This window comes from Vicugna pacos, chromosome 1 (genome assembly GCF_048564905.1).
Source record: "Vicugna pacos chromosome 1, VicPac4, whole genome shotgun sequence".
Lineage (NCBI taxonomy): Eukaryota > Metazoa > Chordata > Mammalia > Artiodactyla > Camelidae > Vicugna > Vicugna pacos.
Window position 1 is genome coordinate 61,461,117 of NC_132987.1, and position 475,354 is coordinate 61,936,470.

The 475,354-nt window shown below is 40.5% G+C and overlaps 5 protein-coding genes, 2 long non-coding RNA genes and 2 pseudogenes across 16 annotated transcripts; 3 read left to right on the forward strand and 6 right to left on the reverse strand.

Annotated features, from left to right (window-relative positions):
* Positions 1 to 4,290: 4,290 nt before the first annotated feature.
* On the reverse strand, positions 4,291 to 141,588 carry ACAP2 (ArfGAP with coiled-coil, ankyrin repeat and PH domains 2). 4 transcript variants are annotated; one of them, XM_072963392.1, is made up of 24 exons: positions 141,276 to 141,588; positions 96,014 to 96,071; positions 87,375 to 87,494; positions 86,531 to 86,584; positions 66,609 to 66,667; positions 64,835 to 65,018; positions 61,283 to 61,327; positions 58,133 to 58,228; positions 52,285 to 52,359; positions 46,995 to 47,107; positions 42,926 to 42,946; positions 39,709 to 39,760; positions 38,326 to 38,426; positions 37,627 to 37,732; positions 31,898 to 32,106; positions 31,485 to 31,554; positions 29,858 to 29,949; positions 28,293 to 28,477; positions 27,077 to 27,169; positions 25,820 to 26,004; positions 25,294 to 25,403; positions 23,873 to 23,983; positions 14,354 to 14,415; positions 4,291 to 8,757 (listed from the first exon to the last, which is right to left on the reverse strand). In XM_072963392.1, the coding sequence occupies exons 1-24, from the start codon at positions 141,326 to 141,328 to the stop codon at positions 8,657 to 8,659; spliced, it is 2,355 nt and encodes a 784-aa protein (XP_072819493.1). In that variant the 5' UTR covers positions 141,329 to 141,588; the 3' UTR covers positions 4,291 to 8,656. The 4 variants fall into 4 exon arrangements, with proteins under 4 accessions (XP_072819493.1, XP_072819506.1, XP_072819497.1 ...); XM_072963405.1 differs by lacking the exon at positions 141,276 to 141,588 and adding an exon at positions 113,062 to 113,082; XM_072963396.1 differs by lacking the exon at positions 42,926 to 42,946.
* LOC140696973 (uncharacterized) lies at positions 20,443 to 298,000 on the forward strand. Its single transcript, XM_072963428.1, has 2 exons — positions 20,443 to 21,784; positions 297,578 to 298,000. The coding sequence occupies exon 1, from the start codon at positions 20,581 to 20,583 to the stop codon at positions 21,538 to 21,540; it is 960 nt and encodes a 319-aa protein (XP_072819529.1). The 5' UTR covers positions 20,443 to 20,580; the 3' UTR covers positions 21,541 to 21,784; positions 297,578 to 298,000.
* On the reverse strand, positions 51,343 to 51,491 carry LOC116282888 (U1 spliceosomal RNA; annotated as a pseudogene).
* PPP1R2 (protein phosphatase 1 regulatory inhibitor subunit 2) lies at positions 166,920 to 187,339 on the reverse strand. The gene is made up of 6 exons (XM_006200942.4): positions 186,909 to 187,339; positions 177,180 to 177,287; positions 175,485 to 175,562; positions 174,682 to 174,779; positions 169,588 to 169,755; positions 166,920 to 167,602 (listed from the first exon to the last, which is right to left on the reverse strand). The coding sequence occupies exons 1-6, from the start codon at positions 187,028 to 187,030 to the stop codon at positions 167,556 to 167,558; spliced, it is 621 nt and encodes a 206-aa protein (XP_006201004.1). The 5' UTR covers positions 187,031 to 187,339; the 3' UTR covers positions 166,920 to 167,555.
* LOC116282913 (U6atac minor spliceosomal RNA) lies at positions 174,082 to 174,195 on the reverse strand (annotated as a pseudogene).
* Positions 187,411 to 207,352, forward strand: LOC140696930 (uncharacterized). Of its 5 annotated transcripts, none has more exons than XR_012073620.1 (5): positions 187,411 to 187,692; positions 190,628 to 190,766; positions 191,147 to 191,237; positions 194,711 to 195,467; positions 207,105 to 207,352. It is a non-coding gene; the product is annotated as an uncharacterized lncRNA (long non-coding RNA). The 5 variants fall into 5 exon arrangements; XR_012073623.1 differs by lacking the exon at positions 207,105 to 207,352 and adding an exon at positions 190,332 to 190,541 and having other exon boundaries at positions 187,415 to 187,692; positions 194,711 to 195,728; XR_012073618.1 differs by lacking the exon at positions 207,105 to 207,352 and having other exon boundaries at positions 187,438 to 187,692; positions 194,711 to 195,728.
* APOD (apolipoprotein D) lies at positions 204,812 to 219,981 on the reverse strand. The gene is made up of 5 exons (XM_072963065.1): positions 219,781 to 219,981; positions 216,355 to 216,505; positions 210,596 to 210,717; positions 207,205 to 207,293; positions 204,812 to 205,294 (listed from the first exon to the last, which is right to left on the reverse strand). The coding sequence occupies exons 2-5, from the start codon at positions 216,475 to 216,477 to the stop codon at positions 205,059 to 205,061; spliced, it is 570 nt and encodes a 189-aa protein (XP_072819166.1). The 5' UTR covers positions 216,478 to 216,505; positions 219,781 to 219,981; the 3' UTR covers positions 204,812 to 205,058.
* On the reverse strand, positions 254,600 to 267,022 carry LOC140697702 (uncharacterized). 2 transcript variants are annotated; one of them, XR_012074973.1, is made up of 4 exons: positions 266,903 to 267,022; positions 264,822 to 264,911; positions 255,035 to 255,137; positions 254,600 to 254,707 (listed from the first exon to the last, which is right to left on the reverse strand). It is a non-coding gene; the product is annotated as an uncharacterized lncRNA (long non-coding RNA). The 2 variants fall into 2 exon arrangements; XR_012074955.1 differs by having other exon boundaries at positions 255,035 to 255,203.
* Positions 271,695 to 317,779, forward strand: BDH1 (3-hydroxybutyrate dehydrogenase 1). Of its 2 annotated transcripts, XM_031683155.2 has the most exons (8): positions 271,695 to 272,085; positions 272,296 to 272,417; positions 279,967 to 280,093; positions 288,531 to 288,603; positions 289,273 to 289,383; positions 308,693 to 308,834; positions 315,241 to 315,393; positions 316,766 to 317,779. In XM_031683155.2, the coding sequence occupies exons 3-8, from the start codon at positions 280,011 to 280,013 to the stop codon at positions 317,233 to 317,235; spliced, it is 1,032 nt and encodes a 343-aa protein (XP_031539015.1). In that variant the 5' UTR covers positions 271,695 to 272,085; positions 272,296 to 272,417; positions 279,967 to 280,010; the 3' UTR covers positions 317,236 to 317,779. The 2 variants fall into 2 exon arrangements, with proteins under 2 accessions (XP_031539015.1, XP_006201002.1); XM_006200940.4 differs by lacking the exon at positions 272,296 to 272,417 and having other exon boundaries at positions 271,705 to 272,085.
* The last annotated feature ends 157,575 nt before the right edge of the window (positions 317,780 to 475,354 follow it).

A 475,354-nucleotide genomic window follows, 5' to 3' on the forward strand; every position in this document is an offset into this window, starting at 1 on the left:
CTCCTTCCCCATTCACGGTGAAGTAGGAATGACACCCGAGGTGTAAACTGCCTGCTCACCTCAGAGGGCAGCTCTAATGGCCAACAAGAGACTATCTAAGGCAGCCACCACTGGGGGCTGGCTGCCCAAAACTTCTGGCAATGAAGAACTTCCCAGGGTAGTAATGCCAGGGATTGTGATACTCTGATAAACAACAGCAACAAACACTTTAACACTTTTAAAGAGGCTTAATAGGTATCAGGTAGTCCTGCAAATTCTTAACTGCGGCACAACTGAGTTCAATTGCCCCAAGTCACACAGTGGCAGGTTTGAACGCTGCCAACTACATAAAAACTCATTAACTGAAATCTTCTGAGGACTGACGACATACTACAGTCTTAAATAAACATGTAGAAGTGGTCTGCTTGCTTACTAGAGGTGCAGGTGGCAATGCAGAACTAATGTACTCATGAGTTCTCTCTCACCCGCTTACTGTACCATGCCATTATTTGTCAAAGTGTGTTTCCCAAAACCACAATTCATCTCATTTTTAACTCTTGTTCATTTCAACTGGAGTAACACTTCTCTGAAAAATACTGGACCTCTGAAGCAGGCTTGGCAACAAGTTCCATACATACTACTCACTTTGAGAGGGAAAAAAACCAATAGCAGAATTAACTCACTTGAGTAACAGGATCTTACTTTAGTTCATTTAATCCTCACAACTCTGAGGGATAGAAGTATTACTTGCACTGTACAATTGAGGAAATGGAGATTTAGAGAAGTAAGTTGCTCACATCCAGTTGGCTGGTAATAACGGAGTCAGGATCCCAACTCAAATCTTACCCCTTCCAAAGACCAAGCTTTTAGCCAAGGTTAGCACTGAGAGCAGTAACTTAAGCCCTAGGTTGTAGTTTACCACAACCTTCAGCAGATGACTGTGGTTGAGAGCAAGCAGCTCTCCTAAGAGCTTGTTATGAGCAAGAGAGCTGGATTTATGAGGACTGGGGGTGGGGCAAGATCACAGAGTAGGAAAACTCTGAGCTCAGCTTCTCCCAAAGGCACAGGAGAGCTACATTTACAGTGAACTAGGAGTTGTTAGACTTCAAGCAAGTTACTTAATCCCTCTGAGCTACAATTACACCCACATGTAAAATTTTATATTAGTACCTATGCCTAATAAGATGAGAGGCAACAGATATAAAGCAGTTAAAACAGGGTCTGATACTTAGTAAACTATGCTAGAAACACCAAACTCTAGAACAAAGTAAATATCCAAGAAGTACAAAATATAATTTAGCAACCATAGCTTTTCTAGAGTATTTACAAACACTAAACCCCTAATCTTCATTCAGACTTTACTACATGTACCATAGAATCCCCACAGCAGGGTGCAAACACTGTATTATTACATTCTAATTACTGTTCATTAATAAGGCAGAAATAATTCTGGAATTGTTTTTTAGTCCCCCTACCTACACCACCAATAAGGTGGTTTCTCCCCCCTGCCACTTATTACGGAATTTATTCTACAAATATTTTCCTTCTCAGACCTTTGTAAGATCGCTGCTAGAATTTATGGATAACAAAAGAATAACAATTTAAATTTTCCATAGAAAGTCAGTAAACATACAGGAAAATACTCAAGAGACTAGTCTTTTCTCCAAGTTGTAGCTTCCTCATTCTCAATTCTTTGACCAAAAAGAAAAATTAATGCTGTAGCTTGCTGAAATATACTGCTGACAGGAAGCTAAAATAGTGAGTTGAAGGTAGCTAGTCATTTATTCGATAGCTATCAGATATCATATGACTACTACATGCCAAACACAGTAGCACCTGGGGATACAGCCATGAAAAAAAGCCCTGCCCTCATAGAACATACCTTCTAGGGAAAATAGACAAATTTAAAAAAGGTATGTTAAAAAAAAAAAGAAAGAAAAGAAAATGTATGTAGGGTGTCAGATGGAATGTGCTATTTTCTCACCTTAAAATAGATGTATCTGAGTGTATAACAACATGGCTAACTAGACAAAAGAACTTGGTAAGTACAGTAACCCTTCAGTTCTGACTGACTTTGATCAAGTTCTCTGACTTCTGGCCAGATATAAGAGGTAATTGGTTTTTCCTGTTGTACAATTTCTACATCCATAATATAATGCAGAAATCTGATAGTTCATCAAAATTTTTTTGTATTGGCCACTACTCAGTATTGTCAAGGATACAGAAAATGACATTCCTCTACAGCAGATGAGGATGTGTATATTGGTACAGCTTTTCTGGAGGGCACACTGGCAACAATAAAAAATCTTCCTAAGAGAATTTTTAGTTCTCTCTCTTATCCAGATGAATGTTTCTCCCTGAAATAGTGGTTGTCAAATTTTGGGTGGCATTGGAAGCACCCAAAGCTTCCACGGGCTCAGGCCCTATTATCTTCAACAAGCCTGGGCCTTAAAGGTGAATGATTCTTCTACAAGCCAAAGTTTGAAAAGCACTGCCCTAGATCTTCGCCCAGCTAACCTCTTCTGCTTCAGACGTTGGCTTAGATGTCACTGCCTCAAGGAGTGGTCTCTAAACACCAACCCATCCAGTGTACAGACGAGGCGCTATCCTCAAGGTTCTGGTGAGGGTCGCCTATGAACAGCCCAGTCCCATCTTTCTCTGTTGCAAGAAGGCAAGACTCCAAGAGAACAGGTAGTGTCTTTTTTTTTTTTTAACCATAATATCCCCAGTACCTAATAAAGTGCCTGACTCACTAAATCTCAAAAATACACCCACCCATTGTGAACCAGCATTTTCACTTCTAGGAATTCATCTTAAGGAAATAGGAATGTACTCAAATAATTAGCCACAGGGTTTCTGCAGAGCTAGGTTTGTGATGGCAAGATATGGAAATCACATGATCATCAATCAAGTGGTTAAACTAAAATAAAGATGCTGTCATTAAAAGTGATGTATTCAACAAACAAGTGGAAAATTTAAGTGATAAATGGTGGAAGAATCTATAGATCTAGAAACTCAAGAGAAATTAGCCAACTGCAATGAATGGAACTTACATGAATTTTGGTTTGAAGAATCTCCTTTTAAAGAACACATTTAGGACACTGGGAAAATCTGAATACTGACTATATAGTTTCATAGTTTGAGTGATAATGACTTAATTTTAAGAGTCCTTCTTTTAGAGATACACAATGATTTATTGAAATATCTGGCATTTGGTTTTTAAAAAACTGGGGAAGAGAAAAAAATAGGTGGGAGTATTGAAATTTTCAATAATAAAAATATTTTTTAAAATACTCCCAAAAGTGATGCAGCATTCATAAGGACTTAGAAACTTGCTCATTTATTAAGTGAAAAAACAAAACAGTGTGATCCCATTGTATACAAATATAAATACACACACCCAAAGGTCTAGAAGGGTAGATACCAAGGAAGCAAAAGCTTCCCCCTCTGTACTATCCAACACCCCTTCCTAGGATGATGAGGATGTTCTATAATCTGCCCTATTCAAAACAGTAGTCACTAGGTGCATGGCTAGTGAGCTCTTAAAAATGTGGTAGTTCAACAGGTGAACCGAACTCTTAATTTTGTCTAATTTTAATTAAATTTCAATAGCCACATGGCTGGTAGATACCATACTGAACAGCACAAGCAGACGATGGAATTATGATGGAATTCTTTACTTATTACTATTTAAACACTTTTCTAAAATGAAAAAGCACTGTTTTATAAGGAAAAGTAGGCTGTTTGTTTTCCTTTAAAACATTTACTATTGGTTTGGGTTCTCTTCGTCAAAGAACTATTCTGAAAATGAAATGAAGTGGAATAAAGCAAATTATACAGAAAAGTCTGAGGTGTCTGCTTTCAATTAATTTTTAAAGGAAAGGCAAAAACAGGCAATTCACTTCCAGGTCTGTTCATTCAACTCTCTATTCCTTCAGTCTCAATTCACAGAAAAACATTTTTCTGTCTGTTTACTAAAAGGATTCAGTGTGAATGTGTTGCCTAGATTAGAAACTTCAACAGATGTCTCAATCATAATGGGAAAAAAATTAGAGTAGGGCCAAAAAAAAATTTAAAAAGCCTTTTGTGGTTTTTAGCTAATGAATTAGGAGACATACAGCTCTGTGATCAGACAGAAGAAAATATTTAAAAGATCAAAATGGATTTCATGATTGAAGCAATCAGCAAATAGGATCAATCCGGACCAATTTGGCAGGAGTGGAAAGGAATATTGGACCTTAAACATGACAACTGTTAACAGGTATGTCTGCAATTTCAGTTCACAATAAAGTAGAAATCTAAGCATAAAAGAACTATGCCAGCAGTGAGATTTTTATTGACTTAACATAATTTCTCAGCATACAAAGTATTTAATCAGGTATAATATTTACAATTCTTACATAATGTACATTTAGAATAACTATAAAGATAACGTACTTTGCTCCATTTACAATGACATCCTACAGTGAAACTACATTCATGAATTAGATACAAATAAATTCTCTACATACTATTAAAAAGTAAATGGATGGTTGGTTATACATTCTTTAAAATATACTTTTTCACAGGTAGCAAGAAATATTACATGTAATAAGTCTTTACGACTGGAATGATCCAGAAATATCACAAAGCACAAGTAAACACATAAAGAAAAGTAGCTCGTCATTTCCAAAAGTTAACCGTTAGCCTTTGTGTAAAATAATTGGTGCCAACATTCTTCATAATGTAGCGAGCTTTCCCTGTTTAAAATTAACATCCAAAAGGTGGGGAGGTGTGTTGAGGAAAAATAAGAAAATCTAGTACATAAGATAGTGAAAAGACCAATGGAGAGAAAAGTTTATTTAATCAAACCTTGCTTCCCTCCCGTTATCTCATTTTAGTAGATAAATATATGTAAACAGAAAAGGATGTTCACAAATCATGTTTATAGATGTCAAGATTTAGCCAAACTGAATCCATGCCTCTTTTAGTTGTCTTCCTTTAGAAGCATCAAGAAACTGATAAGCATATGGTGAATTAAAATTACCTTTATAATGTTTTCTTTTTATTAATGTTTGTTACTGTAAAAACATAAAATTTCCTACAATTTAATGTCTTCAAATCCTAGTCTATTCCTTCAAAGTAATTTTATACCCAAGTTCTCCAGAATATTTGGAGTCTTTGTTATCAAAACACAAGGAAAGCTGGCAGTCATTATCAGATTCTGTTGCTTTACAATGATTTCAAATCATTTCATGATAGGAGTAAAATGCCTCTGACTAGCAGTCACTCACGGTGTCATGACATAACTGGTGTTAGCTGTGCTACCAATCCGCAAACCAGTGACCTGCTCTGTAAAACAAGAGCAGCAGCCCAGGATCAAAGAGACAATGTTGGTGCTCCTAGATTAACGTCTCAGAAGTCCTGCTGTGAGAATCCTTCAAGGTAATATCAAAGTACACTGTGAGCAGCAGCACAGTATACGAAGGGATGTTGTTATAGTTTCACCTTGTTTCATCCCATTCATTTTATTTGTGAGGAGCTCTGAATCCAAAAAGAGCAGTAAGTACTAGTCAGTGCTCTTTCCACTGTATCATGCAGGTCTAAAGTTATCCTGGACAGACAATTCTATGAAAATATATCATTTTTCCAGCTCATATCCATGGTTAAAAGTGCTACCAAACCGAAAACTTAATTTGACAATATAAGAGCAATATGGGAATGTCTTATTATTCAAAATGGATAGTAAATTTAGTCCTAAATATAATTTGGTTTATTGTAACCACACTTTACTTGTATAAAACTGTATTTTTAAAATACTACTTAACATATCACAAAGTTAAGTTGTCCAGATTGTGAAAGTATAAATTTTTTCCAAATGCACTCTTTAAGAACCAAAGTACATATTCCAAATTAATCTATATGTTTTAGAAAGTAAACATCAAAGTACATTAACATCTATAGTGAAGATCAGTATAAATTAGACAAACACTGTAATGTAGTGAATCCCTGGAAACTTCTGAATTTCTAAGGATTGTACTAAAGTTTTAAAACTTTAGAAATCTTAAACATGTAACTGTTACAATGAAAAACTGCACAGAACTATTCAGTTACCTTTAGTCTGGTTCTAACATGAAACCGCATTTTATGAACTCCTCATACTTAGTACTGCTATTCTTATTTTGAGATTAATCTAACTTTCAAGTTAATGAGCTAATGATAATGAGCTAATGGAATAATGATAAGGAATCAGAAACTAATATCAGCAGATCAGTTAGGAAAAGAAGACAAAGGACAATTAAATTGACTTATAAATTCCAAGAGTATGATTAACATTGTTTATACTATAATTTATCATCTTGTAGTGAATAATTCACAACATAAGGAAACAGATCTGTTACATACTATAGAAAAGCTATTAGTTGACACATCTAAATTCACCTTGTTAAGAGCTACTCTGTAACTGCATGTAACCGTTAAAGTCTTGCTCTCAGTACTGCATCATTTTTACCAAATTTAATCCAAATTGAGTCTTAGCCTATTCAAGAAATCAAGCTACGTAAGTGTACTTTTGTATATACAGGCTCCCTGTACTGTTAAAAGATTTCACCTTCTCTGAAGATATTCAGAACCATAATCATCTTTAGTGCACTTGAAATATATCTCTAACGTCTAGTACATTAAATTTAAGTAGACACTAATTACTGCCACATTATCAACTCAACACTGAAGCCACAGGAGTTAAGAATGTCATAAAGAATTGCTTTCACAACCAGAGATCCCAGAAATGATCTGACGACCAAAGACTGGATCCAAAAGGAAAACTGGCCTAGGCTTCCTCAGATGAAGTCCTAGGACGAAAAAAGGAATAGGCACTGCAAAGGAAAAGTGAGGCTCTCTTTCCTTTCTTACTTTCTTTCTTTTCTTTTTTCAACATATTTCCTTAATCTTGAGCTTTTCAGACTACTAGTTTCAAAGTACATTAATAAAAATGCTACAAATCAGACTTCTGCAAAGCCAGGTGATCTGAGGTGGAACAGGAAAGATTCAATATTCTTGTTATTTTAATTAAAATACTAGGCTTTGGAAGTCAGTGTTTCTTTAGAAATAATTCATAAATATATTTTTATCCTTATCTCATGCACAGTGATTATTACTAAATAAGTATTATATGCACGCAATCTGGCCAAATATAGAACCTTTTCTGTGACATTAATTTATTTCAGTATAGTTCCTGTTTAGACAGATTCTGATTTGATGTTCAGTCAACTTCGAAAACTCTCCTTACTGGTGGGAAAATGTTAGAAAATTTATCCTCTACTCAGTGAATTTCTCTACTTATTTGATAACTCAAGTTTAAAAACCTTACTTAGAAACTGAGTATCAATAATATTATTTACATGTAACTTGGAAAAGAAACTGAAAATTAATTGTTGATAATACTAGAAAGAAATCATAAGGCAAATTACTCAATTGTATTATACTCCTAACGTGATACATCAAAGAATCAAACTAATTTGTAGCATAATATCCATAATATTTTGGAATTCAAGGGTCTGTTATTCATGTAACCAAACACGAAAGCTATATAGATGCTACAACTTAAAAGAATGTACAATGTGTACAAGTACACATAATAGATGTTAGAAAAATTAAAAAGCAATTTATTGCTATATATTTTAGTATAGACTAAAAAAACTTGAGTATTTTTTCTCCTTTTACAGAGATTTTTTCCTTTTACTAGGAGCAATAGCAAAAAATGTATCTTGAAAAGGACAAATTGCAACTATAAAAATGTTCTGTATTTTATAAATCAACTTTTCCTTTGATAGTTACAATCTGATGAAAGCATAATTTTGCAACATTCAAGTAACCTTTGAAACAGTTTTATTACATCAATAAATTTGTCAAGGTTTTAGGAAATCAACGCAATAATGAAGAACTACAACTTCTATAACTGAGATTCTTTGGGTAATTAAAAAAATTTTTTTTTTGTTAAGGGCTTCTTTTTGCTTCAAAAAATGGAATAAACCTAAAAGACTAAGTTATATCTATCTGTATAGCCATTATATGGATGTTAAAGTCCTGGACAACAGCTGAGGAATATAACTGCATTTATGGGCAAACAGGGGAAACATATTCTCTAGTTCTAAAAGCTAAATCGCATATTGTGTACATGATAGGTAGGCTACCAAAAAACAAAAAAAAAAAACTATTTCTGAATCACCAGCATCAGGGAAGCTAAAGCAAAGACATACTCTTGACTCAGGCAGGACATCAGACTCCCACTTGCTGCAGACGTGCTTGACTGAATGGTTCTGGGTACGATGCACAGAATAAAAAAAAAAAAAATCAATGCTACCACCCATTGGCAAAAAAAGAGATTTTTGTCTAAACTCTTAGCATCTTATAACATAGAGATGGCTGAAGTCTAGATTCAATTTTTAGCTATAAAAAGCAGCCCTTTAAACAGGCTTTTATTTTTAAAATAAAAGAGGTCTTAAAGTAGGTTCCTCTTCCAACTACTAGAGATTTATGTTTTGATTTATAAAAATATCAATGAATGAGTACCTTTTTTCCAAGTCACTCAATATCTACTAAAATTAAGTAAGAATTAAAGCAGTAAAAATTTGTGAGTTTTCAGATGTATACATTAGGGAGTCACCAGATTTAATATTTTCCCCCTTCTTGAGAAAATTCAAAATTTCTGTGAATCTTGCTGGAAACGATTTAGTTTCTCTGGATTATTGGATGCCATTTGGGAGAAATCACGAAAAATGTCCTGGTAAGTTTCATCACCTGCATGAAAGTAAAATAAAGACACTTTTAAAATCTACCCAAAGAAAGTACTAATAAGCAACATTTATTTTTATGATTAGTGACTATTTTATAATTCATTATATTAAAATGAGCATTTTTGAAAGAAAAAAGACCAACTAATTAGGTGCTGGAAAGTTATACAGTGAAAGAGAAAAAAACTATACCTGAACAAAGCACCTCAGAGGCAGCCACAGAAGAAAGCTCAGAGTTAGAAAAGAGCAAAGATGCCAGTATTTTAAAGCAATGTAAAGAAATACATTTATTAACACATGAGAAATAAAAGTCATTCTAAATGAGGTATAATAAACAAGGCATTCTTTAAACAAATATTTCCCTTGATCAAGGCCAAAAGAAAAGACCAAAGACAAATACTAATGTTTCTGATGGATGCAAGTTATTAGCAAGACAAAACTGATATCCAGGTGGGGGAAAAGCCTCCTATTTTAATATTGTCTTTTAATTAAAGGCATTTTAAATTAAATAGCATGTGAAAAGTAAATCTTTGTTCAAACTTTAATACTTAAGTAAAACTAATGCATCTAATCCACTGTTTACTAAGCTTATAAAATAATAAAGCCCAGAAAATGACTTTAAAATCAGTTTCACATTTAGTCAAGAAGGTTTTTTTTTTTTGTTTACTGTAGGTTATATGAGCAAGGACACTATAACAAAGGGGCAATAAATACCAAAGACATCTGTTAAATTAGAGTAATACATATGTATACACATAAAAATTGCTTGTACAGAAGTAAATTATAGACACTGATATAGCAGATTGAATACCTTTTTCTTGCCATGAAAAACTATAAATAAATATATACACACATCAGTAACTCCTCAGGCAAAAGATTTGTATAAAATAAAATCTTATTTTCAAGATGAATCATTCATCATGAATGCTTCCTGTTAAACATATCAGTCTTATACAGAAGCTTGGCATAGTTCTGTTTTCAAGATTTAGATTGTCAAATACTGTTTTAGACGACTATTGTTTCAATATGGTTTTATAATTTTTCCCCATGAGATACCTTGCATCCATCTTATTACAAACTCATTGCTACAGTTGCTGTTAAATAGTGCAGTAAGTTTTGTCAGCTTGTAAAAAGCGAGATTTTTTGAGGCAATAGATGTCATACCAAACACTAAGAGAATTAGAAAAAAATTGGGGGAAAGAGGTAAAGATCTAGTAAAAAGGTCTAAAAGCATAACCCAAGATTTTCAATAAAAATTTTTAATGCTTTTAATATTTACTCAGTGTAAAAAGCAAGTTATTAAAATATCTATATAGTTTTCATTTAGCCCTGGAAATTTTCTCATGACCTGAATCAACCACTCTACTTAAAAAAGAAAAAAACAAAAATCAGTAAGAGAATCTTAATAGGTTGGCTAAGAGTAAAATCTAACTCATATTATTGTTACTAAAACAATAAAAATAAAGGTTGATATGCTGGAACAACTGGTAAAGACAATCCAATTACACCCATGATTTGATGAAAGCTTACTCCCACATTAAAAGACAAACTACAATCTATTCCCATTTTTAGCCATTCTAAAAGATATAAAATAAACTGAGAAGAGACCAACATTAAATATCAATTCACAAACCATACAAAATATTTAAAGTTTTTCTTATTCTTAGATGTTGAATTAAAATATTGAAAATATTTATTGTAAACATTATAAACATTTAAAAAATACTATGAACTGGAGAGTCTGGAATTTACTTTCCAAGAAAGTGTAAAGTGCAGATTATAATACAAAAATACCACACTGATTTTTACTATTCAACACCAAAAGTAACTTAAAAGGCACACATTATACATTCAAGAAGAAATAGGAAGGATCTAGCAGACGCTAATGCCAAATAGTTTACAGATAGCACCAGATGAGCATTCTTAAGTATTACAACAGTACAATGGCAATATATGGCTTCTACTATTAGCAATGCATATTTTGTATAACAAGCTGTGGGATTTTTTTTTTCTTTTTGTAGTTTTCCGGTTTTTGTTTGTAAATCATCTAATACCTATTACACAAGTACATTCTAGTAGAACCATTGTACCATGCAAAACAAATTATAAGATTTTTTATTCACTGAATTAAATGCGTCCTTGAAGGAAAGTGTTGGTGCTATACTAATCATTGGTTTCACTTACTGAATACATTTTAAAAGAGTTAACACAAAAGGAAGTCTCACCTTCAAATGCTCACACAAAACTTTTTGTTAACATCCAGTTTCTAACCAAACATTAATTAATGGACTATCAATATAATACCTTTCTTAGGCCTCAAAATGTGTTGTCAAAAAGCAAACATTACAATTACAATACTAAGATATTTAATACAGTTAACACAAACTGAACTTCAATGTGATTCTTTAAATACAATTTTAATCATTTAGAATGTTTCCCAAGGCAAATATAACTTGTCTACACTAGAATACATAAACAATAACCCAGAATGTGTTGCCCTGGAAAGTTCATATAAGTACATTTAACACTTTATTATAAACAGTAAACAACTAACCACTCAATATTTGTAGTACTAAGTTATATTCTTTAAATTACTTAATCACATTCTATTTCTCTTCAGGAAGTTAACCTTTCTATGTGCCTGGACAGTTCTGAGTCTTTAAAATTGGACTGCTTTATTTCCACTGACAGTTTAAGACAGTTTTTGATTTTTGGTATTCAGAATAATCACTACAACCGCAGTTATGATCCAAATTTGCTGATTTTACTCTTGAAATGTACTCCTCTCAAAGACAGCAGCATATGAGACCCCACCCCCAGGTGATCAGTGTATGATCCTGCCCCTTCTGGGTTAATTGCAGCTTCCTTTTTATAACCAATTAGATCATTAATAAGTCTTCACTGGCCACATACTCTAGTAGCCAGTGGTGGTTCACTAAAGTGGTGATTTTCTACTGGCTGAGAAACTGCCACAATCAAGAGGAGTCCCAGAGCCAGAGACTGCGGGAATCACCAAATTGGTTTCCAACAATCGAGAGCAGGGCGTGATATTGCACTCACCCACCCAGTCCTCCTAAGAGCTGTGGGAACCGATAAAGAGGGATACATCTTCCCCTCAGGAAATGTGTGCTCTTACATCATCTTGCAAAAAGATAGGGAGCCTCAGGTCCTTAGGGTTGTAGGCCAGAAGTTCTAAAGCGAGGGTTCCTAGAAATAGGTCCATAGTTTCCAAAATTGTATCTGAATCTTTAAAATGATAGGGCTCTTTACAATGAAAAGATTGAAAACACCTGTATTTTAAAATTACCCAGAATTCTGAGGCTTTCTTTCTATTGCTAGGCATCAAAAAATGAGAGAAAAATTTACAGTGATAAGCAGAGAGCAGAAAAAGGCCTGCTGCCTGAGCAAAAACATCCACTCTCCAAAGACTCACAAAGGAAAAGTAGCCAGAGCAATTACTGAGCCATTTCACCACGTCACCTGTATAAGTATAAAGTTGTTCTGCTTTAAATATGAGACTCTCTAAATGAATTTAAAATCTAATTATGATCAAATCAGAATCTCATTTTATTCTGCTGATACACCATTTCCAGAATTCTGATGTATTTTTAATCTTTTCTACACTAAAATTTGAGAGTGGTAGTAGAAACGCTCGTTGTTTTTTTTTAAATAAAGCTTTTTCTTTCAAATTTTTACTCAAATAAATTAGAAAAATCTGTTTTTGTACCGATGACTGGAAGGTATATACTCATCAACTTACACATAAAACGACAGTGAAAGACACATGTGAATGCTCCTACACAGTGGCAGAAGCCCAGGCAGCCTGGGTGGAACTAGAAGTTGCAAGAACACAGAGGACCTGTCCTTCCAAGCTTCCCAGCTCCAGAGAAAAAGTCAACCACTGACCTTCTGACTAATCTGCTGGGTGTAATTTCACCAGCAAACACCTTAAGGAAAGAGCAGCTGACCAGACATTTATGTTTAAAATTTCAGGGAAAAAAAATTGTTTAACTTAAAACCTGAAGTTCACTCTTATCTCCCATATCAGATCATATTCTTTGAATAATGTTCATTTTAAAGTGCTTAAACACAAAGGCCTCAAAAATGGCCTAGTAATACTATCTTTTAAGTATATCTGTTACAAAATTATAACCTATTTAAAATCTAACATTCAAGTTTAAAACAAATAGGTGAAATTCAGAATTAATACTGACACTTCACCTTTAATCAGCACTCTTACATCGTGGTACATCATGAATCAGTAGTATTGTTTGATCCATAGGATTAAAGTGGGACACCCTAGATTAGAAGTACCTAGCTGAAGTGCCTCTATTCTCAGAGTTCTTACTTGCTCCCTATTAAATTAGACCAAAAATAAGTAGTAAATACAGTCCTCTAAGAATGGTCCCATATTTATATCAATTATATGTTAATCTGGTTAAAATAAAAGTAAATGGCTAAAGCTAGCATGAAGTGCAGAAATTTCAAAACATACTTAAACAGGAAAAATAGATGATATTACAAGCTACTTTTAAAATAATATATTAATATTCATTGAAAAAATCAAATATACTCACTGAAAACTGAACACTCTCAATTATTTTGGTCATGAATTCCTGAAATTTTTAACCAACATGCATATGAATTTAAAACAGATAAATCAGTCATTCATATACTGAAATTCATGAAACTGGAGATCTAATTATTATTCTCTTCTTTGTGAAGAATGTCTAATTAGGATGTGTTCATCAAGAAAGAAATCTTATCAGCAACATTTCTTGCTTTTCTTGACATCTCAACTCAAAGATAAAAACTACTCAAAATGAGGCTTGAGCTGATCCTGAGTTGAGATTTCTCTAATAAAAATAAGTTTATGTTGCCATCAAGTTCACAAAATACTGTTCTAAATACTTCTATTTATCCAACAGACAGTGTACAATTGCTTGGGGCAAAGCTACAAGATAAAATGAGACCTTTTCCCTGTATGTTTTAAACTAACTCCATTCTGATCATGGGCTTCTTAACCTACTGGTAAATTTTATTTTTAAACCTTCAATTCATTTTTAGATCAAATACAGAACTCTTAATCCAATAAGCTTTTTCTAGGTATTTTCCATACTGACATTTATATGCCAACACAAAGTGATTTGGTTTTTTCCCTGAACACAATTTATAGAAATTCCCTGAATAACAAAAAGAAAATAATTTTGTTATATTCACTTGACAGCCAAAAAGAAAATGACTGTTGTGCTGCTGTAAGGATATAAAGATGCGTTGCCATTCCGTTCACTTCACTGGAATGTATATGGAAGACATCTGTACAGCAGATAAAGAAGTCAGCAGCCAGAGTTAAATACAGCAAGTAAATGTGTACTGTAATAGGAATAGTTATGGATTTTTAAAGGCTCGGGAGTGAGCCACTCCCAAGAATTCAGGAAGTACAGTACATACGTAACAACTCACAATTTACAAGTAATTTATAAAAACTCTATAGTATTAAGTTAGTTTGCTAAAGAACTATGAATCTTCCAACTGTAAACTGATAAATTCCTGGATGCATTTCTTATACTGCATTTCAGTATGGTTATTGGTAGAATATTGACCTGGCTGTCCATAAAGTCCTTCTGATTCCCGCATCTCTTCATTCATTCTTGCTAAACGTAACCTAAAATTAAATAAAAGGATTTTTTAAATGAAGTTGTACAATATAAAGATTCATAAACTAAAGAATTATATAAGGAGCTAAGACATGTACTAACACAATTTTTTCTTTTACTGCTGAAACAAAAGGGTTTTTAGTTTATCAGACCTAGCAATCTGAGATATAAAAATAACCATATTTTAGTTTATACAATTCTCATGAAAGAAGACAATAAAAGATTTTTTTCAACATTTTTATTGATTCATAATCATTTTACAGTGTTGTGTCAAATTCCAGTGTTCAGCCCAATTTTTCAGTCATACATGGACCTATACACACTCATTGTCACATTTTTTTCTCTGTGATTTATCATAACACTTTGTGTATATTTCCCTGTGCTATACAGTTTAATCTTGTTTATCTATTCTACAATTTTGAAATCCCAGTCTATTCCTTCCCACCCTCTACGCCCCCCCCCCCGGTAACCACAAGTCTGTATTCTCTGTCCATGAGTCTATTTCTGTCCTGTATTTATGCTTTGTTTTTGTTTGTTTGTTTGTTTTTGGTTTTTAGATTCCACATATGAGCGATCTCATATGGTATTTTTCTTTCTCTTTCTGGCTTACTTCACTTAGAATGACATTCTCTAGGAGCATCCATGTTGCTGCAAATGGCATTATGTTGTCGGTTTTTATGGCTGAGTAGTATTCCATTGTATAAATATACCACATCTTCTTTATCCAGTCACCTGTTGATGGACATTTAGGTTGTTTCCATGTTTTGGCTATTGTAAATAGTGCTGCTATGAACATTGGGGTGCAGGTGTCATCCTGAAGTAGATTTCCTTCTGGATACAAGCCCAGGAGTGGGATTCCTGGGTCATATGGTAAGTCTATTCCTAGTCTTTTGAGGAATCTCCACGCTGTTTTCCATAGTGGCTGCACCAAACTGCATTCCCACCAGCAGTGTAGGAGGGTTCCCCTTTCTCCACAGCCTCTCCAGCATTTGTCATTTTTGGATTTTTGAATGACGGCCATTCTGACTGGTGTGAGGTGATACCTCATTGTAGTTTTGATTTGCATTTCTCTGATAATTAGTGATATTGAACATTTTTTCATGTGTTTTTTGATCATTTGTATGTCTTCCTTGGAGAATTGCTTGTTTAGGTCTTCTGCCCATTTTTGTATAGGGTTGTTTATTTTTTTCTTATTGAGTCGAATGAGCTGCTTATATATTTTGGAGATCAAGCCTTTGTCGGTTTCACTTGCAAAAATTTTCTCCCATTCTGTAGGTTTTCTTCTTGTTTTATTTCTGGTTTCCTTTGCTCTGCAGAAGCTTGTAAGTTTCATTAGGTCCCATTTGTTTATTCTTGCTTTTATTTCTTCTAGGAGAAAATTTTTGAAATGTATGTCAGATAATGTTTTGCCTATGTTTTCCTCTAGGAGGTTTATTGTATCTTGTCTTATGTTTAAGTCTTTAATCCATTTTGAGTTGATTTTTGTATATGGTGTAAGGGTGTGTTCTAGCTTCATTGTTTTACATGCTGCTGTCCAGTTTTCCCAACACCATTTGCTGAAGAGACTGTCTTTATTCCATTGTATATTCTTGCCTCCTTTGTCGAAGATGAGTTGACCAAAAATTTGTGGGTTCATTTCTGGGCTCTCTATTCTGTTCCATTGGTCTATATGTCTGTTTTGGTACCAATACCATGCTGTCTTGATGACTGTAGCTCTATAGTATTGTCTGAAGTCTGGGAGAGTTATTCCTCCAGCCTCCTTCTTTCTCTTCAGTAATGCTTTAGCAATTCTAGGTCTTTGATGGTTCCATATAAATTTTATTATGATTTGTTCTAGTTCTGTGAAATATGTCCTGGGTAATTGGATAGGGATTGCATTAAATCTGTAGATTGCCTTGGGCAGTGTGACCATTTTAACAATATTGATTCTTCCAATCCAAGAGCATGGAATATCTTTCCATTTTTTAAAGTCTTCTTTAATTTCCTTCATCAATGGTTTATAGTTTTCTGTGTATAATTCTTTCGCCTCCTTGGTTAGATTTATTCCCAGATATTTTATTACTTTGGGCGCTATTTTAAAGGGGATTGTTTCTTTACTTTCTTTCTCTGTTGATGTATCGTTAGTGTAAAGAAAGGCAACTGATTTTTGAACATTAATTTTGTAACCTGCTACCTTGCTGAATTCTTCGATCAGCTCTAGTAGCTTTTTTGTGGACCTTTTAGGGTTTTCTATATATAGTAACATGTCATCAGCATATAATGACACTTTTACCTCTTCTTTTCCAATTTGGATCCCTTTTATTTCTTTCTCTTGCCTGATTGCTGTGGCTAGGACTTCCAGGACTATATTGAATAGGAGTGGTGATAGTGGGCATCCTTGTCTTGTTCCAGATTTTAGTGGGAAGCTTTTGAGTTTTTCACCGTTGAGAACTATGCTGGCTGTAGGTTTGTCATATATAGCTTTTATTATGTTGAGATATGTTCCCTCTATACCCACTTTGGCGAGAGTCTTTATCATAAATGGGTGTTGAATTTTATCAAATGCTTTTTCTGCATCAATTGAGATGATCATGTGGTTTTTGTCCTTTCTCTTGTTGATGTGATGTATTACATTGATTGATTTGCGTATGTTGAACCAGCCTTGTGTCCCTGGGATGAACCCCACTTGGTCATGATGTATAATCTTTTTTATGTGTTGTTGGATTCTATTTGCTAAAATTTTGGTGAGGATTTTGGCGTCTATGTTCATCAGTGATATTGGCCTATAATTCTCTTTTTTTGTAGTGTCTTTGCCTGGTTTTGGTATCAGGGTGATGGTGGCTTCATAGAATGAGTTTGGGAGTATTCCCTCCTTTTCAATCGTCTGGAAGAGTTTGAGAAGGACTGGTATGAGTTCTTCTTTGTATGTTTGGTAGAATTCCCCGGTGAAGCTGTCCGGTCCTGGACTTTTATTTGTAGGGAGGTTTTTAATTGCTATTTCTATTTCCTTTCTAGTGATCGGATTGTTCAAGTGTTCAGTTTCTTCTTGATTCAGTTTTGGTGGACAGTATGTTTCCAGAAACTTGTCCATCTCCTCTAGGTTATCCAGTTTGGTTCCATATAGTGTTTCATAATATTCTCGTATGATATTCTGTATTTCTATTTTGTTTGTTGTAATTTCTCCATTTTCCTTTCTTATTTTGCTAATTTGTGCTCTCTCTTTTTTCTTCTTTGTGAGTTTGGCCAGAGGTTTGTCGATTTTATTTACTTTTTCAAAAAACCAGCGTTTGGTTTGGTTGATTTTTTCTATGGTCTTGTTAATCTCTATTGTATTTAATTCCTCTCTGATCTTTATTATTTCCTTCCTTCTGCTGCTTTTTGGGGCTTTTTGTTCTTCTTTTTCTAATTGATTTAGGTGGTGGGTTAACTTGTTTATTTGAGATTGTTCTTCTTTTTTGAGAAAGGCCTGTATCGCTATAAACTTCCCTCTTAGCACTGCCTTTGCTGTGTCCCATAGGTTTTGAGTGGTTGTGCTTTCATTATCATTTGTCTCAAGGTATTTTTTAATTTCAGCTTTGATTTCCTCATTGATCCATTGTTTTTTCAATAACATATTGTTTAATCTCCATGCTTTTCTTTATTTCTCCTTTGTTTCTCTGTTGTTGATTTCCAGTTTCATGGCATTGTGGTCAGTAAAGATGCTTGAGATAATTTCTATCTTCTTAAATTTGTTGAGGTTGCTTTTGTGTCCAAGTACATGATCGATCCTGGAAAATGTTCCATGTGCACTTGAAAAGAATGTATATTCTATTTTTGGGGGGTGTAAAGCTCTGAAAATATCCACCAAATCTAGTTTTTCTATTGTAGTATTTAATTTCTCTGTTGCCTTGTTTATTTTCTGTCTGGAAGATCTGTCTAGTGATGTTAATGCAGTGTTAAAATCTCCAACTATGATTGTATTCCCATCAATATCCCCCTTTATCTCTGTTAGTAATTCTTGTATGTACTTAGGTGCTCCTATATTGGGTGCATATATATTAACGATTGTAATATCTTCATCTTGTATCACTCCTTTAATCATTATAAAATGTCCTTCTTTATCTTTCTTTATGGCCTTTGTCTTAAAGTCTATTTTGTCTGAAATCAGTACTGCAACACCTGCTTTTTTGGCTTTTCCATTTGCATGGAATATCCTTTTCCATCCTTTCACTCTCAATCTATATGTGTCCTTCTCCCTAAAGTGGGTGTCTTGTATGCAGCATATTGAAGGTTCTTGCTTTATTATCCAGTCTGCCACTCTATGTCTTTTGACTGGAGCATTTAGTCCATTAACATTTACAGTAATTAATGATAGATGTGTGTTTATTGCCATTTTGAACTTATCTTTGCAGTTGAATTGGTATATCCTCTTTGTTCCTTTCTTCTTCCTTTTGTGGTTTGGTAATTTTCCTTTGTATTATCATGGATTTTATTTAATTTTTGTGACTCCCTCGTAAATTTTTGACTTGTGGTTACCCTTTTTTGTAAATCTATTAACCTATACCCGTTTTTAATAAACTGATAATAACATGATCTCAAACCCATCCTACTGTTAAAAAAATTTAAAAAAGAAAGAAAAAAAATTCTATATTTCCCTGCCTCCCTCTCCCACTCTCAGTGATTTGTATGTCTTCTTTTATAATTTCGTGTTTTCTTTATTTGTAATTCATGAGTTATCACCTTTCCAGTTGTACGTTTCTCATTTCTGTAGCATCCTGCTGCTTTTCTGTTTATAATAGCCCTTTCAATATTTCTTTTAGCATGGGTTTAGTGTTGCTAAACTCCTGCAGCTTTTTTTTGTCTGTGAAACTCTTTATTTCTCCTTCTATCCTAAAGGATAGCCTTGCTGGATAAAGTATCCTAGGCTGCATCTTTTTTTCATTCAGGGCTTTGAATATATCTTGCCACTCCCTTCTGGCCTGTAGTGTTTGTGTAGAGAAATCAGCTGAGAGCCTTATGGGGGTTCCCTTGTAGTTCACTCTTTGCTTTTCTCTTGCTGCCTTTAGAATCATTTCTTTATCCTTGACTCTGGCCATCTTGATTATGATATGTCTTGGTGTGGGTCTATTTGGGTTCTTCCTGTTTGGGACCCTCTGAGCTTCCTGTACTTGGATATCTGATTCCTTCTTTAAGTTTGGGAAGTTTTCAGTCATGATTTCTTCAAAAACCTTTTCAATTCCCTTTGATCCTTCTTCCCCTCCTGGGACCCCTATTATGCGAAGATTGGGACGCTTTATATTATCCCATAGGTCCCTTATGCTATTATCATTATTTTTTATTTCCTTATCTTGTAGTTCTTCTGAATGGGTGCTTTCTGTTGCCCTGTCTTCTAGATCACTAATTCGTTCCTCTGCATTAACTAGTCGGCTTTGCACAGCTGTTAGATCATTCCTCATCTCTGTCATTGAGTTTTCCCATTTTGCTTGGCTCTTCTTTATAGCTTCAATTTCATTTTTGACATATTTTATTTCTCTAAGCATTATCTCTTTTAATTCCTTCAGCAATTTGATCACTCCTTTTTTGAAATCTTGATCTAGTAGGCTATCGATGTCTATTTCATTGAGCTTTCTTTCAGGGGATTCCTCTTGTTCTTTTAATTGGGAAAGGTTTCTCTGCTTCTTCATCTTGCTCATACCTCTCTGGCACTGTGGTTTATGGAGTATCAGTTGTCTATTTTGGATCTTAAGGATTTTATCTATCTAATGCCTATTTAGGAATAGAACTTAGGGAAAAAAAAGAAAAAAGAAAAAAGAAAAAAAGAGAAAAGAATAAGAGAGAGAGAGAAAGATTTTTAAAAGAAGGGAGAAAGAGGGTTTGAAAACAATGTATAATGAATAATAGAAGAGCGGGTTGAAGCAGAGTATTAATCGGGTGGAGACGTCCTTTTAAAACCTTTAAAAAAATAAAAAAAGGGGTGGGGAGATGAATATATGTGTTTGAAGCCTATGTCTAATCAATAACAGGACATCAAAACCCAAGAGAAATAGAAATGAATTAAGAAGTAAAAATTGAAAGAGTAATTGAAAATAGAACAGGTAAAAACAGATTAAAACAAAAACAAAAACAGAAAACAAAAAAACAAAACAAAGCAAAACAAAAAAAAAAAAAAAAAGGGGTTGTCGGTGTTCTCCTGGAGTGTGTGTGCTTTTAATGTGATGTCCTTCTGTCTTCGTCCTGTTTTGGAAGCTCAGCTTGTTTTCATAGGCCCTCCGTTGGCGCCCTCTTCTGTGCTGCTCCCAGCACCTGTCGGCAAGCAGATCGTGCCTCCTCCTAACACGGGGTCAGATGCAGCTCTCCTCTGCTGCGGGCGGGCGGGTCACTGCCCCTCCGGATGCCGCAGTCAGATGTTGCAGACTGGCCAGGCAGGAGGGCGGGTCGTGCCCCTTCCCAGCACCTTGGTCAGGGGTTGTGTTCCTGCCCGACAGGCGGGGGGCCGCTCTCCCCCTGCCTGCGCCGCCGGTAGCTCCCCTGCTCTGTGCGGCTGCACGCTCTGCGCCAGCGCTCTGCCCTGGCCGGCACTCCGCCCTGGTCGCGCTCCGCCCTGTTCAGCGCTCCGCCCTGGTCGCGCTCCGCCCTATTCACGCTCTGCAGGTGGGCTCGGGGAAGACCGAGGGGCAGCCTCGTCCCTGCTCCGAGCCAAGACCCAGCTGCTTGTTTGTCTTTGTGGAGCAAGTTCTCTGGGGGACCAGAATGGAAGGATCCTATCTGCCCAGGGCTGTAGGCCCGTCTCAGTCTGGCCCTCGAGGCTGCTAAGCCCTTCGGTGCGGACGCAGGTTTCGCCTCTGCCCCCGCCTGGGTGCTCAGCACAGGAGAATATGGCGGCTCTACCTGGGCCCCGCCCCTCTTCCCCTGAGAAGTTTCCGTGGGTTTTCATTGATGGGGGTATGCACCCTTCCCCCGAGAGCACATCAACCTTGCTGTTTTATGGAGGGCCCAGGTTGTTCCGTCCTGTACACCCACAGCCCCAGCGCCCAGCCCCTTGCAGTCCCCTGGAGCTGCCTCCGTGCAGCCGCCCCCGTCCTCCGCCCGGCTTGTGCAGCCTGGCCCTGCCCGCCGCTGCTGGCCCGCGTCTCAGGCTGGGTGTCGGGGGGACCCCCTGTGCCCGTTTAACTTAGTTCTGTCAGTCAAGGGCTGCTCTGTACAGATCCGAGCCTTGGAGGCTCCCCCTCCGTCCCGCTGGCCTCTCAATTGGAGAGGGGAGACCCAGCGAGCAAGCGCCAGTCCTCCTTTGCCGCTCCCTCCCCGCGGGACCCGTCCCGCGCTGCTTTGCCTTTTGTTCTTTCTTTTTTCCTTTTCTCCTACCAGATTTTTGGCGTCTTTATCTTTTGAAGAGGGCGATGATCTGTTGGAGCTCCGCAGGTGCTCTGGTTGGCTGAGTGGGTCTGTAGATGTGGGTCTTGGTGTATTTGTGGGAGAGGGTGACTTACAAGCGTCCTTCTACTCCGCCATCTTGCCCGGAAGTGGCAATAAAAGATTTCTAACAAGAGCATTTCAGCTCTGTTTAAGCAGGTTCCTTGCAGCACCTCCAGGAGCTTACTTCTTCCAGACTCCAGAGAATTCCTGGCTTCTAAAGCAACCTGTCAAACTTTAACTGCCAACTGCTAAAATAATTGCTTCTGTAGTATGGAAGCAATAGCCTGTCATAAGTTCATTCTGGTTCACTCTGAGGTATAGCAGTTTCAGACGTATAAATAGTATGTATTCTCTATATATACTGGGAATATATTTGACACACAGACATTAAAACAAATGGCCATTAAGTTACTAAGATTTTCCCATGGTTACCATGTTGATTGTACATTCTTTTCAGGATTATTTATCCTGGCAGCAGGAAGACATGTAGCACTGGATTAAGAAAACAAGAGTTTCCTCTCAAATGTTGCTTTTGGTGACCCTCTCCTACTCTGTACTTCTTACCTGTCCTCAGGCCACCAAATACTCACTGCCTTCCCAGACTTCTATCACCCTCTTCCAAGATGCTCTCTCTGGCTATTACAGCGTCTGATAGAGGTTTTTCCTATCTTCAAAGTACCACAATTCGCTTCCATTTCCTTTCTCAACCACTGTGTGAATTAATAATAGCAAAAGAAGTCTCCCTTTGGTATTTGGACTTTTCAGAGAGGATGGGTATTTCAAAACTTTTTTTTCAAAAAAAACTTTTAAGTGAAACTTAAGTCCTCATACAAAACAAAATGAGAAAATTAAGATAATGTGGGACCAGGTATTTCTAAGGAAGAGAGGCCATTACTGTAAGAATTGCTTGGGAAGCTGCAGCCAGGGTTCATTTCTCTATACCATTCCTAACTTTTCTTTAACAACTTATTTTTTCTAGTTGTAAATCTATAATGATTTAACAGTTCTAAGGTTTTCTACAATAGCCTCCACAATAACAAAAACCCCTCCAGCGAGGAAAAGAAGCTGAGTACAGAGAAAATATGTTTTGCTGTTTTGTTTTGCTTTGTTTTGTTTTTAAGTTTTCAGGGGTCAGAGAGGGGTGACATGTGTCAAATGAAGAATTCTCAGTGGGAGCTCAGGAGTTCAAGACAGTCAAGGGAGTTTCTCTTTGTAAATGACTGACATTCAGTAGTGCGGATGGAACTGTCTCTATTCGTACAACAGAGGATCAACAACCCTGGGCTTCACTCAGCCCAGAACAGAATGAATAAGTGATCCATACAACATATGTTTGAGATTTCCTACATAACAATGAAGTGTAGGCAACAATCACATTCCTAGGTCCAAGTATAACAAACAACTTTGATCTAAGATGAAAATCAAATTAAGACCTCAAGATTCTTTCTTTAATAGATCATATTAAATTATATCCAAACATCCAAAAACAAGTATTTTTATCTCAAAATAGAGTACTCATGTGACTAATTCTTTGGGAAAAAAAAAAAAAACACAAACAGGTCCCTAAATACCACTGCCCAAGGCAATGCAACTGCAAAAGTTACTAACATCAACGCAGTTGGCTTCCCTGTTTACAATCCTCTAATTCTTGAGGTAGTAGTATAATTGCCTGTTACTGTACCAACCCAACCCAACTTCCACCCCAGTACTGTACTAAGAGTTAAAGATTCCATTTTAGAAAAGTCATTGGTTTTCTGTTCCTACTGGTCAGGCAGTATAACAGAAGCACATGGGTTACTGAGCCAGAATTCTTGGGTTCAAATCCCAGCTCCACCACTTACTAGTTTCTCAAATTACCTGTAGTTGGCTTCCTTGTTGAGGCCAATAATAATAAACCTTTATAGAGCTGAGGTGAGAACCAAATAAGTTCATGTATGTAAAGTGCTTAATATATTTAATGTAGTTAGAGAAGCACACAGCCCATAGTAAATAACCAAGTTTAAATTTCAGGCCTACACATGAAACTCTATGTTAAAACCATATACAAGTAATATATTTTATGAGAAATAATCAGATGGAAAAAAATACACTTACAGAGTCACTATATCAGCATTGGCTGCTTCCACAGCTATACTCAAAGGGTCTTTCCCTTCTTCATCAGTGGCATGTTGATTGGCACCTCGTTTTAGGAATAAACACACCTGCCTGTTAAGGAAACAGCATTTTTGAGATTTTGTCAATAAGGAAAAAAAAAGCTGGTATTCACCTTAAAAAAAAAACTACTTAAGTAATATTTTCATTAGGAAGTTCTTGACTCATTTGACAAAGATTTACTGAATATTGACTCTAATAATAAAAATTTATCATGATCAGCATTTTATAAATCTCAATGTATTTTCATATTTAACCTGGTAATATATAACACAGTGGGATGTATAAATTATGGTCTCTATCATCAAAGAATATCATAAAAAGATGTACAGAGATAGGTATAAGCTTAAATAAAACAAAAATCACTCAAGGCCATTATCTGGGAAAGAAGGAAGCCAAGGCAATGTTATCATAATATGTTAATGATAATTACAATAGCAATAGAGTGGGCAATAATCTTGCCACTGTATTCCACAAATATTAATAACGAAGAAATTGACAAAAATGAAAAAATGAAGGCATAAATTAATAGAGGCTGTGAAGTAAAATGGGGAATAACTATGATTGTTTAAGAAGAAAATACAAAGGATGAATTAAATAGAACCACTTTTAAGGTAAAGTTATTGAGCTGAATCTCTTTGCTAATAAAGCAAAAGAAAACAGCCTATGATAAAAATAGAAGATACTATAAATAAACTGAAAAAAGGACAGCTTCTTGCTTGTCCAGGTAATAAGGCTTGGAGATTCTGAGATGTTTTATAGATAAACAATCATCTATGACACAAACTTTTCACATAAGGCCAACATTTTTACTTTATTTGTATTCTCTAGAAGAAAGCCTATTTTTATTGTTTTATTTTTCTGTGAATCTAAATATTGCTTCAGAAGCCACAGCATCAATAGCACAGAATAAGAATTTACTTTAGAATCTGACTTTAACTACCCTGTGGAAAAACTAAAATTTACAAAGTTACAAAATTCTCCCAAAATGTGTGTGCTATGTACATAATGCATATGTATATATCCATAAATGCATGCGGGCATGCACACACACACACACAGACTTACGTTGTCTCATAAAATCGCCACAATTTCAGTAACAGTTTTAAATGCTGAAACAGATCTATATAAATATTAGTAAAATTGAAAGTAAGTTTTGTAATTTTCTTGTCTGAAAAGTAACAGTATCTTTTTCATGAATGAAATTTTTAAAATTTCAAGTTCCTTCATGACAATATAAGTCAGAGGAAAGTATCACTTTACAAACTCTACCTAAAATTCTTAACCTGAGAAAAAGCAAAACATTATTTTAAAATAGATTTTTTCAAACAAAATACACTCAAATATGTAGCACTATAGTTTACCCCGTGTGCCCTAAGACGGTGGCATGGTGCAGTGGTCCCCGCCCTTGCACATCTCTTTGATTCACGTTAGCACCATTCTGAAGGAGAAACTCGCATGTCACCAAAGAGCCCTTAGAGGAAAAAAGAAAATAAAATGTACAAAAAGCAAACAACAATATATTTCTATTAAAAATAGAGTATTTACTTTACTCAAAAGCCTTTTTATTACATTCTCCTCAAAAGAAAAAATTTCCCCTAGCAAAAGCAAAGAAATGATAAATTATGTTATTTTCTTCCCAAGAACTACTTCTAACTGGGGTTCAATGTGTACTCTGTGACCTAGCAAAACACACTACTTTCATTACTAGAATTCTCTTCCGTTAAGAAAAAAATTGAGCTTACACAAAGCAATATTCAGAAACCACTACTAGCTGCTGCTTCTATTTTCCAACCCATCTCTTAAAGTAAAAGATAATGCTAAAGCTATGTTTAGAAAAAATTTTATTTTTTTATGTTTTACTGAAAACCTCAATTTACAAATTCATACCCCTAATACAGCCTGGATAAGCGGTGTTGCTTTATTTTCCTCGGAATTTGCCCAGTTTACATCTGCACCATGAGCCAAAGCCTCAGCCATTTTAGGAAGATTCTTCTCATAGGAAGCCCTGTAAAGCTGGAGTCCTGGATTGAGATGTTTAGAGTCGAGAAACATAGAAGAATCTTGCCTTTCTCCTGAAAAGCAAACACAAATATGTCAATAAAAACGAGCTCTTGGCAGGGATGGAAAAAAATGAGAAGTTACTGTTTCACGGGTACAGAATTTCAGTTTTGAAAGATGAAGAATTCTGGGGATGGACGATGGTGATGGCAGTGCAACAGTGTAAACAGACTTAAGGTAACTGAACTGTACACCTGAAAATGGTTAAGATGATAAATTTTATGTTATGTGTATCTTACCACAACTTTTAAAAACATAAACTCTGACTTGTATTACAATGTGAAAGTTGTGACATAAGAAACCACTAATTTAATAAATTAGCTAATGGGAGATATTCACAAAGGTATCTTATTTCCGATAGACTAGTCACTCTCCAAACAGTTAACCTTCTTCTCTTATAAAGACTGATTGGTATACCAGGCCTTTGTGGTCTTGCCAGTATAGAATGAGTAGGTAAATTACTCTGTATTAGATTAAAATTAGGTATGTTCCTAAAAGCCTTAAAGTCTTAAAGACTCAAAAGAGGCAGTAAGAATCACTAAAGAATTTTACTATTAGACCAAACCTTACTTTATTCCTAGGATGGCCCGATACCATCACAATTTGCAGCACAAGCAGTTCAAATCATTTAAAGAATGCTTACTACCCTGAGTATTTGCAAGACCAAAACCACTGAAATCATAAAGGAGAGAATATAGGAGGAAAGCACAGGTCAGAAGGAAAACCTAATGGTGGGGCAGGGGCTGGGGTGTGGGTGGGATTTGCTGATCTCCTTGTCCTGAAAGACAGCCACACAAACAAGATAACGGCAATAAGATCTACAGTTCATGTGGATTAAAAATTATCCTAACTATTGACAAGTTACTTGTAGCACGTATTATGAGGCTTAGAAGAATGTACAGCTAGGAGAGAACTTCCAAGTAAGAAAAGAAATAGCTGCTTTCTCACTTGGCAGTATTAATTGGCCCTTAGGACCTTCTAAAAGACTAACCATTTCCTTAGATACTATGTAATCAAACCTGGCATTTACCACACACATTTTTCAGCAAACAGTACCAATTAATACTGGATTTCACCAAAACTCACCAGGCTCATATAAACTATTGGCTGACACTGTGGAGGGTAAAGATTCTCTTCCATCATCAGAGCTCTGCTGGATTCCACTGTCATTACTTCTGACTGTTTTAAAGAAAAATTAGCTAGTGATTGAAGTTCACACCATTGAGAAAACAGTCTCCCACAAACAATGAGGTTTTAAAATGAGCTCTGATACAGCTACATAAACTCAGCCACCACCAGTGAATAAATTTAGCACAACTGTAATCCTTTGGAACATTTTGCTTATTGAAATATGAATCAATCACAAAGCCTGAAAATAAACTTATTTTCAGAGTTGTAACATATCTCATTACCCCATGAGTGTCAGGGACAGTAAAGAGCTGAATTTACTATATGACTGTTAGTAATGTGTAATTCTGAGACAATGGGTAACATCTAGAGAAATGGCCACACCGCACAATGACCACCGGCACAGACTTGGGATGCTCCACAAGAGTAGTACTTACTACTACGTAGTTTTGAAGAAGTATCAAAGTAGGAGAAGAGTGAATCTAGCTCATCAGGACAGAAGAGAGACTCCCGCCTGGCCTCGTCGCTATTTACAGCAACCACTGAGGACATGCAAGTTAGCAAAGCACAAAGCAGGCCGTAAGAAGGGAAAAGGGCAGGAAAAACATTACTGGGAAAAATTTAGGAGGAAAAAATAGGAAGGATATTAGGTGGTTAATCAGATATTTAGGGCTTTTTGCATGAAAGATTTGTAATTCCCATCTCCCCTTGCATTCTGAGCAGTTCTGTTCCTTAGAATATACACACTACAGTTGACCCTTGAACAACACAAGTTTAAACTAGGTAGGTCCACCTATAGTCGGATTTTTTCAGTAGTAAATATTACAAAACCACATGATCCAGGGTTGGCGTAATCCATGGATGCAGAACTGAGGATACAGAGAAACTGCCGAGCAGATGTGGAGAACTGACTACAAATTATATGTGGAGTTTTGACTGAGCAGAGAGTTGGTGCCCTAATCCCCGAGTTGTTCAAGGGTCAACTGTATCTAGAAATATGAATTACCAAGACATTATTTAAATTTAACTGCTTTAAAGATATCTGTTTCCTTAGGGTATATAGAAGGAAATAGGTTCTTAACATTTAAAAAATCTGTAACAGCTACTAATTCAGAGATTAAGAAAGTGACTTCAGCTCAAGAACATATTTATATAGACAAATCAACTGTAATACCTGAACTTTGGGGAAATGCTCTGACTTGTTCACTTGGTCCAAGTTTAGAAATGCTCAATCTCTTTTCTTCATAACTTTTGGAGTCAATCTTTTTTCCCTGCTCAGGAGGTGATGATGATATAGAATATTTATCCACAAATTTCCTCTCCACATATTTTGCTCTGATATACGCCTCTTTCTCCTGTCTGATTGGTATACATAAAAATGTCATGATGTTCTTCTGTTTAATCTCTTAGCATGGCTAATACTAAAAAGAAGCCATTACATATTGAATATTGCAAAGGAAGTCACTAAATGTAATACTAGTTAAAGCTAAATTTGTAACATTATGCAACATGTTTTCCTTCCAAATATTTAATGAACTATGATTTCATGTTTAAGTGAAATACAAATAAACTAACTGAAGAATCCTAAGTATTAACATGGCACTCTCATATTCTCTTAGTTTCTATGCTCATTCATTTCTATTCATATTCCCTTGTGCTTTTCACAGAATGAAAAACATTACAAAGAAACTACTTAAGTTCATAGAAATTAACTTTAATTCCATTTTTACTCCAATAAATGTCACATACTGAACTATCACTATTCATAACCATAATTTTTTGTAAGACAATATTTTAAAACAGCATAGCATTTCTAACTTAAGGGGGACCAAAAAAGGTATCACATTTTAAACTTCTGTTTTATGATACAATCATAAAATCCCAAGTTTGTTCTGTACCTTTTCTTACTTACATTCTTTTAAAAAAGCTTAGGTCTTTGGCTAACAAAGGATAACTCAAGGTCTAAGATAACTCAAACAGCCACGCTTTAGCCAAAAAAATAAGAATCTGATTTAAGTGGTGTTGGTTTAGAGAGCAATGACTTTTAAAAAGTATTAATTATACATAAAGATATAGTCAAACATAGGATTACAGCAGGTAAAATTTTAATACCTAATATAAAAAAGTATAAATTCTAAAAACAACAATAAAAACTAATTGTCTACCTTTGAAGACACTCTTAGCCACTTCGTTCAATGAGTCTCCATACACAGAATTGAAAGTAAAATTTCAAACAGAGCAATTAAGTGTTAAGTGCTCTCTCCTACCAGAAGCTACCCTTTTCACCTTTAACTCTTCAATGTAATAATGCCATGTATGAAACATGTGATTAACAAATATTTGCAGAACTAAGTCAAACAATGTGAAATTATTCACTGTAAGTAGTAAAAACTTGATCCTTAGAAACATTAATAAGCAGATTATCTCTCTTTAAGGGCCTGCCAATAACAGAACTTTGTTCTACTTCAACTGCTAAGAGTTTTTACATCCCTATATAGAGCTTTAATTTTTAAGACTCTCTCTTATCTGAAAACTATAACTAAGTTTATGATTAATAAAAAAATGATTATCTAATTAATATACCCAAGAAAGAGACAGCCACATTTTAACAGGTAGTAATGATTTCTTGTGAACAGTCTGTCTCAATATTACATACCAATTATAGTGAAATAAAATCACAGCTATATTCCTGACTGGGGGAGAGGGGAAGGTAACACATTAACACAACTGAAATAGTACCTTTGTCCTGGTTGTGGCTTCTTTATTCCCATTTTTTCCACATTAGCTTCATAAACTCTATTTATAACATCATTCCCCAACTCACACATAAGCTATTTGGCAGAAAAACAGAAAATAAGTTATAAATTCCTAAAAGTAATATAATAAATCCTTAAGCAAGCACAGCTACTTAATTCTTTTTGCATGTTCTGCAAATGCTCATTCCACAAAGATGTTTAAAGTTAAAACAAAATGAGACAAAAATTGCAAGCAATATCACGATTTTGCCATTCTACCAGAGTATCTCCCTAGAAGATTATCACTCCTCAAGAAAGGGTTTCTCAGGGGGACGGCATAGCTCAAGTGGCACAGTACATGCTTAGCATGCATGAGGTCCTAGGTTCAATCCCTAGTACCTCTTTGAAAAATAAAAATAAATAAATAAACCTAATTACCTCCCCCACTAAAAAAATTTTAAAAACAAACAAAAAAATTTTTAAATGGTTTCTCCTCACCCATCTTTTACCAGATTTCTATCTCTCCACTATAGCTGGCACAAGGCTACATATTATTCGCAACGTCTGCTAAAAAAGAAGGCTAAGTCCAGACAGGTTCAGTTTTAAACAACTGAGAACTGAAATAAACTATTTTCTCCTACTACTTTATTTACAAGTATTTCAAAATTTTTTTTAAGTTTCGATTTTTTTAATGTATCACTTGTATTTCAACTATTTTTCTAAATTGAATCCACTGAGTTCATATCTACACAAAGCTGGTGCAGAAATTAAATTTCTATCCCTCAACCTCCACTTTCTTCTCCTTTGAATTCATAACAATTTATAGAACTTATCTAAGTAGGGGTCTACCACAGGACGCAATTTATCACCTTCATTTAGATATTTATACAAAAATGCCCAAAATCAAAAGTTTTTATTTTACATAATTGACAGGATTATCAGTTTATCTATGGATTGGAATAAAAATACAAGCACATTACAAACACAATTTTCAGACAGAAATAAATGCAGAGTATAGCACAACATTCAAACTAATATTTTTTTTGCAATATGGTAAACTAAATGGTGGGAATTTAAAGGAGTATACTGTTAACCATTATGAATTTCATAAATCTTATTAAAAAATCTCTGTGATCTAAAATTATGTATGACATTTTCATAGATACGAATCCTTACACAGGGGAAAAGGATGTCTTGGTCTGATGACTACTATCCCTGACAAATGTAAAGTTGCAAGTGGGCCTATGCTGAAAAAATGCAATCATAACAATATGCTATACCAACCCACTGTGGAGCTCACTATAGCAGTATCTCATATTTTAACAAGAATTTATATAATCATAAAAGATTAAAATTAAGGCAAAAATCTAAGATACTTTTTGAGAAAACACAAAAATATAAGTACGCTGGTTTCCTTAAAAAGTGAACTGACATGGACTAAGCTCCATAAGCTTAGCAATCTAAAAAAGACCAATATGAAAACACCAGATTTGCCAAAATAGTGTCAGATATATTCCAACACAATTTGATTCATTATTAACACTGAGAAACTCATACATTTGTAAACCAAGATTCTAAAATCTTGATTTTTATGAGAAAACAAAATATTTTAAAGCAAATATTTATTTTACCTTTAAAAGTTCAGGCTCCCAGGTATCTAAAGTTAAAGAGCGTACTTTTGAAAAATGAACTCCAAGACTCCTAAGTGGGAAAAAAAAGACTGTATTAATATATAAAACTATCAAGTCTCTGCTCTATTTGCATATTATGCAAATTATTTTCCTCTTTTAATGTGACACAGCCTCTAATGTAGCCCTCAACACGTTAATAATAGGGACAGATCTTCCAGTTAATAATGAATGATGAATCAAAGTACTCAAAAGCACTTCATAAACCAGAATTTTATCCACTTTACAAAGGTACAAAGACACAAACTAGCAGTCAAATTAGGCAAGTGGGAAAGGTCCTCTAACCAGTGGGACACAATAATTTACAATGTGTGTTTATCCAAAAGAAGTCTCTCACCCTGGGCAGGCCTACCCACCGGTGAATCCCAGAGCACTCGATACACAGGGTGATTCCCAGGTTGATGCTGGCCCACCGAGGGTCTGCCAGACCACAGTCACAGCAGCTGGCATTGCCAGGGATACACTGGACTCGCTGCAATGCACTTTCTCCTTTCAATAATTTATCCTTTGACTCATTTCCAGAATCCAGGCTTCCTGTGGATGGAGATGATTTCTTATCCAGCTTCTAAAAGAATTAAGAATTTTTTTTTAAAAGATTGCAATATACTAGTAATTCTATGTTGCACACTACATGCTCCAAACAAAAACTTCCAATCCATACATTGAAGGCCTACTTTGAGCCTAAACCAGGCTGTTCCACGCATAATTACATAATTACAGAGTGAATCAACAATAAAATGCACAAAGTCTAAAATCTTATGGGCTATTAGGATGCCAGAAGAAAAGCAAAACGTGGTAGATAAGCCAAAAGCTAATTTTTTTAAGTGCACAGCAATGTCTATATCAATAATGACCAAACACAAAGATGTAGCTTGGGGATCCTAGGCAATTAAAGATATGGCCTAAAAAACCTTCTGGTTTAAAAATATTTCAACCTTAACAAGCCAGTATTTTAGCACAGAATAAACAGAAATACAATCTGGTGCTTGTCTGGCCCTTCCCGAAAACTCAATCTAATAGCTGTAAGGTGGGGCTCAGCAAAGAAAGTGTGGGGATTTGGTATTCCAGAGAGGGCTGAGCTGGGTAAGGAGCATATCCTCAAATGAGAGCAACCTCGTGGAGGTTGTTGCATCCCAAGCAGGGTAAGGAGGGTATCTGCACAAGAAGACAGCCCAGTAAGAGAAGTGAGACCCTGAGGATGCAAACGAAGGTATCAGGTGGGAGTGCCACCTAGTGTGAGGTGTCAGAGCCTGGGAGTGGAAAATGGCAACAGAGAAAGGATGTTGGTCACATACAGGGGACTGGACATATAAGTAAACCCACTAAAAATAAATGGGAGCCAGATTTCTCACTGCAGAGAAAGGAGTTACTTAAATGGAAAAGGAGAGAATTAGAACAAACCTCAATTGTATTAGACTGGGACTGGAGATACAAAGAGGCACAATAATGGTTTCAATAAAAATAGATATATTAAGAAATACGGATGTAAATGTGTATATACACATGCATATTCCCTTATTTTGGTTCCTAAAAATTGTTCTCCACCAAAAACAACAAGGGCTCACTGAAGAAACTACTGATTTCAAGGGTGGTGCAGAGAAAGTACAAGAAGATGAACTCAGAACATCTCGCCATACTAGAAAGTAAGGAATAACTCAATTTGTTGAGAACATATCAAAAGGATACAGGAGCTGGGGCTCCTCTGGCCAAACTTGGACAATTTGAGCAACAAATAATGATAGTAATGAATTCTAATAAAATGAATAAAATAGAGGCCTATACTGATACAATTAAAACTTTAAAATTTAAAGCTTGATCAGGAACAGAATATTTACACAGTCTCAAAGTACCTCCAAGCATACATAAAACACTATTTCAAAGATAACTTTACAGTAGAGAAGTCCAGCAGACACCACCTTATCAAGTGATCAAAGTGAAGATCACCAATAATGGGACAAATCAAAGTCATGTGCCACCTGAGAAGATGCAGTAAGAACACCACATCATTTATATAATACTCCTGCCAAAGACACATAACGTTGTGAGAAAACATCAAACAAACCCAGAATGAGGGACATTCTACAAAAGTTTGTAACCTTTAAAGCAATCAAGGTCAAGAAGGTCAAAGTAAGACTGAGGGACTATTCCTGACCGAAGGAAACTGAAGAGTCATGACAACTAAAAGTGTGCTCCTTTTTTTTTTGGCTTGGGGGAGGTAGTTAAGTTTATTTATTTTTATTTATTTAAATGAAGTCACTGGGGATTGAACCCAGGACCTTGCACATGCTAAGCATGCACTCTACCACTGAGCTAATAAACACTCTCCCCTGAACTAGATCTTTTTGCTGTAAAGAACATTACTGGGATGACTGTCAAAACAAGGATATTTGAGAATTAAATGGTGTGATTTATCAATGCTTGTTTCTTTATTTTGATGACTATACTATGATTAAACAGCAGAATGTTCCAGTTGTGGGAAGCACTCACTAAATAATGGTGATGGAGCAGACATTAGCAACTTACTCTGAAACGGTTCAAGGAAAAAATTATTTGTACTACACTTAAAACTTTTCTGTAAGTTTGAGATTATTTTAAAAATTTTAAAAAAGAAATACAATCTGCTTTACTAGAATATGTTTGATAATGTAAATTACCTCATAGGCAATTATTATATAGGGAAAGGATATTAATACAATACAGAAAACATGTTGGTTCATTCCCGGTTTTTCCTCTGTAAGCTAATGTTTCTGCACCAAAGCTGAAAGCAAAGCAAACTAACACAGCAGAACTTGGCTGGCCCCCTCAAGGAACACCGGACTGAACATGATACCTATCCATCCCCTCATTCTTCTTGGCTCATTTTGGCAATGTGCTCTCACTTGAAAGTGTTTCTTGTACTATACTCTCTGATCTTTATGTATTTTGACTTTGTCACCAAAGCATCAACCCTTCTGTACCCTTCCATTAAGCTAGTGTCACCAGTTTTGTCTGCACCAATTTTTAAAGTTAAGTTCTATTTATACTATAGTATTTATTTATTAGGAATGTAACTATGCTACTATTTTATTGAGTATCTAAAGTATTAGGAAAAACTTACATGGGTTTTAGGTTGGCCCTATCCCTATTTTTCCTATAATCTCTACTATTTCCAGTGTATGATTTTGCATAACACAGGTATTTCAACACCACCACTAGCTTCTTCATCAAGATGATTTGAATACACACCTAAATTTGTTCCCTCTCAAAACTCCACTAAAAACTAGACAATTTTTTAAAGGAATTACCTACAGCCCTTATAAGGAAATCTGTGATAATTTGAACGTGAAAAAAGAGTAATTACTGCAATTGTGACCCATTGTATTTACAAAAATCCTTAAGTTTATGATGATAGCCCCCCCAAAATTTCTGTCCCCACATAAGGTAGCTAATAAGTTAACCAAATATGGTAATTAAAAGCAAAAACTTAAGCATTTTATTACAGAAACTAAATAGCTCTAGTTGATGAAGAAAAGCTGTATTTTACATAAGAATCCAAGTTAATAAATGCGGACAGGATGACAAAATTAGAAAACCATCATTCTGCAATTCCTAAAGAAATTGCAAATTCAATTGTAAAACCATTAGATGAATGGCTGATGGGGGCATAGATCTTACAGGGTCAAAGTAACACAAAGTAGGTTAGATTTGTTACACAAAGTAACCAAGTAGACTGGGAACAAGAAAGGAAATGTAACATGACAATGGAGGGATCATACTGCCATCTCCCTAATCCAACGTGTCCACTTCATTTTTAAACAGAAGCCTGATCTTATCGTTAGCAATGGTTAGATAACCAAATATTGGGTGTCTCCTGTTACAACATGCAGTATACACATCATCTCTGTTGTAATCGTATGAGAAGGAATTCTATAGGAACAGCTAGCCTAATCTTTTCAGCTAGTCATTGTCAAGAAAAAGAGGGACTATTTTACGTTGAAAGAAAAGGGACATAAGACCAGATGCAATGCCTAGTCATAGATAAGATCTTACTTTGTACAATAAGCTGTAAACATTTTTAGGACAAGCAGGGACATGTGAATATAGACCAGGTAAAAGATGCTTAAGAAATTACCAATAAGTGTGAAATGACATGATGATATCTGTGAGTTACTTTAGAAAACTTAAGCTTTTTTAATTAAAAAAATAAAGACATTTATCCACAAGAATAGGGAGAACAGGAAAGAAAATAAGAGCAACAAAATCTGGGGAGCTAAAAAATGGCTGGATGAATGGTAACCAAGTAGACCAAGGTGATATCTAAGGATAATAAGAAAAATCTAAGAGTTCATCAACTTCATCACACAATATTCAAAGGGCTGAAGGACTTAACACTGGTTAATCCTGGAAGGGAGGATAAAAGTGGGAAGAATGATTGTTTAAGAAGCAGTTAGATCCAAGGTCTCCTCCCCAACTCTATGCCATTAGGGTACTGCTCTCTACAAAGACACAAATGACTAGAGGTATAGTCTCTGGGAAAGTAAAACAGAAAGTGACTAGATGGGGTTTATCTGAAAGGTGGAAGGCAGAGGATTAAATGAACATATACACTCTGAATGCTGAGATTCCCAGCAATTAGCTTCCAGCAAGCCTCTCATCCCTATGCAGGAGACTGATCAATCTTCTCTGGGGAATCTTAACAGCTGAAAAGACTCCAAAAGACCCTAACTCTGGTTGTTCCTCAACAAATGGACCAGACTTCAGTGAAGCTCACAGTCAACAAAGTCCTAACTATGTTCTCAGAGCTTCCAAAGAAGTTAACCCTTCACTTGCAACCATGAGCAAATTAACAGCCAAGGAAAGCTTCTAATAAAATGGTTCTCACATTGCCTGTACACAGGTATCACCTAAAAAGCTTTTAAAAATATTGATGCCATGGTTCCTAACTCCATTCAGTTGTTCTAGGGTGGGACCTAAGCACTGAGATGTTTTAAAGCTCCCTGTGTTATCCATAATGTGCAGTCAAGATTAAGAACCACAGTGAGTGGGGCATATAACTCAGTAGTAGAGTGTGTGCTTAGCATGCACAGGGTCCTAGGTTCAATTCCCAGTATCTCCATTAAAATATATAAGTAAATAAACCTAATTATCCCCCGCAAAAGGGAAAAAAAATTAAGAACTACAACTCTAACATTATATGCATGAAAAAAGAATAGATTTATGTGTATAAACATTCAGCAAACAAAAAGGAACTCTTGTAAATTAAATATATGCTAGCAGAACTGAAACATTCAATAGAAGATTTGGAAAAGTAACTGATAAATTCTCCCTGAATGCAGAGCAAAAAACACACAAAAGTAAGAAAATCCTAAGACCAGTCCAGAAATTCCAGAAAAAGAAAACAAAGAAATTGGAGAGGAGGAGTACAAAAGATCAGTAATAAGAAAGACTCCAACAGCAACTCCAGAAACTATAAAAACAATGCTGTTAAGAATTGTTATTCTTAAGAATAATTATTCCCAATCTAAAAATTCCACACTCAACCAAATTATCAAACAAATATGAGCACAGAATAAAGACATTTTCAGACATGCACAGACTCACAAATGCCTCATTTTCAGGAAGCTAGTGGAGGAAGTGGTGAATTTCTTATCTCAAGACTCACTCACAGCCTCACTCAGTCTGCAAACTCACTGGGGAGCTGAACCCAGACTATGACCCAAGAGCATATTCAGCTTACCTTCCACAGTGAGATTTCAACTAGAAGACAGTAAGAGCTTTCCTTTTTTGCTTTTTATCCAGTTTTAATTTTAAATAACTTTCACATTCACTATTTTATTAGAATAATAAATATTTGGGGGAAATACTTACATCAAAACACCTTATGTCAATCTGAGACATATATTTAAATACTGTATTAAACATAAATTGACATATTGAAATAAAATGATGAGTGCAGTCAAGAGAATTTGAATCTATAATTTAAAAATAAAACATATTTCCATTACAAAAAAAAAATCCTCCATAAAAAAGTGTAATAATCATGCAATGTTGCAACTAAAATTTAAAACTTTTGGCAATACTTGGTATTGAAGTATTGTTTACTAACCTCTGATTCATCACCCTTCTCTCTATAAGCAGTAGCTATACTGGTCTGAACAGCCTTAATCCATGCCTGGCGCAGCTTTTCAGAATCTGCTTGAAGCATACAACTTCTAAAAAGAAATAACATGGTTTTCTCAGACACTAAATTAACCCCCAAAATAAGACGGTTTACTTTTTTGTCCACTTTGTTATTTAATAATCTTCTAACAAAAAAACTGATTTCTGTTGAAAGGTTTTATTTATCTATCTTTGGGACAGAGTATGTTCATAAAGAAATCAAGGAACCAATGAAATCAATTACCTACTGAAAATGAATCACCTATTCGTGTGTATAAAAAAATTTTTTATTTACCATATAAACATAACACTAACTTTTTCCATTGAGTAGAAATATGAAATGGTAGTTATCAAAGAAATTGATTTGATATATGACTTCAGTTCATTACCATGACAGCTAAAATGTTTTCATAAGGCCACATCAATAATCTTTATAGAATTCAAATATGATACTGAGTAGAAGCTACTTTAATATCTGACTATAATATGGTATAATCACTAATTATTAAAATTTACTTTGAGAATATTTTTTCCTCTTTAGCTCAGATAATCACAAGTGAAAGAAATCCTTCTCTATTCTGCAAAGTTCTTTAAGACAAACTATAGAAACATAAAAGCAGCTCTCAAATTCTTGAGAATCACTCACTTTGTTGGGGAAACCACCTCAAAGCAGAAGCGGCGTTCTATGTCTTCACAATGTTTCACAGTGCAGAGCCTTAGATCCTCCACCACCACAGTGGGATTATCCTACAGTAAGGAGACAAAACTCCAGTATTTATCAACCTACATTTTAAATACCACTACCAATACAAACATACTGAAAAACAGTACTTGGAATAAATGGTCTAATTTTAAAGGTTTATATTTTATCTTATTTTAGATTAGAAATAGGAGTTATCAACATAGATATACCTAATAAAGGTAATTCTGTCCTGTTAATTAGTTTATCTGCCTTTAAAACTGCTGTAAAAGGATTAAATGAAGTAGTTTCTATAAAGAGCTTCATCCAACACTTGGTAGTTAATTAGCAAGTGCTCAGTAAGTGTTAGCTTCCCGTTAATTTTTTTCCACTTTTTTTCATATCCATTTCTTTTCTGGTCCCTACTCACATATAATAAAAGCCACTTTCCTCAAAAAAAAAAACAAAAAACTAATAAGTCAAGTTTTACATAACTGAAAGAAAAATAAGAAGCCTATACATGCTTCTTAAAATATTTAAGAAAATGAGAAATTTTTTATCATTTTCTAGCACTTAATAAAAATATAAACTCAAAATCAAGTTTATCAGAGTAGGAAAAAAACCACAAACTATAAGAACTTGTGTGGAATAAACCTGCTACCATAGAACCTAGCAAGTAAAATTTCACACTGTATCATCTCAAGAGTAATAAATATTTGAAACTTACAGTTGAATATATAATTCATAAAGGCTAACCTGGTAAAAATCAAGTCATCAATTAACTAATAGTTCTTTTTTTCTAATTATCTTTAAGATTCTCAAGTCACATGCTATCTCAATATATCTTTCCATTAAATAAAAATACCTCCCCCTTAAAATAAGGTTCAAGAAAACAAATACATAAAAACAATTTAAACAAATTTTGAGGTTTCTATTTAAATTACTTCAAGCTTACATTTATGTTATTTTTAACTTTTCCATATTATCACTTTTGGCCCTAAGGTAATATTCTTAAAAAGCATCCTTTCTTTCAGCCTCAAAACAGTACTAGGGAATGGTAGTGTTATTCCTGTCACATAGTTGGACAAAGAAACATCTGGAGGAGAAAAAGTAATAATCTTGGGACACAGAAAAATCCACCTTAAGGCTAGAAATTAAGAATTCAGGAATCAATGTTTATACTTACTACTTATGAGTCCTCTTATACTTATTCAAACATAAAACTAATAAATGATAATTTTGCATTCATGAGTATTTATGGATTTCAGTGCTTTACCAAGAGGAACAAATAAAAAAACTTAAACTGGAGATTCAATGGATTTCCACTTAATTACTTCACAAAACACCTACCTTAAACTTTTTCTGGTAAACCAACTGATTGTTCTGTATTGAAAACCAGCGTCTAAATAAATACAAAATAGATTAAGTTCTCACAAACATAATTTATTTCAGTTGTCAGAAATGAAGAATTTGGGAAAGCACTAGAAAATCAGTTTATGGTAGTTACTTTTTGAGAAGTGCATTGTTTTGTTTTGCTTCATATAAACTGACATCAATAAGATAACTACTGAAAGTAAAAATAAATTTAAACAATTTTAAAACCACAAATTAGGAAAATAAAATTACTACATTTTGATTCATTCTTATGTCAGAAATTTATATCCTAAGAAAAGCTGTTATGCCTTATGTTATTATCAAATAATAATTATTTTAAAATAAAAATTTACCTTTTTGAGCTGCCTCAAAAATTACTAAGTTGTTCCTACAAAATAACTGTTTTTGTTATAAAGTAGAAATAAATTTATATTATAAATAAAACTATCCATTGTATACAATGAAAGACTGAAATAAATGGTGCTTTGTTTTCAACCTTTCTGCAGCTAATTCAACAAACATTCAATTTGTTAAGCAAAACAGAAAATTTCATCATCCTTTAGAACTGGTATCAAACAGGAAATAGTTGCCAACTCACTTGGCCTTACTTTCATGTAAAAAACTTCTAAGCAGAATAATAAAAATCATTAGTAAAATGATTCACCCAAATATTTATATTGTCCCACTCATTACTGTAAATTAATTGGCAAACACTTGCAATCTTCTTTAGAAGAAAAAAACTAAGCTACTAATTTATCAAAACAGCAGAAGGACCTAAAGACTTACAAAAAAAAAAAAATCACAGCCAAAGCCATCACAAAAGAAAGCAAAAATTCTCATCAAGCATGAAAGGTAAAACAATATTTGAGTCATTATTTTAAAATTAGTTTTATGTGAGATGATTTCTATTGTAAACATTAGTTATTAATCTATTAGTAGAGAGAGATTCTACCTTTTCATTGATACTAATACAAAGCACTAAAAGTTGTATTTAGATATATTTAGAATTTCTATTTTTAAAAAATAAGGTTAATTCTCGAAGCTGAGAAAATGATTAGATGCTTTTCTATTTTTAAGCTAGATAGATTGTTAGGTTTTCTTGCTATTTAAAAAGGTATCATCTTTACTATTAAAATAGAAATTTGTTAATTAAGGATCTAGATAAAACCAAGTGGTTGCCTCCAAATGTAAATCATCAAGAGGCAGGCTAGAAAAGGAAGAACTTCTGGGTTTCCTTGCTTTGGGACACATGGTTGGTTAGAAATGTTAATGGAAATACCTACAAACAAACAAAATGGTGCAGCCCTGCCACATGGGATGACATGCAATGGAAAAAATCTCTGATATTGATTTAAGAGTTTTTTAAAAAAATCATTTGAAGTAGGGTGAACTATATTAATAAAATTTTTGTTTTATATAATTATAATATATAATTTGATGAAAAACTACAAAGAATTTTATTGTACAATGGAAAAACACCCATGTAAACTTTTCATGCTTTGAGGTCTTCAAAAAATAAATTTCCTTTGACCTGCTGAATCTTAAAATAATAGCCTCTAAACATAGTAACAAAATACTAGATTAAAAACTTTTGTTAGAGACTATTTCCTCTGGTTATTAACTTTATAGATCATTTATATTTATGAAGCCCAGTACTCCTGCTGTCTGCTTCTGGGTGACTTTCTCACATCATCGATTTCTGTACACTTAAGAAAGATACTATAAATTCATCTTAATTTGATGTCTCCTAAGGAAAAACGCCGCAATGTATCCTAGGTAGAAAAAAATTTTTAATTACTAAGATTTATATGTCTTATGACACTATCTCCCCTCCTCTGCCATTAAAAAAAGAAAAAGGAGCTAACTATACTCATTTAGATTGATCAAGACTTCAATCAGAAAAGTAAAATGAAATACAATTTTTAATTGCTCCTATAGAATAATTCTAGTTATTATTAACATTTCTTTTTTTGGGGGGTGAGGTTGTTTAGGTTTATTTATTTATTTTTTTTTAACAGAGGTACTAGATATTGAACCCAGGACCTCATGCATGCTAAGCACACGGTCTACCTCTAAGCTATACTCTCCCTCTCTTAACATTTCTGATAAAAGAGAAAATGAGACAATTCACAGTCTATGGAATATAGAAAATACACTTAATATGTCAAGCTCATGCTATCTGCAATTTGAAGGTACATTAAAAGGTAATTAAATAATAAAAAAACAAATGTTGGAAAGACCTGTGCTGACAATTACACTATAGTCTACAAAATTCAGAAACTGACCACAAAGTCAAAATATGAAACACTTTTTAAAAAGGAAAATGTCTTGGTTTTAAGATTAAGCCATCACTTTATATCTATCTCAAATTGAAATAATCCAATAAACTTATTCATAAACAATTAAATATTAATTTTTAAATACCAATGAGAGATTCCAGATGACAAAATTGGGGGGTTGAGGGGAGGTACATTAAAAAATAAATCAAGTATCTTTTACAATTTTGATCACTAGTCCCAGAACTCACTTGAAATCAAGAACTTGGGTAAAAGTCAACTTCAAAATCAGTAGAAACTTTATCACTAAAACTATACAGATGATGGATTCATGAATACATTTATATAGGTGCCAAATAGGTGAGCATTTAACAAAATTAAAAGTTTAAACATGTATATGCTACTTTATTTCAAATTCAATTTAATTTTTCCCAGGGAAAAAGACCAAAATGGTATAATAAACAAACAAAAAAAATCTAGAAACTGACAATGCTTTCTTTAAACATAATTAATACAGTTATAACCAAAAGGATTATTTCCTAAGTAACTATCTAAAAATTTTACCAAGCATTTACTAGCTATTTCTCTTAAATATATATATATATATATATATATATATACACACATACATACACACATATAAAGTTATTCATATTACTCAATCTGTATCTTCTTTGAATAACTATAAATATATCAAATGTTCTTTTCCAGATTAAAACAAATTGGGGAGATAAGCAATGAAAAGGTATAATTCCATTCCTCAGATAAGATGTTTGTATTTTCTTCCCAATTTAAAACATAAGAGACTTTATATCCATTGCAAGTAATCCAACTGAAATGCAGGTTAATTATGAGCTTTCTCGTGCCAAAGAGGAAATTGGAGAGGTAGGAGTGAGGGGAAGGAAGCCATTTGGTACCTGATATGATCGGGCTTTTTCCTGTCATGTGAAAAAATGGGGCAGGATTAAAACATAAAGGAAAGGTGGTAAAAGAATGAAAACGCAAATGTGCAAAATAAGCAAAGGACTAGCATGATATGAAAATAAAGCAAGAATTAAAGGAACCGGCTTAAGCTCATAACCTAACAAAATAGTCAAAAATATCTTGCATTTTGCTCACATATTATACATACTTGCATTTATACATTTAATTCCAACTCTTAGGAATCTGAAACAATAATATTTCAGAAATATTCAAAATTTTTCTACAAGTATTATGGTATAGAAGGTTCTGGCAGGACTAAGCACACTCCACTATTATTTTCTGCCTTTACGGTCATAGCTATAAAATACAGATAGTACCTTTCCTCATCCTAATGAAGGAAATAATCACTACAGATGTATCTGTATAAACCTGAAACAAATGAAAACTTCCCATAAGGCAAAGTTCCCACCACCTGCTCACCCCCTTTTCATCAAATGATAGCAGAGGCTCTAAAGCCACACATAAGTAGAGTTTACTTTTAATCTATGTATATACTTCTTACTTTAAAATAAAAAGCCAGTAAAAACTAAAATTTATACCTGCACCAGCAGCACATAGAATACTTAGCTTTAAGATGCTATATAAAACATTTATGCTTTTGGCTATATTTTCTAGTTCAACAAAGACTGAGCATAGCATGTAATTATTCAGCTTCTTTATTAGTTTTAACAGCTCATTACTAAATAAACTATGTTAATACTTAATTATTTTTCTTGTTCCTTCATCTTTTCTAAATTTATCATGAAAAGCAAAGGAGAAATATAGATATTAGTAATCCATCTAGCACTGACTTTAGCCTGAAGTGAAGCTGCCACACTGAGAAGATGGTCTAATACAGAAAGATTATTTTAGTAGATATCACATCTTCAAAACATATATATTACAGACATATAAAAATCTTGAGACACCACAAGTTAGAAATCTGAAACCAATTAGAAACAAGCTCAACAATTCACCTACGACATAAAACATTTCACTCCTTATGCTATTTCAATCATATCATACAGTCTCTTCAGTTAAATTTCAGATTATAGAATAATGCTTTCAAGAGATACTTAGATTTTATGAAGTACAGGGTGAGGTTTTAAAACTATCTGGGAATTCCAAGTCAAATTCACATTTCCCTCAGGAAGATCTCTTTAAAAAGCTGATTTTGAAAATACATGCCACTATTCCATAAAACTATATATAGACAATGGCAAATTTATCATTATATGATTGGTACCTTATGGTGACTATAAGAAAATGTGTTCCCTACAACTAATCCACAATCTTTAAAAGTACTTAAACAATGGGCAGAAAAAAATCTTTATGTTTGAATAGCTGAATTCCTGGATTTTTAAAGTAAAGGCACAGATACCACAAAAACACAAGTCTTCTATTCAGAGGCTAGTAGAAGATACTAAATCAAGCTGGACAGAGAACTAGAGAAGTAGAGCAGACTCTTAAGTCTTACATAGATAAAGGAAAATTATTTGCAAGTATTTCCTAAGATTAGATTTTAGATAAATTTCATATTAAAACACTGAGATATAGTCCAAATTTTTAAAATTGAAAAGCAAAAGAGAATTCTAAGTAACATTTAATAGACTACTCTGTTTCCTCTCTTTTATACTTATTGACCTTTAACTAGAAAACATTTAAGATTTTTGTTACAAGGTTTTGACTTTTGTTTTAGTTTGTGAGGAGTTTTATATAATACTTATATGCTATATTCCTTACAAGTCTGCTTTTTACTAGTGTTTTCATCAAAGTGTTCTTTAAAGGCGTATGAAAATGAAATTAATTTGCGTTCTATAATTTATTCCTAGTCATGTAAGTGGATTAGGAAGGGTTTTTTTTTAATAGTTTTAAGCTATTTTTTAATAGTTGATGCTATATTTTATGTTATCAAAATACAGACTGTTTAGAATTTCCACAGCAAGTTAAAAAAAATGCCAGGTTTTGGGCCTCACATACACCTCCATTTCTTTACTAAAAATCAGGGAATTGAACTACAATCTATGGTTCTAGTCAATAACTGTCATCCCACTACATAGAGATGGCATCTCTGTCAAAAAGTAGCCTTGTTTCCAAAGTTATTTTTTCTTATCTTTGCAAATGGTAGGTAATATATCTACAATTGAGAATTTAATAGTTATTCCCTATTTAAGTCACATTTTAATGTCTATACCAATTAATAAAATCCATGAAATAAATTTTAAAAATGAAAAAGTTCACCCTTAAATCAGAATCAATTTCCTTTTATTGTCCTAAAAGGGAATGCAATTTTCTACTAACACTTACTGTGCTTCATTTTGAAGTCTGAGAGCATATCTGAGTGGAGTAGTCCATGGAAGTTCATTTCATTTCTTCTTAACACAATGGTACAGTTTCTATGGATCTATTGCATTTTCACTGTGTTAAACTTTAAGTAGGTTGTTTTGAAGTCTGAAGGTTAAAATTCAATTCTAATATTACCTCATGAAACCATATTGGTTGAGAAATCTTTATTTACTATAAAAATTTGACATTCACACTATTTTTTATTTTAATTTTCTACTCTGGCTATGGAAATTTGCCAGGAAAGCTTAAAAGATTATTGACCTAATTTTTACAGCTTAGAAAACAGAATTTTAATTTTTCATTTTCACTTTACAATAGTTAAAACACTATTTCTTAACCAGACTATCTTATTTGATCCTTTGATGTTCATATATTACTTTAAAAGTTCTACATAACTCAAAAAGAGTTAATATCAAATATAATCATTATTCTTCCCAGTTTATATTTATTCTTAGGTAAAGAAAAATTACTTCAAATAAAACACATCATGTACCATTTAAACATTTGACAGTATCAAATGCTAGGAAAATACATAATAAATCACTGATGTTTGAAAATATCAGTGAATGTTTATTCTATATAACCTCATCACCAGGAAATCAAAATAAGTGCACTAGGAACCCATATCAATATATTAAATAGTCAATTAGAATTGTTTCCATTTAAATTAACAAAAATGTATACTAAATTAAACTTACCAAGAAAATTCTATTTATTTTGCTAATGTCCATTTTTTTAAAGAAAACAATCTTCTCTATCATTAAGTGAATTCATATCCTGTTCAAGTGGCAAATAAAATATATACGTTCAACCAATAATACAACAGTAAATCAGTTAACCAGAACCCAAAACTCTTCTCAATTATTACAAAATTGTTCAGACTACCCTTTATTTTTTTTTTTCGCAAGAAGGGAGGCATCTTTGAATAAAAGATTTATCATTGCTGCTCAGAAGGATGATCTTGAGACAAGCCAATCTTTTTTATTTTTTCCTTAATATCTGAAATTATTTCACTTCATTATATTAATACATGAGAAGATACAATAAAATGTTTTACACATTCATTCAAAAGATATTTACTGAATTAATATTTTATAATATTTTTGGTAGCCATCAAGTTTAGAATAAAGGAGCATCATCTGCCATGCGCACTTCATATATAGAAACAATCCCATTTCCTAAAACTCCTGGTTAAAGTTACTGCAAAAATCAAAAATCAGGATCACTTCACTTAAAGATTCAGAAGCAAACATTAAGTAAAAATGTACATAAATACCATATGGGGTGGAACCTAAAGGAAAAAGCAGCTCACTTTTCCTATTTATCCCAATATATTCAATATGAAATTTGCAATCAGATCTACTTCATAACAAATACGGGAGGTAGTTCACATTCAAATTTTACTTATTGTGATGATCTATTTACTAAAGACCAAGCATAAAAATTCTCCTTGCTTCCTAGTTTACACTTGCTTAAATTTTAGAATTAGAATTGCTATTCTTCACTTGCTTCTTAAGGCCCCTTCCCTCAAAGGCCATCTTACTTATCTTCAGTGCACTGGGTTCAGGAAAGTTACTATGGACTGTGAGTTTAGAGAATTATGAAGAAAAGAGTTGCCAAACCACAGGGAAAGTCAGAAAACTGGAAAGAACAAGACTGGTATTTGAAATATATTACCTGTTCCAAGTTTTGAAAGCATTGCTGGCTCGTTTGAACAGATATCCTTCCATAACAATGCCATTTGCAGCATCTACATTATATTCTAACTTAGAATCATCACTGGAGAAATCCTAGACAAAATAACACATTAAAAAGTTCATACGATTTTTACTAAGTTCCTTAGACAACAAATCTATCCTAGAGAAACAGCTCAAACAGGAGAAAAGCTTTGTATTAAGACAGTTATACCAACAATATTCATAAGAAAAGGGAATAATGTTCAATAATAGAAGAATGCTTCAACATATTAAAGTATGTATTTCAATTTAGGACTATTTTCAATAATTATTATCATAATATAAAAATGCAGATTATCGTACAGAATATACATTAAAAGAGAAAACAATATAAATCATGTAAGTTGTATAAAAATAATATATACACTGTGATTAAAAGTATAAAATAATATGTATACAAACAAAGGGAATAACTTAATTTTATAGAAGTGTTGTTTAAAATGCTTTCATTTAATCCCAATATTTTATGGTATTGTTTATGCTAACAATTTTTCAAAAAGGAATATGGTTATGTTTAATTGAGATTACTTATACCTATCACTATATTTAAATATATTACTATTATGGTAGTTTTAAAAAATCTGATATAGGAATAATAACTCCACTATTTGAGAGTTCAAAAAGGATAAAGGCTTTTTTTCCTAAAATAAAATTAAGTTTTGCAAAGGAGAACCACTACAGTGTGAAGTGGGCATTCTGAGCTTACTTTTTTATGAGGACTATGGAGTCATTCAGTCATCTTCTGTCATTCTAATCATTCTACCCTTCACTGACTGTAATTCAAATTTTTAATTTTTCCTCCAAGGATTCATTAAGTTTTGAAATCAGAAATCCTATATTTAAAATATTTCCTGATAACCATCTAAAGTAATTTCAACAAAACTGCTATAATCCCAAAATTTAAAACTCTAAAAATCAGTCTTGAAACTTCCAAAATTACTTTTGGACCAATGATCAGAACTGGAATGCTATCCTATGAGAGAGTAGTAACGTTCGGTCTTGAGAAAGATTTTGGTAGAGGCTAGATGACCACCTGCCAAGAATGCTCGGATGTGGGGATCCTGCACTGGAGGGGAAGCAGAGTGAGAATCACCTAAAGGCCTTCCAAATCTAAGGGTCTATGATGATGGGAAAAGGAAAGAGACTAACTCCAGAATTAACAAGCACTGCCAACATCTCTCAAAATTTAACCATAACGACATAATAATCTAAAACAATCAATGAAACAAAATCTATAAATGATTTGCTATTTTTCTTCTTACTTTTTCTTTGGGGAAAAAAATCAGGGAAACTTTAATTCCCTCATTTATTTGAGGCTATAATTTATTTAATTATGCAGACAGATTTGTCAGCAACTGACATAATTGAGTTTGGCAATATTGTAAAGATTTCATTTGTAACACTGGTAGTTGTTAACAATCCTAAAGCTATTTAAAACATAAAATAAGACTTCCTTGAAAGTGCAATGCATTATAAGTATTTTTCTAACTTTCAACTATATTTCTTGAGATAAATTAAGTCTTCAATATAATTACTATTAATATCAATTAATATTTTATAGTACTTAAAATGTGACAGATATGATTTCATAATGAAAGCAATTAATAATGTTAATAAAATATATAATATTAGAATTTAAATATATTGATGAGCTGACAAATTAGGACAGAATACTCAAGAGGCGAAAGACTGAGTGAAAATTGGAAGCCACAGAAGTAAGCAGAGCAAGGAAGCCAGCTTTCATCTTAAGGGCATTTCCTCATCAGGAAAACTTGAAGCCTTGGTATGGGGCCCAAGGAACAGATGGCAAGACCAAGGCTGGCCAATGAAGGGACTCCAATAGCTTTTCCTTTTGAAATTGTAAGCAAGATAAGAAGGACTACTATTACCACTTTGATTCAAGATTATTTTGGAAGCCCTAGCCAGCAAGATAACAAACAAAAAGTAAAGGATTGGAAAGGAATAACCGAACTATTACTGTTTATATTATAGCTGATGTGACTTTACACACATAACATCCAAAAGAGTCCAGAGATAAATTAGTATTAAAAAGAGCTTAACAAGACTAATGGTCACATGGTGGGAAGGGAATAGTTCAACTGGTAGAGTGTGCCTGCTTTTCGTGCATGAGGTCCTGGGCTCAATCCCCAGTACCTCCATTAAGTAAGTAAGTTAAGTACATAAATAAATAAACCTAATTACTTCCCCATTCAGAAAAAAAATTTTTTTTAACTTCTTAGGCACAATAGTAAACTAAAAAAAAAAGACTAGTGGTTACAAAATCAATGCAGGAAAATCAAATTTTATTCTAATATACAAGGAAAGTAAACAGAAAAAAATTTTAAGATAACATGATAACATTTGCAATACAAGTATTTAGAAATGAATCTAACAAAAGATGTACAAGAAACTTATCAAGCTTTATGAAGGACATTAAAGAAAACTTAAATAAATGAATAAATATTTCAAACTCACGGATCAGATGGCATTATAAAATAAAGATATCAATTCTTCCCCAAATTGATTCACAGATCCAATGCAATCCCAATGAAAAGCCCAATCAAAAGTTATTTTTATGTAACCTGAAAACCTATCCCTGAAGTTTATACATACGGAAATGCAGAATTTTGGCAATTCACTTTTCAAGAAGAGAAGGTAGAAGGCTTTGTTTTGTCAGATATCAAGATATGCTATAAAGCTAAAATAATTATGATATCATAGTATTGGCATAATTAAAATGACCAATGAAATAGAATAGAGCCTGCAATAGACCTCACATGCATGGAAATGTAACAGTGAGCAACAGGGAAAGAACAAACTTTTTAATAACTGATTCTAGATAATCTAGCTACCAATGTGAAAATAAAAGGAAACCAGATCTCTACCTCATACTATACAAAAAAACAATTACGGATTGATTAAAGATCTAGACATAAAAGGCAAATCTATAAACACTTAGAGGATTATATCTTTGTGATCTTAAGTTAGGAAGGACACAAAAAGTGCCAAAGAGAAAAGACATTTTAAGAACTACATGAAAATTAAAAGCACATATACCCCAAAAGGGAGCTTATATCGGGAAGATCTGAAGATTTGATCAATAGTTAATTAGGCAACTTGATGGGAAAATGGGAGAAAGACTAACAGCTATTTAATAAATAGGATATCCAAATGACCAACAGATATAGGGGAAGGTATTTGAGCTCATTAGTGACTAACACCATAATTAAAACTAGAATGAGAGATCAATATCTACCCACACAAATCAGCAAAAAATTAAAAACTCTCACAGTACAATGAGGTGGCAAGGAGCAATGGGAACTCTCACACAATACTGCTTTCTGGGAATGGTATAACATGTTGAAAAATAATTTAGCATTATCTACTAAAACAAACATGCATACACTCTTTGACCAAGCAATTTTACCAGTATATATAAATCCATGAGAAATGTGTGCACATACCCAAAAGGCATATACATGAATGTGCACAGCATCATTGTTTCTTCAATTGATCAATTTCAATTCTTGAAAAAAAATCTAAATAATTACATTAGACATACATTTTCTTAATTTTTAGTTGACTGCATCTTTTTCTTTTCCTTTTTCTTTCCTTTTTTTTTTTTTTTTTTTACCTGTAATGCAGCCTGTGTCAGCATTTAAGGGCAGAAAAAAGGTAAGTATGAGCAAAAACAGCATTACTCTCTTAAAGGAATTATTTAAAATAAAATAAATTAATCAGATTTAATAATTTCCTACTTTTGAATATTCGGTACAACACTGAGCTGTGTATATAACAGGGAAAGATATTAAAATATGCATAGTATTCATTAAATAATTCAGTTTAAACAAATAGTCACATGCTTCTAATATCATGATCACTCATTTTAATTAGAAATGATTGGTCCCAATTTAAAAAAATATTTTCATGGTAATGTCATTAAAACAAGTTATCCAACCAAAAGTGATTCTAACTTTAAACAAAACATGGAGGTAGTCTTACCTGGCTGACTATATCTAGAAGTAACTAATTAAACACGGACTGACAGAAAAATCTTCCCCTTTTTAAAATGTTTCTCTTTGAGTATTAACAACTCATCACCAATAAAAACTTCCTTACTTTTATTACTGATTTCACTTCCATCTTTTTCCACTGACATCTTCTACGTCAGATCTAGCTTACTGGTATATTAAATTCTAAATAAACCATAATAAAAGTTGATTTGACTGCCCAATACCAAGGAAATAGATTTCTTAGAGCAATGCTAGAAGGCATTTTTTTTTTCTTTTTAGGGGAAAATGTGATCACAGTCCTCCACTATCAAAAAATGTGCAGTCAAGTTTCCCACATTTGGGGAAATTGCAGGAGTGGGATGGATAAGCCTTACCCTGGGAAAACCATCTTCATGATCATGGTATCTCCTCTGTCAGGTTGGTATAGAAGGCACCTTGCTACATACTTGCATTATTACATTCAACCTCCAGTGCTCTCCTTTTCAGATTACCACACAAAAAATGTATCAAAGACTATACAATCTATTACTAGATTGAGTTCCAGGTATACCATATTCAAAGCTTTTAGCACACAGAAATAAAACCTGATATCACATTTAAATTTTTACTTTTAAATACATATTTTCCAAATATTAGTTTAGCTATGCTTAGACAAATTAGCAAGAAATGCAAGTGGAATTTCAGCATCACTTGAGAAAAAAAGCATTGTCCTAGAGTAACTGCAGCTGAAAATTCCTAGTACCAAACACATACATAGATGCTAAGCTGGCTAAGGTGTTCTCTAACCCCTGCCCACCTCCATGCCCCATCCCCACATTCTCTCTCTCTCCACCCCACATCTCTCTCTCTTTCTCTCTCTCTCACACACACACACACGCACAGTTTTACAGGCGTTGGCGATATCCTAAATGAAACTAAGTGTTTTAAATTCTAAGGCTCCTTTTCAATCAGTTTAGGCCCTACGAGACTGACGTTTTTATAAACTGGTTCAAAACTGTGGCTTTCAAATATTTTGATGTAAAAGAATAACAAAATACATACCTGAACATCTGAAAAATATTTTACTTTTCACCAAAAAAAGAGGAATTTATTTACACAATTTAATTATTAAAGTAACTCAAAGGATGTGTTCTGACACAACAGCATCTTGCTGAAACCAATAATCAAATAATTGTGTAAAATGGGGATTAATTTTCTTTAACTTTTCTCCTCCAGTACCTTTTGTTGAATGGTGGAATGCTTTTGCTCCATCTCTCTTTTCTCCTTTGCTGCATCCACAACCAGTCGATCCAACTTTAGGAGAAAAGGAGAAAATTAGCTTAACAGTTCAAGAAAGATTTTTTTTTATATCATATTCCCAATAAGTCAGTCAATTTAAGTTAACTTCAAAAGGCATTTTGGCTACAACTTTAAAGTGGAATTTTTTTCTAGTATCATATCTTCTTTGAGAAGGTCTTTAACTCCTCTAGGGAAAAAGTTTCTAAGAACAGCTATGGTGATAAGCAAATTTATCAAGGACCCAACAGCAATAACATGTTCACTCCAGGAATAAAGAGAGTGACTCTAGCTTAAGTTGCCTGCTGACCCACTCAGCAATTCTGGTAGACACAATCAAGGGCAAAAAGAAGATACACTGGTGATTTTTTTTCCCAAACAGAAAAAGTAGCAGCCAAGCTAGTGTGTGCCAGCTCTCACAAGTTCAACTTAACATACACGTCCAATCACTCAAGATGCTTTATGTTTTCAAGTTGACTTGCTAATGTTATAATCAAATCTCAAAGGTAGAAAAAATTATTCAACAGATAATAGAGAAAGCTAAATAAATCAGTAATAACAATTCAATAGTAATCATTCATTAGATCAGGGTATAAAATCACACATTTTTAAGGTTCTTTTTAAAAAATTTAAAAACTTATAAAATCCATTTCTTTTTCGTTCCTTTCCATCAGAAGATAATTATTTGATTTCCAGTATTATGACAAAAGCACTGGCTTCTTGAATTCCTCTTTGCTGAAATAACAGAGAATTGGGTTACAAAACACTCCATTACGTGGGTCTACTCTTCTAGACTGTGATGTACTGTCATCTCATCTTTGAACACGCATCATCTCTAACTGAACAATGAGTAAATAAAAATGTAAATGTCAACAGAATATGGAGAAAGACAAAGTATTACTGTCCAAATGTTTCATTTGATCTCCTTTAAAAACTAAATTGAAAAAAGCCTTCTTAAAATAATATGTAAGTTTGGGATTAATAGATACACATTACTACATATAAAACAGATAAACAGCAAGGACCTCTTGAATAGCATAAATAATTATATTCAATTTCTTGTAATAAGCTGTAATGAAAAAGAATCTGAAAAAAGATATATGTAAAACTGAGTCGTTTTGCTGTACACATGAGAATAACACTGTAAATCAACTAGACTTCAATAAAAAATAAGACGATATGATCCTTTATTCACTACCACAAATTTTGTTTTTTTCTACAGGAGACTAATTCTGGCCACAGAATCTTAATATCACTGAACAGTAACAAAGAACCAAAAAAAAAATAAAACCACACACTGAAACAGAACTATCACTATTATAAAATATTTGATTTAGATAGCGGCTATACTACTCCACTTCAGGATTTAATGCATACATACCTGAGTGGACATGTCACATTGATTTAAAGGGTAATGCTGCACTAGGAAAATGTTAGTCCTCCAACAGTTTCTTATACCGAATGAGTGGAATAAGCATTATACCATGGTTTACAGCCTTTAATTGAATGGCATATAAGTATTATTCATTCATTCAGACTGAAGTGTAGTAGAAGGCAGCTCCCAAGATTCTAATTAATGTTTGTAAGTTTGCATGCATGTCCCTTCCATACCAGTACTACAATGCAAATGATGGTTTCTGCTTGTCAAATTGGTAGTGAATTTCTCTGCTGCATCCCACCCTACTGCTTTGCAGCAGAAAGGGGAAAAATGCCTCTCCCTGCTGGAGAAGTATAAAGAAAAATACCTCTTTCAACATGGTGGAGTGTTGGAGGGCATACAAGCTGGGGAGATACAAAGGCTGTGTCCCAAGTTTCTATCAGTGCTGGACATCATGAGTTTAATAGGCTCCTATAACCAGCCAGGTGCCCCAATCCTCTGCCTGTGTTCTGAACCTCTTCCACTTCTGCCATCTCAGGTATCACCATCTCTCCTCTGCTCTTTAACTTCTCCCATTCCCATCTGCTTATATATTTGTGCAAATTTAATAAATTAGCCTTAAATAAAACCTTCCTCCAACCCATACTCCTCTCTAGCTATCTACCTTCTCCTTTTCCTTCACAACACAACTTCTTAAAAAATTTTCCCTGATCTCCACTTGCCCATTTCATATTCATCTACCCACTGTAATTTAACTTTAACCTCATGGACCCTCAACTCTCACAGAGGTAACAAATAACCTTCTTGCTGCTAAACACAAGAGGCAGTTCTCAGTGCTAGGTTTATTTGACCTTCTTCTCCAGCATTTGTACAGACAACTACCCCCATCTTTTTGAGACAATCTTTCCGTGCCCTGTGCTGTCACAGCATCTAGGTTTTCCAAATCCTCTCTTATCTATGTTCTCATGGAGCCCCTCTTACCTAGCCATCTCTTAAAAGTAAGTCATTCTCAGGGCTCTGTCCCAAGCCAGATTCTCTTCTTACTCCATGCTAGCGGAACTTGATCTTAACTTACAAAATCAAAATTACTAGGCATGGTGTTTGGACATTTATTTTTTTTTTAAATAGCTCCATAGATTTTGAGATACCTATTAACTCTCCTTGGGTCGGTAAACCCACTCTTATAGCTGCAATTAGCAATTATATGCTATTGACTCCTTTAGTCTTTCTCTTGAGCTCTAGATGTATCCACTTAGATATCCTAGCCTCAAAAATCAACACATTTAAACCTGAACTCATCATGTCCCTCCACCCTCTAATAGGCTATATATTAAATATTCTTCAAGTCTTTCTATTTATCTCCACCCCTACCGTCATGACAATAGTTCCAGATGCCATTATCTCATAACTGAATTACTGAAAGAATATCCTAACTGGCCACTTCCAACCAGGCCATATTACCCCCAAGGGACTATAGGCATTGGGGTTTAGGTGCTGATTTTCAAAGACCTGCAGAATTACTTGAGACCTGGGAGGGTAAAAGGTACAAAACTGGTATTAACAAATGTCAGCTGCTATGATAACTTGTGTGTGATACAGTTATTTGTAAACTCTGGTATTTTACTTTTTACTGATAATAAGTTAGTCTATATTGGTCACACATACACACAACACAAAAATTCTCAAAACATACAATTATTGAAACTAGTCAGTTACAAACCAATGCATTTTTTGATAAATTATATTTAATGTAAGATAAGGGTATGACCTAAAGTTTGATAAAATGTAAGGAGTGCCTAGAGCCAAGAAAGGTCTTCCCTTCTTCCCAAGTCTGGGTTAGATGTCCTGTCTATATGTTCCAATAACACTCTGACCCTCCAATATGCGGTAGAGACAGTTAGCTGTCCCCCAATATCCATTCTCTCCTTCTTTCTTAACAACAGAACCCCCAAATTCTAGTAGGTAACATGGTTACCTGATTTAAGACTATATTTCTCAGCTTCCCTTGCAATCAGTGTGACATTGAGACATACACAGAAGTGGCATACACAATTTCCAGGAAATATCCTTAAAAAGAGGGAATGAATCTTTCCCCTTTCCTCCTTCCTGTTGGCTGGAATTTGGGTATGATGGCTAAAGTGTGATAAGCCACTTTGAACCATCAGGTAGAATCAAAAGCTATAATAAGCCTTGGTCCTTTCAGATTAAGTGACCATCATACCAGGCCTATGATTTTACAAAGAAGAAATAAATTTCTATCTTGTTGAAGCTCCTACTATTTCTGGTTTTCTATCACATGCAAATAAATCTAATCTCAATTTATACACCCAGAAAGGATATTTAGCACAGAGATTAATTAATACTTGTTGTTTTCTTCCAATAGATAAAGTTCAGTAGAGGCAGGGAAGAGCATCCCTGTAATTCACGGCATAACATCCCTCTCCCACACCATCCCAACACACACACACACTCACACACACACACACACACACACGTACCATATTTATTTTTGGTCAATAAATGCAACTCATTCTATTCTTATCTTTTTCCCATTTACCTAAACTTTATTTTTCATCCTTAATTCCCTCTCCTCAAAATGTAACCTGAAACAATTTGGGAAAGAAAATCACCTAAAAATTGATATTATTAAATCCAGAAAGCTCATCATCAACCAAAAAAGAATATTGGAGAACAGATTGAATACAAAGTTCTGCTTACTTAGATTTCAAAAATAATCTGAACATGATAAAATTTCAATATGATTCTTATACGTAATTCATGCGTGTGCGTGTATAAAATGAAAAAGTTCCCAAGAGTTCTACAATCTTAAGATTCTAAAATTTTTTATTCAAAATAGCAAAATGCAAGTTTTTAAAAAATTTAAAAAAAGCTTTAACTCAAATGAAAAACCAATTAGGACAGAAACTCAGTTATCCAAATATAAAAAACAAAAAAATAAATCCAGCTATGTATACTGTAAAACAAACACTTTGCTTTTAAATTCTTCTTTTCAGTATCCTCCTATACTAACTATAACTTATCCTTTAAGCCTCATATACTATCTATAACTTTTCTTTAATCTTTGTTACACATTTAACCTATACATAAATCTTCTGTAGCACCAGACTCCTTCATTAAATATATGAAATGTCAAATTTCCCAATATGCTAAATTTCTTTAGAAATACAGACACTGGAACAAAGGCAACAAAAGCAAAAATAAACAAGTCAGACTACATCAAACTGAAAAGCTTCTGTATAGCAAAGAAAATTATCAACAAAAAGAAAGGACAACCTGCCAAATGGCAGAAAATATTTTCAAATCATGTATTTGATTAAGGGGTTAATATCCAAAATACATAAAGAATTCAAGACACCTCAGTAGCACCGCCCCCCCACCAAAAAAAAAATCCAATTAAACAATGGGCTGAGAATCTGAAGAGATTTTTCTACAGAAGACACAGATGGCCAATAGGTGGTCAAAGGTACTCAGTGTTACTAATCATGAGGGAAATGTAAATCAAAACCACAATGAGCTATCTGTTGCCTCACACCTATTAGAATCGCTGTCATCAAAAAGACAAGAAATGAGTGTTGAGGATGCGGAAAAAAGGGAACTCTTGCACACTGCTGGTGAGAATGAAATATGTGCAGCCACTATGAAAACAGTATGGAGGTTCTTCAAAAAATCCAAAATAGAACTGCCATATCCAACAATACCACTTCTAGGTATTTATTGGAAGGAATTAAAGACACTAACTTGAAAAGATATCTGCACCCCCATGTTCACTGCGGCATTATTTAGCCAAGATATGAAAATAACCTAAGCGTCCATCAATAGATAAACGGATTAAAAACACACACACACACACACACACACACACACACACACACACACACTAAAATATTATTCAGCCATTTTAAAAAGGAAATCCTGCCTTTTGCAACAACATAGGTGGACCCTGAGGGCACTAAACTAAGCAATATAAGTCAGACAGAGAAAGACAACTATTGTATGATCTCAATGATACGTGGAATCTGAAAAAAAAACAGAACTCACAGAACAGACTGGAGGTTGCCAGTGGTGGGGGCTGGGGAGTGGGTAACTTCCAGTCATAAAATAAACAAGTCCTGGGGGTGTGTAACATGGTGCCTAGAGTTAATAATACTGTATTGTATATTTGAAAATTGTTTAAAGAGTAGATCTTGAAAGTTCTCATTAGAAGAAAAAAATTTATAACTGTGGAATGATGAATGTTAACTGGACTACTGTGGTGATCATTTTGCAATATATATATATGTTGAATCATTATGTTGTGCACCTGAAACCAATGTTATACGTCAGGCAAATCTCAACTTAAAAAAAATTCAGATATTGGTATATAACACAAAATCACGAAGTACAGTACATTACCTGGGCACCAAGATCCTTCATGTAGGGCCCAAGTTCACTAAACAGATCATATCCTTGATGAAAGAAGGCCAAATGGGCATACATAAAGGATAACATCTAACATGAGGGGGGAAAAAAAGTTAGCATTTTAAAATCATTCATTAGATAAACATTCTGAAATTTAAAAAAAATTCTTATCTTAACTATAGTTTAAAAATTACTCCATAAGAGTCCAAAATATCAAACCTATTTAAAATTACACTGCATTATTTTTCTTAAAAGAGTATTTCAGAAATATCTGCAAATATGAGAAATATTAATTAAAAGAAGTTTCCAATTGATTTAAAATTAAATGTCTCAAATTTTAGTTGTTTACAGTGTAGCCAGATGATCAAAATTTGTATTTTAATAATTCAAAGAAGCAAGTTTTCAATAGGTTCACCACCTTCCTAAGGACATTATAAAATATCTGTCTTTCAACCAAACTCACTGGCAAAACCTTAAATTACAAATAAAACATTAAAAGATCAGAAGGGGAAATATAAAGCTCTCAAAACAAAACAATCACAAACACTTCACAACCTGCTAGATCACTATGCACAACCCAAAGTAGAGGCAATGCTCATTCTTATTCCAAGATACCAAAATAAAATGAGGCAACAGATTTTGCCAATATAGAGGGTTTGTTATATTCCTTCCAAAAATGTCATGAATAGGTGAAGATTTTTTTCAAGTTTTCCTGTATTTCACTTATTCATGAGAGAAAAATCATTCATTTTTTAGCTAAGTTTTTACATGAGAAGGAATTAAATAATCCAATCGCTATACTGAATCTACTAAACATCTAAGTTATTTTTAGCAAGAAGAGACATCTGTTTAATTCTCTGAAATCTAAAATAGGTCATAGGTCCTTAATTCTTAAGAATAGTTCAAAAGAAAAAATTTTGGAAGAGAAAAACCAATAAAATAAAACTCTCAGACAAAAGGACAAAGCTCACTAAAAGATTATTCTAGAATTAGATAACAGCAGTTGTACAACTTTGTGAATATGATTTTAAAAACACTAATTATATAAATAAGAGAAGAGATTAATAGCTACAATTATATAAAAATGTAAAAAATGCCAAGGCATTATAAGCATATTAAAAGATTAATGATAAACTAGAAAAAAAAAACACATGACAAAGAGCTAATAGTCTTAATATACAAGAGATGTTATAAATCAATATGAAAAACATGAAGATTCCAACAGAAAAAGAGACAAAGAACATAGAGAACACAACCAGCCAAGGAAAAGAAAAGGGGAAAAAAATGTTCATACTCACCTGTATTACAGAAATCTAAAACTAAACAGTAATATGGCATTTTCTATCTACCAAATTGTGGGTAGAGTAGGGAAAATTAATACCCAGGGTTGGTACAATGTGGGAAAAATGTTCATTCTTACACATTATTTGTGGAAATTTTGTGTAACACTTGAAATTTGACAGTATTTTTTAGAAATCTTAATAAATGCTTAAACCTTTTGACTAATCTCTTGTCTTACCTATCCTAGGGAAATAACCATATTATTCATTAGAATGATCACTATAATACTATTTTTTTAACTTTTTTTATTGATTTATAATCATTTTACAATGTTGTGTCAAATTCCAGCATAGAGCACAGTTTTTCAGTTATACATGAGCATATATATATTCATTGTCACATTTTTTCTCTGTATACTACTATTTTTTATGCCAAAAACAGGAAAATTACTTAAAAACCCATTAATGAGTGAAGTTGATTTATGATATACTTAAGGTGAACAAACTGTGATCTGGAAACTATATTCAGCCCCACCACCTGTTTTCAGACGGCCTATGAGCTAATAATAGTTTCTGTATTTTTAAATGGTTGAAAGAAAATGAAAAGACATGAAATTCGTGGCACGTGAAAATTATATAATAAAATTCAAATTTCCATGTTCATAAAAAAGTTTTATTGGAACACAGTCCTGCCATTCTTTTACATATCTGTGGCTGCTTTCTCATTACAACAGCACAGCTGAGTAGTTGCAACACAGACCATATGGCCCACAAAACCTAATATATTTACTACCTGGCCCTTCAAAAAAGAGTCTGCCCTTCCCCTAGTATATTCACATGGTAGAATTCTACCCGGCCACAAAAGCCATTGGTAAATAAAAAATATTTAATGACATATGATGATATTAGAGTGTATTAGTGAAAAAAAGTTATAAGACAGTATATGGGAATGATTCTTATTTTGTTTGTTTTTAAAAAATTAAATATAATTTTAAAAGGTGTACATACATGTTCACGTATACACACAAACAGGCACACATACACACACAGAAAAAAAAGACAAAGATTACGCCAAGGTATTAACCATAGTTCTCTCTTGGTAGTAGAATTTATAAGTATTTTTATTCTGTCTTCATACATTTTATTTTCCAATTTTCTACAACTAACACACATTACTCTCAATATGGAAAAGTAGATGTAGGTAAACAGGAGGTACAATGTATTTATCTGGTAAGAAATAACAAAATTAACATAGAATTTAGGACAAAGCTAGATGGGGACAAGGATCAAAAAGCAGTCTCATTAAGGCCCTCTGAGAAACAAACAAACTTCAATGGTCTTAGTCAGAGGGAACAAATCGTTTCTAAGGTTCTCAAAATATGAAAGAGTGTAATGCCTATACCACTACCATCCTCTGCCCACCTTGTTAACTTTAGGACAAAAAAATGGGCAAATAAAAAAATCATTGTTGCTATGGTTGTGTAAACGCTCAGGGAAAAAACAGTGATCCTCAAATTTCATCTCCAAAAGGGCTGATACATCATCATCAACCACCCGAAGGGAAAGAATTCTGTAAATGATACCCTCAGTCTTGAATATTTAAATGTCCACTCAAGTAGCTCACAGTGTATTAATGGATGAGACATACCTAAATAACTACATGAAGGAGACAAAAAATGGCTAAGTAACATATAAGCAGTACAAAAAGATTAGTAAGATTAATTATGAACCTGGAGTAAATAAGTAAGTCAATAAATAATTACACATATACACATACACATATGATGATGCTTCAAACACTCAAAATACATATATTTAGTTTCATATTAAAATATTTGGAACATCAGTTCAATATATAGCTTACTGATTTCAGGATTTCTGATCTCCTTTTTGATTGAAGGACATTAATCTGAGGGAAAATACATTTGGTTAATCACCCATGCATTATTTTAAAAACTAATCTAGAATGCAGTGTTGTAAAATTTGCTTATTCTAATGGTTTAATACTTTCCCAGAAAAGTAAATAAAAACACAGTTCAAATTTTTCACCTTTAGACTTGCTTTTTGCAAAAACAGCGAGACAAACACACCAATGAAACTCATCCATTTTCAACTCAAAGAAAAAATGCCCATATTTAAATTATAATATTATAGTGATACAGTTATCATTTGATAAACATTTGAGTTTCTTAGAATTCCATCTTTTCTCCACCCTTATCTAATTGCTCTCATTAAAATCCTTCAACATCAATCGTTACTACAAACTCTCATCGCTTTCACCACTGCCACGAACCACCATAGTATCTTTTCCTGACAGCCACAGCTGTCTCTAAACTAGTCTCTAAACTAGTCTGTTTCCACTCCTGACTCCTTACCATTCATTCTCCACAGAGCAACCAGAGTGATCTTTTTAAATAATAACTAAGACCATGTTACATCTATCTTACAACCTTTGAACTCCCTACCATAGCCCTCAAGGCCTACCTCTCCAAGACAGTTCTCTACTTTCCCCCTTTCTGTGCTCCAACCATAGCCCAAGACCATTCCCACCTCAAGGCCTTCATCTATTTGTTCTGTCTCCATGTCGTGATTTTTCTGCCCAGATGGACACAAGGCTCTTATCAGGTCCCACCTTAAACACTATCTCCTACAAAGGTCAAAAGTAGGCTCTTTAGCACTCTTTAGTACATAAATTCTATTTCCTTCATAGTATTTACATGACTACCTTACATTTTCTTATTTATTTATTTATTTATTTCCCCCAGCTAAAATGTAAGCTCCATAAGATCAAGGTCTTGCCTTATTCACAAAAGTATTCTCCAAGTTGTATACATTAAACACTCAATAAATATAAATAAATTAAATAAATTAATGGACCTTAAATAAATATTTTAATAAGACTAAACTATTGCAAGATCAGTAAATTATGAAAACTGTCTTTGGTGATATCTATCCCATCTCTAGAAATTCCTAACAAGCATTTTATTTTTGTCTGTTATTATACATCAGCTTAATGAAATAAAGTGTTTACACAAGAAAACAATCACTCTTTGCTAACTTGTCAAAAAATTATAGAATATCTGCCTTTTTAATATGTACTTTCCACTGAATATTCTGCCTATTGTTTTATAAGATAATTTTAAAGCACTGATCAGAAAACAAGAACAGACCCAGGAAAATCCAAATAACTTTGCTTATTTAAACACTAGTTTCTTCTGCATGTCCGTTTCAAGGCCTATTCAGATTTGAAAACTAAAATACTAACTTTCAAATGCTCAAAGTAAAAGTTTAGAAAATATTTCAAGTGCTTCTGTTTCATATCTTTTTTTTCTGTTTTGGCAATTTAAAAACAGCATATATGAGAAAAGCAAAAGTATATTCAAATATTTAGAAAAGCTAAAGCATGACAAACTTTATAAATCTGAATATTTATAACCTACTGCCCTCTAAAACAGACACGTTGGTCGTATAATAAAATAACACAAAGGTTCTTGTCAGAAAAACCAAATTGGCTAATAGTTACAAAAGAGGCAGGGTCCTAATTTAAAACTACTGGATGGACACCAAAGGAAATGGATAATTTATAATATGTAAGGTTGAAGATAATGAATATTTTAGCTGAATTTCCCCACCCCAAATAAAATTTTAAATTAAGCCATTCACTCCTCCAAATAAACATTAACTATGTACTTTCTAACCACTGGACCAGAGGGAAGAGATACAATCTAGGAGTAGGAAAGACACATAAATAAATAATCACGATAAATGGGATAAGTGCTCTAACTGCAACGTGCATGACAGTATAATGGCAGCACAGAGGAAGCAGACGCACGAATGATTCATTTCACTTGGAGAATATGAGTAACTCTGACCACAGAACAGAGAATGAATTGCTAATGGGCAGGTAAAAGCAATGCAAGAAAGACCAATTTGTGTAAGAACATCTTGATACTCTAGATAAGAAACAGTAAGAATTGGTGTTGGACATGCAGCAGAGTGAGAAAGAACAGATTTAAGAGTTACATAGAACTTCTCAAGGCAGTTTTCATTGTTAGATATAGGAGCTGGAAATGAAGAGTATATCTGATGTGATTCTCCAATTTTGAATTTCTATGATTAAGAAGCTGATACCACTCAGCTAGGTAAGGGCAATAAGAAGTCATTTGGGAAGAAGAGAGACTTCAGTTTTGGACACAAAAGAATGAGATACTTCTCAGAAAAGGCCATTTTGTCATCTATTTATAGTGGTATTCAAGCAAAGGACATGATGAAACTGTAAGGGACAACAATAAGACCACAGATGAAACCCTAAAAGGGAGACTGTAAAGGTGGACAAAGGACAGAAACCCAAGGTGGAAATTGAAAAGTAAGAGGGAAATCTAAAAGTGGTTTAAGATACATCAAGACAAAAGTATGTTTCAAGAAAGAGAGTACAGTCAACCATTTCAGTGAAATGCAATAGTCATGTTGGTTAAAAACTGAAATGTATCTGATGAATAAGACCTTAACACAGCCATTTCAGTAGTGGGTAGCCAAATTCAGTACTACTGCAGGGAGTGGTGTGAATGTGAAGTAGGTAAGAGGAAGACAGGAAATAGAGACTACTCCATTTTAGCAGCCTTTCAATAATAAATAGAGTGTACCTAATTTTTTAAAATTTAACTTCTCACTTACTGAATATGAACTTAGTAGAAACAAATCTTAAAGTCGTTTTCTACCATTTTGCACAAATTATCTAAGTAGTTTGTAATCACTATTTTGCATATGGTTACTTAAGTATATATTTTTAAGGAATATTCTGTGATCACTGTTAAGTCAACCATCTATGAGAACTCCACTGTCCCAAATCATCACAATTTACCAACTATCAATCTCTACTTTTAAAGAACAGCACCTAATGTAAATATGAAAACATTATTTCTAGAAGTTTTTGTTTGGCACAATGTGAGCTTTCATACCTCTAAGAACCTACTCTAAAGAGGTAATTAGAAATGTGGCAAAAGATTGGAATACAAAGATGTTGCATCACTTACAATTAGTAAAAATTATATTTTCATTATTGTCAGTAAAAACTGGCAATACTATGTCAGATAACTGGATGTTAATTAAATGGACACAGCATCTCCATAGAATTAAATTCAGCAACTAATCATGCTTTTCACAACATTCAGAAAAGGAGGAAATATAATGTTAAGTGAACAGGAAAGAAATCAAAACCAAAGGTACACATATCCATACACATATATGTACATAAACAGGTAGACAAGACGCATGGAAAATTTTCCCAAAAGGCCATGGCTTAATGACCATGGTTTTAAACTCAAAGAAATAGTATTACTTATTCTTTTCAGGACAGTTACTCAAAAGTAATGACATGTTCAGTAAGCATTTTTTTGAAAACATATAATAAATGTACCTGAAGTACGTAATCAAGGGCTATGTGTCGAAAACATTTTCTTGTTGCTGTCAGAATATTTGTGGCTTCTTCAACTTCATGCTGTTTATTTCTTTGTACTTGAGCATTTTTTACTAATGCATTTTCTTTTTCTTCACTGACTTTTTCAAACTGCTTCTTGGCATCTTTGAATTTTCTAAGATCTCTAAAAAAATTAAAATAGTGAAACTCTTATAAAACTTTTTCTAAACAAAAACCTTAGCAAAATTACATTTAGAATTTAATTCTTATGTTTCTCTGTTTATTTGATTCACTGTGCAGTAACACTCAACAGCTCTTCCAACTAAAATATACATTGTTTTTTGAGTCCATATTATTCCTGATATAGTCAGCTAACACTTCCTTACTTAAGTTTATATAATTACAGGTAGAAATAAATTATCATTCTGAAATTAACATTACAGAAACATAAAAGGCAAAGTTAATTTTTTTTTTTTACTAAAGACAAATTCAGAGACATGTACCAATATTTAACCAAATGACTTTTAAACAGTAGTATACACCATAGGGAACTTGTTAAAAATGCAAATTCCAAGGGTGTCTTTGTGATAATTCAATTCTTTATGTCTTTGGCATAGATCCTAGAAATCTGAGGGTTTTTTTTAAAAAATACCCCCGTGAATTTAGGATTATGGGTGGTCTAGAGACCATAGTTTATGAAACAACATTCATTTCTTGTTTAAGAGAGTTACGGGCCAAAGGGCATGAATATATTCTTAAAATGCACATACATAATGGTTTCTAAAAGCATTATGTATCAATAAAGGGTAACAATATCCATTTCAACAGTCTGAAAATCTGAAATCTTGATTCATTAATGATCTTAGGTAAATATATAGCAACCCTTTGCATTTACTTTTTCTACCAAGGAACTAGGCAAAATGCCTTGAAGACAAATGATTTTAAAATAATAATAATAAAGTATACCTAACAAAGACTTTAAACTCTTTGTAAGAAGGCATAAATTTTCATGTATACACTTATAAAGACATTCTGAATGTTAGTCTATTATGAAGTAATTATAAACATCACCTTCAGAACAACGAATTTTAACGTACTGAAACAGCAGTGCATTATGTTCATGAGGTCTGCCTCTATTTATAGCTTGTAACATTTGAAAGCTATATCATAATCAACTTGACTGTAATTTTATATATCCTCAGTCAGAAATTAAAAGAGAAAAACTGAATTACTAACATGAAAAAGAAAACTTTCCTACCTGGAAAGTTCAGATATTTTTTATTTCTAGTTCCATTTCATTTTACATAAAACATGGTGACTATGACACAAAAAGTTTGCTTTTATTATTTATTATGCACCTCCATTATTCATTTGCATATATTCTATTATCTTATCTTCAAAGAAAATACCATATTGAAATAACTACAAAGGATAGTATTTCAACCACTTTTGGGATTTGCTTTGATTCTGAAAGTTTATTAGATTATTTATTTACATTAAATTTTTAAAAAATCTATAACAATTCAAGTTATGTATCCTGAACACAAATTTCACAATATAAATGATTCACTGAAAGGCATGAAGTCTGACTCCTTTCAGAGTAATTCAGGAAGAAATGCAATATACATTTCACAAAGAAAAAAACCAAACAAACAAAAATTCTAATATTTTCAGTAAGTCATGGTCTATAACTTCTCTCAAAAGATACCAACTCCCACATGTGATCATTAGCTGGTTGCTTTTCTTACGACTCTCTTCACTGCAATTGACTTACTCTTTAACAAAGTTCTGAAGCTGTGCCTTAATTGATCTCTGAGTTTGGTCAAATAGGATCTAAAAGAAAAGAGGGAACATTAAACAATTATAAAGTAAACTAAGAAAATTATTTTCATTAGTTCTGTAACCATTACATCCGTCCATTAATATTCCAATTCTATGACACTTGCAGCAACATAGATGGACCTCGAGATCATCATTCTAAGTGAAGTAAGCCAGAAAGAGAAAGAAAAATACCATATGATATCACTCATATGTGGAATTAAAAAAAAAGGCACCAATGAACTTACTTACAAAACAGAAACAGACTCATGGACATAGAAAACAAATTTATGGTTACCAGCAGGTAAAGGAGATGGGAAGGGATTAAACTGGGAGTTTGAGATTTGCAGACACTAACTACTATATATAAATAACAAGTTTCTTCTGTATAGTACAGGGAACTATAGTCAATATCTTGTAGTAACCTATATTGAAAAAAGAATATGAAAATGAGTATAATATGTATGTATATATATGACTGAAATATTATGCTGTACACCAGAAATTGACACAACATTGTAAACTGACTATACTTCAATAAAAAATTCCAATTCTAATAAAATCTATATTTCTTAAAGAAGATGACATAAGAAATAAGCATTAAGAAAAATGATTTTCAAGCCAATTTCATCTGTTTAAAAAATAAAATTATTTCTCTTTACAGAGGAAACCAAATCTGCATTAATATTTAAATAAAATGTTCAATCAGTAGAGCAATTTATTTCCTTGATTTTAATTCAATCTTTGGAAGACAACCTAAAAGAGTAATTCAAATTCTACTCTACCCACCACAAAAATATTACTTTAATATATCAAAACACAGCAAGTGAAAACAACTCCAAAACTCCCTTATACCTTAGTTAGAGGTTTCTCATTTAGGAAGAGCAGGGGATTTAAATGTTTTACATACTGAGTTCAAGTAAATACTATACAGCCCTTCAGGTTAAATGATTGCTAAGATCAGAGTCAAGAATAAAATTTTAGAAAACACAACCACACAAAATCTATGGGATGCAGCAAAAGCAATCCTAAGAGGGAAGTTCATAGTGATACAGGCCTACCTCAAAAAATAAGAACAATTTCAAATAAACAACCTCACCTATCACCCAAAAGAAGCACGTAAAGAAGAACAAATAAAACCTAAAGTCAGTAGAAGGAAAGAAATAATAAATATCTGGGAGGAAATAAACAAAATAAAGATTAAAAAACAATGGAAAAAAATCAATAAAACCAAGAGCTGGTTTTTTGAAAGAGTAAACAAAATTGACAAACTTCTGGCTAGGATCACCAAGAAGAAAACAGCAAGTATCCAAATAAACAAAGTAAGAAATGAAAGAGAAGAAATTACAACCAATACCACAGAAATACAAAAAGCCATAAGAAAATACTCAGAACAATTATATGCCAACAAATTTGGCAACGTAGAAGAAATCCGCAAGTTTCTAGAAATATACAGTCCACGAAAAATGAATCAAGAAGAAATAGATCATTTGAACACATTGATTACTAGGAATCAAATAGAATCTGTAATTTAAAAAAAACAAAAAACAAAAAAACCTCCCTGCAAACAAAAGTCCAGGACCAGATGTCTTCCCTGGGGAATTCTACCAAATATACAAACAAGAACTTATACCAATGCATCTCAAACTCTTTCGAAAGACTGAAGGGAGGGAACACTCCCAAACTCATTCTACGAAGCCACCATTAGCCTGATACCAAAACCAGAAAAAGACACTACCAAAAAAGAAAATTAAGGGCCAGTATCTTTGATGAATACAGATGCAAAAGTTCTCAACAAAATATTAGCAAACTGAATCCAACACCTACATTCAAGATCATAAAAGATCATACATTACATTCAAGTTGGATTCATCCTAGGGACACAAGGATGGTTCAACATACACAAATCAATCAATATGATACACCATGTCAACAAACAAAAGGACAAAAATCACATGATCACCTCAATGCAGAAAAAGCATTTGATAAAATTCAATATCCACTTATGATTAAAAAAAACTCCTACCAAAATAACTATAGAGGAAACATATCTCAACATAATAAAAGCTATTTATGACAAACCCACAGCCAGCATAATACTCAACAGTGAAAAAGTTAAAAGCCTTCCCGCTAAAATCTGAAACAAGACAAGGATGCCCATTCTCACCACTTCTATTCAACATGGTATTGAAAGTCCAATCCATAGCAATCAGGCAAGAAAAAGAAATAAAAAAGATTCAAATTGGAAGGGAAGAGGTAAAACTGTCACTATATGCAGATGACAGGATACTACATAGAGAAAACTCTATAAAGACTCCACACAAAAACTACTAGAGCTAATAAACGAATTTAGCAACATTTCAGGTTACAAGATTTACAGGAATTTGTTGCATTTCTTTATTCTAACAATGAAATATCAGAAAGGGAAAGTAAAAAAGCAATCCCTTTTAAAACTGCACCAAATACAATACAATACAATACAATAAATACAATACAATACAATACTTAGGAATAAACCTGACCAAGGAGGTGAAAGATTTACACACTGAGAACTATAAAACATTGATAAAGGAAAGTAAAGATGATTTTAAGAAATGGAAAGATATCCCATGCTCTTAGACTTCAAGAATTAATATGGTTAAAATGGACATACTACCCAAAGTAGTATACAGGTTTAATGTGATCCCTACCAAATTACCAAGGACATTTTTCATAGAAATAGAATATATCATCCTAAAATTTATGTGGAATCACTAAAGACCCAGAATTGCCAAAGCAATACTTAATAAAAAGAATGAAGCGAGAGGTCTAACCCTCCTAGACTTCAGACAATACTACAAAGCTACAGTAATTAAAACAGCATGGTACTGACACAAAAACAGAAATGTGGATCAATGGAACAGAGCAGAGAGTCCAGAAATAAACACACACACCTACAGTCAATTAATCTTCAATAAAGGAGGTAAGAATATAAAATTGAGAAAAGACAGTCCCTTTAACAAGTGGTGTTGGGAAAGCCATACAGCTGCATGTAAATTAATGAAGTTAGAACATTCCTTGACACCACACACAAAAATAAACTCAAAGTGGCTTAAGACTTAAATATAAGACAGTACACCATAAATCTCCTAGAAGAAAGCATAGGCAAAACATTCCCTTACATAAATTGTAGCAATGTTTTCCTAGGTTAGTCTACCAAGGCAATAGAAATAAAAGCAAAAATAAACAAATGGGACCAAAGTAAACTTATAAGCTTTTGCACAGTAAAGGAAACCATAAATGAAACAAAAATACAACCTACAGACTAGGAGAAAATATTTGCAAACAATGCAACTGACAAGGGTTTAACGTCCAGAATATACAAAGAACTCATACAACTCAATAATAAAAAACAACCCAATCAAAAAATGTGCAGAAGACCTAAACAGACATATCTCCAATGAAGACATAAAGATGGTCAACAGGAACATGAACAGATGCTCAATATCACTAATTATTAGAGAAATGCAAATCTAAACTACAATGAGGGTTCACCTCACACCAGTCAGAATGGCCATCATTAACAAGTCCACAAACGATAAAATGCTGGAGAGAATGTGGAGAAAAGGGAACCCTCCTACATTGGTGGTGGTAATGTAATATGGTGCAGCCATTATGGAAAACAGTATGGAGATTCCTTAAAAAATTAAAAATAGAATTACCATATAGTCCAGCAATCCCACTCCTAGGCATATATTCAGAGAAAACTCTAGTTTGAAAATATACACGCATCCCAGTGCTCATAGCAGCACTATTTACAACAGCCAAGACAAGGAAGCAACCTAAATGTCCACTGACAGATGACTGGATAAAGAAATTGCGGTGTACACACACACACACACACACACACACACACACACACACACACACGGGGATGGAATACTACTAACCTATAAAAAAGGATGAAATAATGCCATTTACAGCAACATGGATGGACCAAGAGATTATCATACTAAGTAAAGTCTGACAGAGAAAGACAAATATCATATGATATCACATATGTGGCATCTAAAAAATGACACAAGTGAACTTATTTCTAAAACAGAAAGACTCACAGACATAAAAAACAAAACTCATGGTTATGAAAGAGGAAAGGGGGAGAAGAGATAAATTAGGAGCTTGGGACTAGCAGGTACAAACTACTACATAAAAAAAGAGATAAATGACAAGGTCCTACTATATAGCACAGGGAACTACATTCAATAACTTCTAATAACATAAGGAAAAAGAATATATATATATATATATATATATGTATAAAACTGAATCACTATGCTGTACAGCAGAAACTAACACATTGCAGATCAACTATACTTTAATTTAAAAAAATAATAAAATTTTATTCCTCACAATACCTTACCACACTTAAATGATGCCACATATTTAACACTATATGTGGTAAAATTTCACAGAGCTTGGATGGAAATCCCAAGTACTTTTCATAATTTACATACATATTTCATTCAGAGTTTGAAACACATGTCAGATGAATAGGCAGGAAAATCAATATTAAAAACAAAAAGAAAATCCTGTGTCCTTCAACTAACTAAAAACAGCACCAAAAATTCAATCTCTATGAAACCTTGCTATTAGCAAAGTCTTACGTTCTTGCCTAAATACCAAACGCAGACACACACACACACACACATACACACAATCTGGATTGAGTACAGGTTTCAAAAATCTGTCAGTTGACTTCCAAAGAGAAAAAAATAATGTTTTTTGTTGGTAGTATGTTAATCCCAAAGTATTAAACTCAAATTAAGCAGAAGAAAGGACATAAGATCAAATTGGAGGTCACCTAAACAGAAAACAGAAAATCAACAGCCAAAAACCAGTGAAACCAAACACTAGTTCTTTCAGGTCTAAAACTGATAAACCCACAGCTAAAGTGATTAGAGAAAAAGAAGACACCAATTTCACAGAAGAAGGAGAGAGATAACTTCACCACAGATTCTACAGATGTTAAAACAGATAATCAGGTGGTTTGGCCGATAAAATAATAAGCTACAAAAATAAAAAAAAATAAAAAAGATAAGACAAACCCTAGAAGGAAATACATATTTGTGAAACATTTATCTGACAAAAGACATATCTGGAATATAGAAAGAACTTTTATAACTAAATAATAAGAGGATAAACATCCAATTTTTAAAATATGGGCTAATGGTCTAACATTTCACCAAAGAAAACACATGAACAGCAAATAAACACAAGAAAAGATTCTCAGCTTCATTAGTTATTAAGGAAATGCAAATTAAAACCATAATAAAATTTTAAAAAGTGATCGTGACAACTGTTGACAATTGTGGTGAACAACTAGAACTCTCATACACTGCTGGTATAAGAGGATACAATCAGATCTGGAAAACAATGGCCGAATTTTTGGAGGCTTTCTTTAATTTCTTTAAAGAAATTAAAAATTTTTAGAAATTTAATATATAAAAGGATTAACATTATTATAAACATTAATAAATAATAAAAGAAATTCTTCTTTCCATAATTTTTCTTAGCAATTTCTTATAGATCTCACTATACAAGCAGCTTTGTAAAAAGTTAAACATAATCCTACCTCACAAACTACTTACTTACATACACAAAAAATAAAAACATATGTCTATATAGATTTCTACATATTTTTTATAAGCAGCTTTATTTGTAACAGCCAAAACCAGGAAACAACTCAAATGTTCATTGTATTGGCTTTAAAATATGTCCACAAATTCTTTGACATTCTTCCCTTCAAAAGAGGAGCCTTAATTCTTTTCCTCTGGAGAGTAGGCTAGTCATAGTGACTAACTTTTAACAAACAGTAATATGGAGGAGTGACAAAAGGTAACTTCTGAGACTGCCAGGAAAACTTAAAAACTTGCATCTTTCTCTTTGCCCTTACACTTGGATCACTTGTTTTGGGAGTAACCAGATTCCATGCAGTAAAAACACTCAAGAAACTGTGCAAAGAGGCTCCCTGGTGAGGAACTGAGGCCTGGAGCCAACAGCCACATACATAGCCCTATCTTGGAACTGGATCTTCCAGTCCCAGGGAAGCTTTCAAATGACTGTCGCTTCAGCCAACATTTTAACAGTGATCTCATTAAAGACTGAGCCAAAGCTACCCATCTAAGTCACTAAAAATTCCAGGCTTAGAAACTGTGCTATAATAAATGTTTGTTGTTTTCTTTTTTTACTTTTTCTTACTGAAGTACAGTTGATTTACAATGTTGTATTAATTTATAGTGTATAGCAGAGTGATTCAGTCTTATATATATGTAACATGTATTCTACATACATACTTTTTCATATTTTTTTTCATTACAGGTTATTATAAGCCATTGAATACAGTTCCCTGTGCTATTCAGTAGGAATGTTGTTTTAAGCCACTATGTTTGGGGGTAATCTGTTATACAGTAACAGATAACTAATACATCCATGAACAGGTGAATGGATAAACAAATTGTGATGTATCTATACAACGCAATACTACTAAGCAGTAAAAAAAAAAAGAAATAAACTATTGCTACAAAGACCATGACTGAGTCTCAAAATAATTACACTAAAAGAAATTAGACCAAATAAAAAATTCCATTTATATGTAAATCTAGAAAATGCAATCTAATCAACAAAGACAGCAGACCAGTGACTGATTAGGAATGAGGAGGCAGCAAATCAGGGAAGGAGAAATTATAAAGTGGCACAAGAAAACTTCTGAGGCATAACTGTTATATTCATTAAATTAACTGAGGCAACAGGTTTATGGAGGTATACATTATGTCAACATTTATCAAACTGAACACTTTAATATGTAGTTTATGTCAATTATTCTCTAGTAAAAAAAATTAATATATTCCAGAGAAAGAATTTTTTGTGTAGTATTATTGTTGTTTTAAAACTATTAAAATATTACTATTTACATTTCCTAAAATATAGCATTACCTAAGCTAAATTTTATATATATTTGGATAGGATGAGAATTCAGGAAATTGGCAATAATCTAGCCTACCTATTTTGAACACTCCATTAAAGTGAAAAGTATGTTGTTTATGCAGAGGTAACTGAATAAAAATTCTGTCTCTAACTTGCCAATTTCAAGCTATCCAGCTACCTAACAGTTAACTCTTTTTCTCCTCTGGTGAACTGTTGTACAGAGCTGCTTCATTCAGTCTCACATCCTAGCTCACTTATCTATACCCCACTAAGAGAGAATTCACAGCATTTCTTTTCATATACTGAAAGTAAAAAGCTATAAAAGACTTTAAAGAATCAGGGACTAAAACAAAAGTAGCCCTGTCAATGTCCCTGGAAGTTAGGTAAGGCAAGAAGTTTGCAAGACTCCTTCCTGAGATTTGACCTTTATCTCTTTCCTCATTTTCTTTGTGTAGAGTTCTACTACCTTGACTACTTGGGAGTTCTGATGCAGATCTGACCCAGAGTGCTCAGCAATCATCCAAAAATCTTATCTGGGCTTTAGACCAAAAATAAAAATTGTTTCATTCTCAGAATTAAGTGCATCTCGGGTCTTCTCTTCCCCGTCTACACCACAAAACCTGGTATAACAGAGCCATAATGACAGATTCTGGAGGAGGAAAACAAGCTACCAACACAAAAACTAAGGTTCAGCTCCATTTCTGGAAATTAACAGCATTATTTCTAGCAACATATATATGACAAATACTCAACAATGTCATTTGACCTATCTGCTAGTTACAAACGGATCTTACTGAAGTGCATAGATAACATATATGGCCATTTAAAACAAAGGGCTTACACTCAGGTTATTGCCCCTTCACGTCCGCACCCAGTTAAAGCAACACTATCTCCACTGCGCTCAGGAAAGAATAAAAGCTACACGACATAGATAGCAGACATTCTACTCTAGGAAGTTTAGCAGAATAGGCTACGCATCTACAGAGAGCATTGAACTATGTCCAGTTCTTATCATTTAGGTCCCTCTGGCTAGGGGTGAAAATTTTGTCATTTAAAGTCTTGTAATCCATTTAAACATTACTGAGCTACAACAGCAACCCCCTCTGATGCTTCTGCATGACATAATCACTCCTGTCCTTTTCAGAATCTACAGAAAGGCACAAGGCTATGGCCGTTGACACTATGGATTCACTGAATCTTTTAGTTTATCTCATTAGGGTTGTAATAAATAGGTCTATAATAAATCAAGAACAAACCAAGAAGACCCTTCTTTGCTTTCTTCAGAAACAAGTCCCAGTGTATAAGTGAATAGTCATCATTTGTTCCTGTTTTTCTACATCCTCTCCCTGTCCTAACCTATTATTCATTTATCTAAACTCTTCTTTCTCCCTTTCTTCATTCCTCTAAGACCATGGTTCTTCACTGGTTTGGTTGTGAATCAAAATCACCTGCAAAACTATCAGAAAATACAAAGGTCCAAGCTTGCTGAAGAAGAATGGAATCCTTCTGTATTTTTCAGTCAGTTCACAAGGTGATTCTGTTACTCAAAGACCGAGACTAACTGCTCTGACCCAGGGGTTCTCAACTGGCTACACAGTATAACCTGGAGAATTTTTAAATACACTGATGATAATCAGAAGAACTAGTGAGATTCAGGTATCAGTATTTTTAAAGTTTCCCAGGTGTGAACAAGCATTAACCACATCACCTGGGTGCCTGTTAGAAATGACTCTCCAGAGCCAAGCCAGACTTAACAGAATCAGAATCTGCATTTACCAAGATTTTCAAGTGGCTTGTTTGGGAGAAGCAAGCATTGTTTCTCAAATTGAGTTGCACATTGGAATGACCTGGGGAGCTTTAAAAATTTCTGATGCCTGGTTCTTACTCCATAGTCTAAATAGGCTAGGTTGCAGCCTTGGTTCATCCACTGCCACTCCACTGAGAAGAATTTATCAAGGCAGCTAAATCACTAAACTACTTTCACTAAAGCAGAAAGGGGCCTCTCTTCAGTGGATGTCCTGACAGATACAGTTCTTGGAAGCAGGCAAAAATAGTCTCGAAAGCAGAAGTCAGCACATTTTTTTCTGTAAAGAGCTATATTGTTATTGTAGGCTTATGGATCACGTGGTCTCTGTTACAACAACTCACCTCTGCCATTGTGCAAAAACAGCCATAGACAATACAGTGTTCCAATAAAAAATTTATATGAAAAAAGGTGGGGTAGGGGGAGAATGCGCTGGGTTTGACCTGCAAGCCATAGTTGTTTAACTCCGCTAGAATACTGGTTCTCAAACTTTAGGGTATATCAGAATCACCCAGAAGGCCTGTTCAAACAGATTACTGGCTTCCAGCTTCACAGTTTGATTCAGTAGATCTGGGTGGTTCTAATAAGTCCCTAGGTGATGCTGAAGCTGTTAGCCTAGCAACCACAATTTAAGAATCACTCACCTAAAGTAGTGGTTGTCAAACTTTACTGCATGCCAGAATCACCTAGGGACATTTTTAAAATTCTAATACCGCACTCCAGATAACATAAATCAAAATCTTTGGGGATGGGGACCAATTTACTACTGCAAAGGTTCTCAATGCTTGGCTCAGGGCACACATTACAGGTGTTTTGAAATACATAGCAGACTGTATATACAGATTGCCACCAACAATTCCTCTCATCCCTCCATATGTTATGTCACTCTCTCACCAAGAGTTTATTTCCCTTGACCTTGAATCCGGGGGTGGCCCTGAGTCTTGCTTTAACCAAAACAATGCAGCAGAAGTGATCCCGTGTGACTTCTAGGCCTAGGCTTTAGGAAGTCTCACACCTACTAATTTCACCCTCTTGAAAGCCAGCTACACATTAAGAAATCTGACTACCCTGGAGAGAGAGAGAGAGAGAGACCACAATGTAAGGGGAAAATCCTAGAGGAAGAGAGACTCTAAAGGGCTCCAGAAACCTAGCCAACCCCAGCTCAGGCACCAGATATGTCAGATCCTCCAGCCACCGACAAGCCATTCAGCTAACACCAGTAGGAGCAGAGACAAGCTGGCCCCTCCAAGCCCTGCCCAGATAAACAATGGTGGTTGTTTTAAGTCACTAAATCTGGGAGTGGAGGTTAAACAGTCAGAGAGAACTGATAAGATGTCAACAGTCACGCACAAGATACTAGAGTTTGTAAGTTTTTAATGACTTTAAAAGTTATAAATTATTAGGTATAGCCATTTAGAAATTAACAACGGCTAAAATTAAATTTCAATACCATTTGCATGAATTGTTCTCCTAAGTATCTAAACGCAATAACTATTACTTTGGCAAGACTATATAATGTTTCCCCTTGCATTACCATTTGAATCATCCAAAACTATTTTAGTCACAATTTGTCATCACTTTTTTGTTTTGTACCCTGTGTCAAATATTGCATCTTCCTTTTCCTTATTTTTCACTATTCTTGGTCCTATTAATTTATTTTTCACATTTTTCTACTAACAAGGTGTGTATGATTATTTCCTTAGCATCATTATCATTTGTTATGAGGTATTATTGGAATATAATTGATTTTGTTATTTTGGGGCCCTTCTTGATATTTATTTATTATTGGCTTTTAATGTTAATTAGCCAAAGTCTGACGGTTGATGCAATTTCATTACATTTTGTTTTAAATTATTAAACAACATTTATTTCTGAAGATGAAATCAAGTGCAAGTAATTAAATCATTTTAAATGGGGCTGTAGGCCTTCGCAGTTTCAAAAAACATTTTGAAATTTTGATTTTCTGATCATACATGAACATAACATTTACTGAATTAACTAAAATGAATTAATACTTCCCCCTTTGTATACTAAATGCCTGATTTTATAATCTGGCAGTATAATTTATTTTAAAACATTTTAAGAATGCAGAAAATTATACATACATGGTCAATTTTTGAACCTTAAAACATATCCTATTTTATTTCACATTTAAATAGATTTGGTTTTTACTGATTGCTGTTTTCCCACTATAACGGACTATTTTTTTCATTAAACAGTGCTGGAAAGTAATTACATTCAGAAGGCAAACACAACAGTCCAAAATTCTCTTCTTCAACCAAAATATATATTTATATGAAAGAGATTTTAAATAAAGCACAAAACTTAAAAGACTTTAACACAATATCCATTTCATACAGAGAAAGATATATACTCAAAACTTCTACAAACACAAAATAAGAAACAAAGTTCTTTTATGAGATTAGTTATAACAGTATCAGAGTAAGAAGCTGGTTAAAAGGTTACCCAATTAAGAGCTAGAGCCAGAATGCCTCATACAGTTACAAAATTGCATATAATACCAGCCTGCAAGGAAAATGTCAGAACTTTGTAATTTCTAAAGAAACAAAGGAAATAGAAAATGTGCCACGTTCAAATAAGATAATCAACAGATCCATCTGATGGCATGCCAGATAAACACAGCAATAATTACTAACCCAGAAGATAACATTATCAAAAAGTTTTCATTGCTGTGTGATGATTCTTCTACATGTTAGTAACTGTGCTCAAATTGACAACAATAGTTTAAATTTCTGAAGATTATCTTGGATGAAATACTCAAATACCAGAAGAAAACTTTAAAACAAACAAAGATAAATTTGGAAACAGCAATTTTGCATGCTGATAGTACAGCCACAATGACAGTAAGATGTAAAAAAAAAAAAATTTACCCTAAGAATTCATTTAGAAAACTCTGAAGACCTAGTAACACATTATTTCACGAAGAACCTCTTATATATAAAAGTTTACATGAAGATATAAATTCCAAATTAAATTTAATCAAAATGATGCATGAATCCAAACAAAATATTTAAAGCATCTAGTTTCATTTGTTTTTCAGCTTTTTGAATAGAAATGATATAAAAATATCACTCTGTTGTTTCATACAAAAGTGTACTGGCTGTCCAAAGAAAGTTTTGCCTTAAGTTTACAAATTAGAAGTAGAATTCAAAAAGTTTAGGAGAAACAGTTTTGAACTTGCAGATGTTTAGTGCTAGTTATTGCCTTTAAAAGACAACCTGGTTTTCCGCAATCTGATGATCTTATTTTAAGCAATCTTTGATATTTTTGACAATTAACATGTATTAACAATCTTTATGGATTCAAAGTGCTGGAAACAAGAGGCTGACAATGAGTCATTAAGGAGCCAGTGCTATAATCTGAATCCACAAAGAGAATTATTAAAAGTGGGTAGAAGGGGTTTAGCAGGCAGAACAACTTGCACGTGTATCTGCAGAAACCTTCATAATTATTTGATTTTAAATCCCTTCAATTTAGCCCAGAAAATTTAAGTATTACACGTGTTGATGAAAGAAAAGGAAGAGCAGTTCCAGCTAATGAATGATTGCTCCTTTAAAGTACAATTTAAAGAGATGGAATTATTTAAATTCTAATTGTAAATGATAAAGAAGCTCCTGTCAATCAGGAGCAAAGGGCAATAAATACTCATCTGCCTTTCACTAATATATCTACCTTTGCAGACAAAGTTCTCATCAATGACAATGGCCAAGAATTTGAAAAGATCATCACTTTTTAAAGCTTAATCAGGAACTGCTTGAAACCACTTCATATGTTAAGATCCACTTTTTTAAAAAATTATATTCACAGAAGCTAGCTTAAGTTCCTCATTAAAATATTTTTTAAATATATGGAAGTGTTACACACATCCACTACATTGTATCTTCCCTAACATGTTTTATTATAACATAATTCTATAAAATGTAAAATATTTATTAATAATTTAACATAATGCCATAATAAGGAAATTTAAACACTTTTCTACCAACACCGATAGGACAAGACACCCTTATATCCCTCTGGAGTTTTCTCCAGTGTCCCACACAAATATGACCATCAGTTTCTACCTGTACCATGAGATGAGAACAGCTGGGAAGCACTGAACTGTTAAATTCTCACTACCTAAAACCATCTGTTGAGCAAATCAATGGATAGCTGTAATACAGAAAACCAAACATAGAAAAAACTAAACAAAAAGGGTGACATTTTCACAGAATTTATGCACCAATTCAACTTTAAAGCTTCATTCAGCAAATAATCAAATACATATACCAAGTTCCTTATACCAATAGCAAATTAGAATCCAAAAGAATCATCAGTGACATTGCAGAAGCAGAGCTCTAAATTCCAGGAAAGTAAGTTAGTATTCAAACAAAGTCTAGTATGTAGTAGAATACAGTATAGATGACCTGCTCTGAAAAAGTCACGAGATGCCATCTTATAAAAACATGAGTTAAAGAGCAACCCCAGGAATTCTCATTCTATAAGGAATATGGAACAGTACTATCCATTTTCCATTTTTACAGAGGAAATAAATTATAAAAGAATCCAAATAATTTATTTTTTAAATGACTAGATAATCTAAACCCAATCTATATTCTATTTTACTTGACTAATAATCCAAGTGGTTCTACTATTTCAAACATTTATTTAACTCACAAAGTTATTCATAAATATCACCTTTTGAACATCCAAACCGTCTTATTCTGATACAAACTAATACTCCAAGACTTAAGTGTTATGAGCTCTGCTATAGAATGTAAAGCAGATTCTAGAGTTTATTACCTTTTAGAAAGCAATCTGTCTTATTCTATAAAGCCTCCTTTATGCTATAATGCTATGTAATTAAAATTTCATTGTACAGAATGCTACCAAAATAAAGCATTTTATATAAGTAGGCTTTTCCCACATTTTAACAAATGGCTCTGAGATCATATTTAAATCTTATAATCTTATAATAATGCTTTATAATATTAGAATTTTTATAATTAAAAGTCATCTAGCAAAGTCCCTTCATTATACAGAGATAAAGCACAAAGCTTAGAAAAATTAAATGACTTCTGCAGGATAAGTACTGCAAGTACTGGTGATATAACAGTAAACAAGATATGTGTCATCCTCATCTTTAATCTAGCTGAAGTGAGGTATACAATGTTACGATGGGGGAAGAAACTTTGCCACACATATAAGAATTCTGACACAGGCCACTCCTATTGGGAAAAATTAAGAGAAAAGTATTCGTTCACAAGAAACAAAAAGGCCAAGTAAAGCAGACAGCCCAGCAACTATAAAAGGAAAGAAAATTAAAACAAAGTAAACCTAGGTCTCACACAATTTCATACTTATACATATTAGTAGGAAAAGTTCTGAGAAGTTGTAAAAAGGAATTTGGGAATAAAATTATAAAGGCACTGAAGATCCAGGTGTGATATCAAAGAGTCCTCTCTCTCCCTCTCCCTCTCTCTCTCTCTCTATATATATGTGAACACACAGAAGCTCACCAACCTATTGCCCTTAGACCTTTAGGCAGACAGGCAGACTGGCAAACAGTGATCTCTTCTTGGTTTGTAAATTATCTTTTTAAAGCAACATAAATTTTACAGTCAAATCAGAAATCCTAAAGTTTTTCAAGAGCACAAAACAGTAAAAGAAAAATTAAAAGACTGTTAAATACTTTTAATTTTCTATTTGTTCACTGAACTATCACTGACTTAACAAAAATGTTTATTCACTTAATGACTATAGAAAAACATACAGGAGTTGTCATAAGTTCATAACCTCAGTCTCCTTAGCCCTGCCATGATTAATTCCTTTCTGCCAAGAACTCTTCTAGGTGATAGTTGCAGAGATGAATATAATAAAGTGCCTGCAGCCATGGGACTTAGAGAAGAAAAGACAATAAAATAAATACATAGAACCAGATGATATACACATACATGATGTGTGTGTTCGTGGGGGTGTATGCACATTTGAAAGGCAAGGCAAACTGACAGTAAGTGGTGGGCAAGGAAGGCTTCTCTGAGAGGTGGTGATCTAAATGAAGTGTGAGAGACCCACAGAAAGAGAAAGAATATTGTAAGGAAATAGTCACACACAGATATGGAGGAAGAACATTCCACACAGAGCAGATAACAAGCACAAAGACCCTAAGACAAGAATTACTTCAGCATGATCAAAGAACAAGAGAAAGCCCAAATAGCTACAACCAGGCAGAGAATAGAGATCAGATCAAGAATTCATCAGCAGGAGCCTAATCATATAGGGCACAGTTAGGACTTTATTCTGAGTGTGACAGGGAGCTACAGCAGGGCAGTACTGTGAATTAATTTATATTTTTAGAAGTTCACTCTGGCTGCTGTATACAGAATTCATTGTAGAAGGGCAAGAAGAAAAGCAGAGACACAAGTTGCATAATCCTAAAATGTGGAAGCAGTTTAGACTTGTAGGTGGCAGAAAAACTATTGACAGTTGGATTTGGGGTATATTTTGCTAATGTCTGAGATATGAAACATGTGGGAAAAAGAAAAGTCATAGAAAAAAGTTCCAATGATAAAAATTGTTAAGACTGCACAATAACTTACTAAAACTGTTTTCAAAATTATAGCCTTTATGATTGATGTGCTGGTTATTTATTGGCCTTCACAATAACATCACCCTTCCATAATCTGCTCCTCTGTACTGCTAGGAGCTAGAAATCTGTGAAGTATATTTCCCAAATTGCCTGCAAGCTAAGAGGTTAGGTTCTGTGAATGGGAGTCAGGAGGCAAAGAGAAGCCACTTTTTTTTTCTGCTTCTGTTCTGATACAGCCATTAGTAAGTAACTGTGAGTTACCCCGACTTTCAGCAGCATCAGTGACCAATCCGGGTGTGTCAATGGGACTGCGGATTCCATGGCTCTTGCAGCAGCTACAAGCAAGCAAAGTCCTGACTTCCCAGCTAGAGAACAATGGCAGTGTTCCCAACAGTGCAGTACTTAGGGCTCTGGTACCACCACTTCTACTCCTGTTCTTGCAGCCCTATGGACAACAGGTCCTTCCCACGTTGATGAACTCTAGGTGGCGTCATTGTGGCTTTTTAAAATTCCTCCAACCCTTCCAACACTTTGTAACCAATTCACTGTATTAAAAAACTTTCTATAAGAAATACTCTGTGTGGTTTCTATTTTCCTGAATGGATACCAACCAATATCGTAAAGGAAGAAATATCACTCTAGAGTCTACTTTCATATATTTCATTTCTCATCACAACACCTTTACACAAAGGCATGGCAAATTCTATTATTTCCTTTTTATAGTACAGTAATTGAAAATGAAAGTGATCAAATAAATTGACCAAAATTATTATTAGCTAGTAATAGTGGAGCCTAAACTCAATCCAAGTTGTCTCTGTCTAAATCCCATGTTCTTTTTACAATGTTAAAATCAAGAAATACTGATTGCTTTCAATTTTAGGAAAGAAAAAAAAAAAACACACTATACAGAGTTAATTCCAGAAACAAGGTGCACATTAACAGCACTAGCACTAAAAAGACCAATCTCCATCCCCTTGAAGCAAACTATCCTTATATACTTGGCTTCAAACAAACCTGATTTTTAAAGACTTAATTTACTTTAAGAGAATGATTTATAAAATACTTTGAAGTAAGATTTCTTGGCAAGATTTCAACATACATTTAAACTATTTAAAAATTTATCCTAACCATAACTTTTCACATATAAATTGATAACAAAAAGCAAGGTATTCTAATATAAATCAATAATATAAGACTGACTGATTTAAAGAAAATATCAGAAAAAGAACTACTACAAAAGATATTACAAAAAAATTACCCTATTATGCTACTATAAAATCAGTAACTTTTAACAAAAATTTAATTCTTACTATACTAATTTTTTTAAGAAGTTTGAATCCAAGAGATAACTTGATTTAAGGAGAAATCACATATACCATATACTGGCATCCAAATTCACTGGAAGGCAAAAAGAGAACTAATAAGTGGTCATTAAAAACAAACTGGTGCAAAATATTAGAGCTAAAATCATAAAACTCTTAGAAGAAAACAAAGGGATAAATCTTCATGATCTGGGATTTAGCGATGGATTCTTAGATATGACTCCAAAAATGGGAGCAACTACAGAAAAGAGACAAATTGGACTTCATTAAAATTAAAACTCTTTGGCATCAAAGGATATTATCAAGAAAGTGAAAAGACAACTAACAGAATGGGAGAAATTATTTACATATCATATATCTGATAAAGGTTTAATATCCAGAATATATAAAGAATTCAGTTTAAAAGAATAGTAGTTTTTAAATGGGCAAAGGACTTTAATGAACAATAATGGAAACAACGGCAGAAAAAAAGTACACAAATGACCAATAAGCAGATGAAAAAATACTCAACCACATTAGTCATCAGGGAAATGCAAATCAAAATCATGAGATACCACTTGAGACCTACTAGGATGGTTATAATTAAAAACAAAAAAGGAAAATAACAAGCATTGACAAGGATGTGAAAAACTGGAACACTCATACACTGCTGGTGGGAATGTAAAATGGTGTAATCTCTGTGGAAAATAGTTTAATAGTTCCTCAAAAAAATAAACATAAAATTACCCTATGACCCAGCAATTCTATATCTAAATATATACCCAAAAGAACTAGAAGCAGAAACTGAAGCAGATACTGTACATGATAATTCTGGTACACCTTTTGAACCACAATTAAAATAATTATTATCACATAACTTCATCCTTAATATGTTGACAAAAAAATTAAAAAAGTCAAATTAACTAAGAGCCAAAAATTAGCAGATTTTATAAAGAATATAAGTGCTTATATTCTTGTTATAGATAGCTGCTAGTAACTTTTAAAGTATGACAGCCATATATGTTAGGCTTTTTAAAAAATTATAAGAAGTATATAGCTTATGAGGTACCACAATTTTAGTAAACTTTTACAAAATTTATAATAGAGTTTCATGACACTGTAAAAGCAGCATATGTCCCTAGTTCTTGAAGATTTGCTCTCAAAAATCCAGAAATATACCCACACACTTACAGTCAATTAATCTTCAACAAAGGAGGTAAGACTATATAATGGAGAAAAGACAGCCTCTTCAGTAAGTGGTGTTGGGAAAGCTGGACAGCTGCATGTAAATCAATGAAGTTATTTAGGACACTCTCTGACACCATACATAAAAATAAATTCAAAATGGCTTAAAGATTTAAACATAAGATAAGACACTAGAAAACCTAGAAGAAATAATTGGCAAAACATTCTCTGACATAAATCTCAGCAATGTTCTCCTAGGGCAGTCTACCAAGGTAATAGAAATAAAGCAAAAATAAACAAGTGGGCACAGGGAACTATATTCAATGAACAGGAAACTATACTCAAGATCTTGTAATAACTTAGGGTGAAAAAGAATATGAAAACAAGTATATGTATGACTGAAGCATTATGCTGTATACCAGAAATTGATACAACATTGTAAACTGACTGTACTTCAATAAAATATATATACACAAAAATAAATAAACAAATGGGACCTAATTAAAGCAAAACATAAACAAAACAAAAAAGACCTATGGAATGGGAGAAAATATTTGCAAACAATGCAACTGATAAGAGCTTAATTTCCAGAATACACAAATAGCTCATACAAGTCAACAACAACAACAAAATCAATCCAAAAATAGGCCAAAGACCTAAACAAACATCTCTCCAATGAAGACATACAAATGGCCAACAGGCACATTAAAAGATGCTCAATATCACTAATTATCAGACAAATGCAAATCAAAACTACAATGAGGTATCACCTCTCACCAGCCAGAATGGCCATCACTAAAAAGTCCACAAACGATAAATGCTGGAGAGAATGTGGAGAAAAGGGAACCCTCCTACACTGCTGGTGGGAATGTAGTTTGGTGCAGCCATTATGGAAAACAGTATGGAGATTCCTCAAAAAACTAAGAACACACTTACCATATAATCCAGCAATTTCATTCTTGGGTATATATCCAGAGGGAACTCTAATTTGAAAAGATACATGCACCCCAATGTTCACAGCAGCATTATTTACAACAGCTTCTATGTCTATCTCAAGACATAGAAGCAACCTAAATGTCCATCAACAAATGACTGGATAAAGAAATTGTGCTACACACACACACACACACACACACACACACACACACACACACACACACTAGAATACTACTCAGCCATGAAAAAGAATGTAATAATGCCATTTACGGCAATATGGATGGACCTGGAGATTGTCATACTAAGTGAAGTATGCCACAAGGAGAAAGAAAAACACCATATGATATCATTTATATGTGGAATCTTTAAAAATGACACAAATGAACAATTTACAAAACAGAAAAGGATTCACAGACATACAGAACAAGCTTATGGTTGGGGGAGGGGTAGAAGGATAAACTGGGTGTTTGGGATTTGCAGATACTAACTACTATATATAAAATAGACAACAAGGTCCTACTGTATATACTGTATAGCATATTCAATACCTTGTAATAGCTTGTAATGAAAAAAATACGTAAAGGAATATATATGTATAACTGAATCACTATGCTGACACCAGAAACTAACACATTGTAATACTTCAATTTTAAAAAAGGCAAAAAAAAAAAAGATTTGCTCTCAAATCTTAAACACACATATAAACAGCTCAAAGAATACAGCAGTCTTTAACAGTGGCAACTGATTAGAGAAAGGGGATATATTTGTATCTTCAAAGAAACAGCCATATATAGAATAATGACTTGTACTTCTTCTTGAAATAATTGCTTAAAACCTTACAAAGGCACAACTTACAGGAAAAAACTAACCTTTATGAGTATATACATCATTGATATTAAAGTTCACTATTATAGCATGGGAAATAACATGTATGTATTTCTCTCTCACACATACACACACATTTTAGATTCACCCAATTAAAAAGTTGATAAATCAAAGTCAGCAAATTCCAGTTTAAGAAATTTTATAAAATATTGTCACTAAAGAAAAGTACTAAAACATGAACATGGTCACAGTAACACCCACTTACTGACACTTACTGTATGAAAATTTATCATTTCTTGAAGACTGTCAGAAAACTTGGTCAAACTTGTCTATGAGAAAGAAACCAAAAGAAAGCCAAGTCATTAAACATACACTAAAATAGGCCACAAAAATGCTATTTCAGCATTTCTGACAGAAAGATCAAGTTACATTGTAAACAATAACATTTATTTCCAAGAACAGCCTCACCACCTCATGGGCACACTCTGCAGAGAGGTCAAGTCTACATGTAGTAACACAAAGCCCTAGAACAAAGAATTAGATGCCCTATCAATACTTCTATACTAACAAACTGAAATGGCATATATAAACCTAAAGGTAAAACTGGGTATATCAAGACTTCCCAGTTAGGCATTTGTAGATCAAATAATCATCAAATTACACCCAGTTCTTTCACCAGTTGTTATTCCTCATTAAAGAAATATAGTACCACGCAAGGGTAGATCTAAGCTAACCCAGCACAGCTAGTTGACCAGACCTTTCCAATGCAGCCACCAATAAGGAGTTAGGTACTATTCTTACATTAATGTTCTCTACTTGCCCCTATAAGCAGCTACTAGTAAGCATGATCCTACTCTCCCTGCTCAGGTCCTCCTGAAGATGTTTCATCTTACGTAGCAGCAAGTACAGTACTCTTGCTTACTTAATATTCACAATGCAAATCAACCATCAACGTCTAACTATTCTAGAAAACAGGATTATATAAGACAGCACCAACTGGTGATAGCTTTTCCACTTAAAATTTTAAGGCCCACTATCACTGTTAATAAGGCAAACGGATGTATAATTCTTTAACATCTTGTTGCAGTTATCATTTAAACCAATTTTAATAATACTAACCTCAACTACAGCATCATTGCTAGAATACTGTGCCAGGTCTCGAATCCCATTCATGAACTGTTTATTTGCAACACAAAAGGCTTTTCCAGTATCAATCATCGCAATACAAAGCTTCACAAGCTGAAAAAGAAAAACATTGTATCACTGAAAATAATTTTACAAATTACTTAGTTGAACAAGTGTTAGCAGTTACCACAAGAGTTAGCCTAGTTAAGATAAATTACGGTCATCAATAAACCCAAAATAGACTAATTGAAAATTGTTCCTTTTTCCCTCTTGGTTAGAAAGTAAATTCATGGGACAGCTGTACCAAAAAAGTTGATCTTCCAGGCAGAGGCTGTCTAGTAACAACAACAACAACAAATCATTTTATCAAGTTAAATTCAATCTCACAAATAAACTCTGCAAAAATGTTTTAAGCACGTCTTACAAGTAAAAAAAAAAAAAAGAATAAAGAAGGAAAAAAGTGAAACTTTAGGCTGAGCAAGAAATATAATTTTTAAAAAACTTTAAAAAAAAAAACTGTGATATGCTGGAGGAAAGGGAAGTAAACTGGTATGGTGGGTTAGTCATGCCGGTCATCAGACTATCAAAGCAAATGTCTGAATTGATTAATCAACCATATTTCTCCAATGTCTACCATTCCAGGCACTGCGCTAAGTCTTACAACTGAGCTTTTCTCTCTCTTTCATCTTTCTTTTCTTCCCCTTTCATTCCTGTTTTCCCTCTCTTTTTTTCTGTTACTTCTTTCTCTCACACAGACACAGAACATTTTCTTTAATCAAACAAAATCTTGGGTGAAAGTCAAACATAAACAAGATAAAAATGGAGGTGTTCCAGATGAAGAAGAGGAGGGTAATGAAGGGGTGGGAAAAGGGACCAGCAAGAAGAGGATAAAGAGCCCAGAAAAACTTAGAAAACACCCAAAGGGTCTTGGGAGTATAATTTAAACTGTTACCCTAGAACCTGGATCAACAAAAGTGAAAACCTTAATAATCTGTTCTAATTCTAATAATTAGACAAGCAGATAAATTCTATATAGCACAACTGCTATGCTCATCAAAACCATGCAAGAGGAAACAGAGGAAGAACATCTAAGCAGGACTGTGGCGATCAAGGAAGGATTCCTGGAAAGATAACACTTAAGAAAAGCCTTGAAGACCAATAGGAATTGGCCAACCAGTTACGGGTAATTAAGAAGACACTACTCCAGGAAAAGCATGTGCTAAGGCCCAGAAGCTTAGAGGGCAGGGCAAACCAGAGGCACTCAGTAGCTTAGTGCAGTGTGAAAATGTATACAAGGGCCAAATCAGGAAAACTCTTGTGCACAATGCTAAGGTGTTCACATTTTACATAAAAGGAATCGGGAAACAACAAAGACATTAAATGAGTGAGCTGACCAGAGTTCCATTTTAGAATAATGATCTAAAAGAAGAAAAAATAAAGACAAGGAAGAATAAAGGAGATTAGACTAAAAACCACATGACCCTGAATTTAAGCAGTAAGCAGGGAGAGAAGAGAGACAACAAATTAAAAAAATTAGTCAAGCACCTGTGTACAGTTATGCAGCGTCCTACCAAAGGGAAAAGTAGGGGCTGAAATCCAGCCTGAGCTCTGCTTGTTGAGGGCTACATATGCCACAAGATGCTAATTTGCACCAAGACACTATACTGTCCAGCAGAGACTTGTTTTGACAACACTGGGCCCGTGAGGTAGACCTGAGTAAGATGGGTCTGTGAAATAAGCCAAGTGGAAAATCTATCAAATCCAAGTGAAAATAAATGTTTAAAACTCAAAAAAGAGAAGAGTGCTGTAGATACAGACACAGGAGTCATCAACAAATAAACATAAGTGTCAGCGCTACAGTGCTATAGCCTAGACAAAAAGCAGAGGTCAGAGTGTGTAGAGTGAGGACCTCACAAAGGCAGCTGAAGAGGAAGAGGGAAAGGTAGGAGGTAAAAGCAAGAGATAACTTCATTAAAGTCAAGAAAGAATAAAGTATCAGAAGATAGATGACTAACAGGTTGAACATCCATAAAGGTCTAGTTTTAAAAACTCTTAAAAAACCGTCTACTGAGTTTGGTGACAAATAATCACAAGCATCCCTGGCAAGAATAATTTTAAGAGAAACTGAGGGGCTGTAGCCAGATTACAGCAAGTTACGAACTGCTAGATGAAGAAGACATAATGATAGCTCAATTACTTCCCAACATACATTCTATGGAATATCCCCTAGGAACATTCTGTACCAAAATAAGAATTCTGTGATCAAATTAAGTCTGGGAAACTCAGATTAAACAGATTTCTTAATTTTCTTTATTTCTTTTAAGAGCTTTTGATATATTAATGTGAATTCTAGGCATAATATGCAGCATTTCTCAAAAACACTTGACATGGAATTCTCTTTAGAGGAAGCATTCTCATAGGACCAATGTTCCTCAAAACCCACTATGAGAAATGCTGGCAGAGACTAGTCTTTCAGTTTGCTATTTGCAAAAAAATAATCAGATATCTTTAAAAATCAGAAAAACTAATTCTAAAACATGCAAGAAAGACAGGAGGAAAAATTGAAAAAGAATAAGAGGTAGGGATATTGGCCTTTTATGTTATTAAAATATACAGGTGTAGTAACTAAAAGTCTGGTAATGGATGTGAATAGACAAATTGGTCAATGGAAGAGAACAGAGTCAAAAACAGATACAAATATGCAATACTTGAGTAAAGTAACACTTCAGCCAGTGTGGGTAAAAAAATATCCAATATATAACACAGGGACCCTGGATAGCCAACTAAAGGGGAAAAAATAAAGAAACTAAATTGTATTCTAAACCTCCAAATTAATTTCAGATGGAATAAATATTTAAACATAAAATATTACATCAAAAACTAAGAGGAAACAGGTTTTATAATCTCAAAGTAGAAAAAGGCTTCCTGAGAAGGATGCAAAACTCAAAAGCCACAGACGAAACTGATGAATTCAAATACATAACAACTAAACATTTATACAAGGGGAAAAAAAATTAAGTCAAAAAACAAATGACAATATGGGTAAACAATATCACCAACAAATTGCAAGAGACTAATTTCCCTGGTGTAAGAAAGGGTATACAGCTCATCATTGAAAATCCAACCAGCCACTAGAAAAAAATGATTGACAGACATATACAGTTAATTCCCAGAAAAGGTAATTCAAATATACCTAATGCCCATGAAAAGAAATTCAATTTCACTCATAATAAAAGAAATGTAAATTACTATTTTTAACAGAACAGCCAGAGTCAAAAAGTACGATTACATGCTGTTTTAGAGAAGGTAGGTATAGGGGAACAGGCACTCTCACCCACTGCTGGTGGGAGTATGAATTGGTACAATTTCTGTGGAAGGCAACTTAGCAAGAGCCATTAAAAATTTTAATATATACCCTCTAACCTAGTGATTTCACTTTTACAAATCATACATATAGAAATCATACAGACATATTCACACATAAGGTACATGACACACATATAAAGCCATTTATTGAAGCTGCAATAAAACACTGGTAGTAATTTAAGTGTCTATCAATAGGCAACTGGATAAATAAATTATGATATATCCATAAAATGAAATATAATCAGCCATTAAAAGGAATAAGGCAGCTCTATAATTAATGACAAGGAATAAAATCTAAACTATATACTTTAAAAAAGCAAAATTAGGATAATGCTAATATTTTTGTTGGGGTGGGGAGATAAGAGTACAAAATACATATAACTTCTTATATGCTAAAAAAACTTCTGGAAGGACAGAGAAGAAACTAGTTCAGTGTTCTCCTCTAGAAGACAGATTAGAAGATGGCTAATTTTTCACTGGGTACACTTTTGCACGTTTGAATTTAGTACAACATGGGTGGTATTTGCTTATTCAACAAATTAAATAATTCAAAAATAATTAAATTGAAAATTTCCAGAAAAACAGAAAAAGAGAGTTTGTTATAGTATAACACCATGGTTAAAAACAGAGGTTTCTAGGCTCAGTTAGCTTAGGTTCAAATCCTTCTGCCATACTTAACACTCTAAAGTGATTCTGAGCGACCTTCACCTCAAGAAGCTTCTTCTATATGATATGACGATGGCCCTAAATGATATAAGGTTACTAGAAAAGATAATGCACATAAAGATCCTAGCACAAACTGTTACTGGCACATGATAATTACTCAGTGGAGATTTGCAATTCCTTGTCAGAAGTGAGATTCTCTTTTGTTTTCATTCAAGAGAAATAAACATTTTTGTCTACTTAAAGAGGTGGTAGAGAAGGGAAAGGAGAGAAATAGCGAAAGCAAAGTTCTAACAAGTTAGAGTTTGGGACTGCATAGGAAAAGGGATATTTCTGTCACTCAAATGGGGGGTCGGGAATTGAATAAGGACAGACTGTTGAGTTTCTAGATTAAAAACAAGAAATAAAAGGGTTTCCACCAAAAGGAAGGAAAAGTCAAGGTCCTCTACTAAGAATGAAGAAAAAGGTGGTAAGTCTTTAGAAAACAGTTACATATAAGGGCTGCTAAAGACAGTAAGATAACCTGATTAAATCTTGCAAAAATTGCTTCACATCAAGAATTCCTGGAATGTGTAGTTCCACCAATTGGTTTCAGCAATTGTGTACCTTCTTCTGCAGGGCTTTACAGCCCAGATATGGGTCAGAGAATACAGATGGTTAGACAAATATTGTCAGAATTCTACAGGTCTTATGGAAGGAAAATGAAGGTCTCCAGAAGAGAAATGATGATGTAATAAAATTAAGAGTAGACTGGAAGGGTTCACAGCAGTATTATTCATAATAGCTGAAAAGAGGAAACAACCCAAATATCCAATGAATGAATGAACAAAATATGGTACATGCATTGATATTATTCAGTCATAAAAAAGGAAATACTGAAAGATGTTACAACATAGTCGGATAAACCTTAAAAATATTATGCTAAGTGAAAGAAGCCAGTCACAAAAAGCCAAATATTGTATGAGTCTATTTCTATGAAATGTCCAGAATTGGCAAATCCAGAGACAGAAAGTAAATTCATAGTTGCCAGAGGATGTAGGGAGAAGGAAATTGGAAGTGACTGCTAACGTGTGCAGAGTTTCTTTTTAGGATAATGGGAATGTTGTGGAAGTAAGCAGTGAGAAGAGTTGCATAACACTGTGAATATACTAAAACCACTGAATTGTACACTTTAAAAATGCTGGGTTTTATGTTAGGTGAATTTTATCTCGATAAAAAAATTCCCAAAAAAGTATACTAAAAAAGAAGTGAATATAAAAGGGATCTGAAATATTGGAAGTGGATAGACTGAAAGATTAGAGATCTACATACGCTTTGAAAAACAGAAACAGGAGGAGTGAAGATGAGAACTGGAAAGACTGGAGACTCACGTCAGAAAGGAAGAGATCATGAGCATTCCAGTTTCAGAGATTACGATTCTGAGTGATGAGGCAGAGCATATGGCCAAGAAAACAGGTATCAGAATTAGAATAGAGGTCACTATCACAGGAGATGGGAAGAAAATGAAACTGTCATATAGCTGAGCCACATATACACTGCAGGTATTCAGGAGGAAGGACTGCCTTGGTGATATATACTTTGCCAGCTATCAAATCCTTATTAGATGACAGTGATGACAGATATAACTGAATGATAACAAGCCTACAAAGAGGGAAGGTTTTTACCTAAGAGTAAAATGAGGGCTTTTCCCCCTTTAAAGACAATCTCTCTTCAAGGATCTCTATTAGTCTGTTGAAGAGATACCATCATCATTAACATTTATTTAGAACTTACCATGTGCCAAAGTACTTAACATAGATTAACACATTTTATTCACATAGATATTCTTATTTTCTCCATTTTGGGGATGAAGAAACTGAGACATGGTCAGGTTTAGGAAATTTGCCCAAGGCCATCCAGCTTAGTAAGTGGTAAAGACCAGGTCAAATACGGACAGCCTTGCTCCAGGCTTTGAGCTCTTAACTACTACACTATGCTACAAAATAAAAAATACAATAATATTATAGTAATTTAAATGGAAGTACAATATTAAAATGTAAGAAATGTAAAAAATGCAAGTAATAATGAAATACATGAAAAAGAATTGAAGTTTGATAGTGTTTGAGTTGATATTTAAAGAATATTTGCTTAACAAACAAGGAGCAAGCATTCCGGTGACAAGATACAGATATTTCATCTTGATGCTCTATGATGCTGCCAATGCCAGAATACCAGGCAGAATGGATAAATAATTGGACCTAGTAAAATAACGCCAATCATGAAGCATTAGTCACCAGAAAAAGTGTATACTGGTAGCATACATTACAAGCAAAATAAATATAAGCTAAGTCATCAAGCTAGTTAAACCTGTTGCTGGCATGATTTGCAATATTACAGGTAAACTTGCCCTGCATGAAGTTATGAAATCAGTATAGTCTTAGGCAACCCCTCCCCTCCAATAGTCCCTCAACACCACCACTTTCAGTAACAAACACTTCTTGCTCCTCTCAGGCTCTCTTCTCTAATTGTAACTCCTCATAATTCTAAAGTAAAAATGATCAACAATAGCTTAAGAATTTGGGAAAGGTACATTATATAAAGGGTCAAGATCTCAAATTAGAGAAATATAAAAGTAACTATGGAAGCTCTATTTGGGTGGAAGATGATATTTTTCAAAGATGTCAAAGTTTCCATAATGACTTTAGTAGCCTTTCGGGTGATACAGACTCTAGAAAGCATTTAGAATTCTTAGTACTGAATGCAAATACTCTGATAACTTGCTTTAGATTTGAATCTTTTGGTTTTATTACCAGTCTCCCAACCACAACCAAATGATATAAAGGAAAACAACTGCTGCTCATAAAAGCAAAATTATTAACAAAAATGCTGTCAGTGGATTCTGTGTAGATATTTTAATTTTTGAGGTCTCCCCAACACAAAGTATTGTTTGGTTTAGACACAGTTCTACCCAAAGAGAATAGATATCCTTACTGTGTCACTCTGTAATTCTTTAAAAGGTCTTATCCTTCTATATACTCTCTTATAAATCTACCAGAAAATCAAAACTACATCTTCTGTTGGCTACCTCAATGGTTTAACTTGTTTAAAAAAATCCTTAAAAATAAATGTTAATACCTTAGGGTAAAATAATAATAACAACAGCAATAACAATAATCCCATACATCTAATTTTCAACAGAATATCAAGTATTTGAAAATAATATTCTTTAAAATACTATCCTCACCAAAAATTTTAACATTAGTTTTAAAACACACTTGCCTGGAAGCTTGCTAGTGTCCCTCAGAAAAATTCCAACTGGCATGTACTCCCCCAGCATGGATCCAGAAGTATAGTGGTGCACAAGTAGAGCACAGAACTAAGAACCAAACACATGGGCTCTAACCTGGTTCTGCCTTTTCTGACTCTGTGATTTGAGGCAAGTCTTCTTTGCTTTCAGGGCTTTGGTATCCTTGTCTATGAAGTGGGAATAGTACCTCTGTCCTACCTACCTCACAGGATTACTGCAAAATTCCAAAAACATACTATATATCAAAGTGCTCTGAAAACTACAGTCACTACACAAAAACAATTTATCACTAAACATTTTCTAAAATTTTGTTTTGTTTTACGTATACAACTAATACTACTCCTTTATATAGCTTCTAAATATTTACATTATGTACAAATATTTCATGATTTCAAAGCATTTGGAAATCATCTATCTAATTAATGTATCTTATATTCTTGCTACTCAAAATGCACTCTATGGAACAACAGCATTGGTTATCATCTAAAATGTGGTTAGAAACACAGAATCTCAGATACTGAGACTTTCCGAATCAGGATCTCTATTTTTCACCAGCTAAGAGCCCCGGATATTCCTAAGCACAGTGAGGTCTGAGAAGCATTGCTTTACATAACAATTCCATTCACAATAATAATCATATAAATAAGAAATTATTTTCAGAAAAGGTATTTCAAATATACAAATCTGATTTATCTCCAGAAATTTTAAGAGCGACACTTCACTGAACAATGGTTACCAGAAGCCATGTCTTACTCATTCTCATATTTCTTCCTGTTACACAGCAGATAACACTTCTTGGGTACAGGCAAAAAAAAAAAAAAATTATCAATAATTAATACAAAAGATAGGAATCAATGTACATCTACCCTTGCATAGAATATGACCATTTAATATCAATTATTAAATATATATTCAACATTTCTGGGATTATCTTTAAAAAATGGAATGAGTATATAAAATTTTATATTTGAACATGGCCACACCCAAATCTATAAATAAAAGTGGTCAGGTTATGTATGAAATCCATTAAGCATCGAAAAAGATAAACTGCAATTTTTTGATGGAGAAGGAAACAAACTTCCAACAATATAAAAGACGTCTAGTCAGACATGGTTTAAATTCCTGTTCTGGCACTTATATTAAATTTTCAACAAATTACTTAATATCTCTAGCCTCAACTTCCTCATATGTAAAATCAGGATAACATTCCCGCATTTACCCTTGTAGAGATAAAAGAAGTCACGTGAACCATCTACGATTATAGGCACAAATCACTACAGAAAACAAGAATTAATGTTCAAGGTGAAGTAAAATTTACCTTATCAAGTTTCAGTTCCAATTCGGCCACATCGCCTTCTACTTCTTCCAAAGCAGCCCTAGGAAAATTAAATATAAAGTTATTTTGTGTTTAAATGTATACTTTACTCTTGAAAAATAACTCCAAGTGAAAAAAATAGATATGAATGCTTAAAAATTACACTTCACATAAAGTAATAACTACCTGAGAATGAAGTATGAATATTTCATAATTATGCAACACAACAAATAATACAGTTATTGTTCAAGGTAACGAGAGAACACATTAGGGTAATTTACTCAAAGCATTCATATTATTCAAATTAATAACTAATTAGAACTATTAAGCATATGTTTTTAAAAACGAGTAAGAAATCTTAAAAATTGAGCCTTACAAAGACTCGGATTTGTACTCAACAAAGTAGATGCAACCAAACAGCAAAGCATCCTTGGAAACCAAAAAGAAAGGCTTTTAGTTTTAGAAATAGTTCAGAAAGATATTATTATCCTTGTGTAACACACCATTTTGTTTCCAATGTATTTTTAAGAAATCAGCAGATGCTCTTTCTTGTCAGAGGAATGATAAAATGATAACACTAAGCAGTACTTGATACGCCTGTAGGGCAACATTCTAAAACTAGAAAGTTGGAACAAAACAGCTGCAACTAAAACTTTTTAAGGATAACAAGATTTTATACCTATGAGTAAAAAATGCTATTCATCTCCTTTATGCCATCCATCTATTCCATTTTCAGACAACTACTTGATAACTAGCAATTTCACAGTAGCTATTTTCTAATCAACCAAAATTTGTTTCAGTTGAATAACATGGGGAACTACCTACCCAAAAAGCTATTTTGAACTCTGGGTAAGAAATTCTCAATTAGTTAAGAAGGGAAAAACAGCTAAGATATAAGCACTATTCCCAAAACTACCCACTTAACCTCTGTGTGTCCTCTTGAATAATCATTTTTATCAGCTTGCAGCTCTACCTCTCTACCCAGTTACATTTATTGAAAAAACTGTTTTTAATCTCCAAAATAAGAAAATTATAAATTATTCTCTAAAGAGATGACTATTCCATAAAATGACTCTAGCATACAGTTCAAGAAAACAAGAGGTGCTATACTTTCACAGCACAGAAATAGAAATCCTTCTCCCCTAACTAAAAGTCTGTCATTTCCTTCAACACTGTTTTCCAAATTACACATTGTTTCCTTAGCCTGGAAAATATTTCCCCTTCACATTAATCCTCATTCTCTTCACCTGTCTATGTGCTACTCATCATTTAAAACTTAATTCACAAAAGAAAACAAACATATTAGTACAAGGATATCCATTGTTAACATTGTTAACAGGTTGGAAACCTATATGCCCGGCAAAAAGAAATAATGTAAATAAATGATGGTATATCCATCCCATTATGTGAGGCAGCAGGTTTCTAAATGAGAGTGATCTATATCTACTGAGATGAAAACATGTACATTATAGACTATCATATGGGGGAAAAAACAAGTTACAAAATTATAGACAGTGTGAGTCCAGTTTGGGGTGGGGGTATATACATAAGAAAAAATCCAGAAGCATATTTACCACCTGCTAATTATAGTAAAGAATGAAGTTATGTTCATGTATAACTGAAAAATTGAGCTCTACACTGGAATTTGACACAACATTGTAAAATGATTGTAAGTCAATAAAAAAAATGTTAAAAAAAAACAATGAAGTCTGGAGAGTATAAAGTAAAAATAGAGACTTATACTTTTTACTACTTATACTTCTAGATTGTTTTAGTATTTTTGTGACTATATGTTTTTAAATAATTTTAAAAGCTAATAAAGGGGGTAAAGAAATAAGTTCAGACATCACCTTCTCAGGAGGTAGGTCCTCTTGGAATCTTTTCCCTACCCACTCAGGCTGGATTACATACAGCACCTCTAGCATATCTCTATTACGGTCCACTTCTCTCACTAGCCTAAGCTCCCACAGCTGTACAGACACTCAAAATGTTTGCTGGGTCAAGAAAGAAACACCACAATTATTTACTCTGTCAGAAACTTTCTTCATTTATACTTTTAACCTTCATTTAATTTAGCTTGACTCAACCTTCAACTTCAAAAAAATTAGTTGAAATGACTAGTTTAAAATTTGATTTATCATTGGTTTCTACTGAATATATTGTTTGACAGAAACTTCATGTACATTCTTCGGTCTTATTTCAATGTCCAGTTCTACTAATTTATGAAACACTTTTAAACACCATTTTTTTAAAGAGAGGTGAGAGTTCATGTACCAAAATAAGAGGGAAAATGTGTTTTGCCTATCATTTTAAGATAAAACACTTTGTAATCACATATTCAAAGAATCTGAAATTTTATCAGGGAGGTTCTTCAATTCAACATCTCACCTTCTTTTAAAAAAAACCAAAAAACAAAAAACAACTCTGTCCTTGACCACCTACAATGTGAGTGAAAATTTGTAGCAATAAGTAAGTTGCTAGTGTCTAAGGCAGCCTGGTTAAGTGCTGAATATTCCTTAGTATAAAAAGAAAAGTATATAGAAAGAGCACGGTCTCGGTTCAAACTCTGCCCTACCACTCACTTACCTAAGCCTAAGGTATTTTATCTAAGTTTCCTCATCTGTAAACTGACTAAAGAAATACCTATTTAAAAGAGTTGTAAAGGTTAAATGAGGGACTGCCCGTATCACTGACTCTGATATATATGCACTATGACACAAGGAACACAATCAACGAGGGCTTTTTTCCGTTCTCTTTCCTGCATTTTGAGGTGGGTTCTGCCTCTCTACCTCTTCTACTCATGAATGCAAGAGAACCATCCTGGAACACATGTTCAATATGTAAATGAATAAGTAAAACAATCCTTCAAATATTGGAAGATGGATATTATTCCTTTCTCAAATATTTATTGAGCATATAATTTTTATGAATGTTCAAGGCATCAAAGAGGACAATATTATAGACTCCTACTCTCCATAGCTTAAAATTTAATAAGAAGTTATTAAATGTTTTAATTATTAAAGTTACACACACATTAACATTGAAAGGAAACACATGATTAAATAGCAAGATAAGAAAAACATAAAATAATGTTAAAAGATGGCAAAATAAAGGGGAAAGAAACAGAAGACAGTCAACAAAGTCCCACAGGATTAGTATGAGCAGGGTTAGTATGAGCAGGAGTCAGCAAATGACAGCCTGTCAGGCAAGTCAGGCCCATAGCCTGTTTTTGCACAGTCCATGAGCTAAAAATGGTTTTTATACTTTTAGATGGTTGAAAGAAATCAAAAGGAGAATAATGTTTGATGATACATGGAAATTACATGAAAATCAAATTCCTGTGTCCATCGATAAAGTTTTATGGAAACACAAGCTCATCCATTTACATTTTGTCTAAGTCAGCTTTCACGCTCTCATGAGTTGAGTAGCTGGAAGAAAGACCATATGGACTACAAAGCTTAAAATATTTACTATTATCTGGCCCTTTATGGGAAAAGTTTACTGGCTTCTTATTATGAATACCAAATATTAACATAGATGAAAATACTTTTTCATATATGAATGACATACAAGAAAATAATCTTTAGGACTCAGCTCTGGTTGGCTATACCCTAAGAAGCGGAGTAAGTCCAGATTTCAGGGAAAGAATCACTTTATTTTTAATAATAACATCTTCATTCTTTTATCTATTTATGCATCACAGTTTTTCATAATCAGCTCTAAAATAGTTAACCAAAAATAAAAACATAAAACTGGAACAGGAAAAAATCTAGCAGCAAGTATTAACACTGAGACACTTCTAATCACATGGTGATCACTTTTGGCTACAAATTAAATGAAGCTCTATGAAAAGCACAAAAATAGAACTCTCCCCATCAGGATAATTGTATACTCCTGGTGAAGAAATAAACTTTTAAACCACTGTCTTTATAAGATTATCCATAAACATGGTAAGCTAAATAATATGTGTAACATGAGCATTACATTTTCTTTATAAAAGAAAAATATTTGAAAGAAACAGGAAATGTGATAAAGAATTATTCTACCATCCACTTGAGATGCTTTAAAAAAAAACTGCTTCTACTTCAACTTTGGCAAAATGCTTAAAATGGAATTGATAATCTAAGACTAGGTCACAGGATGATGCAATCTAAAATGCAACTATAGGATATTCAAGATCACTTATAAGCACATAAACATCCTTAAATCTTTAAAGATGGATGTGAGGCTCTAAGTCATAACTACCTCCTAAAGAATTATGAAAGAGATCAAATAAATACTCAAACTATAATGTACAGATTTTGAAACTAACATCTATGTTCCTTGTTTTATGTAACAGATGCATTCCTTGAAGTCACGTATAAATGGAATAACCATTTAAACACTCAGAGGAGTTGCCTATATGACTATCATGACCTACCATCCCCAACCAACTCTTTCAGCTCAGCAGTTTTATCCACTGTGGGCATTGCTGGGCTATTCTTTATAAAGAAAGGACAATGACAGGATCAGGGATAGCCCACTGACCCAAGAGCAGCCCTATAACTCGACAACTGGCAAAGCTAGATGACCAAAACTCCCATATAATGAGATGCTTCCTCTGGGTTATTGACCAGAGAACACAGAGAGTACACACCCTGGAAACCTGCTTTTGAAAAAGAGAAATCCTTCAACAGATCATTTTTTGTTTTGGTTTGGTTTTGGTTGGGGCAGGGGGTAGTAATTAGGTTTATTTATTTTTTTAAGTGGAGGCACTGGGGACTGAACCCAGAACCTTGTGCATGCTACGTATGCACTCTACCACTGAGCTATACCCTCCCCCATAATTTTGTAATGTGAATAGCCACATCTTACTTTGTTCAGTAAGTTCTGAGACCTTTATAGTTGAGACTCTGTAACATCTTTTTGTATTGAGAGACAATGGAATGGGGTTTTAAAAAAACTTCCTGTTTTGAATCCGTATTTCACTTCTTACTAGCCATGTAATATTGAATAAGTTCTTTGTGTTTCAATTCAGTTTATGAAACACAGATAACAATAACAGTATCTCCTATAGAGATGTATGACATTAAATTTTAAAATACATATAAAAACCTTAGCACAGTGCCTGATAGTAAGTAAGCAATTAATATCAGCTATAATTATCTATAGTTTCAAAATACACAATCTCTTTTCACGTTCATTTTACAGGGCAAAAAGGGAAGAAAACAATAAGATTAAGTTATCACATACTTCCAACAAGAATTTAAAGTAGTTTAAAAGGAAGCAAAAAAAAAGTTACAATCAGCCTATGATCAGAAGATAAAACAGCACATCCAAACTGCTTTAAGAGAAAACACTTCAACACCTTTGTTCTCTTACAAAAATTATATGTCAAATACACACTGGAGTCTTCTAATTTCTTCATAACTTCAATCTAGCCACAGGGCTATATATGATAAAGTATTATTAAAAATCCACTAGGTTTTCCAGGGTTATCAAGGTCGATTCTGTCTGACCCCTTTAAGAGATTACAAACAGAGGAGAACCAACACTGCAACCAGCACCACAGGGAGTGAAGGCTCTGAATGTATATTTATTACACAATAATAAGCCACTTTTAAATTAAAAGGACATTCTCCAAATATTATGTTAGAAATGCTGTAACTGTTCCTATTCGCTCAGATTGGTCTACTAAGCAAATCTGGTAAGATCCAATCCTATCATAGAAAATAAAATAGTGGAAAGACAGACTAGAAATGGAAACCAAAATTTTAGTCTCTCTACCCTGAAAAGATCATTTAATCTCTTCAGACCTCAGTTCTCTCAACCATAAAAAGTGAGGAATGGACTGGACTATCCTTAATATCACTTCCAGACCATCACATTCTATTGTTCTGGAATAAGCATTCAAAGGAAAACTAGAACTTGGATTTGATTATCTTATCTCAAGCAAGATTTCTTTCAGGCCTGCACTTGTGCTTTCAACAGTTAGAGGAAAAAAAAGAGCATATAAGCCCTGAAAAGCCTCATCAAATTTGTATTATTAAGTTTCATTCATTCCTTTCAAAAGTCTCCTCTACATACTTCTTAAAAGACAAGATGATGAACATAGGTGAAAATAGTGAATTTTTTTTAGGTTTTTTTGTTCAGCTTAACATTTCGGGGGAAAAATTACATCTTCTGTACACACATTCTTAGTGAGCTCCATTACATTTCATTTTTAAAGATTATAAACATTATTTTGCCATTTTTCAGAGAAAAAAGTACTTTTTTAAAAGGTTGTTAAAGGAACATGTACCTCCCTCCTCTCCTCTCAAGTTCTCCCCTGTCGATACACAGCATCCCAAGTAAAATCGTTGGGGCCAGAGTGCAATGGAAAAGGCAACCAAACCACACCCCAAGGTCCAGATGCAACCTCTAGGTCCAAGTGAATGAACACCACACTCTCAAGTCATTACTAAGGTGTCAATAACCCTATGAGTCAAAGGTCATCATAAAAAAAGGTAACTGTTAAAATATTATCCAGATCATCTTACATAGAAAATAGGGGGTGGGAGAAGGGGAGATGTACAGGATCTTCCGATGCTAGGGCTCCAGATTCCCTTCTTAACAGAAGTGTGGTTTCAGTAGTCACTCCCAGAATTTGCTCTGCATAAAAGATAGGAACTTTTTATCTTTATAAACTTTTTATCTTTATATCTTTTTATCTTTATAAACTTTATCACACAAAGTTATTTTTTTACCATGTGCAGTGACAAATATTCACTATTTACAGGCAACTAGTCTAAGGAAATACTAGTAATGTTTTATTTTGATCAGATAGGAAATTATTTTATATGTTTCCCTCACAAAAAATCAATACTAGTTTAGAAAGCTGTTATTTCCATTTCACCCTTCTCTAACAGACTGAATTTCTTGTCCAGGTATTTAGCACATTCAAGCAAGTGAAATGGCACTATAATTACAGTAGGAGTTAACAGCTTTCTACTGTGCCACAGAAGAAAGTGGTGGAAGAAGAGATGACCCATCTATTATGTTGGGATCACTAAGTGATACATGACTGGTTAACAGTCTCTTCCAGTTTTCACAATGGAGGATGTAAAGCTAGAATGAAAGCATCTAACGAAGAGTAAAGTCACTTCCATGAGAGCAAAAAAAGAGGATTAAGGGAAAAAAATGCTATAAATTTACAGACTATATAATGTTGCCTTCAACTGGGCCCAGATAAATAAAAGCTTAAGATGAAAAGTATTTCTGTTTTGAAATCACAAAAAACTCAGCCAGGTCTACTTAAAGAAAAATTTTTTTAAGTTGACTTTGTACAAAGTTAATCCAGTCCCAAGAACTTTTATCACTGTAGTAGATTTTGACATAATAGGAAAATAAAGCAGTTACTATTACTGTTTAGAGGACTAAAATCAAATGTTCAATCAAAGCAGTTAAACTGCAATGCTTTCCATAGCAGTGAAATGTCACAGGCAATACCTGTAGGGAGAAGAAGCTCTGTAACCTTCATGGTTCATACTAGAGGGGAAAGATCTCTGTGAGAAAAGAACACTGTGTCTAATAATACTGTCAGGATGACCAAGGATTTCAAATAAGATGAGACTATCAGCAGACTCAAAATGAGAGAAAGAAGCAAGATGCTAGGACATCTAGGATGAGGCCCAGATTGTCAAACATAAGCAGAGACCTGCCATACTCCCCCTTTCATGGCTGTTTCCCAATTACCCTTTTCAGGAACTGGAAGTGGTACTTAAGGAACTGGATATCCTGCAAATCAGAGCAGATATGTAAGGTAACTACATATTGGGCCTTCCTCTCCATGACGCATCAGAGACAGTTGGACAAATCACATCAATTATTTTTCCAGATTTCTCCATTACAAAAAGATTCACTTTAATACATAATGATCATAAATTTTCCTTACATCTTCATTGTGTTTTACAATTAGCATGGCACTTTTGTTACATTAAGACTGTAAAATAGTAATAGGAAATTATAAACAGAAAAAAATATTAAGAGGAAATAAGCAACAACCCTACAATCTTGAATTGGAAGAAACCTTAGCAAGCTGCTGACATGTCAGAACGGTTTAATGAAAGTAGAGCAGCTGTATTTAGAACAGCATTTCTCATAGTATTTTATCTCCACTAAAGCCCTACAATTTTACAAGATCTGTAAATAGGATGCAGAAGAATACAAATTTAAAAGCCTAATAAATAGGCTCAGGGTTAAGATGATGTTCACGCTATAAATAATCTTTGGATAGTAAACTTGTGACACTGAAGCTCCTTCAACTCCTCAGTGGAATAAGCACCTCACCACCACTACATCCTCCACAAAGTACCCTATGCTCACTTCAAACAGAGCACTTGTCACTTAAAATGATAATTTAATTATTGGTCTAGATGCTAAACTCAGAGGCCTTGAGCAGAGACTATGATTCCTTTAGCTATATATCCCTAGTTCCATTAGCTACCAAGTAAAACATCTGTTTACAGGATGGATAGATAGATGTAGCATTTAAAACAATTATGTAATCTGGGCCCAGGGCCACTCATGATGATTATTCCTGCATCTCAGTGTGCATGTTTTTATGTGTAAATTTCCAATTTCAATTCCAATTCCAGACTTTAGTTATTCTAAATTGCCATGACCTCTCCAGTCTAACATAGGTGTTACTTTAAAAGTCTTTAGAGAAAATAAAAGAAAAAAAGAACATAAATAATTGCATACACCTCAAAACTAGATTTACAATAAAACAACAAAAAAGGGTTGTTTCCACATACAAGGATGAGCCTATATGCCTTTATCAAACTCCAATGTACCTATGATTTCTTTTAAGGTTGAGAGAAATAAGATTTTTTAAAAAATAAATAATACTCTAAAATGTAGAGTAATATAGAATCTGGAAGGTGGCTTAAACTAAAGAGGATTTCTTCATGGACAGGATGTGGAGTATGAGCACATGCATGCACGAGTACAGCAGTGAGCAGGCAGATGTGTAATCAAGAATGGATTCAACGTTTTTGGCTACAGCAGCCAAAAGGATAAAGTTACAACCGACTAACTGGAGAAGACTATGGGCAGAACAGGTTTGGATAGAAGCAATCTGAAGTTCAGTTTTAGACTTGACTCTGAAGTATTTATGAAATATACAAGTAGTGACATCAAACAGGTAGATGATTATGAATCTGGATTTTAGAACTCTGAGCTGGGGGTATAAGTTTAGGAATCATGGGCATAGTACATATAGCCATGCCACTGGACATTATTAAATAAAAGTGAAGACAGAAAAGAGAATTAAGGACTGAGCTCTGGGACACTCTGATATTAAAGATCAGGAGAACAAGGGGAAATATCAAAAGAAACTGAAAAGAAGCAACTAAATGAGTTAAGAGGGAAACCAAGAGAGTGTGGTATAGAAGGCAAGTGACAAAATGTATCAAGGAGGAAGGAGTGATCAACTATCTCAAAAGCTTCACAGAGCAAATAAGATAAGGGCTGACAATAAACACCAAATTTAAGACAAGTCAAAATGGTTAGATAATAATTTTTTAAATGTTGCAAAACAATTCTTGCCTGACGTTCTGATGAACCAAGGGTGTGCTCCTACAGAGGGATTAATTTAATATTTTAAAATAGAAGTCTGGAAATTTTCTAGGAATATAAACCATCTGACTTTGAGAAAAAAATTTTTCCAATTAGAAACCCTAAAAATGCATATTAACAATAAACAAGGAAGACAAGCAGCTAGGTTCCCCACTACTCTTCTCCATTCTCAATCCCTTCCTAGAAACTAAAGCTAATTAATTACATGAGAAAGAAATCTTCATATTCTTTCTCAGGAAGTCCAGGGCAAAAGTTCTATTGCCACTCATAACATCAAACACAATCTAACTCCTACAAATACAAGGACTGCTATTCTAACTCTCCTGGCTTTCTTGTCTTCCTATAAAATTAGGCTATATTGCACTCCAACTCTATGGTTCATTTTGATACCCTTTGCTAATAAATTCTCAAAATTAAAAACAACACATATACACAAGACCAATAACTTAAAATTAATTTCATTAACTGCTTAGAGATGGATTAGAATTGTCCCACAAATTTGCTAATCTTGCCTTTCAGCAGTGAATAAAACTGGAAGTCTAGGTTACCTTTGTTTAAATAATCTAGCTACAACCCATTTCTTTTTAACTGAAGTATAGTTGACTTACAATATTGTGTTAATTTCATGCGTACAGCAAAGTGATTCAGTTACACATATTTTTTCAATTCTTTTCTATTCTAGATTACAAGATATTGAACAGTTCCCTGTGCTAATGCAGTAAATTCTTGTTGTTTATCTATTTTATATATAGTGGTATGTAGCTGTCAATCTATTCTCCTCTAATTTATCCCTCACCTTCCCATTTTATAACCATAGTTTGTTTTCTATGTCTGTGAGTCTATTTCTGTTTTATAAATAAGTTAATTTGTATTATTTTTTAGATTCCACACATAAGTGATATATAATATTTCTCTCTGGTTGACTTTACTCAGTATGATAATCTCCAGGTCCATCCATGTTGCTGCAAATGGCAATATTGCATTCTTTTTGATGGCTGAGTAATAGTCCACTGTGTGTATGTATATGTGTGCGTGTGTGTGTATATATATATATATATATTTATTTATTTATCCATTCATCTGTTGATGGATACTTAGGCTGCTTCCATGTCTTGACTACCATAAATACTGATGCTATGAACTCTGGGGTGTACTGTTTTGAATTACAGTGTTTGTCTTTTCTAGATATGTGCCCAGGAGTGGGATTGCTGGATCATATGGTAATTCTATTTTTAGTTTTTTAAGGAACTTCCATGCTGTTCTCCATAGTGGCTGCATCAATTTACATTCCCACCAGCAGTGTAGGAGGGTTCCCTTTTCTCCACACCCTCTCCTAGCTACAGTGATTTTAATGCAATCATATTAACTATATTGCTGAAGAGCCCAGAATCTTTATACCTCCAATTTTATTTTGTATCAGTAAGTCCTCATCCTCCTGTTTAACCATCCTTATACTCTAAAGAAGACCACACAATATAAGAGACTGTACAATTCTGGCAATTTGTGTATTTAAGCTGAGTATTTATTCATATTCCATTGTTCATCATTAGCTCTAATCTGTTGATTTACAATGGCTAGAATACAGTGGATGTTCATTAAACACCTGATTGATCTATTGCATGAGTTACACATTCCTGGTGATACCTAATATTATCAACTAAATTAAAGGAAATGAGTCATTCTAAGACATCAAATGACTTAACTGAGAGAATAAACCAATACATATAATGATACTGTATTTACCTCCATAAAACTGCTAATGTAACACTTTCATGTAAGTACAAACCAAGACACCATATAAATTCAACGTATTTTGTGTTTAACACAATTCAAGGGGAAAGAAACACAAACTACTATTTAAACTTTTACAGACTTATGGCTTGACATAAATCTTACTTGTCTTACGGTGTAATCTATAGCCTATCTAAATCTGTGTTTAACTACTGATTTATAAAGGAATTCTATTTAAGCCTCAAAATAACTGCTGACAAGTCTATTTTTTGTATTCATTTAATGCCATAAGGAATGAAGATACATGTGTATCTAAAATTTAGAATATATAAAGGTGCCAGTAAGAAAGTCTCCTGGAATACTGGTAACCACACTTATCTCTGACCAAATAACAAGCATGTCAAAATACGTACTCCTGGATCCTTATTCCACATTCTGACATAATCTTAATCTGCACAGTTGAAATACGTGTAATCTTTAAAGTTTTTTATTTTTCATTTTTTGATGTTTGATCTAATTATTCATCAATCAGGAACTTGTCCTAAGGAAACAGTAAGGGTAACAAGAAAAAAGTTTATATACAATGATGCTCAGTATTATATTTTTGAATAACAGCAAGAAATAAATAAAACTGGAAACAATCTAAATGACTCTCAACTGAGAAATCTTTAATGAACTGTGGAATAGTCACAATCTGGAACACTGTTTACTAGTTCAGAATAATCAAGAACTCTGTATGTATTAACAAGCATAGATCATTAAAACATATGATAAGTATAGCTGAATCACTCTGCTATACACCTGAAACTAACACAACATTGTAAATCAACTATACTTCAATTCTTTGAAAAGTTAACATTAAAAAAAAAACCCCACATACTGATGAGTAAAAAAGCAAGTTGAAAGATTATACACATATGATATGTATCAAGTAAAAGGTATGTGTAATTTTAATAAGCTCCCAAGCGACTAACACAGTCAGCCAAAGGAAATCACCACCTTCAAGGGCAAAAATAGAAGTACACTGTAACACATAATATTTATATATTTTATATAAAATATATAACACATATATATTTTATAATAAAAAGAAATCATATGTATGTTAATGCATTGGGAACAGAAGTTATCCTTAGTCTCAAAATTCTAGTGACTAACCTAAACTATTATTGTCTCCAACATTGATGAAGAAAAGTAAAAAGCAGTTTCTTAAGGAAACAGCTCAACACTAAATGGTTGTACTTATTGTACAGACATGTGACTGTGTTATATTCTGATGAAGCTATAATATTTAAACCTACAAGAATAAAACCACAGTCTTTTAAGAGACAAGGGCTCTCCCTTCAAGGCAACTGTTAAGGGAGCTCCCATCATCTGGATACACTAGGAGCAAATACTGCAGTGTCCATCAACAAATGGATAAGCAAAATGTGGAATGTACTGACAATGGAATATTATCCAGCTTTAAAAAGGAAAGAAATTATGACCCATGCTACGACATGGATGAAACCTGGGGACATTATGTTAAATGAAATAAGCTAGATACATTAAAAAAAATTATTCTATGATTCCACTTATGTGAGACTCTTGGAGTAGTCAAAACCATAGAGACAGAAAGTAAAATGGTAGTTTCCAGGGACTGAGGGGAGGAGGAAATGGGGAGTTATTATTTAATGGGTACAGCATTTCATTTTTGGAAGATGAAAAGAATTCTGGAGATGGATAGTGATAACAGTTGCACAACAATATAAATGTATTTAATACCACTGACATGAACACTTTAAAATGGTTAAGATAGTACATTTTATGCTGCATGTGTTTTACCACCATAAAAAAATTGGAAGAAAATAAATTAAAAAGAATTTCTTCATATCAAAAGACATACACACTCTATTTAGCTTTTTCCTTGGTAATCTGTAATCTATAATCTGTTGCCTGTGACTGGCATATTCCTAGTAGTAACCAATTCCAAATTTCTAGGCCACATCGTTGAGAAATTTACAAATAATTAATGTAATTATGTTGCATTAAAATTCGTAATGGATGCCAAAATTTGTTTTAAAGCTGAGTCTTGTAAAGGATTACATCACATACCACAGAGACCTGATGACCAACCACTTAAAAATCTATAGTTGACTTAAAAATAAGGACTAGCATACTTAATTAAGGTAGCATAACTTGCTGCTCAGAATATGAAATTTGAAATTGAGTAGTAGTTAGTATTGAGCAGAGATTTAATTAAGCCCTTTTCAGCTATAAGAAGTCACTGTAAAATCAATCTTGCAGATAGCAACAAATTAAGGCCATAAGAACTGTCTTTGAAATCAGCAGTTAACTTTTTTAAGCTTTGTATAGTAAATGTAAGTAATTTTTTATTTATTCAAAAATATTTCTTCAGCATTTATTGGGTGCCAGACACTATACAAGGGACTTACGCTACAGCAGTAAACAAAACAATGCTCTCATGGAATCTAAGTGGGATTAAGACAATAAAGACATTTAAATGGGATGAAGACAATTAGTAAAAATATATATATAAACAAATATGTACACATATTATCAGGCTTTTTTAAAAAAAAGCAGAATAAGAGGATACAGAGTGATGGAAGGAGATTCAATTATAAATATTTAAGAAAAAATATTCAGGGCTGAAATAGGCTGAAATATACTGAGGAATGGAAAGAAACTGCTTCAGCAACATAAACAGTAAAGAAACTGCTGAATAAATATGATTTTTATTATATTCCATAGAGGGGAGTTTTACATATATTTAAATTTAGACCTTAAAGGGCTCAAACTTTGTTCTTTTTGTAGCTAGCTTTGGTTGGAATTTATTGATTTAAACTTTTATTGATTCTGCCTTATTTTATTTGGTGGGCTACACCACAGTCCAGATTTCTTAAGTTAGAACACTAATCAATTAATTAGAAAAATGCCTGCCATTTATTTAAAAGTAAATACTGAAGAGAATAAAAAGAGAAACCATAGGCCAGAAGAAAATATTTGCAACATGCTTATCTGATAAAAGACTATTATTTAAAATATACAGTGAACTCTTAAAACTCAATGAGTTAAACAATAACATACTACTGTATAGCACAAAGAACTATATTTAATAGTTTGTAACAACTTATAATAAAAAAGAGTATATATATATGTATATATAACTGAATCACTATACTGTACACCAGAAACTAACACAACATTGTAAATCAACTATATATCAATAAATAAAATAAAAATAAATAATAGGGGAAACAGCAGAAGAGAATGAAGGCAAGAGGGAGGGGAAGTGTATGAGAACTCTGCTTTCTGCTCAGATTTTCTGTACACCTAAAACTGCTCTAAAAATAAATGTATTAATTCTTTTATTATTTAAAAATAACTCAACAATGAGCAAACAAACAACTTGATTAAAAACTGGGCCTAAGATCTGGACACCTCATTAAAGATGATAAACAGATGGCAAATAAACATATGAAAGATGCTCCGTATCATATATGATCAATAAAATGCAGATTAAAACAACAATGAGGGAGGAGGGACAAGATAGGGGTAAAGTATTAAGAGATACAAACTACTATGTCTAAAACAAATAAGCTACAAGGATATACTGGTACAGTATAAGGAATATAGCCAATATTTTATAATAACTATAAATGGAGTATAATCTTGAAAATTACGAATTTTTATGTTGTACACCTAAAACTTATCTACTATTCTAAATTAACTATACCACAATTAATTAATTAATTTTTAAAAACAACAACGAGATACCACTACACAGTATTAGAATGGCCAAACTCCAGAGTACTGACAGCACTAAATGCTGGTAAGAAGGCAGAACAATAGGAACTCTCATTCTTTGCTCCTGGAAATGCAATCGGCACAACCACTCTGAAAGACAGTTTGAGGGTTTCTTATTAAACTAAACATACTCTTACATACATACCATACAACCCAGCAATTGTGCTCCTTGGTATTTACCTAAATGAGTGGAAAATTTATGTCCACAAAAAACCTGCACAAAGATGTATATAGTAGCTTTATTAATAATTGCCAAAACTTGGAAGCAACCAATATGTCCTTCAGTAGGTGAGTGTATCAATTAACCATGGGACATCCAGATAATGTAATATTATTCAGTGCTAAAAAGGAATGAGCTATCAAGCCATGAAAAGACATGGAAGAAACTTAAGTGCATATTACTAAGTGAAAGATGCCAAACTGAAAATGCAGCTACATGCTGCATGATTTAAACTATATGACATTCTGGAAAAGGCAAAACTATGGTGACATGAAAAAGATCAATGGTTGACAGGCCTTAAGGGGAAGGGAGGGATGAATCAGCAGAGCACAGAGGATATTTAGGGCAGTAAACACTACAACGCATGACAAACATTTGTCAAAACCCATAGAATGTACAACACCAAGAGTGAACCCTAATGTAAACCACAGGTTTGGGGTGATAATGATGTGTCAATGTAGGTTTCTCACTAAGAACAAATGCACCACTCTGTTGCCTGATGTCAATGGGGGGGAGGTCTTAAGTGTAGGGGGGTCAGGGGACATGGGAATTCTCTGTATTTTCTGCTCAAGTTTCCTGTGAACCTAAAACTGCTCTAAAAAATAAAGTCTATTAAAAAATACATCAGCATTTGTAATTTTACAGTATTTTCAAATGTATGATCATTCAATACATTTATTTCATACATTTCTACATATAAAAGATAAACATAACTTTCTTTTAACAATAAGATATGTTCATATATTCAAAATAAAGGTATTTTATGAGGCAATAAATTTAAAGTCTCAAGTCACAGAAGTTAAAGTTTTAGGGTAAGGAAAACAAAAAGTGAAGAGAGGTTGGGAAGGCATAAATTGGGAGTTCAAGATTTGCAAATATTATCTACTATATATAAAATAGATAACAAGTTTCTTCTGTATACCACAGGAAACTGTTCAATATCTTGTAGTAACCTATAATGAAAAAGAATACGAAAACGAATATATGTATGTATATGTATGACTGCAACATTATGCTGTACAACAGAAACTGACACATTGTAAACTGACTATACTTCAATTAAAAAAATAAGTGAAGAGAAACCACAGATTAGGAGGAGAGATTTTCACTAACAGATTAGTACATCTCTTCAAAAATTCCACAAATCTGAAAGAAAAGGACAAACAGGCCAATAGAAAGTAGGGAGAAAGTATGAATTGGTAACTTGCAGAAGAGGAATCATGAGTGGACAGTTAACATGAAAAGATATGCAGTCTCACGAGCAATTAAGAAACAAATTTAAAATCACAAGATACCATTTCAAACCCATCAGATTAGCAAAATTTTTTAAGTCCAACAAAACCTAACATAGGAAAGGATATGAAATATACAGTCCCATAGATAGCTAGTGGGAGTGTATATACTGATATAATTCCTTTATAAAACAATCTGTCAACATCTGGTAAAGTTGAAGATGCATATACCCTTCCACCTGGTTGTTCCACTCCCTAGCTCTCACATATGTACAGAGGCATGCACAGGAATTTCATAGTAACACTAACTACAAACATAGGAGCACTGAGAAAAATAGGAAACAAGTGTCTAGCCACAGAACAGACAAATACAATGAACTTTTTTCTTACAGTGGATTTCAAAACACCATGAAAACTGTGAAAAATAAATTAAGAGAGTAAGTATCAGTTACATTGACTCTCACCAATTATAGTGCAGGAAGTGAAAATATGACCAACAGAACACTTGCAGATAAACTGTTATTTGGCAGGCAATTCCTTGAACATAAACTTGATGCATCTATCTGTCATAAAATATAAAAGGAAATAAATGTTTATGGCAGCATTATTTACAGTAGCCAAGACACTGAAGTAACCTAAATGTTCATTGACAAATAAGTGGATAAAGAAATTGTGGTGTATTCACACTCACACGGCTATTCAACATATTGAGACATTATGTAACACAGAGATATTTGCAATAGACTATTAAGTGAAAAAATCCTCAGGTAAATTTCTAAAAGTGGAATTGCTGAAACAAATTTTTTTTTATGAGTATAAATATTTTAAAAGAACTTTTTGTTACACAGTGATACAAAACCTTCCACAAAGACTGATTGACACTTCCACTAACTATATGAGAGTATATGCATCTTCTTTATACTCTAGGCTGCTAATCACGTCAACTAAACGATTCTAAATAATGGCATCTTAATGTGGATTTATTCCCATTTATTTAATACAAAAGGTGAAGAACTTTTAGGTTTACTAGCCATCCACCTTTTTTCTTTTTCAATTGCCTGTTTATATTAGCATATTTTCTACTGAGGCAGGTTTGCAATTTAAAAAAAAATTTTAACAGTTTTACTGGGCTATAATTCAAATGCCATATTCACTTAAAGTATATAATTCAACCTTTTTTAGCATATTCACAGAGTTGTGCACCCATCACCACAATCGAATTTTAGAATATTTTCATCACCCCAAAAGGAAATCCCATCCCATTAGCAGTCACTTCCCATTCCTGCCTTCCCTGCTTACAGGCCTAGGTAACCACTAATCTACCTTTAGCCTCCATAAAGTGGCCTATTCTGGACACTTTATATAAATGGAACTGCAAAAAATTTTTATCCTAGTACATAACTTTGGATTTATTTAAACGGTCTTTGATGAGAGGATGAGAAGGAATTGTTACATTAGAGTCCATTTTTACCATCTGAGCTAGGTGTTGTTTTGACTTTTAGAATGATACTTACAGCATTTTCCCAACCAAACACATTCTTGAGTCTAGTTACACACATTTGTATCAGCTCTTACCTAAATAGAATACAGATGAGCAAAGGCAGTCCTATGAACCAGTAGAAATATATTCAACTCAGGAACAGCCAGATAGAAGAGATGCACAGAGCAAGGTATGTAGGAAGGGGCACAGAGATTCCATGCTCTCTGAGAATGCTACTCTCCCCCAAATCTCCACATGTTCACCAATCCAGTAACTCCTGTAAGACGTTTCTAAAACTTTCTAAATATACAGGATTTGAAATTTCTTTCACATATTCCAAATATTTTCCTATCTTCTATCAATGGAAGAGAAGTTAATATTTTTATATAACCAAATCTATTTTAAGGCTCTTGTCTTTGGTATCATGCTTAGAAAACTGTCCTGATCCCAAGTTAATATGCATGTCCTGTATATTTCCCATTAGTACATTCACAGCTTCAATTTTAACATCCAAATCATTACTCCACCAAAATTTATTGTGGAGATGTATCACACCTTGTTTTTGCCAAGTAGTGAGCTAATTTCCCTTCCTTATTTCTCAAGTAACTGTCTATTTTCCATTGATCTGAAATATCACCTTAATCACACTCTAAACTCATATACAGTTGAATCTGTCTCAGAACTTTTTAAAATTCTCTTCCTTTCATCTGTCAGTTCTGGGCTCAATATAACACTATTTTAATCTGAGTACTCAAAGAATACATTTTAAAATCTGATGGGGACATTGTTGCTCCTATTTTCCAAAATTTTCTTGGCTAGTCTTACATATTTGTTCTTGCATTTAAATTTATTTAAATTTAGAAAATTATTTTATAAATTAATTTAGGAAAAATTTATACTTTTAAAATGTTGAGTCTCCAAGCAACAAATACGATTTCTTAGTCACCTTTTCCCTTTTTGTCATCAAGCTTTTAGTTGTTGTATAATTATATATAAGTCCCACAAATTTCATGTTAACTTCATTTCCATTCATTTTATATATCTTTTCATTAACTTAATTGAGATTCCCCCAAACATGTTTTTATTTCTATCTGCTTAACTGGTACACAGGGAAGCTACTAACTTTATTTAATGTATAACTATGTTCAAAGTCCTTTTTGAGTTGTTTTATTAATTTTCATTATATCTGCCTCATAATTAATCATATCTAAACACTATAAGCTGAAAAAGGACTACAGGAATACAGTAAGAAAATAGATGAGATTCACAGTAACATTTACATATGATTCCAGAGATTATTTTGTAAAGTTTACTACCCATCCATTCTTTTAAGGGGAGCAGCAGGCATTGTTTTGTAGGTTACTTTTTTCAAGGTGGTATTTTGAGTGTGTTAAAAACAGAATAAATTTATTTTAAATTCAAAAAAAGAAAGAAAATGGATTAGCAGATACAAACTACTACATATAAAATAAACAACAATGTCCGACTATACAGTACAGGAAACTGTATTCAATATCCTGTAATAAACCATAATGGAAAAGAATATGAAAAGAATACACACACACACACACACACACACATAACTGAATCACTTTGCTGTATACTAGAAACTAATGCAACACCGTAAATCGATTATACTTTAATAAAAAAAAATTTTAATGTCTGCAGCACAGTTGCTGCTCCAACATTTGCATTTGAAAGAAAATAATTTATAAACCTGTGTATGAAAGATAATTCCCTCTGACCTGCCTTCTTACTCAGGATCAGTCAATATCCTCTTTGTGTACCCCAAACCTCAAAGGCATAGAGAATTTTAAGAAGTTCTAAGCTGAGCTGTTTTACTCAAGAAGGTTTAATAATCTAGAGGGGCTAATAACATACAAAAAACAAAAATCATAATGAAACAAATCTCTATATAGCTTCTCACTGTAATCTTGTCTTTACATTCTTTGTTTTTTGTGAAACTGCTGAGTGTCGACGACGTATCTTAGAGTAAAGTGAGCAAAGTTACAGTAACTGACTCAAAAGCAAACACTCAAGATGCTGCACTGAAGTGAAAAGGATTCCTAATAAAGGAGTGTAGAACACAGGTCAAGTCCTTGGGATACTACCCATGAAAGAAAGCAGGAATTCTTTCTCTCTCATCCACCTAACTACTATACTTGGAAAAAAAAAAAAAAGGCGGGGTGTGGATAGACTCACCCCTGACTATATTCAACAAGCTAAATTTCTCAAGGAAGACCAAAGACATTTCCAAACAAACAGCAGAAAGAACTAAACAGCCCTGAACTTGGGAAAAGAGGACCACGGATGCAAGTAAAAGTAAAGGAACCCTGTTCTACTCATAATCTACCTGACATAACTTTCAATCAAACTTACAAAATTTCTTGTACCCAGGCAACAGAATGAAGCTAGAATAAACTGTGTTCTAATCCTCACTGTCATTAATTTGCTATGTTATAGTGGCCAATCACTTCAAATCTAATTTATTCATTATCTGTAAAACTCCATACAACATCATTTACCCTACTTCTCCCAAAGAAGATTGAGAATTCTAAAATTTCTGAATCAAGTGATATCAAAGATAACCCATTTTAATTGTTGCATTTCAAAAATAGAAAAAACAAACCAGTTCCACTAAAGTACTTGATAGGAATTAAATACAAAAGGATAAAACACTATGCAAATATAAAGAATAATTATTACAAAGAAATATCTACAAAAATTTAGAGAAGATGAAAATCAGTGAGGGAACGATGAGATGACTGTTTCTGCAAAGAGACCTGGCCAGGTTTTTAAAAAAAAAAAAAAGAGAGAGAGAGAGAGAGAAAGCAGTAAGAGCATGTTTATTTCTTTCCCTGAAGTTTACAAACATTAATAAAAAGAAAAAACAATTACTACAGGAAACTTCATCCATAATGAAACCAGGGAATGGCTACAATTCCATACCACAGATAAAAATAAATGTCCAATACCATGAAATAAGGGCAAAATGAAAAGTGGAGCGCCCACAATTTCACTAATCCTAAGCAAAATACAGGTTTCTTAGTTAAAGCAGAGTAGAAAAGTCCTATTAACAGGATACAACATGATACCCAAATAAACCTCTCAGTCTTAGTTGAGGCTCCGAGGTATTATCTGACAACTACTTCCACTATCCAAAATGAAATGCTAGATAGACCACATGCACAAGATCTGAAAAGGAAGTGGCCAAAAAAAGAAAAAAGAGAAGGCAGTTTTACAATACTTAGCTGATCACCCACCTCCAACTATTTTTATAAAAGGTGGAGGTGGGAGCATCTGGAGAGATTTAAAGAAGAGATGGAAATTGGGGAGAAGAAATTTCTTTAGAGTGAGTTGTCAATAACACTCTAAAATCAAAGAGGAATAGACTGATGCTTTACCCTCACCTCTAGCCTAGTAAGGGGGGCTTCAAGGATATCACATGAAAACTTGGTGTCTGTCTTTGGGAGCTTAGGAACTCTGTGGACTGGTTTTATCTGACTTCTACCTGAGAAATCTAAAGACTAGCATTTGATTAGAGTGATCCATGGCTGCAGAACAGAAGACTACAATTAAAAGTAGCTGCACTGTCACTGATAACAGGCCAAGCTAAGCGTTTCCCATGTAAAAAATGTGAACCACTTGAGAGTTCTCTTGGGCTTCTTTTATATCCTAGAATGAGGAAACTTCTGCAGAGGCTGAACTGTCCATTGGATGCCAATGGAAAGAAGTACTGTAAACATCCAGCCCAATAAGAAACACTGATCTGTGACAACAGAATAGCAGTTAGGGATCCACATTGACAGATTAGGAAGTAATGGTAATAGCATTCTCTAGGGTGTTTTTTTTACCAGATTTATTGAGATATTACTGACAGTGTACATTTTTTAAAGAATTTTTTTACTGAACTACAGTCAGTTACAACATGTCAATTTCTAGTGTACAGCACAATGTCCTAGTCATGCATATATATACATTTTTTTGTTTTCATATTCCTTTTCATTAAAGGTTATTACAAAATATTGTCTATAGTTTCCTGTGCTATATGGAAGAAATTTGTTTTTTTATCTCTTTTCATATGTGTGACTAAATTTGCAAATCTCAAACTGACAGTATACATATTTAAAGTGTCCAATTTGATCAGTGTATACACACACACACACACACACACACACACGTCCATAAAGCCATCACCACAATCAAGATAATAAACTTACCTATCACCGCCAAAATTTCCTCGTGCTTCTTTGTATTTCTGCCTCCTGCCCCTCCCCTCCCCAGGCACTTTCTGTTGCTATAGATTAATTTAAATTTCTAAGAATTTTATATGAATGTATTAACATAATATGGACTCTTTGATCTGGGTTCTTTTACTCAGCCTGTGTATTTTGCGATTCATTCATGTTATAACATGCATCAATAGTTTATTCCTTTTTGCTAGCAGTATTCTGTTTTAAGGATATTCCAGCTTGTTTATCCACTCACATGTTGATGGACAGTTGGCTTGTTTCCAGTTTTCAGCTGTTACAAATAAAGCTGCTATAAATATTAACATACTTTTTAAGAAATTGCCAAACTGTTTTTCAAGGTGGTTTTGCCATTTTACATATCCACTAGTGTAACAGAGAAGAATAAATCTGACTCCATATTGGATCTATTTCTTTAACTTTAATCTCTGTATTCTATTCCTTTTGCTACAAGTTAAGAATGTTGCCTCTAAGCCTGAAATATACAGGTCAGCCCATTCTCAAGCCTCTGATCCTTAAATGTATAACACTTTTTGATTCATATAGAAATAAAAAGTTGCAGACCAGAGAATAATATTGGTCTTGTTGGAGGCTTATAGAAACACTCTAACCAATCTACCTGGACAGCTGCAAGAACAAAGGATTCTGGCACTAAGATGTCTGCAACAACCAACTACATCCCTTCCCCTTTCAGGATAAAAGAAGCCTGAATCCTAACTCGGGTAAGATGGCTTTTCTGGGACACTAGTCCACCATCTTCTTCTTGATCCGCTAGTTTTTTTTAATAAAGCCGCTATTTCTTGACCCAACAAGTCATCTCTCCACTTATTGGCCTGTCATGCGACAAGCGGTATGTGCTTGGATTTGGTGAGTATGAGAATTCTACTTGCCCCACATACCCGCCAGTACATGGTATGACTGGTCAATTTCATTTTAGCCATTATACTAGATGTGTAGTGGTATATCAGTGGGGTATTAATAATCTGCATTTCCCTAATGACTAAAGAAGTTGAGTAACTTTTCATATGCTTATTTGCTACCTTACATCTTTACCTAGTCTTGAGAGTGAAGGAAGGCTTCTGGGAGGCAGTAATGTTGACACTGAGACAGAAAGGATGAACAGGATTAAGCCAGGAAAAGGGACTGGAGAAAGCCTTCCAGGAAAAGAGAACAAACAGCCTGTTCAAAGCCTGAAAGAGGCAGGAGGGTATGACCTGCCTGATGAGCTAAAAGTAAGATCTTCTGAGAAAACCAGAAATCCACTCTATATAAAATCTCCAAATTTTTTAATATTGGCACTTTTAATCAATGTTAATTTTTAACATTATGCAGGCCAACACATTGCATGGCCAGCAAAATATATGTTTATGGGCCAAATAAGACCGTGTTAACAGTTTGTAACCTCTGATAAAGCAGAACTAAGTGAGATTATTAATATAGTAGATCCAACAGACATATAGCTATCAACTAAGATTTATACTCCACAGAGTATAACCTTCTATTTAAACATTCATGGACCACTTTAAAAAACTGATTAAATAAGCCACAAAGAAAATTCACCAGTTTCATAAAGTGGAAATACAACTAATCACATTCATTAACCTCTATGGAATGAAAACTGAAATGGCAAAAGTAAACCAAAAAAATCCCAGTCTTAGGAATTTTTAAATTTTCTCCTAAACAGTGTTGAGTTGAAGAGAAAATCAAAACCATACAGTAACAATATACGATAAATAGTGATAAAAACATTTCACATCAAAATTTGAAAAGCTAAGCTCAAAAAAAAACTTACACTCTTGAAGATTTTATACTGAATATTAGACAAAATACAAATGAATTCAAAAAGTCAGATTTACTTTATTTTCTAAGAAAAGCAGAAAATAGAATTATGAAGACTAAGGTAGATATTAATAAAAAAAAGAACTGATCAACTCAAGAACTAATTTAGGGAGGTAGATAAAAAGTAAATATTATGGGATACCATATTAACAAGGTTAAAAAAGAAAGCATCAATTTAAAAAATTAAGAATGAAAAAGACAAGAAATCCATAATGTTCTGTATGACCCTATGCTAGACAAACCAGAAAGCCTAAGTGGAACACACAGTGTATTAGCTTCCTAGGGTTCCCATAATAAACTACCAAAAAACGGGTAACTTAAACAATAGATTTATTCTCTCACAGCTCTAGAGTCTGAAATAAAGGCACTGACAGGGCCACACTGCCTCCAAACACTTCCTTGACTCTTTCTAGATTCTGGTAGTAGTCATCGATTCTTGGCTTACAGTAGTATCACTCCAATCTCTGCCTCGGTCATTATATGGCTATCTTCTCCCTGTGTGTCTGTCTTCACATTACCTTCTGCCTTCTTATAAAGACAACAGTTATAATGAATTAAGAGTCCACCCTACTCCAGCATGACCTCATCTTAATTACATCTGCTGTGATCCTATTTCCAAATAAAGTCACATTCTGGGATATTGGAGTTAGGACTCAACATATCTTCCAGAGGGACACAATTCAACCCATAACAGATACCTTTGAGTAAGACAAATTGCGAAGGAGTGACAGTCAGAAAGGTTCCATCTAGGTGAATTATATAACAAGTTCAAAATCAAATAATTTGAAGATTGAATTATATCAGAGCATAAAGAAAAAAGTGGGTATTTCTTGGGGGTTTTTTTATTAAAAAAAAAATCAATATAACACTACAGTAATCCCCCTTATCCATGAGTTCACTTTCCAGAGTTTCAGTCACCCACAGTCAACCACAGTCTGAAGATATTAAATGGAAAGTTCCACAGATAAACAATTCATAAATCTTAAACTGCATGCCATTCTGAGTAGCGTGATGAAATCTTGTGCCATCTTGCTCTGACCCGCCCTGAATCTCCAAAGATTGATGTCGTCTTAGCTCGGTGACCCAGGATCACCTGAAACAGATGATCCTCTTCTGGCTTATGATCAGAACACCAACAGTAGCTTAACACTTTGTCACAACACCAACGTCATCCATCTCATGTCATTCTCATCACATAGGCATTTTATAATCTCACATCATCACAAGAAGGGTGAGTACATTACAACTAGGTATTTTGAGAGAGCACATTCACATAACTTTTATTACAGTATATTGTTATAAACTGTTGTTTATCACTTACTGTGCCTAACTTCAAACTTTATCACAGTTATGTATGTATGGGGAAAAATGGAAAATATACCATTTAGTACTATCCTCAGTTTCATGCATCCACAGGGGGTCTTGGAACATATTGCTCACTGATTAGGGGAGACTACTGTATTACCAAAATATTAATCAGAACAACAGCTCATTATAACTTCTGAACATTAATGCAAAATCATAAATAAAATATTAATAAAATCCAGCTGTATTTTTAAAGATTATGACCAAATGAAATTCATAGGACTGTAATAATATTTAAATATTAGGAAATCCATTAATTTAACTTACAATGTTAAAAAGTCAAAGAAGAAAAGCAACATGATTATCTCTACTAAAGACTGAATGTTGGTATTCCCCTAAAATTTATACGTTGAAACACTAATCTCCAAAGTGTTGGTATTTGGAGGAAGGGTCTTTGGGAAGTAATGAGAAGTAGATTACAGTGATGACGGGATTAGTGCCCTTATAAGGAGATGAAGAGACCAGAGCCCTCTCTGCACAGATACCAGGAAGAAGGCCTTCATCAAGAACTCAACCATGCTAAACACTCTGGTCGTGGACTTACAACCTCCAGAACTGTGAGAAATAAATGTTTGATATCCAGAACACCCAGTCTATGGTAATCTGATACGGCAGTACAAACTGACTAAGACAGTCTCAGATGATAAAAAGGCATTTGACAAAATCAAACATCCATTCCTGATTTATAACCCTATTTATTTAAAAATAGTTACTTCTTTAAGATGATACACACACAGAAAAGCACTAATATTTGCTTGGATTTGTCCTCCCTCATTTTTCTTCCTTTATTTGAGCAAAATTTAGCAATAACTTCTAAAATTTTCAGTGTATATCCCCTTTTACACAAATTATTATGATCCTTTTAGGTATTAATGCTACAGATACAATAAGGCAAATATACCAGGAGGATAGACAAAAGCTCATAGAAGAAAGAAACTAAAAACGAAAAACCCGAAAGGGGACTGGTTATTCAAATTACCATTCAATAGTTAGTACACAGCTGCTTAAAGAATATGCCTCCATTTAAAGAATAAGGCAGATCTCTTAAGTCCTGACAAAGAAATATGAATATTAAGTGAAAAAAGCAAAGTGAAGCAGACTGAATATGATCTGATCCCATTCATGCAAGAAAAATGCATGTGTTAGCATAAATAGAGCAAAATGTCTGAAAGCATACACACTATGCTTTGAACTTACTTTAAATATTTGTATTATTTTTCCAATTCATATAAATAGTTTTTTTAACTTGTACAAGAAAAAATAAAGTTTCATATTTTTTAAAGACAGAATAAAGAAAAGGGCACTGCATAAAAAAGTCTAAAGTGGTCAGTCACTATAGCATTGTTTAGGTGTCAACAAAAGAAAAAAATTAGAGTAGAAGACACACACGAGGATGTAAATTAGAAGGCCTTAGCAAAGTTGACCTCAAAGGTAGTGTAAAGACACTGAGCATTTTTGTGTATTAAAGTAAAAACAATGAATTTGGAATCTCAGGAAGACGACTGTTAACACAATACAATAATAATAGGTAGTGTTGGGTTGGGCAGGGAACAGATTATCTAGGGAAGAACTGTTATACAGCCATCTACAGTGGGGAGTTACTGAGATCAGTCTGAGGTGTGACAAAATAACTGTTACTAATGAATAGGATACAAGTGCTGCCACATCACTTTCCTGCTAAAAACCCCTTATTGGCTATCCCTTGCAAACCTGGATGCTTTTCTTGTTCTAGAGAACAAGTAAACAACAGTAAGGAATGGAGTTATATACAGATAACCAGTGGGAAACTGTGCCTTGTCTATAACCATTACGTTGAAAAGACAAGAAGATTGAAAACCACTGTGCTTTATTATCTGTTTACATATATTAAAGAATTCTGACACACTTAGAGTAGTAGTCCTTCAATAAAGTTTCACATCAGAATCACCTAAAAAGCATTTTCAAAGTATATATGCCTATGTCCTATTCTCCCTCAAAGTTCTGATTCAATAGGCCTAAAGCAGAGTCCAAACAAAGGTATTTTGCATAAAGCTCCCCAGGTGATTCTGATATGCACTTCCAGTTAAAAACTGCTTATCTGACTACATGGATGGCTTCTCAAATAACCAAACATAAAATAAAAGGAAAGCTAACACATTGTTAGTATAGAGGACAAAGGTCTTGACACTGTTATCTGTCAACTTTCTTAGAATCAAACTCTACCTTCATAACACTGTCATATTTTTATTTGAATAACTGCAACTAGCACCTGTGGCCAGAATACAGCTGCTGGATCCAACAAAAGAGATGTCGTCATTTTTATCTCTTGGAATCATAGTAAAGCAGTACTGGTAATGCATCAGTGCTGTAATTCATAGGGAAGATTACACAATTTATACAATAGCTGATTGATAAGAAGAAATCTCCACAATAGTGTTCTACAATTGTGAGTGGTGATTTGAATTAAACAGTTTTGTAATTTGTACAGACTTTTTTTTATTGTCATCACTAGCTTTCTGCCATACTTAAAAGATTGCAGTTTTTTAAACATTGTGAGAGCAAAATTATTTCTTATAACTTTAAAAATGTTGGGCTCCTTTCAAGACATTCAGAAACATATAATCAATTATTTTTGCTAAAAATTATTTTTCTAATCAAATGTTTAGAAGTAAGTTTCTTTGGTACATTTATTTGATACTTTATATAAAGAATTTTCTCTGGAAAGTAATAGAAGTTTTAGATATCAGACAACTTTCACATACAAGCTACCTTTCTAGCTCATTTTTCAAGTCAAAAACGAGGTGTCAGTGGTTATGTCTTTTTAATTTTTTACAAAATAAAACATACATAAAAACAGAGAAAAGTGTATGATGCACTCCCACATACCTATCACCTAGTCTCAACAATTATCAAAACTCTGTCATTCTTGTTTCATGTAATTCTTTTTTTTTTTGCTGATGCACTTTAAAGAAAACATCAGATGTTATTTTATTAATCTTTAATAGATAAGAAATTTTTAATAGAATCTCTTTATCATTATCAAACATTAACAACAATAATTCTCTAATAATATCTAATAACCATTAAACATTTGACTTTCCCAGACTACCTCAAAAATATTTTTTACAATTGTGAATATTATATCATTTTGTACCAAACTGTGACACACGAAAATATTCTGCCTCAAAAGTTAATGTTTCATAACTATCCAAATTTGAACATGCCATATCTTTATAAGAACTTCCCACTATGTTTCTATGACAGTCCACCAAAATCGTTAACATGATATACAAAATATTGCACGATTTGGCCGTTACCCAAATCAAGGCCTCAGGTATGACTGAGACCTCTCCTAGTTCCATAATAATCTAATATTTTCTTAATGGTAAGTTGCCCCAGTGAAAGATAATGGACTAAAAGAACTGAGAATGTACAACCAGCTAAAGGTAATGAAAAAGCAATTCACTGCATGAACCTTAATTGGATGCTGAATTAAGGAAAAGAAAACTACTTATAAAAAACTGGCACAACTGGGAAAATCTGAACATGTAATTACTGTTAGCGCTATAAATGTGTTTCTGAAGGAGAATGTCCTTATTTTTAGAAGATGCATACTGAATCTTCAAATAGTTTTTTTTAAAAACATGTACATGCTGAGTGTATATGTATGCGTGTATACGTGTGTGATTGAAAGAGAGAGAGAGAGACAGGGGGAGCAAATGTACCAAAATATTAACAACCAGTGAATCTAGATCAGAGTTAGATAGGTATTCATTGTACAGTCCTTTCAACATTCCAGTAAAAGCCTGGACATTTTTAAAATAAAAAGTTGTGGGGGACAAAAGGGAAAGGGTAAGAATGCATTGTCTCCTTTTCCCCATAATATGTCTATTTCTTAACTAACAGCACTTATTTTTGTAAATAAAACTTCAATAATAATGGCCTCCCATTTCCCTGAGATAAAATAGGTTAATAGTTTATCAGACTTTTTAATATACAGCTTATGACATAGACAGTGTCATGTTACACATTCTAAATTATATTCTACTTTTTCTTTTCACATAATATATCATGGACACTACCCCTACAAATTGAGATCTATATCCTCTGTTATGAAAGGCAGAAGAGAGAAGTTTGGATAGAGTAAGTGTTGGCAAAGTTTCCATAAACAGCCAGATACTAAATATTAAGTTTTGAGGGCCAGACAGTCCCTGTTTCAAGTACTCAATTCTGCTGTTGTAGCAAAAAAAAAAGTCATTGATAATATGTAAATAAATAAACATGGCTGTGTTCCAGTAAAAATTTATGAACACTAAAATTTAAATTTTATATAATTTTCACTGTGTCATGAAATTATCTTTTGGTTTTTTTCAACTTTTAAAAACATAAAAACCTAATTCACAAGTAGAAATGACAACATAATTTGCAGGGACCAATGGGAAAAAATAAATGGGGCCTCTTGTTTAAAAATTAAGAATTTCAAAATAATGACAGCAGAGCATTAAAACAAACACAGGGCCCTTCTAAGAGTGCAGCCTACATGACTACAAAGTTATATAAAGTACAGAGAATGGTCCTAGTATATATAAAGTGCTTTTTAAGAGTTAGCTATCATTATAATTTTAATAGCTAAACAGTATTCTACTTAACCAACACTGTACCTGCACAACTTTTCCTATAAATAATCTGATAACTTTATTGGAAAAATATCCTTGTTCGTATAAGTTTGCACATTTTCCCTATTCCTTAGAAAAAATTCCTAAATGTTAAAGTACTGAATCAAAGCATACATATTTTTTAATTCTGAGATATTTTACTATTTTGTCTTTCACAAAAGCTTTGTCAAACCACCCTCTTTCCAACAGTATGAGGACTGGTGCCCTATACCTTTCCTAGTAATGGGAACTGTCAAAATTGTCACTTCAGCTTTAAATACATAATCTTACTGCATCTTTATAATTTTCCTCAACATCACAGCCAAGGCCCTTCGGGCACAACGTGTAGCAGATTATATTTTCCAAAGATGACCACACATCATCAACTGCAACATGACTTTGCCATTCCCCCATCAAAACACAGTCTATTTCTTCACTCTTTTACTGGGTGACTCCTGTGACTGTCTTAACAGAATACAATGTAAATGATGCTGTACCTGTTCTAGGCTTAGCCCTTAATTGGTCCAGTAGCTTAAATGTCCTCAAGGACGAGATGACATATGGAGAGGACAGAAGGGTCACAGTGCACCAGGGCATCAGAATGTGAATGAAGAAGCCATTCACTGGAAGTGGATCTTTCAGCCTCAGCCGCCCACTTGTCGTAACATGGATCAGAGATGAACCATTCAAACCTTTCCAAACTCCTGACTCAAGAATCATTAGCAAAATAAAATGGTTGTTTTAAGTCACTAAATTTTACTTGGCTTGTTACAGAGCAATAGATAACCAAAATATGATTTGAAGTACAAACTGATAAAAATATTAAGATCATATATTTCCAAATCAACATGTACTTCAAAGGTTATCTTAGAGAAACACACTTATTCCAATGATTGTTTATGAACAATCGTATGAACAATTCTTTTACAATCACTTAAGGAACCTTAGTTACATTTCTTTCAAATTTCTCATTCTGATTCAGGTTGTCCAGGAGCAACAGTTTTAAAAAAAGCTGTTACAGACATTCTAAGTAAACAGTCAACTGAAAAATTAAGAGTTTATCAAGGTGACAGAATATGAGATATTTAAATTTATTCCTATATAACTGCAATAAGCACTAATTCTCTGAATAGTTCAGTTTGTGAATAACTATTTCCTTATAAACCCCACATATATAAATATTTTGGCAGCCTAGAAATAGACTAGGCTCTCAAGAGTTGTAACAACTACCCAAGAGGACCTAAAATTTTTGGTTTGATTTAATTATTATGTTGTGAAAGAAAAGTTAAACAACCCTAGCAGCTGTCGTATATTATTTAGTTTTGCAAATTCATTAATAGTGCAATAACAGAAAGAGTCCCAAAATAAAAATAGTATGTTATGTGAAAATGAAGAATGCATGACTGTTTTGTGAACATAATTTTTGGCAATAGAAGTCTGTAGCCTAACTACTGTGTGCAAGGAATTATGCTGCTAGTGAAAGGAAACAAAGACACTGCTGGTCCCATACCAAAGAGTTTATAACCGAAAATTGAATATGAGATAAGATCATATCAGTTTGTAAAGTAAAATTACAAAAGGCTACACTTCTGGGCCAATTCTACTTGACAGCTCCACAAAAGGAGAACTCAAGATTTTTTGCCAAAATCCTGCTTTTCCATTGCTTCCCCTTATCAGCAAACTATACCTCCATCCACCCAGTTGCTAAAGTCAAAAATGTAATTTTTTATTCTGTTCCTGACAAACAATTCAACAGCAATTCTTTTTCATTCTACTACAAAAATCATCTCCACCATCTCCCAAGTCATCTCTTGCCTCACCTATCCTGATGATCAGTTTCCTGCAATGGCTCCTTAACTGGTCTCTCTACATCCACTCTCACCCCTCTACTACCCATTTTCCAAATAGTAGTCAAAATCTTTTTAAAATATAAGCCTTATCATTTCTCACCACTGCTAAAAGCTTTCTGATGGCTTCTACTGCACTAATCATAAAATCCAAACCTCTTACTATGGATGACTTATAAAGCCTAACAAGATCTGGTCCCTGCTTATCTCTCTTTATCTCCTCTTGCTCACTCTGCTCCAGCCCACATTGGCCTTTTAGTTCCTTGAAGATCTAGCTCCTTCCCATTTCAAGGCTTTTGATTCATAAGCCTCTCCCTCCCCCTGGTTCCCATGTCACAAGTGATCAAACTCTGCATTATCAACAAGAAGACAACCAAACATCATGAGCCTCCTGATATAAATGACACAGTACATCATCACCAATGAATATTCTTGCCAAAAATGTTTAAATTCAATCTATCCAGAGGAAACAACCAGACAACTTTAGAATGTGAGAAATTCTCCAAGATAATTCATCTACACTCTTCAAAAAAGTAAGTTAACATGAGGTTATTAATTATCATACTATCTATAATCCAGAAAAGTAGGGAATCATCACTTCAAAAACAGGGATAGAGAGATTGCCAAGATGGTGGAGTAGAAGGACGAAATCGGGAGTTTAGGATTGCAGATATTAACAACTATACATAAAATAGATAAACAACAAGTTTATACTGCATAGCACAGGGAACTATATTCAATATTTCACAGTAACCTACAATGAAAAAGAATATGAAAAGGAATATATGGACGTATATGTATGACTGAAACATTATGCTGTACACCAGAAATTGGCACAACATTGTAAACTGAATATACTTCAATTAAAAAATATATTTTAAAAAAACACAGAGAAGCAACAAGTGTTTATCCCATAGCATCTTGATAGAACATATGATACAACCATTTTGTTTAAACCACAAAACCTTCTTAGTGATATTGAAAATTTATAACATATTATTAAATAAAAAATAGCAAATACCAAAACTTTTGCACTATGATTTTAAGAAGGTAATAGTAAAATAATAAACATAGATGACATCTTTGGAAAAATTGCAACCCAGCTGAGATGAGCCTTTTTGGGAAGTTGCAATGGGGTGAATAAATTTTGCATGTGAGACAGAAGTGAATCTGTAGGAGCTAGAGGGTGGAATGCGGTAAACAGAATAATAGCCTCCCAAGGATGTGAACATCCTACTCCAGAACCTATGAAGAATATGTTAGGTTACACTGTATAGGTGAATTAAGGCAGCATATAGAATTGTTAATAATCACCTGACCTTCAGATGAAGAAATTATCCTGGAATTATCTGGGAAGCCCAATGTTATCACAGAGTCCTTATAAGTGAAAGAGGGAGAGTATCACAGTCATTGCTGGCCTTGAAGACAGAAAGGAGTCATGAATCAAGAAATATGGAACTGGAAAAGTCAAAAAATAATGATTCTCCTCTAGCCCCTCTAGAAAGGAATGCAGTCCTGCCAACACCTTGGTTTTAGCTGAATGAGAGCTATACTGAAACTCCGGCCCCTAGAACTGTAAGATAATAAATCTGTGTTGTTTTAAGCCACTAGATATGGGATAATTTGTTATAGCAGCAACAGGAAACTAATGAAGCTTACTCATTGACTGGACTAAAATGACCAGCTGGTACTCCTCTGTCTGCCTAACAAAGGAGTGTGTAAACCTTCTCTGGAGAAAGACGATACCATCCAGAGCATCTCCAATTTTTTCATATACAATGTACAGCATTAAATCAAAAACTGGGCCAACCAAAAGAAAGAACTAAACAACAAAAGAATACAAAACAATAGCCCCACAGATGATCTAGATGTTGGTTTTATTAGGTACAGACTTTAAAATAGCAATAATTAATATGTTCATGAAACTAGAGAAAAGCCTTCAAGAACCTGCAAGAAACATATGAAAAGTTAGCAATTTTCACCAAAGAATAAAAATCTATAAAAAATAAATTTCCAAAAGTTAAAAAAAAATACAATTGAACAATTCCACAGATAGGTTTAACAGAAGTTAAATACAGCAGAAGATGAGGGAATACAGGTCAATAAAAATACCCCATTTCTCTACAAAGCAAAACATTTCAGAAAAGAACAAGAGACATGTAAGGACAGAGCAAAAAAATTCTAATACATTCTTGTGGAACTGAGTCCCAAAAGAAGAGAAGTGAAGCAGAGGCAACTTTTAGAGATAATAGCCAGGAATTTTACAAACGGATGAAAGATACTCTACAAACCCTATATACTGAAGAAACCCTACAAGCTCCAAGTAGGATGAATAAAATAGAAACCACACCTACACATATCATGGTAAAACTGCTTGAAAACCACAGCCAAATAAAAACTCTCAAAAGCACCCAGAGGAAAAAAGACATACTATCCTCAAAAGAGTAACAAAGACTAACAAACTTGTAACATAAATGATAAAAAATAAGAAACATAAACAAAAGACAATGAAATAACATTGTGCTTTAAAAAAAAAAAAGCCAACCTTCTATTCTATGCTTTGTGAAAATAGCCTTCAAACATCAAAGGAAAACAAAGGCTTTTTCAGGCAAATGGAAATGGCTCTTAGCCAGTAGATAAAACCTTAAAGAAATGCCAAAGTCATCTTCAAATTAAATAATAAATGTGCTAGGAGTATTTTAATTCATTTTATCCATGAAAAAACTGACCATAATCAATAAAATCTAGTCTTTTTATTTACATTAGTTTAAATACTTTGATTTAAAAATCCAGAGAGATGGATTTTTAATTTATAATAAAGTTTCCCTATGAAGAGAAAACTAAAAAGCAAAGTAAAACAACATATCACCAAATTTAAAACCATTAAAAAAAAGAACAGTAAAAGTTTTGTTTACTTAAAAATGAACACACTTCTAGCTAGAACTAAAAAAATCAAAATGGTTAGTCCCATAAACTTTAATTTTACATGAGTCAATTTAAAAAGTATACACAGATATCTAATTTTGTTAATGACTCTAAAATATATACAAAGTTAAGTGCTTGATATTAACTGTCCTAGTGCCCATTCTCCATTGTCTGCTTTTGGTTAAACTGTTTTACCATGTTTTACACTTCAATACGGAACTGTAACTTTTTGAGCAGTGAAAATTTTTTTCTTTAAATTTGAGTATGTCTGTGGCAACACAGAAAATACAAAAACTTTAAAGGGGAAAACTAACTAGCTTTCAATAAAGAATCCTGACATATTTCAGGTACAACTTAACTACAGAATCATAATGAAGTTAACTCCTTCTATGAGAATTTCTTCATATGTTAATCCACCCAAATCCTTTATAGAGTATTAACTTGCATTGCTTCTCATCTGTCTATTCCCCAAGTCCTTCTAGACACAATTCAATGGAAATAGATTTCATGCAATCTCAAATAAACACTTAATATTTCCTCACAGTAGTTTTTTCCTCTATAATCTCAGTTCACGTATTCTTTGCTCTCTCATGGCAGACTTAAATCCTTAAGGCACTGTGTCCTCAGTTGTTGCTTCCCCTCCTATTCTTCTTTTACTCACGCTACCTTCTTAAACACTCTACACATGAAATCTACATATGGCCCTATTTTAAAGATCTTTACTGCTCTCCTACAAAGTGGAGCATGTCCATCTACTTTTATTGTTTCATCACCTACAACATAGATGATTTTCATATTTACAAGTAACGTACAATCTTATGGTAGCTCACAGAGAAAAAAATGTGACAATGAATATATATACGTTCATGTATAACTGAAAAATTGTGCTCTACACTGGAATTTGACACAACATTGTAAAATGATTATAAATCAATAAAAATTGTTTAAAAAAAAAAGTAACATGCCTAATCCTTTATGCATTCTAGATGCTTCCAACCAATAGTTTATTTCCATATAGATATGCCAGCAACCTTAACTAAATCATCCAAGCATGTCTTCAAGGATACAAGAGGAAGAGGAATTAGCATTATTAAGTGGGTACTCCTCATCAACTTCTGTGAAAGGCATTCTGAATTCTCAGTAGTGAAGTATTATTCTCATTGACCCTGGGAAAAACTAAGAAACCTGCCCAAGGTCTCACAACCAGTAAATGAAAAAGAAGTGAAACAGGTAATCAAACTCCCCACATACTTGGTCCATACTTATCACCCTAAAAGAGTATTCTCCAGTAGAAATTATGCTTTGCCTTGGTTGGTACACCACAGAAACCTCCAGTTAAATATCACAGATCAGGTACACCCATTTATCTCCCTTTTCTTAAAATATCCAATTAAATAAGACAGAAGCAGGGGCGCTAATACACAAAGACAAAGAACAGAAGTGACAACAGTAGCAACACAATTCTGGAAACGGAAAGGCAAATAAAAGAACAGTAATCCAGACCAGAAAAAGCCAAAACCTAAGTCTTCAAAATACACTGATGAAGCCAATTTCAAGCAAAAAGATTTACAATACAGAATCCTAAAATGGTTAAAGGCATGACGATGTCATTATGTCTCAAAATACATGGATGGCAGTGGGACGAGGCAGGAGGGTGAAAATAGGATTAGTTGAAATCTTATATTCATTCATAAGGAGAAATTAGACTCTTCAGATCACCAGTCCACTCCTCCATCCTGACATGACCACCTCTTCCCTGACAAAAGATGGGAGCTTTATTTTCTGTAAAGGATTACATAATCAAGTCAAAACTATTGAGTAAAACAGTGAAAAATTCCCCATGAAAGAAACTGCAGTGAGAAGTCCATATCCCACAGCCCTTCTCCAGCCCCTTCCTTAGCTCAGCTCCCTGAAATCTAGCACTTAGGCTCTATCTACTAGGCAGAAGATGAAAAAGAAAAGACCTAAAGATACTGACATTTCAGAATGGTCCCAATGAAAATACCACCCTGCAGTGAAACCCTCCCAGTCAACAAACCATAACAAAATACACTATACTTCCAATAATTTTTTAAAATATATTTTTATTGAAATATAGTCAGTTTACAATATTGCATCCACTTCTGGTGTACAACACAATAATCATACAGGAACATACATATATTCGTTTTCATATTCTTTTTCACCGTAAGTTACTGTAAGATACTGAATATAGTTCTCTATGCTATTCAGTATAAATAAACTTGTTCATCTATTTTATATATATTAGTTAGTATCTGCAAATCTCGAACTCCCAATTTATTTCTTCCCACCCTCTTGCTCCCCTGGTATCTATAAACCATGAGTTTGTTTTCTACACCTGAGTCTGCTTCTGTTTTATACATAAGTTCAATTTTTTTTTTAAGATTCCACATATAAGTGATATTATATGGCATTTTTCTTTCTCCTTCTGGCTTACTTCACTTTAGAATGACACTCTCCAGGTCCATCCATGTTGCTGCAAATGGCATTATTTTATTATTTTTTAGGGCTGAGTAGTATTCCATTGTATAAATATACCACTTCTTTATCCAGTCATCTGTTGATGGACATTTAGGTTGTTTCCATGTCTTGACTATTGTAAATAGTGCTGCTATGAACACTGGAGTGCATATGTCTTTTTGAATTAAGGTTCCTTCTGGATATATGCCCAAGAGTGGGATTGCTGGATCATATGGTAAATCTATTTTTAGTTTTTTTGAGGAACCTCCACATCGTTTTCCATAATGGCTGCAGCAAACTACGTTCTCACCAACAGTGTAGGAGGGTTCCCTTTTCTCCACATTCTCTGCAGCATTTATTTTTCATGGACTTTTTGAATGATGGCCATTCTGACTGGTGTGAGGTGATACCTCAGTGTAGTTTTGATTTGCATTTCTCTGATAATTAGCGATATTCAGCATTTTTTCATGTGCCTATTGGCCATTTTTGTATCTTCATTGGAGAATTGCTTGTTTAGGTCTTCTGTCCATTTTTGGATTGGGTTGTTTGTTTTTTTCTTATTAAGTTGTATGAGCTGTTTATATATTCTGGAGATTAAGCCCTTGTCAGTCTCATCTTTTACAAATATTTTCTCCCATTCTGGAGGTTGTCTTTTTGTTTTGCTCATGGTTTCCTTTGCTGTGCAAAAACTTCATTAGGTCTCATTTATGTGAACAGAGAGCCAAGGATAAACTGAAACCCTTAAGGAACATTTCTAAAAGAAATCAGAGACCAAAACAAACAAACAACAACACTTGGAGGAAGGAGAGATAATTCAGAGAGAAAAAATTTTAACTATGACTAGTTTCTTCAGATCTATAGGGAAAGCTCTTAAAGAATGGGTTGACATTAGAAAGGAATATTCAGAGAGTAAGAAAGAATATTTGAAAACTAGGATTAGAAAATAAGTCAGATAAATTATCCAGAAAGTAGGACAAAAAGGCAAAGAAATAGAAAAGGGGAGAAAAAAGAAAATTTGAGGATTCATTCAAAATATGAATATAAAAATAACAGATGAAAACAAGATACCACTACACACTATTAGAATGGACAAACTCCAGAGTAGTACTGACAATATCAAATGCTGGTAAGAAGGTATAGCAACAGGAAGTCCCAATCATTTCTCTTGGGAATGCAACTGGCACAGCCACTTTGGAAGATTTTCTTATAAGAAACCCCCAAACTTATATGTTTAGTTACAAAACTAAACATACCCTTACAATACATACCATACAATCCAGCAATTGTGCTCCTTGGTATTTACCTAAATGAGTAGAAAACTTATGTCCACACAAAAACCTGCACACAGATGTATATAACAGCTTTATTCATAATTACCAAAACTTAGAGGTAACCAAGACGTCCTTCTGCAGGTGAATGTATAAACAAACTGCAGTACATCCTGACAATGGTCTTGTATTCTGTGGCCTTGCTGAACTTAGTAGTTCTAATTGATTTCTGTGCATTCCTTAATATTTTCTATATACAAGATAGAGTCAACCCTCCATATCCTTGGATGCAGAATCCACAGATACAAAAGGCTGACTGTACTACACTGATTTACATAGGAACTTGAGCATCCACAGATTTTGATATCTGCAGGGGTCCTGGAACCAATCCTTATGGAGACCTGTATACAATCTAAAAGTAGAGATGGATTTACTACTTCTTTTCTATATGGATGCCTTTTTTTTTTTCCTTTTCTTGCCTAACTGCTCTGGCTACAACCTCCACTACATTGTTCAACAGAAATGGGAAGAAAAGACTTCTGTTTTCTGATCTTACGGGAAAACTTTTAGTCTTTCACCATTCCGTATGATATTAGCTGAGAATGTTTTACAGATGTCCTTTATCAAGTTGAGGAAATTCTCTATTCCTAGTTTATTGACTATTTTCATCATGCAACTGTTGGATTTTGTCTAATGCTTTCTCTGTATCTATCAAGATGACTATGTTTTATACTTTGTTCTATTAATATGGTTTACTACACTGATTTATGCATTCCTGGGATAAATTCCACTTGGTCATGGTGTACAATCCTTTCTCTATGTTGCTATAGTCGGTTAGCTAATATTTTGCTGAGGATTTTTGCACTTACATTCATAAGGGATATTGGCCTGTAGTTTTCTTGTGATATCTTTATCTGATCTTGGTAGCAGGGTAATACTGGTCTCATAGAATCAGCTGGGAAGTGACACTTCCTTTTCCATTTCTTGGCAGCTTTTATGAAGGACTGTTGTTAATTCACCTTTAAATATTTGGTAGAATTCATCTCTGAAGCCATCTTGGCCTGGGCTTTTCCTTTGGGGAAGCTTTTTGATTACTAATTCAATCTCTATTTTTTCTGTCTATTCAGATTTTCTATTTCTTCTTGAGTAATTTTCAGTAGTTTGTGTCTTTCTAACAATATATGCATTTCATCTAGCTTAACTAATTTATTAATTAAGTTAGTCTAAGAATTCTTCATATAACAGTCTCTTATAATCCCTCATTTCTGTAAGACAGATGTCCCCTCTTTCAGTCCTGAATCTAGTAATTTGAATCTTCTTTTTTTCTTGGTCTAGGCTAAAGGCTTGTCAGCTTTGTTGATCTTTATGAATAACCAACTTTTGGTTTCGCTGATTTTTCTCTATTGTTCTTCTATTCTCCATTTTCATTTATTTCTGGTCTAGTCTTTTTTATTTCCTCCCTTTCCCTGCTTTGAGATTAGTTTTTCTTCTTTTTCTAGTTTCTCAAGATGGAAGGTTAGATCACTGATTTTGAGATTTTTTTTCCTTTTTAATATAGGTGTTTCTAGGTGGAAAGTTCCCTCTAAGCACTGCTTTAGCTGCTTCCCATAAGTTTGGTATGTTATATTTTTGTTTTCATTTGTCTGAAAGTATCTCATTTCCCTGTAATTTCTTCTTTGATCCACTGGTTATTTAGGAATGTGCTCCTTAATTTCCACATCTTGTGAATTTTTCAGATTTCTAACTTCATTCCATAATGGTCAAAGAATATATTTTATATGATTTCAGTTCTTTTAAATTTATTTAAGCTCATTTAATACCTTAATATATGGTCTGTGCTAGAAAATGTTCTGTGTGTACTGGAGAAGAATATTAATTCTGCTATTACTGTGTGAAGTGTTCTATAGATATCTACTAAGTCTTGTTTAGTGTATAATGTTGTTCACATCTTCTGTTTCCTTAGTGACCAACTGTCTAGTTGCTTTACGCATAACTGGAAGTATTTGTCTGTGACTATTATTGTTGGATTTTCTATTTCTCCCTTCAGTTCTGTCAGTTTTCCTTCACATATTTTGGGGCTTTGCTAAGTGCATATGTTTAAAGTGTTTCTTCCTAATGGACTGACCCTTTTATCATTATAAAATGTCCTTTATCTTTGGTAATTTTTGTCTTAAAGTCTATTTTATCTGCTATTAGCTTAGCCATTCCAGCTCTTTTGAGTACTGCTTGCACGGCTTATCTTTTTCTATCCTTCTATTTTCAACCTGTGTCTTTGAATCTAAAGTTGTCATTTTGAAAAAAAAGAAAAAAGTATGTCTCTTATAAACAGCATATAGTTAGAGCATCATTGGAATTTTACATAATAAACACTTTAAATAAATAAGACCAAAATTCATAGAATGACACACCTTCTTCTGAAACTGAAGAAGCTACTATAAAGACAAAATATTCAAGAACAGCCATCAAATTTTTGGAAAAAACAATTAACAAGGGAAAACTTTTCCCACCAGATATCATAAGGCTATAAAATATTGCAACTAATATAAGTATTTGCAGGAAAACAAATACATTGGTAGAAAAGGGTAGAATTCAGAAAAAGATACATGTTCATATGTATGCATATTTATGCATGTTATGTGTGTAATTTTAGATCAATGGGGAAACGATAGATTATTCAAAAAAAGGCATTAGGAGAAGGGCTTCCATTAAGAAGAAAATAAAATAGGATTATCTCCCACACTCAAAACTAAATTACAGCTGCATTACATGAAACTAAAAATTGCTACAAATAGAAAAATATCCTATGATAATGGGAATAGAAAAACATTTCTAGGCAATACACAGAAGCCAGTTTTCAAATTTCTGTATGATAAAAGACATCATACACAAACAATGCAAATTTAATTAATGCAATTAAAGCCTGTGGCTTGAGAGAGTAAAAGTAAAAGAGTGAATTCACTTCCAAGTCCGCCATTTGGAAGTCTACTATTAAGAAAATCAAATTAACTTCTCAAAATATCCAGTCTGAGATTTTTTTTTAAACATTTCAAAAATGAAGACAATAATTCCCACATCATAATACATTTTAACATTAAAAGAGATGGGAGCTATAAAAGCATCTAACATGAGGTCTGGCATGTTAAAAAAGCTTGTTCTTTCTTATTTTAACTTAAGTTGATACAACATTAAATGAGGAATGAGAATCTGCAATGAGGAATAACTGGATTCGTGTATTTTGGTTCATGATAAAAGTATAATGCCAATCTACCACTTCTGAGATAAAAATACATTTTGCTTCATCCCTTGCCCACTATACTTTCCATGTATAAAGTACCAGTTGTAGTACAGAGTGTATCTGTTCTAAAGATGGAAGGTAAAGTGGCAACCCAGACAGGATTGGCATCAGCTTAACAGCAAAACATTATATGCATGTGTGTGTGTGAATATGTATACATTTTTCATTCTAATGTCTTTCACCCATTGAAACCTTTCACCCTAAAACATCTTTTTAAGATTTTTATCCTAGTTACTGAACAAGGATCATATCTGAAATAGAATCTACAAACAAGAAATCTTCAGAATGGTGCAAAATAAACATTGTTAAGAATAAAAAATAAATGTATCAGATAAAGACTCAATATTTTTATATTTGAGCAATGAATTAGAGCAAAAATCTACAATTCAAAAAGCACTGATTAATTCAACTTTTTGTTTCAAACAAAATGTTCACTTCCTGAGTGAACCATATGTTTACATAAAGGAAAACCACAATTTTTATTAAAATTGTATAAAATTTCAAAGAGCAACTACACATACAATTTAGGGCCTAAACAAGTTCAAAGTTCTTCATCAAGTGTTGGTCAAAGTGGAAAATTCCCACTTAAAAAAAAGTACACTTAAACACATTTACCTTTCTGTACATTTTAAATGAACAAGATTTTGACCTTTAGACTGGGTTTTTTTAAAAACTAAGGGAACCCAAAATTACACAATGAAATGCGCCTTCCCAACCTAAAAACAAAACAAAATGTTCAGGGAATGTACAAGTAACCACTGACTTTACTCAAATTACTAAAGACAATGTTGCAACTGGGCAACATCCTTCTCTCCCTATTTCAACCAGTCTCCCTCCTGGTTTTCCTCTCAATGTCTCAGGATAATTAATGGTTAAAGCATGAACACTGAGCAAGATCTGCCATTTACATTAATTTTACAGCACCCAAGGCAGTTAAGTCCACAAGACAGACTTAAATGCCACAAGATTCATTTGTGCAGGAAAATAAAAATAGGAACTAGTTCAAAAACAGCACAATAGATCAGGATACTACAAGGAATAAACAGTGCAGCTGCCTTGCTACCAAAAAAACAAACCCAGCTCTCACAAATCTTCTCTTTGATAAAAGATTCCATATATCACTTATAAACATGCAGGACACTCTTAAAAGTTTCTCTTACACATAAAGCATGTGAATAAAAAGGCTTCTAAAATATTCTTTTCAAATGCTACAGAAATGAACACAGTAATGGGATTCTTAAAAAAACTAAAACTTAGTAATGTGAATGACTAGACTTTTATCTCTTGGCATTCTTGTCTCTACTGTAAATCTAATCTAGTCCCCAAAATGTATACAAATATTGGAGTTCTCTGAATCTTGGTTTCTCTTTCCAATATGCAGCCAACAGTAACTGGAATATTGGAAACAACTCTTGAAATTAATATCTTAATTAATATAGAATAGATATTACATTCAAGTTTAACAAAGCTCCTTATAGTATTTCATACAACTTAATCAGTATCTTTTCCTCTTATTTTATATTCAATGATTCCTTTATTTCAAACGCAAAGACAGCACATGGTTTGGGATCAACACCAGTGGTTAGAAACATTCCCAGATCACTTCTCTCAAGTTTTTCTTTTTAAAGAAACTTAAAATCTGAAATAAACTGAGTGCAAAGCAATATTCTCTAGACCAAAAAATAAAGTGATTACATCATTACCCAGTAATAGCTGGGCCACCTTAATAAAATTCCACCAAAAAGCAGAATTTCCTAAGGTACGCTTTAAAAATTACTTCCTTTACCACACAGTCCTGGAATTCAAAGTGCAAAGCTGTACTAGACAATCCATTTGTATATTCTCTGAGTTTATTAAATCATGCACAACATAAAAGTTTAAAAAACTAATACCAATAATAGAAATCAAACCAGGTGCACCTTTTTACAAGCAAAGCCCTAAGCTCCAAATAAAATTCACACACACACCAGGAAAAAAAAATCAAAGTACGTTCTCCTAGAAGTAGGAATTTCTTGGTTTTACAATAGTTTTCTTTGCTTTTCACTGAAAAGAAAATGGCAAATCAAATTAACCAAGATAAGGATGAGGACAGTTAGTCCCCGGGCTGAGAATGCAAGAATTTACAACCCAGGCTTGGCCTAGAGATCAGCGGGCACACACACATCAATACTCAGGGGACGCTTTCAAGACATGTCACTATGCAACGGAAGTTTTACGGTCTTCTTTTTTTAAGGCCTAAGGACAGCCCTATAAATGCACTGTAAAATACAACCTGGCAAAACCTCATTCTCCAAAACAATTCAAGAGTTTCCTACGAAGCCCGAAACCGAAAGAGATGTACTCTGGACACACTCTGAACTGCCGCCTCTCAAGGGAGGGAGGCCAGTCCAAGTGAATCAGAGTGCCTCCACGTCAGTTTATATGACAGATCCACTGGGAGCATCCGACTGTTATCGGGGCCCTCCCGGGCCAACGCTGCTGGAAGAGGAACATAAATGCAATCTTCAGGGCCCTCCTACTTCCGTTCTCAAAACAGAAATGCACTGTTTCTCCTAGCCTTCACCCGTCAGCCCAGTACCTCTCGACAGCGGTGCCTTTCTTCAAAGAGCTTAAGTGCAAAGAAAAGCTGGTAGTCTCTGACCAGGGTTGATAGAATGCGGTTGGTCAAAGCACTCCCAGCCCCGACTCCCCTGCAAATCAACCGCCAGCGCTTCGTAAGAGTCCCCTTTGCAGGGGACACGCAAGCAGCACAAGTCAACGTCCCAGTTCGCCCCCTACTCCTTCCTCCCTGGGGTAAGGGGAGCGGAAAAACGCAAAGAGGAACTAAGTGAACTGCAGGAGGGTGCCCTGCAAGCTCCTTCAAAGAGGAGCTGGGGTGGGGGTGGAAACCAAGAAGGAACGGAAGGAAGGGGAAAGGATGAGCGGCAAGAGGAAGGGGACGAGAGCGCGCGTCCGCAAAGGGCACGAGTCTTCGGGGACGCGACTACAACCCAGGTCCTAGAAGCTGAGGGGGTGCGCCCAGCCTCTCAGCTGCTCCGCCCCGGGCAGAGGAGGACGAAGTGGGATGAGGAGCCTACATCCATCTCCCCCGTCCAACCTCGCCCCTCAGGAAGGGTCGATCGGGGCTGCAGTGCCCTCGCCGGGTCGGGAGAGGCGGCAACGGCCGCCCGCCCCGTCGGAGGGCGCGGACTGCTGGACCCCCAGCGCCTTCTGCGTGCGGGCTTTCATGCCCCCACCCCCGGGGGAGGCAGCTCCAGGTGACGCCGGCTGGCGCTGGGAGGCCGCGCGGGTTACCTGAAGCGGGGCGAGTCCTTCAGACACTCCTCGAAATCCACCGTCATCTTCATCCTGCCTCCGCCTCGCCTCGCAGGCGGCGCTTAAAGAGCCGAGGGAGCCGCGGGAGCGGCCGCGCTGGGGATCCAGACGGCTACAGCGGGCGCACGGCCCCAACTAGAGCTGCGCGGAGCTGCAGAGGGGGCCTCGCCCGCTGGTCATAGTAGCCGCGAAGACGGCGGTAGCAACGACGGCTCGTCAGGCCCCAGTCCGGCCCCTCTTCCTCCCGCCCCCAGCAGAGCGCCGGCCTCAGGGAAACCGCCCGGGAGTGACAGCCTCGGCCAGCCAGCCACGAACCCGGTGGCCAATGGGCGGGGCTTCCGGCAGCACCGCCTGTGGGCGCTCGGGCAACGCGCCTGAGCGACGGTAGCTCAAGCCAATGAGCGGAGCGACCGTGGGAGCCTCCTTGCCACCAGCGTCCCGAAGGCCAACCAGGATAGGTGGGCGTCATTAGGTGGGACGCCCCGGTTGCTGGGAGGCCGGCAGTTTAGGCTCCTTGGGAAGGAAGTCACGTGGCTGCGCGCCGCGCTTCCCCCGAAGCCCCCGCCTCTTCTCCTGCTTCTCCAGCCCCGCCCTGCTGAGCTGCCAACGCGGAGTAGCCGCCGCCTGCAGGTCTAAGGAAGGAGAAATGCTTAAGGCAGCTGTGGCAGAAATCTGAAGATGATAAAAGAGTAGAAATTATAAACGGAAGAGATAGGCTAAGCCATCGAAGCGTTTAGAGAAACTGAGGCCAGGAGACGACCGAGGATAACTTTAGCAGTAACATCCATCTTTCACTTACTGGTTTCATCACTTAATAATTTGGAAATATCTCCTATGCATATATTTTCATATAACTGGAGACTACTTTCTTAAAGAGCTGGCATTTGGGGTAGTATGAAAAGATAAGAAGGATTTAGATAGAATGAGAGGTAGGGCGTTTCAGGTGGAGGGATCGTTCCCAAAACCACAGAAGACATTCCTCCTTACTGACGCCTTTCTGTCAGTAGCCTTCGCCAGTTCTAAGATGATAGGGTTCTGAAAATCAGCCTGATTTACCCCAACTTGCAACACCTGCCCTCTGATCCACGATTTTTCTAGGAGCCACTGTAAGATATTCATCATCTGATCCGCACAGTAACCCCACAATCCCGTATTTCTGATTCTTAGATGCTGTTGATTGTTACGTAAAAAAGTACCATGGATACATTATATTAAATATATATATTTAAACCCAACCTCAAACGTATAGGCATATCCATTAACAATGCACAGGGAAGATGTTCTAACAGCCTAGTGGTTCTGAGTGGAAGTCCGGAGGCAAACCTCCTCAATTTGCCTCTTACCTTTCTCGCTGCAAAGTGAAGATAACACCTCTGATCTGATAGAGTGGTCCTGAGACTGAATAGATAAGAACTCTAAAGACACTTAACACAGTGCCAAATAGTAATCATTCAGTAAATGTTGGCAATTATCATAATTGCACCACTTTCTTCTTCAGTATCGTAATCAAATGTTATGTGTAAGTCTTCTCACTTCCACTGCCTGAAGTCTTATATAAAACCCTTTTGACCATCTGGCTAAGTATGGCTTGATTGCATGCTTTTTTTCATAACCTCTGGTTATCTTGATCTCTTTACCACCTTTAGAAATTAACAGCATAATTTTGACACATTTCAAAGAATATCCAAGTGTTATGTATCGTTTCTTTGGTTATAAACTTGGTTTCTTTTTTTTTTAAATTGAGTTGCATATCCCTAGAATGTACACAGCTTCTCTTCATAACTAGAAACCACTGGCAGATAAATGTTCAGTGTCCTCAGATATTTCAGCTGGTCAAGGCAATCTCTTCTAGATTTGTAGCTTCTATGTCAAATTTAGAAAGTTGGCCATTTCTACATTTAATTGTATTCCTGATGCCTGACAACTAATCTGTATATACAATAACTTACTGTTTCAGTGCTTCAGTACAATATAACATTGTGGAAGACACCTAAAGTGACTTGGAGATTCAAGTTAAAATTCAACTACATGGCACCATCAATGCAAATAACTAAGCTAGTTATCAAATGAACATCTTTCTGTGGATAGTTAAATTTATATATACCCAGTTAGTGATAATAGTCACTACTTTTCTTTTCCCTGAGATAAAGCAAGCATTTTGGGGTGTCAATATTAAGAAATGTCCTAAATTGAGAAATATAAAAAATGAGATAGGCTAGGAATGCTGAGTCTTAGGATAGAAGAAATACAATATTATTATTCTTATAATAACAGAAACCAAGGCCCCAAGATATACAAACAATTTGCTAAGTGATTCAGACCCTATGATACCAGATTTTAACTGCAAACTGCCCATTCTACCTTTAGAATTCAGCCTTGGCAGCTGTGGCTCTGTCTGCCTGAGAAGCATTTCCTATTCATCTCCTCCTTAAAATGTAGCTCAAATGCCACCTCTTTCAGGAAGCCTTCTCTGTTTGCTGAAATACAGGCCTCTCTTTTCAACATATAGTGAAAATTAGTTGCCATATTCAGTCAGTCTACACTCTTAAAGGATATAAATGATCAAAATTTAATCTCTTTCAAATTTCTTCTCCCCACACTTCCTAGTCCCTTCCTCCAAACCTTCTGGAACCCTGCATACCCATAGCCCTTCCCAGAATGCTTCTGATTTCCTCTGAGAATACTTTTGACTATATACCCTCTTGAGTAGAGGTTGTTGAGTCTCCCTTCCCTGATCCTTCTGGGCCAAGATACATAGTCAGCAAGAGTGTTAACTCTTGAGAACTTACAATTTACATTCCACCTTCATACAAGAATATCTTCTTGTTTGAGGTTAGCATCATCTAATTAAACCACTGTCTTTCTTCACTGCTGTTATCCACTAATTTCCTTGTAACACCCTGCCTTAGCTGGGCTAATTGTTTTGCAAATTATCTCAAGAAAAGGGAGTTATGATGAGGGTAACCATAGGCAAGTAAGTATTGGAACTAGCAAGCCCAGGAACCCAGGCATCTCTGGAAACTGGTTTCCCCCTCTTAGCAGCTATATCCTCTCTTTCTTGCCTACTCCCCAACTCCCACCAGTTTCCTCTCTGCTCCCTTAGGAGTTCTGTTCCCCTGTGAACTTGGCTTGCATATAAGCCCTCATTGCTTTTTCCTTCAACAGTTTGGTTGTCAGATGGCTATAGGAGCCAAGCAGATAATGTAGAATGAAGCTGGCCAGGTGTAAGCATATGGAGTAGGGGAGGCCATGGTGAAGGGGGAAGCATGTGCCCTGTGTACTACTCAGCTTTTGCCATATCAGACCTTTAAATTTTACAAGAGACGCCAAAATAGCCAGATTTCAGTGTGAAACCTTCCAATTTTCAAACATTGGCAACCCATTCAAAATATCGGCAAACATTTCGCAGGTCATAAAAATTAGTTTCAGGGCCACTCTGCAACTTCTGCTATATATTTCTTCACAATTCTTGATGTAGCCTTTCAACCTGTGCTCCTGGAGCTTATCACTTTAATCTGTTTCCCAATTCCCAGATCTCAGGAGAAAATCCGATTTACCCAGCTCATCTTTTCATGACAGGTCACACAGGCAAGCTGATAGAAGGGCAGGATCACTCGACTAAATCATTTGTGCAGGAATAGGGGTCAGAATGGGGGATACAGGACAGCTGACGACTAGACAAGGCAACTTCCCTAAAAGAAGGTGTCAATAGCTAAAAAATACAGCTAGTTAATTCTGACGTTTACCTAGGACTTTAGCCTCTGACTCACAGTTCTCCACCCCAACTCTCACCCTCATCTAAGGTGATTTCAACATTCACTCATTTTTTCCATTCAATAAGATCCACTGAGTATGTACTCTGGCCAAACCCTATGGCAGGCTCTGTGGTTTACAGGTAAAATAAATAGGATTTCCCACTTAGAGCTCACACCAGAGAGGGAAACGTGGTAAGTTCTGGGCCAGGAGCATGCACAGGGGCTATTCATACTCTGATGGTCATTTCTTCTAGGGAAAGAAATAAGGCTTCTCATATCTCTACAGATATGAGGAATCTTGAAAATGTAAGAGCCAAGAGAAGGTGAGGAAAGTCTTTCCAAGGACCTTTAATCACAGAGAATTATGTAACTAAAGCACAGAGGTAATAGTGACCAGATACCAAGGACCTTGTCTGCCACACTAAGGAATTTGTATCTTAAGGCAGTGGGATGCTACTGGAAGAATTTAAGCCTAGGAGTAACAAGATCTGATCTGAATTTTTTTAATATGTTTTATTTATTTATTTTGGGGGGAGGAAAGGGAGGTAATCAGGTTTCTTTCTTTCTTTCTTTTTAGAGGAGGTACTGGGAATTGAGCCCAGGACCGTGGGCATGCTAAGCATATGCTCTACTGCTTGAGCTATACCCTCCACCCCTGATTTGAAGTTTAAAGGAGAGTGGGGCAAGGGGATGGGGCTATCAGGACTGAGACCAAGCAATTTCAGGGTTTTCAATCAAGACAACTGCAATCAAGAGATGTTTAGAAAATACAATTAAAAGGATCTGATGGCCGGCTGAATATGAGGGAGGAAATAAAGACTAAACTCCTAGGGTGACATAAGGTTTCAAATTTGGGTGACTGGTGGGAAGTAGTGCCATTCACAGAGAGAGAAGAAAGTTTATCTCTTTGTCTCAAAATCTGTCACTCTGGAAGGTCCTTAACTGTTTCCACATTAAACGTTGTCTCACCAGGAACATTCCATGCACAAGCTCAACCTTCAGTGTTTCCTGCTGTCTCACACACACACACATTCACCTCACTCCCCCAAACCCTCCCCAACCCAGGACTCTATCTTTCAAGCTGCTGGTATCCACCTGTCCTGTCTTCCTCTACCACGTTTTGTTTGTTTGTTTATTTGTTTGTTTTTTACTTTCACCACTTTATTTGAAAATCCCCATCTTTACAACTCCCCTTTACCTCTCCCGAGGTCATTCTTTGGCTATTTTGCACACCCAGCACTGGATCAGTCCAAAGATTTCCTTCGTGATGCTTCCTCCTAATTGTTGAGCCATACTGGAGACAACTGATACCTTAAAGCAATAGGAGCTGTTGGAAAAGTTGAAGGAGGGGAGTGTGATGTGGTCAGATTTGTATTTTAGAGGGGGCTGGGTAGGCAAGAGTTGAAGGCTTTTAAAGCTGAGACTGTCTCACTGCATTCAGCAGTCTAAGACCTGGACACTACCTGCTTAGGATTTGCAACTGTCTTTGTGTATTTCTTTGTTGCCAGATCTCTCCTACACTGACACAATGGCGATTCCTAAACTTTGCCACCCAAGCTGTGGACCACTCTTTCATGATCTGTAGATAATTTTGCCTCTTCACAAAGAAAATAGGAATCACTAGGTAGGAATACTCTCTCCAGCCCTGTTTCGCATACTCATCTACACTCCCATCTTCCTCACTCCTTACCCATCTACCTCAGAGGAAAGTGTATCTCTTCCTTGCACTCCGGAGCTCACCTTTTCCATTCTCCCCTGAGAATGGCTGTACCAATGATTCCCTCTTTCTCTGCATCCTCACTCTTTCTCTCAACTGACTTTTCTTTTCTCCTTGAGGAAAGAGAGAAATAGAAGGATATACCCTCTGTATCAGAAAGAATCATCTTTGTTTTAAGAGAAACTATTCAAGTAAGGCAAAAGGAAAGAGTTGATGATAAAATGGGATGTTTTCACCCAGAATGGGGATGGCAGGCTTTCTTTGGACCTTGAGAAGAATTCAGTGTCAGAGCCTGTAAAGCCTGGATGCTCCCTCCCCCAATCCTTTCCACACATCTGCTTTGTTCTTTTGCACACCTGAAGCTCACTTCATCTGATCGTCCAGGCCCAGCTCCCGAGATTAACCAACCAACAAGGGAGAAAGGGTTTTCTCTCTTGACCCCAATTCAAAATTTCTTAGGGGAAGTATTGGCCCAGCTTGGATGATGGACCCCTTCAAGGGCCAGTTGACCACAGCCAAGGGGACAGCCATGTACAAACAGCTTCCAGAAGCCTGCCCCTATGCCCATGTGGATGGTGGGGTTGGAGGTTAGTTAGCAAAGAAGGGGGACATGTGAGTTGGATAAATCCCCCTTTGGCCAAGTCTCCTTCCATTGCTTTCTAGGATTCTTAAGAGCATAGTCACCACATTTTCTCCTCCTATCCATGCCGCTAGCTACTGCATTCTATTCTCCACTCCCTACTCACCTCCATGAACTATTTTCAGTAAGGTTACTTTCTGATTGCCAAGCCAAAGGATACTTTCCAGTACTTACTTTTCATGACATCTCTTCAGCACTTGACATTGTTGAGAATGCTTTTCACCTTCAACTCATAGCACTCTCCTTCTTAAAACTCTTCAATGGTTTATCAGCACCTAAAGCTATGGTTTTTAAACTTTCCTTAATCATGGGATCCTTTGTTTAAAAGAAAAAAGCCTTTCACCAGTGCCCACTATTAAATGGATAAAAGTAGAGCTGGTGTGGTTGAATCAGGGGTGGGAGACCCAGACCCCTGCTGACCGGGCCTGATTCCTCATTCCCAGATGACCCACTGGTGGACCTCAAGGGGTACTCACAGCTCCACTGAATAAAATTTGAAAACCACAGATCTGTAGAATAAACTTGAAATGTCCTTGATTTCATAAATAAGATCCCTTCAACCTGCCAATCTTGCCTACCTTCTTTGCTGCCAATCTCTCTACTCCAGACAGGCCCAGCCACCCACGAAGGAATTCTTTCAGCTGCCTCAGTGCACTTTTTTCCTTTGGCCCCACCTTGGTACATGATGTTTCCTCTGCCTGAGTGGGCCTCCTCCCTTTGTGTGCCTGGTGAGCTCCAATTCATGATTAAAAGTTGGCTTCAATGGAATCTCCTCAGGGACTTCCCCGTCACATGACAGGTCTTCTCCTTTGTGCTCCAGTTGTTTTGCCACCTCCTGTGCAGGACTCCATTAGAACAGACTTCAGTTCAGTATTATAATTTAAGATTTGTATGCTTATGTTCTCTTCAGACCTGGAGCCTCTAAGTGGTGACATTATGGTCTTTTCATATTTGTAGCTCTAGAACCTAGCCCAGTGCCTGGCACTTACTAAGTGTCTGATAAACGTTGGATAAATGGATGTATTTCTCTCCCAAAATGATCTTTTCCTTATTCACATCCCCATGGTTACTTGTACACATGTATATGTTTCCCCACCAGGTTATGATAGGGTGATTGTGAGAATTAAATAAGGTGTACAGAAAAGTGCCTAACAATGCCTGATTCATTGGTAGTTTTTCACCTTGGCTGTATAACAGAATCCCCTTTAGAGTTATTCTGTGTGTGTGTTTTAATGTAAATTTGTGGGCCCTACCTACTAAATCAAATTTTCCAGAGGTGAGGGCCTGGCCATAAGCCCCACAGGTGATTCTGATATTGAAACTCAATACATGCTACCTAATGTTCACTTTGTAAATCCAGGACCTGACCCCAGTCCTGTTGGGTCTGGACTTCAGGGAGCCCTCCTCTGCTCTTCTTCCTTCCACCCACTTCCCACCTTCCTGCCTTTATTAATGTAGTAAGAAGATTTACTCTCTGCCCAGCACCAGTTCCCGCAGATCCAAAACACCAAAGTGTCTTAGCATTTGCTTCCTAACTTCTTGATTTGGCTATGGTCTACCTCTGAGTGCTTTCCTGGAAGTCTTTCTCTCTTGTAACCACCACTTTTAATTGATCCTCAGATCCTGTTAGCTCTTTCCTGTGTAATAGTTCTTGAATTTGTGCCCACCTTCCAAACCTTCATGCTTGGTTTAGGCCTTCAATATCTCTTGCCAGAATTATTCCAAATAACATCCTAACTGGCCTCCTTGCTTGTGATAAGGCTGAATTGTTTCCTCCCATTTTATATGTTGAAGCCCTAACCCTCAGTACCTCAGAATGTGACTGTATTTGGAGATAGGGCCTTTAAGGAGATAATGAAGGTTAAACGGGGTCAAAAGGGTAGGCCCTCATTGAGTATTACTGATGTCCTTATAGGAAGAGGAAGGGATACCAGGGATGCAGGTGCACAGAGAAAAGGCCACGTGAGGACACAATGAGAAAGCAGCTGCCTAAAGGCAAGGAGAGAGGCCTCAGGAGAAACCTGCCAACACCTTGATTTTGAACTTCCAGTCTCCAGCACTGTGAGAAAATAACTTTCTGTGGTGTAAGGCATCCAGCCTGTGGTGTTTTGTCATGGCAGCCCTAGTGAACTGACACAGTCGTTCTGTCTTCGAAGGCCCTGAATGTCTGGGGAACCCTCCACTTTCCTCAGCGGAGTCAACTTGCCTCTGTCAAAGCTGGAAGGTGGCTGTGCTTTTCCTTCCCAGCCCTCCTCACCCAGAGGGAGAGGGACTGTGACCTAGGCTGGCCAGTGAGAAGCAGTTACCCCAGACCTGGTTTCATGACATAGAAGAGGAGCCAAAAAACACTGTCTCCTTCATCCCCTTTACTTTACAGGTGAAGAAATGGAGATTCAGAGAGTGTAATCTGTGCACCTGTCAGACCTCATGGGGATTGAATGCCAGAGCTGAGGCTCAGCACACTGTTTCCTGCTTTTCCTAAAAGCCCTGGCACCACATCCAGCTCTAACCATGACCATGGTTATCCAGCACCTGAACACATCAGGGTCTGGGCAGCAAGGACAAAGAGGGGCACAGGTGTCTGCCACAATGGCAAAGGACTAATGTGACTAACCCTGACAAATCAAAAAGAAAAAGAAGGAAAAGACCAAGAATGGTCATATTAAAAGGTGGAAGAAATACAAATAGACAAAAATCACTGAATTCAGAAATCAAACACATGTAAATGAGAAAGATATATCTTCTCCTCCCCTCTCAGATAGTAAAAGTGGAAAAGAACGCCTTAGAAAACAACCCATTAGCTTGGAAACTTCCTAAGAGCAGAGACTTCTGTTCTGCTCACCACTAGATCCCTATCACATGGCACAGAGCCTGGCAAAGGGTTGTGGCCACCTGATAGTTCATATCAGTGAGTGACTAGCACACCTGTGAGGTACGGGCTTTCCTTACTGCAGAGCGAGGCGGGCACATCCAAGCCCTACAGCCGTCCCTCTGCCACACACAACACAGAAGAAAATACCCGTTCTTCAGAAGAAGTATGAGTGTCTATGCCACACACTTCTGAAAGCTCTGTGCATGAGAAGATAAGCTATGTCCAAAAAGGAAACAGGAAACATATATAAGGAGGAAAAAGTAAATATTAGTGAGACTATGCCGAGGTTCTCACACTGCGGGAGCACGGAACTTTTCTGAAGGGCCATCTGGCAATACGTATCGAAGTGCTAAGTATGTGTATTTTTTGAATTTATCTTAAGGAAAGGATAGGAGATATATACTTGTGCACGTTTGCTGCAATGTTGTTTCTAGACAAAAAGGGGATATATCTTACAGTTTTTCTAATAGACTGGTTAAATAATTTCAATGTATCTATACAGTAGAACACTATGTAATGCAAGTTATTCTTAGAAAAAAAGAGAAGGAAATAAATCCAATGTGAGTACTGATTACTTGTTTTGCTTTGTTCCTTCATGCTATATCTCCTTTCTTTGTAAACATATATATTACTTTTATAATTGAAAATAAAAAGTGTTCAGACCTGTTATTCCAAGAAAAGTGGACCCTGAAGGGTTCAAATTTTACCTGTCCACTTAATTTTAATCATTTATATCCTGCATCTCTCTTAAATTAAGAAAACATTAGACAATAAGGTAGTTAAAATGAAATTTTTTTTAAATGAAAACTATGGGGAAGAGAATAAAAAGTTATGCTAAGAACCTAGGCTCTTTTTCTTTTTTTGACAAGATTAAAAATGAAATACACTGTATGCTGTTCTGATTAACTGAGGAAAGAACTCACACCAGTTTGTTAGGAAAAACATTTTCCTGAGTTCCAATAGAAATTTATACAAGCTTAATTTCTGTTCCTATTACCTGTTAGCCAACTAATGAACGCTTCCACTGAACCCTCTCTTCACTGCTGAATTCACAGCTTTGAAAGTGCTTACACATGAGGATGCGGTATTATCACAAGGACATTTGGGTACTTTCTTCTAGTAGGCCTCAAAACACATAGCCTGTTTTCTTTACTTTCATTATTTAAAGAAATTTTGGTATTTCCAAATGTGAGAATGAAGGTTTAATCCAAATACTAGGGGACTTTAGTCTTGTTGGTATTGGTTTTAAATGTTTGCCCAGTACGATGGGGTATGCAGTGAAGCTTAGGTCTCCTTCCCATGGCTGTCGATGCCAGGAGCACTCAAGTCGTGGACTTCACTGCTTCTTTCCTTATCTAACAAGGGCCAGCCACAACCTTCAGCAGGAACGTTTACTGTTTTTCCTCTGAATATCTGTCTTTTCTCTTTAGCTGCCTCTTGGCGGAGGTACTAGGGAAGTAGAAGGCGATAGAAATAAATTTGTCTTCTTCCTCCTCTTGTCCTTTCATGTGCTAAAGTTGGTATTGATAGATAAAATTAAGCTACTGACTTCCATGGCTGAAATTTAAAACTGTTTTTTTCAATTTTTATTAACAGTAGGAATAGAGCCAAGTATGTCCCTTACTAGAAAAGTTGAGACGGTATCTACCTCGTTCCTTAATCTCTCTCCTAAAAACTTGTTGTTATTTTTAAAAAGTTGGGGGGAGATGACAAATTTTACCTATTTATTAGTTCCTTTGAACACACTGCCCTATGTCATGGTACAGGTCTACGTTACAATTATGACCTCAAAAAGTCTTTTAAAAAGAGGTTTCACCAGAGGGAAGTATTCTTTTTGAAAACATTGTAATGTTGACATTACTAATAGCCTTTTGCCCCAAAACAAATGCTTGCCCAAATGTTGTAAATCCAAAACTACACATTCAAGCCATGTGTGTGCTCTGGGAATTCAAGAGGAAGGATGATGTTTCAAGTTAGTAAAACATCAAGAACAAAGAATAAACTGTTAGGGAAGTGGCAGAGTCCAGGAGTAGACGGGATTAACTACCCCCATCCCGACGCTGGGGCCTCAGTGCCTCAAGTGTAATGCTGTTCAATGTACTGTGATTTCTACATAATTGGTCACAGCATAGCTAAATTCAAAGAACAGAAAATGTCTAACTCCCCTGGTCCCAGCCACCATGGCTCCAGTTCCTCACAGCTCTGACTCTGGGTTTCTTCTCTCTCTCAGAGAATTAAATTGGTTAGAGCAAAACTAATAGGCAGGCTAGTGTCAGTGGCATGCCACACCTGACAAAAGGGGTGTGGATCCCCACTGGCATTGGTTAAGTTGCTCCATACATATAATTACCCAGAGTCAACCCTCCCCTCCACCCATGAAACAGCTGACCTGCCAGGCAACTTCTGGTAAAGAAGTTCCCAAGAGATGATCATCGGGAATGCAGAGACCACCCCCCCCAATCTTCTGATGGACATACCAGCCCTCACTGTTCCCTTCAGCTGATTCCATAATTTACAGCTGAAAGGGGCCATGGTAGGCAAGGGCACTGCCACAAAGCTGCTGGCAGCTTGTCCACGTGACTCTTGAAGGCAGCCGAGGTGGGTGGCACTATGGAGATAAGCAATTCACACATCCCCATCCTTCCTCCCACTCCCTAACTTGGAAACACAAGGTACTTTGGGATCTGAAATCAGCCTCCCGCAGCTGCTCTGCTATGGCTTGTGCTTTGCCAACTGCTTCCTCATGGCTGTCCCTCAAGGAGTGCTTGGGTTTTGCCTTTTAACTCACTAGAGGTCACAGCAAAACATTTGGCCATACAACCAAACAGGGAGGACCTCCTACATCGAAAGCCATGATCTTACAGAGCCATAAGAACTTTGAAGATCCTGGAAAGGACTCACCCAGGGCGACACAGCTAGCTTACAGGACAAGAATTAGAACAGATCCCCTGAAGCTCTGTTTCTCAAACTTGTGAAACCAGGATCCACGGTCAGAAATACATTTTACCTCGTGACCAAGGAGCGTGAGTGTAATATAGCACGTGTGATTGATACAGAAATGGCATGACATAGTATTACCCTTTCCAAATGCTATGCTATTTTCTTTTCCACTATTATTTTTTAAAGCTGTTTTGAGCCACTAAATTGGTCTATGACCCACTAATGAGTCACAATCTGCAGTTTGAAGAGCCCCATACACATAAGCAAAAACTCTTTGTGCTATTTCATTTTGAATCATTTAACTCATTTTGAACTAGGTACATAGTAAAAATCTCTGAAAATAAGATTGGAGTTCCTCCACATCAGTGGGTTCTGTGTCTGCGGGAGGCCTTCTTTCTCCATCTTTAAAGCCAGTAATGTACATTTCTGTGATGGTTCTTCTGTAGGCATAGCTCCCTCCAACCACAGTCAGGAAAGGTTATCCACTTTTAAGGGTTCATGTGATCTGGTTGGGACCACTTGAATAATCCAGAATAACCTCCGCATCTCAAGGTCCTTAATCACATCTACAAAGTCTCTTGGTCATATAAGGTAGTATATTCATAGGTCCTAGGGATTAGAATATGGCTATCTTTGGAGGGGGCATTATTCTGCCTATAACTAACAACATGATCTGACTTTAGTTTCACCAGAATCAACCTGGATGCTCTGTGGGGAATAGACTGTAGGGGACAAGGGTGGAGGCAGGGAGACCAAGCAGGAAGTCACTAGAGTAATCCAGGTGAGAGGTGATCAAGGCCTGGGGCAGGGTGCCAGCAGTATAGGTGGTGAGATGTGGTCAAATTCCAGGTGTTTTGTGAAGAAAGAGTTGATGTGATTTGCTGATGGGTTAGATGTGTGGTCTGAGAGGAGAGGAGTCAAGGATAACTCCAAGGTTGACACCCTTGAACCCACCTGCTTAGAGTACTTGACAAATGTTGTGTTTATTTGTTTAACTACCTTCCCTATTAGATTGAAAGTTCCAGAGGAGAAGGGCTCAAATCTGGATCGTTCATTGTTGTATTCTCACATCAGTGCGTGCATAGACACAGCAATATAGCTCATAACTGCTATTTATTGAGTCTTACTATGTGTCAGGCACTTCACATAATCTCATTTAATCATCAGAACATCCTATGAGGTAGGTACTATTATTATCTTCATTTACTAAATGAAGAAACTGAAGCCCAGAGAGATTAAACCACTTAGTAAAAACAAGAGTGGAATTCAAATCCATATTGAATAAATGAAATAAGTCATTCAAGTTAAGCAAACATTTGGGTTTAGCTAAATATTTTAACCGTATATGGATTGGGAGATGGAGAAAAGGACACAGATTTACAAATATTTCGAAGTTTTAGCTGTAGAAAACTCATATCAAGAAACAACAAAAGTTAATGTCTCTAAAATAAGAATTCTCAAACTACAGTCCATCTAGCTGTGGTTTGGTTACTGTGATGAGTTATGCAGACAGTAATTTCAGAAATGTTTTGTAACCAATCTAGAGGCAGAGAAGAGAAAAACAGATGACCTCAGGCAGACCGGGGGCACGGTGAAAAATGCCCAGACTTGAGAGTGAGGAGAGAAGGATTTTAGTCTCACTTTAGTCTCATCCACTCATTAGCCAATACATGGGAGGTATTTACTTCATCTTTCTGAGACGATCTCAACTATTAAAAGGATATAATATTTTCTGTCTTATCTACTTCATAGGCTCTTGGGAGAAACTAAATTTATCCATTCAATAAATACAGAGCAACTACTTCATGTGCCTGGCACTACTCTGGACACCAAGAACACATCACGAACAAAACAGACAAGATCCTTGCATTCATAGGGTTTGCATGCTAGTGGAAAGGAGGATTGACAAAACCAAGAACAAATAAGTAAGTAATTTCGAGAGTGATAAATGCTATGAAGAAAAATAAAATAGGACAGAGGTTATAGAGGGATAAGGGAGGAGATAACATCAGACAGAGACTTGAATAAAAAGAAAGAAATCTAGACAGTAATCTGGGGAAAGGGCAGTCCAGGCAGAGGGAACAGAATTCGTTAAGTTCCTGAGGTCAGAATGAACTTGGGGTTCACATCTGAGGAACAGCCAGGAGTGAGCAAGGGGTGGCAGGCAGGGACCAGTTCACCAGGTCATGCATAGCTTTGTAGGCTTTGGCAGAGAGCTGCAATTTTACTATGCATGTGGAATGGAGATAATGAAAGCAAAAATAAGCAAAGAGCAACACAAATAGTAGACAAAAGAGATGTAGCATGGACGAAAGCAGCAATAAACTACACCTGTTAGGAAGGGCATGGGCTCTACAGACTGCCTAGGTTGGAATCTTGGGTGCACCATGGACTGTGTATGGTCCTGGACAGGTTACTTAATTTCTCAGTGTCTCAATTTCCTCATTTAAAAATAGTAGTAGCAATAGTACCTACCATACTTTGAAGATTGAATGAAATATTACATATAGAACCCTGAGTATAATTCTTAGAACTAAGTGCTCAATAAATGTTAGCCATTATTACTATCAGTTATGAAGTTGTACAACCAACTGAGTTCATTAAGGTAGATTTCACTGAGAACCTGTAATTTATTTTTTAAACAGAAAGTTTATACAGAAAAACATCTTTAAACAGAAAAACTAAGTGTATATATTTTTTTCTATAGATAGTGCTGCAGAGGTTAGACAATAAAGGAAATTAGCCACCCCCAATGTTCTGAATGTGCTTAAATATTGAATAAGTACACTGAAGGCTTTATCTGCCTATTATTCCTCACTCTGGGGGCCACCCCTCCCAGTGATTCTTCTTAATCCATGAAGTCCTGGTGAGGAGTGAAGATGAGATCCTGGTTTGACTGGAGTCCTCCATCTGCACTTTGCCATCTCCATTCCAGCCCCCACTCCAATGTACACACGCAGTGATTGTTCTAAGAAGGAGCAGCACAAGAGCCAGACTGGGCCAAATCAGAGTCCTCCTTGGGACTTTCGCCAAACTGTAGGGGAAGGATACTCTCTCTCTGGCATCTCAGGCCTCTAAGAATGATGTGAACCAGGTACCAGCAGCCAGTTCTACCACCAGGTGGAGAGAATGAGGTCAACACAGACAGAAGCAGAGTCAAAAGGTAGAGACAGAACCCTGCCAAGAATTCAGCCACAACTAAAGTCAGATCTACTTATCCCTGGACTTTACAGTTATGTGAACCCTACATTCTTATTTTGCTTAAGAATTTGGTTCTGTCACTTTTACCAAAGACTCTCAATATACATACTTTCTATGAAAGGCATTCTCTGATTTTCTAAGATATCTGTAATCCTTAGTATCTATACAACATTCTTTATATGATGCTTCAAGAACCTGATGAATTAAAAAAAATCAATACAGTTGTTATACAGTGGATAAAGATGAAAGTTAGAACTCAATTGTCAGGTTAGCTGATAAACCAAGGCACAGACTTTGTCAATATTGTTCGTCACTATGTTCAGATCTACAGAGGACCTCATGCTAGATATTGGAGGCATCTTAGGAATGACCTATGTCATATCAAGGTTTCATTGTATTTGTTACTTTTCAGGCTAAGTAGTTTCAATTTCAGTAAAACCTAATACATGTATTAGTATCACAGTGGTGCTATTTTTGCCATTTTTGTGTAATAAAAAGGCATCATCTGTTTTCAACAGTGTAATGGGATTCCATAGCTACAAATTCACTCTAGTTCGTATTTTAATAACTTCTCCCTTACTTTCACGATATTTAGCAAAACCTTATTTTTGTTGTTTGAATGTAAGAAGGAAATTGGAGTAAGGTATAACTCAAGCAAACCAGATTAAGAACAAAGATATTCTAAAACCCAGCTGCCAACCAGCTACTCAATCACCCACCCTACTTAATTTGTTCTCTTGAAATTGAATAGCAGCCAAAACCGAATTCTCTTCAAAACTGGTTTAAGGTACATGTGGATAACAAAATGCTGTTAAACAAGTCTTCTCATATCAGCAAATTACTTGAAAGGAAGGAAGCAGGTGAAAAATCCCTGGGAATTTATGAAAACGTGGCAGAAATGTTTATAATTTGGGTTATGAAGGAAAACATCCTGGTAATAAATAAGCACACTGAAGAAGTCCTTGTGTAAAGCACAGCATCTTTCACCATGATTTGAAAAGTATGTAAAAATGTTTTTGTTTTTATTTTTAACCTTTCTAAATTCAGGCACCCAGTGCCTTCAAGAAGCTATTTTTGGTGATGGTACAGTATTCTGACACCTTCTCCCTGGGTAAAATCAACACATCTGCTGAAATTAACATTTTAATCTCCATAGACCCACGTGTTGCTGAGAAATATAAAATATCATTATGTTTTTCTGCTAACCAGCATTTGGAGCAGACAGCTGTTCAAGCCAAATCTATTCCAGTCCTCTGAGAGAGGGACCGTGTTATCACTAATCCTTATCTCCTTTGAATATTGTAAGGCCTTGTATAGGGTGAATAAACTCAGCTCAAATTGAGCTGAATAGATGTGTCTGTGGTAGTCCAAATCCCATCTGTTGGGATCTGCATACAGATAATACCTTGGTAATCCAGCAAGTTTGCTTGGTACCCAGATCTAGAGTGGAAGGAATAACAGTGCAGCTACAATTTTTTTTTTTGGACATCCAATGGAGAAACAGGTCCAAGGCACTGGAATCTATGCAAACTTTCCTTTTGCTCCCTCCATCCATATCCTCTTGTAAACTGATCAAGGGCTCCATCATTACAGATTGGAATGATATACTAATGCTTCACTAGTCAATATACCTCAAGACTCAAGAATAATTAAACATTGGTCATGCAACTTTTGATGTGTTAGAAAATATAAGAAAGATGTGACTAGTCCAGGGGAAGAGAAGACAAAAACAAATAATTATAACACAAAGCAGAATGTGATAAGGGAGAAATAAACAATGTAATAGGGATTAAAAGGAAAAATCATTTATGAAAAAGCCTAATCAAAGAGGTGAATCTTGACCTAAAAGACAGAAAAGGTCAGATGACAGAGGGTTGATGTCAGTTCAAAGAAAAAGGTGAGAAAGCAAAAGCTATATTATAAAAAAAAAAAGCAGTCCAGCTTCACCCAAACCTAAGGGACATATAGAGGGTGGAAAGAAATATGGTTGGAAGGATGGACCAGGGCCAGAGCATAAAGGACCTAAGGACAAACTGAGATTTGATTTTATCCTGCAGGCTGTAGGAAGCCAGGCCTTTCTGAACCAGGAATATTTCAACATATGATTACATTTGTCTTAAGGAAATTAACATCCAGAAATACGGTGGATGTAGATTAGCAAGGGTGACAAAGGAAGGATCGAAGGAATGAGACTAGTCGGAGGGTAGATAATAAAGGAATAGAGTGACAATAGGTACAGACAAGTTAGAAAAGGACAGATTCAAGTGATATTTTGAAGGCAATATTGACAGAACTTAGTAATTTGTAAGATGTAAGGTTGAGGGCAAGAAGGGCATCAAAGATGGCTTTGCATAGCATGGGTGACAAGAAGATATTACTCCAGAATTATGACATTGTTTAGTAGGGAAATTTTATGAGTTTAGTTTTGTGCACATTGTGATTAAACAAAAGAATATAAACTTAAAATCTGCTTTTTCTCAGATACCCTTTTGAAAAATTTTGCTTTGACTGCTGAGTTCCAAAATTAGCTTCGAGCTGTCTAGCTCTGTGCTCAAGTGTTTTGTTTTGGGGCGTTGGAATATCCCCTTTCTCTAAGACCCGCTGCTTCTATTGTCCAAAATTTCATTTAACAAAAGATAGGGGATGGTAATTTTAAATGTTTTTCTCAGTAGCCTTATTTTTTACCATCAGTAGATATTTTAATTAAAACTAAATTTTGGATACAATAACTTTTGTTAATAAGATGTGTTGGGGGAGGGTATAGCTCAGTGGTAGAGCGTGTGCTTTAGCATGCATGAGGTCCTAGGTTCAATCCCCTAGTACCTCAAATAAATAAAGGGAGAAAACCATTGGGGTTACCTAAAAAAATGTGTGAACAAAGCAGCATAAAGTTTGGGGTTCTAACTTTACACCAAAGCCTCTGACTCTGAAAAAGATTTCTTAGTTATGCCATCTGTTTAGAGACTAATTAATGGCTTAAAAATAGGTGATCTTTTGAAGGCAAATGACATGAAAATAGTGGAAAATATTAATATAGATCTCATAAACCTACACTGTAGAAAATAATGATGTGTTTTAGGCATTAAAAGAGCAGGCTGAGATGATGCTACAATGAGATGCTGAATGAACATTATGTGTACATTATGATATGGACAGATAGAGGTAACTACTTCAAAGAACAGAAAGTAGGGTTATTTATTATGTATTTTCTTAGGTCTCTTTTCAAACTTATTGCTGCTGATTAATTTTTAAACTTTATCTAGTAATATGGGCATTCTTCACTTACATACAAAAGATGCAACTTCTCTTATCTCCTAAATCTATACTAAACATTTTCTAAAATATAATTGTCAACATACAAATCTCTGCTCTACTTTGTCTATTGTTCTATCTCTATCGTCCCTTTCACTAAACGTCTTGAACAAGCTGCCTATACATGCAATATCCTTTCCATACCTCCCACTCATTTCTCAGACCCCTGCAATGTGGCTTCCATCTTCACGAGGCCAATGAAGTCACTTCACACCAAGATCACCATAATCTAGGTGACCCTAAATCTAATGAAGACTTTGTCATGTTAGCCCTCTTGTTTTAGGGATTAAATGGGTTAATTCATGTAATATACTTAGTAGAGAGTGAAATAGTGAAGATATGTTCCAAACTTCTACCTTTTCTTGGTCTATCAACACCTTCTGACTATATTTAAATCCAGCAAATATGTCTTTTCATCATTTAATATAATTGAAAAGTCATCACATTTTTACTCACTTGCATTTAAATAACTAATCCAGAAAAATACCTAGAAGAAGAATAAGGTAAAGTATGCCCCCCATCTTAATTTTTCAGAAGACTCTCATCAACATATGTGATATAATTTTCTAGAATCTGGGCAGAAGAGAAAGCTAAGTATTCAAAGTCTGGTTCTCAAAATTCATAACTTTTAAAATTCATTTTCTGGTTGAACCACAGAACCCAACAACTAATACCTTTCCCAAGGTGTTAAAGACTTTCCTAAGACAGGTAGGGCTGGGAGAAGTTCAAGGAGTATTACATTACAGTAACAATCCATTCACTCCCATGTGAGCTTTTTGGCAACTACAGACAGAAACAAAGACAGGAAGATGGAAATGAAACAAGCCTCTTGGCATCAAGAAAAAGTCCCAAAGGCCACATCCAGAAGCTGGAAACTACCTTCAGAAAAGACCAGCATGTTGAGGCTTGGGAAAAACCCCCTCAATGAGCTCTTGAGGGCAATACTGTATTTCAGACAGTACATTATTCAATGTTGATAGAATGAACTGGAGTCAGTAAGTAAAGATTATCTCTGGGTTCCTTGGGTTGTGAATATTGGAAAATGCACCATTCTTTAGCAAGATTAACTTCCAAAATGCTTATAGGTACAAACTTCTAGCTATAAAGCAAGTAAGTCAAGGGAAAATTTTATATATATATATATATTTGGAATATAGTCAATGGAATATATATATATGGAATATAGTCAATATTACTACAAGTTTGTATGGTGATAGATGGTAACTGGTCCTATTGCAGTGATTATTTCATAATGTATAGAAATACTGAACCACTATGCTGTCCTCCTGAAACTAATATTGTATGTTAATTATAACTAAGAGTTCGGTTACTCAGTTTTGAGAAATTTTACTTTGGTGGAAGAACTCATTTTCAGATGATCCTGAATAATTAGTTAATTCTTAACTCCCTCCACTCTGAAAATACACAGCCAAAGCCAAGACAGGGCCACAGATGGTCAATCCAAGGAGAGATTTATTGTGAAAATAGAAAGCCAGAGAAGCTAGATTCTAGTCTCTCCTCTGCCAAAAACCAGCTAGGTAATCTTGACTTCTCTTTGCCTCAGTTGACTTCTCTGAAAAACAAGGACATTAGCTGATTTCTAAAATCCTTTCCAGTTTTAATATTCAAATCTTAAATATATGAAGATGCTAAAGAGTAATGAGAAGGAAAGGTAAATCACAATATAAACAATTACTTTTTATGTATTCAACAATTGTTTATTAAGGCTTCTATACAGATGACCCATACCAAGCTCTGACAATACTGGATTAAAAGAGTAAAAGAGATCCTGCCTTGAGCTTTCTATTTAGTGAGAAGTCAGGCAACAACCAAGCAAACCAACCAGACAAGGAAATAAGAGTCTGAGAATAATAGGAAAGACATCTTTTTCAGATAGCATGGGCAAGGAATGGCACCTCTAGAGAAGTTATGTCTGAACCTGAATTATTAGAAGAAAAGCTATGTGAAGAATTAGTGAAGAATATTTCAGGCAGAGTTACTTGTTAGTGCCTAAGCCCTAAAAAAAAAGAGGAAAAACTTAGTGAACAGGAGAAACTGAAAAAAAAAAAAAAAAGTCTGACTGTAATAATTAAGCAGGAGAGAGGCACAAGATGTGGAGAGGTAGCCGGGGGTTAGTGCACACCACCTTGGTAAGCCATTCCAAGAAATCTGGACTCATTCTTAAGGATGGTAGTGAAATCACCAAAGAGCTGAGTAGGGCAACACGTGCTGTTCTAGAGAACGGATTGAGAAGAGACAGAGTGGAAGCGGGGAAATCGCTTGGGAAGTTGTGATAGGAGTACTGGCAAAGTATGATGATAGTTTGACTATGACACTTAAGTAGGGATTGGAGAAGGGGAGTTAAGATATGTATCATCAAAGTCAAGTCAAAAAGGTTTACTAATGGATTGTCTTTGTATATTTGAGAGAATGAAAAAAATCAAAGCTGAGAAATAATATGGTGCTAAGTTATTGATTTTAGGAAAATGTTCTGGATGGGGGGAGCAATTAAGAAAAATTGGAGGAAAAATAAGAGCTCAATTTTGGGTGTGGTGTTTGATATATGTGAGACATCTTGTGTAAGCAACAGACATTCTGAACCTTCTGTTCTAACTCTTATATCTTAATTTTGGTCACAGTAATTGCATTTTTTTTCCCTAAGAACCATCTTTTATTTACCCTTTTATGCACAGTGCCCAGCAAATTACTCATCACTCGGTGCTTAATAAATATTCAATAATCTTCTCAAAAATAAACATCTTTCCCCCTCAACTTTACATTTATCAGTGTATCCTCATCCAGACTGAAAAATTTCAATGACTGTAGTCTAGGTCTACAGAACAGTGCTTGAAACTTAGAATAATACAGAATATTATTCTGGGTCCAATTTACTTTGCAATCTGGCCAATTTCCCACCCTCCTCTTTCCCCCAAGGATGCTTTTAAAATTCTTAGATTGAATTCTATACTTTGTGATTTACCATAAAAAATTCAAACTTTGGGAACAATTTGCTTTTCAACATTAGCACTGGACCAGAGCATATTTCCTAATAGTTTTAAACTAGAGTAGGACTCCCATTATTATGGTCTTGACCCAGACCCTCCCACCTCACTCCCTTTCCCCCAATAAACCAATGTAGGGATTACTAAAATGGCAGTAGAAGCTTAATTGGCAACACTCCACAAATTTGTTTCAACTTCCAAAATCCAACATTTTGGATTACGTTAAAAACATTTCTGATTTCTGTGAAATCTATCTTGCTTAGTGACTAAAGAGATCTTACCTTGGTGTTAAGAAAAACTGCATAAAAATCTGCTAAATAACTAAGTCTTCCTGATTATAATTAGCCGACTTCCCTACCAGAAAGAACCCTTGAGAATGGCTAGAAACTTCAGCTGTATATAGCTTACCCCTTCCTTGTTCCCTCAAGCATGCTCCCTGTTCTGTATGTACATGTAACTTATAAAATATTTAAAGGCATGGCAAGAGTCTTATGTCCATATTTCCCAATTAGCTTGGCATGATACCCTACGATAAAGTGCTTATTTTTCACATGGGCATCTTTTATAAAGGAAGATGAAAATATAGTCTTTTAATTGCTTATGTAAGATATTTCAGATACCAGGGAGTGTAACTGAACAAGAATGTAACTAAACTTATTCTTCCTATGCTTGTTAGAGCTGTTACTAGTTAACACTTTTTCAGGTTGAATCATTTTATTAGATCAAGGCATACTATGAAGCTGCTTATAATCCTTTTGCCTAAAAACTGAGGTCAAATGATACTGATCATTCTGCACAGTCCTCTATTTCTAATCAATGCACGGTCATGAATCTGGAAGAATTAAACACAGAACAAAAATTTATAGTTTTTTTCCAATTCCAATAATTCCCATTGGTAATGAACTGAAATGCTAAACACTCATTTGGCAGGCTTACCAAAAAAAAAAAAAATTCAGGTTGGGCAGTGAGATAAAATCATGACTAAACACTTGCCAAATCCACCCTCACTTACCTACTCTCAGCATTACCTCCCCCAAATAATTCCTCAAATAAAAACCTAGATGAGTCAATCCCAAATTTAAAGTGTAAGAGCCAAAAAGATCCCCAACATCCCCCCACCCAAATACTGAGGCAGCTAACCAAGGCTTGGGGGTGTGAGCCACAGACCGGAGACACTTGCTATCTGCTATTTTCCCAGTGAGTAGCAGATGCGCTCTTGTCAACCAGTTATGTGAGCTAATGGGGAAGATAAGGCATTTTGGAAATTTGCTTAGAGTAGCAAATCTTTGAGCCAACAGCCATATCAATACTAAACCACAGCAGCGTGTAACCAGTCACATCAACCACACCCTCATCTATCCTGGATATGTATTTTACAGTAAGAATAAGTTACCAAAAATTAAAGTCTTATGTTTGGCAAATTATATACAATCCATAATGTGCAGTTTGCTATTGTGTCTTCCCTCTTTCAATGGTAAATTGTTCTCTTCCTCTTTCAGGAAGAAGTTCAACTTTCATACATCAAAGACCCAAGCCTATTCCCCTACTCCTATTTAGGATGCAACTTGAAGAAAAGCAGGGGTGGGAATGGTTGTGAAATGTTTGAAAAATGCTAGGTTAAACCAAATTGTAAACAAGTTCTTTACACAGAATGTCTCAGACTCTTTAATATGACGATGGGCATTATTATAAACCTCCAAGGGTCAGGGGAATAAAGCATATAGCATGTGCAAAACTCATTTGCTCATGAAATCCATGGAACATGTTGTGGGACTGAGGGTTTCATGGAACACAGTTTCCTACTGGTTTAGATATACGTTAGTTTTTATAGGCTAGCCTGGTACTTACTTTATAACATAGACTCTATGAAAAATACGTTTTGAGTTGGAAACACCCTGCTTTAGAAACAAACTTGTGGAACGCAACCAAATCATATATTCAGACATCACCAGCCACTGTATAATTGTGCTTTTGCAATTTTTCCTAAATGGTTATAAACCTCAAACAAAATTTCCAATTTTTTTTGAGTAAAATAAAACCTCAAACACCTGAAAAATGTTACTCCTAAAGCACACAAAGTTTACCAATAATCCAAATAAAGTTTGCTTGTAAGGTGCAATTTTGAAAATGAGGGAATTTCTACATCTAAAAAGCATGGATAGAGTATGAAATTTAGTTAGATCTGGATTTGAGTCCTACCATTTGGCATGTATGAGACCTGAGACTGAATAACTTGGCCAAGAGCATTTTCCTCACTTACAAAGTGCTGATAAGGTACCTGTTTTGCGTGGCTGTTTGAGGATTATATATTAGGCACCTAGCACAATGCTGGGCAACTAAACAAACTACTCGGCCACAATACAGTCCAAGATCCCCTCCTGGTATCTAGAACACTTAGCCAATGGACCACGATGCTGAGATAGCTGGGCACAAGAAAATAAAATCCATACACAAGCAATTGCCATACTACTGTATTTTATTATAGTATGTTTATTGTACTAATTTTAAAGGAAAATGTAAACAAAGTGAAAGTCTAGGGAAAAATGGCACTTCGCTTTAATCTTTAAATATTTAACAATCCATTTATACCATTATGCCTCAGGTTTTAAAGAGCATTTCAGACTGAAAACTGAACAAACAGAAAGAAGACACTAAGAGTTAAGCAGAGAATACTGATTAAAAAGTAAAATCTACCTTGGCTAGAACTGAACATTGACAGATAACTTTCTCCAAAGGAAAATCTAACCTGAATCATAAAGGTTCATTTTTCTGTATAATCCAATACCATGTCAATTAGGAACTCATGATGATGAAAACATTTTACTCAGTTATATCTGACTACCTAAAATCCTACTGAGCATGCTATTTGCCGTGTCTTATTCCTTTGACATAACTATCTACTTCCTGAAACCAGAAATGAATTTGCCTGTGATTTAAGTTTCAAGAAACAGCTTGTAGAAAACACAAAGGTCTTGCCATTTCTTCACTGTACAGCAGCTATTTCTACAAATAGAGTATGTGGATACTTTCTAAGAACTCAAAGTGAGGAAACCAAAAACAGAGCTCTGTATGCATGAACATATGTACACACATGTGTTTAAGCTTAAATCCCCCCAATTGGGTTTAAACAGGTAAAAATACCTCAACATTCTAAATTCAGAAAACAGAGATAAACACTGTTTCGTTTATAAATCAGTGGTATTACTAGCTAATATGCTTTACTTAGAATACTGTACCTGCAGTTCAGAAGTACTAACTGGATCCCATTAAAAAAAAGAAAAAAAGACATTCAAAATAATAAAAACATTCTTCTAACAGCAAAGAATTCTTCCACTTTTAATTTATTTTGACATATTGATATTTCCATAAACTTGCAAGTGGAAGATAAGCTGCTCAATAAAAGCCAGTTCATATATATAATACACAGAAATTATTTAGTCTGTTCATATAATGGATTCTTTTGGTACTAACAAAAAAGATAGAAATAACTGACTAGAAACGAAACCATCATTAAACCAGATACACAAGAATTGTATTCATTTCAGGGAAAAAGTCCAAATCTTACTGAGTTAGAAGAATAAAGTACACTTGTCATAGTATACGTTATCATATTCCCTTAGAGCAGGGGCTATTTTTAAATTAAAAAGTGTTCAGGATTACTTCTGTCTATACATTCAGGAACTATCATCATATCACTGGTTACACACAATTCTCTCATCATGCAAAACAAAAAACCCTCAGATGGTTGTTTTCTAAGGTTTAATTAAGTCAGACAATAAACTAATAATAGCACTTTAATTAGCGAGCTGTAAATCAGAGGTGTAGAAATTCTGCAGTTGAATTGTACTTCCTGTCTGTAGCACTGCTGCTATTCAATCTATTTTCTCCAAGTATTAGAACTAATAGGCATTGATAGTCAAAATAAGATTTTCATCGTTGCAGCAGATGACAGAATATGTGAGAGAAAGAAGAGTTCCTAATGTCATGACAATCTTAATACTCCTTTATAAAGGTCAAGGATTGTGTGCGTTATGTGTGGAAAGGAGTAAGAAATAAAGGCAGGAGTTAAGACAGGTATATTAAGGGAATGCTGAGACTATATAAGAATTGTATTTATTTAAAAAACTGATCTGAAGTCTGCCCACTGAGCATACAAAAAAAAAAAAAATCAGAGCAGACATTAGTGCAAGTTTAACCTGGTAATTTATTTGTGGAAAAAGCTAGTTTTGATGAGAAAAAGTTTAATCCTTTCCTTGTAAACATGAAAGAAACACAACAGGAATTTTAAAGGTAGTATGCCAGAAAATGCAACAGTAACTTTTCTAATATAATCTTTTTCAATTAAACAGACAAGCTGAAGACACGTGTTAAAATATTTTTCAGACTGAATATTTATCAGCCTATGTAATCTGTTGTTCCAACTGGATTTTGATCTTTTAAAAAATCCCAACTTTTTATAAGAGCTATCACATCTAGAAGTGAAGAAAATAAATTAGATTCCCCCCCAAAAAAGATACTGTCTAACTTCTAAAGCATAAAAAGCTATATATCTTATACAAATTAACCAGTGTTCTTACAAAAGTAATGCAGTTTTGGACTGATGACATTATGCTGTATTTGTGGTGAAGTACTAGGCACAAGAATATACGTATCAATTAGGCATTTTCAGTCTAATTAGTTTCTAAGTTATTTAATTCTTGGCAATATATAGTAACTGGTATGCATTTTGGTACTTAAGTCATGAATTGTAGAGAACAAGAAGCAGTATATTATAGTAACAGGGTTTGTATCTGACAATTACAGTGTTGGACAAATCTCTTCTATGAACTCTGTGATTTATTTTGCAGTTGGTCACTTGTAGTAGATCCTGCAAAGATAAAAGAAAAAACAGCAACATAATTTGTTTGTTGAGTACAAACTTGGAGCTACTTGAGCTCAAGTTCCCTTCCACTGCCATGGCTGATAAATATGAAAATCTAGAAAACAAGTATGGTATAATTTATGCAGACTGATTAACATGATATGAAAGAATCTGTATACCCTCTAAATATTCTGAGAAGAACAGGAGTGTCTACTTAGTAGTAGGACAAACAGGTTTCAGATTGAACACGTCTGTGAATAAGTCACAGGTGGTTAGCTACGAGTTTTACTACAACCCAAATATCCAGAGCTATACAAAGATTTGCATTTATGACATCAAAATGATAAAATATTTCCTCAGAGTTTAAACATGCCGCTTTTCTTTTTATGAAAATAGAAGAAAAAAAAACTACCAACAGGTGGGGATGGGCAGGAGTGTGGAGGAGACAGAAGAGAAGGACAATGATCATAAAGTAATGGGTTCCATAGAAACTGGAGATTTTAAAAGCTGGTAAAAACATTTTAAGGGCCCAAAAAGGGCAGAGAATAAATAAGGAACTTTCTTCCCTATACCTTACTATGTAGTGTTTTCTATCTTTGTAACTTTATTGAAGCTATGTAAGGAGTACGTTGTCTCCACTGAAGAAAAAACAGGCATTAAGTGAATACAAATTTTAATAATCTATTATACTTTAATGAAAAAATTCATTTATGCACTAAGTATGAGAAATCTAATGTTTTACAAGAAGAGATAGACAAAAGGCCAATTATTTTTCAAAAGCCTTGACTTGAAATCCCTTTAGTCTCTGGCACAGTAGTGCTAATACAAATTCCTAGTGGCAAACGAGGGGTATTCCCATTGCTTTGTTAGAGTCACTACAAATGGACATTGAAAGTCTGAGTAGAAACTGATGAAAAATTATAACCCAAAAAAATTTACTTTTGAATATATCAAAAGAAATCACCAAGATATAGGTAAATGGAAAACAAAGACCAATTAGGAGATAGGTCACCTAAAAATGGACAATACATTTAAAGAGAAGAGAAAGACATACAACAATAAATACTCAAGATAAAGTCTGTTCAAGTTAAATATAAGCTAAACAGACTACGGTGAATAAAATGGAAAGGAAATGCTGTACGAAGCAAACTGAAAGGCCAAAGTGTTACATGGAATAACAAAAAAAATACTGTAATCCTGATATTATAATGAGACATAGTCATCAGGTTCTACTATAGAATCCCTGATATTTCATATATACTCACCAAAACAATAATATAATTATTTATTCTTCTAAGACTTAACTATCCAAGGCACAATATATAACAGTAAGTAACATCTCCACTGAAAAGCATCAGTTTGAATGCACAGAGTAGGTAGATGGGCACAAAATCTGTATTAGTGGTGCAGAAGATTCACTTTTATTGAATGCCAGAACAATCATTTATTAAAAATAAATAAATAAAATCTATTTCCTATGACTGATCAAGAGTTGGTAGGCTGCAGGGGCTGGTTGTCTGAGACTTAAACAAAAATCTGCCAAATAACTTGTCCACCCAACAGTCAAAAGAATCAACACTGGAAAGATATGACATACTTTGTACCTGAAGGAATGTGAAAACATATCTTCCATATTAAAGACCTATTTCTTTAAAAAAGTTTAAACCTTAATTTACATTGTTACAACAGATAAAAACATGATCTGAAATATTAAAACAAAATATAGCTTAATATGAAAACAAACATTATTGCTTAAATCCATGTAAATAAAACAATGTAGATACAAAGTGTAACTTACATCTCTTAAATCAACTCTTGAGCATAAAAACCTTATTACTTTGAAATTGGTCATCAGGGGTTAAGATTTTAGACACTTCTCACATAAAAAGTGAATTTCAGCAAAATTCTCTGAGGTTTCTTCAAGCAAAACAGTGTATTATTTAGGTACAAATGATCATAAGAGTCTAAATGATATTTTTAAAATCTCTAACCTTGATTTGATTCTTCCATGTTCATGCTTTCTCCAGCTGCAGTCTCTGACATTTCTTCATCCTCATCATCATCATGTAGGTCTTTTGAAATTAATTGTCTAGCTAATTTAATATTTAGTCCTTCATTGTAGTGAAGTTTCCTTTTCATTTCAAACTGTCGCTTTTTTTCTATAAAATACAAAAAACAGGTGTAGGAAGTCTTTAACTTGAGGATTGGCAAACTACAGCCTATGTCTATTTGGTAAGTGAAGTATTATGGGAACACAGTCACCTTCATTTGTTTCTGTAATGCTTAAAGTTGCTTTTGTGCTCAATGGCAGAGTTGAGTACTTGCAGTAGAGATCATGTGGCCCACAAACCTAAAATATTTACTATCTGGCCCTTTAAAGAAAAAGTGTACCAATCTTTGCTTTAGATGGTTCAAGTTCATTTTATGAGAGACTAGCAGTAAAAGCCATTAGTAGTTATATATTGGTGAAGAAAACATAAAGATATAGGAAAATTCTCAATAGAGTTGAATGTGAAAAAAAAAACTATAATGCCATATATATACACACACACACACACACACACACACATATACATATATATATAAAATGTACAAAGCCTGCATGCATGCACATATGCACACACAGTAAGCCTCAACAATTAACAGTCATTAGTTCTGGATCAAGGAGCTATGGGGTAATTTTAATATTTTCAAGTTTTCTATTTTTATAATTAAGAAGAAATTCCTTTTAAAAATTCTTATTATCCATTAAGAAGTTGCCATGATTGAAAATGTTGCTGGATAAAAACATAACCTCATTCCTAGAGCAATTTTAAGAAAAACCTGTTATTAGGAACAAGGAAGTGATTCTGGACTATTCTTTCATTTATAGTCTTCATTATAGAAAGATGAAAACTAGCTGCAAATCAACACAACTACTTTATCAATAGACAGCACTTTAAAGATCAACTGTTTATCAAGAAATAATTATAGGATTGTAAAATTTCTTAGACCAGAAAATTAAAGGGGGGGGGGCTGACATAAAATCGCCAACTGTTTTTCTGTCAAACAAGAGCATTAAAACTCATCCACCATAGTTTTATTATAGTATTCATAAAAATATTTTAATGCCAAAAAGACAGAGAAATCTCTCAGATTAAGGCTATTCAAAGTAATTTCTCAATGCCCTCTAATTCCCTCTAAGTTTTTACCATCAACTATACTTATTTATGTTTTAAAATCATGCATTTCCAACTCATGTCCCCACAGATCAATCACTTTTTTGTTTTTGATCAATCACTTTTCAGTCTCTGTTTGGGTTGGTTGAGGGAAAGTTCTGAGATGAACATCCATATCATCCATCATCCCATAAGCATTTGTTTCAAACTACTAAGATCTTGCCAGGTATTCTTCTTCTTCTCTACTAAGAAGTTACTTTTGTGATTTGTTTTACTCTTTGAGAATACTATATTACAAAAGGGGATAAAATTTTTTTAAAAAATCAATAGAAGACCAAATCCTCATGACTAAATTTTTAGTGATGCCTTTCAGATGGTATAAAAGCCAACACTAAAAAACAAAAAAATTATTTTAATTGCCTCCAATACCAGATACATTTACTAAAAAAGTAAGACTAGGGAGGAAAGGGGGGTGAAGAGGGATAAATTGGGAGCTCAGGGTTTGCAGATACCAATTATTATACATAAAATAAACAAGGTCTGCATAGCACAGGGAACTATATTCAATACCTCGAATGGCTTATAATGAAAAATGTGAAAAGGTGTGTGTGTGTGTGTGTATAAATATATCTGTGGATGTATAATTGAATCACTGTGCTATACACCAGAAATCAATACAACACTGTAAATTGACTATACTTCAGTTAAAAAAGACTTTTTCTCATTACAAAGTAACATATGTTCTTTTTAATGTAAAGAAAAGGTTTAAAAAAGATAGAAACTTAAAAAAAAAATCACTCAATTTCCTCACTTGGAAATTATCAGTAACATCTTATGACTAGACTTTTTTCTAAAAATGCATTTTTTACAAAAATGAATCATATATTGTTGTATATGCTATTTTCTTTCTATAGAGTTAGAATGATTATGACTCAGGGAAGTCTCAGTTTATGCCTACTGTATGATGGAACTATAACAGCGACCTTTTCTTTCCCTCTAAAATGATCTAGAGTTTAGACAACAAAGTATATAAAGATTCAGTAAAATTCTGCCACATACATAGCAGATTCATATAATTTTTAAATGGTTACAAAGAAATGAGTTATAATTTCATCCCCTGCATTGGTCAAAGATTTATGATTTCCCCCTCTGTACTTTCACTGTAATATACAATTGACCCTTGAACAACATGGGGGTTACAGGGATGTCCACCCTCCTGGCAGTTGAAACCCACACGTAACTTTACAGTTGCTCCTTCATATCCGCAATTCTGTATCTGTGGGTTCAGCCAATTGCAGATTGTGCAGTGCTTCAGTAGGTATTTAGTAGGAAAAACAATGTGTGTATAAGCAAATCCACGCAGTTCAAATTCATGTTATTCAAGGGTCAATTGTACATACATTTTTGTGCATTTGTTCTATTATCTTCTCAACATTAGCTGCTGTTTTTTGAAACTGTGCCTCATAACCCTTTAGTAAGTCATAATGAGCATTTTAAAGAAATGAAATAAAAGAGAATAATCTGGAAATAACACATATAGTAAAGGTAAGTACTGTGTTGTGGGATTTTTATTTTTGTAATTTCATGTATACATGTATACTGAGTGGGACCTGTTCAAAAATGTCTGAGAAACATTGAGAATAACCCTGGGACACTAAATTGCTAGATCAAAGGGTGTCATTTTCTTTTACTATTTTTGCCTCATATGTTGCCATACTGTCCTTCCAAAAAAGCCAAACCATTTTTCATGCCCACCAATAGTATATGAATAACATTTCTCCATTCACACCAAAAGGGAAATTGTCATTTTTTAAAATCTTTTTAATCTGAAAAGAAAGGCACCATGATGCTGTTTTAATTTGTAGTTTCTTGTTCCTAGGAGTTGATATTACATATTTCTCTTTTGTGAATTATACTTATAGTCTAAGAAAATCATTTCTTTTTAATTCTAAGAGACGTTAAACCTGGTTTTGCTCGTTATATTCTAATTTTGGAATACTCAAAATTTATCGTATAATTTAAAAATATGCAATGTATTCATTTTGTAGAAAGCTGCTAATAGAAGTGGTCTTAACCTACTTTGGATATTTAATTTTATTTATAGTCTCTATATGGTAAAGCAACATAATACAGAGTATAAAAACTTTCAGCTTTCGGGCCCAGCTCTAAAAAAGAATCAAATATCCATGTAAATTTGACAAGTGAATTATCTTTTTTATGCTTTCTTTTACTATTTTACAAAATAATATAATGGTGAATATACCAATTATTTTAAGTTAATATTTATACTGAGTATGTATAATATACCAGAATCAATGTTAAGTGTTTTACATTCTTTATCTCATTGAATACTCAACAATGAGTCTAAATATTTTTATGGCCTCTAATTTAAAAATGAGGCAAATTAAGCAAAGTAGATAAGGACATACCTAGAGTATAAGCTTAGATCTATCTGACTTCATAGCTAGTCTCTTAATCGTTATGCTACTAGTTATAAGATAAAATTTTCTAAGAATTTCTGTGAGTAAACAAGGGTTTTCAGACATGTAATTTGTTTAAAAGCAAAGCAATAAGCAACTCTAAGTATCAGTTAAATTTATTACTGGGAATGGACCTTGTGAAACTGTAACTAGTCAAATAGTTCCCCCTGCTGGCTAACTCCTGGAACTACAATTTGAGGAAAAATTCTTTAATGAAAACTGACAACAGAAGTCAATAAATTTCCTATTCTCAATAGATTATATTTTTAGAGAATAATAAAGAAACAAGTTCTAGAAACAATTACTATCTGAAACTCTCTTCAAGGACCTTCGGTATATATTTTGGGAAAACAAATCATGAAATCACTGAGGGTAGAACATACATAATACAATTTGAGATTACGCTATACATAAAATTTCTCTCTTGTATAGCAATTAGGCTCAGACCATCATAGTTTTGCTCAACAAACTACATTCTAAAGGTAAGAGGAAGGAATAGCAAATTGTACCTTAGCAACTGCCCATGACAAAGATCCAGACAAGTAACTTGCAGATATTCATAATCTTAGTTCTAAAATTTCTAAACTTTATAGTACAGGTAGTTCTCTTATTTCAAGGCTTCAAGTACACTACTTAATCTCTTTCTTTTTTGTAAGGGTGTGTGTTTTTCTTGCATCTTTTATCCTATACATAGGCTTGGTTTTTCCTTTTAAAAATATTTGAAAATAAACTATATGAGCAATTTTTAATTGAAATTATACATTCACATGGTTCAAAATTATAAAAAACAACAAAGTGAAATACCTTCCTTCTTTCCTTACCTCCACAGATAACCACTGTTACTTGTAAAAACAAACCATGAACAGATAGCAATGCCTTCACTGTGTATGTGCTGTACGGGCTAGAAGAATGTCTTCCATCCTTGTTGAGAGGGCTATCTTTATCTCCTCTCCTGTGATACTAGTGTTCTTTTTTTTTTTTCCATTGGGACCTAATAAAAATCTTTACTCCAAGTATGATCATCCTGATTCATTTAGTAAGTTTCATCAGTTCTTAAAACAGAAAAAAAGCACAAGCACTTGGGGAATTAGCTCTTACTGCTATCCACTTTAAGATCATCCACTCAATGACTCTAAAAGCATTAATATAATATTTACCAAGGATCTATCTGCTATAGAGTAGATGCTCAGTAAAAAGAAAGGAACAAAAAGCACAAAGAAAGGAACACTTATAATTAAAGATGGTAATATTTTCTTGAAATCTGTGGAAGGAAAGCTATTATGCAATAAACCCACATAAGTAGAACCTGAATTATAAAAATGTTACTCTCTAATCTTCCACCATCCACTTCCCAAAAAGGAAGACCATTTCACATCTTTCAAATAATGGATTTATTTCAGCAAAATTTATTAGTGTAATGCTAAAAGCAACAAAAGAAATAAACTACCTCGTTCTTCAGGTGAGAGGTCACTATCCTCATCTCCACTGCTTTCTTGTTCACGAACCCGGTATTTTGGCTCCAAGCCTTCAGCAGCAGCAGTTAACCTATACAACAACCATTTATAAAGAAACCAACACTATGAAATTCTTACATTAGTTGAGTCTTACTCAACTTTTGAGTCTCAAAAAAAATCTGAAAATCATTAATATGTTAGCTATAACCAGATGAAGAAAACAAAAAGCAAGAGTGAAAATGGGCACAGAAACCAGTAACAAAAAGTAGAGGGCGACAGATCGATGAACAGCAAATGAATAGAGCTTTTGCTTAGAAATTCAACTTATTTTTGCCTTTCTCACTTTCATAAAATACAGATGAAAGAATATTAAAAACAAACCAACAAACAATCCCCCACAGGCATGTGACACAGGGAATCTGTGTAACAGGCTCTGGTACTCTAATCTTTCTGCCATCCACACACCTTGACTTTAACATAGAAACAAGGCTATAAAAGTTGCTATGAAAAATCCAGATAAAGTTATTTATTTAGCACATACTTTTATATTTTCACTTGTCCAAGTAAAGTAAAATGCCTTTATTTATTTATTTGTTTGTTTGTTTTAGGGGAAGAGGTAACTAGGTTTATTTATTTACTTATTTTTTAAGTAGAGGCACTGGGGATTGAACCCAGGACCTTGGGCATGCTAGGCAGGCACTCTACCACTGAGCTATCTCCTCCCCTGTAAAATGCCTTTAATACTGCACAATTAAAAACAGCATAAAGAAAATGTTTTATAGTCATCAATACTTACTTCTTAGCTAAGACATCTGGGGTTAGGGCTTCAGTGGTTTCTGAATCACTCAATGCATCTTCATCATCACCTACCATACTAGGATGACAAGCACATTATAAATTAATCCGTGAACTATAATTTTTCAAGCAGAAAAACAAAGTAGGGAAACATAACTCTACTGACAAATATTTAAAAGCATAGCACCAATCAAGAAAAGCCTTCAAATGATTAAAAAAAAAAACCGCACTCTTGCAATCCTGAAAATACATACTGAAAAAGGCTGAATCATCGGAGGGGGAAAAACCCCACAACACTTGAATTATTCCATCCGTTGGAAACAATGCCAAAAACCCACCGTGTGGCCTTAGAATATGAATTTGTATATCAACCTGAAAATATCAGACAAACGATCTATGCAGACATAGGTAAAGCAACAAAATTAGATCCTAAGATCTAATTCAGGAGGTCAAAAAGCTAGTTAGCTTTCCCAATTTACCTTCTAATGAAAAATATGCTCCCCACTCAACTGCAAAAATGAGTATTATTTAAATATAAAGTCTAAAAATAATGGCTATTTTTTTGAATTATGTTTGATCTTAATTCTTTTAGGTTAGTTATTGCCAACCAACACAGATAAGGGATGTCTACTATCTTTACTGAGAAGGAAGAAAGCCCTGACTTTGACTTCTGGTATGAAAAAAGTTTTAGCTTATGTTTTAAAATATATACCTACAATTAGAAGAAAAATGAGTATATAAACTTTTCATAAATAATATGCCTATTTCTCCCATTAAGCTTTTTCGAATCGAGTTTTAGCATGTGTACCTCCTATTTGATTATTTCTTTCTCCCCTTATCACAATCTTCATGTTTATGCTTGGTTTTTATTTTTTAATTTTTTGTACGGTTTTTGTTATTATCAAGTTATTTCAACTTATCTTCCAAAGTTTCACCCACTGATTTAAAACAGAATTTCTTAATTCTATTTCAATTGTAGCTTCTGGATTTACACTGTCTTCAATGACAAAATACTTCAGTCCTGAAAATCTTTATTTTTTCAATATAAGCTAGGGCATGATCTTAGTTAGATATTTCTAGTTAGTTAGAATCTCCATCTTCTTATTATGCTTATTGGTGCATTATTTTTGTCTTCACACTAACTACTACCACACATAGTCATTTTATAATTCATTAAAAAAAATTCTGGAAGACTCAAAACTGCCAACAATTACAATTATCTGAACTACAATATTATGTAATTCAAAAATATGGACAAGAAATAGTAATGACCACTTGTCTCTGAATAGGTTAAAAAAAATTTCCATCTTTGAAGTTATCCCTTTCTGCAAAGAGACTGAATAAGCCCCTGATACCTACTTAGGAAGCAAACAAGCCCAATTTTCATTTTCTTTTTTATAAATAAGTCATTCTAAGGAAGGTAAAAATCACCGATCTATGTGTACCATTAGCAGCTAGGGGACCACTGAGGTGCAATGAATAACCATTTACTACTATAACTGTAATGTAAGAAATGGATTCCATAAAGTTCCTTATTACTTATATTATTACACAAAAGCATGCAGTTGGGTTACTAATTAATGTTTCAGTAACAAATATAAAAAAACAAAGATTCAAATTAGCTGTTACCCAGAAGTTCATATCAAATGCAAAATGGAAACAACTCAAAAAAGGAATGATGTCTACAAAACACTACCTGTGGTAAGGAGTGCTAGGTTCATCTATTTTCATTAAACCATAGTCTTTGTCTGCTGGATGGTATGTCGCCAGGATGTTCATTTCATCCCACTTCTGGGATTTTTTACTAAAATCAAAAGAAAAAAATGTCCTCAATGGAGTAAAAAAAAAAAAATGTACACATCTAAAATTCACAAACATCCAAATCCCAAATTTCAATTTCTATTTGACTGCTAACTTCTATTTTCACATCTATTTTCTTAGAATAGAAACTGATGTGGGTAAAAGCTGCAAAAATTACAATAAAATGTCAGTAAATCTTTTATCAAGCCCTTAGTGCCCACATATTAAAAACTTATTACAGTTATCCCTTGGCATTCTCAGGGGATTGGTTCCAGGACCCTTCACGAGGCATTCAAAAAAATATTACATTATGACTTGTTTAATCTTCATCTGGCCTATAGAGTAACAGCAAAACCTGAAATTTACACATTGCCTGATCTCAGTAGTTAAGGATTTTGGATCTACCATGTATTTCTAAACAGTTTAATAAAAGACATACCAGGAATATTCTCCTTTGCCTAATTTTTTTTTAGAGGTATCCGTAACAATCAAAAGAATCAGAACATAAAACTACAGGGAAAACCTCATTAAATTCAGATACCACTAAATAAAGATTTAGGTTGCACATAAAACTATAGCTCAGTTTTTTTTTAAACCTAGAAGAGTAATTGTTTGCTAAGAAATGGTATATTCAGATCACCTGGGATAAATCTACTTAAAAGAAATAGAAATGTTTCATAAGTGCTTTATGAACATCCATTAATAGCCACTCAACAAAATATTTGTACAACTACTAAGGTGCTTGATAATTAAATGGCTTAATTACAAATTTTTATCTACTTTAAAAAGGGTACCAAAGACCTCTCTACCAGCCAACAATATTTTGTCATGTATACAATTTGTGACTTGGTTATATACTTGAAAAATAACTACTTGAAATAGAACCAGTGTAGAGGGGGGAGGGTATAGCTCAAATGGTAGAGCATATGCTTAGCATGCATAAGGTCCTGGGTTCAATCCCCAGTACCCCCATAAAAAAAAAAAAACTAATAAAAAATAAACAAATAGACCTAATGACCTCTCCTCCTCAAAATTTTTAAAAATGAAAAAAAATTTTTTTAAAGAACCAATGCAAATTTTACACAGATTCAAATTATTCTTTCTATATTTGCTCCACATTGGTGAGGTTTTATTGCAGATATTTTCAATTTTCCTAAAATCTATCAATTTTCAGATCTTGAAATGCTCTTGAAGAATGACATACTTAAAATTTTAATATCATATTCTCTTCTCCATGTTCTGAGTCACCTTAAAAATTAAACACGCTAGAGGGGAGGGTATAGTTCAAGCAGTAGAGCACATGCTTAGCATGCATGAGGTCCTGGGTTCAATCCCCAGTACCTTCTTTAAGAAAAAGTAAGTAAACCTAATTACCTCCCCCCACCAAAAAAGTAATAATTAAAAAAAAATTACATGTGCCCACTCACAGCAGTTGAGTCTGACTTTAAGTTCTCTTGCTTTCTGCGTACCCTAAAGGGCCCACGGTGTTCCCATTTCAGACTAAGCACTTTTTTCTTCATATTTTTACTGTGGTAAAATATACGTTTTAATCATTTGTAAGTGTATAGTTCTGCGATATCAAGTACACTCACATTGTTGCGCAACCCTCACCATCATCCACCTTTAGAACTTTTTCATCTTCCTCCACTGAAATTCTGTACCCATTGAACACTAATCTCCCATTCTCTTCTTCCCCCAAACCCTAGCAATCATTCTATTTTTGCCTCCAAGAATTTGACCATTCTCAGTACCTCATGTAAGTGGACTCATACAGTACTTGTCCTTTTGTGAATGGCTTATTTCACTTAATGTCCTCAGGGTTCATCTATGTTGTGGCATGTGTCAAAACTTCCTTCCTTTTTAAGGCTGAATAATAGTCAACTGCAGACCAAGTACTATGAACTACAACTTCCTTTTAAGCCTACTTACCCTTCGTTTTATTAAGAGGCAAAGGTTGGCCTAGACACACTTTACAGGTGGCTGACACTACAACTCCTGTTCTTCTCTGCCCTCATAATAGAAGTTACCGAATGTCACTTCACCATGAAAAAGTCAAACTCTTAAAAGCTTTTAAAAGAAGCTAAAATTAATAGGTCATTAATTTTAAGCACTAAAATATGATTTCTTCTTTAAAGAGCTGCTTTTTCATTCATTCGCCATGGCACTTACCTGAATTTTCAACTAGTCAAATTTGAATGTTGTTAGTATATATATTAAAAAAAAAACACTTGATTGAATTAGACTGGCTATAGAGATCTTGCTTTACAACAGTACTGATTTCTTTAGATGCCTAGTTTCTGTCTTTCAGAGTAATGGTTGGTCTTGTGGCAGACAAAACAACAAACAACTGGGAGATAGATGTTTAAGGTTCAAGTTCCAGTCATCCTTCACCAGTCCTGTTACTATATAGGCAAGTCCAACAAAAACATTCTCTCTTGGGCTATGCTTACTCCACATGGAAATTATAATAAAATGAAAGTATTTATGATTTTTAAATCTAAAGTTTTGTTAAAAGTCCTAAAACCATATCTTACCTAGCACTATAGAGAATAGTTTGAGATAAGGCATTCTGAAAAGATGGTTTAATTGCTTTTGTACTGAATGCCTTCTGTCTTTGCCCTGAAAGATTCAAAATTTAAATGATTTTGAAATATTTATGAGTTACCATAGAATGAGTTTTTCTCAAAAGCAGTTTTCTATTTGACTAAAATTACAGTTTCAGATATTTTATTTTGCTAAATAGTTCTATTACCTGCAAATTCTGTAAATTTAAAAAGCAAATGATTAGGTCTGCTCATGGGCATATTCTATATAAGGTAATTCACAGTGAAAAGGGATACAATTCTAAAGATTCTAGGCAGCAGAAATGATCAGTAAGCTTCTGATTAGAAGTATAAAGACATATAATTTTTAAGAGAAATACATTAATTTTATGTAGAAAGCAATTCAATTAAGAAACAAAGGGAGACCCATGATATGGTAACTGTATGTTCCTTCCTGACAGACAATGCCTCCGAAATGACAAGAGTTAAGTCCGAGTCAGAAACAGAAACACACAGGTCAAAGTTTCATAAAGCCTGTACTAATAGATGGTCCTATTAAGATTCTTTACTAAAGATATTGTAAAAGATAACTAGCACACTTCTATTTACATAAAGGTCAAAAGTAGACAAAATTAAAGTGTGTAGGGATTTATACTTAGAGGATTACCATAAAAGTCAGACCAATGATTATGTTGAGGGGGAGGGGGAGGTTGTTATTGGACAGGGCAGGAGACATTTCTGAGGTGATGGAAACATTTTTCCTTGACCAGGATGAAGTTACAGGGGTGTTTGCTTTATAATTATTCCTTAAGCTTTAAAATTACATTTAATATACTTTTCTGTATGTGTATTACATTAAATATTTAAAAAATAAACACATAAAAAGTGACTTTGTTGGATGCTTCCTAATCTCAAAGTAAAACAACTTACTTCCCAGGTGATGCTAACAATACTGAATTAAAAATGACAACTTATCATCATTACTGCTTAGAATAGAAGAATGAAGATGGCCCTTTGGAATTTAAAAAGTAAGCCCCAAATACCCTGCAAATCTGTTTCATGAGATGGTGACCAAAGAAAAAGAATGGTATGATACAAGTAATAGTGTTTCCTTAAAATTAATGATAAAATTTAATAATCACAATTCTAGCATTCTAACCCATTAACAATTTTGATTTTGGTATATTCTTTCCACTCCGTAAAATACATATGAAAAAACTACACAAGCTATTAGTATATGTAAAAATATATATATACAAACAGAATATATAGTATATACAAAACACATATATTGATAGCTTCTATAGAATTCTATAGAAGTATTCTATGTATATGTAATTCTATATGTATACTATGTATTTTTGATAAACTATCAGTGTATGTATTTTATCATAATAAGTTGTTTGTATTTTTTAGTCTTTTTTAATGTTATGTGTATAATATTCCAAAATAAACTATTCACCTAATGTTAGATATTTAAGTTGAATTCAATTTTTCCTATTGAAAATAAAGCAGAAATCAATATATTTATGCATATTCTATTCAATGATGTTTTTAGGATAATCTGCTAGGACAAGCATATCTGGATTAAATTTATTAAGAGCTCTGTTGTTCACTCTATGTTGCCGTATAGCTGTTTAAAAGAGAGGACTATTTGTAATGTCCCCAAATAATTATCAAAACTTTGCCAAGATTGGATATCTGTGTTTTTTCCACCTGAGCAGGTATAAATTAGTATTTAAATGCTGTTATGTGTTTCTTTGCTCATTATCTAATAAATAACATGAAAAATGCTTGTTATTTTACTTTCCTTGTATGAATTGTTTATATCCTTTGCCTATCTATTGGAAACATTCTCATTAATTTGAGTGACTTCTTTATATTTACATAAGTGTAAAGAACACACTCAAATTTATGAGAAGGTTTAAACCACATTATAGATAACTCAAAGGTATATATAAGGTACAAACCACATTATATATAACCCCAATTTTCCCAGTTTGCTTGCCATTTCTACTATACACAGAATTAAAGTTTTATATATCCAAAGCTTCACCTCACTTTTCTAAGAGAAAAAAAAAATCCTTATAATTGTCGATACCCAAGGAAGACAATATCTTGCAAAACCATGAATTTAAACAAGGGCATAAAACAGACTCCAAAGAATGCTAGGAATCCTTAGGTGGAAAGTAATAAAGTAGAAGACCCAACCCTAACTGTCAGCAGAGGACACTGGGTATGGAAATTAGCATCTCTTAAGTTTCCGTAGAATTAACATTATTTGCGGAGTAACAAAACCCAAGGAATGAATTTGCGTTTAATCGTAATACTATCACAAACTGCTTGTGTGACCTTCTTTGGGTCATTATTTCCATTTACAAAAAATACAGGCACTAACACTTACACTAAAGATCTGCTGCAAGGGTGAAAGCACTTGTTGGCTTCAGCTCCCTCCCGCCCCTGCCCATACACAGGTGATTTGTTTTTCCAGCCTAAATCTGCACCAGAAAATGCCACTGCTTCTCACTTTCACTTTGATAGCTCGTATGATGCCATCTCAAAGATGTACTCACACTTCTCGTTGCTTGTGACTTGCTCTTTTTTAGTTTTAGCCATACTTGTAGTGGGAAAAAGGATTTCGTGTTAAACTTTAACCCCACATTTCAAGAAATGGTTCTTTCTTAAATGAAGATTCAACTTAGGTACGTTGAACAAGACTTTGAAGCTTCACACCATTACTGAACAATTAAAGACTTAACAATAAAAACAATCAGTAAACAAAAGGTCACTTTTGGAAAACTTTACTTAGTGAGCCTTGACTATATTCCACATTCCTTTACAGGCAGAAAAAGACAAAACTGAAGTATGCTTATATAAAATTATACTAAGGGAAATTAATTCAAGCACAATTTTTCCAAGTGGAATTCACCTACAATACCTAAGATTACTACAGAATTTGAATTGAACATAGTGGTCCCAAAGCATACTGTGTACAACAACCTGCTGAGATGGGGGAAAATTAGATTGTATTCCCTTCTTTCTATTAGAATAAAACTTACATTTGAGGGTGAGGTACTGGGTTAAACACTTTACATTTAGTAAATAATTTAATAATTAAACTAGGCAGGGATATAATGAATAACTTGCTATATAAATCACAGAGTTAATATGTAGCAAACAGGATCTGAACCCAGGCAATCTGGCTCCAGATTAATCATTTCTCATAAGATAGGTTTTAGTAACACTTAATATCATATTTTCAACAATTCCAAATGCATGTTTTTCTCATTTTAATATTTCTGAAGACAGAACATATCTTAAAATGGATGGCATCTTCTGGTTGTCCGTTATATATATATATAATTTTTTCCTTTCTTGGTGCTACATAAAATCACAGTACATCTTAGAATCAACAGCATCTTGTTTTTGATGAAATACATATACTTACGAGATCTGTTATGTCCGACCTTCACAGGTTGTTCACTATATTCAAAGTATCCAGAAAGAATGGGAATTCCACAATCATAGGAGATAACGGTGGCGTTACAACTAGTTGAGCAGTATGCTGGAATATACTGAGATTATCTAAGCCTAATTATGTGGATTTATAGATTTTATTCAGTTTTAACTGAACTAACCCTCAAAAAGTGGTACCTGATGAAACCACTCACTGAAGATAACAGTACCCATGCAAGTATTAGGACTCTTTGGGATATGGTATTATATAAACCTCACTTTAAGTGTAGATTGAGCCTTGATATATTATTTAATTATTACTTACTATGTATATAAATCATAAACATTTGAAACATTCCGATTTTTTCCTACTAAAAAAGATGCACAGTCAGAAAGTTAGAGACCAATGGAATAACACAACTCAACTTCTGACCTTAAAAAAAATCCCTTAGCAACATCTATTTATATTAAGATATTGTTACATAATACTCTCACAACTGATGGGGGGTTGGGGCAAAGTGGTGTGTACAGAAAAAGGAAACCACCACTGCCTTTTACATGATAAAGGTACCAATAAAAGGTATGGTTACTCATGGATTCTGTATTTGCAAATTTGCCTAGTTAATAAAATTTTTCTGTAACTCCAAAATCAATACTTGAGGAATCTTTCCAGTCCCTCTCAGACACGCACAGAACGGGAAAATTTTAGTTCCCTGGTGCCCATGTTCCCAGCTGAGGTTAAACAGGGCAATGTTTTACCTTTTAGTTTCAGCTCCCTTAATGTAAATACGTATCCTTTTTGTAGTCTATTTAGTACTACGTTTTTTGGGTTTTTTTTGGTGAATTAGCTGTTCAAAATAGCTCCCAAGCATAGTGCTTAAGTGCTGTCCAGTGTTTCCAAGCCCAAGAAGGCTGTTATGTGCCTTATGGAGAAAATACGTGTTAAATTTCATTCAGGCATTAGTTACAGTGCTGTTGGCCATGTGTTCAATGTTAATGAATCAAAAATATATATTAAAATAGGTGCCTTTAAACAGAAACAAACTTAAAAAGGTTATGTATTGATTGGTTGATGAAAATGTGTGATCAGAGGCTTGCAGGAACCTAAGTCTGTATTTCCCCTAGGAGCAATAGTTCAGTATTCATTAATTCTGTGTTTGTGGTGACTTTATAGAACATAACTACTGAAAATAGTGACCATTACACTATATTTATTAGCTTCTGAATTTTAAGTGCATTGTAATCAAAAAAGCCATTTATTTTCAATTCTTTTTTTACACCAAAGGGAAAATATTGGTTGTAATTAAACATTTCAAAAAGTTTGTTCCAAATGTATTCAACTATACTGTTTCTATTCAAAGCTCTCATAAAGTTGCTAATATTGTTTGCATGAGCTGTAACATAAATAATGTATACCATATTACTAGTAGAATTAGTTTTTTTGCCTTACAGTCACATAACACCATGAAAAAAACCCACCCCCTTTTACTACTTAGAATCAAACATCATCAACTTCAACAAATTAGGGCTTGGTAGCTCCCTTTGAAGTTATGACTATAAACTTCTATTTTGGACAAGTCAATCAGGGTCAAACGCCTTGCAAAAGACCCCTTTTAAGTGAATCTGCCCTGCTAACAGCTCCTACAGAAGGAGCAGTCATACACGGGTGAGTCTGGTACAGTGGCTTTGGAGGCAGAAAGACCTGAAGGGGGAAGGGTATAGTTCAGTGGTAGAGAACTTACCTTAGCATGCACAAGGTCCTGGGTTTAATCCCCAGTACCTCCATTAAGGGGGGAAAAAAGAAGAAGAAAAGAAAAGAAAAAAAGATCTGGAGGGAAGCCTCAGTCAATTATATAAAGAGACACAGGAAATTACAGCAGACCAAAGTTGAGAATAAGTAGAAGATGAGGAAGCAGCAAAAGATTGAAAAAAAAAATACAAGCTACTTGGTAGACAGACAAAAAGGAGCTCACACTGAATAATAGCTAAGTAACTTAAATGCCAGTGAGAATCACATTCCTGCTGCTGAATACTCTGAAGCCCATAAGAGCCTTCTATAGTTGTCGTTTTTTTTATAAAGAGTATCTTGGTCTTCCTGTTGTAATTATATTCTGGTGAGATTCTGTTTTCTTAATACCATGAGCAACACGCCCTCCCTGCCCCAATTCCCATTTGAAGCAGTTTATCCCAAATAGAGGTTGCATGTTGGAGACTGTAAGAGTTAAGCCTTCAAAACAGAGTGGGAGTAGGGGAGCTGCTAGACAAACTAAGGCCTTTTCCAACCCCAAAGACCATGGTTCTAAGCTGTGATCCTACTTAACATTTTCTTCAAGGTTAACACAAATCCCCATACATTTACTATCATCAAGTTGTAGTTCCTTTTATGGCCCTAAAACAATCCTTTAAACAGGTGTCCAAATAATCTGTTTTTATGAACACTCTCATTTTAGCTTTATGACTTCACAGATTTCAACAATAACTTTTCTTAAGCCATATTTCCAGAATGTAGAGTCCTTACATGTTTAGTATCTTAGAACAGCAAAGCCCACTAGCACTTCTAACCCAGTGTTTTATTTTACACTATATACGGTATTGCAACTTTTTTTTTTCATTGAAGACTGCACCTTGGGTATCTTTCTCTGTACATTCACACCTATCTCATTCTTTTTAAAATGCTGGTATGCTGTTCCATTATTAATGTACCATAATAAATATTTCACCAGTCCTTCTTTAATGGACCGTGGGTTGCTCCCAATTATTTACTATTACACACAATGATATGGATCAACATCTTTTTACATATGTATCTGTGAGTATGCAAGAGCAACTAAATTATCACTGGGTCATCTTAAGTTGCGACTTTGTGAACTGTTCTGAGCTCAGATATGTCTTTCACGAATAACAGAATTAAAAGCGCTCAAACTCTTGCAGATGCAAAAATAATTAGCAATAAGTAGCCTTCCATTAAATATAGATCAAAGACTGGGAAGATTTCGGTTTCTTTTAGTGCAGAGATAATGACAAACCAGGACCCAAGAGAGTGAATGTGGCATGATGCTTTTGATAATGTTCACCTAAAAAGGAATGACTGGAAGAAGGGCAATTAGAAAAATGGAGAAATTATCTCTTCTTTTTCTGAGGCGTCTCTTATTAACTTGAGATTAATCTTACAGGGTTCCCAAGCCAGGAAAACACACTTTATTTGAGGAATTTCAGACACTCGGATATGAGGTTAAGAAATACTAAATGCTTAACAGGTGAAGTTTTAAAACTTCGATTTGATTAATATTCCCGATTTCCAAAAGCTCAAATATCATGATATATGTTTAAAAATATTATATACGTGTATATACTTTAAAAAAGAGAGAGAGAAACATGACAAACGTCATAGCTCCTGCCTTAAGATCACCCCCGACCCTCAGCCCGGCGGGCGGAGGGAGACCCAAGCCGCGCCAGGGCCGCATTCCTAGCCGCCCCGCGGGCCGGAACGCGCTGGGGCTTGGGCGGCCGGAGTCAGGCTCGGCGCCGGTAACGGCGGCGAGGGGAGGGCGAGGCCGCCCCGGCCGGGAAGGAGGGGCTTCCTAGGCCGACCGGGGCGACGAGCGGCCCTTCCGCGCGGCTCTCACCTCAGTTCTTCGTCAACACTCCTGCCGGGCTGTTCGGCCGAGGCCACCACAGAGGAAGTCGTAGAGCTCTTGTTCTTCAGGATCCCCTTGATGGGCCGATGCGAGGCCGTCGAGGCCGCCATTGCCCGCCGCTCCGGCGGTCGGCTCAGCGTTGCTGCTTGGCGCCGGGTCCAGGAAGGAAAGGGCTGGGCGCGAGCTGAGACTCGCCAGGCAGCCGCCGAGCCCGCCTGGGGCTGAAGCGGCCGCACCTGCTGTCGCTGAGACCGCCACCAGCGTCGTTGTCACGGCACAACGACCCCGACGCTCTGGCGTCCGGCCGACGCCGCGCGGCTGGCGGCCCTTCGCGCGCCCTAGGCTACCGGCACTTTATCCGCGGCCCGCGGGGAGAAGCCGGCCTAGCTCCCCAGCGCGGGAGCGACGCCGACGCCGAAGCCAAGCGGGCCCGCCCTCTCGCGATATCTAGGGCGGGGCGGGGCGGGGCGAGAACAATGCCAACCTCCTCGCCCCGCCCCCACCCGGCCCTCTCGGTGGGCTCTGCTGCAGCGGCTTGGGTTCAGCTGTTTCAGAGAGCCTTCACAGAGGTTCCTGGCTTGCCTTTGTGCGGTGTGATACATCTCTCCAAGCACCCTCACTCACCACTTCATGAGCTTCATATTGTTATTTATGTATTTTATAAATCTGAAAATCGAGGCTCAAACGTGACATCATTCCCCAAAGATATTAACTGACTTTCAGAGAAATGAAGTATGTCTCTTCTTTCCTTGCATTTAACCAACATGAAAAGGTTAGTTCTCCACTATAAAATCATGAAATATCGCATTGGAATGGTCCTCAGAGACCTATTATGAAATCATAGAATATTGACTTTTATGAAATCATAGACTATCAGTACTGAAATAGTTTTATTTTTACCGCTGGAGAAGCTGAAGGAGAGAAAGAGGAAGTGACACGACCCCCATTGTCACACAGCCCATCCATAGCGTGTGGCCATAGAGCTTCAGACTTCTGCTTCTAGTCTGATGTTTCCCCATTTTTTACTGCATTCTACCTGTGTTGGTAATCCATGGAAGATGTTCTCGGCAGAAGTTCCTAGATTTGTGGTTTATAATCTGTCTCCCCTCAAATCTGGAGCTTCAGACTTCTGCTTCTAGTCTGATGTTTCCCCATTTTTTACTGCATTCTACCTGTGTTGGTAATCCATGGAAGATGTTCTCAGCAGAAGTTCCTAGATTTGTGGTTTATAATCTGTCTCCCCTCAAATCTAGGGAACTCACTTAGGGTAACCAGCCGTCCAACACTGGGTTAAATAGGCCAGAAGCCTTGGGGACTGTCTAGGTCTTTGTAATATAAGTCCCAGAGGAGAAAAACAAAAACCAAAACCCTCCTGTGGATGTTGTGAGAAGTGGATTCTATGAGCACAGGAAAGGGCAGGACTTGGATGCCCTGGGAACAGTCTCAGAACTACGCTGTATCTAAAGTCAAGCTAGGGAGTGGAGTGCTAGCAGAGGGAGTGGTGCCTAGCCAGCCGCCCAGCCTCTCTCCATGCAGCACCATCACTGGAGTTGTACAGATGGGAAAAGTGGAGGTCTCAGAGATCAAGCAAGTTGCCTCCTGTTGTGAGTTGAATTATGTCCTCCTAAAAATGAGATTGCCATCCTAACCCCTAGTACCTCAGAATATAACCTTATTTGGAAATAGAGTCGTTGTAGATCTAATTAGTTAAATTAATATGAGGTCATACTGGAGTAGGCCCCTAATCCAATATGAGTGGTGACCCTATAAGAAGGCTGTGTGAAGACAGGGGATTGGAGTGATGCATCTAAAGCCCAGGACTGCCTAAGGCTACCCAAAGCTGGGAGAGGCATGGAAAAGATTCTTCTTCAGGGCTCTCAGAAGGAACCAACCCTGCTGACACCTTGATTGTGGACTTCAAGTCTCTAGAACTGTGAGACATTAAACTTCTGTTCTTTAAAGCCACCCCATTTATCATGCTTTGTTATGGCAGCTATATACACCTCTCCTGTCCCACTTCCACCCTTAGTCCTCAACTCCCTCATCACCAGGCTCTTTCCCACCACCCTTTCCTGGATCAGACCTCCTCATCCTCATGACAGGCCAGGCAGGGCAGACTAGTCCCTTCAGAATTGCTGCCACCTGTGGGCCAGCCCCCTGTGGATTCACAGACTACTAGGTCTGGAGGGGATCTTGTCAATCCCACCAGATAGCTATCCAGCCAACAACTCCAGTGGCCAGGAGCTCACCAGCCCCACAACACAGCTCATTTTATCTTTGAACAGTTCTAACTCAGAAAGTTCTTCCCCAGACTGAGCTGGTTTCCAGCAACGTCTGGCCACTGGTGTAGAGGGTAGGAGGAGAGAAAGTGGATGTACTTTATCTTACCCTAATGGCAGTGATCTCCCTCAAGTCTCCTATTTCTGGGCCCCAAATCTCCTCCCCCTTAACACAGCCTCTGTGCCTTGAGAAGTAACACTCAGTTCATTGCTTTAGAACTCTGCCCCTCAGGAATGGCTGCAGGACTCCTGAAAACTATTCTGTTTTTATTGCCTGGCCCCGAGCCTGTAGCTGAGTTCCCGGCATGGAGCTGGGCCTCAGTAAAGGAATGATAGCTGACTGGAGACAATGGAGAGGGCAGTGAGCAGGAAGGGCAGGAGGCAACAACATTGCTGGTCAGAGCTGCATGTGTTCCGCAGAGACCTCCCCAGACAGAGACCTCACAGCCACCCTTGGCACCTCTCTCTCCCGGCCCTACCTCTCTGCCTAGCTACAAATCTTCCACTGCCCATTACGTCTGACACAACACCCTGACAGCCCCACCAGGCCTCTGGGTTCTCACTGAGGGGAAAACTGGATGGCCACCTCCCTTCCTGAGTTCTTTCCATCCGAGTGTCCAATACCTGCATTGCCACTTCTACCCTGTCAGCAGGAACCCAGGTCAGTGATGGTAATCCTGTTTTCAAGGGAATACACAAAACTTCCCTTGATGTTCTAAATTATTGGGCAGATTTGCTTCCTTCCTGCTTGGGCCTGGCAGTCATCTCCTGGACCTGACTGTGACTGGGCCCTAAATTAAACACTGCCTTGCTTTAAGACACTCTGATGAAAAGGGCTACTGCAGTATGACATAATGTGTTTTATTACAGTTAATAAAATAAAAAGCACTGGAACAGGAAGTGATAAAGTATTCTCTGAAGAATCTTGAAAAAAAGTTTCCATCATCAAAAGTCAAGCTTTTGCCTCTTGTAATATTTCTTCCACTCCCAAACCCACTAAAAGTGAATAGATGTGAAGAGGACTTTCTCAGTGTGTAAAAAAGTAAAGAAATATTAGTTTGCCTGCAAAATTATGAGTGCTGGTACAGTTTTTTCTTATATTTTAGAATAATTGAACCACTTTTCTCCTTAGTGTGGCCCAAAGAAGATTTCCAAATGCTTCTAAAGAGAGCTCCCCTTCCATGCCTGCGCAGAGATCCTCTCTTATAGGAAGTCATGTGAACCAAACAAAGCAAGCACTGAATTGGGCTGTATTTGTGCTAAATTTCCTGTGTGTCGAGGGTTTTGCTGCCAATAGAGGGACTATTGATGGAAACTTCCATTCTGCTGTCAGTTTCTGGAGGTAGCTGTTGAGCTCAAGACTCATTTATTTAAAAATGTAAACATGTTTAAGAATTATCTGACAATTATTTCTTCTCTCTTTTGAAGACTGGTCGCCTGATTCAATGCTATGTGTAGGGAGAAAGAGGAGACACACTGAATGTACTGTCCAGTTGGCTCTCTGCTCGTTGGAATAGGCTACCAAGGCCAACACCACTTGGTTTCTCACCAAGAACAGAATTCCAAGGTGAGAAATGGCCTCCACAGCTGACCTGTCTAAATCACTGAGCAGTGCTCACTGAGCTGAGAAGTGATAGTGCTCACCCCCAACCTCTGGAAAAATACGCAAAGGTTGGAATTTAGGGACCACTGAGTCAACAACAGCTCTTTGCTTGCCAAGAATAGCCATTGCTTTTTTCCTTTTCAGGTAATCCCTCCATGGGACAAGAAAAATCACAGATTTTATAGTACACGGTATAAATTAATGGTAGCAGGAGCAAGATTATTTTTTAAAAAATACAGAAGTATTAAAAAGAGAGAGAAAGCTAAGAACAAAAATTAATCATTTTCTGCTTGAAAAAAATGGCTTTGATTTGCAACTCATCACCATTTCTCTTCTCTTCAAAGATATCTACCAAAAGAATTCCTTATGCTCACCACAGAACGTTGCCAAAGTACTTTTCTGAGAAAACCCACAGAGTACAGAGACACCTGTCAGGTATACAAAGTCTTCATTTAAAGTTCCTAGACGTTTCCTGACCCTTTAAATAGTTAAATTGAGGAAATCTAGAGAAGTACTTCTTATTTTTTTCAAAACCTTTCAGGTAAAAAATGGAAAGAAAAAAGAAAGCAGGATAAGTAGTGTGAAGAGCTTTGGAATGGTAATAGGTAATGTGAATTATTTTCTTGGCTAAGCTACAAATTTGTCTAGTGCCTGCCAGAAATCTCTTGTTTTTTTTTTTTTTTTGTGACTGTAAACTTTGCGTAAGTGTCAACTGGCCCGGCTTGTGAATTATTACTAGTCAGCAAGCAATGCCATATATGATAGTTTCATTGTGCTAATATTGCCAGATTCTATTGCATTTTGTTATTCTGTGAACTCGTAACAGAATAAAGAGCATAGACTTTGTTCAGAATACGTGTTGTTAGTATAAATACTTCATGAAAAACCCTAAATATATTTTGAAGTCTATAGTCATTATTAACAACAGGAAGACTTCTTACTTTAATAACTGTATTTATGCTTGCATGCATTTATCCTACTTTGAAATTTCTCAATTATATAATATTATTTTTATTTGACTGTTGTAACAGTCTCTAGATTGGTCTAGGGACCAATCTCCATTTTCCTTACTGTCTATTTGTCTTCATGCTACTCTCATACTAAAAAACTAAATTGAGTTATGTAATAAAATAGTTTATAAAATCAACTCTGCTTTGCCAGATGCAGTGTTAGGCACAGGGTGAACAATTCATTAGACCCTTCCTCCCTTTGTCTTTTACTCAAGGAGCTCAGTCTTCAGTGGCTGCTCATTGCATAGGATAAAGTCCAAACTCCTCAGGCCTTCACAATCTGGCCCCATCTCTTTTTCTAGGCTCCCTGTCTTTTCACATCCACTTTCTTTCTCCCTTAAGGTTCTTAAGACCAGTCCCACCATCATTCTCAAGGTGCCAGAGTAAAACTGCAGGCAGTGAGTCAAATCTATTTCACCTGCCTTCACTAATCAAGGTCGTTTTAAGACTCACACGTCCTCCAAGCAGCATGTAGCCTAAACAATAAAATGTTTGCCTGAGTTGTTTTCTAGGAACTTGAAGTCTGCTGTGTCTAGTTTGAGCTGAGCTGGTTGAGACTGGATAAGACCAATGACCCTCCAACTGGGCATCTGAGAATGTCTGCTCTCTGACTTTCTTTTCTTTTTTTAAATTGAAGTATGCTCAGTGACTTTTTGACATCAGATGGCCCAAAACTCCACCCTCAGATTGTGCTAAGTGCATCCGTTTTTGAATGTGCAGATGCCTGTAGCTTAGTTACAGCTGTGCAGAACGGTGATTACCTCACCTTTTCCCAGTCACCTTTCCCCACACCCCCCACGCTTCGGACGGCCCTGCTGCTTTATCCCATAAATACCCTATGCCCTGAGGTTTCAGAAGGTGGATTTGAGACTTATTCTCCTGTCCTCTCTTGGCTGCCTGGCAGATAAACCCTCTGTGCTGCAAAACTTGGCGTCTCAGTGTTTTGGCTTGCTGCGCTTGAGGGAAAACAAACCTGGTTGGGTAACAAGAGCACCCCATGTTCCTTCACTTTTTCATGCTTTGCTAATTTGTGTGAAATGCCGTCCCCCATTCTCGCCCTGGAATTACCCTTGTTCAAAGGTCACCTTCTTCGTACTCCGCTCAGGCAGAGTTAGTCTTTGCTTCCACCAGGGTCCTGGGGAACTGTTTGCATTCCTCTGTCTCCTGGTGTCATAATTCTCCCAGTGTCTGTCTCTCCCACGGTGGCCTCTTTGGGAGCAGGTGCATTTCTCCTCTCATCGCCCCAACCACATAACTTAATGAATGCGATGTCTGTCCCTGAGAAGCCCTTGATAAGTGTTGGTCGAATCAGTGAATAAGTAACAAATGGTTCTGAAATCCCCATACCTCCAATGATAGTTCCCTTAAAGACATCAATTTCTTGGAAAACTATCTGATTATGTATCTTGTTCTACATGGCAGAGTCAGGTATTAACTAGCTATAATGCTGGAAAGGAAATAGTAGAAATAAGAAAGCCTGCTGAATAAAGCCAAGAAGGTATTCATGGGGGAAGCCGTCAACAATGGTCATTGAGAAATCTTCACTGAGGGCTTGTTATGGGCCAGGCCCTTTTCTAGGTACCACCGATTGCTTGGTTTTCATAAATTGAACTACAGCAGCCATTTTCTTTCATCTTAGGTTCAAATCCCTTTCAGAAATAAAATTCTTTGTTCTCTCTCACACATATACCACATCCAGTTTTAATTAGGTGTCTCTGAGTGTTGGGTCTGTTCTGAGAGCAAAGTCGCTGTTTTCACAAAGGTGTGGCTTCCTGTCTGTCATCAGATGTTCTTGCGAAATGGGCCTGTGCTCTGGATGTAGGATCCCTGACCTTCTGCATTCTCCTGGGGCTAAGGCAGTGGGGGGAACCTCATTAGGAATCACAAAGCTCTCACAAGAGCAACTGGTGTCTAGACAGGCAGTCAGGGGAGAGCAGAGTAGGGGAGACTGCAAGAAAAGCTCATGCTTGGGAAACCAGCAGCGGGGGTGGGTGGTTTCAGTGCAAACGTTCTCATTTGTGAAACATAAAACAGGAAATGCTGAAGCTTTCCAATGATCTTTAAAAAAAAAAAAAAAAAAAAAAAAAAAAACTCCTGTCAAGCACTTTCTAGGTTATAAAGGAATTTTTTCCTCACATTTTCTCATATATGGGGTTTTCTCGCCAGCATCTTGAACTGAATTGAACTAAAAATGAAGCCAATGTGAATACTAGCTTTGTCTTCAGAATTTTTTTTAAACTGTGACATCTATACTGTTATGTTGTAGGTAACTAACTAGAATGTCCTTTCTAATTGCCTGTCGTTAATGGTTTACCTCTTGGAAACACAGCTGTGCCCAAGATCGGCCCTTAGACATTAATTTTATCTTAATTTTATGAAGGTCCACTCTACCCCTAATACTCCAACACTCTTCCACTGCTCAGATGTGCTTGTCAGAGAGTCCAGAAGTACATTTGATTCTGTGCTAAGATGGCTGTGGTGCAGGGATTGTGGAACTTTACAGGTGACTATAGCTGAAACTCATTTTGATCTTGATAGCTTATATAGCTTATATTCCTCCATATAGGAATCAATGAATTAAGGCTGCAGGATAAAGTCCCTCCAACTTCTTCAGGGTCAGAGAGAATGCAGAAACATGTCAACTGCTTTTGTTTCAAGTTTCTTCTTCCTCAGTCGAGGAACATAGAAATAAAGAAAATTTATACAGAGTGGGCAGTAGTAAAGTCTTCTGCTTAATCAAGCTAGCATACTTAGTAAATGTAAGATTATACTTTTTTAAGGATTGGAATATAATAAAATTAAGTCAATGCTAAAATAACTCTAAGCAGAATTTAGCACAAATGTCTTTTGCTCCCCTCTTGCCCCATAAGCATTAAACTCCATTTTCAATCTTTTCAGGCTCTGGACCTGACGAAGCCCTTTCTTCCTCGGACCACTGCTTCTAGGAGCCAACTAGGCTAGCCGTGCTTCTCTCCCAGCTCAGGCAGCTTCCAGAGTTCAGATAGCACAAAGGACATGCTCTTTCACACCTAAGGCCAGCTCTGCCCACTAGGTCTCCCAACCCTGTCACCCTCAGCATCCCTGGCCATGCAGCCTCTTTCCCCACTGTCATCTTCAGGCTTCTCAGTGCTCATTCTCCTTCTCGGCACTTTCTGCTGGGCACTCCAGCCTCCATTCCTCACAAACTGCTCAGAATATTCGATAACCAAAATGGTGTGGGCTGGCCCCAGCAAGGCAGAAAGAAGAATGGCCATCATGCAGATGTGGACCCATGTCATTCTTGGAGGTCCCTGCTGTACCAAGTGTTCTTTCTTTAGTTTCTGGGCTCACTGGGGGGACCTAAGGATGGCCAAGCATTGAGGAATGCTCTGGAGGCTCAGAAGAGTGGCTGCTTATTAAGAGGTACCATGGTGATGGCGTACACCTGGGTATCAGCCTGTCTGAGGCCGAGACTCCAAAAGCCTTCCCAGAACGTTGCCTACATTTCTCACCCTAACAGAATTCTGGTTTTTCTCTCCCCTGCAGCTCTTACAAATCACGGCTAGAAGTTCACGCAGGTGCCGTGGAGCTCGGAGCAGGGAGGGGCGGGCTCTCTCCTTGATTCTCATGGCTGCTTCCTTCCTCATCACTGCCCCCACGCTGACCCACCCCCAAGGTAAAAACTCCTTCTGGAAGCTCAGATCCGCTACTCTGTATCCCTGTCTGCCTCTTTCCGTTGCTGCCATCTTCTAAGCTCCTGCCAATCTCCACATTGCACCAAGAACTTTGGCTCATTTTTCTCTCATATAAGAAACATATATTATTAAGCATCCATTCACTGTGCCAGTGTGCTGTATATACAAAAATGTGTAAGACGTGACTCTTGTCCTTAAAGATAAACTGATAGTTTAAACAATAAATACAAAACAAAAACTCACCAGACTAGATGGTAAATGCCTGAATACTTACAGCATTCTTAAGTATGGAACATGGGCACATGGAGATGGTTGGTGTATTAGTTTTCTGTGGCCGCTCTAACAAAGTACTACCAAGCAGATTAGAACAGCAGAAATTTATTCTCTCACAGTTGTAGAGGTTAGTAGCCCAAAATCAAGCTTTCAGCAGGGCCGTGCTCCCTCTGTGACTCTGGGTAGACTCCATCCCTGGCTCCTTTTAGCTTCTGGTGGTGGCTGGCAATCCCTGACCTTCCTTGACGGCTGCTGCATCATTCTAATCTCTGCCTCTTTTGTCACATGTGGTTCTCCCCATGAATTTCTGTCTTCATGTGGCATTTTTCTTCTTATAAGGACAGCAGTCATACTGGATTAGGGTCCACCCTGATAACCTCATCTTAATTTGATTAAATCTGCAAAGACCCTATTTTCAAATACACTTACATTCACAGGTACTAAGAGTTAGGATGTCAACATTATCTTTTTGGGGGACACAATTCAACCCACAACAGTTGGGTAGGAAGGAAAGCAAGGGAAGGGCCAGAGAAGGCTGGCTAGACAGCATTGGTGAGCTGGAAAGTTGGAGTCATCCAGGTAGAGCAGGAGAGGGAGACAGTGTCATGTCATCTGCAGCGATGTGTACAAAGGGCCTGAGGCCTGAGAGGATGGCATCTTTGGGAAACTGCAAGTGGTTCAGTCTGGCAGGTGTAAAAGATCTATGCTCAGTAGTGGCAAGAAAGAATCCTAACGTGTCAGGAAGCAGATCATGAATCTAGTTATCTTCCCGCACAAACATGCCTTCATGTCTTCGTTCTCCCTCTTTGGCTCCTGGTACCCACCTATCTGAGACTCCTACTTCCCACATCCAGTCGGTCCTTAAGTCCACCTGTTTCTGCCTCCTAAGAACCTCTGAAATCTGCCTTCTTCCCATTCCCACTGTGTTTGTTCACGCCCGTCTCATCACACACATTAGTGCAACAGCCGCCTCACAGACACTCCCAGTTTCACTCTCCATCTTTCTTTGCTGCCAGAGACATCACTCAGCTCAGGACAGTGCCCTTCCCAGGGTGGAAGGTGTCTGGGCAGGTGGTAGGTAGATGCCCACTGCATCATGAATGAGGTGGCTTTAACCTGCTGCCTGAATTTCACCAACTACTTCCTCTTCAGACCCTGGCATCCCCTGCAGCCAACTGAAGGCAGAGCACCTGCTTCCCAGAGGACTCCAGCCTCTGATCTGCTCTTTAGGGACTTTTTTCACTGTGAATTAATAAGTTGGTATTCTGATTTTATTTTTAAAATGCAAGTTAAATTAGTTCCTCGATTTAAATCCTTCAATCACTCCCCTTCTTCTTCAGACTGAAATCTGAACTCCTTGTTATGATTTACAAGGTTGGGGAATCTGCCCTCGGCCACTTCCTTAGCTTCATGTTCCACTGCTCCTGCAGACCCTGGACTGAATTCTTTGAGTTCTCTTGTGTGACAGTCTTTCTTCTGCCTGGGAGGCCGCCTCCTCACCCTTCTATTTCTGGCTAACTTCAGCTTGTTCCTCCATCTGCAGATCAGGATTTGCTCCTGAGTGAAACTTTCCCTGACTCTTCAAACCAGGGTCAGGTGACTGTCCTTGGTGCTCTTATACTGCCCAGTTCTAACCTTAATTACAGGTCCTGATCCTACATGGCCTCTGAATCCTACATTACTTTTTTCGCTTGTCTTTCCCTCTAGACTGTGAGCAACTCAAGCAAGTTCCAGGTCAATTCTCCTAAAAGCAGTGTAGCCAAAGCACTGCCCTTTTGGCATCTGTAGAGGTAGCCTGTTTTTTTTTCCCCCTAATTTTTGGCAATTTTGTTTTGCTTTTTCTTAATGGAATTGCTGGATTTCCACAGTCATTAGATGTAGGCACTAACACAGCCCCCTTCAAACAGGTAACGTTGGCAGTTATCCACGATGGAGGTTGAACAGCAAAGCTGGATTGAGGTGAGGATGGAGCAATTTGCAGGCAGCTGGAAGCAGCTATGGATGAGATGTGGAGTTTTATTTTGTTTTTTTTTTAAATGGGGACTGAACCCAGGACTTCATGCATGCTAAGCATGCACTCTACCGTTGAGCTCTACGCTCCCCGCTGAGATGTAGAGATTATACAGACTCTGAAGACTGTTGTCTGTAAGTAGGTCCCAGTTGTAAATACTTGAAATAACTTGCTTCCCGTCGCCCATAATATTTTATACAAGTTAGTTTTTATAATTTGTAGTATTTATAATTAGCACTTCAGAATCCAGAATATGATTTAGCAATTTTAAGATCTTGATTCATGGTAAATAAAAGAGAAAGAACAGCCACAAGGGAACTAACAGCATCCTTCATAAAATGTTGAAAATTTGAAATACTAAGTCTGAGGTGCTTTTGGTCAAAGTACTTTAAAAAGTCCTTCAAATGCCAAAAAGATAGGCATAACGACCAGAATGGATAAAATAAAAAAGGACTTTAAAAGAGATTGACTTTTGAGGCAGGCTCCACACCAATCGTGTGTTAACTTTAGTCCTCTGTACTAGAAGTGGGGGGTGCAAAAATGAAGGGCAGCGTTCCCACCCTAAGGTCCTCATCATCTAGTGCGAAAGATTGTCTGGCCAACCAACAGCTAAGAGTGAAGGAAATAATTTAGAATTGACATATTGGATTTGTCTTTGGAGGCAATAATTCTAAGAACAAGAAGAGCTGCCTTCCTGCCAAAGCTAATATGTGAGCTGTCGGCATTCTTAGGCATAACTGAAATAATGAGTCAAACCAGTTCTCAGAGCAGAGAACTGAAAACATTGCCCAGGTTACTAGTCACTGTCCCTCGGGCAGGAAACTATCATATTGTTTCTTGACTGTATTGAATCTGGTGGCCTAATATAATGTTTTCTGGGATGTTCTGTGGCTTCTGTTTTCACAAAGTGGCTCTACTACCTGAATAGTTTCCTTTCAGGGTTTTTTTTGTTGTTTTTTTTTTGCTTTTTAGTATTTTGAAATAATAATTTTTCTTCATTTTAAATTGCTTTGCTTTGTGATTTTTTTTTTCAGTTTTGCGTTTAACATTTATGATCATCATTGTGTATTGAATTGTCTCTGAAGAAGCCACCATTGGCTGTTCTTTGTGACTTTAAAGGAAGATGCCTTTCTTTAAGATGGTAGCAGAAGTCGTTGCTACAATGCTAGACATAATTAATGAAAGATATCGGTTAATGGTGAGGCTTGTTTGAGAGCTAAGAAAGATTCTCTAAGATAGGCTCTTTGGTAAATCACTCATCATCCTAGAGTCTCCCTTTACAGTGAGTGATTCTTTTTCTGTCGGTTGGCAGTGAACTCACTCATGAGAAGATATGGTACCTCAGGGCTTTTATTTGTTTGTCCTTTCAATGACAGTGATACTTTCCTATTATAATTCAAAACATGTTTCAGAATGGGTGACATTTTCAAAGAGAAAGAAAGAAAGGATGAATGAGCTGGGGTACACTTTCTGTAACATACAAAGGGAAAATGAGAACTGGATACAGAAAGCATTCACACTTAGTATGAAATTAGTAGTTCCTCAATCAATGCATTAAGTACATGCAATCAGCATTTGTCCCTCAAATCAGAAGGAGACAGCAGAGTCTCATGGGAGGGTGGGTATTAGAAGCTCCTGTTCTTCATGCTTCCTGTGCTGCCCTTGTCCAGATGGCTCTAGATGCTGGGAAGTTCTCATGAAGCCAGTCAGTCCCCTGCTCCCTGGTAGAGTTGCCCCTTAGCCATACGAAACCATATTCCTAATGCTAAAAATAACCAGAGTCTGAGTCCAAGACTTCCTTGTTGACATCTCATGTGTCCTGCTCTCACTCATCTCTAATAACATAGAGTGTCACCGGGCTTAGCCAAAACTGCTCCTTGCTAGTTATTCCTTGACTATAACCTCCTACGTAGACGTTATCGACTTGTCAAATGTAACACTGACTTTGTACCACAGATTTTTGTCTCATGGAGACAAACACGTTTTTCTCATAGGAGGTGTCTTGTTGTTTTCTGAGGAAGGAGGAACTGAATGAGGTAAATATCCCAAAATATCCTATGAGTGAATTACTTCTCTGAGAGAAATTAGTGTCCAAGTTCAAGTCATAACTGTAACTGGCCACATAGTTCTGTTCAAGTCATTTCACTTTACTGGGCATCAGTTTCTCCATTTGGAAGATGAATGTGCACATGAGGGGAATGATATTCCTGTGGGAAATTGTGGGAATGGAGCAGAAACAGCAAACTGAGAAGCCATCTTAATAAGTCAAAGCACATAAATATAATATATTTATATTTATTTGGGTTTTGTTTTCACTTTCATGATTGGATCTTTCTGGGTCCTAGGGCATTTTTCAGCCTCCGAATTCATTCATTCATTCAATAAAAATGTATTGAGAGTCTACTGTGTGTCAAGCATTATCTTAAGTTCTGAGGATACAAGAATGTACAAAAAAGCAAGGTTCCTGTTTTCAGAGAGCCTACATTGTAGTGATATGAATAGACAATAAATACATAAGTAAATAAGTAAACAAGATAATTACAGATTCTGAAAAATGATAAGAAAGAAATTTTAAAATGCATAAGGGGATGAATGGTAATTGGGGCAATCACTTTGAGGTAGATGCCTGTAGAGATACCATCTGAGCTGCGAAATGAATGCCAAAATGAAATGCCAACAGCTTTAGTTTCTATGTCTGCCAAGGTAGAGAGGTTATTCATACTAGTAAATCCTAGGTGCAAAAATGACCCATCTAGACTGTTTCCCACGCGCAGATCATGTTGTCGACAAAATGCCCTTAGGCAGAAGGCCAGAGATGGCAGCCTCAATTTCATTGACTTCCATAGCATCCTCCAGTAGGGTTGGTCCTGGTCATTACCAACCACTCCCTCATTTGGGAAGGGTAGACAGGGGGAGGCCTCTGACTCTAGTGCAGGCCCTGACCTCACCCGTCCTGCTCCACCTAGGCTGCAGGCGGAAAATGAACATGTGCTTAGTCACAGCTGAACTGTGCTGACAAAGGAGTACCACCTGCTTTTTCCTGAACTGCCCATTCTGGCCAGGGAGCTCCTGAGCCCATTTGTCACCTCCTGGGGACAGAGCAGGCTCACAGAGCACTGGCAGCTCTTTTGACCTGGGAAGGGTTGGATTAAAAGCAGGTGGAGCTGGTGGCTGCCTATGTCATATGAGTGGAATTTTTCTCCCCTGACCTGTCTCAATGCTTGAAATTCTACTACTAGAAGTTAGCGTCCAATCCACTCAGCTTTATAAACTTTTTTTTCTTTTGGTTTGTTTTTTAGACTTCAGGACTCTGAAGATTAAGTTTTTGGAGGAAGGGGGGTCATTCTTTAAATATTTTTATATCTTAAAAGAGAATCACAAAAATTCTAAAAATGAGAGGAATCCACTTACAGGTGTTATACGCTGGATCTCAGCCAGAATTGCTCCAGCTCTAAAATGACAAATTCATACCCCCTACTCTTAGAGCGTGACTCCTAGTCTTCTAAGCATCCCACTGAGTCATTCCCATTACAATTGCTCTTCAGCCTCCCAGAGAGCTCTCAACGAGAGGTTCACGGTCTGTGTCTGATGAAAGACACATGTGCAGATAACCGTAACTCAAGGTAGAGAGCCATGAGTCTTTGTCTATTTCCCACCATTCAGCTTCAGAAAAAAAAATCATTGTGGCAGCTGAAAATGTGCCCCCTCCCAAAGATATCAGGTCCTAATCCCTGAAACCTGTAAATGTTAAATCTGGAAAAAGGGATCTTTGCTGATGTGATTAAGGGTCTTGAGATGGGGAGGTTAGCCTGGATTATCCAGATGAGCCCTAAATGCCATGGCAAGTGGACTATAAGAGGGAGGCAGAGGAAGATGTCACCCACACACACCCCTGTGCACAAGAAGACAGAGTAGAAAGAGAGTTGAAAATTGGAATGACGTGGCCACAAACCAAGGAATGCTGGCAGCCCCCAGAAGCTGGAAGAGGTGAGGAACAGATTCTCCCCTAGAGCCTGCAGAGGCCATCGTCTCAAATGAAATGGGAGTGTGGTGGGATGGGAGTTCAGTTCAGAAAGGTCTGGAAGCCTGAGGTAACTGTTGTAAGGAGCAGCCTATTTCTTTGGGGCTTGGCACTCGACTTGCCAGAGGGCCAGGCTGAACTAGAAGGAAGTTTTAGGATCTAAAGTTTTAGGGCTTACACTACAAAGCAGAACTAAAAGAGGGAAGAAAAATCACTCTGTAATCCCACCATTCTAACACATTAATTGCTGTCATTTCTCTTTTCACTTTTACTCCTTGATTTTTTATGCCATCATTTTATGTAACTACAAGTACAACTTAGGTACAGTGCTGCCTTCTTTTTTTAACTCAGCATTATATTGTGAACACTTTTGTCTTAGGGCTATTTTAGGTTGCAAGGAACAATCACTAAGTCAAGTTAAATTACCTCAGAATAAAGGATTGTGTGTGTGTGTGTGTGTGTAGGTATGTGTGTAGGGGTGTAGGGGTATGTGTGTGTGTGTGTGTGTGTGTGTATGTAACTAATCTTACAGAAATCCAAGGACAGCCACCTAAGACAGCTAAGCTGCACAGGAATTTGGAGCTAGGACACGGAAAGCCATCAGCTACTGAGGCTGCTGTGTCAGGGGTCTTGGGTAAGGTCTCTGCTTATCTTTGCATTTCTGTTCTGCCCTCTCACAGTTCAGCTGTGCATCGCCAAAAATGGCCAGCCCAAACTAAATGACCTCACAATCATGTAGAGTTTTCAATTATCCTCTCTCCAGACCTCTTACTGTCAAATTCTGATTAGATTGGCCTAATTTATCTTTTCCATTCAGGTGGGCCACAAAAATCAGAGGCTTCTGTTCAGCCTGGGTGGGCTGTCATTAGCTCAAGCGGACAAACCTTGGTCCTATCAGATGTAGCTGGGTAGGCAGAGCATGTGCTCCAGAATCTCTCTGCAGGCAGCGAGGCCATATGCAGGGACCCCTCTTCTTCCTTCATCCCCTTCCCTGGACTAGTGGTGACTATGGGTGGGTAGGCACCAGCTCCTGTGTGGCTTCCTAGTTTTCACAACAATGGGTTTTAATGAGTACACCATATTATGTCAAGTGGCTCTTCCAAAATCTATGATCTCATTCCTCTGCTGTTGGTTTTGATTGAGCTCCTTTCAGTTTGGGGGCTGCTACAAGTAAAAGTATGATGAACATTTTAATACACACATCTCCCCTTTGATCTGGACAATATAAAATAATCTTTAAATTACATAGATTGTATTTTCTGAACACCTTCAGGATATAAAACATAACCTTGCATTTTGTTTGTTAGTTTGTTTAAAAAATGTCTGTACCCGCTAGAGATTTATCCTTAGGTAGTTAATGGGCAAAATAATAGGATGTGATTTTAGGATTTGCTTCAAAACACTCTAAGAAAAAAAACTGGGAGCGGGTGGGAGATAGCCAACGCAAGATTGGTGAACTATTGATGACTGTTGGAGCTGCTGATGGGTACCTGGGGTTCACTTATTTATGGCCACAGGGGGATTGACCACCATCTCTATTTTGCTGTTTACTTCCCACTTCTGTTCTCTTCCTCTCCCTTCTGGACTTTTTTGTTGTTTTCCCACGTATTTCACCTAGACACTTGGTGCCCTCATGCTGCCCTCTGGATTCCCCTCAATTTTTCTCAGATTCAATCACCTCTGACACCTGTTTCATAGTTTCCTTTTCCTTTACCAAAAACCTCAAGTCCATGCATCTATCCACCCATCCAGTAATTCATCCCGCAAGAAATCTGAGACTATGTATTGGGCAAGGCACTGTAAAAGGTGTCAGATATAGTCACATTCATTATTTGAGATGCCATAAATAGCTGTTAAGAGAAACACAGTAATAACTTATTTCGTGCCATGAGACACGAGATAGATAGGCAGCTTAATACTCTTGGGAAGAACTGTATTTAGAAGAGGAGCCAAGTGCCCTCTGGTGGAGGGGACAGCGGCTGAGCTGGGAGGAGAGGGCCTCCTCCAATTCCTACCTCCTCCTCACCGCCTTTTTGTCCAGCCTTTAGGAATTTCGAATTGCAAACTATATTTTGAGGTCATATTTATTTAGTAAAATGAAAATTATACATATTAAGGTTCTTGGAATTTTTGTAACCTTCAATATAAAGCATTGAAGAGTCTCAAATGCTCAAGGGAAATTAATATTTTATATTCATGCTGAAAATGCCCACATCTAATCAAATGCCTTAATTTTCTGTTCATTTCCCAAAACGTTAGTGGGTGATAAATGTTATATGAACTAAGTGCCATTGTAGGGTTTTTCTGATTTTAATAGTCACGATGTATTAAAAACAAAAAACAAAAAACCTCCAGGTGGTTCCTCACCTCCTGATGCTGGAACACCCAGCGGCATGACTGTACAACCTTGTGGGTATCTGGGCCTTGCAGGGGCTAAGGCCTTCTTGGAGCTCCCACAGCTCCCTCCACACGACTCTACCTTTGCACCCCTCAGCTTGGATTATAACTACATCTTTACTTGTGAGTCTCCCTCACGAGTCTGTGAGCTTCTGTGGGAGGACAGGGATTCTGTATTTCCAAGGCCTGGGAGGCAACTGGGTCCCAGTTAATATCAGTTGAATGAAAGACCATCAAAAATTATTTTCTTAAAAAAAATTCCTGTAACTTCTCCCTCATAGATTCTTTTCTTCCTTGCCAGACCCCAAAATGGTCCCATTCTTTAGCCTGACTCTGATGTCCTCCTGAAGAGAAAGTAAATGCTTCCAGGAAATGGCCTGTCAGAGACTCCAAAACTCCAAATAATTCCTCCCTAAGGACTGCCTTCTGCAGGGTCGGGGCGCCTGGATTCAGGTCACCCAGAATACACCTTTGCCATCAGCTTTCCATTTCCAGGAAAAGGATTGTTACCTTTAAACTCAAACTGTTCAGTGCTTAGTTTTTTTCAACATAACTGCTTAAGGATTTCCAAACATAAGCTTATAATTACAAACCCAGAATAATTAGTCCGCTTTGGAATCTACTGTGAGTATAGCAGGTCAGCAACAAGTTTATTATCAGGCTTGCAAGGTAACAAGGTGGTGCATGGCTAAGTGTTTGGGCCCACATGCCTTGAGTTCCTCTTCACTAGCTTTTGTTGTCACATTTCCCTTCTGGTATTTGCGATGGTTTGCCATGATGGGTTGGGTTGTCTTTATGAGGGGTGGTGTAGGCGAAAAGCAAAGCAAAAGAAGGAACATGGAGTGAATGCAGCCTCCCTTTAGAGCCTGGTTACAGGGACTCGGGGCAATTCATCTGATCTGTGATAGTCATTTTCTCAATGTCAATGTTATTAGAGGTCAGGATATCTTTTAGATAGGTCACTGTTTCTGGAGGGAGGTAAGGGTTTCTTCCCAAGATCCAAACATGATCCATGTGAAAAAGCCAGATGATTGTGGTACAGGAGTACACGAGGGCGTAGTTCTCATAGTCGGTGGCCAGGACCCAGTATGGAGCTGACGGCATCACTGAGAAGCAGAGGAGGGCAGTATTAGGAGGGACCAGGGCAAAAGACACCTTCATCTCCAGGACCCTGGAAGCCAGGCTCTGCGGTCTGAGTTCTATATCAGTGGTTCTTAATTCTGGTTTCGTGTAGGAATCATACAGGAACTTTGGAAAATACTAGGTCCAACTCCCCACACCCACCGATTCCCAGATTCTGAACTGGAGATTGCTGGTACTTTTGAAAATTCCTCAGTGATTCTAATGAGGAGCTGGAGTTCAGAGCCATCATTCTGGATCCCCTCCCTGACCGCAGGTTGGCACCTTGAAACCAACAGTACCTGGGGCGTTTGGCTAGACCCCCTGGACGGACAGGCTGCACTTAGCACCAGTGCACATGGAGCCACCACTTAGCTAAGCAGTCAGGAGTGTGAGGTCCAGGACCCTAGGCTTTCTGAGTCTGTACCACTCATCTTCCTCTAGAACCCGCCTTAGGGAGGAGGTAGGAGCTACTGTTGGTTTGTTTGTTTTTCTTCTTGCGTGACCTTCAAAAATCCCTGCATTCTTAAGAATAAGGTATATCAGGTGGTAACAGGTTACAAACTCTTCCTCCCAAAGGGCCTATAAAGATTCACTGATTGACATCTGCATAGTGTTGAAAGCTCAACATTAGAATGGTCCTTAAGAAGAGAGATGGAGGATTTACCTTCTCTACCTGACTCCAGAAGTTTCCTCCGTGAACTTGACCTCCTCAGCCAAGGCCCAAGCCAAGTGTGTGGCTGACCCACATCAGCTCCATCTTAGGCCCGCAGTCCTACCCCCTCCCCTTTGTGTGTCACTGAACTTCAGCCTCCTCACAAGGAATGTGCCCAAGCCAGATAAGCCTCTTATCAACTTTCACTCTTGTCTTCATCTGATTTGAAATCTAGAAGAATGTCTTTGCTGACACAGATGGTTAATGGTCATGAGACCCCTGGGGAGGGGGAGGGGAGGAAAACCCCTCCGTTCCTGTAGGTGTGGACGTGCTTCTCCCTGGTAGTTAGATTCTGTTTTAGCTTTGGCCCCTTTAAGTCCCCCTGTACCCGTTTTGAATGTCTCTGATGGTCGTCCACCTGGTTCTGCTAGTATGTAAGTTACCCACGATAAACTTCATAATTGCACTTTCTGGAGTTGCCTGCTTTGTTTTTCAGTCTCAAAGATTATTTTCATTCAGAAGATATTATTCAATAACATCACCTCTGAACACCAAGGAAAATGCATTGCCCAGCTTGTGTAAGTTGAGAGAAAGATGGACCCAAATGAAACCCCAACAATGTAGCTAGAAAGTGGCAGAGCCAGGACTCAAACTTACCTTCACTTTTTTGTTGGTGGTGGTGGGAAGGCAATTAGGTTTATCTACTTTATTTTTTAATGGTGGTACTGGGGATTGAACCCAGGACCTCATACACACTAAGCACGCGCTCTACCACTGAGCTTTAACCTCCCCCAATTACCTTCGCTTTTATCATCACCAGCTTCCAAGCTTTCGCACATGTTAGTTGTTCTGCTAATAACTACTAATTTCTCAGTTATTCGTTTTCTGTGGGAAACAAGACTGGCTTGGGTCTCCTACTGCTCATGCCCAATGTGCTCCAATTGGTGCTTCCTCTTTTTAAACACCTACTGTGTAGTTTTATAGTAAATCACTTGGGTGCTTGTCAGTATCCACACTGACATGGAAGCTTCCCAGGGACAAGGGCCAGCTCTGTCTTACTCACCTTTGCGTCTCCAGTGCCTAGCCCAGCGCATGGCTGGTAGTAGGTGCTCAGCAAATAATTATGCATTGAATCATTACAGGTGACACTCAGATGTGACAGAAGATCTCGGACCCAGGGCTCTCGCCTGCAGTTGGCATACCTCCTGTCCCTGACACCTCCTGAGAGAAGTGTATACTTACACCAGAAAAACTTAACTCCCAGCTTGGCAGGCTCCGTGATGTTTTCCTGGGTGGCTTCACCTTCAATTTGATTCACAGTTCCATCAGATCTACAATGAGTTAAAAACAAACACCAGAAAAACTGAACTCATTAAAAACCAAAAATGAATGAAAGGCTAGATTTGTGACGTTAACAATCGCGGTGGCCAACGTTGTGATTTCTGGTTAGGGGGGTTTTGAGGGGAGGCTGGGTCCTAAGTCCATTCCCTCCCCTTTGCTTTCTCACTGTCTCTGAGACCAAGCCAAGGAGGACAGCTTGGGGTGATAAGAAATAACAATTGTACTGCCCCAGGGTTGGGTAATATGTGAGGCCCTGGCCCTTCAATACTGTTTTTTGGAGTGTCTGTAGTGACCTGCAAGGCTATTTCTTGCTCCCAGACTCCAAACCAAGAGGGAAGAAAAGAGAAGGGGAAAATAAGCAAACAAAACAATTCAACACAGAAAGAAGATTCACATCTTTAAAAATGAGAAGAGGCCAGAGGAAAAAACTAAAGACTGACTTGATTATAGGAAATAATGCCAAACATGGAGTGTGGAGATCTGTAAAGTTCCCTTCTCTTTGGGCTTCACTGATAGCACGTGGCATCATCTGTCCCATCAAGGGGTCCATGCCTGAGCTCTGAGACCCCATCCAGTTTAGCAAGCTTCTGACTGGGTGTGGACCGGGCCAAAGCAGGCAATGAGGAAACATTTACCTCCCTTCAGGAATTGTCTGGGGCATCCAGATCTCAGGGACTTTACATGTGAAGAAATGTGCATCTTACAATTAATGCCATCTTACACTTACAAATGGCAGTATCATTTCTTTCTCGGTGGTGCATAAAAGGGTAGTGCGTCTTAAAAGTGATGGTCTTTGATTGGATAGATGAAATACTTTTACTCTTTTGAAGGGAGCTGGCCCCATTTCTGGATAACTTTCACTGACTTCATGGATCTGGGGGGAGGGGAAAGGCCTAGGGATTGGGGATTGAGGCCACGAAGTGGGGTGCTCAGGAATCAGGGTGCTCTTTCTAGTAGGCCAACAGAGGAGCTGCCAGTTCACCAGTTCTTAGAGGGGTACACAAACTAAAATGAGAGCTTTAGCATGTGCTAGAAAGTCAGGAAGCTATAGTAGTGGTGGTGGATGTCCTAGAAACCAGACAATAAGCAGCAGGTAAAGGGGGACGTGGGAAATACTCTCTGATGCTGCTGGATTGCATAATCTGTTTATCACTGAGCAAGGCTGGAGAGCGTGCCCTGCTCTCTCACCTGGAACTCAATCTGTAAGACAGGAGATGGTCCGTTTCTATCTACATACAGTTGCTTAGCAACATATCAGTCTCTTCCCAACAGACTTTCCCCCTTTGCACCATCATTTATGTTTTGCTCCAGAACAGTTTTCAAAACACCAGTCTCTGATCATAAACTCACAATTTGTTCATAGGAAAAATGCACTTGTGTTGTCAAGGGTGGCAGCAGATTAACAATAATAGGTAATATTGCTTGATTACTACATGCCAAACACTGTTCTAAGTCCTTTACATGTGCTACCTCATTTAATGCTCACACAGCCTTATGGAGGGAGGTATTACGATTATTGCCATTTTACAGAGGAGGAGACTGAGGCTTAGAAAATTATCATAACTAACCTAAGATTGCATCATTAGGAAGTGGTAGAACCAAGATTTGAAACCAGGCAGCCTAACCCCAAAGCTTGAGCCCTTCAGTCCCAGCCCTGTGCCGGCCGCTTCGGCCCTCACATTCCGACACTGGCTAAGAGTATTTTGCCCAGACTCCCTGCTGTGCCCTCCACGTGCTCTGCAGTACTCCTGGGAGGAGAAACTATACTGTTTTTCCCGAAATAACAAACCTCTGTCCACGTGCCTTTGCTCTCAAGTAGGAGTGAGCCTAGAGGCAGAGTGACCTAATACTCAGGATATAGTTGAGGAGGACTCCTGGCCAACTCAGGAGAGCTAGGGGAATCGCCTGGGTTTTGAGATCTGTATCAGTGTCTGACTCTTGGTTAGAATGGGACAAACTATTTAGAATGAAGTCATTGTCACTTTGGGGCCTTCAGAATCCCTGCGAGAGCTTCTGGGGATCTGCATCTCAATTCCTGCAGCCCTTCCTGGGCTCTGAAATGAGCAGGGTTTTTCTTTAGAGTTCCTCAAGATTCTTACTCTGTTTCTTTGGTTTCTGCAGGGTCAGGGAGTCAGCCTTCTGTTTTGGCTCACAGGAGGCTTAGTGGGTAATAGGGTGGCCACGGCAAGCCTCTCTGAGCCTGAGTAACTTCCAGGATGGATTGTAGTTGTTTTCTTGGAGTTGAAAATAATTCTCAGACTCTGGAGGAAACAGGAAGGACAATCTTTCATTCCCAGCCTCTTTCATTTATCTTCTGGTCTCTGCCTCATTTCAATTCTCCCTGGTTTTGAATCTCAGCTTTGTCACTTATAAGCTGTGTGACCCTTCGCCAAATTACTATACTTCATCCATAAAAATGGGCTTAATAATAGCACCTACCTCGGGGTTGCTATGGGAATTAAATGAACATATACATGTCCATTTACATATACATACATAAATGCATCCATATTATACATATGTATATGTGTGCACATATATAGAACAGTGCCTGGCACACAGGAAATAATTAATACTGGTCACTGTTGTTTATTGTTGCTCTTTGTTGATGGCGGATGGGTAGGAGTTCTTCCTAGGGTTCTTTTTAAGGTTATATTTGCTTTCTAAAGTATGAATTTTTGGATCAAATATCAATCTGTTAGAAGCCCTCAGTAATAGAAAAGTATATTCCTGCAGGCCCTCCTGTTCATTTAGCCTGGAGTGTGACTATGTATGAATTTGACTCTTGTTTAACAAGAAAAGGAGTTTTCTAACAGTTAAAGCTGTCTAGAGATGGGATACGCTGTCACGGAAGGTGATGAGTCCCCAGTTTCTGGAAGGATTCAACCTGAGCTGGATGCTCTCTCTCAGCAAATGATAAAGGGCTTCCCTCTTGGTTTGGAGGTCAGACAAGATGGTCCCTGCAGTCCTGTCCTGCTGGAGGATCTATTTTGCAACAAGAGCAGGAACCTTGCAGTCTGTGTTACCGTTGAGCCCCTAGTACCTCTCCCAGGGCCTGATACACAATAAGGTGCCTAGCAAGTCATCATGGAAATGAATGAGCGACTTCTAGTCCCTACCATCCTGCCTGCCAAAATCTTCCATCTCAGGACCTATTGTGAGCAAGTAATCCAGAACTAGCAAGGTCTGCGTCCTCCCTGAACTGGATGGCAAGGACGCCAGTCATCCCAGGACAGCACTCTGCAGGGCTGCCTCTAGGATGAGCATTGCCTTTGAAACCACAGCCACTCACCTCAACTCCTTGTTTACCACTTTGACTTTTCCGTTTTCCATTAGCGAGTAGTTGGCTTGGATGCAACTTCCCTTCTCAAAGCTCACTGGGATCTTCTCAATCTCATACCATCTTCCAAGATACTGCAGAGACAACAACAAGCAGAGCAAACCCTGTGGCTCTCTGGGGACCTGCAAACTCTTCCCCATTGTCTTTCAGGGCAGAGCCCTTTCCTGGGGAAACCAGGCAAAATGGGCTGCTTTGTTCCCAGCAGCAACTGAAGAAGACAATTGATTCAAATGGGAATAAGTGAATCGGATATGTGGGCATCAGTTGAATGCCACACTCTATTCCTAAATCGCTCTTCATTTAGATACGCTCTCAGTGTCCCTTTCAGTCAAAATCTATGTGAAATTCTAAACTCTGTAAAAGGAAGGGATTGGTTTAAGATGATGTAAGGGGCCATCTCAAATGTTTTATGATTCTACAAGGCATCTTTGAATTATGTGCAAAGTCAGATATGGTCATGTGGGGATCTGGGACACCAGGGTTGGTTGAATTCTCCTCATATGACCCCACACAAGGAGTTGGTCACAAAAGCTTTTGGCAGATGATCAGGATTTAGAAGACCTGTATTATTCTTTCCCTGGGAGCTTGCTCTCTGTTCATAACTTTAGTGCACAGAATCAACTTTTCTTGTTTTAATGGAAGTACTGGGGATTGAACTCAGGACCTCGTGCATGCTAAGCATGTGCTGTACCACTGAGCTATACCCTCCCCTCCAGAGTCAACTTTGAAGGAAGTATGCGTCTGTGTGGGTGAGGGTGAGGAGAGATGGGCAGGCTCATGCTTCCATACATTGCTTTGCATAGAGATGGCTCCAGTTTATAACCTTCATGAGGGCAACTTGGCAATATCTAGCAAAATTAAAACTGTATATACTCTGACCTGGGAAGGTGTACTCCTGAGGATAAGAAGTGATATATGTATAAGGTTATTCACTGAAGTACTATTTGCAATAATAAAAGGCAGGAAACAGCCTGAGTGAGCATGAGTAGGGACTGGGTAAATAAATGATGGCACATCCATACAATGGAATGTTACACACCCTGATTTAAAAGAGCGATATGCAATTATCTCCAAGATAAATTTAATGGAAAAAGAGCCAGGTGCAATATAGTGTGTATATTAAGTTACTGTTTATATAAAAATGGGGGGAAAGGTTATTACATCAGTTTTCTATTGCTGCTATAACAAATTACCACGAGCTTAAAACACCGCAAATTTATGGTCTCACAGTTTCGTGCACGGGAAGTCTGAAGCAGGTCTCACTGGGCTAAAATCAAAGTGTTGGCAGGGCTACCTAAGTTCCCTTCCAGAGGCTCTACAGGAGAATCTGCCATCTTGCCCTTTCCAGGTTCTAGAGGCCATTTGCATTCCTTGGTTTGTGAATTCCTTCCTCCATCTTCAGAGCCAGCAGAAGAGATCAAATCCTTCTCACACTGCATCTCTCTGACCCTTGTTCCATCACCACACCTCTCTGACCTCAGCAGAGAAAGGTTCTCTGCTACTAATGATTAGGTTGGACCCACCTGGATAATCCAGGCTACTCTTGCCATCTCAAGGTCCACAACTTTAATTACATCTTCAAGATCCCTTTTTCCATGTAAAGTAACATATTTGCAGATTCTGGGGAGTAGGGCATGGACATCATTTTGACTATCACAGTTACACATATATTTGTTTCCATACAAATTATGGACATATTATGTCCCAAAAGATACACCATAAGCTGTTTGTACTGGTTGCTACTGGGGAGAGAAACTGAGGCTGGGATATAGAGGTAGGAGGGAAAGTTTTCATTATATGTTTTTTTCTTTTTGTGCATCTTTAGAATTTTGAACCATGTGAATATATTTACCTAGTCAAAATATTAATTACAATTATTTTAGGAATTTAAAAATGTATTACTCAACAAAACAAAATCAAGGAGATTCAGTCGCCTTCAAAATGTCAGACTTTGAAATGACAGCATCCTGCAAACAGGTGGCAGTATTGCTTCAGTCACATGGCTGTCTGCTGAACTATATGCCCATGTTCATGACATAAATTCTCCACTCATTTGTTAAAGCACACCTTTCAATGAAAATCACTGGACTTAGCATTCATTTAAAGCACCAAAGACTAGGATTAAAGGTCAGTTGGTTACATAGGCGTCTTCAGAAACTCCATTTTATACAGTGTATTTTAAATAGTTCTATTATTGTTAAGGTGACATTAGTTCTCCACAGTTAAAACCAAGGAAGCATGATTTTCCAGAAAGGAGGAAACTCAGAGGTGGAAGATTGCTTTTCATGTCATGTTCCCTTATGATCTCATATTATTTTTGTGAAGCTCTTTTCATCTTTTGGAATCTCAGTTTCTCTATTTGTATAAGGAGAATGCAATGTTTAAAAAAATAATTATGGAAAGGAAGAAGTAAACCTATCTTTATTTATAGATACCATAATTTTGTATATAGAAAATCCTAAGGAATACACACACACACTCACACACACAGAGCTATTACAGCTAACAAATGAATTTAGCAAGGTTAAAGGATACAAGATTAATATACAGAAATCAAATGTATTTCTATACTTACAATGACCAATCTGCAAACTAATTTAAGAAAGTTCCATTTACAATAGCATCAAAGGAATCAAATTTTTATGAATAAATTTAACCAAAGAAGCATAAAACATACTCTGAAAACTATAAAAGATTGTTGAAATAAATTAAAGAAGACCTAAGTAAATGGAAAGATATCCTATGTCCATGGATTGGAAGACAAAATTAAGAAGGCAAAACTCTCCAAATTGACCTACAGATTCAATACAATCTCTGTCAAATTTCCAATTAGCTTCTTCACAGAAATAGAAAAACTGATCCTAAACTTTATATGGAAGTACAAAGGACCCAGAGTAGCCAAAAGAACGAAGTTGAAGAACTCATATGTTCTGATTTTAAAAACTTACTACAAAGCTACAATAATTAAGACTGTATAGTGCTGATGTAAGGATAGACATATAGGTCAATAGAAGAGAATTGAGAATCCCAAAATAAACTTACACCTCTGGTCATCTGATTTTCAGTAACGATGTCAAGACCGTTCAATGGGGAAAGAACAGTCTTCCCAACAAATAGTCCTGAACAACTGGATATCCACATGCCAAAGAAAGACATTTGCCTACTGTATCACATTAATACAAAAGTTAACTTAAAATAAATCAAAGACTTAAATGTGAGAACTACAACTACAAATCAGTTGGAAGAAAATATAGGAGTAAATCTTTGCAACCTTAGATTAGGCAATGGTTTTTTAGATATGACACCAAAAGCATAAACAACAAAAGAAAAAGGTTGATAAATTGGACTTCATTAATATTAAAAAGTTTTGTGCTTCAAAGGACACATCAATAAAGTGAAAAGGCAATCTTTAGAATGTAAAAAAATATTTGCAAATCATGTATCTGATAAGGGACTTTTATCTAGAATATATAAAGAACTCTTATCTCAACAATTAAAAGATAAATAACCCAATTAAAAATGGGCAAAGCATTTGAAAAGACATTTCTTCAAAGAAGATAAACAAATGGACAATAAACATAGGAAAAGATGCCCAAGATAATTACCATTAGGGAAATACAAATCAAAGCCACAATGAGATACCCATTAAAAATGGCTATAATAAAAAGAGGATAATAACAAGTATGGGCAAAGACATAGATAAATTGGAATAATACACTGCCAGTGGGAATGTAAAATGGTGCAGCTGTTTTGGAACAGTCTGGCAGTTTCTCAAAAGGTTAAACGTGGAGTTACAATATGACCTAGCAATTCTACTCCTAGGTATATACCCAGGAAACCTGAAAATACATGTCTACAAAAAACCCCGTGAAAACAGACACACAGAAACCCATACATGAATGCTTATAGTAGCATTATTCCTAATAGTCAAAAAGTGGAAATAACCCAAATGATGAACAGATAAGTAAAATGTGACATAATCCACAGAGTAGAATATTATTTGGCAATGAAGAGGAATGAAGTATTGATACATACCACAACATGAATGAACTGGGAAAACATTATGCTGAGTAAAAGGAATTAATCACAAAAGACCACATACTGTTGGATTCCATTTCTATGAATTGTCCAAAATAGGCAAATTTATAGAGACAGAAAGTTGGTTGCCTGGGGCGGGGAAAGCTGGAGGAAAATGAAGATTGGCTGTTAATGGGTATGGGGTTTCTTTCCAAAATGATGTTTAGAAAATACTCTAAAATTGATATTGGTGAGCTTCAGAACACTATGAATATACTAAAAATTTCTGAAAGTGAAAACCACTTTAAACAGGTGAATTACATAGTATATGAATTACATCTTAAATAAACAATTTAAACATTCTGCTTTACTCCTCAAACGACTTTTGTAAAGACGGGTCATTATAATTTCCAAAGTGTCTTGGGATTTTTACCCCCAAGCTGAAATGTAACCCAAATTCCCTGGAGCTTTTCTAGAAAGCCTCCTGTAGACCACCAGGGTTACCCGGATAAAGGGATCAGCCCTTTATAATTAATGGAGTAAGTCAACGTAGACTTGAGGGTACCATATCCCGTGTCAGCTCTCTGTTGGTGGTGCTCCTTCCACACCCCTCTCAGGTTCTGAGCTCTCTTCTCTCTACCTAATCCATCCCCTAAGGGGTCCCAACACTCATTCACACTGAGGTGTGAGTAACTGATAACAACTTCAATGTTACTTATAACAAGTCACTTCTTAAAACAGATCCAAACTTTCTGCGAAAGAGAAGATGTCTTAATGGGGAGATTCTAGGCATGAGTTAGAAGCCATGGGAGCCTCTGAGTCATGTCATCCAATAGCTGCTTCTTTCTGCTGTTCACCGCCCCATCCCATCCCCAGCCATCCATGTGCACAGTAAGGTTGGGCCTGATCTAAGGAAGAAAGCCATATATGGAGGCGCCGATTATGTTGATACCCTTTTAGTGTGGGTAACAAGGAGGTTCCTTGGGGGAGTTCTGTCCTTTCCTAAGCCCTGTTTGAGTAACCTGTGGGTGTCCTGCACTTCTGGGAAGCCTAGGTTTGTTTCGTTTTTAAATTTTTTCTGGGAAGCCTAGTTTTGAATCCTACTCTGCATTTATTGGCCGTGTGACCTGAATAGTTTGCAAGCTCCCTGACATTTGGCTTCTTCCCTGCAGCAGCTGCTGTAATTCGTGCCCCAAGTCTGCCCAGAGGCCCACCTCTGGGCTCATGTCCATCACTGGGGACAATTCCCATACACACTGCCAGCTTCCCACCTGCAGCCCCCATGTGTCCTTCTCTGCCAGAAGCTGGGCCAGTGCCACGGGATCTCCCACGGCCCACTTGCATCCATCCGTCCACGAGACAATCTGAGGCGCATGCTATGCATTTCCTCCGAGCATCCCCAGCAGGACTGACCCCCGTTGTTCAGAGTAACCTGCTCACCCTTTACTGCTCTCCTGCCTTCTTTGTCTTAGTTTCCCCACATGCCTCCTCATGCTTCCTGGGATCATCTTCTAAAACCTCTGTGTTCCCCATTGCTTGTCTCAGAGTCTGCTCTAAGGGAGCCCCCAGTAAGATAAGTAGCTACCCCGAGGCTTGCTGTGGCCATCAAAGCAGAATAATAGAACTGAACCTGGTGGGATGCGCATTCAAACAGGAGACAGCCAAACAAGCGGCAGTTGAGCCTCTGACCGCACCTTATTCACGTCAAAATTCTCCTGCACTGGAGGAGTCGGGCATTTTCCGAGATGGAAGGCTTGTCCCTCAGCCGCTCCGAAGAGGCCAGCCAGGGCCGAAAGCAGCAGCAGCGCCGGCACCATCCTGAGGCTGGGTGGCTGTGGGTGGAACCTGCAGTGGGGAGAACAGAGCAGCTGGAGGCGTTCTGAGCCTCCCGAGGGCACAGAGTCCCGGGAGGAAGACTTCTGGGCTGGCGGGTCCCTCTGTGGGTGGCCTCCCACTCAGCCAGTTGAACCTCTCATCCTACAGGGCCCCCTGAATCACCCGTGTCACTGTGAGGCCCTCCATCCCTGTGAGCCTCTCTAGAACCTTTTCTACCTCCGTTGAGCACACTCTGCCTGCTATTCGAGTTTGTTGGATTTATTTTGCAAGCTCCCCTGCCCCACACACCTCATTATGCAGTTTTCAGGGATGGGCATTGTGTCTGATTCTCCCTGGACTCACCCACAGAACCTCGCGGTGCCAGGCGCAGTCCATACTTGCTGAATGAACAGAAACAATGTGTGTGTGTTGGGGCCCAGGCCAAGAGGGAGATTAAAGCCATCAAGTGAACCATGAGAGAAAAAACAAACTGAAAACAAATCATGCATAAGGTTAGTGTCCTGGGAGGTTCATCAGAGACATGCCTCCCTGACTCCACCTCTCCACCCTACCCCCATCTTGCTGGGCTGTTTTTCAACCCGAGAGCAGGCCTGGAAAGCTTAACAGGGAGCAGGGTGCTGGGGACGCCAGGGTCGCCCTGACCAGGTTTGAAGTCTAGCTCTGCACGTGCTAAGTATAACTGTGTCCAACTGATGCTTAATTTCCTTGTCTATGAATTGGGAATAATAATCATACCAACCTCATGAAGTTTCATGAGGATTAAAGAAATAAAGCAAAGAGAGCATTCTGAGCAGTGTCTGACACAGGGAAAATGCTCAACAAATGCTAGTTATTGCTATTATGAAAAGCAGAAACAAAGGATTGTGTTTCTTTCCTTCCTTCCTTCCTCCCTCCTCTCCCCTCTCCATCTCTTTCTTTCTTCTTCTTCTTTTTTTTTTTAACATTCTGTTGGGGGTATTTTTCATAGATGATGTACGTCTCACCGGAGAAGGACCAGAGAAGGCTGATTTGTAACTGCAGCAAGCATTTGAGCTCAGTGTGCCCTTGGGTGTGGACGCTGCTTCGAGGAGGGGCAGTGGGCAGGGTCGGAGCCCCGGCTACTCCCTGCTTCTTTCACTGACTTGCTCTCACTCTGTTCTCTTCTTGTGACTCCTTGCCTGTAGCTATTTCTAGCTCTTTACCTTTCTCCCTGCCATGAAGAGGGCTGAATCAATGCAAGCAAGATGTTCTCAGATCTGAGCATTTAAAAGGATGTGTCATAACAGGAGTAATTATAACCAGTTTCTTATGAATCTCTAAGCCTCCAAATAACCTTCAATAATCAATAGCCCTTTTTCTGGAGGTTTTGATGCCTGTTTTTCAAAAGAACAGTTACATAATGAGTCAAAGCTGATCCGAGGTGGGGAAGGGAGGGGATGAGGCGTGGCCACTGAGTACTCCCCACCAAGCAAGCTTACTGTGGGGCCACCTTTCTTAGCCTTTGAGGCTCCATTTTTCATCAGCCCCTACCACCAGGTCAACGCCACCTGTCTTTTCATCTTTGAGGGGATGGTGAATTTGCAGAAATCCAGCCAAAATTTGCAACCATTTCTAAGAAGTTCTTAGAACCACTGAAGTTCTACTCTTGGCCCCCTTAGGCTCCAAGTTCAGTTCCTTGGCCAGGAGTTCTAGCCTTAAAGGATGGCCACACATTATGCACAGTCTACAGGGCCCCCCGAACTGGATAGGACTTTAGAGGTAACATATCCAACCCTTTTCCACAGGCACACAGATGGGGAAGCTGAGGCCCAGACGGGACAGAGAGCTGGGACTTGAGGCTCATCTCCACTCTCCATTTTGCAGCACCCCTGAGCCATGCTTTCTTCTGTGCACCACCTTCGGTGGCCTTCAATAAACACCTACCTCTATACCTGATGTCTCGTTTCACCACAAGACAGTTACACCAGAAGTCAGTTCCACCTCTTACTCTGACAAATATCTTGTTACAAAACGTTCTATTGTGGGATGAACCATGTTCTTTAGTTCTGTAGGAGGACTTCAGAGCAAGACAAATTCCCCTTGCTTGCATCTCTTCCAAAGATGCCTCTTTATTATACTAGTTTTAGCTCTAGGATTCAAACTGTTTTTGAGAGAAAGGGTTGATGGCATCCGTAATTTTTTTTCCTCAGTGCCCCTTGCATTCTAATTCACCTAACGCTTGACTGAGCACCTTCTAAGGGTAAATCACATTATTAACATGTATCTATGAACTTGGGTATGCAGGACTTAATTTTGCATCTTCTAATACAAATGGGAAGATTGTCCTCACCAGGAGAGTTTAAGTATTTAAAAAAAATGTAATTTAAATATTATTTAAACTGAATATTAAATAAGTAAAAAATAATTCTACTAAAGTTTCTTTGCATCCACCCTAAGCCAGAACTGACTTGGTGAATCACTGCTCATACTCGCTGAGGTTTTCTGGGGAGAAGTCCTGGCCTCAGCACTGACATGTGCCTTGCGCTGAATCTCCAAACACCCAGTCTGGCAGGGTCCTGCACTGAAGTCCTCTTTGTGCTCCTTGAGGTTCACTTGGCAGGTTTGCTTCCCTGGGAGAGCTCCTGCCAGGCCTCCTAAGGCCCTGTACTCCGCACGCCTGCGTGCTAGTGCAGCTGTTCGCAAGACGCTGCAGAACATGAAGGACTGGCTTTTTCGATCTCACATGATAAAATAAAACACATTTCCACAAGCAAATGGGTCTTGAAAACCCATTTTGCCATTGAATCTAACAAGAAAACATATCTCCTGAAGAAAACTTTTTTGTCACATTGATAAATGCATTTTCTCTTCACATAATGCCTTTCAGTGCACTTTTTGGTCAATTTTACTGTGATGCACACGGGATAACAACCCCTGGAGGATACATCTAGCACAGGCTTGGTGTGTGAAAAAATTCCTCATTGTCTCAGATAGTATAGAGTGGGGTGCACAGTGCGAGCAGAAGACTTTGGGGTGTGCCAGCACTGAGTTGGCACCCCAGCTGTGGCATTTGTTGGTGGTCTTACCTTAGGCCTGTTGCTTAGAATGTCTGAACTTTGGTTTCCTCATTGGAAAAATGACACTAACAATATCTACCTTGTAAAATTTTTTGTGGAAAAACGAGTCCACGTCTCCAAAGCGACTGGCCAAAGGTCCTCAGTCATGTTAGTTATTATTTTTAGCTGAGAAGGGGCAATGAAAAGTCAAGACTGTCTCTATTTTAAGTGTTATTTATCATAAATGAAAATTAAAACTACAGTACATACCTTTTTTATCAAGATGAGAGCTATTTCCACATCCGATTTGAGATGCCTTGTCTTGGTGACTGGCTTTTCCCAAGCTATTTTATAAGCTTCCTCAGGTCACTGATGTTTAATTTTTATGCATGCCACACCCCCTACATTCAGGAAGGCTGGCCTAAAAGCTTAGCTCTGTATGAAACACAAAGATGGGATGTTCTGTTCATCTCCCTCCCCCAGTTTCCTTCCCAGCTGCTCCCTGAAGAAGAAACAAGGAGATACTGTTTCTGTGTGTGTGTGTGAGAGAGAGAGAGAGAGAAAGAAACGTGTATTTCATTCAAAACATCTTTTTTGCTATGTGGATTTTCTAATTTAATTTTCTCAGTCCGAATGCACTTTCAAGTTCCAGTAAGATGAGTTGCAACATGTTTTCAAACATCTGCTACTTATTTTCCATTTTTGTGTAAATAAAAAATCAACAATCCCATTTCCTGAATATGGAGGATGAATTCCACCCATGTGGTCCCTGGCCAGGAATGTGACTCAGGTAACAGAGTGAAGGTTGGGAATTAAAATTAGGAATTGGCTTTCTGTGCGATTCTGGGCAAAACACCCACTACTCTGAGCCTCAGTCTCCCCATTGAGAAAGACAGACTTGTCATTTCTGTCCCCATCAGAGATGAGTGCATAGGGGAGACACCAGTTCTCTAATAGTTGGGGTAAAAGCTAAGAATGCCAAAGAGGTCCTCTGCAGCTCCTCTGTCCGTGCCTTTGATGACCCTCCCAGCTACGTATTCCAGGCAGCCTTTTCTGTTTGGGGCTAGAGTAGGGTGAGTGTGCGTGTGTGTGTGCACGCGCGTGTGCACGCAGATTTAAGCCCAGAGGTACTTTAGATTGGATCTTGTCTCTTTCGGTGAAATGAACAGCTTTGGAATGACTCTAAGGAATTGGATTCTATGCCTTTGTGATAGGCAGGAGGTATTTTTCCTGGCATATAGATAAGACAGTATTTTTGCAGTAGACTTATATTCCTAAATAAAATTCATTCTCAAATTTGTAAGCAATAGAAATTTACAGCACTAGGCCTTCTAAACATTAAAACAACAGCAAGAGTGAAACTTTAATGTGTCAAACTTTGAGAGCTCTTTCTTTGGGGTGTGCTTTACTTTTTTAGGAAAAGAAGGAATCCTTCTTCCTGGTCAGGACACTGACCTTGCTGTAGTCTTGTCACACTTCCCCCTGAGAACCTGGCATGGCTCCCTATCTCCCTCCCTCCCTCCAGGTCCCTGATCTAATGTCACTTCCTTTAAAAGGCCTTCCTGGCCTTTCAAAAACAGGACTCTTGTCATGTCGTTTTACCTGCTTCCTCATATCCTTACTGTAGCTTTACCTGAATGAATCCTTTATTTACGTTTTCTCTTGTTTCTCGTGTCTTCCTCACTGGGCGCTAAGCCCCACAGGTGTGGAGAACTTGTCTCACTGGCTGGCTGCGGTACCCATCCCGGCTAGAGCACATCACAGGTGCTTAGTGACTGCTTGTAAGCTGAATGGAAGGGACCTACCTATTGAAAGAATTTACTGAGTACTCTAAGATTTGCAAAAGGAGCTAGAGGTAATATTCTAGAGGCTTCTATTTGAAGTGTTTTCCGGGGAAAGTACTAGTCTGTAAGTTTCTAAGCCTTATTTACCTGCATCACATTTGTCCCCAAGAATTGCTTGTCACTGAAGAAATACACAATTAGCCTCTCATCAACCTCATGAAAAGAATATTTCCCTCTAAATAGCTACACAGTTTTCCACTAAGCAATGTAGCTAAAGTTTCCAATTGTGTAAGTTGAAGAGTGATGTATCTTATCTTTGAATCCTTAGCATTAAATCAAGAACTGTGGAGCTGAAGATATTAGTCTAGGAGTCACAGAGAACATGAGATTGAACAAATAATAATAATAATAATAAACACACATAATCTTTCTGGGTCTTAGTTTATTTTTTCCTGTAAATGTTGGCAAATGATACAGGAAAAAATCTCCCTTCACATGTTTCTGGAATAGGGCCAAGCACAAGTTTTTAAGCATCATAAAACAAATCAGAACTGTGTTCTAAACAAGCCTTTATTTTTTAATTCAAAATTATTATAAACAATTAAAATGGTACCAAAATGTGGGCCTCAGAAAGTGTAAGGTTCTCATAATCCCACACCTCAGAGATTGTTACGTTTGTATTTATTCTTCTAGGCATTCCTCTACAGAGCCTAACATAATAACAGCAATAGCAATAATATCCAGTGTTCTGAAACTTGTTTTCATGTAATAAGGTATCTCTCTATACCAATTCACATAGTGCTACCTCATTCTTTCACCTGCTGTAAAACCTTGCTTTTACCTGACAGCACATATCTTCAAGGAGATGGCCTGTGGTTTCATAGGGAAGTTGTTCTTTAGTTGGGTGATCGTTCATCATATGGGTAATTGCCTTAGTGGTTTCACTATAAGACCCTCAGGGAAGATGAAATTTTTTTGATGGACTTTTAGTAGCAAGAAATAGAGAACTATTCCATCTTAAAAAGGTTTCCCTGATGGAAATTTCTCTATTTATTAATAACCGGTTCTTTCAACTACCGGAGTCATCCTGTGTGCCCTTCTAAAGTCATCTTTCTTTTGTCAGTTAAAATGAAGGGGAAACACAACTGTACTTTTCATGTGTTTTCCATGACACTTATTCACTCTTTAGGACTCAGTGCAAAATTTCCACTCTTTGGTTGTTTTCCTGAATTCCTGCCCATTTTATGCAGCCTCCAACACTCTCTGCTTTGTGTCTTCACAGCACATGTTACTTTGTTGTCAGGCCCATCACACCATGTTAAGCATCACTGTCTCCTTCTGGAGACTGTCAGATCCTTTGGGGTAGGTTCATCTTTTTGTTCCCGATAAATTGCATAATGCTTGGCACATAACAAGGGTTTACTAAATGTTATTGGATGATCGAATGTTAATTCTCATTATTTGTGGGGACAGCCATGTACTTCACGATTTATTCAGATGCTCTCTTTCCTCTCCTTCCTACTCCCTTGTGGCCACTTCCTTTATCACTTGGAGCAGGAACCACGTGAGAGCTAAATGATGCCAATCATCTGGTGAACATCAAGAAAGCAACCAAACTGGTGAAAACTACAACTTGACACGGCATGGGGGAGGGAACACAGGCCTGGAAAGCAGGAGATCTGGGTTCTGGTCCTAGCTCTGTTACTATGAATATTTATCCATTCATTCACTCTTTTGACTGCATACATCAAGTACTGCCATGTTCAGGCACTGTTCTAGGTCCTGCAGATGTACTGGTGAAGAAGAAAGAGAAGGTCCTCGCTCTTGTGGGATGTACCATCCAGAAAAGAGTCAGACACACAGACAGCCAAACATATACGAGAGAATAGGGTGATGTGACAGGGAGTGATTGGGTAGGCTACTTTAGTCTTGTGGTCAGGAAAGGCCTCTTGGAGTACTGACATTTCAGGTGAGATGTGAATGATAAAAAGGAAAAAGTCATTCAAGGATCATGGGGAATAGCATTCTAGGAAGAACAGCCAGTGCAAAGATCCTGGGGCAGGGACAGATTTCATGTTTTCAAGGGACAGAAAGATCAGTGTGGCTAGAGTGAGGACATTGGGGAGGAAAGTGATTCAAAATGAATTTGAAGAGGTAGGCAGAAGCCATGTTATATTCTGCTTTGAGGATACTGGCTTCTGAAAGGATCAAGGGTTTGGAGTCCACAGGAACAGGGGAGAAGGCAGAGAGTAGGCAATCAGATGCAGAGAGATGTGTAGTTTTGGTGGTAAGAGGATACAGAGGTTTGCTCTTTGTGTGACTGTCGTCAAGTCACTTATCTCACTGAAATTTATTGGAGAAACTAAACAGATCTGCTCTGATTATGGTGAAGAGCTTCTCTGAACAGTCAGTCCACTAGTGACACCTGCTTAGCATCTGCTTCTACTTCATTCCTTAAGGGACATAGTGGGAAAGGTGCAGGGTTCAGCCTAGAATTAATTGTAATAACAGCTCCTGACTACTGAACACAGCAACACCAGGTCCTGTATAGATGCTTTCCATCTATACATTAGACATCTATACATTTCCATTAGCTCTGATTTTTACATACCTGGCAAGGCAGGCATTGGTACTATTCCCATTAAAGAAGTGAAAAAACAGAGGTGAGAAGAGGTGATCATGCAACTTTTCTAAAGTGATGAACTGAGAATTTAAGCCCTAATGTGTGATTCCAAACCCGCACTTTTAATTGTTATATTCTCTTGCCCCAGCAACAGAAAGGGGTGAAAGGGTTCACTAGGAGATTGGTCAGGGGTCTAATCCTTTCCAAACTTCTCAGCAGAGAAATATAATACCAACTGCTTATTAATTCCTGAGAAATGTTGAGGGAAGCAGGAGGGCTGGGTTTTCTGTACTAGCCTCAGCAAATTGTGTTCTCGACTCTTTGACAAAGCAGAGGAATGGAATCCATCCATTCAGTCCATAATCCAACACTGTCATCCAACAAATTCCAGGAGCTGGGACATCTGCTACCAGTTTCCAGTGAACTATATGAATCCTCAGTCAAGTTATTGTGGCCTGAAGCTTTTCCAGGTGTTTGCTGGGAAACGATCTTTGTCTATTTCGCAATCCAGTACAAACTGAGGCCAGTTCTCATGAATATATACGGGCCAGCAGGGCCACCTCCGTGCCTTCTAATGTGGTCAAAATTCAGGATTTTTCAATGTAGAAGCAGTAAGATTCCTGTTTTGTTTTTCTTAATTTTCTGCAATAATAAATAGATGGGTGGACAGAGCTCAGATCCAGGAGTAGGGAAATGGGGTCCTTGCCTTGGCTCTTTCGTTTCTTAGTTGAATGACTTTAGAGAGTTTTCTAAGCCTTTCATTAGGGGTTTGACTATCGGGTATTTACATTATGAAATCCATAGATCTGAACGGGAAGTTAGAATTGTATTTCAATAAAATTGAATTCTTTTGTGGTCCTGACTTTTATGTATGCATTTACGGACATTTTTGTCAAACTGCCAATGAGTCCATGGCACAGAAAGGGAAGGATGTCTGGGGTCCTTGCTTGATTTGATATCATTTCGATTAACATACCCTGTGGGAAAGAAATTTCTTTTAACAAAATCCAATTGAGTGTGGAGGAGTGAAGGGCAGTTTCCCAGTGCTGGTCAGGGAGGTCAGTAAACAGTAGGTAATGGAGCATCGCCTACGGGCTGGGGTCTGGGTGGCAGCAAGAGAGACCCAGGCTCTAGGCTCTTACGTGCTATCATCATCTGGGTACAGCTTCTGATAATAAAGTCACGCTACAATAAATCCTGTTTAAAAGAATTATCACTGACTGATGAACCAGCTCTCAGATACGAGCCACTTGTTATGCTGGGTACTCTGCATACAGCTCCTGTGAGCCCAGAGCACCGGTGAAAGCTGGATATGATCATAGCCATTTCATGGAGTGGAGAACAGGCTCACAGAGGTTAAGTATTCTGCCTAACATGGTGTATCGAGTGGCTGAACTGGGATTCACACCTACTTCTTAATTTGTCTTCTCATGAATGGGGCTGCAGGCCAGTCTCTTGGTCTAAGGTAGTCCCTCTCAGACTGGGACATGCCTCAGTTGGAAGAACAGGATTTCTACACCTTCATCTAAGTCTCTAGGAAAATGGCCAAGTTTGATTTATTGATTTATTATTTACTTTGTCAAAATGGTATTGTTGAACTGTGTCTGAGCTTTGTGTTTGGCCTGGAAGCTTCCTTTTAGGTTTTCTGAAATTAGTATTTGTAAGTAGGTCCTCATTACAGCAATGAGGAGAGTATTACTGAATTTGAGAACCATAGCACATTCAATTAAGAATGTTAGTGGTTTTCCAGGGGTTACATCCTAGAAGGGGCAAGTGGGTGTGCAGAGGAGTAGGTGTAGGGGAGAGGAGGTGACTGAGAACCACAGATTTCACTGGTTTCTGAATTTGGGTGGGAGCTGTATAGTAGATCTGTTACGGACTCAAGAATAGATCAGTACATCCCTTGGTCTTGCATGTTTTGCATAAGGTCTAAGAGCTACTGTTTCAGAATTACTGGTGGAGTGAACTGTTACGGTAATTGTACTTTCATTTTCCAAACATTTTGCGTTAGTGACTTTTCCTTAATAAACGAGGGCATGACAATATCTGGGGAGAAAGAACCCGAGACATTGCAAGCTGTATGCATGGGCCTTCCCAGTTCCCCCAGGCCCTGTAGACACCCCAGGAGAGCTCAGTCTGAGTGTGTTTGGGGAGGTCTAGGGCTGAATGTGAACCTGACATTTGGAAATACACGTGTTCAGTTTTTAAAAAGGTCTCCCGCATGCTGTTATGATGTATATACCAGACCAAGAATTGAAAGCAGCCTCAGGGGCTGAGCCCAGCTGCTCCTGTGTAGCCATCACTCAGCCCATAGTGTCTGCTCGGCTTATCAGTCAAACTGCCTCTTTGTCCCTCACAGAAATGTTGGTTCTGTCTCAGAGGAACAAAGAAAACATTCTGACTGTGAGAGAATGGCTTTCAGGGTTTTCCTCATGCAGCTCTGGAGAGAAGACACTTTTATTCTTATCTGTTCGGTGGAGACCAGTAGAGCCAGGGGTGTGTTCATGGCCTTCAATAGTTAAATTCAGATAAAGACACCATTGGCAGAGCCTTCTTGGGGTGGGCACTCCAAGGTTTCCAGGTGGGATAGTCCTGCCTTTAATACAAATAGAGAGGGATGAGGAGGAGGAAGAAAGCTGTTTATAAGAACCTACCCAATGACACTCAATACTATTCCAGGGACTCTGTGTCCTTACAGCGACCTTGTGAAGTAGATATTGTCTTTATATTACATTCACCTTTGAGTTACTTTTCTTTGACAGCTACATACTTTCAGTCCCAAATTCTCTCCATCCAGCCTCCTAAATTTCTATTCCATCCCTTCTCTCTTTCCCCAGTGACAATGCCTTAGCTCAGGCCACCATCTAATTTGACATGTGAAGTTTCAAGTGTTGCTAAGCTCATACCATACGTCACAACCTTAGTGGGAACTAGGTCTTGGTTTACACAGATTCTCTGTTGAGTCAATGATTGTGAGATTTACCAAGATTCCCTTGAGGTTTCTGACTAATCCCCTTAGATTTCCTCTGTCCCCCCGACCCCCACCCCTAGGCCTAAATCTTTGACCTGGTCTCATAGATCAAACACTCAACAATTTAACAAATGTTTACTGAGCACTTCATAAGGACCAGTCATTTTGCTAGGCACCAGGAAGATGGGCTGTACAAGATCAAATCCTTGCCCTTGCGGAGTTTCCTCTTCTAGCTCCTTTCCCCTGTGAGTTGTTTCTCTGGTTGCTTGTTTCTCAGTCTCTCTCACCAGGAGCAGTGGCCTTTATAGCAGAAGTTGAACATGGTCATTAACCAGACAAACTCCTAAAGACTCAGGAACTCTGCATCCCGCCATGAGGGGCCCTGGGCCGCTCCGTTCTGCCCACCTAGGGGGCTGCAAATGATTTCATCCTCCTCCTCCCCCAGCCACCTCCACTCGAGAGAAGGACAAAGCTTAGGGACACTTAGCATCTCAGGTGCCTAGCTCAGTCTTGCATGTACCACTCTGGGTACCCTGGGACAAAGCCCTGTTGACCTGTCAGTCAGGAATCCTTTAATCTTTGATGTCATGCACTCTCAAGTAAACATGCTTTATATACATTTTGCCCTTAATGATCCAATGTTTGCTTTCCTGGTACATTCTGTTTCTTTGGATTGGGCTACTTTAATGTAGTTAGAATAACAGAAATTTAGGAAAAGTCAACTGTTAAAAGAAAAATATGTGAAAAGAAGATTTGTATCATTAAATCTGCTTCAAATAAGGAAATTTCAATTATGAACAGAAGACCTGTGATTTTATTAAAAGGGTTAAAGAGAGGCTCACCTGAAGAAAGTCTGCTGGGCCTGAAGGAGGGTCCCATTTCATAACCCTAAAGGATGAAAACACACACTTTGCCTTTTTTCTCTACAATTTGGCTGGAGAAGATCTTCATGTTGTCATAATAACTATTCCAGGTTGAGAATTTCACTTCCTTGAGAGTCACCCTAACTCACTCAAAAAAATCTCAAGAGATGGCCTAAAGATTTAGGCATCAACCTAATTCACACCCTTCACTTTTTCTTCCATTAGCCAGGGCCCACGGCTGTGGAATTTTCCAGAGGTGAGTGCCTCCATTGAAGAGGAAGTAACTGGATTTCCCAGGACCCTTCCACTTCAGGAGGGTCATTTGAAAAGATATCCATGGCCTGCTTAGGGAATAATTCTGTGTGGTTTGTGCTTGGGCAGGGATGGCTTCAACTGAGGCCCTGAGGGACTGGATATAAAACTGGGGAGAAGGAAAAATTTAAAAAACAGCAACCCAAAAAACACAAAAAACCAAACAATGGTACAAAGGAAGCACTGTTTCTGTAAGCAGATGGAGTGGAGGGGTCAGCCCAACCCAGGTCGCTGTACCAGGCCTCCCACAGCATCCGTGTTGGGTTGGGAGGAAGCACATCTCTGGTCCAGGGAGAGCATGGGCCAAGGAAATGGCCCAGGGGTAAACGGCTACATTGGGACTTTCTGCAGAGCAGAGGGATACCCAGAGGACTTTAGACTGGAAAATTGGATAAGTGGAGGGGACTCTGCAGCTCTACTATAGGGGTCCTGCAGTGCAGACTGCCAGGTAGAATAATGCAAGTGCCACAGTGAAGGTTCTGGCTTGAAATATACAGCTTGACTGCTACCCATTTAGATGGACTAACCCGATAACCACCACATCTTCAGGCCCCACAGGGGTCTGTGGGTACAGGCATAAGAAGCTGCCTTCAGACCTGCAACTGCTTCTAACATATGTGATCTTCTATGTACCCAGGTGTGTGGTTATTCCATATGCTTTTTAAGGCTTCTTCCTTTCCTGAGCGTCTAGAATTTTATAAAGACTTGTCACTAAACATGTTAGAGATGAGTCATGCTGTGAATGGTAATGGGTGGGACAGCAGAGGGAAGGAAGGATTCGTGTGACTGAATATGTCCTCTGTGTTATTAGACCTTACTCAGATCCCTAAGACACAGCAGTGAGGGAGTTTGTAGTCTCCTCTCAATGCTGCTATAGCCAACCAAGGTTTATCCTATTTTTGTCTTATTTCAGTTTTGGTATCTTGCCAAGCCATTATTATTTATAGCCAAGAATGTGTGAGAAACTCCGTAACAGCTCAGTTAAAGAATCCTCTTCACGTTAGGGCTTCTGGAAAGAACACAGATATGTGAATCAAGACAGGTTTCTAGGCCCAGCTTTGTCATCAATTTGTGGCTGACCTTGGCAAAGCACTTCCTCTGCCCAGATCAAAGTTCATCCTTTCTGGCCAATTAACATTCTATGACTGTGATTTGGTACCTACTACGGGAAGAAGACAGGACCCCAGGTAGGTCCAGGGGTCAGAAACAGAATTAAGGGTAAGGTCATGTTAGCTTAGGCACCATTAAGGTCCTTGGATTCCTACATAACTCTGCTTGCTTCTTTAAGTCCACTGGCTGCACTCTGCCTCCCAAACTGTCCGCTCTCATCAGGTCCCATGGGCCTCCTCAGAAGCACCAAGGCTCACTGAGTTCCCCTTTTTTTTTTTCCATGTATGCACTCACCATGAGGGTGGAGAGCCAGAGAGCCAGGCTATGAGGTGAGGAAGGAAGGCATGTGGAGAGTGCAGCTGAAACCATTTACTGCAGGCCCTGCAGCCTCAGCACCAGGAAAGGACTGTAGTCACGGGGAAATCACATCTGCTATCCTCTTTCAATGCAATTGTTTATCTGAAGCGGGAAATGCAAACACAAGTTTTATTTTTCTGCACTGTGTTACTCTGATGGGGATAATAATAGTTGTGCAACCCAGAGTGTGATTATTAAACCTCCCTTATGGTCACAAAGGAGTTGTGAGAAAGCCAAGACACACAGACTCCCCAAAGCAGGATTTGAGGACTTTTGCAAGTTCCAAACTATTTTCCCAATGAACTGTAGTAACCCACCACGAGACAGAAGAGGTGGAGTCAAACTCCAAGTACATTTTGTCCTCACAGAGTCTGTTTTAACACCAGAAGAATTTCCTCTGTGTGTTGTTCTCATGGTCTTACCCGTATGAACTTGTTTAGCACTCAATCCAGTGGACACTTGGTGAATATAAAGGTCTGTCTCTCTAGCGCAAAAATAACTGGTTGCTAATGGGAACATTCCAGGATTTCATGGGTTAGTTTATTTGCAGGATACAAATGGTATGGTTGGTTCTTCTACCAAATTGCAGGACTAATGGTTTGAGTTGGGAGGGTTTATAGAGATACACAGTTATGTGTGTGGCTGAGAGCTGAGGCCACTGGACTCCGGGAGAAAGGCAGACTTTTTATGATAAACCTGTAGTGGTCAGGTCAGAACCAGCCTTGGGATGTTAGAGAGAGCCCTGAACTGAACTGGAGAGAGAAGAACGAAGTGCCTGGTTGATTTTGCACAGGCTTTCTTTGTGAGGAAAAAGAGGTTCTTGCATCTAGTGCAAAGCAAACTTAGAACACAGACGCGTCCACAATGTTCCCATAATTCTCCCCGCCCTGGAGGGCTGCTCCTTTCCCTTCCACATGCTTCTCAGGGAGCCAGGGTCCCTCTCCTGACATCCCTATGTCTCCATCCTTCACATCCTTCCCAAGGCTGCCCTTGATGCTCATTTCACCCACTCCTGCCCAGGTACAAATAATGGAAGACGGCAGTGAGCTTGGCCGCCCTTCAAGCCTTCACTCCTCAGGTCGGCCCTGGGCCTTGCTTGGTTGAACCATCGAACTTGGAGATAAAATAAGGAAGAGTCCTGAGAGAAGAGGAGAAGCAGAGGAAGACCAGGGCTGTGACGTGGGGACAGAAGGGAGCCTGCCTCTTGTTGACTCACCTCTACCAAGAATTAGGGCAGAAGGAAACATAAAATTTAGCTCTCCAAAGTCTAGAATGGTCTTAATCTTCCATATCCATTTTATTGAGGACATCTCTAGTGCTTTGTTTGGAGATTTGGGTGAAGAAACTTGATACTTACTATTGTCAGTGCATTTTAACCAGCTATGAAAATAGGGATGAATCATAAAGATTGGTCCTCAAATATGCCCTGGTTTTCATTTAAAGCCAAATATTCAATTTACGTTTTTATTTGTTTATTTTTTGGTTTTTTTAACTTAATGCTGCTTATGAGATCCATAACACAGTGGTAACTGCATTTTTCATGTCCAGTGATAACCATTCCTTGACATCTTTTCTTTAATATTTAGGTATGAAATTCTGCAGATACTACCTGTAATAAATGGAAAGTTATCTCCTTCTGGGGGGCAGCACCTAGAGGGAGGCGTGGTCTCCCCCAGTCCTGGCCCCTGTCTGTCTGCCTGTCTGAGGTGGGTTTCTGTCTCCAGGGAGGTGTGTCGGAATCATAAGTCATTCCCCTCCCCTTCCAGGCCTCCTGCTATATTTGGGGGACCCGTCTGGTTTCTGGTTTGGCAGGGGTCCCGTGAGGATATGGGGTCCTTCAATAAAGAGTAGAAAACGGGGGGGGGGGGGAGAAAATGATCTTCTGTTTTATTTTGTTTATTATATTTTCGTAGACAAATAAAGTGTAGAGTCTCTTAGTTTATATCAGGTATAAAGATCAAAAAAGTCTAATTCAAAGTTGAAAACCAGCGACATTTGGCTGATGATAAACTTCCCCTGGGTGCTGCATCTAGAAGAAACAGTACCGAGTACAAGCAGCATAATGCTGATGCATCACAGGTGTCTCACTCACTAATGACATTGTAGCTTAGAAACAGCATCTGTAGTTTAAGTTGCGCATGCTGAGATGTAAGATGCTGCTGGCAATATTTATTTTAAAAACAAACAAATAATAGTTCTCTTTTACATTGCCCCAGCCACCCTTATAGTACTTAGAAGTACTTTTGTAACTGTTTTGTGTGTGTTAATTACCATGTTCAATGCAAAAAAATAAATAAATAAATAAAGGGGGGGAAAGCGGTAAACACAGGAAAGCACAAAGAAAAGCATACAGAAGCAGTAAGTCCATCAGCCGGAGAGAACCAGGTTCATGTTTGGTGTTTCTGGTACACAGAGGTAGAGCTGTAGGAGAGTTACAGAGAGACATTCATCTTTTGAAATGAAAGTCAGATCTTATGGGGGCAGGGAGACAAAAAGCTGAAAGAGATGCTGCAGTGGCACGAGTTCGCACGAGACCTTCTGACCGGGAGGTGGGAGGTTTGAGCAGCTAGTCCCTGAGCCCTCGCAGGACCAGGTTCCAGGAGGCTGCCTTCTAAACCACCTGCGCCTACAGCCTGGTTGCAACTGAACGGCTCTGGCCCGGGGGTATCCAGGCTTCATAGCAGGTCAAAGCCCCTCGAGGATTGACTCTGCTTTGTGGTTTCCCACCTGGACCTTGAGGAAGTTGTGAATAAAATGCTTCCAACTCTCTTTTCCTCTCCCTTCTTTTCCCCTTCACCAGGATTCTTGGTTCTCAGTGGCCACATTTCTCTATAATTGACTTATTATTTATGGTATTTGCTCCACTGTCACTACTGCTGTTTTGTATTTTGCTCTCTGGAGATACGTTGTAACAGAAGGAAGTATGGTTTTTCCCTTGTTTCACTTCGTGCCCGTTTATGCTAACTGTATTAAATGGCTCCTCATACATTTCCCACACCGTGAACCAAAGAAAAATTTTCATTCAGTTGTGTCTCCTAATGACCCCATCCAAGTCCTTTTGACTTTGGGCCAGAACCATTCAATATTCATTCCACAAAATTTTCGTAAGCACTCACATGGGCCAGGCACCGTTCTAGGTGTTGGTGTTACAGCAGTGACTCAAACAGGCCGAAATTCCCTCCCTCACGGAGCGCTCGCTCTGGTGGGACCAGATGATACTTCTGGTTGCCACGCCAGCTTGCTGGCTCATTCAAGCATTCATTCAATAACTAGTGCCTACTAGAGTGGCTTTGTAATGTGTTAACTTGGCTGGGCTGCATTGTATTTTCCTTTCCTGTGCGTTTTTGGATGGGATGGGCCACAAGAGGGATTCTCATGTGAGATCTGGAGGGTGGAGGTGAAGCAGCAGCCATTTTGTAGCTCACACAGATGATGGTTTATATGCTGGCCCACTTCTTTGGTACAAAGCAGTGACCAGGCCCACATCTATCCTTCTGTCCCTTTCCCTGGGTCCTCCCTCCCAGGGGCTTCCCTGACCCCGGGGCAGCTGTGGGCAATTAGTCCCGTGATGACAGCACTTTTGTTTGACTCTCCTGCTCTATTAGCTCCTGTGCACTCTGCTCCACTCTCCAAAAACCCAGTTCTCACATATCTGGTGTTCCTTACCTTCCATTCTGCTTTATCCTACACTTCACTTTTAATCAGCTAAGGCAATTTATTTAGATTTGTTAAATTTATTTAAATGTAATTAGCTAAGTGATATATCACTCATTATGAACAGTCTGCTTTCTTTACCCATTCAACAATTGTTTTAATGAGAGTCTCCTGTATGGCAGACAGTCTGCTATGGGCAGAGGAGACATGGTCTCTGCCCTCATGGAGCTTACAGTCCAACAGGGGAGGACATGCCAAAAGTTCAAGTAAACAAACAAAACTAGATTTTAAAAAATGAGTGGGGCCGTGTAAATAGAGAAAAGTGGGCCAGGGTGAACAGGAGGGTAGGACCTATTGTAGATAAGATGGATGGGAAGGCCTTTATATCCAAATGCATATTTAAATATTAGAAAGTCGAAAGGATATGGATCCAATAAGAAAGTAGTTTTTGTTAGAAGTGTTCGTCCACTTGAAAAATACTCCACAGAGGTTAAATTTCTTAAGAAGTAGAGATGGAAAGCTAGCCATCTGAGAGACCCATGTTCAGGAGGAAAGAGACAGTCAGAGGAGATTCACTGGGAGAGCAGGGGATGGTGAGCCTTATCTTTTTCTTTCCTTTTGATCTGATGTTGAAAGGGGGGAAATACAAGGAAAGCAAGTCTTTCATTGTAACAGAGATGGTTTTACTAAGGATGACTTACTGAGAGTAAGCCCAGGCTGTGCTGTCAAAAGCCTCTCCATTAAGATAGGCGTTCAGGGGAGGGATGAGAAACGGGGTGGACCCAGAGAGAATTGCAGGACATGCTTCGGACAAATGACTGGGGTGTGTGTGGTGTGATGCACTTTCTCCTACATAGAAAACCTGCTAGACTAGCCCATTCTGGGGAAATGAGGGAGGTGATGGCTCTGCATTTTCTTTGATGCTGCCCAGGATCCCAGGGTGAATCCGCTCAGACCGGCTGTGAACACCAAGTATTACCTGATTTGGAAATACTCCCCAGTTAGAGTCAGTTTCCTGGTCAGGTGACCCTGGAATAAGTCACATCTGTCACCAGCTTGTAAAGGCCATGATTTTAATCCTTTTGTGTCCCCTCAGCGTGCTAAGCAATGGGCTAAGCACCAGCAGGAGAGTCGATACTTGCCTTCTTCCCAAAAGCTTCCCATCTGCATCGTCGGGTTTTAAAGCTTTTGAAGGTTGGGGCCTGAAGTGTGGACTCAGGACACAGAGCCCTCACCAGGAAACGAGTAGACTTACGATGGCTCCAGGTGAACTTACTGGTTTTGGATCCAGAAGAAGAATGCTCTGCATATCTGGAATTCTACAGACGAGAGGAAGAACTTAAACAAAAAGGTAGGAAATGAGCCAGTGTGGTGAGGAATAGATTAAAGCCCCTTTCTTGTCAAACGAGGACATTGCTTTCAAAACAAGGATGAACTGTGTTTGGAAATTTCAAGTTCTCCTTACTGTTTTGCTCTCAGGGCAAGTTTTTAGTAAATAAAATCCCATTCATCAGCTTTTCCAGTTTTGCTTTAAGCTCCGTTAGCTGGTTCTGGCAGGCTGATAGGTTATAAACAGGAAGAGAAATCCAGGCTAAAATGTTGCTTTAAAAGTTAGTGCCTTGTCCTGGAATCTGACATTCTCTTCATGGGTCAGAATATTCAGAGTTTCTGTGATTCATCTGTCCCAGAAGACTAAGCACCAAACTGTTCCCAGGTTTCTGTTGTAAAGGTTTTTATAAACATGGATGCTTGCAAGGGCTCAGTTGTCACCTCTAAAGGCAATGGGGTTCCACAGCCTCACAATCAGGCCCTGATTAGCAGCCTCTGATGGGACCTTGTCACAATTCACTCACACTGGCTAGTAATGGCCTTTACCTTACATAAAGCAAATTACCTGTCATGGATCAGGTGAACAAAAGAAATCATAAAGGGGAAAGCAAAAGGGGGAGAAATGTATGCATATATAAAGGTTTAACCCAAGGTCACCCAGTCTAAAGCTCTCAGACAAAAAATATGCCACAGTCTTTCCTCCCAGGATGCATTGCTGGGTAGAAAACACATTAAGCGTCGTCAGTAGAGTCTGCTCAAGGGCGGCCACCTCACTGTTCTACCAGAGGACCGGCAGCCCGAGATCCCGCCTCCAGCACCAGGAGTGCAGGAGCGCCTGTGACCTAGCTTCCATCTTGGACTTGGACACCAAGGCCAGCCTGGATTCGCCACCCCGACTGTCACAGAAGCTCAAGGAGGTTCCTTGCAAAACTCAAGGTTTATTGTATGAAGCACTTTCAAATCCTTTGTTATCAAAAGCCTTTCCCTTGAGCCTTGGAGAGGATTACAAAGTAATGCCTTCTTCCTTTAGCTTATTTCTTAGGAAATTATCTCCAGCCCTGCCAAAGTCCAAAGGGCTGCAGGATTTCACTGCTCTCTTCACACGTGGAACATTTGGACATCCCTCATCATTTTTTCCACTCCTATTTCCTGAGGAGAAAACAGAAGATCTGGGAAAGAGACTGCCTGCCTCTGGTCTCTTGGCTGCCCTGAAAGGAAGATGCCAAATGCAGTTCCAGGAATGAAGCTGGGACTGTGAGCAGATCCGTCTGTTGCTCCTCGTACCTTCTCACTTCACAGTGTGTGGCCCACTGTCAGGTGAGGGCCACACTCCTTCTGTCCAGGTACTTTGCCTTCATCTGACATATTTATCTGTTTTGTTACCACATTTTCCCTTCTTTTCTTCCTTTCTTCCATCCATTTATCCGTTCATTATCCACCCAGCCACCCATCCACCCATCCACCCATCCATCCATCCTTCTACCCATTCATCCTAAACTGATGACTTACTATGTGCCAAGCTCTGTGCTAGCAGCTGATTCTAAAGATGAGTGAGAACAATCCCCACCCCTAGTCTGGTGGGAGAGGCAGATACACATGTAAATAACTCTAATATGGTGCAGAGGTTGAGGTGCAGAAGACCAAGGGACTGCCTGCTTTCAGAGGAGAAGCATCGCCTCCAGCTGTCACCTCCTGAGGTGGACTTTCTTTTAAAATGGTCCCTCTGACCCCACCACCTGGTGTTCATGCCCTTGTTTGAGCCCCATCTGTTGAGTGTGGGTAGAACCTGTGACTCACTTGGTTCTACCATGTGGCAGAGGTGACAGGATGTGGCTGCCTATGTCTGTGTGGTTACATTATTATGTTACATAAAATTGTAGTGTGCATTTGTTGGAGTTTCTATCTCCCTTTCTGTCCCCGTAGTTGGCTGTGAGGAAGCACTGGGCCACGCTGGGGAATTCCACACGCCAAGGAACTGCAGGAGGGCTCTGGGAGCTGAGAACAGCCTCTTGCCAACAGTCAGCAAGGAACTGAAGCTCCGTGTCATGGAGCTGCAGATACCGAGCTCTGCCAACAACCTGAAGGAGCCTGGAGGTAGATCCTGCCCCAGGAGGGCCTCAGGGGAGACCCAGCCCCAGCTGACATCTTGATTACAGCTTTATGAGACTCTACACAGCAGCCCCAGATAAGCTTTATTGGGATTCCTGACCCAGAGAAACTGTGAGATAAAACACATTTGTTGTTTTAAACCCTTCAGTTTGCGGCACTTGATTATGCAACACTGGAAAATTATTATACCTCCCAAGGCGCTGGGGTGAGAAATGTAAACCTCCAGAAGGGGCTGACGGATGGGGGAATGCCTCCAGCTCCCCATTCATTCATTCATTCATTTATTCAGGTATTTACTGAGCACTTACTATGCACGAGGCACTGTTTTAGATACATTAGTAAACAAAAGAAACTTTCTGTTCTCATGAAGGGGAGTCAAGGAATACAAACATTAAGTTAAGAAATGAATTTTATATAGTATGTTATTAGGTGATGAGTACTGAAGAAAGGACAGAGGGGTTGGGAATGCCAGGGAGGTGGGCTGAAATTTTTATAGGGTCATCAGGGTTGGACTCACAGAAAGGGCAATCCTGAGCAAAAACTGGAACGAGGTGAGGAAATATGCAAGAAGCTCCAGACATCGTCTGTGTGTACAAGTTCAAGCACAGATTCAAGGTCTAATCTCTCCCCGGGGATCATGGCGGTCATAATTGCCCTTTTCAACCTCATTTCCCACCTCTACCCCTCCACTGCCCAGGTCCACCCTGCATCCTCACCTCTGACATTCCCTAAACCCATCTGCCAAGAGTCCTCTCTCCTCATTCTGTTCCTCCCCCACACACGTTTCTCCTCCCAGTTCACATCAGTGGTCACCACCCCGTGAAGCTCCCCTGGGGCCACCATCCCCCCAGCAGAAAGTCAGCCCCTCCTCCACATCCCCTCCCGCTTTGTTTAGGACTAACTGTGAGCTTTCCACTTTGCAGCCGGTTACAGCTGGGTTTACAGCTGGCAGCCTTTGTCTCTCAGAGAGATTGCAGGCTCGTGGAATGCATCATCATGATCACTGAATTTCCAGGCTCTGACATACTATGGGTGGTATTTGTTGAAAAAAATTTAGTTGGAGGTCAGTCTTCTGCGGGTTTTTTCCTCTTTTTTTCCTCTCTCTCTTTCCAACGACCTCTCGCCTGACTCCCGCACTATCTGTCTTTCTCTGCACATCTCTTTCTGCCTTTCCAAGTGTCTTTTTCTGTTTCTCATTCTGTCTTGATTTCTCTCTCACTCACATGTAGACACGTGCATATGGATACGCGCACAATTATGATGTAGAACTTTCTTTTCCTTTCTTGTTTTCCCATAGCAACAGGGAGATGGGGGGAAGGAAACGAGGGTGGGACGCGGTAGGATTGGGGTGGAGGAGGAATCTCTACTTCCTTAAAAAAAAAAAAAAACAGAAGCTTACAACTGGCTCCTCTTCAATATTAGGTTAAAATAACCACATTATTACCCACACGTCCACTGATGGAGGAGACTCATTCCTCTTATCTTTGTGTTGCTCGGGGTTTCTCAACAGTGGCACTACTGATTTTTTTGGATCAGATAATTCTAATGCAGGAGAATGTCCTGTGTCTTGTAGGATGTTTAGCAGCTTCTTGGCCTCTAACCACCAGAAGCAGCCCCCTATCATAACAATCAAAAACACCTCTAGACATTGCCAAGTGTCCTCTGGGGGCAAGCTCCCACCCCTCTCTCTATAGAGAACCACTGAGGCAGCCCTTTTTCCCCAGGATCTGTAGGCACTGATGTGCAATCTTTCAGGCAACCTCCGAAGAACACCATTTCTACAGGGTGCAACACAACAGCACCCTCGGCCTGTTCTCGGCCTCCCCGAAGCCCTGGCTCCGGGCCTTTTGGATCCAACACTGACCCTGTGGGGCCTCTCGTAGCTTACAGGGCATCTTTGTGCTGCTCTTTCTGGGAAAAGCCATCTCTAAGTCAGGACACACAGCTTGTATTTCAGTCTGCATTCGCCAGCTCTACTGGACCTTTATGTTCAGTGCACAAACCGCACAACTGTATACTGGCCATGGACACAAACATCCATTCTGCTACTAAACATTGGGGTGGCTGCCAATGAGTTGTTCTTCTGAAACTAGAACAGTCCTTTTCTTCTGGAATGCACCCATAGCTGAGGTGATGTGCATCAATGGAGGTGAGGTATAGAGAGGCACATTTTTTTGCTTTTAAGGCATCAGATGGTCCTTGCTAAATGTAGCACATCCAGTAGCAAAATGTGGCACCTGTGCAGAAGATGAGACCAGACAAGAAGGAGAAGGACACTATATTGTTGTGGAACTCTAGGTAGAACTCAGAAAATACCCAGGATAAAAATGCAGCTGACAGATGACTAGAGAAATTGATGACCCACACTTGCAAAACAGTTTCTGAGATGCTGTGTGACAGGAGTCCAGGGACTGTCAAAGGGAAATTTGACTACACTTTTGACCTTAGAAGAATCCACCCCAAAGGGTTTATGTAGCTTGATCCTTATGCAGCCAGCCCGCAGTGGTATAAGCACTGGCGTTTTAGTATGACACCTAAAACGTTGTCTGGAAATGTTAAAGTACTTAGGGGAAGTTTATATCATGTTTTTATTTGGTTTGTTGCTGAGAGAGTATTTGGACAGAGTATTACTTGTTTTCCAAATTCTACTTTTGAGCCAACTTATTCCACGGCTTTAGCCAGACCCTCCTCACAGAATTGCACACACATTCAAGATACATCCTTGGACTCTAAAACAGATTATTCATGCAGCCATATCTGTCTTTCCCAGAGAGGAGAAAGACAGAATAATGATGACTTTTCAATGTTATTAGTAAGCAGCAAATACCTTTAGAAAGAAATGGTTCCCCTTCTTGAGTACAGAGCTCCCAGATATGGTGACAAAGAAGTCTTGCTATTTCATTACTTGTTGCAATTAAAAAAAATTATAGTAGCAAAAGTCCTGCTGATGGAAACTTCATTTTGAAATTCAGGTACCTGCATGTTCATACTCCCACTCATCACATAAGCCAAAGACTGGAGGAAAGAATTAGTTTGCCTCCGATTACATCTGACTGTTGTCAGTGATGACAATAAACAAAGCAGAAGGACCAAATGATACTTGTGGGAAGCTCTAAAAAGGGTTTGGGAAACACTTTGATATGAGCAGACACGAGAGAAAAAAAGCAACGGGGAATCACATAGATAAAAAGCAAACTGACTTAAATCAGGTATCAGAGCAGTGCAAATTAGAATCACAAAGCAATATCACTTTATACTTAGTCTGGAGGATGTTAGAAAGCTGAACAAGGCCAGGTATTGTGGGGCTGTGGGTTACAGGAAACCCGAACTGCTGGTAGACGGGGGCACTGGTGCGGCCATTCTAGAGAGACTTGGGATTTAGTCAAATCACATTCTGGAAGAATTCCTATGCCAAATTCTTGGAAGAAAACCTAGACCAAAATCTTTGTGAACTTGGGTTATTAAATTTTTTTTTAGGACACAAAAAACATGAACCATAAGAAAGAAATTACCATCAAATTTTTAAAATTTGCCCTTCAGAAGACATCATTCAGAAAATGAAAGTCAAGCCACAGACTGGGAGGTAAATATTGGCAAATATTTCTAATGAAGGTCTTACATGCTAAATATATAAAGAACTTTTATAATTTAATAATAATAGGAAGAAGACAAACAACTCCATTAAAGGAATGGACAAAAGAATGAACGGACACTTCAACAAAAAAGTTACATGAGTGGCTAATAAGCACATGGAAAAAATGTTCAACATCATTAGTCACTAGGAAAATACAAATTAAAAACTGCAATGAGATATCACTTTACAACAACTAGGATGGTTAAAATTGAGAAGACTTAACTATACTAAGTGTTAGTGAGGATGTGGAGTAACAGAATGTCTCAGACACTGCTGGTGGGAATGCAAAATAGTACAGCCACATTGGAAATCAGTTTGACAGTTTCTTACAAACACACACATACCGTATGACCCAGCCATTCTACCCCAGGTATTTACTCAAGAGAACATATGATAAATAAAAATATATGTCCACATAAAGACCTGCTACACAAATGTTCATGGCAGCTTTATTCGTTCTTATTTTATTTATTAATTTATTTATTCGTTCATTCATTCTATTTATTAAGCTATAGTTCATTTACAATATTGTGTTAGTTTCAGGTGTACAGCTTTGGATTCTTTTCCATTATAGGTTATTACAAGATATTGAATATAGTTCCATGTATTACACAATAAATCCTTGTTTATCTATTTTATATATAGTAGTGTATATCTGCTAATCCCACACTCCTAGTTTATCCCTCGCCCCCTTCCCCCTTTGGTAACCGTAAGTTTGTTTTGTATGTCTGTGAGTCTCTTTTTGTTTTGTAAATAAGTTCATTTGTATTAGTTTATTAGATTTCACATACAAGTGATATTTTTGCCTTTCTCTGCCTGAACTTCTTCACTTAGTACAATAATCTCTAGGTCCATTGATGTTGCTGCAAATGGCAATATTTCATTCTTTTTTATCATACACACACACACACACACACACACACACACACACATAAACATATATATACCACACGTTCTTTACCCATTCATTTGTTGATGGACACTTAGGTTACTTCCATGTCTTGACTATTACAAATTATGCTACTGTGAACATTGTTGTGCATATATCTTTATGAATTAGAGTTTTGTCTTTTCTGGATATAAGCCCAGGAGTGGGATTGCTGGCTCATATTGTAACTCTATCTTTAGTTTTTTAAGAGTATAGACTGTTTTCCATAGTGGTTGCACCAATTTACGTTCCCACCAACAGTGTGGAAGGATTCCCATTTCTCCACACCCTCTCCAGCATTTATCATTTATAGACTTTTTGATGATGGCCATTCTGACTGGTGTGAGGTAATACCTCATTATAGTTTTGATTTGCATTTGTCTAATAATTAGCAATGTGGAGCATCTTTTCGTGTGCCTGTTAGCCATCTGTATGTCTTCTTTGTAGAAATGTCTATTTAGATTTTCTGCCCATTTTTTAAATTTTTCTTATATTGAGTTGCATAAGCTACTGTATATTTTGGAAATTAAGCCCTTGTTGGTCACATTGTTTGCAAATATTTTCTGCCAGTACATAGATTGTCTTTTCATTTTGTTCATGCTTTTCTTTGCTGTGCAAGAGCTTATACGTTTGATTAGGTCCCATGTGTTTGTTTTTGCTTTTATTTCTATTGCCTTGGGAGACTGAACTAAGAAAATATTACTGAGATTTATGTCCGAGAATGTTTTGCATATGTTCTGTTCTAGTAGTTTTATGGTGTCATGTCTTTTATTTAAGTTCAAGCCATTCCTGAGTTTATTTTTGTGTATGGTGTGAGGAAGTATTCTAACTTTATTGATTTACATATGGCTGTCCGGCTTCCCCAACATCACTTGGTGAAGAGACAGCCTTTTCTTCATTGTATATTCTTGCCTCCTTTGTCAAAGATTAATTCACTATAGGTGTATGGGTTTATTTCTGGGCTGTCTGTTCTGTTCCATTGATCAATATGTACCTTTAGTCTTATTGACCCAAACTAGAAACAACCCTAATATCCATCAACTGGTGAACAGATAAATATCTATGTGGTGAATACTGCAAATTGTGATAAACCCATACAATGAAATACTACTCAGTAACAAAAAGGAACGAACTATAGATGCATATAAGAACAGATGAATGTCAAAAGCATTATGCCAAGTGAAAGAAGCCAAATACAAAAACTACGTATTATATCTCTCCATTTATGTAACGTTCTAGAAGAGGCAAAATCATAGTGACAGAAAGCAAATCAGTGGTTGCCAGGTGCCAGCAGATGGGGAAGGGGACGGACTGCAAAGGGCAGCAGGGAACATGAAATGCTCTGTCTTGGAGTGGTGGGCACATCTGTCAAAGCTTAAAATGAGTGAATTTTATTGTATATGTGAATTATACCTTAAGAAAACTGATTTAAAAATATATGCATGAGATAAAGCACTGGGAAAAAGATGAGGTAGAAGTTGAATGTTGGTAGGTGAGGAGAGGGAAGCAGAGAGAAAATGAGAGAAAAACAGAGGTTGAGAGAGACAGACAGAACGAGAAAGGAAAGACAAAGACACAAGAGATGTAGAGACAGAAACACAAGGGCAAAACCCACCAGCAGTAGAGACACACTCAGAAAAATGGAAGGAAAGAAAGGACAAAAGAATAGAAACCCCCAGAATACATGACCAACAATGAGAGAATAATACATGTTATTGTTATCTTTCGGGATATCAACACTAAAAAGTAAATGCTGTCTGTTATAGTTTTACAACTATAGGCTTATCCAAATTTGGATTTGGATGGATATCAGCATTAGAAAGGACCTTGTGTGTTACCTAGCCAACCTACAATCCTTCCTGCAGCATCCCCAGAGCTTGGAAGATGGGCTTTTTGTCCTTATTACCGCTGGACAAGGATACTCAGACTTCACTCAGCAGCCGGGGTCCAGGGACTGTGGCTCTGAGGGTGGCTCTGAGGGTGACTTGGAACTGCCCCCTCCCTCCCAGCTTTTATCCCATTGCCTTCTGTGAGATCACATGGGGTGCGGAGTATGCTCCCTGCCCCACCTGAGATATTTGAATGCTGTGGTCCTATGTCCCTTTGAATCCTGTCTCTTTCAAGTTAAAGATTTCCTTTTCCTTTAACTTTCCTCATGTTAGAAGGTTCCTGAGCCCTCCAGCAGTCAACCCAGCCCCCAGCCCATTCCTTCCCCTCTGCTGTTCTGGGCGCTGGTTTGTCTGGTTTGTCTGGGCTCTGGTTTGTCAGGTGTGGTGCCACCTCGTGGCAGAATTGAGAGACTGATCATGTTTCTCCTGCAATACACACTGCTTCAAATAATTCAGCCTAAGATTCATTTAAAGCTCTCCCAACACTTGTTGCCAAAGGGCTTTTCAAATTGTGAAATACATCAGGTATATAAAAAGCATTGAGTGAAATAATCACTTAAGAAGCTACCCCTCTGCTTTGGCAAGGGTAGCTTGCCACATGATGTCACATTTGCTTCAGACTTCTTTTAAAGTCACCTTTAAAGCCACACTTGCTTTAGATATTAGATTAGAGCTACAGCTGAAGCCCCCTAAGCATCTCCTTCACACTCCCTCCCCTCTCTCCCCTGGAGAAACCATTATCATGAGCTTGGTGCTTATCTTTCCCATACAAGCTTTTATATGGTTAAATGTATGAATCAGAAAACAATACATAGTATTGTTTTACTTGTTTTCAACTTCATATAAATTGTAGCACACTACGCATTTTTCTGTAAGTGAAGTTTTTGAGATTTACCTATAGGATTCATTCTAACTGAGATTTTGCAGTCCATTGATTTTTCCCACAATATGTTTTTTCATGCTCCTGTTGACGGACATCTAGATTGTTTCCGATTTTCTATTACGGACAATGTTGCAGTGAGCACTGCTGATCACCATTCCGTGTGCACGTGTGTGTGTGGAAGTCTCCAGGGTAAGCAGCTGTGACTGGAATGGCTGAATGGCACGTGCATCTTCTCCTTTATAAGACGTCGCACATTTACTTTTCTAACCATCTGATTCATGCCAAGCTTGTGGCCAGTTTTATCACATACCTATAAAGCCCAATATGTTTTGTTTTTAAAAAGCCAACTTCTTAAATGTCTCCTATATAAAAGACACTTCTAGGAACTGTGGGCTTACAGATAAATGGTAGGCCGTTTGCCTTTGAGGAACTTAATATATGAAGGCAAATCGAGGGCAAGGCTGGGTCTATAGATGGAGATGCTCACTGATACTCCTGATTATTTATGAAAACCTGCTGATGAGATCCATGCTCTGCTACCTGGGAAGGGAAGCAAAAAAGCGAAACATGTTGACTATACACTGCACGTCTGACAGCGCCTTTCCTTCAGGAATCACCTCCTTCCACTTCATCATCGTTTACTCTTGCGTAGTGCTTCATAGTTTACAAAGTGCTTGCATACACATTATCTAACTGCTTCTTATAATCGCTTCCCTGGGAGGCTGAGAGGGCACCTATCATCACCCCGTGAAGGAGCAGGGGCACAGAGAGGGGAGTGAATCGTGTCACACTGTGAGGCTGGAAATGGCAGAGCCCAAGCTAGAACTCAGGTCTCCTGACTCCAAATCAGTGCCTTTCCCCAAATATCACCAACTCCCCAGGAAAGCCCTGTGGGGGCTCCCTATCTGTCCTTGTATGAGGCCAAAAGGTAGACATGTTATCCACAAAGGTTCACAGTATCAAATCCAGCTCCACGGCTGGCACAATGCCCGTGACAGCCCGTCATGAGGGCTTCTTGGGTCTCCTTCCCCTCTTCCTCTCCAGGCCTGGGTACTCAAGTCCCCATGGGAAAGAACAATCCCATCTGCGGTTAGAGGCATCTCTTTTCTAGAAAACACAGTCTTATTACATTTATAAAACTAGGGTACAGGCAACTGAAATTACTCACCGTCCTCCAATGCATCTCCCCGTTTCCTCTGTTAAACCTCTGCTCATTCCCTCCCCTGAGCCTCTCATCTCCATTTCTACCTATCAGAATCCTGCCCATGTTCAGAATAGCCAGCATGATACTGCAGAACAAAGTCGGAGGATGAACACTATTCAACTTCAAGACTTCCTAGAAAGCTATGGTAATCAAGACAGTGTGGTATTGGTGAAAGAATAGACACAGAACAATGGAACAAAGAAATGGCTGGTCCAGATGGTCCCCTTTGCTTTTGTAGGGAAAGTCTGGGGTAGAATGCTCTAAGAGGAGAGGGGTCTCTGTGTTTCCCCTAAAGCAAATGCCTCTAATCCAGAGGCACATGCATCGCCAACCTCAAGGCTCTATTAGTTCCCTTGGAACAGTGGCCTGATCAGTCTGAGAACTAAGAAAGAACAGAGACACACCCAGGGGAGCCTCTTGCCTCTGAAACAGGGTGACTCAGACACAGGCAGGCGGGATGACCGTCATGCCCTTCCCACCGGTGAGGGAAGACAAACAATTGCAAGTGATGACCTTTTCCTTGAAAAGGTTCACAACAAAAGATAAAGGTTTCTGAGGCAGGGAAAAAAACTATTAGGTTTGCATGAACCATAACCCACCCACAGAGATGCAAGTCCTATTTCGAGCAGGAAAGGGGGGGAATAACAGGAGAGAGAGGTATATTTTTTTTCCCCCAGCAACTGCACCAAATCTAAGCATTCTCTGGAGGCTTAATTGCCATGTAACCTTCAACCTGATAAATGTGTTTTAAAAATAATAATTGTGGCCAGAATGAGAATTTTGAAAAGCAGCAGCCAGTAGGTTGTAAGTCTTTGTGAAATGGTTCAGAGACTGAGAGTGGCCTGGGAGAAGGATGGAGAGCCCTGTTCCCCGGGAAGAAAGTCCTATGGCACTGAGGTCTGTCAACATGCTGATGTAATACACAGGGTCACTTGTTTGAGTTAATCACTTCTTCATCAAAGAATCCTCTCATGGTAACAGATCTTGGAAGAAAAGGAACATTTCAACCAATTTTAATAGAGAGCAAAAGAAAAGAAAGAAACTTTACCCTAGATTCTATCTCCTCCGAATTTAACTCATTTTTCTGGGTTCCCCATATCTTACTCAGTTAAGGCTTCACAGTTAAATTGTTAAACTCCTTTTTCCCAGACATAGTCCTGAGAAAGGGGTCTTTTGGGGGTTATGTTTATTTTGGTGCAGAATTGATTTGGCAGAGTGGTGGTGCTTGGTGAGTACTTTCTGGGGTCTGTCTGGCTTGGGTGGTGAAACCAGAAAGTCAGGAAGCCCCGGGGCAGGAAAGAAAACAGTGGCTGGAGAGAAATGTGTGAGGGAGCTGACCTCAAGCTGGTCTAAGCACTCGAGTTCCCAGAAGTGAATGGGGCAATGGGAGGTGCCAGCAGGATGGGCTGAGAGCCTCAATAGGGTAGGTGTGGGTGACAAAATAAAAATGTGACTTTTATGTTAACACAACCTTCTTTGTAGCCACAGGCTGGGGCTTGGGGACACTTTGGCAGCAGAAGAAATCTTGCTTATATCCACCAGCAAGGAAAGCACATAAAAACCTCAGGAATATTTTGTCTTATTCCCTGACACTTCAAAGATGGTCTTCAGATCAAGAAGAGCTGAATAACAGCCTGTTCTCCAGGCTGACCTCCTTTCTGGTACAATCCAGCTTCTCCAGGGTGGTGAAACACCCTGAGGATGGCACTCTTTTGGAGTAAAAATGTTGGTTCTTGAGAGAGAAGCAGAGAGGACATATGATGACAACATGTGCTATTGGTAGACACTGAGAACCACTCATCAAGGGTCCTTTCTTCAGGAGTTAATTTTTTAAAAAGAATAAACAGATGCCTATAGATGGTTATTGTGTTTCAAAATGTTGACTTGTCACATCCTTCCAGAATAACAATTTCTCCCAAGAGAAGTATACTTAATTCAACTCAGGCTTAATTCAACTCAGTGTGAGGTTAAGAAGCGGTTTGATTGGAAGGGTACTCCCTAGAGCACCTATCATTTGCCTTGTGTCCAGGCTTGTGGGGGAGACACAACTAAGATGAATCTCCACGGTTCCCGTCCTCATGATGCTCCCACTCTCGCTGTAGAGAGAGCTAGTGTTCAGCTGGGTCAGTAAATTCAACATTTACATTAAACGCTGACTGGTTCTGCCATTACAGAGACCTTCATTGTGTGCCACAAGTCAGCATGACTCGTAGCCCTCACGGATGCCTGGCGTGGACAGTCTGTTCAGGGAAGTCACTTTACAGGTGGGCAACGGAATGCATTATTCCTCCCAATAGGAAGAGGAGGGGCCGCCATGTGCCAAATTTTTGGACCGGCCAGGCTACCTTGGGCTTTATGTGGAAGCATCTCCTACCTGTTCTGCAAGTGGAGACACAGGCGCAGACAGCTGCACTTCACCTGGGACACATGGAGCATTAGTGGTGCATAAACACCCCAGATGAGCTCTGCCATTTGGTCTGGATGAAGAAAAGCTTGGTGTGCTATAGAGGCGAGCAGCTGACCTCATTGTCTGTCCTGAAGGCCCAAGTCAGAGGGCTCACGGACGTTTGTTTGGACTGCCTCAGTGACTGAGGGGCTGCTCCAAGGGCTCAGAGGTATGCTTGCTTCTGTTTGGTTTTGGTTTTGAGGCCCTGGTCAAGTTTAAAACTTTCTGACCCAGGCAGAATTTTCTTTTTAGCTCTATGTCTCTTGCTGAGGAAGGTAAGTAGCTCCCTAGTGAGAGGAGTCAGCCAGGGGCGGTATAGGAGCGCTGCCTGGGGAGTGAGAAGGCTGGGGGCTCAAGTCTGGTCTCAGCAGGGTATCTGACCTCCCTGAACCTCAGTCTTCCCATCTGCAGGCAGAACGAGTCCTTCTGGCTTCCAGCTGAAAAAAGTTGTGGTAAGAAAACTCAAGACTGTAGAACTGCCTCTTAAAAGCTTTTCACACAGAAAATCAGGTCTCTGCAAGAAAGTCTTGGCCAAGAAGAACACAAGGGAGAGAGAACCACTGGCAAGCGGGTCAAGGGGCCTTCCTATGAACCCTGGCCCAAGATGCTCTTAAGGGACGCCTGGGCCTCCCTGACACAGTGTCTGTCCGCTGCTGCAGAGAATAACAGGCCAGTTAAAAAAGGGTGTGGGTAGCACTTTACAATTCACACACATAAGTTATCTCCTGCGCCCTCCAGACCGCACAGACTTTTGTTGCTTCCGGAAGTTTCATCTCTTCATTTCTACCTGAATTTGGTCTTTCCCAGCCCTGCCACTGGGCAATTCCTCAGATCCCAAGGCATTTTCTCTCAGCAGAGCACAGCATCGCCCCCACCAGGGAACGGGCCAGGCAGGAGAAAGGTCTATGAAGATGGGTCCTTTCCCTCATCAGCCCACACCTCACCGGCCAGCCCATCGCTGCCTCTCCTCAGAGCTTAAAGGCTCAGCCTCCGTCTCGGCCTGAGCAGCCCCTTCCCACCCAGGAAGAGGGCCGGCCAGGAGCTTCCTGCCGCCTCTGATCTGGGCCAGTGGGCCCGCCTCCCACAGTGTAATTTAAGCAGAAGCTGGAGCGTCTTCCCGGCACCTTACCTGATGCTGGGGAAGGGCGACCTCTAGTGTCGGGTTTTGGAAGAGACTCGGTGGCTTCCTGCTGCCCAGGTCAGGCTCCCAGGAATCTTATCGTGCTGGGGACTGAGAGGCGCGGAGCCTAGGTGGGTGTGTTAGAGAGACAGAGGGGTGGGGGGACGGATTGAGGGGACTCTTGAGCTCCAGGAAGCCCCACTGAGCACACTTAGCCTCTGATGTCTGTTTGCTGACTGAGCACATCGGTCCCTGATCTTCCTCTCTTGTAACATCCTTTGACTCACTTGGCAGAAACAAGGTCACCTGCCTCTGTTACTGAACCAGACTTGGGCCTGCTCTCCTGTGCACACTAACGCCAATCTACTGACAGCAGGTTGTGGTGAAGGAAAGCGTAGCATTTACTGCAGGGCACCAAGCAAGGAGTCCTGGAAGTTAATGCTCAAAAGACTGGAACTCCCCCATGGCTTTAAGGGCAAGGTATTTAAAGACAGGGTGAGGGAGGGGACTGTGGGGGTGTGTGATCAGCTCATGGACATTCTTCTGACTGGTTGGTGGTGACATAATTAGGAGTCAACATCATCAACCTTCTAGTTCCAACCTGCCTAGGGCTATGTGCTTGTGGGCAGCACACAGTTAACTTCCAGCTGGTGGGAGTTTTAGTGTCTGCAAAATAACTCAAAGGATATGGCTTAGAATATTATCTATAGCCCTTGAGGAGGAACTAAAAGTCCTTAACTTTGTTTAATGGCTAAACTATTATTATTTTGTCTTCCTTTCTTTCTGCATTTTCTCACTTCTCTGATTAAGTTTATTCTTTGGAACTCAGGGAAAGCCTAGGAGGCTAAATTTTTTCTACAGACAAGAGGCAGGCAGAGGACATGGTGGGCCGGGGGAAGGGGGTAGGAATCTGTTCCAAGGAGGCTCCACAGGGTTCTGCTCAGTTACACCTCAGTGACTGAAGAAGGGGAATGTGGGAAACGCATGAAGCAGTGTGTTTGGGTATGAATAAGGGCACCTGATTGAAAGCACCAACCCTCAGGTGGCCTCCATCTGTGCCTCGGTGGTGCTGCCATGACCAATGGGCCAGTCCTGTCAGGGGGTGGGGGTGGGGAGTGTGTGAGCAGGCAAATGTCAGGTGGCAGTGGGACTGCCAGCTGACTGGCTTTCCAGGGCTCCACCACCTTCATCAATACCACCCCATTCTTTGAGATGGAAAATCCACATTTTTCCCCAATCTTCAGTAATGTGTTGCACAATTCAGATGAAAGCTCCTCTCCCCCTTCCCCTTTAAGCAGATTGCTTTACTTAAGCCCCTCCTATAAAGAATTGTAGAGCTGCCACTGGCCACAGGATGTGATGCCCACAGTGCTGGGAGGCAGAGGCTTTGGGAAATGAAGTGGTACAGGGATGCTTGAATGGAGAAAGCCCCATCCTCAGCATGACACCCTCTTCCACCCCAGCCTTGCAAATACATTCAGAACCTTTTGTTGCTGTTTTTTTATGAATTATGTCTTCAGCTCTATGTAACTTTATTGAGTTTATTGAGACCCCAACTGCCACACCCACAAGGTCAAATTAAGTATTATTTGTAAATTTTGCCAAATCTCTTTCCAATCATAGGTAGGATGACCACCCATCCTGACTTGCCTGGAGCAGTCCTGGTTTACATCTGTCAGCCTGGCTAACCATTCATTGTGTTCTCTTTCACTCTGAAAAGGGCCCCATTTAGATGGTAAATTACACTGTTACTCTAATCACAAATAATCTATGTAAGAAAACATTTAGGCACAGGATTTAGAGGATGCAAGAGATAATGTTACCAGGAATTTGATATTTAAATGGTTGTTATAATCTTGGCATAATTAGCTCTAAGCTTCCTGGCAACTGAAACAAAAGAAAACCATGAGGGGTTAGGAAGTTGATTCTGTCTTATGAAATGATGCATATTATATCTTCTGGAGGGACATATTTAGCACATGTTAAATTTTAGGAGGAATTTTTCACATAAGTTGTTGTATAAGGGACACTGAGTAACATAGGGGATTATGTCTTCAGTGGTAGTTTTTCCAGAATTTTCTAAGTGGCCATTTTTTATATTGGTCTTCAAAAATGACTGTGCTTTTCCAATTGTCTCTGTGGAAAATGGAGAGAGAATAAAAATCATTTCATGGGGATTAACTGAGATAAAATATGTGCAAGTACCGAGTAAACTATAAATATCAAAACATTGTCATTTTCATTCTTATTTGCTTGTCCAAAATCTTCTTTTTATTGATAGGGAAGCCAAGGCCCAGGAAGAAGTGACATGGCTAGTTTGTGGCAAAACAGGGATTAAGACCCCTGTTTAACTCTCATGGCTAATAGAACCTCACATAGCCATTCACCAAGACATTCTGAGATTCTGTCAGGCTTCCAGCGTGGGCTGAAATGCAGGGTGGGAAAGTGATGGGAAAAGGAATTCAGAGGCCTTTGGAGAGGTAGTGGGTGTGGCGGCCCAAATGCAGGTGCTAGAAATGATGTTTTAACTTATCATAAAGAGATGTTATTAACATAATTTACTTTTGGAAAAATAAAAAGCTTCTCATGGTGTTTGTCTGAGTCACTCCCAGTTGAAAAGAACAAGGCACCTATTTCTTGCAAGCTAAGAAAAAGGGCTGTTCCCAGTCTGGTTTCCAGGGGCACAGCCCTTTGGGGTGAGTTCCTGCAGTGGCTTTTCCAGCATTATAGCACAACTGTCTTCTCAGCTTCTCCTTCTCCCGGCCAGTGGGTCTCAAAGTGTGGTCCCAGACCAGCAGCATCACGTCACCCAGAAACCAGTTAGATCTGCAAATTCTCATGCCCCACCTTAGACCCACTGTATCAGAAACTGGGGGTGATTCTGTTGCACACTGAGGTTTGAGAACCACTGCTAAGGCTGTACTAAGCCAGATAGGGCCCTCTCTGGCTTCCAAGCAAGAAGAGAAGCAAAATTATGGCCATTCTCACCCTTGCTGCTCTCTTCATTCCCTAGGCAGGCCACTTTCCCAACTGCCGATAATCATGGACTCTTCAGTGTGGCAATCGCACCTGGATTTGCTCAAAAATGAAGTCACATGGCCTCTGTTTGATGGTTTGCCTAGCCAATGCACCTCTGGATAATAAAAACTACCTTTACCAAATGCTTCATATGTGCCAGATTTGACAGCCCTCCAATCTGATGGCTCAATTTTGTTTTGTTTTAAATAAAAAGCACTTATCTCTGCAGCCTCTGAAACCGAGGGCTGATTTCCAGTTGGAATCAATTAAAAATGATCCCATTTTTTTTTAAGGTTAATCAGGTCTCCAGGAAATGAAGGCTGTAGTCATCAGGAATACAGAATTCTGTAAAAACTAAGATTCCCTTCTAAAAGAGCTTTTCACATTTCCAAACGAGCCTCAGCAGAAATAGTCTGTCTAAACCTGAAAGAATATTACTTCACTTTTCAAGGCGTAATGAGCCTAACAGTTTTACCTTCTCACATGCTCCAGACCAGTGTTCTGGGTGCATACTTGCCAATGAGGAAAGAGCCCTCAACCCTCCCCGCTGAGGGCTCTTCTTGACTCAGTGTAAACTGAATAGGACATGAAAAGAATTCTGGCTGCTTGCATCTCAACTTGCCCTCTTCTGTGTCTTTCTCTCGACGACTCAAGGCACTCTTCCCCAAGCTTTGTGTTGTATGCAGCATGCTGCCAGGAGAGTGGGAGGTTTGCCACTCAGTGAGGCAGTGGGAAGCTGGAGGCTGGGAAGGCAGGCTGTGTCCCTGCGCAGGTGAGCAAGAGGGCACACCCCAGAGCTGACTTCCACTCCTCGACTAGAGAAGTCAGCACGACCCATCTGAGCTCTGGAGCAAGCTGCCTTGGCCAATAGCGAGGGAAAAAGACTCTTAAGAGAGTAGGGGACAGTAACATGGAGACAAGTCAACAGAATCAAGAACAGAAGTATCTTCCCTCCAGAACACTGGTTCTCAGCCTTGAGCTGACATTAGAATCCCCTGGGAAGCTTTTAACATTTCAGAAAACCAGGCTATACCCTAGACCAATTAAATCAGAGTCTCTGGGAGTGGTACCCAGGAAGCAGCATTTTTAAAGCTCCCTGGGTGGTTCCAAAGTGCAACCAGGGTTGAGACCCATCTCTCTAGCATTCACTTCCTCCAGCAACTGCTATTTTGCTGCCTTCTCTTAGGGCATGGCCCCCTTCTCATTTGTCTTGCTTGTATTTCTTCATTCTTCTGGCCTTGAGGACCATAATGTAGTCTCAGGGGCATCTTATGCTAAGTGCAAATTTAATCTGAATTTCCTTTGTTCAGGACCCCTTATTTCCCTTTGGATCTTGTATCTTTATCAAACACTGAGCTGGAGTCCCAGAAGAAATGATTGGTTTTATAATTCAGCATTGAGATATACAGATTTATCATTTGACTTTGAAATTCTAGTCACCTCTGATTGAATATGATGAGCAAATGAGCCTCTCCATGACAGAGCTTCATGGTAGCAGTTAGAGTCTCAACAATAGGATAGACTCTTAATTTTACTGGACAAACATAGTGATGCTTTCAAAAGTGTGTCACCGGGGACCCTTCCAAACAGCCATGTTAACGTTTGCCAACTCATGATCACAAGGTCTACCTTCCTCTCCCTTGCCCGGCATGGTGGGGGTCTTACCTCCTTTACAAGTCCCCTCCCTCCTTACTGACTACAAAACCCTTCATGAAAGAGGGCTTGGGTTGAACTTGTATGCAAAGTAAAGCCTGTGATTTTGGAGTCTTATGGAACCTGGATGTGGCAGTCTCCAGTTTTTACCTAGCGAACACTCCCCATCTTATTTCTTGCAGTGCAGCTCTTTTTAAGCACTAAAGCCTCTTAAAATTTCTGAAACAGATTCCCCTACTCCCTCCCAACCTGCCCATCCTCTCCAGCACAGTGATTTCATCATACTTTTGTCAGGATCTGGAATATCATGGACCATGAGAAGAGCAAAAATACACTGCAGGTTGTGAACCAAGTAAGCATATGTAGTCTCTCCCCCTTCCCTTTACTCTCCTCTGTTGTCTGGGGACACCTTAGCTAAGTACCATCCCCAAGCTGTTTTCAGTGAAAAAAAAGCTATGTCATTTCAGGGAGGGACTATAATTTGAATTTGTTAAATGTCTATTCAGCCTATTTATATTAATCTTCCTAATCTTTTATAACTTTCCATAAAAGTTGGGTTTTCCATTTTCATCCCTAGGCTAGATGGACTTACTCTGGGCACCCCTCCATCCAGGGGCCAGGAAGAAAGCCTCTCCTATTCTCAGAACAGGTTAAGTCATGAAGATCCTGGCCTGAGCCCAGTTTCCCCAGAAAACGGAGCCTGAGGCAAATCTTGCGTGCTAAATCTCTATTGGAGGAAGGGATTGCTTCCAAGAAAGTAAGAGGGGAAGGGATGTGAGGCGACAGAGCAAATACAAAGGAGCTCATTGCCAAACAGGCCTCAGCTTCTTAAGCAAACACAGCTGGTTGCTCAGGGAACTGCTTCATCCAGGGGGCTGGGATATAAGACTGGCTAAGCAAGAACTGACTTGGGGGCACTTTCTCAGGGTGATGGATCACATCCTGGCAAGGACCCCAGGTGATGAGGCAAACTCTAGGGTGGCTCCTACAAGCCTGGAGAAAGTGCTAGCTGATGCTCAGTGCTGAAGTGGAAGTGCCTGGGTCGCCCTGGCTGATAGTAGACGGAATAAAAGGCTGAGGAAAGTGAGCAACTGGAATAGATATGTAGTGTCAGACCAGGAGATCTACAAGGGAGTACGTTTCATGGGGGCTTCTGTTGGAGCAGGGAAGGGGAGAGAAATGTAACTTTAATCTTATTTAACTAGTAATTTTTATTGTTTAAATTTCCTAGAATAAGCCCTCAGTATTAAAGCGAGCAGGTCATCAAGAGTTCCTCTTTGGTGGGTTTTCCCAGATGCACAGTGCAGCTTCTGCAAGAAGACAGACCACCGTTAGGAGCTGAACTTTCCAAACCCAAAGACAGGGGCCCAGGAACAGTCAACTCTTTGCAGAGGAGGTGTGACATAGCAGAAGAGGGGACAGGCCTGATGTCAATTCAGCAAACATGTGTACAGCATCACCTCTGTGCCAGGCCCTGTGCCAGGCATCAAGGATGCAGAGATTAATCCAACCTGGTCCCTGAGGTCCCGGAGCTCTGAGCCCAATAATTAAGACCTAGCCATGGAAGACTTCAAGCCTGGGTAGAGATCTTCTCTCTGGGCCTGTCTCAGAATTGGGGGATGTTGATATTTACTCACCCCTGGAAAGGGTTGACTTTGAGTTGTTTTCCAAGTTACAGAAAAACCCTCTGATCCACCGCGTACGTTGGTGAGATTAGCTTGTCCCTAAGCCTGCAGGGCCCTGTGTGTGAACCAGCAGTTACAGGGGCTGCTGACCACTGCCCAGCTGGCAGCCTTCAAGGGAAATCTATGAAAGAAACACACTTCAGTGTGGGACATATTTTCTCCTGGATTTCTCTGGGTCTCTGCCACTTTGGAAATGAAAAGCAGAAATAACTGGCAATGAATGGCTGAACAAAATTCCACTGGACCGAGAGGAGATTCTTGTTGCGTTGCCTCAGTGCCCAGCATACTGCCTGCATGTGATGGGCTCTCAGTTACTGTCACTGAATGAGGCTAGATTGTTATTGGATGCATCTGAGAAATTGCACAGAGCACCATTTTTCTTATTGTTTTAATTATGAAAATACTAAATGCACTGACAACAAACTCAGACAGTATAAAGTAAAACCTGCTCCCCACCATCAACGCCTGCTCTTACTAATCAGAGATTATCACTCATAATAGTTTCCTGTAATTCCTTCTGGGAAAATTTTTAGTGAATGTAAGCATCACACACGCATACACCCACACCCACACCCACACCCACTCACAGCTGGTAACACTACACATTGATGCTTAATTTACTTTTCTCACTTAAAAATACATATTGAAGATCTTTCATACCAGCCTAACCTATTTAATGTCTGCAAAATCTGTTTCAGTGTGAGTGTAGCATAATTGAGTTATCCATTCACCGTTGGGTGGATGTTTATATTGTATGCAGCCTTTTGATTTTACAGTGTCATAGTGAGCATAATCATGCATACGCCATTGGGCACTTCTGCAAATAACTCTAGATGATTCATTACTAGAAGTGGAATTGCTGAGTTGAATTTTGGAGAATATTGCCAACTTGCTCTCTCCCTCAAATTTATTCGAAACAACTAGTGTATGGACCTGCCAATTTCCCTACCTCCCTGGAACCCAGGCAGAAGGACCCCTGCCATGAGCCCCAAGTTGTAGAAACCTTCATTCTGGTTCTTCCCTGGCTGTGCCCTTCCCACAGGGCATGGGCTCTGTGGGGTCAAGGGGATGTGCCCACCTGGAGCCTGCACCCTCCCCTCCTTGACCATGCTCTGGTACCAGGAACCCTAGAATTTCCTTCCCAAAGAGCCTGACGCCTACCTCTGGGGTCTGCATAGGCCTCTTCCCACATGCATCTTCCAGAATGAGCTGATAAACTCATCCCTAGGCCCTAAGGAGGCCAAGGGGCAACCATATATGGTATAGAAGGAGATTGGATGTGTGGGCTGGGTGTACACACACACACATAGGCATAAGGCACCTCACAGTGGAGGATGGAGCTGGGGTGCGAAAAGAAGGGGCAGCTATGGACTAGGGGCTGGGAGCTGTCTCTGGTGCAGAAATCTGAGGAGTGTAAGAAGTCTTAAACTTGAACCTGGCCTTCCAGATTGTGATTGAGAAATACTTGTGAAGGTAAGAGAAAAAACACATTTTATTTAATAATTTGCTTGATTTACAACCTTTGAGTATTCAATAACATGATATGTGGGTATGTATTTGTATTGTATTGTTGCTCTAACCCTGCAAATGTTAAGGGTGGGTCATTTCCAGGTTTTTAATCTCTGCTAATCTGTTGGGGGGGCAAATGGTATAAGTAACTGTGATGAGCATGTCTTTAAAATTAGTAATGTTGAGCACATTTACATGTTTCTCAGCCATTTTTCTTTGTGCACTTTTTACATCTTTCTTTTAATCTTTATCTTATTTGTAAATGTGCTTTTCTATATTAAGCTAATTAGATCTTTGTCACTTGTATTGCATATGTGTTCTCCTCTCTTTTTGTCATATATCTTTTGATTTTGTTTAGGGAATTTCCTCCTTTTTTTTTTTTTTGCCAGTGTTTAAACATTTTCTGCTTTCAAACATATCTGTCATTTTCTTCTCTGTTTTCTTTTCATTCTTTTTTAATGGCTATTGTGTACATGCTATTTATACCTTTTTCTAAAACCTGTCTTACTCAAAGATCTTTTTTCCCCCACAAAACATTTTATTTACAAAATATATATACTATAGATCAGGCCCTGTCACCATGGAAACAACTCTGAAGCTAAGGCAGGGAGGGCTGGAGAAAGCGATGCCCGTGGAAAGGGTAGAGCGCTGTCTCTTAGCCACCCTTCCACCTCAGAAGGAAAACTTCCTGTTAGCACCTGGGAGCAGGTGGTGGGCTTAGAGCCCAAAAGACTGAAGGCTTAGCCGGGAGTGAGGTGATGGTGGGGGCTGGCTGCCACGTGGGGCTTAGGGAACGGATGCCGCTGGGAACGGGTGGGAGGAGGAGTGGAAACCCAGCCTCCAGCAGGGCGAGCTGGACGAGTGCAAGCAGGAGGGGAAGCAGCAGCTCGCAGGGCCTTTAGGACCCCCGGCCGGAAGGTTGTGTCTTGACACCAGCGTAGGGGTTCGCTTGTGCTGGTAGCCACTCTGCCAGCCGGGTACCGCCTTGGGGTCTCCCACGTCAGAGAGTAGCTCCTGCTCAGCCTCGTGCAGCTCCTCGGCAGGGTTACTGCTGTCTGTGGGGAGCAGGTGATGACGAAGCCGGTCCACCTGCATTTTCTTCTGGACAGACATTATCACAGCCACTACCGCCCAGAGCGAGGGATGAGGAAGAAAGGCTCCTACACTCAGCCCACCACAGACTCGCTACTGACCTGGGGCGGCGTGTGGGCGCTGGGACCACGGTGCTCCTCGTGACGTCGGCAGCCAGAGCAATAGTGCCCCGGGAGGGCGCCCCCATTGGGCCTCCTTCCGCTACTGCAGCCCAATAGGAATGCTCTGGGTTGGCCCTGGGCCTAAGATAATTAAACAAAACAAAACAAAAAGCTACCTATGCTTCCCCACCCCTGCACATTTTGGACACATATACTGCCTCTTGAGCCAGTCAAAGGTCAGCTTCAGAGAGAGAAGAAAGGAAGAACAAAAAGAAATATTTGAAGAAATAATGGCAACCTTTTTCCAAATTTGATAAAAACTTATAAACTCACAGACCCAAGAAGCTCAGTAACCCCCAAAGCATAAGAAACATGAAGAAAACCACACCAAGGAGCATCATAATCAAATTGCTCAAAATCAATGATAAAGAGAAAATCTTAAAAGTGGCCAAAGGGAGAATGTCTAGAGGAACAAAAACAAGGATGAAAGCAGATTTTCCACTTGAAAAAAATGCAAGCAAGACAGCAAGGGAGCAGCATCTTTAAAGCACGGCACACACACACACAAATCAAACCAGTTAACTAGAATTCCATAACCAGCACAGCATCCTTCTTAAACAGAGATGAAGTAAAGGCTTTGTTTTCAGACACACGAAAGCTGAAGGAATTCACCACAAGCAGACCTGCGGTACAGGCAAGGTTAAAAGAGGTCCTTTATGCAGAAAGAAAATGATATCAGGTGGCAATGTGGATCCGCACATGGGAATGAAAAGCAACTACACGGGTATATGTATAAAATCTTTTTCCTTATTATCTTGTTTTTTTCTGTCTCTTTTTCTCACATAGGGAATTACAGAATCCCAGCTCTCCGGGAGATGAGTGGCTTCCAGTAAGTGAAATGTTGGCCCAGCTGCCTGAGTTCCATTTGCAGAACTGGAAAGAACCTGGAGGCAGGAACAGCTCAAAAACCCTGAGTGAAGGTGGAAGGTCCCAGACCAGATGGTGTGAACTGCTTACTGGGACTCAAGGCAGCACAGTCAGACATATCAGGCTGAAGGTTTAATTGTTCCTTGATTTTCACTCTGTGAGATCTGGCTCCTCATCGATATGCTTTCTACTCTTGCCAGAATCACCAAGGATCTCCACTTGTTGTTACATGCAGTGGTCAATTGCTGGGCCTCATATTTTGACCCATTAGCAACCTTTGAAGCACCGGATCTCTTCTGCCTCTTTGACACACTTGGCTCACCTGGCTACAGGAGATCGCTCTTCCCTGACTCTTCTCCTGCCTCCTGCCTGTTCCTTCTTTGTCTTCTCCGCAGGTCCCTTCTCTCCTCCCTCACTTTTAAATATCAGAGGGTCTCGGGGTTCAAATCTAGGGCCACTTCTTTTCTCTATCCACACTCATTCCATTAGTGATCTAATCCAGCTTCAGGGATTTATTGTTTCCAGCCCAGATCTCTTCCAGACTGCACTCCACACTCCATTTCTCCCTTTAGATGTTTGAGCATCTCAGTGTTAACATGCTCACAACTGAACTCTAGTCTTCCACTTAAAATCTGCCCTCAAATTTCCCCCTTATCTCAGTTAATGGAACTTCGTCCTTCCAGTTACTCAGGACAAAATTGTCAGAATCATCTCTGACATCTCTCTACCTGACCCTTACATCTGAGTTGGTAGCCAATCCTGCAGACTTTATTTTTAAACTATATTCAAAATCAGGCCACTTCTCACACCTTTGCTGCTACCAGCTTGGTCCCAGCCACCGTCATCTCTCTCCGACATTATTGGAGCTGGCTCCTAACTGGTCTCCCTGCTTCCATCCTTGACCTACTTCAGTCTAGTTCCAAACAGCAGTCAGAGGCATTCTTTCAAAAGCCAGGTCAGATCATGTTACTCCTCTTCTCAGAACCTTCCAGTGGCTCCCATCCAAACCAATGAAGTCAAAGTCCAACATCCCCTATAATTTGGCCCCAGCTCCCTCAGAGTGCAACCCTGCCTCCTTCTCTTCCCCTCATTCGCTCTGCTCCAGAGATCCTGGCGGCCTCGTGAGCCCTGACTCACTGAGCAAGCTCGTGCCTCCCTTGGCCCTTTGCTGGTTCTCTCAGCGCTAATGCTATTCCCTGGAGCAAGGCAGAGTCACTCTTGAGCTAATAGAACAGAAGCTTCCTGCCCTCCGCTTGCCCAGGCTTCTCTACAGCCCTGAATCTAATTTTATATTGATCATTTTATATTCTTTTTTCTTAATAGAGGTCTCAAAATTGGGTAAACATCAGGTCCACAAATCTTGAATCTATTCCTGTTCCCAGATATCTGCATGAACTGCTACTTCACCTCCTTCAAGTCTTTGTTTCCATGTCACCTTCAGAATGAAGCCATTTTAAATTGTACCTCCATCCCTTTGTCTCGGGTATCTTCCTCTCCTCTTTCCTACTTTATCCTTAGCACTGATCACCCTTGGAAATATTTAGACTTGTTTATCATGTTATTTTCTGTGTCCCTCACTAGGATTTAAGCTCCATGAGAGCAGAGATGTTTATGTGCTTTGTTCCCAGGTACATCTCCGATGCCTGGAGCAAGCAGTAAATGCTCAAAAACAAAACTGTCAAATGAATGAAGCTCTACTTCTGGAGTGAGGGGGTGGAATAAGCTAATGTGTGTTTGTAGACTCAAAAAGAAAGGCAGCGGGACCCTGAGAAGAGGACAGAGGTAGGAGGAAAGGGCTCGATACCTCAGTCCCCCTGAGAACGCCACACTGTTGGTGTTTGATCTGGATATGCAAGGCTTGATAGAATGATCTGGATATGCAAATCTAGTAGTAGGAGTAGATTTGAGGGGCCCATTTCTGCTCTATTGTCTCTAAGGCATCTCCCCATGGAAGGATGCTTCACTTCTGAGTCCCTCTGCTTCAGAGACTTCTCCCATGATAAGAAGTCCCTCTTAATGTGACAATGAGTGTGTATATGTCCATGAATGACTGAAAAATTGTGCTGAACACTGGAATTTGACACAACATTGTAAAATAATTATAAATCAATAAAAAATGTTAAAAAAAAAGAAGTCCCTCTTCCCCAGTAATGCCCCAGGATGCTTGCCAGCCCCAGGGGATCACTGAACACCTAAGAGGAGTGGGGTCGAATAGAAGCAAATATAAGAGAAAGGTTATCAGTTTTAGATGTAAAGAGTAGGTAAGATTAGCCTGAAGACCGGAAAATAAGACACAGTGGGAATGTCCAAGACAGGTCAGAGTGGACTTGGTCATGAGTCAAGGTGCATGACTCTGGACAAATGCCATGAACCGTGCAAGAGTGTTCAAGGCTCAACAGTGAGTGGTACGGGCTGAGGGGCACAGGGGCCAGAGGCTTGGTGGTGTCAGGAAGCACAGGCGCATCTTGCAGAAGGAAATGCCAAAGCCTAAGTTCCCTGCCAGCTATTCCTACCGCCAAGGACCCATCATCAGCTGACCTGGATCTCTGAGAAGGTCACTACCTTTCTAAGGCAATCAAAGACCTATAAAACTTCACTTGGAGTATCCCAAGGACTTGAGAGAGAGAGCAGTGGTCAGGGAGGCAAGGTTCTAAACACTCTCTAAGGATTGAGGTTGCTAGTGCTTTAAATACTATCAAGCATTTGAGAAATAAATGAAAATGATGCATTTTATATGGTAATTTTATTAAGGGAATACATATCTACAACTGTGTGGCATCCAAATTTGTTTAGCCCTTGATTTTAGAGGCATCTTCTAAAGCTTTATTTTAATTTAAACCCATTAAGTTGAATTTCTACTGTTTCTGGCCCAAACTAAGTTGTCACACTCAGATTAATTTCTCCTAGAAGAGAAGCAAGGCAATTACGATTGTAGTGGTGAGTCACTCATTGCTGGCAGAGGCTTATTAATATTTGAGGGAGTATTATTTACCTAAAATGTTCCGTGATACACTGTTGAACGACAATATTTAATTAAACCATCAACTCAACGTGCAGCTTAATTCTTTGTCAGTTAAGTACGGAGCTCCACCTCTAACCAGTTTGGTTCATTGCGGCTTCTCAATGTGCTGGTATGACTGTTGGAAAGGGTGCTGGGCTCTTTTCTGGCTCTCCACCCTGTCTCCTGTTTGTGTGCCCTGAATCGCAGGTCTTGGGAACTTGAAAGGGCAGTGAAGTTCATGGAAGAGTCAGGAGGGCATCACGCTGGATAAAACTAATGGACCTTGAGCACGCTAAGCAAACTTCAGTATTACCCAGGCCTGCCTTGCTGTTCTGTGTGCACAGAGATGGAGGTCCAGGGAAGAGCGGTTGTAAGGTCACATGGCAAGATAGTGGCAGATGCTGGTTTTTGACTCTGAGAAGTATTCAGACAAGCTACATTGCTAATTTCTTATTAGACTCTAGAGTAGGAGTTTGTCACAGCTTTGTCGTTTTGACACAGGTTGCCCTTGACAACCCTCTCCCTCAGAGCACTGTGAGAATAATAAAGAACAGAACAGGAGGAGTGGACTCCACCATTTTTCAGGGTCTTCTTTGGCTCTCTGCCCTCAGGACGAGGCAGAAGTGGTGAATGCTTGCTTTTTGTCCCATTGAACCTCGGGGAGCAGAAACACTAGAGAGATGTCAGAAGATGGAGTAAAGACGGGCACAGATGTGAGGGGCTGTGCCCAGGGACTCCTTCACCTTAGCTGTGATCACGGTGTCCCTTGAGTGACTCCATTGCTGTTGCCTTAGGAATCAGGCTACCTGCCACCTCATGTGCTCTTCTGTTTGCTCTGAGTTCTGGCTAAGACTGGGCAAATATTTCAGCCTGATTTCAGAACAACTTTATCTTCCTGGCCCTGCTGGAATTCGGGGAAAGGTCTGTGCCCAGTCCTCGGAGTAAAGGTAAAGAGAAGCAGCCTCGGGAGTGCCACGCTGGAGGCAGGAGTTGGGGCTGTGAGGGGCAGTCACACTCCCCAGGGTTGAAATTCTCCCTTCTCTGATTACCTTGGAAGGTCTTGGTGGATTTCTTAGTGCTGAAATGAGCAAAGGAGAATGTGCCTATTTAATGTAGTTGTTCCTTCATCTATTTATTTAACAAATATCTATGAAGTGCCCACTATGTGTCCATAATTGTTTATAATATCCCCTCATATCCATACAGTTGGTTCAAGCCCTTCATGTAAGTCCAGCCCACCTGCTCGAGTATGTGACAGGACTAGTAATTTGTGCCATGGATGTTGACTGTGTCTCTAGGATTGCCTACTCTCTGCTTCTGCTTTCACTCTCCTGATTTGGGGACTGTGTCTTGCTCACTCCCCAACTCCACTTTTGGTTCCATATCTTAGCTCCTTGGATCCTGTAGGCTTTTGTTTGTTGTTTATTTGTTTTTTAACCTACCGTGCATTCAGTATTGGTCTAGAATGCATGTTCCATACAGGAAGGACCTTTGCTGTTTCTCCAGTGTCTAGATGAGGGGCTAGTACTTCCCACTGTAGGGGCTCAATATATATTTGTAGTATACATAAATAAATCTTGGAGTGAAAAAAAAAACCGTGTAGGGCAGCACCCCTGCTCTCAGAAGTCTTTTCTTTCTTTCAGTTTTTCTTAGTGAGGGGAGGTAATTTGGTTTATTTATTTAACAGAGGTACTGGGAATTGAACCCAGGACCTCTTGCATGCTCGGCATGCACTCTACCACTGAGCTATACCATCCCCACCAGGAGTCTTTTCAATTAAAGAAGTAATACAGCGGTTTGGATCTTAATTCCCTCCCCCTTGAGTGTAGGCTGGACTCAGTGATTTGCATCCAAAGAATAATATGGAAAGGGAAAAATAGGAACTTTTCAGTGTAGAAACCTGGCAGACACACTTAACCAAGTGATCTGGTTAACATCATCAGTGACAAGTTATGTTGATAATATTTTTTGTGATTTATTTATCCTTTGTGTATTTTTAAAATTAGATTATTTACCTTTTTCTTATTGACATGTAGGAGCACTTTATATGTTGTGGAATTGTAGCCCTTATTTGTTATATATGTTGCAAATGTTTTCTCTCAGCCAATGATTTGAATGGTGGCTCTCCTTGCACAAAAGTTTAAATTTTTATGTAGTCTAATCTTTTAGTCTTTTCCTTTATGTCTCCTGGCAATATGTTGGGGTTAGCAAATCCTCTCCCAACCATAAAACTATAAAAATAGGCTCATATTTTCCTCTAGTATTTTTATAGTTTCAGTTTTCACTTTTAGATCTTTAATTTTTATGTATTGTATATACATAGATGATTGTCCCTTTATCATTAAATAATTTATCTTTTTTTGATTGGCAATGCCACTCTTATTGTATATTAAATTTCCACTAATTTGTGGTTCTGTTTCTGGACTGCTCATTTGTTCCATTAATCTGCATTTTCTATTCATGCACGTGAACCATACTTTTCTAACTAGCTTGGCTTTATAGTATGTTTTGATCTTATGAGGCATTTTTCAAAATGATCCTGCTTAATTTTACATATTTACTCACTCCGAATCAGTTTGGTCAGGTTCTCCGTCTCCTGCCTTCCCCCACCCTCCACTGTGGCAGCAGCACAGAGGGCTGGGCCAGGTAGGCTGGATGTGAGAGGTGAAGGGGAGGACATCTGGGAGAATCTCAGGTTTTAGGCTTGGGTGACTGGGAAGGAGAGAGAAAGGTGGGGGAAGGATGTGAGGGGCTAAAGGAAACACCTCTAAGGAAAATGGCTAATGACAGAACTGCACACAATAATGAAAGAAAGAAAAATGACGTGAAAAGTAACTATGCTCCTTTTCATAGGAGATTTTTTCTTTTTCCAATTAATAATATGTCACGTGCTGGGGGTTGCTTGGGAGGGCCCCATTGTTCAAAATCTCTCTGGGCCCAAGATTCCACCATATGAGACTCACTTATTTGGGTCTTGAAGGCTTTTTGGTCTTTGAGGCTCTTTTATGAAAAGCTAATATGCCTCCAGAGGCTGTGATTCCCCAGTGCCCTCTGGACAAAGGCCAGTGAATGTGGACCAAATTTCCCTGGCCATCCTCCCACCACTTACCCTTGTACTGCCCTCTGTCCACATGCCGCACGCCCCAGTGCAGCTCCCTGGGATCACAGCCATTTCCAGACACGCTGAGCGTCTTCACACCTAAGGGACATAATTTTTGCTGTTCCCTATGCCTGGTGTACCCGTCCCCATCTCAGTCTGATCAAATGTTACCTATGTAGTAGGTAGAATCACCTATATATTGTGCCTACCAAGGAAGGATGGATGTAATCATGAAGAAATGATCAAACAAATCCAGATTTCGGGATATTTTGCAAAAGAGCTAGCCTGGACTCATCAAACTGTCAATGTAATGAAAGACCCTCTCCCCCATAATAGAAAGGCAGGGTACTGATCTCAATTAGTGACATGGTAACTAAATGTAAGTCATGATCCTTGATTGAAATCTTGACTAAGGGCAAAAACTATAAAGCAATAAAGGACATTATAGAAGTAAGTGAAGGAATTTGATTAAAATTAATTAAATCATATGATTGGTATCTGTGTTAAATTTCTTGAACGTGACCATAGTATTATGATTTTGTACGAGAATTGCCTTGTTCTTTTGAGTTACATACGGAAATATTTGAGTGCTGTGTTATGACGTCAGCAAAGTGTACATGTGCGTGTGTGTCTGCATACACAGAGAGGAAGGAAATGTGACACACTGTTAACAATTGGTGAATCTAGATTATGGCTATATGGGTGTTCATTGTACTCTTCCTTCATCTTTTTGTATGTTTAAACTTTTTCAAAATAAAAATTTGGAGGAAAAATGTCCTATCTTACAATCTGAAATCCAAGGCAGTCACCTCCTCTGTGAAGCCTGTTCCTGTGCCCTAATCTGAAGGAATCACTCCCTCTTCCATCCTCGCAGAGCCTCATGGTTTTGCCTGTAACATCATCTGACCCGAGCTTCCCTGGAGTGGAGTAAGCTGCAAGTGTCTGTCCACCTCTGTGGGCTCCGAGTCCCCGGAGGGCAGTGACCGCAGAGACCTCAGGGGATGGAGAGGGTGAAAAGCAAGCTTTATCGTGTGCCCCCTTGGCCTGGGACAAACCCTCCTAACTCTGGCCAGTGCTCCCCGCCTCTGAGTAAGGCTCTCCTGCTCCTGTTGATTTCTGCCTTTCCAGACAGAGAGAGGGACTAATTCCAGAGTAGAGGGTCTGTTTCAATGCTGTATCAGGGTCCAATCAGGGAAGTAGACTGTTCTGAGTGGGTGTATCAGTCACGGTTTTCCTGGGAAACAAACCAACAGGCTGTGTATGGATGGAGAGAGAGAGAGAGAGATGTGTTGATTTTAAGGAACTGGCCCACGAAATTGTAGAGTCTTGGCAAGTCCAAAATCTACAGGTTAGGCTGGCAGAGTAAAGACCCAGGGAAGAGTTGCAGTTCAAAACAAAGGTTGTCTGCCAGCAGAATTCCCTCTTCTTTTGGCGAGATAGGTCTTTTTCTACTAAGGCCTTCTTTTGGTTGGATGAGGCCTACCTACATTATGGAGGGTAATTTGCTTTACTCAAAGTCCACCAATTTAAATGTTAATCTCATTCGGAAACAACTTCACAGAGCCATTCAGGATAATGTTTGACCAAATATCTGGGCACTGTAGCCTAGCCAAGTTGACATATAAAATTAACCATCATAGTTCACTTCGTGTCAACTTAGCATTCATATACATCTCCCTAGACAAGACATTCTCTGAATAAAGATAACAATGAGGTCAATATTCAACCTACATGATACAACTACCCTGTATACAACTAAAATGCACTAACCCTTTCCTCAAATGAGGATACAGCGTCCTTGGGTGATGTTCACTCGTCTTCATATTTCATAACTTAAATACTATGATGTAAAGTTGTGATGTAAAACACTATGATGTAGAGTCAAAATAGCTTACGTTACATTACAAGGGGATAAGAGAGAAAAGAAAGCTATCACACACATATTCATAACAAAATAGGGAAGAAATGCTCATGACAATTACAGTCCCGATTCTGTAACTGGCCCCAAGCTTGCAGCTGGTATTTATAATTACCACTTTCCACTGCCCATTCTATATTCCCTTTACCCTCAGCAGATTATAGTTCTTTACCTGATGGGGTGAACAGTTTCATAAAACTTCTAGGTCTAGATAAAGGTCTAGACCATTAGTAATGCTGCCTGAATTCAGCTGCTGTAATTTTCCGTTGACTTTAATCACAGGTATGGTAATACTAAGAGACGCCCTTAAGGGATCTCCTGTGTTCAGGCACCCTCTGCCTCACCTCCATTGTGATGTTTAAGGGGTGTGTTTTGGCCCCACCTTCTTGCAGCTGATCCTGTGCAAAGCCATCTTATAGTCTTTCTCAGGTCCTGATTCTGGGTTATACTCAGGGAACCCCGGATAGTTCTCATTCTGTTCAGGCTGGTTCCTAAGCTCATTTATGCCCACACACACTTGGCAGGGCAAGCTCATGATGGAGTCAGCCAGAGATGCCCTTGGGCATTATTTTTTCTTATGTATCCCTAAGCAAGGGCATCTACCTTGACCCTGTGCTTGTCAGAGGGCCAAACTCCCAGACATTTTAAGATTAAAACAGTTACGAAGCTGAACTTTGCCTCTTCAATGACAAACACACAAACATCCAGAACTCTGAATATTGTATCAGTTGGCTATGCTTATTGTATAAGTGTGAGAAATTCCCTTCCTAGCTAAATGCAAACATTGAGATCACACACAGAAAGCCTGGAAGAGGTTTGCAGGGGTGTCTGTTACATTCTGTTAACTGAGAATTAAGAGGATTCCAGGTGTACCTGGCTTGTAACTTGCCTGGAGAGGATCCTGAGTGCCAGTAGCGCTGAGGGAACATTGCTACAGCCAGCTAACATGAAGGACTTCGAGCATGAGAACTGTCAGCAGAAGGAAGACCTTCAAGTCTTGGGAAGAGCCTGGTGTGAGGGGAGGGGTTTGGGGAGGAACAAATACGCCTTTGGGAAAGAGGTGTTGGCAACCCAAAAATGAAAGGCAAGCAGCTTTTGAAATAGTAGGCTCTTGTCCCTGGTAGCAATAAGCAGAAAATATAAATAATACACATTCATTGGGAAAAATTGAAAAGATATTAATCAAAATAAACATATGGCTCTGTATCATGGTTTTTACAGCAGTTTATTGTAACATATCAAATGTTCTTTGAAAAAATAGAATTTGAAGTTCAGAAAATTAAATTAGGTATAAGGGTTGAAAATTTTGCCCCATATTTTTGTCTTTCAGTTTATATGATCATTTAGGGCCTCTGATGACTTTTCCTAGTTAAGGGCATCAGATCTTGGCATCTATATTGTACTCACTGAAAGGAATTTCAGCGCAGCAAAGCAATTCCAGCTTCTGTTCAGATTACTCACAGAAACAATGCCCAACTGGTTATTAAAAAAAAAAACTCTGAACTTCAAATAGCCTTATAAACTGGGATTTTTATCCTTTTTTTCAAAGCAATAAACTTAGAACAGTTGGTGGTGTGCTGAAAGAAAGTCTTTGGAGTGGGACAGACGTGTGGGAACTGTCTCTGCCCTTTCCTAGCTATGGACAATTATTTGACCTTTCTGGCCACAACCTCCTCAGATGCAAAATGGGCATAATCTCAGTCACTTTTAGGGTTGCTGCAGAGTTGAAGAGAAATAATGCACACAAGGCACTTGGCATAGTATCTGGTACACAGTGATCAGTCATTAACTGCCAAGTCATATTACTCAAGACAGGGCCCCTGCACGGGGTTATTGCATTCCCAGCACAAAGCACAGTGCCTGGGATGTCAGGGCTCAATCAGCGTGAACTGCATTAAGGAAAGAAGGAAGGGGTTTCACACAGTGCTGTAGCTCAGGGAGGACAGGCACTGGTGGGGACACAGGTATTTTTTATCTCCTCATACAATTCCCTCTTCAAAGATCCCAATTATCTCAAAAGAACTTTGGTTAAATTTCCAAACTACTCCTCCCCCTGCAACACACAGACACACACACAAAACAACACAACTCTGTGGCTTAAAGAAACAATCACTTTAATTAAATACATTAGAGTCAAGAGACAGAAAAGGAGTGGGGATGTGGGTGCGTGATACATTCCTCTTTCACTGCAAGGTCCAAGCACTAGTTTTCCTTGCTCATTCACTAGAGAGAGAAGGTTGGGCCTCCAGTTCTCATCCATGGGCAGAATTCAGTGCTAAAGTCACAGTAGGATCAAGGGCTCTTCAGCACACTAGAGTCTGATCATTACAGCTTTGTCTAGAATAATACATTAGGCTTTTTCTTTCCTTCACTGTCAATTATAGAAAAAGCTACTTGGCACTTCTAAAATTCTGCAGATTAAGTGCACAATTTCTAACCAAAAACCCCAAAATACAAAATTTTTTTAAAAAAGAAAATTCAATCACATCAAACAAATGAAAGACCTGCGGTTGTTTGGGACAGTTTGGTGTTGTGTTTCTCTATCCCCCAGCAGAACTCAGCACAGCACTTGTAGGCTCCTGGAGGGCTTCTAGGTAACTGGCTAAGGGCAGGATTTAACCTGCACAATCTGGCACTCAACACTTACACTGAAGGCAGAGAAGAGCAGCAGCATTCAGAGATGGGGCAGGGCCAGATCTAGAAGAGGAGGGCTGGGGCCTAGGAAGATGAATGATTAGCTTGAGCTGGGATTCAGGAAGGGTGTGAACTAGGAGGCAATTAGGAACTAATACAGGGACAGGAACAAACACTGGTTCTCTGGGCAGGGGGATCTTTGGAAGGAGCTTCATTCTAACTGAGAGTCTTTCAGGATGCTACCCTTCTACAGAGCCTGTCCTGAAGCCTCATCAGAACTCCCACTACACTTACATATCTCTCTTCAAGAAGACTTACAGGGCTTCTAATGACTCATTTAGCTTATGTATATGTCTAATTTCCTTCTTGAAGGCTGGGACTAAGGGCTGTTTCCTCCCAAACCTAGCTTGGTAATCTGCAACAGCACCCTCCTGGTGTTGAAATGAGATGAAATGTGCTAGGCGCCAAGGACCCTGGCCTGAGACCTTGCATCTGGGCAGAGGAACTGTTTTTACAGCGGGGACAGAGGAAGGGGAGGGCAAGGAGACATAATCTTGGTACACGCTGTGTTGGGAGTTATCTGGGTCCCACTCTGTCTCTGCTTCCACATTCAACCCCAGATCTGAGAGTTTAGTTTCTTCAGTTTGAAGATCAGCAGCCAGGACCTTGGAAGGAGGGAAAAGGTATAAAGTGGGGCTGAGAATGGCTTTGTTGGGCATTCACCTAGACAGCCTTTCAGCTGGCTCTATCTCCTGGGAGTCTCTGATACTTCCTTCCTGCCTCTGAGAGCTTATTATTGATGCCCTAGAGCACATGGCAACTGGGGAATAAAATGAGCAAATTGATTTCTCGTTAGAAGACTTGAGAAAGGTCTGCTGACAATGACCATGAACAGTGAGCTGAGATTCCTATTTTGGATTAACCATTGGCTTAGCCTGGGTTCCCCCCACCAAACAGACTTGGAGCAAGAACTTGTATGCTAGTAGTTTATTTGGGAAATGAATCCCAAGGAAGGGTAGTGGAGGACTGGGAAGAGTCAAACAGACAAGGAAGGAAAGAGAAAGGCAATCCAAGGGTACATTATCGAGCTGATCAAGTCGGGCACGACCACAGGCAGCCAGGGCTCTATCATCTTAGGTGTGGTATAGAAAGTACCTTGGAACTGCCCACTGGAAGAACAGAAGAGTGGAATATTTCTCCACCAGCTCCTGTCTGCCTTGGTCAAAGGTTGTCCCAGGACATGTTAATTCCTTTGCACTTCCAGGTTCATGCATATGTCAGAATGGGCTGTGGCTTCCTGCAGGGGTCCTAGGCTGCAGCGACAGAGAAGCCTTGATACAGGAAGATACCAGGCACAGCTGAGGCAAGGTGATTTCAGGTTATACCCGTAAGTGGTTGGTTGCCACAGCAAAACTGGAATAAAAAGATGGGCCGGGAGGGTGTGAGGTCAGCCACTGACCTTCAAATGTCCTGTCTTTGTCTTCCATAAATAGAACTTTATTTCTATTAATTCTCAGTTCACAGACAGCATCTATGGTATTCCTAGGTAGAAATATTAACTCTTCCTTTAGCTGACTACTTTCCTAGCAATGCATGACCTGCAAAGTGTAACCTGGTGACTCATTATACAGATTTATGTTATGGCTGTGGCATGCTGTACCAGTGACTATTCTGAAACACAGCACTGAAGCAAGCTTGAGTATGTCTGTGAAACGGGTACAGAGAACCCAGTCCATCCTACATTTATGGTTCTCCCAGCCTTCAAAGCTCTATGTGCCAGGAGCCGGGGGTAAAGAAGTAAGACACAGCCTCAGCCCTCAAGAAGCTCAAGTAACAGAAGTGACAGGTTTCATTAAAGTCCCTCCAGGTCTTTCCTTCCTTTCTGTTTTCATCTGCCTGGTCCCTTTCCAGTCAGTCCTTCTCTGTAATTTGACCCAAACATAGCTCTGCCACTAATTTGCCCCATAGGTTCCTTCTCCTCAGCCGGTTTCTCATCCTGAAAACTTGGCAGGGGAGCCTGATCTGTGGAGGATTGACCTCTGGTGTTGTATTGCTGAAACTGAGAAGCTGTACTATTTCTAATTTATTTGTTAAAACCCGTAGGAACAAATTTTTAAATAAATTTCATCTACTCAAAAGACAAATTTAAAAATCAATCAACCAACAACCCGGACGAGCTCGAAAGACAGCAAACGTGCATAGGACCTGGGAGGAGCCAGGTTTCCTCACTTCCTGGAGCAGCATCTACACCCTGTCCGCAACCCCTCGGGGTTGAAATCTTTTCCCGCCTGCTGCAGAAGGGACATGGCGGTGGAGGAAATCTACACCCTCTTTAGGACCAAGACGGACTGGCGGCAGGGTTTAATCTCGGGCTGGGCACCTAGCGACTGGGGGTACCCTCTGCGGGAGAAGGGCTAGGCGGGACTCCGCAGGGCGAAGGAGGCGGCGCGGGAACGGTCCCCGCCCCGGCGACGCCTGCCGTCTGGCTCCGCCCTGCGCAGCCCTACGAAGCGAACCCAAGGGATGTAGCAGCACCCCGGTAGCTGAGGCAGGAGGCCGCAGGAGTGGGAGCCGGTTGGGGGGCTTCGAGAAGCAAACGGCGGTAGCGGCCCGACTTGGTGGTACAAGACCCGAGCGCCGGTACCTGCGAAGCGCGGGGTGACGGCGAACGCACCAGCTGAGCCCCCAGTAGCTGCAGCCCCTGCGCCCGTTTGCTTTGGGGTAAGAGTAGGGGGCCGCAGCTCTGCAGCTCGGCGTGATGCACCGGCGCCCTCTTCTTGGTTTGGTTTGAACTTGCACTGCCTTTTAGCCCGGTGGCCAGGATGCGGGTGGGGAGGGGGACATCAAGTCCTGTAGGCTGGGCCCTGGGGCTGCGGCGGGAGTAAGAGTGGAAAGAGGGATCTATCCCAGCCAGACCTGTCTCATCTCCAGGTGGTCCTCATCCGCCGCCCTCCTGGACCTTCTGTCCAGGGCGTCCGTCCTGACGTTAGTACTCGGAATAACATACTTGGCAAAAGGAGTCCCGGTTTGAACACACGGCCCGAGTCTCCCAGGTGAAACCCTCAGCACTTATCCTCTGCCGCCGCGTTTCACAGAAGACAAACCCAGTCCCAATAAGGGAAGAACTGGCCCAAGGTCACAACGTAGTCAGAGGCCGAGCGGTAGTCCTGCCTCCTAGCCCGAGCTCTAGGCACTGCTCCCTTCTCCCCGGTTCTGCCCCGTATCCCTCGTCTTCCTGCGTCCTCCACGAGGCTCTGTTCTCGGGGATTTGGGGGGTGGGAGTGGGGTGCTTCCTCTCTTCCAGTTGTGCCCTCGGGAAGAATGCTGGACAGGTCAGGCCTCGGTCCCAGCTTCCTTGAGTACAAGCGGAGCTGACTGTTGCTGGAGGACCGTACAGGCCATAGGACAGGGAGAGGAGGAGGACCGAGCGAGGTGGAGGAGCCATGGGGGCAGGCCGAGGATGCTGGGGTAGTGGTGGGCCCGGGCCAGCGAGGCCTGGAGCCACCGCAGCGCACTGGAGCGAGGACAGCCTGGCTTTGTTTGGATGGTGCCATCTCAGCCAATGGGAGCGCTACTGGGGCCGTGCCCCCTCGGCTCCCCGCCTCTGGTGGATAGGAAGGGACTGCGGCCACGTGATTGGCTGCTCCGTCCAAAGCGCGGGGCTTGGCGCTGCGCCTAGCAAGTTTGCGCCTGCGCGCTTTGCCGGCGTGCTGGAGCGCGTCGGAGATTTGCGCCAGGGCAGCGTCCTCGGGCAGCGTCCTCTTCTCGGGGTCGCGCGCTGCTGGGGGAGGGTTTGGAGCTGAGCGTGATGTTGAGCTCCCTTGAGCAGCGCGTGGCTTTTTCCAGCCAGTTTGCCAAAATCTGCTTGGAGTCAGCTGATGCTGAATCACTGTCTAACCCTGCAAGGGTTTGCAGAGGTACACGTTTCATTACCGTGGGCCTCCTGCTGCTGAGATCCTTTATGAAGCAGCAAAAGTCCTACTTTTCACCAGAGCTTTGGAGCCTGGCCCTGCACAGGGCATATACCCCTAGCGGGCGAGGAAGCTGACCTTTGAAATTTGTGTAGCTTTCATATTCTTTCAGTACACATTTACAAAGTGTCTGCTTCCTGTCAGACACCAGCCTTGGTCAGTGATAGAACACGTGAGTCTTATTTGTGGGATGCTCATAGTCCAGGTTGAGATTGGTGGTCAGGTGGGGGCTGTGGTTGGTTATAAACAGAAATACCTCTAATACTGCACAACTTAGGTTAAGTGCTGTTTCAGAGGCACAGAAGGAAGGAGTGAAATGCAAGTATGGGCAGGAGATTTGAGTTTTGATTTAGGGAATCAGGAAAGGTATCTTGAAGGAGGTATTATTTGAATCAGTTAGGACTTAGTAGATGAAGGAGACATCAGATTTGGTATAGGATGAGCAAATCACAAAAACTGGAAAGTACAGGGCTTACTGAGAGATGGCATAGCAAATGATATAATGGGTAGATGAGAAAAATATATTTGGAGAGACGATTTGGAGGGGCCTGGAAAGGACCAGGATACTGGGCTTGTACACTTTGATTTGAAATGCAGTAAGCACTTATGAATAGGACAGCTCCTTAATCTGTCAATTATACTAATGTCATTTTTTACATCTGCACCAAAAATCTTGGAAGTATCTTTGATTCTTCCTTTTTTCATATCCTGCGTTTAATTTGTTAGTAAATTGCAATGGGCTATACCTTCAAAACATAGCCAGACTTTGACCACTTCTAATTACCTCCATAGTTTCCACCAGGGCTGGCAGCCCTTTATATATCTCCAGGGAATACTTTTTCACATTTTCCTGGAGTTGTGCAGTGCACAACCTGCATGGCTGTACATGATGGTCCTGGATTACTGCCATAAGTTCTAAATGGTGTTCCTGCTTCTGCCTTTGTCCGTCCTCAGTCTATTCTTAACCCAGTGAGAGTTATCATATTAAAATACGTCTGATATGGTATTCCCCTGCTGAAATCTCTCTTAATTCATTCAAATATCATGTGCCTACTGTGTACAGGGCACTGTTAGGTGTTGAGGATACAACAGGGACAAAAAAGACAAAAATTCCTGCTCTCAGGGTTTACATTCTAGTGGGACTGAAATATGACAAATACAATAAGTAAGTACAATATGTATAATGTGGCAAGTTGCCAAGGAGGAAAAGAGAAGGAAGCAGGGAAGGGGGATAGAAAATGTCAGGGTAGGGATGGGATTGATGGGGTGGGCAGATAATGCCTTACTGAGTAAACATTTGAGTAAAAGATTGAATTGAGAGAATGAGCCCTGCGGAGAGTGAGGAGAAGAACGTTCCTGGTGGAGGGAAAATCAGGCAAAAGCCCTGAAGCATGAGCTTGCCTGACATGTTCCAAGTACAGCACGAAGGCCACTGTGACCAAAGTGCAGTGAACAAGGAGGGACGAGATCAGAGAGGTCATGGGGACCTAGATTATGGAGGGCATTGTAGGCAGTCTGAGTGATTTTGGCTTTTACTCTGAGCAAAAATTTGGTGCAGGAGTGACATGATCTGATTTGTACTTCGTAGGCTCATGGGGGCAGTGTTGAGCAGTGTCTGTTGGACTAGGATGGAAGCAGGGAGCCTAGTTGAGACACAATTGCAACAACCCAGGCAAGAAGGGATGAAGTCTTAGCAAAGATGATAGCAGAGGATGCTTGATATACTGTGAAGGTGGAGTCAGGATTCGCTGACTGCTTGGCTGTGGAGTGTGCAAGGGAGGAGTCAAGAACAAGGAAGACTCAGAGGAACAGATATTCAGCGCCACGGCACAAGCTCAGTTTTGGACAGGCTAAGTTTGAGATACCTATTAAACATTCAAGTGGAGATGTTGGATGGGTAGTTGGATACCTTAAGCCTGGAGTTCAGAGGAGAAGCTGGTTGGAGATGAAAATTTAGGAGATGGCAGCATGTAAGTCATATTTAAAGCAATGAGAGCTCAGCCTGGTTGTGAGAAGAGACCAAGAAGGGAGCCCTGGGACTCCATCGTTTAGTGATCTGTCTTGAGTTTGGTAGGCAAGCCCTGTTCTAGGCGTGGAATGCCTGCTTAAGCTAGCAGTTGTAGTTATGGCCATTTTGGTAGCTCTGGTAACACTTTCTCTTGGGGAACAGCAGATGTCTCCTTGACAGAGTGGAGAGGGGGAGGCTCATGTTGCTGTTATGTTACGAGATCTATAGTGTGACATTCTCAGAATATGGGGCAAGCTTAGGAATTAATGATAATGATCTGCAGAAAGAACCTGCTTTTAGTGTGGTTTCACCAATATTCAGCTGCAACTAACAGAAACTTTAAACTTGCTTAAATCAACACAGAGAATAAAGACATGGCATGAAGCTGAAGGTAGGACGGCAGCTGGGTCTCTAAGAGCAGAGCTCCCCTCTGGAGTCTCAGATGTTGTTTTTTCTTTCTCTCCACCTCCATCTCTGTTTCATTCTACGTATGTGCCTGACTATTCTCTCTGTCCATCTGTCTCTCTCTCTCCAGACTGGCTTTCTCCATCTCTCTTTCTGGCTTCATGCTCAGAGTAGCATAGCCACTTTCCTCCCCACTCTAGCAGCCAGATCACATGTCTCTGCCCCGCAGGGATGGATTTGCGTTCTTCCACAGTGCCAGGGGACAGAATGATAGATTCATCTGTTGTCTTTCCTTGACCCAGTGGCCCTGGGAAGGGGGCGGGGTTCTCATTGCACAACTACAGCTACAGAGGCCAAATCCTGTGGGCAAGAGACAGGTCCAAGAGGACAGGGATCAGGTGAACAAGACAGACACCCAAAAGATGGCCTCTGCAGAGAGTGTGATGTGTTGTTCTCTGAGGAGAACTGGCCATCACCTAAGTCTAATCTGGTGACTAGAGTGTTGGACTAATCCGAGTGTCTGCATTAGGTTTGCCTTTGCTGAACAGGGCTAAAGTTAAATCCTTGGCTTTTATTGAAGGTCTCTGTTAAAGACAGCTATATGAAAGTCATGTCTGCATTTATGATAATATGGTAGTGAGAACCTCTACTCTATCATTTGATGTTCCTATATAATACTTTTAGACTTTTGTTCCAGAATAGTTATCTCTCTAAGGAATAATAGGCATCTTTTTTTGAATGAGGGCTTTAAAACTTGTCTGGTTTCCTTTTTTGATGGCCTCAAGGAATCCTCCATTAACTGTACAGTGAGCACACATATCTGAGCTGAGCTGGAACTTTCAGGTAAGATAATGCTAAGTGATCAGTTGGGAAATAGCCAAAGGGTAATAGACATTTTTCTGATGAGAGATCTCAAATGCAAATGCCCACAGTGTCCAGGCAGTTAACAGAGGTGATGTGGGTAGGCTTAAGATAGTAAGTGCAAACTTTTTGTATTGAGTTCAAACATAACACAGCTGCTTAGTTACATTGCCTTTTAAAACACTAGGTTGGCCAAAAAAAACAGCCAAGTAGAATGTGTTGGAAACAGGCTGCGAGTTGTCAGATGTTGGAGTCTCACACAGCTCACTGGCTTTAAGCTCCTCAGTGTGGGGTCTCTCCACAGGATGGCTCTCTGCCTAAACCCAGCATGCCCTCCTCAGTAGAACAGAGCCTTCCCTTCCTGCCTGGTATTACCAAGGCCCATCCAGACTTCATGTCCAGAAACTCAAGAGTTTTCTCCTTCCTGCCAAAGTCCAGCCTCCTGAATTCTCTCAGTTCGCTGCTGATGCCCTGCGTCTTCTGAGGATGTCAGTACTGGGGATATCTGCCACTTGCCGGGGACACCCTGACCCTGACCCACAGGAATGCAACCAGCTATGTCCTCTGCAAGATAGTCCTGTCAGAACGCAGCAAGCGAGCCCAGCGTCAAGACCAGGATGAACACCGGTTTTTATTGGAGGAGGGGTGCAGTCCATGGGTTTTACATTGACAATGCAAAGGACGTGCCCTTGAGAGCAGACCTAAGTGTTCTCAGTGTTAGAAAAGTTTCTCCCAGGTTAATTAATATGTGAGCATCTTGACTTTGTGACAGTATCTTATAAATTTGATAATCGAGCAGCTGATTGAGGTCAAGGCTAAGGAGATGGTCTTGCCCCGACAGGGACTCTGCCTGCCTCCTTGCAGCACCCTCCTCCCACAACCATTTGTTTCCAAACCAAAAGGCTTTTCAAGTTTGAGAAGCTAATATTTACAGAGAATAAAGCCCAGCCCAAGACATAAGATGACAAACAAACCTGAAGAGTGTGCAGGAATCCCACTGCCTATAGCATTGTTTTGGGGGATGAAAACAGCAACATAATTAAGAAATGTAAAAAGGAGAAGAAAAAGAGTTCTAAAATTCTAACATTTTGTATGTAAGAGACTACATTGTGAATGGTGCATTATTAAAGGAGCTGAGTTTTTGTGCACTTTAAGCTATTTTGAGTGCAGCACTTTTAAATATTGCTGACTCAAAGGAAAATAAAATTGAAAGCAGCCCTCTCTGTGGAGATAACTTTGAGGCATTCTCTGCCACAGGCATGGAGCAGAAGGGACGGGAAAGGGCTTTAATTAGAGACAACTGGATTTAAAAATCACCCAGCGGTGGTGACCTCAAACTCCAGTCCTGGCAGAAGTAGGTGGAGATATGTGTGCTCAGCCAACTGGTCAGTATTTGGGTGGGGTGGGGGGCACCCCTTAAAGAATCTGAGCCCAGCATGGGCCTGTGCCTTCTAAGGAGGGCCAGTCTATGGTGGGGGTTGTGCGGCGGTGGGGGTAGGGTTCGAGCACTTAACTCATCCCCACTCAGCAGAGACTTCACTGAGTGCCTTCTTTGGGTCAGGTTTTTTCTGGGAATGAGGGATTCAGTGGTGACCAAGATGGACGAGGTTCCTGGCCTCACTGAGCTTGTGCTCTAGAAGGGGAAGATAAAGTAATGAAGTAATTTTGGGTTGAAGGATGATTTTTTAAAAATAATATTTATTTTTTTCTAAATTTCTTTTATTTTGGAGTGGGTGGTAATTAGGTTTTTATTTGTTTGTTTTAATGGTGGTACTGGGGGTTGAACCCAGGGCCTTGTGCATGCTAAGCACGTGCTCTACCACTGAGCTGTATACCCTCTCCCCAAGGATGATCTTACAGAGGGCAGCCCCTGTGTGTTGCATGGGGGGTTGGGGCAGCCTCTCTGAAGCTGGTAGGGTGGGAAGGACTCAGCCATCTAGAGTGGGGAAAGGCAAGGTCCAGGGCCACGAGGTGAAAACGAGCTTGGTGTATGTTCAGGAGGTCAGTGTGGCTCCAGTGCAGTGAGCACAGGGAAGGTGGTGCCGGAAACTGAGAGCAAGGGAGGCCGAGGTCCGTTCCAAAAGGCATGGAGAGGAGGCTTTTAGGCAAGGGAGTCACATAACCTGACTGGGGTTAGAAAGATCTTTCTGGCTGCAGGGCTGAGAATGGAGTGTGGTGAGTAGGGGCAGGGGTGGAAGCAAGAGCCTACTGCATGGTCCAGAAAGGATCACATAGATCAAAAGGTCCCTATTTGTTTGCCTTTCCTGAGGATTGAACTCCACGTGCCTCCTGCAGTGAACACCCTGCGGTTGGCTAGTTAATGAATTTATTCCACACCCACTGGCCCAGGGGGCTGGTTATCAGTTAGATTAGGGGTGCTGGCAATAGGACAGGGAAGGAGCTGCCTCTCAGGCAGAGCCTTATTACTGATAAGAACAGGTTAACAAACCAGAGGTGGGTGTGCAAGGAGAGACTAGGATGGTTCACCAGGAAAAGAACAATAGCTCCCCCGGCTGTAGTTGCCTTGGTCAACTCCCTCGCCTCCTCCCTTCCCTTCCCTTAGGCCGGGAGGAATCACCAGAGCAGAATTAAGCAGAGTTTGAGGGCAACTAATATACCTGCTGATCAGCAATTCCTAATGCACGACTAGTCACAGTGCTGAGTAGCCTTAAGGTGACACCAAGTGATACATGTCGTTGTCACAACCAAGTTGATTTAACCTGGACAGGGGCTGGTAGGGTGGTGGGGGAGACTCTGTGTGTGTGTGAATTGAGGTTGATTAGAGTGTGTCTCAAATTCTAGCTCCAGTCTCCAGGCTTTTATGAGTTGCTGATGAATTCAGCCCCCGAGTTGGACCCTGTGTGTGGTGAGGTGGGGAGAGAGGTGGAGAGCTGAATCAGATGCTACATGGCCCGGGGCTGGAAAAGCTGCCCGGAGGCATGTGGGCACATTGAGATGCATGTTCTGCTGGATATGGTGAACACAGACAGGAGAGAGGAACTCATGGAGCTGGAATCTCTGAGGAGGCAGGTCCCCCAGTGCCCCTGCACAGCCTGGTTTGAAAGTCACTAGTCTAATCCAACCTTGTTATGCTGCAAATGGGTGATGACCCATCCAGGGTTGCCCTAGAGTTGATGACACAGCCAGAGCCAGAGCCCAGGTTTCCAGATGTCCCAGCCTCCTGACTCTTTCCATCATGTGAGGATGAAGCTTGAGAGGAAGGTGGCAAGAGGAGACTGCCTGGTAGCATGACTGGACCTGGGCCAGACAGAGCCCAGTTTGACTTTCACAACCTGGAAGGAATATAGCCACCCTTGAAGGCAACAAGGCAATGCTGAGGGTGCCTTTATGTTTCAGAACCCACCAGGAGGAGCCTGACCATTCTGCCTCTTGTGGCCACAATGCTGACCACTCGCCTCTCCAGACCCCTGTCACAGCTCCCAAGGAAAACCCTGAGTTTCTCTGATAGAGGGAATGGAACCAGGTAAGAAATTGAAGGGTGGAGGTAGCCTTGAGGGTTATAGGTTCTGGGCAAAGCAAAGCTCTTCACACATAATAAGGCTTGACTCTCAAAAATGTCTCTCAATACCCATTGTCTATCAGCAAAGGACACTTGAAGGTGTCCTCAGAGGACCGAGACCTTCCCACGGCTCACAGGGCACAGAAGAATATCTTTCGTCAGATTATTTTTTAAACTTTTTATTTTGAAATAACTCTACACTTACACAGAAGTTGCAAAAATAGTACAAAAGTTTCCTTATCCCCCTTTCCTAATTTCCCCAAATGTTAGCATCTTACAAAACCATAGTGCAATCATCAAAACCGGGAAATTACCACTGATATACTACTACTAACTAACCTATAGATCTAATTAAAATTTCACCAAATGACCCAGTAATGGACCTTCTCCTGGTCCAGGATGCAAACCAGGGTCCCCAGTGCATTTAGTTGCTGTGTCTTCTTACTCTCTCCCTGTGGGGGCACTTTCTCAGTCTTTGTTGTTCATGACCTTGACACCTTGGAAGACTGTCTCTCAGTGTGGATTTTGGGATGTTCTCATGTTTAGATTCAAGTATGCATGTTTGGAAAGGTAAGGTGGTGCCCATCTTGGTGCATCACATCAGGAGGCACAGATCCCATTACTTTGATTACCTGGCTAACGGCGCTTTGAAAATGTCACCTGTGAAACCAATTAAGCAAAATGTCCCAAGACTTCACTGAACTGTGTAATTTAGAGAAAGCATTAAGTAAAAATGAAAGAAGCAGCTCTTCTTTGAGAGCTCCTGGAAGTTGCCTTTTCCAAGGGGATTTAGTGTGCTCAGCTACCTCGTTTTATTCCTTTGCAGCCAGAGCAAGGAAAAAGTAATGACTTTTTCTTTCTTTTATATTTGAGAGGAGTTAAATCAAGTGGCAGGTTAAATTCAAAGTCCTGGCAGCTAGAAAATTGATGGTTATTTTCTATGCCAATAGATAAATTTAGAAGAACATGAATTTAGGTTTTTAGCAGCATTTGCTTAAAAACAATTCCATGGGATACTAAAGCTTGATTGGAGATGGGGCTTCAACTACCAGAGGACACCATATAAAAAGAGTTTTTAAATGGCCCTGTTGCCGAAATACAGCCTCTGTACCCCAAGCCTCCCTCATTTCCAGTCTAACCCTGGTCAGCAAGAGTGTGAGAAAAACCCTTTAAACTATCACACAGTTAAGCAGTTACAAACACCATTACAGTTGTCAGATGGTCACTGATGACAGTAGGGTCCTGTTCAGTTACAGCCCCTACTGCAGAGGTGACATCCCTCAGAGAGGAAATGGAACTTGGCTCTGACGCAGGACTCTTGGAAGAAGATGATTTACTGAAATTTTTTTTTTCAGTGAGTGATTCATAGAAATGGTGAAAGTCTGCCTCAAAAGAGGCTTTTAGAGATTTCTGGAGGTTTTGTACAGAGGAGAAAGTAATCTCAAAGGAGGTTAAAATACTTTTACAAAGATTTTATCTTCAAATTAAAGGGAAGTGAATTAACTGCTCTGTATCCATCTGAACATTCTGTTTTTCACTTTAGTGAAATGACACGAAATATTCAGCACTTTATTATTTTAAAAAAATTAAAGGGAAGTGAGGCATTAGTTAGGCTTCTGGCTCATTTGAGTGGAAAGAAAAGCTGTCACAGGGGGTTCTGAATCTTCTAGAAGGCTTGCAGAAATAACCTGCTTTAGGCTGAGGGGAGTGGGGGCAGGGTGGTCAGGGGCAGAGCTGCGTCAGGTGCATTAGCTGTCTTCCAGGCAAAGTTGTCAGCAGAGGTCAGGGAGGGAGGGAGACCCAGGTGTGTGAGGAGGATGGAATGGTGGGTGATCACTGTGCCTGGATGAGACAGGAGGTCTTGGGTGGGGAAGAACTTTGGCCTGATCATTTTGCTTGAATCTCAGACTCCAGTCAACTACTTGTACGTCGATCCTGTGATCACATCCTTAACAAGTGAACTTACAGCCTCTATTTGAATATCTCCAGCCATGGGGCCATCAGCACCTCTCACAGCAGGCCTCCTGTCTTTGGACAGTGCTATTATAAAGTCCTTCTTCACATTGGGCAGAAATCTTTTCTCTGTTCCTCTTATTTCTGGGTCTGCCATCTACATTCATCCTGAATAAGTTCATCTCTTATCCCCAGAGACACCATACTACCCCGATACCTCCGTCCCCAACTTCTCTTATTGCGTCTGCATGTTTTGTCATTGCTCATCTCCCATGATTTCCCCATTCAGCACCCAGGTCTTCCACCTGAATGATGTCCTTTTGGCCTGTGCACCCCCATACCTGTATTCCTCAGGGCAGCAGTCAATCAGTACATAGCTCCTGTCCAGACAAAACCTCCCCAGGGATGGCCAGGTGTGGTCCCTGCCTGGACACCCTGCTCTGCTTACTGACACTATATAGCCCTCAGATTTCAGATTTCTGGCTTTGCCAGAAGGCTCTGGCTTCCCTCCTGGAGCCAGTGACTTACTGATGCATTCCCTACCTGGAACACTACCTCCCGGATCCTGGTTACACACACCAGCTGGCTTGGCCCCAGTGCTCAGCCCTGCCTGCCCGGCTGTGACGTGTAATACCCCAGGGCAGCCTGACCTGGGCAGAGTGGAGAGGGGCCCTTGCCTCCCTCATCCCTGACCAGCCTAGGCTCACATAGCTTCTTTTGGCAGCCCCATCACTTATGATTTTTATGATTTGTGGTCGACCAGACTACATTTTTTTCCACAGATGCTGCTGTGGGAGGCTGCATTTCTCCCCAGCTGCACTTGTGTCACTGATAATTGTCCCTCCTAAACCCATCTTGTTAGATTCAGCCTGTCAAATTGACTCCTCACTTCTCTCAGCAGACAGCTGCCTTACTGTTTATTGTCGCTGATTCATGACAGAAGGAACAAAGGGATAGAGACATAAACTAGAAGGATGGAAAAGAAGACAGCATTAATGCCTTGGCCAGCGTTGGGTGGTGTCTTGAATGTGGCCTGGAAGTTCCTGGACACCAGTGCTCTGGAACCAGCCATTTCTTCCACAGGCCCTTGGGGAAGTGCCAACTTGCACCTGCTCCACCCTGTCTGATTGCACTTCTAGGTTAGGATGGAAATCAGCAAGCTCTCTCTGAATCTGGTGGCCACCTCTTTGGGACTCACCCCTCTGCAAGGTTACTGACAATCCTGAGTTTAACTTATACCACCTGTGAGACTTGCATAGCTCTTAGAGTAAGTGGTTTGGTTGACCAGCAGTTTGCTGCCACCGTAAGCCCCTCCTGGGGAGAGGGGACCCTCCAGGGCAATGCACACTATTTCATAGTATGGGGCTTGGACTTAACCCCTCAGGGGCATTCTTAGCCTTGATAAGCCAGTGTATCAGAACTGCATCACACTAAGAAGAGCAAGGACCTCCAGAAGGCTAGGGCTGGAGTGGCATCAGTGGACCCAGGCTTCTTTTATTTTTCTGCTCTGTCGTCCCAATAGCGGCTCTCACCTCAGAGTGCCGTGATTCTCTTCCACCTCCAGCCCCAGTCCAGGCAGGGAAAAGCAAAGCAGCATGGAGGAAGGGAGGAGCTGCCCCTGCATCAGGAGAGCAACTCTCCCAGCAGTCACTGCAGGGTTCTGCTTGTGCATTATGGGCCGGGGATAGTCACATAATCACAGGGCAGGCCTGGGAAGAGTTGGGCACATTGCTACCCAAGACAAAATTTTGATGACGAGGCAGATGAAAAGAGTAGATATTGGCGGCAAACAGCAGTGTCTGCCTTGGCTGAACTGGGCTGTGGCCCAGAGCTGATTTTGTCCCCAGAGATGATAGGGCTTTGGCAGGCAAGAGGCTTGAAAAGGAAACCTCATGGGGAAAAAGTCCTTTTTCTCTTTTCCTAAGGCAGCAGTTTTGAACTCTGGTTGCAAATTAGAATCACCTAGAGCACAGTGAGGGGAAAAGATTCCCTGCACCCTACCCCTTGGGATTTGGATTTCATTCATTAGGGATGGGGCCAACTGTGCAAATAGTTCAAAAAGCTTCCTTAGTGATTCTTCTTAAACTATTTTGGAAGGAATTTCAATCATATACAAAAGTAGAAAGTTGTGTACTGACCCCTGGGGTACTGGGGCTTCAGCAGTGATCATCTCATGGCCAGTCTCATTTCATCTGTGTCCCCACCCACTTTCCTCCCCCTCCGTTTATTGGATTATTTCAGAGCAAATTCTGGACATCATGATTGACTTGTAAATATTTAGGTATCTATCTCTAAATGGTAAGGATTCCTTTTAATAATGTGAGCACATAAGCATTATTGGATTCCCAAGTGATTCTAATAAACAACCATGGAGGCAGACCCGAGAACAGATGCTCTGGACCTACATCAACCAGGCCTTTCCCTAGACCGCCTGTACTGGAATCACTTGAGGTGCTTGTTAAACATGCAGATTTCCAGGGGCCACCCCTTCCTACTGAATCAGAATGTCAATCAGGGACCTGGGAGCCTGCATTTTAACAAGCTTCTCAGGTGCTTGTTAACCAAAGTTATGGAACTGAGGTGCTAAAGCCTTCCCAGTCCCAAGGCCCCTCCAAATTGAGAAGTCCTAAGCCAGGGGTCCCATAGCACCTGCAGAAGCTGCAAAGTGAGAGAAGAAATAAGAGCAGGATGAGGCAGTCCCAGCTGTGGCCGAGAGGGAAAGGTTGAGAAGCCAAGCAGTGCCCAGGAGGGCACTCCTGTGTCAGCTGGACTGTCCCAGCAGTGTTCTTGGTCCGACTCACCCACCATCGGGCTCTGCCTCCTGGGGATTGAGTGTGGAGGAATGGGGCTTTGTGCTCTCTGGAAAAGGAGAAATATGCCATTGGCAGCTGGGTCTGAGCTGTCGAGCCTGGTATGCTACCTCCAGAGATAGTCAAGTTTGAGTGGCTATATTTGAGCATGGGGAGGTAGGTTTGAGAAAATCTGGCCACAAAGCAGTTTGAAATAAATTTTTCCTTGCTGTGACCTTATTGTTACTTTTAAAAATATCAAATAGTGTAAAGGGAGTGTCAGGGGACAAGCACATATGATCCAATTCTGCCAGGGACACCTTGTCCTTTTTGTGGAGCAAATCCTGGGAAAACAGTGATTATTTTTAGATAAGGTCAATTAACTAGTTTTGGGTGTACTGACTACCCCATTCTGTTCACTTGTGACCAATCCCACTACCAGGGGTCATGTCAGAGAAAGCCAAATTGAGGCCAGGACTTACATACAAACCAAGCAGTAATAAGGCACCCTGCCTGCGTGGGGTAGGGGTGGGAGTGTCAGAGGACACCTAGTGGAGAGGGAGAGTCACGACTTTCTCCACCTCTCAGCAGCAATGGCACCTCACACTCCCACACTTGGGGACCAGAAATGAGGCACTCTAACCCCTCCCAGCCGGGGAGTTTTGGTGGAGACCCAGTGGGGAGCTGGAACTCCCTTCCCCACCCAGCAGTAACTCCTTCCATTTTATTTTATGGAGCTAGTATTACCTTGATTCCAAAACCAGACCAGGACAGTACAAAAAAAGAGAACTACAGATGAATACCCTTCATGAATATAGATGCAAAAATGCTTAAAGTATTAGCCAACAGAATTTGGCAATATATAAAAAGAATTATAAACTATGAAGAAGTGGATTTGTTCCAGGGATGCAGAGATGGTTCATTGTTGAAAATCAGTTGATGTAATCCACCAAATTGAAAGCCAAGGAAGAAAGATCACATGAATCTATCAATGCAGAAACAGCATATTTTAACACCCATTTATGACAAAAACTCTCCGAAAATAGAAGGGAATTTCTTAAACTTGGTAAAGAGCATCTACAAAAACTGTGCAGCTACCATTATATTTCCTGGTGAAAGATTAAATGCCTTTCCCTTGAGATGGGGAGCAAGGTAAGAATGTCTGCTCTCACCACAGATCCACCACAGAGCAATAAGGAAGTGTAATAAGGCAAGAAAAGGAAATAAAAGTCATACAGATTGTAAAAGAAGAAATAAAACTGTCCCAATTTGTAGATTACATGGTTGACCACGCAGAAAATCCCCCAAAATCCACAAAACACTCTGAGAGCTAATATGTGAGTTCAGCAGGACACAGGATACAAGATGACACACACAAATCAGTGTATTTCTATATCCTGGCAATGAACGTGTGGATATCAAAATTTAAAACAATACCATGTACAATTGCTCAAAAGAATGAGTTACTTAGGTTTAAATACAACAAAATATACAGGATTTGTACACTGAAAACTATCTAATGCTGATGAAAGAAATCAAAGATCTAAATAAATGGAGTCCCACACTGTGTTCAGGGATTGAAAGACTCAAAACAGTAAAGGCGTTGACTTCCCCTGAGCTAATAGACAAGTTTAGCATAATTTCTATCAAAATCCCAGTCAAGTGGGGAGGGTGTGGCTCAGTGGGTAGAGCACATGCTTAGCATGCACAAGGTCCTGGGTTCAATCCCCAGTACCTCCTCCAAAAATAAATAAATAAACCTAATTTCCTCCTTCCCCTCAAAACCAAACCAAAACAAAACGAAATCCTACTCAGATTTTTTTGGAAAAAGACAAGATTAGTCTGAAATTTCTATGAAAAGGCAGAGGGAATAGAATAGTGAAAATGATTCTGAAAAAGAAAAATAAGGTGGGAGCACATAGATCAGTGAAACAGAATGGAGAATCCAGAAGTAGGCCCACACAGATACGCCTAACTGATATTTAACAAAGGTGCAAGGAAATTCAATGCAGGAAAGAGAACATTTTCAAAAAATGGTGCTGGAGTAACTGATGTTCATAGGCAAAAACAGAAACAAAAGCAACCAACTTTGACTTAAGTCTCACATTTTATGTAGAAGTTAACTCACAATGGATCATGGACTGAAACTGTAAAACACTAAACTATAAAACTTTAAGGGAAAAAAAGAGAAAATCTTTGGGTTGGGGCGTAGGCAAGGAGTTCTGAAAATTGATAGCAAAAGCATGGTGTGTAAAAATGAATGATCAGACTTCATCAAAACAAAACACTTTTTCTCTACAAAAGACCCTGTTAAAAGGATGAAAAGACAAGTTACAGACTAGGAGAAAGTATCGGCATATCATATATGCGACAAAGGACTAGCATCTATAACGTATAAAGAACTCTCAAAACTTAAGAGTGAAAGAATGAACAATCCAGTTAGAATATGGACAAAAGACATAAAGAGACATTTTACCAAAGAGGATTTACTGATGGCAAATAAGCACATGAAAATATGTTTAACATCATTAACTATTAGAGAAATGCAAATTAAAACCACAATGGAGATATTTACATAGTTATCAGCATGGCTAAAATAAAAAATAGTAATACCACCAAATGCTGACTAGGATATGGAGAAACCAGGATCTCTAATCCATTGCCGCTGGGAATGAAGAATGCTACAGCCACTTTGGAAAACAGTTCAAAAGTTTCTTAAAAAACTAAATATGTAACTACCATATGACCAGCAGTTGCTCCCCTGGGGCCTAAGTCTTTACCCAACAGAAAAATAGGAATTTACCCAATACAAAATCTGTACAGGAAGGTTCCTAGCATCTTTATTTGTGATATCCCCAAACAGGAAAACAACCCAGACGACCTTCAATAGGTGAATGGTTAAACAAATTGTGGTACATGATACTGTGGAATACAATCTAGCAATAAATGGGAACAAATTATTGATACATACAATCTCCAGATAATTATGTTGCATGAAAAAAGCAATTGCAAAAGGTTTCATATTGTATGATTCCATTCTTGAAATGACACAGTTATAGAGGTGGAGAACAGATTAGTGGTTAAAGAAGATGTGGGCTAGGAGAGAAGTGGGTGTGGCTATAAAAGGGTAACACAAGGGATCCTTGTGGTGATGGAACTGTTCTATATTTTCACTGCACATGTCAATATCCTGGTTGTGATATTGCACTAGAGTTTTGCAAGATGTTATCTTTACAGGAAATTGGGTAAAAGGTACAGGGCATCTCTCTCTATTATTTCTTAACTACATGTGAATCTAGAATCATTTTAAAATAAAAAGTTTAATTTAAAAGACTATCAGGAAGCAGCATAAAACCTAAGGGTTAAGACACTGAATCTGCAAAAAGCTTTGTTAGCAAAGGTAAATCACTGGAAGGTTCTTTCCACCCAGTGGCAAAAATGGCCACTGCAACTGCTGGCCCGCTCTCTCCCAGACTGGTCAGTAACCCTGGAGGAAAAGGGCCCCCTCCTCAGTAGTACCAGCAGGTTGTCCTCAGGGGACTGGGGTGGCAGTAGTGGGGTGCTCACTGGTGGCTGAGTGCCTATTGAGTTGCTTCTGCCCCGAGAACAAGGTCTGGCGTGACCACAGCCTCTGCTCATGGCCTTCTTTCCTCTTGCAGACACTCACCGCCGTTTTACTTGGCCTCCTTTGTCGCTGTGGGCCGTCGGACTTATGCCAATTCAGTGAACCCGGTGAGTGGCAGCCCGGCTACCTCGGAACAAGCCCGGGGGTCAGAGCCCTCCTCTGTGGGCTCCCAGGCCCTGAGCCACCCTCAGAGCAGGGCTTTAGAGCCCCTTGGAGCCACTCTCACTTGCTGAATGACCCCTCAACCCCATCGAATAAAGTTACAGGTTGAGCTTAGACTGGAGTCTCTCAGTCCTAATTCCAGCTCTATCACTAATTTCATTGAGCATTTTTTAAATGTCTGTTTCCTCACTTGTAACATGGTACAATAATCATACTTATTATATGGAGTTATTGTGAGAATTAAATAAAAATAATGTACGCACGATGAAGGCACATGGCAAGGACTTCGTACCTGATGATGAAAATGACAGTGATGATGGTGGTGGAGATAATGGTGATTGTAGATTAGGAAACTAGATAAGGTCCAGAAAGAGGAAGTAGCTTCCCCAGGCGAACTTGCTAGTTGGTGGCAGAGTCTGGGTTAGAACCTGGTCCCCTGATTCTGAGTCCAAGCACTTCTACTGTACTATGGTGCTTCTCCAAACAGCAAGAGACAGGCAGGGAAGGCCAGGCCTGGCCCACTCAGGAAGCCCTAATTATTACTGCTCAGGGGAGGCCTGGGCATCCAGTTAGGATCCTGGGTTCCTAATGTGGAGTCTGACCTTTTAAAACAGGTTGGCAGCAAAGCTGTCCTGGTCACAGGCTGTGACTCTGGATTTGGGTTCTCCTTGGCCAAGCATCTGCACTCAGAAGGCTTCCTTGTGTTTGCTGGCTGCTTGATGAAGGTAAGAGATGGTCATCTTCATCATCAGTGTCCTTATACACAGCTATTATTTGGTTGGGTTTTAAAGTTTCTGTCAAATACATATAACAAAGTTTACCATCTCAACCATTTTTAAGTAGACAGTTTAGTGGTATTAAATACATCCACATTGTTGTGCAACCATCCCCATAGCACTTTTCATTTTACAAAACTGAAACTCTATACTTAATATAAACAATAACTGTATACTCTCCCCTCCCCTCAGCCCCCAGCAACAACCATTACAATTTCTGTCTATGAATTTGACTACTCTGAGTACCTCATATAAGTGGGCTCAGGCAGTATTTGTCTTTTTATGACTAGCTTATTTCACTTGACATAATATCCTCAAGGTTGATTCATGCTGCACTATATTACAGAATTTTCTTCCTTTTTAAGACTGAGTAATAGTCCTTTGTATGTATAAACCATACTTTGCTTATCCATTCATCTGTTGATGGACACTTAGATTTCTTCCACATTTTAGCTAATGTGAGTAATGCTGCTGTGAACACAGGTATACAAATTATCTCTTCAAGATCCTGCTTTCAGTTCTTTTGAGTATTTACCCACAAGTAGAATTACTGGATCACATGATGATTCTATCTTTAATTGCTTGAGGAACTGCCATACTGTTTTCCACAGTAATGGTACCATTTTACATTGTTACCAACTGTGCACAAGGGTTCCAATCTCTCTACATCCTTGCCAATACTTACTGTTTTCTGTTTTTGTTTTTTTTTTTATAGTAACCATCCTAATGGGTGTGAGGAGGTATCTCATTTTAGTTTTGAAATGCATTTCCCTCATAATTTTTGATGTTGAGCACCTTTTCATGTGATTATTGCCCATTCATTCATCTTCTTTAGAGAAATGTCTATTGAAGTCCTTTGCCTATTTTTGAATTGGGTTGTTCTGTTGTTGTTGTTATTATTGTTGAGTTTTCGGATTTCTGTATATATTCTTGATATTAAATCCTTATCAGATAGATGATTTGCAAGTATTTTCTCCCATTCTGTGGGTTGCCTTTATACTCTGTGGATAGAGTCTTTCGATCTACAAATTTTAAAATTTCTGCTGAAGTCCAATTTGCATATTTAATTTTGTTACCTGTGCCTTTGGTGTCATGTCCAAAAACTCATGGCCAAATCCAATGTTGTGAAGCTTTGGCCCTTTGTTTGCTTCTAAGAGTTTTATTGTTTTGGTCCTTAATTCATTTTTTTTAACATTTTTTATTGATTTATAATCATTTTACAATGTTGTGTCAAATTCCAGTGTTCAGCACAATTTTTCAGTCATTCATGGACATATACACACTCATTGTCACATTTTTTTCTCTGTGATTTATCATAACATTTTGTGTATATTTCCCTGTGCTATACAGTGTAATCTTGTTTATCTATTCTACAATTTTGAAATCCCAGTCTATCCCTTCCCACCCTCTACCCCCCTGGTAACCACACGTCATGTATTCTCTGTCCATGAGTCTTTAGATTCCACATATGAGTGATCTCATATGGTATTTTTCTTTCTCTTTCTGGCTTACTTCACTTAGAATGACATTCTCTAGGAGCATCCATGTTGCTGCAAATGGCGTTATGTTGTCGGTTTTTATGGCTGAGTAGTATTCCATTATATAAATATACCACATCTTCTTTATCCAGTCACCTATTGATGGACATTTAGGCTGTTTCCATGTTTTGGCTATTGTAAATAGTGCTGCTATGAACATTGGAGTGCAGGTGTCATCCTGAAGTAGATTTCCTTCTGGATACAAGCCCAGGAGTGGGATTCCTGGGTCATATGGTAAGTCTATTCCTAGTCTGTTGAGGAATCTCCACGCTGTTTTCCATAGTGGCTGCACCAAACTGCATTCCCACCAGCAGTGTAGGAGGGTTCCCCTTTCTCCACAGCCTCTCCAGCATTTGTCATTTGTGGATTTTTGAATGACGGCCATTCTGACTGGTGTGAGGTGATAGTGATACCTCATTGTAGTTTTGATTTGCATTTCTCTGATAATTAGTGATATTGAACATTTTTTCATGTGCTTTTTGATCATTTGTATGTCTTCCTTGGAGAATTGCTTGTTTAGGTCTCCTGCCCATTTTTGGATTGGGTTGTTTATTTTTTTCTTATTGAGTCGTATGAGCTGCTTATATATTTTGGAGATCAAGCCTTTGTCGGTTTCACTTGCAAAAATTTTCTCCCATTCCGTAGGTTTTCTTCTTGTTTTATTTCTGGTTTCCTTTGCTCTGCAGAAGCTTGTAAGTTTCATTAGGTCCCATTTGTTTATTCTTGCTTTTATTTCTTCTAGGAGAAAATTTTTGAAATGTATGTCAGGTAATGTTTTGCCTATGTTTTCCTCTAGGAGGTTTATTGTATCTTGTCTTATGTTTTTAAATCTTTAATCCATTTTGAGTTGATTTTTGTATATGGTGTAAGGGTGTGTTCTAGCTTCATTGTTTTACATGCTGCTGTCCAGTTTTCCCAACACCATTTGCTGAAGAGACTGTCTTTATTCCATTGTATATTCTTGCCTCCTTTGTCGAAGATGAGTTGACCAAAGGTTTGTGGGTTCATTTCTGGGCTCTCTATTCTGTTCCATTGGTCTATATGTCTGTTTTGGTACCAATACCATGCTGTCTTGATGACTGTAGCTCTATAGTATTGTCTGAAGTCTGGGAGAGTTATTCCTCCAGCCTCTTTCTTTCTCTTCAGTAATGCTTTAGCAATTCTAGGTCTTTGATGGTTCCATATAAATTTTATTATGATTTGTTCTAGTTCTGTGAAATATGTCCTGGGTAATTGGATAGGGATTGCATTAAATCTGTAGATTGCCTTGGGCAGTGTGACCATTTTAACAATATTGATTCTTCCAATCCAAGAGCATGGAATATCTTTTCATTTTTTAAAGTCTTCTTTAATTTCCTTCATCAATGGTTTATAGTTTTCTGTGTATAATTCTTTCACCTCCTTGGTTAGATTTATTCCCAGATATTTTATTACTTTGGGTGCTGTTTTAAAGGGGATTGTTTCTTTACTTTTGTTTTCTGTTGAATTATCGTTAGTGTAAAGAAAGGCAACTGATTTTTGAACATTAATTTGTAACCTGCTACCTTGCTGAATTCTTCAATCAGCTCTAGTAGCTTTTGTGTGGACCTTTTAGGGTTTTCTATATATAGTATCATGTCATCAGCATATAATGACACTTTTACCTCTTCTTTTCCAATTTGGATCCCTTTTATTTCTTTCTCTTGCCTGATAGCTGTGGCTAGGACTTCCAGGACTATGTTGAATAGGAGTGGTGATAGTGGGCATCCTTGTCTTGTCCCAGATTTTAGTGGGAAGCTTTTGAGTTTTTCACCGTTGAGAACTATGCTGGCTGTAGGTTTGTCATATATAGCTTTTATTATGTTGAGATATGTTCCCTCTATACCCACTTTGGCGAGAGTTTTTATCATAAATGGGTGTTGAATTTTATCAAATGCTTTTTCTGCATCAATTGAGATGATCATGTGGTTTTTGTCCTTTCTCTTGTTGATGTGATGTATTACATTGATTGATTTGCGTATGTTGAACCAGCCTTGTGTCCCTGGGATGAACCCCACTTGGTCATGATGTATAATCTTTTTTATGTGTTGTTGGATTCTATTTGCTAAAATTTTGGTGAGGATTTTGGCGTCTATGTTCATCAGTGATATTAGCCTATAATTCTCTTTTTTTGTAGTGTCTTTGCCTGGTTTCGGTATCAGGGTGATGGTGGCTTCATAGAATGAGTTTGGGAGTATTCCCTCCTTTTCAATCGTCTGGAAGAGTTTGAGAAGGACTGGTATGAGTTCTTCTTTGTATGTTTGGTAGAATTCCCCAGTGAAGCCATCCGGTCCTGGACTTTTATTTGTAGGGAGGTTTTTAATTGCTATTTCTATTTCCTTTCTAGTGATCGGATTGTTCAAGTGTTCAGTTTCTTCTTGATTCAGTTTTGGTGGACAGTATGTTTCCAGAAACTTGTCCATCTCCTCTAGGTTATCCAGTTTGGTTCCATATAGTTTTTCATAATATTCTTGTATGATATTCTGTATTTCTATTTTGTTTGTTGTAATTTCTCCATTTTCCTTTCTTATTTTGCTAATTTGTGCTCTCTTTTTTCTTCTTTGTGAGTTTGGCCAAAGGTTTGTCGATTTTATTTACTTTTTCAAAAAACCAGCTTTTGGTTTGGTTGATTTTTTCTATGGTCTTGTTAATCTCTATTGTATTTAATTCCTCTCTGATCTTTATTATTTCCTTCCTTCTGCTGCTTTTTGGGGCTTTTTGTTCTTCTTTTTCTAATTGATTCAGGTGGTGGGTTAACTTGTTTATTTGAGATTGTTCTTCTTTTTTGAGGAAGGCCTGTATCGCTATAAACTTCCCTCTTAGCACTACCTTTGCTGTGTCCCATAGGTTTTGAGTGGTTGTGCTTTCATTATCATTTGTCTCAAGGTATTTTTTAATTTCAGCTTTGATTTCCTCATTGATCCATTGTTTTTTCAATAACATATTGTTTAATCTCCATGCTTTTCTTTTTTTCTCCTTTGTTTCTCTGTTGTTGATTTCCAGTTTCATGGCATTGTGGTCAGTAAAGATGCTTGAGATAATTTCTATCTTCTTAAATTTGTTGAGGTTTCTTTTGTGTACAAGTACATGATCAATCCTGGAAAATGTTCCATGTACACTTGAAAAGAATGTATATTCTATTTTTGGGGGGTGTAATGCTCTGTAAATATCCACCAAATCTAGTTTTTCTATTGTAGTATTTAATTTCTCTGTTGCCTTGTTTATTTTCTGTCTGGAAGATCTGTCTAGTGATGTTAATGCAGTGTTAATATCTCCAACTATGATTGTATTCCCATCAATATCCCCCTTTATCTCTGTTGTATGTACTTAGGTGCTCCTATATTGGGTGCATATATATTAACGAGTGTAATATCTTCATCTTGTATCACTCCTTTAATCATTATAAAATGTCCCTCTTTATCTTTCTTTATGGCCTTTGTTTTAAAGTCTATTTTGTCTGAAATCAGTACTGCAACACCTGCTTTTTTGGCTTTTCCATTTGCATGGAATATCCTTTTCCATCCTTTCACTCTCAATCTATATGTGTCCTTCTCCCTAAAGTGGGTCTCTTGTATGCAGCATATTGAAGGTTCTTGCTTTATTATCCAGTCTGCCACTCTATGTCTTTTGACTGGAGCATTTAGTCCATTAACACTTACAGTAATTAATGATAGATGTGTGTTTATTGCCATTTTGAACTTATCTTTGCAGTTGAATTAGTATATCCTCTTTGTTCCTTTCTTCTTCCTTTTGTGGTTTGGTAATTTTCCTTTGTATTATCATGGATTTTATTTAATTTTTGTGACTCCCTTGTAAATTTTTGACTTGTGATTACCCTTTTTTGTTAATCTATTAACCTATTACTATAAATGTTTTTATTAAACTGATAATAACATGATCTCAAACCCATCCTACTGTTAAAAAAATTTTAAAAAGAAAGAAAAAAAATTCTATATTTCCCTGCCTCCCTTTCCCAGTGATTTGTATGTCTTCTTTTATAATTTCATGTTTTCTTTATTTGTAATTCATGAGTTATCACCTTTCCAGTTGTGAGTTTCTCATTTCTGTAGCATCCTGCTGCTTTTCTATTTAGAATAGCCCTTTCAATATTTCTTTTAGCATGGGTTTAGTGTTGCTAAACTCCTGCAGCTTTTTTTTGTCTGTGAAACTCTTTATTTCTCCTTCTATCCTAAAGGATAGCCTTGCTGGATAAAGTATCCTAGGCTGCATCTTTTTTTCATTCAGGGCTTTGAATATATCTTGCCACTCCCTTCTGGCCTGTAGTGTTTGTGTAGAGAAATCAGCTGAGAGCCTTATGGGGGTTCCCTTGTAATTCACTCTTTGCTTTACTCTTGCTGCCTTTAGAATCATTTCTTTATCCTTGACTCTAGCCATCTTGATTATGGTATGTCTTGGTGTGGGTCTATTTGGATTCTTCCTGTTTGGGACCCTCTGAGCTTCCTGTACTTGGATATCTGATTCCTTCTTTAAGTTTGGGAAGTTTTCAGTCATGATTTCTTCAAAAACCTTTTCAATCCCCTTTGATCCTTCTTCCCCTTCTGGGACCCCTATTATGCGAAGATTGGGACGCTTTATATTATCCCATAGGTCCCTTATGCTATTATCATTATTTTTTATTTGCTTATCTTATACTTCTTCTGAATGGGTGCTTTCTATTGCCCTGTCTTCTAGATCACTAATTCGTTCCTCTGCATTAACTAGTCGGCTTTGCACAGCTATTAGATCATTCCTCATCTCTGTCAATGAGTTTACCCATTCTACTTGGCTCTTCTTTATAGCTTCAGTTTCATTTTTGACATATTTTATATCTCTAAACACTATCTCTTTTAATTCCTTCAGCAATTTGATCACTCCTTTTTTGAAATCTTGATCTAGTAGGCTATTGATGTCTATTTCATTGATCTTTCTTTCAGGGGATTCCTCTTGTTCTTTTAATTGGGAAAAGCTTCTCTGCTTCTTCATCTTGCTCATACCTCTCTGGCACTGTGGTTTATGGAGTATCAGTTGTCTATTTTGGATCTTAAGGATTTTATCTATCTAATGCCTATTTAGGAATAGAACTTAGGGGAAAAAAGAAAAAGAAAAGAAAAAAATAAGAGAGAGAGAGAAAGATTTTTAAAAGAAGGGAGAAAGAGGGTTTGAAAACAGTGTATAATGAATAATAGAAGAGTGAGTTGAAGCAGAGTATTAATCGGGTTGAGACGTCCTTTTAAAACCTTTAAAAAAAAGGGGGTGGGGAGATGAATAGATGTATTTGAAACCTGTGTCTAATCAATAACAGGACATCAAAACCCAAGAGAAATAGAAATGAATTAAGAAGTAAAAATTAAGAGAGTAATTGAAAATAGAACAGGTAAAAACAGATTTAAAAACAAAAACAAAAACAAAACAAAAAAATGGGGTTGTCGGTGTTCTCCTGGAGTCTGTGTGCTTTTAATGTGAAGTCCTTCTGTCTTCGTCCTGTTTTGGAAGCTCAGCTTGTTTTCATAGGCCCTCCGTTGGCGCCCTCTTCTGTGCTGCTCCCAGCACCTGTCGGCAAGCAGATCGCGCCTCCTCCTAACAGGGGGTCAGGTGCAGCTCTCCTCTGCTGTGAGCGGGCGGGTCACTGCCCCTCCGGATGCCGCAGTCAGACGTTACAGACTGGCCAGGCAGGAGGGCGGGTCGTGCCCCCTCCCAGCACCTCCGTCAGGGGCTGTGTTCCTGCCCGACAGGCGGGGGGCCGCTCTCCCTCTGCCTGCGCTGCCGGTAGCTCCGCTGCTCTGTGCCGCTGCGCGCTCCGCCCTGGTCGCGCTCCGCGGGTGGGATCGGGGAAGACCGAGGGGCAGCCTCTTCCCTGCTCCGAGCCAAGACCCAGCTCCTTGTTTGTCTTTGTGGAGCAAGTTCTCTGAGGGACCAGGATGGAAGGATCCCATCTGCGCCGGGCTGTAGGCCCGTCTCAGTCTGGCCCTTGAGGCTGCTGAGCCCTTCGGTGCGGATGCAGGTTTTGCCCCTGCCCCCGGCTGGGTGCTCAGCGCTGGAGAATATGGCGGCTGTGCCTGGACCCCACCTCTCTTCCCCTGAAAAGTTTCCGCAGGTTTTCAGAGATGGGGGTATGCACCCTTCCCCCGAGAGCACATCAACCTTGCTGTTTTATGGAGGGCCCAGGTTGTTCTGTCCTGTACACCCACAGCCACGGCGCCCAGCCCCTTGCAGTCCCCCGGGGCTGCCTCCGTGCAGCCACCCCCATCCTCCGCCCGGCTTGTGCAGCCTGGCCCTGCCCACCGCTGCTGGCCCGCGTCTGAGGCTGGGTGTCGGGGGGACCCCCTGTGCCCGTTTAACTTAGTTCTGTCAGTCAAGGGCTGCTCTGTACAGATCCGAGCCTTGGAGGCTCCCCCTCCGTCCCGCTGGCCTCTCAATTGGAGAGGGGAGACCCAGCGAGCAAGCGCCAGTCCTCCTTTGCCGCTCCCTCCCCGCGGGACCCGTCCCGCGCTGCTTTGCCTTTTGTTCTTTCTTTCTTCCTTTTCTCCTACCAGATTTTTGGCGTCTTTATCTTTTGAAGAGGGCGATGTTCTGTCGGAGTTCCGCAGGTGCTCTGGTTGGCTGAGTGGGTCTGTAGATGTGGGTCTTGGTGTATTTGTGGGAGAGGGTGACTTACCAGCGTCCTTCTACTCCGCCATCTTGCCTCTTCTCCTGGTCCTTAATTCATTTTGAGTTAATTTTTGTATATGGTAAGGATCCAACTTCATTCTTTTACATGTGGATATCCAGTTTTCCAGCACTATTTATTGAAAAGACTGTCCTTTTCCCATTGAGTGGTCAAGACACCCTTGTCAAAAATCATTTGATCATATATATGAGGGTTTATTTCTGGGTTCTCTGTTTTATTTCATTGGTTCATATGTCTGTCTTTATGCCAATAGACTATTTGATTATTGTAGCTTTTAGTAAGTTTTGAAATCAGTAAGGCAGAGTCTTCCAGTTTTGTTCTTCTTTTTCAAGATTGTTTTGTCTATTTGGGGTCCCTTGAGATTCCACATGAATTTTAGGATGGGTTTTTCTCTTTCTGTAAAAATATTGTGACGATTTTGACAGGTATTGGATTAAATCTGTAGGTTGTTTTGGGTAGCATCAACATTTTAACAATATTAAGTCATTCCATCCATGAACACGGAATATATTTCCATTTATTTCTGTCATCTTTAATTTCTTTCAAGAATGTTTTGTAGTTTTCATTGTACAAGAAACAACATACACTTTCATGGTTCAGTTAATTCCTAAGTATTTTATTCTTTTTTGATGCTATTATCAATGGAATTGTTTTTGTAATTTCCTTTTCAGATTGTTCACTGTTTGTATATAGAAATGCAACTGATTTTTTGTGTGTTGACTTTTATCCTGCTACTTTTCTGAATTCATTTATGGGTTCTTACAGGATTTTATTTTTGTGGAATCTTTAGGGTTTTCTACATATAAGATCATATCATTGGCAAGCAGTAATTTTACTTCCTCCTTTCTAGTTTGGATGCCTTTCATCTCTTTTTCTTGCCTAATTGCTCTGGCTACAACTTCCAATAATATGTTGAATAGAAATGGTGAGATTGGTCAAAATTAACCACAATTTACCATACAAGCATTCCTCAGAAAGTTTCAAGCCTTCAATAGATGCTAGAGTTCCAAAATTGTTACATTAGACAGATGCTGCCAGCACACTTATTGTCTAGGTGGGGAGACAGATTCTTGGTGCTTTCTGCTTTGCCATCTTCCCAGAATCCTACTTCAAGGTGAGAATTTATTTAATATCGGTATTACTCAGGACCTGGGCCAGCATTTGTTGTTATTTTTTAACTGCTTTCCTAATAACTGGCTCATCTGTTGCTTAAAACAGCTGATCCCTTTTCCATTCACATCAGTCTCTCTTCCTTTTAGCATCATTCATTCATTCATTCGTTCTTTCATTTGCCAAATGCTAATAATGTGCCTGACACTTTGCTAGGTGCTTCAGAAGAATAAGACCTGGTCTCTGCCCCCAAGGAGCACTGTCCAGTGGTGATGGGACAGCCATGCACAGACACAGCTGGAAGAATTAGAGTGGAGAGCACTCTCAGTGTTGTGCAAAGAATGTTTAATGAAAATGCATTGAAAGAAGGGACTGACTGTGGCATGACAGAAGGTGTGACATTTGTTCTGGGCCAGGGAGAATGAATAATGCTGTCATAGGTGGAGACTGGAAGGAATGACCTGTCAGACAGAAGGAGTAACCTGACCATAGGCTGGGAAGCATGAGGATCTTTTGGGACTAATCAAGTGGAATTTTGGGTACATGAAATAGAAGCATTGGGACATGCAGCTGCAAAAGTAATTAGGGGACAGTCCCCCCAATTTAGAGAGTTGTGCCACTGTTATCACAATCCACTTTTAGAACATTTCCAGCTTTCAAAACTTCCCCCTTGACCATTTGCACACCTACCCACACCTACCCATACCTGCCTCTAGTCCTAGGTAGCCACTGATTTCTGTCTCTCTAGATTTGCCTTTTCTGGACTATTCATATAAATGGAATCATATAATGAATTGTCTTTTATGTTGGTTTTTTTTTACGTAGCATAATATGTTTGAGATTCATCCATATTGTAGAATATATCAGTGTCATTCTTTTTTACTGCTGGGCAGTATTTTATTGTATGGATATGTTACATTAAAAACTTTATTTACATATTGATGGATATTTGGATAAAAATGTTTGGATTTTTGGCCATTATGACTAATGCTGCTATAAACCCTCACATGCATGTCTCGTTGTAGACCTATGTTTCTACTTGGTTCTTTTTAATGGAATTTAGAAACCAACATCTGGGCATTAGATGTGCTCATTGCTCATAGGGCATTGCTGCTCCTTGTTCCTCTCAGTGGACAGAGCTAGAAGATAATCATATACACGTGTATACATATGCACACATTATATCTATATCTATCTATCTCCTATATACATTTCCTGTAAATATCACACACACAGTATTCATAAAGTTATACTGACCTATTTCAATTCAACACAATAGCATTCTTCCTGCTTCACTCATTCCGTATTTGTTTCTTTTCCTGCAGTTAGAACTCTGATACCCAACTAACTGATAGATTTACTAATTTGGTTTATCCTACAGTACACACACAATTGCTTCAGAATTGCTCCATTCATATTGTTACAAACAGCAAATCTACTATGATGTAATGTCAGTTCAGATCCTGCAAGAAGCAGATACCAAAGTAGGATTAGATGTGCAAGAGACTGATTTAGAAAATACCTGTAATGGTTAAAGGTATGGAGCAGGAAAAGTCAGGGAAATCCTTTAGATTGTAATACAGATCTGAGAAAAGAAATTGGAGGAAAGAGGATTAGTTATGCAGAGCTTCAGACTGCAGTCTAGTCAGAGTCTTGGCTAGGATGATGGGGAGTCCCCAAGCAAAGGTTGTTTGCTAGAGGAGATCTGTCTTGGGCAGGAATGGCCCAGTAGTCCTGCCATGCTTGGCCATTGGCTGAAAGCAGCCCAGGCAAACATGGCCGTGGCCATGGCACTCATGCCACAGTGAATCTGAAGGTACAGCAGCCAGAGACCTTCTGTCAATGAATGTGGCTGCGTGCTGTATGCCAACAGCAAGATGAAGAATGGGAAGTCCAAGGGGGTAGGGTGTGGTTAAGTTTGAGTCACCAGAGGTGCCTGAGAGAGCCTGCCAGATGGTGAATGGGATGAAGCTGAGTGGCCGAGAGATTGATGTTTGAATCAATAGAAATGCTTAAGCAGTTGCTGTTTTTAAACATCAATACCAGACCTCTTAATTTGTATTTTTCTTGTTAACCATCTTAATTTGTTGACTATATGCATAAAGATGTTTAAAAAATTCAATTGCTTAATTTGAATTACTTTTTTAATAGCTAGGGTTCCATTTGACTGTTTGCATTGAGATATCAATGTTCAGTTTTTCTGTAGTTGTATCTTGTTGATATCAAATATGACTTTGATAATAAACACCAGTTCCTGAAACAAACAAATGAAGACTCCCAATAAACGAAAAAGCAAAACAGAACAAAAAACCCAGAAGGTTGTCCTGAAAGGAAGCCTACTGTGGCCACCACAGTAGAGCTCAGAATTTCTTTAAAGTGTTTTTTTAATCTATTGACCAAGGTATACAAAATGCTGTGTTTAAAAGTTACTTGGATTAATTCTTTTTTCTTTATTATTATATTACTAACTTGAAGTAGAGTTTGATTCATTTATTTGTTTGTATTTTGTTCCCCTCATTCTTGTTGATTTAGTTTAATTTTAGAAGATGTAAAACATTAACAAGGATCTAAAATCAAAATTATATAAAAATATAAACTTAAAAGAAGTATTCTTCCACCTCCTATGTTTTCTCCTCTTTTATTTCACCCTTGCTACACAACTGTTTGCATACTGTATATGCTCTTTCATACTTAAAAAAACTTATCAGTATATCTTGGAAACCCCTCCATGAGTTCAGAGATCTTCCTCACTTTTTTAAAAGCATCATAGTACTCCACAGTTTACTCCACCAGTTTCCTATATATGTACAAGCATTTAGGATATTTTCCAGTATTTTGCAGTTACAAATATGCCACAATGAATAACCTTGTAAATAAGTATTTTTGTATTATTGGAGGTTTATCTTTAGGGTAAATTCCTATGAGTAAGATTACTCTTAGGTCAAAGGGTTAATAAAATATATCATCATTTAAAAAGATATTTCCCAATTTTCTATCATAGAGGTTGTATAATTTTGCATTCCCACCAGTAATGTATGAGAGTACCTGTTTCCACATAATTTCATCAACAGAGTGTACCTCAAACTTTCGATTTTTGCCAATCTGATAGGTGAGAAATGTATCTCAGTAGAGTTTTAATGTATTTTCTTTAACTGTGAGTGCTTCTCTTACTGTTCTTTAAAGGCATGACCACAAGTTGCACATACAGCACCTGTGCTCTCATTCTATTGGCCAGAACTTAGTCACATGACCTACCTGGCTGCTAGGGAGGCTGGGAAATACAGTCAGTATTCTGAGACAGTATGTACCCTGCTTTAAGACAGGGGTTTTACTGCTATAGAAGAAGGGAAGATGGGTATTCATGACAACTTTCTCTCTCTGCTCAATGTATGAGACATTTTTCTTTATTTTGAAGACAATAGGAACCCTGGGAAGGAATTTTTTTACTCTAGATGTAATATCTATAAACCAACATCTGTTCAATGTAAAAATTTCAATAATATAAATAAGTACAAATAATAAAGTAATTTGCATTGCTGTGGTCTGAGCATATTTTCAGGTCAGAGAAGAGTTTGTCCTTTTAATTTTCACTCCTTCTGAATTATGAAAATAGTACATTTACATAACAGAGTCAAATAATACAAAAGTGTATGATATAAAAAAGTGGGGTCTTATCATTTCAGTTTCTTGCCCCAAAGTAACTGAAATTCATCTGTGCACTTTATTTCTTACTTTTGTTATTATAAACAACACCACAGTGAATAGTCTTGTACCTATCCTTGCGTGTTTTCATTAGTAATTCTTAGGAAACATTTCTAGGTGTGAGAGTGCTAGGTGGAAAGGTATGCAGATTTTAGAATTTATTCAAATCTGCCAGATTGCTCCCCCTCAAGAGCTATGGCAGTGCCTGCTTTCTCTAATGGGGATGAATGGTGTGGCCGTGCTCGGAGCTGGGTTCTCTGCATAATGAGGACCTGCCTTAACAGGTCCTGGCAGGAGCTATGATGCCACAAAAAGTTTTGTGTCTTTAAAGTTCTTGCTGATATGTTCACCTGTGCCATTGTGCTGGCTTGTCCAGTGCCACAGGGGCTGCGCCTGGACTCAGTGCTGCAGAGGAGCCTTCGAGAGGGAGCTGGGGCCTCGTGTGCTAGTCCCAGATCAGCCACTAACCTGAGGTCTGGGCAAACATCTCCCCTCCCCGAGCCTCAATCTGCTCTTACTTATAATAAGGGGGTCAGACTGGATATCTTAGGTCCTTCTGTTCCTGAGGCGGTAATTCTATGAGTTACTTTGAAGAGAATACCAGACAAGATCACTGCCAGGTTATGTCTATGGTGTCTACCTCTTGAGTATTATGGTGTCATGGTCTGTATTTTCTGATTAAAACTAGTGGGACTGGAAGTCACTAGAGGTCTGAATGAGTTACGCAGCTCAGAAGGTGGTCAGAGCCACTACAGACTATGGATAAAGTGCTGCAGGAGTTGAAAATGGGAGATCAGTCCTCCATCTAGTTCTGAGATGTTAAGCCACATGATGGAGTCTGGCTACATCTGCCAAACATTCTGCTTGCTCTTATTTAGAGTCACCCCTCCACTTGCGCTATGGGCCAACTCAAGGACTTTGCTCCATCAGATGTCTCCGCCCTGCTACATAATTCACCCCCGACTCTGGCATACGTGCACACACATGTGCACACACACACACACACCCCGACACAGCTCCACTTCCTGTGTGTGCTACTACACCATTTCCCTGCTTCCCGTTATAGAAAAGCATCCCCAGAGGGATGTTGGCACTACATAGTTTCACTTATTTGCTTCTCATTTTTTTTTTCCCAAATTGGATCAGGCTTTTGCTCCTACCACTCTGTTTATTTATTCATCCAAAAATATTTATTGAGCACCTACTATGAGCAAACAATATTCTCAGTTGGAGATACAGCTTGTACCAATTCATTGACAAGTTCTTGCCCTGTGGAGCCTACATGAGGGGAGGAGATAGACAAGGAATACAGTAAGTAAGTAAATAGCTTCTCCTTGAGATGATAAACGCTATGGAGAAAAATAAAACAGGAAAAGAAGATGGAGGGTGAATGTGGCAGAAGAGGTGCTTGGTTTTAAAGAGGGAAGAAAGACCTCACCGAGAAGGTGACATTGGGAGGAGGCAAAGGAGCGAGTCTTGCAGACGTGTGGGGAACACGGGAAAGCCAAGCCAAAACCTCCGAGGAGGGTGTGTACCCAGGGTGTTAGAGAAACAGCAAGAGGCCTCTGTGGCTGAAGCCCAGTAAGTGAGAGGGGCATAGCATGAATGAGAATGGAGGTGGCAGTGGTAAGATCTGTATCAGAGAAGGAACAGATTGTCTCTCTCTGGGAGCGCAGGGAAGGCTTGGTGGGCCAAGGTGGCATTTCATCACCATCTGGAAGGACAGATAGGAGTTCCCTGTGGTGAGTGGAGGTGACATATCCAGGCACCACCGGGAGTCTGAGGTAGCTGAAGGAAGAGGAAGCTGAGAAAGGAAGGTGGGGCTCTGAATGCCTCTGACAAACCACTCTTGCTTGTTACGCTTTGTTTCTTGACTTCGTGGACACCCTGCTCTCTTGTTTTTTCTCCATCTTCTCTGCTGGCTCCTCCTTTGGCTCATGCTGTAAGTATTCCAATGCCCCAGGCTTGCTTCTCTTGTCACTGTGTTTCTAAAACGTGTGATAAATGCTCAGGTATAACACGTGCTGAGCGTCCTCCCATCCTGCCTTGAGGTGCTAGACCGCCTAACTATTGGTGCTGAGAGACTGTGAATCCTTTCTGTCAGGATGAGTCCTTCACCTGCCTCAATGTTGTAGTAACTTGAGGAGAAGAGGTTGAGAGGTTGGAAAGAGTAGTTAGTGTGCTGTGATATTTTCCCTCTGGTCTCAAGTGAAATGAGGTGTGCTTCAAGAGAGCTTTCTTGGAAAGCTTACCTTTTGTGCCTTGGAGTTTGGAGGTCACAGAATGGTGTGTTGATATTTACCAAAAGAAGTCTAAAAGCCCTAAAATGAGCTGGCGTGGCTTGTCTGGAGGCAGGGCAGAGAGAACTGCATAGAGAGAAGGTGTCCTCCTACCCAGGCAGGACACTGCTGCCTGGACCTGATGTGACAAGGGGAGAGCTGCCTGGAGTCATCTCAAGGGCACCTGCCCAGTGAGGCACTGAGGAGGTTCCATGTGACCCTAGCCAGAGGGGTGTCCCACTGAAGCCCAGGCTGAAGGGGATGCCCAGCTGGAGGAGGGGATGGTCCAGTGGAGGGATCTCTGTGGGACCCACAGAAGTATCCTAAGGCGGGAGGGCCAGCTCATGTGTATCTGCTGACCCAGGGCAACAAGGGCCAACAAAAATGGCACCACCCTCGGAAGACTGAAGTCTTGCCCTCCCATTGGCCAGCCCCTGCACCCAACGCTGAAAGGGTCAGAGATTAAGGACCAGGAGAGGAGGAGGAGCTAGAAGATAGTGAGGAAGACAGCCTCCAGCCCTGCTGCCCGGCATCCCACTTCCCGCGCCCTGTCAGGCCTGGGGCAGGGCAGGCTCTACGTTGAATACAAGTTTGAGACTTTGGGTATTCCAACCAGCCTGGGCTGGAATTATTTGATTAATAGACTGAACTGGACTGTATGCCAAAACAAAGAGGTTCTCTATGATCTAAGAGTGAGTAGAAAAGCTACAAGACTTGCCTGAAGTTTCATCTAGGAGTGGAAAAAATAGCTTACCGTTGAAGTTTAAAGGGATAGTGAAAGAAGTGGGTTTATCAAAAAAACCAGATACAGGGGCACCACACAGTAGGAAAGAGTGCTTGTTTCTGAGCAGCAAGGCAGACGTGGACAAAGACAGAAACCCTGGAGCCAGGGAGGCAGTATGGCCCAGGCAGTGCGGCCTTGGCCCTCGGACAGGTGGCTCTGGAAGTGGGCAGGCTGCCACAGTCAGCAGGCTGTGGGCTGAGGTGGGTTGAGAAAGGTTTTCTTGGATCAGCTGGGGACAAACTGACCGTCCCTATCCCTGCTGTCAGGAACAGAACATGCAGGCAGCTCAGAGGCCAGAGGAGGACTCCTGGGCAAGTCTGTCAGGAGAAGGCAGGAGGTGGTGTTTCTCTCCTAGGGGCCTGAATGCTGACCCGGAAGCTGTGGGCAGTGAGATTAACCCTCGCTTTCCTCCATGTGAAGACTCTTAGCTGCCAAGCTGTCAAACTAAGCTTCTGTGGGCTCCCTGACCTGGAGTGCAGGGCTCCTTCTGGGGCTGCAGGGCGTCGGGTTGATGCTGACAGACGCACAGGTATGGGGTCTGAAGTTGTTGCAAGATGACAACAGGGTTAACAAAGTCCAGAGGAGGAAAGGACACTCAGCTGGCCCTCGTGCACCTCAGCTCCAGTCTATTGCAGTGGCAGTAGACGTCAGCGCCCCCTGGAGGCTCAGACCTCCCAGGCTCTGCCTCGAGGGCCGTTCAAGGAACCATGATGCCAAGACTAAATTAAAACAAGATATGTATTTTCCTGATGCCTGTGTGCTGTCGGTGGGAAAAAGAGATGTCTGTAGGTACCAGCCCCTCCAGCCTCTGGACTTGAGGATGGCATTACAGGGAGTTCCTGGTGGGGCCCTCTGTGGGAATGGCAGCAGGAGTTCCAGGCCTGTTGGTTCCCCTGCAGATGGGACACCATGTCATTTGGGAAGACTGACACCTCTAGGGGGGTTCAGAGCCAAGCCTTGGAGCCTCACACCTGGCTGCTCTGTGCAGAGGTGACTCTGGTTGTAGCTGGCAATCCTGCTGCCAGGTAGGGCAGAAACTCAGGGGTTGGGGCACACCATGTTGCTTCCTCCAGAGCCCCTGGGGAGGCTCCCTGTGGAAGATGACAGTTTTGGAGTGGAAGAGATCTTAGAGGGGGATTAGCCCAGCCTCCTGCCTGATACCTGGGTTTCCTCTGCACCACATCCACCCTCACTGTCCAAACACCTGCTGGGCTGTCCACACCATCTCTGAACGTGACAGTCATTCCTCATTTGGCCTGACTTTGACTTCTCGGCCCTTGTTCTATTTTCTGGGCTGCATAGGACAAGTTGGGCCCCTCCCCATCATGTTCTCCTGAGTCTTCTCCCCAGAGTGATTATCTCCAGCGCCGTTGGTCCCCTTTGAACAGATCTCTTCACATTCTCTCCCAGGTCGCTCTGACATTACATGGTGTGGGTCTTCCGGGCCTGGGGTTAGCATCCTCCTGCTTCAAACCACTTACGACACTCAGCCCAACCTGTAGAGAACTTTCCACCACTAACATATGCTGGCCACCCCAGTGTGTCCCATTCTGGCCTTGCCAGGGACATTTGCTTCAGTACCAGCTGTACCACAGGCTGGCCCTCGACTGGCAGTAGACATTTCTCTCTCACTTCATCCTCTGGCAGCTACTCCTGTCCTCTCGTCAGATGCATTGTTATTCCCTGCACCACCGAAAACAGTCACTGCCAATTTAATTATGGCCAACAGTGTTTAATTTTCACATCGATTGTAGCTCATTCCTATGGTGAAAAAAAAAGTGCACCATAGAATAGAGAAACTATGATAATACAACCTGTTCATGATGTGAGGGCTAATAATATAATACATGTCAAGTGCTTAGCCCAGCGTGAAGCACAGTAAACACTTGACAAATGTCTGCTTTATTCAGAGCCTACAGCAGCTCTCCACTGTCCCCAGGCAGACCCCTTTCCCCCTCTCCAGCCTCAAGTCCCACCACTTCTGCCTCTGCTCTGCCTGCCGTGGCTTACAGCAGGACCACAGGGCCCCTCTTCTTGAAGCACCCCATCCACATGGCCCCCTCTGGTAAATGTCCTCTGCTGTCACTGCCTTTGGAAGGCCTTCCCTGTCCATCCCACTCTCTGTGCAGCCTCTCTCCTCCCATAAGTTTTCATACAGCAAAGACCCCCCAAATTGTTTACTCACCTACCTCTGTCCCAGAAACGTGACTCTTTGAGAACAGAGGCTGAGATATTTATTTTTGTGCCTGTGTTCTTAGCACAGTGCTGGAACATAATAGAGGCCCAAGAAATGTTTGTTGAGTGAGTGACACTTTTCTCATGTTTAATAATACCTAAATTTGCATAGTGCTTTATCATTTAGCAGGTTTAAAATAACAGCAACAACAATTCCCTCATTCCATTAACCTGAGCAGGTCAGGACAGGTGGCGATACTCTGATTTTCAACCGTAGCTGGAAAAACTGGGCACCTCTTAAGGCTGCACCTGCGTGCAGAGCCTGGTTAGTGACTGAACTGGAATTAGAGCCGGGTTCTGGTCACTGATCAACCTGGAGATGACTGGATGACTGGCTCTTGGCTTAGAACAGAGGTAACAAACTGGCAGCCTGCTGCTGGTCACATGTGGCTGTGGATGTGCTTTGGCCCATATACTGGTTTAGTTCTTTTTTTTTTTTTTTTTTTTTTTTTAGTTTTTTAAGTGTAAGTTGCCAACACTTAAAAAGTTAGGAGATCCTAATTACTAGCTTAAAAAATGTAAGCCTCTGGCAACCCTGGACTTACATACCCAAGTGGGTAACAGCTGGCAGGTGGCAAGAGGCAAGGCATGTGCTCCATTCCTGAGGGCCCACCCTCCCCGTGGTCTGGTAGGTACTGAGTTTGCAACCTCTGCTTAGAGAAAGAATCCTGCCGGCAAGGCTTTGGGAATTTGTGTTAGTTTGGGCTTGATATGTCATCAGTGCTCAGGGGGTGACTAGAACCACCTGCTGGTGGAGCAGGCCCGGGAGAGCCTCCGGAGACCACCACCTGCGGCTGTTAGTAAGCTGTTAGTAAGCCCCGGGCTTTGGCTGGGACTTGGGGCAGCTCCCTGCCTTGGCCCTGGACCTCACCCTGGACTCAGGGTAGGAAGGAGGCAGGCAAAGCAACTCTTCTCTCCTCCCCAGGACAAAGAGGGTGACGGGGTCAAGGAGCTGGACAATTTGAAGAGTGATCGATTAAGAACCGTCCAGCTCAACGTCTGCAAAAGTGAAGAGGTAGACAAAGTGCTGGAGATCATCCGCTCGAGCCTGAAGGACCCTGAGAAAGGTAGGGGGCACCTTGGGGCAGTGGATATAGCGCCCAGGCCATCCCAGGGGGCCTTCCCCAAATACCACCTTCCATTTGCTAACATCCTGCCAAAAGACAGCTTTCTCTATTGTCTGAGCTCTTCCTTCCTGCACAGTAGGAGGAAGTGGGTTAAATTTCACACTGTAGTGAGGCAGTGCAGGTCAGTCTAGCCAGCGCTTATTGAGTGCCCGCTCTGGGCCAGGTGCTGGGCTGCTGTTGCAGACACAGAGATGGCCAAGACATAATCTCTGATCCCAAGGATCTCACAGCTCATTGGGGACATAGGTGGCTGACCCAGATGATCTCCACATCCCCTCTCAGGGAGCAGCACAGGACAGAGGGACGTAGCCCAGTCTCAGGGTGGCCTGGGGGATGGGTCAGTCAGTGCAGGTTGTGGCAGAGCGCAGGAGGGGCCTTCCAGGAGGAGGGAGAGCAGGAACTGTAGGGGAAGCACACAGGCTGTGCTGGGGGACAGCAGGTCGGAGGGCAGGGGAGGCAGGTCTGTTGGCAGCAAATGAGGTGGGGGAAGAATGTGGTCCAGGGCGAAGGAGTGTGGCCATTCTCTGGAGAGCAGTGGGAACCAGTGCAGGGGATTTCATGTGGGGAATGACTTGTAAAGGCTCACTCTGGGACAGTGGTTGCAGAGTGGAGGCTGGATTTAAGGGGAGAGTGTGCGTGTGAGCATCCTGCATGGGGGCAGTGGGCGCTGGGAAAGAGGAGGGGTCAGATTTGAGGAGTACGGAGAAGACAGAGCTGGCTGGACTTGGTGACTGGTGCATGTGGGGATGTGGGAGAGGCAAGAAGTCTGTATCCTGGACACCTGGTGCCCCTCACTGCAGGAGCAGGTTGAGGGATGGGAGTTGCTGAAGTGCCCATGGGCCCCCTAGGGAAGTTTCCGGGCTGGAGATCAGGAGTCCATGGTCAGAAGTGAGACTAGGAGTGGGGGAGATGCACAGAGGGACTCCTCGGGAGCAGAAGCAATTAAGAGCCAGAGAAGGGGAAGACAACTGTCAGAGAAATTGGGTATGGTGCCCCAGAAGCTAAGGGAACAGAAAGTTTGGGGGCCAGTAGCCAACAGGGTCACGTGCTACAGAAAATTCCATAAGCACTCAATTGCCCTCCCAGTTCAGCCCATGGGGGACCTTGGTAGGAGAGGCTCTGCTGTACCACAGAGGGGAGGGGTCATGGTTCCTGTAGACCACAGTGGTGATGGTGCCGCATTCTGTTCCACTTGCTTCATCCAGGACATTTATCTTTGAGACACATAACAGCCCAGGCAAAAGGGGTATGCTTCCTTCAGCTCTCTGCTTTCCTGCAGGACGGGGTGGGAACAGCTCTCCTGAGTGGTGAAGGGAAGTCGCTGGTAGGGAAGGGGGAAGTGGGTGGGGTGACCAGGGCCTGTGCTGGTCACCCTGCTGAGCACGCTGTCACCCCCCAGAAACCATCCCCGGGGCTCCTGTCCCATGTAGCTACCACTGATGCATCACCTTGTCAGGCCAGTGCCACCCCCAGGCCCCAGCAGACCATTCCCAGGCCCCTCTGCTCTTTGAGGAGAGGCCTGTGAGTTCCCGAACTCACTGAACATCTGTTTAGTAATTAACAGGCAGAGCCAGGATTCCTGTCCCATTAAGAAAAGGCAGGATGGGTCCCACTGGGATGATTACCAGCTTGGAAGATACAGCCTGCTTCATCCCCTTCCTGATGGTAAATCTTCCTCCAGCCCGCCTTCCCTGGGCCACCTTCATAAACTATTAGGCCAGAAAACAGCTGCAGTCAGCTCCATAAAGCCACTTCATTAAGCCTGTGGGTTTGTGGTGATTAAAATGCCCATAGAAAGGAATTGTCAGTGTAGACCTGAGTGCAGAACAGGGCTGCTCCAAGGCTGGGGGCTGCTTGGGGCCCTGGTCCTTGTCTTCTGCCACCGGGGCGGGACCATCTCCATTCCCTGTCCAGGTTTGGCCAGTTAGCCTAACGGGGCAAGGCAGGGTGGACCCTGAGCTACAAGAGGAGGCGCTCACCCCCAACCCTTGGGCTGGGCTCAAACCCCAGCACCACTCTGATGCACAAGCCTTTCCCTGCTGCTTTTTTCCATACAACATATTCTGGTGAGGGCATCACGACCTTACTTAACCCATACTGCATTTTTTTGGAAAAAGATTTGAAGATTTTTAGGTCTGAAAAAGAAAATAACTCTGTCAGATCCGTGGTTGAGCAAGTCTCTCTCTCCCTCTTTCTTTCCCTTCCTGTTCCCTACATGGGCTGTCTTTTTCCTGGTAAGACAGTACAAATTCTCCCCTTCTCAGGCAGTACTGCCTTTGGCCTCCAGGTGGCGCCTCTCTGAGCTTTCAGACCAGAAGCCTTCCCTGATCCCATGGCTGCTTCAGACTCACACTCCAGCCATCTACCCTGGCAAGAGCCTTCTAGGAAACAAGTCCTACCCCCACTGCCTCCGCCATGGAGGGCACACTTTTGATGGCGAGTCTGATGCCCTTCACCCTGGCTCCGTGGAACGGTTGTTGCCAAAGCCAGGGGAGCGAGCCTTGGCAGTGAGATGAAGGGGCTTGTTAGATTAGGGCTGGTGAGCCATCTGCCACCAGCCCCTTTGCTCCCCAGCAGGACTCTGAGGGACCAGACATGGGGAGCCTGGGACCAGCCCTCTCCTCTCCCACCCCAGGGAAAGGCAGAGTGAGTGGACCAACCAGCAGGTTGTGGGCACGGCCTGATGTGAAACAGTCCTTTACCTTGCAGTCAATAAACATGTATTGAGTACCTGATGTATACTTGATAGTGTGCTGGGCACCAGAAAGGGTATGAGCTGGCAGGAGAAATTTGCGGTTGGGCACCAGCCAAGTAGAAGTTGGTGGCTTCACGGCGGGACCTGTGAGGAAGGGTTGTAGTACTGGGGACATTATGGAGGGACAAGGAAGACCCAATGTCTGGGACACCGTTGGTCTGGGAGTAAGAAGAGTGGCATTTCTCTGGGCTTGGCCTCTTACTAGAAGTGTGAGCTTGGGCTTACATTCACCTGTGTGGGCTTCAGCCTGCCCATCTGTGAGGCTCACACCTCGATCTGACCATGGCAGGAGCATTTCAACGAAAGCTGCTTTCAGGCTGAGGGATGGGGGAGCTGAGCGGAGCCAGGAAGCAGCAGAGGCAGGAGGGGCCATGACGTCAGAGGAGTGGTGGGCTGTTCAGGCTCAGAGAGGGCAGAGTCCATGGCAGAGGGTAGGTGAGAAGGTGGAAAGGAGGCCTCACATGCCCCACTCTGGAAGAGGAGCACAGGAGCAGGAAGGGCCTGACAGAGGACGAGAGCCAAGCTGAGGGGGACAGGACAGGATGGAGGTGGAGGAAAGAGATGTGACAGGGAGACCGGAGGGCTTCTCCAATAACACGGGAGGGAGGCAACATGACTCAAACTAAAGCTGTGGACACAGGAAAGAAGACACCAATTCTAGGGACACATCAAAGGAAGCCAATAGTGGAACAGACCTGGCTCCCAATGCCGTCCTGTCCACTTGTTAGCTGGGTGACGCTGAGCATGGTGCTTGGCCTTTCTGAGCCTGAGTTGCCTCATCCAGATATGGGGCCATTTAGTATTTACTTTATAGATTGGTTGTGAGGATCAGGGGAATGAATGAATGCAAAGGGCTTAGTTCAGGGCTCGGCAGCTCTCCTTTAGATCTTTATGAGTCATGTTAGCAGCATTTGGTGACTCGTTAGTTGGAGAAGTGAAGGAGCTGAAGGAATCACAGATGAAAGGGAAACTATTAACAAAGAAGAGGAGCAGGCCTGGGCCACAGGGCACTTGGTGTGTTGGTTGGTTAGAGTGAGTTGGAGACCTGTGTGACACTTAGGTGACAGTAACTGTCAGGAGGAGGAGGGGGGGTCAGGAGAGAGCCAGGACTCCTGAGGGATACACGGGAACAGTCACGCAGAGGTGGCGATGGGGCTGTTGGAGGCAAACAGCTGTCATCCAGACCAGAAGGAATGTCGTGAGTTTATTCAGACCGTTGGCTGAGGGCTCTCAGGAGCCTCTGGGTCCACAGACTTTTGCTACTTTTCATGTCAGCAGAGCTGTAATCCAGGAGCAGTGGGCTTCCACAGGTCAAGTTCAGTTAAACTTTGTTCAATATCAGTGTCAGATGTAATTAATTTTTAGGTGGACAAAAGGACTGTATCTATTTTATGTCATGTGGTACTGTCCCATATGAATCAAACACAAAGCAGCTGGAAATTTCCGTGAACATAAAGAAGACGAGGCTGCCCAAGCATTGAGTGTCTTTTGAGGGAAGGTGGCCTAGGACAGGACACTAGGGGGCAGGTAGAAGAAGGGGTCAGGGAAGATGGAGGAGATGCTTGGGTATCCTTAGTGCCAAGGGAGAAGTAAGGGTCAGGAACCATGAGTAGTGCTCACACCAGGGGGAGGTTGAGGTCAGTGAAGATGGATAAGGTGGGGATGGGGAAGCATCCTTAGCATGTGGTGCCCTGAACACCCCGGGGCAGCATGGGGCTGGGACCCAGATTAGCAGGGAAATGGGGAACAGAGAAAAGGCTGGTCATGGAGGGAAGGAGAGCAGACAGTCGCGAGAGGGGGTGGCATGGTTAAAAGAAGTTTCTTTAGAATATGCAGACATGGTATTTGTAGACATCTGTTCATCTGAAAAACATTTATTGAGCATCTAATATGCACAACATTGAAGGGAAGGAGCCAGGGGCCATGGAAGCACAAATGTTGCTTCAAAAAGAGGGAAGGATTGCTGGCTGATGGTTTGGAAGGTAGAGAGTGAAGTGTCAGCCTTGACAATTGGTAAGAGGCCTCCTGCTCTTCCTGGGGCGAGGAGAAGGATGAAGACTCCAGGGGAAAGTCTACAGAGGGTGTAGCGCTGCACCCCTGTGAGGTCACCCATGAGAGCTGGGGAGGGGGGAGCCTTCATCTGGGCTGCCGCAGGGAGTGGGAGTGAGAAGGTCATGAGCACTCTGTTAACCAGCAATTTCCTTTCTCTAATAAATGCCCTTAGTTCTCCATAATTGAAGGCGATAGTACCAGAGGTCAGGTGATGAAGCTTTAATTTGGGTAACACGGAAGGAAAGCAGCTAGAGACCAATGACTCTGTCATTTACACAAACTCATTTCCACAGTGAACTGGGGAAGGGAAGTGGGGCCAGAGTTCCCGCAGGCAGGGAGGCGGTGTGGGTAGTGGGGGCAGCCCCTAGGAGGGCAGCTCTGCCCTGAGGCGATGTCTCAGGGAGGAGCACTGGGCTTTCAGGGCCTTGGAGCCCAAGCCCTGAGGATTTCCACAAGAAAGGGGCAGGGCCCGGCTCTGTCCTGAGGCTCCAGCCCATCCAGCCCTTGCGCTCCAAACACAGAACTCAAAGAGAGGGCTCTGCAGAACGAGGTGCCTCCTCATTGCCCCGTCCCCTACTTCATCCCTGCTTCTGCCTTACTGAGCACACCGAAGCCAGTCTTTCCCCTCGGGCTCTCCATTTCCCAAGCTGCGAGAGCAGTTGTCAGACTAAATGAACTCCAATCATCCTTCTAGCACCCGTTTTTTCTGAGTCTACACAAGCCAGCTGTCCCTTAGCTGGTTTTGCAGGAAACAGTCAACCCAAGTACACTTGGAGAGTTTATGTTTGCTCTGACCCTATACTAAGCCCCGTGGGACCACACAGGGCTGAGAGGTGTTCTCTACCTGCAAAGACCAGGTGTATTCACATGGGATGTTGGTAAACAGTTTACCAGCTCATGAGGGCTTACCACATGACCCCTAGCCAACAGTGCATGGTTCACAGAGGGGAGATCAGAAAATAGAGTAATTGTAGGAGGGTCTCAGAGTGGAGCCAGACTGGAAGCCTGACCTGCCTCAAGACTTGGCTGAGCCTCTAACTTGCTGTGTGACCTTGGACGCTGGGTCCCCTCTCTGGTCCTCCAGGGAGTTTGGCCTGGAAGACTCCTGAGGCTCTCCTGGTTTCTGACAAGGGGGAGAATGCAAGCGGAGGCTCAGAGGCAGGAATGAATAAATGTGCCCAGGTGCAGGGTGTGAGATGAGACCGGATGGAATAGAGTGGGAGTGAGTGAGGGGAGGTGGGACTCCAGGCTGGGGCCACCCAATAGGGCTGGTTCATGATGGGTCAGAAAATCGATGCACGCAGAAGTCAGATGAGGATCGGACATTCGAGACGAAAGGGTCGCAGCCAGCACTTTCAGCCTCTCCATCTCCCTGCTACTCTTGGGGGACTCTAGAACATGTCCCAAGAGCCTTGGACAAGAAGCTGGCAAGTTACGGGGAAAAGGAATAAAAGTTGGGAGGAGAATAGGCTGCAGGCTGATGGGTGGTATCTGAGGCCGAGCCCTGCGATGACCATGGTTCTGTCCCCACCTGTCCAGGCTTGTGGGGCCTGGTTAACAATGCGGGCATCTCAACATTCGGGGAGGTGGAGTTCACCAGTATGGAGACCTACAAGGAGATGGCCGAAGTGAACCTCTGGGGCACAGTGCGAGTGACAAAAGCCTTTCTCCCCCTCATCCGAAGGGCCAAAGGTGAGTCAGAAAGGGACCTTCTTCCTGTCCCCTGGACCTGCTCCACCCTTTCATCTTTGTTCAGAATCCATCGGCCTCACTGGCTGAACACATGCCTCTCAGGGGCCACGTGGGGCCTGTGTATGGTGGTGAGCCAAGGTGCCCTGGACAGGTGGGCAGAGAGGGATGTGTGGTTTTCAGAAAGCAGAGCAGGTAAGAGGTCAGTAGTCTCTGCACCAAAGGCTAAAAGATTCTAGCAGTAATCCCAGTCTGGGAACTTAATCTGTTCAAATAACCACAGAGCTGTGTGTACACATCAGGCATCAGTAGGGGTGTGGTTAAGTAAATTTTGGTATATCCATGCTATGGGTTACTATGCCATAGTTAAAAAATGAGACAATTGTGGTAGTTGGTAAAAATAATAATAATCAAGATTAGAAATTGGCAAAGCAGACAAAACGCCCAAACCATGTTAGGTAGCCAAACGTAAGCAAACCACCTAAGGTGTCACTGACTCAGATTTTCTCCCTATAATAGCAAACAATTATGGCAAAAAGAGGAAGAAAGGGAGAGGTGTACGATTGATTCTAAGGTCCCAGCAATAATAGGAAGAACCCAGAGAGCAGCTGTAGGGTTTAGAAGAAAACCCCAACCTTGCAGCAACTTCCAAGTTAGTGGTTTCTGAAATGTGCCTCCCCATAGTGCCCAGGTGGGCTGTGCCTTAACTTCCTGGGCGCACACCTGGAGCAACTGGGTCACAGGTCCGCCTGGGCTTACTGAGCATGCTGGGTGGGCTCCACCTCCACCTACTGCGCTGGGGCTGGGAGAAGGTGTGGTCAGCTGCTAGCACCCCTAGGCTGGGCCCGTGGGAGAGCCTCTCCAGGCGCCCCCTCTCTACCAGTGCCGAGACTCTGCCCACATGTCTTAGCCCTGAAGTGAGGTTCAGAACCCTGCCCCTGCCCCTGCCCACTTGCCAACAGAGCCCTGCCAGGTGATAACAATTTGGGGTGAAAATACAGTGAGAGAATGTGGGAGGTGAGACACAGCTTAGTTGTGTGTTGCCCGTTATGCTGTGCCCTCCTGTCATGCAGGTCTGTTTCTCACATATTTCTCTTCTCCTGTCCTGTCCTGCCTGGCACCACCGGCTGCCCAGGAAATACTGGGGATGCTGATGTGTGGGCCTGAGCTGGCCTTGACTATAAATTAACAGGCGCCCTGACCCTGGGTGGGTCAAAAGGCTGAGCCCCAGCCCAGCAAGCAGCAAAACTGGTGTCAGGGGCCAGGAGGCCAGGTTCCAGACAGACCTCCTGAAACGTGCCAGACCCCCGACCCTCTGCACCCCACTGGCAGTGCCCCCCACCCCCCAGCAGGTGTTTGCTATCTTCCTCCACAGGCCGTGTCGTCAACATCAGCAGCGTGATGGGCCGCATGGCCAACGTGGCCCGCTCCCCATACTGCATCACCAAGTTTGGGGTGGAGGCGTTCTCTGACTGCCTGCGCTATGAGATGCACCCACTGGGAGTGAAGGTCAGCGTGGTGGAACCTGGCAACTTCATCGCTGCCACCAGCCTCTACAGCCTTGAGCGCATCCGGGCCATTGCCAATAAGATGTGGGATGAGCTACCTGAGGTGGTGCGCAAGGACTACGGCAAGAAGTACTTTGATGAGGCAGTTGTGAGGATGCAGACTTACTGCAACAGCGGCTCCACAGACATGTCCCCTGTCATCAAAGCTGTCACCCACGCCCTGACCTCCGCCACCCCCTACACTCGCTACCACCCCATGGACTACTACTGGTGGGTACGAATGCAGATCATGACCCACTTGCCTGGAGCGATCTCTGACAGAATCTACATACACTGAGGAATTTCCCACTGGTGTCTGTTGGGGAGCCCTGAGGGGAGGGAAGAGAAAGGAGGGAGGGAGTGAGGGGCTTGTGTCTTCGCCTCTTGATTACCCATGTGTGAATTATCCCCGTCTCTGGAGAACCCAATACCAGTTTGAGCATTAACCAGAGCGGGTAGCCCAGCCCAACTTGTGTGCCCAGGGAGTGGCTCGGACCATCTCAGTCGTGGTGCAGAGTGGCGGACAGGGCCCCAGACCTCAGGGCAAACATGGTGCATCTTTCTGGAGTTGATTTTATATAAAGATTTTGGGGAGACATCTTTATATTAGCAACAGATTTATTATGAAATAGAATCCAAATCCTTTACATTTTTAAGCCAAAATATCAGTTCAAAAAAGTTCTTTCATTTGATCCTTAAATCAGCCTCAGGAGTAAAAACAGACAGTTTATTTTTCTTTTTGTACATGAAGAATTTTCAGCATGAAGAGGATATGAATTACCTTTTTATTGTTTGTAAATCAATGTTGTTCTTACTGCTTTGTATAAAATCTAAAGGTGCAAGCCATGTGTTCTTGTCAGTGCCATAGAAACACTTCACGCTTTGGGTTCCGGGGCTGCTCTGGAGCCAGTTACCTGAGGATATTGTGATGAGCTCTGTGTCCTCGCCCGAGCCACACACACCATGTGCCCACCGTGCACATCTTTGCATGTCCATGGTGCTGCCATGTGTAGCCTGCAGCCAGTAATTCAGAGCTGTGTCGAGGGGGTAGTGACATTCTGGAGATTTCCATTTGAGATTTCTCCATCCTGTCTTAGGACATACTTGTGTGGAGGTGCTCATTGGCTAAGGGGTGGTTTGCTTCTGGTTTGGGTCTGGTTTGATTTTCCCTGGGGAGGGACCCAGGTTGATGGGGCTTTCTTGGCAGGAGCCATGATACATAGGACAGGCACTATGGCATCTTTTCCCTCAGGGGTGGGTCGAGGTTCCCTGTCTGTCTCACATGGTGCTTATACACACACACACACACACACACACACACACACACACACACGTTCCGTGGCGCTCAGGGTGGCCTGCATTGATGGCTCACCTTCCTGCTATGGCCTTATTTTTAATTAAGCCAGGTCACTGATAAGCAGAGTCTGTGTTATCACTTCTTGGGTTTGGGTTTGAAGGCTGTTATTCCTGCAATTGCCCAGAGCCTCCATGTTTGGACCAAAACTAGGCAACACCCTTCTCCAGGTAGCTGCAGGCCTTTGGACAGAGTCCTGAGTTCCAGCCCTGAAAGTCCAACTAGCACTTCCGCCTTGCCCTGGAAGGGCCAGGCCTGCCACTAGGGGGCGCCCTGCCTCCTTCACAGCAGAGTGGCCTCAGCTCCCACCCAAGCTGGTGATCTCTAAAGGGTTGATGATCCCCGCCTTGGAAGCAGTCTGGGCACAAAGACACAGAAACAATGTTCCTTTTCTTCTAGTAGCTGCCTGGCTTAAACGTGGAGCCTAGTGCCAGGAGAAGGCAGAACCTGGGCAGCTGGAACCGGCCACAGGGCTTAGGCAGTGCCAAGGAAAAGGGGGTCTGACAACGAGCAAATTCAGCCTGACTTTTGGATCTGGGTCCCCTCTGTCATCAACCAGGGATGCCCTGCACAGCTCCCTGCCTGCACGGTGAGGCCCAGAGGGCCTGTGTGGATGATAGGGTGGGCAGGCAGGCTGAAACCCTTCAGAGCCCAGGGCGGGACGCTTGATGGCCATGGTCTTCACATAACAATAAGAGCTTTTTGAACCACATTGCTTTTCAGAATTTCATTTTTCTATCTTGGGAGATTTTATTTCCATACTAATTTTATTAAAGGAAAATGTGTGCAGCACTTGAAGTTACTCATGTGCAGGGATGCCTGGGAACTGGAGGGGAAGCGAGATGGTCACGCACTTGTGGGTCAAGATCAGCAGTAAACTGAACACTGAAGAAGCCACATCTTTGTCTGCTGAGACCTTCAGGCGTAAGTCAGGACTGCTAGGTTGGCAGCTTTTTAATTTTTATCCCAGTGATTGAGAAGCCCAGAGCAACTTCCCTCCAGATAATCTCAATGCTAATTAAAACCTCACAGTTACTATTCACCTTCTAGCAGCTGTGAGCCTCCTTGAGTGCGGGTCTAGTTTTAGTCCTTACAAGAGACAGCTGAGGTGGGCAGGCCAGAGGTGGTTGTTCCCATTTTACAGATGACATAGCTGAGACCCAGAGAGGGAAAGTGACTCACCCAGCAGCATCACAGTGGACCTGAGCAGACCCGGGGCCAGCGCAAAAGTCTCCTGAGCTGTGCTGTTCACCACCACTTCACTCTGTGGCCCCAAGAGCCCTGGGAACTAGGTGGGTTTGTCAGGGTCACCTGGCACCTAGACCCTCACTGGCTGTCTGTTCGCAGAGAGCTGATCCTTCTCGAGGGGGTCGGGAAGGCTGCCCCTTGCTCCCACTGTCAGGCCTGCTCACTTCCTGTATTTTAAACAGGGCCTGGCCCTGCAAAGCTGTGCCAAGTTCTCCGGGTGCAGGTGCAGACGTGAGCAAGCAGAGGCTCCCTCGGCTTGGGTAGCAGCAGGCTCAGGCTGTCAGATCGTCACCAGGATCATCCGTGCGGTGCTGGGCCAGCTCAGAGACTGTGCTCCCTGGTTCTCACAGCAGCTTTGGGAGGTGGGCAGGGTGGGGTTATTATCTCATCTCACACAAGGAAACAGACTATCCCAAGTCTCTCACCAAGTGAGGGATTGAATAGGGCGGCCAAGTCAAATCTAACCTCCAGCCTGGAGCTAGTGATGCATGAAAAGCAGGGCAGATGGCACCAGGATCTAAAATAAGGAGGGGAAAACAAAATACCTCAGTGATGTAACAGTGAGAAAAATCTGAAGGCATATGCACAGTGCACCTACAGAGTGCTGCCCCAGGAGTCATCTCCTCTCCCCATCTCCTCCTTCCCTCCCTGGGGCCCTGGGCATGGCTCCCTGGGAGGGGTTGTGACAAAGGAGCCCATCGGAGTCCCTCTAGGAGGAAGTCTGCCTGGCCTGGGCGAACACTGCCCCATCTGGGGAGTCTCTAAGGGCATTCTCTAGGAACACCAAAACCCAAACCTTGGGCAGAGAGAGACAGATTCTGGAGCTGCTCTCAAAGGGCTTAAGGGTTATATAAGCTTGAAGCTTGAGAATCCTAGGATAAGGATGTCAAGTGAGGAGGGCCGTGGGGCTCTGCTGCAGACCAAACAAGTGAGCAAGCCAACCAGGAGCATCTGAGGCCTTCCTGGTGTGTGTAGGCACTAAGGAAGGTGGTTTGTGAGGTTTGTGGCTTCAGAGGTGTAGGGTGAGCACCTGCTGGGCAGGAACCAAGGACCAGGGCCTGGGATTAGGGCTGGGAGAGGCTGCCAGGAACCGCACAACCTCAGAGTAGGAAAAGGGACTCAACCATCATCAAGTGTGACTTCCAGCCTCCAGGCAGCTGGCCAGGCCTTGGAGCCCTCCAGTGACAAGGATCTCCTTACTTCCAAAGACAGCATTTCCTTGGTTAGGGAAAATTTATCCAAAGACAGCTGAAATATACCACCTCTGACATAATGCCTTTGACACTTGGCTCTGACCCGGAACTGTACAGAACATGGGACCTTTGGAAATGGCCAAGTCAGATTCAAGAGCCCAGGTTCCTCAATTGATAAGATTTCCATACTCCTCACTTTCTGAACAGAAGCTTTCAGCTGTGGTTATCCCAGCTCTCAGTCTTGATGACACACACCAGGCTGAATGGCCACCTAAGTTCCTTCAAGCAGCAAGAACTTTGAGACCAGTTTTAACACATTTGGTGAGATGCCGACATGCGTATGTCCCCTCACAACCAAGGGATCATCTGATCCTTATAAACAGCTTATGAGTCAGGAAGGGCTACTACTCCCATTTTACAGATAGGGAAACTGAGCTTCAGGGAGGTGGAGTGATTTGCCCGAGATCACAGAGCCTGGAAGTGGGTGAGCCAAGACAGAATACCCAGGCCTGGCTTCTATCCCTAAGGCCCCTTCTTTTACCCTGAGGATGACTTAGTCTCTCCATCAGAGCCCTGGAGCTGGGTTGGACCATTCAGTCAGAGGCTGGCCATGTAGCCTGTGAAGGAGTGATGGGTGGGGAGCATTAAACTCAACTTTCTCCCAGCCCACAGTTTTGCAGATAGTGGCAAGGAAAGGGAGGTTGAGCCTTTCTTGCATCTCACTGCAGGTGTGTCCGTTGTGTCTGGATCTGCCAGTGGCCTGGGCTCTGATGGCCTGAGGTGAAGAGCGCAGGGCCAGGAAGTATTCCCAGAGCCATGGCTGAGGACCATCCTGACCTCAGCACCGACAGGCATGCATTGAAGGAGAGAGAGTATGAATGGGGACCCGCTTCAGGGGATGCTGGAGCCCAGAAATGCCTTGTGCTGCTCTCTCAGTGAGACTTAATTACTCTATAAAATGTGAGGCTGCTTCCACTTATCAAATTATAGATGAGCTTAATTACAATAGCTCACTGAGTAACCACACTGGGCGGCTTCAGAAATAGCAGTGGGCTGATTGCTCTTCTCAGCTTCAGCTGTAGCCACCGGGGTTTCGGGAGGAAGTACCCACTGTTCCCAGGGTCTCAGTGCTGCTAAGCTCTGCTCTCAGACTGTGGAGCGGGTTTGACAGACTGCAGGACTGCGCCTGGCACTCTCGTCTCCCGGCCTCCACCCAGCTGGGCCTGCTCTCAGCCAGCGAGCACTGTGCCGGGCCATCTTCATTCCATTACTGGGTTGTTTACTCTGCTGGGGCCTCTCTCTTCTACTTATGTTGTGTTCTGGCCAAAGGTTTTGGCTCATAATATACAAGGCATACAAAGTAGTACGGGACGTGCCTTAAGAGACAAGGAAAGAATATGGTGCTGGATGAGAAGATGCACACGTTATAGAGACTCAAGGGCACCTCCAGGGAAATGGGTAACAAGCAGCAGGCCACTAGGGCTGGGTGAGAGGTGTGACATTATGGAGGGCACCACAGACTTCCCTGCAGTCTGGCAGAACTGACAGACTTCTTCCAATGGAAGAAACTGGCAGAAGGCATGGTGTGGTTTCTGGAGCTTTGATGGGAATGGAGGAGCAATTGTTGAGGATAGAACAAGTGCCCTTTGTGTTCCCACATTCAGAGGTGCACTGGGACCTCTGTGCTTAATAGCATCTTCCCCATCTCCCTCTGCCCCCTTTGTTAGTTGAGTCTCTCCTCTGCACCAGGTGCTGTACTGGGCACAGGGTGTCCAATGGCAGGCAGCCCACTGCCCTTCTAGGAAACTTTAACACAGGGTGACAGATACCATGATTTAGGGAGAAAGTGAAATGCTTTGTTCTACTGGAAATGAATAAATACAGTCATTCTCAATCTACACACCACCTAAATTGTCTTCTTCCCTTCATCTCCTCAGCCCCCAGGTCGATGGCAGACGTTAAGGAGCATGAGTGGGCAGAGGTCTTTCCCTATTTGCGGAGTCCCCTGGCTGTCTCAAAGAAAAAATAAAAAAATGAGCGTCCCTGGAAAGACACTGCTGGGCCATGTCCAGATGCCCACCAAATTAAGTGGCCAAGCAAACTGTGCTGAGACCACTTGCAGAACGACCAGACAGGGGCTCTGTGCCATGAGGGGCCGGGCATGTGGTCCAGAGGCTGAAGGTAGAAGCAGAGCAGATGCTCAGGCTGAGCACGGATATGGAGGGGTGGACACCACCTCAAGGAATGTGACCTTGGAGTTTTCAACTTTGGGGGTTGACTTTCTGTGAAGTTAAATGTACAACAAAAGAAGGCAACAGACACTAGAAAGATACTCTCAGGGAAGCTCTTGTTTCCCTGCAGCAGAAGAAGTAGGAGCAAATGTTGGGGTCCCCAAGCAGGCAGCCCTCAGGGAATGGAGACCCCTGGTGATGCCCTGTTAGAGATGGAAGGACTTCAGAGAGCCTGAAGCCAGAGCTTAGGACAGAAACAGGCCTTGCTAGAAATTTCATTCTAGGCGAGGTTGGTTAAACACAAGTTCTGGAGCCAGATGGACCTGACTTTGAATCCTGTTCTGCAACCTTCCAATTGTATAATACTGTCAAGTAATCTAGTCTCTCCTAGCCTCTGTTTCTGTATGTCTAAAATTAAAGTAACAATGGGTATCTTGCAGGGTTGTTAGGTGAGCGTGTAAAGCCGCTAGCACAGTGCCTGGCACAGGGGAACGGGTTCAGGAGGTGTCCCAGCCAGTGTAGCCCAGGCCTAACTAACCCTCTTCCATCCCCACCCAACCCACCCCAACCTTTCTGAGAAATGCAGAGACCTTAGTTCAAGGGTATTCCAGAGGCAGAGACAGAAATCGGGAAGCACTCGAAGTTGAACCCTAGTAGCCAGAGCCCACCTTCCTGCTCACCTTGCTCCTTCTAGGGGCTGAGGTAAGGGGGTAATTTCCTTCTCCAGGTATCCCTTTCTGATTGCTAAACACAGAACAAACTCTACAGCCCTACATCACCTCCTTGCCGGAAATCTCTGAAGGAGATGCTAGGTTGATTAAAGAATTATCGGCCAGAAAGACTTCAGTCTGAAAGCCTGGATAACAAGTGCATCCCAGGTAAAGGAAGAGGTATTTTCTGCAGTACAAACCCTTGAAACTGTCCAGGGGATCAACCCATTCATTCGGCTTTGGGGAGGATGATGGAAGAATGGACCAATTCCTCCCAACTTTGGCTGTATGTGTTTGGGCTCTTCCTTTCCCCTCTCAGTCATGTCTTAGCACGACCAGCTTCCTCTCTGTCTTTTCTCCTTTGGTATCCAAGCTCTGAGGGTTAAGTGCTGTCTATAATCAGGCTTGAGGGGATCTGCAGTAAGATTTCATACCCAGCCCCTAGGGGTCCCCAGCCATGAGGGGCAGTTGGGCTGTGCACCAAGTTAGAGGAGCTATCATTTGGGACATCCTATACTGCAGCGGATGTCCAACTGTTTGTGGGAGCCCAGGAAAGGCAGAAGAGAATTTGGATTGGGCAGATTACAGATGCTTCCTAAAAGGAGGTGGGAATTCAGTGGAGCCTTGATGAGTAACGAGGATTTGACAGGTAGAAGTGGGAGGGAGGGCACTTGGCAAGACAATCACACTGAAGGGAACAACATGGGACTGGCCCAGCATCTGGGAAGGACAGAATTCTTGAAGAGAAAGTGCAATAATTTGTGGAGGCTTGAATAATCCCAGCCCTTGGGAGTAAAAGGAGGGGGTGTGAGATCTCAGAGAGCAGTGTTCAGACAGCCCGGATCCTCAGAGCCATCCGAACCAGATCACTCCAAGCTGGACCTCAAGGTCATCCAGCCTCTTGGTTCCCAGACTACCTGCATGTGCATCTCTTGGGGAACTAGTTAAAAAACAGAGCCAGTGAGTCTGAGGGAGAGCCCAGGAACCTCATGTCTAAGAAGTGACTCCAAGATACAGTCAGAGGGGACACCACATCCTGAGTTAGTGGCACATCCTTAGCTAAAAGCTGGGTGTTCCGCTCCTAGTCTATGCTCCTCCACTGCACGCATAAGGGGAGAGCCAGGGCATCTGCGACTTTGGGTTTCCTGTCCCTTTGTTGCTACTTGCAGGGAAACTCCTGACGCAGAAAGGGTCTAGGGGCTTGTTTTAGAAGCACCAGGGTAGGGAGATGCTGGTGGACTTTCCTCCCTTTCCAAAAACCTTTGTGGGATGAAGTAAAGGCTAGTGGGGAGGACAGGTATTCCTTGAGCCCTGGCAGAGGACTGGTGGCCTGCTGGAGTGTTACCATGATCAGGAAAAGAAAGGTGGAAGCCCCCAGAGCAGATCTGTCTGTCAATTTTGGCATTTGGATTGTGGCATTAGTTGGTGGCCCGGCCTCCCCACAGTTTTCAGGTGTGCGTCCTGCCCAGGCGATTCCATTAAGTTGTGCCAAGCCCACCTGCTTGCTGTGTCACTCTGCCTCCCTGATCTCTGTTTTGCTCAGTGTCCTCTCCTTGGCCAGGAGGGGGCGGTCAGCTGCCTCTCCAGTTTTCTTCTTGCCTTTAGAATTGAGGCCTGTGAACGATAGGACTTTGACCCACGGCAGGAAGCCTGAGTTTCAGGTCCACATCTCTGTTGCAGACTGAGGCACTGGGGATAGCTGAGGAGAAGCAGCATGCTTCCATCCCTGTTTTTCAGTCCTCAGGGACCTGGCTCCCAGCTACCCAGCTGGCCTGGACAAGCCAGGGGCTTGGGGCAGAGCCTGCTACTGGTCTCTGATATCCATTCTCCCCTTCTATAGGAATATAGCCACCCTTGACCACCCATCCAGATTTTATGTGAGATGAAATAAATTTCTGTCTTTTCTGCATTACCACTAGTTTGGGATTATTTCTTCGTAGGTAAACTAAATCCTAATTTATGTAGGCCACAGCTAGGCAGAAGATGAGGAAGCCATTGCACACACATGGGGGCAGGAAACCACATTTGATAATAACAGTCAAGAGCATTTATTGAGCACTTCCTACATGCCAGGCCCTGGGTTAAGAACTTTATATGTGTTATCCCATTTGATCCTCCTGATGATACTATGAGGCAAGATTTATAATCCCAATTTTATAGATGATTAAACTGAGGCTTAAGTTTAAGTACTTGCCCAGTCAGTCAGAAAGTGACAGGATTTAAATCCAGATTCTCTTTAACTGCTAGGCCAAGTCCTGACTGTTCTCAGGCTGCAAGGAGGGACCTTGCCAAGCTGGGCTCAGCTTAGATTGAGAGGAGAGATTCAGGAGGCTGTGACTGCACTAAAAGTGACCATAAACCAGGCTGAGATGCTGGGCAACCCAAACTGTAGTCCTTATTCTTCAAACAAATTTCTTAGACTCTAAGTATTTTTGAGGCCTAGTTCCTCCAACTAATGAAAATGTCCCCTCAAGAGCATCCCCAGTATGATCATCTGCTATGATCTGAGTGTTTGTGTGTCCCCCAAATACATATGCTGGCATCCTAGGCCCCAAAGATGATGGTATTGGAAGGTAGGGCCTTTGGAAGGTGCTTAAGTCATCAGGGTGGAGTCCTCAGGAATGGGATTAGTGTCCTTATAAGAGAGGCCCCAGAGGGCTCCTTAGCCCCTTCCACCACATGAAGACGCAGAGAGAGGCACCAGCTATGAACCAGGAAGATGGCCCTCACTTGACCAAGCTGGCACCTCGATCTTGGACTTCCCAGCATCCAGAAGTGTGAGAAATAAATTTCTGTTGTCTATGGTATCTTGCTACAGCAGCCCGAGCTAAGACATCTTCCGTTTAGTGGCTAAGAGGGCTCCAGACTCCTTCTCTTCCACCTCCTCCTCCTCTCCCTGCCTTTCTCTCTTCCGCCTCCTCTCTTCTCCCTCCTTTTCTCTGCACTCCCCCTCCTCCTCTGCTTCCTGAGGGTCATGGAGGTTGTGCCAGAGGACCTTTATACAGTGTGGCCTCTTCTTTTGGGCCTTCGTTTAATCTTCAAAGATTTCTGTGGCACATAAACCTCAATGTCTAAGACATAAAGGACTCCATCTAGACAGCCAGGAAAACTTGGTATTACTCCCCGCTCTACTACCAAGTTCCCTTGTCACCTGGGCAAGTCCCTTCTCCAATCTGGGCTTCACTCTCCTCATTTTAAAATAGAAGTAATGATAATATAACAACCTCTAACATGTTTTTTACTGTGACTCAGGCACAACATGTTCTAAGAACACTACATGCTTTAATTTGCTTAATCCTTACAAAAACCCTATTAAGGAGGTAGTCTTATACTATTCTGGTTTTACAGATGAAGAACTTGAGACAGAGGTTTTTAAGTTGCCCAAGGTCATGCACTATAAAGTAAAAATGGGAGAACAATAGGCTTGAAAGAGGACCTAGAACTTGTGTTTAGTTACGGTCTCTCCTTTAAATAAGTCTCATGCAGAGTCTCAATGCAGTAAAGATGAAAGAGGGGGCGAGATGCGGCCTCATCTCTCACCCCTCGGCCTCCAGTGCACTACCCTGGAGGCTGTGCCTCCGATCTAGAACAGCGTGAAAGCCATGAAACTCTAGAGCGCTAGTCTCTAAGGGCCCCTCCCCTTGGAAATTTCTGAGTCAAGGCCAGGAGTCACTGGGGTTTGGTAGGCATGGCACCCTGCCGTCTGCCAGCTGACACTGGGATTAAGGGCTTGATCAGAACCTGTCTGCGTGTTCCCCTGCGCGATGTGTTCCCCGACCTAGAATCGCCTGTTTTCCAGGTGAGTAAAATCTCCCCACTAGGAGAGCTGGGGTCCGGGGGCCTTTTGCTTGACCTCAGCTCCTTTCAGAAAGCATCTCTGCTTTAACTAATGGCGACACCCACCCCCTAGAACAGAGGAATGGAGGCGGTGACGTCCTGCGGTCAGTCCAGGCTGGCGGTGCGCTCCCGCCGCGGTCCCCCGCCCCCCAGCCTCCCCGGCGTCCGTTCAGCAGTTCGGATCCCCAGGCGACGGGGCCGGCGCTCAGACTCGCCCGGAGCAGGAGGCGGGGCGGCCGTGTGGCCCCGCTGCGCTGGCCCCTGGCGCCCTGCCGCTCCTCTGGGCTCCTCTTGCGGCATCCAGATCCCGCCCCTTCCCTGCCTCCTGGCCGGGCAGCTGGGGTCTGTTCGCCCTTCTCTGCTGTGTGAAACCCCTGCCCCAGCTCCATACGAGCGACCTGAGACCTTGGTCTAGTCTTCGTAAGCTTTTTTTTTTTTTGAGTCTTCGTAAACTTCTTAGCCATAAAGCCAGCAGTGTGCCTGGTCTTCAGTCCCTACCGGTCCTCTCCTCCCGTGTGGACTGTGCCTCCATTCGAGCACCTGCCCCACATCAACATGGTGCAGCGTTTGGCGATTGCCGTGTCTGACTCTGTCCACTCCCCACCCCTAGGCTGTCAGCTCCCCAAAGGTACACCAAAAAGTCACTCTTTGGCTGATGACTCCTGCAAGTACCCTGTGACCATTGCAGGAGACATCTGGGGCCCTTCTGCAGGTAAGTCAGTCTCATGGTGGCCTGGAGCAAAGCCTGGCTCCTAGTGCTCTGGGGAGCAATGGTGAAGACAGAGCTAAGGCAGCTGGAAGGAATTTCCCTTTGTCTGAAGTTGCCGGGCCTGCTTCTGCTTTATGTCAGCAAGGGGCTCAGTGCCTCAGAAACATCCTGCCAAACATTCTCGTTTTCAAAGGAGATGGTGTGTTCCCTGCTCTCCAGTAAGATTTGTTTATTACCGCAGTGTCAATACATTCCCCCATTTACTACCCTCCACCCCCTTTCTGGGACTCCTCCACCGGGGTGTGTAAATGGCCTGAAATGAAGGAAACTTTCTGTTTCTCTTTGATGTCTTCCTGAACTGGAGACACCTGTGCTGAGGGTTAGGGACTTGATTTCCAGATGGTTTCTAAAATATGTTTTAACCACTGGTTTATTGTTTGGCTTCGGCCACCATTCCCTCCTGCTTTGAGCTTCGTTTCCCTCATCTGCACAGTAAATCAGTGATGCAGAGTCAGTGATTCTTCAGAAGTAACTGGTAAGGGGTTTGCTTTAAGATCTTGTGAAGAAAGTGTTCTGCTTTTAAAAAAAAAAAGTTTGGAAAGTGCCAGCCTAGATGACCTCACACCTCTGTCTGCTTAAGTCTCTGACTGAAAGCTTTCCTTTAGGCTTCAGCACCACAAGGCCCCTGAGTCTGAGATGCCTTCTCCTCTTAGTGGCCAGGCTGAGCCCAGCACCGGAGAATGAGAGGCATCGTAAAACAAAGGACCTGCTGCCCTGAGACAGCCCCAAGTAGAGACAGGAATGAAGTCATTCTGCAGAGCTTTTCTGCCTCCTGGAGCTGAAGGTCAGTCATTTCTATGCCCACCCCCACTCCCTCCCTGTCCAGGCCTCCTCTGTCTTCTCCTACAAGGTGATGACAACAAAACCCTCCCTCAATGGTGTTCTCATTTGACACAGCGGACCTCTGATGGAGGAGGGACAGGGCTTATGTTCTCCATATACAGATGAGAAAACAGGCTCAAAGAGGTGAAGGGGTTGAGCAAGGTGACAAAGCAGGTTTTTGGCTGAACATTGTAAGAATCCTGGCATTCTGAGAACTTAAGGTTAACTGGGACTCCTGCCAGCTGGAGAAATGGTTTGGAGAGGTGTGATATGGTGAGAAGGAAAAATATATTCAGAGTGAGCTAATCCACCCTCTGGAACCTGTTCTAACAGCCAAAACAGGCTATGGCATGACAGGGTGGGGTGTGACTCCCCTGGTACCCCAAGGGTCCTCTGAACACTTACTAGGGTTCCTGAGCCATGACTCTTTAGGAGACAGACAGAGGGTCCTGGTTGTATCAGGCCCTGATCCAGTGACTCCCCTACCCCCAACACACAGGCATCTAGAAGTGGGGGGTGTCCTGGACCATGGCAAATCCCCTGATGCAGGAGTGTTATGTGAGCAGAAGGGCTCTCCCTGCCAGCCAGCCCATAAGGCTCTGAGAGTCTCCCCCAAGCACTGCTGGCAGCTTCTTAGCTTCCTCTGCTGTTTCCAAGATGGGCCCAGCACGTCCTCAAGGGACCCTGAGTGGAAATCAGTATTCTTGTCACATCTTCAGTGTCTGTAATCCCTCCAGCTTGGGGCAGCACTTGGGAGTTTACAAAGCACAGTCACACCAGAGGTCCACGAGGTAGGCAGGGTAGATAGCAGATAGCAGATTTATCTTCATTTTATAAACTGGACAAAACAGAGACTCAGAGAGGGGACTGACTTGTCCAAGGTCACGTAGGGCATTGAAAGACCCAGAACTAGAACCTGGACCTGCTACCAAATGCCTTGCTGTATCAGTTCCTGGCTTTGCCCATGGGTTTCGTCCTCAGCTAAGGCCACAGCAGCCTCTCTGGCAAAGACAAGATTCCCATCCTGATTTTTAGCACTTTCCCATGACAAGCTGCCCTCCTAAAATCAGAAAAGGGAGGGCCCTGTTATGGGATCAAAATCAGGCAAGCAACTTGAGAAAGAAACACTATCCATGTCCTGTCCTAGCCCCAGGCAGCCCAGGGGAGTGGGAGTCAGGAGGCCTGGGCTTGGTGTCCAGGTCGACAACTGATTCCCTGTGGGGACTTGGTAGGAGGACATTTCATTTTGAGTCTCACTTTCTTCCTCTGTAAAATGGGATGAAGGGCCAAGATCAGTATTCTTGAACAACTTATGTTAGAATCGCCTGGGAAAGTTTGTACAAAACCCAGATCTTGGGGCTCCACCCTAGGCCTCATGGGTCAGCCATGGGGTTGAAGAAATCTGTGGGACCTCACACTGTTAACCTGGTGATTCTGGTTGATTCTGAGGCCCACTGACCTCTGAGACCACAAGACTAGATGGTTCACAAGGGCCTTTCCTACCCTGACATCCTATTATTTGAGGCACCAGGAAGGGTGGTAAGTGCACTCTGACTCTCTGCTTATTTCCTCTGGTGTTTGTTCTTCAGAGTGGACTCAGAGTCCTCAAAGTGGAAAATACCTTGAATAGATTACCAGAGTGCAGTCTCTTCAGGAAAAGTGCGAGTGCAGGAAGGCCCAGAGGCGCGGGAGTTTGCATTCCCAAGAGGCCAGGAGCCAACTGTGGGTTCACTGGGCCTCCACCTATCAGAGTGTTTCCCAGACCGGTCTGGGGTACGTTAGGTGACCCACCCCATATCGTAGGCATAGGATGATTCCTCTGATGTGGCCTCTACCCAGAGTTGTGGCAACCCTGACTCTAACCAAAGGCTCTCTCTGGCTCAGAATAGCCAACTTTCTTTCCTGTTTCTCAGGAGGCCTTAACTTCCAGGAGGCCAAAGCAGTCCTGCCCCCTCCTGGGGTGTCTGCGTGGCTGGCAGCCACATGCTTGGCTACACAGAGAAGCCACATGTCACTGGCCCCAGACTATACCAGTTATGGTTCTTGGCTGAAAACAACAGAAACTAACTCTGGCTGACTTAAGCAGAAAAGGAATTTATTCAGGGATATTGGGAAGCATGGAGACTCTCCAGGAAGGCTTGAGAATGAGCCTTGGAAAGCAGGTAGAAGAAACAAAGCTGGCTGCCTCCCCGAAAGACTCATGCCATGGGGCTTCCCCAGAACTAAAGAGGGGATTTAGATGCTGTACATCCCACAAAATGATGAATTCTCTGCTCATCTGCGGATGCAGCAACCTGAAAGCCTCTACACCCAGCAAAATGTTGTTCGTGATTTTTGCTGCGGCTGGTGCCAGTAATAGCATTTCCTAGACTTGCGGACAAGTTTCAAATCCTGTGTGCATCCCACCTGAGAAGGGTCCTACCAGGAATCACCTCATTTGCTCCACTCTTATTTATTCCTTATGCTGCTACACTCATGTTTCACACACAGCTAGTGGATCTGCTAGCTCTGGTCCCTGATTCCAGGCCAATCCTTGTCCCCTGCCCCCACTCATACGTAAATACCCTAACTGGTGTCTCCCTAGTCTGCTCCACTTCCCCAGAAGAAGGGCATTTGATCTCCAAAACCGCCTACTAGGATTGCACCTTTTTCTCCAGTACTTTTTCTCCTTCATCCAGTCAATTAATAAATATTTACTGGCATCTTCTGTGTGCCAGTGACCATGCTGGGTGCTGAGAGACAGGATAACCCTATCCTCCTGGAGCTTAGATTATAGTGTGGGACACAGGCATTAATCAGAGAACCATATGATATCTTATTACCATCTGTGATAAATACTACAAAGGAAAAGCTCACCAAACCCTTGAACGTTTTAGTAGGGTACCTGATCTGGCCTGGGGTGCTTCCCTGGAAAGGTGACGTTTGAGTTAAGATATGAAAGAAGGGCAAGAGTTAGCCAGAGGTAGGGGAAAGAAGGGAAGGAAGGAGAGAGGAAAGAAGGAAGGGCATTCTAGGCAGAGGGAACAGAGTGGGCAAGGATTCTGAGGCAGAATGAATCTCCCAGAATTTAAAGAAAGCAGGGTGGCTGGAGCTTCTCCTGTGAGGCATGGGCTAGGCCAGCAGAGCATTAGATCCACATAATGGATTTTAGTTTTTACCTAAGAGCAACACGGAACTGTTTAAAAACAAACAAACAAACAAACAAAAACAATGTAAGGAGGAATTGGAGCCTGCAGTGTGGAGACCAGATTGGAGACAGCAAAAGTGAATGAAGGGGCCTGTGAGAATCCAAGTGAGAGATAATAGTGTCCTGGACTATAGAGTAGTGGCTGTAGAATGGAGCAAAGAAGACAGATTCAAGAAGTTTAGGAAATGAAATTGACAGGACTTGTTGATGAGCAGGATATGGGGAGTGGGTGGAAGGTGAGAGACACCACATGTCTAAAGATCATTCTGAGGTTTGTGACTTGTGCATCCAGGTGGAGGGACTCCTAGAGTAACACTCCTGAGCTCTGTCCCCATCACTCCTTATATGATTGGTGCACTGGGGAGGAGGAACTGGGCTAGTGTGGCTCAGAGCCTTCTGGGTTTTGTAGTCACCACTCCTGGCCACAGATAGGTGTCATCTAGTTTATCCTCAAGGCCACGCAGTGAGCTTAGTGGGGCCAGCTCTGCCCCCTTGTAGAAGACTTCAGTCTGGGAGGCACGTTAGTTCAGAGGGATATAAGTGATTGAACCAGCCCCAAAGTATGGGTCTGACCTGGAAATGGAAGAAGGATGTCATTTCCTTGGTCTCCCCTCCCTTCAAGGCCCCAACACGTAAGAGGTATATTTACTGAGATAGGGAACGCTGAAGCAAGAGTAGGTTTTGAGGGAGAGACCATGAATTCAACTTTGGATCGCTTTTCTGGCCACTTTGATGTCTTACTTTGGGCTAAAACGTCCCACTAAATCAGTACACTTGCCCATGTGCCTCTTTTTTATTATCTTGGGGCACTGACTACATCAAAATGAGAATTTAAAAAATTTTTCTTTGCTTTGGTAGATCATCCTGGACTTAAAATCTGAGTCAAGTCTCAGAGATGTTGTGAGCCTGCACCTCATCCCAAGGGATAATAATAATAACAGTAACAACTACAGGGTTGAGCACTTGACTCTGCTTAGACTATCTCACTGAATCTTCACAGTACCCTCCAGGAGAAGCACTTTTACTGTTCCCATTTTACAGGTGGAGAGACTGAGGCCCAGAGAGGTTGAACCACCAGAGGCAAGGCCACTTGGCTAATGAGAAGTGGCTCTGAAATTCCAAAGCTCTTGCTCTTAAACACCATGCTGACCTGGAGGATGTGCTGGAAAATTTTTAACCACTGTGTGAAACTAAGAAGCACAACTGTTTTTTATGCTTTCTGCCGAGGGATTCCTAGGACCTATCAGCCTCTGCTTTCCTCACCTGGTCCACGCTGGTCCTGCGAGCCTTTGGACTCAGACCATCTCTCCTTTCCTCTCTCCAGGCATTTTCCAGATGTCCCTCCTCTCCTCTAACGCAGAGACAACCTGTCTGTCAAAGCCTCTCAGATCTGGCCAAAATCATCTGAAAGAGTTTAGCAGGCAGGCAGGAAAGCCAGCCTGAAATTGAGTTAGCCAGGATTCGCCCCAGGCCCTCATATCAACTGTGCAACAGAACCACTGCCTGGTGCAGAAAACACCCTTCTGGAGCTAGTCTTTTGTCACTGGCTTGTCCTCATTTGCAGCGGGAAGTAACGCTGTCATGAGACTCGGTCTCTTACAGTTCTGCCTTGGAAGCAAGGAGGGCACATTGAGCCCCTCCCCAGCCAGAGGCTGTCTCAAAGCCCCTGCAGCTGTGCTCCCAGCCAAGTGCTCTCACAGCCGCATGGTGAACTGTGCTCTGCAGTCTGACTGCCTAGATGCGGTCCTCCACCCTGTGCCTTCCAGGGTCTCCCCCTGGCCTCTGTGTAAAATTAGGCTAATAATTGTGAGATTCAACTCCACAGAGCTGTCATGATAATACATGATTGAGCACGTGTAAAGCTTTTGGCACATAGTGAGTGTTACAAAGCGGGTTGCTGTCGTCATCATCACCATCAGTACTTGGTTTCCTACCTTCACTTTTAAAAAACCAAAACCAAGTATCATACATCATATTATTTATTTAATACTTTATTTAAACAAACTTTAAATAAACTTGCTTTTAAAACATAGCCTCCTTCTAAGCAAGTTTCCTTGAAATCACAGTTTTGATGGCGTTAGTTGTATTTTTAAAGGCTCTGTGCAACAGTGGCATGCCTGTTGAAGTCAATATGTCTTACTTCAGGTGTTTAGTAGCACTAATTCAGCTTGTGCATAACCAAGGGTCCTCTGCCCTGGCTTTGAGGAACACTGCTGCAGCAAGTGCTAGTACCTGTCTCAGTTTTACCATCTGTAAAATAGGTGCAGTGTGATGATGACACTGCTTCCTGGGACTGCTGTCCTATTCAGTGGTATGTTCGTTGTGACCATGCTTTGTAAAATGTAACGCACTAACCAAGTTGCTATCATATAGTTCTCCTGTCCCCACCCCATTGCAGTTAGTGAGTCACCCCAGGTTTGCAAAAGGAGCTGCTGATGGTAAAGGTCCCCAACCCCCATGCCCCCTCTCCTTGGAATTTGTTGGAATATGCTGTCAGTCGAGGTATATTTTTTTCTCATGTGTTTTTGCTCCTTGGGCTAGAACAGCCCCCTAGACCTATTTTAATCCTTCATCTCTCATTCAACATCCCTCCTTTGTATCTTGACTCCACTGAGGGTGTCAGGCCCCATTGCTATACTAAGGAGATGATAGCTCCAGTCCGTGCCCTTCCGGCTACTCTTGAGCCTGCCCCAGGGTTCAAGAAGCAGAATTTCCAGGAGTTTTTTATCCACCGGCCATGGGCTCTCATCCTGCTTGCCTGTCCACTGAACTCACAAAACTGGAAACACCTATTTTTTGAACCTGACCAGCAGATTCTGCTGCTCCAATTCTGCCTGTTCCTACTACGTGATGACTCATTAGGCATTCCCTCTGACCAGAGCCTCTTCCCTCCCTCCATCTGGGCCAACAGGGGTAACTTCAGCTCCAAGTAGAGAAGACTGAGGCCTTGGGGCAGGGGGGTGGGGGTACGGTTTTGCTGTGGGCAGAGGAGAGGTTGGGAGTAAATTCCAGGGCTAATGCCTGGGATGCTTTGCATTTCTCTGACCCTGCCCAGCCCAGCCAGTACCCAGGGCTTCACAAATGTCCATTTAGAAAGCTCCACCCTGCTTGTATGGGAGGTCTTAGTGATTAGCTGGCTCCCGTCAGACCCAGATAAAGCTAAGGAGGTTGGGAACCAAGTTTACTTCTTTTAAATTAATGTGTTTAATGGAGGTACTGGGGATTGAACCCAGGACCTTGTGCATGCTGAGCATGTACTCTACTGCTGAGCTCTCCCCAGCACTAACTTAAAAAAAAAAAAAAACTGATGATAGTACAATTCCTTTTATTTTATGAAAGAAAAGGAAAAAAATGCATATAAAACAAATTCAGAGCTTCTCCCTGAAGAGTGGCAGGGAATAGCAGTTTTCAGTTTCTTATACAATTTTAGCCTCTCTGTGTGCCATGGAATCCAGAAGAATGTAGAGAACAGCCCCTCAAGTGTGAGTTGTAGCTTCCAAATCAATCGGGTGTGGCTCTTCTACTCCAGCTGGGGGAGTACCTGGGCCCTCCTCAGCCCTGGGTCCTTTGGGCTAGGCCGGAGGGCCCCTCCCATTTACTTTTCTCTCCTTTCAGCACCCCCTCACCCCCAATCCTGCCTCTTTAGACTTTCTCAACCCGCAGCTCCTACCCCCAGGTCCTGCCTTGCATCCTCAGCCTCCAAGATGGGGCAGGCAGTTTGGGTTCCCCTCTGCCAGGGCCGGGACTTGGGTGGAGGCTGGTAGGAGAAACAGGACATTGGGTTCTGTAAAGTGAGCTGAGCTCACTCCTGACCAAGCTGATAGCTTGGTGTACCACCTGTGTATTGATGCTTAGGGACTTTCTGCTGTCCCTCCCCCTTGGATTGTTCTGACTTTGGTTTGTCAGGCCCCAGGAAAAGACAGGGGAGAGAGGTGAGAGTTTGTATGGCCTGAATGTTTGTCTTCCCTCATATTCATAGATTGAAATCCTAACCCCCACAGGTTATGTATTAGGGGGTAGAGCCTTTGGGACATGATTAGACCATGAGGTTGGTGCCCTTATGAATGGGATGAGTGCTTTTATAAGAGAAACCCCACACAGCTCTATAGTCCCTCCTGCCATGTGTGGATCGCCAGACCATGCTGGCACCCTGATCTTGGACTTTCAACCTCCAGAACAGTGAGCAGTAATTTTCTGCTGTTTATAAACTACCCTGTCTATGGTATTTTGTTATAGCAGCCCAAATGGACTATGGGTGAGAGGGATATAAAACCCCATTCTGCTCTATACATATATTTAATTATTTGATCAAAACACAATTTCGTTTTTCCAGTGCACCCATTTCATGGTATCAGCAATACAATGGTGTTCTTAACAAATCTCTTAATATATGGTGTTCATAGATAGTTGTTTCAGCTTATGGAATTCTGGGAAAAGAGCTTCCAGAACTGGGATATGTTGGACTTCCCACAAAATTAAGCATGTTGAAGATGTGTGTCAACATGAACTCTCATTATGACAGTTTTATCTAATGGGATAGTTAGTAAATGACATACGGACATTCACAGTAGAGATAACAACAGTGAAATAATAGTTCTTATAATCAAACTACATCTGGGCCCTGTGTGGGATGGTGAGGATTCAAATATAAATAAGACATGGTCTTTGTCTTAAAGGGCTCTGAGTCTGGGTCATTTTAACTCAGAAGGGTTTGCAATGACCCTTCAAATTCACTCTTCTCTCTCCAGCAGCCCAGACTGAGAGCCATCAGCGGGATGTCATGCCATCGATGGATACAGATATAACTGAGAATTAGGCACCCTTGCCTCTTAGTCCTTCGTGATGTTGTGTGCTCAGATTTTGTGCACATGGTGCATGTCTGCATATCTTTTTATATTTTTATCCACACCAGTTTTGTTTTTTGCTTCTCAGTTAAATTCCCAAAGATGAGAAGAAAGTGTGCTTATTCATTTAAATTGCTCTATGCAGAGATCTGCTCAGATGAACACCTGGCTCATATTTTGATAATGATGATGTTGATGTTGACAAAGCTTGGTAATTCAATAACTAGGTAATGTGTCCTATTTTTAAAAGAAAGCTTGGCTAGAGCCTAACTAAAATCACAAGACAATTCAGAAGAGGTTTCTTTTAAGGAAATGGCAAGAGACAAGGCTTTACAGACCCGTCAGACAGAATAACGGTGGTCATCCTGGCATCTTGTCTGCCTTTGGCACTGTCCAGGTCACCCCCAGAATGATGCAATGTCCTGTGGCCCGCATCCCGTCTGCCTCTGTCTGTCATGGTCCAGGGCACATCAATCCCTAAATGCTACCCTTCCTGCTTCCCAGGCAGGCCTGCGCTTCCTCTATGAGTCACTCTCTCAGCAACCGTGACCCATGCAGGACCCCAGAATGTCTCAGCGCAACACTTCAGTATCAGCCTCCGTGTTCATCCAGCGATTTCAGGAAGAAACTGCCAGATATTGTTCTATGCCTAATCAAAAGCTGTTCTGCCAAACAACAGGGCAGTGAAGATGAGAGTTGCTTCCAAAGCTAAAAGGAAAGTCAAACAAATAGAAGACTGAGATATTCTATTGGTCAAGCTGGATTCTTTGATATCAGCCTGTCAGAGGTGACAGTGGAGGCTTCCTTGACTCCCTGTGACCAGGGCTGTATTCAGCTGGGTAAAGACAACTCTGTCCAACCAGCTTTCACGAGCCCTCTCACCTCTGGAATCTTCCAGGGAAGAAGCTAATATAGACCTCTCTTGGATAGAATGGGCAGCATCCACACTGCACATTCAAGTGATGGAATTCTGTAGATCCTTTTGTTTTTTTTAATGGAGGTACTGAGATTGAACCCAGGACCTGACGCCTGCTAAGCAGGCACCCTACCACTGAGCTATATCTGCCCCCTTAGATCCATTTTTCATCACAAACCTTTTGATAGCTCCACAGCTACCCCTGAAGTCTGCCCAGCCATGCCCCTCTCTCAGGCCTGATGCTCCAACTGAACAATGCAGTGAGAAGTGCTCTAGCAGCCCCTGCACTGCTGAGAACCAGACAGGTGTGTTCTTTTGAGCCAGGGAAGTAGATCTTCCAGCTCATGGGAGCTGGGACTGTCTGGGACCACTTTCCCTGAATATTTTGCAAATGTAAGGCAAAGACTCTGAAATCCAAGTTCAAGAAGATATCAAGAAGAGACAACTAGGGGGAAAAAAAGAAAGATAAGTGACCAAGACTGTTGCATAAACATAGACTTGGCAGGATGTCACTGGTTCCCAAGAAAGGATCATTATTCCACTGGTTTTCATCTGGGCTGAAGGCCCTCTATTGGATTGTGAAGACATCTTGGATGAGTTGAATAGCCTGGGTATCTTCCTTGCCCTTTGCTAGGTTTCAACTTGAGAAACAGAGAAGAGGGAGGATGGTTGCTGTGTAGTGTGTGTGTGAGAGAGAAAGATGAGGATGTGAAAGAAAGGAACTCTGCAACTAAAATCTGAGATTTGCCACTAGTCAGAATAACATTAGTTAATGCACCTAATGCATTGTCCTGGGAAATCCTGTGAAACAATTTCAACCTGATAGCTTCTTAGATGCCCAGACTTGTATTTCATATTCCTCAGTTCCTAACCAAGGAAGGGAAGTACCTGGTGGGCTTGCAGATAGTCTGGACCAACAATCAGAAGGATCTTGAGTTTGGTGCTGGCTCTGACATTCCCGGTATAATCTATCTTTCATCTGATCCCTCTTGGATCCCCTGGACATGCCGAAAATAATCTTGACAGTTTCAGCTGTAGTAGCTGAGAGAATGGAAATTTGGAGAGCGAGAACCAGACCACAGCAATCTGTTGGCCACAATGAACCACGCTGCAGACTGCCCTCAGTGCAATCCAAGTTACCATTTATTACTAGCTAACTCTTCCCGGTGGATGACCCGCTGACTGTGACCTAACACTTCACCAGACTGGTGGGAACAGATGGTCTAACATGATGAGAGAATTACAAGAGTTTCAAGGCTGGAGCTTCTTCATTCTATGAATAAGAAAACTGAGCCCCAGGGAGAAAAATATTAATTTGTCCACATTTCTGCTTCTGCAATTAGATTACAAGAATCTCAAGGATCAGGACTGTATATATATATGGGTTTTTTTTGGTAATATTCCTCTTTTTTATTGAAGTATAGTTGAGTCACGATGTTGTGCTAGTTTCTGGTGTACAGCATAGTGATTCAGCTATACATATATATTCTTTTCCATTGTAGGTTATTACAAGTTATTGAATATAGTTCCCTGTGCCATCAGTAGGACCTTGCTGTTTATTTATTTTATGTATAGTAGTTTACATCTGCTAATCCCAAACTATCCATTCCCTCTACCCCCACTTTCCACTTTGGTAACCATAAGTTTGTTTTCTATGCCTGTGAATTTGTCTCTGTTTTGTAAATAAGTTCATTTGTGTCATTTTTTAGATTCTACATATATGTGATATCTTTTGGTATTTGTTCTCTGTCTGACTTACTTCACTTAATATAGTAATCTCTAGGTCCATCCATGTTACTGCAAATGGCATTATTTCATTCTTTTTTATGGCCCTGAAGTATTCCCTTGTATAGATATATACAGCATCTTCTTTATCCAGTCATCTGTCAAGGGACATTTAGGTTGTTTCTGTGTCTTGGCTATTGTAAATAGTGCTGCTGTGAACACTGGGAAGCATGTGTCTTTTTGAATGAGAGTTTTCTCCAGATATATGCCCAGGAGTGGGATTGCTGTATCATATGTTAAGTCTATTTTTAGTTTTTTAAGGAACCTCCATACTGTTCTCCACAGTGGCTGCACCAGTTAACATTCCCACCAAAAGTGTAGGAAGATTCACTTTTCTCCACATTCTCTCCAACATTTATTGTTTGTGGATTTTTTAATGATGGCCATTCTGACTGGTGTGAGGTGATGCCTCATTGTAGTTTTGAATTGCATTTCTCTGATAATTAGTGATATTGAGCATTTTTTCATGTACCTATTGGCCATTTGTATGTCTTCTTTGGAGAAATGTGTTTGACACATTTTTTGATTGGGTGGTTTGTTTTGTTGTTGTTGAGTTGTTTGTATATTTTGGAAATTAAGCCCTTGTCAAGGACTATATTTTTTGAAGCCTCAAAGCCTAGCAAAGGGCTTGGCCATTGCAAGATGCTCAATAAATGTTTGTGAAAGGGAGAAAGGGAGTGAGGGAGGAAGGGAGGAAGGGAAGGGGACTTGCTCAAGGTCACACAGGCCTTAGTGGCAGAGCTGGGCCTCCCCCACAAGCCTCTCTCCCTCTCAGCATTGCAAGCTCTAGTTAATACCCTAAGCAGGTCAGGCTGGCTACTCTGTTGCCCAGAAAGTATCACTGATACCAGATCCCAAGGCATCTGCTATTCCACAGTAGGGTGCTCCCCTGGTCTGTGACATGAACTTTATCGGAGAAGCCAAGCCTGCCTTTGTCCCAGCTCCCCTGCTGGAGGGGGTAGGCCTGAGCTATCAACTTAGGCTGGTATCTCTGGCTAGGCAGGACCCAGGGCTGGAGCCAAAGGAGGGCCAAGAGCAAGGGCCCCAGGGTGCACCCCAGAGTGCACCCCAGGGCGCAGGCAGGATGCAGCCTAGCGAGGCATCCAGGCAAAGGGGTGGCAGAATTCTGAAAAAGTCAGTGAGGCAAGACCTCAGAAACCAAGATCCAGAGATCAGAAGGGACTTTCCCAAACTCACCCACTATCAGGGGTGGAGATGGATTAGAGGCAGGGGTGGTGATGGATTAGGCTCAGATGGAGAGGAAAAAACGGAGCCAGAGCAAGTCTCGGAGGAAATATGGTGCAGCTGCAGATTCTGTTTATAAGGTGGCAGCAGCCTCACCCAAGGCATGTCAGGACTGGGGGTGGGGGGCGGGAGTAGGGGCAGGAGAAGGGGAGCTATTAAAGGAGCTGAGTTGGCAGATCGCTCTGTATTTTCTCAGGCTGGCTTCATGTTCTGCCAGCCCTAGGAATCTCCTTGTCTCTGCCCCTTGCACTGGCACCTACTTTGTGAGTGAGGAGAGGCCCAGGGTTGGAAGTGACCCTCTTCTAGGCAGCCTTCAGCCTGAAGGCCCTGTCAGTGATTTCACCTTCAGTATCCAGAGAAACTCACAAGATATCCCTTGTGTTCCAGGGTTGATGCCGAGCCCAGAGCTTGGTCCTTGCCTCCAGGGGTCATAAGATCTTGTTGGCAAGTGGAGTACACTTGAGACACTCAGCATGAGGCACTCCAAGGCCAGCACAGCTCTAGGTACACCCAGTGGGTGGTTCAGAAGAAGCAGAGATCCTCGCAAGTGAGTTGGCTTCTTGGAGGAGGTGAGGCTGGAATTGCAGCCCAAGTATTACACATCGAGATGGGGGCTTTGAGTAAAGTCACTGCAGCAAGAGTATGCGGAGCTTCTCGCAGGGGTGTGGGAAGGAATGTTGTTGGGGCAGCCTCAGAGTCATGGGGTGAGGGCAGGTGTTTTTCAAGCATTTTTTAGCAGCAGAATTCTTCACCCAACAAAAACTTACTCAGGTATCAACCTGCTAAAAGCAGAACTGCTCTGTCCTCTCAGCTTCCCTCTTACTCCAGGGTTAGCCCCCAGAAAAGGAATGGAGCTTTCCAGCTGGACTAGTTCAACCTTCTTATTGGACTGAGGCAAAGAAGGACGTGCTTATTGGCTATCAGGGGCTGAGGCAGGTAAGACTGAGATCTGTCCCCTCTCCTCAGCTCAGGGCTTCCACCAGCAGACCTTACTGCCTCCAGAATGGGGCTGGACTGGGGAGACCTTCCACCAGGTTAAGGGATGCAGGCTCTGCAAGATGGGGAGCCATGGAACGTGGCTGGGCAAAGGCATTCTTTCTGGCATTCCAGTGTGACAGCCTAGTTCAGACTGCAGTCTCTTGATATTTCAGTCCCCCTTGATTGAGGAGGCTAGCATGTTTGAATCATCTAAGAACTATCTCTAGCAATGCAGGGTCAAAGAAATTTGTGGAGATGGTTTGGGCTAGAGAAGTCCAGGAGTCATCGGTTCAGTATTGGTAAATAGATGAATTGTCAGTGAATAAGTTCAGTGGAATCAGTGCTTCCTAAACTGTGGGAGAAATTGTGTCCATTCATTGGCCTAATGATGTGACTTTGATTAGGAATTCAACAATAACCGAAAAAGCCCTCAGAGAAAGACAAATACTGTGTGACATCACTTATATGTGGAATCTAAAAAATACAACAAACTAGTGAATAGAACAAAAAAGAGACAGACTCACAGATACAGAGAACAAACTAACGGTTACCAATGGGGAGAGGGGAGGGGGAGGGGCAATGCAGGGACAGGGGAGTAAGAAATATAAACTATTAGGTATAAAATAAGCTACAAGGATGTATTTCCCAACAGGGGGAATATAGTCATTATTTTATAGTAACTATAAATAGAGTATAACCTTTAATAATTGTGAATCACCATATTGTACACCTGTAACTTGTATAATATTGGACATCAACTATACTTCAATTAAAAAAAAACACTTAAAGACCTAAAATGATGGGTAAAGATAAATAGATACACAAATAAGCCACATCTTGAGCTCACAAATAATACAAAGAACTGATAAATTTCTTTGGAAGCTAGACAAGACCTCCCACCTCTGTCTTCCTTGATGATTTGTCTTGGTCAAGCCGTCTTCCCCTGGGACTCTACCAGTTTTTCATGACAAATCTTAGTTTCAGTTACCTTGTGGCTGAGAAAGCGGGCTGGGATTGAGAGTGAAGTGAAACATCTAAAGTGTGTAGCACATTTCTATATTTCTTTCTTCCTTCCTTTCTTTCTTTCACTCTTCCTTCTTCCTTCCTTCCTCCCTCCCTCCCTCTTTCCTTCTTTCTTTCTTCCTTCCTCCCTTCCTCCTTCTTTTTCCTCCCTCCCTCTTTCTTTGTTTTTTCCTTCCTCCCTCTTTATTTCTTCTTTCCTTCCTCCCTCCCTCTCTTTCCTTCTTTCTTCCTTCCTCCCTCTCTCCTTTTTTCCTTCTTCCCTCCCTGCCTTTCTTTCTTCCTTCTTACCTCCCTCCTTTTCTCTTCCTTCCTCCCTCCCTCCTTTTTCCTCCCTCCCATCCTTCCTTCCTCCCTCCCTCCTTTCTTTCTTTCTTCCTTCCTTCCTTCCTTCTTTCCTTCCTTCCTTTCTTCCTTTCTTTCTTCCTTTCTTCCTTTCTCTCTCCCTCCTTCCCTCCCTCTTTCTCTCTCCCTCCCTTCCTTCCTTCCTGTCTTTTTCTTTTATATGACCAAACTGAGAAATGCTTGTTGGAGAAAAGCAGTCCTGAGGTCTCAGAAAAACCACCCCTCTGCTCTCACCCAGAAGAGTTGATCCGTCAAGTCCTGACTCCCCCAGCACCACCCAGGACAGTACACAGTGGAGCGCTGTATAGTCTTAAAGAGCTTTTGTGTCTATTTTCTCATTTAAGCCTCATAAAATTGCTGTGAGGCAGGCCAGCAGGCTTTCTCCTATTTTAGAGATGGTAAAAGCAAGAGTTAGAGGAGCAAGGACACTTGTTCAAGATGGTGTCACTAGTTAGCATTTATTCAACAGATATTCATTGTTTTATTTATACTGCTTTGTGGATGATATTAGTTATTACAGCACGGAGCCAGATCTGCTGACTGGCTACTCAGGACTCTTCAGCTACACCAGGCTCTTTCTCCTAAGGATATAAATAAAAATGGATTTTCCACTGGAAACAGGTCAAATGACTTATTACAGCTGTAAACAATTCAGAGGGACCTGGTAAATCCTAAATGAGTCATGCTTCATTTGAATAACAAACCAGAGGCACTCTGAAGCCTGCAGCGTAAAGAAATAGAATTACACAGTTGCAGGAAACTCAATTATTGAGACCAGTGGCTTTTAAACATTTTTAAAACATAAAAACCATTCTTAAAATTCAGGCAGCTCAATGAGAAAGCCTATCAAAGCAGCATCTTTATGGAACTTGCAGCCTCACTTAATATCTCTGGAAAACTCTCTTATTAATAGATGAGGAGACAGGCCTAGAAGCACAGGGAGAGGTCTCTTGGAGGATCAGTGAGCTGGAGCTGGAACCTGAAGCCAGCAGTATTCCCACTGAAGGGTCCCCATGCAGAATAAGCTGATGGGCCCAACTCACTTTTTGGTCATAATACTCCAGTGCTCCCCATATTACTAACACACCCAATCCTTTCAAAACTCCTTAGCTCAAGCTAGTCCCTCTTCTCAGAATGTATTTCTGCCTGTGAAACTTGCATTTTTTCCCTGTAGACCTTGATCAAGCGGATCTCCCCTCCCCTATGAAGTTTCCTTAAGAGTCACAGTGAGAGAGACTCACTGTGTCCCTCTAGAACCTTTGGTGACACTCTCAGGATGTTCTGCTTTGGTCTTAGAGCCATCTGAGGCTTAACCCTACCTCTGAGATTTCATCCTTTTTGAGGACAAAGGCCTCTTCCTAGAACCTAATACAGTGTCTTTCTTCTAGCTTTAAAATACTATGATGCTATGATCTCAAAAGATGTTACTCTAAAATAGAGGGTTTTTTAAAAATGAAATTGTACCAAGCCCTGGCTAGATTCTTTTAAAGCTGAGCAAAGTTCCTTCCATCTTGTCCTCTTCCTCATTCTCAAGCATTTAACATGTAGCTCCACATAAACACTGTCTGACCTTGACCCATGCCTGTGAAACCGACACAGCGGCTGCCTTCAGAGGCACTGGGCCAAGGAGGTGGACTGGCCTGGACCCCATCCTGGCCCTGCCATTATCCTCGGCAAGCCACGTCCTCCCTCAGAGCTCCTGCCCCTTCAGCCACTACATGTGCTCACTCCTCTGTCAGGAGCTGAAGACAGATGCACGTAGAAGCATTTCTAAACTGCAGGCTGATTTGGCCAGCTTATTGAAATCAGTGGGGGGAAAAAAAACTAAAGTCAGTATCTAAGATTTTAAAAATTGTGTAATACCAAATAACCCAGGGGGGTAGGGTATAGCTCAAGTAGTAGAGCACTTGCTTAGCATGCATGAGGTCCTGGGTTCAATCCCCAGTACCTCCTCTAAAAATAAATAAACCTAGTTACCTCCCCCCATCAAAATAAAAAAAATAATAATTAAAAAAAAACCCATTTATCTGAATGTTCTCTTTCTAGTGGATGCTGTGGCATTATAGAGTTACAGGCTTCCTGCTATTTATGGGTCTCCCCAAGGCCCTCGTATCTATTGCTCTGGAAATCAGCTCACTACTATTCTACTGACTCGAGTTGAAAATATTCATTCACCCCTCAAATATTTTCTGAGCATCTACTGTGCCAGTCTGTGATGGGTTGAATTGTGCCCCTCAAAAAAGATATGCTGAAGTCCTAACCCCTAGTATCTGTGAAAGTGACCTTATTTGGAAATCAAGTCTGTAAATATAAAGTTAAGTTAAGATGAGGTCATCCTAAAGGAAGGTGAGCCCTACTCCAATATGACTGGTGTCCTTATAAGAAGAGAAGAAGAGAAACAGACAGACCCAGAGGGAGGGGTGCCATGTGAAAACAGAGGCAGAGATTGGAGTTATGCTGCCACAGACAATGGCATCTGGAAGCTAGAAGAGACAAGGAAAGTTCCTGTCCTAGGGGTTTTGGAGGGAGCATGGCCCTACCAAGACCTTGGTTTTGGATATCCAGCCTCTAGAACTGTGAGGTAATACACTTCTGTTGTTTTAAGCCACTTGCTTTGTGGTACTTTGTTATGACAGCCTTAGGAAACTAATACATTGACATATTGGGCATCTAGCAGAGACTAAGACATAGAACTTATATTTTGATGGAGGAGTCATGACAATAAACATAGGTGAATAAATATCAACATGGCAGATTCAGGTACTAAAGGGATTAAACAGGGTCTTGTATCACTTTAGTTCTTACTTGAAGGAAGAGAGGTCCATTGTGGGGTAGGTGGGCTGGAACCAGATCATACAGGGCCTTGGGATGATGTATGGGGAAATGAATTGTCATGGAGCCAGAGTGGCTGTGGACAGAGCTATGTGGGTTGTTCAAATGGATGATGGTGGCTTGGAAGAAAAGGGTGACAATGGAGGTGATTTGAGATATCTCATGATGGTAGAATCAAAAGATCTTGCTGATGGATTGGCTGAGGGAATCAAGGATGAATCTATATTTTTGGTTTAAGCCGAAACCATTTGTTTTGGGATAGATGGTGAGGTCTTTTATGGCAATGAGGAAGATTAGGGGAGGCACATGTTGGGGGTGAGAGGGAGGGAGTTCAGTTAGTTTTGAGATGCTTATTAAACATCTTTGTGGAGATGCAAGCAAATCATTGGCTATGTGACTTCAGTGGCAAGAGGGCCCCCAAATCCAAGGTCCTTCTTTCTGGAGATCTTTCCAAATCCCAAGGCCTCTAGTGAGAATGGAGAGAGTTTCTTTTTTTCCTCTTGGAAGGCTTTTCTTTGTCCAGGGTTATAGATAAGCATATGCATTCTGGGTGGCCTTGAATAAACCTCTAATGCCAAGAAACTTGCTAAGTTGCATGGAAGTTTTCAAACTCCTTTACAAAGTATTTTGTGCTTCAAAAGCTTCCTGCAGCATTTTTAGAGCCATGTCTAGCTTCATCTGCAGAGTCAGATCTCTTGGGGCTTCGAGAATAAACTGGGTGGAAGGGTTGGGGGAAGCGAGCGATAGGTGACCCTGGACAGTATTCCCAGCACTCCGGGCTCCAAGCTGCTTGGCCAGTTAAGAAAGCAGAAGAAACCTCTGGCTTTGCACAGACCCACTTCCTGCACAAAGAGCTTGGGGAAGAAAAAAGATAGAGAGCCAGAAAGGCCTGCACTCTGGGCAGGCTGAGCCTCCCCCGAAGGAGCTGACTCAGAACCAGCAGCTGCTCGCCCTGGGAGCCGCCATCCTTGGCACAGTCAGAGACCAGTTAAAACAGGCCATTCTGGTTTGCTCGCCCCGCACCAGTCCCTCCAGGGCACTTCCTCTCACTTTCAACTTCCTCCAAAGACTTCTTTGCTGCCTAATTAACTTGGAGCCCAGTGACCTGCAAAGGAGGAGGCGGCAGCAAGGAGGGAGGAGCCTTTGCACCAGGAGCCTAAGACTTGTTTTGGCAACCCCAGCACCATTCCTGGGACTCTCAGTGAGTCACTGTACTCCCTGGACCTTCGGTTCCCCAACTATGAAGCAGACAGATAGTGATTATCCACCTGTCCATCCTGTGCTCCGGGGTCATCCTGAGAGTGAAGAGAGACTGTGCGTGGCCATGCTCCATTAGTACTTTCTCTGACATACAGCATATACAGTATGGCAAAGCATGTATTTTTAACCCATCTTAAAAGTAATCCTAAAAGAAAAAAAATGGCAATAATTCTTTTCTAGTTGTAAAATGATTTAGAGGGGAAGAAATCAATAAGCCAGAAACTCCTGAAGTTTCTCGCAGTTGACACCACCTCTCCCTGGCCCCAGGGACCCAGACGGGGATCTGTAACTGGCTACAACAAAGGGTTCCAGGATCCTCTCAGGGAGGCTTGCGAGATAGAGCAAAAAAATATGGGATGTCCACTTAAATTGGAATTTCAGATAAACAACACATTATCTTTTAGTATAAGTATGTTCCAAATACTTACATTAAAAATTATTCATTGTTTATCTGAAATTCCAATTTAACTGGGCATCTTAGATTTTATCCAGCAGCTCTATGGGATGCCTGGACCATATCAAGCAGAGGATTCAGCAGGTGTAGAAAGCCACTTGGATGTCCCATGTGCCTCACCCATGTCCCCAGGGGAGAGCCCTGCCTTCAACAGAGGGTCTCTTTACCCTTCAAGCAATTTGGATTAAGGAAGTGGTCTGTCTTTACTAACTCAATACATACGTTTGAGGGCTTCCTATGTGCAAAAGGGCACTGTTTAAATGTGCAAGACAATAAATCTAGTCACTAGGGACTTAAAGCTCAGAGAGTGTTGGAGGAAGGAGAGGAGACCAGACTCAAAGGAGACAACAAGGTGAAAGGTGAGGAGGGTGTGCTGGGGAGGGGGACTGAGGAGAATGCAAGGGTCAGGGGCTTCCCATCCCCCAGCACAGCTTCTTTCCCTACTGACTGGGCGCTTGGGTCCCATGTCTGTCATGTCCTTTGGTAACTCCTCCCTGCAGAGTCCACACACTGGAGTCACTAATGGGCTTCAGACACAGGCTTTTCAAAGAGGCGAAGGGAAGCAACGAAAGAACATTACCTCAGGCAAAGCTTACTCTGAGGGAAGCAAAGTTGAGATTCTCTGCTGCAACTTGTCATTAACAACACCAAACGTGCACAAAAAGGAGAAAGCAAAGAAAACTAGCCACTGACCCTGCTGTATTCCCGCCTCAGGAGACACTTGTCTGGGCCCACAGTATCTCCTTCCTTCCCTCCCTTCCTGCCTTTTCTCATTATTTCCTGACCAACTACTTACTCACAGAGGAGAATTAGCCGGAGTCCCACTAGTAGGATGCTTACAATCAGAGGTAAGAAAGTTAAGACAGGAAAAGGACTGAGGCCTGAGAGATCATGCCCAACTGGGGAATCTGGGAAGGCTTCCTGGAGGAGCTAGCATTTTGTTGTGAGTCCTGAAGAACACATAGGATTTGGACATAGAGATAGGGGTAAAGAGGTCACATTACAAGCAGTGGAAAGAGAGTGAGGCAAGGAACAGAGGTGGTGAAGCCCAGAACACAAGAAGAAAGTGGTGGTCAGGATGATTTCAGACCATCCTGAGGTAGGTCTCAGGGTTCAAACCAGGAGCTCAAGGGAAAGCAAAGTTTGCATTGTCCTGGGATGCTCAGAGAAATGTTCTGACCCACTTGTTTACCTGTTTTTCTCTTTCCCCTCACTTGAGCACATCTTTCTCTGTTGGAGCCTCATTTATAATTCAGGCAACCTCCTTCAGAGGGAGCAGGTGTTTCTCTGGGATGAAACACCTTGGGAAGCAGAATGTACAAGTGGGGGAAAAAAAAACCAAACATGTCACAGCAGAGCCAGGCAGAAAGAAGCTTGGGTCACAGCAAGGGCAAAAGGAAGAGGAAGCTTGTTGGCATGCAGTGACAAGGCAGCCAAAGACAGCATCATTCCCTTCCCACCCGCTTCTGAAAATCTGGATTAACTTTACCCTCCTTCAACCCCTCTGTCCAGGATCGCATCTCTAGAATGCCTCTTAGAGTCTCAACACCTCTTCCTTCAAGATGTCCCTTTGAAAATGCTCACATCCTTATGAAGGATGGTCTACCCTGGGTTCCTTAGAGAGCAGAGCCTGAGGTAAATGCTTAAGTATCTGCTTTATTAGGAGGTGCAACCCCATGGAGTGGAAGGAAGGGAAAAACAGAGTAAAGCTGAGGGAGAGTCAATAGAAGGGCATGTTTTCAAACTGGCCGCAACTTGTATAAACCACGACTGCTTGTTTTACGAGACCATCTTCTGAGAGGCCATATGACAAACATATACAACATTCCTTCTCAGTCGGTCGGAAGAGGAAGAGAGAAGAGTGTACCTGCCAATTCTCATCTCTTATTGGAGACGTTTGGCCCATGGGCATGAGTTCCTCTACTCTTCCACACTGTGCATGCGCGAGCACCAGGCGGTCCACAAGGCACTTTACTTGTCAGGGTCAACAGGGAAGCCCTGTCCCCATGATGGTGGTGAATGGAGTGACCTTCAGGAGAGGCACTGTAGGGTCGGGCTGAGGTGAAAGTTGTTGGGGCCCACACAGAACAGGTCACTGCAGTGAAGACCAGGGCTGAAACAAGTGGCCTTTGGAGAAGCCAAAGAGATTCTGGAGTTGCCTAAGCGGTACTTGGTTCAGGGATGATCCTTCTTATTATTAGCAGCTGTCGCCATGTTACCAGTTAGCTCTTTAGTAGGTTCCTGCCTGATGGCAACCCTGAGAACCGGAGCTGGCCTTGGATTGGACATGGCTGTGGGTACAGATGCTGGGGGCAGGGTGGGCATCAGGCAAGCTCATTTCCCAACCTCAGTCCTGGGTTGGGGTGTGGCTGTGATGCGAATTACCCCAAAAGCCCATTTTGGGCTGCTCACCTGCCACTGGGACGCAGGCCCCCAGAGGACCTCAGCAAGCAAATACAATCCCAAAGACAAGACATTAAAGGGACTCCTGAGGACCCAGCATTATTAATGGCCTATTCAAGTCGAAGGAAATCAATAGCTATTTAGAAGAGGCTTTGGGGAAGAAAGTAGTTTCGATTAAGAAAAAGGAAAACCAAATACTTGCTTTCCCTGAGGGTGAGCAAATGAGTCAGGATTTCCCCCAGACTGACAGTGTTTCCATAAACTTTTGACTGACACCTGCCAAGAAGGAGGGTCTGTGTGTGTGTGAGTAGAAATGATAGACTAGATTGATTTCTTAATCTGGTTTTTCCCTTACCCATCCAGAGATTCCAAATTCCAAAAGAGAAAATTACATAGTTTTCTAAAACACATTAGTACTCTCTTTCCCAAAGCACTCAGGAAAATGAAAACAGCTCTTAAAGCTTTAGAGGACATATTTGAAATGCTGTGTACTTCTAGCTTGGCAGTAAAAGTAAAAACAAGCCCAGATTCCATTTGAACGGTACAGTGTTTAATACTTTTCTCCAGGAGCTGCAGGCTCTGCTGGATGTAAATACTCTCTTCTTTCCCCTAAGCGAAATAGGTGGTCAGCATTATCAGCTCAGTCTGGCAGCTAGAGAAGCAAAGCATGTGATGGGGGAATGATTTGTCCAAAAGAACACAGTGACGCCATTAGACATAGCTGTTCTCCACTTTCTGTCGTCTTGATTAAATCGCTGTTTCAGACTAGAAATTATCGTTAAGACTCTATATTAAGCACCTTACTGTAAAGGAGAGGAAAAGTGGTACCACAGATCACAGAGGGCTGTCCCTTCAGGTCTGGAAATTTGTCTTTGCTCTCACCCTTTTTCCCTCACCCTGCAGGACTGAAGCTGAGAGCTCATCTGTGGCTGACACGCCAGCACTCTGCTAATTTGGCAAAGGACTTTCCTGGGCCTCCCAGGACCTTTATCTAAGATCAGGGTAATGGCATTCACCCCAGTGGCTTATGTCATGACCTGATGGTACTTGAGTTTAGTTCCCCTTTGTTAAGGGCCTTCTATGTGCTCTCCTGAGCAGGACACTGAGTGGCCACGTGAGGTTGCACTTGGCAGAGGCAGAAGAGAGAACCATTTGGGGCTGACTCCAGTGACTTTGGCCCCTGAGGTATGGTAGGCCTGCAGGGAAGCCACAGGGCCTATGGGATTCTGTTACCAGTGGCTGGGTGCAGGGGAAGGCAGCACTGTCCTGTGGACAGCTATCTCAGCTTTGTTTCCGATTCCAGAGCCATCACTTACAGTTGGTGGTCCTGGGGAGGTGAACTTTGCTGAACTGGGCCTCATTTGTTAAATGAAGATCATGATCTCTACCTCAGAGTGTGGAGATTAAATTGTATAATATCTGTAATCCTGGCACGCAAGAAGCACTCAGTAATTCCAGTCATTGTCATGACTGGTTAGTCCCAGTGTCTCTAGGTGATCCTGTTTCATTGGACTAGAAGCCATGCTTCCCTGTTTCCCATGTCACTCCTGTTTAGGCTTGTGTCTGTCAGGGAGGTCCACAGGTGGAAAATTACAGGCATTCTGGAGCTTGCCTCAAAGCACATCCACTGTTCCCACAAGAAAAGCAGGGAGCTCCCAGACTGGAGGGCCCAGGCCCCCCATCAGCAGGGTTGGGTGGAGTGGTGTTTGAACACACTTGTTTTTCTTTGTAGGTTTCTTCGGAAATCTGAAAAGGCAGAGCCCATTACTAGTGAGACAGTCTTTTTCATCTCTGTCTTCCCCATCAACTGTCATCTGTCGTTAGGTTTGGAGTGGGAGAGGGGGATCAGATCTCCAGGGACTCAGGATCTGCTCCCAGATTTCCTAACTGGGAAGAATTCCTTTAAAAAAAATGTTGGGGGTCAGACAACCAACATGGTTCCTAGAAAAGCTGCACGGCTACCCTCCCTCCTTCTCCTGTTCCTTCCCACTGCTCCAGCAGCTGCGGTTTGGCTGCTGGCACAGCAGACCTTGACACTGACAGACAAGCCCCACCTCCTCTCCCACAGCCCATTCCCATGGGGCTGCTTTGATGGAAAGGTACAGCCTTGTGCCATTTGTGCTCTTGCACAGGCCACACCTGGCCCCAAGACTGGGTGAAACACACATTACAGATGTGCGCGGTTTGTACAGGAGAGTGAGTAATAAGTCTTTGCCTTCCACTGGTGTTATGGAGACTTTCTGGGCCTTTTGGTTTTTTCAAAGGTTACATGAGATACTGAGTGTTGCCTTCCTATAGGCTGAATCATGTCCCGTCCCCCCACCCCCACCTCCTTAAATTCATATGTTGAAGTCCTAACCTGTGGTACCTCAGAATGTGACTGTATTTGGAGATAAGATCTTTAAAGAGGTAATTACTGTAAAATGAGGTCATATGGATGGGACCTCATCCAATATGAATAGAATCCTTATAAGAAGAGGAAATTTGGGCACAGACAGGTACAGAGAAAAGACCATGTGAAAACATGGGGAGAAGTTGCCCACCTACAGGCCAAGAAGAGAGGCTTCAGGACAAACCAACCCTGCTAACACCTTGATCTTGGATTTTCAGCCTCCAGAACTGAGGAAATAATTTCTGTTGTTTAAGCCACCCAGTCTGCGGTCCTTTGTTATAGCCGCCCTAACAAATTGTACTTCCCATTTAGGTACTGTCAAGTTTTGTAGTCTCTTGTTGTTTTTAATTGAGAGTCTTTCTTTTTCTTGAGTTTGAGGGATAGATTCAAATGGAGCTTGTTTTATTGATGAGTAAGATTTATTAGAAACCACCTCCTGAAACTCTTGGCAGATTTAGAAAAAGGACAAAATGCAAGCCCATGCTCTCCAGTGTCAGTACATTTGCACCATTGATCCTAAACTGTAGAGAAAATCAGAGAAGATGGATCTATTTGTATTGACACAAAAGGTTGTAAGTTTATGAGATTTGTCCTGCCAAGCAGTGCCAGGGAAAATGAGCAATTATGATAGCAAGTTCTTCATCTTAAAAACTGATTTAAAAGCATCATTAGAGAACTTGATATTTGTTTCACTTAAAAGGCTCTTTTTAAATAAGAAAAATGTTTCTGCCAGTTATAATTCCAGGTAACCTAATACAGTATGTTCTGGGCTTCAGTTTTTTCCTTCAGTTGTTGATAATTTGATAAACCTTTATTACATTTGTAGCTCTTTCTGGGGCCAGAAAATTCTAGAATTTGTTTTATAATAGTAACTTCCTTTTGAATAGCACTTTCAAAGAAATCTCATAACAACTCTGTGAGGCAATACACGTATCATTCATTACTAATAACTAGCATTTGTGTAGTTTTCTCTGTTATAAATCACATTCATATACACCATCTTTTTTAATTGCCAGAGAAGTTAAATGAATTGGTTGAAGATACATAGCAATCTTTAATGTTGAGCTGGGGTTAGAACCCAAGTCAGAACTGTTCCCATGAGATTAATATTTTTTCTTCACAAATAGGCTTAGAGTTTGACTTCTGAAAGTCCCGGAACAAATTTCTTCCGGTCCTTCCAGTCCCAGTTCAGATGCCACCTCTTTTGTGCAGATTCCCCAGATACAACACAGAACTAATTGCTCCTTCATCTGCAGCCCCAAAGTGCTTTCTCAGGCCCTTCCTCGGAGCTCTTGCCCCATATTAGGTGCTTATATTTTGGTTTCCTGTGTACCCATCTTATCATCCCAATAGACTGAGCTCTGTGAGGCTGAGAGGAGGACTTATTAGCCCACTCACTCAATGCACAACCGATAGCATTCAACACATGTTCTGGGCGTGAAGATGAATTGATTTCACATGCCCCATATGTCAGGTTCAGAGGCGCTCCAAATAGGAGTTTGTTGTTTTTCAGAGTATATGGGAACATAGGCACCTCATCCAAAAGAACTAGATACATTTTTCCTTATGGAGGAATGCCTAATTCACACTACCCCACATCCAGACTAATGCCACCTTCCTGCTACTCTCCAACTGCTTTTTTACTTTGATTTCTTCATTATGTTGTTTTTCCCTTGGGTAAGTTTCAGGGCTTCTAACTACCCATCCTACTCCCTGTGCCCTCCTGCCCCCAGCCCTGGTCCACAAACCTGGAGTGAACCCCAAGAGCAAAGTGGCCTTCAAAATGCAGACCCTTTGACCTTCAAATTCCAACCTGAGACCATTGAGGAGCCAGGGGCAGCAAAAACTTGGTGGGTGTGGGGACCTGTTAATGAAGTTTACCATTCTATTAATATCTCAGGAATGGTACTACTGATATGATACTCTTTAGAAAAATTTTCAGTTCAAAATTTTTCAGGATGGTGGAAAATAACTCACAATGAACCATTTCAGTTGCTGAATATTGTTTATAAACATTTTCCATCACTGGTTTTCCTGTAGTCTTTGAGTTCTCTAAAGGTGTTAAACAGTGATAATGAAACATGCTCTAAAATCTGAACCGCTGTCACTCCTAGGACCCAGTCCCCAACCCAGATCTGACCCTCAAAATCCTTCTTTGTCCTCACTCACACCCCAGACTCCCAGTAGCTGTTTTGTTTGGGGGAAGGTTTCTTAAAACTGCAGGTTGAGCTGCCAGTTTCTCAGGCACAGGCAGACAGGAGGCTGTGCACAATTTTTCCCGGGCAATTCACTTAGAGCAAAGAGGGATCTTTTTTGAGGCTTGAGAATATCAATATGTGGCTGCTTTGCTAAAATGCTTTCTGTCTCTCACAGTCAGAGAAATCTGCTTGCCTTGAGCTAGCCTCCAGTTTCTTGTTAAGAGCTAATTTTAGAGCTAATTTGGGTTCCATTAGTATATGGTTCTGTTGCAAATCTGACATTAACATTGGCGGCTTGATGAGTAACAAAGGGAGGGAAAGCCTTTTACCCTAACTGCAGCGATGCGGGCACATATGGTGTCATTTTTCAAGGAACAGATTTTTGTCTTTCTTGCCATTTCAGAGCTGTTTCCCTCTGAAATTACCAGCTCTAATTTAATGCAGAACATGTCTGGATGTCACTGCAGAGATCTAGTTAAACTGAGAGAGCTGGCAGTTCCCATAGATTTGCAAAAAGTGTTCATTTGCACAGTATAATGCTTCCCAAGTCCATGCTCCTGGACTGGGAATCAGCCACCAGCAAATGCAGACTCTGCACTTAGAATGAGAGCCCTTTAATGGTTCTGTTTCTGAGGTTGGGGTTCTGCTTCTACAAACCCTTGTGTGGAGAGGTTAGGGCGTTTCCCATTTCACCCTATGGCCAGGTGCCCACGTGCTGGGGCCCACATAGCTTTAAATGAGATCCAGAAGTCCAGTGATGGCAATGGCAAGGAAGACTTGAAACCTGCTTGCTCATCTTAATTCTGCCCATAGCTGGCTGAATGACCCTGTTCTCGAAGGCTTAGTGCCTCATTTGTAAAACAAGGGAATTCTGAGATTCTCTGATATCTAAGCTCAATGACCTGTAATAGTAACTTGATCTAACTTTTTTCATTTTTCTGAGAACTTTCATGTTTGTTATGTCCTGGGATTGTCAGGACATCCTGTGAGGCAGGCATTCCTTTTTGCACTTGGGAAATTATGACTCAGAGAGGCGAGGAAACTTGCCCAAGGTCACACAGCTGGTAAGAGGGAGAGCTGGGACTCCAACCCTGTTGGCCTCACTCCCAGTTCAAGGCTTTCAGAAGTCAACAGATGGAATCAGAAAATAAGCTTTAAACACCACATCTTATCACTGGGTGCCATCTTCTAGAGCAGATAGCCATGCTCTACGGGCCTACATTATTCAAACTTTTCAAAGTTTAGGAAATTATATTCTTGCTTTGAGACATGCAGTATCATGAATGAGGACCCCAGAAGGGACTAAAATGTAGTAGGAAAAGTACTGGAATTGGTTCTAGTCTTGGCTCTGTCTCAAGATTCTGTGTAACTTAAATGAGTACCTTGGCCTCTCTGAGCCTCTGTTCCTAGATGAGGCAGTTAGGTAAGATGCTCTCCTAAGTAACTTCCCTTTGGATGGGTCTATGGAGCTATACAACAGGTTCAATGCCAAAGCCAAAGAGCACAACAGCAGGTGTAAGACCTTCAGTCAGGGAGAACCCTCTATGCCCAAGACATTCAAACTCTATGAAAACAAAATGCTCCAGGTGAAGGTGATGTAAAGAGTGAACAAAGCAAGTTATTTCTGTAAGGAAAATGCTAAAACAGGGTCACAGACTCCTGTGGGAGCCAACTGAGTTAATAACGAGAGAAGCAGGTACAGTACAGGACAATAGGGAGTGGTGGGATTGCAGTAAATTGTTCAGCACTGCCTGACTAAAGGGGACAGTGATCACTCAGCTCCAACCAAGTTTTGCTAGGCAGGAATGTAGATGCCGCGCAAGCAACATTCCAGCTTTTCAAGAGAATTGGAGATCTAAATATTCATGTGAAATATCCTAATTTTTAAGCATTGGAAACAAATCCAAAGAGTTAAAACCCTTTCCTGCCAAACAAAATGTGTCTGCTAGCCATATGCTGCCCAAGAGCCCCAGTTTGTTAATTCTGTGCTAACATCTGAGTTAGTTGGTGTCTAGCTTTGCCTTAAACAATTCCAGAGGGCCTGTTTCCTGGCCTTACTTGGGAGCACCCTGCAGTAGTGACCTGCCTGTATCATTTCAAGTCAACAATAATTTTCATCACACAAATCCCATTTTCCTGTCTACAGCCTTTGAGGCTGGACCCCTGACAGAGGCCAGCATGCACACCCAGTTCCCACTCTGCCTGCCTGAAAATAACCTGCTCCAGAAAGACAAACAACAGTGGGAGGGGAAAAGAGTGATTTGGCCTTGCTTAGTAGGGTAAAACAGATGAGGTTATTTTTTTTCTTGCCATCATTTATACTTTATTGGATCACATAACCATTTTTATTGTTAATTTGGGTACAAATTAATTGCTGTACAAATAAACGAAAACACAGATGAATGCCCTCACCATTACTTGAAACATAAATGGCAATTACTCGGCTTTGTAATCCAATGAAGTGAATATTAGTACAGCCATGGTGCATCCATTGGCCCCACTCACTGCTAATGGGAAAAGTGGATGTCCCTGGAGAGCCCCTAACAACCTGAGCAAATCTGGGAGGAAGGTGTTGCCGGCTCTAGAGCCTCCATGTCTGCCTGTCTCCTTCCAAGTGTGATTGAGTAAACGTATTAGAGGATTTGATAATATTTTCATGTCCCATTTTTGCTTCTGAAGGATTTCTTATCATACCGGTAGTTCTGTATGTATTTTTCTCTTCAGAGCCACATATGAAATGTCAGTCCTGGAAAGCACATTAGAGAGACTCCCCCAGCCTATGTGTGAGGGCCTTCCTATATAAGCCCAAATCCCAGTACTGCCCCAGTAGGGTCCTGATCACTCTGGGCTGGAACTGTCTAGTTATGTGGCTGAGTCTCCCCAAAATGGACTACAAGCATCTTGAAAGCAGGGACAGCATCTTACCCATCTTTGTGCCCTTACTCAGGGCAAGGCACCTGGTACTGATGTGAGCAGTGATGCTCAGAAAAAAACAAAAACAAAAGTTTACCGAGTCCCTCACTTTATCTGTCTGCAGCACCTTCTCCGTGTATCCTCTCTACACAGGTACCACACAAATAATTTCCTCCTTTGTGTCACAGACTTCTGTAATTTCCTGCCTAATTTTGTCATTGTTCCTGTAACAGTGAAAGTGAAAACATCCATCTAGAAATATCTTCTTGGTTTCCATTTGCCAAATCAATCCCATCTCCCTCTACCAAATAAAATGTAGTTACTGTTTGATCAAATGAAAAGATACTTTATGAATAATGAAATTGTACTTTATAATTTTTTTAAGACAGGAAGAAAGTCCCTTAGTGGACAGCAGTCAATACCAGACTCTAGATGAAATCTAACAAATAATTTTTTTCTTGCCCTTGAGATAGTTGCACTAGAACCTGATTTGAAGTTTTTATGATAAGTTTTAGATTCTCATCACAAAGAACTGAAGGTAAAGAGTTCCACTGCTAGTTTTCTCTAAACGCTATAGCCATTTGAGAGCCTGTTTAGAATTCAGAGAATTTCTGAGTCACTTGCAGGAAATTTTCTTAGTCTTCATATTTTACATTCCAATAGAAGAGCCTGTAACTTTTCATCTAAAGTGGTTTAATGCATCAATCGTAAGCTAATTATAATGACTTTTTTGTAGTTGTTCTTGATTTCCTTATAGAGGTTAGCTGCACAGATCTGTGTTCAATGGACTTGGTCTGTTTTCCAGTCTGTACTTTCTACAGAGCCTAGCACAATGCCTTACAGTTGATCAAAGTTTGTTGAATGATTCAATGAACAAATGAATGATCAGATGGATGTCTCCTGACCAAAGGTAACAAAATATTCATTTATCCTAGAGTTCTTATGATGATGATGTTGACAGAACTCATAGAATTAGACTAATAGAATGTCAAAGATAAAATAGCCTGGCTTGTTTTTTTTTTCACTTTTCAGATTTAGAAAGTGAGGTTCAGAGAACCCCAAGATCACTTAGCACACTTAAGAGAAATTTCAGGAAATTGTACCAAATATGAGCCCTAAGGTAAGCATAGATTTCCATGGCAACTGAATGTGGGCTTTTTCATTACTTTCTGTTCCCTTTATCTTTATGCAATTTTCATAAATTACCTGGGATTCAGAAGTATGTGAAAGATGAGTTCATTCAAGCTCTTAGATACTTGTTGGATCTCTTCATCCACTACTTATGATGGAGTGGAGTTTGGTATTGGGTGGCTCAGAACCCCCAGAGGGGTCTGTAACCAATGCAAGGGGAGTGGAAAAAGCTCTGGGTCCCAAGTCAGAGGAAGGGGCCTAGGCCCCAGCTCTGCCAGCTGTAAGATCCTGAGGCAAATCAGGTCCCCAAGCCCTGCTCTCCTCCCTAAAGTAGAAACGAAAGCCTCGTTCTACCTTTCTCACTGGCAGTTGGAAGAGCCAATGAGATAATAGATGTGAAAATGTTTTAGAAATTGTAAAGCATGCAAATGCAAGGGGTTAAGACTGTTCCCAAAGTGTCCTTAGGGACAAAGTAAGCAAGCAGATCCTTTGGGGCATGGAGGGTGGATGGCAACCCTGGGGTGCTGTGCCTCCCTGCTTAAGAACTAAGAAAAATGAGAAATTAACCTTCTGAGAGTCAAACTAATGGTTCCTGACTTTTCCCAGTGTAAGTCCTCCTTTTTTGCAAAATATTTTGTTTTATTTATTTTTTGTTTTGTTTGGAGGGGGAGGCAATTAGGTTTATTTATTTGCTTATTTATTTTAATGGAGGTTCTGGAGATTGAACCCAGGACCTCATGCATGCTAAGCATGCACTCTGCCACTGAGTTATATCCTTTCCCCCAAGCCCTCCTTTTTATTACCTACTCCTACATGATAATATTTGTACTTTGAGTATTTGTCAGTTAACAAAATACATATTTACAAAAGGTTTTATGAATTATGACCACCATGTAAACATTATTAATTGGTATATCATATTAATATTTTTGACAGATACTAGGACTGGACTAGAGGAAACTATGTCAACTATTCAATATTCAGGCACTCACAATTAGCTGGCTTCTCAAAAGAATTCCCTCTGCTCTCAGATCAGGGAAATCCTGCATTAAATTATAAAGTATAAACATAATGAATGGATCAGAGTCAAGTAATGCAATCATGTTAAGTGGACTCTGGTCCCAGACTGAAGTCAGACTTCACTGATGACATTAATGTATCCAAAGAAACAAGGTGTTGGTTACAAGAAAACGTGGTTGCCAGTAGAAGCCAGAAGAGGTAGCTCCACCCACGTGAGCACCCTCCCAGCCCAGCCCAAGGAAGATGTGCACGGACATAGGTCTCAGGCCCTGGTGGAACAACTCCTTACGTTCCACTCCAGGCTCGACTGGGTATCCTTGCTGCCAACTGAGGGCAGCCAGACATCCTGATTGTTGTATTTCATTGCAGATGAACGTCCCAGCTTTAGATCTTATAACCATCCTAAGAGCTTGGGTAAGGTGAGACCAGTCCCAAGCAATGGCTCACAGGGCTGAACCTGGCCCTGAGGCCTGTGAGTAGCCTTGGTGCAGACACCCTCTCTGCCCTCATTAGGAGTATAGCTTCTCTTTGCATCACCCTGAGCCATGATTTCTCAGCCTCAGTACTACTGACATTTTGGGTCCAGTACTGCTTTGTTGTGGAGGGCTGGTTTGTGAATTGTAGTATGCTGGGCAGCATCCTTGGCCTCTCCCCACTATACTGCAGTAGCATCCTGCCTCTGCTCCCACCTCCCAGTTGTGACAACCAAAAATGTCTGCAGACGTTACCAAATATTCCCTGGGGGGCTGGGGGCGGGACTGCCGCCTTCTCCCCCTGGCCAGTTGACAACCACTAGCATGAACCAGTCCAATCAAATGTCTACAGGATGCAACCACATGGGGTTCCTCTCAAAGACCAACCACTCCTGATCACACTACATTCAATTTATATACAATGTCGCCTTTACCCAAAGGATGTTAGAATTCTGGAAAAATCAATTTCTAGGAGCTTGTGTTAATTTAGAAATACGGTCAAGCTCCACTTCACTATAATGCAAAGGAAATGGGGATCCTGGCAGCTGAGTGAACTGAAACTTCCCTTTCATGCCCTGGTGACTCAAGGGTCATCCTTCAGAACATCAATTGTTCCTATTGTAAAAGTATGGATTGTACTGGCCAGGGGAGTCCCCAGGAGCTGTTGATATTTTGTTGTTTTAAAAAATAAATCTTTGATTTGTTTTTGATTTCTAATCTTCCTCCTAAAAATAGTTCAAAAAAAGATATTCCAGTTACTTGAGAAATTCAGTTAGTCTTGTGCTGATATACTGAGGATTTTTGCTAAAATGGTTCTGGCTTTTTCTAAAGAATTCTTCCATTGGAAATCTTTTCTTTTGAGGAGAGCATTCCCACCCCAGTGACACCCCTCAGCAGTGTAGTGTCTATCACTCCTCCTACTTAGAAAGAAATTTCCACCTGGCTCCATTTAGGAGTGAGGTTTTCCCTGTTCACCTCATTCCTACTTCTGGCCCCTAAGGCCACCATTTGCTGTTCTATGTCTTACAAGCACCCAGGGCTGGTACCAATAGGGACCCACACTGAGCCCCACACTGAATGCCCTCTGACCTGCTCTCTTCTTCCCGCCACCCTCTCCCCCACCTCAAGGACTCAGGTGTTTTCACTCTTCCCATCTGGGCCCAGCTGCCTCTCCCTGCTTCTCCAAGCTCAGTTCTGTCTAGTCTTTGGGAGAGGAAAATCTGGCTCTGCAGGCATTCTCTGAGCCATTGTGTCTAAACCCTGGCTCTGTGGTTTCTGTGAGTGTGGGTTTTTCTTTTCAGTTATATACATATTATTTTCAGATTATTTTCCATTATAGGTTATTATAAAATATTAAATATAGTTCCCTGTGTTACACAGTAAATACTTGTTGCTTATCTTTTTAATGTTAACTATTATATTTTAAATATCCAAATGTTTTGTTTTGTTTTCTGACTTTTCATTTTTATTATATCTTGTTCCTATTCTATAGACAGATTATCCTGTACTATCTCTCTAAATTTATTAAATATATGTAGCTTTTTAAAGTTTTTCTCCATTTCCAGTATAATCTCCTTTCTTCTTTCCAAACAGTCCCCTCTACTTCGTTTTTCCTATTTGCTTTTTCTCCTTTTTTTTTTTTTTTGGTGGGGGGAAGTAATTAGGTTTATTTATTTATTTTTATAGGAGGTACTGGGGATTGAACCCAGGACCTCGTGCATGCTAAGCATGCACTCCACCAATCCCCCCCTGTTGCTTATCTATTTTGTGCTAATTTCATACTCTTAATTTATCCCTCCCCCTCCCTTTCCCTTTTTGGTAACCGTAAGTTTGATTTCTATGTCTGTAAGTCTGTTTCTGTTTTGTATAAAGATTCATTTGCATTACATTTAGATTCTATATATGTGATATCATACTATATTTGTCTTTCTCTGCCTGACTTACTTCACTTAGTGTGATATTCTCTGGATTCCTTCATGTTGCTGCAAATGGCATGATTTCATTTTTTCATGGCTGAGTAATATTCGATTATATATATGTGTGTGTGTGTATATATACACACACACACATACACACACACCTCATCATCTTTATTCATTCATCTGTTGATGGGCACTTGGCTTGTTTCTATGTCTTGGCTATTGTAAGTAGTGTTGCTATGAACATTGGGGTGCATGTATCTTTTTGAACTAGAGTCTTCATCTTTTCTGGGTATATGCTGAAGAGTGGGATTGCTGGATCGTATGGATAATATGGTAACTCTATTTTCAGTTTTTTACAGAATCGCCATGCTGTTTTCCATAGTGGTTGCACCAATTTACATTCCCACCAACAGTGTAGGAGGGTTTCCTTTTCTCCACACCCTCTCCAGCATCTATTATTTGTAGACTTTTTGATTATAGCCATTCTGACTGGTGTAAGATAATACCTCATTGTGGTTTTGATTTGCATTTCTCTAATAATTAGTGATGTTGAGAATATTTTTATGCACCTGTTGGCATCTCTGTTTTGTTTTTTTTTTGGAAAAATGTCCTTTTAGGGCTTCTACCCATTTTTGATTGGGTTGTTTGTTTTTTTGATATTGAGTTGTATGAGCATATGTATTTCTGTCAGTGTGGACTGGAGTGCCCCTGGGTACCAGTGAGAAGCAGAGGAAAAAGAAAATATACAGGTTAACGCTTGGAAATATAATCCTATCTTGCATCTTACCAACCCAGTAAGACAGAAATGAAGACGAAAAGGGGTAATGATCAAGGCAGCCCTGCACAGGAATCCTCTTCCCACGTGAGCTATGTAGAGTTTCAGGATGGCAGGGTCCTTGAACTCCATCTTTTAGTCTTTTCCTACTGGGGAAAAGAAAAAATCCTGCTTAGGGTTAAAGAGAGCCTCTTTGGGGGCCCTGGGACATAAAGGCAGAGTTTCTGAGCTTGAGACCCTGCAAATCACCCCAGTGAGAAGCCTGCTGGGAGGAGGAGTGCTTCCCAGAGCTCACATGCAGGCAGGCTAGCCCCCATTCAAGGAGATCCCTCTAGTGAGAGAAGGGGAACCTAACACCATGGCAGCTGCTTTCCACCTGGCCAAGGCATCAATTACAAGCAGGAGAAGCAGGGAACCTGGTCCTACTGTGAGGCAAGAGGTAATATAAATGCTCGCCTCACAAGTGCCATTCTCTCTTTCCACAGCAGGGTGGGCTGGGTGCCAGCACAGATACCCCGCAGCTGCTGCTCACCCTGTAGTGCCTTTGTGCACGAAAGACAGTCTTTGGGCAGAAAAGCCCCACCAGGGCACCTGACACTTTGAGTGAAGCACCTGTGGTATTTCAGCTTCTGCCCAGCTGCTCAGCTGGGTGCCTAATGACTGACACAAGCTGCATGGTCTTTTTGCTGTGGCTTTGCTCCCAAGGGTACTGTTTACCTTCAATGAGAAATAAGGGGACCAAATTTATTAGGGCTACTGGGTGCCAGATACACACACACAATCCCATTTAATCATCTCAACAATTATGTGAGTAGGAATTTCTATCCCCATTTTACAGATGGGGTAACTAAGGCTTAGCGAGGTTAAGCAACTTGCCCAAAGTCACCCAGCTTGGAAAACTTTGTGAGTCTTCACAGAAAGGGACTAATGTGGAGGCTCTGAACAGCTTGCTGGTTCCCACTGCTGCTCCCCCTGGGAAGTGACTGGCATAATGAAGGAATAAGAATCACTGTTGAGGACATGAGAGATTTCACCTGCCTCTCCACCTGCCTCCCAGGGCAGGGACACAGGAAAGCGCTTTGCCTGAGAAGGTCTATTACCATAGTTCTCAAAGTGAGGCACCAGCAGGCACCTAGCATCGCCTGAGAAAAACCACTGCTCTCTTCAGAAATGCGAGTTTTTTTAGATTAAAAAAAAAACAAAAAACCTCAAACCTGCTTCTCATTTGTAATTTTGTAATGAACGTCCTATTTCCCAGTTGGCATTTGCAGCAATAAAGTGGCTGGAGAGCCAGTCAGGGGCACCAAGAGGCGGGAAAGCTGGGGAATTGTGTCTTCCTCTGAATCAAGTGTGGGGTTGAAAGGAACCTCAAGAGGGGGGAGAGGCGGTAGCAGCTGAGAAGAAAAGCTCTTGCTCCCTTGGTCTGTAGGAGGAAAGCGGTAGAGACCCCCCAGAGGGGGCAAAAGGTGGGCGGGCAGTTGGGGCGGGGTAGGGGTAGGGCGGACGGAGGGAAATTCTCTGCAGGAGGCCGCGCACATCCATCTCGGCTGCAGGCCTGCAGGGCTGAATGTAAAGAGCCCGCTGAGCCCCGCATCCGGTCGGAAGCACAAGTCTGGAGCTCCTGGCTCGAGATGCTGCAGCTGTTCTGGGGAGCGGCACAATTAGAATTCTCCTAGCGCTCGGTGCCCGCGAGAATCCAGTCACGTGGCGCCTGGAGTTTGGGTCAATGAGCGCTCAGTCTGCGAGGAAAAGCGTTCCTTTCCTCTGTGACAGAGCCTGCTTCACTGTGCGCTGCGGGGCTTTTGCTCGCGGCAAACCTGACCGCCTCAGGAGAAAGGCTCGCGCGAGAGACCCAGGCGAGGTTGCGGGGCCCCGCCCAGGAGCTCTCAGGCGCATGCGTGGTGAGCGGGAACAAAGGGAATCGCTTGTCCCTCCCCCCAGGAATTTTCTGTCAGAGGCGCGCTGCGGGCACCTCCACCTCCTTTAATTCATTTCCCTCTCTACCACAAGGCTGACTTCTCACCAAGCTGCTATCTGGTTCTTGAATAACTTAAGGGCTACGGCCTTAGAGAGATCGCTTCTGACCTTTCCTAATCCCCCTGCCAAGAATTTGTAATTAAGAGAGTAAAAGCCTTCATTAGAATTTGCCGAATCAAAACCAAGGGTTTGCTATTCCTGGGTTTGGGGGATTGAAGAAGGGCCAGATTTCACTCTCTTCCTCCTCCTAGTCTCTTGATGGGAATACATTCCGAGTCATGCTCACATCTGTGACGTAAATCTAGACACTCTCCCTCTAGCCCACTCAGTCCCTCTCTGCCAAATAACATGCTGGACCCCAGATCTTTCCCAATTTGAGCCTCCCCTGATCCAGTTTGTCTTATTACTGATGAACCTCCCTCCACATCCAGGACGAACAGCTATCTCCAGAAGGAATTCGATCTCTTCTGCTGTTTTCCAGTTTGTTCTGTGCTACTGCCTTCTGTCCTTCCTAAAAACCCTCATTCCTGTCAAAAACCTGTCAGAAATCACTACTCTCCACTGTAATGGGCACTAACGTCCTGTCAGAAATCCACGCTCTCTTATCAGCAATCACTGTTTTCCTGTCAGAAATCACTGTTGTGTCAGGAGTCACCCCTCTACTTTTAAAAAATCACTGTTCTGGGAAAAATCACCAGTCTTCAGAAATCATTGTTCTCTCGTCAGCCACTGATATTCTGTCAGAAAATCAACATTTTCTGTCAAAAATCCCTGTTTTCCTGTCATAAACCATTGCTCTCCTGTCAAAAATCCCTGCTCTCCTGTCAAAAATCCCTGCTCTCCTGTCAGAAATTCCTGCTCTCCTGACAGAAGTCCCTGTTTCTTGTCAGAAGTCTTTATTTTCCCATTGGAAATCGCTGGTCCTTCTCTTCACAGGATATTCAGAGTTGTTTGTCATGCTTTGACATTGATAGCTTTCCTGTGCCTTCTGTCCTGCTCGCTGTTTGCACCTGTTGTGCTGCATCCCTTTAAGTTCAGTGCTGGGTCCGGAAGCAGCCTGGGCCAGTGGGCACTGAACTGGGGCATCCACAGTTTCATGGCCCCTCTGGGTGATTACAGCCAAAAGCTCTAAAAGCTCTATTTATTCAATAATGTTTTTCATTTTGTTTTTTGTTTTTTTTTTTTCCTATTAGAGGTTTGTAATTTTCTTTGAATAGATTTTGCATGTCTTTTTCAGTTAATTCCAAAATGCTTTAGATTCTTCAGGGAAAGAGCTCTCTCTCTCTCTCTTCACTGTATTTCTTTTCAGTCTTCATCACTGGAATCTAGAAATGGTATTGATTTAATTCTAACCTTATCTGCAATGTTTCTGAACAGATTTGTCATTTTTTACTAATATTCCTAGAATACTCTATATCTTTCCTTGAGGGCTTACCCATTCTGTCTTACAGTGGGGAAAGCTTTATTTATGGCAAGACTTAGCAGTACTTCAAGCTGTAGCATTTTTTTCCCCCTGTGAAACTCAGAATGGGTGACAGCACCCTCTCCAGCAGTGGGTTTGCTGGCTATACCTAAAAGAGTATGTCAGAGTAAAAGGAAATGAGGATGACATTATTAGATGGGTAATCTTTAATTAGTTCTGATTTCTATTTTTAAGGTAAATCATTCAATAACTCTGGTAATTAAACTATTAATAGCAACAAATTGCTTAACACATACATCACAACTGAACACTGATCACACCAAAATTAGGATGATGATTGAAACAGGCTGTTCACTGAATTGTACACTTTTAAAATGGTGAATTTTAAAGTATGTGAATATCTCCCCCCAACAACAACAACAACAAAAAAACCCAGGAAAAATTTAAAAAACATAGGCTTTGGAGATAAGTATTTTGAATTTATGTCCCAGCTCTGCCTCTAACAGGCTCTGGCCTTGGGCAGTTACTTAATTTCTGTGAGTCTCAGTTTCAACCTATGTAAAATGGGATTATGAATTGTCCCTCCTCCATTTCACAGCTAAAAGACCCTCTCCTCGCCCACCGTATGGAGATGAGGAGTGGCCAAATTATCTCACTTTCCTAGATATAATGATTGGTACAGATGTGCTCACATAACCCAAAGAGGCCTTAAGGAAAGCTGATGTGGATGTCACATCAGAACAGAACTTTTTCCTTCTGAAATTATAAACTGTAAGGCTCATGGGAGCCAGGGCTACTGGGGGTCATTTTTTCATCATATGGAAAGAACATACCAGAGACTGAAGCTAATATAGAAGAGATGGAAGGAGAGAGAGATTTCTAGCAACATTGTTTGTGCTCATGGATCCAGCCTACCCAGAAACTAGATAGCTCCTGGTATTTTCATTTATCTGTGCCAATAATTCCCTTTTTTTCTGAGCTTGTTTGAGTTGGGTTGCTGTCATGAGTGACCCAAAGAGGCCTAACATAGAAATCTATTTTATAAGGCTGCTGGGAGAATTATTTGTGGTAATACATGTAAAGCACCCAATGCTTTTATATAAGAGGGACTCAAAAATGGAAACTTAACTGTTATCATCTTGATCATCATTATGCAATAGATTGGGACAATTTTGTGTCTGCTTTGTCCCATGCAGTAGCTAAGACAGTACTAAGTATGAAGAGCTCAATAAATATATCTTTACAGACAAATCTTTCCCTTAATATAGAATTTAAACATGAATTAGTTAGAATTGTTCTCTACTTTCTATTCTTAAGAGATAGAGGCAAATCAAGAAAATGGGAAGAATGTTGAACTGGGGTCAAGAGACCAAGTTTCCAGTTCTGATGATTCTCTGCACATCCTCCCAGAGAGTGTCCTTCCCCTCTCTGGGCCTTGGTTTCTCCATTTGTCAAATTAGGCTACTGGAGTAGATGATCTCAGTCCCTTATAAGCTCTAAATTTGAGATTCAAGGAAAAAGATAGCAGGGAACTCTAATACCCCTTGATTTCTTGGTGTTAAAACAAATTCAATCTCATATAGCCTTTTTGCATCCCTCCCTACAGCCTCCCACAATGACACATGATCAGGGAAGTTGGGGTACTTGCTGATGCCCATTTGCAAGATTCTGTATTCCCAGAGGAAGATGCAAGGAGGTTCAGTACTCTCTACTTGCTAATGTAGAAGTATTGCTAAATGTATCTTAGAATGGATTTCAGCCACAAGGCCTGAAATATAATTTAATATCCAGGAAAAAAAATCAATGGAAACAATATTTTTCATTCATCAAGCATTCTTTTAGGGCCTTCTAGACACATACGATGCCAAGCACCAGAGAAACAAAAGGGCTAAGACCCGGTTCCTAAGGTCAAAGAGAGCAAATCTCATGAGGCTGTTTCCTGAATGTCTTGTTCATGATGATTTCACTGATGATCAGATGCAAAGAGAGATTCTGCCAACCGTATTGGATGTCCACTGTGTGCCAGGCATGGGGTAGACAAGTTTGTGTGCATTGTCTGTCACTTGGTTATAACTGTCCTATACTTCCTCCTGTCAGAAACACGGCTCTGGCTGGGGCCAGAGACATAAGCCTTTGTCAACTGATCCTTCCTTCACAAGGAGGCCCTGCCCCTTGTAGCCTCACCCTCTCACATTCCTGCTGTCTGATCATAAGTGAAGCTTCGCTCTGTGGTGGAGCCTGGAGCTGAGGTGCATGCAGGCATCTGAAGCCCCAGCTTTGTGGAAGACATGAGGCATTGGTTTTCACTCAAGTATTTGGGAGAGGGGATAATTTTTATATTAAAATGAATATTGATAGAACATGGAGTGAAGTTTAAGATATGAACAAATTTAAGGTTCATTCATTTTTTCCCCCCAAAATTTATTGAATACCTACTGTATACCAGGCATTATCCTAGGCCGTGAGGATTGAGAGACAGACAGATAAAAAAAATCACTGCGCTCATGGGGCTCATGTTCTAGTGGAATGAAACAGACAAGAAAAAAACATAATGTCAGATGCTGACAAGTGCTATGGAGAAAAATAGAGCAGGGAAGGGGACTTGAAGGACATGTCCAGCTTGCAGAGAATCACTTCAGGCTTCACCATCTGATTCCTGGGGCTGCTCCTTGCCTCTGCCACAAGTGTTGCCTGGGTGGGGCATGGGGGTTGGGAATTGAAGGATGGTGGGGGTAACCAGGAGATGAACTGGCCTAAAGGATGCACCTTGAGCAAATTCACCTAAAGAGAGTGGATACATAGGGAAGGGAGGAGGTGAGCTCACTCACCCAGTGATGCCTTATGGCCCAGAACCTGCACACTATGGGGCTTCAGTCAGGGCTCAAGCAAGCTTCTGTCTCCATATTTCTACCTCTTCACTTAGTATAATCCCCGCTTAAGTTTCTCAGATGCCCAGATGGCTGCCCTGGGGAACTTCCTTCAGCTCATCCTTCACTTTCACTCACTCAATCTTTATCAGCAATTCCCCAGGCTCCACTGTAAGCCTTTGTGCTCTTGACCAAAGGTGGCCCTGCCCTCCATCACTATCCCTCCTCCTGTGGCTGCAGCGCTTTACAGTGTGCTGAACACTCTCCTAGCCACACGCAGTGGTGGTTTCTCATGCCTCACTCTTGCAGGGCAGAGGAGAAGGCAGATCAGAGAAGGGAGCTTGTGAGCAGTTGGGTACAGGGACGATCCTGCAGCAGAGAACAGACGCTGCAAGCCAGTGGTTCTCCACCTTCACAAAGAATCAAAGTCCCTTGTGGGCTTGTTAAAACAGATTTCTGGACCCCACTCCCAGAGTTTCTGATTCAGTACATCTGGGATGTAGCCCCAGAATCTGCACATCTGACAGAATCCTGGTGACACTGGTGCTGCCGCTGCTTAACTCACACTGAGATCCAGGGCTCTAAGCCAGCTGGTGAGGGCAGGTTGGGTCTGTCCTCTACACCCTAGCCTCCTCTTGGGCCCTTTCCTTCCCTCTAATATGCAGACCCTTTTCTTCCTCCACTTTCTTCCCTTCCTCGGCAATCTGACTTTCTCTCTCATTCTAAAACATGCCTTTGGGGTGAGTTCTAAAAAAAAATTATACTAATTTGCAAATGGCTGGTCATAACTATCACTCCTTCCAGGAATATTTGAATTTTGACTGTCAAATAAATGCCCAAGCTAAACAAATAAAACTCTGATGGTAGACTTCAGGGATCAGCCAATGAATGGTGGCTGTGTTGGGGGACTCAGAACCTCTGAGAAACTGTGTAGGCGGCCACTTCTCTAACCTCCCACTGGGTGCCTGTCAGGGGATGTCTCCCACCCGGCCTGGGGAAGAATTGAAATTCTGTGTCCCTCTTCTCCGGAAGCAGTGAGGCAAAGATGCCACTGCTGAAGAGGAGGACAACTAATGGCAATAATTAAATCCCCCAAGGAGACAGGATTCTCAGTGTCTTTTGTGTTCTGGGAGTGTCTCTTGCTTTGGTGGAAAGAAAGAAAATCTGTTGTGACAGATTCTGATTCTCCTGCTGAGGGAGCCCCCCGACCCCCAACCCCCTGCATGGTTGTATCAGGGCCCGGGTCTTTCTTTGAAAAATAAATTGACCAGAATTTTCAAAAATTAAGGTCATGGCCCCCATCCTCAGCTTAGAAAGAAAGAGTGGGCAGGCTTAGAAGGGTTGGGGAGGGGGGCCTGAAGAAGAGGCTGAAAAAGAAAGTGCGTGGAGGGAGGTCAGCCATGGCCAAAGTTCTCATCTGTCCAGAACTTCACCCCTGAGCATTTGTCCTCCAATCCAAGAGACATATCCTGACCTCACTGCCTCTCACCCTTCTCCTGAGAGTCTGTCGTCTCCCAGAGAGAGTGAGAATGCTGGCGAGAAGGAGCAGGGTCTGTGGGTGGACCGGAGCCAGTCGCCCCTCCAAGCTGACCTGAGGAGGGGAGCACTGTGGCACAGGTGGGCGAACACTGGCCGGAGAGCCAGAGGCCTAGATTCTTACTCTTGTTCTTGCATGGCCTGGCGCAGGTCCCTGTCTTCTCCACCACCCACTAAGGAGTTAGCTGTGATGATCTCTAAATATCCCTTCAGACCTGAAGTTCTACCCCCTCTCCTCTCACCATCATCTGCTGTCAGAGGTGCTTCAGGTAAGTTAGTGCGTGGATGACAGTCATTCTTTTCATCTCTTCTCTTGGCCTCTGATGGAATTATACACAAGGACATGTCTGCTGCAAAGCAGTTCTCTGATCTGTCTTCCACGAGTATTTCTGAAGCCACATTACATACTGGGAAACCTCCCCATTTTCTCCCATCCACTCCACTCCCCACCCCTGTCTTCTCCTTGCCATTCTTGTTGGTTTTACACAAGGAACTCTGCGTCCATACCAACTGCCCTTGTGTCTGCCCCTGAGAAATACCTTTCCGTGATGCCCTTGAGAGATCAGGTTGGAAGAAGCAACCAGAATATGAATTTGTTTCATAACATGTAACTGCGGTAACATGCCTATGTAAGTGTGTGTGTGTGTGTGTGTGTGTGTGTGTGTGTGTGTGCGCGCGCGCACGCGTGTTTACAAGCATGTGGCACAAAGACTTAGGCTGGAGGCATTAGAACATGGCGGTTAAGAACTCAGGCTTTGTGTCACACACACCAAGATTTAAATCCTGCCTCTATCACTTATTAGCTGCATGACCTGAAGCAAACTGCCTAAACTTTACAAGCCTCAGTTTACTTATCTGCAGATTGATAATTATATGCACCTCAAGAGTTTGCTAGGAGCCACTTCCTTCTCTGAGCACAATATTTGTTTCAGAGCTAATCAGAAGTTTCCATCAGTGTCATGAACATGTTCCTTCCTAGTGGATAGTAGTGCTTCTTTCTACTGCTGCTAGCTCCTTGTGGGCCACACTTCTGTACCCCCAAAGACACCTGGAATCCTGAGTCAAAGTCCCCTAGATAGGCTGTAGCATCCAGGAGGCAACTGAGTGGAAGAGGCCCCTCTTCTCCCAGCCCACTGGCATTTCACCTTCCATGAGATCACACAACAGGCACAGCAGGTTTCTTTTCTGAAGGATTAGGGTGTCTTCAGAGAACAGGAACAGAACCTAGAGCACTAGTTTATTTGGAATTTTTCTTGAGGCTCACAAGGAAAGACTTTAATCTTCCTAAGGAGGGCCCTTGGCTGTGGCCCGCACTCCCATGGACCTCAAGGCACACTGCCCCACTTTGGTCTGTGCAAGGCCTTGCTCCTGTGTTAGTGATTCATTCCCTTTTCCTCCATGCATCCACCCCGATTCTCCTTCCCTGTAGGCAACCATGGATTTAATCTATATCTCTTTGTATATTTCCTGTGATGAGCTTTTATTTTATATAAATGGTGCTGTGTCACATGCACATTCCTTTCCTCCCTTCTTCACCCCGCCGCCCCCCCCGCACTGTGCCTTTAAGATCCAAGTGTGTTGCTCTGTGCACTTCAAGCTGAATTCCTCCGCCTGTCCCCACAATGGACTGTGGATGACCTTCAGCTTCCTTGCTGCAGATAACAACGCTGTAATGAGCGTCCTCTGACGGCACTTTCTCCCTCTCCTAACACTACTTACCTACTCTCAGATTTGTCAGGGCCATCTTTAATCACTGGGTCCAAAAGTTCATGAAGAGCTCTCTCTCTGGGTCCTTCTTGAGTCATGAAGACTCCAGTAACACCCAGGTGGCAGAGAAATGAGCTTTGATATTTGTGACCTTTGTCTCATAGGGCCCTTGGGGAGGGGGCACTAGATCTGTGGTCCTAGACAGAAGGAGCCTCTTATGTGAGTTTTCATATCAGACCTAGTTCTTCCTTCAGTTGGTTGACTAATTAAAGAAAACGCAGAAACAGTAGAGTCTAAACCTATAATAAATGTATCCTTCATTAGAAATGCATTTATTCTGCCCTTGAGGTTATGTTGAGGAGAGTTTGATTTCTTTTGTGGGGAGTGGGGTTTGGGCGGAGGCACAGGGAGTCTTGCTGGCATCTCAGAAGAGCTACATTTGACTTTCACGGCTGCTCTGGGCTCATCTAGGGAAGGGCATTGGCCTCAATCCAGTTCTTTTCATCAATAATTCCTTTCTAGTCAAGAAGGGCTCAGTGATTTGCCAGTTCCTTCCAAAGCTTTAACAGGATTAAATACTGTTCACTGAATGGTATCTACTAGTATTTGGCAACGTTTCATAGATTTCCTGACTTTTTAAAAATCCTCTTTGTCCTTCTTTACGCTGGCTACTTCCTCAGTCAAACTGCCTCTTCTTGGGGGTCCCGAGGTTCTGCATGAGACTCAAGGGGCACTGTACAGGGACACTTGACCCCAGCCCTGCCTGCATATCCCTGAGCTGTTGGCTTCTGTAGCCTTGATGCTGGCTTGACCTCTCATGGCCTCAGTGTTCTTGTTGAAAAAAGGAGGGTATTGGAGAGTTGAGGCTTTCTGGCTCTTGATGTTTCTTATTTTACAAAGGCTTCAGTATCCCTTGGCATTTCCAAGATGTAGCTCCTTCTGCCTTCTCCCTCCCCACATCAGCAATGACTCCCAACCTTCCAACAGCTATGACCACAGCCCTTGTGACTCAGATTCTCCATCAGTCCCTCCTGGGGCCCTCTCTAGCCCCCAGTCCTTTCTGAGGACTCTCTCCATTTCTCACCTCTTTCCCCTTGCTCATTCTTATATTGCTTTTCTCAAGGAATTCCCATCCCCCTCTAATCTCCCTCATTGAAATGACAGTTTCAGGCATGAGGGGTCTTTCCCTTTTTTCCCCAACCCTCCCTGCGATCCCACAATTCCCCCAGGGGTTCTTGTCACATAAGTGGGAGCCAAGTGTGTTTTGAAGGCCCTAGAATCTTTGCTCTAGAATCACTACAGGTTCTTGAGGCTCCTCCTGGTCAGGAGTAACCTGGGATACCCTAGAGCTCTCACTGTCATGCCAGCATCTCAGGCTACCCCAAGGTTCTCTGTGGCTTCCCCAGACCTGTTTCTTAGGCAAGGAGAAGACAAGGACTAACAGATCTCCCCCACAGCGGACTGACATGCTTCTTGACCTTTCCCCAGTCACGTCAAGCCCACAGGGATTTACTGTCTTCTGAGAAAGTTGGGCCACTATCTCTGCTTCAGATTATTCATGCATTCTTTCATGCATCACTCACTCATCCGACACTGAGGAAAATAGTCAAGTACACTGAGATGGATACATTGCAGAGACCCGGGTTCCAGAGCTCACCGTCAGAGGGGACACACAAATGGTAATGGATGGAGACCCACAGACAGGTCCCACCCCTTTCTACCACACACAGCTCTTCTTCCTGAAGAGTGGGGATCAGAGGACAGACTGGGGTTGGGGAGAGTTTGACTGAAGCTCTAATTTACCTAAGCTTTCATCACTCAACTGCAAGGTTGCTTACGAGTACACTCATTCTCCTAGACACAGTGGCATACACAGCAGAGCATGAAAATCAATAGGATAAAAAAGGGCAGAGATTGTACAGTGATAAATAGACAATTTTTATCAACTTGCCCTTCTGTCGGCATTTTCCCCTTGCCTTCCTTTCCTCTGAATTTCACTGCAATTCACAGGGGAGGGTGGGAGGCTGGAAGACAGGCCAGAAGGAACTCATCTTAGTACACAGGGGGACCCTACTGCAGCTTTGTACAAGCCAAGCAGAAAGATGTCTTTTGTTCTTAATAGTGCTCTTTCATTTAAGTGCTCTTTCAAACTTGGTGTTATCTTGGAACTATATCCATTCTCTATAGATATCAATTTTTTAAAGTGTTCTAAAGACACTCAAATTTTTTGATGTCACTGGTAGTCATAACACTAGACCATACTATTGTAAAGCTTCAGATAAAGAGAGCAAATACTTGATAGATATGTGCAGTACAGCTGCAGGTCTATGCACAACTAATCAGGAGTGAGGAGAGAATGGTAACTTGCCAATTAACAGTAGCTCAGTCTATTCCAGTTCTGAGAGGCTCACTGGGATAAATGCTTAGAAGTTCTGCTTTCTTTCCCATCCCCCTGTCCACCCCAAGATGGTGGCAATGGCCTTGGAACACTTGCTTATCACGTGCTGGCCTCTGGGCTCTGTGGGCTCCCATTGACAGCCAGATGACTGACCAGTTTCCACAGGGGATGTTGTGGTCAGTCGGGGCCTGGGGTACCTTGCTGGCTGCTGGGGTATCTGTTTTCCTTCTCTCAGTGCCCACTGGAGCAGGGGGTGGAGGATCTCCACTTCTGAGACACCCTCTGTGTCTCAGCCACTTCCCCCATCTGCCCCAAGGCCTCTGAGGAGGACTGACTCTGTCCCTTACCACGGAGCCCCCTGTTAGGCCCACTTGCTGTACCTCAGCTACCAAAGGGCATATGGGGACTTACGGGCCCTTTCATGGCACATAAGCCTGGAGTGAGGCCTGCAAGCACTGAAGCTGGCCATTTTTTGAAGTGGTCATTTTTAGCTCTTAATGTGGCCTCCTCCTGTTAGTAATAGGACGCTGCAAGCTGATTCTCTCACAGGGGCCACCATGGAATAGGAAGGCTCGTGAAAAATCTTTGCTTTCGGCTTCCCTCAAAAGCTACTTAGCATCCCCACCTTCTCAGACTTCAAACTTGGGGGGAGAGGTAAGCTGTACTTCTGACCTTATTATTTCCTTCTTCAGTTCGTATCTCTTATCCTTCTCCCAGCACCCACTGAGTGGGAGGTGGAGGATGGCCACCTCTTCACCATGTATTAGAATCTCCATCTTCCACAGGGCTGCCCTCATAACCTGGCCATCATGCAGAAGTAGCTCTCTACTCTACACTGTGGAAGGAATTATGAGTTTGTGGCCCTCAGGCTTGGCCTTTGATATGGGAGCTGCCAGACAATCAGGAACTAAGGACAATGATGCATTTTTACCATCCCCTAAATTTCTCCAGTACATTTTATATCCTTGTATAAGCCCTAGATTTTGTCTAGATTAGCATTGTTGCTTAGGAAGATATAAAGGGGAGGTAGAGAATACATTTTTAAAATCCCTATTCTGTGAAAGTCATCATGCTAGGGGAAGGGGAGACAAATGACAAGATATAGTCTCTGACTCCAAGGTGACTCAATGTAAATAAGTAACTGACCGGCAACAAGCAGGAAGCGCTTGAGAGGTGCGGTGCCAAGATGCCAATGCCAATGCGGGAAGCAAGAGGGATTCACGGAGGACTAGGGGCGCTTTGGAGGTGGTGCAAGTGGAGAGGGAGTTGACGTCACGGGTGACTGAGAGCTCAAGATCAGGAATATGGAAGTTTGTGAGGAGGATCTGGTTCCATTTTGTACCCTTTGCTACTGGGATTACAGTTCCTATTACTCAGCACACATTAGGCCTGGTTTCCAGGTGCTTCCTGGAGTTCAATGCACCTATGGGCTTCTGCATGGATTTGTACTCTAGGTACCTGACCAGTGCTTACTGAGAGACTAAGTTTATAGCCCAACTTGAATCTTTCAGAGTTTGCCCAAAGGATAAAAATGCCTTTTGAAAATGGAGCTAGCCTGTGGAATGTCTCCAGAGGTTACCTCTCCTTTTCCCCAGCAAACTGGTCACCTAGCCACCCTTATCATTGCCAGCAGCAGCAATAACTATAGCTACAACTATAGCCAGAGCACCCAAGACGTGGATTATGGAGAGCCAACAGGGTTCCACAACAAGCAGGAGCCAGGAAGGGAGATGATACACTCTTTAGGAGCTGATAATGAGGCTTGGAGGTCCTGGGCCCTTGGGGGCACATTAATGCAACAAGTATTTTTTGGGTGCCTCTATATTCTAGACTTCATCCTAGACATTGAGAATACAGTGGTGAGACAGATGCAGGAAAGGGCTCTACTCTTCCTAACAGTCACAGAGAATGTAAAAAATAAATAAGTAAAAAAAAAACTATAAACAAGAAGTATAAAAATATCAGGGACTAATAAGTGCTACACAAAATATTAAAAAATATTAAATTACAGTGATAGGCTAAAAAGAAGTGGGGTGACCTCTTTGGAAGAGCAAACCAGGGAAGTTCAGCATAAAGTATAATACTTCTTGCAGTCATCTGAATTGAACATAAATGATGCTATAATTATTACTGGAGTAAATTGTGTTAATTGTCTTCACATGCTCTGGAGAATTTATATGTATTATTTATGACATCTACAGTTTATTAAATAAAGCAATAATTTAATAACAGATCACACTCATTTTCTTCTAAGCTTTGTTAAATTGGATTAAGTTAATTCTGTCTACTTCTAGTTGAAGTAGATAGAGTGAAAGAGGTTGCTTTTTTGGCTCAAACTTATTTGGTAAGTAAGTCTGACAAACTTGCATAGAGAGCAATTTCTATGAAGAAAAAAATGGGAGAAGCAATCAATTCATTACAGGATGACTCAGAGGAGTGGAAATATGGGCATTGGGTACAGGGAATATGGACCGTAAGTTGTGAACAATCTTCTCATTTATAGTTTATGGGAACATGATACCTCCTTTCAAGCTGGTCATTTCGCAGAGCTAATGATCAGTCATGGGTCATTTCCACCTAAAAACCTCTTGTTTTCTCTGAAAGGATCCTCTTAAGAATGCACAATGCTCAGACACTAAGAAAGAAAGTCTAGTGGTAACACTCTAAAACAATAAGAATATCAGCCGTTGTAAGGTTTCTGAGACTTTACAGAAAGACTCACCAATAAGAGAAGAAGCGAGCCCAGGTCGGCTCATGCCAGTTTGGACGCTAGCCTGGCACTGAGTGGGCAGAAGCGGTCATCTCTCTCCCAGGGAGGACCACTAATCAGCTCTGCTCCATGATTTAAAGCACTATCGATTTGTCCATGACATTCAAGTATTTCTGAAGATTAGGTTAAGATTTTTGAAATATGCAGTTGCAGAGCATTTTACTCCAAATGACCAAGTCCAATGGAGATTAGAGTGATACACAGAAATGAAAGGAGACTTGAGCATTCCTTAAATCTCATTATCTTTTTGATAAACCAATTAGCTTTCTGTTCAACATTTTGTTTAATTTTCTTTTTTTTTCTATGGGGAAATCAATAATTTTAAGTATTATTTCACTAAGTTTCCATTACCAGCGAGAGCTTCAACAAGCAAATAGCCACCACATGCTTAATAGCTTAAACTCATAATATTAGATGAGAGGGATCTGACTCATCCTTTTTGTTTTCTCTGAGAGAGGGAAAATTCACTATGGCTTCGGAGGAGGAAATCCAGGTGAGGATTTGTAAAAGCCTTCGTCTAGTATGAAGAGACACTTGCATTTTGGCATCTCAGAGGACTAGAGCCCTCAGTGCCAAGCAGAAGGAAGAGAGCTAGTTATGTGGGAGAGAGGGGATTGCATGTTGGCTGGAGGAAGACACCTTCTTAATGCCATTTGGATCAGTCAGTAACAGGAACAGCCCCTACTGAGCAGAGAGCTAAAGCTGAGGCTCAAAGTACCAGAGCTGCCATATTGGAAATGGAGGCGGTTGCACATATGAGAGTACAGACGTGCAAGCGCTCTCTTGAGAACTGACCCATATCCCCATTTCAGAGAATCTACTTAACCTGTCCCTGCTAAGACCTCTCACCACCCACTCAAATCTTCTGCCATAGCTGATTTGATCATGAGAAGACATGTGACCCCAGCAGGACCAATCAGATACTCTCTCCTGGGGATGTGGAACTGGGTCTTAGAAACCTAGCAGGTTTCTGCCAGACACTTGAACTATAAATTGGATATGAAGCTGGGATTGGGGCACCCATGTTCAGATGTGGTTAAGTGAGCAGGGAGAGATAATAATGAAAGCAGAGCCTTGCAAAGTGCCAGGCCTTGTTCAAAACATTTATGTATATTGATTCACTTCATCTCACAACAATCCTGTGAGGTAAGTACCATTATTATCTTCATTCCCCTCTTTATAAATGAGGAAACTAAGAATAGAGGCTTAAGGAACTTGCCCAAGGTCATGAGCAACTAAATGGTGGAGCTAGTATTTGAATCTAGGCATTTTGATTTCAAAGATTGCCCTTAACCCTATGTTAAACTGCTGTCTGGAGAAAGGAAGGAAGTGAAGGAGAGAGAGATGAGGCATGTGCCCCTAAAGAGTCAGATAAAAGAGACAACAGAGCTCTAAAGAGAAAGAGATTTGAAGAGACAAGCAGCCTTGGTCCCATCAGTTTTGCCATTTCTGGCATCAATCCTTGTGAAGCGCGGCCTCACTTCCTGCCTTTGGGTTCCACCAGATCCCTCTATTTCTAGTCAATTTTCTTTTTTGTTTAAGCCAGTTTAAATAGGTTCTGTTCATTGCAACCAAATGATCTCTGACTCAATAAATTAAAATAGGAGGGAACATTTTCCAGCAGGGGGTCTGAAATTAGATAGAATGATGTGTTATGTTAATCAGCTAGAGAAGTATGTGAGAAATGTTTTAATTTTGCTCTTTCTTAAATTCACACAGTATACTAAGCAGGGATGATCTAACTGCTTTAATAACCAAGATTAAATGTCATACAAAAGTATGGTTTAGAAAAGGGAGTGCAATCTTTGCCCAGTGACTGGGGACTAGTACAATCATACCTTCACTTCCACCTGCTGGAACTGGACTTAAATTACAGGGATAGCTTTTTGGAATGGCAGTAAACCAAGGATTGATCAGTTAGAAGGGTATAGATAATGCATTCTTACTTAGTCTTAATTTTTGCTCCTTAGTTAATGTGTTTTTAATTATTGTGTGAGTTCACTATTGCTGCATTACAAATCACCCCCCAAGACTCAGTGGCTTAAAAAACCATCATCACATTCTCTCTTAGTTTCTGTGAGTCAGGAATTCAGACAGGACAAAGCAGAGATGGCTTGTCTTTACTCCACAATCTCTAGAACCTCATTTGGGAAGATGTGAAGTCTGGTATAACTGGAGGTTCTAATAATCTGATTTGGGAGGCTTCTCCACTCATAAGTCTGGCCATTGTTGCTGGGTTTTGGCTGCAACCTTACCTGGGCTGTCATCCAGAACACCTACATGTGACTTCTCCATGTGGTTTCTCCACATGATCTAGTTTGGTCTTCCTCACAGTGTGGCTGTTGGATCCCAGTAATGAGCATCCCTAGTGAGAACCACGTAGATCACACGTTATGATCCAGCCTCGGAAGTCACATAGCATCCCTTCTGCCACAGTCACAAGCCTGTTCTGTTTAAGTGATGGGACTACAAATCCAACCTACTGAGTGGAGAAATGTCAAAGTCACATTGTAAGAAGATTTAATTGCATGGAAGATATTGTTGCAGACATTTTTTGAAAACTAGAACAGAGACAAAACACAATGACAGATGTTGACTTTTTAAATAGACTTTTTGTGGAAGTCTGTAAGTCCCCTGCTTTTTGAAAAGCAAGGTGTTTAGCAAATTCTTAAGAGGCTTGATTGAAAATTTCGGCACTTTAAAGGACCAAGTGACAGCAAGGGGAAATGACGGTCCACACTTGATTCTGCCGGCAAAGAACTGTTAGTGATGGGAAACTCATGAGAGTTTTGAGGAAAGTGCCCATCCCATTCAAGCAGGATGAGTCAGATGTGTATCTTCAGACTTACAGACTTGAAAAAAGCAGACTTCAAAAAGTTCAAAACAGATGATCTCATGGTGAGAACCTCTGAAAAGGAGTATGGCTAAAAAAAAGGATGGTTCTAAAAATAAAATTCAGAACCTAAAATTGTGAATGATCCTGATGAGGAAGAAAAGAGAAGACATCTAAAGAAAACAGCGTTTCTGCTGATGAGCTCCTATTTTTAGAGGGCACACCCGCAAAGAGGGGAGGAGGGGCACGAAATCAAGGCTGTGTACAGAAGAACGTCAGAGACTTTTAAGAATGTCAGAGGAAAGCAAAAGTACACAAAAAATTGAGGTTTCAAGGTTTGGGGAAGCTAAACAAACAAATATAACAAAACAAATAGACTCACAGATTCAGAGAACTAGTGGTTATCAGAGGGAAGAGGAGAGTAGGGAAGGGCAATATAAGTGAAGAAGATTGAGGTACAAAGTACTAGGTATAAAATAAGCTTTAAGTTGTAAGGATGTAATGTACAGCACAGGGAATATAGTAAATATTTTATAATAACTGTAATAAAGAACCAAGAAGATTCTTCTGACTACATGCAGAACACGGAAAAAGCAGGCACGATCTATTTTCAAGCCCATCAATATAACCTGTTAAAGCGTCTAGAGTTAGCCTACTAGTTAACACAAAGCATGCTTAGAAAACCTTTACAGGAAATATAATTTTGTAAAATTTCCTACAATTGACAGAAAGAAAGTGGAATGCCTTTACTCTGATGTTGCTTTCTCCTTCACCTTTACAGACTTTCGAATTGAGGACAACCATATGTCCTAGGCTGCTTAGGATAGGCCCAGTTTGTACCTGTGGCCGGGGGAATTATCGATAGTTATAATATTTCCATGTCATTCTCAGAAGTGTTCCAGTTTGAATACTGAAAGAGCTAGGACAGAGATTACTGCATAATTTACTGTGACCCTGTGAAAATTAAAATGTAGAGGCCTTTGTTCAAAAAGCAGGAAAAAAGTGCAGTGGTGGGGGGTGGGTATAACTGAGTGGTAGAACGCATGCCTAACATGCACAAGGTCCTAGGCTCTAACTCCAGTACCTCCATCAAAATAAATAAATACGCAATTACCTCCCTCAAAACAAATGTAGTAAAATATAGAACTTCTTCCTTTCTTCTGCAGTTTCTCTTGACCTTGTCATGTTTTTTATTTGTTATTTGATGTTCTATTTAAAAGTTTTAAAAATTATTAACATGAATTTTACCTTTCATCTTTATATTGTGTAATGCCCATTTAAATGCACTATAAGAACATTTAATTAGTATGTGGAACCACCAAAATTACACAATTCACATTTTGCAGTTTGTACATTTTTCTAGTATTTATTCTGCTCTTACCAAAACAGAGGAAATGGTGCAAAAAACAGACTCAACTGTTTTTATTTAGCCATTCGACACTCACGTTTCTACCAACACTTTTTACCTTCTGCTTATTGTCGACAAAGAACAGATGGAAAGAAAAAGGAATCATGGGTTGTCCTCTCTTTACCTTTTCTTATATGCCTTAATTTTTAGCGTGATTGTCTACAGGAAAGTAACTTGAGTAAGAAAGGATACGACAGAGTTCCTTGGTCATCTGTATTTCTTAAATTGCCTTCTTCTGCTTACAAAGCAAGTTCTGGTTCCAAGGGAGAAGGTGGCTTCTCAGACCTGTCATCACCCCACTCACACAGTCGTAGATGTAACACGCCTCCCTTGCACTCACCTTGAGTCTGGCTGAACTCTGTGTGTTATGGATCCACTGGCGCTCTGCACTCACGGGCTTCGGGAACACTGTATGCAAACAGAGGGGCAAGGAATGGTGGTGGACATCTCTGTTCACATGTAGGCTCCGGTGCCTCATCAGATTTCACTTGCAAAACACAAGCTCAGAGATAAAGTCAGGAATTTCAAGACAGTGATAAGGAACATTAAACCATGGTCATACGCCCATGAGCCCCTGGGTGAGATAAGGATTGTGTATGGTTTCTTGAACTTAAACATGCACAGAATCATGTGCAGGGCTTGTTAAAGCACAGATTGTTGGGTACCATCCCTAGAAGTTCTGATTCAGTGGAGCTCAAGAGTATACATTTCTAACACATTCCCAGGTGATGCTGATGCTGCTGGTCCTGGTCCTGAGAACACACTTGGAGTACCACTAGTTAAGAGCGTATGTCTCTCACCTGCTTGTGCATACCAATCACCAGGGTATCTTGTAAAGTGCAGGCTCTGATGAAGCAGTTCTGGGGTGGGGCTGATACTGCAGGTCTGTGGCCGCATTTTGAGTAGATAATGAGTACTACTAAAGGAGGGAGAAGGACTGGGACTTGAAATTGGCTTTACAGAATGGATAGGAATTGCTTAAGTGACGACCAGGGCAGAATGCCTCCCAGGCAGGGCAAAGGGGACTGTGCAAAGAGAGGAAGCAGGAGCAGTGGGTAGAAGGATCTGGCCAGAGCAGAGGCAGTTATTGGGAATAGGGAACTGAGGGTGGAGAGACTGGTGGGGCCAGAATGCAGAGGGTCCTCTCTCTCTAGAAGTGGCAGTTTCAGAGAGTATGTCGGTTACAGACCTCCCTATGCAATTCTCCATACCCACTGTCATTAAATCCTGAACAGCCAGTCAAATTAGTAGTCCCTAAGGGACCAAACACTCCAGGAGTTTAATTCCTTTGAAGGGTATCCTAAGTTGAGCTTTAAGGTAGCAGAGGCCTGAGTCAGGAGATCTGGCTTCAGGATCTGCCTTAGGTGGGTGACTCTGAGTGAGCCAGACTTGTCCTGCTTCTCTGTAGGATTCCTCTAGACCACAGAGGGGTCTTACATGATCTCTCAAATCCCTTTACACAAAAAGATTCCATGGTTTTGGGAACCTGTGTGTTCGACCCCTACCAACACCCCTGCCATGAGGGTCTGTCCTAACCAAACCCTGGTGTTTGGGGTCAGAGCTGCACAGGAGCAACGAAGGTGGGTCTGGTGGTTCTCAAAAAAAGAGGAGCTTCATGGCTCTCCTGTTCCCACTCTTGATGTCTTTTTATAGGATTAGGCACTGAGTCCCCAGGGACAGAGGCGGGTCCAGCCCTCAAGCTATTTCCAGGAAATTTACCTTGACCACTAAGGTCTCCAGTAGATCCAGGTGTGCTCAGGAAAGGGCAGAGGATGGTATTGAAAACAAATCACCAAATGGATGAAGCTGTGGACTGAGTGGATGCAACACACCCTGAAGCTTCTTCCCACCTCTCTCTTACTCACTGATGCCCAGACTCAGAGTTTGAGGGGGAGCTTCCAATGCCCTGGGTGGGGACTGTTACCTGGGTTTATCATGGGTGGGAGGGAACAGAAGATCACTGACCAATAAACAAACATGATTCTAGCAACCTGTAGATATTGACTAAAACTGTGCACAAAAGATCAGGAAATTTCTCTTGGAAGACTGGGAGAGGGAGTAAATTATCTCCTTTGCGGCAAGAACAGAGAGAAGGCACCCTGAGTTTATCCTGCTTTTGTTTGGCTCTGCTCCTATCATTAAGAAAAGGCTGCAGGTATGGCCCCTACCCCCTAGGGAGGTGGGTAAGCCCACTTCACTGAGGTTTTTAATTCCTGGGGTAATCCCTTCCTTCTGTGCCTAGTTGGGGGTGGGGAGACCCTGCACATCCAAATCTTTGATCTGGGTTGAAGAAAAAGAGAAGGACTTCTATAAAACTGTCAGGAAGATGGGAAAGGGCCTTGAAAGAAGGGTTGTAAACAGGCAGTTTACCTTTGATCAGTAGCCCTAGGTTTTTATTATCCCCTAGGATTATGCGTTTAGAAGTGCCGTTCGTGTGTCCCCACAGGAACCATGTGACTTAAAAACAATTAGATGACTCTAAAAGTTTAGGCAGATTGTGCACAAAGGACTTTCATTTTCATCAATGGAGAAAGAAAAAAGAAAAGAGAAAACATCAGCCAAACCATGAAGTTGATCCTGGGGTTAGTAATAAACTGGAAACCCCGTCTGCTTCTTTTCATGTAATAGGATACTCTCTAGCCTGGCAATTTGACTACAATCTATTAACTGACAAGGGTATGAGATAGATTTTTATTCCCCACTCCCCACCCCCCAGCTAAGAGAAACAAAGCATTTGCTGTCTCACTGTTGGATTTTTATTTCATGCTATTTAAAATGTCAGAAAAACAGAAACCTAACAGTCTGACCTTTTTTTTTCACTTGGGTATAAACAGATATTAGGGCTGATGTCTGATTTCCAATTAATTTCATGTGTTTGGTCAAATACTTCACAGAAAGACTAATTCATCATGGCTGTGTCTGCCTGTGTGTGTTTCTCTGAATGTCTCTCTCCCCTCCCACCCCACTTGAAGAGAAGGAACGTCTACAATCTGTCTTCAAATCTGGTCAGCAAGAGATTTCATCTTTTGCTTGGAAATATAAACAGCTTCATGTCGCTGTTTAGGGAAAGTTTGTGATTTGGGGAAGGAGGAGACTTTTCAAATGTGGCCAGTTCTAAGCCCATTAGCCATGGCCTTCCTGCATGCTCCCTGAGCTCCCCTCTCTCAGGCAGCATAACTGTGAGCCCCACCAACCACACTGGGGGCCACACCCCAGGAACGTCCCATTTCCTGTGGCAGTCCTGGCTTCCCCTGCTTGTGCATCAGCTGGGAGGCAGAAGTCCTATCTCTGTGAAGCTGGCAGATTTGCTGGCATTCACCCCACTTAAGCTGCTCCCCAGACCCAATGCCAGCCCACTGGAGTCACAGGGAACAATCTCTTCCCCTCTAAATAAGCATCTTCATTATGCAGCTCTAGCCACCTACCTCCTTTTCCAACACCCTTGCCCTCTTAGGATGGAAATGGGATCTACTACAACACTGGCTGGTACTAAGCCATGGGGCCCAGACAGGGTTTCTACCTTTTCTGCAGCAGGTCTAGGCCTAATTATAGAATTACTTGACGCACCCTCATCCCTAAAAGGGGAAAGCAGGCATCTGGTGGACAGTTAGGACATTCTTTCTTGCAATGAGAGAGCCACGGAATTAGATGTTGTCATCATTCCTGCACAAGGCCAGGATGTCTGCGTGGAGGCCCTAGTGCTGGGAAAGTGGGCGCCAGCTACAACTTTAGAGCAGACCCCTGAAGACTGACTGGTAGCTCGTACAAACAGCAGGGTCAGGGTCCTCCTCAGAAGTGCTAATCAGGGGAGTCTTCATGAAGAAAAATCTTTAAAACTTGAGATTTTCCATTTATGAATAATCTTTTTCTTCTTCCCTGTCCTCAGCCACATGCGCGCGTACACACACACACACCCCTCACAATTTCTTCTTTTCCTCATTTATCAACAAGCAGCAGAGATTTTTTTTTCTTGCCTCTGCCCAGTAGTGCTTAGTTTCCTAGAGTGAAAATAACAGGGAAATATGTGAGCTCCAGACGCTTAAATATATATTGAAATATTCAGTGCCTGGGTCTTTATGACCACCAAATATCTCATCAGGGTAGTCAAAACCTCAGACACTTTGAGACAAATCTGTCTAAGTATTCACATATTCATTTGTTTATCCAACAAATAAGTACTGAGTGTATTGCATTTGGAAAACAGGACCTATCCAGGGGACACAGAGAAGAACAAGACACAGACAGTTGTTTGATGATGTGTAGATGAGCCCTTGATGGATTAATCAGTCCTCTCCCATTCTTGCATTGCTTTGGCTCCTTAAATAGCCTCTATCCTTGTCCTTGGTTTGGCTACAGCTCTCAGGCTGTCAGCCCGTACCTGGTACACAGTTCGTTTGGGAGATCTCAGGTTAGGTATCATCTCTGCTCACTCTCATCACAACAGGATCCATGTGCATGTTATAATTTTACATTCTTTCTGCTGGAGGTTATTGGTTATAGTAAGCCTGTGGCTGACAGAATGAGTTCCGGAATGGCAGGCTCTCAAAGGGCCAGCAGTGATTGACAGGAGGGCCAGAGGGTCTGGTCCTGTGAGGAAGAGAATAGTAGGATAAGCTAGAAAAGGTGAGTGCTTTATAGAAGCTGTTTTTCCTGTTGTGTCCAGACTCCCCTGGGCTTGACCGACGTGGAAGCTGGAGCACTTCTAGGTTGGCCATAGAGGAAGGTGTTTTGCCAGAAATCTGGGAAATGGGTCATGACAGGATGGAAAGGTAGGAATGGGAGGTGCACTGAGCCCCATTCTGGAGGAGCAGACTTCCCAAGTGCAGGAGACAAGGCTGAGTGTAAACCGGAGGGTGAGGCTGGACAAAGGGAGACAGAAGCAAAGGCTTTCCAACCAAGAGGTCCCACAAGCCTGGGGGCTCAATGGGATCAGCTTCTCTCGTTCTCATCCAGGAACATTTTTAAAAGGCCCTGAGCTGCCGTTGGCAGTTTCTCAGTCTCTCTGACTTGGAAACGTGACTCCTCACCCAGGCATCTTTTCACAGCTTTCCATGATTAGCGATTCCTCAGATCTGTCCACTCTTCAGCAGCTGACCAATAGTCAGGCCCTGGAGGAGCTGGGAATACAAAGGAATCTCAGGGCCCCTCATCCTTATTCATGGAGAACCTAATGTGTAGATTCCACCTTCCTAGGTAAATCTAAGAGGAAAATTCTCTGTCAGGATTCACAAGACAAATTAGTACATCCTTATGCTTGCATTCCATTTTTAGTGGGAGGGGGTCAAGGAATACTTGCTGATCACCTGCCTGATAAATTTTCTCATTCTCCTCCTCCTTCTCCCAGTCTCTGCTTCTTTCCCTCAGCCCTCCACTTCTAAGTGAAGTCTTCTTCACTCCTCCCTAAACCTTATACTGTCAAACTTACCGCCTCCCTGTCCCAGCCCTTTAATGCATTGGAAACTCAGAAATGTTGGCCTGCTCCTCCACTACACTGTTGGCTCCCTGATGGTGGAAACCCTGATTTCTTCTTTCATGTCTCTCAGTGCCTAGTGCTGCACTCAGCACAGAGCAAAGGGCTCCATTAAACATTTTTTTGGACCTGTGAATGAATGAGGGGATGAATGAAAGCATATAAAAATGCATCTGATGTGGACATCAGGTGACTGTGCAGACACTGACAGTCAGCTGGCATCAGTAGGCCCTCTTTGTGCCACTCATGGTGCTTAGAGGACATCACCGCTGCTCACTCACCTCCTCCCCAGCCAGAAAGGCATCTTTGCCCCTTGGGCTTGCTCCTGCTGGGTGTGGGTCCTCCTGCATTTTTAGGGCCTTGACAAGCATGGAATGAGTGCTCCTTCAGAAGGCATCCTCATCAATTTGTATTCAAATTGCCTTCTCCCCCAAAACTTAAATTGTCTTTTCTTCCTTTGGAGGTATAATAATCCCTGCAACAGATTGTTTCCTGTTCTAGGAAACGACTCCCTTCTGCTTGCCACATCCCTGCCGTGACAATATCGTCTCTCAGTATTTTCTACAGTCTTCCCTTGGGCTCCCATTTCCTTTTCAAATAATCCTCTTTGACCCTGAGCCTGGACACAGCTCCCCTAGCTGACCCTAGAAACCCTTGCCTGGCATCTGGCAGGTCTCAGCTTCAACTCAGCATCCCGTGGCTCTATAGACAAATGATAAAAGAAGGTCAACCCTGTCTTCTCACATGAAGTCCTCTCTCTGCCATGTTCCCAGACCCTCAGCTCTGGAATTTTTCGCCCTGGGTAACTTCTTCATCTAATTCCCCAGCAAACTTGGACTAGACAATTGAAGATTCAGTTAGAAAGTGGAGAGTTCTGCATACTGTCCCTGGGCACTCACTTCATTGTGAACATCTTAGCCTAGGAATATCTCCCACTCTTCCGAGACCCCTCTTTTAGTGGTATATAGGAGGGCACCAGTCACTTGTGTTTGGCCAGCAAGAAGTAATAGTGCTGGAGAGGGGTCTGTGGGTGAGAGATGTGGGACAAGGTAAAGAAAGAAGAGGCTGGGGTAGGGGTGGGAACCAGGGCAGGATTCAAAGGAACCAGCCTACCAGAGATGGGTCACCTCTGCAAAGCCATAGGCATGCAAGCCCTGGGGGTTCCTATCCAGGGCTATTATTGCAGGAAGCATGTTCTGGGAGGGACTGAGATTATATCACATGCACATTTGTACGCGCATGCATGTGTGTGTGCACACACACACAGAGCATCAAATGGTACCCTCTGGGTCTACCCCAGGCTAGAAACCCAAGCAGGATTGAGGTATTGGGGTTGGGTGTCCTGCAAATTGTGCCCACTCAGTCAGTGCAGGCACTAGGACTAGACACTGGTTACATTAGGAAGGAAATCGGGTTTACAGGCTATGCCACAAGGCAATGCTACTCGAGGAAAGTGCCATAGTGATTTGCCTCTCTAGATTCACTCTCTCCCTTCTCCATGCTACTTTCTGCACTGAGAGAGGACCACAGCTACAGGGGTTCTGGCTTCTGATAGGTTTCGGCCAACGGAGAATTTCAGCTAGAGGGAAGGAGGAGAGGAATGTCGGGCATTTATTCCCCCGGCTCCATCCTATGACATGGCCTTATTCGGGCTGTTTCCTCCCTTTCAGTGCATCCCAACTCTGCACAGTTCTCTCTTTCCTGATTCTGGGAATCTCCCTCCCTCCTAGCCCATCAGACTTGGGGATAGTAGCAGCTCTGCTCTGTTAACCCTGGGTTTCTGAACTATCCTTTGTGGTTCTCTCACACGCCAACCGTGTCTTTGTTATTATTTAGTCCCCCTTACAAATAAGACCTCCTTGAATTATCCCAATTTGACAATGCTGTTTGTCTCCTGTTGGGACCCTGACTGACCCAGATAAAAAATCGTATTTCAGTAAGATCCCCATTTTATTTTTAAAAAATTACTGTCAGGAGCTCAGCTAAGCTAGAAGAGAGCTGAGCTGTCAGGTGTCAGAGAGCTGACTGAAGCAACCATGAGCCAAAATGAAAGTAACAGAGAAGCCTCTACTCACTTGATGTGATAGTATAAGCGTGAGGCTACACCCAGAGAAGGCGCCCACTCCCTCCTGTTCCATTTTCCCGGTCAAAAGACACCTCGGTGGAGGGCAGATGGATCAGCACAGATGTAGGGTGATCTCAGTGTTGAGGGGTCCTGAATAAGAGGCTCTGGTAGCTTTACAGACCCTAGCATAGGGAGAGGGAAGGCTGGAGGGTGGAAGGGTGCTGGGTACTGGGTAGCAGCAGGGAGAAATATCAAGGTTCTCCCTCCTTCCTCTATACGGAAGTCCCAGCATAGGTGCCTGGAAGCCCTCTGCCCAAGGACTCAGATAAAGAGACCTAGGGATGAAGACTTGGGGGCTAGGGGTGTACATATGTTATGGGCATGACTGGCCAGGGGGCCTGAGACTAGGCTGCGACTCTCTCCTGAGATTGGATGCCGAAGCCAGTGCGGGGAGGGCAGCTTTCCTGGGGTGACCTGCCAGGGAAAGCCTTACTTAGGGTCGGGCCTGGAAAATCACACATGGGTTTTTAACCAGACGCTGGATTCCTCAAATACATACACACACACAATGGGGGAAACACACCAAAATGTTAGTAGGGTCTTCTCTAGGTCTAGTTGTCCAGTAGAAGCATAATGTGAGTCACATGTGTCATTTTAAGGTTTTTAGTAGCTACATTAAAAAAAACAGGTAAAATTAATTTCAGTAACATCTTTTATTTAATCTAATGTGTCCAAAATATAATTTCAAGTACATAAGTGTTTTTCAGTTGTTAATGATAGGTTTTATCCCTTTTCTTTGTACTAAATCTTTAAAATCCAAGCTGTGTTTTACACCTACAGCACCTCTCAGTTCAGATTTTCTCATTTCAAATGTTCATAGCAACATGTGGCTAGTGCTGCCGTATTAGATGGCACCACGCTAAGTGGTGGGATTGAGGATTCTTAAAAAGTATTTTTCAAGTTTTCTACCATAAATATGTTTTAAATTTTATTTTATAAATCTCTAATCTATAAATGTTATCACACCTGGTTTTGTTTACTTTCTATTTTATTTTAGTAAATATTTCCTCTTAAAATAGATCATTTCCGACCACAGACCATTTCCTATGATGTAGCAGCAAATTAAAAAAGAACAGATTGCACTAGATCTGTCTGGACTGCAATAAGATGAACAGCAAAGAACTTCCAAGAGATACCTGTGAACAAGCAATTCAAAAAATGTTTTCTTAAATCTCTTTATGGTGCATTTATAAACATAAGAAGTATATATATGTATAAATGTCTATGTTGTCCGTTATATTATTTAATATATTTATATTAAAAAACTCTAGTCTTGTCTATGGTGGCCTAAGAAGGAAAGGAGCTATTACCATCTTGAGTGCGTTAGCAGGAGGGGCATCGACTGGGCAAGGGCTGCACTTGGTCCAGCCTTGGAAACTCAGGAAGAAGTGGCGTGGCTGCAGCCGACAGAGGAGGCTGGGCAGGGGCAGGCACCTGGGTTTGTACCTGTGCTGGCTGGGGCCTCCTCTCTGCCTGGTGCTGCTCCCTGCCTAAGCCACCCTGCCCCAGAACTGGGATCTGACTCACTTGAAAATATGCAACTCTTTCCAACTAACTCTAGATGTTTTTCAAGGAATAAGTGGAACTCTAAATTTCAGTTCCAGAGATCAAAAGAAGACACAGCCATGCAGGCCAGCTCGACTCTATGCCAAAAGGTGAATGTTTACTGTTGCATTTTGGGACAGTAAAAAAAATAATTTGCTCCAGAGTGCACAGTCCTAGGCTCATAAGAAGCAGGTTGGCTACCTGGTTGGTAGGTTGGTTGGTTTGGAAATAGCTGCTGTGAGAAGGTAGCAGAGAACTGGCCCCGTGGCTCGAGGCAGTGTGGAAATGAAAAGAGCCTGGAATGAGCATCAGGACTCCTTCCTCCTGGACTTCTCTGTGTGACCTTGAGCAAGGCACTTCCCTAGCTGAGATATTATGCTTCTTCATTGTCAGGCAACTAAATTAGGATCACGAGATGATCTCTGAAACCCATTCTAATAAACGCATTTTGTGATTTTTTGCCTCTGGAAGAAGCATTTGAAAGGCAGCCTGAAGATGAATTTGAAAATGACTTCCAAGTCTGATTCCTGGGACAGCTGGGGCCAGAAGAGGAGAGAGCCTGCATTTATCATCAGGACCAGTGTCAGGCAGAAAAGAACTGCCCCAGAGCCAAGGACCTGAGTAGGCAGGATTCGCTGAGGACTGCCTGGGCAGACTGCATTAGCAAACACAATGCTGCTGATTTTTTCCCCCACTAGAAATGTCCTTTCTGTCTGAGGCAATGTTTTCCACAGTTCCAGGGGGCTGTGGTCATTTCCTAACAAGATCTCTCTTATTTTGTGCAACTGTGGTCTGGCATGTGTGACACTGAGTGTTTTCAAGCTGAACCTCACTTGGGTCCTCCAGGCCTGAGTGCTGCTGGGTAAAGGCCAGGCTGGTGCATTCTCTGTGTCCTCTGGCCTTCAAACCATGGTACAGTCTTTTCTCCAATACCTTGGAGTCAAAAGGTTAAATAATAATAATAATAATAATAATAATAATAATAATAATAATAATAATAATAATAATAATAATGAAGTTGTGGGATATATATACACACACACACACACACACAAACACACACACACAATGGAATATTATTCAGCCATAAGACATACCTTGGGATTATGGTGTTAGCTGCATAAAATTACAAAATGACAGAAGTTTAAGGACCTTGGGAGGTCATCTAGCATAAATTTTTCATTCCATAGGGGACTTGCCCCAGGTCACACGGTCACTTAGACAGAAGACAGCTCCCCTGACTCTTGATCCAAGTCCCCTGGGTACTCAGCCAAGACCTGTCCCCTGTACTTCCTCCTTTGCAGATGTGGAGAGTGAGGTGATCTCCAGATCCCAGGTGCAGGGAGCAGCACCAGGCAGAGAGAGAGAATTTAACTTGCTGTGAAGGGTTTAATAGTATGTTTCAACCTTTTACTTCTACTTTATTATTACCAGATACCTAGTTCTCTGTTTGACTTTCAATGTTTATTAGAGATGATAGATGGAATGAATGCATAGACACACAGTTTCATTCAATAGACATTCACTGTGAGCCTTCCACTGATGAGGATGCTGAATAAGTAAGTCACTGGTCCATCAGAGCCTGGGAGATTTGCTTTCCCTGCCAACCATAGTCCAAGGAACAAGCTCAGTAACACCAATGGAAGGCACTGCTTAGGGAGCACCGGAGGAGAGGTGGTTTACCCTGTATGAAGCAGGTCAGGGGTTGCAGAAGGAGACAGACTGGCAGATACAGATCTATGTAACAGATACTGATATTTTGCTTATTTGGTAAAGGAGTTGAATTCAGCCTCCAGTACAGGTAGATGTTTATATCTAATCCACAACCATGAGGCAAGGGCCATGAGGAACAGGAACTCCCCAGGATTCAGTCTCAAAGTTTTGCCTCAGTCCACAATTATGCAGGCCCTTTCTCCACCTGATCTTTTTGTTGTTGTCTACCCTGCCAGTCAGATACACTTGGCTTATTCACAGCCTAAAATCCTCTGCCAAAGTCTTTCTCATCCCACTGAAGACAGAGACCTGTGGAAGGGAGACCAGGCTAACCCAGTGGCGTGACTGAGCATCATTCAGGGACCACAGTGGGTCCCTTTCCACTAGGAGGCTGGGTGAGAGCTTGATAGGGCTGATAGTTACTCTGAGTCTCTTTGAATAGAAAGTCAGTTAGAAAATGTGAAGCCCTTGGCTTATTATTCCTCTCTCCAGGTTGTCATTTACTTGTAAAGGGAGCACTATTCAAGCCTTAAATGGCAGCTTCTGGCCTCTGCAGATACGGGATCAGGTAACCCCCTGAGTATTTCAGCCTGTATTCTTACACTGAGGCCTGGGATCCCTGATGTTGGCTGTGGGCAGCCAGACACCAGCCCTGGAATCGTTCCAGGGGAATGGCCCCACGTACTGAAGCTTTGGGGGTTTTGGTCCTCAGTGAATTTAATGCATCTCTTTTCTGAGGGCCTCACTCTACACTTACCAATTCAAAAGATGATAAATCTTTAAAAACATGATGAGACCTGAGTTTTCATTCCCAAGCTTGAGTCTCTACCTGGCAGCTCTTCCTGTATCTAGTCCAGCTGCTCTCAACAGCCTTCTCTTCTATGAGCTAATTCCTCTCCTGGCACCTGTCTGTTAGTGGCCTTCCCCATTCCCCTGAGGCACCATATGCTTAATGATATTCTATAAAGAGGACAATTTTCCCTTAGCTGTCCTCTAACTTTTGGAATGTACTATCCCTTCCATGGTGTCAAGAAAAAAAACAAAAAACGAATTAAGCTCTAAGGCAGCAGGAGAGCTAATGGACCTGTCTTTCCCAGAGAAGGGAAAACAAAGGCTCCAACCATTTGTGGCTCCTGAATCATCCCGCTGGGAGGTGATCAGTCCCAGCCAACTAACGAGCTCAAATTTGCCTATTCAGTGATTGTCCTTTGTTTAATTCTGCTCTGCTATCTGAATTGTCTTCCCCACTCCGCCTTCAGACACATTGAACCAGAAGTTCATCTGTGGGGCAAGAGATAGCAATTTGAACCTCTAGTCATCGTAAATCACCAGAGTGATGTCTCAAAATTCAAGGCAGTATAAATCTGTGCCGTTTGGCTCATTATCAATTGCTATTACGAGAAACATTTCCAGTGCAGATTATTTTAAATATGAGAGTTCTTTATTATTGTCTCCTATCCATTCAGATCATGGAGTGATTATTATTGAATATTAAGGGACTCCAATTATATTCACAAAACATGAGATTTTTCTAAAACTGTATTTCCAAATTATTGCTCTAGAGGAGATATAGATACAGTAATAAGTCGGTTTTAGGAGACGTGACTTACCCTCCAAAACTTACATAATTGCACTGAAATTTTGGCTTTGTTCCTATCCAGATACTGGGCTGAACGCTGACAAAACAATCCAGCCAATTCAAACTAAGATCTTATTTGACTGTTTTCCCTCCACTAAATTAGCACATTTCTCAGGCATCATTCAGAACAATAGTTCTCAATCCTGGCTGCAATTAGAATCATCTGGGGAGCTTTAAAGAAAAAAAAAAAAATCAATGCCCAGGCCCCACTCCAAATCAATTAAAATAGATTTTCTGGAGGTGGGCCTCAGGCATGGGAATTTTTATAAAGCTTCCCTGGCTATACCAACGTGCAGCCATGGATGTGAATCATGTTTTAAACATGAGCAAAATTAACGAGTATAAGTTTGACTTGCATAACAACTATTAATTTAATATTTGGATAAAACTTAACATAGTCACACTTTAAGTCAAATAAAGCCAACAGGAAGCTATATCTATAGGGTGAAAAGTAGAGACACTTGTTTCAATGCTACCTCGGTTAATCAGATTTTTGGAGGTCATAAAACAATAACATACAAACAAATCTGTCCAAGTAAGTTTTAGCAACCAGTTTCCCATTTGGCATATTTCTAGTAGAGTCAGGGCTGTGTGACTGTGGGAGGCAGTCATGATTCACTCTTCATTCTCTCCATTGAGGGAGCCTAGATGAAAGCGAACAGTCTGACAGCAGTACTGCGGAGTGGGGACAACTGAGATTGGACCCAGGACACAACCTTCTCACACCGACATAGGGACAACAGAAGACTGTGGCATCTTCTTCTTGAGAATTCCATGACAACCTGAAGCGTCCATTTCAAGGCTGTTTTCCTCCTCTGTCACATCCACCCTTCCTACCCATTCCCAAAACATGCGCCCTGGGCCAATCCTGTAGGCAACTGTGTTTACTGGGCACAACCTTGCTCCAGAAAAGACATCTTGGCTGCTGCAGGTCTGCAGCTTCCCTGCTGAGGCAGAGCCTGCTTTCCTGAATTTGTTTGCCAACTTCATGTGTCTCCAAATTGTCTTTCTCACAGAGAGGTCTGATAGGTCTGATCTGCAAGCCTTATAACTTCGTTGCTTTAAAAGAATGGAAGAAATGTCTGTTTCTAATTACCACATTTACAGCTCCCTCTTTTTCTCCTCTGGAAAACAGACCCAGCTCCTTTTTGAAAACTTGCAAATATTTCACATTTGTTTGAAGAGCAGATTTCTTTCCAGGTTTTTAGAAAGCTGAAGTCAGTGACACATGGCTGCTGAGTGATACTGTGGCTAAGTGCAAACATCACTTGTTCCCAGCACAGCCCAACCTGCCTCTTAGGCTATGCTGGGGGCAGGGAAAAGTGAGCCTGATGTGGAACAGTCCCAGGGCTGCTGGGAGCAGTACCTCAGTCTGCAGAGCCCTAACAGAACTGAAAGGAGGCCTATGGTGGTCTGTCTTGAGCCCTGCCCCCACCCCACCCTGACTGTATCCCAGACACAATCTGATTCTAGTTCAGACCTCTATTTAGCACGAGACCACAGAAAAACCCAGGGCCACTTTTGGGAATAAAAATGGAACAGCATAGATCCTGGGATAACAGGCCTCTGGTCTGATTCTGAGTCTGGTCCAAGTTATCACTGGGCTCCATTAATCTGGTTAGATTCCTATAAAGGGCACAGACAGAGCAAGATCTAGGCTCGGGTAACTGGCTGCTGAGGACAGGTGCTTCAGGATCCTGCTCATTGTTATAATCAACTTGGTCACAAGGTTTAGTCTTCATCTGTGCATATTTATGATGATCAAATGGCATGAGGATTGCAAGACTATTTAATATAAACATGAGAACATTAGCACTCTTATGTTACAGAGGGGACTGTAAGACTCAGCCAAGAGAAATGATTTTCTCAAGATCACACACTAGTTAATAATGTCAGAGATAGGATGAGAACCCAGCAATCTTAACTCCCAAACAATGCTCTCTACCACCCTTTGCTTTCAGATTTTAATGAGAACCAGAATATATGTATAAGTTGAGGAACATATTCTTTTCCCAGAAGAGAAGACTGCTTTGGGAAATAACATTATCAATAGAATGTTATTTGGGATTTCAGAGGGCCAGTCCAGGAGAGAAAGGGATAAATCCAAGAGTCAGGGGTGCAAGAAGCCATGCTGTGAAATCCATGCAGAGAGACACTCGCCCCCACTTCGGGTGCAGGGAAGACCAAAGCAGCCGGGAAACTTTCTGCAGCTCTACAGATAGTCAATAGAGAGCCAGGAAAGAAGCATGACTCCAAGAGGAACCCAAATCCCTGAGTTAGAAAGGGAATTATTCTGAGAAAGAAGGGAGAAACCAACAGAGGGAAAAGTTAATCCCTTCTTAACTGCTCTTTGTTCTGAACACAAGTAGGAGGAATTTCCAGCCCAGAACCCCCAGTGAGAAAAGTCTGGTCAGTTGATTTATTTAACCTACGGCGGATCCAAGAGAGGAGACCGGCAGGGACTTAAAGGGACACGGCCATTTTATGGGGGAAAAAAAAACCTGGCTGCGGGAATGAAACTGCAGTTGTGTCTATTCTCAGCTCAGTCAGAGACATGGTCAGGAGGGAAAAGATGCCCTTGGTGCCAGGCATGGGGGACAGGGAGCAAAGTTCCCAGGGGCTGCTGGCAGGCTGTCTCTCCCACTATGGAAAAATACAAGCAAGGAAGTTTGAACTTGGTTCTTGAAAAGGCTCATTTTGTGTATCAGTGTAACGTGAGCACCCAGCAACCCCCGGGGCTTGGTCTCTGGTGATTTGCCCTTTCCGTGGCTATGGAGACTGCCAAAAAGGGCTGGCCGCTGAGAGTCCAAGCCTGAGTGTCCTCTAGTTCCAATCAAAGAAAGACATGGAGGGTGACGAGACTGTGTCTGAAGTTCTGGAAGTGAGGCCTGGGGCTTGCCCCCCTCTCCACATGGGAGCCAGAGTCATGTTTGATGAGATCCCTAATGAAATCTTGGTAACAAAGAAAAAGAGCTAAGAAGGAGATTTCTAAGACAGTAATGAGGTTTATGTCAAATCAGGAGTGAGCTGGAGGTCACCAAAGTGGAGCCCTAAGGAGCTACTCAGACACAAAACAGTGGGTTTGCATGGGTCAGGATTCTGATGGACATTTTTCCCCATGGTGGGTGCAGGTCAACTGCCCCAGGATGTCTTCACTGAAGGCCCTTCCTCCCCATCCCAGAGCAGGCATCAGGCCTGAGAGCTACATTCTAGAGACTGGGAATGGAAAACCCAGTCTCTACCTGTGTCCTCAGTTCTGGCTACTGTGCTAGGGAAAGCTCTCCCACCCCTGCTAGTCATTTCCAGATCTGAAAAACAGAGCCGTAGAGCCAGCACTTAACATGAAAGGGCACAGTTACCCTCTCAAGGACCCAGACGAAGGATGGGCACTGTTCTGAAGACCCACACAGAGAGAGGACTAAGGGGCAAAAGGAAAGTTCTGCCTGCCCTTGGGGCGGTGACCACTCCCCACTGCCTGCACAGCAGCAGGAGGTACCAGTTCCGTTCCACACAAGTCCTGAGTTGGAGAGCACTGGAGGCCTCACAGCTGTTAAGTCCCACCCTGAGGAAGTCCCAGGGCCCTTTGGTGACAGATCTTATTAGTCCGTCAGCACAGGTGTATCTCACATCTGCTCTGTGCCTAGCTCTGGGTGCCACAAGGAGACAGCAGGGAGGAAGACGGACACAGCTCCCCACCCCAGGAGTTTACATTCTAGTCAGAAAAATAGACAGCAAATCAAAAATGATGTGAAGGAGCAAAGGGAGAGTCTAAGTGGCCTGGAGGGTCAGGGAAGGCCTCCGGAGGGAAAGGACATAAATCTGAGATCTGAGGATGAAAAGGATTTAGACAAAGTGGGGGTGGCAAGGACTGTGAATTGTCCCTCAATAGTTACCTCCTCTTCTTCTATAATCACAGAGTTTTCAGTTGAGTATGTGACTTCCCAGAAAACAGCTACATTTCCCAGCCCCTCTTACAGCTAGATATGACTATGTGACCACATTCTGGCCTATGGAAAATGAGAAAATGTGGTGTATAAACTCCTGGCTTTGGGGAAGGGTCTTGCCCGCCTTCGGCCCCTATACCCCTTCTACTAGTTGCAACATGGCAGTGGTGGGGAGACTTCTCAGAAGCATTCAAAGGGAGGTAACACCCTTGGTGATGAGATAGAAGGGACCTGGGCCTTGGATGTCCTCTCAGACCAGAGCTGCCATCCAGCTGGGGGTTTTACATGAGAGAGAAATGAGCTTCCATCTCTTTTAAGCCGCTGTTATTTTGGTCCCTTTGTTACAACAACCAAAGTAATATCCTAACTAATACACAGTGTGAGGGAATAGCAAGGTGTTTCTTTACATTTGATTCATTCGATCGTCCCAGGAACCCAGTAAGTTGGGGATTATTATCAGCATTTTGCTGTAACAGAATCTGAGGCTGAGAAAGAACTGTCTTGTCCGAGGTCCCATGGTGGTGAAGCCGTGAAGCCAAGAACTCACAACTCAGGTCTTCATCCTTCCTAGGCTCTGTAACGTGCAGTAGGCTGCGCTGCCTCCCTCTCTCTACAATGGGTTTCGATGCTTCTTCCCTTTGTGGGGTGAGTTGTCACCAGACCATTCACACCATGTCTTCCTCCCACTCCCCCTCCCCTATGTCAGTCCAGGAATGGCTCATGGTCTTGCTGGCACAGGCCCTGACCAGCCCCAGCACTAGGTTCTGTACCTACATGACATGGTGATTTGGGGTCAAGGATGTAAGATTGTTATCACTTTTCTTCTAAAAGGGAATACTTGAAGTAATCCTCCCTCCCCCAGCTTAAACTGCCTTCCTTTGTGCAAAGGATCCAGGAGTTCTGGAAGACACTAGCCCTTGTAGAGAGCCTGGGGACCCTCTGCTCCTTCATGACGGCAAGTTGCTTCTCTTCTTATTGCCACGGTCTAGACATCTCAGCAGCAGCAGCCCTGCTCCTCCAGGCTCTCCTCAGGACACTGTGTAAGAACAATTCTGTTACTTTATCTTTTGTCAGCCCTTTGACTGATGGTATGGGATATTGTGGACTAAGCCATGTTCACACAAATCCTCAGTCGCTGTTTTCCTACTGAGGCACCCTTGGGTTATGAATCACCTCCAGGGTACAGCATCTGAATAATTCAGATTTTTGAATATTGATTTTTATTCCTCACAGCCAGGAGGCAGCTTTACACATGCATGTGGCTCGATCGGGCCATCGTGTGCCTCAAATGCCTATAACTTGCAAAGATTTCATTACCAAAGCCGGGGAGGCCAGGATGCAGCGCCCTGGGAAGCCTACTGCTTAGTGCTGGACCTGGGGGGGTGGGTACAGGTCTGGCCCCGGGAGTCATCTCAAATAAGCCAAAACCACATCGCTTTAAGTGGCCCCATCCAATGCCTTCCTCTTTCCTTTCATGAAGCTTCCTTCATGGGCCTTTGTTGCTACCCACCAGGGACATCTGAAAATCAGGCTCCTCTCTCAGTACTGCTGTTTCTCTCTAATTGCTTTTCTCTGGCATTGCTGTATTTGCTTTGAGACAGGCGGCTGCTCTAAGTTGGTAATAATTCTGAGGCACCCAGAGGATTCCTTAAAATGTTTTGGAAATCTTCACAAAAGACTATTGGGACTCTTGGATAACTCTTTCCTCTTCCCACCCCACACCCTCTTCCTGGGTGATGGGCACACTCCACTGTTTCAACCTCTGCCTGGGTCTCTTGGAGGCCCCTGGGTCCGTGTCATGACCAGTTCCCTTCCTTGAGCTTCCGACCCACATCCGCCTTCCTTGTGGATCAGCCTGGATGGCCCACAGGCCCTCAAACTCCACATGCCCCCGATGTGACTCATTATCTTCACCCCCATGCCTGCTCCTTAGGCTGTTCTTGTTATCAGGCTGGGGTGATGGTATCTCCAACCACCCAGTCACCTAAATCTGAAACCTGAAAGCCAGTGTAGACATCCAGTCACCGAGTTCTGGCAGCTACTCTTTAATGTCTTTGATGTCTATTCTCTCCATCTACTTTCCAACTATGTCCCAGATAGTGTCCTAACTGATCTCTCTTGTAGCATCCTTGTTCCTCCAATCCATTTTCTACACTGAAGTCAGAGTAATCTTCTACAATGCAACTCTGATCATTGTGGGATTTTAGGATTCTTTCAAAGGCTCCCTCCTGCCCTCAAGGTAAAATCCAATTTCCTTAGCAGGGCCTTGTCTCCCGCTCTCTTTCCGTCCCACTCCCCAGACAGGATACCCCCAAACTGCTGTGTTCTCACACCTCTGGGCTTCTGCCTGTGTCATCCCTCTGCACAGAACGGCCTTCCTCCATCTCCTGACCTGGACAATTTCCTCACCTCTCAGTTCAGGCATCTCCGCTTTCCAGGAGCCTTCCTGACCCCCCAGCCCCTCACAGCAGCCTCGGCACATTGTCAGAGCACTCATGCTAGCGTGTGACTTTGTAACAGCAAAATATTTCATCAAATGGGTTGTAGCTCAGTTCAGGAGGATTGTGAACACCAGCTCAGCCTCCTGCTTCTCGATTTCCTTCCAAGGGTCAGGGTTGGTGAGGAGCTGTGATTCAGGTGCCAGGTGAGACAGAGAAGTCCCCATACACCTAAAAGTTCTGAATAAAGTTGCTGTGAAACTGTCATGGTGACAGTGTTTGCTTGTTTCCCTTTCTGGAGAAAATGTCTACAAGCCAGTGGCCAATTTGCCACATATGTTGATGACTATTTAGTGAGCTAGTCTGGGAGCTTCTGAAAGGCAGAAATTGTGTCTTATTTGTTTTGTCCTACAGTCTGGCAGTATATCTAACTCAGGGTAGGTGCTCATTAAATGTTGCAACAATGAGACTTTGGGGAACCCTAGGACACCACGGTCACTTTCTCCTAAGAATTTCATCATTTCTATTTCTATTCCACCATTTTTTTTTGTATTGGTGAAACTTAACACCAGTTTAGGCCAATAAAAGCAGTCCCCTTAAGTTTTTCCTCTGGGAATATTAATATATTAATTCATTTAGCCACCCATTAATCAGTCACTTCATTTAACAAATATGAAATACCTCCTCTATGCCAGTCCCTGTGTTAGGCACTGGGGTTATGAAGCTAAGTGACACCTGATATAGTCTCTGTCCTCAGATAGCTAAAACAAAATGCTGTGATCAATGCTAGTGGATGAGGGAGATGGGAGTAGTGAACGCTATGTTGGAACCTCTCCTTCAAGGTTCCCCTAACCAACGTTCTCTCCCTGCCCCTGGATCATGGTTGCCTGTAGTTCTGCTCCTCCCACGAGACCTCAGTCCTTGAGGGCAGAGGCTATGCCGTTCATCTTTGTAGTCATTTGTTCAGCAAATATTTATTAAATGCCTACTGTATGTAAGAGCCTTTTAGGTGCTATGGAGACCGCACATAATAATACAGACTTAACTCTCTGTCCTCATAGAGTTTACAATGTGCCAACACAGTGCTTGTTCCTACACAGGCTCTGGAAGACTATTTGTTAAAAGAATGGAGGGGAGATTCCACGTGATACAAACACTGTCGTCAGATTTCTGGAGGGTGGCCATGGGAAGAGAAACACACGTGTTCAAGGATATTTCAAAGGACAGAGCTAGGACCGATGCATGTACATTGCATGAGAACTGGTTTGGGAAAATTAGAAAAACTTTTCTGTTAGTAAAAGCTGTTTCATGGTAAGATACATTGATGGTAAATAAATGATAACATAGAAGCTTATAGAAGAGATTCCTACGCTGGGTTCAATGAGGTTAAGCCAAATGACCTTGTATTCCTTTCCAAATCTGAAATGTCATCATTTGAAAGTTTGTCCAGAATGTTCAGCTGTCAACATATGTGGCAAATTGGCTACTGACTTGTGGACATTTTCTCCAGAAAGGGAAACAAGCAAACACTGTCACCATGACAGTTTCACAGCAACTTTACCCAGAACTTTTGGGTGTGTGGGGACTTTTTTGTCTCACCTGGCACCTGAATCACAGCTCCTCACCAACTCTGACCCTTGGGAGGAAATCAAGGAGCAGGAGGCTGACCTGGTGTTCACAAAAGGAGAGAAATTCACAATCCACCTGAACTGAGTTACAGTCTATTTGATTGAATATTATTTAGCTGTTATAAAGAATAAAGTGTGTGTGTGTGTATATATATATATATATATATGATATATCAGATTACAAGAGAACAAATTAGATAATACCATATATCATATGATCACTTCATACTTTTTTAGAAAGAATATATGTAAGTACATACGCATAATTTTTCTGGATGGAATTACAAGAAACAATAGTAGTTGTTTACTTTGAGGGGCATAGTTATTTATTATGGACAGAGGGAATGGGAGACGGTGACTTTCAATTTTCATTTTGTATATTTCTATATTGTGTCTGTTTTCTAACACCCCACCTTCTTAATGCCAATGATTTTACCAGGATCATGGGATTAGACTAAGTTTTTACTTCTTCTTTATAGTTTTCTATTAAAAAAGTTAAATCTAATAATATTTTTTATCCCCTAGAGGCTAGAGAAAATGGGACAGGGACCAACCTGGCCACCCCCAAGACAGATTTTACTAGCTCCAATTCTCAACGTGAGAAACTAGGGTCAAGGAAGCAGAGGGCTGGGGGAAGGGAGAGCCTCTTGCTTGAAATCATTTTGTAAAAAGATGTCTGAGCCATGACCAGAGGCCATGGACTTTTTGGGGTCCAGCATGACTCCTCAACAACACCAATAAGGGGAAAAGAAAAGGGTGGTAGGGAAGGGAGTTAACACTTGCAGAAGACCTCCTTGCACAGGCATTTTATACATTCACCAGACAATCCATCTTACCCTGAGCTTTCCTAAATTAAAAGTCGTAAAGCAGGCACAGAGGTTGACTTTCTGGACCCAGAAAAAAACATGATAAAAATGGTACCCACGCAAACTCCCTCACCGTATATCCTAGGACTCTCATTTTGCCTAGGGATCCTGTTTATTACAGAGATGTGTTTGTGAACACAATGCTGGTGTCTACAAGCGACATTTTATATAGTGATAACTGAAGAAGGCATGCTCTGGGCAAGGAAGGGTTAACTTGGGAGTCAGGGCCTGGTGCCAGTCAAGAGGTTCAGAGCAATGTTTATGGCCACTTTGACATTCTGGTTCTACTTTTTGAACCTGAGTAGAAGGGCTTCTCTCTGACTTCCTGGCTCAGCTCTCTTTCGCATCCCTGGATTTTAATCTCTGTATTCCTCCCTTTGTACTGGTAGGTAACCTGACCTTGGTTCTCAATTGCTTGTGAGATAGAGTTAAGGACTTCAGGGACAGCAGTTGGGGTTTGGAATAGCCAGCGTGGGGAATGGGACCCAAGGCCAACTGATAAGCCTCATTATTCTTCTGGCTCTCTTGGGATCTCCAGTTTTTCTGGGACTGATGGGTACGCAGGATAGATTTCACAAGAGGAGCTCACACCTCACCTATTCCCCATGAACAGAGGGCTTGCCAGACTAGTGGGCCAAAGCAAGCCCATTTCCCAGTGGGACATCATCTCACCATTTGGGGCCCCCTCCCAGGTGGGCAAGATCTGAGACATCACCGAATTGGTTGTGTCTCCCCTATCTTTCATACCAGCTCTAATCAAAGGCAGGCGGTGGAGGTTATGCCTATTGCATTTCAGTTAAGGTGATGACTTTGATTAGAATCACAGGTGGGAAAGTTCAAGGGGAGAAAATGAAAAGGCATCCTGTGAGCAAAGTCCTTCTGCTGGAGAGAGGCATGAACCTTTTATCCAGATGCCAACATTTTCATCCCACTGAAGATTAGAGGTGGATGTCATTTCATTCGCAGGTAAGAGCAGGGACTGGTGTGTCACAGGGACTGTGATTTTCCAGTGACTCAGCCTGTGACCTTTGAGGAGAGATCTCAGAGAGGGAGAAGGGGAGAAGATGAGCTTGCTTTCCTGGCATTCAAGTTGTGGTTGCTGCTGCCACTTGTTTTAGAAATCAGGTGTCAGGAGTTGAATTAATCCGACTCCTTGGTTCATGGATATCACTGGCCCTTGCCAGATCCCTCTCTTGAGTTTATTTACTTCCTTTCTCTTTTTACTCCCCATCCTGCAATTCCATTCCCCTCTCTCGCCCACAGTGATTCTTATGTATTTAGTGTGCATCCTTTTGTTTGCATGTTCCATACAAATAGTATTTGCTTGCAGTATTTTTAATTTATGTAAACATTCTATCTCATTATGCGTCTTTCCTTTTTTCCTCCCCCCATCCCCACCCTTTTCTTTTCACTGTTCTTAGGATCCAACCGTGTTGCTCTGTGTGCATCTGATCATCTGCTTCCATCCTACTATGTAGTACTCCTGGGTGTGTATTCACTGTATTTTATTTCTCAATCTCAGTAATGGAAAATCAGGTAGCCCCCAACTCCCACCTCAGATAACTGTGCAAAAAATATTCGCATACACATCTCCTTACAGAATTACGTAAGAATTTCTTGGGGGTATATACCTAGCGGAGAAATTGCTAGTATCCCTCACTGAATTTGACTCATAATGCCAGAGGCTTCCTGAGCATTTGCTGAGGCACTTTTCTGCTGTTCATCTTCTCACCAGCAGCCTATAAGTGTTGTCATGTCCCAGATCCCTGCCAATACTTGGCACTACACTTCCTTCTATATTTTGCTAATATAAAAGGCATAAAGTGATATCTCTTTGTTGCTTTAATTTGCATTTTGCGTATTACTAATGCTTTTGAGTCTTCTTTCGTATCTGCATGGATACATGGTGTACTGTTCAGATGCCTGCTCTGAGACTGAGGCTCTCATTAACCCAGCTGCCGGGAGTGCTGGCAGCTGATGACTCACAGGTGAGCCCCTCCCCAGCAATTGTCCTCAGCCAGAGGAAGCGGCTTCACCCAAGGTTATGAACTCTCCTCGGGAGCAGCATCCATCCAATGACTAGTCCCTCCAGGGGAATAAAGCCTAATCCCCTGGCTAAATTCAGGACCTCTCTGAAGAGACATCCCAGTTTCCACATTCCCCCACAGGGTCAGCCTAAGCCACAACTGCATCACAGTTCGGATTCTGACTCTACCTAATGCTGTTTCCTCACTCCCTCACCACTCCCAAGTAAAACTGATCAGATCTCTCCACCTCAGAATCTACTTCCAGAGAAAACTGGCCTGCACCAACTTGTCAGCTCTTGGAGTTTCATCTTCTATATGATGTCTGTTTATATCCTTTCACTATTTTTCCCATTGCAGTCACAAATGTTCAACATCCTTGCATATTCTCCATATCAACTCCCATTGGTTTTAGATGCTACAGGTGTCTTCTATTTTTTTTTAATCAGTCTATTAACTTTGTTCATAGGATCTTTTGTTTTTTCAGAAATTCTTATTGCCTTATGGCTGATGCTTTTGAAATTTCATTTAAAAAGAGCTTTTCTGAATCACAAAGATATCTTCCTGCACTTCATTCTACTAATTTTATTTCTACTATTTTTCTTTAAATGAATTTTTCTTTCTTTTTCTTTCACACTTAGCTCTTTAAACCACCCAAAGCCCTCTTTTGTATGTGGTGTTAAGTAGGGATTCAGTTTTATTTTCCTCCATATAGTAAGCCAGTTTACTATTTACAAATACTATTTACTAAACAATCTATCCAACTCCCACCAATTTGTGGTAGCACCTATGTCCTGTTTTAAGTTCAGACATATACATGAGTCTGTATCTGAGCTCTCTCTTCTTTTCTGTTGGTCTATTTGTACATTTTTAAAATTGCTGTATTTATCATGATAACTTTATAAAGTGTCAATATCAGAGAGGGTAAGAGCCCTCTTCACTCTCCTTAAAATTGGCTTAGCTGTGCTTCTCTGTGTCTAGCTGCAGTGGTAACATGTACCTCCATAATTTTTAGAGTAAGTTTAGTTCAAGTATTTTGGACTTGACATGTTGGCTTTGTTTGGATTAGAAGCCCTAATTCATCTGGCAGCAATGGGTCTGCCAGCATGCTTGAATGATTTGCGTCACCAGCAGTGCACACACAGGAGCACAGGGGAGAAACTTTAGGAAGAAGTCAAGCCAAGAGATGATATCTGGCTTGCACTGGACTCTAGAAAGCCCTGACAGTTCTCTGCAAAGTGGAATTCAATCTGATCCAAGAGAAACATTCAAAGGCTCAGAGATCTTAATGAGCCTGGGAACCTAATCAGAGGCGGTAATGAATGATATTAACAACACTGTCCTGCCAAAGAGAGGATCCTATCTGGATCCTGGGTGGCTTGGCCTATGCTTTTGAGCACTGCAAGGGCCTGTCAAAGGGTTAGCTCATTGCCACTTTGTCTCCCTGCTGCTCCTGCAGCATTTCAAACCCGCTGTTCCCCAAACCTCAGCTTTGAGGCATGTAGCATTTTTGTTTTGTAATAATTAGGAGACCGCGAGCAGGCTGTGGTTAGTCATCATAGTGTGAAGGTGACGGGTGCTCCAGCTCTGGAGGTGCTTACAGGTTCAGACACGTCAGGGCTGAGAGGGGGGTGCGATGACTCACCGCTGAAACCTTTAAAACCAAGTTCAAGGAGAGAGCCAAGGCTTCCAAGTGTAGAATCTGCTCTTTCATTGAGCTGAGGCTGCACCCGGGCATGAGTTATGCTGTTAACTTCTGTTTTCTCCTCAACAAGGACTGTAAGGAGAAGAGAATCAACTTGGTTTGGTCCAGCCCGCACATCTGTCCTGGCCTGGACCCAGTTCCGCTGACTTCTGCTGGGTGTTCGTGTCACACCCTTGACCCCCGTGCTTTCTCCTCCTCTGCTGCCAAATGAGGCTCTTGCCTCTTCCTGTTTTCCAAGCTCTAACTTCTAAGTTCCAAGTCTTTGAGAACAGATATTTTTCCATTGATTTGTATGGATTGTGTTTCTCCCCTGCAAGTGGCTCTGCAAAATTCTGATTGTTGTCTTCACATGTTTATCCCAAGAGTGGCCAGCAAGTCTGACTGCTTGGCCCCGAGCCTCTCTGCCTAGCCTGAGTGTGTGTGTCCCTGTCCTGTACCCACACTGGGTCCCACACTGTGAAAAGGGTGGTCTATATCATCTGCTCCCTTTGGAGAAGGGTCATATCCTGACTGGGGCCCAAGAGGGCCTAGAAATTGCCCTCCTTTGACCTCTGTAGCTTTGCTGAACCCCAGGAGGCTGGAGATCAACAGCCTTATTGCTTTGTCCCTCTGTAGCTAGGAAACAGGACCACATAGGACCACTCTGGGGAGAAGGCCTTAATCCCTCCTCACCAGTCTCCCCATTTTCTTTGGCTCTAGGTATATGCTGGGAGCTCAAGTAGTCCACTAAATAGCTCCTATTTGCTTTAGTCTTCTTTAAATGTAATGGCCAGTGTTTGGAGCTGCTTCAAAAACCAGCCACTATGTCTTGAACAGAGGCAGCTTGGCTGAAGGACTTTTAGTGGACTTTTGGGGTCCTTACTCTGAGGGATATAGGAGGGCCATGTCCAGTGTTAGCCTGCCTGGAGTGGTAGGAGGTAGGAAAGGGATTGGGGATGGCTTCTTTTTTCAGTCAGTGAGGAAAGGAAGCAGGCTGTGCCATGTTTTAAGATACTCAGTGTGATTGTCTAGGAAGCATCCATTCAGAAGCCTTGAGACCCAGCCCAGAGGTAGGTAAATATTCACATAAGGAGATACCTCAGTGGCAGGGATCAAGTTGTTGACTAACCCAGGGGAAATGAGATCATCTATTCTGCACCCCCACCCTCTTACCCCATCAATCCCAGACTTTCAGGAGGAAAAGAATACAGTCTAGGCCATGGGCAGGCCAACGGACAGGATGCTGGGCTGACTGAGAGAGTTGGTCACACGGTCTGCTCTGGTGCAGTCGGATGCTGACCAGATCTAGCAGGAGAGCAATGGCCTTGTTTAGGTCTGTCGAGGACCTTGGATTGTTACTTTCTCTCTTAAAGCCTCTGTTTATCCACGTGTCTAATTATGACTAGAGAATCCATAGCCCAACTCTAAAGGGCTGAGAGTTCACCAAACACTTAGGCAGAGATGCTTCTTACAACAAGAGCAGTTGCCTACTACAAACTGGCTTTCCTATATTTGGTTTCTCCCAGGGACATTAAATATAACTTTTCATATTTTGCAGGCATCAGAGCAGAGCATGTGGTCAACAGACTTCTTGGTGTGGGCTCAAAACTTGGCCTCCCAGTCCCTGAGGAGATCTCTGAATGTTAGGCTGTACGAAACCATTCTGAAAAAAGTTGCATGTGGGTGAGGAAGGGTGGACAAAAGCAGAGATGGGCCCATGTTACTGGGTATCTCTCTGCTTCCTGAGCCACCGCTTTCTCCCTGGAGCTTCTGAGGATCTCCGTGCAGTTATCATCATCTTGGCCAAATCAAACACCACCAGAAAGAGCTGTTCCCTTCTGAGGTGATCCATGCAGTTATCATCATCTTGGCCAAATCGAACAATACCAGGAAGAGCTGTTTCCCAGGAATGACACTTGGGAGCCACACTGTGGTGTTTTCTTGTGAGCCATAGGGGCCCAGCATGAGGAGAAGCCAGTGCAGATATGTACTTACTCTCCTTTGTGATTCAGGGACTCTGATTTTTGCTGGTGAAAGTAGGAAACAGAGACCTCAGGCCAAGGAATCACAGATAATGCACAGAAGGAGTGCGGATGGTAAACTATCCACAGAAAGACAAATAGCCTAGCTGAAAAAGGGAAAGAAATGCAAAGCTGGAAACAGATTTCAGGCTCCACTACACACTTGTTAAACTGGGGTGCACCCAAACTCTGAATTTTCAACCTAGGCCAGCCCATCACACCCAGGGATGAGTAGCTGAAAAGAATAAACTTCATTCACTTCATCCTACTTGGAGCATTTGTCTTAGATTCTGCCCAGTTCGGCTTCTTGGCTTCATCTCACAGATCGTCTCCCTTGATTCATATCCTATATTCCTGACTGTTAAGCTGACCCAATCTGACATGGCAAAAATGAATATAAATGACAAAACTCAATGAGAGCACAGTTCTGTGCTAAGAGAAATGGCACCTTTAAATGAAGTTGAAGGCCCTACAAATTGATTGCATCTTTCTAGAGAGTAATCTGGCAATAGCAAGAGCTGAGTCTTAGCCATGATCCAATCATTCTATCTAGGGAAGCACACCCGGAATAAATGAACCCAAAGGGCTAAAAGAACTATTGGTACATAATTAACCACTTTGATGTTATTCATGCTAATGAACTAGAAATGATACAAATATTCACCCTGAGGCAAATTGGACAGCAAATTATGGTGCACCCACATGGTGGACACAGAATTACAATTGTAATTGACAAACATGATGACTCCGTTGACACAAAAAAATCTGAATATGAAATAATATTAGAAAAAAACACCCTGAGAAGTGTATCCTCACAGTGATTGCACAATGTGAAAATTTAACAAGCAGGGAATTAGTAGAAACATCGATATTTAATATGCCATGAGGTCTTCCTGTGGAAAAGTTGTCTAAGTTCGTCAGAAAAGTGTTTCCTATATAGAATAGAAAGGTGGGAGGATGAGGCATTCTCCTTTTGGTAGTTGTTCCTACGCTGGCTTGTCCAGGGTAAGGGGTTTGACTCCTTTTTAAGTTTTGTTTCTGTCCGGTGGATGTTCTCAGCTCAAGGGGAGGACAGGCAGGGCCTTTCTAAGATCCCTCATCTTGGCAGCACTGCCCTCCACCCTCTGTTTCTGTCACCAAGCAGTTTGGTCTGCAGAAAATCCTTGGCTTCCTTTCACTTCTCTTAACACATTTTTCAAAAATCAACCCAAGCCTACATTTGTCAGCAGCAATGGATAGTTGAGGTGGCACTAATCTAGAGGTCAGAGGATGAGGGTTCTAGCCCTGGCTTTGCCATCATCTTGCTGGGTAGACTTGGGCAAGTCTGGGTCTTGGTTTCCTCATCTGGCAGTGTTGGACCAGGTGATTTATAAAGCCATTTCTATGGCTCTATCTTTATTGACCCAAGACTAGGGAAAAGAGTCTTGAAATGGGATTCTCATCACTCTGGGGCTGAGAATCAACTCTGCCATCCGCAGCTAGCTGCCTACAAGCCCTGGAGGCCAGGGTAGCACCATGACCAGATCCCTCTCACTGCAGGTGCAAGGGCTCACCAAGATTGATTAGAGGAAAAGATTAGAGGGGCCTTTATCATCAGACAATTAATTATAGTTCAATTAATGGAGAGGGTTAAGAGCCAGAAAATTCCAGAAAGAAGCAGGTCTCCTTTAGGAGAGTGGGCTAGTCCTGCTTGACTTCAAGTTCCCAGAATGAGACCCTCTGAACAGCTCTGAAACAGCTTACAGGGTGGCAATGATCAGACTCTGGTGTCAAAACAACTCCTCTCACTGTGACTGTTCAGAGAACCAAGCAAGTGGAACAGGGGTGGAGTCACAGAAGCTTCAGCCAACTGGAAAAAGAGCATTTGGAGCAAGTCAGAATTCTTTCAGATGCACTGTGATCAAGAAGGAAAAGATTAGTGAGTGAAAATTTGAAACTGTAAGGAAGTAGCTCGCTGTGGCCACTTCAGTCTTTGAATCTAATGAGCTCATCTCTGTGCAGTGAGTGGATGATGAGGGGAGGACAAGGGATGAGAAGAGGAGAAAAATTTGTCTGCTTTTGGCAGAGAGAACAGCCTCTTGGCTTCTTCTGTCGCCACCCTGCAATAAAAGACTAGGTGAAGCTCTTCTCACCAAGAACAGGGGCGCTGGGGGGACAGAAGTGTCCTCTCTGCAGCAAAGATCTTAAAGACATAACATAACATGTTTTATGTGAAGTTGTATGATTAGTTTTCACTGAGTAACAAATCATCCCCGGCCTTAGTGGCTTAAAACAGCCACTGCTTAGTGAGATGACAGCCCTGAGGGCTGGCTGGGTGGTTCTTCCAGTCTGGGCCAGCTCGGCTGAGCTCTGCTGAGCTTTTCTGGGCTCCTGTGCCTCTGCTGTGAGCGAGCGAATCAGCTGGCAGTTGAGTGACTGAGGATGGCCTCACTCACAGGTTTGGTGGCCAGCAGGCTGTTAGCAAGATTTAGGAGGTGACTGGGCCACAGGCCTCCCATCACCCGGCGGGCTAGCATGGGCTTGTTTCTGGGGTCGCAGGTTTCCAAGAGCTGCATGAGAGGAGGCAGCAAAGTGCCTTGAGACCCAGGCTGAAACCTGTATATTGTCAATTCCAGTCCATTCTATTGATCAAAGCAAGACACAAAGCCAGCTAGAGTGACAAACTGTTGTCTCAGTTTGCCCGGCACAGAGGGGTTTCAGGGCAAAACTCAGGACTTCCCATACAAAAACTGGGAAAGTTCTGAATAAACTGGGACAGTTAGTCACTCTAATGGGCAGCCCAGGTGCAAAGAATGAGGAATTTGACATTTCTTCAAAGAAAGTATAAAATGGCCAATAAACACACAAAAGGATGTGCAACATCACTAACCATTAGGAAAATGCAAGTCAAAACCACAATGAGATACCACTTCACACCTATTAGGATGGCTATTATCCAAAAAACAGAAAATAAAAGGAGTTGGAGGAAATGTGGAGAAATTGGAACATTTGTATATTGCTGGTAGGACTGTAAAATGATGCAGCCACTGTGGAAACTGTGGTGATTCCTTAAAAAATTAAACATGAAGTTGCCACATGATCCAGCAATTCCAGTTCTGGGTATTTAGCCAAATGAATTGAAAGTAGAGACTTGAACAGATATTTGTACACCCATGCACACTGCAGCATTATTCACAATAGCCAAAAGGTGAAAGTGTCTGATGGATAATCCAAGTATGAATGGATAAACAAAATGTGGTACATGCATACAATGGAATTATTATTCATTCTTAAAAAGGAAGGAAATTCTGTCATGTACTACAACGTGGACGAACCCTGAAGACATTATGCTCACTGAAAAAGTCAGCCACAAAAAGAAAAATACTGTGAGTCCACTTATATGAGCCTCCTCGAGTAATCAACTTAATAGAGACAGAAAGTAGAATGGTCGTTGCCAGGAGCTGGAGGGAGAGATTGGGGTGTGGATGTTTCATGGGTGTAGCGTTTCAGATGGGGAAGATGACAAAGTTCAGGAAAGAGATGGCAACAATGGTTGCCCAAAAATGTGAATGTACTTAATGCCACAGAACTGTACATTTTAAAATGGTTAAAACAGTAAATTTTATGTTTATGTACATCTTACCACAACAAAAAAAGGAGTGGGGAAATTATTAATGAGAGGACCTACAAATGATTGCGGCCATTTTTGCCATCTGCCACATGGGTGAACAGGAATTTAATTAAATAGGGCCAAGCTGTTGTAGTAGAACATAGTGTTTGAGAAAGTCTGCTGGGATTCAAATATTGACTATTTTGGTACTCTTACCTTTGGGAGTCAGTTGTAGCTTATGGTTCTTCAATTGGGCAGGAAAAAAAGAGGGAATAAAAGAAGGTACATTTTGATGATGAGTGAATGAGGTGGTGAGGGTGTGTGGTAAGACTTTGGAACTGGCCAGAAAAGTAAAATAAAAATAAGTCAGAGCCCTAAAGACATCACTAACACATATGGAGGGGTCCAACCCGCCATTTCCTGCTTCTTTTCTGCCCCAAGCTGCGCACAGAGCTGGCAGTTAGCACCAAACACCTGAGGTGTCCACGGAGCCCGGCTCATGCATGGCCTCCTCCTAGGCCCTCTCTGTTTGGTGTTCACGGGAGTCTGTGTTTACAGGAAACTCCGATTGTGCCTGTTTCTTTAGTCCAGCGTCAGGAGGAGCAGACAGCAGGGAGGAGTGAGGAAAGGCATCAGTGTGTGGGGTGGCCTGGCAGAGCAGAGGCAGAGAGGAGCTGAAGGCAGCTACCAAGCAGATGACCAGAGAAACAAGCAGACTCTCAGGATGCTGTGGCAGGGAAGGTCTTGGAGAGCATCTTGTCCACTCTTTCCATCAGAGGATGAGGAAAGTGAGTCCAGAAGGCTTTGGAGACTTGTTCAGGACCACTTACTGGGGGAAGCAGGAAGTGGCAGATCTGATGCTTGGGACACTTTTCTCATTTTTAAGCCAGGGTTCCATCTTTGGCATCCAGTGGCTTCCGATTTCCCATGGAACTTTCTCCACATGAGGGACAGGGTGGAGGGGTAAAGCCCCAATGCAGAAAGCCTCCTTTCTCTCAGCTTTGATCTACTACTCAGGGGTCCTAAACTCTCCAGAGCACAGGCGCGAGTCTTCTAGCTCCCTCGGCCCTGGAAAATCTGGTACAGAGGGTGTACTGTCATCTTCTCAGCTACTTAATTAAGGGGTTCTACTGTATTTCATTTTCCCCACTCAGGCCCATGGGGAGAAGTTATTTTTAGGTGTTATGGGAAGTACAGTACAGACCGATCCTTTCTTCTCAAGTCAGTGACTAAGAGTTAGCCCACTCTGGGTGTGTTACTTAACACTTAAAGGTCAACGGTGGGTGGGTGTAGCTTGTTTCAGGAGGCTGAGACGTTAGGGGATTGAGTCGGGCTAAGCTCTCCTTTTTTGTGTGGAGAGGAGAACTTCTGGGAAGATCCCCAACTGAGAAGCATCTGGTGAATCAGTTTATTGATCCAATTGCCTTTTCCAGCTGGGAAGTCTTCAATAACTGGGAAAAGCTAGTCACAAGCCCATAGCTCTCTGCACCGTCCAGGACTCAGTGTGGTGTTCTAGGACTCCTGAGACGTGAACCTGTACATTGATTAAGGGCCTGCTATGAACAAGTTACCAGAAGACCTTTCAAGAGGAGACAGGTACAATGCCTGTCTTCAGGGAGCTCACAGTCTGGTCACAGGGAAATAAGGCAAGGACTCAACTCAAAGACATGTGGACAAGGTAAAGGCTCCAGAGGCACTAAGTTCCTGGTGTTCAACACCCAAGTAGCAGAGGTTGGAACCAGAATGAAAACAGTCTGAAAATCCCAGCTTGGCCACCACCACCCTTTTCCCCATGCTCACCTCTCAGGGCAGCACCAGAGGATGGATTCAAGGCTACCTTGAGAGGTCAGGTTAGGCCAAGTGGGTAAAGACAAGCCAAGAGGCTGGGAGACAAGGCAGGGGGCTAACAGAGAGGCAGGGAGAGGGCAGAAGCAGAACAGGAAGCCAAGAATTAAGTGGGTTAGGACACTATGTTAGTTAGGATGCAGATTTGGCTATATGGGACAAAGACCCAGAGTAACTGTGGTTTAAACAAGACAGAAGTGGATTTCTCAAGTGAAGTCTGAGCTGGTAAAATGGTTCTGCTCAGCAAATCATCAGGGGCACAGGCTTCTTTTCTCTTCTTGCTCCATCATCTCTAGGTGGTTGTTCTCATTTGCATGGGCCAACATGGCTCACCACCACAGCTCATCACCACATCCACATTCCAACCAATAGAAATGGGAGGGAGCCATGAGGGGGAGGTTCCTTCCCTTTAAAGGCAGAGAGATTGCTTGCACCATTTCCACTCCCATCCCGTTGGCCAGAACTTGGTCATATGACAATGCCTAGCTACAAAAGGAGAATGGGGAGTGTTGTCTTTATTCTGGGTGACCATGTGCTCTGCTAAAATGTCTACTGCCATGGAAGAAGGGGAGAATAGGTATTGGAGGACATCAGACAGTCTCTGCCACAGGCATAGACTAGATGGAAGCAAGGCAAGATAGGGTTCCTGTAAGGCCAGTCCAGATACCAAGCACAGCAGCTTCTCTGTGAGCCCCCTGCCAGGACTGTGGCCCCTTGGATGCTGAGAAGAGAGAGGGACAGAGAAGCACAAAGAAGAGTGAGATTGCAGTCATTGGAAGAACTAAGCACGTCTTCACATGGGTGTGCACTTGAGTGGAGTCCCATCTATTTGACAGCAGATGGAGAGGAAGGACACACCAAGAAGACATGTCAATCATGTGAGGAGAGCAGCAGGAATAGAATCCAAGACAACAGGAGCCACTGAAGGTGTATGAATAGGAGAAGAGATGGAGATGTGCTTCCCCAGGACTTTCAGGGGCCAATGCAACAATGCTTGATGCCATGACAGGCAAAGGAAGAGAACACAGGATAAACTGAAGCGTTTGGGCATTGGGCTGTAGACTGAGTTTATCCCTCCCCAAGAAGAGTTGGAACTCACTGATTTTACATAAGCAGGTGCTCTGTCCCACTCTGCTCTAAAGAGCCTGGCAGCCTTGACTTCTCCTCTCATTTAGTTGGGAGTGAGATGGCCCTGCCCTCTGATACTGCACAGAGGCATTTCCTCTGTCTCCCTGAGCCCTGGGCACAGATTCTTGACACTGAGCCTTACCCTGATGCTCTGGTTCCCAGTCAGCGTCTCTATGGGGACGGGGAACAAGGATAGGAGCAGGCTGGCATCATTCTGTGCACGTCATAGAGCCGGAAGAGTTGTGAAACCCAGGAGGTTCTGCTAGGCTGTTCTGCAGTAAATACTTGTTATAAAAATAAACCTATCTTGCTATTCAACAACAATGAGCAATACCCTAGGGCTGCCAGAGCTGGAAGTACTCATCTGTCTCTGGGCACACTGCTGCGGGATGCCGGCCAACCCATGGCAGCTTGTACAAGTGCACACGTCCTCTCACTCCCAGTCTTCTACATCCCACCACAGATTCAGACCTCCTTCAAGTTGTCACCTGAACTGAAGCCAAATATAGAGAAATATAAAGTCCTACTTCTGAGTTAAAACAAAACAATACTTGCCAATATAGGGGATGAGGAGCTTGACTGTAGCTGGAGGGACAGAAAGATGGAAGGTTATTGTGGACTCCACATTTAATATGAACCAGTGGTATGGAGTTAGCATAGAAATGCAAATGCAGTCTTTAACTGCTTTGGAGCCAGTGGAATGTCTGAAACAAAGGAAGTTTTTAATCCTGTTTCAGATCAGAGTAACGTATGAGGTACATTCAGAGAAAAGGCTCTGAAATGGTATGAGAACTCGAAACTATGGACATAAGTTAAGAGAACTGATGGAGCAAGAAGAGGAAAGAAACCCTGCTGCCTGGAGGAGACCCAGGTGGACATAATGACCAGCTTCACGTTGCTGAAGGGTTGTCATGGGGATGAGGAAGCAGCTTCTTCTGTGTGGGCTCCAAGGGGAAGTTATAGCCTGGACGGTTGGTTTCAGAATAGAATTGGAATTGTCTGAAAATGGAATACTCTCCCTCATGAGATCGTGAATTCTCCATTGCTGGAGTTTTGAAAAAGGCTGGCAAATCTGTGTGTGGGATGCTGTGGCAGAAATTCACCCATTTGGTAAAAACAGGACTAGGGGACTTAATGAGTTTCTTCCATCTTTGGGCTCTTATGATCCTGTGCTTTTTGTTTTTAATTAAATTTTTTATTTGGAGATCATTATGGATGCATATGCTGTTAATAAGATGCAATACAGAGACAGCCTGTTTACCCCTTCCCCAGTTTCCCTCAATGGTAAGACTTTCAAGACTATACTACAATCTCACAGTCAGGATATTGACCACTTGTGCCTCAATACCCCCTGCCTTTGAGAAGGTACCAGTCTGAAAGAGAATAAGACACATGCAGAATCAAAAATAGTGCAAATTTGGGTATACGATAATCATTTGAGTGGGACCCACCAAATGCCACGGATGACCAGAAGACAAAGAGATCACATCTGCCTGAGGATATCAGGAGAGGCCTCCCAGGGGAGGTGGCATGGAATTGGGCCTTGAAGGAAGGATAGGGACGCAACAGACAGGTGGGCATTCTTAGTTAATGATCTGCGGCCACCAGGCTCATTAAGAGCTAGAAGATAAGTCTCCTTGTGAATGACTTTGTCTTGTTACAGATCTACTACCTAACCCCAAAGTGCAAAGATATGAATGTAGATGTTCCAAGAACTTTGGTAGCTTCTGGGTTGTGCTTTATCCAGTTCCTATTTCCTCCCTAGGGCCCCATGTATTATAGGTACTTAGCTTCTCTTAAATAAATGCCTGAATAAAGATGTGAATGAATAGATCTCTGCCCCTGTTGCCCCAGTTCTGCTTTTCTTCCTTCGTAGAAGAGCATGCAAAAGCACAGAGGGCAATGGCATTGGTTTAAATTGGGTGAATCCCTAAAACCCATGTGGTTTTCAAGTGTTGTAGGAAAGCATGAGATGCTGATTAAGGCTGAGGTCACAGGTGCCCCACAAAACCCCCAGAGGCCAGTTAATTTTTTTTCTCCTCTGTGGTTACAGGTTCTACACCACACCCAAGGTGTTCAAAGGAATCTCATAGTCCACAATTGGTTATCTTTTCCTCAAACTTTTGGATAATCACATCTGCAGAACAAGTTTCTGTACCTAGTTACCTTTGCCCTTGCTTAACCCTCCTCACCTCTGGGTTTGTGATGTGAGAGAAGAATGTGTTTCCTAGAAGCAAAGAATGGCAGAGCTTCGAGGGTGGGGGTGAGAACTCTGAACTCTAGAAATTATCTGACATTACCCCTATTTTAAGACTAGAAAATAGAGGCCAGGTGGGGACATGTCCTGCCCAGTGTCGTCCCGTGAGCCACTGAGGGACAGGGATCAGAGCTCCAGCCTCTTGGCTCCTCTTGCGATGTTCACTCCAAGGCATCCAGATGTTTCCTCCTCCAACAAAGAAAAAGCCAGCCCTTCTCGAGCCTCCTACCAAAGGCCATGTGCCAATAGTTTCTAATGCTTATGACAACATGGCATAGGAATTAGGTGTACTTGGTTTTCCTTATGTACAGAAGCATAAAAAAGATCAAAGCATTTACAGTTTTGATGATGTTCCCAAATGCAAGTTCAAATTGCTGAGTTAAACAGCCAGCAATTTTTAGAGGGCTTTCCGGAGTAATTACTCAAGATGGAATTAAACTGTATTTGCCTTTGGCTCCTTCTCATCCCCTCCCACTGCCTGGAAAGGGGAGGCAGGGAGAACCAACAAAGAAAATCTTGAGAGACTATTACTAATTACAGATTTTTACCTGCCTGATGTTCTTTTGCTTTGCACATTAATTAAATCAAGACCAGGTGTCTTGCAGATGGGTTAGCTGCTGGCTATCGGAACAGATTAATAGATCCCAGCAAATGGGTAAGGGAAAAGCTCTCAAGTTTTATGGGTCATTGATGCTGCTTCTCTGAGCAGAAATCAAGACTGAGAGAAAGTGGCCTAGTTTATTAGAAAGCCTCAGTTGCTGCTCACATGTTAACCATCTCCCGAGCCCCGAGAGCAGACAGATCCCCTCTGCCAGCAGATCTGGCCAAGCCATCAGAATTGAAGGAAGTCAGGCCTCAAATTCTCACTCTAAAGGACATTGGTTCAGGTTTGGAGGGTTTTGACCTGGGATCAGAGGCTGCTGATAGGGCCCTGACTGGCAAGACTGAGAGTCAGCAATGTGATTGGGAACTAGTCTCTGCCTTCCTATTCTTCCTCTGCTGACAACTTTCCCCGCTCTTGTCCAAGCTGAGAAAAAGGAGATGACAGAACCAGATTTTAAAAGGTGCTCCAACACAGGTCAGAGCACAGCTCTGCTCCTAAAGCCTAGGGCTCTTGTCCCTACCCCCTGTAAGAAGGACTTTGGATTAAAACACAGAATGACACCTCTACCCCTGCCGTATGGATGCTCAGGGTAACTGATTTTATTGGCAAGGGCAGGGCAGGTTTCATTCTGGAAGACCCAGGATCTGTGCTGAGGCCAGGATGGAGCAGGGAGGCGGGGAGGCCAGGCAGAAGGAAACAAAGGTCACTTATTACTGACAAAGAACACATTTGTCCCAGCGTGTAAAGCCCCGAGCTTTCACACAGTACTGGGCCATTCACTGGAGCCCTGAGCTCACACTAACCAACTAATTGGTTCCAAATGCTCCTCAGAAGTCTGCCTTCCATGGTGCCGATTTCTGATTCACTGCCACGGGGACGGATTTCTGGGTGAGACACAGGATGAGCAACCAAGAGCTGGGCAGGGGTCCCCGAGCTCTCCCACACACCATGGGAGGCAGGCTCACCCTCTTTGTCTCTGTGACTGAACAAAACATGAGCACACATTGGTTTGTGTAACTTGAATCCCTTTCCGAAGAACCCTGGGCCTCGTCCGCCCTCCCCCACAGTGAGTTTTAAACCAAAATGTCCTGGCTTCAGAGGTCTGGTGGAAATGACTAAGTCATATTTTGCAGCCAATAGTCATGTTGTGTCATTCTTATCCCAGAAACCCGCAAAGCATGTAAGGTAGTGATTTGGTCTGTTCATTCTTTGGTTTTCTGCCCACACTCTTCCCAAGCCCACTCCCCAGATGTCTCCTAGCCCCATGGTTTCATCTGCAACCTTCCGGTGCCTTCTAAAGGAGAGGGACTCATGGCTTTGAGTTACCTCTTCAAATCGGGCCAGAGAAGAAACCTACCTGGAGAGGAGGTGGAACAGGCTAGGTGAGTGAGGCAAGGGTAGCACGTGGGGTATACATGTAAGGAAAGAGGTGCTTTTGTGGCCTTGACAGTGAGCACCTCCCTAAATTGTGCATCCACCTAGTCCTAGCCTTGGTGTGGAGGATGTTTCCAACCCTGAAGGAGGCAGTTCACTTCCCTGATGCTTTAAAAAAAAATTACCAGTGCTTCACTCCAGACCAATTCAATCAAAACCTGTGGATGTGGACCCTGGGCTCACTTATCACGGTGAGTCCGTCATCCAGCCATGGTCAAGGGTTGCTGGTCTGAGGGCTCACATTGGGCCACAAACAACGGATAGATATTCCGCTGCTGTCTACTGCAATTTGGCCAGGGCTTGGTTGTTTCAGCACTGACTTGGCTCCTCCAGGACTTTTTCTGGGCCCTACAAGACCCAAGTCCTGGCTGGACTTTCAGTCAGACTTACAAAGGCTGTTTGATCTTGGCTACAGTGCCAAGCGCCCCCACTCCCAACTCCCCACTCACACTTTTAGCTAAGTTCCTTACCAGCCTCTAGGAGCCACAGATATTCCCAAGCCAAGCTGCATCTCCTTTGATGTGGCCACAGACATCCCCATGTTGGTGCAGGAAATGTGTTGGTGTTCCTTGCAGACTCTGAAAAGAGAAAAAACGCTCCCCTCAACTTAGCAAGCATGTCTCCTGCTCCCTCCCCTGGCCTGGAACCTGGGGTAGGGAGACAGAGACACATGCCTATCTGACCCCCGTCTGTCTCCCTTTCCCCATGATCTGTTGGAAATAAAGGGATGGGCTCCCTCCTTCCTCTCCCTGCCTCCCAGGGACCACCCACTGATAAAATTCTATGACCAGATCCTCCAGGCCTTTAGGAAATCCTCTCTCCTTCCACACTTGACTTTTAAGCCTATTGTCATTCTTGGGATTCACAAAAACCTAACTTGACAGTGACACCTCAGCCAAGGCAGAGGCTGCCCTCCCCTGAAGCAGCGAGGCTCCCTGCTATAGGGAGTGGGAGGACAAATTTATAGGCTATAGAAACACTCCTAAAGATATTTCAGCAACGACATAATCTCCACATTTTTGTGCCAAGAGTCAGCATCTTACCTAGAGCCTTGTGATGCCCAGCCTCTTCCTGGGCCTCCACTCACCACTCTCTGAGCATTTGAGGAGGCCGATAGAAGGGACGCATTTTCCTTCCCAAGTCACACTCTACAGTGAGACTGGGAGAGAATGATGTGAATACTGGGGCCCTCACAGGGCAGGGGGCTGAGTAGAGGGGCCAGAAGGAGAGAAACAAAAGCTCTGAAGTGGGTCTTGAGTTTCTGCTAATGTACTTAACTCATCGTGTTCCTTAAACCTCTGAGCAGATCTAATATATTTTAGTGAGAAATTTGAAGTCTTTGACTCAGCTCTGAAAACTGAAAAATGCATAATCTATCTCTACCTAACCCTGGTGTATGGTCTGGACTGACTCCAGGGGTGTAGCTTTACCTGACTCTGCCCCAACTCCCGGCCCCACCCCGACATACTGTCCCTGTGTCAGCCCCTCTGCAAACACTCCTATCACAGGCTGGTGCACAATTCTCTCTCCAAACGGCTCATCCTGCTTCTCGCTGTCCCCCACCGCACCCTGCTCTCCTGCCCTCCTGCACATGACCAGGCAGGGCTACGTGCCAGCCCACAGGCCCTGTTTCTGTAGCTACACAAACACCACTAAGCCCTCTAGGCCTCTAGAGCTGGGCCTGCCCACCACAGAGGATTAAGAGCCCACAGTGAGTCAGCTACCCAGCTGGGCTCAAAGCCCCAAACTCCTGGCTGGGCCTCCATCAGCCAGGGCATTCCCTGTCCCCTCTGACTCTCTCCCGTGGCCCCCTGCTCCTCACTTCCCAAGGCCACAGGTAGGCATCTGCCCCCACACTGGGCTGTCAGAGTCCCAGTGTGTCTCCTTGCCTGCCCTGTTCCAGCTCTGGAGCTATTCGGGCAAATGCCCTTGGCCTTGATGGTTGGCCGCATCTAGAAGACAGAGAAGCCTGTGGCTTGGTGGCAATAGTAGCATTCCAGAAGACTGGGGTGTGGGGCCCGCATGCCTCCTCTCCTTGGCTGTGACCCCATGGGTTCTAGTAGGGAGCACTCAACAGCTGCCAAGACTCCCCTGCAGGCCCTCAGTGCCTACACCCTCCCTGAATCACAGCTACTGTACACTGCTGAGTCACCGCCAGGAATCTGGGGAGAAAATATAGGCCTGTTTTTAAAAGATCTGCTTGCGTACCTAGGCTCTTACAAAAGGCTTGATAATTATTGCCAAAAATAGGTATTAGTTCAGGATCTCCAGTGCTGAGGCAGGCAGCTCTTTGATGGGGAGACCCGGACACCGCATGTGCAGTCTGCACGTCACCACGGGAGAGGGCTAGATTTCAGTGTGTAGGGCACCCCAAGCCACCAAGGGAGAATGTCATGGACCCCACCTTTGCTTCTTAAGGGGAAGAATGGGAAGCACAGAAGTCCTAGCACCTACTTCGAAGAACAGAGATTGCATCTTTGTGCCAACTGTTCTCTGAGTCACTTAATGTCATTCCCATTCATGGGAAGAGAGAAATCTGGTGCACACAACAAACCAGTTTGAATTTCCAACTTCTGGGCAATCCAGGAATTGTTAAGCTTCCATAAACAAGTCCCTAAAGCTCTCCCTTTTCTGGTGGGGTATGCCCTCTTCCTAACCTGCCAGTCACTCAGTGAGCCTTTAGTGGGCTATGGACTATCAGCCTCGGAGCTGCCGCTCCTTAGAGATCATTTCCTCCAACTCCTCACTTACTGACAAGCAAATCAAGACTCAGAGCAGGGACCGGACTTGTCCAGGTCACAGAGATAAAAACCAGGTGGTCAGCCTTGGGGTTAGCCCGGTGGAGAGGACAATGTATAAGACACAGCCTCTGCCCTCAAGGAGTCCCAGATTATCAGGGGAAGCAGTTATTTGCTCAGAGAGCAATGACACAAGGTAGTATGTAATTAGATTCATAAAAAGTTGACGTGAAGTATGGGAGAGCAAAGATGCAGGATCACTCCTGCAGCAGGAATCAGGAAAGATACCGTAAGGAGGAGTATTCAAGTTGACCTTCCAGAGATGGGTTGGATTTGGACACTCAGGAGTAGAAGGGGCATAGAGGTATACAGACGAAGGAAACAGCTTGAGATGAGCCATGAGGATGGGGTGCCCAAGGATTCTAGGCCAGTTTGGCTGTTGTATAGGATGCTAAAACCAAATGGGCGAGAGGTAGGTTGGGGGAGGGTCAGATGATTGAAGGTCTGGACCACCAGAGTGAGGAATTTGAACTTTATTATCATTGTTATCACCAAAAGCACCAGGTGGCAATGTGCCAAGCATTTTACTGAGCAATGTTAATCATGTAATGCACAGTCTGCACTTTCTAGGAGCTTGGAATTCAAGACAGAGAATGAAATTATGGATGGATAGTGAAGGCACGTATTAAACATATACATAAATCAAAAACTATTTAACATGTAAGTATTTAAGTGCAAGTAAAGGAGTAAGTGCATTTAATGAACTGGTGAGGGAAGAAAGCATCGGGGGATTTATTCCTGGAAGGTCTCCCTCTGTCCTCAGCCTTCCCTGTGCTCTACGACCCTGGGAAAGGCCCAGAAGAACCAAAATCAGTCTTAATACCACATTGGCTTTGTGGTGGTTTTGTTTTCCAGTTGGCTGATTTCTGATATGGAATGATTCCTTGAGCTTCCCACTCATTCTTGTTGATTGAGCCAGTTCTCTTCTACGTCAAGTCCTGAGCTCATAGCACACAGGAGACACAGCTTAGAAAAGGCAGAGGATATGGATCAGGGCCACTGAGTACGGTGGTGCATGTTAACCACTGCACAAAAGGGCGCAAGTGGGAGCCAAAATCCAGACTTCCTTCTCTTGTCAAGTCAGAAGACTGTGGGGCTGTGTCCTCCTGGAGCAAGGAGTGCCTTTTTCTAATCCACACAAAAGTGTTTTATGGGCTTGTGGCTCTGACAGGGATTTGGCCAAACAGCTTCTCTAGATAATCCTTTCCAGCCTTATTCCCCACCCCCTACCTCCCACCATGGGACATGAAAACACTTCCAGCCGGATACCCTGGGCCAGGTGCCAGCACGGAGATGGCTCTCAGCCACCCAGCTCTCCACCCTGGACCCCTAGCTCATTTTATGCCCTATGAGGCTGGAGATCTGGAAAAGGGCAGAAGAAAATCTTTGTTCAAATATACCAAAGACCAAGAAGAACCCACACTCATGCTCTAAGCACCTCCTGGGTCAGGTCTTGTCCTCAAACTGTTAAACAGACCCCTGACTATCCTGGTGCACTTGGCAAATACAGCACCTGACACTTCATATGTTGTAAGAGTTGGAAGCACCACAGAGTCCCTAGTCAGCAGAAATCACTCCCCACCCCTTACCCCCACCGCACACACCATCTCTGACAGAGGCCACCCAGCCTCTCTCTGTCTGAGCATCTCAAATGACTTAGAGCTCACCAGCCCCAGACAGCCGGGTCTCATTGCAAGAGGGGCCTGGCTGCCTTAGCAGTCTTTTCTTCTTGTTTGTTGCAATTTGACCCCTTTAACTTCCACTCTTAGCTCTGGTTCTCCCCCTCGTTGGTGCCATACAGATTTGTAGATAAGAAGAATAGAAAGAGAAACAAATGACACCCCTCCACAGAACAAACAAGAAATTCCTTTTACCCCTCACTCTGGTGCCCCTGCACCAGGAAGTCCAACCCCCTCAGAAGCAACCGTGCGTACTCCCAGCCACAACTTTGCCTCAGGCTGGAAGTTTTCTGCATGGTTCTAGGACTATCTAACCCCCTGAGGAATGATGAGCAAGACCTCTCTTACCACTTTGGCTTTTCCTTTGTAGAGGAAAATAAAGGATGAGGGATAGGATGCTGGCAGGGGCTGGACAGTGCCTCACCATAAAAGCAGCCAAGCAGAGTAGAAAGTGCCTCTGGTTTTTGAATCCTGAAGATCCAGGTTGAATCATGGCTTGGGCACTATTCATCTGAAAAAGCTATTCATCTCTCCAATTCCCACTTTCTTTGCCAGTGGGAAAAAGGGGATTGCTTCTCTCTTGTATTGTGGGGAGAGTGCAATATGATAATGAGCAGGGAAGCTTTGCCAACTAAAATATAATGGAAACAGAAAATAAGACTGCTAGTATTTTTTTATTTTTCATTAAAAATTTTTTTTAATTGAAGTACAGTCAGTTACAATGTGTCAATTTCTGGTACTGATGAGGGCTTGAGCCAGCCTGCTGACAAAGCCACATGCTGTGCCAGCTCTCGGACTGGTCCCCAGGTCCCTAGGGTGCATTTGACCCAGCTGTAACAGTACCCCAAGGTCCTGCACGGGCCTCCTTCCCGTTTGGTGAACTGACCGCACTGGCTGCTTCAAATGCCCTGAGGCCAGGCACAGAAGGCAATTATCTTGCACGTTTACCTGGGCCCAGTTTCCTAATCCACAGATGTGCTTTGATTTTTCTGGTGAGTTGGTTTGTATTGCAACTTCTACTTCGAGATCCCAGGGTCAAAGGGTGTCACCATCGTTTCTAACAGGCAGATGGTAGCTCATCTCCTGGAGCCTCAGGGTAATGCCTTGTGCCCTTGTCGGGGTTTGGGTCTGGCCAGCAAGAGAGCCAACCACCTGAAGAAGGGTCCCGGGGACAAAGACAAGCTCCCAAAGAGTCTGGGCCTTAGGAGCCAGCGATCCCCGTGAGGGTAGGAGAGCAGGGGTTGGGAAGGAGAAGCCTCAGTAGTGCTTGGAGCACAAAGGGGAACAGGCTGGGGTTAGGGGAACACAGGACAGGTCAGGGAGTGAGAACTTGGAAGGAGTGAGGGAGAGGCTCTGGGAACAGAGATCCAAAATGATCTCTTAGCCTCTTAGGTATTTCAGGGTGAATCCCCTGCCCAGACCCCCCACCTTTGGGGCCCTACTGGAGGTACCACACCTGAACCAGCCAGGATATCTTAGGTGATGCATGTGGCCCCATTGTGTTGGGAAATGGGGAGATTCTACAATGGCTGACTTCAATTACTAAGTCCTCTCTGCTTAAGAGGAGCCATTCCCCCAGCAGACTGGAAAGCATTTTTGTCTTTGTGGGCATGTGCATGTCCGAGGGGGAGGGGTTTGCTCAGGAAGTGGACAGGCTGCTCCCCACATTGCCGAGATGACAACAGAGGCCTGCAGCCGCAGCCAGGGTCAGCCCCTGCAGGCTCCTGACTGATGAATGGATACCCAGGTGTGCAGGCGGACACTCCTCTCCCTCAGCTATCAGCCCTGGCCCCTGGGGCCATAGGTCCTCCCTGAGCCCCAGAACTTGCCTGCAACCCCAGCCCATGGAGTAAAGAGCTGGCCCTGTAAACCGCAGCCCAGCTGTCCCTGTAAGTCCGCCCAGCCCACTCCTGAAGCGATTCCTCTGAACCTGACACTCAGCTGGCAGCTGAGAACTAAGAAACCACTTTAGTAGCAAGACTCCTGCGTGCAAAGTGCACACATCTCCCCAGGAGCCCACTGGTCCTGCTTACCCCCAAGGCCCCCTTCTCTCTTCAGCCTCATCTCCCTCCAAACCGTGATTCTGTCCTTCTCCATCTGTCTCTTGTCTCTCTGGCTATTGCTCCCTCTCCATCCCTCTGCAAGCCTTTCTCTGTGTCTTTCTCCACATGGCTGTCTCTCCTTTTCCTATCTCTCCCTCTGTGTGTCTCTCTGTTTCTCTCTGTCTCACTGTGTTTATCTCTTTCTCTCTCTGCCTCCCATACCTCTTTGTCTCTCTGTCTTTGTGTCTCCCTTTCAGTCTTTGTCTCTTTGATCCTCAGTCTTCCTCAGCCTCTCTCTGATCAGCTCTCGCTGCTTCTGTCTCTCTTTCATCCTTGAATAAAGGTGCCCGGACAGTACCTCCAGCAGGACCAAGGCCTTCCCAGGGGCTCCACAGAACAGAGCAAAGTGGACACTGGGCCAGGCTCATGTGTCAGGTCGGCACAGCAGTTTTGCTGAAACTTGTTGTCTGGCCACATGAAGCCAGTGTCCGGGAGAGAAGCATGGTGCAGGGGCCATTGTGGGCATGCAAAGCAGACTCCGTCTGTGCTCACTTAATAAGCAACAGTACTGTGTCTCCTCTCACCCTAGGAGATGTGGAAAGGCGATTACATGCTGAGTCAGCAAACCTATGAAGCCCTGTGTCTCCCTCCCAGGAGTCAGTGTTCTCATTCTTCGTATCCTTTGGTTCTTCCAATGGCAGGAAAGACCTTTCGAAAGCAGTGTCTGAACAAAATGCCAGCTGGAAAACCACAGGTTCCTGCTTTCTCTAAGTGAGTGGGAGGGAGTGGAGTTGGGCTGAGGGAGAGATAAAAGAATTAAGGCTATAATAGGTATAGCAAAGCAGAGCCCCACAACCTCAAAGCTGTTGAAAGGGCACCTTGGCCCATCACTTCTGACTGTACACACCTGTGGCCAAGTCACCCCACCCCACAAAAAATGGCCACCCTGCAAACAATGTATGAATCAGAGGAACAACAAAGGCCATTTCTCTTGTGTCGTGGTACTATCAGCCACTCTTTGTATATTATCTTGCTCAGTCCTACCAAAAGTCCTAGGTAAGTAGTCATCTCACCATTTTACAAATGGAGAAACTGAGGCTCAGGAAGGTTAAGTAACTTGCCTAAAGTTATACAACAGCTGAGTAGAACAGCTGAGATTAGAACCTAGGACTGTCAGACTCCAAGCTGCATATTTGCCCCATTGTCAACCAAAGACCAATTTTTAGTCAAATAGAGCTGGTTCTTTTCATATTAGAGTGTCCTCTCTGTGTGTGGATCAGAACATAGAAACACTTGGATGCAATTAGCATAAGGTCAAGCTGACCTCTCCTCCCCGCCTTCCAGGCAGCAGGTGGCTTCTGAGCATGTCCGGGAGCAGTGCTGTTCCTATGAGTCCAGGCAGCAAAGGCCCACAGTGATGTCTGCGGAGCTTCAGGAAATATTCCACTTGCTGCACCTTCATCCTAACCAGTGGTCAAAACAAAAATGAAAAACAGATATTAAAAGCTTAAGAAAAAATGTATGGAAGAAAAATTCACAGTTGATAAAATTCTAGTATTTTTTTCTTTTCTATGAATTCAGATAAAACTGACCTTTATTTTCATTATTGTGGCAGAATACTTTTTCCACCAGATTTGACCCCAAGGTCTCAGAAGGGAAGGAAGGGCTCCCTGGAGACTTCCTCCCTAATGTAGCTCCTCCACTCATCAGCAGTGACTAGGAAGCCTGCATGTGCCTGACAGCTCTCAGGTCAGAGAGAACTTCAGAAACAAAAAGATTAAATAAAAAAAAGACATTTGGTGGATCTGTCTGTAGACTCCAGGTTACTTCCTTCAGTGGAGAGAAGAGTCCCATTCACAGCCATTGTTTCTGCAAACAAGAGGGGAGAAAAGAGTGGCTTGCAATGAAGCCAGGGAGCCTAACACGCCGCACACACTCAGGGATATTTAAACCTGCTGAGGCTCTTGGAGTTAATCTCTCCCTGCAGTGACCTCACGGGGACAAAATATGTGTGTCTGGTGCCAGGATGAGGCTGTGCCTTCAGGCAAAAAAATTTATGAGGTTTAAAAGAACTCATTACTCTGATAATACAACAGTGACCCAAAGAATACACACCCAAACTGGATTTGTGCCCAATCGTCACTTTGTCGGTCTTTATTTGACATAAACTTGATTCCATTTCATTCCACAAATACTTCCTGAGTTCCTACTGTGTGCCAGTGCTGAACTAAACACAGAGCTCTGACCCAAAAGAGCTCATTAACTCTAGGCAGGGAGATCAAATAGGTACTCAAAGGAGGGTCATTCAACAGTCAACAAGTATTTTTTGAGGGCCTACTAAATGCCAGGCATTCAGAATTAGGAATTCCTAAAAAGGCTTTTGGGAGGAAGTCTGAAGGCAAACTTGACTCTTTTTTGTCTCTTTTTTTTTTAATATGCAAGGAAATTTATTTATTCATTTATTTAATGGAGGTACTGGGGATTGAACCCAGGACCTCGTGCACGCTAAGCACACACCCTGCCACTGAGCTATTTCCCTCCTTCCTTAACTCTCTTTTTTCTTGATGAAATAAACCACACTCAATTTAATTTCATGGACAAGTCCCTATTATTTAGGGACTTAAAAATAATGTTTATGCTTTTTCATTTTAATTTTTAATGTCTTTCCTGCTGGGCTGTAAGCTTCATGGGGCTGGGCTACAGACACGCATTGTACACAGTGTGTCTCCAATGCTGAGACAGTGTCTGGTCTACTGAGTAGTCAAGAAAATCATGAACCTGGGGAAGCTCCTGGGCTGTAGAGGTGGACATGAGATGGAGAAGGGTTGAGGAACAGAGGGCCTGCTCACAAATTATTCTACAAGACAGAGCGAGAGATGTTTTCTAGGAGAAATAGCAAGTCTCTCTCTCTCTTTCTCTGTCTCTCTCACACACACATGCATGCACACACGCACACACACAGAGTAAATTAAGGGCGTAGGATGAATGGTGGGCTTCAAACTCCCAGGGCTCACTGAACTGGCCATAGTTTTCAAGCTTCTAACCATCAAAGGGCAGATACCTTGACTGGCTCTCTTGATGCCCACTTTAACCTCTTTTTCTTGCCACCTCTACCATAGAATCTGGAAAGCTAACTTTCCAGCCTCCTTGGCAGCTAAGGATGGTCACAAGAGATGGTCATCCCTAGCTGAATGAGATGAAACCAGTGAGATGTTGGCAGAAGTCCTCTGGAGGACTTCCCTTTGAGAATATAAAAGCAAATATCACAAGGAGAAAGTGTGCCTTTTTGTCCTTCATATGGCCGCTCCTTCCTGCCTGGAATGAGGACTCTTTACCACCTGCCTGTGACATCTCCCAGTCTCTTTGATGAAGTCATTCTCAAAGGATGCTTCCCAGACCTGCAGCATCAGCATCCCGTGAGAACTTGTTAGACATGCAGATCCTCAATCCCCACCCTAGACTTACAGCATCAGAAATCTAGGGGGTGGGGCCAGCACTCTGTTTCAACAAGCCCTAAAGGGGACTCCAGTGTGTGTTAAGGCTTGAGAACCCCTCTCTGGAATTTGTGGGGCCCTCTGTTGTCCTCTTCTGCACACTCCTTGTTGCTGCTCCTGTCACGCTCCTCATTGGGTTCTAAATCTTGGAGGCCTTTTTTGATGCTGGGTCCTGGTTTATCACTGCAGCTACCTTTATGCAGGAAGAAAAAGGATTCTTCGCTGTTATGGCCCCAAGTCCACCTTGGGCCTCAGATCCATAGCCATCTAAATTCAGTAGTGTTCCAAGACCCCATCCATGCAATGTCAGGAGCAAGTCTTTCTAAGGCAGGTAGCCCAGACCAGCCCCACCCCAGGCTGGATCAGCTCATTTGCTGTTCCAGGCTCTCCAGTCTCTTCTTCATATGTGACAAAGCACCTCCCAGATTTCACCTTGGGAAGCCCCATCTGGAGCTCCCACTTCCCTCCCAGCACCATCTTCGGCCCAAGTGGCCTCTAAGCTTCTTTGAGTTAGGGCTTGGAGCCACATAGGTGCTTCCAATTTCTAGGGCTTGTGACCTTTTTCACAGACTCCGAGGTAGAAGGGGCCTTTGGAATCATCTAGTTCGATTCTCTGATTTCTCTAGAAAACAGAAGTGGAGGGAGTTTAAGTGATAGGTCCATGTTTATCAGAGAGATGGTGGAAAATGGGGTAACACCTGATGGAGTAAAAATGATAGGTGCGTGTTCATCAGAAAGTTAGTGGAAGAATGGGCCTGAGTCTGCAGTGGGGGAAGCTGCCTCTCTGACCACCAAGAGCAACTTCACGTCAGCAGCTCAAGACACACGTCTACTGATTGTCTGGGGTACAAACAGGCCCAGCTCCTGTTGGAAAATGTTCAAATCAAACCCTGGACTAACCTACACTTACTTTATGCTCCTTTTGAGGATGGAGAGAAATCTCAGACCAGTGGAGTATAAAAGAGAGGAGAAGACAGGACTACTGGCCTGGTTGGGAAGAGACCAAAAGACTTTCTGCTGCAATGATTCCTTTGAAGGTGAACTAACCCAGCTTTGAGGTGTCCATGGGCATGGTAAGGGGATATTTATGATGTTGATGGGGTTAGGAGGAGAAAACAGGGGACCATCAGTAAAGGGACTTTTAAGAGAGGGTGAAAGTCATTGTGATTGTTTTCTCCAAGGCCACTTGGAAGATAAATCCAGGCCCTTCCAGAATGGCTACTAACATGGTTCCTGAGCATGTTTCCATTTCTCAAGGTAACAAAGGCAAAGGGACAGGACACCTCCAAGGTGAGTCCCAGCAGAGAGCCTGTGTGTGCTCTGGAGAATGGCTCAACTGGGTCCAAGTTAATTTACTTAAATCGTGCCATGCTCAGGTTCTCAGCATAATTTTAAAGTGATACAAACATCAGAACCCTTGTTTCTGGGTAGTTTATTTAGTGACGCCTCTTGGCATTCACAGGCAGCCAATTTCTTCCTGAAGAATTTCCACTAATCTCTTCTCCAGGAATAGACCTTGGCTCCCAAGGCAGTGTCAGTGAGTTCAAGGCAGAGCTTGACTCCAGGCCTAGCACTGCCAAAGCAAAATGCCCTGGCTGAAGGCAAGTGGACGGAGATTTGCAGAGTCTTTTCTGAGGCCCCCAAAGCCAGGATCTTGTGGTGGTCTGTGAAATTTGAAGTCTTTCTTGCCTCAGGGACCTGAGGACTAGAGGTTTGAGGGGGAAGGAGGTGAAGGTAGGAAGAGCAGAAGCTCATGTATGTATGATCAGCCTTAGCCACTCTCTGACCCACTTCATTGTCATCTGCCATTTCTGTGCCAGCTTTCCCACCTCATCTGTACTTTATCTTTATGCCAAACAGATTTAAGCTATTTGGGGTGAAATATTGTTGGTTTTCAGACTCTGATTCTCCCTGGGAATGATCTTCAACCAAATACAAAATATAATTTGTAAAATATCCCATTCAGATTTGCTTTGAAATAATATGGAAGGGGAAAGTAGTGGGGTTATAGGGGAAACAGGGTTGCCTCTGAGTTGATAATTATCAAAGCTGGGTGATGGCATTATTCACAATAGCTCAAAGGTGGACACAACCCAAGTGTCCATCGACAGAGGAATGGACAAACAAAATGTGGTCTATACATACAACAGAATGTCATTCCACCTTAAAAAGGAGGGCAGTCCTGACACACGCTACAACATGGATGAACTTTGAGGACATTATGTTAAATGAAATAAACTAGTCACAAAAAGACAAATGCTATATAATTCCACTTACAAGAGGTGCCTATAGTAGACAAATTCACAGAGGCAGAAAGTAGAATGGTGGTTGCCAGCAGCTAGGGGCAGAAAGGAGGATGGAGAATTGTTCAATAGGAATAGAGTTTCAGTTTTGCAAGATGAAAGAAGTTCTTGAGATGGGTTTTCGAACAATATAAGTGGACTTAACACTACTAACTGTTCACTTAAAATGGTTAAGATTGTTTTTTTATGTTATGTGTATTTAGCCACAATTAAAAATTTAAAAGAATAATTTAAAGGTAAGTGATGGTCACATCAGTATTTACTATGTGATTCTCTCTACTTTGAACACATTTGATATTCTCCATAATAAAAATTTTAGCATGTTCAATACACAATAGCAATAAAAACTATTAAAATCATCTAGAAATAAATTTAAAAGAAAATATGCAAAGTCTCATTAAAAATACTATAAAGCTTTACTAAACAACATAAAGGAGTTCTTGAATAAATAGTTATCTTGCTCCTGGATGGATAGATGTAATTTGGAGTGATATGCATCCTCTCCATATTTATCTAGACATTTAGCTCAATCCTTTCCAAAAAGTCAATAAGGAACTATTCTAAAGAACAATAAGCTGATTCTAATATTCATCAGGAAAAGGAAATGCATAAAAAGATACTTTTCTTCCTAAATCTCCTAGAAGCTCAACAGTCCTATACCTAGCCAAGTCACCCTCCATCCACAGAAGTTTAAATATATATTATACACATATATATTTACAAATATGCAAGGATCCAAAAATTATAGCACTCTCTGAAGAAAATAGTTTCAAATGGACTCCATCCAAAATCAAACGAGTTATAACAGAGGAGAGGAAACACGGGTGAGCAATAAATCATGTTTCATTGTATATACATATATACATGCTTATCTATACATATACACATGCTTACCTATACATATACACATGTGTGTATATGTGTATATGCATGCACAGATATATACACACAGTTCAATATAAATGGATAATAATAGCCTGGAAATGTGTAATGCTGAATAAGGATTCTTAAAATAGAGGTGAAATACTGCAAAGGAAATCCTAACAAAATCTAGGAGGAAAAGTACTATGCTATTTCAGCAAAATCTACGTGTTGGGGGCTGGGCATGCAGAATAAAAGCATCACTAAGGCTCTTGGACTAAGGAGAAAAAAATGGGGAAAGTAAAAGTATTCTAAATACCTCACTGGCAGAGTGAAGAAGCACCTAAGTGGAAAAAAATAATAGAGGAATAGAATATCTGAGTGGGAGAAATAACATATCATTTTCCTATAAGAGTAAAGATACAGAATTTGATGATAAGCACAAGAAAAGGAAAGGAGAGATAACCATTAATGGAATGGAAAGACCGCACAGAAACTCCCACATTAATAAGGGTGGAAAGGGATATAGCAATGTGAGCAAGCTGGTAAAATTAAGGAAAAAGAAAAATAAAAAAATATATAGCAAACTTAAGCCAGAAGGAATTAAATCAGGTATAATAGTTGTTATACTAAATGTTAATGAACTGAATTCTCTCTTTAAAAGATACAATTTTTAGATTGAGCTAACCTCCCACCCCAAAATGCTATCTTAATGCTGTTTATAAGAAACATACCTTAAACAAAATTATAAAGAACAGTTAAAAATCCAGGAACAGATCCATGTAGATAGGAAACTTTACTATTTAATGAAAGTGGTATTTCACATCATCAGGGAATGGATGGATTTCATAAAGAGTGTTGGGACAATTAGATTTATATTTGGAAAAATTTAAAGTTGGACCAAAAGGAAAATATTTGTAGCAAACTAGGCACTCTCAAGAAAATTAAAAGATAAGCCACAGATTCAGAGAAAATATTTACAACATATATGTTATTCATAATAGACAAATAATTAATATACAGAATTTGTCAAGATATCCTACAAATCTTCAAAGAAAAAGACAAACTAGCCAATGCAACAATGGGCAAAGAATATGTACATTTCACAGAAAAAGAAAGCCAAATCGCCAAAAAACCCATAAAGTGATGCTCAATCTTACCTGGAGCAAATGGGGAAATACACATTAATATAACACAATGTAGTTTTCCCCTCATCAGATTGGCCAAAGTGTTGAAGATTTATAACATGAAGTGATGGCAAGGGTTTGGGGAATATAAATGCAGTCTCTTAAGAAGTCAATCTGACAACACCTAATACAATTTTTTTGGTCTTGAATCTAACACGATTTAAAAAGTGCATTTCTTTTGACTGAGAAATTCTACTCTTCATCTTTATTCTAGAAGAAGGCAAGGAGACATGTACATAGCAAAATACTGGAAGTAATGCAAATCAATAAAAGGAATGGTTAAGGGAGCGGCGGCACACCCAAACTGTGGAGTCTTGTAGCTGTTAGAAAGACTGAGTCCCATGTGTCTAATGTATAGAAAAATAAAGAGATACTTTTGACATATTGCAAAGTGAAAGAAGCAGGCTGCAAAATAATTTATATAGTATACCTCTATCGTGAAAAAAAATCCCACAAAACTATGTTACACCCTCATTGTATAGGTATATAAACCGGGAGGTGACTGGGATTAGAGATAAGCAAGAGGAGTTTGGTTTTATCTATATTGTTTGAGTGTTTTACAATAAGAATGTAATCATGAATCATATATGTGTAATGAAATTACATGTTTAACCCACAACAAGAAAAAAGACCTTCATGCTTTGAAGGGCGGATGGGTCCATTAATCCATTCATAAATGCCCACTGTAGGCCAGTTGCAGCTGGGGAGTAAAATGACTCATACACAGCTGAGTCCTGGAGGCATTCTCTGTCTGGTAGAGGAGGTAAGACTTGTAGACCAGTAAGTGAAATAGGTCAGCAAAATATGATGCAAGCCATAGGAGGCAGACGAATGAATACTAACGGAGTTCTGAGAGGAGATTAATTCCTGGAGAGAGAAGAGGGGAGGAGAAAGAAGCAAGAGAGGCTTCGTGGAGAACGCAGTCTTGTGTGTGAGCGTGTGTGTGTGTCTGTGTGTGTGTACAAGTGCCAAACACACATATGTTGACGGAGGTTGGGAAGGAGGGGCCGGAGGGCTAAGAAAGACCCCCCAGTGGGGAACCGATGTGTGTAGGTGCTGATAAGGAGAGAAGCTGGGCAGGAGAGGAAGGAGAACAGTAAGCACTTGAGTTTGACAAGCCTGAGGGTGGGAAGGGAAGTCGGGGAGAGTCGTGGGTGGTCTAGCCTAGTCTAGTCGTGAGCTAGAAAGGGAAACCAAGGTGAAGGCATTCATTTATTTAGCTAGTGCTCCCTGAGTGCCAACAAATTTCACTGTCTAACGAGGGGAGTGGGGAGAGGTAGTCTGGGGCAAACAATAAATACGTGATTATATATATAAAAATAACTGCAGTGTCACATGCATGCTTGGTTACAGAATAAAGATGGCCAGACTGAGGGATCTGGATTCAATTTTAAAGCCACAGGGAGCCACAGAGGTTTTGGAGGAGAAGAGTGACACGATCATTTTTTGGAATCTCATTATGGCACTGTGTGCGGGTGGATTTTGACAGGTGGTTTCAGTAGTCTGGACCCGAGGTTACCAGAGCCTACGTAAGGGAGTCACAGGGAGAAAGAAAAGGAAAGGACAGATCTGGGCAATATTATGTAGGAAGAATTGTTAGAATTTAGCAAGTTTGGTTTTGAATATATTGCCCCTGAAGTATATGGGGACACTAAAGCAGGGGTATATTGGATAAAAGAGGGAGTTGGATCAAAGGACCTGGGGAAGGCCGGCTGGCGGGAGACAGCAGATTTAGGACTCCTTGTTTCTGGGTGGAGGACAAATCATGGGAGGGATCCGTCAAGGAGAGCACTTGGTGTGGGATGAGGAAAGGAGAGGGTCATTATGGAATCTCTTGGGATCTCAGCAAACCAGGGAAAGATCTAGGGAAAGATACCAGGACTTCAGTTACCCAAGAAGGTCACAAAGGAGCCAACAGAGGAAGTGGGTTCTGGCATTTCTTCCTCAAACCTGTGCTCCTACCCTCCAAGGGCAGAGGCCCGTCTGATTCTGCGTGTGCAGCTGGCACTGGCCGTGCAGAGCTGCAGCTGGGAGCTGACTGGATGAGGCAGAGACCAGCAGAAAGGGCCTCACTTACAGCTTGGAGGACGGAGGGGCATGAATCAGATGTTCAGGAATAAAAGGGCTGTAAATAGTGAAAGGAGCAACCACAGCCTCTGATTAGGGGTCATGTCCAAGGGGATGGTGCTCTGCCCCTTGCCCTCACAGTGTTCTCCTCACAGAGGGGCCCCCTCTGCCCAGGCCACAGAGAGGAGGAGAGGAGCAGGCGGTCTTCCCGCCTGTACGTGGCTGCAGGGCTTTGCCTTAGTGGGCTGCTGGTGAGTGGTGTGTGCAGGCGTGTTTTACAGCCCCAGATTAAAGGCTCCTTCCATATATGTTTTTGTTTCATGTCACTCAGATTTCATTTTTCATGACTAAAATGACTAAAATACATCTGAGTTTGGGACTATCCTATGGTAGCCTCTGGCTTCTGTTGGGTTCAGGTATTGGGGCACTCCAGCGGGATATATGAGGGAGTGAGGAGTGTGATGATGGTATTTATTCCTCTAGATCTAAGTGTGATTTGATTTTTATTAGACTGAAGCTTGCAATTTTATTGGTCCACAAATACCAAAGATACTATGAGAAACAGAAAAATGACAGTATTTTACTTTTTTTATTGGTATACAAATACCAAAGATATCACCAAATGCAGAAAAATAACAGTATTTTTCTTTCTTTTTTTTTTTTTGGCAGCGTACTCTTTGCCTTTTCATCTGACAACTTGGTAAAAAAATTTTCTAGAGAAAGACCAGAAATACAATCCAGTCCTTCTTCTAGTTGTTTGATTAGAATTTGGGGTTTTTTCTTAAACATTTTTTATTGATTTATAATCATTGTACAATGTTGTGTCAAATTCCAGTGTTCAACACAATTTTTCAGTCATATATGGACATATACACACTCATTGTCACATTTTTTTCCTCTGTGATCTACTGTAAGATTTTGTGTATATTTCCCTGTGCTATACGGTATAATCTTGTTTATCTATTCTACAATTTTGAAATCCTAGTCTACCCCTTCCCACCCAATTTGGGTTTTTTTTAATTGGTAATGCAGACCATTTTAGTTTCACAACTCATTGTAATATCATGTAAGAATTTGAGATTGCTGTCCAATTTGGGAAGACTTTTATCATTTTCTTCCACATACAATGAAGATTAAGGGCATTTCAAATTTTCTTGTGCAGGAACTAATCTTAAATACTCTTTGAATTTCTAACACGTATAAAGCAGCTTGTCTTTGGGCCCCACGACTGTGGCATATCATGAGTTTTCTATTATCTTTCATAGAGGGTGCTGTGTGGTTTTGTCCAGATTCCCTCGTGGGGCCAGTACAGCCATCCTTGAGCTGCGGGAATATTAGATCTGCTGAGGCCACGTGCTTGTCAGCTTCTCCCAGTCCTGCCATCTCATTTCCTTACAAGTGTATCTCCTGGGAGCTCTCCACAGTAAGGAAGTTGCATGCAACTTTCCACTTCATAGGCCGTTTCCAGGAAACCTGATCTAGGACATCTTCATAGATGTCCGGATTTTGTATCAAAGCAGCAAGAAATGTAAATCTTTTCCCAATGAGCTCGTATGCTTTACTCCTCTTTGTCAATAAGATTATCAGAGAATCCAAGGTCCTTTATTTCTATTTGCATTTTCTTCGTCTTAATAAATTGCTAACTTTGATGGGATCTGAAATTTTTATATGCTTATAGGCTATAAACACAGGATCTGAGAACACGTGAAATGCTATTTAAAAAGAAAATAGTATGGTGCATTTATAGTCGCATGTGCTGTATTGTATTTCTGACAACGCGAACTGAATTTACACTTGAAATTTTATGCCTGATGATGGGCCACAGACCAGCTTCTCATTCCTCACACAAACTTCTGTTCTCCTCACTACTCACAAACATCCATGCTGGGCACCAAAGGACACATTCGTATCACAACATGACCTCTACCTACCTTTAAGACATAGCATCAGATGAGTTGGCAGTAAGAGTATTCCTGGAAGCCATCCCTACATGAGGACAGCTAGCAGTGAATTAAATATATACAAAGTGACTGTGAGCAACTTAAATATATCTCACCAAACCCAAACTCATCTTCTCTTTAACACGATCCTAAAAATGCCCACGACGCCTCCAAAGCCACCCAACATAGGATGTGTGTGGTAGAGGGGAAATGAGATCAAAAATACCTCATCTTTACAAAATTTCCCCCCAAAGTTCACAGAAACATGGGACATCTGAACACGTGGCTAGGGGTCTTCCCTAGGCCTAGGAAGGGGCCCGGCAACTGTGAACCTGGTCAGCTCAAACTCGACCAGCTTCACTGTAAATCTGCCTCTGCCTGGCCCTCTCCCCGCAAGGTTGCCTCAAGCCGGCTATGTGCTTGACTGAGGCCTCTGTTCTTCTAAGGCAGCTCAGTTCTACCTGCCTCTCTCTGCTCCAGTCACTGTCTCTCTGTGCCTAGAAGTGGTAATGCCTTGGCTCTTACTGAGCCCTGCTTACTGCACTATTCTTTATGGTTCTCATACAACCACACCTTTGCAAATAAGCTCATTTTCAAATTATCCCATTTTGGGTGTATCCTGTTTCCGTGCCTAGAATTGGTAATGCCTTGGCTCTTACTGAGCCCTGCTTACTGCACTATTCTTTATGGTTCTCATACAACCACACCTTTGCAAATAAACTCATTTTCAAATTATCCCATTTTGGGTGTATCCTGTTTCCTGCTAGGACCATGACTAGTCATCACTCCCTCCTGCCCAACAAGATCTCTGTTCCCCTCCAGCTGCCCCCTGACTCCTGCTTCCTCACACCCCTCCCCCACCCCCCAGATCATTCATTCTCCCAAGCCTTGGCTTATACCATCTCCCTGCCTGAAAGTCCTCAGCAAATCCTGCCTGTTATTCCAGGCCCAGCTCAATCCCCCTCCTCCTCAGTCAGAGTGGTGCTCAGGAAGCACTGCAGGGTGAATGGATGTTTGGATAGTATCTGAGCAGTGTCTGCTTTGCAGAAGCTCTGGGGTAGGGGAGGGGCTCCTGAAGATATTGATTTCATAATTAGCCCTTGGAGAAGGAGGCTTTTTACAGCATCTTTCCTGGAGACTGGACTCACTGTTTATCACAGCACTTAGGGAGACTCCAACAAAGTGAGGGAGGATCCTTCCATCCCCCAGGTGAGCGGGGCAGGATTCCCTCCCTCTGAGTATCCGAGTGATTAAAAGGGAAGCTGGCTGAGTTCCCTGCGCAAATCATTTCCAGCCACAGTACCCCAGAGACTCTGCTGGAATGCAGGGCAGGAACACAAATGGATCCTCCCCAGATCTGTCTTGGAGGAGAAAGTCATGTCAGACCTAAAGAAAGGGGCTTCTGGGAAAACAGACAAGAGAGTGGCACTATTCCCGGGGGAGCAGAGACCTAGGTTCCTTCTCAGGCTCCAGGAAATACCTCTTTGCAAGAAGTGACAGGAAACAGCCTCTTCCTGGGTTCATGGGAGCAAGTCATGGCCCCCTCCTAGAAAAATGATACTAGGAAAGAGAGGGGCTCCAGGCCTTTTCTTCCAGAGGATGGAACAGCCGGGAATGTTTGCTGGCTGCCCCTGCAGGAGATGGCTGTGGGGCCATGCATCCTCCTGGAGTGAGAAACCGGGGTAGAAGCTGGGCCAGAGAGATGGTTCTTGTCATAGAGAGTGAAGGGAATCTGTTTAGCATTTGGGAGCTTCGTGAAAAAATGGGCTGGAGCATGGGAGCCGATTCTCTGCTTTGACTTTCTAAGACTTATGCTGAAAAAATGTAGGGGCTTTCAAACCAGAAAAGTACCAGATGTCTGGGGAATTGATGTGAAATTAGGACACATTTTTATCTCCATGAACTTGGAAATGTAAGCCTGTCTAAATAGAAGGCAGTGATTGATGACCTCTTGACTCTCCACGTGTGAGTGTGTGGGGTGGGGGTATGGGAGTCGGGGTAGTTAATAGTCTGTGGAACATATTATTAAGCATTAGTTGAAAGAGCACTGACCACAGTCAGTGGATCTGTGATCTAGACCAAGTTCCACCACCAAACGTGTTGTGTTCTTGGGCAAGTCAGTTTCCAATTCTGAATCTCAGTGTTATCATCTATAAAACGAGTTAATTGGATGAAATGACCTTACTGTCTTCTCTAGCTGTAAAAATTCTGTGATTCTCATAAAACCAGTCACAGGCCATCGAGAGTATAAACTGTTTTTCAGTCCTCTGATTAGGTGAGTTTATTTTCCTTTGAGCAGTGCAGGTACAAAGCCAGGATCACAGTCCCTGGGCTCTCATCTTGACTCTGCCTCTTCCTGTCGGTGTGAGCTTGGAGAATTCAACCTGTCTCTCAGAGCCTCAGTCACTTCCCCAGGGCTCACAGGGTCAGAGAGAAGCTTTGTGGTACAAAACTAAAAATGTCTTGAGTCTCACTGTCGGTTCCAGCTGAGGAAATGGGTATTTCTGATCCTTCTCAAATAAACATTAATCTCATATATCCTGACTTAAGACTCAAAATGTAATCCCTTGGGACTTAAATGGAACATAAGTACACAGAAGATGAAAGTATCTTGGGGTTTCCCTTATTTAGGCTCCCATTACCTTCTTAAGCTGGGTGTGTATCCTGGGTGGTTCAAGATTGCCAGGACACTCCTGGGACCATTTGGAGGAGGTTCCTTCTGGCAGCTTTCCAGGACCCTGAATCCTGGAACCAAAAACATCTCCCATTGGGTCTCAGTTCCTCAGACTGCTTCCAGCTCACCCTTCTTGCTAATTTATTGATAAGTGAACTTCCTTATACATAGGAACTGGAAAGAAGTGGTCCTTTCACAAGGAAACAGGTAGAACAGGTAAGGCCTAAAAGCCTGGTCTCATGGCAACAGTTTTGCATCAGGGAAGCCCAGATTTTATTCTCAGTGGATTACTTTCTAGCTGTGTGATCTTAAGTAAGTTATTTAACCTCTCTGAACCGCAGTTTCCTCCTCTGTGAATACCTATGTTCCAGCATGGCCATGAGGTTTAGACATACTATACATAGAACAATGGTCTAAATGCAGTGGTTCACATGTATCTGGAGCTCAATACATTTTAGTTTCATGAAACATTATGAGAAAGTGAAAAGTTGACAACTATTAGCTTGGTAGTATCATAGGCCCATCGTATCAGGCCTGTACCCAGCTCTCCAGCCTACCTGTTCCCCTCTACCTTTCATATTCTCTGTTCTGGTCACACAGAACCACCCACCCATCTCAAGATATATTCCAAATTGTGCCTTTGCTTTCACAGTTCTCTACCTAGACTGCCTTCCCCAGTCTTCACATGCCTAAGTATTTCTCTTTCTTCAAGCTGTGGTTCAAATACCATGTGATGCAGGAAGTAGTCCCTGACTTCTAACTAGAAATCAACACTGCCTCTTCTGAATTACTGCAGTACTTTTGTTATCCACTCATCATTTCCCCCTTCTATGATAAAGACATAAACATTTGCCCCCTCCCCACTCAACCAGCAGACTGTAAGTGATAAATACTGTGCATGTATCATCTCAGAAACACTCAGGAGAGATTTGCAAAGAGCAGAACACTCTTGGTTGATGTATTTATTTGAGGTAGCAGATGAGATAAGGTAAATGGTAGCTCTTCAGAAAAGGGAACAGAGGGTAAAGGGAAATTAACACTATCTGAAAATCTATTGCATAAGATGGATATTGTAATCCCAGCTTACAGAGGTAGAAAATAAAGCTCATGGAAGCTAAGTAATAATGTTATGTAACCATTAATAGGTGCAACTATGTGCTGAGTGCTGTACCCAGTGCTTCACAGGCATAATTTCATTTAATATACCCAACAACCCTTAGGAAGTTGTATTATTCCCATTTTGTAGATGAGGAAACTGAGGCTCAAAGAAGTTAAGTAGATAGTCCAAGTTTACAAAGCTCCTCTAGAGGAAGAGGGAGCTGTAAATTTATACACTGTACCTCCAATATGCATAATTAGTGGGGTCCTTTACTTTCCATAACTGATGATTTTGACCTCTAGAGCCCCAAATCCCACTGAGGAGCAGGAAAAAAATAAATTCATCAAGCCAAAGATCTCAGGGAGGTTTTTTTTGAGGGAGGATGGGAGTAAAGGAGATGTTGTTTTATTTGTTTTTTCCAGTTATCACAGTTTCTTTTGAACAAGTATTTAAATAACTCAGAGCTCAAATTTCTTCCCAGGCTGTCTCCTTCTCTCGGTTTTGCTCCTCCTCTCCTCCTGAGAAGTTTGGTCCTTGTCCTCTGGGTTCTCACACCCTAAGTCCCTACTGCGCCTGCTCGCAGGTCCCTATTCACATCTGCAAGTCCACGCTGCAGAAGCTCTCGGCCTGGTCTCTAGGCCTGGCTGCCAGATGTGATGTGCCCTCCCCTCTCCTCCCTGCTGCTGACTCAGTGGCGCCCCTGCTCTCACTGGTACAGCAGGCCTGGCTCTCAGCCTGTCCCTTGTGGCGTGGGCAGCCCTCCTCACAGTCTCTGCTTTGGGTCACTCCCCACTGTGGTGGGCCTGTTGGCCTCAGCTGACCTTCTGTGTTCCCCACTGGGGGTCTCCAGCAGCTCCTTGCTCAGACTGGGGAACACCACACTGGGGGACAGTTCTGCCTCAGGCCTGCTCTCTGCTCCATGAGCCCACCCCAGGTCAGTGTGGGGTCCTCTAAGGCAATCTCTTCCCAGAGTCTCTTAAACAAGAAGAGGAGCACAGACTACTGCTCTAGAATCTTCCTCAACTGAATTGATGGTCTCCAATCCTCTGCTTCTGTGCCCTTCTTCCCTTCCCTCTTGCCTCCCCTTCCTCCTCCCCACATTGAAAGGACTTCCTTCACCCCCAGCTGTTTGACAGGGACGTTCCCTGTATCAGGTCCTCCTTCCTGGAGTGCTGTTCATCTTTTCTCTTTCTTAGAGCCACAAAAGCAGAATGACTGCAAGAAGACAAAATAAGGAAGGTATTTAGAAAAGTATTATCCTTATTCCTCTGGTAGCACTAAAAATTAAATCCAAACGTGTCCAACTCTAAAGCTTTGTTCTCAACCACCATGTTATAGATCCCCAAACTACAAAACTAGAGTAGGGTAGATCTGGGATTGAACTCAGGTCTAATGCAACTTCAAAATCCAAGCTTTTCTATTAAACCTTTCTCCTTCCACCAACAGAAAGCAACCCCAGACCCTGTCCCCTCCAGACATATCCTGGGGCCTCTATTCTGTACCACAGCAGGTGCAGAGCCCTAGAGCCCTCACTTCAGTGTCTGCACCCGCTTCCTCCCGCCCGAGCAGAGTCCATGGGATCTCTAGTGTTGACTCAAGAGGGAGTTAGGAGCAGAAATGCAGAAGACCTGTCTTTAGAAGCACCTGTGCTTTTGCTTGCTTGCTTTGGCTCACTTAAAGTAAGCCTGAGCAGCCTTTTAATAGGTTTGTTTTGTGGTCGGTTTATTCCTCCGACAGGGTGAGTGGATTTCACTTAGCTGTGTAAAGGAGGAGAGGCGGTGTGTAAGCCAAGCGAAGCAGCAAACATCAGACCAGGCCGAAGGATGATGACGTTTCCCACCGGCCTCAAAAACCCTCTTGAGAAGCTTACTCTGCTGGTTTGGTGCAAGCTTTGTTTTATTTTGTTTTCCCCTCAGACAGATATTCAGAATCTGTTTCACTCACCTGGAAAGTTGCATAGTCTTGACAAGCACAAGGCAATTAAGAGATTCCCAGCTGCTCCTGCTGCTACTATGTATTCTCAGGGAGGGAGAAAGGACGGTTGGCCTCTCAGACGTGCCTTTGCTGGTAAGCAGAGGTGGAGAAGTGAGGCAATTTCCCAGATTATTCTGATACACATTAACTGTATTTACCCAAAATATGCTGGGTCATAATTTTTACATAGAGGCAGAAGTGAGGCATCTCCTGGATTATCTCAGTTCTTTTCTACAGGCTAGGAGAAACCCAGTCTAAGAATTTAATTTAGCAACCACTTACTGAGTTTCTGATGCACAAGAGAAAGGGTCTGGGCAGATAAGCACTTTGATTACAAAGACAAAGAAGATATTGTCTTGAACCTCACGTGTTTTCTGGCTGGTGGGGGCAGGTGAGGGTGATTCAGCATATAGTGCCTGCTCCCCTTAGGAAAATCCTGTGCCTTAACCCTGCCCCTTACCCAACTGCTTCACAGCCTGATTTGTACAAAGATTGGTTCACATGCACTGCCTCTAAGTCCCCTCCTCCTTCTGCTCCCCGCAGTCCTCTGATCCTGCTTTAACTATCACATTTATGTGCACATTTTAGTCTTTATCTTACTAGGGTTGCCATATATAGCAGATAAAAGTAGAGGATATACTTACACTAAAAAATTTTGTTTCAAATTCAACACCCATTTATGATAAAAACTCTTGCCAAAGTGGGTATAGAGGGAACATATCTCAACATAATAAAAGCTATATATGACAAACCTATAGCCAGCATAGTTCTCAACGGTGAAAAACTCAAAAGCTTCCCACTAAAATCTGGGACAAGACAAGGATGCCCACTATCACCACTCCTATTCAATATAGTCCTGGAAGTCCTAGCCACAGCAATCAGGCAAGAGAAAGAAATAAAAGGGATCCAAATTGGAAAAGAAGAGGTAAAAGTGTCATTATATGCTGACGACATGTTACTATATATAGAAAACCCTAAAAGGTCCACAAAAACGCTACTAGAGCTGATTGAAGAATTCAGCAAGGTAGCAGGTTACAAAATTAATGTTCAAAAATCAGTTGCCTTTCTTTACACTAACGATAAATCAACAGAAAAAGAAAGTAAAGAAACAATCCCCTTTAAAATAGCACCCAAAGTAATAAAATATCTGGGAATAAATCTAACCAAGGAGGTGAAAGAATTATACCCAGAAAACTATAAACCATTGATGAAGGAAATTAAAGAAGACTTTAAAAAATGGAAAGATATTCCATGCTCTTGGATTGGAAGAATCAATATTGTTAAAATGGTCACACTGCCCAAGGCAATCTACAGATTTAATGCAATCCCTATCCAATTACCCAGGACATATTTCACAGAACTAGAACAAATCATAATAAAATTTATATGGAACCATCAAAGACCTAGAATTGCTAAAGCATTACTGAAGAGAAAGAAAGAGGCTGGAGGAATAACTCTCCCAGACTTCAGACAATACTATAGAGCTACAGTCATCAAGACAGCATGGTATTGGTACCAAAACAGACATATGGACCAATGGAACAGAATAGAGAGCCCAGAAATGAACCCACAAACCTTTGGTCAACTCATTTTCGACAAAGGAGGCAAGAATATACAATGGAATAAAGACAGTCTCTTCAGCAAATGGTGTTGGGAAAACTGGACAGCAGCATGTAAAACAATGAAGCTAGAACACACCCTTACACCATATACAAAAATCAACTCAAAATGGATTAAAGACTTAAACATAAGACAAGATACAATAAACCTCCTAGAGGAAAACACAGGCAAAACATTATCTGACATACATTTCAAAAATTTTCTCCTAGAAGAAATAAAAGCAAGAATAAACAAATGGGACCTAATGAAACTTACAAGCTTCTGCAGAGCAAAGGAAACCAGAAATAAAACAAGAAGAAAACCTATGGAATGGGAGAAAATTTCTGCAAGTGAAACCGACAAAGGCTTGATCTCCAAAATATATAAGCAGCTCATACGACTCAATAAGGAAAAAATAAACAACCCAATCCAAAAATGGGCAGAAGACCTAAACAGGCAACTCTCCAAGGAAGACATACAAATGATCAAAAAGCACATGAAAAAATGTTCAATATCACTAATTATCAGAGAAATGCAAATCAAAACTACAATGAGGTATCACCTCACACCAGTCAGAATGGCCGTCATTCAAAAATCCAAAAATGACAAATGCTGGAGAGGCTGTGGAGAAAGGGGAACCCTCCTACACTGCTGGTGGGAATGCAGTTTGGTGCAGCCACTATGGAAAACAGCGTGGAGATTCCTCAAAAGACGAGGAATAGACTTACCATATGACCCAGGAATCCCACTCCTGGGCTTGTACCCAGAAGGAAATCTACTTCAGGATGACACCTGCACCCCAATGTTCATAGCAGCACTATTTACAATAGCCAAAACATGGAAACAACCTAAATGTCCATCAACAGGTGACTGGATAAAGAAGAAGTGGTATATTTATACAATGGAATACTACTCAGCCATAAAACTGACAACATAATGCCATTTGCAGCAACATGGATGATCCTAGAGAATGTCATTCTAAGTGAAGTAAGCCAGAAAGAGAAAGAAAAATACCATATGAGATCGCTCATATGTGGAATCTAAAAAACAAAAACAAACAAAAACAAAGCATAAATACAGGACAGAAATAGACTCATGGACAGAGAATACAGACTTGTGGTTACCGGGTGGGGGGGTAGAGGGTGGGAAGGGATAGACTGGGATTTCAAAATTGTAGAATAGATAAACAAGATTACACTGTATAGCACAGGGAAATATACACAAAATGTTATGATTAAATCACAGAGAAAAAAAATGTGACAATGAGTGTGTATATGTCCATGAATGACTGAAAAATTGTGCTGAACACTGGAATTTGACACAACACTGTAAAATGATTATGAATCAATAAAAAATGTAAAAAAAAAATTTGTTTCAATCTGAAATTCAAATTTAATTGGGCACTCTGTATTTTTATTTGGAAACATATCTCATAGGACTTGTCTGCCACTTGTAACCTAGAGATTGTTCCTTCCTTCTTGAAGTTCTTTAGCAGATGTGACATTGACTGACATCACTCACTCCTGATCTTCTTCCTTCCCCTTGGACCACCCCTCAGTCTCTCATGTTGCTGCCTCAGAGCTGCAGCCTCTGTTCTCTCTCCCTCACTGTTCCCAGGGCGCCTTCAACAGAGTCATGGCCTCAGCCCCGTGCTTCCACATGGGTGGGTCTACTTCTAGCCTAGAGAGCACACTTGCTGTACTCACTCCAAATCTCTGTCCCTCATGGTCCTTTAGGCAACTCCAAGATGTGTCACAGTTCCCCAAACTCTGTACATTTGAAATTTTACTCATCTGTCCTCCATTTCTGCTCCTCCCAATCTCAATGATTTCATACCATCACCCAACCCACTCCCAAGTCAGAAACCCTGCAGTGACTCTCAATTCTGCCCTCTCCCTCCCCCAACATCCAATTTGTCTCCATGATGGATTCTATCTTCTAAAGATCTCCCATCCATCCTGCACTTCCCCTTGCCATTGCCCTATTACAGGCCCTCATCATCTCTCACCTAGATCATTGCAGTAGCCTCTTAATTGATCTCTTTGCTTCCCTTCCAACACCCTCCCATATGTCTTCCACACTGTCTCCAGAAGGATTTTTGCCAACACAAAAGTTGCATTATACCCTTCACTTGCTTCATTGCTTCCTCATCAACCATTGGGTAGCTTGTCATATGGAACTCTTCACCACCTGGTAAACGTCCACCTCGCCAAGCTCATCTGCTGAAAATCACAGCCATGCTGAAAATATACTCTCTTCCCCAGGCACACCCCAGTATGGTCTCAGAGTCTGAATTCACACACGTCATGGTTTTTTCTGCAGTGTACTCTTCCTCACACTTGAAACCACAGAAAACTACTCATCCTCCCAGCCTCAGGTCAAGCTTTGCCTCCTTCAGAAGCCTTCCTACATTGCCGGGGAAGGATGGCATGCTCCCTGCTCTGTGTTCCTCCAGCTGCTAGAGGCTAACACTTTGTATTAACCTCTGTTAGAAAGCTCTCTAGAACAATGATTTGTTTGCAAGTCTTGAATGCCCTGTAATTGTTTGCACATTGTACCAGACCCTGAACTCCTTGAATGCAAAGAGTTTAGTTTTATTAATATTTAGAACTTTAAAAATATCTTTAATATAGAAAATAATACAACCAATGCCTGTGTTTCAATTTTCCAGAGTTGACCACTATTAGTATTGTTTTATTTACTTCCAATATATTTTTAAATTGAAATATAGTCAGTTACAATGTGTCAATTTCTGATATATAGCATAATGTCCCAGCTTTACATATACATACATATATTCATTTTCATATTCTTTTTCATTAAAGGTTATTACAAGATATAGTTCCCTGTGCTATATAGAAGAAATTTGTTTTTTTAATCCACTTTTATATATAGTGGTTAACATTTGCAAATCTCAAACTCCCAAATTTATCTCTTCCCACCCTCTTTCCCTGGTAACCATAAGACTATTTACTATGTCTGTGAGTCTGTTTCTTTTGTAGGTGAGTTCATTAGTGTTCTCTTTTTTCTTTTTTCTATTTTTAAATTCCACAAATGAGTAATAGCCTATGGTATTTTCCTTCTCTATCTTCACTTAGAATGCTGATTTCCAGGTCCATCCACATTGCTGTAAATGACATTATTCTTTTTTTGTGGCTAGTAGTATTCCATTGTATAAATATACCACAACTTACTTATCCAGTCATCTGTTGATGGACATTTAGGTTGCTTCCATGTCTTGCCTATTGTATGTAGTGCTACTATGAACATTGGGGTGCATGTATCTTTTCAAATTAGAGTTCCCTCTAGATAATATGCTGAGTAGTGGAATTGCTGGATCATATGGAAAATCTATTTTTAGTTTTTTGAGGACTCTCCATACTGTTTTCCACAGTGACTGCACCAAACTACGTTCCCACCAGCAGTTTAGGAGATGTCTCTTCTCTCCACACCCACTCCAGCATTTGTCATTTGTGGACTTCTGAATGATGGCCATTCTGACTGATGTGAGGTGATACCTCATTGTAGTTTTGATTTGCATTTGTCTGATAATTAGCGATATTGAGCACTTTTTCATGTGCCTATTGGCCACTTGTATGTCTTTAATGGAGAATTGCTCATTTAAGTCTTCTGACCACTTTTGGATGGGGTTGTTTGTTTTTCTTATTAAGTTTTATGAGCTGTTTATATATTCTATAAATAAGCCTTTGTCAGTTTCATCATCTGCAAACATTTTCTCCCAATCCATAGGTTTTGCTTACGGTTTCCTTTGCTGTGCAAAAGTTTATGAGTTTAATTAGGTCCTATTTGTTTATTTTTGCTTTTATTTCTAGTGCCTAGGTAGACTGTCCTGGAAGAACATTGCTAAGATTTATATCAAAGAATGTTTTGCCTATGTTTTCTTCTAGGAGGTTTATTGTGTCTTATCTTATATTTAAGTCTTTAAGCCATTTTTTTTAAGCCAAGTTTATTTTTGTGTATGGTGTGAGGGAGTTTACTTCCCATATTATCCTTTTGATCCTCCTCTTACCCTTCAGAGGCAAAATTGGAAGCAAAGGAATCAGACAAAGGAATCCTACAGTAGGTGTTTAAGAAGTGCTAGGGTGGGATGCAGGGTAATCTGGGAGGAACAGGAAAGGATGAAATGTAATCAGTCAAGGCATTTTTATAATGGGCTTTGAAACAGCAGAAATCTACCTTTTTCTTAAAAATGCTATTTTCCCAATGACTGACAGAGCACTTGAGCTCTAAACTGGTGGCAAACTGAAAACATTAAATGAAAGAAAATCTTATTTTATGTGGTTTTAACTTTAAAAAAAAAGAGAGAGAGAGATTTTGAAGAACATGGCAACACTTCAAGTCCTGGTGAAGCTTACTTTGAGTTTGTTCTGGTGCATATTCAAAGAACTCCCTCAACCAGGTGAAAAGACTGTGCACCAAAATACTAATTGTGATTGTCTTTGGGAGCAAAACTGGAGGCTTTTAGTTTTTCGGTTTGCCAATGTGCATTTTTTAGAGCAATGAAGAACAGGGAGACTGCTTTAAAAACTATATTCAAGGAAAATTAAATAATTTGGTTTATTTTCACAAGACACATAGAGGATTTGAAGAGCAAGAGATTATATGCTGATAGCCTCAAATCTGAAGCTTGAACTTTAATGAGATTTCTCCCTGTCATGATTATGGATTGACTGTACCACCCAGGGAACAAACAGCTGACCTCAAATCACATGCCAATATATTCACAATTAAACAATCATTCAAGAAGCTATAAAGCACACAAAATGCATAGTGGCTAAAAATAATAAACAAATGAAGCTTCTGTGTTTTCTTGCCTGAGAACAAGGGGCCTGTTCTTTTAGTATTTATAGTGAAATAGTGAGACTCTGTGGGAAAAAAAACAGCAGTTGGTAAATGTTCTAAGTGAGGCATTGCAAACATGTCACTGAAGCTGGGTGCTTCTGACTTCACCTGTGGTTGGCTAAGGATGAAGGATGAGCAGGTGGCCAATGGGCCTCTAGAAATCCAGTTCAACACAGAAAATGACCATTCTGAAACCTCATTTGTTTTCCTTCTTAATTTTTTTTCCCTTCTGGATTTTAAAACAGAAGAAGTATTTCATAATGAGAAAGTGATTTATTTAGAGGTTTCCCGCATATACTACTAAAACAAGACTGTGTTTTTCTAAAGGTGACATTTCTTTTTCAGACAGATTACAATTGATGAAACATTAAAACTGAGAAACTCTTGCAAAATTTGGAAGCATTTTGAAAGCAGAACAGTTTTTTCCACGTATTCAGTCCTGTGCATTTGGCATAGAGAGAGCAACACAGTGCTCGATTTGGTTTCTTTCCATTAGATCCTCACTTGGGTTTAGTTGTTTTTAGTTTCCCTTGCTTCTTGGGAGAGGAGAGTTGTGCTAATGCTTGCTATTCGCACATCCAAATGATGTGGGTAGTTTTTGGCAATCTCTGCACTCTCTAGCCCTGAAATACCTTTTTAGCGTGGGGTCAGACAGCCACATTCCCAGGGAACAGCTTGCCAGGACGCCACGGGGTGCAACCAAATCCTATAGTGTGAAATGGAGGATCGGTGGCGGCACTGGTGTCTGATGGACAGTGAACTGAGGATGGCAGGTCAGCCTACCAGGCTCCATTCCAATGAATGCCCTTTAGAGAGTTGACCTTCTGTTTTTTGGCCCTCTCTCCACCAGATACCATGTGGAATTCTGGTAATAATTTTGGAAATAATTGAAGGTGTTCATTCTTTCAGTAGATCAGTCAGTCCACAAATCTTTCTTGGGTACCTGCAATGTGTTAGGTGCTAGTAGATGCAAATAATTTCACAAAAATAGAAACTTAGACCTGGGAGAGTATTTCATAATTTACCTGTTCATCTCTGTTATGTCAAAGAAGATAAAACAGATATGGTCCTTGCACTCAAAAAGTTTATAATCCAGTAGGGGAGATAAAGCATAAAGTAGATAAATTACTACCTTACAGAATAGAATACATGTCATAAGAGAAAAAGCAAGTTCCCAGCCAGGGAATGAACAGCTATCCTATAGTCACGAGGTAGCACTTTCACAGTTCAGAGAGTTTGAAAAGAGGAGAGACCACATTCAGCTTTGGGTCGGGGCTGTGTCTAGACAGGACCTGCATGGTGGAATTTGGATGTGCGAGTATGCTGGCTAGAGTGGCTGTACTTTGGTCGCCTTGAAGATATTTAAAGTGTGCTCGCTTGGTTTTAAGGCTCAACATCTTCAGGAAAATATGCATGCCAACCATTTGGTTGCCTTTGCAGCACCCACACTTTGAAACTCAGCAGCATTTTGGAGCCTAAAAGATAATCAGATCATGACCAATAATTCATGTACAATTAAACTTAACAATAGAAGGTCTGTCTCACACATGGGCCATTTGCTAAAGCCACACTATTTAAGGGCTAATGTTTGTTCCAATTGTGGGGGAATAATTTGCAGACTTCAGTGGCTTAGATCATTAACTTTGTTCTAAAATTTACAACCCTTTAATATAATCTCACAGATTCATCATGCTGCCGAGGGAATGAGACTTCTCCTGGCTGAAAGATAGTTATTCAGTAAACACTTTTTGTTTTAAGTCTTTATCCTGATCATTGTTTTAATATGTTATTGAATGATAGCTCATTTTGGTAATGAATATGTTATTTTTCTCTTGGGTGATTCAATATCTTATGGCATCTCAAATTTCTCATTCTGAATTCTGAAACTACTGGTAAAGTGTAGATACCGAAAGTGTAGTTTTTTAGATAAATGTGTACTGGCCCCAGAAGATTCACTTTGAAAAAAAGTTTACTGATGAAATCAGCTCTGGTAAAAGCGTGCATATGTGTGTTGCTCTTCTTTCTTTCAAAAAGAGGAGAAAACAAGAGTGTTCTAAAAATAATAGCTCATTAGGGATCCTGATTAGTCTGTTTTACATTTATGGCTTTACTTGTAATCTGTGGCGCTCATCTGTCTTCATGACTCTCATGTCTTAATAATTGTCTGTGTCTGAGAAACCAAAGACAGCCCTTAGAAAGTCTTCCTACACCAAGAAAAATTATGAGGTTTGCCAAGTTCTGAGCTTGACACAGCCTTCTTTTCCCAACTGACTGGAACAAAAATATACTTCTTAAGAGTGCGTACAATAATCTGAAGACTTAGTTTGATTAAATAAAAATATAAGTTAGTCATATTTATCTCTGGATAATTTTCTTAAGTTTTTACCATGCCAAAATAAACTACTACCATTGGAAGTCAAAAGCCATATAGACTGAATTGACGGTTTGAAACATTTCTTTTCATCTCAAATACACCTCTGTGATGAGGCAAACATGAAAATGAGAAGCAAACTTAAGTCTACTGACAAATATAGAAAATGTTTTGCGTACCGAATGAGTGTGTCCATGTTTTTCTGTTTCCATCTGGATCCTTTTCAGTGTGATTACTTATTTTTAGGTTGGCATTTTAGAAGGAAGATGAAATGGCTTCAGGAAATGATGTGAAAGGTTAAGAAGATGGATGAGAAATGTAAGTCAAGAGCTGTCATGAAGGAAAATGTATCCTCACGGTATTATGTTCAATGGGTTTCTCAGAAAAACTAGATATCCAGATTTCTGCCAAATCTGTATCCTTGAGCCCTGGAAACTTGCGCAGCTATGCCCTAGTGTAAAGGACTATGAGAGAAAATGGGGAACTTGAAGTCGCATGGGCACAGGGGAAGGCGAGTAAGCAAATCATGAAATGTAAACAGTCCCCAAACAGACTGGCACTATTTAAAACACAAAACCTTGGAGTCCTGGAGGAGAAGGAGGTAAGAACTAGAACAAGCGGACAATCTGGTCATATGACGTTGAACCCAGACAGCCTACCAAAGCTGAATTACATAGTCTTCAAAATAGTGTTAAGGAAAGAAGTCCTGAGAATCCTAATAAATGTTAGCTATTTTCCTAACATTTTGAGGAACCCAAGATATTCTAGAAAGCTTCATATTCTGGTAACTCCTTTATGAAATAAGTCACAACGAAGTAGTCAGTTCTGGCTGTGTCTGTAAGTCTGCCGTAGGTGGGCACCAGGACAGACGAGGGCAGGGAGCACCTCCCCTGTGGCTTAGGTGTCCAGGCTTGTCTCTGATCACGCCAGGCCTGCTCCATCTGACTCCTGATTATAGGTTCCCCTTGGGATTCACTCCCAACTTCTGAAATGGGTTTGGAATTTGTTCATCTTTGGCTGATTCTGGGCTCTCTGTCAAGGCCTCAGCTCATATTCATCCTTAAAATCTTCCACTACAGACTGTTACAGTGACTCTCAGGCCCTCCCATTACCAATCTGGTTCTAGTCTGTAGAGACACAGCCTCATCTATATAGGGCACCATTGCCCCGGTGAAAGAGAAGTCCAGCAGGAGTTATGATTTTCACTAAGGATATGGAGGTTCACACAGTGGACCTTTTCCTTCCTTGCCTGCCCTGCCCCCATACATGGAATCAGTCCTATACACTGGTCTGTCATTAATTAACATGATCTTTCTGCACCAACACAGAAGAGAAGACAGTCCAAGGTCTACCTAAGGTCTCTTCCCTCACTTTACTCTTCTTTTTCCCACTCTCCCTATCTTCCTTCCTTTCAAAAGCCTTTGCTGGGCTCCTATGAGCCAAGTCCTGTGCTAGGTGCTAGAATCACGAAGACGCTGTCCCTACCTTCTAAAAACTCACATTCTCGCGCCTTCTGCCTTAAAGAAATAAGACCAATCAAGACTACATGTTCCCAGACTTGTTCAACAGTTTGGGGGTTTTGCCTTTGTTTAACATGAGAAGGAACAGGAATTAATTTGTTCTTTGGCTCATACTAGCTACTTAAAGGCATTAGGTAGAGCTTTGTGGGGAAAGTGTATCTTAGAGAGCTTTAACTTCACCAGCCCAACTCTGCAGAATAATTTTTTTAAAAATCTTCACTATGCATGTTTGTAAACTTCATTTTGAAATCATTATAGTTCATAGGAATTTGCAAAAATGGCTCATAGGGTCCCTTGAACCCAACTTCTCCCAATGGTAACATCTTATATGACTATGGTACAATAGCAAAACCAAGAAATTGATGTTAGGTAGAGTACAGACCTCATTCAATTTTTAGCAGTTTTCACGTGTGCTCATCTGTGTGTATGAATGTGTTGTGTGTCTTTCTCCTTAATTTGACCCCACATAAATTGTGTAACCACCAGAACAATCAGGATCCAGATTAGTTCCATCACCACAAAGGCACTCCCTTGTGCTACCTTTTAGGGTCACACCTCCCTAACCCATCCCTGGCCCCTGGCAACCATGAATCTGCTCTGTATCTCTGTAGTTTTGTCATTTGTGATTATAAATGGAATCATACAGTATGTAACCTTTGCAGATTGCCTTTCATCACAAATAATAGTCTTAAGATCTTCCAAGTGTTCATATTTATCAATAATTTGTTCCTTTTTATTGCTGAGTGGTATGCCATTGTATGAATGTGCCAGAGTTTAGCCACTCACCCATTGAAGATCATTTCTTTTGTTTCCAGTTTTGTTTACTAATGTGAATCGAGCTGCTGTGAACACAATCATAGTTTTTTATGTAAACGTAAGTTTTCATTTTTCTGGCTTAAATGCCCAAGAGTGCAATTGCTGGGTATGTTAATTGCATGTTTCACTTTAAGAGAAATTCTTGTTTGTTAGCTTTTCAAAAAAAAAAAAGCTTTACTGAAGTATAACTGACATACAATAAACTGCATGTATTGACTCTGTGTGATTTTATGTTTTGACAAAAGTACATATCCTGAAACCATCACCACAATAAAGATAATGAATGCATCCTTTGCCCCCTAAAAGTTTCTTCAGGACTCTTGGTAATTCCTGACTCCTCCCTTCCTGCCCTACCTGCCCCCTCAACCCATCCCAAGGCAACCACTGATCTGCTTTCCATTATGATAGTTTAGTTTTCATTTTCTAGAATTTTATATAATTAAGATCATGCTCTTTTCAGAGAATGTCTGGCTTCTTTCACTCAGCATAATTATTTTCATATTCATCCATATGTATCAATAATTAATTCCTTTTCATTGCCAAATAGTATTCCATTCTATGGATATACAATTTGTTTATCCATTCTTCTGCTGATGGAAATTTGCGTGGTCTGCAGTTTTGGACATTACAAGCAAAGCTGTTATGAACATTGATGTGAAAAGTCTGGGTATAGATGTATGTTTTTATTTCTCTAGTGTAAATGCCTAATAGTTAGATTATGTGGTAGATGTGTATTAAACTTCTTAGGAAAGTCATCGTATCATTTTCACTTTTCATCAGAAGTGTATGAGAGTTCCACTTGTTCCACATCTTTGCCAATACGTGGTTTAGTCTGTCTTTAATTGTAGACACGACACGCTAGTAGGCATGGTATTCCATTGTGGTTTTAATTTTCATTTCCTTTATTTCATATATATGAAAAAATATATCTATATGTATCTATATCATATATATATTCTATATATCTTCTTTGGTGAAGCGTCTGTTCTAACATTTGCCCTTTCTAAATTGGGGTGTTTATTTTCTCATTATTAAGTTGTAAGAGTTTCCCAAGCATCCTTCCAATGAAAGTTCTCCCCACTCTTTTTATTTTATATTTTTATTGACAGATTAAGCTTCTGTTGCTTTAAAGGAAAGTAGCACCACCACCACCCCCAATTAATTTTGACCACACCTTGTGAAGTGAAGAGAAATAGGCTTATAGGAACCCAGGAAATGAGGTGGCAACAGATCTTGGCACAAAGGGAGGTCAACAAGATGTCTTCCTTGAGGAAGTGATACCTGGGGAAAGTTTTGTCCCTTCCTATTCCACCTGCTTTCTTGATCCCCTTTTTTTGTTTTAGTCTCAGAATTATTCTTATTGTATTCAGCCTCAGCAGCTCAGGCTTCTTTTTCCTCATTCTCTGTAATATTTATCAAATACCTACTAGGTGCCTGAAGCTGTGCTAAGGCTTCTGGGGAAACTAATGAAAAGAGCACCATCTATGCCCTCAAAGAGCTCTCAGCTCAGTACTGATGACAGGGATGTCCACAAACACATTGCAAAGCAGACTGTGAAAATTTCAATAATAGAGGAATAAATAACATGTATGATAACAGAGAAGAGCAAAGCATTCTTCTAGGTTTAGAAAGGAGGTGGTAAGGGGTAAGTTAAGTGGGGGCTGATGATATAGTATCTAGAATGCCCAACAAATGTGCCATGGGAGGTCTCTAAACAGGAGTTTAATACTTCAGTCCTTGCTCCTTTCTGTTTATTCCTTTCAAGCTCACCCAAACTAAAATAATACAAGTAAAGTTTAAAATAGTATTTCATCTTCTGTTTTTCTGCAACATTAAAGATAATATCATTTCATGCATTTTGTATTGATAGTCTTTTCTTTTTCTTAAGATTTTCTCTGGATGCTAAAATAATACATATAATGTGTAGAAACTTGAAAAAAAACATTTTTAAAGCATGATGACAGAAACTAACCATAATCCTTTCTCTCAGAGATAATTTCTACATGTTGAAATCTTTTTTTTTAAGTTTCACAGGACAAAGACTCCCACTTATGGTTTTTATCATTATTGTTGAATTTTCTGAACTTTATGTAGTGCCTTCAATCAGGAGAATGTCTCCATCGCCCTCGATCTGAACCTCTCTCGGGTTATGTAGCTTTTCTACCCCATATTATAGTACTCTGTGGACTTATTCCTCCTAGGTTGTGAATTCCTTGAGATGTAGATCTTGGTCTCACCTTGGTATTCTCCCCACTATCCATTACCACTGCTTTCCCAAGATCTAACACAGGATCTCACTCCGTGAGGACTCAGTAAATGTTGTTTGGATAGAAGGAAGGATGAATAGATGGATGAATGGATGTTTTAATTTTATTATGCAGGTCAATGTTTTTTCCAAATTCTTTGGAGCTCTGGGGTTCAGCAGCAGGGCCTTAAGTTTACCATGGGGGATCTAAAGGGCTTTCCATGAGGGCAGGACTCTGGTGGCACTGCCTCTCCCAGCCCTACGCCTCTTCAACCAGATCAGTTCCACTTTTATTTGTGTTATGCAGTCGGGCTCCACTTAAGATTTTATTTTTTAAAGATATTCTTTTGCTAAAAAGAAAAAGTTCTACAACTACTAATGTAAATCCTGATTTGCTGATATAATTCACTGAAAAGGGGAGGGGGGGGAAGAGAAATGAATCCTAGTCTAATTTATACTACACTAGGTATAAATCATTCAACCATTTTCAGACTAGATTCTCCTAAATTGAAAACAAGGGCTGCAGTATAGCAATGATACAAGGGCTAATTAATGACTGAAGGTCAGTTAGATGTCCCAGGATTATCGGAAGACATCAGTGGACTCCCTGCTGGTAAATACCAATATGTTTATGAGGAAAGCACTACTGAATTCTCCCAAGCCACTACACAATGTCTTTTATACTCTGGGAGGAACTAACAAATTGGTAGTGGTGGCAAATATCTTTTAGTCTTCCATAAATAATCTAACAAAGAGATGGGAGCAGGTTAAAGAACTCTAAAATTCTATCAGGTTTTTGTGTGCATCAAATTTTCTTGAGGCAGAGAATCTAAGCTTTTTTCCAAAACACCTAAATAGGAAAGGTTATAGGTCAGTAAGAATGTTAACAACGGCCCTTAGACTTCTGAGTGAATATGACTTTGGCCAAGTCACAAAAGTATGTCTGAGTGTCAGTTTTCTCATCTATAACCTGGTGTTAGTAATACCTGTCCCAGTTACCAAGAAAGGATGCCGTGTACATGATGGAGGATAATGGAAGGGAAAGTGCTTTGTGAACCTCAATGTGCTGTATAAATGGAAGGAACTATTGCCATTGCTTCTATGCAGGTAGAATCTTTTTGTTTTGGACCTTTCTCTGACAGGAGCCAGTGTCACTCCTCTTTATGTGTTTTCCCTTCTCTATCTTTTTGCCTCAGATTCTGGAGAGGCAGTCCACTCCTGAGCAGATTCACCTGGCATAAGAAGAAGCAGGAGAATACAACCTACAACAAGGGGAAAAAACAGGAAATAGAGACAGGCCCATAAATGACAGGGGGTAGAACTAACAGGCAAGGACTTTAAAATAGCTAGCATAAATATGCTCAAAGATTAAATGGAAAATGAGTATCATGAGGAGAGAAATGGAAGATACCATAAAGAACCAAGTGGAACTTTGTAGAGTTAAAAAATACAAATCTGAAATGAAATGATTATGCTTTCATGTGATTCATAGCAGATTAGTCACTGCAAAATAAAGGGTCTATAAACTCAGAAACATAGCAATGCAAATTCTCCAAAATGATGCGCAGAGAGAAAAAAAGGCAGGAAAATATTGAACAAGGTCTTAGTGCTCTGTTGAACATTATCAAGCTGTTAAACATACTTGTAATTAGAGTCCCAGAAAGGAAGGTAGAAAATCATTGGAAAAAATCATGGCCAAATGTATTTCAAATTTGATGAAAACTATAAGCCTACAGATATAAGAAGCTCAACAAACCACAGGACACAATAAACATAAAGTAAACTATACTAGACCATATTGTAATCAAATTTCTGAAAACCAGTAATAGTCTACTAGGGGAGACTTTTAATTATGTTTTTTAATCAGCTGGCATCAGAGAAGGCTATTTTCACTCTTACCTTGTTCTGCACTGGCCCTTTCCATGTCCCCTACTCCCCAGGATAAAACAGAGGATCAGTATTACCCAGGTCCTCATCACTAGCAATACGAGCTGTTATGCGTCAGGCAATTAGCATGTGCCGGGCACTCACATTATCTCGTCTAATCTTCACAATAATCTAGTGAGCTGGGAGTTGTTATTGTCCACTTTATAGGTGAAGAAACATAAGCACAGAGAGGTTACCTTGTTCAGATCACATAACTTGTGCTGTGGAGCCAAGGTTCAAATCCAAGCAGGCTGACCCCAGAGCCCACCATGCTTGACACCACACTGTACCAGCATGTCGCACAATTCTAGGGGAACGAAGAAATGCTATTTGTATTTGCATACTATGAATCAGCCACAAAATGGCTCCTTATTAAATCACAGCTTTCAGATGCTTTCCCCGAACCATTACCACCTCTTTTCAGCTTGAAAAAAAGGACAGTCTTAGAAGAGTCTGTACTATGCTTACTCATTGTGATTAGCTCTCAAGGACTGGTAAATGAATCATCTGTAATTTGAAAAGTAATGAACTTGGAACCAGAAGAAACTGGTTATCAGCTCTGTGACCTCAGGCAAGTCACTTCTCTGGGCTTCAATTTCTTCATGTGTAAACCAGGGAAAGTAATGAATAATTTTGAGGAATGTAACTGGAAGTGGTTTGTAAACTGAAAAGTAACATACACAAACTTGAAGGGACTTATGTTTATTTAGGAGTACCATTCTAAAGTGGAATTGATATCACTTATATAAATTGAAAATTTAAGCAGCAAGATCTGATCATTCATCTTGTTTCTTGTGACTGATGACTTACACAACACCTTTCTGAATAACAATTTTGATATAAAGATTTATTTTCCTTAGGGGTAAAGTTTAAACATGCCATGAGATCCTCAAGCTGCTGGCCCTTGCCCTGCTGGCACAAGGCTGGCAACAGAGGCTGATAAGACATTAAAAAAACCTCTAGAAGTTTGTGCATGTGCTGTTAACCCTATGCATCAAAACCTTAAAGTGTATACTCCCCTAACCTAGTAGTTCCACTTCTAAGAATTCACCATATGAATGAATACTGACCCATCTATCATTGTTATTACTAATGGAAAATTGGAAGCAACCAATTAAATAAGCAAGTCATATGAAAAAAATCCTCTGGATAATAAAAGCCACTCTGTAAAACAGTGGCTTATTATTAATATGGGGAAAAGAAGTATAAAAAAGCAAGGTTTATAAAGGAGGCTATAAAAATAGAATTACCATATAATCCAGCAATTTGACATTGGGATGTATAGCCCCCTAAACTGAAAGCAGAATACTAAAGAGCCATTTGTACACTCATGTTCATAGCAGCATTATTAACAACAGCCAAAAAAGTGGAAGCCACTGACATGTCCATTGGCAGATGAACAGATAAATAAAATGTGGTGTAGACATACAATGAAATATTATGCAGCCTTAAAAAAGAAGGCAATCTTGACACATGCTATAATATGAGTGAGCCTGAGAACATTATGCTAAATGAAATAAGCCAGTCACAAGAAGACAAATGCTGTATGATTCAACTTACAAGAGGTACCGAGGGTAGTCAGATTCATAGAGCCAGAAAGTAGCATGATGGTTGCCAGGGGCTGGGGAGAGGAGGGAAGGGAGAGTTGTTCAATTGGTAGAGAGTTTCTGTTTTGCAAGATGAAAAGAATTCTGGAATTTGGTTGAACAGTGATGCAAATGTACTTAACACTACTGAACTGTACACTTTGAAGTGGTTAAGATGATCGTTTTTATGTTATGTGTATTTTACCAAATTAAATATTTTTAAATGGCAAGGAGGAGTTAACGAGGCATATGGAAAGAAGTGTTTCAGGCAAAAGAACCACAACAAAACAAAAAACACAAGCATGGGAGAGCATGGTACATTCTGGGAACTGCATGTGATTCTATATAGCTGGATGGACCAGACAATGCAGGACCTCATAGACCATGTTTAAGAATTTGGATTTTATCTAGAAAAGCAACAGTGAATTGATTTGCTTAAGACTGCTTATAGAGTCGAGGGCAGAATATTGATAGTATCACTCAGATCTCCTGATACCCCTGTTAGAAGATGTATGTTTGTATAGACATATGATGTATATTTAATGACCATCTTAAATGGGTAAACATCTTTATGAAAAGCTAATACTGAAATGTCTAATGTTTAACCCATTAACTGAATTGCACCACACACATTCCAAGGATTACTCCCCTTTGAAGGAAAATCATTAAGCCTTTTTGAATTTGAAAAATAAATGTAAATTCCCTCTTAAAAAAGAGGATACAAAATAACACGTAGGATACTATTTTTGTGAGAAAAATATATATGCATGGAAAATACTGGAAATATCTACAACAAATGTTAGTAGTTATCTTTGGGGTATGCAATTTTGGTTACTTTTTGTCATTTTCCTGGTGCTTTTCTGTATTCTAATGTTTCTTAGTGAGCACATAAACTAGAAGACAATGTTAATGAAGAAAAAGTAATTCTAGGGTTCACTCTATTAGATGGTAAATTTTTCAAGAATACTTTGGTAACTATGTCAATCTGTTCTTCTGAGTCAGGAGCTAATAATTCCCCTGCAGGTCAGCTTGGGTCTGCAGAAGGAGTCAGGAATGTGAGAGAGCAGCTGCTAACCTAGGAAGATCCCAGCCCTCAGTGCCCCGCTTCTTTCCCTTACTCCCACCCTCCCTGTGCCTTCTGTTCCTTTCAGTCTCCAATTTAATTACGCTGTCTTTCTAAAAGACACATGCTTGATGAGATCACTTCCCAAATAGCCTTATAGCAGGGCACTTAAGCATCCTGGGAGCAAAGGATGCTGGGAACTCCAAGGTATCTCACTAGTGAGGCCACGATAGAGACCTGAATTCAGCTCACAATTCTCTGCCTTACCAACTGAGGCATTTTTTTCAAGAAACTCAAGGGGAAAGCAAAGAAAAAGGAGGGATATAAGATTGACAGCGGAATGTCAGAAGATGTGAGAAGCTCATTGGGGCAGAAAGACGGGAGGAGGGAAGGGTGAAGGCTAAATCCTAGTCCTCTGTGCAGGAGGACGTAGTACCCACTTAAGCAGCAACTTCAGTAAGTCCTGGATATGGCTTCTGACTGTGAAGGTCATCATGGTATCACATGTACCTGGACAGACTCAGGCTCCTCTTCTCAGAAAACAGAGGAGTCTAGAATCCTCAATCTGTAATAATAGGAAGGACCCTCACTGCACCTCACAGTTGCCTCTGAATTTCCCAGGCTTCTTTGCTGCCTTTCATCCTCCTCTTTTCAGCCTGGAAATTAGTTCCACCTTTTTACCTTCAGCTAATTTATCCTTCAGGGTTCAGCCCAGGGTTTGCTTTCTTATCACATATCACATTATATTTCAGTTATCTATATTGACTTCCTTCGATTAACCAAAAATTCCTTGAGGGTAAGAACTTGGTCATTTTCATCTGTATAGTCGCAGTGCCTGGAATCTAACAGGTGCTTGAACTGGAATCACCTTTTGAAGAATTAAGACATTCTTATTGCTAATACTTTCACATTTCCTACTTGAATGTGAGCAACCTTTTTATTAACAACAGAATTTGATGCATTGACCAACTTCTAGGACCTCGAGGGACCCAGCTTCCTTCTAGAGCCACCAAAGGCACTATCCACTGGCAACATCCCCAAGAGCATCCTGTACCAGGCCCTCTGGACAGGATGTGCAGAAAGACTAATGCAGTTCTCCTGCTGCCAGCACTAGTTCTGGACTGGCTAAGGTCTCTGTTATCCTATAATAAAACCCCTGACCTCATCACTTCTTCAGAAACCTGTCTTTGATATTTAGGAAGACTATAGCTCTGAATTTTAAAGCAATTTCCTCCTTGAGTATGGAGGATTCTGGGATAAGAGCTTTCTTTCAAGAGGAGTTGCCCTTGTTGATTTCTGCACCGTTTCCTCTGCCTGACCAAATTTAAAAGGCATTCAATGAGATTCTGTGCTCAGAGCCCAGATCCAACACAGTTCAGTTTTGCTGACTAGCCAACTGGTTCAGCTTTGGAAAATAGCTCTACTGGCCCCCAATAACCTCGGTTCCTCAAGTGATACCAGCCTGAAAAGGGAAATGCCAATAGGCTGACCTCAGAGTCAGCCTGGATTGAGCTTGAACTTAACCTGATCTGAACTTCCTGGCACTTTGGACCAGAACAGCCAAGTTTGCAGTATAAGGACACAATGCAAAGAAGGGAATCAAAAGCACTGATCCCAAGAGAGCTTCCTAAATGTTGTATTATTTGAGTGTTTATTCCTTCCTGATTTGTTCACAATTAACTTGCAAAGATACATGTGAAGAAATAGCTTCATAAACAGAAATAACGAAGCCTAGAGACCAATTATAAGAATTGTATACTCTTGTAGTGTTTCCTTGGAAAATGCTTCAAATTGGCCACTTGCTGCATTTCTTTCTGGCTCAATATAGAGCCACCAAACTATAGAACAAGAGTGATTCACCAAACTTTGCCTTCTTTTTCTGGTGCTTCATTTAACTAGTTTACGCCTCAGAGTTAAGTTATTATAATGATATTATCCTTCTAATGAGCAATGGTGCAATATTTTCCTGATGGCAATACCCAGAATTATGCAGTATTTAAAAGCAACCACAATGTTAAGGAATACTTTCTAGTTTTTCTACTGCAAATACCATAGTCATATTCAAAATGAATGAGTATAATTCTTTTGGTGATTTTTCAAATTTTAATTCTTTTAATAAAGCATGGATTCCCAAAGGAATAAGCATAGTTCATTACCAGTGCTAATGAAAATGACATCTTCAGTAAGACTTACCAGAATATCATTCCCTGGAGCAAAATGTTTTCAGATGCTCTGTTTGCCAACTTTATTAATGAAAAACTTTGTGGTCTGGTTTGGTAAATTGAACATAATTGAGAGAGAGAGACGAGCAATCATCCTTAGACAAGTAATTATTTATAAAATTAAACAAATGACTAATAATAGTGTTACAAACCTTCAGGGGTATTAAGAGATCTTTTTAAAATACAATTAGCATGAAAAAAACATTACTAGTAGTAGTTCTTTTTATGCTATTATGTTAATTGAAGAGTCCTTCTCTTCATTCATGTTTAACCAAGGAACTTTAAGAATTTTGAAATAATTAGTTTGCCTGCGACTGACCATAAATAGTGACTCAGATTCAACTTTCCAACTCCCAAGGCTTCAGCTAGGTAGTTTCCTTTTTAAACAAGTCTGCCCTAGAGAAATACAATTTATTTTAGTGGCTGGCTCATACTAGCGTAACACATACTAGCTGAACCTCATAAATGAAGCTTTTATTGAAGTAGTAGACTAAACAGTTATTCGGATATCATTTTTGCTCCTTGTAGGAACGTTTTCTTGTCATTGTGGAAATAAGTGATGACCACCTGATTGAGAACAGTGGCTATTTATTCAGAGCTTGCTATCGCTCAGAATCTGCTACCATCTCTTGTATTTGGCAGAGACTCAAAGGCAGGCAGAAGATTGAGAAAGCTTTACAGTTTAAAAAAAGAAAGAAAGAAAGGAAAAGAAAACGCATTGGGTAAACTCTGATTGGAGGTTGTTGACACAGGAAAGCTGGAGGTGGGATAACTAGCAGGACATTTCACTTGATTGATTTGGGGAGCATATTTGGTTTTCTCTGGTTAGTCCTGAGTTAGAAGCAAGGGCAAAACCTAGGAAGCTGGTAGATCATTCTGGGCCAATTGCTGCAGAGGTTGTGGTTGGCCCCCTGGGTTCGCTGCTACAGAGGCTGTGGATCAGAGATCTATTGTCATATATAGTATAGCCAACATCTGTGTATATGTCAGTCTCTCATCATATACAGGAGTCAGTTTCTTGAATTGCTTTCTCACCTTCATTCCCTTTGAAAAATCAAATTGTGGTGGCCTATAATGTGATTTACCAGGCTATTAAAATCCACTCTTAAGGAGTGAATCAGAGCAGGGGGCCAAAGATGGGAATGGAGGATGAATTTTACTTTTAAGTATACATGCTTCTACTTTTCAGAGTTTTATTTTTTAACCATAAACAAATACTAGTTACACAATTTAAAATGGTATATTTGGTTCAAAATATACCATTAAAGAAAGTGTCAGAATATAATCTAAGGTATAAAAATATTTTAATATTGGATGCTAATAAAGAGTGATCTTACTTGGGGCTCTTATGATTTAGGTGAGGGAGAAAATGACATTTCACTCTCAAAGTGTCTTCTGTTTGTTCCTAGAAATCTTAGAGACTCGGGCACACATTAAGTTGGAAAGGTTCTGAGAAGTTAATTCTAAAATTGTCTACAAGCAGAACCATATTTAAACCTCCCTGGAGGAAATATCACAGATCCCCCAGAAAAGGAGATTGTGTACTCTTGTCATTCTGGCCCTGTAATGCCCATTCCTCCAGCTGCCTCAGTCTTCAGGAGGGATGGCTGTGGCAGCAGCAGTGGAGTTATCATATTCTTTACACTTACATTTAGCAATGGAATTCTGCTTGAGGATTCAATGTGGCATGGAAGTCACTGTGCATCACCTAACTTCTCTTCATATAAATTTTAAAATAATCTTTATTTAAAATTTTTAAGAATGTTTTTAAAAATTGAAATATAGTTGATCTACAATGCTGTGTTAGTTTCAGGTGGACAGCAAAGTGATTCAGTTATACATATATATATGTTCTTTTTCAAATTCTTCTCCAGTTGTTGAATACAGTTCCCTATGTTATACAGTAGGTCCTTGTTGTTTATCTATTTTATAGATAGTAGTGAGTATCTGTTAATCCCAAACTCCTAATTTTTCCCTCCCCACACCTTCCCCTTTGGTAACCATAAGATTGTTTTCTATGTCCGTGAATCTGTTTCTGTTTTATAAATCAATCCATTTGTATTATTTTCTTTTAGATTCCACAAATAAGTGATACCATGTGATATTTGTCTTTCTCTGTCTGATTTAGTGCACTTAATATGATAATCTCTAGGTCCATCCAAAGATAATCTTTATTTTTAACCAAATTATTTCATGCAAATAGCTTTTAAGGGTCAAAGAGTACTAAAAGTCTTACAGTAATAATTTAAAAATACTAGTTCCTTGCCCTCTCCCTACCTCTCCACTGCTCCTACCCCACTCTAGAGAAAAATCTTCAATTCTTTAAGCTGTTTCTTCTGAAACTTACTTCTATATTACTAAATAATATAGTAGAAGATTAATACTTTTGTTAAGCAGTTGAAAGCATCAATTGACTTTCTATTGTCTATGTATGATCTATCTGAAACTATTAATTTACTAATTCTCATCCCCCCTTTACAATTGTATCTCTCTTTTTTATTGTTGTTAAATTAGCTTTCATTACTATATTATGTTTTCATTACTAGGACTACAAAAATATTGTATTCTTGAGCCAAATAGTATGTAGTGGTATTTTCTTTCTTATACAATTATTTTCCTGGAGTTAATAGATGTTTTTCATTTGTTTAGTTTTCTTTCAACACCTTAAGTTTTCTCACCCCCTTCAGTAGCTCTGAAACTTTCCTTGATAAAATTTTCTATGTAATCAAAACTATCAATTAACTTATTGATTTCATGTCTGTCTTGGATACGCTTATCCTGAAGGCCTCCAACCTTCCAATCTGTTCTGGTCCCTCTCAAAGCCGTCCTCCACACTTGTAATACTGAACTGCCTTAAATGAGCATCTTGGGAATTTCCTTCACCTATTCCATGTTGGATCCTGTTTCTTGGATCCCACATTTCCTATTTTGGTTTATGCCCTTGTTTTGCTGAAGTACATCCACCTAGAGAAAAGCATTTAGGGGAGATTAACTTTTTGAGAAACTGGAAAAAAATTTTTTTTTAATTTTACCCAAATTAGTAACCTGGTTAGACATATAATCCTGAGGAAAAGTAATTTTTCCTTAGCATTTTAAATGCATTGTTTAACTATCTTCTAACTTCTAAAGCTACTGAGAATTCTGATGCCATTAGGATTTCCAGTTCTTTGTGTGTGAACTGTTTTTTCTCTCTGGAAGCATTTGGGATCTACATTGCAGTTTTAGTATTCTAAAATATCACGGTGATATATTTTGGTGTGGGTCTCTTTACACTCATTAAACTCATGGGTCAGTGGACCTTTTTTGATTTGTAGACTCTTTGAGTTCTGATATATTTCTTGCACTGTCTACTTATTAACTTCCTCCCTTTATTTTGTTAATTTCTTGCATTATTTACTTAATTTTCTCACTTGATTGCTCTTCCAGAATATTTTTAGTTGATGTTCCTTATTTACTAAATCTCTCATTTTCCTATATTTTCTTTATCATTGTCTTTCTTTCTTCTATCTTTCTTTCTGAAAATTTCCTTGACTTTATCTTCCAAATTTTACTGAATTTTACGTTTTGTTTTCAAATTTTTAGTTCTAAAGAACTCTTTTCTTCCTTTTTGTTTATAGTGTCTATTTCATGAATTCAATTATCTTCTCTGAGGGTATTAATTATAACTTCTTGATTTTCCCTATATTCCTTGCATTGACTCTTATTTTCTTTCAGTTTTTTCCCCTAGTTTATTTATTTTTGGTCTCTATCCTTTATGATGGAGGCATTTACCTAAATGTCTGGTGATCCTCGGTTCTCTTTTCCTGGTGAAAACTGAACTAATTTGAAGTTCTGTATACATGGGAGGGGATTTTTCACTGATCAGCATTCTTAAAAGGCAGTAAAGTGGCCAATCTGACTTTTTTAAGAAACAGCTCTATTGAGATACAATTCACATACCATACAATTCACCCATTTAAAGTGTACAATTTAACGGCTTTTAGTATATTCACAGAGTTGCACATCCAGCACCACAATCAGTCTTAGAACATTTTCACTAACCTCAAAAAAATAAAAACAAAAACAAAAAACTTCTTACCCCCAGCCATCTACCACCAACCATGCCCCTCAGCCCCAGGCAACCATTAATCTACTTTCTATCTCTATAGATTTGCCTATTCTGGATACTTCATGTAAATGGAAACACACAATATGTGGTCCTTTGTAACTGCCTTCTTTCACTTAACATAATATTTTCAAAGACCATACATACATCATATAACATATATCAGTACTTTTTATTACAATTTATTTTTATTGCTGAATAATAATTCATTATATGGATGCATCACACTTTATTAATCCATTCATCAGTTCATGGACTTTCATTTTGTTTCCACTTTTTGGCTATTATGGATACTGCTGCTATGAATATTTGTGTACAATTTTTGTGTGGACATATGTTTTCAATTCTCTTTGGTGTATACTCAAGTGTGAAGTTGTTGTATCATATAGTAACTGTGTATTTACCCATTTGAGAAACTTCCAGACTGTTTTCCAAAGTGGCTGCACCATTTTACATTCCCACCAGTAATGTATGTGGGTTCTGATCACTCTACATCCTAAGTAGCATTTGTTATAATAGCTATGTCTTAACAGATGTGTCTTTTTGATTATAATCATCCAGTGGGTGTGAAGTTGTATCTCATTGTGGTTTTGATTTACATTCTCCTGATGGCTCAGTCTAACTTTTATTGTGAACTTTCAACTGTATTTATTGGTCTTTTTTTTCTTGGGCAATTCTGGTTTTTGTTTGTTTTTGTTGTTGTTGTTGTTTGTCTTTCTGTTTGTTTGTTTTTTTTGTCTGAAGGATATCTGCCCAGCTATAGCTCCTGGATCTAGAAGGAGGAAGTGGACTGGTGAGGGAGAATCTCTATGTTTAATGTGCCAATTTTCCCTTAGTCTCCTGTTTTTACTACTATAACTCACTACCACTTTCTTCTATGTCTAGCGTCCCCAAATCTAAAACCTCTCTTTTTCTCCAATAAATAGAATTCTTGTCTTTTGGAGTAGTAGGGGAAGGTGATCACCTGTCTGAATGTGTGGGAACCAAGCATCTAACTTCTTACATAAGCATTTAATCATTCTCCTTTTTTCAGCTCCTACTTCACCATACCTAACTGCACCTCGTCTTCAGTGGTATCTGGAGCCTCTATTTCTTTATAGTTTTTTTAGGGTTCTTCAAGACAAGTATACCTGCTTTTTTTAGATTTAAATTGTTAATTAAGAACTATTTCAAATATTTACAAAAATATAGAGGACAAATAGAACAATCTTGTATTTACCATAAAGAATATCTTAATACATTGCGCGTGCACACACACACACATATTTTTTCTCCTGCTTGTTTTTCCTTTGTACCTTTTTTTCCCCCACTCCCCTAACCCTCAGCTCAGGCACTTGAATTTAACCAATTCTCCAACTACTTTCTGTCTTGTTTGGGGTTACTAAGCACTCTTATTTTCATTGAGGATGGAGAAATAAGTTTCTTTTTGTTCTAATTTTTGGGGAGTGATTTTCTGAGAGAAAAAGGAAAATCGATATACTTTTATTCTACTCCCCTGAATCTAAGCTTCTCTAAATTATTATGGTAGCATTTCTTATCCATGCTCTTTTCTTATTCTTAAGTTACTTAACTCAACTTTATTGGCAATATATAATGTCCTCCCACTTATAATTTCTGTTTTGTAGCTATTATTTTGTTATCCTCCACCTACTTTGGGCTTGGCTTTCTTTATTCATATGGTGATTTGCAATCTGAAATGATTTCCAACTCGGGGAATTTTTGCAGAGTTTTTAAAAACCGTGTTTGGAAGTTTCCTCAACTGTAGCTATTTTGACCATAAATAACTAATCTCAGTTGAAAAAATTATCTTTTGGAAGAAATTAATCTAATTTAAAGGAAATTGAAATTAAGATTGAAATGATTCTTTGTCTTTATCATTCTTCTGGTGAGTTTAAAATAAAAGGAAATAAGAAAGGAATTTGGGGTTATACTACGTGGGGAACAGGAAAATTACGGCTCTAGCAAGTGTCATTTCCCAAAAATGAAAGACTGGCACAGAAAGCTTTTGGAAGAATGTGGCAGTTTTTTATGCTAAAGGAGATTGGTCACTGGGAATCAGTCCATGTTCAATTATGAAGAATCTTTCGGATTCTTTTGCTTATCAGAATTCTATTAGACAAGCCACCTCTCAGAAATGGAATACAAATGACTTCCTAAAATTCTAGTAGTGTTTCTTCAAATTCCAATTAAGGTTCCTATGACAGGATAATCTAACCAAGGGGCCCTACCCTACCCAGAGCCTTCTTTGAATAGACCCTGGTAATCCTCTTGGCAGGGAGTGGGGTGAGGAGTCTGTTTCACACGTAAAGAGATCTGAGTATAATCCTAAGGATTTCAATATGCGATCCTACAATTTCTGTCAATACCTTTCTGTTAATTCTTTACAACCAGAAAGGCAAATTTGGTTAAACTTAGAAATATATCTTTAGAAAATATTACTAATTCCCACTCCCTCTCCCCACCAAGATGAGGATTGATTATTCCTGAAATGCCAGTAGCATTCTGCTATCAGGGAAAAGTCTTTTGATAATTGTGTGCTGATACTGTCTGGGAGTCCTTCTATCTGTCAGGTGAGAGGATGGCACTAGTGGGTGGCTAAGGGCCCTTCCATGCCACATGTCCCATACATCTGTGAAACCTCTTGTTAATACTCAAGGATACTAGTCAAGGTGAAGGAAGGAGAGAAGGAAGCTACAGAGTGCTCTAAAAAAACTTTTGCATTAAAAAAAAACAACCCAACCACCTCATTTAGTCATAACAGTGGGTGTGAAGTTGTATCTCATTGATCTCATTGTGGTTTTGATTTACATTTTCCTGATGGCTTAGTCTAACTTTTATTGTGAACTGCTCAACTATACTTATTGGTCTTTTTTTCTCAGGCAATTCTGTTTGGTGTGGATATTTATTTCTTTGTGGTCAGAGCCGACATTCATATTTCCCTCAAAATTGTCTCCACTGTTAAAAGCATTCAAATATATGATAACCAAGTAACAGACTAGCCTATTGCTTGTGCTTTATTTTATCAGAATCTCTCTCAGTGTATCTCTTCTCTCTCTTAGTATCTCTCTGGTCTTTCTGACTCTGTCTCCAATCTGTCTTTCATACACCCGCCCCCTGCTCCAACACACACACACAATGGTTGGTTAGTTGGTTTGTTATTTTAGAAAGGAGTCAAGTAGAGAAAAGGCAACGTAGTCTAATGGAGAAAAACAAACAAACTAACCATCAGCACCAGCTCCATTACCAGCTAGATGAGGTGTCCTAGACTGGGTTATTTATTTCCTTCTTCCTCAGTGTCCTCCTCTGCCAAGTGGGAGATCATAAGTTTCTCTCAGAGGTTGCTGTGAGACTACAATGGGTTAAATCTGCCTTTGGACAATACACGAAGGTCTGTGGCCGTGTATGAGTATACCAGTTTAAATGGGAGGCTGTTATTTGTCTCATACCCACTTAGGAACCCGTTACGGCATAATAAAGAAATCTGAGGGTGGATCATCTGTTAAAAGACATGAGTTCAGTGCTTAATTATCAGGGAGGTGGGCAACTCTCCACATTTTAAAGGGAATTGGTTTCAATTTGTACTTTTTATTCTGGTAAGAATTATCTTTGCAGAAGGAGGTCAGTCTCAGTACCATTTAAGCTGGATAGAATGGATTCCTGACGTAGACAAAATGGTACTAATACCACAGCAGGGACAGAAGTTCCAAGCACTTAGAATTGTGGTCTCAAAGGTTACTTAGTCCAGTCTTCTGTCAGGGGTATCTACCTCCCTCTGATAAGGACGCCTTGCTGGATTCTTTTAGCTTCTTGATGGGAAACGCCTACCACCATGGGGCAGTTCTTTGGAATTTTGGACAGTTCTGACACATTGCATTAAAGAAGAACTTCTTGTGCCCCTGTAGCTTTCATCCATTAGTTTTAGTCCTGCCCGCTGGATACACAGGATAAGCCTGTTTGAAGATTAAAGTCAAGCTCCCTAAACTCCTCTCTTTTCTGAAATAAATGACCCTAGATTCTAGTTTTTCCCCCTGGGGTAAGGTTTCATATCCCTGATTGCTCTGGTTACTCTCCTCTTTCCAGATGCTGGTTTGTCTAGATACCTCTTAAAGTGTGCTGCCCCCTGAGGAAATGCCCCCTGAGCTCTTCCTGGAGGTCTAAACCAACTTGGTCACTTCAATAATTCTCAACACCATTCCTCTTCTTGCAGCCTAAGCTGACATAAGTGTTTTTGACGGCATCAAGTCCTTTCCTTTTAGTGATTCCCTTGGCAGAGGAAGCACACTGCCACTCTGCCAGTCTGAGAATTAAAGATGCAGTAGAGTCTGGCAGGACCCAAGTACCTTTACAGAAGATAGGCTGGGGATCTGGATGGGGGAGAGGACAAAGACAGAGGAGCAATAAGAGTGGCTTGCATAGAAGGATTATTGGGAAGGGAAGGTTTAAAACTGAGAGACAGTATTTTTTGAGAATGAAATCTCTGACATTTCAGTAGAATGGGGGATTTGAGCCTTTCCCTGTGGTCCTTTGACTCCTAAGCCTTTTAAGCTATTTGAAAGGAAAATGAACTTATGGCTGGAAAATTTATACCTTTACTATTATTTTATAATTATTTTTATTTTTAATGAGGAGGTTGGAAAAGTAATCAGATCCCATACTGGTTCTTAGTTGATGGCAGCTGCTACCTGCATATAGTAAGGAAGGCTTCAAGGAAATAAAAGTTGTTTGGAAAAATCCAGATGTCATTGATTTGTATGTTGTGATGATATGGTAGCCAGCCTCTAAGAGGGCCCCTAATGATTCTTACCTCCTATCCCCTTGAGGCTGACCTAAGTAACTAATAGGATATTGTGGAAATGATAGAATATTACTTTCGAGATTAGATCATCAAAGATGTTGAGGCTGCGGCCTTGCTCTTTTGGAACACTTGCTCTAGAGGAAGTCAGCCACCATGCATGAAGACAATCAAGCAGCCCTATAGACAGAACTTCTTGGTGAGAAATTGAGGTCTCCTGCCAACAGTCAGAATCGACTTACTAGCCACAGGAGGGAGCCATGTTGAAAGAGCCTCCTTTAATCCTAGTTAAGCCTTCAGATGACTGCAGCCCTTGTAGACATCTTGAGTGCAATCTCCCCAAGGCAGAACCATCCAGCTAAGGTCCTTCTGAATTTCTGACTCACAGAAACTGTGAGATAATGCTTATTGCTGTTTTAATTACTAAGCTACTGAGTTTTAAGCTACTAAGCTTTGAGGAAATTGTTATGCAGCTATAGGTAACTAATACAGATGGATAGAAGAGAGGAACGAAGAGTAAAGGTCCCTCATCCTGGGCCTGGACTTGTCCTGGCCCCCAAGTTTAAAACAAATGCTAGCTTCACTCCTATCTGTGCACTGCTGATCACATAGGGCTAGAAAATGATAAGAAGGAAGGGCTTCATGTCCTCTTGTCTCCTCTTTCTCCTCCCCCTTCTCTTTGTTTTTAGGGAAGGACTAGGATGACACTGAGAATTCATACAAGTTTGTTTTTGACTTTCAGTGGCCCCTGGGAAAAGCTGCACTGGACTTTATCCATTTGTTACTGCAGGTTCTTGAGAGCAGGTCTTGGATCTTTATTTCTATCCCATTCCCTGGCAAGTGAACATACATGAACAATGAATGATAGTAGGGGGCAGGTGAAATCCCTCCCTCCTTCTCCTAAATTCTGAAAATTCTATTCTTAGAATGGTCCCTTAAGCAGAACCATTTCATCCACAGTTCATCAATGAAGTCCTTGATACTAATAGCACCCATGTCATCAGCCATTTTCACTGTTATCCACCACCCCTCATTTCACTATTTTAAAACATCTCTCTATTTAAGCTCCTCACCTTTAAGAGCTTTCTTTTGCTTTTCCATCCCAATTCTCTGAAATGTCGCTTAACTGTTGCTAATGCTCCCATGATGCAGGAGAGCATAAAAAGATATTCTGCTAATATACCAACATGCTACTGTCAAGTTGTCCAAAATCACAGTGGAAGGAGCACTGGACTGAAGCCAGGAAACCTAATTCTGGGTTACTGTCACTGATTAGCCTTTATGTCCTTGGACAAGTTGCTTCTCCTGGATCTCGCTTTATCTTAAACTGTGAGTGGGTCTAGACGAACTCTGTAAAGTCTCTGGGTTCTCACAAGTCAGGATTCCAAGGTGCAATGCAAAAGTGAAACCCAGTGGTCAGCACACCTCTCAGCAACTGTTATAGTTACAGTACAAGGTTCCCAGGACGTCCCTTTATTAGCCCAAGGAAACTGTCTTGGTGAAAGGCTGGTTTACTAGGAAAAGACTTCTGGTTTTGAAAGACACGATCTCTGTGCTTCCAGTTTTATTACTAACTCTGGGTGACCTTAGGCAAATTTTCTCTGAAGCTCAGAACAGGGAGGTCCCTGGTACACAGGAGAGAATTGAACCTGGGCAGTTACTTGGAGAGCTTTTCCCGATTCTCTTTCCTCAACCTGGGCGGCTCAGCCCTGGAGCAGGGTCCTGGCCGGCCAGTAGTCCGCTCCCAGGTGCAATCAAAACTTAAAACTAGCCTTGCCAGCTGAGTTACGGCTCGGCTTGAGTTTGGGTGGCGGAAGCTACAGGTGAGTTCTTAAAGAGGCCGCCAGGGCTTGGGTAATACTTGAGGCTGATGGCTGGACGGGGGTTGCAGGCAAGGAGGAATGTATGAGTGACTGAAAGAAGGAACAGATTTTTCTCTTCCCGTCCTCAAATGCATTCACACTTGGAATTAATCACTTAGACCTAAAAATCCTCTAGTAAAACCCTCAAACTTTTATCAAATTAACCAATTCTTCCTATTTTACCTACCCTTCTTTAGTT

Excerpts from the sequence above, each read along its gene's own strand:
- BDH1 (XM_031683155.2), top strand. The coding sequence starts at position 280,011 with ATGCTGACCACTCGCCTCTCCAGACCCCTGTCACAGCTCCCAAGGAAA. Across the intron at positions 280,094-288,530 it reads GATAGAGGGAATGGAACCAG|ACACTCACCGCCGTTTTACT; the intron begins GTAAGAAATTGA and ends TTCCTCTTGCAG. Across the intron at positions 288,604-289,272 it reads ATGCCAATTCAGTGAACCCG|GTTGGCAGCAAAGCTGTCCT; the intron begins GTGAGTGGCAGC and ends CTTTTAAAACAG.
- ACAP2 (XM_072963392.1), bottom strand. The coding sequence starts at position 141,328 with ATGAAGATGACGGTGGATTTCGAGGAGTGTCTGAAGGACTCGCCCCGC. Across the intron at positions 47,108-52,284 it reads ATTCCACCATTCAACAAAAG|GATTTCTCCAGTGATGATTC; the intron begins GTACTGGAGGAG and ends TATTTTGTCTAG. Across the intron at positions 26,005-27,076 it reads CAATAGTTTATATGAGCCTG|GAGAAAGGCAAGATTCTTCT; the intron begins GTGAGTTTTGGT and ends TTTGCTTTTCAG.
- LOC140696973 (XM_072963428.1), top strand. The coding sequence starts at position 20,581 with ATGTCCTTCTGTCTTCGTCCTGTTTTGGAAGCTCAGCTTGTTTTCATA.
- APOD (XM_072963065.1), bottom strand. The coding sequence starts at position 216,477 with ATGGTGCCGGCGCTGCTGCTGCTTTCGGCCCTGGCTGGCCTCTTCGGA. Across the intron at positions 210,718-216,354 it reads AGAATTTTGACGTGAATAAG|TATCTTGGAAGATGGTATGA; the intron begins GTGCGGTCAGAG and ends TTGTCTCTGCAG. Across the intron at positions 205,295-207,204 it reads GGGAGTTAAGTTTTTCTGGT|TGATGCCGTCAGCTCCATAC; the intron begins GTAAGTATACAC and ends TCTGCTTCTCAG.
- PPP1R2 (XM_006200942.4), bottom strand. The coding sequence starts at position 187,030 with ATGGCGGCCTCGACGGCCTCGCATCGGCCCATCAAGGGGATCCTGAAG. Across the intron at positions 174,780-175,484 it reads CCAGATGTCTTAGCTAAGAA|GTTAACTGCTGCTGCTGAAG; the intron begins GTAAGTATTGAT and ends GTTGTTGTATAG. Across the intron at positions 169,756-174,681 it reads CCTCTCACCTGAAGAACGAG|AAAAAAAGCGACAGTTTGAA; the intron begins GTAGTTTATTTC and ends TGTATTTTATAG.